The following is a 576,716-nucleotide window of genomic DNA, read 5'->3' on the forward strand; positions in this document are numbered from 1 at the left end:
TGAAAATTAATTTTTTATATTAGATACTTCGCTGCCTTAGGACTCTGAACGTATCTCATCTTAGTGCAGACTTGGTCACTGAAACGGTGTCCCTTAAATACAAATAAAACTCCTCCCCTTAACATAGAAGGAGGGAGATAAAGTTTAAAAACTCTTTATTGCAATAATTTGTCATCGAAATATTTGAAATCTTTTTTATTTTAAGCGTTCTTTTTTTGGATTTTTACAAATATCTTCACGCTAGTAAGAATTTCATCTAATGTAACAATGGAATGTTTTTTTACTTATTTATTTTGTAATTTACATTCTACATAAATATATAGAATAAGTAAATAGGAGGTGAATGAGATGAACTGGTGCGGGAAGAGCAGGAGGAGAGAAGCTACCCAGCGGTATAACTCTTTATATGAGATAGCGGAATGTAAAGAGGAGAATATGAGTAGGAGAGAGGGTAGATAGGAGAATAATGACGTTTAGGTCTTCAGACTGTAAGGATGTCGCGGGGCCACTGGCGATTCAGTCAACGAGTAGTATTGTTAGGGATGTCAGAGGAGGCGAGAGACTGTACAAGAGGATTTGAGCAAGAAGAGAGAGCAGTATGGAATTGTTGCATTATGGAATTATGCATTCCATACTGCTCTTATTCCATGGAATGTTAACATTTTTGTTTTGTTTATTTGTTTTGGTTTTCGAATGATCAAAATCAACACAAAATCAAATGGCTGTAAATCAACACTGGTCGGATCTGTTTAATACAACAAAGTCTTGAGTACATCTGAAAATAGAGCGAATCTTCAGATAGAATCGTATTCTGTAGAGAAACGTTAACCAAAATCCTTCTGTCAACCTCGGCAGATAAGTCTTTTCATGGACTCTCTAACGCTCTCCAAGATGTAAGGACCAATCGCTGATGGAACAACAGATGGACTCTCTTAACCCAACACCATGGTCATAAATTTTACCCAGATTAATTCTTACATATTTACTTACGAATTGGACACTTACAGTAATTAACATTTATTAACTATACTATTCATATTCATCACCTCACTACAACTGTAGTTATGGGAAACTTAACGGATGCTATTGGACCAATCCGATCCTGAGTAGGAATAGAAGAGTTGCGATCGCTTTCTTAGTAAAACTTTGTAAACGATTTTTACAGGGAACTAATTTCCAAGTATTTCAACATTTGATCATAGGATAACAGTCTCGTTTAGGATCCCTTTTATAACTAAAATTTTAGATTGCTCAGCAACGTGGTTTTAAAGAGGACTATCTGTTTGATGTTTAAATCAACTAGGAAAGAAGTGTAAGGTATTTAATCAAATGTGGAGAATTATGTTCTACAAGCAATTAAAAGACACATTATTCTTATAGTAGACTGTTTATGGCAATTTAAGGAGACCATATCTATCTGCAAGGTTATTTTCTCTGTTAGGCCAATTATTCGGAATCCTGTGTGTACAGTCCTTGGAGATGTTGAATAATTTACATTACTTGTTAGTAGGAACATTAAGGCAATATACTTAAATGAATAATTTCGGATCAATATTCCTAAGGAACTACTATTTAGCAAATCACTTGCTGTACCGCAAATGTTCTCAAACTACGTATATCACTTTCTCTTTCGTTTAAATTAAATAATTTTTAATTACTTTACTTCTTGTACAATGTTAAGTACTTGAAATTATATAAGATATTCTATCTATAATGGAAAATGCTGTCGACAGATTGTTGATAATAATTAACACTCCAGAAATGTACATACGAGGGTCGTTTGAAAAGTCCGTGCAAAGTCAGAGAGATAGCACCACTGGCGAGTCGATACTCCTCGATGGTTATGTTTAGTTAGTAGCATCTCTTGGAAGAACACCCACCAAGTTTCAGCCAGATCGGTCTATTTCTTTGTGTTTGGCATTCGTTTGAATCGAGGAAGTCGAGTGATTTTCAAAAAATGGACAAAAAAGAATTTCGTGTGTTGATTAAACACTACTTTATGAAAGGCAAAACGCCTCAGGAGACTAAAGAGAAGCTTGATAAACATTATGGTGACTCTGCACCTTCGATTAGAACAGTTTATAAGTGGTTTCAAAATTTTCGGAGTGGCCATATTGGCACAAGTGACGCTGAACGTTCTGGACGCCCTGTTGAGGTTACTACTCCAGAAATCATTGATAAAATCCATGATATGGTGATGGATGACAGAAGAGTGAAGGTGCGTGAGATTGCTAGTGCTGTGGGCATCTCGAATGAACGGGTACATAATATTTTGCATCAACATTTGGACATGACAAAGCTAACCGCAAGATGGGTGTCGCGATTGCTCACGCTTGACCAAAAACGAAATCGTGTGAAGTGTTGCAAGGACGGTTTGCAGCTGTTCCAGAAGAATCCGCAGGACTTTAAGCGTCGTTTCGTCACTGTGGATGAAACATGGATACATCACTACACTTCTGAGACCAAAGAACAATCTAAACAATGGGTTACCAAGGGGGAATCTGCGCCAAAAAAGGCGAAGACCGTTCCTTCGGCCGGAAAGATTATGGCGACTGTCTTTTGGGATTCGCAAGGAATAATCCTCATCGACTATCTGGAAAAGGGTAAAACTATTACAGGTGTATATTATTCATCGTTATTGGACCGTTTGAAAACCGAGCTGCAAGAAAAACGCCCACGATTGGCCCACAAAAAAGTCCTTTTCCATCACGACAACGCACCAGCTCACACCTCAGCAGTTGTGGTCGCAAAATTAATGGAAATAGGGTTCCAACTCGTTTCACATCCCCCCTATTCTCCAGACTTGGCTCCCTCGGACTACTATTTGTTCCCCAATATGAAGAAATGGCTGGCGGGAAAAAGATTTTATTCAAACGAGGAGGTGATTGCAGAAACGAATGGCTAATTTTCAGACTTGGACAAATCCTATTATTCGGAAGGGATCAACAAACTAGAGCAGCGTTGGACGAAGTGTATAAGCCTAAAAGGAGACTATGTTGAAAAATAAAAAAGGTTTACCCCAAAAAAATAAGTAGTTTTTATTTTTGCAAGGACTTTTCAAACGACCCTCGTAGTTCGCAATTTCCAACCCATTATCTCCGATGATTGTTATAAAACACAATGATAGTTTCCGTTTATTTATAAAAGCTCAGGAAATCTTGATTTCATACCAATCTTAGTTGCATTCAAGAACTTTATGAAAATATTTCCAAGAAAATGCTTTTAAAGGTTTTTAGAATAAAAATATTCCTTAAATAATATTCAAGGCTACAATTCCTGTGTGCAGAAAAAGATTAAATCTATTCATTTAAAAGTTGGCAAAGAATTAGTAATATTTCTTAGGCGCCATGATAGCCAGTCAATTGAGGTACAGCATAACTAATGTACGCATGTGGGTTTGTTTCCCGATCTAGACCTTGGATTTCAGAAAATATGTTAATAATACAAAAATTAAGCAAAGTATGTTAATAATCCACCCCCGTTCTAAACACCTGAATAGTATTTGGACATTAAGCTGGTCTGAAAAAGCCTTCTTTGTACTTCTTTAATTAATATTTTTATTTTCATTTTTTAAAAATTTTGCTCCTTAATGCTTAAGATAGGCAACTAAAGGATGTGAGGAAATTAGTGCTGGACGAGAAACGAGACAAATCTCGGTACCGAGACCGAGACCGAGACGAGACTTCAGCAACCGAGACCGAGATCGAGACATGATATATATCTCGTCGAGAAATCTCGGTCTCGTTTTGGTTTTTCAAATATTAATTTTTAGCTACAAACTTATAAAATTGTGTTCTTTATTAATAAATAATCATTACAGGTATTGAATTAATTATTAAAAGATACGATTTTATTATATATGTTCAATATTACTACATCTTTTTGACTTCGAATTACGTAAGTAAAGTAAGCAAAGTAAAGTAATCGCCTATTTTTGCAGGCGGGGCTTTACGTCCAACTACCAATTAGGTGTCGCGGACGGAGGCGACTAGCAAACATACTTTACTGTAAATTTCTTCTACTAACCATTAAATAAAATCCAAGGCCTAAGACCGGGAATCGAACCCAGTACCACAATACACATTAGCTTCGTAGGTCTCACACCGCTCGGCTACCGTAGCGCCCCCTTCGAATTACCTAATTTTTACATAAATTGACTAAATTTACTATTCATATCATTCATTCATTCAATTTCATAAATTTCACTCTTAATAATCTAATACTTTGAACTTAGATATTATTTGAATTATATTTTAGAATTTTAGAATTAGTGAATTTGAAAAAAAAGACTATCTATGCACCTAAAAAATATTGCCACAAATTTTCGTTTTTAAGATACTCTTTACCCAAGCACTGATACATAAAAGAGCTTTTACTGAGTCAGAAGTTAAAGAAGATCTTCTATTGGTCATTATCATCGCAGCTTGCGAAAATAATCTTACCGAAGTTAAGATTGATTAAGGCACTGAAGTTGCACAGATACTAAAAATATCTTTCGCCATTCTAGACAAATTTTTGAAGGAATTCTCAAGTGTTTTCCACCATTCTGAAATGTCAACGTCTACTGGTGCTTGGTCTAATTTGGTGTAATTAATTATTTCTGTCTTCCATGCTTCGGTGATATTTGCTGATTTTTGAGCAAATGGTGCAAAAATATTGATGCAGTCGTCGTCGTCGTCAAAAAATGAATCATCAGATTCTTTATCTTCACCAACTGCCATAACTAATGGAGCGGGAAGTTTGTTGGGAGGTGTATTTTTTATTTCACGAATCGACTTGTTATAGCAGGAAGATATGTTATTTGGGTCTTTCATTTGGCGCGTTTTTAACATCTTTTTGAAATTATATAAAGATATATAACAGTAGTAGTAACATATGATGTTTTGAAGTGTAAGTAGTTGTCTTCTTTTACACACATTTTCATTACCAATATATAAATTAAAATAATTATTAGAAAATAATAACATTTTTTGAAAAGATTATTAATAGCAAACCACTTTTAATACTTAAACAAAAATTCAAAAAACCGAGACCGAGATATCTCGACGAGACCGAGAACTAGATTTGAGCGACCGAGACCGAGATCGAGACTGCATAAAGTCTCGCCTCGTCTCGGTCTCGTGCAACACTAGGGGAAATTGAGGCGAGAAACGTAGGGTAGCGGGATCTAGTAGCTTCAGCAACATAGGGAACAAGGAGATCTCGGTGCAAGGTTAGATACAAAGTAAGGAGCATTAGCGATATGGGGTGTTTATGATTGAAATGATATGCCCCAAAGTTCCATTCCGTATGTCCAGACAGGTTTGAGATAAGTGTAGATAAGTGGTTTGTTGTTTAATGAAAGTTTAGATCGTTTGGTCGAGAAGTCTAGAGAGAAGTTTGAATCGTCTGATTAGTTCTTTCCGTTTGAGTCTAGTATGTGGAACCAGGTTAGCCGTTCAGTCCACTAAGAGTTCTAGGTACTCAACACAATCTGAGGTGGAAAGAGGAGTGAGGTTTAGGTAAACGGGTGGAAGCAAAGTTCCCCTTTCCACTCCCCTCTCCAGTCATCCTTTCCCCTCACAAAGTCCTGGTCCTTTCTCCTTTTTAAAACGATTTTTTTGAAGTACACTCATTAAAATCGTTCGTACTAATAGAAGTAAAAGTGAAAGTAACACATCTTTGGCGCAAACAAAAGTTGTGTAAAGTTTTAAGTATTAAACATCAGAGAAATTATATTTAAGTTATATACTCTAGATTGATATTGGAAATGTTGTATGTTTACTTTTGGCGGAAGTTGGAGAGTAACATAGAAGTTTACTTTAGGCACTCATGTACCCAGGGACAATTTCCTGTTCTTGTTATTTCTCATTTTCTTATACCCTTCAGCAAATACCATCCTACGCACACAAGCTGAATCGGTGTCCAACTGTGCGTAATGCTGAGTGTGCGCGTCTGAATAAGGGTACACATCTTACCCACTTAGGGTTTGCCCTAAGTACCCTCGGAGAAATGGGATTATCTGAGGGAAATTAGGTTAGGACATTGCTATACTGCTGGACATGCCTTTAAATGGAGATTATACCCGATTACATTGGTGATTGGATTTAGTCCACTACGACATACCGGTCCACACTCTTCTCCTGTAAATCTAACGCCTCTCGCGTTGTTCTTCATCTTTATGTACATTCGATTTACGTCCCTCTCAACTACTTAATAATATCTGAAATAGGATTTTATGAAAAGGGTTTCTACCAAGGGATCTACAATTATTTAAAGGTAAATTGTAGAAGTAATACTTTAAGTCAACAAAATACTTTATCCCTCCAAAGAACTTTTTTTTTTCACAAAACTTTTTCTGTAATGGCCGCTTTATCGAAGTTTTCTAGCTATTTATCACATATAATTAAACGTACAGACACATATACACATATACAGACTAAGATAGTATGATGAAATTTTACCTAATAAATAGATTTTATAGACAGTCTAAACTCTAAAATCTTTACTGAACCTTTCGCGCAATCTCCCCTAAAGGATCAAATATGATTGACATTTCGACCACTTCCTTTCAATACAGGAAGTGATCCTTTGTCCATCTTTAGCGGACATTTATTGACAATGAAGAAGAAACCAAAGAATAGAAAGTGATCTTTTGCTCGCGAATGCGGAACATTGTGTAATGAGTTTAAGGCGCATGCTGCATTCGTTCGTATGAGAAATCACTAACGCATTAGTTAGATCATGTTGTACTTGCATTGGCCAGAGGATCTATTCCGATGCTTACTAGTTAAAACGCCTCTTTCAGTTCTACAAGTTTAAGCAGACTTAGAAATCTGACTTTACAAGTCAGAAAACAGTTCAGTTCTAAGTTTATCAAATATTATTTATTAAAACTTTACTCAACAGCAAAGTTAAGGTTAAGTTACTTTGTTGTTTTGTTTAGATAGATCAATTACAACCCTACCATAAGTTTCTAGAGAAATTAATAAGCGGAATCGAATCGAACGATGTAGATTTTTGTAAACTATAACATTACAAACTAATTTTACACATGGTGCAATATGCGTGTGAAGAGTTCGTGTCGCAAAGAAGGACTTTTCGCACTCCTAACCAAGTGTAAACTGATTTTCTCCATGACCGTGGAAAAAATATTTTTTAAAGATTCCTTTTTTTAAAAAAAAAATGATTTAAGGCGCATCAACATCTAAGGTTATTGGCGCCCGGAGCTTTTTTCAGTGCAATTGCCGGTTCCTGGACCGTCAGCAGCTGGATTCGAACCCGGGACCTCCACGTGAGTGTCCAATACGCTAACCGATAGCTAATAGCTATCCAATAGTCCAATAGCTAATCCCTTCCCTTAACTTGTTATTCCTTTTTATTTAACACGCTAAAATCAATAAAAGAGTAGTTAATTTTTATTTAACTTTTTAAAGATTTAAAGCACTTCTTTTGAAATAGTTTTATCGGATGACAGCTGAATCCGATTATAGTAGAACTATGGGATAACACTCCAAGCAGTGACTGTGAAGTTCAGCCACGTGTTAATGTTTACTGTCTGTATAGAATATTATATTAATAATATTCGCTATGATATAGTGATTATTGGGGCTTCGATATTCTAGGCACCAAGCTAGGCCACCCGTATGGGTGGCCATCGTTACTGCACAGATGGTATGAATTACGATTGAATGACTTAAGTGCCCTTGGGGAAATGCAAGTTAAGTAAGTGTAAGTAATGATAAGCCGATATTAATGTAGTAGCTATACAGTATAGTCCCTAACTATAGGGACGTATAGGAGAATATAAGGAGGGTTACTGCGCTAACTGGAGGGGTGTAAGTTTATATAAGTTTTCATCTGGTGGATCTGATGAAACATTTAAGTGGGTAGAGAGGCTGCGGAAGAAGATAGGAGAAGTAGTGTGTATGACTTCTCTGGCATATGAAATGTGGTACATTGGGGACTTCACCAGCAATAGTTGCAGGAGGCTCGATGCCACACAGGGGCGTTAATGCACGTGACTCTTACTATTAATTTGGAGATTGCTGCTGCCGGTGTACGAGTGTTGCATATTAACACCAAACTACAAGTAGTAACGCTTCTCTGGGACCTTCAACACACTGTTGCCACCATTACAGGAAGTGTTAAGACAATAAGCAGTGCAGTAAGATTTCAAAATTACCTACATCCACGTCAGCGCCGTTGATGCGTCTTTCCAGCCACGTTCTTACGTAATGATACTCAAATTTATTCCTCATTTTTATCACAATCTTCTTCCACTTTCTAAAAAACTTTATTTTAATTCTTCTAAACGATCTCTCTTAGGAACACTCCCGCGAACAAGGAACGTTACCCAGAAATAGAACTTGTCAAGCGATTAAGTTGGAACCTACAAAATTACATCTGGAACACACGCGACTGATTTACAACTGCATGCTCAAACCGACATGGATTCAAGAACTTGAACTGTGGAGTTCAACCAAACATTCCAATGTTTAGAAAATCCAAGCCACCCAATCACAAACTCTCCATCAGATAGCAGCCTTCAAACTCTACTCTCCACAAATATCTTAACATTTCCTGCATAACAGAAATTGCAAAATTCAAATACCAAAAATTCCACAATTCCTTTCTGCTCTGTCCGTCTCTTACAAAATCTCGTCTCTACTACAATTCCAGACTAGTCCCTCCACATCGGCCTAGCCGCTGCTGGCCTGGCAACTTTCTCCGAGATTAATTTCAGTTTGATGTCCTCAAGAGAGTTACCATAGGGTAGCTTCTCTTCTCATCACAACCACGCCAACAACGTGCTTTAATTTATTCACTGATTTTATTTTATTAAACAAATTATAAATTTCAAATTAATTTAAGGCATAGAAATTCAAACAGTGAATTGTAAGACATTGACATTATTAAGTACTGATTTAAACATAATTTGTACTTAACGCTTCTTAAATTAGGGAAAAACAACTTTTTTATATGTTAAAAATATTCACTGGTTATTCTGGTGCAAAGTTTATATTTAGACATTCTTTAACATAACACACCAGTCTCTGCAGATAGCCGTATATGATGGATAACATTATGAAATTTAATATAATCACCACGAAGATTATCAACAAAAAGTATGGTAAAGCGTTGAGATTATTTGAGCTCTTCAAAGATTCCAGTTGGAAAGTCTGGTAACCGTAATCCCCTTCTGCGTTTGTCAGATTGAATTCTTCAATATCTGATTCAGGTACAGTACTTGGTAGGTTTATATCAGTCGGTTCTACCGGAAGAATTCCAGACAATAGCATCTCAATGTAGAGTTCGTTCACCAAATCAGTTATTTTTTGCAGTTTATCTTTTGAAAGTTTAGTGCTTTTTTGAAAAGTTTTATTTGATATTTGTAAATTCCTTCCAATTCTTCTCAGATACAAGTGATCTTTCAGTATATTCTTATCAGCAACTTCTTTACAATCTTTGTAACGTGACAGAGCCATGCTGAAAGTATTTGTGATATAATTTTAAAGTGAAGCTTTTTGGATATTGAATGGACACATTATATTCTAAAGAATAGTTTAATTTGTAAATAAAGTTAAGCTTATTTTTGTTCAGCAGATAATTTATTATCCTCGAAAAATAAAAATAATAAAAAAGAAAAATTATGTTGCTCATAATGGTGTACCGCTGAAATCAGAAATAGTTTAATTTCAACAAATACAGGATGTACGAATATATTAAAAGGCGCTCTCTCTCATAAATTTTTTAAAATGATAACAGTTCAAAATCTGTTTTCATAAAAATTAGTATTAAAACTACAAAAAAAAAAAGTATTAAGGTTAAACCATAAGTTCATTTGCTAAAACCGTCTTATCCATTGTGCAGATAGCTTCTTCAGCCAGATGAAGCGAAAAGAGCGAACTGCAAGTAGGTTGCCAAGCAACAGTGGCAGCCATTTTTATAGGTCTAGTTTGGAGGTTTCGTAAATTGCGGAAAAACAAGATTTTTTTTTTTAATTTATATTTTCTCTTAATAGCATTTAATAGAAACATTTCCTTTAAGAACACTTTTGAATGCATTAATTTTTTTCACTTTTAGTGCAAATTTTTAGAGAGAACAGTTTTAAAGCCAAGTGCTCTAACAGAAAATATTGTCATCTAATGTTTGAACTCGAAGTGCAAGTGTTTGACCTTGAAGTGTTATCTGTAAAGGATAAAGTTTTCTAAAAAAAAGTGTGGGTAAATGTATAGTTACCCGGGGGTGTGGCCTAATTCGAGGTGATTCTGATTCGCTGTTACTATAGAACCCGCCATATTCAAATATAAATATAAAACTATTTCTTTATTTTATATTTACACTTTACACTAGCGGATTATATGGTAACAGCGAATCAGAATCACTTCGATTTATTTATTTAAGATTGATAATTTTATTTAAACCCCCCTTTATGTGGGGGCTTTGCCCCCCACCCCTGATTTATTTATTTCTTAATGGGGGCTTCGCCCCCCACACCCCCTCCTAACCTACCTAATCACCCTCAATTTTTTTAATTTGAGTCACAAGATTCATTACAATAATTACAAAGAACAACACAAAAGAAACTTAACTTATTCTGTGGAGTCCTTTTCCTGAGGAGGGTATACTTGGCGGGGTCGAATAGCCTCGGCACATCCAACCATACTTATCAATCGCACTATTTTTTTTTTTTATTTTCATATCACATCCACACTTCGGACATATCTCCTACTGATCAAACCAACATCCATACAAAATTTTAAAACATTCATTACTCCATCCTCACTCAAACTACAATCATGCTTTAATTTTTAAAAAAACTGCAAATTTAAAACGCTCATGCTCATAAAGTTACAAAAAAAAGGCACCTCAAGTCACAAACAGGGCACTCGCGGGAACTGATAATACATTAAAAAGGAAGCAGTTACTATGCAGTAAGTGTACTGCGCATGCGCGCGAAATATAAGAGTTACGAAATTCGCACAATCCGAAACAGTTCATTGGCGGGAAGTAGTTTCCCAACTCAACGGTAAGTGCGCTGTACTGCGCATGCCCTAAAAATAAACAGGCCACACCATCGGGTAACTATTCTTTACATTAGCCAAAGTGTGTTTTGCGATTAATCCCAGTTTTTGCAATTAATGCCTTGCGAGGGTAGAGCAACCTCTTCAGCTGGTCCTACCAAAAAGAACAGTAGAATACACTGCCGAAGAAAGATTCTGCTTGAACTTTTATTATCATACCTGTAATTTTTATCTGACATTGTAATTAAATCATTCACACATGATGTGCGTAGATCGCAGACTCCTTGTGCAAAATAAACGGTTAACAGTAAATTTACGTAACAAATAAGCATATTTCTACTTATACACTTGCGCAGGTAACACTAAAACACTGAATTGTTCAGTTACTACTACTAAAGATTAACAGCTTTACATGTTTTCTAACTAAAATCGAATGAAATATTGCCTTAACAACCATAAATAACAATAATCATATGTACATATATGCAGGTGTAAAATTTAAATGCTAAAAAAAAAAATAAAAACGAAAGCATTAACTTCAAGGTACAATAAGGGGCCAATCTTGCTCCTTGCTCCGTAAAAACTAAAGTATTTTGGCAAAAATATAATTATCAAATGCCAAGAATCAAGTTCCACTTACTTATTTGAATGTCTGACAAGCAACTCTGTCAGCAGTTAGTGTTAGTTCTTTCCTGAAGAAGTTTTAAATAAAATAAAAGGTTTATTTGAATGTGTAGCTACCATTGGTATTGTTTAAAGAAAAATTGGAGCCCCTCTACATAAACTGTAAAATTCTAAAGGGATTACAATGGGCGTTAATGTCATACAATTGTTAAACTTACGAACTACACTCAACAGCAAAAAAAAACCGGACACTTAATATTTTTTATATTAAAAGCTGATTATCAGTGATGTGTTTGTTTTTGTGGGTAATCTGGTTATTACAGAGAAGGAAGGGTCTAAGTCCATTGAACTAATCCCTTCAGGATCAGTAGGGCATGAGATAAGACTCAGATGTGGCTTATTTGTCTTGGGGCTGCTTTACCTGACGGAACTCTTCTAAACTGTAAGCAGGTTTTCGCACCTTTAAAGATCTTTAATTTATTAACCGCGCCTTTCTGTCATTAATAGACGTGATTTTTTTTTATTTTGGTCCAGAATAATGGTTCTTTCGAATGTAGACGTAGCCTGAGCTGATGCCTTGGCAAGAGAAGACCGGAGTGTCCGATCTATCGCAGAAACACTTGGAGTAGCGAAGTCCGCCATTAATGATGCATTCGGCGTTTCCGGGAGACCGGCAGTTATGAACGGAGGGCTGGCAGTGGCCGACCAAGGGCCGCAATTGAAGTTGACGATCGATTTATCACGCTCTCAGTATTGAGAGACCGCCATTTAACTGCTCCTGAGGTTCGGGACAGGCTTCAAGTGGCGCGAAATAACCGTGTTAGCTCGGACACAGTATGGCGGAGACTGAGGGAGCGTGGACTTGAAGCAAGGCGCTCCGCGACAGGGCTCCAACTCCTGGAAAGGCATTGTAGAGAAAGGCGATTATTTGCCAACCAGCGTTTTCATTGGACTGTAGTGCAATGGGGAACAGTTTTATTCACAGATGAGTCTCGCTTTGGTCTATACCACTCAGACGATCGAGACAGAGTGTGGAGACGATCATGGGAGCGATTTGTTCAATGTACTCTTCGCGAGTCACGACCTTTCGAAAGGAGATCAGTTATGGTTTAGGGTGAAATCAATTTCCACGCCCGTACTGAACTGATATTCATTGATAATGGGGGCTCTGACTGCTCGGAGGTACATTGAGGAAGTGCTCCTACAAGCTGTGGCTCCATTTATTGGTGACCAATTCATTTTGATGCAGGATAATGCTCGCCCACATACCGCCAGAATTGTTACCGAATACTTGGAGCAAGTGGGAATCACAGTTCTGGACTGGCTTACACGAACTCCCGATATGAATCCCATAGACCATTTATGGGATAATTTAGGAAGGCATGTTAGACATCGTCATCCTCCTCCTAGTGACTTAAATCAGCTCCAAATTGCTCTTCGTGAAGAATGGGATGCTCTGCCGGTGGAGTACGTCCAAAATTTAATTTCTTCTCTGCCTGACAGGATTAGGGCTCTTCGCCATAGAGGAGAGAGAAATACCCGCTATTAGAAGAACATCCTTTGTCAGAAAACCTGATAAAAATGAAGAATAAAGTTTAAAAAAAAATGTGTTAATTTCTTATTTTTTCTTTATTTTATAATTTTGTGATAATAATTAATAAAAATTAGTCATCTGTGGCAGATTTTGTGTAAATAACTTATAAATAAACCAATTCTTACCATAAATTAAAAAGATTAACGTATTTAACAAAATTATGAGACCAAATCTGAGTGTCCGGTTTTTTTTGCTGTTGAGTGTATTTTGGGAAATAGAAAGTGAAAACAATGTTTAGTAAAGTGCCCTGGAAGACATTATTCTCCTCGAAACCAATCAGCAGAGTTAGAAAAATCACAGAATTAATCAAAGCTTGCCTAAACTTTAAATTAACATCTACAAAAAACTTCTGCATAAATATATTTTTCTTTTGGAAAGTGCAGTTTTTGTGAATATTCGTTCTACGTTCCAACCAGTAACATTGCTCTAATTATTAAGAGTAAGCTTGGTCTCAAATCGGTTTAAAGAACTTTTTAAATCAAGTGATCTGCTTGCAATAACAGTTCATCTTTACTGGCAAATATTTACAGAGCTTTCATCCTCTAATGCTTATAATCCATTCCATTAAACTACATACATCAGAATTAGTTTAGCGCTTATATCAGCTACAAATACATTCTCCATCTCCCTAAATTTTCCGACACCACTACATAATATGGAAGAATACTAACACACGATAGAAGCCTTAATAGATCTTTTAAGCAGCTTTGAAAATGGCTTTTCGGCACGCCCTCTTTGCATCGTCCAACACTAAAGCATATCTCCTTTGTAGGAACTATTCACGACCTTGATTTCATATTCGTCAATCATGATAAGAGAATTGAATTTGGAAACTTCTCTCATCTAAAGACAATACTCTCATTAGCTCTCATCGTAAAATCGACTGAGCTATTTGTATAGCTCTAAGCTATCATTGTACTGTCTCACCTTTGGTTATATGTCTCCTTGTAAGAAGGAGATGGTATAAATAATTGCGGAATTGCATGACTGTGATAATTAAACCAGTATTCAGAGATCTTGGATCTTTGCGAATACCCCTTCTTACGTATTCTTTGCTCAGCTATTGCAGCCAAAACAGAACGGTAGTGGTCTTTATAAGACATCCTTAAAACTTATCTACTACTTTATCATAATTGCCTCTCCACACAGCTGAACAACAAATGTAGGGAAGTAACCTCTTTAACCCATTTTATTTATAGAACTTTCAAAAAATAGAGTGTTTTTGCAATTACTTGGTTTTATCGTAACAGAAGGGTAATTCTTGCTCATCTTTGAATAATTAACTCTAAACACAACACCGCCAACATGCATTTCTCTGCAATTATCCAGATAAGACTATAATGTAAGATAATCAAAAGGCAGATAATTAAATTGTGAATGCGGGAAGAGTCAGGAAATTGCTATTTGGCGAGGACGGTAAATGAAAAATCTTTCTGTTTGTCTTTAATAAGTTTTGAAACAATTCCGACATTGCTAATTAAACTGTTTACACAAAACGGGCTATTTCCTGGCCCTTCTACAATGGCACCCTCGATTCTCCGATCTTACGGCTGTTAAAGAAAATAATGGTTAGCATTGCTAATTAATTTTAAAGATTTTATTTTGATGTGCCCTTTGTTACGAATGTAATCAAATGGATGTGTTTTTTATATTAAATGGCTTCTAAATATCTTATCAAAAATAAAATCTCAATGTTCAAAATACTCAGTGACTAACCAACTAGTGACTAAATATTAGAGGCGAAGCTGACAGGGAAGGAATATAAGGACACAGGTTACTCAAACCAAATATGAGAGAAATATTTTATAAAAGATCCACGAAAATCGTAACAGAAAGACAGAAATATACGTAAGAATTGTAGTTACTACTACGGCTATGGTGAGTCCAATGAGACCGTGCGGCACTTTGTAGAAGTGTGTCCCGTTTATTCCTAAAACTAGATTTCTAGTCTTCGGGCGGTTATATGTTTCCCTACCGGAGATTGTGACATCTGGTAATCTTAACTATCTCTCTACGTTTATTCAGTGCACTTTGAGTCACCAAGCTCCCAAGAGTCCTGTTACTACTTTATTAGTTTATTGTACTGTTATCCAGAAAATTTTTAGGCGGTTTTGTTGGTCTTGAAGCCCCGGTGTCGCTTATGAGATGAGGCGAGGGCGGGAAACAATGGGCATTTTGGATTGCCTGCGTTCCTTTCCCTTTTTGGTGAAACCGCCCTTTAATAGAATCTACAATTTACAATTCCGTCCAGAAATCGATAAATGTAGGCGTGGAGATGCCTAGGATGGTGGTATTCATACGGATTAGAAAAGTTATACTCGAAGACAGATAATTTAAGATCTTAAAGGAAAAGTATTAATGTGGATACTTCTTATTGAGACAGGAAATAAGGTCTTTTTTTTTCAGTTATTGTTTCTCCTTGTTAACAATACCATGCTGCCATGGCAGGTTGATTGTTAAACATATTCAGACAAATACTCTCTGACAATACACGAAATTATGCTTAAATAAAGAAATTTTATGTAAATGTAAGAGCGAAACAAAGTAAGTGTTGACAGGTCCTCTAGCGTTCTACATGCTACAGGAATGTGTAAATACCACACATTCAGGTGAACAATGGTGTAAAACTATTCTCATTAATTTGAAACTAAACAGTTGCTGCGTTCCAACGCCTCTTTATGAATTCCCAATATGGATCCGTTAAGATGGATTTGGTAACAGTATTGTAGAAAATAAAATAACATTAGTTGTATACATCTGATTACACAATATGCCTTTGGTGTGATTGACACTTGTTTAATTGGTATCACTTTCATCGCTATAATTATTTTTAAACAATTAATTTAAACAATTATTTTTAAACAAATAATTATCACGATTATTCATCCACAGATAATTTTTAAAAGAATACAAAGATAATCCACTATAAGTAGATAAAAATAAAGTTCTGAAAATAGGTTAATTATTTTAAAGTTTTTAAACGATTTTAAATTAGGACGGCAAATACATAAAGTTTCCGAGGTCTTGCCCTTCCGCAAATTACAACGTCCTTCCACTTCTGGTTGCTGACACCGTCAAATACTTGGATGTTACTTTGAAAAAAGATTCTCGCGGATTAAAACGACAAGAGCTAAATACACAATATACACTGCTTACTAGACTGTTAGCCAGACGTTCTAATAAACTCCATTGGCCAATAATTTACTGTTATATAAAACAATTTTACGGCCAATTTTGGACATAACCATTTCTTTTGGAATCCGAACTTTACAATTCCAACTTTTGGCCAAAACTTCCAAGCTCCTTTCTAATATCTAACCTTAACAAACTCAATGATCTTAAATTTTTTTTCATTAAAGGAATCGTATCGAATTCCACGAATCTCTCCTCCTTCCCATCCTCTGGTCCTGCAGAGGATTAGCATCTTCCCTGGTCCTAGATAGTTCTCCCCGGCGTCTGAAGTGCTAGTGGTCGCAAGACTTACTATTGCAATCGGTCCACCTCAAAGTTTATGGGTTAGTATATTTATAGGTCAATTAGTGCATATTCGTCCTCACAAATGTGCGTGTAAATAGCAGCACTTGAACTGTTTGGCTCTTTTTTTTACAATACGAACTCGCCGAAGATGGAACTAGGATCAACAGCACTCGAAGATACTGACTGCGGATAGATACAAAGTATGGAAATGGCTCCTCCACATTTAAACAGAAGCTCTGCTGAGTGTGCCGAACCAGTTTTCTCTTTCTGCTCTTTCAGGTATTAAGAAGACCAACATCAACAGAAATATCGAGGCCATATCCTTAACACCATAACTAGGTGTCATTAAGAATGGTATACTCAAGATTTCTTGCAGTCGCCAGTAAAAAATTCATAGTAAATAAGAATGTACTGGAATACCCTTGTGTAATACAAACTGAATTTCCTAATTCTGCAGCTAGAATCATCATCCCTTAATCAGTCAATCCTTAAAAAGAAGTAAACATCCACATACAAGCCAGTGGAAGTTAACCGAAAGGAAGCAGTGGGAACTATTTCTCGAACTTGCCAAGAGAAGAAGCTATGACATGTTAACAGCTGTAGAACGAGACAGGACTTCTGGATATGACCTCTTCACATGATATTCGTAATTGACATTCCTATACGTCCATCATACTTCGTAGATGACAAGGATTTCCATCACTTGTATCGATGTCCTGCCTGACAACTATAACTGCTTTACCATACGTACACCAACTTGGACTACCAAGAAATTTTTATTTTATATTGAGCTGCCTGGAATCAAAAGACCGTGGTTCCAGTTTTTGAATCATATTTCTTCAGATATCCTCCACCAACTACCATGCCCAAGCCTAATGAAGACTTATTGCACATCCTGGTGCATTATTGGACAAATCGCCTCGGACCTCCACTTCGTAATAACCTCAGACACCTTCTCTTAACCTTCTTTCTTTAATAGCACAACAAAAACTGGTGCAAGTAAGGATATGATGCAGGCTCGAATTGAAGTAAAACTGCTAAATAGGCGTGCGAAAAATAAAATTGCAGTGTTATAGTTTTATGGTGATCCATTATGGATGCACAAACCGCACATTACTCTGTGCAACAAACTGTCATAAGTTCTTATTCAAATGCAATATTACACCAGAAAATAAATAATCTTGAAAAAGGAAGTGACATCTCTTTTGTTATTCATCAATGTTATACCTTCCCTTCCTCAATGTTAACTTCTTATGTGGCTGTTGAACATCACAAGAAACGCTGGTGAAATAAAAACCTGACACTGATTTCAATAAAAGAATTTATTAAATAAGAAATCAGGAAGTTGAAGAATATTCTAATAAAAACGGAGAAGTGAATTATGTTGTGTTCTGTAGGGGTGAAAAAATGAAATAAAGAAGGCACACAATTTATATGCTTGTCACTATATTAATATGTCACGGAAGAAATATTCTGCAGACCTTTGGTGCATTTAGATGAATTGTAAGGTAGAAAAAGTGAGCAGGACTTGCTCATCCTGCAAGCAATTTACAGAAGTTTATCGCTGTGACGACCAAGAGAGAAGCAAGTTGGTTGTGGTGGTATGCGAGAGTGGTTGAAGGCAATTTAAAGTTCCTGATGTGCGTCTGGCTGGAAGGAAATATTCTCCAGGAGAAAGACTCTGGCACAGAAGTAGTGAGCCAGTCTAGTAGCAGGCAGGAGTAAGGGGCGAAAAAAGACGTGTTCGACAAAAGAACAAATGGTTGAAATGGCTGGCCAAGTAGTGTGCGTGTGTAAAAAATATATATGGTGTTTCTTGTTTGAGTGTATGTCAGACACAATATCTCAAGGGACAAACTTTTGTGAAGGGCACCACGCGCCACCCTACTAGTAGTGGCAACGAGCGGTACACTTAACATGGCGGCGTTGGCTATAGAGAAAAAGTATTTGTCTCAGCAGGATAAGAGCAAAACTCGCCAGTCTGCCTCTATGGCGCAGGAAGAATGGTAAGACTATAAGGAGATTTAAATGGACCAAGAGTTTGGTGGAACAAAAAGCTATTTCGAACACATTTTCCAAAACTCGCTTCTGCTCTCCGGGGACGGCAAAATGAAAGTTGTGACGAGTTGAAGGAAGGTTTGCTACTTTTCTAGAATTATTTACTTCCTTCTGACTTCAAAAAAAACATATAGAGTATAATATTCGTAATTTTGTCTTGAAATATGAAAAACCTTATAAAGTCTGACTCAATCTACTATTATTGCTGGTTAATTGTTATTGATCAAATAATAAATTAATTTTGAAATAACAAATCCGTTGCTTCTACATCGCTGAACAAATTTTCATCTCATAACCGAGACATTTTGAATTTTTAAAGGTAAAATTGAAATTAATAAAAAAAGTACAATTTAAAAAATGGTGAGGACATCTAAACAACTTTCCGAACTTCTTAAAGTTATACATTTTATTTAAACTACGAACTTCTACTAAATATACGTACGTTGCCCTCAATATAATATGGGAGAAACTATAGTTTCCGTGTTCCTTGACATAAATAAGAGCTAATTTTTCAATAGAGAAATAGCCAAAAGTTTAAATATTGCAGTTGTGTTATGCTGCTCCAAAATAGTCATATTAGTTATTGTAGAAGAGAGAGTTAAGCTGCCCGAAATGAAATCAAATTCAAGCATCGTGAAACATAGTGCTTCCAAGTTACAATAGATAAAGAAGCACTAATGTGTGACGTGTTACTCTTCGGACCTCCATCCCAGCATCCACGAAATTATGTAAGTTTTTTTGTACGATTAATGTCCTGCTAGAATCGTGATAAATTTTACTGATTGACAGTATTAAATATTACTGATTGACAGGGATAATAGTATTTATTTTCTTCAGCATTTCAAATGATGCGTTCATTTATTACTAAATTGCTTTTGTAATTATTTCGCCTCTCTCTGTCTCTCCAATGAAGTGTAAACTAACCTCACAAGACCCCTTTGGAGAAGTATCTAATAATGCTGTAATTAATTACAGAATGTTAATTATTTACATATTGTGAAGCCCAACCCCCGAAGAATATCACATTACAAATAATTATGTAATGACGTTCACTATATCCGTCATAACACATATGTTTATTGTATCCCTAATCGGTTTTGCACTTTTATCTCTAATCAGAGGTAGATTAACCAATTTGGTGTAGAGTTTTTGACTTCATTTACGTTTCCGCCCCGATCTACATTTGGTAGCACAGAAACCGGAAGCGGTCAGGGATAAAACAGTCGTGCTATGACGGATAAAATCAACGATTTTATCCACCACTGCGGACTTAATCACAATTTCTTTTCTACAATTTTGTATTATTGTTATTTTGTAATAATTTATAATACCTTTTCTTTATAACAAAACTCCTGTAATTAAACCGTACATTTTAAGAAGTACTTCAAAATGAAGGAGTTGCGCAAGGCAATGACCCTTTTAATGTGCACAATGCAGAAGAGACAGGAGAACAATGAATGGACAAGAGTTTCTTCTTTCTTTAGATTCAGGAGGTCACAATTCTCAACTGTACACATCCTTCTAATACAGGATTACCTTCCCAGTGAAAAGTTAGCTATCCATAGTTGACTTACTAGCCGGTTCTTTTGTTGGAAAGTTTTTCAAGTCAACTACGATGTTTTCCACCTTGTCCTAACAAAAAAAAACTGTTCTCTTGTGAGGATTGTACTTAGACTGGAGTACACACTCTCAGTGTTCACACTCAGTCCGTGATTGGAAAACTTCTCAGTTAATTCTTTGAAAGTCCTGCAAAGCAGAGTCCAGCATTGCTTTTACCTTCACCAGCCCAAAAGCTTGCCCTAATAATAACTGTTGGTTTTGATATTGGTTTCATTTTCTTAAACTACAATATAATTCTTACTTAATTTGTTTTTTAATAGTCGTAACAAGCGAATGAAAGGTGATCAGAAAGAACTAAATTACAAACCATAACTTCCAACTTCTTCTTTTCTAAAGCAGTTCAAACATGAACAGAGCCCACTGATTTGAAACACTAAGGGAAGTTTAAATAAAATCGTTAGGTCTAGTTTTATTAAAACCGCGAAAAACGGAAAAAACCACTTAAAATGAAAATCCACGTAAATTGTTAAAGGGTTAAGCACCAATTTTAGTTGCTGCTGTAATACCCCCACATAATTGGTTTTCACTCCACAAACACCTACGCATCGCACAGCCACACAGGCTTTAAATACTTGGAATGCTTGGCCTGGCGCCATAAGAACAGCCGATAAGTTATAGGTGGTGGTTTTGTTCACTCGTGCTTTTATTCAGTAGCAGTTTGGATTGTAGATTAAAAAAGGGTGAGGTTTAATAAACAAACAAAAAAAACCACTGCAAACTGTATAATAATCCATTCTGGCTTCTCTGTCAGTCAGTGTTTATAACAGATAAGCGTCTGTAAAGAGGACAGTGCGAAACTGTAAATTGCGAACTAGAATTCGCTGGTGGGTACGTTAATCCCATGAAGTTGAACACATCTACTCCCTCTGGAGGGTCTGTATAAGTATTGTTTGCGACTTCAGACTGGGATACTCTCAGATACGCCAAGTTCATTCCTGGAAAGTGGTTTGCTATTTTATGAGGCATTAGCTGAGTAATCTAAGTTCAGTAGTTCAAATTGGCACCCCTGCATTCCAAGTAAAAATGATCACAGAGAATATAAAATTGCCCAAACATGTTTACAAATAACTGATAATAAGAAAAATTCAGGAATTACGAAGTAGTTTAGTAACCTTTAATTATTTATAGTTTTTGACTACTCTCCCACTGCAACGGCTGTATCGAACTCTTCGGGCCGACATTAAATTGGTGTTGTCATTGTAGTGAGACAGTGTGTTTATAGTTGCGGCTTGAATCGGTTTAGAAACTGAAAGTAATAATGTATCGCTCCAAGCCTCAACAAAACTTAAATTTTGAAAAAACCATAAGTGGTAAAGCATTCTATTTATCAGAAAGTTGTACCAAAGCTGGATTCATCAGTTGGCCATACATTTGTAGTTCGATTGAATGAACTTTTTACAGAATGGATATGAAGAAGTTGTACGTTGTTTGATAAATCGTGCCATTAAAGATAAGCCCTTCATCAATACTGTACAATAGATGACAAAAACAGGATAGGAAGGGATTTCAGGGTTGCTCCCCTCCTTTAGGAACATACTCGTCCATAGGATAAGTGGTTTTTTTGTTTATTTTTTCCGATTATTTTTTATTTTTATGTATGAGTGTCTAGAATGGACAACAAACGCTGCTCTTTTCATCCAATTGTAATTGACAATATTATTATTTGGTTTAAAAAGGGGAGAGAACAAGTAGGCATGCATAAAAACATCGCTGATGGGTTGACAAAACAAACAAAAATGAGGAGTGGCTAATCTGCACTTTCTGCAGGCTCTGAGTGTTGTTTAGCAATGAAAAATTCATTACTATAATAATGCAAACTGGAAGGCTCTGAACCTGTAGCGAAGCAGGGTTCTCCTAAAAATGGCCGAAGTTAGAATTTTTTTTTTTTTTTAATTTAGGACGCAATTTTTAAGTGGATTAGCGTCTAGTGCCTTTAGAGCAACATTTTTCCTCACTAGGCAGTGAGCTGTAAGAGAAAATCTAATTGCTAACATATAGATTTAAACCTAATATCTTCGGGTATGAATCAAGTGCAGTTACTACTCTCCTCTATCTTCATTCTGAATTAATGCCATTGTCCACCCAAAGTTTAGTATAAGTTGAACCACTGGGGCTAGAGAATGGAACAAGATGATTATCCAATAGATTCTGTGAGATAAAATAATAATAATAATGGGACACCTTGACAAATCATTCAAACAATACAAAACTCTTGAAACATGCTGGAATTACTGCGGGATTGTGGGTATTTTAGTCATGCAGTCAATGTGCATAATTTCCACCTAAACCGCATGATCTCTGTTACCAAAACCGCCCAACTGAAATTGTTCTTAACTCTTTCCTTTGTTCCCTGTATAACAAATCAACTAAAAATTACACTCCGAAAGGGCAAAAAAGTCAAAGATGTCTCTTCTCCTCTCGTATTTCTTTTAAAAACAAATACAAAAACGAAATTGAGAAAAACAAATTTTAATATCAATTTGACAAATGTCTATTGAAAGCCTGTAATACCAGTTTACTAATACCAATTGTTCTGACCAGTAGATTGTACAAGTAGCAGACTTACGCACTAATAAACAAATATAATAAGGGAAAAACTAACTGCAAAAGAACATTACTTAAATGGGTTTATGTTTTCTTTTTCTAATTTTGCTGTTTAAAGTTGTCATTTTATGAACCTGTACGCTGTATCTTCCATTCGATTTTTGTATTTTCAAAATAGTTCCTTATTTTTAGATTTTGAAAGGCGGGACGGGACCCTATGCCCCACGGCACCGCAGCGACAAGAGGCTTATTGTGCCTACCCCTTTAAAACTAATAGATGAAACCACCTCTTTTAAAGAGGTTGAGGGCTTTCCCTACCAGTTCCTTCTGCGCTGCAATCTCCCCTGGCCTCAGAGTTCCAAAGATATCGTAGCGCAGTCTCTCGATGGCAACACAATCGAACAACAGGTGAGAGGCCGACTCCTCTTCTTCCTGACACAGTCTGCACAACGGTTCCGAGCTAATAAGCCCCACTTTGTGCAGGTGCTTCCTTAGCCTGCCATGCCCCTGTGAATAGGCCTGTAACCAGGGTAATCTGATTTCTGCCCAAGCCCAGAGTCTCTTTGGTTCTTTGTTTACACAGCAAGAGCATGACACACTTGCCGTGTTTGACCCCAGGAAGCATCACCCAGTTCTTTTCATGTTCTCTCCAGATCCAATCTCTGAGAGCCTCACGAACTGCACCCCTAGTGATCCCCAGGACTGGTTCCGGGCCAATGAAAGGAGTACTAGCTCCATTCCTGGCTAACTGATCAGCTATTTCATTCCCCTTAATCCCCACATGGCCCGGCACCGATTCTAGTCGAACTTTATTGTGCCGGGCCAGTTGTTCTAGGGCCTTTCTACATTCCCAAACCAGGGAAGAGGTGGTTCTGAAGGAGGTAAGGGCCTTCAGTGCAGCTTGACTGTCCGAAAAAATGCAAATCTCTCTATTTCTAAGAATCACAGACTTCCTCAGATTCCTAAGATTCGCAGATTTTCCTCAGCCCAAGAGTTCTCTTAATGAGTGTCTCAGGTTTAACCCCATAAACTACAGCTCCGGTCCAATAGTACCTCACAGTAAAACTTAAATTTCAGAAATAAATTAATGCCGAAGCTATCTAAAATTAGATAAATAAATCACGCGAGCAGTTCTTAAACCTCCTCTGATTCCATGGACTATTTTGCACAATTACCAGGATAATTATGCAAGGAAGCATTTGGCAAGGAAGGATTTCACGACAGACCAGACAGTTCTGGAGAGTCAAACAGTTGAGTTAGAAAGTAATTGTTTTTCTAACTTATTATTTTATTTATTTACTTAATCTTTAAGCGCATGTTGTGTCCATTCCTTCAAACATACATTGCTCGCTTATAAATTTTTGCGAAAATATGAGTTTTCTATTAAAAAAAAAAATGCATCTATTGGAAACGACTTAAACAATGTTTGTACTAATTTTTAAATGGACATAGTACAAATATTAAACTCTTTGTTTGTGGGCTTTAGTATTTAGTTGTGAGCCATTAAATGAATTAATACAAAAAACAATAACTAGCGCCAATAACAAACCCACATCTAGATATTGGATGTCGTGTTAACAGGAGAACAAAAAGACAGATGATGTATTTAGTTAGCTGTTGGCAAGTTCCTGGGTGACAACTAAATTAAAACTGTATTTTCATTTCATAATAAAGTAACAACTTTATTAAATAAAAAAATTAAAAATGAAAGAAAATAATATTGAAATTCTGACAAGAGTTATTGAAAAGTTTGAAGTAAATAAAAAAATCACCAGCTTTATTTTCTTTGATGCTTTGAACATGCCCTTTTGTAAATGTTGTATCAGGATTTAAACAGAAATAAAAACCCAACTGGAAATATTTATTTGTCCACAAGATTGCCAATAAAGGGCAAAGTTAATATTTATAAATTTTTTATTCTATTTTTAGAGTTCACTGATCTGTTATATTTTAGGTAGAATATTTTGTTGTAAAGTTTTTTAAGAACAATCTGTATTCCCATCAGGCGAATCTCATGTGTAAACAAAAAAATTCTGTATATATATATTGTGTATAACTTCATGTCTAAAAGTTTCTTATTTCTGTACAATAAATCATCAAAATTGAATTCGGACGAAGATGTCGTCGGTCTCATTCCACTCAGTAACTTAAAAACAAAAACAAAATAAAGACGGGAAAGAGAAAAAAAACTGGAGTTCGTTATAGCGGAGAATGTGGCATAAAAAAAATTACAGCATTTGAAAGGCTAGGAGAAAGGGAGGTTTACAGTGGTGCTACAAAAGGAAGCGCAACAAAGAAGCGAAGTACAGGTGTTCAGGGTGATCGGAGAGGGGCTTGAGAAGAGCTACTCATCTTGGAATTCATAAGCAATCTGGATATGAAGCAGCTACTCTCCAAGAACCGTGCAGCAGTTCAATTCGAACTGTAATAAAGACCTTTATCAACTAAATCAATTTGGAACTCTGCATTGTCTTTCTACTCAGAAAAATAATGAGTCCTGGTTATAGATTAATTGGATTGTTTGCAACATTTAACTGCTGTACGCGTGGATAAAGGAGATGTAAGGCTAAATAATAATAATAATTGCTTCAGAAATATGCAATTAATCTATTAACAATATGTAATAGGTAAAAGCATATACAGGGTGACCCAATGAAAATGACCACATTTATTTCTTTATCAACAACAAAAGTATTATAGATATAAAAGTAACAAAAAAATCTTTGAAAAGTAGAAACATGGGAGATTATTTGTGGAATATTACATCCTTCAACTGATGACCGTTCTGGGCTTTACATTCTTCCAATCGTTTAACGAAGTTTTTGAAAATTTTCTTCAGCATTGAAGCCGAAATGTTTGCGAATTCGGCTGTAATCCTCGATTTTAAATCCTCTTGATCATGGGGCTTAGTTTCATAAACACGACTTTTCAAATACCCCCACAGAAAAAAATCTGGAACCGTCAAAATCTGGCGAGCGAGACGGCCAAGCGAAATCTGAAGAACGTGACAATAAACGAATTCCAAACGTTTCTTTCAACAACGCAAGTGTAAGAGCGGCGGTGTGACAAGTTGCCCCGTCTTGCTGGAACCAGGTTCGATTCAAACGACGTTTGCGGCGGAGTTGGGGGATGAGGAACGAGTTTAACATCTCCCTGTACCTCTCTTCATTGACGAAAGCGTCGAAAAAATACGGTCCGATAATTCCCCACGACGCTATACCGGCCCATACTGTAACTCGTTGGCTATGTAACGGTTTTTCTTGAATGAATTGGGGATTACCACTTGCCCAGTACCGAAAGTTCTGTTTATTTACCGATCCAGAGAGTTCGAAATGTATTTTATTTTGACCTTTTATTAGTGTTAACAATTCTGGGCACTTGATCGAAGCAGCGCTGGAACGTCTTTTTTTTTTTTTTTTGACTTGGCGCGTCCATTGGCTGGTCCATCACATTCCAATGTTTCGGGGTGCACATGATGCGTTTTCTGGGAAGAAAACCGGTTCCTTTCAGAGGCCTAACCTTCAGGGTGGAAAACGTACACAAATATTCTGAGGTTTTCACGAACCCGCTGGGAAACTGTAGCACATTATCACACGCACTCTTTTACTCTTACACAATTTACATCTTTTAAGGGAAAAAAGGAAGTCGCAATGATGTTTTAGCTCATTCTTGAATGGTATGATTTATGAAAGTCACTCCCCGCACAAACCTAACTAAACTTCCGAATCCCCCACCTTTTATATCTTTGAGGGATTAGTAAAAATTGATATTTTTTGTTCTTTACCTTAAGATCAGAATGGAAGCACCATAAATAATATCAATGACGGCACGTAATACTGGCATCCGGCATGATTTATTAGAAAATCCACGGATTATCATTTTTCCTAAATAGCAATGATTTATACGTATATAATACTTTGATTTATAAATAACTTTACCTTAAAGTAATGGAAGCTTATGTTGTGTAAAGGTACACACATCGTTCCACATTTGTCACCATGATGAATGTGTAAATAATTGACCATAAATCATACTTTCAAAATGGCAACGAAATTCCATGTGGCTGTAGTTGCACGTGTTTGGCGGAAAAGTCTAATGGTAAGTAAAACTTATCTACTAGTAAAGGAAGTTAAATACTTTTCTATTTCGTTGAGTAGATAAGGGTTTTGGTCTTGTGATTTAAATTCTATGCTAGCTCTACTCGTATTAATCTATTCTAAATGATAAGCTTTTGAACAAAATATTTTCGGACTCTGGTGATCAACAAACTAAGAGACAAAGTAAAATGTAAGTATAAATATATGTACTCCAGTCCAGCCACAGTGTGTGTGCCTCACTACACACCATTAGTGAACATATAATTTTGGAGGCACACAATAAACTTAAGCTTCTTTTAATGAGTGAAACGGATGATGGAATGAAATTTACACCTTCAGAGCAGAGTAGCAGCAATAACATTATGAAATGATACTTTACTTTGAAGTAATACCATCGCAATACCAAATGTTGGGTTCATACTAATGTTTAATTATAACTTTCCAACTAATATATGAGATTGAGTTCCTTAAGCCCTCTCCACAAAAAAAAGTTTGCACATAAAACAAAAAAAATTGTGCAAGTTCCAATTGCCCCGAGCGAATAATTTGTTATAGAAAATTATGAATTTAGATGAGGAATTTCGAAAATTTCTGGACTTTTCTCTAAAACAATTCTTGCAACTGTGTCTAATAATTTATTGATTCCGACCAAAAAAAAAAAAATCCTTAAAAAAGTTATATTTTATTTCGTTATTTTAGTATGTCTAACAACCCTTAATGATTTAAAGTGGAAGCCAAAAGAACTGGCGGGTCAAGGTCATAGTATCCCCGCTCAGATGGCTTTATTTATGGCTTCAAGGCCTCTCTCAACATGCGAGAGGAGATATTATCAAAAATATTTTGGTTACAGCATAGAATAGTAGGCATGCATTTTAAATAAAGAGAAGTTGTGCAACTAAAGAAAAACATGTGCATAACTTACAAGGATTGCTGATCCTTAAAGTCACCTGAAAACTGCTACTGTCTAGAGATGTGCAAAAAAATAAAAGGATAAAAGGAAGAAATCATTAAAGAAGGAGGAGGAAATAATCAATTATTTACAGTGAAGGTTGGAAAATTAAAAAAAACTAATTTACAGTATCAATAAGGCTGTGTTTACCACAAAAATTGTAAGCTCTATTTGTTTTAAATTGCTAACAAAATAGTTCATGGAATAGAATAGAATAAATATTCATTTTAATGAAAAATATGTACAAAAAATAAATAATGAAGTAATAATTTTCAAAACATTTATATCCTTCTTATCAGTGCTAATTAGAAAGGATAAGAAGAGCAGGATAAGAATACAGGGAAAAAAAGAAAGGAAAAACCTGCAGCTAGCGAATAGCTTCTGAGGTTACATTTGCGTTTAGAACTTCCATTATTCAGTTAGCCAGGAAATTTCAAGTAGAAATAAGATTTGCATGTGGGTGGTCAACTACATTAAACCACTGGTGTGAACGAACATCGATACAACTTTGTGCACTGATTGCAAACAATTTTCTCCTAATTTCACAAATTTCTCCTAACTTTTTGCGAAAGTTTAGATTTCGCATGACAAAATGTAGGCTGCCATTAAATTACACTGCAGTTAATGAACACCACGCTCTCTACCCGTGAATCACTTTTTCTAGCAACTGTTTCTAATATATGCAGTTGACACTCCATGTTTAATGCGAATTCCGGAAAATTCCAAAAATCGTTTATTCGTAATGTCGCTTTTTTATTAAACCGTAATTCCTTAAATTTTATTTTCTAGCATTACTGGAAATGCGAGGTGTGGCTATTAAATAACGAGACTGATGCTGCTACAGAACTATGCATGCGCCAAATCCTAACGACCGATAGATGTGCAGCGTAAAGCTTTCTCTTTCGATTGCAGCGTCTCACGTGTTTGTAGAGAAATCTGTCTGACCAGAATCGTCGTTTGTGTAAGAGCTGTTATTTTCGTATTCCGAAAACATGATACTATACATGTAGTAGAGCAACAATTTGTCGTGAAATTTCTCATAAAACTTGGTAAAACCGCTACTGAAACTTATCTGTTATTAAAAAAAGTTTATAGCGATGAATATGTATCATGTGCGCACGTTTTGAGTGGTTCAAGCGTTTCCAAGATGGCCGAGAAGACGTCGGAGATGATGACTGCCCGGGTCGCCCTTCCACGTCCAAAACCGATGAAAATATCGATTATAATTAATCAACATTACTACCGTAAGGTGCTTGCTCAACTCCGTGAAAGAATAAGGAAAAAACGACCCGATTTGTGGAAGTCATGGGTTCTCCATCAAGACAACGCGCCGGCTCACTTGCATTGTCTGTCAAGGACGTTTCTAGCCAAGTACAACATCCCAGATTTAGGCCATCCGCCTTATTCGCCTGACCTGGCCCCATGTGACTTTTATCTGTTCCCCAAAGTAAAATCTGCATTAAAAGGAATAAATTTCAGTCCGTTGAAGCTGTGAAAGAAAAGGCGGCACGCGTCATGCAGGAGCTCACCGAAAAAGACTTCCGCACTGTTTCGAACAATGCTAAATTCGCATGGAGCGTTGTAGGGATTGGGGAGGGGTGTATATTGAAGGTGATAATAACTAAATATGTATAAATTTAAAATCAAATGTTTTACAGCAATAGTCTCGTTATTTAATAGCCACACCTCGTAAATCACAATAAAACATTACTGGACTCATTACAGATTGCAGTATAAACAACAAGAACAACATTATTGAAAATGCCGTTTTTGCTCATTTTCAGCAACTTTTTTCTCGAAATCTATTGGAGGATCTGGTTAGTTGCAAAAAAATTACAGTTATAAAGGAGGGTTTGCTCTATATTTCAAAGAGAATTTGGGAATTTTATCTTTTATAGAAAATGAGAAAATAATTGTCAAAATTCGGTGTTTTTCAACGTTACGCTTTTTCGTGCAGTTTTTGACGATCAACCCTCATACAACTGTCCTACCGGACAGTTTTAATAATCCATACATTTATTATTATGTTTAAGCAAATAAATAACCTTACTCGTATTATTATGAAGCATTATTATTTTATGACTCACTATAATTAGTTAATATTATTAATTACATTTTTCATTTTATATCTATTTTAGATTAATATCTGTAGCCTTCTTTTTCAGGATGTATCAGCGTGGAACCCGTGATATCATGGACTCCCAAAGGGCCAAGGACCCTAGTACAGGGGTCGGCAACCCGCGGCTCGCGAGCCGCATGCGGCTCTTTTATCCAAATTGTGTGGCTCTTCAGCCTGCCCTAAATACTCGTACATTGTATATTTTAATTTTATTGAAAAGAATGAAAATTCCATTTATTAAAGGTATTTTTTCAAAAATAATTTTAAATGTGATAGGTTCGAAATTGAATAGAATTATACAACATTAAAATAAAGTACTTGATTATATATTGTAATACTGCCGCCCTTTCATTCGTTTAGTTATTATTTATTTGTTTATTTACTTTGCAACTTGTAAAAATAACATATAAAACATTTAAATGTTATTGAATATCATAAAATAATAATTTGTGAATACAAATGATCTACAGAGTTTGTTTACACTATCATCCTTGCGGCTCTTGGTAAGATTTATTAAAATTATTTAAGGAGAAATGGCTCTCTACTTAAAATAGGTTGCCGACCCCTGCCCTAGTACAAGAAGCCTTAAAGGAAAGCTAACAATGGATTGCCTAAAATAAAAAAAATCTTTGAAACTAAGGATACGAAAAACGTTTTATGTTTTGTTTTTAGAGACAAAGTTCAATTCAATTTCGAAATTTGGAAACGCTCGCGAGACTGGAATAAACAGAAAGTAAAAAAATTCTCTAATTGGTGGTAAACCTGATAACAAAGGGTCCACACTCTGTTATCAGTTAATATGTTGCAACAATTTTAAATCCAGTCATTTTTAAAAACAGTGGTTACTTGCAAAGCAATGATGCAATCTAGTATGAAGATTACAAATTGCACTCTATAGTTAAAGTGAAAAAAAAAAGAAAAGTTTAATCAGTTCGCTACTTTATTTTAAACTTACAAGAAGTTAATGGAGAGACTAGTTGGGTTTTTTCTCGTCTCTTTAAATAAATGTAGAATATTCTGGAACACAGGCGCCACGGTAGCCGAGCGGGTTAAGTGGCGAGACCTGCAAAGCTAAATATGCATTGTGGTACTGGGTTCGATTCCCGGTCTTAGGCCTTAGGATTTTATTTAATGGTTAATAAAAGGAATTTTTACAATAAAGTATGTTTGCTAGTCGCCTCCGTCCACGTCGGGCGAAAAAATAGGCGATTACTTTACTTTACTTTATTCTGGAACAGCGATTTGAGAAAGTCCAATAGCCACCAGTTTTCCTAAGATGTCTGGTGTTTCTCACAGATGGCGCTTCTGCTAGTTGGGATAAAAGAAAAATAATGACCCGATTTGGAATATTTCTCGAATAAAGGAATAATGATTAAAAGCAAACAGATTTCTTGTAATTTGTCTTTGTTGAAAATAATTATTTTTAAGTGTCCCATTTTTTGCTTTGTTTTTAAATAAAAAACAAACCTTTAGGGACAAAACCAGTTATGAGTTTAGGCAGTAATTAATTGTTACGGTCATTTTGGATGGCACACACTTGTGTCTCTCAGTGTGACTCTCCCATTCTGTTGTTGCTCTTAGAAAGGGCACCAGCTTAATTTATGTTTGTCATTAACTGAATTTCCGTCTACCACTACAACTACTGGGATAACTACTGGATTCCACTTTACCCTCGGGTCAAACATAATTACATCGTTTGTTTATATTCAGACAACACATTCTCTCTGCTAAGCTCTTCTCTGCACACTCCCTCCTTGTCCTTCCACCGCGCCTAACTCTTCTACAAAATTATCCCTAAAGTTGTGTCTAGGTTAGAAAAACATTATCCTTAGCTGAAGTACTTATTTTCCTACAAAAGATTCCTTATAGTTACAAACTTTATGAATAAAGGAGACATAAATAAGATTTTATTTTGAATTTTTAGATTTAAAGCGATTTCTCCGCCAAGGCATTTCGGTTCCTGTTAAGAAGTTCAATTCATTTTAGAGAATAGTAATTACTTTGACAAATCTAATGAGAATCTCTTTAACAAAAACTTACAGTTTAAAAAGTATAAGGGTTGATTTAACGACAAAAGGAACTCAAATCAGCTAGTACCCGAAATTTCATTCATACTGCAGCTCTTAATTTCTGCTATTTAGAAATGAACGAAAGAGCTTATGTGTTTCATTAAAATTTTATAACAATAATATCTGAAAGAGTGTTGCTCGGGTGTCTATCTCGATGTAAAGCAAGCCTTCGATCGGGTGTGGCACCCGGGCTTGCTCTGGAAACTCAAGGGCATTCTTCCGTTTGCTCTTTTCCTCATCTTAAAGTCCTATTTGTCGGATCGTTATTTTCAAATTCAAATCGGAACATCCTATTCAGCTAAACATCGTATTGAAGCATCTTAGGACCTATCCTATATGTTATATACACAGCAGACATACCAATCCATCTTGAAACTGTCCTCCTAACTTATGCAGATGATACAGCTAAACTTACTCCTCACATTGATCCGGTAACTTCACACAGAAACCTTCAAACTCATCTCTTTTCTCTTGAAGAATGGTTTAAAAAATAGAAAATCAAGTTAAATGAAACAAAATCTCAAAATATTACTTTTACTCTCCGCCGCATCACTCTTCCTCCGATCTTCTAGGACTCAATTCCAATTCCTCCTGCCAATGTTGTCCGTTATCTTGGGCTTTATTTAGACAAAAGACTGACTTAAACGAACTGAAGTTACCAGGCGTTATCGACTACTTAAAAGACTACTAGACCAACGTTCAAAACTTTCACTTGATAACAAACGACTGATTTACAATTCCATACTAAAACCCGCCTGGACGTACGGTATTGAACTGTGGGGTTCAGCGAAACGCTCCAATCTTCAACGAATTCAATCGCTTCGGTCTAAATTCTGCGCACTATCGTTAAAGCTCCATTTTATGTTTCAAATCTCACCATCCACCCAAACTTAGGAATTCCGTTTGTGAGTCAGGTCGCTCGAACTCGCTATAAAAACCTTCATCAGAACTTTTCATTCCAATCCTCTTGTCCGTCAATTACCCTCACCACATTCAAGATCATCTTCCTAGGCTATTAAAACGCCAGTGGCCTCGCGATTTTCTCTCTTCTGAAGAGAGTAGGAAATCCTGGAGACGACTTAGGGCGTGTTATCACTGCGTAACTTCTCCCCTCAATTAGTGAGTTTGTAGTGGTGTTAGTTATTGTCGTTGTTACTAGCGCTGGTGTAACTTAAATAAATTTAAAAAAAACAAAAAAACAATATCATTTAGGTAATTTCACTGCATTAAATTTTCATTTATAGAATTTATTAGATGCCCAGACCCTTATGCAGACCAATTAAAAAAAAAAAATTGTTCAGTAAAGAGTAGAACCTATTTAACTAAGATTGATTGTTATAGGAGCTATTAAACTATTTCACGATTTGCATTCCTGCAAACCATACCGTCACCGTTTTCTTTACGGTTATCCTTCAAATCTCCATAGGAGGAAGTGGATTAGCCACTTCTTCAGGGTACTTGGCGTCCCTGCGGGTATCCCAGCCTAACAACATGAACATGAGAACATTACACTGTAACACCCAATATATTTAACACAGTACACACAGTAGTGGTGGTATACCCCACTGCTAATCCTTAATTCTATCCCTCGTTTGATCCTGTCTAGTCCTCTCCTGACCCCTCCGGATACCTACCCAACGTAAGATGAGGGCTCGTGTCGATTCTGGATGCGTCAGGGTAGTAAAATGTATGTGCGGTAATGATAACCTTGGGGCACCGGGTGAAACACCATTGTAATGTAGCCTTCCTGTGGTAGTGGGTGTCTGCCACAGGTGACTGTTGATCCTCCCATCCTACGCTGGAATTAACGGCTGCCAGAGGGTCTTATCTCCGCTCCTGTGGTTCATGGTCGCAGACGACTTACTTGAGATGCAAGACCTTCGTGGGTTCTCGGCCCTGGGCTACGCAGATAATATTTCTGTGGTGGTCAGGGTCAGGCACGAGATAATTGTTGCTGAGCTCATGCAGGAAGCACTGAGTTACAAGGGTAGATCTTAATGAGTTGCCTTCTAAGACTATTTTGGTCCCTTTACTAGGAGAAGGGACATAGAGAGCTACAAAAAAATCTTGGAATTTTTGGCACAACTCTGGATGTATCGGGTGAAGTTAAGTACCTGGGCGTTGTCCTAGGCTCCAGACTCACTTGGAAAGCACATCTAGATAAAGTTAAACTGAAGGCAAAACATGCTCTTTGTGGTACAACTAGAACCTGTGGAAAGACATGTGGTTTACGCCCGAAAATGTCCCTCTGGCTCTAGACACGAACAGCAATTCCTATTATCACCTATGGTGCGGTAATATGGTGGAGGAAGACTGAAGAACAGACGGCCTTCAAGGCACTGCCAGGGTTCAGAAAATGGCGTGCCTGTTGTTTACGGGGGTCTTTAGCAGTGCCCCTATTGTCTGGGAATCACCAAGGGTTTAGTTTGTGTGGTTCTCAGAGATTGAATCTGGATAGAGCATGAAAAGAACTGGGTGATGAGTCAGATTGTGTCAGGAAGAGGAGGAAACGGCCTCTCACTTGCTGTTCGATTGCGTTGCTATGTGGTTGTGCTATGACACCATTGGATCTTTGAGACCAGAGGAGATGGTAGCGCAAATAGAACTAGTAGGGAAAATCCTTAACCTCTTTGGTAGGGGAGCTTTCGTCTACTAGATCCAAAAAAGGGGAAGGCACTACCATAAGCCTCTTTAGGCTGTGGCGCCTTGGGGCATAGGTCCTGTCCCGCTAAGGTAACCTAATCTTAATTTTGACCTTCACATTTAACAGTCTCCTTCTGGATTTTGAATAGTTAGTCCTACTAACGACCATCTTTATCATTACTTTTTTCTCCATATCCAACTTGTTTTCCATTTTATGTTTTCGACTTTAAACCTCTTTGTCACTTGTTTTCTCTGCGGTATGAACCTTTTCACGAAGCTAATGAATATGTCACTTGTAGGCTAGTGCCACACTAATTCGTATTGCTTTTCCATCAAACCAAGCTGCAAAAGAAGGCACAAGGAGGTACAATAATGAACAGAAAACAATAGAACAATGTAACTATTTATTAATTTTGTTTGTCTCACGCATGTTCATAGATTCAAATACAAACATGAATTATTACACAGATTTTTATTGATTTATTTCTTAATAATGTATATTACATTACAAAAAATAACTTAAAACTTCCACGAGAAATATGTCCATAAAGAAATACAATATTATATTGTTATTTACAATAAAATTTGGTATTTACACTTAGATGTATATTTTCAATTCATTTTTACTTAATTTTTTTAAACATTTTTTTTTTTTTTAAATTCCTATATCATTATAATTTTATATATATATATTATTTTCTAAATTCACTGATAATTATAATATACAAATAACTTTGATACATATGTTATAATTAGATATACAAGGATCAAAAGAGGAGCCTTTCAAAAAAACAAAAATAGGTAGGTGTGGCCAAAATGATGGGAAGGGGTGGAGCTACAAGTCGTGTTGCTATTGGCTGGAAGTGGCCCGACCGGAAGAGAACGTCCTGTTTTGTTTAGGTCACCGAACCCCGCGCAACACATCATAACCCCGCACTCGCTTCCCGTCCACACACACACACACACAAACGCGCGGACACACACTCACACTGACGCGCAGACACACACACTCACACTAACGCGCGGTCGTCACACACATGCTTTCACAGTTTCTTTTATTCTTATTTATTCCTTTATTTTAACCAACATGGCTAAATAGTGTTATGTACAAAAAAAAAACAGTGCTTATTTCGTTTTATTTTCATTTATATATATATAATAAATATGTGTGTATATTATGTATACATACTTATATTGTATAGCCAGCAGTATATCTCCAAAACACAAGATTTTTTTAACAATTTTTACAAGTACATCGTAATTACTGGACAGAGAATGGCGCTTTGAATTAAGGATCTTCCTCAATTATTTTCAACTTTTCTCACACTGGCGGTTTGTAAAGAGAATATGATTTCCCTAATTAGACAAATGGAAAATATTCAGTTATCACGCAGTGAAAGGGATTTTGCGAGGGTCAGGGACATTAATCTGGCAGACAGTAAGGACTTGTACATCCACCTGTAAATTACTGGAATTTTGAAAATCAGTTAAGAACAACCAAAATTTTAAAAATATTCCATTCTCCAGTAGCTTTGTTTAGACTATATTTTGGCTGGAAACAATTTTTACGACAATAAAGACTTTTTATTTTTACTAAGAACAATCAAATGTGTTCTTTAAGTGAATGAAAACATATTTACAGCGGATATTTTCGTACTGAATAGCAAGTAGAGGGCAATCGAGAGTTTTCATCTAACTATAAGCTCTAAAGGTACTGGATTTAGAAGTTTTCTTGTTAAAGAAACATGGTACACCATACTCGGTAAGTATAATTATTAAATGTTACGTTTGGCGAGTTGAAGTGTTGATCCCACTGTCTGATGGCTAACACTCGGTCCGATCAATGATCAATTGATGCCATACATAAATGTTGTTCCAATAAACCAATCTAAACATAGAATTTTAATTGATCTAGTTTTGATTGTTTATGTTTCGTGAGCTCTCCAAAAAGGAAAAATACAAACCCAATTTAACCTGCATTAACAGGTTTTTTTTTAATGAAATATGAAAACATTTCGGCACATTACTTGCAGAAGTAACGGAAGTGAATTGAAACAATATATCTATTAAATACTTTTACAGCTACATTTACCTGTTTGCAATGTCCTTGGAATTTCACTAGACATTTTAATAATAACATAAACATTTTGTTTTATGATAACTGTCACATTCTTGTCCAATAATTATTATTACACTCGTATCAATGAATTTCAAAAAATTTTTTTGAACATTTTACTTTTGTTTTTGTCCCTTTACAATTTGATTAACAATATTTTTGTAAAAGTACATTTGAAGCAATTTAAAAGCACTAGGGAGAGAGAGCCTAAAAAACACTGCCGCTATAATTAATTCTTCGCACTCCTTATTTTTTTGTTTTAAAATTTCCATCTTTTTTTTTATACATTTCGACGCTTCGATTAACTCAAGTTTGCCTCAAATTTACGTTCGACCAAAATAGAGCTAAAAAAATATATTTTATATTCAAAATTTTATCGTAATTATTTTTAATTGATACTTTTTTTTTTCTTCTTCTTAAAGAAAGGAACTCGTTTATACCATTACATTTTTCTGTTATTTATTTTATTTTAATTTTTTTTATTTCAACGGGTTAATAAGAACCTCATTTTATTTTTTTTAGAGTTCGTTCGTTCATAAATATTTATGTTTTAAAGAGGTAATCATTACCACTTCTCCAATCATTTGTACTTTTACAAACTCAATAAGAAATGAAACTTAAAGCACGTTGTTAATGTGATCTATTTAATTAATTTATTTTCTTTAAAACAAATGAAACAATCACAAATTACAGAAAAAAAAAATTACATATTTTTTTCTTTTTATACACAAACAAAGACAGCGTGAGGTGCCTCATTTTGATTGTCTCCGAGACTTTTTTTTTTTTTAAAAAAAAAAACCTAGAGCGTCTAAACAATCTTTCGCCTCAATTTGTATCCCCCCTCTAAACAATTTGTATCCCCCCTCTAAACAATTTGTATCCCCCCTCTAAACAATTTCCATCTTTACTACGAAATAAATCACTATAATTAACTATAAAATACGACTAGGACTATTCAAATTATAATTAGTTCTGACTTTGTGTTTGTTTTATTTATATTACATATAACACGTTCAATTGTTTAATATTTTCACATTTAAATAGATCTAGAAAGTATGAACAAATAAAGAAAACAAAATCAAAATTAAAACGAAAAAGAAATATGTTTGCAATTTGAAATCAGTCTATACAACAAATTTACATCAAAAATTTACAATCTTGAGGGTATTTTATTTTTATTCTTTTTTAGTTTTTTATTTTTATTCTTGGAAGCGGAGTGTGGTTATCACAGGAACTTCACGCGTAATATATATAATTGTATATATATATATTTATGTGAATATATTTTTTGCTTCTTATTTTGGCTTAAATGTCGATACTATTTCAGACATGAAGCGTGCTACCCCTTTGCAAACTGGTTGGCGCGGTAATTTCAAGTCCATCTGCATTCCTCTCTTCACCATTTACCACGTGCACTAACGGCGGAGATGCTGTTAACAGAAAATAATATTCCAATTAGTATCTATTTATTTATTCTTCTTCTCCTTTTTTTTTTAAAAAAAAATAAATTATGAGATAGATAGATAGAAAAATACTGTATTTTGTTTTTTATACAAAAACATTACAGGGGTTCTGTAATAACAGAAATAAAAGAACAGAACATATTTATACAAAACAAAAACAAATAATAGATACTACTATGAAACAAACTGTAAACAAAACTAAAATGGACTTTTAAAAATGAAAATGAAAAAAAAATTATACTTAGTATTCCAACATAATAACATTATAATAATATAATAATATCCGTATAATATGTAACTATATATATATATTTTTAATTACATACGTATATTATATTTAATGATAAGCTAGGCATCTACAACTACCCATCAAACCCATACCCTTCATGATTCACTCATTTATGGCAAATGCTCTAAGCTTTAGAGCGCCAGTAACGTAGTAGTAGAGATCATCCAATGTTTCTCAGAGGCAACGGTCAACAAGCTAACCAAATACTTGGCCATCACTTACACTATCCGTCACATACCGTTCTAAGCAGTGATTCCTAATAGGAGAGTAAAGAGGGCAATGGATTAAGAAGTGTTCCAGCGTTTCATTGGCATTTAAATTACACAATGTACATAATGCTAGTGCATCAATAGCATGGTGTCCACCATTGCTGTATCATATTCTAATAGATTTGTCACTTGCCAATCTCAACTGACTCACTACTCGAAGTTTGTCAATCGCAGTTCTATATCCCAGATATTTTTCAATAAATCCCAAGTTACTGATATTTCTATAAGAAATAAAAAAAAATAAATTACGCATGAACTCTTCACTCTATTTTATGTCTTTCAATTCTTGCAGTGAATTCGGAAAAGCCAATGCTACTCATCCTCTCACGATTCTCACTAACAGTGCTAGAGAATCATCATCAACATATGACGACATTAGGTTGACAATCTAAACTGACATGGAGAATCAGTCGCTCGGGCTGTTGAGTTAGTTTTCGAGTTGTTACGAGATTCTAGACCAGTGATGGCGAACCTATGACCCGCGGGTCAGACATTGACCAGCGCAAGCTTTTTCATTGACCCACAATTTTGCTAGGCAACCATTACATTTGTTTACGCGGGTTGATTTAGTTTAAATTTTCTAATTGTGTGGATAATTTATATTATATCTGTATTTTTTTCAATCACGCATTGACACTAAAGCAATTTAATTTTACTCATATTTTGTTTGTTAAAAAAATCGACAACCCAAAGCAAATAACCATATTTAGATTTTTCTTCAGATAAAACACACTTTAGTAAGGATTTGTTCAGTTCTGTTTGTAAAAAGAGACTTCCATAGCACTTGTTTCGTCCCGTTTTACCCGTTAAGCCAACTGAATTTTAAAGATGTTTAGTTTTGAAAATATTCAGTTTAAAATTTTTAAACTTAACTCTTGGGCAAATGGGCATTATTGACCCAAGAGCTAGAACATAAAAAAAAATGAACAAAATTTGACCCACGTCTCAAAAAGGTTCGCCATCCCTGTTCTAGACAGTACAAGGGCTCCAGACCGAACAAGCAGTAATTAGAGCAGTAATTCTCAACCTTTTTTGTCGCAACGTACTTTTAACAATTTCAAAATTTGGCGGTACACTAACAATAAATTTTAAAGTATTTTACTTATCCATAACACACTGTATAAAATAGTTTATGTTTATTTTCAATATAAAATAATATGTACTACTAAAACTACAGTATATGTTTATCACAAGTTACTAAACAGAATATGTTTAACAAGTTAATAATAAGAATACTTTAAATGAGAAATTTGAGCTTGATGTTTTTTGATAATTTCGTTTATATTTGGTCGTATAAAATGATAATGCTACTCTCACATCGTCTTCTACATTTAATATATAATTTTTATTGTATGCATTTCTAAAATTTGGCGGCACACTTCAAAACTATCCCTTCATCGGAGAATATTCCTTAATTCAGGAGCTCCCTTTACGAATTTACAGTAGAGTTAAATTGCAATTCTTCAAATGTATTTTTGGGCGCAAAAATAGTGCTCGTTTTTTACCGGGTCACTTCAAAACCAAAGTGCCGCGGCACAGTGGTTGAGAATCACTGTATTAGAGCAACGTCTCGCCTGACGACATTTTGAAAAGTAGAGATGCAGTAAATTTGTTCACTTAATCTTAGAAGTGGTTAGAAAAAATATTTTTTTTTGGTGTCACATGTTGTGTTGTTTGACGTGGTTATTTTAAGAGATGAAAGATATGGTGTGTTCAATTGGTCTACTGAGAGGACAAATTTAAATTACTCTTACCGAAGAAGAAAATTGATTTATTAAAGTATGTATATTTAACTAAGGGGGTAATGTCTTACACCAGCCATGTTTTTTCAGTGCAGAAAAAGTTCCTAGGTAGAAAAGATCTAAGGGACAGCAGCAGCAGCAGGATTCGAATCCGGTATCTCCGCATGAGAATCCAATACTCTATAATCATGTAGGCGCCACGGTAGCCGAGCGGTTAGAGACGAGGCCTGTCGAGCTAATATGCATTGTGGTACTGGGTTCGATTCCCGGTCTTAGGCCTTGGATTTTATTTAATGGTTAATAAAAGAAATTTACAGTAAAGTATGTTTGCTAGTCGCCTCCGTCCACGACACCTAACTGGTAATTGGAAATAAAGCGCGCCTGAGAAATAGGCAATTACTTTACTTTACTTCTAATCATGTAGCTAATCATTGCTCTCCAACTTCAATGTTACTTTTATCGTATCTAAGAAACGCGATTGCGATTGTTAAAAAATCGGAAATGGTTACATGTTTTAGAACTTAAAAACCACGTTTTGGCGATAAAAAATAAAAAACAAGAAGTTTTTAGCGTAAACAATGTAACTTATAAACGAAAAATAGAGAGCTTTGTGTATTCCCACTACTATTACTTTTAGAGATGCATGTTTTGGTGCAGTTTACATAACTTAATTAAATATTAAAGTAATTTATGTACTCAAAGTATTAAATTTAACGAGAGATAGGGAGTATTATCTCATCAATATTAGGCACCCCCCCAAAACAGTCCAAATATAATCAGCATAAAGCTATAGAGATATTTCTTGAAGATAACTTGAATATTATCTCGATCCAGTCATTCTTCACCAGAAATGAGAGCTATCAAGAAACTACTTACGTAAGATGGTTAAGTTTCCTTACATCGGCGTTTTTTTGGTTGTAAAGCATGTCTGATCAAAGTTACCCTTCAAAAAACCAATAGTCTAAAGATAACTGAATAAGATAAGCACCAACCAAAACTCCATCATTAAAAAGGACAACGTTAATTATTGATAAACATAATATTAATTATTAATGATAACCCCAAGATAATAAGTTATCTTCACTTATTTATTATAATTACGTTAGAAGCTTAGAACTTTATTTTATCTGGAAGTACACAACTAATATTATTTTGCCCAACTACAGCGTTAGTGTTAGCCAGCATCAGGCAACCGATCGAGTGTCGTTGTCCATTTCTACCAGCAGACAAAGACTCTCCAGCATCCTTCTAAGTACAGCCTACGGTTGAAGCCAAATTGTAAGTCTTAAGAGTGTCAACATTTCTGTTCAGCTCAACAGGGATGTAATGGTTTTACATGAAGGTTTAAAACGTAGTTCTGCTTAGGTTATATGCTATTTCAGGTAGAATACTGTATCCGTCATATAATAGCATTATACTGAATTGTATAAAATTCATTAGTATGGTAGGACTGATTGATTGAGTACGAATTTGTCAACGGTTATTCAGTTTCAACGGATGATTTGCCTCGTATTGAGTTTACCGTCCATATTCAGAGAAGGGAGTCCTAATTACTTATATAATGTACCAAGTTATGCGAAAAAAGTTATCCCTAGTTCCTCATAATGATGTAGGGATTTAGTTAAAGTTAATTTATAGGTAAAAGTTTCTTAATTCCTGTAATAAGGCACCAAATTAGTTAAAAATGCAGGAATGAAGTGAAGTATTACCTATTTTGATCAGACGGGCTTCACGTCCAACTACTAAATTTAGGTACCAGAAGTGGAAGCGATTAGCAACGTACTTTAGCATAAATTTTCTCATCCATTAGTTAAATTCCAAGGCTTTCTCGGCTGGTAATCGAACCCAGTACCACAATAAATCTTAGCTTTACGGGTTCTCGCCTCTAACTATTCACTTTCGAGGTGTCTAAATGGCAAAGTGGTACTAAGTACTTTTAATGAAGTTCCAAGTTGGTACACATTGTGAGATGAAAGGTGGAAATTTACAAAATGTGATGACGTAATTACAAAAAAAAATAAAAATTAACACTCGGAAAATGTTATTTACGACAATTATCACTGCAGCTAAGACTACTAATGATTTATGATGAAAAAATGCATTTCTAAACTAACGATAGAATAACAATCATAAACCAGCATTTAATCACGACAAATTCTATTAACCATTTTGCATGACTGTTTACTGTTAGTAAATATGACAACGATAACACATAATTATATTAATTTTTTTAATAATAACATTAGTAATAACTAAAATTTTTGCCGAACTTAGAACTCAACTTTTCCTCAATATCTGTGGCATTAGATAAAAGGAAAGACAAATACATGCTGACCTCTGCGTTAAAATTGGCAGGATGTGCTCATCTAACAGTCTTCGATAGGATTAACGAAGACATTTTCCCACAATAAGACCTCAAATTCGCAGGATTTAAAGAAGAAACTAAAAATTTATTTAGAAAGAAATAAGGATCCATGAATGTGAAAACTGATAGCTGTCTAAGTTACGGGCAGAGACTCTCAATGCGTGACAAAGTCACTTCATGCCGACCTAAATATTTTGTAAATAAAAATAGATAAACTTTGGGAATATTTTATATTTTAATTTCGCAGAGAGAAGGTTTATTTATTTGGACACGCAATTTCATTAAATAATTACTAAAGTGGTTAAATTCTATAGTTTTTTGTTTCTTAGTTGTCTAATAAGAAAATCTAAAAGCAAGAGGTTACTACGCGATTAGAACATGATGCGCTTTCATCATTCTTCCACGCTGAATGCTAAATCATAACACCGATCGGTAAGGGAAGGAAACTTCAATCTTAGAAATGACCCGGTAAAAAACGAGCACTATTTTTGCGCCCAAAAATACATTTGAAGAATTGCAATTTAACTCTACTGTAAATTCGTAAAGGGAGCTCCTGAATTAAGGAATATTCTCCGATGAAGGGATAGACTTTTCTACGGCAAAGAATTTGTTAAGTACATTTCTTAATCCAGATTCGGGCGGCTGTTGGTCTAGTGGTCAAGAGCGTGGCTTTGTAAGTAGGAGATCCCCAGTTCGAATCCTGAGTATGACTACTTTTTATTTGTTAGAAAAAAATTGTTTATAGTAAAGTATGAGCTTCCGTCTCCGTCCACGACAACTAATTGATAGTTGGACGTTAAGCCCCGCCTGAAAAAATAGGCGATTACTTTACTTAATACAGTAATTTCTTTTACAGATTTGCAACTTTTCTTAAATTACTGTTTTTCACATATTTTTGGGTTTAGATTACGAAAATTGTGCCTGTTTTCGCCAAAAGAGTTTATTTCTACGATTCTACTTGTAAATAAAAAATAACTCATTAAAAATATTCAAAAAACATATTTATTAAGTATTTTTCAAACTTTAAGTAGTTTCATATTTTTTTACAAATGCATTGAAGTAACTTTTTGCAGGAATATTTGTTGCATCACGTTCCTATTTTACGTTGGAACAATTTCTAGATAAAAACTAAAATGACCAAAGTACAGCTCGTTGTGCGGAACTCCAAAAGAGAGTATAATGGTTTTGAAAACTGAACAGGAAAAACCATTCCTTTGCCTCCCTCCTTATAGTTCAGCAAAGTTAATGAAAAGTGGATAAAGGAAATGGATTTACCTGCATGGCTGTGTATCTGTTGATGGTAGGGCAATAATTTGGCTGTGGTCGGGCCAGTAGACCTTGTCCTCACTAGGACGACTAGAGACACTAAGACAAAGAGTGCAAGAGCAGAGGCCACCCCGAGGATCAACTCCCTGGAGCCAGCTCCGGCTGGCACTCTACTTGGTCCTTCTCCAGTTGCCCATCTGGCTCCAGCTCCAGTACCCGCTTCCAACTCTACTACCACCGCTCTTCCAGTGTCCACTACCAGCTCTTCACTTCGCTCTCCTCCCGGGCTTGATTCACCTTCTCTAACTGCTACCTCCACCTGCAACACAAACAAATTGCAAATATGTAAACTATAATTCTCATTTTCAGTTGGCTGAAATCACCTACGGTAAATCAATGAGGTGTTATTCAAGCTCTATAAATAACTAAAGTATTAAAAAGTTCCATTTTTACTGTAACTTGTATCAGCAGAAATGCCATAACATAAAACGTGAATTTCCGGTTTCTGTGGATGTCAGCTGCCCATAAAACAAGTCCTTTGAATTTGTAACAACTCCGAATTACAAATTTAATAAGGAACCGAAAAGTTTATTTTATTTAAGTGATTTTGTAAGAAAAAATTATCACTGTATAACAGGATTTACAATAACAAAATGTGAAATAACTTCAACATCTGTACTAAAGGAAAAAGGATAATAATAATTTCAATTGAAGTCGACACGAAAAAACAACACGAGAATTAAAAGTATTGAAATTTCAAATATTACGGCTCAACATCCACTGCAAGTTGGGCTCATTCTTGAAGAAAAACATTATTTTTTAATATTAAATTGTAACTTAATTATTTTTAAAAAGAAAAGAGTTAGCTTAATGAACCCGGAGCTCGTTTTTAATGGGCTCTTTAACGAGGCAACACTATGGGAGGCGAGCAGTGCCACTGAGTTCTGAATGACCAGGCTACCAACAATCTCAGGCGTGCTCTAATTATAAAAAATTGAAATAAATAACGTTATGAGGAAAAATAAATTCACAAACTGTTCAATCTTCTTTATTACTAAGCACTTCTCCCCAAAACTTTTATAATAAGAAAACTACTTAGTTCTTCTTCTAGATCACGAGTTTTATGGAAGAGATCTGCACATCTCCCGACAGGAAACATATGCCTCCTTAAAACACAATAATCTTTAAAGGATCGAATAAATTGGAGATGGTCTTAATAGATAAACAGTTCCTTAACTTTCCGCTAGAGCTGAATCCAGAATTAAGATGGAAGGAGTCAGAGAAATCGTTCAACAAAAATTTGCCACTTATTTAAAGAAAAATCAGTTTACAATTTGATTTATCTGGAAATAAAGTACTAGCAAATTGTCTCATCAAATAACTGACCAAGAATAATCCTAAAAACTGAACATCCAATTTGACAGATTGCAAAACATTTCTTACCTAATATGTTAGAGGAATGTAAGAACATTTTTATAAATGGTCGACGTTTAATGCAATAAAAGTGCGGTTCCAAAGAGAGCGACAGTCAAATTGGCAACAATCAACCAAGATGGAAAAAATAAATAAAATATGATAAAACATTTAATCTATAGGTAACTATAAAAGAACCAAATCAAACAAATACTAAAATACAAATATATTTTAATTATTCAAATTTATCAGAGAAATAAAAATGCTTCAGTACTTTTCAGTTTCAAAAATATTTTCAGTAATAAGTTTTAAATGTATTTAACAAGGACTAACTTATATTCTCTGAATATTTACTCGAGATTTAATGTACCGGTTATAATATTTACGAGTTGCATAAAACATGTCCTCTGGTGCTAAATATACCAAGTCCACTTTCCAAGAGACAATTATCATCATAAAGTTAGTCTTTTTTGAGTTAAGGGAACATCTGGATATTTCTTTCTTTTTTTTTAATTCCAATTTTATAAATAGAGCTAAATTTTCTAGAGCATTAATAAAAGTAAATTAACACCCACCAGCTTCTATAAATTCACTACTAAGTAACTAACTTTGCTCAAAATAAAGTTGGAATTCTGTATAAAATTGGCGTTAACTCAGTTAACATTAAGTTGTTTTTCATCCTGGGGTAATGGTTTGTCTCAGTCGCTCAAGGTTTGGAAAGCTAGCGTGTAAAGCGCAAAGAGAAATAGTTAAAACTGTAGGAAGTGAAAACCCAAGGTTTAAAATTCTTCAATCTCAGAATATTTGCCTCATATTTATACTCAACAACACTATAATTTTTGCAAAACCATAATTACTTTGAAATGTAACCTTACAGAGTAACTTTACCACAAACAATACGAAGTTTATACAATAGCCTAAGAGCCATTTTCGTGAAAGGGAACTAACTACTCTTTAGATAAAGAGTTATTTCCGGTAGAGGAAATATGCTTAAATTCGATTTACACAATACAAGCCCTGTTAAGTACAGAAGAGATAGAACCGTCTCTTACCAAAAATAAAGGTGGCTTCCTCTACTGGCACCTAAGCGAAATAACAAATTTAAATTTCCTGAGATTGTTTTTGAGTTATGGTGACTAAGGCCTCAGAGAGGGAATGAGGAACAGAGATGGAAGAGGGAGTACTTTGCAAGAACCACTTTTCCTCACCTAGAAGACTATCCAAAACGAATCTCAGTTTAGTTCCAATGAAACTAAAAATCCAAAATCTGCGCCATTACCAAACCTTCTCTCACATAAAGGAAAACTTAATTAAATAAATTAAACAAAAATGATAAAAACAAAAATTCTAGTACAAAATCTACTTTAAAATTACATGAAAACTTATTTGAAAATATTTCCAAAAGTAAATTAGATATTTAATTAAAATTTGGAGAACTGAAGAACGGAAAAGAGTTTTTAATAAAATCAGCGCAGCCATCTTGAACCTAAGAAAATTATTAAAAATTCACTGTTTTTGAATGTAATAAAAACCTAATTAAACTATTGGGACACGGGCGTTTCTTAATTAAAATCAGAACTAAATGGAAGAGAAAGAGACTCGGAGAAAATACCTTTAACGTTAAGTGCGATGTTGCTTAAAAGAATTTTTTGAGTTGAACACATTAAAGGATGATTTATTCCGAGGTTATGGACCACTTGGGCGAATAACTCGGCTAAAAGAAAGAAAGAGAATAAAGTTATAATGTAATAAGGTATTTCGTTAGCGGAGCGTGCATAAATGCGGCGAAGAATATTCATCAAGGTTTAAAATCATGGTAGAGTGGAGAAAGAAGAGAGTACATTTACTTTAAGGGTCCTATCTTCTAGCCGCAACGCTCACTCAGCCGGTCTTTAAGGGATGGACCGCGTTGTCTTGGAGGAGGTAGAAGAATGGGAAGCTGTGAAGAAAAGAGAGACAGCTAACTTCCTCAACCCCCTTGGCCAAGGCAAGGTAAAGTGGCGCACAGCAGGGTCATTCATTAACCCCAAGATACTCTCACCAGTAAACTGTGTGCTGTATCCGGGCAAGCCAACCACTAAACAGCCAACTCCAACAAATACCGGCCAAATCACTAAACTAAGATTGTAGTTCTTCTAAAATCGATTTACAATGTACAATTTATCTCAATTAAAAGTCAATTCCTTGTATTAACAATTACTTAATATTGTATTTACATGTATTTCCGCAGGCTAAAGATAAAGTTAATGCGCTATGGTTGCTGACCCCTGCGTTCAAAACTACAAAGGGTCTAAGCCGATACTGGGCCGCACTGTTGCTTACATTTATTTGCACGTGGCTCTGGATATCTGGACAAGAAATTGTGAAAGGATGGGAGTTCCATTAGTTGTCGCCAACACAATGAAGAAGTTGCCATTTATATTAAGTACAAAATGAGCTTAGAATTGAAATGGGGTAAATGGGAATAACCTGCGGTGATTCAGACCCAAGTATCTGATTTTGTTCTGGTCGATATCGTGATAATTAGGGAAAATCAAATATCGATTTTTATGTACAGAAGGTACTTGTTCCAAAAATGTGAAGGACTTCGTAATACAGGGATCAGCCGATATGCGGCTACTACAATCCGTAACTTGAAATAGCCTAGTACACACACAAAATAAAAAACTATACACTTATTTAGTGGAAAACTTATTTTTATATGGACCCGAGATATGGACATTAATAGCAAGATTGCGAAATATTCTTAGGAAATGGAATTCTGGAGGAGGAATTTGAGGAAAACAGTTCTTGATGGAGTCCCAAATGTTGTCATAGGGCAGACATGGACAAGTCCTTCGGATGAACGCATCTTCCAAAAATAACCCAAAAAGTAGCAACCAGTCGAAAGGCATTAAAAGGGGAGACCGCAGAAAAGCTTGCATACACAATTGGCAGGAGATGTTGGCATATAAAGTTATGTGAAATCGACGCCTAAGATGGGAATGTTCTGACAATTCGTGGATGGAATCAAGGCCAACACTTTGGTAGAAGAAGAGAATGAATTTTTCAAAAAAAATATTTAGGAAAAACTTTTCTTAAAAGAAAACCACTACATCATTAATGTATTCTGATCGTTAATTTGACATGTTGCTGCTATTATTCTTGAAACATTGCCAAAGTGGAAGTGAAAAAACATTAGAACGGAACTTTCATTAAAAAAGTTTTTAAATAAACATGTTTTAATCTAAACAAGTTTCCTTTTTTAGGGCAGAAAATATAAGTTTAGAATTTATTTTCATAATGAAGAACTTCCTCGCAGACCGAGTGAAATTTATTTAAATAAACCTTTTTTATATTATTTTAGAAGAATCTTCAATAAGAGGAGGTTGTAGGAGGGGAGTATAGCGTCCATGAGGGAAACAACTTTTATTTAAACAGGAATAATAATACAATAAATGTAAGCAAAAAGTTATAATGACTTGGCCGGCGCTGCCTGTCAAAAGCTGTACACCCAATAAACATCGTTAATAAGGATAAATTATTCATAATAAAATATAACCAAAAATAAAATATATTATAATGAAGATAATAATTAAAAAAAAACTTAATTAAATACAACATGAAATAAAATTTGTGGATGAAACATGAAAATAATGGTTTTTCCCCCAAGTTGGTGCGCGTGTATGGCGCTTTCCGTCTGGCGGCCTGTGGTTAGCATAAACTGCAAAATTTGCCGATTTTCACATTTGGTATTTGCTTTAATCGGCGTCAGGTTAGAATCAGATAATTAGGTTTTGGTCAAAAGCGATCAACCAGAAGTTACTGGATAGACTTACCACTACCCTATTATAACATATATATATCGATCTTGCAACTTCTATTTGTATCATTTTCTCTGGATAGTTGATATTAGCGCACGACTTGGGAAACGCCAAAACGTCTTGGCTTCTCTTTCTAGTTTAGAAGAAATTGAAGCCATTTTCAAGAAAATAAAAAAAAAAATATTCGAAAATCTAGTATCTTAAGACGGATCTTAATGGCTCAAAATCAAAGAAACTGCACGTTCGCAGTAACTTCGCTTAGAGCAGTGATGAGTAGTAAGATAGTTCTACATAATCTAAGAAGACCAAGATTAAAAATGACTCTTTTCTTGTATTAATAACATTTACAACTATAAAAATGAAGTTGTAACTAGTAATATTGGCCAAAATTTTTAGTGAAATTCTTAAATAAGTTTAGTTGCAATTAGGATTCAATGAGGGAAAGAAAGTGGTTAGCAAGTTCTGGATTCCAATGCGGAGAACATGGGTTCGAATCCAGCTGCTGGCCCTTAGATTTTCTCTTTCGAAGAGCATCTTACAACTCACTGGCCAGTTGTGGACAGTGTTGTAGGTAACAAAAGAACACTATCTGAAGGCCGGCCAGAGAGCTGTAACTAAGAAGCACTGGGCGCCAACAACCTGAGATATTGACGCGCCTTAAATTATTTAAAAAAAAGAAAAAAAGATTCAATGGTACAAAAATTTCAAAAAATTTTGTTGTATCTTTAATAACCAACATACTCGTATAAGGTTGATAGGGAGTGATTCCGGCGGAATGCATAAGCGGATGAACTGTTCTAGCTATCAACTGGGAATATAGCAAGGAGGATAGGAGCGAGAAGGGATGTGATTTGATTGTAGGGGACGACTTTTGCATTTAAATGTTCGCCATCCCCGGGGACCAGAGCGCTTTCATTGCACGACACTCGCTCTCCAGTGCCGCATACCAGATAACCGATAATCGCCACAGCCTCCTATATTAATCTCTGGTTATTCACCACCTTCCCCCTACCAGACAGCTCAGTAACTCCGTGTATGCGCTGTTTTAGACAACAAAAATACTCACAGATCTGTAAAATTATTATTGAAAGTGAAGCTAGGAATTTCTTATGCCCAAACTGGCAGATATTGAATGAAACAAATCGGCTGGCCTTCAACCTCCATTTCTATGAAGTTTTATAATCATTTATTTATTTTTAATGGTGTCCAATTATATTTTATGAAGGAATAAATTTAACTGGTAGAAAAACACCTACATAAAATAATAACGAATGCATTAAAACTTTTATTAATTGTTACTCATTTTAGATTCAGAGAACTAAAGAAATGAAAAGTTTATAGCCATGATGTAATCATCATTAATACAATATATTGAAATATAAAAGAATAAAATCGTAGATAATACACGGATAGATTTTATATATCTCTTAATACAATCTTTAGATACATGGGAGCACCAGCTTAAACATTTACATCCTATTAAACATTTTAACTGTTACTTTACACTTATCTTTAGCTCTAGTTTGAGGGAGGTAATATAAAGCTTTTTGTGAAGTCCATAACAGAACACCAAGGCTGAAATCACAGCAGATACTTGACAATAACTATACAACGCATCAGCTGAGTACTGTAACCAAGGTAACGATAATTCTACTATAATAACGCCTACTCTTGGTGAACAGAATAGTCTCAGTTTCTGTTAGGTTAATTCTGATCTTTCACTCTATACTAAGCAAACCACAGTTTGATTAGGCACCACGGTAGCCAAGAGGTTAGAGGCGAGACCTGTAAAGCTAATATGTATTGTGGTACTGGGTTCGATTCGCGGTCTTAGGCTTTGGATTTTATTTAATGGTTAATAAAAGAACTTTACAGTAAAGTATGTGTTTGTTAGTCGCCTCCGTCCACGACACCTAATTTGGTAGTTGGACGTAAAACCCGCCTGAAAAAAATAGGCAATTACTTTACTCACAGTCTGATTCAGACGGCTGACTATTATTGCATCCAATCTCCAAGAGACATAAACAGTGATGTAGAAAACCACTTGTTAGAGTAGAAAAATCGTACTTTGTTAGAAGGTAATCCAAAGCTCTTATTCAATAAAACGCCTTCTGGAAGTCCAGTAAACCTATATATTAGCGTCACTACTTGTACAAGTGTAGTAATTTGGGCAGCAGTGGACAAACCTGGCCTAACATGAAATTGACTCTTTCTTTGATGGTTGAAATTCAAATGATGGTTGCTAATAAACAGTATTCTCTTGAGATCTTCCTTATTAAACTTATAGACATTGCCTGCAGCTGATAGCCTAAAGATCCATAGAGGTTCGTATAGATGTTTCGCCGGTTTTAACAACAAAAGAATGCATGTTGTTAAAATATATATTTAAAAAAAATCAGGCTAGAAAATGTACACAACCATCTCAAATCCAGAATTTCAATGTATTAAGTTTTAACACACAATCTTTCATAAATCTTTGGTTGATTAGCTTAATGTTTTTTGATAAAACGGAATTCTTAAGCGAAACGTGACAGCTGTGATCCCTGAGCAAGGAATGTAATGTTCCGCCTGGAATTCGTGTTCTATTTTTTTGCAATTAACTAATTCTGTTTTGTTTTTAAAGTAAGTATATTTGTTGATAATTTCCGGAAATAGGGTTTCTGGATCTTTGTAAGTATTTTTTCTTGTACTAAGACACGGGTTCTCTTAATTCAGTAACTGGTATTCGATTGATATGGTGATAAGGAGTACTGTTTCTGTCCGTAATCGCTTCCCCATTAATTTCACCCAGCCAGACAGATATTATAAGAATACACACGCCATTATACAACATCTCCCTGATATTCAGTAAGAGTAAGAAAACACATTAAAAGAAAGATTTGAGGCAGTAAAGCGCGGCCTTAAAATAAAACTTTTAAAGTGAATATTATATCTGGACTATGTTTACATTAACAGCGTCTACAAATACACTTTAACGATGTACGAAACTATATAAACACATATAAAGCAGCTCCATGATGTATGGCCGGCTACTCATTTCGTTTATAAAATAAAAGTAAGCTTCATTTCTTTTATATTTCGTTTGCTAGAGTAAAGATGTTTTCTAAGAATTCCCTGTTGCAGGGATACTCTCGTGTGAGGTCACGTCCGTTTTTATCTCGCCCACAGTTCCTTCACAGAGAATTCTCCAAGGTATACACCACATACATAAAAAAGACTCAAAGACGCTATCTACTGCCCTGTGTGCAAGAAGCAGGAAGACAGAAAGAGGATGACGTAACGCGGCCGAGTATCTCTGTTTTACCACAGCCATCTCGCTTTCCGTTTCTTTCTTCTCTTTTCCCCTTTTATTCTTATCGAATTTAGTTTGAAGCAGTCGGCATAAACCCTCAGCGAATTATCTTCCTTCTTGGAAGTTCAGAAAGTGAGAGGAAGAAAAGTAAAAAGGTAAAGAAATGTAAAGCTCTAGAAGGAGAAGGAAGACAAGTTGGAGGGCGGCGACAAGGGGAGCTTGATTGACTTGAATTTGATTTATTCTAGTAGAAGAAGGGGTAAGTAGAATGGAGAAAAGTCTGAAGTAGTGTGCTGTAAAGGGATGAATTGAAAAGACTTGAAGGTCGGGGTCCATTTGCGAGGAGAGAAAACCGAGTAGAGAAAGTGTCCTCACTAGTCTGAGGAATCACAATAAGGGACCAGCACAATGTACTGCCAAATGACAGACGGCAAATTCACTCAGTATTCTAACTCTATCAAGCTTTAATAATAGTAGGAATTTTATTATTTACTTTCTTTTTTGTGTAAATATTATACCGATGAAGTACATCAATCTGAAATTAAAGATCTATTGAAAGCTTTTATTCAAATTCAAGAAAATATTTTATAAATTGGTTCTACTACAGTGCTACAATAGCGTAATAAAGAACAACGTAGAATTCTTAGCGAGCTCTACGGAGCGACTATTGAGGTTACTACTCCAGAAATCATTGATAAAATCCATGATATGGTGATGGATGACAGAAGAGTGAAGGTGCGTGAGATTGCTAGTGCTGTGGGCATCTCGAATGAACGGGTACATAATATTTTGCATCAACATTTGGACATGACAAAGCTATCCGCAAGATGGGTGACGCGATTGCTCACGCTTGACCAAAAAGGAAATCGTGTGAAGTGTTGCAAGGACGGTTTGCAGCTGTTCCAGAAGAATCCGCAGGACTTTAAGCGTCGTTCCGTCACTGTGGATGAAACATGGATACATCACTACACTCCTGAGACCAAAGAACAATCTAAACAATGGGTTACCAAGGGGGAATCTGCGCCAAAAAAGGCGAAGACCGTTCCTTCGGCCGGAAAGATTATGGCGACTGTCTTTTGGGATTCGCAAGGAATAATCCTCATCTACTATCTGGAAAAGGGTAAAACTATTACAGGTGCATATTATTCATCGTTATTGGACCGTTTGAAAACCGAGCTGCAAGAAAAACGCCCACGATTGGCCCACCTTTTCCATCACGACAACGCACCAGCTCACACCTCAGCAGTTGTGGTCGCAAAATTAATGGAAACAGGGTTCCAACTCGTTTCACATCCCCCCTATTCTCCAGACTTGGCTCCCTCGGACTACTATTTGTTCCCCAATATGAAGAAATGGCTGGCGGGAAAAAGATTTTATTCAAACGAGGAGGTGATTGCAGAAGCGAATGGCTATTTTTCAGACTTGGACAAATCCTATTATTCGGAAGGGATCAACAAACTAGAGCAGCGTTGGACGAAGTGTATAAGCCTAAAAGGAGACTATGTTGAAAAATAAAAAAGGTTTACCCCCAAAAATTAAGTAGTTTTTATTTTTGCACGGACTTTTCAAACGACCCTCGAAACTTGTGACACAATTCTGAGTGAAGGACTTTCAAAGGAATGATCTGGGTTTTTTATTCGTTAACTATTTCACTACGTGATGTAAAGAAATTTAAAACACTATTGTTCAAGTGGTACAAATGAAAATTATTGCACTAGTGAGGAGACAATTCTTTTTGCAAGCTTTAGAAATTTAAAAATTAAAATACAAATTGTAATTGTTCTTATATTTTAATTTTTTACAAATCTTTTTGATACAGATCCTTACAATTATTATCATTATTAGTTAAATTATTAGTATTATTACGAAATAATGTAACTTCAACATCTGAGGTTATTGGCGTCCGGAGCACACCCGGCTACAGATTTTTCTCGTTACAGATAACACCGTTCATCACCGGACTTCGGCCGGCAGCTTTATTCAATACTGGGAATCCAGTTTAATCTAAGGACTGGGCTAATCTCCACTAATTTTTCCAGAACTGCCAGTGGTAAATAACATGGCTAATTAGGTGCTAATATGAAGGTTACAGAACTTGGGTAGCTAAAATTTTATTTATTTTATTGTTATCGCAAACTTAAATTTTATAACTGCATTTATTAATACTGAATTTATTTGAATATTACTGGAATTATTTAATAATTCATTATTTTGTTTGCATGACTAACCTAAAAATGAGAAAATACTAATTAAGCACTCAAAGCAATGGTGCACAAAATAACTGAACTGAAAATTGAAATTCCATCTCTAAATTTAATACAATAATGGACCCGTTGCTAAGCGATTTAAGAAAAGAGAGTTTTCCTTCCTTACTTTACTGGACACAAAGAAAGCTAAATCGTTCAGAACTTTCAACTCGTCAAGTCCGTCCAGGGCTCCAATAAATACCTTTCTTTTTGTATACAAACAATCAGTGACTAGTTCAGAATTGAGATCTCGACCAAATTCTTGTACTTATTGTTGTTTTAACAGCCCAAAACTCTTACGAGGAACAGTCTTTCACTTTTGTGTTCCTACCAAAAGTGTGACAGGAGGCCTTTACTGTGATCTGTCACAAGACGACCAATTGGTTGTACCCCAGCAGACTTACTTGCCTAGAACAAAAAGTAAATTGCAGCGGTAACCGTTCTATTTATCTCAATTACCGGTTATATAAATGTTTGAGACAATGTTTGAGTATAAGTGGCAGAAACTCTAAATGTAGAAACCAAATTCTCCTTATAAACCCGATGATCCAAATCTTTATAACTAATTAAAAACCCTGCCAGAATATGTCAGAATTAGAGACAATAATGGCTGATAGAAATGAAATCATCTTGTTTATTATAAAAAGTTTAATCCTAAATTTGAAGATTTAGTTTTGAAAATACAAGAAACAAAAACAAAAGATTCTATGGTTGAGAGGCTTTAGATTCTTCAGGGAGAATAGCTGGTTGTAATCGGGCGCAAATTAGGGCTTTATTTGTTCTGTAACTAGCAAATAATTAAAGCAATGAGAGCCAACCTAAAGGGAATTCTTAATAGTAGTTAACTGCAAAAGGATAAAATCTCTAAAAGGCGATAAAAATATAATGAAGAGTAGTCCTGTTTGTACGGTAAATTAAAGATTTTAATTTAACCAGCATTTAGGAGAGGAGTGATATGGCAGGCAAAGCCTGAAGAAGGATCTGCTTTCTGAGAGTAGAGTTGTTGAAGTTGATGCTGTAAGGCAATAAAAGGTTATTGTTTGACGGGCCGACAGTTACAACTCTGCTCTGGCAAGATAAAAAGAAGGCCGGCGTGCCTTCCTACCGGCCCAGGATGTCTCATTAAAGCTCTCAGTTTGAGATTTACGGGCTAATCGTCCACTTTATGGGCAACAACTACCCGTTTATTAAACCTGCGCGCCTGCGCGCTGCCTATAATGATGTGCTCGGCCCACCGTACAACTTATAACAATTAGAGTGGTTTATATATTGGCGAGGGAGTAGGGTGGAATATTGTTTGCTTGTTCTTTTTTTATAAAAATTTATTGGGACAGTACCACGGGAAAGTCGGAAATAGCGTAACGGACTTCATGTTTGATTATATTTTGAAACCTCCACTCAAAAAACAGAGTGATTTGCAGATTAGGATGTAAGATGTAGGATTTAAGACTTGGATAAGTTGAAAAAGCGGCAAAACTTTTCATAGTTTCCAATTGAGATACCAACTTCACGTTCTATGCAGGGAAACTGACAAGAATTATGTTCGGATATAAGAAATTTAGTTTGACCTAGAGAAATATTGACTACTTTGAAATAGTGGTCAACCACATTTTGATTTCCAAACTTCCTGTAATGTCGCCTCTTTCTTGTTCGTAACAACTTCCTGCAACCCTATATTTTTTTAAAGGTTAATTTTATGTAGATATAATTCTAAAATTAATATTAATTTAATGGATCGGTAAGATTTTATTTAAATCTGAACAACAGAAAACTGTTGCCCTCTCTTTGTTTATTTAAGAGGATAACCAACTAAGGAGTTCGACGCCCATAAGAAGTCTCAGTGCACTGCCGGTCTCCGGATAGTGTTCTCTGCGGCTAAGCCTCAGCACAAAGAAAAACTGCAAATAATACTTCAGGATTTCAACCCGGATCTACGGTATTGATAGTCGAAAAAAAAGTATATTATAGGTTAACTTCATTTAATAATTAAATTTTAAAATTACGATCCAGCAGGCCCATCGTGTTGTAGACACCGTACTTCACTCGAACGAAAACAACACTGCGCTGGAGTATTCCTCGATGTATCGCAAGCCTTCGACCGAGTCTGGCACGAAGGTCTACTGTGGAAACTAAAACGCATCCTTCCTAGCACTTATTACCTCATACTCAGCTCTTATCTCTCTGACAGATTCTTTCAAGTTCTTCAAGGCACTACTCACTCTTCCATCTATCCTGTCCTTGCTGGCGTGCCACAGGGAAGTGTCTTAGCTACTCTTCTTTACACAATCTACACTGCCGACTTACCTTCTAACCTTAATACCTCTATTTACCCCGTGACCAGCTGGGTGACTAATGGCGGCCATCACTGGATGACCGTCATTCACGTCTGCCACGTTACTATATACATTTATCTCATTTACTTATTGTACCCTGTGGGTACAGGTGTAAATTTCAATAAAAGGATATTAAAAAAAAAATTACGCAATTAAATTTAATTATAAAATTACATAATTTAGAGAATCTTTACTTCAAAACAATGAATTCTTGCATAATTCTGAACACTTCATAATCCATGGCATTTTCCCCCCCTATTTTAATAAGAATAAAAATTTAATTAAAGCGAATATCTCATGTTGTAATTCCACTATCTGCGGCTACTTGTAGCTAGGAGAAAGTGCAGAATGGCCAATAGCTCTATATTTCCCTGGACACTAGCTTTATGCCCATATATCTTGTTAGAGATTAATTGTCCTGCCTGGCCCATATAACACAACAATTTACCACCACAACACCACAAATTCAACCGTACACCAATAGTACTACCACCATAACTGCTACACCATTGGCACAATTCTAACCAATTTTACATTTGTTTCATTTAACTAATTTGAATATTGTTAAAAACTGATATTTTGCGTATAAATGAATATTTAAGGAATATACTACGTAGTGGATAGTGCATGGTTAAATAACTGATATTTTTACATTCAATTACTACGAGGTAAGGAAAGTATGTGAAATTTTCTCAATTCAAATTGACATCGAGTTTTTAGCTGTATTGTCTTGAGATCACCTGGAAAAATTGAGGAAACCGAGAAGTTGTTTTTTAGAAATTAACAATAAATTGCAAAAAAGTTTGAACTTTACGTTTTACCTCAGGAATTATCAGAATATTAACAATGAAAATTAGTACCTCTTTACTGGAAGATATTATTATTTCTTTTTTTAAGATTTCATCAAAAATGGCAGCAACGATTTCCTTTACTCGTAGCACTTTTTTTTGTTTTTTGCCTTTTTTTTGGCATTGGCTTTTGCCGTACAGCCAGCATCGTCTAGGTGCTTATCACTAGAATATCACTCTCCATTCTTACTTATAAATACATTTGCTTCACACATTCATCCCTCTACTATATACAACTATTTACATATACTACAACTAACGGATGGATCAGTACTCTATATTCCTGCCATCCTTATAGCTTAACCGAAATTAAAATCACGTACTCCTTCTGTAATCATTTTCTTCCATTCATTCTATAACTTTTAAATACATTCATATTTCATTGCTAGCTCTGCTATAGACTTAAGCACATAGATGTTGGTGGAGAATATTATGTCTTCGTAGCGAAATGGTGCATCTAAATACCTGTATAAGTCGTCAAACATTCGTTTCCTTTCTACCACATAACGTGGACATATCATTATTATATGTTTGAAATCCTCCTCGTAGCACTTCATTTAAATCTACGTTTTGTTTTAAACATATTTCGGTTAAGGTCCTTTCATGGGATAGAATATGATAAGGTTATCCATCCTCTAAGAAGGAGCCATTTAGGTAAAATGTACGGTATGATCACTTGTTACCACTAAAAAATGGGCGTCACATAACACAAAATGGGCCAAAAGTGACCCTCATCCCAAAAGAGAACCCCATAATCTTACTTTAACCTAAACTTCCAAGCTGCCCACATTAACTCACAACCTGCCGGTCTCCCTTTAAGGGTTTTCTCAAATCAATCAGGGAGAAATCTATGAACATGTTTCTCTCTATTGAGAGATATTTCAAATATCCACCGTAATCTTATTTATATAGTTAAGGTTACACACATAGCCGAAATACCGTGTTTAAAGAAGGTATCTAAGGTGAATGTATATCTTAACTAAATAGATAGTTCACTTTTCTATGATTACACGAAACTAGCGTCTAGAATTTTCTCTTTTTTCTAAGAAAATTCGTTTTGGCTTTGAGTTAGATTAGACGGCAAGCTTCGTTTAAAGAGAAATTTCAGTATAATGTACGTTCAGTTTTATTTTACAAGAAGTTAGAAATCTCGAAAAAATTTTAGAGAGGGATGAAAATCTATACCAAATATTTTCTAATTAAACCGTATATTATTATTTTACCGAGCGTTATATTTAATTCATTTAGTATTGAGTTTTAACAGAATATTCAATTAATCAAACTCTGGCTGCATATTAACACAGATTTTGACAGAATAATGTAGCAAATAGCTGTAGTACTTAGGTTAAATGAACTCTTAAGGAAGTTAACTTTTCATGTTTACAACGGAGAGGAGACCTGAAATTCTGTCTCTCGCTGCAAAATATTGTTCCAAGCGAACAGAATTCCCATGTCCTCGAGATCCCTTGACTAGGCTCAGGGTGAGTTTGTCTCCAGACATTCTTTACATTCCTTTTAGGCTGCACTCTCCTCATTTATTCCTTCTAGTCACATTTTGAAATTTGTACATCCTTTTAACTCGTAAATAGTAAAAACGTTTAGAAGAATTAACTTTTACTTCTTGCCAACTTCTACAACTACTCAGATACAAAAATATTTATTCTCCAGAGCATTCAATAAAATACTGAATGACTTAAAATACTTTTAATGAGATCATTCAATGAGTTCACATAACGAACATTCCAAAAAAAAGGTAATTGAATCCTAAATCAGGGTCAAAACTAATTGCATTCAAGTTTCAAGGTTAACACGTGGGAAAGATTAAACAAAGAAAAAGTGAAACAAAATATCTACAGCGGCATTCATCAATCAAAATGACTGTCAAAATTGGGAGCTAAGGTAAAAAGAAGTGCCGTAACTCTGTTTTTTTTTTTGTAATTCCAGTTAATGAAGGGGACTTATTTTGTGAGTTACTTCATCAAGCGAGAGATATTTGTTAAATTGAGCTTTACCACTTCTATGCAAGTGCACACATCTGTTAAGTCAATGATTAGGAAAGAAGAAGTAAGAAAGAAATACTGAAAAGGACATTCCTCACTAAATGGCAAGAGCTCTTCTTTCAAAGTGCCAGAGGCTAGAGGCTAGTTTTCTCTTTTCACAGTTCTAAGATTCTAACAAACAACCTAAAACCACAATCTACCTACTTTTGTTGTATACCTATTGTGTAAGCAACATGATCCACCGGTATTCAAAAATTTTATAAACGAAAGAGCAAAAAAATATTCTTGAACAAGAAGAACCTTACCGCTCCAACAAACCCTTACAATCTGCCCATCTCATATTTACCTAATAATGCTTATTTTACGCCAGGGTAGGATTTCCCTTTTCCTAATTCGGCAGAGATCCTTTTTCAGGATTTTTATAGTCCTTTACAATCTTTTTTTCCCCAAAATTCTCCTTATCTACAGAAAGTACTTTTGGTACAACGCTTTTTAACAATCTAATGATTTCCATGATATATAGTTAAATTTCTAATAAAAAATGTTACTATTATTGAAAAATAAAAAAATATGTTGTTATACAGGGTGAACCAGTAAGTATTGTCCATAGGCTTACTGTGTGTAGTACATCTAAAGTGGAGTTCAATGACGTATTGGCCAACTACATATTTTCCACTGTTCTTGAGTGACGTCACTTTAATTTTTTTTTCTAAAATCATTACTTTTTTCCAATAAAAATGTTATTACTCAGAAAGTTTTAGTCCGAATTCGATTCTGATGACACGGTTAGAAAGACAGATAACTTTTTCCCAACATTTTCTTAAATATTTCAGATAGATCAGAAGTAAAAATGTTTAAAGTGCAATTTGTAACCTTTGATTTCCTTATTTTAAGAAAGCCTACTTTAAAAATTGACTACTGGTCCAGCTAAAAGAGTTTTCAATGAATTAAACAACTTGATAAACTAACACTGTTGAGTGCTCGTGAACACGTTTTCTTGTAAAACAAAAGTGATTTCTCGTACGAAGATAAAAGGAATCCTGGAAAATGATATATCGTTTAAAAGCCCATTAAACAAGAAAACTTTTATAAAAAGTGCCAGCACCTAGGTCTGATAATAATCACATAAGAGCCTAATGGGTTTTCTTAAAAATTTCGATTACTTTTACTTTTCCAGCATCCGGAGGAAGATTGAGGCTGTTTGGAGAATAACTTATACTACGGAAAAGTATCAATTTTTAGAAAATTTACCTGTCTTTCTAACCGTGTTATCAGAATCGAATTCGGACTAAAACTTTTTTATTGGGAAAAAGTAATGATTTTAGAAAAAAAAATTAAAGTGACATCACTCAAGAACAGTGGAAAATATGAAGTTGGCCAATACGTCATTGAACTCCACTTTAGATGTACTACACACAGTAGGCCTATAGACAATACTTACTGGTTCACCCTGTATTATAAGCAAATATTAAGTCATCCAACATCTTAATATTTCAGTTTTAGTTATTCTTGCCCTTCTTCAACATTACGAAAACTTGAGGAAACTCTAATATTATACTATGAAGCCCTTAATGCTATATTTGGTTTCTAGAAGCAGAGTTCTATCGAAACAACAGTGGAAACCGGTTTCCCAGTGAAAACCTCCATATTACTCCCCTAAGACATTTAATTTTCATTTAAAATAACATTTTCCAGACTAAATACAAACGAAACTTAGCAATTCAATTTCAGTTTGAATTTACGCGTGCTTTATCCACGGAATTCCTCTAATTCTACCCAACATTTCGCTAGTAACACCCCACCACATCTTTCTAGTTTTGTACGTTACAATGTACACACCCAACTCCTCAACTCCCAAGAGATACAGTCATTCTCAATTACTGCCTTATTGTGGAACCTAAAACCAAAGGAGGAGTCACCTAACAACATTCATCTCCATACTCACTTTTAGTTTCCGACATTAACAATTTCGCAAAAGCAGAGTACTTTACTGAATGGCAGAGGTTATAAAACTTGTCCAAGCAGATAAAAAGACAATCCTACACATCCATCCAATCTCGTATGATCATCAAAAGACCATGGTTTTTCAGATATAATAACAACAACAGGAACTTTATTAGCACACTTATTAGAATGCAATTTAATCAAAATTTCTCGTCACACCATCTAGCCAGGATTGGTGTACAAATAATGCACAATTATTCGTGTTCTTCTGAAATAACAACAGACGCTATTCTGGATTATGCTGAACAATACTGAAGGAAGAGATCGATTGATTGTAACAGCGACTGGCTGTTATAGTTAAACACTATACTTGCATCTGATGATGACAACATTCATACAGAACTCTTTGAATTCATAAAAAATAAAAAGATATCTCTGAAATTAATCATAAATACCAAAAACTCTTGTACCAAGTTTGTATACTGGACCAAAAATTAAAAACCAGAGCTTAACATTTAACCTAAGCAATGAATTTAACGAAAATAGCAGCAATTACATGTACTTATATCATCATTATTTGTAATTTTCAAGCTGAGATCACTTTATATTATTTGAACTATTAACACTCAAAATCTATTCGTTCGAACATTCAACGTTTTAAATGGCTAGTTTGCTAAGTACAAATGGCAAAAATAAATTACTGTTTTTTATAAAAAGTAAAGTAAAGTAATCGCCTATTTTTTCAGGCGGGCTTTACGTCCAACTACCAATTAGGAGGCGACTAGCAAACTTATTTTACTGTAAATTTCTTTTATTAACCATTAAATAAAATCCAAGGCCCAAGACCGGTATCACAATACATAATAGAACCCAGAACCCAGTACCGTAATACATATTAGCTTTACAGGTCTCGCCTCTAACCGCTCGGCTATCGTGGCGCCTCTGTTTTTTTTATAAATGAAATATAATTACAATTTTCCGATAGTTGTGCCCTCTAAATGAATCTCTTTCTTTTAGTTTTTTTTTTTTTTGCGCATCAACAGCTGAGGTTATTAGCGCCCGGAGCTTTTTCCAGTGCACTGCCGGCCTCCGGACAGTGTTCTCTCGTTACAGACAACACTGTCCATCACCGGACAGTGAGCTGTAAGAAGCTCCTAGGAAGAGAAAATCTAAGGGTCAGCTGCTGGAATCGAACCCGGGACCTCCGGTGGGAGTCCAGTATGCTAACCTCATAGCTAATCACTTCCCTTTTAGTTATTATTACTATTTTTCTAGATATACTTTTTCTTGTTGATTTACTCGATCATATAACTCCAACAGTTCGAAATGACAAGAAGCTGCACACTTAGATCTCACTTAGATAAACTTTTAATAAAGTATAAGAAGACATTTACTAGCAATTTCCAAATATCATTTTTCTATATATGATTAAAGTTTATCTTCTATTTTGTGAAGATTGAATTCTCATCTAATCGGCCCACTCGTTGCACTAGAATTAGAACTTAAGAAGTGCAACTTTACTCATCTGTCAAATAATTTAAAAAATATTTAGAGAGAATTATTCACTTGTTTCTTTGCCGCACTAGTTAGCAGGGGGAAAAAAAGCGGTTATAATCATCTAACCTTACGAGGATGTGCGTCAGTTAGGAATCGGTTCCATATCTCTGTTATTAATCACACACAGATGTCCCGAGGATAATTGAGAATCCCAGAGACCTAAGGCATGGCGAAGTTCACATGTGCCGCCCACCAGCGGATAATGTCTACAGTTGTCTCCAAAACTGAGACGAGTTATGTCGGCCTTGGCTCCTGACTTAATACTATCAATCTGTGTACTGTTCGCTTTATGGTTATTCTCTTTATTAAAATTAATAAATATGGAGAAAATTTTTTTGGTGAATCGTATTTTACGCAGGACAGAATTTGTATGTAGACGAAAGACTGGGGAGTGCATTTTGAAATGTAAACTGCGTACTTAGTGGTGGAGAAAGAAGAGAGAGAGACACAAATAAACGGAATCTTTTTACCCACACACTCGGCCCAACAGGAAGAATGATGTGATGATGTGCCCAGATAGTACGTCACAAACATACACAAGTGTTTTCTGTGCGCGCAACTCCGGCTAAACCGCAGTAGACAGGCATGAGAGCAGAGCAAGATGGAATATTACTAAAAAGAATTTCCATACTTTTGTACTCTTTCAGTTCTTGGGTTTATTTTTTACTTTTTTTTTTTTTTTTAGGAACGGGGACAGTCACGCACGTTGGAACGTGGTTTTTTATTATGCTTTCATTTTTTTGTAAACTTCGTTTTTTATTTTTTTTGTCTCTCTTAACCTCACATTCACTTTTAGTTCCTTTTAAAAATAAATTACCTGTTTTGTATTGTATTATGAATTATCCTTTTTTTTCTTTCCTTCAAAATAAGTCTTTATTCTTACGACATAAAAATATGTTTAACAATTTACTATAACAACTTTGTCTGAACAGCTCATTTTGATGTATGAATGTAAACAATGTGTACACTTTGGTCGTTTCTTACGGTACAACAACGTGCCGCGAAGTGAATCGCTTTGAGCCACAAGTTGTTCGTTATGAAGTCTAACAGAATAGAAATGCATCGAGTCACAGATTACAAAAACTAGAATGAGCCTATTAAAATTCCTTAATATAAAAAAGTGTCCTATCCGGTTTAGCATTAATGTTCTTTTTTTGCATTCTTTTATTGCATGTTCCAATTCATACTAAGACTTATACTAGCATAAGTAGAAATTAAATGACAAAAATTGAACTGAAGAATGGTTTTGTACCAAAGGATGATTCCTTAAGTGTTGCTACTTAGCTAAGACTTTCACCTCAGGATTCGATCATCAGGAGGACTCTAAAACGATGTTGTATCATCAGCCAATGAAAAAAAAATAATCCAAAACCGTGAATTTCAGACCCAATAAAATGTAACACTATAGGACTCCTCTAAGAAGTTCCAGAGCGTTTTATTCTCAATCATTAATCATAATTGCATAATTGAAATATTCTACACCAACGTAGTGTAATTAAGCCGCTGTAGTAGCCGATTGGCCTACGAAGCTTAGATATATTGCAATTCTGGATTTGATTCTTAGTTTAGGTCTTAGATTTATTTAATCTATTAATATGAGGGACTTGACTTGGAACCCGCACACACGACTTAAACGAACTGAAGTTAACAGACGTTATCGACTACTTAAAAGACTACTAGACCAACGTTCAAAACTTTCACTTAATAATAAACGACTGATTCACAATTCTATACTAAAACCCACCTGGACGTACGGTATTGAATTGTGGGGTTCAACGAAACGCACAAATCTTCAACGAATTCAATCTCTTCAGTCTAAAATTCTCCGCACTATCGTTAACGGCTTCATTTTACGTTTCAAATCTAACCATCCACACAGACTTGGAAATTCCGTTTGTGAGTCAGGTCGCTCGAACTCGCTATAAAAACCTTCATCAGAACTTTTCATTCCAATCCTCTTGTCCGTCAATTACCCTCACCACATTCAAGATCATCCTCCTAGGTGATTAAAACGCCAGTGGCCTCGCGATTTTCTCTCTTCTGAAGAGAGTAGGTAATCCTGGAGACGACCTAGGGAGTGTTATCACTGGGTAACCTCATCCCCTCAATTAGTGAGTTTGTAGTGGTGTCAGTTATTGCCATTGTTACTAACGGTGTATCTAGCGCTGGTGTAACTTAACAAATAATTTTTTTTAAAAATTACAATGAGGAATTTACAGTGGACGTATGTTATCTATCCGACTCCCCTTTCACATTCCTGATCGTAATTTTCACTTAGATGATTATTTATTTGTTATTAAAGCAAGAGCACAACTCCTGCTACCAGTAAATAGTATGAATGCTTAGTAGCGGTGGGAAAAAAGCAAAAAACGCGATAAATTACAGGGTGATCAGAGAGATGTGAATAGAATTGTCTAAATATGGCATTGAAGAAGTCTTAGATGAACGAGATGTTTAGGGGTAAACTAATGGAGACATTATTGGGCACAATATCTGTTTGGGTCTTGCTGGGTATGTGGTGAGGGTAAGAGTGAGCGAATGATAAGGAGGGTGGATGGAATAATGCGAATAATCAGCGGGAAGTTCAACTTAACGGAGGGCTATTGAATTTTCTTTTCAATTTCCGCAAAACAGTCCAAAATTCTTTTAAAATTCAAAGAAAGCAAAACTGTACACATAATAATAATAAGGGAAGGGATTGGCTATGCGGTTAGCGTATTGGATTCCCACGCGGAGGTCCCGGGTTCGAATCCAGCAGCTGATCCTTAGATTTTCTCTTCCTAGGAGCTTCTTACAGCTCACTGTCCGGTGATAATATGGTGAATAATAATAATAATACAAAAAATCAATCTTGAATTCAAGCATTTAGAAAAGTTGCTCAAATCTTCAGAATTTGCTACTACAAAAACTTTTCCTCCATAGAACACCCAGACTCTTGCTGCTAGTTAAATAAGCTCTACTAGACTCTTGTATTTAGATTCCTAAAAAAAGAAATTATAGTCTCTTAAATTAATGTTGGCTGAGTTAGGAAGTAAGTATGAATAGAACGTTCGCGTAAAACACATGTGCATCAATAAATTTTGGTATTTATAATTTGTAAACTTGAAAGTATAGGGATAAAAATGCAGGGCATTAATATTCCCTTTGATCTTAAAAGATAAACATTAATCATTAAAATTAGTTCATAAAAACCTTTTTTAAACAACTACCAAAACAGAAAAGTAATAAATTAGGAAATGATTTTAATGTGTTGTGAGAGGAAAACGCCCTGAACGTCCTATGTGAGGGAGGACAGTGAAGATGAACGTGCGTGGGTGTGCGGCGGCAATCTAGTTAGCGTTGGTAAATAAATAAGGAGCTACGGAGTACGACAAGAGCATCGAAAGTAAAGTGAGGCTTAAAATAAAATCACGAGACTGTAGTGGGGTTGGTATAATTGGAGCAAACCATTTTTCAATGTACACAACTAGAGATTGCTAGGAATAAGGCGGCCTAGACGAGAAGTGGTAATAATGTTTACTGAAGTTTCACAGAGTTAAGTGCGGTGAATAAGGAACGGAGAAACAGCCAGAAAATAGGGAACGTGACCCGATAGACGGATCTAGACTGTATATTCCCTATCATATTTTGAATTTATAGACTCAGGATTAGGCGAAACTAACCTTTAAAAGTTTTTTAAAGAACTCACAGAAAAGTTTTTGTTTAATCTGGTGAGGAGAACAGCCACACTTCTTTCCATTAAATGACGTCTAAATTATAAAATTTGTACAAGATTGCTGCGTAATGGGCTACATATTATTCGACATTTAGGTAAAGATGTAACAGCTTTAAGCATTATCGTTTTAAGTGTTTCAACATTAAATTATCAATATTAACAAAATAATGGATTCAATATTAATAAATACAATTTTAAATATGAATTCATAATATCTTTTAGTGATCGTAAACTAGAATTGGTATCATTTCTAATAGTTTTTTAATGATATGTATTTTTATTCCTTTGTATTTCAATAGTATAACTGTAATATCCAGGCGTTGAAGAAGACAATAAATTTGTCGAAACGTTGGCGTAAACACACTGAGTTGCTGTTCATTTTGACAAGAATACTCACTAGTTTAATCCTAAATACAATTTTAAATTTAAAATTGTAAGTTAGAAATACCTTTATAAATATTGTATTATTTATTAACATGGAAAAAGACTCAAATTATAGACTTTTGAACAATGTGAATAACTTAAAACATAATAACATAAGTATAACTTAAGGACAATATTTTTTAGACGTGTGCACTAATTAAAGTAAATGTAAAAAGTTTTTTAAAACATGCAGGGACAGTGTTGTCCGCAACGAGAGAACACTGTCCGGAGGCCGGCAGTGCACTGAAAAATGCTCCGGGCGCCAATAACCTTAGATGTTGGACCCGCCTTAAATTAACAAAAAAACAAAACATGCGGAATACTTTTTGAGGTGGTTACGGAAATGGAATTCAAAGAACTCTCGCGTTTCTATTAAATCTGATCAGTTTTCACTAAAAGTTGATTTGAAAAGATCAAATAAGTTTTTGGGACAACAATCCATCGTTAGACCGGATACATTACAAAGCAAGTCTTCTGATGAGATATCGCCTGCGTAGAAGAGATCTTTTTATCGTAAAATAACCATTTGCAGTCAAAATTCTATGTTCTATTCCATGGTTTTTTGACATTCCTTGCACTGTCGTCAGTTCGATGTACGTGCAGTCTCTGTAGGCACCCAATGCAGTTGTTCCTATCTAGCTTCATCTTTCTCATTCAAACTATCGATGTTCCCCGCTTTTGTCCTAGACATTCAGTGTACTCTATTATTCCCATTTCGGTACTCCTCAGCAGGGTAAACCTCTATTCTAACTTCCATCAGAAGGCTCAACTACTATGAGGCTATTTCCGTTCATTCTTACAGCAGTTTCATTCAGCACATTAAAGAAATCTCGACATAGCCGCTATCTCTCGACATAGCCGCACTAAAATTGTGCGAGATATAGTTTTAAATTTGTCCATTTTCACCAATTTGCTTAAGGCTTTCCTCTTAATGTGGTGTTATTGATTTGACAATATTCATAACTAGCATGCCTGTGCCATTTACAATCTTTCGATCTATTCCACCTACCTCCAAGTCTAATAATTATCCATTGCTAATTATCCGCTGCACATTGCGTACAATATTAATCGTTCATTAGGAACCTATTACTCAATTTAATCATATTATTTATATATTCTTCGAACTATTGTAAACGCTCCATTCTATGTCTCCAACTTGACTATACACACTGACCTTAACATTCCTTTTGTCACACAAGTTGCTAAAACAAGATACAGAAAACTCCACTTCAACCTGCAATCTCATATAAATCCTCTAGCTAAAAATCTTTCTTCTAGAACTCTTCCTGACAACCCGACAAGACGCCTTAAGAGACAGTGGCCTCGTGATCTCCTCTCAAGTGAAGAGAGCGACTAATAGCCTATTTTGGAGTGTTACCGCCGGGTAACTTCTCCACTCGTATTCTTCTGTTATTGTTGTTACTGCTATCACTGTTACTTATAGCGCCAACGCGCTGATTGTAGCAAAAATAAACGCAAAAAAAAAAATTATTTATATAGTATTAAAATACTTGAGCTGCTAAATAAACATATCAAGAAATAGCAGTTCTCCCATTAAATAAATCGGCCAGTTACTCAGTTAGCTGGAAGCGATGAAGTAATATTTAGATGAAGAATAAAATAAAATATAAATTAAAAATAAAGCAAACGATTTAGACATTAATTATTTCGTTGATTTTTGTTTCGTTTGATTACGTCCTCCCTCACCGAAATTATTTACTATAATTATATTTTTTAAATTTATAAATCTTTAACCAATTACCTGGTATTTAAATTTAAAAGTTTATTGTAATTTTATACGAAATAACGAATAAATAAATATCACAAACATTCAGTTTCAATTTTTAATAATTAAATAAAAACCAAAACATTTTATGGCTTTATATTAAGTCATAATTTTTATTTATAAAGTAGAAAAAGCGAGCCTAATAAAAGGACTGAGACAGAGTACTGAGGAAGGAGGCCTAAGTGAACGATCCTCTGTGACTTCCAACAGCCATGAATATTTTTATATGTAAATATGATTTGATGTTCGAACATACATTCACATATTTATATTTATATAAAGGAATTTTAGGTTATGTCCACTAAGGTTATCATGTAACCCTTTTTTGCTAGATCAATAAATAATGAATTCAATACTCTAATGGCGTGATTCATCATAGCACACATACAACAAATCACAAGAGGGGGAAAGGAACCAAACTAGGGAAAATAAATTTCAATTTAGTGGATAACGAGGCACGTGCATATTTGGATTTTCGACTAGTTAGTAGCCATTAAATATTGTCAGGATGTAGGGGAGGTGGTGGTTTAAAAGATTTAAAACTCGTAATTATTTAAAATGGCCAAAAAAAGAAGGGGGATGTATGCAATGGGAAGAGTGGGGGTAAGAGGAGAGAGCTGATGGAAAGAGTGGGGGAAGGTTGTTGTTTTGAAAGGGTTAATGGATTAGTGCAATCCGCACGAGTTGTGTCCTTTATTATTCTAATTATACTTCTTCAGCTGGCGGAAATGCGCAACAAATACGGACAATTCAAGCAAAGCTTGTTTGCTGACTAAACAGAGTTCCGAAATAAAAAAAAAACCTGGATAAAGTTGTTTGAAATTCAACTGCACCCCACAAAAAAAAAATGTAACCCCCAAACCAACACCACTTTACGCCTTATGCACATTAATTAATACTAACGCACCTCTAAATACCAAAACAGATGAGGAGCATGTATTTTTGCTTATTCAGAACAAAAGGATAAAGAAGTTTTCATCTTGTTTTAAATTGGTTGTCAAGTTTGCTAATTAAATTCAATCCAAAAGGCAAACAAAAATCAAGAACATTTCGTGTAATCTGCAGCCACCTTTTTGTATACTACTCCTCACCTTCAGCAAGCTCGAAGGTCAAGAGGGGAAGTGGGTTAACAGAGTTTTTTTTAAAATTTTGATTTCCACTAAGTGTTTAACGTTTTACTCGATACTATTCAAGTGGACAGTAGAATATGCATAGAAAGGGCTCTTCAAAGGAGCTTAACATGGTATGTGTCCTGGAGAAGGACTTCAAATGCCCTGGGAAGATGTTCCATACAATTACAATAGGTTATTGGCGCCTTCAGTGCACGGCCGGCCTCCGGATGGTGTTCTCTCATTACAGACAACATCCATCACCAGACAGTAAGCTGTAAGAAGCTCCTTGGAAGAGAACATCTAAGTGCCTAAGCAGCTGGATTGGAACCGGGGACCTCTGTGTGGAAATCCAATAACGCTAACTGCCTAGCTAATTCCTTCCCTTCCAAGAATTAAGAAAATCGTCATAGTAAGGACACTCTTCCTTTTAAAAGATTTCAGTTTATACGAAAGAGTACAAATGCAAAATAATTAGAAATTTAAACAATATATTTCAGAGTATTTTTGAATAATTGTGAATCAAAGTGAATAATAGTGTTGTTATGCAATCTAGCACCGAGATATCGGTTAAAATAATATCCAATGAAAGGTGGCTTGATTACCTTTAAAATTTTACATGTACACCAAGTTAAAACCCCTGGTTTTTTGAATAAATTTTGATTAATACAAAATAATTGTATAATTTGTTTAAAGTATGAAACTACAATGGTAGAAAGGACTTCACTTTACCAGCAACCATCAGCAACACCTGTCCACTTTAGAAGTAAAGATGCCAATAAAAATTTAAGGTGTAATGGGACTAACAACAGTGGGTCTCTGATTTACAGTGATCTGAATGAATAATAACACCGTTTTTCAGACTACAAGCGAATAATTTCAGACTGGGCATTTTAAATGCTTACTCCCTTCCATCAATAATAAAAAGAAATGAGAAGGGAGGTTATAAAGCAATGTGCCTTGCATATGCCCTGCCACATTTCTCTTCGTATTTTTTAAAGAGAAAAAGAAAAAGCTGATTTATTGACGTGATAATAAGTGTCACATTCAAAAACTGGAATATCTCAAGTTTTTAATAACTTTTCATTTATTGTACAATATCTTTTTATTTGTTGAGTTATTGCTTTCAATTTATAAGCTTATAACCTACAATATAATTTCATAAAGAAATATTTTTAAATGATATTCTTAGACTTTAAGAAGTGTGTGGTTGAATTTATTAGACAAGTGGTTGAATTTCTAGAAATAAACCTCTAGTGCGGCTGAAATAGAATCGTATCCTGCCACTGTCAAGCAACCCGCAGGCTGATACTGGAAAGAGAGGCAAAGGTAGATTCAAGAAGATATTTTGAAATCTGCTCATGAAATATTTACAGAAGATTTCCAAATAATTTTGGAGAAGCAATCATATTTTACATACAAAGAAAAAACTGTAGCAATTAGGACAAATTAGATTGTAATCACGCTGGCGAAACTATGGCATTGCATTTACTACTTCTGTAATTTTATAAGATAGTTCAAATTCTCTTCTTTGTGCTGCATATCCCCTGGATAAAACTCTTAAGGTGGTTGGGTATTTTTTACCCTTTGACCTCGATAATTGCTACCGCTCCAGGGCTCCGTCTAACTTGAGGTTTCTATAAATTTTAATTTAAGAATACCTATTTCGAATACAAAGAAATACTACACTAGATTTTACTGACACTACCGAAACATCAACTGTGTAGAGAGGAACAAATTAAAAATATTATTCGCACTCAACAATCTTTCTGTTTTATCCTACTTATTTATTTTTATGATAGAAAATCTTTTTTGAATATGAAATGAACCCAACGCTTTCACTTGCAGTAGCAAGAAAGTGTAAAGAAGCAGAAGAAGAAAAAAAATAATCCCAAGTTCCACAGTATTGCAAAGTTACAATACATTTTCAAAGGAGTTAAAGGTTTCCAAGGAGATCTCTGTAGAGAGACCTTTTGTTGAAGAGTAGGAAAATAAAAAAGTGGTAGGAGTAGAACGGATGCATTAGCAAGAACGATAAGGGCAGGGAACACTGGTCGAAAATCAATTGAAAAGAAATAATAGGGCCAATGTTGGAGCTTACTTCGTGACCTGTTAACGTTGCCATGACAACAAAGCTGTACGCATTATTACACTACAGTTATTTACTTATATATAAGCGATAAGAGGGTCGTGATTAACCATTCAACTCTTTTAAAACTTGTTCTCAAAATAACCACATCAATTAATAATTTTGTGAAAAGCTTCTATGCAATCTATCCCATTAAAGTTAATATTGAAGTACCGAATATTGTAATCCTGAAGATGGCTTTTTTTTTTTTAATCCGAAATAAAGACAAAGAGAAAAATAAATCAATTCATTCACTAAATTTGAGAATCTCATTCTCAGTAAAAATAATAAGATTTCTCATCTAAAACACGCAACAAAACCTCATTTCTGTGTTCAACTAAACTCATCAACTTACAGCATTCGTACGAAAAGCTTCAAATGAAAACTAGCATAAAGTTCGACTCCCTTAAAATTTAGCAGTTCATAGTTTTTTAAAGGTTTGCAACCGCAATTTGAGCGAAAGGAGCTTAAAAGACAAGCATGTCCTCTGTCAACCAAAAATATATTTTGCACCCAATAAAATTATCGGTAAAATATCAAATTAGATGCTAAATTTTAAGTTTCATCTATTTTATTCTTTTGTCAAAATGGGTTAAAATGATTTCTGCAGGGAGAAAGTTAATATAGACTATCAGAATGTTTTTTCTGGATTCCTGGGCACCAAGGAATTCTGGGTAATGAAAATGCGGATGAGTTTTCTTTCTTAGTAGCAAGATCTGTTTCTAGCAGTTACTGGGCGGCCAGAATTAAAGAATGGAAAATCCTAACGACTTCTTCGAGATAATTAAATGGAGTGGGATTGAGATTGATCTAAGTATCTAATGGTGCTGATTTCCGGAACAGCACCTGAGGAGGCTCATCACTTGTTCAACGTATAGTTTAATTTGGCTGCCACAGGGACTGCAGTGTACAATTAAGGAGTCTGCGGTTAGACTATTAGCAGCGCTTTATACAAAGCAGACTCGAGTATTTGGAATGGATTTGAGATTCGGAAAAGACTTAATAAACTTAGAGTTAACGAAATTTGAGAAAAAATTGTACTGATTGGGTAACCATTGTGAAGACAAAGCCTCACTATATCAGGATTCCCCTCCTTATTGTGCACAATAATTTCTGAAGTGGCACATTAGCGGGTAGCCTGACTTCCTTCCTGTAACGCACCAATAGCTGACACGCTTGGAAAGGGAGTGAAGTGTAAATCACAAACTCTACGTTCACTATTTGCATAGTTGTTATTCACAGAAGACTACTTCCACAAGTATCCGAACTCTCTTCTTCAACGCATGATGTATAAACTTCCATAAATTCTGACTGATCGTCTAAAGAAGGTGTTGGAAACCTTTTTTGAGACCAGAGATTCAATTTGAGAAAAATGTTGAAAACAGAAATTTTGGGAGTCGTAATATGAAATCCATTTCATTCATTATTTATTAATTTATCCCAATTATGATTCTATTCTCTCTCACAGCATCCTTCAAAAACCCAGTTCTTACAACGTCATAACTGTTTTGGAGAAATCAGTGGGCAGCCTCACTTTTGAGTTCGTGACCATATTTATCTCTTCAACTCGTTGAGTTGGTCCTCTGCAATAGTAGAAAGTTGAAGGAGTTCACGCTCAAAGGAGTTGCGCTGTACTCTGTTAACGATATTTGCAATATATAACTCCAATCTCCCATCCCAGGCGTCCCCAGCCAATGTGGCTCTAAGTGAGCATGCCCATTCAATTTATTATTGATCACCACCTCCATTTATTTAAACTCTATTCGTAAACTCAAATCTTGGCCGAAGAGATCTCCGCTACTTCTAAGCTCAATCTTCACATGTTACTAACTTCACGAAATCATTTCCACAGAACTCTTGATTGAATAAATTTATAACCAACATATTATCTCAAATAAGGGAGTCCCGCTTTTTCCAGTAATCAGTCTCCTCTGTCGGCTGCAGATCTCCGCTCTAGAGAGTAATTAAAGAAATGGATTCCTCCTATAGTTGAAGTAAACGAATAACAAACTGCGTGAACACAAAAGATTTATTAAAGTTCACCATTTTGTGTGAAATAAATCGAGATTTCCCCCATGGGTAACATTTACTTTTATAGAATCTAGTCAAGATTTAGGTATTACCAACCAAATCTATTGGATGCAGCAATAAAACAATTTATACAAGGCGCACATTTCGGGCCAGATAGCACAGTTGGCAACACCCTGGTGAATTCACATAACATCAAAACTTCTAATCTAATAAATGTAACTAAAATTCTAAGAAAATAACTGTTCCACCAATGGCTCTTTCACATGCAACTCAGCAGTAGTTTGAATTTTCCTTAGCACGAAAATTCAGCGTTATTGCAAATATTTAACAAAGAACTAACTTAAGTTTTATCTTTTTCTGTAACTTCTTTTTCCTTTTTATTTTCGCATGAAGAACATGTTGGTACTTTCGAGGACAATGGCTCTACTTCGGCAATATATAAAATAAAACCAAGCACATTAAAGGGGGACTAAATAATTAATAGAAAAGAAGAGAATAATGGAGATTGTAGGGAGAGGGGGTCAGGTGCAAGTCGAACAAATTGTATCCATCTCTCTCTCGCACACCGAGTTTCTTATGAGTACGCCCTGGTGTAGCACACGTGAACAGCATCTGCTAGAAGAGTCTGGAGACGGCCGGAGTGCGCCGGCCCACACACTGAGCCAAGCTCAACTTCTTTTTACTCAGACTATACCTTTTACACCAGTTCACATTACCTCATCTCGCCTGAGCCACAGTTCACTAAACTTTATTTTTTTTTGTGATTAAAATTCAATTATTTCAGATATTTTATTAGTTAGCACTAAATGCAAAGCCAAAATGAAGGCTAGTTAAAAAAAAATAGAAATCAAGAGATGAGCATTTAAGAGTCCAGATCATAGCAAACTCACAAAGCACAAAATATTCTTCATACACTAACTACTACATATACCTCTAACAAAAATAATTATTTTTTGGCAAGTAACGACTACACGAGCGAAGTAAAGTGCAGCATCTTGAACAAGATGGTAAAATCACTAATCAAATTAGGTAAAAAAAGGGTAAACCTCGGAATGGAAGATAAAAGCTATTACTTCATACATTTATTATAACGCTTTCTTACGAATTATTATTACTCTTTTATTGATTTCATTTATGAAGGTACATAATAATGTATTTTTTTAAATTTTCTTATTTAAATAGAACTATTACGATTAATTGTTGTTCATTCTTTTTGGTGACTGATTCATAGTTTCAATAGGATGAAAAAATAAATGCCAGTTTCAGTCATTATAAAATTTATTTTGCCGAGCTTTCGACCTAGGGACTAGGTCATCTTCAGGGCTAGTTTAGAAAGTAATACTATTACATTTCAGGGTTGGTGTGTCTTCTGTCTTTTCTGTTCATGGACTAAAGACACACCAACCCTGAAATGTAATAAATAAATTTTATTATGACTGAAACTGGCATTTATTTTTTCATCCTATTGAAACTATGAATCAGTCACCAAAAAGAATGAACAACGATTACAAGACGAAAGCCAATCGAACCAGTCCATGAACAGACAAGACAGAAGACACACCAACCCTGAAATGAATAGCATTACTTTCTAAACTAGCCCTGAAGATGACCTAGTCCCTAGGTCGAAAGCTCGGCAAAATAAATTTTATATTGACTGAAACTGGCATTTATTTTTTCTTCCTATTACGATTAAATTAATAACAGAAACTAATAATATACTAAAAAGTAAGTAAAATTTTTAAAACCCTTAAAAATGCAACAAAAAATAAATTTTGTATCCGGGGAACATAATGCCGGTAGGAGCTAAGTGCAGAATCACAGTAAAAGTGCTGTGGGAAAGTATCAAGATATCAGCCAATCAGAAAGAAGAACAGTAGCCATATTTTGTACAGATGGTCACTTAATACGCATTGGTTGATATTCCCAATCCCACTGCCCCACCCATCTAACACAGATTCTACTATAACCTCCTATACCATTATGTTCCACTAATACAAAAGTTACATTATACCAAAAGTATGATTTTTTAATTATTACTTTTTTAATGCTTGTGTATGTTAAATTATTCTTACCTGTCTTCATTGTAACGTTCTACTTTAAAGTTATTGAGATGTAATCACACGATCTAATCCAAACAAGAAACCAATGATTTAAAATTTAAATGTAATGAAAATAAACTAATTACAACTCTTTACATACAATTACATTTACATAACTCTCTCCTATGAATTATTATAGTAATCTTTTATTGATTTTATAAAATGCCCAAATTAAGATTTATATTATATAAGTTTATGGCATATTATCTTCCGTTCCGAGGTTAAATCCTAATCCTTATTTATTGGGCTATTATTTCAATTGTTCTTATATTAAAATTTTTCTAGTGTCATTTCAATCATTCAGAAGGAAAACTTAAAACTTAGACGAAAAGGCTACCCATTTGTGGTTAAGTAGGTTATTGAACTAATATATATTTAAAATTGCATGAAGTGCTGGAAAAGAACTGAGGAGGCTAAAACAATAATTTTAAAATTACTTAGGGAAGGGAGTAGCTATGCGGTTAGCATATTGGATTTCCACGAGGAGATCCCGGCTTCGAACCCAGCTGCTGACCCTTAAATTTTCTCTTCCCTGGAGCTTCTTACAGCTCACAGTTCAGTGATGGGCAGTGTTGTGTGTAACGAAAGAACACTGTCTGAAGACCGACAGTGTACTGAAAAAAGCTCCGAGAGCCAATAACGCCAGATGTTGACGCGCCTTAAATCATAAATGAATAAAAGTTTAATATTACTATACAAGGAAATGAAAATTCGTACAATAATAATTATTATTATTATAAAAATGAAAAGATTGAAATAATAATTGTTTTATTTTAGAGATCAGCAATAACTTTTTCAATTCTAGGACTCTCTAGCAAGGCGCGGAGTAGGGTGCAGCTCAATAAATTGAAAATCACCACTCATTTATTATTTTCAATTTAGGTATGACTTTCAGGTTTCAAATACTTTTTGGAAAATCGACTTTGGAGTGTAAATTTTTCACTTCATACTCGATTATAATTTTTTAATTAACTAATCAATTTTATAAGTTAAAATCCTCCAGAAGAGATAGGCATTATGCTTTTCTTCATTTACAAGTTGGTGATGGAGATGTTGATACTGAATCTAGAGAGCTTGTTAAAAAAACTTTACTCTAAATCAACCTTGTAAGCATTAAACAGGCAAGGAAACATAGCACTTCAAATAAATGGAAAACCTAATACTTGGGATTGCTGCAATAAATAAGTGGTTAAGATTAAGACCTTTTTATGCGTTTATACAAATACTCTCCTAACTCTTACTGACAAGCTAGTAAAGGTTTACGAACATTAGCGGTAAATATTCCCAGTTTACGTGGATTTATTGCTTTCAAACGACCGATTCCTTCTGTATTCACTATTGCTTTAGTGAATCAATCGAAAGTATAATAGCACATCTGTATATCTGTCAACCTATCGAATGCATTTACCTTATCTACTGTCAAACAATACATGCACGCGAGGTCTTTATTTAAATCTTTTTGTTTCCCTTTGCCAAACTTTCGATCTAAGGAATACGTCGAATTTCAGGACTTAAGCTGAACATTGAAAGTTACTTAAATTCACATATTTAATTAAAACTTATTTTTTTACAACCAACATTGTAATTTTATGTCAATAAAACTTCTCTGATTAAACTCCTCCAAAAAAAGATAAGCCTTTATTATTTCTGACGTGATCACGAAAAACAGGTCTTAAGAACACATAGGCTGAAACTTCACTGCTAGAAAACCCCTTGCGTAATAAAACACTGATTCAACTCAGAAATCTGAATAACATTTTATTAATTAATTTTAACCAAAATACACACAAAACGTTCTTTTTGGAAATAACATGAAAAGCACCTTTAAACATTTTCTTAGCCAGTGAAGAAGAGTTTGAAGAGTATCAATTGATTTTATTTTATTCAAGTTTTTACTAAAAGCCAAGATCTCCGATTTCGGCGAACACATTAATTATAAATAAAAAGAAATTCCTGAATAGAAAAGTGGATTTTCTGAAACTAAAATGCAATAAAAAAGCGAAAAAAAAGTGTTTTTCTGCAACCATGTAGGGAAGTTCTCATTACTCAATTAAAATCAGCTGTGTAATGCCCAACTTCCCACACTAGTGGGGGGAAATTCCCATTAGTGTCACTTTCCGCACAAGTGAGTGGAAAAACTTTATTGTGCTTCCTTGATATAAGAAGTTTTGTCATTAACATAAATATTTTCTGTAAAACTCTAATAAGCTTATTTAAATTTATTTTATTTAAATAATTAAAAACGAATATTAAAAAATAAAATAAAAATTGAAAGGAATATAGAAATAAAAATAATACTTTAATAAATAATTAGATATTTTTAATTATAACAGTTAAAAAGTTTATAGTGTTACCTTATAGAAATTTAAAATGGATTCTAGTGATGCCAGTTTAGAAAACACTCCTCCATCAATAAAAGAAACAGCAGAAAATGTAATAAGTAATGTAAATAATTGTAATATAACAATAAATGTTTATAATAAATAAATTACTTTTTGTAGACTGTAAAAATGAAATTTTTAATTTTATTAGTTAATAAATGGTTGCAGAAAAAATATAATATTTAACTCTAGTGTAAAGTATTTTCCACACTTGTTAAATAAATAACTATTCTTTTAGTTTAAAGCAGTGTAATTAAAGTGCGTCCAATCACCGAAATCATTCTGAGATAGCCGAAAGACTTGCTTTTAGACGCTCGAAATTATCGGGAAGTAATCGCAGCCGGAGGGAGGAACGGTCATGAAGCTGCGAAAAGTATCAGTCTTTGGTACATTCTTGAGCATTCAGTTTTCATTTTTATTCGTTGAACCCTTAATTCAAAATGATATTTAATCAATTCAGTATTTGAATGCTAAAATACAGATTATTATAAAACATTGAAAACATTGTTTTCTTTTAAAGGCTCAGAGTTAGGGCCTAAAGAAAAGCTATGCGACTGTTTGTGTCAAACAACTGTTTTGATATAACTATTTATTAAAGTTGAACTTAAATTTGAACTTAAAAGTTTAATCACTCAGTGTTTTTACTCGAAGTTTCTGGTTAAAACAAATGAAAGTTAATTATGTGATCGAAAATAAGGTTCAATATCTATTTTAGCATAGACCCCGAATATGACTAGCTCCTAGATCGAAAGCTCGGCATAAAATAAAAAAGACTGTAATCAACAATAGGATCATTTCGTTTCCATTTCGGGTGAATCTATCAGCTACCAAAAAAAGGTTGAATAATATTCAGAAAGATATTTTATATACAAAGTAAAAATGTAACTAATCGATATCTCGATAAAGTCGCTATTTAACTTTTCCATTTACCAGTTCCAATATAAGGTTATGATGGACTCTGCAAGGATTTGGCCAATTACGAGCGCCACAGTAGAACTTCTTTGTTACGTTGAATTTGGCTCAATAGATTCCTACGTCTACGAATTGAATACGTTAATTCTGTTTCAGGTGAATAGAGAATTTAAGAGAGAATTCATGTTTAAAAGAGGCCTCTAATGAGTCCAAATGTTTAAAAGAAAATTACAGACGAAGACATAATATTTGTGGAAATGTAATTATGACAAAAATCGATGTTAATTGAAAAGATAATAATCAGAGAAACATTTATCTGGTAATTTATTGAGTTCCACAAATTAGTTAATATTGAACAATGACAACGGAATGGCAACACATCTAGTGCCATGTGCAAATGTGGCATGTGCACTCCCCACTAACTCATTTCCCTATAAATACATCGTGTCTATGTGAGGATGTGTGCGCGATGTGAATTGTATAAGCAGAGTAATAATTTCTAGATCTATTTAACAATGCTAAACTCGTATACACTCATCCTTCACCAATAATCGGCTGAACACTGTTGCATTCATAAATTTTATAAAAAACATTTTTTGTTTTGCAGCTGAACGTGTAATTAGTGTAAAACAAACTCCAAAGTATTAGTTGGAAAGCTAATTGTACTTTCGCTAGAGGCGAGCAGCTTCAAACCGGCTAGGCCGGACTTTAAAAATCCCCTCAAGCTACATATACACCAATAAGAGCCACAGAGATGGTATGAGGATAAGAAAGTAACCTTAACAACGATGACACTTCAGACGTTATATGCCTACCACTGCCATACCAATATCTTCTTCTATAATAAGATGCGCATTGATTAAAATTTGAAATAAGAGATTATAGTTTTGGTTTCATCACAAACACAAGGGGGCCACACATGTATATACACAAACACATACTACAAAAAACAAAACTGGGCGGACATTAGTAGAATAACTAATAATTATTTAAGGCAATACCATAGGCCATTTGATACTAAAACAAATTTTGCCTATAATAGACATTCCCAAACCGGCCACAATGCTGCTTCTTCACCATAATCACGCTCACTGATTTATGTTTTAATCAGGGAACCATTCACTTTTGTGAGCTCATCCCACCAGCTTGGATTCATTCTCTACCTACAAGGACTTCTCAGTTGCTATTTTTATTATTGATATAAATATATTTTCATATTTTAATTGTTGTTTTTCAGATTTTTAAACTAATCACTTTATTTGATATGACTTACACTAAAAAAACTCTCACAACCTAGATTGGGCTGGGAGCAAAAGCTGTCCAGGTCAATGCCCGGGTGGAAAAAGGTTTTTCTTTGAAAAGTGCAAAAACGTTTTGGAAAAGCACTACTTCCGGTTAAAACATTTTTCTCTCGGAACCCAAAACAAATAAAAGTTTTCCTGTGAATGCTCTTTTTGAAGTAGAGTATTTACAAGCATACATACTAATAACTTTTTTTTTAATTATTTGAAAACGATAGCAATACTCCCTTCGGTTTGAGCAAGAAAAAATAGAAATATGTTACAAAGTTTTGTTTATTGTTAGTATTAGAAAGGCAAAGTACAGAAATATGATTCCATTACAATGACAAAACAGAACAATCTGAATGCTTCGTCAATGGATGAAAAGAGAGATTCCATTCTCCGTCTGGCAACAATTCAGTGTTGACATCCACACACAATGCACTCGACCATGGTGTTGATAAACACCGTTCCGGACCCATATCAATCAAATTTATGTTTCTTTTATGACTTATTCTTTATTATTTCATTTTTATTATCAACCGGTTGGGAATATAAAGACGAGATAAGTAAAACACGGTCTAACTCACAATAACTTCTCTCCCCACTCACTATCGCCCATATAATCCTCTCCATTGGGGATCATCTTCAGTTAGCACCTTTCGAACTGACAGCAGTTGACCTGTATCCAACAATGTGAAGCCATCTGAGGGTGAATAACTTGCCGGAAAGGGAATGCTTTGCCCGTTAGATCTTAATGTTACGAAATGTTGAGCTTATGGTAGTGAGAGGATTGCTGTGAAAGGTGGTCTTATTTGCTAACATAAATATACATTCTACTCCTCTGATGAGGACAGAAGATAGTTCTGTAGTTTCTAAATTCTCGGGTACGAGAATACAAGGTGTGGCTATTAAATATTGAGACTGATGCTGCTACAGAAAAACTATGCATGCGCCAAATCTTTACGACCGACAACTGTGCAGCGTAAAGCCTTCTCTTACGATTGCAGCTTCTCACGTGTTTGTATAGAAATCTGTCTGACCGGAACCGTCGTTTATGTAAGAGCTGTTAGTTTCGTTTTGCCGAAAACATGATACTACACTTGTAGTAGAGCAACGAATTGTCGTGAAATTTCACATGATTCTTGGTAAAACGCTACTGAAACTTATCTTTTATTAAAAGAAGTTTATGGAGATGAACGTTAATCACGTGCGCAAGTTTTTGAGTGGTTCAAGCGTTTCCAAGATGGCCGAGAAGACGGAGATGATGACCGCCCAGATAGCCCTTCCACGTCCAAAACGGATGAAAATATCGATTATAATTAATCAACATTACTACCGAGAGGTGCTTGCTCAACTTCGTGAAAGAGTAAGGAAAAACGACCCGATTTGTGGAAGAACAAGTCACGGGTTCTCCATCAAGGCAACGCGCCTGCTCACACTGCATTGTCTGTCAAGACGTTTCTAGCCAAGTACAACATCCCAGTTTTAGGCCATCCGCCTTATTCGCCTGACCTGGCCCCATGTGACTTTTATCTGTTCCCCAAAGTAAAATCTGCATTAAAAGGAACACGATTTCAGTCCGTTGAAGCTGTGAAAGAAAAAGCGGCACAAGTCATGCAGGAGCTGACAGAAAAAGACTTCCAGCACTGTTTCGAACAATGGTAAATTCGCATGGAGCGTTGTAGGGATAGGGGAGAGGTGGATATTGAAGGTGATAATAACTAAATATGTTTAAATTTAAAATAAAATGTTTTACAGCAATAGTCTCGTTATTTAATAGCCACACCTCGTATACCATTTCAAAACCAATCTCGACTAATTGCGAGACATTTGAATAATTTGTGTTAAAAGTAATTAACAGTATTGCATGCCATTTTTTGTCTAACCCCCAATTTCCTCGCCCTGCAACATTCTTGAGGAAATACTGAAATCAAATGATGCAAAAAGCTCATAAATTCGTTCGGCCGAATTTACAATATAGTACAAATGAATAGCGTATGGACAGTGTTTAAATTATGAACACGAATTTCCTCAAATTCATGGTTAAACGAGGCTCCACATCTGCTCTTTGAATGACATTTCTGAAACGGCGGATGTTCCGGGAAACTGATGGATAAAAAGAACAGTTTAAATTACATGATTGAACTCATAATCTTCAACGAAGGAACATTAACTAGTGCTTAAATTAAAAAGTATTGCCCATGTTATTTTCAATTTTTATTAAAATGGGCTTCTATTTAAGTGTAGTTTCAGGATTATTATTTATTCGTCTAATCAAATACAAGCAATGAACGTAATTATGATGCGCACAAAAAAATGGCAAATTTATGTTTTCCGGATATTCCAATTACTAAATAATTATTGCATAAGAAAACTTTTTTAAATAAACATTTTTGTCTGTAAAGGTCACTTTGTCATACGGCCATATGTGAGGAGAATGAGATTGAAAGAGGGATCAGGGCCAGCTGTTTGTCAGAAAGCTCTGTCAGAACTGCTGCATGCGACTGAGCAACTCTCTCTCGCACGCTCACTAGGTCTGCATGCGCGTGGGCGCGTCTTTGCGAGATGTGATGCGCATACAAATGTCGCCAAACTGCAGCCACTCGCACATTATTAATAAATCACCAGCCATGTATGGGACTCAGTCAGCAACTAGTAGTCACGGCTCCAAAACTCTCTGGCTGCAGAACAGACGGTTCTCCCAACAAACTGTCTCTCCAGTGCCTTTCTTATCGCAGCCAGTATTAACAAAAAATGCCCATCAACACAAAACAAAACATATTCTTCTTAATTGTTTAACCCTTTTTAACGCATCGCAAAGTGAATTTTAACCTACTGATATAACATCCATTCATCTATTTTTGTATCAACAAATTATAGATATTAGAACATATTATTCAAGAATCTAAAGAGTATTTTCTCTTCGAAGAAGCTTCTACTGTTCACTGATCGGATATAGAAAGAATTGTCTGAAAAGAGGAATGTCCGCCCTGAGAAAATTCCTGACGTCTTCAGAAGTAAACAGAATTTTTCAATCCAAATCTAGTAGTATCGGTATGAACTTAGACTGATTAAATCCAGATGCTAATGGCAATAGATGTGGCGCGTCTTAATTAAAATAAATAAAAGCTGGCTCCTCTTCCAGACTCACAGAAATGAGTAAAAGAATACTTGCAAGAAGCAACCATTTTTCTAAGAACTGGTACTGTTAATTGTTAGTATTGTGCTTGGCTCTCATAACCTGGATATGAGTATTCTTCCAAAGTTGTTGTCATCTTGATAGGACTAAATGAAGGATAACTTATTCGGAAACAAGTAAAGGATGGTCTGATTCATTTTATGCTTCAAAAGGCTTTGGAAAAGACAATAAGGGAACTGGCAAAGTTCAGGGGCTTTTAAAAAGAAGATATGCAATGCAACCAGGACTGCTTTAATCGCCGCTTAACGCTTCTGTATAAACACTAGCGCTGAGGGCTATTATGAAGAACAAGAAAGCGCTAATTGCTACAGCAATGCGAGAGTGGAAGCCTTTCATGTTTACAAATGGTACAAAACGGACAGGTATAAAATGGTAATCACGATCATACCAATAAAATCTTTGCTGAAGCACAATTTGTTGTGCCGCAAAGAGAGCGATAATAAAATTCAGTAACCAATTAAAAATGAAAAGTATTAGAGAACAGCCAAAACACAATGATTTTTACGATTAAATGTGTTCAATTTTAACATTTAAAATTTTATTAATCTTTTTTTTCTGTGGTAATAATGATAAACTGGGCGCTAATGGCCACAGACGTCGATGCGCCGGCAAAAAAAAAAAATAATGATAAACTAGCAGATTTATAAAAATGATGTGAATCCATACAAATAATTCTAAAATAAACTTTAAGTTTGCACATTTCTACACTAGTTCATATGCTTCAATGTTGGATGCAGTAAAAGCTTAGCTGAACCAATCTGGAATGTAATGGCACCTAGAGAAAGAGATGTATGTGCTGAAATAAGCAACAATGATGGTTTTACATCAGTATTTCACCAGAGAAGTCAACGTGGAAAATTACTTGGAAGAAATGAGAAGATCTTTTAAGTTTACTAAGAGAAATGGAGTGTAAGACGTGCGTTGCAAGAAAATGCACGCACAAAGGCAATGTTCCAGGTCCACAAGGGCATAACTCAATGAAACCAAGCGCTTCAAGACATTCGTCTGTACTTACACATTCTTGGAACGGTATGCCGTCATGCAGCCATACTAAGAGGATAAAAAAAATACTATTTCTCACCAAAAATAAAAAATAAATAAATAAGTTAGTAGAACTTGAGCACCTGATCGAGAAAATAATTTATGCAATTAAAGAAATACTAGACGGCAAAGCAAAAAAATAAAATAAAAAACTCAACGAAATATCCTTACTAATATTAATAATTGTCTTTATTAATTATATTTACATTTATAAACATCACAAAATTAAAAAAAAAAATCACCTACAAAAGAAAATAACTAAATATACTGCAATCATTTTATATTTTAACTAAAGACACACCTCTTGGTCTTTCTTAGGCCGTCAGAGTGGAGTCCTGTTAAGATAACTAAATAAATGCTCTAATGAAAACAAAAGTAAAGTAGTAAAATACAAAACTGAAATTAAAGCAAAACAAAACAAGTTCCGACTTAAACATATAAAGAAAACCAATCTATAGAAATTATGTTAAATTATACTAAGTCCTAAGTTGATAGGCATGCTTACAATATTTCACTAAACATCTCCAATCTTTCCCGTTAATGAACTCAAGTATTTCGCAGGCGGCTAGAAAATATTTATTAAAACAGTCCTTCCTTATTTCGCACATTGCTGGACAGACAGCTAAAAAGTGAAATAAGTCCTCGTTTTCAATGTAGCCACACATCTCCACACTTGGTACCATCAATTTTAAAGTGTTTGTAGTTCCGATTCAATAAATCTCCTCTACATTTAAAGAGCCAACTAACACTATCTAATGTCAATGAGCAATCATATAGGTAGTGGTTATTTAGTTTAAACTTTAGTTCTCTGTGCAGCGGAAAACTATTACAATTCATAATTTGTTGATAATATTGTTCTTTAAAGTCTTCTAAAATACGCTTACGGATATGACTGAGACTATTGCGCCATAATTCAACATTGTTAAATATCCTTACTATTTCTTTTGCAGTATAGATTCATAATACTATGTAATGATACCTAGAACCTTAAGTACTTAGTTACCAATACTGTACCTGACAAGAAGGTTTTGAACCCAATCCATGAGGAGCAGGCGTTACTAAATAAAGTTTTTGTTTTTCAAATATTGCGATTTTCCCTCAAAAGGATTCTACATTTTCTCCTGCCTGCAATGAACCTCTCCACAACCATAACTCTAACTTGCATGATACAACTAATAAATGCAAGATGGCTACTGTCAAAGACGGTGACCAAATAGCGCAATTTTAGCACCAACCTATCCTGTACAGGAACAGCTTATCAAACTGTAATATCCCGTTTAGGTAAGATTCTACGAGAGTTGGCCAGAATGCCGTCGCCATCGCGATCCAGAGAGTCAGTTATTGCACTCGCTAAATATAAGTACTACCTTCAATCTGTTTACTAGACTAAGGAGTCTTAAGCTCCTGGGCAAAGAATGAAGACGTGTATTTTTTCTTCTCCGAAGAACCGCACTCCGAGTCAAACCAACTTTTCACTTACCAGAATGTTTCTTCAATCTACAATGGCCAGTGTAAAGGCCTATGTTCATCGTAATGGCCTCCCTTTATGCGATTTGGTAAAGCTTTTAGAAATAATAAATGAATTCATTATTTGATTAATAACAAGAATGATCAATATCACTCGGATGCATTCTTGAACTATTTATATAATCTACCGACAGGTAAGTCTTTATTAACAAGTTGCATCACTTTGCTATACTCGAGACTCAAATAGAATATGGAAGCCCACTAAACAGTGATTTTGGTTATATTAATTCATAAAAAATATGAATATATGCAACTCGTTAAGATTACTTAACTTTATTGTAAAGTGCAATAAAATAAGAAAGCACAAGTAAAATCCGATAGATCAGGACAAGCTATTGCAACACAGTTTAGTTTCACATTAGAGAATGATGTGCATCGATTATACTACACGTATAAAATTGGGTTTAAAATTAAGATAACACAAACAATAACAAACATTAACTTAAAAACTATAAGAATCTTCAGCAGAAATAATAAAATGGATTAAAAGAAGATTACTGTACATTTTACCGTTACTTACTGTCAAAGCAACCTGTTCAAGTCAAACTAATGCTAACTGTGAATGGAAGAATGAATGAGTAAATAAATGTCTAGCTAGAAGGCATAAATATAAATAAAACTAATAAACTAGAAAGGAATAAAAAAAAGGAAAAAAACAAACGCATTTATTTATGATATGTGAATAATCTAATTTAGAGGCAACTGCACGCGAAGTTATCTTTCTAACACTGTGAACATATTACAGTCTACATTGGACGTCATATTATAAATCAAACGATTGTGTACATTTCTTTCTAGTAATGATTAATAGAGGTCACGAGATTATACTAGTTAAGTTTATAAAAAGTTACCGATAATTACATCTACAGATATACATTAAGGGATAATTTCACTCAATCGATTATAAAAATAAAATAAAATCGTATTTAAATTAAATAGAAACAAGGACTACTGTCCTTAAAGTCCTATTTAAAAAAGACCATTCCTAATTTACGACTACTTTAATTTTATTCAGGCGAGTTTTACGTCCACTTACGAAACAAATGTCCGCAATGTTAAGAGGCATTAAAAGCAGTAAAAGAGATTTCTAGTTTAATTATTTGTCTTTGAGATAATCGTCTGTTAAACTGTCTTTGTAAAATTTATCTTAGTTGATCGATTGCCAATTTAAATTGACATTCGATTATTATAAGATTTGCTTTATGGTTGTATACCAGATGGTTTCCAAAATGAAAGGACTGGTGAATCCGGCCTACATTGAAACGAGTAAACACTTGGTCTTTTGATGAGTTGACCAACGATCCAACGATTATTATGCTTCGGATAATCAGGTATGGGGAACTTAGCTTCATAAGAGATTTATTTGCATGTGCTCGGAGAATCAGGAAGAAAAAAAAGTAAAGTAATGCGAACTGTTTCAGGCAGGCTTCAAGCCCAACTGCCAAATAAGGTGTCAGGACGGAGGCGGTAAGCAAACGTTGTTTACAATGAATTCTTGTATTAAATATTAAATAGTACCCAAGGTCAAGACCGGGAATCGAATCCAGTACCATCACAACACATCAGGATATACATTAAATCCTCTCGAAGTTAGCGCTAAAGAAGTTTCTTCAGTCGATGGTGAGTGAAAATTGCTAACCAATCTGTGGGCAAATTAGAAAATGAGGAGGTAGCTTGGTTTGACACAAATCAGACGACTATCTCGCACTATATTGTTGGAGCCGAACTAACGTGATAGATTTGGACACATGCCTGCTAAAACTTCCAAGAATGGACATGGTTTCACGGCATTCATCTTAAGGATTCATCGGTGGCTTGTTACAAATTTAGAATACTGATTAAAGGTTCAAAGAGTTTTTTGATTTTATATATACACTTTGTCATTGTTCAACGGCCAGACTATTGATTGAATAATTTACTGGCCATTGCATTTTAAGGAGATACCTCTGCTTAATTTGTGTTCATATCGTACAGATTGTAAGCAAACAGCTATTCAACGCAAGACAGGGTTGTTTGGGTTGGAAGAAGATTAGATTTAAGATCTTAGGTAAGAAGAGATCAGACTGTTTCTTCCATTAGGTTCGACTTGATCGGACAGCTGTCAGTTTCAAGTGGCTCTAGTTTGGGTCTAGATATTTGTCCTGGTATTTGAGCTATAATTCGATGTATTCCACTAGGGTAACTAAACTAACAGCCTAACCTTCCCACAGGCGAATTATAACACTATAATAATCTCAGTGTGAACACACTTCACTTGAATTTATAATATGTACTTCATTTACTGTAATTTCAGCCATGATTTGAAAGCAAGAATGTTAAGATTCATTGCTGCCAAAAACAAAAATAATTTTTGTAACCTTGGATGTTATTCAAATAAAAAATGTGTCCACCAATCATCTTGCAATTAGAGACTAGTAAAAGATCAGAATATAGGTAGCGCCATCCATGGACAACAATAGTTATTGAATAACCGTTATTTGCTCTTTGCTACATTTTAAGAGTTATGATTATTCTGCTCTAATTCGAAAGAGAAACATTAATCTGAGATCTGCACCTAGCAGATAAGGGGATTAACAATTTTACATAGAAACGTGTGATGATCCGACTGCCTATGGGCGAAAGCAATCCATACACTTTTGAACATAAAAACAATGTCCATTAAAACAACGATGTCGCAGAAAAGAACATAACTTATAAAATAAGAAATCGTATTTCATTTTTCAATTTCAGTTTTTTTACTAAAAGAGATTATTTATCTAAATGTTTACCACCATAAATCTAATAATAAATAATCATTCCATGATAAAAAGGAAATACGGGATGATGAATTTAAAGCTATCTAAGAATATAAAATTATAACCTGAAAGAGATTTATAAAGGATGTTAGTAAGCTCAGCGTATCTAACATCGAACTATGCTTTGATGAAGAAATGCTAGCCAAGTAGCCTCCCCTTTCCTAAATATAAATAGATTCCCTAGTTTTTTTTAAAAGTATGTTTATCATTTTTGGCATCCTTTCTTTAGAGATTAAAAAGGTTTAATTTCGCGGACGGTTTACTCCGTATTAAAGTGTAGTTTATTAATGAAGCTTAAGGTCCGCTTTCTGGCATGTTGTGACAAACACAAGTACAACGCCCGGGCCTGTACCGCACCACCGACCGTATGATAATCAAAACTTAGTTCCGTTATTTATCTGTCAACGGAACATTACCACACGCATGTACATCACATGATATACGAACTATATTTTTGATTAAAACAATTTAATTTAATGTACCATCAAAGAAAGCAATTTAAAATTTAAATTGGCTATTAACTAAGATTACAGTGACTGCTTTTATTTTTGGTAGTTTTGATTTTATCCTCAGGAAATCGAAAAATTCTCGTTTTTTATAATATCATTTTTCAGCCTTTTTTTTTTGCCGCGTGGCCCAACATACTTGAGATCGTACTGCGACCCAATTGATTATTTTAAAAATTTATACTAAATAAAAGGAATGATATTAGCAAGACACATCCTTAAAGCAATATCCACCATGTTAAACATCATAACATGGCATCCTTACTTTTTCTGAACATCATCTAAAGCAATGAAAACTGTTGAAAAATCTCAGTAAAGTTCTGTTTTCACAAGTCGATCTTAAAGTAACCCAAACATACGCTAAATATTTTAGGTACAATTAATGAAATTCAAGAAAGAAACCATTTTGCTCCAAGAAATATAAAGAATTGATGAAAAAGAAACTTGGCGGTTTAACTGTAAGCCTAATTTAAACTTTTAAGTTTAAGCGATTTAAGCTAGCAGCAGTACTTTAAAGAATATTTCTTTTATCAGTTTTGAATTGAATTGAATAAGTTTATTTACAGTTTAAAAAGAATACAAATACAAATTATACAAAGGAGTTTTCAGGCTGCAGTGCCTTTACTTATACTACACTCCATAACTTTAATATTTACATTGGTTTCTATGCTTTAAATGACTTTATTCGCTTAAGCAAGTTTAATTGTGTAAGTGATCATTAACAGAAAAGAAAAGGTAATCCATGACAAATCCAACTTCCCACACCGGAAAGTAAGGAAATTCTAAGACATCAAACTGAAGTAGAATCCGGAAGAACTTGTGTAGGGCTTCTGTTAGATATGATATTAAAATATGTTTAATTTTATTTCCACTTAAAGTAAAATTGTTGAAAATAATTAAGTGGTAAAATCAACCAACTTAACGGAAATCTACTAGTTAAATTCATGACGTGCTCTTTATAGGATTAATCTAACAGTAAAAGTAAAGAGGAGCATTCATATAGGAGGAGTTGGAATGGCAAAAAGGATGATCTGATATGAAAGAAGGGTAACGTTATTCAGTGGTTCAAGTAGGAATTTTACCTAGTTGGTTGATTGTAGAGGCTGTACGCACGGTAACAAACAGACCTGTTTTCTATTCTAAATATGTAGAAGGCCGAGAGAGCAGAGATATATTGGCTTGATAAATATAAAGTAGGCTTATTGGTCTGTTGTGAAGACTGTACAAGTAGAGTACGGGAATAATATAGCATGCACATTACTAACCTAACAACAGCATCCTTCCTCAGTGTATCATCTACACGCAGGCTGCTGCTGTTCTACATATGGAGCGCGCTCCCGTTATTATTAGCTTATATCAAATTGGTGCTCACATTTAGCCAGAGATCAGAGTCCCAACTTTGGAATACACCTTTCTAGATCGTCACAGAAAACAGGGAAATTCTAAAACAAAAAAAACTCTGAAGCCCTGGACACACTCGACTTTCTCGTGCAAGTATTTTTTCCACAAATTTCCTTCCTACTCGGAAGGTATGAGTCATATACAAGTTTCATCTTTGGAAGGAATCCGCCCCACCGACACCTCTTACAGAGGTACTCTTCATCGAACTTTCGGGGAAAATGTATCCTGTAAGTTGTAGGTCTACGTGTTTGTAATCACAATACAAAGTTTAAATCGAATCGAAGCCGTTTGCGAGATATCTTAAAATGGGGAAAATTCTATTCGGGAAAGTAAAGCCCTTCTTGTTAGCAGATTTTCATTAAGTTTGGAAATTCAGTCTCACATTTGATTCTTACTAATATTGTTATTGACAGATGGAAAGCAAGTACACTAAACAGTAATGGTACTTAAGAAAAAAGGCTAAACATCCCCTCTCTAGAAATATATTATATATTAAACGAAAAATAAAGATCTTCGTCTGCACAATCAGCACAATAAGTTAAAACAAAATCACTGTTTCCGAGAAAGTTCAAGAAAAACTAGAAAATCTATTTTCAGTAAAGTTAACTGGTTGACCCATTTAGACCAAAACTTATATGTGGCATCCTCTTTAGCTAAATATCAAATCTGACTTGTGAATTAATTAACAAAACGGGAATATCTAGTCAATTAAGTTCAAATTTCGACATTTTATTGGACTGACTGACCTCTATTTATTTTGCTAAATGTATAAGTGCAAAGAGAATTATCTAATTCAAAATAATTCAGAATTTATCATAGAACTTGATTGATTATTTGAATTAACTAGAATTGTTTATAGTTTAAATTATCAATTACCTAATTATTGATTTAATATTCGTTTGTCAATTGCTCATCAGTAATTATTACTTTACTAAGTAAACAGTTCATCATGTAATCAGCGTCAATTTGCACTGTTTTGATATGATTTGATTTTCAAATCAAATAATTATGAATTAAAAATCAAATCATTATCCTTCTAACCAAGCATATTCAAATATGTCATGTGACATGTCATTTTAAAATCTAAAATTAAGTAACTTCAAGCAAGACTTAAATGCTGACACAAATCCGATAATCTGATTTGAAACAAGCATATAGCCACAAAAAAATAAAATAAATGCCTTGGGATTCATAAATAACTTTACTAAAATGATTGTAATTGAACGTTGCACTGTTAATAATTGTTAATGGGTGCATAATACATATTATTAAACATGCATTAATTATTAAGTCACTCAAATTGTCGTACAGTAATTGATGAAAAAAATAGTGCTAAAAGTTCTGTGGCCAGGCTTAAAAAGCACAAGTACATTATAAAGTTCACTCTTAAGTAACATGTATCTGTGTCCTCTACTTTACCTATAAAATCGCTTTCAAGTTAATTGGAGAAAGATGATTTTTTAATAAAATTTTAGCATTAGGACCTAAAATATTTTGTGAGTTCTAGGTTTGGTTAAAGAACAACTTTAGGAGAAAGACCTAAGAACTCATTGGGATCTAGAATTAAGTAATACGTAAAAGATTCATTCACAAAATTAATTTTTTGCTGGTTTAACGTGTGACCAAGCTACCTGCATTTCCTTGCTGCAGCCTCAAGAACTGATGGTCACAGTGTCGCTCAAAGTCACACACTAGGCGGAAATAGGCGGTCATCCCGAGTGCGAGGCAAGTTATTCTCTAAGTGAAGAGATATCCTTAAGGTGATTTTAAGAAATAGATAAATTAGGATGTTCTGTTTTTACGTTTAACGATCCTCAGTCACACGAAAAGTGTGACATTTTTTACTGTAATTGTTCATGTATATAAAATAAATTACCTATTTACAGTAATTTTCTGACGAATGTAATAAAAATATTTCGAGTTAATTTAAAAAAAAAAAATGAATTAAAAGTAATTTATAAGAGAAGCATTAAAGATAATGAAGGCACATACCTGTATGTGGTAGACAGTGTCTGTGCACAATGAAAGTGTCACCGTCGTGGATTCCGTCAGCAGATTTCCTTTTAAGCCTCCGCCGTCCACCTCCCATGTTACAAAGTAGAATGGCTTCCTCATGCTGCCAATCTGTCTTCTGGGTTCCCATGCTATTTCTGCTATTACTAAATATTTTTGGTGTATTAAACTAACTTCTCGTAAATTCCAAGATCTTTTTACTTCAGCTCTTCTATCTTCCTGTAAAACATAAGAAGAAATAAAGGAATTGTTAGAATGTTTTCTCTAATTCATGATTAACACTATGCTATTGGTAAGAAATAGTATTAATTCTCTTAGTTCTTGGTGCCACAGAAAAGTACTGTTCAAAACATATAATATTAAAAATATAATAAAAAAAAGCAAGGTTTTTTTAAAGTGGGCTTTCGAAAACTTTTTTATGGAGTCGTTGAACTGCATCACTGGAATAATTAAATACGGCCATCTGGAACTGCTTTAATTTCTTTATCCAACAACAGATGCGGAAGATGTAACTTCGAAAAATTAGCGATGACCGTACAATATGAAATTTGAAATTCCCTTATTATTAAATTGTTTACTAACAATCATCGGAAGTATGATGCCTAGGAGAGAACAAAAGTTCTTCATACAGAAGACTTGGTTACTTAGTTACTTAAATCGGCAAAGCCCATCAAAAAAAAATGGATTATATCAATTATAAGAAAACACTAAAAACATTAAAAATTAATCGAAATTAAAAAATAAATAAATAAAAATTTGTACGAACTCTTGATCTACATACGAGGGTCGTTTGAAAAGTTCGTGCAAAGTCAGAGAGATAGCACCACTGGCGCGTATCGAGGTTATGTTTAGTTAGTAGCATCTCTTGGAAGAACACACACCAAGTTTCAGCCAGATCGGTCTATTTCTTTGTGTTTGGCATTCGTTTGAATCGAGGAAGTCGAGTGATTTTCAAAAAATGGACGAAAAAGAATTTCGTGTGTTGATTAAACACTACTTTATGAAAGGCAAAACGCCTCAGGAGACTAAAGAGAAGCTTGATAAACATTATGGTGACTCTGCACCTCCGATTAGAACAGTTTATAAGTGGTTTCAAAATTTTCGAAGTGGCCATATGGGCACAAGTGATGCTGAACGTTCTGGACGCCCTGTTGAGGTTACTACTCCAGAAATCATTGATAAAATCCATGATATGGTGATGGATGACAGAAGAGTGAAGGTGCGTGAGATTGCTAGTGCTGTGGGCATCTCGAATGAACGGTTACATAATATTTTGCATCAACATTTGGACATGACAAAGCTATCCGCAAGATGGGTGCCGCGATTGCTCACGCTTGACCCAAAACGAAATCGTGTGAAGTGTTGCAAGGACGGTTTGCAGGTGTTCCAGAAGAATCCGCAGGACTTTAAGCGTCGTTTCGTCACTGTGGATGAAACGTGGATACATCACTACACTCCTGAGACCAAAGAACAATCTAAACAATGGGTTAACAAGGGGGATTCTGTGCCAAAAAAGGCGAAGACCGTTCCTTCGGCCGGAAAGATTATGGCGACTGTCTTTTGGGATTCGCAAGGAATAATCCTCATCGACTATCTGGAAAAGGGTAAAACTATTACAGGTGCATATTATTCATCGTTATTGGACCGTTTGAAAACCGAGCTGTAAGAAAAACGCCCACGATTGGCCCACAAAAAAGTCCTTTTCCATCACGACAACGCACCAGCTCACACCTCAGCAGTTGTGGTCGCAAAATTAATGGAAATAGGGTTCCAACTCGTTTCACACCCCCCCTATTCTCCAGACTTGGCTCCCTCGGACTACTATTTGTTCCCCAATATGAAGAAATGGCTGGCGGGAAAAAGATTTTATTCAAACGAGGAGGTGATTGCAGAAACGAATGGCTATTTTTCAGACTTGGACAAATCCTATTATTCGGAAGGCATCATCAAACTAGAGCAGCGTTGGACGAAGTGTATAAGCCTAAAAGGAGACTATGTTGAAAAATAAAAAAGGTTTCCCAAAAAATTTAGTTTTTATTTTTGCACGCACTTTTCAAACGACCCTCGTAATTATGTATTATACAAAATCGTTGTATAAATTTTGAAATTCTTTCACAAAAATATAGTGCAAAAATTAAATTTAACTATTCTTCAATCTCTTAGCCATAATTTTAAATCAATATCATCCGGAAGTCTCTTTGCATGGTACATCTTTCTGTTTAACTGGAGAATTATAGATATAATTGGTTATAGAAAAGTTTCGAAAGAATAAGAGATTTACACTGCTTGTAATTGAAGGGACACCGAAATTAAGAAGAGAAGTAAAAAAATAAGTCAGAAGAATCTGTATGGTTATTGAGAAGACTGTGGATAAAGTTACTTCACTCGTGAATAAATTTGAAATTTGTGGCATCAGAGTTATTCATTCACGCGTGAATACTGAATCAAACTCCAATCCAAGGGAGATTAATTACATAAAATAATAATTTGGAATGTTACCTTAAAAATTGATTTAAAAAAACATTTTTAATGCTTGAACAACGTTTTCTATTGATTATAATAATTCAATCATAACTGATATAATCAGTCTTTCTAGGAAGTGAAAGCAATTTAAAAAAAAGAAAAGAAGAGAGACATGATCTTGATCGAAGTGATTCTAATGATGGATGAAGTTCAGAAAGCGGACGGAGCCAACTAAAGAAAGTACGCTACGTAGGGGACAGTCTTAGAAATGTCCGCCAACCCGTCAGTTGCTAAGATGGTTTATTGTTTAATTCAAACTACGGATATTATTTTGTGTATTGATTTTATTTTATAATTTTGGAGACGTACCGGAGAAATTCTCTTTTAAAACAAAATTAAAAGTCGAGTTGAATGAATAATACATATAATTTGTATAACAAAAATTAAACGATATTTATTTAATAATGCTTGGTATTAACGTGCGATTTCAAACAGGAATAAATTTATTTTGCAAGAACTGAAGGATTTCAGAGATATCTGTTAAGGAGATGGGTTCCCTGGCCGAAGCTGACGTAATTACAGAGGGGGCTAATGCCGAGGTGACCTAATTAGAGAGAGTACTTATTTGAAACTCGTTGAAGAATTGGTTGAGACATAAATCTGCAGCCTAATGTCGAAGTAAGAAGTCTCCATGGGTTTTGCCACCTTAAGAGAATTTGGAAATGAAGATGGCCTGAATGAGCGATAGCATAAAGAAAGAAGAAGACATCTGAGGAATTGCTGCAAAGGGACTTGGGCAGGGAGATTGGTGCGGTAAGAGAAAACTTGGGAGAGGATTTTGGGAAATGGTGTACAAAATACAAAAACCACCTTCATCCAAAATAAATAAAAATAGAAAATAAGGGAAAATACTTACCAGTATGCTGTTATTTGGTATTGACGTAGTAGGCAACGCTATCTGGGTGTTAATTCTTTTGCCTTGTGGAGGCGGCGGTGGAACCGGATATCCAGCCAATAGATCGCCTCTTCCTAGGCTCTCCAGTATCGCTCTGGCTTGACCAAATCCAGATTGTCGCGGCGCCGGACTATATATGGCTACTAAACCATCCCGATTTACCACTAAGACCCGTAATATGCCGCCGTCTGGCACTCTCGCCGATGGTGTCATCCCTTGTGATATTTGCCGCCAAGGGCGATCACCAACTCTTCGCATGACTACGTAGACAAAAGGGCCAGCTGCCCTGTACGGACGTGGCCATGTGGCTAAACCACCGGATACTTCTAATACTTCTTCTCCTCTTGTCTGTACAACTGGTTCTCGTTGGCTGCCACCTATTTCCACATGAAATTGGCAAGCCTCTTCGCACCCAGGAAACTGCAACATACCAACAAAAATAAATTAAAATTATGGAAAAATAATTATTTAATTGATTTAATTTGGATTATTTTATGCAAAATTATTGGTTTTTCTCGTATACTTCACATATACTTCCTGGGCGTCAAGTTTTCGACCTTGAAAGAGTATTTATCTATTGGGTGAATTGAAGTTTTTCATTAAATGTTGGACATATCAATTATATTTGAAGTAAACCTAGTAAACCTAATTCAGGGCCGAGGAGATTAACTTATTTTATCTAATAACTTGAAAAAGCTAAAACTATAACTACAACGCTAATTAGACTGTTATACTAATGTTTTATTAATCTGATGCACACTATTTATATCTAACAACTTGAGAAGGTTATCATTTTTAGATTCATTTGAAGAATGGTACGAGTTAAGAAAATTACTTCTAATAGGTAAAAGTGAGGTACCTTCAAGAAGGACATGAACAACTGAATCAGGAAAAAAAGAGGCAAAGATTGTTTTCATCAAATTCATAATAGGTGTCATTAATATAGGATCTAGCCTTGGACAAATTGCACATCCTTAATTGCACTACACTCTCACTTTTATAATATTTACTTTCCAATCCAGATATTTCAAATTTAAATTGTTTTAAATAATTTTTAGCCTTAATCAGATATGGGATAAAAATTAAACAAAATCAATACTTTCAGAGTGGTCTCAATTTTGTGAAATAATTTTCTGAAATAGTTAAATTTTTATGAAGTTCAAACAAATTTAATATTATAGGTAATTAACGCACCGAATACAATGAACAATGGGAATCATTAATTAGTAACGAAAGAAAAATTATTATCCACTTGGTTTAAATCAGTTTTAGTGATCTTAAAATTTGACAATACATTAATTAAACAGATGATAAATCCGAGGAAAATATGCTAACTAAAAGTGACAGACCTGTGGGAATGCAGTAATAAGAAAATGGCTGAAACTGTTTCCAATTAGCATCGATGTAACAGAAGCAGGAAAACACTGAGATACAAACCTCAATTTAACGAATTAAAATAACTCTTTATTTCAATCAGTTCTCAACAAACAGTACTGTTATTTATTTAATTAGTTTTTGTTTAATCAATTCTTAACCTCCCACAATAAGCAGTAAAGAACAGTTAGTGGCCATTGTGTTCTATTTCCTTAACATAAACATTTAGCTTCCTTTCAGTAAACGTCACTTACTATGTAACCACTTTAAGAGAGTAATGAAACATTATTCATCAAAGTTTAAAAAAGTTTCCAAAATTTTATTGAGTTTATTTCATTTAAAATGAAAATTCAAAACCAATTCAAACTAATAGCTTCAATAGTTAACAACTTTTTTTTATCGCTTCTTTCGCACTATTCTACTAATCTGAAATCTTGGATTAGCTAAGGTATTACAACTTCAAAACACGAATAACCTACGTCGCACCCAAAATATTCACCAAACAAGTTTTACAAATTACCGTCTACCATCTACACAAAAATACCAGCAGTACTTCAGACTGACAAAAAAAGATATTTTACTCTGTAGTGGATATAACATCTCTCCCTGCAAAAACTTAAATCTAAATTATTGTCTTTCGTTAAGCTGCAAAAATATTCATGGATGAAACAATCTACGATTGGAACCACCAAGAGAAAGCAACAAGTGGCCTATTGGGTTTCACGAAGACAACCGCACACATTCAGCCCTGAATCATTCAAGAACATCATCGCAAAGGCAAGCGGAGACATCAAAAGTCACGAATTCTTTGAGAACGGGTACATCCTTTCTCCAAGGAGATAAGAAAGAGTTTCGATCCCCAGGCCACAGCAATTCTGCAACTAATCCTATTCTATGTAGACCTGTTTCGGTACTCTCTGTGCTTGTTGTTGCTAGATTTTGGTCATTTCTAGAGAATATCAAACTCTATAATTGAGAGAAGTTTCAATGTTTTAGGAAGGAAAGTAAAGTTGTTATACGATGTTGAAGTTTGCAGGAGTTTACATTATCCCAAACTTCGAACCTCAATATCTCGGTTATAAACGAAGATAAATTATTGGGTATTTTGGTCATTTGTAGAGAATATCAAACTCTATAATTGAGAGAAGTTTCAATGTTTTAGGAAGGAAAGTAAAGTTGTTATACGATTTTGAAGTTTGCAGTAGTTTACATTATCCCAAACTTCGAACCTCAATATCTCGGTTATAAACGAAGATAAATTATTGGGTATTTTGGTCATTTGTAGAGAATATCAAACTCTATAATTGAGAGAAGTTGCAATATTTTAGGAAAAAAAGTAAAGGAGTTATACGATATTGAAATTTACAGGAGTTTACATTATCAGAAATTTTGAACCTCAATATCTCGGTTATAAACGAAGAGAAATCGATGATATTTTGATGTCACCACACAATTTTATTATCTCTATATTACCAAATGTTAATGAAAACAATGAAATATCTTACGGAATTTGTTATTAAGAGAAAACCGTGGGTCTGTTTGGATTTTGCTCCATTCTGATTGGCTGTTACGCACACAGACTGAAGATAATTTACTGCTGCTAACGAGCAATATAGGAGTAAACTCCATAAGGCACAATTATGAGAAGAATTCGCAATTATACCAAAGAAAGTATGTAGAAGAAAATATGTCCACTGACCTTTTCAGCCGACATAGTCTTATTTCAAACTGACTGCAAGTAGAGGAGATAAGTCTAGTTTATAATGTAGTAGAATAGTGCTCCTGAAGGTTAATTAAAACTGATTAAATAATCGGGCTGTTGGAATATTCTTTTTTCCCCTTCAAATTATTTAATAAAAGTTCAGTGGGAAGGTTAATTATTTAATTTAGTAGGCCTACGTCATATTTGTATTTTTAGTGCTGTATCACACAGAGGATATCGACCAGAACAGATAATTAGTTAATCAGGATTTCAAATTAAGTTATAAAACTGGTATAATCAAACGATAATTAATTTGTTAAAGAACTAACTCGACTTCAATAAAAATTTCCATCATTTGTAAAAATGTAATGAACATTTATTTAGAATGAACATAATTTTATCCTCACCCAAGTACTTAATATAATTCTTTATAATTTATTCAATTATTTTTTGTTTTTTATTTTTTCCAAACATACAATTAATTATAGCAATCTTAATTAACAGGTATCACGTGGCCTCTTTATTTTCTTTTAAATTATAGGAATTACCAGTGGCCAAGTTAATTGGTCACGAAATGCACTTGTTATTAACTGGAATAATTAACAAATATACGTATTAAATATTATTGTTAAACTAAACATGATATTCATTACTACTTTGATACCTTAATTAGTTTAATTTAAATCGCCTTTTTTTGAGGGGAGAGGGGGTTAATTATAAATTGTGCAAATCTCAATTTTAATTATCAGCCATGTACCGAGTGGATTTATTTCTTAGAGCTCAGAGAAAAGAATGAAAATCTTAATTTAAAGTTATTTTGTTTCATTTACTTTTAATTGCTCAGATATATAATTTTGCCTGCAATAAATAAATTAAAGTAAGTGGTATTTATACTAGTCCCTCATTTTTTGTAAGGAAATACTGATTCTCGATTAAATCAATTAAAATTTAAGTAAATTAAATGCGTTATTATTGAATGCGCAAGTGTGAGATTAAAATTTCATTAAACACGAAAAAAAATTCGTCCAATATGTCGTAAAAAATTCCTTTTTAATATTAATGAATACCAAAAAAAGATAATCTAAAAATGGATAAAACACCTGAAAGTACACAGTTAACCAAAACATCGGTAAAATTTAATAAGTTCGCCAAAGAATCATAAAATACTAGAAAAAGATTTATTTAAAAAAAAAAAAAAACGGCGTAAAGAATCTTTTACTACTTAACTGAAACGAGAAAGTTTATTTCGGTTATCAGTGTTACCTAAAAAAATTATTGATTTCATTTACAATTCTAATCTACATTTAATAAAACAAATGGAGCATAAAAGAAAATTGCAGTTATTTCTTGTATCACATAAAAGAATTATTTCAAAGGAGCCACAAAAAGTAACATCATCAGAGACAACTTTGGAAATAACTTCCCGAAGAATTTTATGATTACTTTTTTATGATGGTTGTTAAAATATTGAGCATAATGTTTTATACTTTTAACAAGATAGGAAGTTTAAGTCAAATCTTAAGCTAAGAAGATGAAAAAATTGTCTCCCTAAAATAATCTAACTTGAAGTATGAGAATTCTCTAACAGAACTTACTTATGGTTTAGTTTAAAAAGTGTATATTGTATGAAGCTGAGCAAGAAGTAATTATCACTAATTAAAGTAAGATTATTACATAAAACGAAGGTAATATTGATAAGAGAAATAGATCTTCTGCATGTAAAAAACGTGAACTTCATGTAGTTTTCGAGACAGACTCATGAAAAATAAATATTCTCAATAAAGTGCTACTTCCGCAGATTTGAATCGCAAAATTACAGTCTGAATCAATTCTGGATAATACACTTAATTATGCTAATTTATAACAGTCGCAAGTATGGATTTTATATTTCTAATTTATCTTCTAAGAACGGAGCGATCGGTATTTTGCTAAGCATAACATACTAACAAGTTTAAGCTGCCTGCAATCTTTCGCTTTTAAGCTTAATGTGTTCACGTTGACGTACGGTTTTTAAAAAATTACTTTTTTTTTTATCGAAAAACTTCAAAATTTGTATTTCTAGCAAAAACTCGATCAGTATTTTGGCACGATAACAATGTATACCACTAAAAAAGAACTCAAATATAACAAAGTAAGTTTAGTGAGAGTGTTAAGCATCGTGCTTTAACCATGAAAAAACTGTTAGGCGGCACGATAGCCGGAGTGCACTGAAGTATCTGGGTTCGTTATTCCTCGCATTTTATTTAAAATATCATGAGAAATGTTGTTAAAGTTAAGTATATTAGCAAGACGCCTCAACCTGATTGGTAGTTGGACGTAAAGCACACTTGGCAAACATTCAACTGAATGGCTTTATTAAATGAATCATTAAATGGCCTAAGTTTTATTTATTAAGAGGCCGATAAATGTATTAATTAGTGATAGAAAATTGTAGCCTCGTTGATTCTATCCGTCGTGTGTTTCTTTAATGCTTTTGATTTGTTTTGGACTTTCATCTACCACTTAGAGATAGATTCATCAGTTTGAGACGGAGAATTTAGCGTTGACAACGCAGTCTAAATAATTATTTGGCCCCACTACATTTTTAATATTTGAAACCACTTTGGCTGTTACCAACTCTCCCCATGAATAAGCCCGCCTTAAAGCACTTAAATGTAGTTAAGACATTTCAAATATTTTAGTATCCCAATAGTTATACCTCGCAGTTTTAGATGCTATTACTTAATATTTTTATGTTTCAGTAGTAAAAAGAAGAACTAAAAGAATATAGGTAACATTTGGAATGGTTATATTCAATAAAATACGGAAATGCATAAAACAAAATTGTCGGGACAAATGTGACCGCTACAGTGCGGAGAGTCTTCCTAATAATTCAAAACGCCCTCCTTGCTACAGAAAACCGCATCCAGCTTTATGCCCTGCATGCACGCACTTGTCTGCCACTATTTCACACTGTATCAGTTGCTCTTTAAAACTATTTGCTTATTTTCCTCAGTTTGCACTCTAAAACTAACTGAGGTATAAAACTAGAGTCCGACAATAACATCGTCTCGTATCTACTTTTGTTTTATTTATTTATTTATGTATTTCATTTTTTTGTACTTACAGCAGCAGTATAAATATATTAGTCGTGAGTTAAACGATAGTTTGTCTAGCTTAGTCACGAATATGAGCAACAATAATGCTAGTCTATATTGTTTTAGAGGAGACAGCTTACTGCTGTTCTAGACATCAGTAACATGGAGTAGAGAATTCAAAGAAATCGTTATGCACCAACTAAAAGCATAGCGAAACTATTCACATCAAATAACCTTCAACAATATGTAGAAAATACTTGCAACATGCAAAACAAACTATATCGCTATATAAATAGCAAAAAAGCATAAGCATTCAAATGGTTGAAGAAATTAAATGTGGAGCTAGAAGAGCAGATGAAAAACAATTACCAATGCAGTTTGTTCAATTCTTGTAGTAAGGTAAGTAAAGAAAGTTCATTTCTATTTATTGAGAAGGGCTTTACAATACTAAATTAGGTATCGCAGGCAGAAAGGCGACTAGCAAAAACATTTCATTAATTAATTCTCTTATTAACCATTCAATTAAATCCAAGACCTAGACCGGGAATCGAACCCATTACTACAGTATATAATCTTAGCTTTGCTCGGCTACCGTGGCGCTCCAATTCTTATAATGGAAATAAATATACATATATTAAGGATTCAAGATTGGCGAGGAATCGGTCCAAATAAAAACAACAACTCGTCTTTTTGCCAACGTTTCGACAAATATATTGCCTTCTTCAGGGAGTGGCAATGCGGGTTTGTTGAGTTACAGAACTTTGTAAAACTGAGCAGTTTTCTTTAACTCAGTCAACCCGCATAGACACGCCCTGAAGAAGGCAATATATCGGTCGAAACGTTGGCTAAAAAAGACGAATCGTTGTTTTTATTTGGACCGATTCCTCGCCAATTTTGAATCCTTAATTTAATAATTTACGGTCACGAAACCAAAATAGTAAAGCAAAGTAATCGCCTATTTTTTTCAGGCGGGGCTTACTACCAATTAGGTGTCGTGGAGGGAGGCGACTAGCAAACATACTTTACTGTAAATTTCTTTTATTAACCATTAAATAAAATCCAAGGCCTAAGACCGGGAATCGAACCCAGTACCACAATGCATATTAGCTTTACTGGTCTCGCCTCTAACCGCTCGGCTACCGTGGAGCCTACGAAACCAATATATATTCATATATATTTTTTTTTAATTTTAATTGTCAATTGCAAGGAAGATATTCATCACAAATCTTGAAATAGTACTTAAATGTGGTTAGTAATAAATCTGCAAAATGATCCAGGATCCAGGTGGTTAAGAAATACAGGTGGAAATAAGCTGTTTTGAAGGAACGAAATCCAGATATTGATGGACTTTGCGCTGATTAACCTCAGCATGCTTAGTTGTAACAGCAACAAGAATGGGTGGTATATTCCTAATCATCTATGATGAGAGGGATGGGTATTTTGCCTACATACACCTGATTGTCATGACGACCGACTGGCTAGTCTCCAAACAATGTTCTCTCGAAAGAATGTCCAAGCTGGGGCTACGAATATAAAATTGTTGTAACCTTATTCAGCAAGGATCTGAAATATGTAGATGACTAGTGGGTAATAGTTCTCCTTAACGTTAACTATATAAGAAAATTTTCTTGATCATTTTTTGTGCGCAAAAAACCGCTAGAAACCACTTTATGTTGTAAAGCGGCACTTCTGCAATACCAATTTCCTTGCAATTTAGAATATTTAGAAAATCTGAGAAAATGATATAGATAAAAGTACTATTTTTAAGATACTAGATTTAAGTATGCGCGAAACAAGTTTATTGAAAATTGTTGGAGCCGTTTTCGAAATAATGAAAGCAAAAAAAATTCTGAAAACTTTATTCTTCCCATTTTGGTGATCCCTTTCAGGGGCCTTGAAGCTTACCATCAGGCCCCCGTGAAAGCACCACCAGTGGGAAATATTAAATTTCAACAATGATTAAATTTAAATTTTCTATTTTTGGGATATGCTTACCACCACAATTACATACACAAACTAATCTGTAAAAACAATTAGGACAATTTGACAATTGAAATTAGTTTATATTTTATATGAAAGCAACGCTTAACTAATCACCCCAGTGTGAAATTTTGAGCAGAATTTTATTTTTAGGAAAATTATTGAAAGAATGCACGTTGAAAATCGATACTGTTACACTGTGTCTGTTGCAACAAACAAGGACAATTCGATAATCGAAATTTTTACATGTCCGACAATTGGGAAAAGGCTTACTTAAATAAATACAGACTAATGTAAACTTGTTAGAGAATATTTCCCCGTAAAGTATTGAATTTAATATGGAAACATTTTGAAGCTCAAGCCAGATAAAAATATTCATTTGAAATACGAAGTACATAGAAGCAGAAGAAGAAGTTGGGAAACCGAACAAAGCTCATGTTATATCATCAATTAACATCGACCAAAGTACCTTGAGTAAATCAAAATTTAATTAAAACAATTCTTAGTTTAATTTTCAAAAAAGTAAAGCTAGGTAAGATTTAAAATGTACTGAATAAATATATATACGCATTCTTTGAAGGCTTTTAAGAAAATTAGTCTAGATGAGGTTTTATCTGAATGAGAGAAGAGGTCTACTCTATCAGCGCTTTTTCTATTTGCACAAATAACTATAGAAAGAGAGAATAAGCTGCTCTACATTTCTAGTAATAGATCCAATTGCCATCCTTCAGAACCCATATTAAAGTTGAATTTCAATAAGTGATTTCTATTTAGATGGAAACATTTAGAGTATTACGTATTAAGAGTAATTAAATACAGGTACCAATTCCTTTCGTTTGTACCTTTATTTAAATTAATAATATTTTATTTATAATTAAGAAATTACGCGCAATAACTATGACATCATTGACATTCATCTGTTCTAATAATGTTATTTTAAGCCAGATTACACCCGATAAATATCCATTAATAATATTCCACTTGATTAAATATTAAATAATTATTGAATATTAGAATAAAATCAGAAACGTTACTCCCTCCGACGATCTATTGAGCAAGGATAACATCTTTATTATTAAATTATAAAATGTATATATTCTTTTAATTATTATCTGTAATGTATTTTTAAATAATATTCTACTACAACAGTAACGTTTCTTATAAATTCACAACGCCATATTAGTCAAAATTTGTTCGCTATTGAATAATAAATAAGCTTCAGACTTGTCTTTTGTAAGATTAGTCTGGCGTGAACATATGATCTTAAAATGGTGGAAAACACTGCATTTATTTTATGCATTTTCCGAGGTACCATAACAACGCTGTAACAAACAAAAATTGTACCCCTAATTGTGACATCAGGATGGGCACTAAATCAGATATATTCTATACGAAATGAGGTTAGGTAAATATGATCTGTAAAAGTTGCACTATGTTATGTGTAAACTGTTGAGATGCTGAGCGAGCTGACTGTTAATGGCCGATTATTGTTGTACGGAACGTAGAACGGTCAATTCTGAATGGTACACAACCATTTGTTTGCCAGAAGTCTTCGATGAAATAAGGAAAATAAACAACCGCCGTCGGATCATTCTTCATCAAGACAATGCCAGCTGTCACACATCTCGTCTAACAACCGACTATTTGAGCACTCAAAAAATTGAATTAATGGGTCATCCGCCGTACATCCTGATTTGGCACCAAATGACTTCTTTTTGTTTCCGAACGTCCAAGAATAAATTACGTGGACAACGATTTTCGTCGGCAGAAGAAGCCGTTGATGCATTCAAAAACCATGTTTTGGAGGTGTCTCAAGCGGAATGGAAAAAAAAGCTTTGACAAGTGGTTCGAACGCATGCAGAAGTGTATAGATCATAAAGGAGAATATTTTGAAAAACAATAAAGTCATTTGCAATGACAAATTACTGTTTTTTTATTATTAGGCTCAAAATATAAATAGTGCCCCTCGTAATATCTTGAATTAGCTTTAATAACTTGGAATAAACGCAGAAAGCTCTTTGTTTAGTAGATGTACTCGTTCATTCTAAGTTTGATAGTTTTGTGGTTGATAATACCATCTTGTAAACAGCTTAAAACTAAATATAATAAATACAAATAAAATAGTACTGATTTTCCTCGTTTAGTACTTTATTACCAGAGATTCTCTGTGGCATAAGTAACAAGACTATCAAAGGAAAAGGAGAGATGGTTATTACATCATGATGTCGCACAAGAAGAACTCAAGAACTTCATTCACAGAGCATCATTACGACTTTGTCAAGCCACTTGGTGGATAACACAGCTAGGGATTCTGGCAGCATCTTGGAGTTCAAAAGAGCAACCAGCCCAAGCCTTCTATACCTCACTGAGTCGCTAGCTTTCCTACAGTGTTCAACCCTGTTCAACGTAAGATCAATGAGAAACCTGCTTTTTAGAAAAATTAACGATTGAAGCAAAGTTAGTCTTCGTTTTCTCTCCAGAAGTTGGTTCCCTTTTTACTTCTTTTTAGACGTCAAGATTTTACTTGAACATCACTTCTGAATTGCTAAATCTGGATAAATGGAACTTGATTGCGCAAACAGATTATTCGTCGATACTCTAGTTAGGAACATCTAATATCTTTACTTTACGAATACACTTCTCTCTGATTTAAAACATTATTGTATTTCGATACTACGATTGTCAATAAAAGAATTGGTTAGAGTTTTCAGTGCCGTTTCGATATCACCAATCAACCAACTTATCCTCTTACAACGTTACAAACTTCATTTTGCTGTCAACATTTGTTTATAAATCAATGACTGTCGTAAAGTAACGGTTTATTCCCTTCCTTTAAAGAAGCTGAAGAAATTGAGTATAAATATGGCTGAAAATTTGCCTATCTAAATGTGATCTAGAGGTGCTCATGTAGAGGTTGCTATTCTTGAAACAGATTTATCTCCTTGGCACACTGTGAATGAGAAAAAGAGAGAAAATACAGAAATTTAAAAAAATTATTCTCATAAAAAAAATTCATGGCTGCAATAATAATAAAAATAATATTATTAATTTAAAGTTTTATTGTAATATAATGTAAATTCCCTTCAATGGATGCTATAAAGTGACACCCAGGAATTTTATATGACTCGTAAGATTTTAAGTTCAGTTCACATAAACTGTTATTTTTAAAAAAAGTAAAATAACCGTAATATTTTATTAAGGAAGTCACCTAGCGTATGATTGAAAAAAAGGATATGGCGGAAAATAGTCATTATTGGACAAGTGAATCATGTCTTAGATTTTATCTGTCATGGCAGCCTCCGAACTAAAGATATTACCCAGTAATGAGGTACTAACCACATTTTCAAATCAATATTTAAACTCGGTGCTTGAAAGATACCATCAAATATTCATATTATTATTCTTTCCGCAATCGTTCCAAAAATCAGAATGTAAAGGCTAACTGCTGGTTAGTAAAAGGTTCGTGAATTCTGGATTAACGTGAACTATAGAGGTGTAAAAAATTAAGTTACAAATTACATTTCTAGTTTATAAGGCAGTTTAATTTTTGCAAACCATTATTTTATTTAATAATTATTTCCAAAATAGGCAGAGCCAGATCTTTCTGTTGACTAGTTGCTTCTATTCCATCAGAAAATTGAGTAATCTTGAGTTTTAGGCAGTTATAAATAGAAAAAAAACTCTAAGCCAACGTTTCGAACTATATTTAGTTCATTTTCTTTAAAAAAAAAAAAACATAATTATCTAAAAATTATATCATATTATATATTATTGAATTGTTAATTAATTGTAAATATAATGTATTTTTTCTCCTTGATAATTTGTAAACACCCAGTTCTCTCATTTTTATTTTGCAAATGAACTAAATATAAGTTCGAAACGTTGGCTTAAAGACTGTAATTTATAACTGACCAAAACTTAAAATTCCTCAAAAATAAGTCTCATCATGATCTGAACAAGAAGTGCTACTTGTTAGCTATTGGTTTATTGTGATTGTTTTAATTTTAGTAGCATCATTATCAGGGAAAAATAGTCGACACTCTCCTGTGAAGAACGTTTCTCTTAGGTTACAGAATAGAGGTGTGGTTTTTTTTTGTTTTTTTTAAATAATATATAAAAGCATTGCTAACCCTAAATCTATAACTCAAAATCCTGGGTTGCATTGTTGACTCTCAACTAATAACACCCACTTCATTTTCCTCAGGATTCTCCTTTGTCTAAGTTCCATCAAAATTCTGAACCAGGAAAAATGCACAACCCTCTTACCAACATTTACTTAGAAAAAGAATTACTTAGTTATAAGAATGATGAATTTATTGTACGAAATACAACAAATTGTGACAAATCAGACGAAAAGTTTTCATCTTAAATTATAACTTTTGCACAATAATCTTAAAATAATAATGAAAAGAAAATTAGGAGAAGGAATGCACCCCTAACAAGGAATCACCTCAGGGCCCTGTTTAAGAAACACAAAGGACCATGAGAGTACAAATAATGCGATAAGAATAACTGGCAGCGCACTGAGTATCAATCACATTTATTAAATATTAAATATGAAACGATTAGGATCAATATAAGAGCGTTCTTATATAATAACTGTAGCAGCTATAATTTATTACTTAGTAATATTAACGGGGTCGTAACTCATAGCTGTTCGCCGTGTCATTTATTAATGAATTACAGCAAATAATAGCTAGCGAAAGAATTTACAATGGAAGCGTTTTTAAAAATGGTGTTACGGAACGGTTATTAAATATCATTTACTGTCTGATTTTTAATTTATTTGCTTGTATTATTTAGTGATTGGTGTTTGTATAGTAATGCAGAGCCATAGTATTGATCATGCTTTATTTGTTAGAAATTAAATTTAGTAGTAAAGAATGTGTTTCCGCCTTCGTCAATGATACGTCATCGGTAGTTGCAGGTTAAGTCCTGCCTGAAAAAGATAAGCGATTACTTTAGACAATGCACGCAAAATATTCGATTAAATGTGGTTTAATACAGTTCCTTTATTACATTTCTAATATGGCGTAGAGTGTATGCTAGCCTTAAAACGGTTCACTTCTTGCTGGATGATTCAGCCAGTGAAATATTAAAAAACAGCTAATCATTGGCAAGTGATCATTCAGGATGACGGCTGTTCAGAGAAAGAGACATGTTCAACTTGCATAACGCTTTTGGTGTTTCATTCTGGATGAATCATCTGGTAGCACCAAAAGTAAACCACAAATGAATCAGGAGTTCTCACTTTGTCAGCTGCTTTTTAAGTTCTTTCACTTGCCTCGAGAAACTACAAAAGGTTTTTAGAGTTTTTGCAACATTGCTTTATTTTTGTTTTTTAAATAAGAAGGTTATTAAAAGGAAGGCAGAATATTTATCTTTTCTTTTATTATTATTACTATTACAAAACTGCGCCATCTTTAAATAGACTGGCCACTTTATTTTGGATGATTCGTATTTCGCAATTAATGAATCATCAATATCCGCCTTTATAATAAAACACCATTGGACTTCCGCCCCCAAAAAAACTGTTGAAAACTTAAAATAAAAAAATACTGCCATTTTGAAATCACAATTCCAAAAAAAAAATATGGATAAAATTTGACCAAAATGATGTAAAGTAATTTCTTAGAAAAAGAATTACTTAGTTATAAGAATGATGAATTTATTGTACGAAACACAACAAATTGTGACAAATCAGACGAAAAGTTTTCATCTTAAATTATAACTTTTGCACAATAATCTTAAAATAATAAGGACAAGGAAATGAGGGGAAGGAATGCACCCCTAACAAGGAATCACCTCAGTGCCCTGTTTAAAAAACACAAAGGACCACGAGAGTACAAATAATGCGATAAGAATAACTGGCAGCGCACTGAGTATCAATCACATTTATTAAATATTAAATATGAAGAATGAAAGTATACATTTAATAAAAAGAGGCGCCACGGTAGCCGAGCGGTTAGAGGCGAGACCTCTCGAGCTAATATGCATTGTGGTACTGGGTTCGATTCCCCGGTCTTAGGCCTTGGATTTTATTTAATGGTTAATAAAAGAAATTTACAGTAAAGTATGTTTCCTAGTCGCCTCCGGCCACGACACCTAATTGGTAGTTGGATGTTAAGCCCAGCCTGAAAAAAATAGGCGATTACTTCACTTCACATTTAATAAAATGAAACATGTGGGGATCTTCCTATTTGATATAAAATAAATATAAGAACCAATTAATTACTGATAATTAAAATAGTCACCATACATCCTCAAAACGCAACACAATATTAGTCTTATTCGACGCAGTTTTAAAAGTTAATAAAGGCTTAATTTAATCACATATAGATTCATTGTCCTGAAGTTTCAATTTTGAATTCAAAAATCTGTAACACGTAAATATTTTCAACGATTTTCCTTAATTTTGACTTTCATGGTTATAATAGATCCTTTTCATTTTAAATGTTTTTCATTTTATTTAACTTTCTGGTTTAAAAGATTTTTTTCTGAGCTAGAAAACCTCCCTAATAAACCAACAATATGTTTATTAGACTGACTGATTACCCACTGATCTCATTACAAGTTAGATAGTGGACAAATCAAAATCACTTACACGGTTGTCATTCAATAGAGACGGACAAAATTTGCCATTCATGCGCATAATTTCCAATTCGCTAAACAAGAAGGAACATGATCAAACATGAATTATTGAGAACTAGAGATTAGTCTAAGAGACTTTTTAATAACTAAAGATTCTAATTATAGATAATATTATTGGCATCAATTTAAAAATTTATCTAACATCGCAATATAAATACAAAAAATTTACGCAAATATATTATTCAAATAAGAATACAAAAATATCAGCCATTCCGGAAAACAAAAAAACTCAGAGCCAGGTGACTGGTCCTTAATTCTATTAGCTAGGTGACATAAGGGAGATTTCTTTATTCTCATGAGAAAGAAATGGAAACCAGAATAAAGCAGAAATATTCTTGATCATTTATGACAGATCCAATATTCATGGAAGACGCCTTTCCTTGTCACAGGGGAATACTACAACCTACCATCTGCATTCCATGTTATTTGCATAATACTGTTCGCGCCGTTCAATCAATAACTGAACAGAGAATGAAATATATTATATATATATAGTTAGACTCAATCTACAAACTGTATTCGCCAATATTTATGTAAAATAATATTTAATTATAACATTACAATTAATTCACTAATATCACTTTTATAACAGAGACTGAAGACCGCTATAAATGGCAAGAATTTAAATTATACTTTTAATAATTAAATTTATATATACTGGAATAAAATTATACTTACACAGGGTGAACCAGTAAGTATTGTCCATAGGCCTACTGTGTGAAATACATCTAAAGGGGAGTTCAATGACGTATTGGCCAACTTCATATTTTCCACTGTTCATTGAGTGACGTCACTTTAATATTTTTTTCTAAAATCATTACTTTTTTCCAATAAAAATGTTATTACTCAGAAAGTTTTAGTCCGAATTCGATTCTGGATGACACGGTTAGAAAGACAGATAAATTTTCTAAAAATGGATACCATTTTGAAGCATAAATTATTCTCCAAACAGCCTCAATCTTCCTCCGAATGCTGGAAAAATAAAAGTAATCGAAATTTATAAGAAAACTCATTAGGCCCTTACGTGATCATTATCAGTCCTAGGTGTTGGCACTTTTCATAAAAGTTTCCTTGTCTAATGGGCTTTCAAACGGTATATCATTTTACAGGATTTCTTCTATCTTCGTACGAGAAATTACGTTTGTTTTAAAAGAAAACGTGTTCACGAGCACTCAACAGTGTTAGTTATTAAGTTGTTTAATTCATTGAAAACTCTTTTAGATGGACCAGTAGCCAATTTTTAAAGTAGATTGTCTTAAAATAAGGAAGTCAAAGGTTACAAATTGCACTTTAAAAAAAAAAGAAAAGTTACTCTTGATCTCTCTGAAATATTTGAGAAAATGTTAGGAAATATTTTAAACAAGTACTATTTTTATAAACAAAAATTCATATGTACTTACTCCAAATTACAATTTCACACAAAAATGGACTTCGCACAAATTTGGTACACTATATTTTTTATATTTTCAAGTTTTACGTTATTTTTTCAAAAGTGACTTTTTTCTTTGAAGTTCCTATATTATTTACCACTTAATAGTAAAATTTCCATATAAATTTTATTAGCTTCTGCACTCTAAATTATCAATAAAGTTGAGAAACGTTGATTTCATATATTAAAAAAGGCATTGCAAAGATTTCTGCCTCTTGCTTGACAAACGCTTCTCAAAATCATTGTCCAATTTGGAAATAAATGACCTAGAAAATCGACTACTATCAAATACTTCAGGAATTTACTCAAATCAGCTACATTTCGAAAGTATTTATTTGAGAGACACGCAGTTCGGACGCTGTCTTCTGAGGCAATCAACTTCACAACAACGGCAACCTTCTGTTCTCTAATAAATACTAAAAACTTCTTACAATGTACTAATGAATACTGAGAAGATCAATCTAACTGCTACCTTTTGGAGAGAGAAAGAAGTTGAATTTGTAATATTTCTGTAAAATACAATATTTTGAGTAACAGCGTAAAATATTAAAACTGCAACAACGAATCTATCATCTTGGTTGATTCATTTTTAAAAAAATAAATTCAATCGTGGAAAAATTTATTCATTAAAAACGATAGAATTTTTGTCATACTACAGCATTTAAAAAAAATATCCGCTTAGAATAACAAGGATCTTCTATTTAATTAATAGGAATTGTAAAGGCAATAAAGATGGTGGGAAAGGAGAAGATACTGGAGAGGAATGTGAGAGGGGCAAAATGGAGATGAAGAATTATTTGAGCAAAGAAGGAGATGTATCAGGCTGGTATTAATTTTTAATAAAATAAGTGGTAATTTGTTGCAGCTCAGTTGGGACAGATATTAATAATAATTCCCCTTAAGTAATGTCGTGCCCTGCGCAATAACTCCTGCCGCCCTATCTATTTTTAGGCTTAATAACATCCTTGTACGTGTAACGCTACCTTCATTAAATACAATTAAGTGAGAAGATAAAAGAAAAATAAATAATAGTATGATCTGATAACCATTAGCCGGATAGAAGGGTTACCCCTAATCAATCTACAATTACAGTCTAATCTAAACTGGAGTGCCCATCAAGATCTATTTTTACTGATGATTGCACGCATGCGTACATATATTTACATAATTCCAGCCACATCTCGCTTTCTAATTGTGAAGATAAATACTACACTATGCTCACTGCAGTGGACCTCCTCCGTTCTCTTAGTATTTTAGTTTTAGATAATTTAGATCACTGGTCAACAAGATTTTTGTATAACGCTAAGGTATTAATTAAACGAAAAACGAGGAGTGCCACATTCCGACTGCCTCCCTTAGGTTCTCCTACCAACTAACTCCCTTTAAATAAAAAAACCTTTTTCTGAGAGCCAGTACTTAAAAGGGCTGTCTATTATTTCTATTATAAGAGCCTAACTAAAGTTGAAGAGTTCGTGTACCTTGGCTCAATACCTCCAATATCATACCAGTTTTGACGTACGCCTCTCAGACATGGACTATTCCCAAAGTCGATGAGGACAGGCTCCTGTTCTTTGAAAGAAAAATCCTTCGAAGGATTTTCGGTCCTGTGAAAAAGGGAGATGTGTGGAGAAGGGGACGAAACAGGGAGCAATATCAACTGTTCGGAGAGGTGAATGTGGTACGACGTGTGATAAGGTTGGGAAGACTGAGCTGGGCAGGGCATGTTGCGAGAATGGATGGCGGATCGATTTCCAGAAGATCGCTCGAGATGGAGATAGGCGGAAAGAGAGGAGTACGCAGGCCAAAGTTGAGATGGGAGGATGGTGTCATCAGTGACTCAAGAAACCTGCTAAAGGAGAAAAATTAGAAAGCGGCTGCAAATGACCGGGAACTATGGAATAAACTCATTGGTGAGGCTAGGACCCACCAAGGGTTGAAACGCCAATTAGATAGATAGATAAGAGCCTAATGTCGTCAAATATTTCTCGACGATCATTCAAAGAATCAAAGAATGCATCAAAAAATTTCAATTATCTGAATATGGGAGTCGAGGATATCAATATTTGTGTTTACTTTAATTTGAACAATATACCTGGCGATTCTACCTTGAATATCTTAAGAGCGAAGAAAACTTCTGATGAACATTAAGTGTTATCATTCGTGAAACATGGCAGTTCATGAATACATCTTTAACTACTACTTTTGAGAACAGTGTCTTTTCAATGAATTTACCGGGTTAGGTTTAAAATCACTTAATATTTAACCAGATTTTCGCGACAAATGATCCTGTAAAACAATTAAGAAAACAAGTAAGTTTGAAAAATTAGCGAGCAAAAACCAACCAGTTTGCACGGCCAACTATATTCATTTTCATTCTGAATTGTTTTATTCCTTTACTTAAGTTGAAATTGTCATTTATCAACTAACCAAAAAGTATAATTAAAATTAATAGCTCTTTCATGTAGAAGTAGCGTTGCGTGTCAATTCTTCATTATATCTTCAAACTAACATATTCATACAGAAAAAGAAACCTATCGCATCTACATTTAGAACAAGGAAAAAAAGATAATTCAGTAAATGAAAAAATGAACCAATTAGTGTGTTTTTAAAGATTGACACACCATCAATACTGAAGAGCAGTGCGTTTGGTTAAAGAAAGACAAAGAATACATTGTCATTAGTTCATATTTTGTTCGCTTGGTTTTAAAACTCTTTTTGGTCATTTATATTGGCCTTGAAAGGAATTCAAGGTAACAGCCCAATCTCACGCAAACATGTATCTGAGTGCCCGATATCTGTTCGTATTCGACGCAGGATTCTATGTTTAATAGAATAGCTCTTTTTTAAAGATTAAAACAGCCTTAAAATGAGTTTTAGAAGAAACGGTTACACCGTAAAAATCTAGAATCTGAACACTGTTTTTCAAGCTGTCATGGCGATTCCTCTAGTGTAATTCAAAGAATATAACTAGTGTAATTCACAAGGTTGGCGGGTGTTAGTCTAAATGGTCAAGATTGTGGCTTTGTAAGTGGGAGATCCCCAGTTAGAATCCCCGCGTATAGCTACTTTTTATTTGTCAGAAAAAAAGAGTTTACAGTAAAGTATGAGCTTCCGCCCCTGTCCACAACACTTAATTGGTAGTTGGAGGTTAAGCTCCGTCTGAAAAAACTGGCGATTACTTTACTTTTACAAGGTTGGTGCAATATGAATTGTTTAGCCAGGCTGTTTTGAAAGCTGTGCAGAAGTCACAGAGTTCATCAAAGCTGGAAAAGCGGTGATTTTTATTCTAAATTAGCTAATTTTAAGAGCACAGAATAATTTTCAAATCTGAGGGGCCATAAGCACAATGAAAGTAGGTGACCGCCAGTAGATTTCTATTAGTTTCTCTGCTTAGCTGGGACGCAACTGTGTTGATGATTCAGATTTTCGATTTTGTTTGTTTAGCCGGAAAACATCCATTTCGAGATCTCCGGTGTTAGAATGATTGTGGTCAGAATGCAGCAAGAAACGGTAAATTGCTGAAACTTCCAAACTGGTCTCTTGTCATTGTGGGGTATGGTAATAAGTTTTATCCTAAGTTTAACCCGAAGTTTAATTTTTTTACTGAACCAATTTTTCAATATTCGGAGTGATTTTGTCGGCACCAAAAGTAAAGTGATCGTCTACTTTTTCAGGCGGGGCTTAACTTTCAACTTCCGATGAGGTGGCCGGAAGCGGAAGCACGTACTTTACTATAAACAATTTTTAAAAAATTTTTCTTTTTAATCAAAAGGAGAAGAAATTATTCACATAAACTGCGGCAAGAAAAGGTAAAGGAGATGTTGGACTGACAAGGTTATGTATCACTTAAAGTATGTGGAAGAAGAGTTGATGAAACAGGACAGATGGAAATAGTAGCCTCTGCGGGTTCCCGAACAACAAGAAAACCAGGGATAACGAGAAAGCTGATGAGTTAGCCAATACTTTTCAACCCTTTGTAGGTCCAGAGCGTAACTCAGGGCCAACTACAACGTTCCATACAAATATAGCCACGACAGTTAAGGATCACGGCCAAAGTGGTGCACTCTGCACTGCTAATATAATAAAATCTTTAATAACTTATAGGTTATTGCTTATTCCCGTGGGAACAGAATGTTGCATGTGACAAATGGTGCAACAGCAGTAGCCTAGTGTAGTTAGTACAGCGGCAGCAAGACAACATATCCCCAGTTGACGTCTATCTACGCAGTTATATTGTGACGGCGGTAGGGGGGGACCACCCTTGTAATTACACAAGACTCTGATATAAACACACCAGATGGAACGTCAGAGCTCTCTCTCGGAGTCAGTAGCTGGCTGTCTAAATGGAACACGTCTGACGCTTACGTCATCCTCATCTGTTCCTTTATTACAGGCCGTCGCCAAAACAATATATTTTATACTCGTTTATCAAAAATACTTAGGTTATAAAACTTTATAATTCTGATAATTTTTAGTAATAATTAAATATGTTTTACAATAAGAATTTAAACAATTTTAGACCCTTGAGAACTGTTAAAGAGAGGGTCATGAGAGTGTGCCCCCAGATATTCACTTTCTCCTGAATCAATGAAAAGGAAGTATTGCGTTCATGTCACCGGTAAGATCCGTTTTGAGGTCCTCAAAATCCGGAAAAGTGGATTTTTTTAAAAGTAAAATGTGGACGAAATTTCTAATAAACGAAACATTCAGTAGAAAGTTGTAACTTTATACTATTTCAATTGGGGCTCACCAAACTGTAACTTTACGACCAAAATCCATGAACGGAAGTACAAATTTATAGAACGGATTTTTACTATTTTAAAGATTTTCGCTAGAAACGGCTCCAGATGGAATCTTTTTTTAAACACTGCATTCTCGCTGCGTATATGGTGGTTTCCAACGTTTATATGAAACATTTCTGCAGAATTCTTCCGTTTCTAATATAACATATTATTACAGTAACTTACACAAGGAAAGTAGTAAGAGTGACTAAAATATAGAATTTTGGAGTAAATTCACTGTCTTTAATTGCCATTGTACTGAATAATATTTTTTACTTTACTGCATGTCCCCGCGATCTACTCTCCTCATGAGAGCAGTATAGTGTACCTATTCACGATAATGGAGTGACACTACTGGGTGCCTTCCCCGATCCATATTCCTGTTATTGTTATAGTATATCACATTTGCTTATTGCAGTTGTTGCAGTTGCGAATTTCAATTTAAAAGTCATTTGGGCCTATAATGTGCTGCTTTATTATAATTTATTGAGTGATAGTAATAATTGAAAAGGTTTTATAAATTATTAAGTTAGAAAAATATATAAGTTGAAACATTGAAAATTATAGTAATAGATAGTCGTGTGAAATTTACAATTGAACTAATTGACCTGAAAGAGAAAACGATCGCTCTTATATAAAGTAGAAAGTGAAGTAATGCCGATTTTTTCAGGCGGGCTTTACGTCCAACGACGGAGGCGACTAGCACAAATATTTCACTGTAAATTTCTTGTATTAAACATTAAATAAAATCCAAGGCCTAGTGACCGGGAATCGAACCCAGCAAGTAGCACAATATATATTAGTTTCACAGATATCGCCTCTAACCGCTCGGCTACCGTGGCGCCTTACTCTTATATATTACTGTAAGACAAAGTAAAAATAAAGAAAAGTAATTTATGATAATGTTAGCTCCGTTCACGACACCAAACTGTTTCGACGAAATAATAGGCTAATAAGCAGTACTTGGTTTTATTTTATCTGGTAGATTTGTTGTATATAAATAATACAAATTGAATTAAACCACAGCCCATGCAATTAAAGTTTTCAATGAAACTGAAATGTTTAAAAAGAAATAAAAAAATAAGCAAATAAAAAGATAAGTTTGAATTTTATTTTTAAGGTAGGTACGTATGGAACAGCGTGTAACGTGTACGAACGCCTTAAAGTTTATGGCGGCATCCAGGGCGTGTAAACACGGCGAGTCTGAGATAAGAGCGGTCAGGGCGGGTGCGCGCAGAGTAAGACTTGAGAGTATCCACTCTAATGACAGACTAGCGGTGTAATCTGTGCACCAGCTTCCAAGCAATCCCAGATCTTACAGCTTGCGGCCAGTCCGCCAACTTGTACCTCTACTCTTTTCACATGTATGCACACTTAATTGCAATATTTATTACATTTCGATTCACCTTTTTCCAACTGTAATCCTGTGAAATAAAATTATGTGTTCTTCCTTGCTTGTATCATAGATTTTGTTTATTTGCATGATAGACTCAACAGAGAATTACTAGATTTGGACGCTTTTTGGGCTTGGATCAATGGCGATAGAGCCCTTATCGTAAAAGCCTATAGATGAACCCAGCTCCTTAAGGCAGTTTTAGGTAATCTCCAAGTTCAACAATACCTGCTCTTACGATTAACCCAGATTATCCTGAGAGAATCCTCTTTTTTCGACACAATTTGGTGTGATTAAAATGAAAATAAATAAATAAATAGAACCGTAAAATTGATTTTTTAATAAATTAATAAATGCTTTTTAAAAAATACTAATTGTTAAATGAGAAAGAACACTAAGAAGCGCCCCAGAAGGATTCAGTATTAGTTCATAAGGATGTCACATGAGACTAATTCCATATTAATACAAAAAATTATTATAAAAAAAATAAATACAATTTAATTATTAATCCAATTTACTTATTTATACTTAAAATATGACTACAGCGGCTAGAGTGAGTTTCAAATTCACGCGTGCAGTAGACGCTAAAATTTTGAAGGTACGATGGACGAAGAATTTTGTAAGTGTAGGAAAGAATAGAAATTCGTATTTATAGATCCAAGTATTGGGAACGGTAATATGGAAATATGTCAGTTAAGAGTGTGAAAATTTCAGAAGAAGGTCTAGATGGACCAGGGATAAACCAGACATGTTGAACAAATATTAACTTCGAATTGGCTGTCACATATTTAGTGCAATGAATGTTTTGCAATCAATCATAATCATAATTTATAAAATGAACCAGATGATTGGCCATTTTATACTGAAAATTGCGAAAGAAATTAATACATAATTTATCGTGAAAGTAAGGCGACAATCCCGTTCATGAATTCCACCTCGAACGGCCCAAGATAATTTGATGAGAATTAATAAGATGAGATATTAAGACAAGATCATATCGTACAATATTTACACGAAATTTGGAAAGTTCCTAAAATTTGCTAAACTCAAAACTTAGTAAATCAGAATTCTTTGATTGGTTTCAATTAGTTGGACAGAAAGTCCACTTCAATCAGGCATTACTTGATTTTACAAAAACAAAATTACTGTCTTTAAACAATTGAACAGCTCAAAAAATAGTTTGAGCCTTAGGAAAAATATTGTTATTAGACTAGAAAATTCAATAACATATCCTCGAATTTTTTATTATTCAAACAGAGAAACGTTTACCTTGAGGTATTTTTACTGTGCAAAACAAAGTAATAACAATAAAACAAAGTTTAATGAAAATAAATAAATATAACAATAAATATTTAACTGTGATAAGCTTGCATGCGGCACGCGACTCACATATCGCAGATAATCTTAAATTGTTTGAAAAACAAGAATTTTATATTACAATACTGTATGTTTCCCATAATTTTCATTAATAAAACTTCGATAATTCTGATTTCATTTCCAAAGTCATCAAACATTATAATGTAATAATTATTATTTAAAAAAAATTGAATATATCTTTAAATAATGGTGAAACTAAGTTGTTGAGGATATCTTACGCCTACAACAGTTGGATACGAAAAACATCCTGAACGAAACTTCAATAGAAATTTCTTTCATCAACATTAGGCCAAGACCGAATATCGAACCCAATTCTATGCATTAAATACCATCAGCACTACACGGTCCCCGTCTCCAACTGCTTACCTGCTAGCACAGTACCTAAGAAGCTTTACTTTTAGAAATAATAAACGTTTAAAGCTAAAGAAGAACAATAGTTACTAGTATCAAGCGGGGAAGGTGATTCCATTCTTACGAATTTGGTATATTATTGTGTGTCCGCCCAAGAAAGAGATGACAACCCGCACAAATTAGTTTTTTACGTTCAAAAGAATGAAAAATAATTACGTTTTTTTACCACTTTAGTTAATATTATTTAATTAAGACCCTATTTTTGCGTGCATTTCAGTAGAAACAATAAACCGGATTGAACTAAACTGATTTGTGTAAAATGAAACAACGTAACTAAATTTTAAACGCAACATCAATTTTCGTGCGTAAAGTTTACCTTTCCAAATCTTAAGCATGGGGTAAAAAAAACAGCGCGCGCTTACATTGTAAAAAAATGTAATCCAAATATTTTACTTTGAAATCAATTTTGAAGTAATCGCAATGTGCGGATGTAAACATCAGGAAAAACTGTTTAAATTACTACTAATAAACATCTATATGATATCAAGATTCAAAGTAATACACATGGCTGGATATAATGCAGTTACCATGGTAACTGCACGTGTTTTTCGGCATTTTTCTCGTTGAGATGGAGGAGAGATGATGAAGCGAATATATAGCATCTTCAGCTGATTGAAACTTGGAGAATCTAAAACTGAATCTAGGGGGATGTGTACAGGTTGTTTACACCTTTACTTTACAAAGGCGAATATGCCAAGGTGCCTTCGATTCTACCTAAGCAATCGTGGAATCCAATGCTATACACAAAAGGCATGTAACTAAAGAGACGTTAAGGATTTTTCTGGACACTCCATGGATCTGAACGGAAAAAGAGAATAACTAAAAATAACCCACTCCACCAAATATACTCAAACGATATGGTCGCACAGACCACAATTGAAATGCTCTAATAAACCCTTCAATATAAACCCCATATAGACCCTTCCAACCCAAAATGCTTCGCTGAATAGTCGATGCATCCTGCTATGTTCCAGACTAAGCTATTCATCACACTTCAATGTTCTATTTGTCACTTAATTATTGTAATCCCGATTCCAAAATTTCTTTGATAATCTATAAGATTATCCTAATCCTTTAGAATATAAATAGAATAGAAAAGAAATTTATTATTCTGGGACAATTGTCCCCTAAGAATAAATACAGAAACAAATAGAGGCTTTAACAGTTTGGCCTATGATTAAACAGAAAATAAATAAATAAATAAGTATTGACAAAAGGTGAAAATAAAAATAACAGCAGAAATTAAGGAAATAAATTAAAACAATTAGAATTTCGGAGGAAGCTGAATAGAAAGGAGATAACTGAATAGAAGGGATTTAAAGATGGATAGGGTAGGAGCATGACGGACAGATGAAGGCAAGGAGTTCCAGAGAGAGGAACTCTCTCTTTTTAGCACAAACTGCTCATTTAAAGCCCATCTGAAAAAAGTAGACATTACTATACTTTACTTTTTATTGCCATAAGTTACAAAACGCATAGGATTTGGTTTAGAGTACAGAAGAGTTATGGCAATGAATCAGTGTTTCTAGAGGGTGTTCATTAGGGTTGATGAGAGCTAATTGTTAACTGCTAGGTTAGTCATAAATTTTTAAGGTTCACTTGATAAGAAATATGTGTTTCCAAAAAATTAATTTCGCTTTAAAAAGAAATTGATATTTTAAAACCTAATTTTAACGATAAATGTGTATAAGCAATAAGTTCTGAACGTCTCTAAGGTTCCATTTTCCTCCAAAGAAAAAATCATACGTTGGAAAAGGAAAATTATTACAAACTTCTCTGATTAGTGATTAATAAAAAAGTAATAACATAAAATAAAATTGAGGATTCTACCTTTAATTGAAAGCTGTTACTAAATTTAACAGGACAAATTTTAAAATTAATTTTGTAAGATGAAAATTTTAGCAATATTAAAATGCTTTCACGCAAAATTAAACTAAACGCTGTGAATTAATAAACGTACTCACAGACAAAAACAGAAGTTATTAAATTTATTGAACTGGATTAACCTTTTTATAAACACAAAGACAATCTCAGGAACAAAAAGAAGAAACGCGATTTATCTGCTAACAATTCTCTTGGAAAAAAACAAAAAAACTACCCATTTTTCAAAGCCATTTCTCTCCAAGATATCGACTTACTACGTTTTCTACTCTGGAAAGAAAAATGAATGAAAAGTCTGGTCCTTGGAAAGTTTATATTTTTACAAACAAAAGCTTCAACGCTCTGCTTTGTTCCGTCATGATTAACAGACAAGAGGTAATCTGTTTTATTTCTCTATGTCTGGCACAAAAGAAATAAGAAGTATTTTTCCCCACTATTTTTTATCCGGCTGGCTCCCCGTGTCTCAGGCTGCAACCAAGTTCTACCTTTTAAATTAACATATTTGAGATGATAATAGAGGATATAATAAATTGTTTTTTCCAGGACTTCCCTCTGGCGCTGCTGAATATTGACATGTAGAAAATTAAAATTAACTCCCTTTGAAGAAGAGAAAGACGGAGAAAAAAAAAAATTAATTTTCAATATTCCTTCAGGCTCTGCAAATCTCCCCATTTCCCAATGTTCCCCTTAAACCTAAGATGAAGCAGTTAGCAAAAAGAATTTGTTTGAACTCCCCCTCGAACATCTAGCAAAAACGCGAAGGTTTATCGCTTTTTTTAAAAAAAAACCATTGGCAAATCTAAGAGGCATGCCACTTTCGGACGTCTAATACAGCCACATAACCACTCCTAAATTCCTCTACCGTTTACAGTCTGCTTGCAGAAATCATCAACGAGAGAATGAAGGCGGTTTAAGGGGAGAGAGTCGCAAAGAGAGGGAATCACTTGGTGAAAACAGGTGGTTGGATTTAAACTCGTATAATTAAATTCCAGCGATGTCTAAAGGTTCCGGTAATAACGTCAAAATCACAGTAGGGAAGGTTGTACCTCTTTGAAGTTTGAACTTATATACAATTTGGTTTAGATTAATGCATCATTTGCTGCTGATACGATGAAGGAGAATTTGAGGTAAAATTAGAACCAAAATTACTAAAAGTAATTACACCCTAATGTGATGCAAATACACCCATATGGTATATCAAATGCATTTTATAACTTGTAATATAACTGCAACCCTGTAAACTCAAATCAATAATAATTTAAATTTACGAGTAAAATAACTTGTGAGATTTTAGTAGACATTGCAACAAAAAAGTCAATAAATATAACTAATGGTCTCTCTCTTTCTGCTGCAAAAGCATTTAAATTATCTATAGTGAAGTTTTCTGGGAATATCAGTTATAACAAATTTCGCTGATTTCTATTACTTTCTTTCTCCCATCCTACGTCCGTCTTTGGCTGATCAGCAATATGACCAGTGTAGCGTGCGTCGTCGTCTTCATCTATCTCCACTATGAACCTAACTTCCCAGAGTGGGTAGAGCTTAGAATGTTTTTCTTGATTGAACACTCCTATCTCTATTCCCATGCTATCTCCAAATATTTATGCCTAATTAGTTTATCCACCTTTAATTGGGGCTCCAAGTTGTTCATCTCAAGTGTTAATGAAATTGCTAATCACAGAATTCGCCAGTGATAATGCTAAATGGTCTTTCCCTTTATGAAAACTATCGTACTAGAATAGAAAACTGTATTTTCGGTGTTATATCCAAATAGTAAAAACTATTTATAAGGCAGAGAGAGCCTTTTGATTCAAAACAATTCGCACCAATTTCAAGTCTAAGCTAAAAAACAGTAAGAAGCAGGAAAAAAGGAAATAGGACGATTGGCGGAGTGGAGAGATAACACTCAAGTTCCCACTTCCTGTTTACATGTTAGTAGGAATCTTTTCTGGAAACATTCACTGAAACTATGCCAGTTTTTATATGGAACAAAAAATATGGCAACTTTATTTACATGTTCCTTCATTTCCGGCTTAAATTCAGTGTAGCCAAGCACATTTCCTACTTTTTTTACACATATATTTATATTTCTATAATTATTTGTTATATTTAAACGCGAGGCCAGCGAAGCTAAGATATATTGTGGTAGTGAGTTCGATTTCCGGTCTACCCTGTGGATTTTATTGGTTGGTAAACATGGAAAAATTTTAGTAAAATACGTTTGCTTGTCGCTTCCATCCACACCTAATTAACAGTTGAAGTTATCCTCACCAGTTTAATTTTCATGATTACGTTTTCACAAAAACGCTGTGAAAGCTGCGAAGGTTCTTAAACACAAAACAATAACATCTACATATTTCATTCTTATCAATATTGGATAAGATAGCATTCCTAAAGGATGCGTCAACAATAGATAATGACGACATCTTTTCTCCAGCAGATTTCCGTCGAACTAACACATTATTGTTGATTGTTGGGGTGCTACCTGGTAGGTAGAAAAAGCTCAATCATTTAGCCAGGATTTGATTATTGCAGTAAGCCTTCAAGTCCGTTCCCTAAGATATCAATCACTATGTACCCAGTAAAGCATGCAATCACTGTCTGTAAAGAATTACTAGTGTAAAACAATAATTAAGGAACGCAGAACGACTTTTAATAGACCGGGACATTCTCTGGGGTTAAGTGAGTTGGAAAAAGCAGGTTTAATTGACTAATTTCCCCATATTTCGATAATATAAATTCCACTTTTGGAAAAAGGAGGTACCAAGACCTGATTTTAATTCAACTTCGGTGATTTTTCAACTTCGGGAAGAGAAAAAAGTCACAAGGACTCAAGTCAGGCGAATAAGGAGGATGAAGAGCCACAGGAATGTTTTTACTGGCCAAAAACTCGTTTATTGAAATTGCTGTGTGACAAGGAGCATTATACACTTTTTCGAAGTCCACAAAGAGTTTCTACCTCAAGGTCAAACGGTCAATCAACACTTTTACCGAGAGGTTCTTGAAAAACTTCAAAAGAGTCCCAAAGTTAAAAAATCACCTCAAGGGAACTCATTTTGGGACAGTCGAAAACATTCAAACGGCTGTAACCGACCAGCTGAAGGCTATTCCAGTATCGGAGTTCGAACACTGCTATGAGGAGTGGAAGAAACGTCTCCAGCGCTGTGTGGCTTCAGAAGGATGTTATTTTGAAGGTGACAATATAGAATTGTAAATCTTTTTGAATAAAAAAATTTAAAAAAATCAGTCTCATTACTTAATTTACAGACTTCGTAAATCTAAGAGAGCTATACCAACTTGGCAAGATAGATCTCTGCTATAACGTAAAAAACGCCCTCTACTGATCAGTAGTGATTTCGGACTTGAACATTCAGCGATTTGGGATTTTAATAGTTAAAAAGAATTTAAATATTCTCTAAAAAAAAACGGGTTGTTCTTGGAAATGTATTTCAAATTAGTTATTTTGTACTTAACGTTAGTATTCTTGATGCTACAAATTTTGAAAATAAACTCCTCTACAAATACTTAACTATTCTTAGTTTATACTGAGTTATAGGTACTTGGTTTTTCAAAATAACCGTAAAAACCTATTTGATATAATGTTGAAGAAGTTTAATAATTTCAATTTATTTCCAAGTAGATGAGACACTTTGAATGGATTTTACAAGAGATGCCATCAATTTGGGTAGAAGAAGGGAAGGTAACAAGATTAACGTTAACTAAATACTGGCGCTATCTCTAGCTGCAGAGGTCCAAGGATCCCTCTTTGGCGACATCTTCTTCAGCACCCACCTTCTTATATTTCTTTCGCTCCAGGGAAGGCCTTCTTTTTCTTTTTCTACTCATCCTTGCAACATTGAAGGCGTTGCCAGTGAATCTCCTAACTTGGTTACCAACACTAACTTCATTCTTTTTCCATGTCTGCTGTGTACACATACTACTTTCTCCTCCATCTTTCTCCTTCGTTTACCTCTTTTATAAACTTTAATTAAGCTCCTATCTCCCATTAAACCTAATTCAAAGAGCAACTACCTGTACAAACTTCCTTAATACCATTTTCCAAAGAAGCTAGTCCCGCCTGCTGCTATCTTCTCTTACTTCATTGCTCTCTCTCGCCATTTTAAGCTATTTCTCTCTTCTTCTGCCACTGGAGAGCCGAGGGTGTATTACTGACTTCACGCTGATAACTTTAAGTGGTTTCTGAGAGGGTACATAAGAGGGCTCTGGTAACAGCCACTCGCAAAGCCAACACTTTCCAAAATAAAACGATGTTCGAACCAACTCTCTACCCTCATTTATACAGCCACCGGTCTAACTTTTAATTACCGCAAGTAGTAGAGAATAACCACTTTCATTCTTTAAAGGACACAATAGGAAATACTGTTCTTCAACCATTCTATCGAAAATTCGACGTTTATCACATCGCAGAACTATAAAACCTTCTCTAAAATAACATCTAATTTATGGTTTTCCAATAATTCCGTATGAACTAAGTCAAGTACAACTCAGGAATTTATAGACCTGGACAATAAAAACAATAAATGTATTATAACTACAAGAAAAACTAAAAAGAGACGTCATTTTTTTCGAGGTTTCAAATACCACTAAAGTCCATCATATTTAGCTATTTTTCTCAGATATTTTCAAAACATAAGTGCAAGTAAAATTAATACCATTCTGAGAGAGGAGCTGCAGCAACTAAGGCAGGTACCAAGCCGTCCCTGCGCATACCCCAGCCCAATAATAGTTACACGGTCAACTCATCTACTCACTGTCTTGCATACAACTCAAATTAGACGTGCTATCATTTTTTTTTTTTTATTAGCAGCTTTATTTTAAAACGAACATACAAGATAAAATTTAAGATGAATGGTTGTCTACTCGCACATTTCTTGATTTGAATGCGTGAATCTAGAGAGGACTTTGATAGCGTCGGCCATAGTATCTCCCCATCACTAAACTAAAAATGTCACTTTACATCAGAATACGTGGTGAAAACTTACTGTCGAAAACCGGACGCGATCCTCCGTTAGTGGTGGAGACGAGAACACACGAACTAGCTCTAATTAGAGGCCAAGCTGTACAGTGAACCTTGTAAAGTGATATCCCAACAACTCACTCGTTTTTCTCTCATTCAACACTTAATAATTACAATACTAATTGGCTGAGTTCTATTGGTGTCTAGTGTCTAAACAAGTGATACATGAGCCAGCCTGAAATTCCAGATGACTAGTTAATTACATCAGAAGTCTTGTTTTCAGTTCATCTGAATGTCCAGGCCTGTACAATAGTTTTAAATCATTTAAATAGGAGTGATTATTCACAATACAAGCGGTAGCTCGCCAAGTTTAATGTTGCAGCGTTTACCAATTCACTCCAAATTTGGACTCAATTAATACTTCCAAAGCGACCTTTTAACCCTTTAGCGCGGAGCTTAATTTTGCAAAGTTCCTGGTGAACTTCATCAGAAATCAATTGCTTCTAGGAAAATTTATTTATTTTTTATGATTTAAGGCGCGTCAACATCTAAGGTTATTGGCGCCCGGAGCTTTTTTCAGTGCACTGCCGGCCTCCGGACAGTGTTCTCTCATTACAGACAACACTGTCCATCACCGGACAGTGAGCTGTAAGAAGCTCCTAGGAAGAGAAAATCTAATGGTCAGCAGCTGGATTCGAACCCGGGACCTCCGCGTGGGAGTCCAGTATGCTAACCTCATAGCTAATCCCTTTTCTAGGAAAATAATACAGAAGGAAGTAATACAGGAAGTTATTTTTTAAAAAATATGGAGTGATTTCCTCATACTGTTTGTCACAAAGTTGTGACCCATATAGTTTCTTCAAACTCCGAACGTTTGAATTAGATTTTATAATTAATTTTGTACTTCATCAGAAATCATCATCACTTTTTAAGAAATCTACTCGTCTCTCATTCAGAAGTATTTAATGCTGCACGAGAATCGTGACAAATCTCGGTCTCGGTCTCGGCACTTGAGCAACCGAGACCGAGATCGAGACGAGGCACTTGTCCATACGAGACCGAGGCAAGATCTGCAAAAAGTCTCGCCTCGCCTCTGTCTCGTGCAGCCCAAGAAGTACTCTTAATAGAAACGTAACAAATAATAGTTTTAGATATATGGTTTGAAATCTTTAAAAAAAAAAATTAAATAAAACCAAAAGCTCATTAAATGGCTCTTTCAATCAGCTGATTTTGTTCAAATATTTAAATTCAGCTCCAAATGGGGTACTCAACATTATTGTAGGTGACAATAGAGTCACATTAGAGTCAATAGCATTTTAAATCAAAGCCAAACCACTCCTCTTTTTTTGGAGTGCCTCAATTTTCTTTTACTTGAAAAATTTTACAAATAAAGATTACAGATCTGAATATATACAAATAGTACATCAAATTCATAGGAAATTGTTGGAGCCGTTTGCAAAAGAAATCTTAAATAAACTGAAAAATTGAAACATACGCAGAATCCCCACTCTGATTTGTAAAAAAACAAAAAAAAAAAAAAACACTTTTTTGGCAACGAGTTCAGAAAATAGTTTTTCCCATGAAAACTAAAAATAAATAAAATGCACTAATTTTTGTTTGCTTCTGTGCGCGCAGTTTAGCAATTATTACGGTGTTGGGTGTAGATTTAACAAATCTGTCGATAATTAATTATTTATATGTGGACTTCGTTAGTTTGGATATTTTTAAATATTGCCTTGACATACCAATCCATCCTGAAACTGTCCTTCTAACTTATGCAGATGATACCGCTATACTTTCTCCTCACATTGATCCGGTAACTTCACATAGAAACCTTCAAACACATCTCTTTTCTCTTGAGGAATGGTTTAAGAAAATGGAAAATCAAGTTAAATGAAACCAAATCTCAAAATATTACTTTTACTCTCCGCCGCATCACTCTTCCTCCGATCTTCTATGACTCAATTCCAATTCCTCCTGCCAATGTTGTCCGTTATCTTGGGCTTTATTTAGACAAAAGACTGACTTGGAACCCGCACACACGACTTAAACGAACTGAAGTTAACAGGCGTTATCGACTACTTAAAAGGCTTCTAGACCAACGTTCAAAACTTTTACTTAATAACAAACGACTGATTTACAATTCCGTACTAAAACCCGCCTGGACGTACGGTATTGAACTGTGGGGTTCAACGAAACGCTCCAATCTTCAACGAATTCAATCTCTTCAGTCTAAAATTCTCCGCGTTTATCGTTAACGCTCCATTTTACGTTTCAAATCTAACCATCCACACAGACCTGGAAATTCCGTTTGTAGGTCAGGTTGCATGAACTCGCTATAAAAGTTTTCATCAGAACATGCACTCTCATTCCAATCTTCTTATCCGCCAATTATCATCTCATCACCATCCAGATCATCCTCCCAGACGACTAAAACGCCAGTGGCCTCGCGATTTTCTCTCTTCTGAGGAGAGTAGCTAATCCTAGAGATGACTTAGGGAGTGTTATCACTGGGTAACTTCTCCCCTCAATTAGTGAGTTTGTAGTGGTATCAGCTATTGACATTGTTACTAATAGTGCATCTAGCGCTGATGTAACTTAACAAATAAATTAAAAAAAAAAAAAAAAAAATTGCCTTAAGTGTTACAAGATTGGCTGTAGTCAATATCAGCTGTAAATTTGTAGGTAGTTCCAAATTGATTTCTATTATGGATTTCCAAAGTATATCCCGGCCTTTACTCCTTTGTGGGATGCTAAAATTGGGTGGTTTTGAATCCGCTTCTGATCCTCCAACCCCCCCAAACTGCACTATTACCTTTTCTGTCTTAGAAGAAATGAAAAACATTTTTGCTATTTTTTAAAAAAATAAAAAAAAATCTGCATCAGTAAAGGCGCACTTTTGAAATGAATTTGACCTTTCGTAAACGAAACTTTTGAAACCACTGCAACACAACTGCAACAGATGCAATTAACACACCAACACACTACCGCTGTTTAAAAAAAAAAACGTTTTGGGATCCACCCAACATTAAAAACGGAAATTCTATCGGTGGGTTTAAAAAAAACAAAAAACCGGAAATAATAAAAATGTAAATTTTTTAGTAGATGTTTGGTACAATTTGTTCTTTATGCAGATACAATTAGCGCGGAATGTGTGCACATATATGCATTTGTGCAAGAATCTAGCGCTCTAGCATATACGGTTGTCTAGTGTAGGTTATTCGCTTTAGAATTCCAAATTAGGGAGTACTGTATGATATGAATACAATACGTATTCTGCTCCCGGAAGGTTGCGACAGCTACATTCATATACACATAGTACATTGATGTGCAGTCTGTATGTACATGTTTGTAGGGTGGGGCTGGTTTAATTTGAATATAATGGCGGGACTATAGAAGTAAATCCGGTCTAGTAACACTGGCACTGGTGTCCAGAAACTCCAGGTTAATTCTAACTGAATTATTTCCAGACTACATTCTGATCACAGTCAGATGTCAACATTACATGTAGTTCTATTATTTCAATTATTTCTACAGAGCAAAAAAAAAAACTAGATTAAAAAAAAAGAAGTAAATACATCAATGGGTTATATTTTCTCTGTAATGAAAGTTACAATTTACTGAACACGCAATATTTACCAAACCATTAAACATCTGTCAGAAGGAGCAAACTCCGTTAGAGATAAATGTTTTTTCCACTTAATTTCTTCCAAACAACCTAAATAACATTTTATATTCTATCTCACAACATTTACCAAGTAAATTACATTCTTAATACATGCATTAATCATCAACACTTTACTTATATTTAATCTAATACACAATCAAATACTTTAAATAAATTTAAACAGTAAAAAGAAGTGATTATTAAATAATTGTATTTATTATTTAATTAGATTTTATTCATTATTTGGTTTAGCTCCCCACTTTTCTGCGTGAGATCAGGATGAAACGGCCACAGTTTTGTGCAAAACAGAGATTAACACAATCGTGGAATCTGAGAGAATATAAAGATTCTACTATGGGCCGGCATTTGAAGGAGATATAGACTTAGCTACTGCAACATCTGGTTGATTTTAGTAGCCCATTTGAGTGCTATACAGATTCTTGTTTTCGAACGCCTAGTAAAAGCTTTTGGATCACTTTGAATTGCGAGATGTGATCAGTAACTTCTTGTTATGGTTAAGATTAAGGAGCGTAAAATCAATCTTTGAAATCCTAGTATAGCCAGTTTCTTGTAGTAACAGAGAATCTGATTCTTCGGATACAATGACGCTCCTAGAAAAAGCTGATCTAACCGGATCACTATTTAGACCTGAAAAAAGTCCTCCGCTTAGCAAATTACGCTCTACTACCAAAAAGCTAACTACTTCCTTCAAAAAATGAAATTTGGTTTTCTGTTCTAGCAATCGAAAAAATGACAATCTTATGGTTTTTAATGTAAAAAAGCGTTAGCCAACAGTAAATAGCTGTAGACAAATTAAATGGTAAACAACCAAAATCGAGCAAGAACTATTTTAATGGCAACAGAATCAAATGAATGAATTCGAAATTAGAACCCAAAAATGAAGAATATTTGGAAAACAATATTTTTTTTTGGCAAAATTCAAATCAAAATATGAGGATTTTTTGGGGAGGTAAATCACATACATAAGGTTATGGAACCACCTTCTACATATAAATAGTCTATTTTCAACCGCTAAGCGTAGTGCTGCCAATTTTTCTAGCTGTTTATAATTAATATCTAGTTCAATCCTTTTATTTGCAACTTACTTGAATTATTCTAGTCAATAACTTGTTATTTCAAAAGTCTACATTCCAAGGTCCTTAGTTAATAATTATATTTCTTTAAATCCGCTCGTACCTAAGTGTCTGTTCTAAACTGTTTCTATTGCCATACTATGATATTAAAAAGAAGTAGTAAAGTATAAAATACTAACTTGGCCCACTATTAAATTGAGTCAAGGTGTTGTCAACAACAGCTACCCAACTTTCCCCAACTTCTTGCAGAATATATTTTAATAAATAGGAAAAGTTTTTCATTTTATTTTATTTTAATAAAAACAGAATTATGTTTGAAAATTTCAAAATGGTCTTTAAGGGCTTTTCTTTAGTGAAAAGTACGACATTAGAATGGTAGATATGAATGACGAAATCCATTAAAAGTTAAAGGTTTGAAAAGGGGCTTTTGTTGCTAAAGTGAAATAAGGAACGATTTACCGCAATTATATATGGAAGCGACTGATAGTAACTTTCTCTACAGGAAGTGACTTTGGCTCTTGCGAACGCGGCAGAAGTGGGGGTAGGCCAAGGCTTGTTGCTGGAGACGTCGAACAAGTGGAGAAGGAGTGGAGACGGCATTGGAGGCCTAAAGCGGGCCGCCCCCAGTGGCCTACTTCACTGCCGCTTATTAACTACCTACACGGCGTTGATAATATTTAGAAGTGAACTAACACTAGGGTCCCCAGTAAATAATACAGCTACAGGTAAATGGCGACAGCAAATATTTCGGGCATTCTTTTAAATAATAATACAATACAGTCCTTTCCACGTTAAGTTTTTTATCACCAAAATATTTTTCACGTGACTAGCAAGTCGTAAAGTTTATTAATGTTTTCCGTTTACATTATGTTTACTAGATGTATCACTTACTTTGAAGCACGTTCCTTTTCGAAAACAAAAGAAACATATTGAGAAATATGCAAAATCTATTGTTTTTTGTTTAGTTTTTAGTTTTTAAATCCCACGTAACATAGAAATTGAATGATAGTATTTATTAGATGTAGAAGATAACATTTAAGCAGAACAGATATGAATCATACAAACATGTTTATTTATTGCAAGTCTCACAATTGTATCTTGGAACCGAAATTATAGTAGGCGTTTAGAGACTTTTAATTATTCTTTTAATTTGGTCTTTTCAATTCTCTTTACGCCTCATTGGAGATAGTTTAAAGGTATCTCCATGAATGGGGTAGGACATCCAATGGAGCAATGGATGTCCGGAGGAATTGTGGTTTCTAAAAGTTGCATTGTTGATGTGACTCTTTGGAGATAGAAACTCGAGTTATCTTTGATGACCACAAGAGAGTATCAACGGATATTTCAGAAGTAAGAACAGCTCCACCTGAGGAGCTGTGCCATATTGGTCGCATTTTCAGCACAAACGGCCTTAACTAATAATAAAAATGAAGAATTGTTTAATTATTTTCGGTGATTGATTCATTAACCCAGAGGGAAGAAAAGATTACCACTTTCAGCCATTTTGCCGAGCTTTCGATCTAGGTACCAGGTCATCATTAGATCTAATTGGCGATATAATATTAAGTTCAAAAGCAGACAGGGCAGAAGATATATCAACTTTGTAATAACAATGTACAATAACATACTGTCAATAAGCTCTGAAAATGACCAAGTCCCCAGGTCGAAATGTGTAACCAAGAGAAAGCAAAACCTACAAACATACGGACAGTACAAACATTTCAGTCAAAACTACTTCGACAGATAGCTGAAGCTCTTTCCTACGTAACTGACCTCACGACATCCCATTCGTACACCAACTTGCCAAGACTAAATACCAAAGGTTCCATACTGCTCTTTCCACTTACTCTAATCCTCTCGTACTGTCTCTCGCCTCCTCAGACATTCCTAACAATCCTCCTCGCCGACTGAATCGTCAATGGCCCCGCGACTTCCTTGCAGTCTGAAGTCCTAATCATCATTATTCTCCTAATAGAGAGAGTGCTACCGCTGGGTAGTTTCTCTCCTCCTGCTCTTCCCGCAACAGTTCATCATATTTACCTCCTATTTACTTATTGTATATAATTAACAGATTGCAAAACTACTAAATAAAATATAAAAACATTAAAAATAATGACTGGATTCAGGGAGATGCGATAAAAGTATATTGCTAAGCAGTGACCTTCTTCGACGGTGAATAGAAAATACTTCTATTCTTACAACTAGAAAGAAAAAATGAAATTTACAACAGCACGTTCTTATTTAATGACAGAAAAAAAGGTCCGATAAAAATTTATAAGAAACTTAATTTTAGTAGCAGGATTCGATCCAGTGCACTGAACTAATCCCTTCTTCCTAAACTAGTATCAAACTAAATTCTGGGACTTTCAAGACAAACCAAACTTGCAACAAAAACCCGTTGTTCTATGGATTCACAACTTTCCAGTTACAATTTCTGTAGCCTTTACTGCAACAGGTTACTTCTGGCTTCATCACCAATAAAGAAATCAATTTTTATTAAATTTGCTCATTTTAAACAGAAATAGGTGCACCACAAACCTGTTAAGATCAATTTTTACCGAGAAAAACACTAAATTCAACAATGGGAAACTCTTATATTTTGCAAAAACTAATGGGTAGAGCTTTTTATTAAAATTAAAAAAATAAAATAATCAGATTAAGGACAATTCACAGGTGTCTCATTTGGATAATTACCAAATTCACGTCAGCACAAATCTAACGATAAGTTTGAGATTTGCAAACTGGAATTTCGAGGTTTTGAGATACGTATTTCGTGAAATTATTATGAAAATTAATTTGAACTACACAGAATTCTGTATTTAAAAAATCGTTATCCTTTGTTTTGGATTGCCCAATTTCGTTTGCAAGCTTAACGCAATCGTTGAAAACAAAGACTAAATCGCACACTTTTTGAAGATCAAATTTTTCACTGAAGAAAAAAAACTATATAAGAAAATTATGTATCAGAGAAGGTGACCTTGTTGACCTTCACTTTCTGCATGTAAAGACAAAACGCACACAAAGACACCCGCTCTCTGTATATAGAGCAGATAGAGGATAGACAGTGAGGAGCGCGAATGCAGTAAAATACTACCACCCTTGAGACAAGTATTCTGAAGGCGAACACAATGAGACAATGACCGCCGCTGTAAGGTGCCTTTTGTCCTCCACCACTTCAGTTCGTCCTCTTTTTTATAACACTATTTTTATATTCTTTCTTTTTTTCCAACAATGACTCAACATTTCTTTTCTTTTAGAGGCTTTTTCCTTAAAAAGTGACAGAGAGCCAACAAGGAGAGTAAAAATAAGACAAAGATCTCAACAAGTAGAATGCATTTTTATTCTACAGCAGAAAGTTTCTGAAAATGTAATTAATTTAAGATACATTTGTAGTGTTCAAGCTACAAAATAAAACATGAAATTTAGCTGAACATTACTTTCAAGTATTTATTTTTGTTTTAACGTTGCAAGCTATCAGTAATTTTTTCCAAAAGTACAATTTATTTCAAGGAAATGCGAGCATGCCTCTTTCTAAAAACTATTAGGGTAAAAGAAGTTCTAGATTGATTACGGCTGCAGCATTATAGCCAATTCTAAAGCTACCTAAAAGAACTATTGTGGCTCCCATGTATGTCCACTGTTCATTCAAAGAATATTTGAATAGTTACAAGCACAGAATGAGTGAATGTTATCTATGTATTCAGAGAAAGTAAGTGTAGTATGAGATAGACAAATTATTGAACTCGAAATCTCAACATCTCTGTTGATGAATGAAAGTCCAAAAACCGGTAATAAAATACAATTTTTCACATGTTTAAAGCAACAATCTACCAAACAAAATATGCACACTATGTTTTATCAATACAAATAATAACAGATTATACATTTTCTCGAGGAGCCACGGTAGCCGAACGGTTAGAGGCGAGACCTTGTAAAGCTAATATGTATTGTGGTACTGGGTTCGATTCTCAGTCTTAGGCCTTGGATTTTATTTAATGGTTAATAAAAGAAATTTATAGTAAAGTATGTTTTCTAGTCGCCTCCATCCACGACACCTAATTTGGTGGTTGGACGTAAAACTCGCCTGAAAAAATAGGCATTACTTTACTTCATACATTTTCTCAAATGACAATTTAAAAATAACTACTACCTAACTTAATTTTTTCTATTTATTAACGTATATTTTTTTTTTGTTTTTTAAGAAAAACCATGTGGACATTCTTCAGCAATTATAAAATGTCAAGGGCAATTAAATCATTAATTTTTTTATGTCAACCAGCGCGACATTCACTTAATTTAATATTTTTTTAATGCCAATAATTCTGTGTACGGCGTTACAACATTTTTATAATCATAAATATAAGATCTATTTATGAGTAACAATAATAATAAAGAAGAAGTAAGAGCTCAATTGATTGTGAAACTGAAACAGTCTTACTGAACGCTAGAAGGAGAAGGAAACAAAATAAATTACAACTTAAAAACGTTGCAGGTAAACACTTTAATGAAACGATGTCGTAAAACCAATCTATGATATAATCGTATAAAGATTACAAAATTAGTCCAAGTAAGTGGCGGAAATTATGGACAGAAATAGAACCAAGTCTTCAGGCACACCTGCCTCCAATGTGGCCGGCAACTATGTAGAAGAAACTATAGCACCTAAAACACTGAGGAGTACCAACACTGAAGAAGAAGAAGAAGAAGACATTGTAATTGAATATGGAAATGACTAATCATTTAATTTTAAAGTTAATCATTTTTAGTCGAAGTATTCTGAGAGCACCTGAAACAGGAGGATGTGAGGTAAAAGAGAGATCAAGTTTAACGACAGCTGCAGCTTAAGTTTGAGATATTACCAAGTTTTTGCATAATTATTTATTATTAAATTCGTTTCGGATGCCCTTTGTGGGTGTGTGTGTGTACGAATACGGAGATTTCCGGTGATACTCATAATCGGATTCTGTAGGAATGCGATACTGTATTCTAATGGACGTTGATTGGTGTAGTGGTTAAGAGCGTGGACTAGTAACTGGAGGAATTTCTTATTCGTTAGGTAAAGAATAAGCTTTTTTCCTTCGTTGGTTGCTGTTTACAACATTAATCTCACAAGATGAGGAGAAGAAATAAAACGGATAATAAAAAATATTGCAACCTTAGCATTTACACATCTTATCTTTTGCCGAACTATAAAAATAATTTTAAAATAATACACATAATAAGAATTTACCAAAACCTTAAGTTAATAAACACTTTTACGATTGTATAGGAGAAGTTCAGTCAGAGAGGCTGCAGGAGTGCGCTATCTCTCGTGGTAATTCCGGCGAGATTTATCTCCCGCAGAGTATAATTAATATCATTCAAATGACTTCCCCAGTTACACATGACCTATTTACGAACAATGTCAACCTAATACCAGATAATCTAGTTTATTATTATTGAATGTAATATAAACTAGACGAATAATTAACACAATATTATTACTGTTCGATTTACTTATCGCGTTATTGTAATAAAATATTTCTTTATCTTATTTTAGATTTTCATAACCTCAACCCTGGGTCAGAAGAATTGTGTTTGTGTCAAATTTTTGTAAATTGATTTTTCCTTAGAAAAAAAAAAAAAAACGCACTTAAACGCTCTAAATTCCCAAAATGTCTCACACTGTCTCACAAAAAGAGTTATTTTAGAAAGTGGCATATATTTTCTACGCATTTTGAACCAAATATTTCAAACACGAAAAAATGGAAAAAAAGATAAAAAACTTAATAATATGTTTAAGTTACAACTGTTTCGACGATGATATTTTTAACTTTCATATTAACGAGGATTAAATGAACTGGCTGGCTGAACTAGTGCCATTGTAAAATTTAGCCAGATCGAAGATATGTTGCGTCCATCAACTGAAGGATGACAATCACTAAGGAAGGTTACACAACAGAAATCTGAGTAGCCATATTAACAATTTTAAAATAATCAGTATCGCGAATTGTTGCTCGCTTGAGTTATTATCATGCTCTGTGCCAACCAGCTTAAAACAGCCACAAAAATGTTTTCCTTGATATCTTAATAAGAGTAGAAAAGAAGTCAGAACATTTTGAGACAGGTACTGCAGTTCCTCAGGAGGGAATCTGCCAAGCAGGGTATACATATTAACGACCAAGCATAACTTTCTGCCGGATCTTCCCTCGTAGCTAGTTGCACAGAAAAACTTTTAAATAGAATAACTTATTAGTTAATAAAGATTAATAATTAATATTTTTAATTTAAGGAGTGTCAACAACTGAGTTCATTGGCTCCTGGAGTCTCCTCAGCGCTCTTTTGGCGTCCGGACAGTATCCTCTCATCAGAGAGGAGCCAAATGAGCCCTTTGATTCCCGCTTAGAAGTCCAATGAATTATCTACTTAGCTAATCCCATCCCTTGAATATTATTTAGTTTCTTTGGTGTTTGAATTTTGAAAGAAAATAAGTTCAAGTAGGTCCATATTCAAGAAAATTTCATCAAACTGCCAGAAGCTACTTTGGTTAATTGTAAACCAAATTAAATTCAAACTAGGAATTTTAAAAATACATTTGAATAACTTTGATGCCTTTAGAGAACATCTCATTTAATTGAAGTGGTAATTTTGGGGAAATTGGAATCTCTCACCCTCTCTCAACCCTTCTCCCTCTGAATTTCCCAAGCAACAATTTTTCGCCAAATATCTCCTTCAATTGGTAAGTATCCTCCTTTCATTTAGGATTCATTCACTAATTTTAAGTAAAATCTCAGCCCACAAAGTAACTACATCTGCCAAATAACTTCAAGTTTATTACATCAACATTTTGTCTATGATTCGCTAGTTCCAATTGTTGAAGCTTCCGTCAAAACGTCATTGTATACCATTTTATCACCATTAAACTTTAGTCTAAATCAGGGATCGGGCACCTATTTTAAGTAGAGAGCCATTTCTCCTTAAATAATTTTAATAAATCTTACCAAGAGCCGCAAGGATGATAGTGTAAACTCTGTAGATCATTTGTTTTCACAAATTATTATTTTATGATATTCAATAACATTTAAATGTTTTATATATTTATTTTCACATATTGCAAAGTAAGTAAACAAATAAATAATAACTAAACCTGTGTTTGAATGAAAATGGCGGCAGTCCTATATATTACGTACTGTATTTTAATATAATTCTATTCAATTTCAAACCTATCACATTTAAAATTCTTTTTGAAAAGAATATCTTTACTTTAATAAATGAAATTTTCATTTGTTTCAAAAAAAATTGAAATATACTTACAATTTATTTTGGACAGCCTGAAGAGCCACAAAATTTGAATAAAAGAGCCGCATGCGGCTCGCGAGCCGCGGGTTGCCGACCCCTGGTCTAGATAGATAAATAAGCACTCGATGCTCAATACTTATAGAAATACTTAAAACTGGTTGCAGAAAAAGTATGTGTAGAGGCGTCGATTTTTAAATAATAATAATAATTTAGAGAAACTGCTTTTAGAGAAAGAGAACTGCTTTCTCTTAGCAGGAAACTAAAATTAAAAGGGGTGGCTATTAAATAACGAGACTGATGCTGCTACAGAAGAACTATGCATGCGCCAAATCACAACGACCGACAGCTCTGCAGCGTAAAGCCTTCTCTTTCGATTGCAGCGTCTCACGTGTTTGTATAGAAATCTTTCTCTTAGAGAAGGGATTAGCTATGCGGTTAGCGTATTGGATTCCCAAGCGGAGATCCCGGGTTAGAATCGTGCTGCAGACCCTTAGATTTTCTCTTCCTAGTAGCTTCTTACAGCTCACCACTGTCCGGTGACTGATACAGAACACGGAGGGCGACAGTGCACTGATAAAAAAGCTCCGAGCGCAAAGAACCTTAGATGATAACGCGCCTAGATAAAAAGATATAAAAATTAATTACAAAATTAATAAAAAAAAAACAGCCAAAAAAATTGAAAAATAAATAAGAACATATTTCAAAGAAATAATATCCAAGTTTGGCTGAATAGAACAGCAGCTGCTTTAAAGTAAACACTGGATCTTAAATTAACTGGGATGGGCGTGGCTCTGGCTCGCAGATTCATTAAGAAAAAAACTTTACCACTTATCAAAATTGCCGAACTTTTCCTATTAACAATGAGAATCCATCACTCAAGTAGCCACTTTATTTAAAGCGACTTCGCTTTATTTCCTCCTTGTCCTACTATCTGGGAAATTGAAAAAAAAAAAGATTTCTTGGAAAAAAAAAATTACAGGCAATTATGCAAAAGTCTGCTACTTATGGATTAATTTACCATTTTCTCTTGACTTACGGGAGACCTATTGTTCTATTTATTTTTACAAGGAAAAGAAAGTCAAGTCCAATTTTTCAGGTAGGCCTTTGTCAAATAAGACGTAGACGGGACGACTTTTCAAGCAAAATATATTTCATTTCAAAAGAGATACACGAACTAAATACATTCATTAGAATATTTTGTTTAATTTACTGAAATATTTAAATAGTAATGCTCACAATAGAAATTTTCCTGAACTTGAAGAACAAAACAGAAGAACAAAAACAGTAAAAGTTAATAATATTTAAGACCACTTGGATAATATAAAAAAGTGTGAATAATCACTTTTCTGAATTGAATTGAACTTTTTCAAAATCTTTGGAAATCGAAGAACAGTTCACTCGAAAGATAACTTGATAAATGAACTGCGCAAAAGAATGGCCCCCTATTGGAGAAGAAACGCAAGCAAATACTACCCATAGTTCTCCGTATATTGCTTAAAACTTCAGAGGAAGAACTGGAACTTCAAGAAAAGAAATCTTCCAGCCTGAGAATGCTGGTTTACCACACTTTACCTTATATTAGGAGAACTAAAAGCAGGAGACTAAAGTTAAAAGGTGTGGCTATTAAATAACGAGACTGATGCTGCTACAGAAGAACTATGCATGCGCCAAATCACAACGACCGACAGCTGTGCAGCTTAAAGCCATCTCTTTCGATTGCAGCTTCTCACGTGTTTGTATAGAAATCTGTCTGGCCGGAATCGTCGTTTGTGTAAGAGGTGTTAGTTTCGTTTTGCCGAAAACATGATGTAGAGACACATGTAGTAGAGCAATGAATTGTCGTGAAATTTCATATGAAACTGAGTAAAACCGCTACTGAAACTTATCTTTTATTAAAAGAAGTTTATGGCGATGAATGTTTATCACGTGCGCAAGTTTTTGAGTAGTTCAAGCGTTTGCAAGATGGCCGAGAAGACGTCGGAGGTGATGACCGCCCAGGTCGCCTTTCCACGTCCAAAATGGATGAAAATATAGATTATAATTAATCAACATTACTACCGTGAGGTGCTAGCTCAACTCCGTGAAAGAGTAAGGAAAAAACGACCCGATTTGTGGAAGAACAAGTCATGGGTTCTCCATCAAGACAACGCGCCCGGCTCACACTGCATTGTCTGTCAAGACGTTTCTAGCCAAGTACAACATCCCAGTTTTAGGCCATCCGCCTTATTCGCTTGACCTGGCCCCATGTGGCTTTTATCTGTTTCCCAAAGTCAAATCTGCATTAAAAAGGAACACGATTTCAGTCCGTTGAAACTGTGAAAGAAAAAGCGGCACGCGTCATGCAAGAGCTCACAGAAAAAGACTTTCAGCACTGTTTCGAACAATGGTAAAAATTCGCATGGAGCGTTGAAGGTGATAATAACTAAATACGTTTAAATTTAAAATAAAATGTTTTACAGCAATAGTCTCGTTATTTAATAGCCACACCTCGTACAAGGTGATTCAAGCTTGCTGTGCTTTGTACGAAACCTTGAGAATTCCCACTGAGTAGATGATTCGCGTGACTACTTAGCACCTGAACTAGATGGCGGATAAAATTTCTACTGGACTTAAGCAGAACCGTCCTGGTCTGTCCAAGGGTTTCTTTGGTCGGAAATCAGGCGGTACGGGATCTCGCCTCCTCCGACGTTTGAAAGGCTCATTACTGTACGGTCTTTTACTTATTATTATTATTATTTTGCAGGGATCAAGAGAGTCTTCAAATATGTCTAATTTCATTAACACAGCTTTAAAAATAATAATAATATGAACATCTTGAAAGGAAAGAGTTCATTGGATAGGGTACTAGATTTCCACATGGAGATTTTCTCTTATTAGGAGCTTCTTACAGTTCACTGTCCGGTGCACTGAAAAAAGATCCGGGCGTCTATCACCTCAGAAGTTGATGCGCTTATAATAAAATAAAAAGAAAAATTAAGGACATCGATGACTTTGGAGTTGATGAGCTGCTTATGATGAAAAGGCGCATAGCTTTGTGGCACAGATAATTGGAAGTATTCAGCGGTCCCGAAGAGACCTCGTTATCCTCTCTCGCAGTTTATCATTCCCAATTGCTCCTCCTGTTCCCAAACAACCGACCATTCACACCCAGTAATGTGACACTAATATTTGATAACAAGACCAAAAACCAGACACTAATGTATAAATATCAATTAAGGCCATTAATGGGGGGGGCCAGTTAGCCCAGTTTGCGTGCCTGTTCGGCTCTATTAAAAACAGAATAGTTACTACAAGCCAACTGTTATTAGCTGGAAATGACTGTTATTAGTTTATTATATTCAATTTTTTTTTAAATTATTAATTTGCTATAATAACAAAGTGAGCGAAGTAGCATGTCTAATTAATGTTGAATGCTTATATCCAGATAGTAGTTCCGTCGGCTATTATCTATTTCTATAAACTGGGATGATTCAAAGCAAACTTTCATAATGTGAAAGAATAAAAAGGACAGACATCCTGTTTGAAATATAATCCAGCTGTCAAATTGAATGGAATTCAATCTCTGTCAAACACAGAACGAACATCTCTGATTGTTAAATAGTACGATAAGATAATCAATTTATATTCCACCCGCGTATCAAATAGCTCACTGTACCAGTTCTGGAACTAGTTTTTACGTGGATTAAATTTAATCTCCTTCTAGTTTTGTCAGTTTTTTGAAGAGTTTTTACATAAGATTCACCTGCATTATTTTGAAATCCATATTTATATCAAATCAAAGAACGGTTTTACGTTTCCAACACTATCACTCAAAAAATACGATAAGGTTGACTGTAGACGCTAGTTTCGTGTACTCAAATACCAACTACCATTCATATAAAAATAAGGAGGTCCAATAACAACATTAAACACGTGACCATTTCAGCTAAATTACTTAGTAAAATGTGATAATAAAGTTAAAATTACCTGTGAATATCTTGAAACAAGTCTATAAACCCAGCATTTGCAGAAACTCGCTCAAGTATTTAAAGAAAAAAATTGGGGCATTGGGAGTGAAAAGAACCCTTCGAGGAATTATTAGCAGGGTCACAAAACAGATCTTCTAGTACAGTTCCCCCAAAAAAAGTAAATGCATGGTTATTACCAGAGAAGAAGTTCTAGCAGGACATCAGTGTCAAAGAACAGCAAATACAGAAAATATCCTACTTCAAATATCTCGTAGTGAAGATTCACTCATACAATAGATTAACTTGTGAGTTAAATGAGAGAATTGCGTCCGAGGGAAGAATTTTTCAACGTTTTTAACACGGGTTTCGTACTTAAAAGAGAGGACTTCAAGGATGCAGAGCACTTGTTTACCCACAGTCATCTAGGTCCTAAATGCCACTTTTTTTTTAACTGTCTATAATTTACACCTGCCTATTGGCAACAAGAAAGAATGGTTGAGAATAATATATAAACAAGATAAATTGTAAGATGAATGAGGGCCATAAGTCGGCTAACTCAGGATACCGATAGAGTGAATTCTATGGACGCCCTTTTCTACCATGAGATCAGAGGTGTTCGCGAGGCCATCGACGCTTCAGTCTTCGGGAAGGATTCGGGGAAGAGTAGGACAGGTCGTGTATGAGCGGGTTGAAGTGTTGGGAAAGTTTGGAATGAAATTTGGTGCAGCGGGATTCAAGGGCAAAAGGGATTTTTTGATTAAGGTGGATGGTATGATTGCTAACTTAGAAAAATGCGGTAACGATAGCGCACAGTAGTTCTGATTGGGGGGTTGGGCAAGCAACTGAACTGAGATTCTTGCGAAAAATAATGGGCAAAACCAGCAACTACCTAGTTAGTCAATAGCACCACTAATGCAAATTTAAAAGTTGATACTCTAGGTAAAATGATCGAAAATAGGCAATTAAAATGGATCGGCCTTGTTAACCGAATGGCCTAGAGTAGAATACTCCGAGTGGTTTATGTGGAAAGAGGATATCGGGAAGAAGACCTAGAGGAAGGAAAAGAAAAACGTGGGAAGAAGAAGAAAACCATTGAGAAAAGGGTCTTATTTGGAGTAGAGCCAAGAAAATGTCAAAGAACAGAAAAGAACAGCGTACTCTTTGTAACTCCTCTACATCGTGGGTAGAAGAGAATTTCGTTTGAGAAAGAAAGATTTGTTGAAACCACAAAATGGAGGTGGTACTTCTGCTCGGCCATTTCTCTTCAAGTATGGACTTTTATTAACATATTGAGTTTCCATTGATGTAGAAGTAGTGATGACGTACTTTACGCTTTATTGGAACTTCACAGAGATGCTTGAACCCCGTATTCAGTATTTTAGACGCATATTCAGTAAAATTCAATGCTGGAAAACTATTTTAAAGTTAGAGTTTTATTAAATGAGAAAGAGGTTTATTTTCAAACTAAATTTTCCGATCAATACATGACAAGGTTAGTTTAATTTACTAGTTATTGATAAATGCTATACTCTACTTTTGAAACTAGACGAAGGTTGTTTCTAAATTGAATGAAATCATTTCGAGAACTTATTGTTCAACAAGCTACGCAAATATAAACACACAACTCCAATTTTAGATTTGTTACTTGTATTTCACTTAATATGATCACTGATGGTTGTGGGATTTAATTAGAAGTTGAGTAATGAGATATATATTAAGATTATAAGTAGGAGTTTGTGAAAACACTTTCCACCATTATTAAAGTGAAGTTAAGAGATAATGGGAAAATGATAGTACTAGTCAGCAAACCAATACAGATACAAACACTCTCACTAGTACGCCATTACGAATCTAAGTTGTAAGATACTTACACAGATGCGTTTCTCGTCGCAGATGGTACCCCACCACACGGGGAAGTTAGACTGCAGCAGTTGACAATTTTCCCAGCACTGTAAACAATTAGATTCAGATTAGAGTGGTAGAAACTACTTTTTTTATATTATCATCATAAGGAAGTTTGATTACAAAATGTAGTCGTATTAAATGCAATGGAGTTTTACCAAAATGAAAGTTATTTGGGTAAATAATTGTCTGAAGTATTTTAGAAATTTGATCTATCAATGCTTGTTCTTTTTCACTCTTAGTGGTTTTGGATTTTTATCCATTAGAGTCTGGTTCGTCAGGTTTATGTTCGACTTCTCACAAAGCTCTTCTGTGCTAGTGTATAGTGGTGGATAGATGGATTCTACAAAGATTGAACCAGAAAGTCTACCCCACTGCGACCAAGAGGGTCTACAGTGGCACCCGCTAATTAGCTATCTAGTGCTGACTAGAAGTCTCGTCAGAAGCTCCTAGTATGACGGCTTGGATTTTTTTCACCTCCGAAGAGCCAAACGTGCAATGCTGTGATGTGTTGAATAACTGACGGTACATAAAAATGAACATGGAGATAGCGATTTTAGAATCTTCATAAGTAAAAGCAAAATATCTCCAAACAAAACCTGATGAGATCTATCTTGTCCAACATTGCTGAAAAAACTTTGTATTCGACCTCATCTTCAATTAAAATTTACTAATCGCCTATTTTTTCAGGCGGGGCTTAATGTCCAATTACCAATTAGGTGTTGTGGACGGAGGCGACTAGCAAAGATACTTTATTGTAAATTTCTTTTATTAACCATTAAATAAAATCCAAGGCCTAAGACCGGGAATCGAACCCAGTACCACAATACATATTAGCTTCACAGATCTCGCCTCTAACCTCTCGGCTACCGTGGCGCCTTGAAATTCACTAAGAAATATGAAAAAGTTGAGAAGAGTTTACCTCAAAGGGAAAAAATACACATTAGCTTCTTAAGCATGGAAACTGGCTTTCTTGCAAAGAGTTGATGGGAAGAATCCCAGGCAAACTATAGCTCACCTTAACTCAAAACCTACAGACTGTAACCATCAGAAGGAAGTGGCGAAGTTTTAAAGGAAATAGTTAACTACCAGGTTTTCAAGTTGACCAAAACAGTACGATAACCTAATACCTAGTAATCCCGCTGGTTATTCAAAATTACTTCCACCAATACCTAAAAAATACTTAATAGGAACTTCAAGTTGCTTAATATTAAATCATTACTGATTAAAATAGGAAAATATTATTCGTATATTAATCGAAGATCAGTTCAATGGACTTCTCTACAAAAGATGCTTAACTCTACATTGTTTTAGTTTAGAAGGATGAGCTAAGTTTTATAACCCAGCATCTGTTTCATTCATACGTATTTTTTTCAAAAAGTAAATAGTTTTGTTTCAAATTTACTTCTTAATATTCATTTAAAATTTATAAATGAAAATTTGTCACTTAATAACTGAAGTTTTTATTGAGGTCTTAAAGATAATTTCCAAATAATTCGGCTATCTCTTAAATAACCATTAATTTGAAATAAATGTAGACTAATTTTATAAAAATAAAGAATAAATCTAAAAAAAAAAGATGTCCTCAATCTTAGAACAAAAATATTTATTTAGTTTGGGATAATTCTGGAGCGAAAGAAGGACTTCCAAAGGAGGACTTCCTGGTAAGAGTGAGAAGAAAATATCCTTGGAGCAGGAAGAAAAAGAAATGAAGGAGAAAAGAAAATAAAAAAAAAGTTTAAGAAGCCAATATGAGTGTGAGGCTAAAGGGAGGTATTGTTTGGAAAGTGTCCAATATGGAGGCCATCCCCAGATGTAAGAAGTGAGAAGATAAAGAATACTTTGTGTGCAATCTTATGGCGAACCAAGGTAGCCAACCATAACGCCAAAGTGCCACAGCCAACTGTAATATTTATTACTTTGTGTAATCCATAAATAAGTTCTATTTTATATTACTTTACTTCTAACAAATTGTTCATATAAGATAGATGGATTGGGTCAGAGGGTGGGGCCAAGTTTCCTAGGTAACACAGCCAAAAAGAGGCTTACTCTGACGACTAATAGGTCTAGTATAAGAAACATTATTTTTGCAGGCATTTTGCCTGAAATTAGTCGTATATGGGCAATTATTTCCTGAGACCTAGATGTGCTTAAGAACTTAACAAGCAAGCTATTAACTGCAATGCAATTGAATGGCACATATGAGTTTACTGCTCCATCTGCATGCACAGGTCTAGTTCCTCGTTAAAGAGTGATAGACGCACCAATTGACTTCGTTCAGATAAAATTATGAGCATCTACAATAAGGAAATATAACTGTACGAAGAGAACCATGCTGCACTACAAGGAACGGCCTACGCTTACTGCAATTCGTACTAACATAACTAGCAGCCAATGTAAAGTTACCGCACTTAGTTACGGAATAACGACGAAAACGCAGAATGCAGGAAAAAATGACGCATTCGCCCGCAGCACTGCTTTAAAAAAAAAAAAAAAATATGTAAAGAAACAAAATATAGAGATTAATGTGATTATCAAAGGATTTCACAAACAAACTAAACAAAATGTCTGCCAACGAATAAGACTAATTTTGATTGCCGACACTGCAAAGTAAAAAGCTCCTTCCTTAAACAGTAAGGGACAGAGATTAACTAATATTTAATGTTAATGACATCATAAAATTAAAATATTTGAAACTGAACTGGTAAAATTGAAACCCTAGTTTAGACAGTGTTAATTGAACTTAATTGTCTTTGAAACCCAGTGGAATAAAATGGAATGCATTTTTATTTAAATGATCTCGTTTAACAATAATTTCTTCCTAAAAAAGGATTAAATTCTCTACTCGAAACAGCATTAAATATAAATACTGTCACTTATAAAAATTGCAAAAGTCACAAATTTTATACATGTACAGCACAGCGACAAGATATATGGATGTAGGAAAGGCTAAAAAGCTCGGTAAGACTAGATACCAAAATAAAACTCATTAATTTTTATTGAACAAATGACTTTAACTAAGAACAAAAAAAGGAGAAGAGAGAAGATGTAGACTACAGAAAGAAAGAACAAAAAAACCCCAAAAAACAGAAGGTGGAGATTAATAAATCTAGTTCTTGAAGTATTTAGTCCAAGATGGTGAAGAGGTGGGTGTTTGGTGCAAGGCGGATGGGAGAGGAATGAAGAACGAGTTGTAGAATGTGGAGCAACCCAGAGCCACGCTACCAGGCTTCTGGTTACCAGGCTCATCGTAATGCGCTGCCCTAAATTACTATCATTACTCTGTACTGTTCATAATACTTGTAGTAGAGTTTGGTCCTGGAAAATCAGAACCTATAACAGTTAGCATCGATGACTGCTGGTCACTCATCTCTTTCTTCTGACTACAATATTATTATTAATCAAATATTGATTTGATTAAAGAAATGTGAAATGCATTCCCGAAAATATATTTCCAAACCGAAGAAACAACTGTTAATGACGGAAAGCCGGCTGGCAGAGCGCATCCTGGTGATGTTTTGTTCGATGGCAAAGGTCATCAGACTTTAGTTTACTTCGCCATTAATGTCTGAGTTGCAAAAATACTCTAAATCAATGTTACTTTTCATTATCGCCGAATTGGCAATTTTAATTTCCAGATCATTCATTATTCTTATTCTTTTCTAAACAATTCAAAGCAGAGCCGATGACTGTGATTCATTAAAGGTCCATTGATCTATATACTAAATATATAACTCATACTCGGATCTGGAAGAGTTAAGATAGAGTCAAATTTTCGAAGCTAAGTGAAAGATTTTAGGGGAGATTTAGCGGATAAATTTTCAGGAAAACCACCCAAAAAAAGCTGATTTTCCGTATATCATTCGAAAGAAATTACCTAAACGTCTAAACCGATTCAAAGATGACATCAGCTGACCGGTGCTGGATAAATACACGAAGTGGAATGTGCTATTCCCTTGGAGGTAAAAAAGCAAGTAAAGTACATCGAATTTCGATTAGTCGTCTTGGATGGATTAATAAAATTCAAGGCCAGGGGATCGGAATCGGATCCTGAACTATAATCCATTTCAGCAGAGCAATTCTCTCCTTTAACCGCAAGACGACCGCGACAACCCAGGAGCATAAAAGATGGTAACAAAGGCTATTATTATTATTAATTGTTTTTAAATAAGAAAAAAATGTCGTAGCTCGTGTAACGATTTGAAAAGACCGTTTGATTCCAAAAATATATTGTCGATTGAATAATTCTAGAAATTACTGCGGTGATTTACAAACTCCCTTACAAAAGAAAAAAAAAAAAATGGCAATAACAAACCCAATTATTGTGATAACAGAGAAAATTCTGAAAAATCCAATGTGATAGTGATCCGAAAGATTAAAGCGGCTTAAATAAAATGGGCTGATATTGGTCTCTTAATTATTTTTTTCCCCTGTTGAAAATAAATTATTTTACACGTGTGGTAATTGAATTTTTATTCACAGAGCCCACGGAGCGAGGGAACTACTGGATAAAATGTGGTCCATATTTAGATTTTCTGAAATCATTTCAATAATTTAGAAGAAAAACTCTAATCTTAGTCGAAAAGTATCCCAGCAGAAGGTTAGATAAAATGTTATTTAATTTAGAATTTTGGAGGCGAAGATTTTAAATAATATTTCTAGAAGGTATCTTAAAATTTAATATTAAATTTAACAATGTATTAAATTGTTAATTAAAATGATTTGTGATTAATGTAAAAATTAAGTAAGCAGCAATAGAGTATAATTATGGGCCCATAATTTAGCGATTGCCAAAAAAAAATATACATCGTAACTATTATACTTAAACTGTTAACAAATTTTGGTCTAACTCCAACTTTTGAGTAAAATTTTATTATGGTCTACATGGAACTAATGCGACTATTTTTAAGAAAATCATTATTGCCGTTATTTTGAGAAAATACAGAAAAAATTGATTTAGTAAAGTGTAACTTTTGGGAAACTAATTTTGACCTTATTGAGGCATCGAAATATCGAATTTCAACTTTGTGATTTTTTTTTTTTCTCTGTACGATTAAAATACTTTCGCTTACTTCCGTAAGAGTAAGTAATGAAGTGCATACATTTTGTTTTTAAAGAGTTATTCTTAAATTTAAAAAAAAGTAAGTATGTATCGATTGCACGTACACAAAAAGTTTTTCCAAGAAGTAATCTCCATCACTACGGATATAATGTTTATCGTGAGGAGGGGTTATAGATGGAAACAATATAAAGGCAAACCATTTGGATGATACGCTCTAGGGAGACGATAACCAAAGAATGGAAGAAGAAGATCCCATAGAGGTAAAGTAAAGGAACTAGAAGGAAAAGGGTCTCTGGAGGTTAGACAGAACGGAAAAGTTCAATAGATAGTGTGTGCCATTTAGGTAACATGGTAGGATATTATAAGAAAGTTTGATAAAGTAAGGGGACAGATAAGAAAATAGCAAGGAGGGACCAGAAAGGTTCCTGCTATTTCGTAAAGAAACTTCAAGAAGGTTGTTATTTGGAAAAACTAAAAACAACCAAGAAGGAGAAGAAGAAGAAAAAAGTCGAAACGAAGCAATATACAGAATGGGTCTTTCTCTATATATTCGGCAAAGTTAGGATTAGCTTTGCTAGCACATGAGTTCGGGGCCGGTGAAAATCTTTTCGTTTCCATTATCTTGATCATTAGTACTGACAGTCTGCTTGAGGAACTAACGCCAAACAGAACTACTCGAACTCTTATATAAATGAAATCACTACAGTCAAACAAGATATGGTGTTGAATCACAATAAGGCAAGAGTTATCGAAAAGTAAAATATTAATAAAAATAAAGAACATTTAGTAGTCACAGCAACTAATATCACATCAATAGTTATAGTTCCGAAATAATGTTGTGCCGGCTTTATCATTAAATGACTGCCCTTAGGTGGCAACTAAAACAGTTGCCATCTGGTAGTAAACCGTTACCACTGGATATACTGTCTAAGTAGTTACTTTCCGCTTCCAATTACATTTATGGTTATTGGTTATGCTACCAACGCAGCATATATGTTCTTTATCAGCATTTCTAGCGATTTAACTGAGAAAAGCAATTTCAGACTTTACTCGACCATAATTAGTTCGAAATATTACTAAAATTCATAAGTAATAACTCATTAATAATAATTATAAAATACAATTTTGAGTTAATAAAAGGTTTTCAATTAATGTAACTAATTGTTCTTATTTAATAAGGAATTTAGAGTAATTCCAGAACCTCTAAATAGCAGCTCTTGAACCTCTAAATAAAAAAGTCTTCTTTTAAGAGAAATACTGTCAGAGGCTTCTAAGACATTGGAAACTGTCTATTATGGGGTCCAGAACATACAAGGGACCAAGTGCTATCTTTATAGTGCGGCAATACACCAATGTATTTTATAACAACAGATTGCTACTTAACCACAGTGTCTATTTCATCAGATATTTCTACTCCTGAAAGTGAACTTAGTTCGAGTGGTGGTATTGTCTGATAATCATGCGAACATTCCGACTTATCAGTACAACAAACACGCTAAAAAAAAACCTGACCAATCAAATCGATTTTGATCAAAGATAAAGGGATAATCAGTTTCTAAGGTTATAACAGAAAATATAATCAGGTGAGTATGATTTTGAATTTGATTGGTGTCTAAGGTTTTATAATTTACTACCTCTCGAAACCCCTAAGACTTAAGGCTAATTTTATGAGCTTTTTTAAGTCTTTATTTTTATAGGTTAATGATTGCTTTCTCAAACTGATTGAGATTGAGATTCGGATTGATATGAACTTTTTTTTTGTCGCAATGAGAATGTGGAATCACCTTCTTTCTCAAGCTACTTCGATCTGGTGCTTGCTTGCCTTAATAGAGTAACCATATTGCTTAGAGCAGGGGTCCCCAAACTACGGCTCGCGGGTCACATGCGGCCCGCTGAGGCCATTTATCCAGCCCCGCCGCACTTCCAGAAGAGGCAACTTTTACATTGGTGGTCAGTGAGAGGAGCACATCCGCATCCTGTGCTCCTGGAGAACCGGTGTCGCTAATTTACAGTACTACTTCCGATGACGCAGGACGGACGCGTCACGCCTCCGAAAGCAGTGTGAAATAATAGCAGAAGTAGGAAGAAAGGCAAAGCACTATAAATAAACCGGACATTGACCATCTCATTAGCCAAAAGCAGGCCCCTAGTTCCCACAGAAATACTGGGCAGTTTGGTGATTTAAATTTAGTTCTTTATTTTAAATATTTTATTTGTTCCCGTTATGTTTTTTTTACTTTAAAATAAGATATGTGCAGTGAGCATAGGGATTAGTTCATAGTTTTTCTTTTTATAGTCCGGCCCTCCAACAGTCTGAGGGACAGTGAACTGGCTCCCTGTGTAAAAAGTTTAAAGAGATCTCTGGCTTAGAGAGTCAGTAGCTGTGTGCCTGTGAAACCTGCGGCAAACCTCAAACTTATAGGTACCCACCCTTCCTTACAAGGCTGCCTTTAGGGGCCTCAAAGGACTTCGGAAGACAACAAATTGGGGGAAAAATACTGTACAGTATTCCAACAAGATCTGAAAGCGTTTAATTTACTGTTAAATAAATAACAATTTTTTCACGTAATCATTTTTATATTTTAGGGTACCTGAGTTAGCCTCTTGTACATGAACTTTTGACTTACTGTATGCAATATTTTCCTCATTCGGGCGTTTATTTGCCTTTAGAGTACTTTTATTAGTATTATTGTCGCTATCAGTATTGGTACTTATTACTTCCATCATGTTATAAGTAAGCTAGTATTATTATTATGATTGATTATTGTGTTAGAATGCCCTTGGCCCCCGCTGTATGCCGACATTTCCCTCTAATGCAACTTCTTACGGTTTACGGGGGAGACTGGCAATTCTCGGAAAATATTCTTACACAAACACAAAAACCACAGCGCACTGACACTGTCACTCACAACCGAGTTTTGACTTTGGTTCGCCGCACTCAATCGCAGATACGCCCAGTCTAAGAAATATGTGTAGATAATAAATATTTTAACCTCAAAATTATCACAAGTCGATTAAAATGACTCGAATTAATTATTAAATACTGAGACAAAATTTTCTGTGAATTTACTGTTGTAGCAAACCATAGAAACTGTTTATAAAATGAATAAAAAGGGCTTATTTCCCATTTTATAAATAATAGTTTAATGAACTAGAATCAGGTTTATGAAAAGGTTAAAACAGATGTACTGAGCACAAAAAAAGTCAATTCATCCTTTTAAGGGGACGAAAATACCTTTAAAAAGAAACTATAATTGGATAAAAATGTACTTTCAATCTTTTCAAGATTAGTAACAATTACTTTGGAGTAAGGACATTAAGTAATGTCCTTGGACACTGTTAAGTTATAATGCAATAATGCATAGTCATTTCAAAAGAGTAGTCAATATGGTGAGAACCTAGTCATTACCTAGGAAAGAAGAGGCGGAGGGAGCAAAGAGGCTCCAAGTTCCCCCCCAGAACCTCTAGATTATTACAGAGTAGACAGAGATCAAGAAATAAAAGTTCACTTCCAAATCATTGCTCATAATTCACTTAGCTTGGAAAAAAATAAACCTAACTGTGCTTAATAAATATCGCAGAACAAAACTAAGAAAACAGAAAACAATAATATAAATAGGGCGCTAATGGCCATAGACGTCGATGCGCCGGCAAAAAAAAATAAAAAAAAAAAAAAATAAATAAATAAAAAACAAAAGCAACAAAAAGAACCAAAAGATTTGTCACAACTAGAAAGAATAGTTTTAATTAAGTAAGTCCATATATTTAGTTCTGAGAGTCTAATTTATTTGACATGGGATTTTAAACGGTTTACTAGTCATCCAACCGCTCGGCTACACCCTACCGCCATGTCTTCTCCAGTCCGACCATTCATTTAAAATCTACTACCTTCATCAAGCCAACAATATTATTTATTGATGATAAATTTCTATCTCTTAAAAAATCTATGACACATTATGAGAGATGTATATTTATAATTAAAAATGTAACAATTGATATTTACATTTTTTTGTACCCAAATAAATGACATGCACGATTCTTTATTATTTGAACTGCGGTAGTTAGGGCTAACAGTCCAGCTAGTGCATGATAGCAAATGCATTCTTCTACTTAGAACAGGAATATAAAATAGAAATCTACTATTTATTTACAGAAAATCATGTTTTTTGAATAACTAAGATCATTCAAAATTTAAGAAATTCAAGTTTAAACATACTAAAAATATCGAATTTGAATTTGAATCCGGTTCTGGGCTCTTTATAGACAAACGACACACGTGGAACCCACATACTAGGCTTAAAAGACAAGCAATGACGAAACGTGCTATACTGCTATACAGGCTTCTTGGACGACGCTCCAAATTACCCATTGAACTCAAACGATTAATTTACAGTACTATCCTCAAACCAATGTGGACTTACGGGACTAGAGCTATGGGGTTCAGCCAAACTTACAAACATACCGGCAGTGCAGACATTTCAGTCAAAACTACTGCCGACAGATAGCTGACGCTTCTTTCTACGGTGACTAACCTCACTCTTCACAACGACCTCAACATCCCCTTCATACCACCAACTCGCCAAGACTAAATAGCAAAAATTCCATACTGCTCTCTCCACTTGTACTGTCTCACGCCTCCTCTGACAATCCTCCTGGAAGACTGAATCGCCAGTGGCCCATGCGACTTCCTTGAGGTCTGAAGACCTAAAGATCATTATATCCCGTAGAGAGTGCTACTACTGGGTAGTTTCTCTCCTCTTGGTCTTCAAGTTCCAATTAATCTTGTACTTCCCGATTTACTTATTGTATATATGCATATACAGATTGTAGATAACTTAATAAATTATTTAAAAAATTAAAATAAATTGAATCCGAAAAGTGTGAATCCCTAGTCAGACATTTCGATTCATCTAGATAAGGCAAAGCTGTTATTTATCTATTAAAAGAAAGTGATTCCGAAACCAAGGGTGTTAGTTATCTGCTAATGAAAAAGTTAAAAACAAAAAATAGCAGTTAACAGCTCTATGAGGAGGAGAAGAGAGGAAATAAAGTGCGTTGTGACAGCCATAAATACAAGGTGTCCGATGGGGCGGAAACTGACTTCCTCTATTTCAAATAAGGAAGTCATGTAAATGCAAATATATAGGGGTTACGCCCTCTTAATACATATATATGTGCACTGGTTATCGCTCTATTGCAAGTATTACCAATACACAACATTCATCTCACTTTGACGTAAACCTATAAAAAAAATATTATATTCCATTTTAATAAGATGAATAAAATCAAATAAACATAAAAGAATAGTGATCATATTCAAAGTAAACAGAAATATTGCGAAAGTAATTATTGGAGTTAGTGGGCGGTATCTCCTACCATCTTCTACCCCATACTTTATTTGGAGCTCTCGGAAAGCAGGTTGATTTGAATTTTATTACTTTTACTATAAAAACAAAATCGTTAAGAATTCAGTTTTATTTAAATATATGTATATTTTAAGGGAAAAGAATATCGTTCGGGTTATTTGTGACCCGATTTATTCATCAAAATGTAAGAGAATTTAAAGGCCATATTTTTGTATTTACTATGCTGAGCTTTCGACCTAGGGACTTTTGTGATTAACAATTACATCACAACTTTAAGTATTGTAACATTCTCAAACAGTTTTACTTTCTCTAAGCCCTAGATTTAAAATTTTGTTGGTGTGTTTACCTACCAAAATTAATCTGGAATATGATTGTATCCTTAATAACCCAAAAAGGGAAAATCCCGGACAGTTCCAATTGTACATATGGTCTAGAGGTCACCCAGGTTAAGTGAAAATAACAACCGAATGTTTCAATTTTCTTTTTTTGGAGCACTTCTTGCGAGGAAGGTGGCCCAGCTTTCCCTAAAATTTCCATTTGAGCGTAATTAGTGCTAGGTTTTAAATTAGCGAATTCTTCGGTAAATTCTACGAAACTACTGAAGTTATTTTGTAGGTAAAAAGCTTTTTGAAAAATGTATTCATATTTAAAGAAACAAAACTTAATATTCAAATATAATATTTCTTTATCAATTGTCAAAGATTGAATTATCTTTACAAATAAGAAGTTTTTTACTCAAAGAGTGGTAATTGTTTAAAAAAGCTAATGAAAGCTAATGAAAGCTAATGAAAGCTAAGATCTGATGTGAGTCAGAAAGGAAAACAAAAGCTCTTGGGAAGTTCATATAATTTGGTTTTCATGAATTTAAATTTATTATTTTGCGTATTTTTATATCTGGCATTTACGAGGTAAATTAAGTAATGAGACTGATGTTTTAAAATTTTTTTATTCAAAAAGAATTACAAATCTATATTGTCACCTTCAAAATAACTTCCTTCTGAAGCCACACAGCGCTGGAGACGTTTCTTCCACTCCTCATAGCCGTGCTCGAACTCCGATACTGGAATAGCCTTCAGCTGGTCGGTTACAGCCGTTTGAATGTTTTCGACTGTCCCAAAATGAGTTCCCTTCAGGTGATTTTTCAACTTCGGGAAGAGTAAAAAGTCACAAGGACTCAAGTCAGGCGAATAAGGAGGCTGAGTAGCCACAGGAATGTTTTTACTGGCCAAAAACTCCAAAAAAGGAAGGTTTTTTGGAACCTTTTTTGCGCAGATTTTTCTCATCCCTAATTCATAGGTCAAAATTTGATGAACGCTGGTGTGAGTCAAATTTAACTCTTCTCCGATCATTCTGACTGTCAACCGACGATCTGAACGCACAAGACCCCGGATTCATTTTCATCGGTTCTTGAAGATGAAGGCCTTCCGCTTCGTGGTTCATCTTCAATCGACTCTCTTCCTTCTGAAAATGCCTTAAACCACCGAAAAACCTGGGCTCTTGACAAAACACTATCTCCGTAGGCCTGCTGAAGTTTAGCAAGAGTTTCCGTTGCACTGTGCCCAAGTCTGAAGCAAAACAGTCGAAAACATTCAAACGGCTGTAACCGACCAGCTGAAGGCTATTCCAGTATCGGAGTTTGAGCACTGGTATGAGGAGTGGAAGAAACGTCTCCAGCGCTGTGTGGCTTCAGAAGGAAGTTATTTAGGAGGTGACAATATAGAATTGTAATTCTTTTTGAATAAAAAAATTTAAAAACATCAGTCTCATTACTTAATTTACAGACCTCCTATGTATTAATTATTAGTCAAATCATTCTACGTCAAACACCATGCTAAGGGGATAAGCCCCAAAAGCATTATAAAATAAATAAATAAAATTGCCAAAGATTATTTTGAAATTAAACTAAAAAATATGATCCAACAAGTCAACCAGAAATTAAGAATTACAGAATGGGAAAGGATACTTCATGCAGCATTTTCAATTTTATGTATTATAAACGGTATCTAATTAGTAAAATTAAATAAACCATCTCTGAGAGACAATAGCATACGTAGAAAAAAAAGATAATTATAAACGGAAACCGGAAATAAACACTTCCTCAACAATGCGTGACTGTCAAATACAGTTTACACTTGATTCACATGACCTTATTTCTTGACACCTTTAATATTATTCTAAAAATAGTTCAGATGAAATGAATACTGTGTATTTCTACATTATAATAAATGCCAGCGCTAAGTACATTTGCATGTTACTATGCATGCAAACGGTGAAACTCTTGTTAACTTTATACTTAGTAATTATTTCAACAACATTAAAACTTTATTCGAATTCATTAGAACGCCAAAAATCTATAGGTATGGAGTAATTTCAATATGAATTGCACATTACGACCTCTTAACGAGAACAGTTGTAGTTTAGTCTAAAAATGTCAGTAAATTCTTTTCGAGGCAAAATAGTTGAATTTCAGTCCGCTGATCTGAGTCGTCTAGTTGTTACTGACAGTCGTTACCAGTCTTGTTAAACCAAAATGGGCTTACCAATCCTCTCCTATTATACTTGGAGGAACATTTAGAGTTTCTTTTAAAAGAAATATTTAAACAATAAGACAATAACAGTCAAGGTGTTTGTCCACTTCTCTGCAGCAAGGAGAAGTAGTCTTGTCCCCCAGAGTTCGCAAAGGTCAAGCTCAAAGATTTCTTAAGCTCCTCAAATCCCTAATTAAAAACCACAAATTGGAATCTCTTTCTGTAAGTGGGCCAAATCAGTATGGTTATCCGGTTGGCAGTAAATTAGATATTCCTGTCGCTCAATGTTACAAATATGAGGAGCTGAAGAATTTTAGAGTACTCCAGATGGATTAGGTAATTCTGGTGAAAAACGCAGACACCAGTTCATACTCCATAAAAACTGCTAGAAGTGGGTCAGGGCGGTCTTTCTTTAAGGAAATCGCAGCCATTCCCGGCAGCTATATCAGCAAGAACGTTCAACACTGTCTATATCCTGGCTATACTCTCACAACAGCCACAGGCTGTGTATAGTTGATGAAAGTGCATCTATTGTGAGTACCAGCGAACGAACCCACAGGCAAAATTCACCTCATCTCCTCCATTCCATTTACATTTAAATGCTTGCACACTATGAGCACGATTACCATACCGAGATCAATTCAAACTTAAGGGAACCGCAATAAATTTGGTTTTTATGTAGGGCGATGTGTGTGATTAAAAGGGAACAAGAAGGCCTCTAATTGGAAGATGGTGTCTAATGGTGTCCAACCTGGCAACAAGTACATATTCGCTTGTAATAGCTGTTACAAAGTGGTTCAAACCTTTGTATGAGCAAGTTACAAAATAAAGAAATAATATAATAATAATAATAAAAACTGACTTTTAATTCAAATAGTTGTACAAGGATTCACTATTTTATTACATAAAGATACAAGAGGAGTAAGAAATTACTACAAAGTTATTTTTTATTACTTTTTTGCCAAGCAACTGCCATTTTGCTGATTATTTAACATTGCCCATTAGTTTTGATTACATATTCTAGCTGTACTTCAAATTTTCAAAAGTTCACTATTGATTGTTTGTAAGTGAATCCAAGAAATAAGACACAGAATCGTAGAACAGGACAATTTTAGCACTATGTGCTTACCTTTATAATGTTAATAGGGAATAAATATTTATGGTGAATTCTAAATATGAATTTATCAGAGGAGCGAAAGTGCCACTTTATTGCCCAAATTTGGTGGTTTCTGGCAACTTTACCAAGCAAATACTACGTCTCAAAAAAACTTTCACTTGTAGGTCGTGGTAAGAAATAATTCGTGTTTAACTTTTAATACATGCCATCATTTGCTTCACAGCTTTAGTACTTATTAATTTATTTTACTTCTTTTTACAGAGAAATTAAATTTTTACTTTTGTATCCGCCCAAAATTACGACTTTTTACGTGTTACTTTATTATATGGGGTTCCTTCTATGGCTGTTAATTTGGGTATTGAGTGGTAAGTTAATGTACATTGTTAATAAACAGCGTAGACTCTAACAATGAACTAGTCCCTAAACGGAAAACTTGGCCCAAAAAATAAAAAGAAACCAAACTGAAATTGATAATATCTTTCCCCTTTTAGATGAATCAATCAAGGCATTTCTGGATATTATATTCTGGAACTCAGCGTTCAAATTTTCAGTATGGTGCAGAAAGGTACGAATAGGGCATTAAGAGAAACTGAATGAAACTAATGGAAACCAAAAGTAACTTTGGTAAGCAGACAAAAACGGGAGCGATGAATTTAGAAGTAGCTGAGTCCATTGACTGTAATAATAGCCCCTCCGTAGTTATTTAACTTTAATCAAACCCAAATTATGTAAATAAAATATTATTAGAAAAGTAAAACAGAAAATTTAACCAGTTTGAATGAAAAAAGGCTTTGAATTATCGGCAGAAAAAGAAGAGTTTTCTTCTCTCTGCCCAATAAATGTTTAGCCAATAAGAATGCTGAAGGTGGAGCCAGTATTGCTTTTACGGAATTTCCACTTTAAAGAGAGTTTGCCTTTTTCTTCTAGTGAATTGGACGAGAAAGCAGTTATAAGCGATCACCTACTTCTTTTTGCCTCGCCTTTTTTCCCGCTTTAACCTTTCTCTTGCAGAGAAATATTTTAACACAAAGAAACAGGAAGTTATACTTTTCTAACCATTTTGGTTAATTGAATTTTTTAATTTAACCAAGAAAAGCTGGAGACTTGGAGAAATTAACTGCAGCCGAACAGCTAGCCTCTTGAGGAGGTGGTGCTATCTTGAAATTAACCCAAGGAAGGAGGTAATTTTCTCTCTAAGAGTTTGCCCTGGAAACGAGAAGATCCCTTTCTTTAATAGTTGCATACAGAGCTAATGGAGTACTCGTTCAAAGAGGAACTAAATTAATTTTTAAATAATTCTCTAATGCAATAACTAGAAAACATAAACTAACTGAATTAGTAAAATTTAAATTTGGACAATTAGGTATGCCCGGTTATTACCAGGGTACATATAACCAAATTACCAGAAAGGAACATTTTTACTGCGAAATAAACAAAATTTATCTTTAATTCAATATTTACATGAAAGAATAATTAATTAAGTTTTTGTTTTACCTTTAAAAAATATTGCTGCTTCGTCGATATATTCATCAAGCTCACTCTTTAAATAATTCTCTTACAAAAGAAGACAAGCCACAAAATTTATAAATATTACGTCAGTGTCCTATTAGACCGTACCCGTAGAGCAAGGGACGTTTGGTTATTGGGATATAAGGGATATAGCAAAGTTATCGCCAATTTTTTCAGGAGGGCTTAACGTTCGATTACCAATTAGGTGTCGTGCGGAAGTATATTCTTTTATTTTAACGTTGTTTCTAGCAAATAAAAAGCTGGATTCGAACTAGAGATCTCCCACCTACAAAGCCACGCTTTAGAACCACTACACCAGGGGTCCCCAAACTACGCCCCGCGGGCCACATGCGGCCCCCTGAGGACATTTACCCGGCCTCCGCCACACTTCCGAAAGGGGCATCTCTATCGTTGGTGGTCAGTGAGAGGAGCACTATATGTGGCGGTGCCACAAAGCGCTGCGCCGCTCATGTACAGTACTACTTCCGATGACGCGAGATGCACGCGTCACGGCTCCGAAAGTAGTGTAAAATAACAGCAGAAGTAGGAAGAAAAGCAAAGCACTATAACTAAACCGGACATTGACCATCTCATTAAGCAGGTGATCCATAATTCCCACAGAAATACTGGGCAGTTTGTTGATTTAAATTTACTTGTTCTTTATTTGAAATATTCTATTTGTTTTTTTACTTTAAAATAGTTTGTTTTATAGTCCAGCCCTCCAACGGTCTGAGGGATAGTGATCTGGTGTACAAAGTTTGGGGACCCCTGCACTAGACCGACCATATTCCTCTCTGGGATATAGTATGTATATTCTAAGTAATTCGCATGCCTGAATTAACTAATTACACAACATAAAATGACAAAATATAATTAACAAAGAACTTTGCAAAATACATATACATACACAGAAATATTTTGAAACTCATTAAAGTAATTTAAAGAAAACAATAGCATTTACAAAATTAAACTGTTAAGTAAAGGCAATTATTTAGTGCGAATAAGAACGAAAATAGCACAATAAGTTTGGAAACTATTGGAAGTTAATTCAGCAACGCGAATTCCTCAGAAAATAGAAACTATTTCGCTTATTTCCGAATATTCTGCCTCAAGAGGAGCCGACGTAATATTAACAATTTTGAGTTTATTTTCTAAAATAGTAGCGGTTAAGGGCTACTCTATCTCTTGCTACTTGAAAAGAATATTACCATCAAGTTGTCTAAAATATTTGCCTTCAAGCATCAAAATGACAGTGATAGAAACGATTGAATAAGTCGCCTCACGCGAGAAAATAAAAATGAAGTAACAGATATCTGTTAGAAACTTTTTCAATCCAAAAAACTGAATAAAAAAAGTAATGTGGGTGAATCCAATAATCCGTAAGGGATACTGACCATCATAATAAGGTCAGTACAGTAACTGATACTGACAGAACCCTTCAGGTAGGGAATCAATCATGAAGCCATGATACTGAATGAAGGCGAAGCGACTTAACTTTCTATGATCTTCACACACAGGCAATCACACATGAAGGGGTTAGAGTGTGGCACACGGCTTTAAAAAAAGAGGAGATTCGTTCCATGTCAGCTGATGGATATTAACTAGGCATCCGTCCACTGCCGCTGACATTTCTCATATTGATTAATCATTATTTAATATGTAATACTGACATTTAACAGGTGGGCTGTTTCAAGATTCTTATACTGGGTGGGGGCTTATTTATCTACACACGGCCTTCCTAATCTACATTTTTTTTTTGTTTAAATAAAAAATATATATAAATAGCCCTTCCCCAACACAAAAATTTAAATTTTATTTTCCCGATTTTCTGGAAAATATACGAGGGTGGTTTGAAAAGTCCGTGCAAAGTCAGAGAGATAGCACTACTGGCGCGTATCGAGGTTATGTTTAGTTAGTAGCATCTCTTGGAAGAACACACACCAAGTTTCAGCCAGATCGGTCTATTTCTTTGTGTTTGGCATTCGTTTGAATCGATGAAGTCGAGTGATTTTCAAAAAATGGACGAAAAAGAATTTCGTGTGTTGATTAAACACTACTTTATGAAAGGCAAAACGCCTCAGGAGACTAAAGAGAAGCTAGATAAACATTATGGTGACTCTGCACCTTCGATTAGAACAGTTAATAAGTGGTTTCAAAATTTTCGGAGAGGCCATATGGGCACAAGTGACGCTGAACGTTCTGGACGCCCTGTTGAGGTTACTTCTCCAGAAATCATTGATAAAATCCATGATATGGTGATGGATGACAGAAGAGTGAAGGTGCGTGAGATTGCTAGTGCTGTGGGCATCTCGAATAAACGGGTACAAAATATTTTGCATCAACATTTGGACATGACAAAGCTATCCGCAAGATGGGTGCCGCGATTGCTCACGCTTGACCAAAAAGGAAATCGTGTGAAGTGTTGCAAGGACGGTTTGCGGCTGTTCCAGAAGAATCCGCAGGACTTTAAGCGTCGTTTCGTCACTGTGGATGAAACATGGATACATCACTACACTCCTGAGACCAAAGAACAATCTAAACAATGGGTTACCAAGGGGGAATCTGCGCCAAAAAAGGCGAAGACCGTTCCTTCGGCCGAAAAGATTATGGCGACTGTCTTTTGGGATTCGCAAGGAATAATCCTCATCGACTATCTGGAAAAGGGTAAAACTATTACAGGTGCATATTATTCATCGTTATTGGACCGTTTGAAAACCGAGCTGCAAGAAAAACGCCCACGATTGGCCCACAAAAAAGTCCTTTTCCATCACGACAACGCACCAGCTCACACCTCAGCAGTTGTGGTCGCAAAATTAATGGAAATAGGGTTCCAACTCGTTTCACATCCCCCCTATTCTCCAGACTTGGCTCCCTCGGACTACTGTTTGTTCCCCAATATGAAGAAATGGCTGGCGGGAAAAAGATTTTATTCAAACGAGGAGGTGATTGCAGAAACGAATGGCTATTTTTCAGACTTGGACAAATCCTATTATTCGGAAGGGATCAACAAACTAGAGCAGCGTTGGACGAAATGTATAAGCCTAAAAGGAGACTATGTTGAAAAATAAAAAAGGTTTACCCCAAAAAATTAAGTAGTTTTTATTTTTCCACGGACTTTTCAAACGACCCTCGTATAATCGTATAACGAGTAAACATTGAAAGCTCTCACCACGTTTTCATCAGTTCACTTAGGTAAAAATTATTCCACTCTAGAAATATCACAGATTTTTACATCAAGGAAAGGTGATAAATAAATTAAAATTAATTTCAAATATGTTTCCAAATTAATAGAAAGAAAAATAGAGAGTAAGTAATGTTGAAGCAAGTGAACACTTGAGGTGCAGACAATGATGATGTATTTGTGGTCACAATGGGCCACTACTTGACCTCCGAGCCCATTGTGACCGCCTCTAACGATGATTAATATCACCGGCGAACGTTCTAAGTCATTATACAAGTAACTGTTGTAATATTGATTTCGTCTGCTGCTTTTATTTAACCATCTTAACACAAGTCTTGTAACATTTAAAAGTAAATTTGTATGCAAAAAACTCTTTTTAAAAAAATGCATACAAATTAGGATTTTTTAAGTTTAATTTTTGGGTAAATATTACATTTTTCCCAGCACTGTCCAACTACATTTTATGGTTCTGTTGGCTAAATTTGGATCCAAGTTAGTAATAAATAAATTTGTATTATTTCTATTTATTGCTCCTGTATTTCCTGTCCTTGCAGGTAACCCTCAAAAGAAAGCATACTTATTCCGTTTTTATACTCAATATACACGGCAGATCTCCCATTTCATTCCAACACCATCACCTTTACCTCTGCCGATAATACGGATAATCATTTTCTTCCGAAAGTGGAGGATAAAGGTCAATCAATAAAAATCCAAGGACATTAAAAAAAAAAAAAAAATTAAAATCCTTCCTGCCCAATATTTGTAACACATCTCCTAGCAGTTACTCAAGTCCGTTAGCTAGGACCCCACTCCTGGACAAACGATTGACATTGAACCCTCATACTAGACTCAAACGAACTGAGCTAAATCACAGGAGCAGAATGCTAAAGAAAGTACAGTGGTACCTCGGTTTTCGAACGACTTTACTTTCGAACAAATCGGTATTCGACCAAGAAATTCGAGAAAATATTATCCTGAAATCCGAACAAACATTTGGAACTCGAACACCCGAGATGAACCGAGTTGTTTTTATATTTACACTTTTAGATCTTGTCTAGATACATATTTTTACATAAAATATAAACATTAGGCCAGTAAAACTGGCATATTTCTGGAAACGAAATAAGTTTCAGGCGGGGCTTAACGTCCAACTACCAATTAGGTGTCGTGGATGGAGGCGACTAACAAACATACTTTACTGTAAATTTCTTTTATTAACCATTAAATAAAATCCAAGGCCTAAAGACCGGGAATTGAAAACCCAGTACCACAATACATATTAGCTTCGCAGGTCTCGCCTCTAACCGCTCGGCTACCGTGGCGCCTTTAGAAACGAAATAAACTACATAGTTTACATTATTTCTTTTTGGATAAATTGTTTCGGTTCTCGACCAAATTGGTTCTCGACCGCACTTCCGGAACGAAATGTGGTCGAGAACCGAGGTACCATTGTACTAGAAAAATGCTCCAAACTCACTTTGCGCAACAAACGACAACTGTACAACCCTCTGATAGCACCAATATGGACTAACGGACTTGAACTATACGGGACTGCTAAACGCACAATCGTATTCAATCCGTAGTTAATGCTTCCTTTTACATCTCAAACCTCACCATCCATACATAGGTCATACATAGATACCTACAACTTTTTCTAATTAGGACAATAACGAATAATTACGGCGTTTTACCATAATCGAAAATCTTCACGTTTTCTATTGTTTCTTACGAGGTTTAAAAGAAAATAAAAACGAATATGTATCGATTGAGTTCTGCTTATTGGCTGAACCAAATTTGTTATAAAAAGGTTTCAATATAACCTGATTCATTTTATTTCCATCGCTATTCAGCGCCAAATAAACTATCAAGTAATACATTAAAAGCATTCGCTCTATATAATTTCCTTTTTCGATTAAACAGCTCTAATTTGATTCAAAGTCTAAAGAAGAGATAGGAATTAAAAAAACCAGAGGCCGAAGTTAACCTGAGGGAGAGTAAGTTCGTATGTAACTCATTAAAAGTTCCTAGATTGGGGTTGCTAAACAAGAAGAGTTTAAAAGGAACAGTCCTGGTTAACTTCTAGAACACTTTACTACACACACACACACACACACACACACACACACACACATGCTAATCTAGTGGAAAGGCTTGTGCGACTCTATTAGAAGAGCATGTGAGAGAGAAATAATTGATAAAATAAGCCGAGGATACGAGCGAACCAGGGAGATTGGTGGGGTTAGTTAGTAAGAGTGGCTGGGGCAAATTGAACCTTAACTGAATTGAACTGTAGAGAGCGCCGCCGACTCATTACAAGCTGTTCGGATTAAATCTAACACAATTATATGCAGATTGGTAACTAAATGATTCTCGCAGCCAAGCAACAGTTTAGATCGCGCCACAAGAGAGTTCGCTTCGCCAACCCAACAGCAACATGGAACAACTTCTATTTTAATCAAGAACTTGAATGCAAGAAAATTAATTTGTGAGATATAATTAAAAAATTATAATATCCGGTATCCGCAAGTTTTTATAATATTTCATTTATTACTGCAAGAGCAAAATATTAAAGTGGCCGCTTTATTAATAAAAAAAAAAAAAAAAAAACGAAAACTTTTATGGGATTGTGCTCTAAAACAAAATTTATAAAACTGCACCTCATGAAAACCCAAATTTTATTGGTACAATAGTTGTAAGCATTCAAATTACATTCATGATTTATGATTGGAACTACTTCGGTGGCAAAGCTGTGAGCGAAATAAGAACTTAAGAGTCCCCCAATTCCAAGTATGAGTTCCGATTCTTCGCAAAGAAATTACCGCCTAGAGTCCTTATATGGAAGTGAGACTCGTTTTCACTGGATAAAGGGAGACAGTGCAGGTTGCTAGGCAACGCCTGACAGTGCCTGCGGGACGGTCCGTGCTTTTTCACCGGCCACGAGTTAAGGCTCCAGCTTATGACGGGAACTATTTGAGCTGATTCGGTTCACAAGAACAAACCCACTAACTAGGAGCACTACTTGGATTCAAATACCAATTAAAATAAAAAATTATTAGTTTTACATCGAGTTATACTAAAGAAAAAAAAAATGATATCGTCCTCACGACATTTCTTTACAATAAAAAATTAAATTTTAAGGATTCAAAAATGTAGGAGCAGTTATTAGTTCGTTAGAGCCATTTGTAATTATTTTTCTTTCTTTGTTTTTGTCCCCTTTGGAAGAACGGCCTAAAATGTGTCGACTTATTTTTGACCAAGGAACAAACAGCAAAAATTTATAAAAAAAAATTGGACTTAAACACTACCTCATTTCGGGAAGCATGGCTTCCTTCTTCGACTCATTTTGGGCAGCATCATCAGCATCACTCCTATCATCGTTGCAGAATAAAATATTTTAATAAGCAGCAACTTTCCGGAGAGGAGATGATTGCTTTGTTAAACGGTAAAGCTTGGAGGTTATTGCAGAAATATTGTTAAGATGCCTATAACAGTATTTGCCCCTAATAATTTCATATGATTTTACTCAGTATTATTGTATAATTGTTGTAATATTTATGTGTATTATTGCAATTATTATCAATAATTTTATAACATCTAATCTAATGGAAACTGTTTTTTAAGTCTATTCTGAATGCTTTGCCTTATTGTTCAGTGATTTATTAATTATATGCCAGAATTAATTATTTTTTCTTTTTAAGATATGAAATTGATTATTGCATTTAACGACTCCACCGACAATAATTTCCATGCTGTTGTCTTGAATAATTGATATATTTTAGTCTATTTTTTCTTCTTGTATATTCTTAAGGTAAATAAAAAGACTAAAAAATAAAAAACACTCCTATCATCGTCACTAACTTTGGCTGCTTTTAGCAGCATAATACCTCTTACTCGTAATATTTAAACATTCGACTGTCACTCTCCTGGCTAAACTCAGCTCTTATGTATCATAAAGAGGCAAAAGAAGTACTGTTTTCACCAGAAACAATGAAATATTTTAATATATTTTATATAATAAATAAATTATTTTAATTAACTCATTAACTCCAAGTATATACATTATACTTTACACATTATAATAAATACCTAGGAGGTTCACATTCACGAAACAGAACCAGCTGAATTAAGAAGCTCATGAAAATATCACAGAGATAAATCGTTCAGTTTTGATGGTTAAATAGGGGTCCTGAAGAGTATGGCCTGGAGGGTATGAAGAGCTGCTTGTGACAGATGAAGCCTCCGGGAACATACATGACTGAAGGTAAGGTATTATTCAAGAAAATCCGCCCGGCTTTCTGGAGAATCCATCTGCGAGCAACTGATGCTGCTGACATGTAATTTAGTCAAATAACATCATCTTATATTAATTAATTCAATTTTACGAAGTCTGTAATCAGAAATCTTTTACTGAAAGACTAATTTTCTTTTAGTTTTTTTTAATTTTAGGTAATAACCCGTTTTCGAGGTTCTCTAATCTATGGCTGTAGATTGCCACAGTTTTGCGATCAGTAGCCTTCTTTAACGTTCTCTCTCTTTCAAGATCTTCTGAGAAAAAAAAACTTAAAATCAATGTAAAATATGAAGACAAGGCTTCTTTTATATCATTAGGAAGAGCAGTTGCCTAAATGCAAGGTGTGGCCGAAAACTGATGACGAATAGTTTAAGGCAACGAAAAGGAAAACTAACACAGAGATAAGACGACACATCGTACTTTGATGATCTTGATAATCCCGGAATCTAGAGTACATCTACTTTAACCAACAATAGTAAAGTTCCATGTTAGAGCATAGGCGCCCAATTTTTTGGATTTAACGGAAGAATTTCTATGATAAAACCCGATTTCGATTATTTATACTCTTAAATCTGAAAAGCACATGTTTGCAACTAACTGAACTTAACAATATTGTTGCCTGTAAAGTAATTTTTTGGATCCCTACTGAAACTGTTTGGTGGTACTTTGAATAGAAGCACAGCTCATTCACTACATTTTAGCGCAAGTACACACTCGAGCTCGACTGTTAACTTGACCAGCACTGACTATGAATGTTAGATTGGTTAGCACTGTTTGACTACTGTACTTCTTTAAAGAACTTTAAAGTAACGCTTTCTGAGCAGAACTTCTAGTGAACCTTCTAAAGTGATACTCCTCTGTAGCTAGGATTGGTTTGATATTTGTACTAATTATAGTTTACGCCTTTCCCTTACTAAATTACGTGGAGAGGGGATAAGAACTTCTAGCCATGATAAGGAAGCCAAGGTAATTTTTGACATTCTTCACCAGACATATTTCTTGGCGAAATGGCATTAAGCGCAATGCAGTAATATTTCTTATTTATTCATTAATAACTAGAAAGAGACTAAGTTAAAATAATAATATTAATAATTCATTTAACATAAAAAAAAAAATGGTACATCAACTCCTTATTAAAGTAAAATAAGAGAAGAATACTAAAACTGTCATTGTCTTCAAAAGGGAAGAATGTCATCAATGACAAGATAAAAATATACATATATTTTTTCTGAGGATCCATTAAACTAAAAAAGAATGAAATTATGAATAATAAAATATGTAAAGTTGGATCCCCCTTAATTTCAAAGTGTACATGCCAGCTTCAAAGGTACATATTTTTAAAATTTATCGTCCAGTTCAAGGACAAAGAGAATGAGAACATATTTTATTCATAATAAAGACTTTTATTACTGTAAAGTATTTTATTTTATATTATTCCTTAAAATTGACTCATATTTATATTTTATATACCTGTTTCAAAAAAATATGTTTAAAATTCTTTTTGGGAGTACAATACGATGGTAGGGGTTTTTATAAAATGCTCTGTATTTTAAATTTCATTTTCACAGGTTTACAAAGGGGGAAAATTTAATATCAAATATTCAGAACAATCTCCAAGATTTCTACATTACAATTTTAACAGCCATATTTTGACATATTTTAATAAATAACCTAATTAATGGATAATCGGGAAATTTCGAAAAACTAGGATTCCATACAAAAAATCACTACAAATACTACTCTATCGTTTCAGATTCACTTTAGACTTTTGTAATTAGATTGCTTTTGATTTAGAAGCCTCTAGGATCTGACTGTAACCTTTTGGTCAAAAAATCAGACTACAGGAAATATCTTTTCACAGAATCAGTTTGTTTTTTAATTATGTTGATAGCAGACAGTCAGGGACATAAGTAACTGCAGCTTTACCACTTTTATTGGGAAATTTTGTCTGTAAAACGTCATTTACGCTACTAGGAGAGCAAGATGTAGAATGCTCCACAAAACTGCGCAGTTACTTTAAAGGTTTAAAATATCGATATCATATTTGTGAGATTAAAAAAAAAAAGCGATTGTTCAAGGAAAGCACCTTTAAGAGGTACTGTTTTATTATAAAAGACTCCAACAAATGTTAAAACCATTTTATGATCCTAGAAAATTTAATTCAGCAAATTGCAATTGTAAAATCGTGCAACTAGTCAACCACATTTTTTTGTATTGCTGGAACGTTCGAATGTTGGTAAGCAATACACCAAATTTAAAAAAAAAAATTAACGCTAACTATTGTTATGAGTATTCCGCAAGTGTTCAAAAATAGTTTTGAAAAGTAGTTATGAATTTAAAGGTGCTCGTATGTTAAGTATTCAAATTACTTCCTTGTGAATCTAAAGTACTGTACTTACTTATCGATTCACCCAATGTATATCGATTGTTGGACAAAATATGCACTCGCAATGACCTTCATTGTCACCAAAGTACTACTATGGATACTACTAGATAACAGTATGATGGGTTACTTAATTAATTAAATTAAAATAAATAAATGCCAAATGTTTTTCCATTTGAACCTAAGTGAAGTAGAGATAAAGTTTGATACTCTCTTTGCTACTGTTCACTTTTTCCCAGTTCTGCTTCCACATTATAAAACAGAAATGGATGAAAACAAAGCATCAATCTGAGATATATTAGTGTCAGAGAAGCTCGGTAGGCATTTTTTTTTTGTCTATATCAGTCAATCATTCCACTGCGGATATGGATCATGTTCACTTTCAACAGAAAGGAAGCCGATGAATAATTTATTACGCTCTACATATTTCAAAAAGCCATATAGACTAATTTTTTATAACCATTAATAATAATAAAAATGTTTTTTAATAAATTCTTTATTCTGAAATAAAAATGTGGTACGAACAGTGAACACTTTCATTCTCTTGCTGCCAATCACGTAATGAAACTTCATTTAAAAAAATTTGTACGTAAAAATCTCTAAGAAGAAACTCGTGACTTAATTCAGAAAAATGACTACTGCTAAACCGACTTTATACAAATTTGGGATTATACTTACGTATATCCTATTAAATTAAGAACGCACCCATTAATGGAATTCGGTAGGACATTTAAAGGGATAGATAGATAAATAAATCTTTATTAAAAATATGTCCAATAAATACAGACATGAAGTGCCAATGCACAACACATTACAACCTTCATGATAGTTTGTGGAGCGCTTAAGATTTGAAGGATACAGAATGCAAGGGAAAAAGAGGAAAAACCTGCAGCTAGTGTAGAAAGTTAGAGGAGTACGTGTTTCGATTCTTTTGTGACTGTAGAGCAGGGGTGGCCAACAAGTCGATCGTGATTGACCGGTCGCGAGGCCAGTTTTGGTCGATCGCTCGCAATGTCTGGGGTGGAATTCCATGTACCATGGACTTTTGAAGCGATTGTAGAAGACAAAACTTGCATTCTGGGGATTTGCCAGACACTTATACATTGCTGTTGATAAAAATATTAAATTGCATTAAAAGTTAGTCTATCTTAAAAACATGTCGGAAAATCGAATATTTCAGCACGTACGGAATGCTGCTATCAAAAGTTGGTTCTGGAAATTTCTTTTCTTCATGAGCCTACATCTCGAAAACTTAATAAGTGATTTTACTTATTACTTAGCTCGCTGGAATGCACCTTATACTGAAACACAGTGTATAAACATAGTATGCATTTCACAACCCTTTACTTCTTAGACTACAAGTCGATCGCGTCACACTTTTAAGATAAAAAGTAGATCTTATACACAGAAATGTTGGCCACCCCTGCTGTAGGGTATAAAAGGATCTGTATATATCTATGTATTTATGTAATTCCTATTAGTCACATTAAAGTGATGAGACCGTACATAACACTTAGATGACACGTTAGAAGGAAAGCGGGGAAAATACTCCTGAAAATATTCCAATAAAATTTAAAAATCTACCAGTGCGCAATGAACACGCTCGGTTTACAGAAAACTCTAGGAGCTGTTTTAGAGAGAATTTACAAAACTGGAAACCAAAAAATCCATTTTTTAATTCGGTACTTCCGTTTGAATGAATTTGTCCAAAAGATTACTGCCAATCGAATGGTAGCAGTTAAACAAAAAAATGTAATGGGCTGCTGCGATTTTTATTTTTTTGAGCTGATCGCAGAAAAATACTCAGAACAATTAATAAAAATCACTTTTTCGTGATCTAGGAAGCACCAAACCGATTATTTTTGGAGAAAAATAATAATGGCCATACAATCTCTGAACAGAAGAGTAAGAGCATCTAATCAAGTTCTTTATTAAACCATTTATTAAATACATTAACTTAAATCTGAGAGGTTTTTAATCAAAACAATTTATCAATCTATTATAGACGACAACTTCTTTGAAAATAAGTTAAAATTAGTGATGATTTATAGTATGTAAAACAATTTATCATTGAAAAGAGAATAAGATTAGTTAGTTGGTAAGGACTGAGGAGTGTCTGTAAACGGGTTTATATTTAGGTGAAATCCTAATAATATTTTTATAGTAAACACTTTAGAATGTGTTATGATTATATTTATTTTTACGTTCCTTTTATTAGTTTTATTAGAGGTGTCTGGCAGAAGTACTTGGGGAGATGAGCAGCTAGTTTATACTCCATAATCTGCTAATAAACAAAGATTATTTCTTTGTGGAGCTGATCCTTTTGTACATATATAAACTGTTGAAGAGCTTATAGTAGTAGGATATACAATCATAAGTATACTTTATGTCAAGAATACAGTTTTGGAATTATTATTATGATTTGTTTTCTTTCTCTTATATCTTCTTCAATAAATGAAGTAGATGCAGAAATACTAAACAATAAACGAACCACTCAGAATTAAAATTATACCCGTTATTTCTACAGTTATTTATGTAAATTCATAAAATTACTGTAGAAAAGCTACTCCGTTGTTCTGGATGGAAAATAATGTAAATGATTTTATTTGTGGTGGCGGGAGGACAAAAAACGCTACACAAATGGCGCATTAAATTCCATCTACTGTGTGTCCACAAAAATCTCCTCACAAATATTTTTTGCACTGGTTTTTGTGGGTGAACATAATATCATAAAAATTAAAACTCTCTAAATTGGGATTCCGTTATGATATTTAAAGCTCCTTCGGCACTAATAAACTGGCTGAAATCCGTAAAACAAAAAGGAAATTTTACAAAAGCGGTTTTTTCACTAATTTTCACTAAAAATGACTTCAAAAATATTCTTCTAAAAAAATGTATTTTGCCAAATACATTTACCTAAGTTTATCTAAAGACTCATCTCCCCGGAAAATCTCTTTCTCTCTCTTTTTTTAAGACATAACATTTCCTCAGACGGGCTTGAAGTCCAATTACCGACTAGGTGTCGCGGACGGAGGCAGTTAGCTAGCATACTTACCAACAATTTCTTTAATAAACTATTGAATAAAAAGCAAGGGAATCGAACCGAGTAGCCGTAATTGTTAGCTTTGCAGGTCTCACCTTAATCTATTAATATTCATCAAGGGTACTACAACCCTTTTCTTTTATTTCTTCCTTCACATACACACAAACGAAAAGAAACACGACTGAAGGCACTTGACATTTCAGCCATTTACGCGCATTATACATTCTTGTCCAGTAGAATAAAATTCTTGAGGACAATGAGTAAAAATGGGAGTTTCCTTTTTAAACTAGGAGAACATTATAAGTATCGATAGTTTTTTTTTGCGTTTATTGTGCTACAATCAGCGCGTTGGCACTATAAGTAACAATGATACAATAGAGTAATAAATGATAAGGTAACGAGTGGAGAAGTTACCCAGTGGTAACACTCCAAAACATTGTATGGTCAGTCACTCTCTTCACTTGAGAGGAGATCACGCGGCCACTCTCTTTTAAGACGTCTTGTCGGGTTATCAGGAAGAGTTCTAGAAGAAAGATTTTGAGCTAGAGAATTTATATGAGATTGCAGGCTGAAGTGGAGTTTTCTGTATCGTGTTTTAGCAACTTGGGTGATAAAAGGAATGTTAAGGTCAGTGTATATAGTCAGATTAGAGACATAAAATGGAGCGTTTACATTAGTTCGAAGTATTTTAGATTGTAACGATTGAATACTTTGGAGATTGGAGCGTTTGGTTGAACCCCACAGCTCTATTCCATTCGCCCAGATGGGTTTCAAAATAGAAGTATAAATCAGTCTTTTGCTGTCCAGAGAGTCTTTTAAGTAGTCGATAGCGTCTGTTTAGTTCTGTTCTTTTAAGTCAGGTGTGGGGGTTCCAAGAAAGTCTTCGGTCTAAGTAAAGCCCAAGGTAGCGGGCAACGTTCACTACTGGAAGAGGTGTTAGGTTATAGAAGACTGGAGGAAGAGTAATGCGACGAAGAGTGAAGGTGATGTTTTGCGACTTAGTTTCATTAAGCTTTATAGCCCATTACTTGAACCATTGCTCTAATGAGGAGAGATGTGACTGCAGATTTCTGTGAGCTAGGACAGGATCATGATTAGTAGACAGTAAGGCGGTGTCGTCTGCGTTTGTGAGAAGTGTGGTGTTAGGATCTGTTGGTATGTCTGAAGTATAAATGGAGTAGAGAATAGGACCGAGAATGCTGCCCTGTGGAACTCCAGCGTCGATATGTTTAAGTAGGGAGAAAGAAGATCCTATTTGCACTCGGAAGTACTGTCGGACAAGTAAGATTTTATGATTAAATAAAACATCGATAGTTGAAATTAAAGTTTCGAAATGATACGTTTCTGTCAGCTTTTTTACTTTTCCAATTAGAAATGCAAGGTTTTCGGTTTTCTAGTTAATTTTAATTGCTTTATGTGAGTGATACTAAAGTAAGAGTTAAACTAAAACTAAAATTACTCGGATTGGATTGTTGCAATATTTCTGCTTCATAGAGATTACTGTTTAATTGAAACCAAAAAATTAAAATATTTTCATAAAATCTCCACCTTTCATCCCTAACTCAAATAGTGGGGAAAAAGAGAGAACATTAAAACTAACCCAGATAAAATAACCCTGCTTATGCACACAGGAATAGCAAAACCAAAGTCAGTAGGTACAAATATGCGTACACCATTAGGTAATGGACTCGTGTAGCAAAGCACCCTAAACGAAGTACCTCGCCAGACTCGGCTGCTAATCCAGATAACACAACTATAGCGCGCTAGAACGTGTCACTGAGCTCGTAAGGACATGTGTACACAAGTTCCACTAATGTTTGCACAGAAAATTAGTTTTCCTTCTACTCCGACCATTTTGTTATATTTCCAACTTCGTGTAATTATTACTGTTATCTCTTTAAACAATTTTTTTTTTTTTAGTTAACTCCTTTTTTTAATAGCATCAGTAATTTAAATTTAGTTTTTGTTCTACCAAACCTCCGTTTTTTTTTCGGTTAAGTTAGTAAAATGCATACCTGTTATTTCATTAAACTCCTTTGTTAAATTTAATTCTATTTACTTGCTTTATCAGGACTTCTATGTTTAAACACATTTTAGTTTAGCAAACGGTAATATTGTTTCTGGGTGTAACAAGAATTCATTTGGAATACATTGACTAACTTGATGGAGAATCCGTATCTCCCAAAAGTTCCGCTCTATTAGGGCAGAAACATAAATATCTCAAGATTAATCCGGGAGAAAAATAAATATATTAATAACAGTAATAATTATAATAAAATAGATTTAGATTTATACGTATGTATAGATATATGTATATGTCACAGTCTAAAGCAGGGGTCCCCAAACTGCGGCCCGAGGGCCACATGCGGCCCCCTGAGAACATTTATCCGGCCCCCGCCGCACTTCCGGAAGGGGTATCTATTTCACTAGGTGGTCAGTGAGAGGAGCACTATATGTGGCGGTGCCGCAAAGCGCTGCGTCGCTCATGTACAGTACTACTTCCGAAAAGTTTGGGGACCCCTGGTCTAAAGCCTCTTTTAGTAATGTTCAACATGCAACATGCCCATGTTTAGTATTTATTTTTAGAGTAATTTTTATATATGAAATAGTAATCATTCCTAGATTTGTCAAAATTTCAAAAATACCAAAAACCGTTTCTGGTGACGAATTCTTAAGATAATTAGAAAAGGTATTATTTCTGAGTAATTGGTTCTTGGGTTTCGAAAAATATTACAAACCACTTAAATATATCATTGCGCTACTTTGAAAATATCTTAATCTTAGTGACTTCAAGGCAGAGATCACAGCTAAGGTCCAACTCTCGATTGCAGAATGATAAATGATACATATTTTCTAAATATTAATGACCAACTCTAAAAATACCGAAGATGGACCCTAAATGCTTCGAAACAGATATCGAACATCGTTGGCTTTGTGTTTTATAAGTACATAAATTTTATCCACCAAATTTCATCCGTCTAATTAAGCGTTCAAAGACGAGTTTTTAAATGATTTCATTATATAATTACTAATTTTAATCTTTGAATAATTGCTACATCAAATTCTTCAAATTTGAAACACAAATCTTATGACAATTTCCACTTAAAATCATTTAAAAATTCCAAGAAGATTTTAGTTGTCATTGATTCAACATTTTCTCTATGTACAGGACTCAAAGGGCGTAATTAACGAACACTTCCAGAACAACCAAAACTGAGCGTCACAATCGAAAAATGAGTTTGAAATCTTCAAAATTCTGCTGGGTTTTCCATTTTTACGAAATGCGTGTGACAGATTTATTTTATTGGATTGTTGGACCAGGAGCAATTATCCGTTCCAATTCTACTAAACATCTTGAAACTCCTGCATTATAATTGCTGACATCCGCAACAGAACAACAAAGCCATAAGATGGTATGAGACTCATCCCTAGTTAACGGTTATGAAGTTCCCATACAATACTGGAATGCAAAAAAGATTAATTACTAAATAAACAGAACTAAATCTAGACATATACACAATCATAAACAATAGAAAACCCCAAAAATATGTAATAGTAAAGTAATCGTCTATTTTTTCAGGCGGGGCTTCGTCTAACTACCGTGGACGGAAGCTCAACTTTACTGTAAAAATTTTTTTTATAATAAATAAAAAATAGCTACACGCGGGATTCGAACCGGGGATCTCCCACTTTCAAATCCACACTTCGTAACCACTAGAGCAATAACCTTCCCACTACCAAAATAATATATATATTTTTAAGTGATAACTAAATATATAACACTATAAATATTCATAGTGCAATTTAGCCAGGCTGTGAATTAAGGGACTAGCAGAGTGGGGTTACTGGACTAAGGGAAAGGTCACGGGGTACCACCCCATCAACCATCCAAGTCTGCTTATCTTTGAATGACGTCAACTGACCCTTATCGTGGCTCTAATTAAAAACGCTTGACGAGTTTACTTACCATGCTTCTTTAGTATGGCCGAAATAAAAAGAGGATTCTACTGGGAAGTGTTCAAGAAAGGAAATAATTATTATATTGTATAAAAGATTAAAAATGACACTCTGTTATTAATTACAATGATCTGAACACAAACAATTTCTCTAACAGGATTTAATATAAATTTACTAGATTTGATAATATCTAAAACCCACATTTTTAGTACAGTATTCCCTTAACTGCAAGAACCGCATTGAACACACCGAATTTCGACCGACTAACCGTTTACACCTGTGTTGTTGCTTCATTTTAGAGCTAACGCTAATTTTGCTTTTAATTCAAATTTACAACACTTTAACATCTGAATTTATTTTGGTTCCACAGTATTATACAAGGCACTGCCACTCATGATTGTCCACTCGATTCAGACAGCTTAAAGTGAGGGACTTATATGAAGAGAAAATCTAAAGGGTCGAAAGCTGGATTTGAATCCGCAGTCTCCTCGAAGGAATCTGGTTCGTCACCACTGAGCAAATCTCTTCCCAAATAATTATTATTTTATTCATGTTGTAAATGCTTCTTAAGGGTTTAATCTCCTTGGAATGGGGTTTTGTGCAAAAGTTATCCAAATCGATCTGAAACCAAAAGCCCTCTTACGAACTGCCAACACAAATTGGATAGGATCATTATTATAAAAAGAATGATGCAAACGATCGAAATTACTGCAAATAAACACGCATATTAACAAACACTATAATAATAATAAATAAATATAGTAAAATAAAAAGAGATATGAATATGTTTTCTTAGTTGTCAGGAAATATTAATAAGATTCAGATTTCATCTAAACTTCATTTAAAGAACATGTTATGCAGCAAACAGGTATCTCACTTTTAGTCATTTGGTAGCAAATTTAAGAATAGTATTTACCTAATTTCTAGTCTTTTGGTAGCAATAACTTTCAAATATTTCTTGGATTACTAATCAGTTAACAATAAGTATTACTGGAACTGAAAGATATAAAGTTACCTAAGTATTTTATACTCCATCCCACAACTCAAAAAACTACAAATTAAAAAATATTGTGATGATTGGCTGATCCTCTTGATCTTATTCAAGCCAAACTGAACTTTCTTCTCAAAGTTAAAGCTTTGTATCTTTGGTAAATCTAAACTACTCAAAAGTTGCTAAGGAATTTATAAATAACATCAAATATAATTAACTTGCACAATGTTTTGATGTTTATCTCGTTATTTTGGCATTCAATATTTGTTTATATTAAGGAATTAATGCACTTGTTAGTCGTACAAAGGTTAATTCATTTTGATACACCACAAAAACAAACATTGCTAATTTTGTCCTTTAAAATGATTCAGTATTCTAATTCATTTGAAAGTGAATTAACCTTATTTTGCTTCTCAATTCTAATTTTTTATCATGGAAAGAAGACCTCTAAGTGATGAAAGGGCAGATTTAATTGTCCAGTTTCATTTACAGGGCCTTTCTCAGCTTGAAATTGCTAATGCTTTGAACATTGCGCCAAGTGTTGTTTGCCGAGCATTGCAAAGATACCGCGAGTTTGGAACTGCACAAAGACGCCATGGCGGTGGGAATTTTCGAAGAACCACTGAAAGAGAAGACCGCCTAGTGAGGATGAATGCCCGCAGAAACCCTTTTTTGACCGCCCGACAGTAACAAAATCGTCTTTTTGAATCCTTTGGGACTCAAGTATCTGATCAAACGATTAGAAATCGATTGAGAGAGGTTGGTTTGCGTTCGTATCGCCCAGTTAGAAGGCCCTGTATGGATACTCGGCACAGAAGGGCAAGATTGGAATGGGTAAACTCTAGGTTGAGGGAGAACCAAAACTGGGAATTTGTATTGTTTAGTGACGAGTCAAGATTCTGTTTATCGAGTGATAGCAGACGTTTGCGAGTGTGGAGAAGGCCAAACACTCGTTTTGAGCCACAATTCATCCAACCGGTAACAGCACACCGCGGTGGCGGTGTCATGGTGTGGGGTGGAATTACTCTCAACAATCGTACTGAACTACACATCATTCAGGGCACTTTAAATGGGATCAGATACAGAGATGACATTATTCGGGGGTTTGTCTCAGACTTCCGAGACAATATTGGGCCACAATTTGTTTTTCTCGACGACAATGCCCGCCCTCACCGCGCCAGATGTGTTCTTGAAGAAATTCGTCGTCTCGGCATTACCCACTTACCACTGCCAGCACTATCACCAGACCTAAACCCAATAGAGCACATTTGGGGCAATTTACAGAGACGACTAAATAACCATCAGCCCCAACCCAGGAACACCGGAGAGCTTGCTAACGTTTTAACGTTACTATGGGAAGAAATTCCGCAAGAAGAAATAGCTGCCGTTATTTTGAGTATGGCAAACCGTTGTTCAGCTGTTCAGAGAGTAAGAGGAGGCTACACCAGGTACTGAAAAACTATTAATTGGATTAACAAAATAAAAATTGTGGAAAAACCAGTGGAGATGTTTTCCACAATTTGTTAGGCGACACTCACGGCTTTTGTTAAATCCTGTTTTATCTTTGTTTTTAAAAATTTTATTTGTGAAAGATAATGTGATATTAAAAGACAAATGAAGCAACTTTTATTTAAAAAATAATATAACTCTTTCTGTCTTTTTTTGATCTTTTTATTGCAATTCCTTAGCAACTTTTGAGTAGTTTAAAAACCTAATTTTGTGCAATCAACCTCAATTTATATTAAAATTAGGATGGAGTTAAGCCATGGACATGTTCCCAAATAGCCGATGTTTCTATTAATTTTCATTGAAGACGAGTCAATAATTTTATTAATATCAGTAAGAGATTAAGTGGTTATAAAAAGGCTGCAGAGGATCATTTAAATTAGATTTCAAGTAAGCAGTATCCTCCTTTCAGCCTATAAAATTAAGTCATTACTTCACTAGCCCAGTTAAATAGAATTACTGTATAATCAAGCAAGTGAAGCAGTATAAGATGTATAGTATCTACGGATATTAAGAAGTTGTTCATGCAGAGGATTATTATTATACCACTAACAATTAATGTTTGCTTAAAAATCTTGTCTCTTGTAATGAACTCTCCAACTGACTACATTCGTTAGTAGCAGTTAGAAGAATTGAATTGAAAATTAAAATGGATTTATATTATATTAATAAACTTTTATTCATTAATTTAGTTCCTAGTTAGTTATGTTCTATGTGTCCTTGTACAACCTTACTGGAGCAGTCTTTAACTGTCATTGCTTTCGTTCTTTAGCTTCAGCTCAATGCTGTCGCAAAGAATGACGCGGTTTAGTTTCTCAAATGGAATTACCGCGTGCTGATGGCTTTCCCTTTTTCGTTTTATTCTTAAAGAAACCATTTGTCTATTTACTCTACTCTTTTCTATCCTTTCCACCACTTAAATTATTGTTTTTGTTTGAATTTTTTTTAACATCTGCGGTCATTGGAGATCGGAGCTTTTGTCAGTGCACTGCCGGTCTCCAGCTTTGAAGCTGTAAGAAGCTCCTGAGAAGAGAGAATCTAAGAACCAGCAGCTGGTTTTGATCCTGTGATCTCCCTTATTATTTTAAAATATTATTTATCGTGTTTGTTTACTTAAATAATAAAATTGCTTTTTGATTTTTTAAAATTTATTTGATAACATATAAAAGCGCGCTAGTTTGTTGCACAAGAGGTGCGTGTGTAAACAAAGCATGAGTAGCGTGATTGGCAGACATCCTGCAATGATCTACAAAAGAAATCAGTTGGTCGCGAAGCTAGTGGCCCCCCTCTTAAACACTTTTGAGAAGATTCTCTGATAACAAATAAAAATTATGGGATTTTTTGTGGGGGTATAATTTTATTCATGACGTAGTTTAGTCTAGCTGGACTTGGTAGTGATTTAAAATGGATGTTGATAAGTAGCGAGGATATAGCATAGCCGCAGTATACTTGATTTATTAGTCCAAAGATTGTCAGAGAAAAGAACTGTAGGCGTTCAGGAAGTCAGTCATTACTGTACATCTTCTTTTAGCGCAAGTTTGGAGTGAGCGGAGAGAGTTGAGTGAGACAATTAATAGCAAGATGTAGTGGTGCTTTATTGAATTTATGTTGTACGCAGTCGGATGGTGTCGCAAACGCCTGCCACGAGAGATATAAGATAACTCGGTAACGAGACTTAACTAAGTCTACATGTTTATTTACGCAGTCGCGTGTGCTCATCCTTTCTTACTTGACTTTATCTTATCTAATGTTGAGATTAAAACTATTATTTACTTTGAACATAAACGAACTCTGCCACGCACATTGTCTGCTATTAATACTTCAGGACTCAAGGCACTTCCTTCTTTCAAACTATTTCTCATTAATAATACCAACTTTCACTGACAGTTACTCCATTTTTTTTTTTGCGGTTCTAAAAGTTCAAACGTTTCTTCGATGAAGTGAAGGACAAGCACAGTACTATTTGTTCCTGTCCATTCCAACTGCCCACTTGATGCTATTCATGGTACATTATTCTATTCAAAAAGCATCCATTGTCATCTTTAAAGTAATGACCACTTTTTGAATGTTTCGCTTGAAGTGATGCAAGCATTAAACTTGACAATGAGGCTGAGAATTCAATGAATTGGATTGTAACGCAAACTGTCACTAGTAAATGTAGAAAGTGTATGAAAAATCCTGGCATTCTTAATCTTTATTAAACCATTACATCATTTTATTTGCCAGAGATCGAGAATAAACTGCATTTTCCTATCAGTTCGCGCCCTCTCTGTATCAGAATCTAAACTGTCTCATAGAACACATTTGGGAAGCAACAGCTCATTTCAAATCCACTGAACTTTTTTATTAGCAAATATAATAAAACTGTATTTTTTTATTTATTTATTTAAACCATTTATTCAGTTAGAATCAACACATTTATTTATACAACGCCACAAGAATAATAATACATTATGTCTCCAACCCACTCAGAGTGGAAAAGTTACCCACTAGTAACACTCCATCTTACTTTCTGCTGACTCTCTTCATCAGAGAGGAGATCGCGAGCCCAATGTCATTTAAGAAGGGTTCTCTTGAAATGTTCTGGAAGAAAGAAGTTGTCCAGTGGATTGCGGTGAGACTGTTAGTTAAGATGGAATTTTCTGTATCGTGTTTTAGCAACTTGTGTGACGATTGGAATGTTTAAGTCTGTGTGCATGGGTTGATTAGTGACGTAGAAAGGAGCATTAACTATTAAGGGAAGAATTTTAGACTACAAGGAAGGACAGGATCCTCGTTAGGTTAATCCCCACAGACGGGTGCATAGGACCAGAAGAGCTTTAATACACTTACATAAATAAGTCTTTGGTTGTTGAGAGTTTCAAAATAAAAACTAAAAACACAAACAACAGAGTCCGATTTTTCTAGTGAATCGATATTTTTCAAACACTAAATTATGACTCGTGATAAATAATTCTGATAAAATCTCTCCACAACAGCCTAGTTCCAAAAGTTTGTTGAGTAGTTCAAAAAAAATTAATTATTAATATTAAAAATTCTTAAATAAATTAATTATTAAATTACAAGTTTGCAAAAAATCGTACTGGATTTGACGATTCTGATCAGTTATATTCTTATGGTAGGTGAATTCCTTTCGTAATGCCGACGCTGTTTTGGGGACTGCTTTTTTGCAATTAATCACAGATTTCTGCATCAATTTTTAAAATAACCCCTATGCATTTTATACCTTTCGAAAGGTGATCGTATGTAGATGTTTTTCCTGAATAGTGCACGGTTTTTTCATATAAAATGTTTTTGAGAAAAATGAAGTCAAAGTTTTTGGAAAAAATTAGAAACTTGCTATTTATTATGTTTGGGCCACAATTTGAAATACTTAATATTATTATTTTGAAATATAAATTAGCTTATTTAAAAGAAAATTTAACCTACTTTCCAATGTGCTAATTGAAATTGTTGCAGCTATAATAGTTTGAGAAATATAGGCAACGTTTTGCTAAAAAGTAGTAACACCTTGAAAAAACATAAAATTAAAAATATCTACAAAACGGAGCCGAATCGAGCCATAGTTTATATGGAATTTTTTGTTGCAAATGATGCCCAGAATCGCCTCCCGAAGTTACCGTAGTCTTATGCTGAACACCCTGTATAGTACTTCGATTTTATATTTACAACATAAAGACCAAATGAAATTGTTTTTCCCCAGGAATGAATTTAACTAAAACCTAATCTCTAGCCCCCTGAAGCACAAAAAAAATGTTTAGTTTAAATTGTGAATTTCGGTCATACTAAGGCTAACTGTGCGACGAACATTAAATCATCCAGGATTGCATTTTTACTGATTACCTAGCATCACAGATTATCATTCTGCAGCCAGACAAATTCAAAATGCAATCAATGTGCATTCCATTTGAGCTAATCAATAAAAATGAAAGTTTAAAAATATTTTTTAATTTTTATTTCAAGGTTCTCAACTATTCACTATTAATCGTATTCAGCAGTCGATTCTATTATTCAGAAGATTCAGAAGACTTTCAGACAATATTCATCCCTTCTCGTGAAATTTCTCACCTCCTAGAGATCTTAGATCAGTATTTAGGAAGTTTTCTCTTAAAGTTAAATAACAGGAGTTTCTAAGATTTCACAGAAACTTTATGAGATTTCTTTAAATTTAAAATTGAATTTAAATTTTTGAGAGACTCCTCCTACCACGCCTTCAAGAAAGTTTTGATGGCCTTGGAATTATCCCAAATCATCAATTTGGTTTTCGCAGTTGCCACTCTACAATCCAGCAGACCCATCGCGTTGTGGACACCATCGCTACATCACTGGAGCTTAAACATTTCTGCGCTGGAGTATTCTTGGATGTCTCACAGGCCTTTGACCGAGTATGGCACAAGGGTTTGCTATGGAAGCTTAAGGGTATTCTACCAAGCACATACTATCTTATACTCAAATCCTATCTCTCCGACCGATTCTTCCTAGTAACTCAAGGCTCTTCTCGATCATCTATTTTTCCTGTCCTTGCTGGTGTACCACAAGGTAGCGTCTTAGCTCCTCTTCTCTACACAATCTTTACAGCCGACTTACCTTCAAATCCCAACACCTCCATATACACCTTCGCTGACGACACTGCCATTCTCTCCACACATACTGATCCTGTCTTCGCTATCCGCTCTCTACAATCTCACCTTCACTCACTAGAACCCTGGCTACAAAAATGGCGAATAAAAATCAACCCAAACAAATCCAAACACATAGTCTTCACACTCAAACGAACAACTCTTGGACCTGTTTTCTTATATAACACTCCTATCCCACCAGCCGACCATGTGCGGTACCTTGGACTGTACCTAGACAAAAGACTAACTTGGAACCCTCATACGAGACTTAAACGGGCTGAATTACACAAACGATACAAACTCCTTGCTAGACTACTGGACAAACGCTCAAAACTAACATTACAGAACAAGCGTCGACTGTACACTTCCCTTCTTGCTCCAATATGGACTTACGGACTTGAACTTTACGGGACAGCTAAACGATCTAACATCAACAGATTACAAACACTCCAATCTAAAATACTCCGCCGCATTGTAAACGCTCCCTTTTATGTCAGTAACCACTCCATACACACAGACCTCAACATTCCATTTATACCAGAACTTGCCAAAACCCGCTACAACACATTCCACCAAAAACTATCATTTCACCCTAATCCTTTAGCTGCAAACCTATTCTCACCCACACTTCCCTCCAACCCCCGAAGACGGCTGAGGCGCCGTTGGCCCCGTGACCAACTGGTAGACTAATGATGGTCATCACTGGATGATCATCATTCATGATTGCCACGCCATTTTTATTGTACTGCACAAGTGCAGGTGTAAATTTAAAAAAAAAAAAAAAAAAAAAAAAAAAAAAAAAAAAAAAATTGAATTTAAAAAATCCAGAATTTAACAATCTATAAAATGTATAACATTACATCGTTTCTGAGATTTATGAGCAAATGAAAACATTGATTAAGCACTCGAAGCAGTAGTGGATAGAACAGTGAGGGACCATTTTGTAAAGAGCACTTTTTAATTACTAATTATTGAAATTGGTACTTTTTTGGGAAAGGGGCCTTATTTTCCTTGCAAATCAGCAATTAGTTATTGATCTATCTTGAAATATTGGATGGTCTGCCTGTAATATGCAGTTTTAAAATCATTTTTAATATGGATGCATGAAAATTCGATTATATTTTAATTTTATTAGACTTTATGTAGTAATATAAGTCTGAGTAAATGCTCGGGTAAGTCTGTATTGTGTTTAAGTTCGCCTGTAATAACGTACTGATCCCTACCTTTCGAGTACTTACTGCAGGCCAAGATTATATGATTTGATTCAACTTTTAATTCTTATCATAAGAACATATGGGGTTTATTTGGATGCCGATAATGGCTAAATAATGACGTGAGTAATCACGGTCGAATTTCAACCTTCTCCATGGTACTGTAAAATGTTCTATTTTCAGAGTATTCAGTGAACAACGGAATTTCCTTCATTAAATTTAGCATAATCATGGCCCCCTATTATTTGGCGATTGCGGACAATTTTTACATCAAATTTGATATTGTTGTTATTATAAATAAGATAATCTTTTTTATTAAAAATATTTCGTAACAGATAATTAGGGATAAATAACACGAGCCCTGAGTCAGCGCAAGGAGCCCAGAGGCATGGTAGGGCCACTTTATTATTAAGTGCTTTTAAGAGAGCCTCTAGTCCAGAAATTATTTAAATTAAAATATATCTGAAGTATTTGTAATATTCAAAACTGGTAATAAAAACAGACGGGAATTTCTGAAAGTTAAAAACATAACTGCCCAGAAAAGGGTGCAAGGGATTGTGAACAGAAAGAACGGCCGCCCTTTTGTTCTATCTCATTCCAGCTGGCAAGAAACAATGTAGAAGGTTTTAATTAATCCTTGTAATGGTTTGTCTTCGGGGTATATTGATGGAAGCGAAGTAAACAAGAAGACGATTATCAAACTGAAGATCTCCTCTTACTTGATTAACAAAGTCCACAAGAACAAACTGCTCACAAAACCAAATCGGGACAACTTACTTTTTTTCCCTCCATTCGCACTTAGAACATCTATCAAAGATTACACAAGAAAGATTGGAGAGTAAATAAATATTAACCTTCAGGACGGGAGGGAAGGTTATAGCACCTCTAGGACTTCACTTCAAACCTGGACAGGGAAGATACCGAAAAAGCAATTCTCGGATTTATTTCTAGCCACGTTCAGTTGGTGTACACACTTCATTGGCCCTTTCTTACCTTAACTGTTCGTCAGCTTTGCCCTCTTCTCCCAGGGGAGGATACCGCCACTGTACCACTCTAATTCCAAAAGCAATTTATATGGTGCAGGAGCTGAATCAACTCCATCTTACTGCCGAGTTACGTTATTTACTTCAACAGCCAAGAGTTCAAACTTTTCTTCAGGGTGCTCTAAGCTGTTACCTTTTACTTTAATTAAACTACCGCAGATATTTATTTATTTTGCTTCCCCCCCTCTCAAAAAAAAAATTTGACTAAAAATTAATTTGGCCAACATTTTAGAATTTTGTAAACATTTGCAAACAATAGGTTTGTAAGCTTGTAACTCTTTTTACGTGATACCAAGACTCCTTGACGAATTCGTATTTAACATAAAATTTTTTAATTTAATTCGCTTAATATGTGTTTTCATTTTGTCCTGATTAGTAAGTAGCGGAGAGGGGGGCACATTTGAACAGAATTTACATTTTCTGTTGCAGAGTGCACCAGAATCGTATTATTGAACCTTTTTATTTTGTTTTCTACAACTTTCAAGTCTTCTTAACAGATCTATATCAATAAACAGTGGGTATTTTACATACAAAACTATATTTTTTTAATTTAAAAATTTTGTGTCAAATGTTAATAACCACCCCACAGATGGGGTACCTTTGAACACAATATAAAGTAGAAAGAAATGATACTACTTTACTCTGAATCTACCTTCTATCAGTTATCTCTCTCACTACTACATTACTTTCTCTTTTAAACCACTGAAATCTAGTTCAAAAATCAAGAATGTCTCAGTTCGGGATGTTATACCCAAAGTGATGGGTTTAGGAAGTTTGAACTAAATATTCGGTTTGTTGCGCTTCTTATTGTAGGTTCGGACCACTTTCCCCTTCTCTGCGATTAAACAAAAAAAAGTCACAAACTTGCAGGTCGATAGAGCACATTTTAACTGTAAAGTTGACATGTGCTCCTTCTCCTTCCCTAAAAGAAAATATAATATACAACACTTTTTGCAAGCTAATAGATTTTTGTAATTCTAGATTTAAAAATACGAATTCCAAATGTTAATATGGACTAACAATACTTTTATCTTGTCCACTACAATGTTCACAAATACTTCCAAAGCTACAACAAAAATTTTACTTCCACCTAACAAAATACAACATTCTTCAATGTTTACAACAGGTCTACCACAAAATATGGAGAAAATTACCAATCATCAAAGTTTTAAATATTTGGCGAGAAATTAAAACTGTTCAAAGGTGCCCCCTGTTCAAATTCCCCTACCTATTATTTATTTACGCAACAGAACTTAGGTTAACCAAAGTTCTTGTTGTTTTTATTAATATGAAACAAAGGACCGTAATTTTAAACGGATTATCTGTACGTATGCAGAATTGCAGAAAATCAGTTCATGGCGCAAAAGAACTAACTTCTTGGCAAACCACTTAACCTTAACTTATAAATAAATGAAATAAAAATTTAACCAGTAACTTCGAAATACATTCACTTCCGAGAGGAACTGTTCGTTCTAAATTCCTTTCTTCCTTTATCAGGAAACTGTAACGTTAAACTGACCTCTAATGTGCTACATCAAAATACTTCTTAATTCGTTGATTTTGTACGCATGTTTATCGTATCCCTAAACGCTTTCATCTATTATAAGATCTAGATTAATCATCTGGTTTAGAGAGTTTGACTTTACTTGTGTTCCGATCGCACTACACTTGCTCACTGAGTGAGAGAAGGTTAATATAAGGCCTTATGTGCGTTGAAGGAAAATTAAATCAAAACTATCTAAATACTGAAATGTTTATACATGCAAGTGTTCAGTATTTAGTTAGCCGTGATATAAGGAAGGAAGTAAATGGCTGTGCGAGATGTTGTTGTTGTTGGTGGCAGTGTGTGCAATGTTTGTGGTAAGCAGGACAACACAATTACAACGGTCGGAAAGGTCGAGCTCTGTCAGGTTCCCAAGGGCCCTGAGCAAGCCCTCTATAATCAAACATGGCCGACGTCACTGCTGGTGCTGCCTCCCCTCGCTGCTTCCAGGACTAGGTAGCCGCACCAACAGTCCGCACTTACTGCTTCTTACTCCTTTCAAACTACCCAATTAAAAAGGCTGCTCGTCTTTTATAAATAATAACAGGCGGCAACTTTAAAAAAAAAAAGATGCTGTATAACTTCTGTGGTAACTTGTAAAGATGTTTCTTTTTACCATTCTCTACAATTCTCCTGAGATACCAGTTGGTACAGTTTTATGAGTGCAGGAGAGAGAGTACTCGAACTCTCTAATTTTGAAACTAAGTTTCACAGAACTCCCCTTCAATGAGTCGGTACAAAATTTCAAAAAATAAAAACGACAGAAAGCTTTACGTTAATCGCTAAAGCATCCAAATCGAGAGCTTCAAGCCAAATTCTTTACGAGCGATTTATCTGAAATTTTGTCGTTCCAGTTTTCCCTTTTCATCCAAAATGGCTGCAAAATTATTTTTAAACGTTACTATTTATTCACCCGTAAACAAACATTATACAAATTTTTCTTCTCAGCAGGATCTAAGGGCTGGTGTAGGACATTGGCCGATGGTTTACCAAAAAAAAAGTGAACCTTGCGGCCAGCAAGAAAGGCTGAGACGGGTTGGGTACCTAATGAGAATGGTCGTGGATCGCAAGTATAGGACAAATGGGCGCCCAAGGATAGAGAAGGATTTGAAAATGATGGGTGAGAGGTGTGGAAGCCTAACAAAGAAAGGAACGGCACGAGATATCAGGGAAGGACTTCTAGGCCCTTTTAACCAGTTAAGTGTGTTTGACGTTTATACACGTCAAACCAAATCTTTGTTACAGTGCGTTCGACGTGTATACGCGTTGTGAAAAATATAAAATTGTCATTAACTATAAAAACTCGAAATTTTAATAAATACAATAAGAATAGTATTTGGTGGGATGTTTCCTTTATCTCACCATTAAAACTGCTAAGTATTTTATACGGAGAGGGTTGGTGGGAGTCAGCCAAATGATAAGTGGTTGGTACATGTTTGGTCTCCGCATTAGAGATTGGGAATTACTACACAAATAGAAGCTCTCAACTCTTGTGCAATGCCGTTTTTACCATAGATAGAAGTTCAGTCCTCAGTACGAGCATGATTTCATTTTGCACAGAACTCAAAGCTCTTTTCTTCCTTCTAAAAGCTCTTGCGTCCTAGTTAACTAGGCAATGCATGAAGCGTGAAGCGCTGAAGCGGGGCAAGATTTTGAAATGCACAGAATGCTCTGGTAATCTCAAGCCCCAGAGATTGCAGAAAAAGTGCTTGCAGTGCCTATTACGATGTTGTAAACTTTTGGTTGTTTTGCCCAATGTTCGACGTGTATACACGTCATTGACTGATTTTAATTCCGCACACATTGGGGGATTTTTTAAACTAAATTCCACGCTTAACTGGATAATGACTGTCCATACAAAGAGACAAAAGGACGGACTATTAAAAGACCACTTTTTCGAACTTTGGGAATCCCAAAACAGATATATGAAAACACAAATAAAAAATTTCCAAAAGTAAGTGAAAGTATAAAATACATTTTAAGAGAAATTTAAGCACTTTAATTAGTAGCAATTCTTAGAAACAATTTAAAGTTACCAAATTACGAAGACAACGGATTGAAATTAATAAAAGGAAATAGACTAAAACCTTGCAAGACAAATTTCTACGGCACAATGGTTTCATTCAAGTTTATCAGAGCTAGTTAGCGTAAGAGGAAGTCTCAGTTTTATCATCACCTCCCATCCACTCCAAGCCAACGACACGATGATGTTCTCACCATCATTATCACAGACAACGTATTAACCATGACAAATTATTGCAGCCAAATTAACTACAACACAACAAACCAGAATACTACTGTAGTTAATGCATATAATTGCAAACCATGACTATTATTCTCAAAATATTGTGAGAGCAAAAAGGCTCCAATGTTTCTTGAAATTCGTCGCAAATTATAATGAGGGAGAATCTCCCAAATCAAATCTCCTAAACTTTATCACCTTATATCTCCTTCAAAGATACTATTAGAAAGCTGCGAATGTGCACAATTGTAGAGGTAAACGAGTACTGAGTGTTTGTATTTTCGCAGAGATTACGTTAGTAAAACAGGAGGTACAGCGAGTCGAAATGTGAACGAAATGCAAAATTTCCAAATTTTATCACCTTATATCTCCTTCAAAGATACTATTAGAAAGCTGCGAATGTGCACAATTGTAGAGGTAAACGAGTACTGACTGTTTGTATTTATAGCAGAGATTACGTTAGTAAAACAGGAGGTACAGCGAGTCGAAATGTGAACGAAATGCAAAATTTCCAAATTTTATCACCTTATATCTCCATCAAAGATACTAATAGAAAGCTGCGATTACGCAGAATTGAAGAGGTTGCTGAGTACTATAATTGTCTATATTTTCGCAGAGATTACACCAATACGACAGGAGATACAGCTCGATTCGAAGTATGGAGAAAATGCAAAACTCCCAAACTTTCTCACCTTCATCTTTTCAAAAGTACAGAAAAGAAAACGATTCTCTTGTGTAAGTTGAACGAAATGCCCTAATAACATTTTGTGCCAGATTTTTTAAATTCGAAAATTTTAATTTTGTGAATTAAGTGTTTATAATAATCTATTTTGATACGGATGTTTCAAAACTGTGTTGTACTTCATTACTACATTGTAATTCAATCAGTTCTATTTGGAGATAATGAACCAATTTTGTAAAATATGGATGAATTTTGCGGGACATAAATTATTCAAGGCGGGTCACATGCGGCTTGGGAGCCGCGGGTAGGCCTCCCCTTTTTTAGTTTTACGCTTAAAATTGGTCTTCAAATGTACAACATATGATTTTTACTTAAGATAAAAAAGTTTAAAATAAGAAGTGTGGCTATTAAATGACAAGACTGATGCTGCTACAGAAGAACTATGCATGCGCCAAATCCAACGACCGACAGCTGTGCAGCGTAAAGCCTTCTCTTTCGATTGCAGCGTCTCACGTGTTTGTAGAGAAATCTGTCTGACCGGAACCGTCGTTTGTGTATGAGGTGTTAGTTTCGTTTTGCCGAAAACATGATACTGCACATGTAGTAGAGCAACCAATTGTCGAATTACTAACAATTTTATTTTCATTAACATCACTTTTCTCATATCCATAATTTCAAAAAAAAAAAAATGTATTAAATCAATCTTCTTGGAGTCACTTTTCAAATAAAGCTGATTATTTTTAAAAAGTTAAAATTAGAAAATCTACTACGAGTCACATAATATAATATAATAATCTAATTATGGGCATTTTGCCTTAAAGCTGAAATTGAAATTTGTCTACAAGTTCTTAGAGACCTTACATTATTATTATTATTGTTCATTATTTTTGGTGACTGAATAATAGTTTCAATAGGATGAAAAATTAATGCCAGTTGTAGTCATTATAAACTTTATTATGCCGAGCTTTCAACCTAGGGACTAGGTCATCCTCAGGAACGATATACATATCTAAGACAGAAAACAGTCTAAATTTCAAAACTGATACCAACAATTTAAACAACATACAAGGGTCGTTTGAAAAGTCCGTGCAAAGTCAGAGAGATAGCACCACTGGCGCGTATCGAGGTTATGTTTAGTTAGTAGCATCTCTTGGAAGAACACACACCAAGTTTCAGCCAGATCGGTCTATTTCTTTGTGTTTGGCATTCGTTTGAATCGAGGAAGTCGAGTGATTTTCAAAAAATGGACGAAAAAGAATTTCGTGTGTTGATTAAACACTACTTTATGAAAGGCAAAACGCCTCAGGAGACTTAAGAGAAGCTTGATAAACATTATGGTGACTCTGCACCTTCGATTAGAACAGTTTATAAGTGGTTTCAAAATTTACGAAGAGGCCATATGGGCACAAGTGACGCTGAACGTTCTGGACGCCCTGTTGAGGTTACTACTCCAGAAATCATTGATAAAATCCATGATATGGTGATGGATGATAGAAGAGTGAAGGTGCGTGAGATTGCTAGTGCTGTGGGCATCTCGAATGAACGGGTACATAATATTTTGCATCAACATTTGGACATGACAAAGCTATCCGCAAGATGGGTGCCGCGATTGCTCACGCTTGACCAAAAACGAAATCGTGTGAAGTGTTGCAAGGACGGTTTGCAGCTGTTCCAGAAGAATCCGCAGGACTTTAAGCGTCGTTTCGTCACTGTGCATGAAACATGGATACATCACTACACTCCTGAGACCAAAGAACAATCTAAACAATGGGTTACCAAGGGGGAATCTGCGCCAAAAAAGGCGAAGACCGTTCCTTCGGCCGGAAAGATTATGGCGACTGTCTTTTGGTATTCGCAAGGAATAATCCTCATCGACTATCTGGAAAAGGGTAAAACTATTACAGGTGCATATTATTCATCGTTATTGGACCGTTTGAAAACCGAGCTGCAAGAAAAACGCCCACGATTGGCCCACAAAAAAGTCCTTTTCCATTACGACAACGCACCAGCTCACACCTCAGCAGTTGTGGTCGCAAAATTAATGGAAATAGGGTTCCAACTCGTTTCACATCCCCCCTATTCTCCAGACTTGGCTCTCTCGGACTACTATTTGTTCCCCAATATGAAGAAATGGCTGGCGGGAAAAAGATTTTATTCAAACGAGGAGGTGATTGCAGAAACGAATGAATCCTATTATTCGGAAGGGATCAACAAACTAGAGCAGCGTTGGACGAAGTGTATAAGCCTAAAAGGAGACTATGTTGAAAAATAAAAAAGGTTTACCCCAAAAAATTAAGTAGTTTTTATTTTTGCACGGACTTTTCATACGACCCTCGTACTACGCCAACTTAATGCAAAATACTTGACAATTGGTAACACTGACTTCCTTACAACCAAACACAACCACACACAGACAGATCACATTCAGTCCATGAACAGACAAGGCAGAAGACACACCAACCCTCTAATGATGTAAAACCGTATATTGTAAATAACGTAAATATTTTTGTAAATTTTCGTTTCATTATTCATTGTAATATAATTAATTAGTAATATAATTATTGTTAACACACTGTAAATATGTTCCATAGCCCTGAAGATGACCTAGTCCCTAGGTCGAAAGCTCGGCATAATAAAGGTTATCATGACTGAAACTGGCATTAATTTTTCATCCTATTATTATTATTATTGTAAATCCAATTTCGTATTATATTTATATGAAATACATGTTCGTGCGTACTTCACTGATTTATTATTTTGCATTATTTAATTTCTTTAAAAAATAAAGTTACTCATAGAAAAAAATATTTTCTTTTTTTTTCAAATAATCCTTACTACCAGCACAATAAATGATGAATTCACTATGAAGGAGTCATTGATAATAAACTGGGTCTCATAAATGATTAATGCATTTACTGAACAAATCTAGTTAAATATTTAAAGGGGACTCAGTATGGAAAGTTTATACAATATTAAAGTAAGAAACTATTGAAAAGTTGCCACAAGTAAGTCCATTAAAAAGGATCTAGACTTTAGCGTAGCGGGGGTTGCAGTGGTGAGTTATTTACGATTAGTAAGTCAACTGAGTGCCATCGAGACTGGCCAGCGCACAACTCTGACCCCCAGGCACTAACTTTTTACAGACCGACACACCAGCAGACCTGACCACCTTCACCGCCCCTATCCACAACTGCTCCTTTTTTGCCCACTGTTTTTCCCCAACTGTTTCCTATCTCTCTGCCAACATACCAGTTTCTTAAGACAATTAAAACTAGAAAGAACCCCCATTAAATAAGCTACTTTCTTTATTACCTTCATAAAATTGTCCATCGCATTATTTTTACTAGCCACACAATAACATTTATAGGCAAAAACATTTACTTTACACTTTTAGAAGAAGTAGAAATTATGATGATTCATTTAGGAAAAATTTTGAAGTTACTGAGTTAGGGCAGCACTGGGGTCAAGCCAAATTTTAGATTTACAGCAATCCATTTCATTGTAATTAAAAACTATACACAATTATTGTGTAATTACCTGCATAATTTTATTATTATTTATCACATTTATATTACTGTCACTGGAATAAATTTTTGGGGATACAGGACATTTGACTACTCTTCTTGGCATTTGACGTGACACCTGGACATGACTTTACAAAATAAATAATGACCCGCTTTATTTTCAATTTCGATCGAACAGTAGACGTAGACATCTTTGAAATTTATAAATTAACTCAGAACTTAATAAAATGGCAGAACTCTGCCATTAAAAAAAAATACAAAAAAAAAATGGCGATGTATGTACGGAGTAAATATGACCGATTATGAACAAAAGAAACTCATGCTTACGAATAAAATCCCTGTTTAATGTCGGGATCATCCTGGAGAACAATGTAGATTTCGGAAAACAGAAAACAAACAAGAACTCTTCGAACAAACCCTTGTTCCATGTCTGAGTTATTATTTTACAAACAACCATGTGAACGAACTTCACTTGTAGTACGTATTAGAATATATTCTTCTTCCCAGCCAAACTGGGCAGAGCTAAACAGCAGCAGACTTGGAGAGCTAACAGTACATACTGTTTTTACTCAACAGTACTAAAGGCCGGAACATGGTAGCTTCCTACACTTTGTTAAAAACAGGAAATGAATATCCATGTTCTTTATACTACAGTTCAAAGCGGCTGAAGCGTATGTTACAAACAATTGGAACAATAATCTAAAACATTACTAATCCTTAACGATATTAAAATGTAAATTCTTAAAATATTTATGGAAAATTTACCGAAAATTATTTAACAAAATTCGTTTAGTAAAAAAGTAAAGTAATCGTCCATTTTTTGGAGGGCGGGGCTTAACGTCCAACTACCATTTACTAGGTGTCGTGGACGGAGGCGACTAGCAAACGTACTTTACTATTTCTCATTTAACCATTAAATAAAATCCAAGGCCAAGACCGGGAATCGAACGCATATTAGCTTTGCAGGTCTCGCCTCTTAAACCGCTCGGCTACCGTGGCGCCTTTCCAATTCGTTTAGTAACAAAAACTTTCCATAAAAAGATGAGACTTGATAAGATGATAAAGAAATTCTAGCTCCTATACAGTCTTAGTAGTATCACACAGGCTAAAAAGGAAGTAAAATTTCGATTAGAGGGAAAAATTGCAGAAAAACCTCTACAATGTTTTTACGTTTTATGATATTCTTGTCTATTATTAAAACCATATTTGTCTCCTTAATATTCAAGAGGAATGAGAAAAATAATTATTTCCTTTTCGAATCACAGAAAAGAACTCGAAGTTGCCCGGAGTAAAAAACGAAACTCTTTGAAATAAAGACTTAAAGAGTGAATATTATTTAATTTAATGTACAAATACAACACAGAAATTTGTAAAAATAAGGGATACGAATTATATCCGATCAAAACTTTTTTGTCAGAGATTTCTCTAGAAAAATGTAAATCTTGAGCAAACTTTAGAAGAAAAAGTACTCTTCTTTAGAAAATATCGAAGTTACTAAAAAATCTTTAAATTTATCATCGACTATACTAATGTTTGTTTTCGCCACTTCTTTAGCGTCAATTCGGGACCTTAGCGAAAGCAAAACACAATACCATCCCAATACATAAAAACTTATAAATAAAAGTTAGGAGATCTCCTAAATTGTAAAATTTTGGCACAAGTAAACCATTGTGTAGAAGTTTATTTGTTTTCTGTTTGAAAGCAAGGCCTCATTTATAAGTAAAAGAAGGATATTGGGGAAATGGTGGCTGGATGGAGCTTTTTGAATTACGGGTGCCGGCAGTTAATTTAATCCCTAATGGTGTAAACAGAACCGTTAAGAACTATTTGTGAAGTTGGAAGAACAACAAGAGGCTGTCTCCACATTTCTACATATAAAATGCTTTAATTTAATATCAACAATACCTTGTATGAGTGATATGTACGATGAAGGGGGGGTGAGGAGGAGAGAACTGGTCGGATGGCGCCATCTGACCGCGCTACTCCAAAGCTCTCTGTTCAAATTCCCACTTCCAAACATAAATACCATCCTAAAAAGAAAACGAATCGTAAAATTGAAAGAATTATGTGTCTAAATAGTATCAACGTTAGAACTTGGCTTTAGCGCTTTGCCACGGCTTTTACTCTCCCTTAGTGCGGCAAAAAAGTTTTCTTCGGCTGATTTAATGTCACCACTTCCATCCATAACACTTTCACAATTCCCTTGGTTCAGTTAACAGCTTCTAATGGTAGCTTCTAATTTAACAAGTGTCTACATTAGTTTAACTAATTACAGTTCTTAACTATTTCGGTGCCGTCATCTTTCTTCGCAGATTTGAATGTTTACAATAAAGGCGTCAATTTTTTTTTTTAAACCATTGTCCTATTTTAGTATTTTAAAGATAAATTCTAACGATAGAAGTGGTCTCCTAAACACTGTTTCAATGATATTCTTTGTAATTTGTACACTTGTTCTAGCTTCTGGCATCAGGATTTATGATTGGATTTACTCTCAATTATAGCAGTAGAATAAAAATTATTGACCAACAATAAGATCGTTCGGAATGAGGAAACAATTTTCACTCTAAGCCAACTTTTCGTCTAATTTCAAGTCTATTTCGGAGTTTTAATGTGATAAGTTTGAACTGAAAAGTTTTTGTATTTTTATAATTGTGAATAAATAAATAAAAAGAACTAATCTCTTATTTACGTTTTCAAAAATGAATCCCCACACTAGACTGAAAAGACAAGAAACTAACCTACGCTACAAACTTCTCGACAGACTACTTGACAAACGTTCGAAACTTAACCTACATAACAAAAGACTCTTATATCTAATGTTACTGCGACCCATTTGGTCGTACGGCATCGAAGTATGGGGATCGACTAAGCGTTCCAACTCACTACGCCTCCAGGCATTACAGTCAAAAATACTTCGAAAACTTCTTAACGCTCCGTTCTATGTACGCTAACCTCACTATCCATAATGACCTCAAAATCCCTTTCATTACAGATCTTGGAAACACTCGTTTTTTCAAATTTCCTCTCGTTTCCTCTACAGCAGCTTATCCGAACCCTCTCATAGAACACCTATCTTCCTCCACATTACCAGGTAATCCTCTAAGGAGATTGAAGAGAAGATGGCCTCGTGATCTTCTCTTACCGTGAGAGCAGTATAGCAAGAGCACGTTACTGGAGTGACACCACTCATGATCTCTTTTATTTCTTTGTTCTTTTACCATATTTGCTTGTTGCAACAACTGTTGCAGTGGTAAATTGCATTAAAAGATTTAAAAAAAAAAAAAATCTGTTTGAAATATCTTTTTATTTGTAGCTCCGGAGAAGACTTCTTTGGCTGAAAAAAGGTGGTTTTACGGAGAAACAACTAAGATTTAGGGAAGTTCTTAATTCAATAACTAGAACGGACCTCATTAAGAAATACATTACAAAAAGAGAATGAAACTTGGAATCTTTAGGCTACTTTGGCCTAAAGCCAGAACTCGAAACGCTGGTGTAGAGTAACCCATTTCTTCGCGTTGACGAATCGTCAAGAACAATACAATTGCTATTACAATGCTGGGTAATCAACATGCCTCTTCATCAACTACTTACCATCTGCAGATACCAACAATTTGTATCCTTACGTTCTGTATCTTCTTCCTCTTTTTCTTCGTACTTGATGTTGAGAATATGAAGGCTTTTTTACTTTTTTTTTTGTCAGCCAGGAAAATGTTTACAACTTCTTTTACAGAAATCCATCTCCACTGCTATCAATTCAATTTGCTTACAAAATGTGGCATTTTTGTCCAAACATTACTTCCAGAAGAAAGAATGGTTATGACTAATTTTATGTAGCAGATCCACTTGTTTGTGCCACATTAAGGAATTTAATATTCTAAGGAATTTTTTTACCTGTTTTATTGTTCACTTCCCCAAAAATTATTTGCGATGTCTTTTCCTGAAGGCAAACCTACTAGTTTTTAACGATTGCCAAAGTGCTTTGGGTATATGTTGATTTTTAATTCCTCTGACGACTCATTCATTTTGTTATGTTGTAGATTTCATTTTTTTCTTTACTAACTTGGTTTTCCATGAATATAAAAGCAAACAGGTTTTTAATTAAAACTATAAAAATTAAATTTAGCAAGCTTTTCCGATGTAATTAAAGGGAGAAGGCACGAGTTCTACGAGGGTCGTTTGAAAAGTCCGTGCAAAAATAAAAACTACTTAATTTTTTGGGGTAAACCTTTTTTATTTTTCAACATAGTCTCCTTTTAGGCTTATACACTTCGTCCAACGCTGCTCTAGTTTGTTGATCCCTTCCGAATAATAGGATTTGTCCAAGTCTGAAAAATAGCCATTCGTTTCTGCAATCACCTCCTCGTTTGAATAAAATCTTTTTTCCGTCAGCCATTTCTTCATATTGGGGAACAAATAGTAGTCCGAGGGAGCCAAGTCTGGAGAATAGGGGGGATGTGAAACGAGTTGGAACCCTATTTCCATTAATTTTGCGACCACAACTGCTGAGGTGTGAGCTGGTGCGTTGTCGTGATGGAAAAGGACTTTTTTTGTGGGCCAATCGTGGGCGTTTTTCTTGCAGCTCGGTTTTCAAACGGTCCAATAACGATGAATAATATGCACCTGTAATAGTTTTACCCTTTTCCAGATAGCCGATGAGGATTATTCCTTGCAAATCACAAAAGACAGTCGCCATAATCTTTCCGGCCAAAGGAACGGTCTTCGCCTTTTTTGGCTCAGATTCCCCCTTGGTAACCCATTATTTAGATTGGTCTCAGGAGTGTAGTGATGTATCCATGTTTCATCCACAGTGACGAAACGACGCTTAAAGACCTGCGGATTCTTCTGGAACAGCTGCAAACCATCCTTGCAACACTTCACACGATTTCGTTTTTGGTCAAGCGTGAGCAATCGCGGCACCCATCTTGCGGATAGCTTTGTCATGTTCAAATGTTGATGCAAAATATTATGTACCCGTTCATTCGAGATGCCCACAGCACTAGCAATCTCACGCACCTTCACTCTTCTGTCATCCATCACCATATCATGGATTTTATCATTTGATTTCTGGAGTAGTAACCTCAACAGGGCGTCCAGAACGATCAGCGTCACTTGTGCCCATATGGCCACTCCGAAAATTTTGAAACCACTTATAAACTGTTCTAATCGAAGGTGCAGAGTCACCATAATGTTTATCAAGCTTCTCTTTAGTCTCCTGAGGCGTTTTGCCTTTCATAAAGTAGTGTTTAATCAACACACGAAATTCTTTTTCGTCCATTTTTTGAAAATCACTCGACTTCCTCGATTCAAACGAATGTCAAACACAAAGAAATAGACCGATCTGGCTGAAACTTGGTGTGTGTTCTTCCAAGAGATGCTACTAACTAAACATAACCTCGATACGCGCCAGTAGTGCTATCTCTCTGACTTTGCACGGACTTTTCAAACGACCCTCGTATATTAAAGTACATTTCGCTTAAAAATCAATGAAGAAGAAATTAAAAATAGGTAAACCTTCTTTTTTTGCTTTTCATTCAAACAAATTATTTTCAATTTACCTCAATTCTTAACCCGGGAGAAATGTCGCGCACTTTTGTTTCCTTTGACGTCATTCGGTATTCCCATGGGAAGTTTCCTCACTAATTGATTTTTGCTCATTTTTTTTATTTTATTTTTCAGAATAGCATTATAGAACTCCTGGTTTAGTCTAAGAAATCTTTTTTAAAAAAATAAATTAAAATAGTAATAAAATGTATTTTAATTTAACTTGACTACAAATTTCCACATTTTACGTCATATTGTTTATAAGTTAAAAAATTAATAAAATCTACTCCGTCCTTAATGAAATTGTAGAAGGATACTACTTCCCTTACTAATTTTTTCGTTAATTTTGTTACCATCGTTGAATAATAATATTAACACCACGTTTCTGTTCTTCATGGGTTTATAAAAAAGAAAGACAGTAGTTTTTGAAAAGTCAAACAAGCTTCTCCTATCCGATTTGCCCTTTCAGATACACAAGAAGATATCTTGTACCTGCTACCTGCTATTTATTTTACCGACTACTCATTGGAAGAAAATCTTAACACAGAAGTGACCCCGTGAGGAAAACACCACAAAAAACGGTTATGTTACATAAGGAGAGTGTCGCTGTGAGGAAACCCCTCTGTAGCCTTCCTCGGTTTTACTGGTTACTAAACAGGGATAGTTACTTGCAGCTGACCCAAGCATGAACATACGATTAACACAGTCTAAGATCTCTAATTCAACTACACAAAATTTTAAGGTAAAATATTAAATTTGAATGTAATTACGTGCAAATTTAAATGCGCAAAAAGAGAATTCCCACGGCGTTCAAGACTTTGCCACCAGCAAGAGACAAAACAAAAGAAAAGAGCCATGCACAATAGAAACCTTTTGAGTTATTTACTCTTTCTCAACTAGCAAATATAAACTGCTGCATAATAAGCGATGGTTATATGAACTGCATAGTTCAGGTCGAAAAATGGAAGAGATAACTTCTTGGAAAAGTTCAGATCAAAAAAGATCGATTTTAAAGTTGTATTCCAAGAAATTCAGAAGAGCTGGCAGTGGCAATGTAGAAGAATAGTGGAATGTCATCGATGAATCACTTTTCCTTGAGATACAAGAACAGAAGAAACAAATTATCTGAATAAAATGAATAAGAAGCAGCAACTATTTTATAGCAGCGGCGTTGTATATATACATAAGTATTTATAAAAATGAGATTTAATGGGCGAGTCGGCAGCTGTAGAATCTTGACCTTGTATATAGTGAGTGAGCCTGGTTCGTGATGGTATAATGCACAAGAAATGGAACGTTCCGTGTCCCGGCCCAATAAACGGGACATGTCTCAACAGGCATATATCACTCTGGCAAACTCGACCAATTATCATACTTCCTTCTGCCATGAAGCCAATACGGAGAGAGAGAGCGCGCGTACTCACAACAAACCAGACAGAGATTCTATGATAAATTGTCATTAATACGGAGCACATTGCGGCGGCAACAGTTCCAAGTGGCCGCTTCACATCGGCTTCACTCAAACTGGTGGAGGATAAAAATTGCTTTTCAACTCCTTCATTATTCACGCACTATTTATACCATTCCTGTTTAAAAGAATAATCATCATCATTAATTATGATAACGTTACTTTTAAAGAAACAAAAAAATATATAATTTCAAAGTATGAGTTAATCTATAAAAGTCCATTGAACCTAAACCTGAATCTACGTAAAAAGAAACAAAAAAATATCACTCAATTTTCAAGCTGTTGAAATCTATTTTATAAAGATTGATAGCAAAGGGAACCTAAAATAGTAAATCGGATTTGAGGGCATTAAAAATTGCAGTGTCTCCAGTCTTTAGATAATCGCTAACTAGTGAATAAAACATTACAGTAAAACCTTAATTACCTGGGTACTGTTGAGGTTAGTACTCAATGTTTGGATAAAACGTTCTTGAGAAACAATTAAAAAAAAAAACTGAGAAAATTATTTGTTGAGACTTACATCCCGATTTCGGTTTTTTAACACAAATAATCTTTATAATCACTCTTCTTACTAATGTAGAGAATGATCTGCTGTTCTAAGAAAACAACCTAAAAAGTAAGGTTTCTGGAATTGTCAATTGTTAATGTGGTTAACTTTTGTCTAAAATTTTAATACGTTCGAGAAAACGCAAAAAGTAATTTGGATTAGTTTTGAACTTAATCTAGAAGTAACTATTTTATCAAACATCAAGTTGGTGTTTGCTATTTGCAAATTTTGTTTTGCTTCACCATCAAAATCAAATGTCGAAGAATATTCCCTCCGTTCTTAACCTTACAAATGATTCTGGGTTAATTAACGAATCGACTACGATAATCCTACTTGAAAGAAGTAAAAATGTAAAAAATAAAACTCAATCATATAACGGTAAAATATTCTTTAAAGGAAATTATAGCTATCGTTCTAGGAAAACAGAAAAGTGGATGTGAGAATGAAATCTTAGTTTACCTAGATTTTCCACGATTGTGAATTCAACTGGACAAAATATAAGAATCATAGACTCAAATTGGGCCATTTAATGAATTAAATCAAATTGAAAAGCATGCAACTCTTCTTTAGTAATTTACGTGATTATAAATGGAAATAACAAACTATGTTGTAACAAATGACTTACTCACTCCAAAGTAAATTCCAAAAATGATGGTGTACTTACCTGAAACAAAAATAAATTTATAAATTACATGCATTCGAAACCAATCAACAATACATTGAATAATAAAAAATATTGGGAATTAAATCAATTGCTTTGTCACATACGCACTTTCAACTATTTTATACTTTCAACGCTACTAAGTGAACGAAGGGTTAGTAATGGAATTAGATTTTTCATTGAAAATATCCGTTTCTAAGGCTCCGAAAAAGTCCAAAAAAGTAGTTTACCTAAATAGTTCAGAGTGTATATCCACTTTAACTAAAAACTAAACATCCTAACAAGTTCAAATTTAATATTTAGCTTGGGTGCCAACTATGAATTAATCTAAAAGCTCAATGACAATTGCATGGCAAAGGTCTGAGCCCAAAAAAACGGATATATAAAAATAGAACTTAATTTTCATTCTGATCAATAAATTTCAACTTTTAAAAATAAAAAAATTAAATTATAATAATAATTGTATCCAGCTAGGAACTGGTTTTGGCGCATGGGCGGGACTACGCGAGGGTTAACTAGGGGGAAAAAAAATCCGAAATATGATTTCTAAAGCCCTGATCACTATTCCCAAGCTTAAAAGGGTTAAGAAATGTTTTAAATTCTTCATATCTAAATACTTATAACTTCTTTGGCAAAGGCGCAACATGTACCTACCCATAGTGTCCTCAGTTGACATTCATTATTTGGGTTACTATTAGTTATTACACATCACGAGCCAGGATTACTTGAAAACTGAATTTAGTAGGTTTTTGGCAAGTAAGGCATAAACCTTGGATTAGTTTGGAAGCCATTAATACCCCTCCTTAAATAAGGTTTGTTACGCTCCCCGATGGGAAAGGCAAAGCAGTGCCACTAGCTCAGTGAAGAAGGGGTGGGGGAAGGGCGGTTTATAGTTGCCTTGAGCGCCACGCTGTTGTTTCGAGTGAAATAAGTACCGGTTTCAAGGGGATAAATGAAAATAAATAAAAGAAAATAAAATAATAAATGATTAAACAACAGGTGTAGGGAGAGAGGATGTTTATGGGCTGGTAAGAGTAGGTTCTTGGGGGTACAGCAGCGAAAACCCCCAATACCCGGAATAGTAGGTTGGCTGGAGTAAAAGAGAGAACAGTAACTATAAGGAAGCAGGAATTTAATTTAATTTAGATTTACGGAGCAATCAGTCATCGTGTAATGCACCAGCTACAGCAGGTCGTACTCACTTCAATATCAGAATAGGCTATTTTATGATCTATAACAGAAAATATAATGCTTGGTTAGCAATTCTTGAACATGAATATTATATTAGTTATACAAACAAAGCTTGGAATTAAATTAATGGGCCCAGCTGACCAAAGAATATTTTCAACACATTGTATACATTTAATAAGAAAAATAAATAAATTTAAATAATAATAATAATAATAAAAAAACTTCAGTTCAGAATAATAACGGATTCAAACTTTGTCAAATTGTCCAATCTCCATTACCTGTGCTACCACCAGCGCTGGGGTTCACTCACCGCTCCTTTTAAATTCAACTTGAATTGGGCAGACACCTGGTTCTCTACTCTTGCCTGTACGCCTTTAGAGTTTTCGTTCTCTCGGTACACGATAAATCCTCCTTCAAGCGAGTTTTCGTTTACTTTTCTTCACCAGCTATCCAAAGGCTCAATTTACTTCGCCAGCGTCAGAACCAACTCTGTTTGGTTCGCAACTTTTTTTTTCTCATCTGCTCCCACTGCCTTCTGTATTCCTGGATTTTCTCTCTTCTTTTGTTTCCGCTCACTTTTGGTCTTCTAATCCTTTCTTTTCCCAACTATTACTAAGCCTAATTTTTTTTTTTTATTACACCAAATCAAATTCACTTCATTAAGAGGTGCATTACAAATGACTGACCCCCCTCTCAACAAAAAAAAAATTATTATTTATTTATATATTTTGGTTTTTGTCTGTATAAATAATCACTGCCTCTCTCTCTTCCACCAGACTGACGGACCTAGCTATTATTTTCTTTTTAACCCCTAACAGGTTTTCCATTTCAATTATCAGGATGAGGCTGCGGAACAAAGATATAACTACGTTGATAATCATTGTATACGAATTAAAAAAAGGTTTCCGTTCAAACTAATTACTTGAACCTTCTAGAACAGCGTAACTAAAGAAAAAGAAGAGGAAGCATTGTCCACTGCGACCCATTCCGTCAGTTAATGCCTCTCACATGTATACGTATATGAATAATTAATCCGCAAAATGGATTTTTTTTTAAAAAAAATTATTTTGGCCTGAGCTATAACCCTTTTGGATGGAAAACCAGCCAACCATTCTTGCCAATCTAAATTAGAGAGGTGTCACAGAGGATTAGTTGTGATTTTTTTTGGAAGTACCTGGAATTATGAGTTTTGCTCTCATCACAAGAGACTCTATTTTTTTCTGAACAGTTCCCGGAAAGTATTGGTAGGAAAAAAGATTGATATTGTCTGAATAGGATCTACAGGATAATGTGACAAATATTTGGACCATTTGGACCGTTTTTTGTTTACTAGTCGTAGCCTCAGTAGAGAAGAAAAGTGTTTTACTTCAATCAGTATGGACTTACGGACTCGAACTTTACGGAACAGCTAAAAAATCCAACATCAATAGACTGCAAACACTCCAATCCAAAATACTCCGCCGCATAGTAGATGCTCCATTCTATGTTAGCAACCACACAATCCATACAGATCTCCAAATTCCACTCATCTCCGAACTTACCAAAATCCGATATACAAATTTTCAAAAAAAACTCTCATTTCATCCCAACCCTTTAGCTGCAAACTTGTCTTCAACTACGCTACCCTCCAATCCTCGAAGACGGCTGAGGCCCCGTGACCAACTGGGTGACTAATGGCAGCCATCACTGGATGACAGTCATTTCACGTCTGACACGCTATTTATATAAATTCATCACATTTACTTATTGTACCCTATTAGGTACAGGTGTAAATTTCAATAAAAGGATATTAAAATATATATATATATATATATATATGTATTGTAGTTTAAAATAAAACAACTTTGACATTTTATAAAATATATAAAATTTAAAGAATCTATTGGTTATAGTGGTCGATCTAACATTTTTTGTATACGGATGCCCTGGTCACATACTGAAATAGATGGTACCAATTTTTACCAATTAAGTACTGAATAATTTCTTCCAGCAGCAATAGACCATCAGTTCACAGTCCTCATACACAGATGCTCAGTTAGGAAACTGCACCGTTCTAGGAGGAACTGCATTGATGAGAAGACTTATGCCAAATCTTCGAAGGGCTTATTGAAAACTTCAAGAAAGAATATTTGAGTGGTGAGTCGAGTAATTGAAGGGTCTTTGGTCAGAAAGAGAGTTTAAAATATCTTAATGTTGTTTCATTACTTTTGCCATTTGTTCAGCAAAAATTTTAGCATTATTGCATCGGCAATAAATGCATCAATGCTTCGAAAGTTATAAAGTGTAAGATACAAAATAATGCAAAATGCAGAATACCTTCACTATGAAAGATCTGAGATATTTTACTGCCCCGTATATATGAGGTACAATTCATATAGATGGGTCCATACCAAACGCTCCTTGGGATTTTAAACCACGCTCTGCGTTCATGCTAGTCTGGAGAGCGGAGTGGCGAGAAGTGGATGTTCTAGAGAGAAATGTTCGCTCCAGCCGGCCCAGTTGCGACCTCCTGAAGTACAGGACAGAAGCAACGTTCATGCCGACCTAACTCAAAAGAAAGTTTTTCTTTGATCAATCGAAAATAAGAAGATAATGTTCGTCTAAGTTCAGAGTTGAACTAAGTTGAGCAACATTCCATCTTATCTTCCTGCACGGCTTTCTTCCGGTTTCTTTGTGAACAGCGTGGGTGTGAACCCACTTTAAGAAGAGGTGTTCCCGCTCGTTTCTTTGCAACGCGGAAAATGAATGAACTCTGATTTCGCCTGCGTTCTGTTTGGTTGACAGTGGTGTAGTAATGATTATTGTTTCAAATACTTCACGAAGTAAAAAGTATTGTCAATTTGTGGACAAGAAATACCCTAACCTAATTTTTAAATTTTACTTTCTTGTTTTTCCATTGTTTTTGAAACAGTATTTATTAATATAATGAATAAAATCTTTTCGCCTTAATTTAGATGCCTCGGTCGGCATCTGAGGCGGGTAGCGTGTGGAGCCTTATTAGTGCAAAAACGATTATATGTATCTACACGTGCAAATTATAAAAAAAAATAAAATAAAAAAGTAATCGCTAAAGTAAGGGTTAATAATATATTTCAACCATGAATCAAGCCAAATCTGGACTTTTTTTTCTCTGAAAACCATTGATTAAAATAACCTGAATGTACCTCTCTAATATACACTGCGCCTATTCATGTTTTATACACATACGACCTTGACCACCAACGACCCTAATCGCATACCTATATCCTTTACAATCTCATTAAACGCAGTGATGAGTCGTAGTATTTAATAGTACTGTGGGGTTTATGATACTTCCAATTGCTTTGTTAGACGGAAGTCGCATTTTGTTGTCCTTTTGTAGCCACCAGAGCCCGGAGAGATTTAGGAATACCGAAGAGCTTAGCCACTTCACGTTTTTTTTTCGTCTTTTCTGCAGCCTGTTAGGGTAAAAATTGCCCCATTTTCCGGGTATTTATTTATTACAGATTTTGCTTTAAAATCGTCTTTATGCATTCTCGCATGCTAGTTTATGGGTGTAGACGTTTGGACATTTCAGGAAACCTCTGTATGAACAGTTCAAGCCTCCCCGATGAAATCCATTTTTCCCTTCATTCTGAGTTTATTTACGGAGCCGGATTAACAATCTCCTGCACGTAATAGAAATATGAGAAGACTGTCAATTTTGTCTCAACTCTCGACAGGACAGCTAGACACCATCTTATTGTGGTATAACCTTTTAAGTATGAAGGATTCTGCCATTATCATTTTTATAAATAATATAATAAATCACCCTATTATGTTCCAGAATTATGCGACATCACACACCTCAACTTCCACTGTTGCGAAATGTTATTAAAACTTGAGCTATTAGCAAATGCTTTAATTTGATGTAAAGCAGGCGGTGAAACAATGGTAGTCTGTCTTACACGCATGCAATGAGTGAATGCATACATTCGTCACAGTTGATAAAGGCGGCCATAAAACAAATTTTTCTCGTTTCCTATAAATATGGATGTATGGTATTTCATAGACAATCACATGGGCTGACATAATGAATAAGAGAAAAATAACATCATGAATGGCCGCAAATAACTTCAACTAAAAAATGATATAAAAGAAAAAATGTTAGTGACCTCACAAGAGTGTGTATGTCTTTGTTGCATGTTAATGCATAGGTAAATAAATTATAATCTATGCATAAAAAACAAAAAAGGAATAAAAACAAAAAAAAAAATGGAACAATTATTTAAACAGGGATTAAAATTCGTTTTGGTTATGATTTGACTGTATATTAGAGTTGAAGATGATAGCAAAGCTGGGCAGTTTGCCCGAAGGCAAGTAAATGCCCTGCAAGATACACAGCTTGGTCATGCTACCGTTGATTGGCGCAGTCCTTGATCGCTACCTATGTTGACCGTACGTACGTTGTGGATTGAGAAGCGCGCATAATAACGTTTGGGCGATTAGTTCCATGGCGGTAGATCTTAAAAAGATTCAATCATGATCAAGTAGCGTAACCGTTTTTATTGCTTTGATATTAAAGTAGAATACTAACTATAAATGAAATACTGGTATTCTAACATATCAAATCTTCAACCATTTGGGTATTTAAAATTTAGGATTTTCCCTTCAAAATTTACCCGAGAGGAAACTGAACTAAAAAGGCACTATGCAGTAGCTTGGTGGACTAGGCGCTGAAAACCGCTCAACCTGAAAGCTTTTTCAAAACATCTCTCATGTCAAAGATGTCACGCCAGAAACTGCGTTTGGAATAAAGTGCGATAAGCATTCCATCATATGTTTAGTAAAGACAATCTACACATAATAACTACATCTAATTATAGCAGTTCTCAATAGGCCTGGCCGCCAGAACTGTGGCAATTAAAACTGACAGTATGGTGACATTGGATTGTTTAAGGAATGCAGGTAACCATCATATACTCTATGAAAGCGCGCGAAAGGTCTTATCAGCGCTTCTTCTTCGGGGATGGATTATTCACTTTTGCTGGGTTGCTGCACATAAAGGCACAGTTGGAAATGAGATGGCCGACAAATTAGCGAAGGCTGCCTCCAGGTACATGGATTTGGATTGTACATATATTAAAATTCCGCGCTCAACTATAATCTCGAATTTAAGATCTGAAAGTATTAGCGAATGGAATGAATGGTGGCAAGCGAGCGAGAAGGGAAGCACCACTAAACTCTTCTTCCCTACCATCTATGACCGACTGAAAGTGAGCCAGCTTCCGCTCGGCTTTAAGTTAACCCAGGTGCTGAGTGGTCATGGCAAGTTCCGGCAATACCTTCATCGCTTCCGCATTATTAGTGACCCCAGCTGCCAGTGTGGAGATTTATCGAGTCAGACGGTCACCCATATTATTTTTGATTGCAAGCTTCTTGAAAATTTTCGCCTTCATTTAATTCAGGCTATTTTGGTAAATAACTTGGAATTGAGTCACTTGTCACTGCTGCATAACGAAATTCTACCGTTATTTGTGAAATTTGTAAATAACATCAATTTTGATAAATTGTAAGTAAGTCAATCGACCCAAAAGTGATCTTTCTTTATTTAATTATCTTTCTTTTCTCTATTTTGATTATTATGATTTTAATATTCTTTATTATATTATCATTTAATATTATTTTATTATATCATTTAATTTAATATTATTATTTTGTTAGTATTATCAACTATTATTGATGTTAAATGTTGTATACCAGCATGTATTATACATTGTATAGAGCATGCAGGAATTTAAAAAAAAAAAAAAAAAGGCCTTTGAATAAAATTGTGCAGCGGAATTTGGATCTAATAGTCGCTTAAATAAGGAACTAATGGGGTTGCTTTATTTAATGATTTATGAATGTCTCCAACTATTTTTACTTTATTTACGAAATTAAGACAAACCTGCAACACCCTTCTGCCAGAAATAAAATCTCTGTCGTTACATTTCTTGAATTTGAAATAAATAAAAAGCACCCGTTCACTCAGTTTCAACTTTGCTGAAGTTGTTCATTGTTTCGTGATGTGTACACCTAATTCTACGTATTTCAAAATTTTCTTTTCAGGTAATTTAGAACAAAGTATGAACAGTACAGAACAAGCGTAGTTTTTCAAAATCAAAGGAAAACCTTTTGCAATTTCAACGTCATGCTTTACAATAAGTTATACTCTGCAGAAGTATTTTTATAATAGAAATTAATTTAATGAACATTTTGTATTCGAATTCATTTTTTTTTTTTTTTAACTTGATAAAATAACTCGAATTTGAAGAATGAAATCGAATACAAAAAATAATCTTTAACACAAATTCTTAAAAAGTACATGAGATTTGTAAGGAAGACCCGTGATAGGTAGGCGGGAACTTTATCATTGAGGTTCATAAATAGAATAAAGGATGCGAAGTTGTCAATGGGCCAGTGAAGGGATATTGCCACTTCCTCTGTAGCATAACAAGCCTGCGACGTGCTCTCCAGCACCCTGTCATCTAAAACACTCCTCCGCTCCATAGTTCTGGCACCGTCAATCTCACTGCTCACAATACGCCACAGTTTCAAATATTTTAATATTCATTGATGTTCCTTAGTAATGTACTTGAAACATAACAAATTAAAACTTATCAGCAACCAGTACTAGAAACCGATGAAACCACATTTTTTTTGAATAAAAATAATTACATAAGTTTTTTTGAAAAAAAATCATATGACTTCCGCTTAACCGTCATTTAGTAATAAAATGCAAGTTGAAACGACTTCCTGCAAATAAATCGCTAAAAACTACAAACATTTATTCAATTAAGTGACACTTTGGCTAACCCGGCTTTCTTAAAATTTAGAAATTTACCAATATTTAATTCCTATTAATGTTAGCCACATAGAAAGGCAACTCATTACACTTAAATGTTACTAGGAAAAACCATAACCCGTATCACCTCCAGAAATATCTTAAGGAGCATTTCCTTGGATAAATGGTTCAAATGAAGGTGTATTATTTTGACTTTTCTTTCTACCGCAACAGTATAATAAATATAGTGAGCAAAAATGGTAAAGAAAAAAATATACATACAAACATATACAATATACAGTGCAACCTCGATTAGCCGGGATTCGGATTAACCGGGATCATGTTGAGTCATCATAAGAACACCTGGATCGGCGCCGAAACAAAAGTTAATTTTTGGTGGCGTCAGGAAAATTTTTTGTCTTCCGATGTAATATAATGGTAGGCGTGGCAGCAACTCTTTTATACCTGATTTTGAATTCAGTTGCTGAATGGATTGAATTTTTTCACGATAAGGACATTCCAACCAGTGACAAAGTTGTGCTTTTTAAATTGCGTACACTCATCAGAGAGTGGTCGTTTGATTAAAAAAAAAAAAAAGTAAACAACACTTGAAAAGTATTTTTCAAAAAGTTGAACGGCAAAAAATGTAAGAAATTTTTAAAAAAAAAGAAAACAAACAAAAATTAAAAAAAAAGAAAAAATTAAAAAAAAAATATGTACGTAAAAAATAAAGAAAAGGATCGCCGTCTAAGATAGGAGTTGGTCTCTGGGACGAAACAGTAATGTATTACTATGTAATACTGTGTATTCGGTTTAACCGGGATTTCAGTTTTCCCGGGGTGGGTATAGCTGGAGGTCAGCCGGGTTAATCGAGGTTGTACTGTACGTATATCGTATAAATACACAAACGCATGCAAGCAAGTAGCGTGCAAGCGTGAACGGCAACAATCAGAACTGTATGACATCTACGGACTTGTAGCCGGATTCGAAAACCCGAGATCTGCACGAGTAAACCACAGAGTTAATCCGTTCTCTTAGTTATTATTTCCTACTTAATTATGGTAGTGTTTTTCTAGGAAATTTATCTCAAAATATGGAGTTGACTTATACATTTTGGGCCATCATACATGCGAGTAAATGTATTTCTCGATGTTTCGATAATATTAATAGACCTACAGGAATTTTTTTTGCCTAATCTAATTTTATAAAACTAATCTAAACTTTATTAGAAAGTGAAGAATTGCTAAATATTAAACTAATAACATAAAATCAAAAAGTAAGTTTAGTTGCAGGATTCTACTCAAATTTTTAAAGAAATGGAACAGAGATTATATGTATATAATTTTTAGCTTCCTGCAAATTCTCTACTTCTAGAGAACATTTCATATGAAAATTTCATCTCGAAAACTTGTTGAGATCAAAATGTTTGCTCTTAGAACAGTAAGAAGGCAGAATTCCACTGCTGTACATAATAGACTTCATTCCAATAGTAACTAAGCAAATGAATGGCTTATTGAGTCCGTAGAACAATAGGAGTACAGGGTAACATCAAGGACTGACGGCAGAACAAAGCGGGAACAGAGAACAGAGGAGGGTGAGAAGTCTAGTGGCCTTGGCATATCGACCAAGATACAACTACTACTCCTCGGGTTTTAGAGAGAGAATCAAGAAGCTGGAAATGGTAAAGGAGATCTACCAACTGCAGAGGTACACCCCGATTTATCCCTCACCATAATTCTCTAAGATGGTAAGTTATTTACCCCCAACGCTAATACACCATCCTCTTGAGGCTGCAGGAGAGGAACCTAAATTATACAAATAATCAGTGAAGCAGACATAACTCGACGGGCGACAAATTTACCAACCGCACATTACCACGACCTAATTATTAGCTTTATTAATTTCAGACAGAGCTGTTAAATTTGCATATCTTTATTACGGCTCCTCTTCAATCTACAAGCCAATACTTTTCACAATTTATAACGTCACACCAAAACTAAACACCCAAAAAACGAATCGCAAAAATTTGTTTTTTAATATTTAATAATAATAATAATAATAAATAAATTATGGAATAGTAAAGTAATTGCCTATTTTTTCAGGCGGGCTTTACGTCCAACAATTAGGTGTCGTGGACGGAGGCGACTAGCAAACATACTTTACTGTAAATTTCTCATATTAACCATATATTAGCTTTGCAGGTCTCGCCTCTAACCGCTCGGCTACCGTGGCGTCTAAATTATGGAATAGAATTACATTACAACAGTGAATTGATAAATTATAAATTTCTACATTTAACATTAAATCTCATGTGACAGAATATAAAAAGATAACACTACATTTAGCCCCAAGTGACTACCAACTTTGGGGTTTCCTACCCCAATACACTATTTTTTTGGTCAATGCAGTCGAACCTCTCAATAACGGACACTGGCGGGGGAAAGCAAAGTGGCCGCTGTTTGGAGGTGGTCGTTAGAACGAGGTAGGCAAGTTTCATAATGAAAAAATATGTTTTTTTTTCTAAACATCTATTTAAAAATTGTTTATTATTAATAGATTTAAAAACGTACATAATTGCATAATTATTTAGCTATATGATGTGCATCAAATTTTTCTTTTAATTATCCAAAAAATTTATCAAAAAACTACATATTATTGACTTAATTAATAATTTTTATAATAATCATCACATTTATTCATAACAATAATAATTTATGGTAAAATTTGTCGTAATTTCTAATCTATTATTAGAAAAATAGAACAAACCTTTCGGCAAGTTCACGATGGCTCGATTTGGTTTTTGCAAAATCTTCCAACACATTTATTTTCTCTTCTAGAGTTAACCACTTTCGTTTGAGAGACTTATTGGAAGAAAAAATTACATTGTTCGTCTAAAGTTATATTGAAAAATGATTAAAATGGTACAAGATGTATGAGCTTATATAGGAAACTTTAGGAAAAACCAGAAAAAAAAAACAAAAACTTGAGAGGGGATAATTCTTTTTATCACCGCGTCAAACGAACTTTTAAGAATAAGGTGGTCGTTGGTGGGAGGTGAAACATGTAATCCGTTCCCCAAAATCAATGTCCGCGGTCGCTATGTAGAGTGTCCGTTAGACGGAGGTTCTTTTATATAGAAAGTGTACAGAGGTGGCCGTCAGTGAGTGTCCTTTTGTTGGCTCGACTGTACAAGTTTTATAAAACCAGCCGGCACAAAATTGTAACATTAAGATGGACACTACCAGGGGAGTTCTCAGTTCCTACAATCTTAACCAAATCAGTTTAGAATCAAGACAATGTTAGTTGTATTAAGTGAAGATGGATACACAATTTGGAGCTTATTAAGATAGACAGACATTGACTGAAAGCAGTTCTAGTTCAGCTGCTATTGATGTTGGAGCAGTTCCAACACTAGAAACAAATAATATTAGATTTACTTCATTATTTTTTTTTATAAAATCTAAAACCTGTTTGCATAGATTTCTTAGAAAATAAATAAACAATTCTATGGCTGTTTTTACCAACAGGTTTGTCTTTTCATTCGCAGTCAGTTGTCTCAATTTGAAGGTTGGCTAGATTATGTTAACGCAAAATAAAGTGTTGTATATCTTTGTCAAGTAGTTTGTTTGGTAATAGTTGCCAAGTGAGTTGTGTTTAAGACGCACCAGCGTGTTTGGCGTAGAATTATTTTGAATTTGGCTTGTAAAGCTTTTTTGTTACTTTTTTTACAATGAAAATCTTTTAAGTCCCTATTAAGAGTTACTTATTCTGAAGATATCCTATTGCAAAAAGAAGGCAGCTTTCTTTGTAGAGCGAATTTAAGAGGATCACTGGTGAATCGATGTCACAGCAATTGGCTGTTGCTTTTTCTCCCAGGAAACAAGAATTATTGCGATCAGAGGTGCTAATGATTCAAAAACCAAATCGCCCTCGTAAATAAAGCGATTATAAAAAATTTTCGATATTGATTTTTCAAAAGAAATATCTGTTTTAAGGTTCCCAGAGTCAGAAACATTGATTTTAGAAAAAGGTATGTGTTAAAAACAAAACAAAAAAAATTGAAAAACTAAAAATAGCCATCAAAATCCCTCAATTGAGAAACAGATTACTTAATGGTTTTCTTCGAAGTTGAGAGTGCCAACAGTACTGTGGACTTGCGAAGGGTTGGTTTGATTTGATAAAATCGAATTTAATGTAACCCGGGATTGGGCTGGTTATGCCTTTTTTATAGCCCATCAAATTTCCTATCGAGATATCTCTTTACATGCCTGATGGTGTTATATCCATCACGGGGGCTATTCAGTGACCACCTCGTTCACCGGATTTGACACCTATGGACTATTTCCTTTGGGGATACCTGAAAAACAAGGTGATTATTCATAACTTTTTTCTTTCTTTCCTTATTTCTGCTTATCGAAAAGCATTTCTAAATCTAGGTGCATCAGAATCAAGCCGGGATTGCATCTGTAGATGAACTAAAGTAGAGAATAATAGATACCTGTAACTAAGTTAAAGCCGAATCTATTTCTTTGGCAGTAAGGGATAATTGGCAGGAAAGAGCATGTCTATGTATCTCTAATGGTGGAGGCCAGTTCGAGCATGATCTGTAATATTAATGAGGAGTAAAATTTATAATAAAATAGTACTTTTCTTCTTATTTAATCAAAAAACCGTTAAAATATTATCATTTTAACGTTTATAATAAGAATCATGTTTTCATTCATAACTTCTAAAATATCGCTCACAGAAAAAAACAGTTCAAGTAAATTTTTCTTTAAAAAAAATAGAGGAATCTATTTCTGAAATAAAAACCGCACCTGCCCATTTGAAAAAATGAAGTTGGTGCCTGTATCTCACTTCTGGAAGCACCGAAAAAAAATTACGAAGTAAATTTGGATTCCTATCAAAAAACTAAGGGAACACGTATTTTTTAGTTTTTTTCTAGCTATCTTAGTTTCCGAGAAAAAGTCGTTATCCATATAGCTTGGGACACCCTGTATGTTGCTCATGTTCATGCTGTTAGGCTGGGATACCCGCAGGACGCCAAGTACCCTGAAGAAGAGGCTAATTCACTTCCCCCTACGGAAGAAGCTAGTGCAGTCAATTTGGAACATTTGAAGAAAAGTCTTTGGTAGGTTGCGTTGAGCTTCTGTCTCTTGAGTCGGCTCAAGGGGAGGCATTTTATTTAAATGCACTTTTTTTTTTTTTTACACACCATGCATCATAATATCGTTTTGACAGCTGCACTTTAGTAGAGCTTGCTCTGATGCAGGACGTGTTTTACTTATACATGCTAGAAGTCGGTCATTTCCCAATACTTCAACCCGCTCATAAATAATCTATCCCAAACAACTCTTCCCTCCATTCATTCTTCGGTCTATTTAAGTTGGATATGATGACTTAAAACCCCAAATAACAAAAGAATGGCAATTTTTAAATTTCAATCATTTGTAAAGAAAATAAAAACTTACGTTAGTTTATTTAAATAAATTATTTAAACATAGTTATTTTATTATAGCAAGTTCTTGAAAAAATATTTATTTACAGGGCGTTCCCAAATAGAGAGCAATACTGTTAGAAAAGTTTCAGCTAGTATTCACTAGGAATATCCAGACTGGTTGTTTGCAATGTTGCTGGAATGTGTCAGAGTGCGGACTGACAGACACTAGAACAATGGCGAGGGTGGTGTCTGGTGTAATTGTGTTTGCTGTCTGTCGACAAGTAGCAACACTGAACTACCCACCCGTCCGACATGTTGAAGGGGCCCTGCAATCAACACACTGGGCCATTGAAGCGCCGTTTCGGCGCCGTCACAGCCACAAACAATCTGGCTATAAAACAAAATAGAAAAACAAGGAAATTATTTAACATTAAATTCGCCCACAGCAATATAAACAAAATTCGGTGGCGCACACGTACGAATTTCTCTTCCTAAAATCTAAATTCTAATTCTTATTCATACTTCTAATTTTGTTGAACGTATTTAACTAAAATACAGAATGGGGCTTTAAAGGTTAGCCTATCTCAGTTTGATGTACTGCCCAAAAAATCCCTGGAAAAGCATCCTTAATAATAGTTACAAAAAGATATGTGTGCGTATAATCGTATCAATGTAATGTTTATTAAATAACTGCAGGTTTAGCGAGATTCATGGAAGGCATTTTTCGGGATAACTTCAGCAGAGATTCTTTATTGGTTTTGAAATTCCTTAATTTATCAGTGCATATCTGCGATGAAAGCAACACGACTAATAAAGAAGTTTCAAAAACACTTAACGAGTTGAGAAGTTAATGACACCAACAATAAACTATCAAGAGATGAACTCGAGGCCATTGTCTTTAAAACAACAAGGAGTGTGATCTGAGAATGTCCCAGTAGAGAGGTTTGTGCTACAAGTGGACTGGTATAAGATTATAGGAAGGTACAATTTCGATAGAGCAACCTGTGTGACGATAGGATTGTTCACGTAAGTTATTAACAGTAATAATTTACTGTATTTATTAACCAGTTAAGCGTGGAATTTAGTTTTAAAAAATCCCCCCACAGTGTGCGGAATTAAAATCAGACAATGACGTGGTATACACGTCGAACGCAGGGCAAAACAACCAGAAGTTAACGTTATAATAGTCACTGCAAGCACTTTTTCTGCAATTTTTTGGGCTTGAGATCACAGAGCATTCGGTGCTCATTCAAAATCTTGCACCGCTTCACGTATGCAATGCCTAGATAACTAGGGACGCAAGAGCTTTTACAAGGGAGAAAAGAGCTTTGAATTCTGTGCAAAATGAAATCATGCTCGTACTGAGGTCTGAACCTCTATCTAAGGTAAAAACGGCATTGCACAAGGGTTGAGAGCTTCTATTTGTGTGCGTAATTCCCAATCACTGTACCAACCACTTATCATTTGGCTGACTCCCTCCACCCCCTCCGTATAAAATACTTGGCAGTTCTATTGGTAAGATAGAAACATCCCACCAAATAATATTCTTATTTTATTTTATTAAAATTTTGAATTTTTATAGTTAATGGCTATTTCATATTTTTCACGAGTATATACACGTCGAACGCACCGTAATAGAGATTTGCTTTGACTACGTCAAACGCGCTTAACTGGTTAACTAATACAAATTCCAGGAAGTTCGACACAATTTAAAACAAATCCAGATTACTGAATTTAATAACTAAAATTTAGAAAAAAGGGTTTGGTGTAAGCAGTTCGAACGAACGTCCGTCGCGCAATTTTCTTCAAAATCTGAAATTGATTCACAATCGTAATCTACATAAAAGCTGGGACCGTACATTTTAAGGTATTGACACGGTAAAGTGGAGCTAACTTACATTCTCCTCCAAAAGCTCCTATTTTTCTCGGAAAGGGTTTCAAAATAAAAGTAAAATCCGGAGGGTTAATTTCAATTTTTCCAATTTTTATAAATAAAAGAAGCAAGTAACCACTTAGTTTGGCAATTAGATAAATATGTCAGGTCAAGTGATCTTAACAATTTTGTTTTAATGAACCAAATTGAAAAACGGGTTCTGAGAAAACAACTTCTTATTAAAGGAAGATAATATTAATAAACCGAATCATTACTTATTCTCAGTAAGTAAAGAAAACAAACAAACAAAATAGAAAATAAGCCCATATATTTATTCAAACAGTAAGTTTAGTATGCGATCATAAATTTTATTAAAATAAACTCTGAGAGTATTATAGAAACAATTAAATTTAAATTAGACTTCAAAAAATATTGATTTATGAATAGACAGTTAAATGAGACTCCAATAAGACTATTGTTTCACAGCATCTTTTTATTTATTTATTTCACATCACTTAGCAAACAAACAATCTTTACATAATTTATGTCATTATAATGTTGAGTTCCGGGAAGAAATATTCCTATCACGCCGTGCCTAAATTACAGTTAAATAGCCTCTGCCCATAAAGACTAGTTTATTGTTATTCTTCGGGCGTTTATTTATATTTTATAGTAGTTTAATGTATTAATTATCACAAAAATTGTTTTTAAAAAAAATGTTGCTTTTTTCACGTCAATGAATTGATTTTAAAATATCCGCATTTCGTCAGTTTCTGATAAATCAGATCAATGTTTCCTCTGGAAGGAAAAGGCGGGAACGCCCAATTGGGGTTTAAAAATATTAATTTTTACAGCAAAAAAAAAAGAAGAGCAATCTGACGGAATTAAGTTGAAATCCTTTAAAACGGAACCAGTGAAATATACGAATATTATATGCACAAATATAAACACACATGATATTTCATTAATTTAAAACAACGTTTTTTGTGGATAATTTTTAACCTAACCTATTTCTATAACTATAACTGCATTAGCTAAATAGATAACTCTCATCAAAAAATAGTTATTTACAGATTTACTTTGCATCCCCTCATACAAATAATTCGGGTATAAATGACTTACGTAAGAATAATTCCTTGCATGATGTGTTACGAGTACTTACCTGCAACAAAGAATTAAATATAATTAATAATATATTAAAGTAAACAATTAAAATATAATAATAAAAATTAAGTTTATATTAAAAGCTACAGAATTAAACTGAAATAAAATACAAATATTTACTGATAAAACGGATTTCCGACAAAACTTTAATTTTAGGCTTTTTGCGACTTTCCTTTTTGAGGTAATCTGTTCACACACACATATTTTTCGCCCCTCTAGGTCTCGAAACAGCTGTATATCCGAAAATTTCAATTCAATTTCGAAAATTGAATACTTCATCTCATCAGAAAAAAAAAGCATTAATACAAACTGTAATACTGATACTTCTTTCAATAGAAAGCAAATAAATATAATTAGTATTATGTATCAGTAAATAGTACATAATATAGCAAAATGGTAAATCTGGTCTAGGCTTTCTGTCTAAAAACCCATCGTTGGGGATCCTCTCAGCTACAATATTATCATCGCGTAATTAGATGCTTAAGATGGATCAGCGTTCACGAAAAAACCGACTAAATAAGCGCACAGTAACCAAATTTAAATAACTTTCTAGAAACGAAAATTTTTGAACAAAGTGGATGTGTCATCAAAATGTTTTACAACGAATTTGGCAATTTGATGAACCAGAGGTAGCGGACGAGGGCGGCGGGAGTAACCCAATAAATAAACCCAAGCTGCCGCCCAAATTGACTGTCAATTTTATCGACAATTAAACAAGTAATGGAGGGGGGACTGATTAATAGTCCTATACTAAATTTAAAACGCAAACAGGTAGTGGGGAAAATGGCGGGACTGAACTAGTTTCTCATGTCACAACATTAATTGAAGGATTATTGCGCTCGAGATTTTCTATTATCAATTTTTACCGGATATAAAAGTTTTGGGGAACGAGTCCGAAAAAGTAATTTTTCTAATTAGTACCACCATGATACCTTATAACTTTTGGGACAAATTCAGCAAACTGGTAGTGCCACTTCCCTCATTCAATTTTCATTTTTCGTTTTTGCCTCAAATGACTCCGATTATTTAAACGTCCACGCTCACAGCACAAGTACAGGTCTGTTTATTTCAAACATCTCATGAAACTGCAACTTAAAGCAGCACCAGTGGACTTAAGCTCGCTTCTAAAATGTCACATAAGCATAATTTAGCTGTTTCAAAACCTTTGTGGCATATATTTTAAAGAAAGAAACATTCTTGCCAATTCAGTAAAATAAATTTGCATTCATTTTTTCCCAAGCTTTTGACCGAGGACCGTCGTTCTCAAGGCTTACTGCTTATTAACAATTATGATTTCATTTATTCTATGTTGGAAAAAACCAACATTTTTTACATAATATGCTTAGGAAAAAAAGAAATGAAAAAATATGACTTAAATTGGCAATAAATCTGTTTTCCTTTTGGATTAACGAATCTAGTGAACAAAAACGATAAACAATGGATAAACTATTTCGTAATAATTAAAGGCGTGTCAACATCTGTGGCGCCCAGAGCTTCTTTTTTTCAGTGCACTGCCAGCCTCCGGACAATGTTCTCTCGTTACAGACAACACCGTCCATCACCAGACAGTGAGCTGTAAGAAGCTCCTAGAAAAAGGAAAAATCTATATCCCCCTTTTGTAATATTAGTAGGAATTAAGTATGTAAATAAAATGCCAAATTTTGATAAAATCTGTTAAAATGAAAGTGCAATTTACAGCACTTTTTTTTTTGTGATTTTACCGCAAAAATACTAATCATTTTGAATTTTTGATGCAGCAAAAATAGAATTTCCCAATCAATGTAACCATAAATTATTTTAATCTAAAATTTTATACATTCGATTTGAGAAAATTTGTGAATTATATTTCGATAAGTGCAGTAGGAAGCAGACGCTTGCATAGCGAACCTTTTGAAGTTCCAAAACATAACTAAGATTTTAATTAAATAACGAAAACCAGAACTACAAGTAAAAAATAAGCTTCGAAAGAGAATTGAAATGAATAATCTTTCGAAAGAAAACAAAACAATTAGCAGTTAATGGAAAAATTAACATTAGTTACATTCAGTACATTCAAAATTTTGGAAAGGCCAATGGAGTTTAATCAAACCAGTTCTGAGAAAGCTAAACGAGCATAGGAGCGAACAAATGAGGCCGAATAATTCTCCAAATGGAGCACAAATGGGGACGAACAAGATGTTGAAGGGAGTGTTGTGAAAGCAAGGAGGAGTACGATCGTTTTTAACCTGACTAGCGCGTTAGAGCTTTGGTCGTGCAGACTTCAAGTAGGGTGGAAATTAGATTAACTAGGCTGGTCTGGAAGCAATACCAGCTACACAGTTCTTCATTAATGTCCTCCTAACTGGGCGAGAGCAAGGCGACGATAGCGTTACTGCTGGCTACCCTATCTCTTCGCCATTACGGAGTCTCCACACCATCTTTGTTCGCACTAGCTTTCTTCCCCAAAGCGTACGGCTCCAAAAAAAAAAAAAGAAGAGTCATCACCACTTCTGTTAGTAATGAAAGAGAGTCGCAAGTAGGGAAACTCCGGAGGTTCTTTCTTCTCCTACTCCACACTAATTCGAACCCTCCTCATGTGAAGGGGTCTCTCCCTTTATGTGGCCCAAAACAACCCTACCGCTACTAATGGCCTGTTAACTTTACAGAAAGAGAGCGCTCGACAGAGAGAGGGCAGAATGTGAGAGAGGCGAACAAAAAAAAAAAAATTAAAAATAAGAACGGGCCGACTGGAGCTATCATTTAAACTCCAGGCGAAGGCTTTTTATTTAATTTAATAGCCGTCCTATATATGGGACAGCTGTTGGCCTTATTAAATTAAAACAAGTCCATTTGTCTGCTGACAAAACCGGAATGAGACTAGTAATGAAAAACTAGCGATGCCTGTATTTGGCTTTAAATAAAACAACTAACTGAACTACATGTGTTCAAAACATATTTGTCAATGTTTAATCATTTTAATATACCAAACAAGAATAAAATAGATGAATCACATTAAGAACTTGGGATCACCAAACAAATTACAATTCAACTATTGTGAATTTATCATTGAATTGTTAAAACATTTAGGAAGTTACTACTTAAATCCTTCCACTATATCGTCAGCCACAAAGCTAGTTTGAAGTGCAATAAGAAGTGACAAGAGACATCAGAAATGTGCAAACCCGACTAAGTACACAGGACACTTCAGCAATACAACCCACTGTGACTGAATCACTCGTTAAGCTGTATGAATAACTTCAACTTTTCGAGGTGGGTTAAAATATATCCCACCATGCAGCAAAAGCTAAGCAAAAGGTGGGACAGTTTTTAACCCACCTAGCCGCAAAGAGTTAAAGCACACGTAGGTGCCGAAACAATGATAAATTAATACAAAACTATCTTTTGATTTAAAAAAAAAAATGAAATAATTTTTTCAATGGAAAAATTTGATTTTATAAATTTGTAAACTTTTTTTTTAATTAAAAAGATAATGCGTCTAATTTTATTTAGGTCGTTAAGAGCAAATCAATAGATTTAGATCGGCAATTTTAATGGAAATGTGATTCACTTAAGAAATTAGGTTAAAGAAAATGGGCTGAAAAATATTTTTATTTTTAATTAACTTTTTTTTGTCACAAATACTCTACAAATATGATTTACACACTTCCAATTTAATGCTAAAAGAAAATCAGACTTGTGTTGTTGGTTAAAAGTTTTCAAATTTGTGTGAGTTGGCTTCATGAAAGTTTTCTTTTAAAGTTTTTCTAGAATTAATGATATCAATTAAGTAAATTTTTTTGTAAATGCGAACCGAAATCTCATTTATTTAACAAATATTAAACATTACATAACAAATTACTGAACATTCTAAGATAAGTTATTGAAAAGCTGTCGAAGCAGTACCTCATGGCTCAATCAGATAAAAATTCCGAATAAAAACCACTCATCAGCATAGTAGATGTCTTCAAATTCAACTTAGAGGACATCATAAATCATATATTTAATTGGTAACTGCAAATTTTTGGAGGTTAGCTCCTCGAATCTGTGCTTAATACACACAAATTGGCTACAAATAATTTTTGAATTTATACCGACGTCTCGTAAAAAATTACAGCAAAGGACGAAGAGAGGTTAGCTTTACGGACTGCGTATTGGATTCCCACGCGAAGAACCCAGGTTTGAATCCAGTTGCTGGCCTTAAGATTGTCTCTCTTCCTAGGAGCTTCTTACAGCTCTGGTGATGGGCAGTGTTATTTGTAACGAGAGAATACTGTTCGGAGGCTCGCAGTGAACTGAAAAAAGTTCTGGGCGCCAATAACCTGAGATGTTGACACGCCTTAAGTTATAAAAAAAAATATAGAGTAAAAGATGAATGTTTTGAAAGTAAGGAATGGGAGGATCCTAGCTTTGAAATAGTCCCACGATTGGACTGGATTGCAAAGAAGAAGTCTTAGTCTTTACGCTAATTCTTCTTTCTAACATCGGAAATGATTTTATTGGTCATCTTCAACGAGAGACGCGCCAGGTTTCCTTATTAGTCCTTCTCCAAGCCCAGCATGAGCTCTTGCCAACATAGTCAGCTTGATTGCTATACCTAGTTGAGTTGATCAGTCCACTATCCTTAACGGATACACAGCTAAATCTAAATAATTAATTAAAAACTTGAAGGGAACTTTATATTTCCAATTTTTCCCAACAATCTAGTAATAAATAATGGATAAACTGTAGGATTGGTGGATTAAGTAGGACCCTAGTAGGAAGATCTACAGCAGCCGTATTAAACATTAAAGCCCCTCCGCTTTGAAGAGTCTGTAGGTTAATTTGGCTGCGAAGCAACCAGCCGTTAGCTTGCTCAGAAGGGATGCCGCATCCACGGCTATCCAATAACCCTCCTCCATTAAATATTCTATTTATTTAACAAACATGAAAAAAAAGTAATCCTTTTTTTGTATCCCTCTTTCTCGCTGTTTATTCAGCGCTATTATGGGTGATGGAGCAATTAATATTAGAGACAACTGTGCGCAGCTGGAATACTTGCCTCTAAATAGCGCCGTCTGAGATAAACAATACACGGCTTTTATCTTGTCTAATTTTACTAAGTACAAAAACAGAAAATGATAACCTATTCAAAGGGAATTCAAGAAGACAGCATTTATCTCATGATCAATAACGACATTAAGAAATTAGAACTTCATCTTAGTTTAGAAATATCTAAGTTTATGACTGTCATAAAGTCCTTGCTGGGAATAATTAGAACAATTTCAAGATTAAGTTCTTAGTTATTTCTCTTAAAGATACACCTGTAAGCCAGACAAATAAATAAATATGAGTACATTCGTTTTGCTAAGCTCATAGATCCGTAAAAAAGGGACTTGAAAATCTAAGGAAAGCCAAATAAATTGTTTATTTACCCAGAGAAGTAATTCAGTTTTAGAGATATAAAGAATTACTTAACAAAAATATTAATTGGAAAGCGACATTAAAAATTAATATAATTAATGATGAAACGTTTTATTTAATTCATAATAAAATGGATCAAGGCGACATATTAAAGAAAATATATTGTATATACAGTGGAACCTCGCATAACGAGCACCTCGCTTAACGAGTAATTCGCATAACGAGTAAAACAAATTGATTCTTATAGCGAGCGATGTTTCGCATAACGATAGTTTTCTAATGACATTTCACTGACTGCGCAGTTTTCGCTGACTCATCGAAAACTGCGCATTCTTCGATTAGTCATTCCTGTTTACGCATATGCGTTTCATATTCTCCACGTATCTAATGCACTGATACAGTCGAAACCGAACTTCACCGAATGAGTGGTGTATAGGGAAAGTCCATATAGTGACATTTGTGTTTAAATATTGTAACGAAGTTGACCTGGGCAGAGAAGAAAGGCTTAGATTGTTCTAGGGGTTGAACGATCATAGTCAAGAGCTATCCACAGAGGAACTTGTTGAGTTGCAACACATTTCACAACAAGAATTGGTGGAAGAGAATTTATTAGACAAAGAGGAGAAAATATCAGAGGAACAACAATCTTCCAGCGCAATAAGAGAAATGTTGAAAGCATGGGAAACTGTTGCAACACACGTAGAAAACTATCACCCGAATAAGGCTGTGGCTATGCGATCTATAAATTTATTTAATGATAATGCTGTGTCACATTTTGAAGCGACGGCAGAAACAAGGAACATTGGACAAATTTATAATTAAAAAGGATTAATTATGAATGTACATATTTATCTCAATTAATATATGTAATTTATATTATATTACATCATATGTACATATGTATATAATTTTTTCGAAATAAATGTTATAAAAAAAAATTTTATCAATATTTTTTTTGCATGGAACCAATTATCCCCTTTTATTTTAATTTAAATGAAAAAAATTGTTTCGCTTAACGAGTATTTCGCTTAACGAGTAAGGTTCTGGAACGAATTATGCTCGTTAAGCGAGGTTCGACTGTATATCGAGAGGGGACAAAAAGTATGATTTAAAGTTCTGGTCAATGCCAGCTGTGCTGAAGTCCAAAAAAGAGGGATAGAAGTGTCCGAGAGAAATATACTGAACCGATCTGCGATGTAGAGTAGGCGTTGTCCTCATGAATAGAAAGAACTGTTCCAAGGAATCAGAAGTGAATTTTTTTTATCAGTATTGGTCACACTTGATTTATCAGTCAAAGCTGAGGCGGACAGATAGTAATAATATCAGAAAAGAGTAGAGTGCCGTCTAATGTCAGTGACCAAGTAAGGTCCAAGGTTATGCACAGGGTGTAAGCCTAGAACTCTCGCCGTTAGGTGATTTAATTGGCGTTTCGGTGCTTTGGATACGAAAAGGTTGTCAACTTCTTTTAAAAAAGGCAAGATCCAGTAAAGTGATGTGGAGTTACGGATCATGATAAAGAAATTAGAAAGAAATTAATTAAGGAATTAACTGAGTTCTTTGACTTCTATTTTCTAGGATCTTCTTTCAGTTAACCTTCCAAAACTGAAAAGTATTGTCAAAAACAAGAAAACACTATCCAAAGAACAGCAATGCACTGAGAAAACTGGCAGCTTAATTAAGGTTCCGGTGATGAGGCGCCTTAATCAAGCCCCCAAAAAAAGAAGGAAAATAATGGAACTTTTTAAGGAACATGTTCTCACTTTAATTGGGGGGCAAAAAATTAACAGAAATGAAGGCCTGAAAACTGTACGGAGTCTAACGTGATGGGATTACTTAAAATAGGATTTCTAAGAGTAATTACTAGGGAACGGATTCGTATGTATTTACATATTTTTTTCTAGGCAATTTACAGACGTTTTTCTACTAGAAGTATTCATACTGACACTCTTTAAGCCGTTTGAGCCTACTTTTATTTCACATATTTCCACATATTTGGATGTTATCGCATATTTATACATATTTGATAAAAATAAATAAATATTTCTACATATTTAATCAAAATATGTACATATTTTTCATTTTGGGCATATTTTCATAATTGGGAGGTGGTTGACAGGAACTGTGAACCACAGACTGTGAATCACAGTGGTTAAAAAAGTGTTTTTAAAAGCACCAAGTCGCATTAAAATGCTAAAAGATCTCTATCCAGACTTGTGCCTTCCACCAGAACAAATATTGACAAGATGGGGTACTTGGCTGGAAGCAGCTCAGTATTACTATGAAAACTACAATAAAATCAAGAATGTCCTTTCACATCTCGAAGACGAAGCAGTAGCGATAAATACAGTCAAGTCTTTATTCGAGAAACCTAATTTAAGGAACGACCTTGCATTCATTTCTGACAATTGCGTATTTCTTGCACAAGCCATTACCCAACTTGAGTCCCAAAATGTTCGACTGACAGAAAACGTGTCCAACGTTAAAAAAGTCATCGAAAAGGTGGAAGGAATACCTGGGAGTAAGGGAGATCTGATCAGATCAAAACTGGTAGAAGTACTGAGCAAGAACAAAGGGTGGGAGACCATCTGCCAGATTTCTGATATTATCAGTGGAACAGAAGTCACCTCAGAACATCGTGTACCCTTTACAACCAACGAGATAACTTCTTTCAGCAAGGCACCTATAACATCTGTAGATGTTGAACGATCTTTTAGTCGTTACAAGTCCATCTTACGCCCAGATCGTCGTCACTTTACGTTCCAACATTTGAAATTTCATGTGGTTGCAAACAATTTCGAAGAGTGAAGTTTTCAAAATTGAAAATTTAACACATCTTTTTATAAATAGTAAACATGTTCTTTTTTATATAAATCATTATAAATTGTAAAAACAAATTATTTTGTTCCTAATAAATTATTATAAATTGTAAAAATGTTCTTTTCTTGTATAAATAATTATAACTTGCCCCCCCCCCAAAAAAAATCCATTTTAATAAAAAAAAAATGTCCATTTTATTTAAATATTCCAGAAAATATTTTAAGAAAATCACATATTTTCCACATAATTGACGAAAATAAATGCATATTTTAGTTAAATATTTGGCATTTTTAAATACATAAAAATCCGTTCCTTAGTAATTACAGTGTGTGGAGAGTCTTAGCAAAGTGACGACACTACAAAAAAAAAAAAAACGAAAATGTTATTTCCGTTCGCTAAAAATCTTTTCGATAAGTTGCTAGTTTCTAAAAAAGGTGACTCAGTATCAAAGAGAGGTATCCGAGAGACAAGTTTGGTGCTCGCTCAAACCTTTGAAGTCAAGGCCAGTCAAAATAATACTATTCAGTTCAAATATCTGAAGTGTTCCATGCGACAAAATAGACAACTAGTTCTATAAGTTCCAAACAAAACAGGTGTTTTCTCTCCAATAACCAATTTTTCCGCTGAAATTATTCTATTTAAAGTGAGGTAATTTGAGGTAATTGGAAAAGTTGAACTTTTTTACCTTCTCCATGACTTTTTTATTTAGACGCTTTTACATTCGCCTCATTAAACTTCTCCTTCCTAAATACGTGTAGTATAAAAAGTAAATTATGGCGAGGCGAAGGGCAATCAGAAAAGTAAATAAGGTGGAGATTGGGCGGAGAGGCTGTTTATTTAAATATGGAGAAGTAGCGGAGATCCTGTTTGCTTCCAGGTTACAGGCGGCTACGAGACCATCCGCCATCCGCACGTGCACGGTGCGACTCACAATCCGCATTGCCTCCTCAACGAACTCTTGCTTAGTTCCACCTAACCAGCAAATTATAATGTCGTGCTTCTAATTCATACAAATATTTACTGTATAAACACCTTAGAGAGTAAACAACTTCGAAATTATTGTTTTAATATAATGAAGCCAACCCAGATCTAATTATTTAATAACTTAATATACTTTCTTCAATTTTTTTGTTTTGAATTCCAAATGTAAATGATAATAATCTCGATTTCTAAAGGTGCACATATTTAATTTCGATTATAACATCAGGATCTTAACAAGTTTAAGGAGGAGCTATATCACAGCTAAAACATAATCCCCGCATGGAAATCGGGGAACACCATTAAACAATTTTTCACCAAAACAAAGAGCAAAATTCAAACAGACAAACTATCCAACATAATTTCCAAAATAAATTGTCAGGACTGTGACAGTTGTTATGTAGGTCAGACAAGTCAGTACCTTAAGGCAAGGTTGTACCAGCATCAGCATGATTGTAAGACAAAAAAAGACGACAATTCCACCGCGCTACTTAGACACCACATTGAAAATAAACACAATTTTGACTTCCAGAATGTGTCAGTATTCGATAGGGAAAAGAACCAATACAAACGTAATTTTCTAGAAATGTGCCACATAGTGAAACGAAACAACACAGTTAACTTTAGGGCAGACACGTCGAATTTAGCCAATTGCTACAATTTTATCATTAAGAAATAAAATTGTATTAAACGAAATTTTCCCAATATCTATTTTATTGTCAAAATTGAACATTGTAATTACTCTATTGTACTCGTATCTGTCCCATTGTCATTACCAAAATTCCCGTTTAAGTCCCGCTATATCTGCATATATTTATCTGTTCTCCAGTTCTGGCTCTTAGTTTCTGTATCTCAACCAACTCGCATAAAACGTAAGTTTTCAATAATTATAAAGAGTTTATTGTATTTTATTTTTATATTACTGTTTTTACTGATTTTCTGTATTACTGAATTATTTGTATTTGTGAATTTGTAATATCCAGGCCCTGAAGAGGACAATATATTTGTCGAAACGTTGGCAAGAAGACGAGTTCGTTTTTTATTTGACCGATTCCTCGCCAATCTTGAATTCTAAGTTTAAGGAGAAGATTAGGAGCACAGATATTGGAAAAGAAATTAAGTGTATGAGATTGGGACTTACTTCTAGGATACACAAGAAACTAAAACATCAGAAAGCTTCCAAAATTTCATAAATTTTGTAAATATCACTTAACACCTAATATCATAAATTGAAACCCTCATTTTGACAATGTGTTTTAGACAGTGTGTATATTTTAGAATAGCCAACGTAGTTTTGCACGAGCGGAATTAGATAATCTAGAAAAACAATTATAAGAACTAGACAAACTGGCATAAATACAGCATCGTTAAGGTTGAAAGTACGTTCTTTCTCTGCTTGTGGACTGCATGCTTTCATTGTTTGGCTTAACCCCTTCTTCGATAGAGCCCTAAGGTTGTGGGGAAAAATATCTTTTGTCTTTTGACCTATTACCTGCCAATCATACCAAAACCCTAACCTGAATTTTTGTAAACTTGTTATTATTAATTATTTTTAGTTTTTGGATTCTTACTCATGTCTGATTCCGTGGCATTATAACTCTTAAATTGCCAATAATTAGGGTAACTGCCCGTGTGGAAAATGTTTCCCTGCCAAGAGAAAGCGTTCACTCATTTGACGTGTAAAAAGTGAAGAGACACGTCTAAGAAATCAATCAAAAAATGAATCCAGCTTAAAGTTAGAAAACTACCGTCAATAAATCTGCTTAACCATCAAAAATTCACCTCTGACAGTTTCAACTAGCGGAAGAAAAGCTGAGGCCTTTAACAGTTAAGGGGTTATAGGCAGTCAGAAATTTGAAAAAAATCGATTTTTTTAATTTTTTATATTAAAGTATAGTATCTCAGAAATTTGTCCTAAAATTTCAAGTCGATCCGAGCAAAATTGTAAGAGTGAAAGTGTTTACAAGCCCCGACCGTTCGAATTACCATCGCTGAGCACAGAGCTCAACTTGCTACGCGGGAGGCAAGAATCCTACGCAGACAGCAGAAATCGGAAAACTTGGACATTTTGGAAGACATGGAGGACTTATTTTATGGGTCTGGAATCGATGACACTGTGTAAGTTGAAAAAAAAGATTATCCAGATTTTATTCGCAAACCTTTAACCGCTGAAAACTTTAAACGCGTTTTTCTCAAAACTACAAAATCGTACTTGGACGAAGGATTTTTTTTTTTTTCAATGAATAGAACTTGTTTTACAAACATAAAATGGTCAAATTATTTTTAGTGAAAATCGTGAATCAAACTTTAAAGTTGTCCCAAAAATTAAAAATTCAATTTTTTTTCTAAATCCTTCGGTCAAGTACGAGATAAAGTCCATCTACTAACGAAATCTTTTCGAAATTTTGATTTCAGATGACCCAGTCTCAAGATATCATGTCCACGAGAGGGTTGCATTTTTTTGACGTGTTGCATTAAAATATTCGCCATTAGTACAATTATTATTAATTTATAACGAAAAAATTACAATAAGTTCTTTAAACATAGACTGTTATGACGCAAAAGTTCCCGAATAAAAAAGTAAACACGTTTTTCCCCCCCCAAAAAATTGAAAAAATGACTTTTTTGGCGCCTCTGACTGCCTATAACCCCTTAAGGCACAAATCACAAATGTTCACTGAAAATAAATAAGGTCCGTCAATGTTAAACCAGCTGAAGCAGGAAATGTAAAGTAATTCAAATATGGACTTTCATTCGACATAAATGAAATGTTTATCGTACTTCAGACCATCTTCAGAGATAGAATAATCAGTTAAGAGATTTCGACTTCACTAACCTGACCGTCTCGCTCTACACTTGCTCATTCAGCATTTTTCTCTAACAATTTTTTTTAAGTTCTTTAAAATATAAATAGTTAGTAATTTTAGTCGTGAATTTTCTGTTCAGTATTTCAACACAACATATACCGTCTTTCAATTAGAATTACGTATTACATTTTAATTATCATTTTAGAATCAATTTTAGTTGAGAACACCAGTCAAGCATTTTTTGTTAAGCAAATAACAAAAGTTCAACTCCTTTAGATCGCTACTACAGGTGGGAAATTCCTTTTTCAGGTCAAAAAAAGTAACCCTATTATATTATAAAGTTTGGATTTCATGCAAGTAACCACATCTGTAAACATGAAGTTTCTTAACTTCTGAGACGGGTAAAGAAGTTCTTTAAACCTGTAAGTTTTATAAACAGCTTCCACGATGGTATAACAAAAGAAACATTTTCATATTGGCGTCAGTAGCAATAGTTGCACTTGTGAAATAAGTACAATATTTTTCTTTTGACGCAATGAAAATTCAAAAGATCCCAGTAAAACATGTACGTGTTAAGGTAAACTCTCAGTTCACAGAGAGGATGAATAACTCGAAATCTATCTTATATACACTGAAGTGTTTCAAAGATAGAAGATAAGAATTCAAAAAAGAGAAATTAAAAGATAACCTTTAGAAAACTTTTTTCTCAGTATTTAAAGTAAAATATCATTGATATTTTATTTTTTTTACTCAAACCTAGTCTTTTAAGAATATACTTTTACTTATTTCAAGACACTTCCGCAGCTCTTTTATTCACTTAAAATTTAAGGAATAAAGGATCCGTGTAAGAGAAGTGTCGTTCGACCGTTTTATTAATTAACTGAGCCAAAAAGCGGGGTGTCTTCGCGGCGTTCAGACTCTTCACCTGTGAATTGAAAGCCAGACATAAACAACTTGTTGCTGCTAAATGTTTCGCTACAATTATTTTTAGGGAATTTTTAAAGTAGATCTTCCTTGCGATCTTCAGAGCGATTTTTAACAATCAACTCAAATTTACTTACAACTATAAAAGTGAATTACCTTACGAACTTAAACTTAAGTTGTAAGAAAACAATTGTACGTAAATATTAACTTCTTTTTTTTCAATTTTTACAGTTCTAAAGCTAAAGGTAATCCACATATTCTAAACTAATTAAACCCATCTAACTTTCAGTATTTTCGTTATATTTTAGAGTATCTTTTCTAAGTTACTGGAACAATTGTAGCAAAAAAAACAGCAAACTGTACAGGAAACTGCAATTCCCTAATTTGTGATATAAAATGGAAATCTGGAAATTCACATTAACGGTTGATCAATTTTAAATTTTAATCAAAAGCTTATATTTTTCGGTGAATATTGATTCGAAATCGGCACGAAAACAATACTTCACTTTTGAGGTGTACGAGGGTCGTTTGAAAAGTCCGTGCAAAAATAAAAACTACTTAATTGTTTGGGGTAAACCTTTTTTATTTTTCAACATAGTCTCCTTTTAGGCTTATACACTTCGTCCAACGCTGCTCTAGTTTGTTGATCCCTTCCGAATAATAGGATTTGTCCAAGTCTGAAAAATAGCCATTCGTTTCTGCAATCACCTCCTCGTTTGAATAAAATCTTTTTCCCGCCAGCCATTTCTTCATATTGGGGAACGAATAGTAGTCCGAGGGAGCCAAGTCTGGAGAATAGGGGGGATGTGAAACGAGTTGGAACCCTATTTCCATTAATTTTGCGACCACAACTGCTGAGTTGTGAGCTGGTGCGTTGTCGTGATAGAAAAGGACTTTTTTGTGGGCCAATCGTGGGCGTTTTTCTTTCAGCTCGGTTTTCAAACGGTCCAATAACGATGAATAATATACACCTGTAATAGTTTTACCCTTTTCCAGATAGTCGATGAGGATTATTCCTTGCGAATCCCAAAAGACAGTCGCCATAATCTTTCCGGCCGAAGGAACGGTCTTCGCCTTTTTTGGCGCAGATTCCCCCTTGGTAACCCATTGTTTAGATTGTTCTTTGGTCTCAGCAGTGTAGTGATGTATCCATGTTTCATCCACAGTGACGAAACGACGCTTAAAGTCCTGCGGATTCTTCTGGAACAGCTGCAAACCGTCCTTGCAACACTTCACACGATTTCGTTTTTGGTCAAGCGTGAGCAATCGCGGCACCCATCTTGCGGATAGCTTTGTCATGTCCAAATGTTGATGCAAAATATTATGTACCCGTTCATTCGAGATGCCCACAGCACTAGCAATCTCACGCACCTTCACTCTTCTGTCATCCATCACCATATCATGGATTTTATCATTTGATTTCTGGAGTAGTAACCTCAACAGGGCGTCCAGAACGATCAGCGTCACTTGTGCCCATATGGCCACTCCGAAAATTTTGAAACCACTTATAAACTGTTCTAATCGAAGGTGCAGAGTCACCATAATGTTTATCAAGCTTCTCTTTAGTCTCCTGAGGCGTTTTGCCTTTCATAAAGTAGTGTTTAATCAACACACGAAATTCTTTTTCGTCCATTTTTTGAAAATCACTCGACTTCCTCGATTCAAACGAATGCCAAACACAAAGAAATAGACCGATCTGGCTGAAACTTGGTGTGTGTTCTTCCAAGAGATGCTACTAACTAAACATAACCTCGATACGCGCCAGTGGTGCTATCTCTCTGACTTTGCACGGGCTTTTCAAACTACCCTCGTAAGAAACAGGAGAACCCATAGGTAAATATAACTGATTTATTTTTATTAGAAATATTATTTATAACCCGCACTGCCAAGCTTAAATTTCCATCCAAGACGTTTCAAACAACCTCCAAACATAAAATAAAACAATAAAATTGTACTTATTAATACAGAATTTAAAAATTTATAATATTAAAATTGAATTCATGAATAATTAAAAACTGGAAAACTAATTAAAAGCAGAAACAGCAAAAGAGCACCAAACTGTTTTTATTTTTTATTGAAATTTGAACTTTCTTTTGAAATTTAAACTTGCTTCACTAAATTTGTTATACCAATAAGCCCCATTATTTAGCGATTACAGAAAATATAACTGCGGCCTACTTACGTATTTTTATTCTAATGGGAAGAAGATGGACGCTAATAAATGTATTAAAATTGAGAAAACACCCGCCCAAAATTGATATTAACTACAATCAAGCAGGCAGTGTGGTTACTAAGCAACGTAACGTACAAACAAACATAGGTGTTATTTCCGCTATGAGTAATGAAAGTCAAATCGCCAAGTAATTGTTCATACAAAATGTACGAACATTAGAGAATTGAAACTATCCTACTAGGATGTAATTCATTTTTTATTCACAAGAGTTTACAAAATATGTCAAAAGTTTGCAAACCGCTGATGAAAGAAAATTATATCACATTCTTGAACATTTATTTATTTATTGCAGCGGTTTCAGCAGAATTCATCAATGTTTCAAACTGGCCTTCCGCGCTCTTTCTAACAAAGTAAGGATTGATACATCAAATTATCGTAGAAATAGTGGTATACAAACTGTCGTGCTAAAATATATTTTATTTATTTATTTTCTCTTGCATAAATAATTAATTCCAATTTTATCTGAATTGAAAATCTAAAAGTAGTTTGTAGTTGGCATGCTATCAAACTGAAAGATCTGCATGCATGCAACAACGCATCAGTTTTATTTATTGATTTCACTGCAGCATGCTAGAGCAGCAGCACACTCCGACGAGGCCTCAGTAACGGACTGTTTACAAATGTCCAACTATCATTCTTTTATCACCATCATCTAACCAATAGAATCGAAGTTATTTTATTGATTACAATTAGTTAGGTAGAAATGGTACAAATATGTAAAACAAATGTAAGGTCTAAATGTTCTACTAAAAGTGTAAATAAAAATAAATGGCTGGTGCTGGAATCAGAATCTTGGGAGAGAATATTTGCTGATTTTAGTAAAGAGTGTTTCTGGGTAATGTCAGTGAGGACATTTGGTAGTCAGAGACAGGCAGCTAGATGTACTCAAAGAACATTAGACTTCCGGTATCAGTCATCTTTATTATCGGGCTTCTTTCCCCTTCTTGGACATCGGCTACAAGGTCATTGGCGCCTACATTACTATTATATGATGGTTATGGTTTTTTCGACCGTTGTTGATAGATGATTTTTGGGGAATATCGGGGTGCGGTCATCAATAAATACAACTTTTTTGCTTTATACCAACGTTTCGGTAATTTTTACTACCTTCTTATTACAGTTATGATGATATAGCTCTACATTAAACTTCGCAAACCTTTTTTTTTATAATACCCTGAAGAAGGTAGTAAAAATTACCGAAACGTTGGTATAAAGCAAAAAAGTTGTATTTATTGATGACCGCACCTCGATATTCCCCAAAAAATCATTATTATTATAGGTGGTGTCCGTTAGTGGGCAACAATTTAGAATATGTTAGTTAGCAAACATTTTCAAAATTGATTTGCCACAAACAAAACAAAAAATGCAATTTCCTCCAATAAAACTGTTGCATAAAAAAACAGCAACAAAAAAGAAATACATGTTACAGATAACATCTAAATGCAACAAAGCAAGAAACCCATAAAATTTTCTGGAACACAAAATAAGTTAATTAACGCACAAAAATTATGAGCGTGACTGTATGCAATTCAACTTACTGGTACATTCCGTTTCATGTACATGTATATACTCGGATTAAATTTTACCGATGCATGTAAAAGTAATAATAATAGCAGAACCACAAGCTAAAATTAGCATAATTAAGAGATCATAAAAATAATAATTTAGCTTTTCTTTTAGTGATTTTTTAATTAGTTATTTAATTTGTTTTTTTTTTTGTTTTTTAATGAAAAATATGGAATAGCACATGCGCACTCTGCAAGTATGAGTTTATCTTCTAACGGTTGTGATTCGATTAAACTAATTTCTAGTAATTGAATGAATTTCTCAATCAAATTTATGTTACCAAGAAAGGATTTTAATCTTCCAAACAGCTACAGAAGCAAAGCTGAACTCCATTTTCCTTAGGAAGAGGAAAAAACCTGGGAGTGAACACAAGGGACAACTTTCTCATACAATTCTTGGACTGTGACTTATGGAAACTTAACAACTTACACCCCAAAACGCCCAAAACAAATATTCTTTTTCCAACTATTTATCTAAATAATTTTAATTAATAATAAATAAATTTTTTTTTTCGTTTATTTATTTTGCAACTATAATAGATATAACAAGCAAAAGAGATGAGAGTACGGAAATGGCGCAAATACATGCATATACGAGGTGTGTTCAAAAAGTAACGGGAATTTTTAAATTTCGCGGGTTTGGAGAGTCTGATTGTAAAATTTTTTTTTTATTATGTTGGTACACATGCCCCTGAAGTACGATAAAATTTTCAGTAATATTCATTGTTTACTTCTTAAGTGGCAGCCGTTAAGGTTAGACGTGTTTTTCGAGCTTGGCGATTTTTGTTTGTTAAAAAAAATGGATCAAAGAATTTGTATTAAATTTTGCGTAAAAAATGAAATAAATTGTAATAAAGTGTGTGAAATGTTAATAAAGGCATATGGTGAGTCTGCTATGAGTAAAACAAGGATTTACGAGTGGTATAAGCGTTTCCAAGATGGCCGCGAAAACGTTGAAGATGACGAACGACCTGGACGTCCAAGCACATCAACAACCGATGAAAACGTGAAAAAAGTGAAAGAAATGGTTATGAACGATCGCCGAATCACAATCAGAGAAGTCGCTGATGATGTTGCCATATCAATTGGCTCATGCCATGAAATTTTTTCGGATGTTTTGGGTATGAAACGTGTGGCAGCAAAATTTGTTCCAAAATTGTTGAATTTCGAACAAAAACAGTGGAGAATGGAAGTTGCTCAAGAGTCACTCAATGAAGTCGACAACGATGCGGATCTACTGAAACGTGTTATAACAGGTGACGAAACATGGGTTTACGGATATGATGTCGAAACTAAGGCTCAATCGTCCCAGTGGAGGCATTCTGGATCGCCAAGACCGAAAAAGGCTCGACAAGTGCGGTCGAATGTGAAGGTTATGCCCACTGTGTTCTTCGATTTTAATGGCATAGTGCATCATGAATTCTTGCCACAAGGTCAAACAATCAATAAGGAGTACTACCTACAAGTTCAACGCCGTTTGCGTGAAGCAATCCGAAAAAAACGCCCGGATTTGTGGCAAAACAATTCATGGATTTTGCACCACGATAATGCACCTGCTCACACTTCATTGATTGTTCGTGAATTTTTGTCCAAAAACAAAACTTTAACGATGCCCCAGCCTCCATATTCGCCAGACATGGCTCCATGTGACTTTTTTCTATTTCCAAACATAAAGAGAACATTAAAAGGCTGTCGTTTTACAAGCATAGATGACATTAAAAGCGAATCGCTGAAAGAGCTGAAAGCTATCACAAAGATCGAGTTTCAGAAGTGTTTCGAGGATTGGAAAAAGCGCTGGCACAAGTGTATTGTATGCGAAGGGGACTACTTTGAAGGCGACAATATTAATGTAGATGAATAAATAAATATTTTTTTCAAAAAACGAAAATTCCCGTTACTTTTTGAACACACTTCGTATATGCACTTACATACACGTGCGTGCACTTGCATGTGCGCCAAGAGGCGTGATTGGCGTGAACGACGACCATCCAATGATGGAAGCCGTTAGTTCGCCAGATTGTCAAGCTTACACAGCAACCATCCAGGTCGGCGTTGTGTTGTGATGGTCGAGTGGCCACCGCCGCTTTAGTTTGTGTTGAGGATTAGAAGGAAGTGTTGTGGTAGACATGTTGTGGATAAGAGGGTTGTAATGACTGTGTAGATTTGAGTGGAGTTTTGGGTAGCGAGATTGTGCGAGAGGAATATTTAGATCAGAGTGTATAGTATGATTGGAGACGTAGAATAAATAAATTAATTAATAATTTTAATTAATTCTCCAAGGGAAATGATCCAAATGAAAGTTGTAAGACAGGACGTGTACAATGTGTGTACGAACTTAGACTAAAGGAAATCGTTGGAGTCATTTTCGAGAAAGAAGTAAGAAATCTATTTAGTAATAAAGCTATTTCCGCTTTAGGGATTTCTACTTCCGCCAGTGGAGTCTAATCTGAGGATAAAGTTTCAGCTGGTTTAGGAGATATTTTGTTCACAAACACAAAGACAGCCTTTTGGATGAACCACTCTTTTTGGACTCAGGATATCTCTAGAAGGGTTTCCCCGCGAAAAATCCAAATTGAAAATTGGACAAGATCGCAACTTTCCCTTCCTAGTAATACAAAATAAAAAAATTAAACTGCGAATTATTAATAAATCCGCACTGGAGCTTACTAGTTTACCAAAACCACGAATAGAGTGGTAATGTATCCGATATAATCCAGGCAGAAGCCAATCCATGGAATAGAATTACAAATACGGAGTGTATGAGTAGAGCTCTACTCAATCCTTACTATCGAACAAGTGGGAGTCTGAAGCTGATAAATATACGGTTCCATTCAGCCCACCTCAACTTCAACAGAATTTAGTGTGGATTGCAGTGAATTTGCACACTCAATATGTCAAATGTTTCGAAATATTTCTATTGATATAATTAGAGAATACTCAAGAGTTGAAGAGAGACTAGGCAAGTTATTAAAATTATATTTTAAAAGAGAGACTCAATTTCGAGTAATGAACAGCAAAACTTCTTATCGCTATAGAAATCAAAAATAGCTATTAACATGGAAACAATGAACCATAATATTTCTTCTATTCTCAATTCTAAATAAAATCAGAAGTGGCCAGTTTAGCCTGCACGTTCACGAAGTGGTTAATCAAACAATTACTTAGTGATATATGGACTTCATTCCGGATATCACAGACCAATTCTATGTTCTACTACTACTGGACAGTAAGGAGGCTCCTAGAAAGAGAAAAAACTAAGGGCCAGCAGCTGGATTCGAACCTGGGAACTCGGCGACGAATCTAGTTTTAGGCAAAAACCAATACAAGTTAAGTAGATACTTCCTTCTGTATTTCACATTCACCCACCAAGAACCATGAGAGAGGGGGAAGAATATAAACATAAATTGTCCTTTAGAGCTTCCTGATATGTTTCTTTTCTTAACTTTCAGAATCCATTGTGATGATGAAGAAGGCGACACGGTTGCCGAGCGTTTAAGAGGTGCGGATCGCAAAGCTAGGTTATTTGTTGGTGCTGGGTTTTCGATTCCCGGTCTATGATTTTATATATTCTTGATAACGAGAAAAGTCCTAATCTTGGCGAAGAAACGAAGTGTTTTTGGCTAAATATAAGTTTGAATCACTAACCCAATGCTTCAAAACTTCAGAATTTTCCTCTATAGTGATACCGTTACAAGGAACTCTACCCTCATTTCCAATCAATTACAATGAATTATAATCATTTAAAAAAAAAATTATTTAAAAGAGGCCTTGGGCACATAGAAAGCGGTCTGTCGCGGCGGGCAACGATCTCCAACCGAGGCGGTCTAGTTGTATTACACAATGTTGCATCATCACTGTCAAACAGAACGCGGTCTACCCCCGCGGGCTAGTCTTTGTCGCGAAGAAAAGCGATCTGGTAGTACAAAATTACAGATTTCAACGTGACCGCCTTGCCACCTAGTGATACGAAATAAAGATTCCAATGTTAAGAAACTTTATTACTCATCTTTTGTTTCATTCTCGCGACATACGATAATCCTAGAAGAACCTATCTTCATGTGACTCCAGTTCGATACATAAGTGGTGGTATTCCCCTAATTGTTCTCTTTTCTTATTGATTTCATGCACCCAACTTCGTCTTTTCTTCTTTTTGGAGTTCTTCTTCGTCCGAGCTCATACTCAATATATAAAAATTAAAACAAAAATCACAAAAAAAAAAAAACCACTACTTCTCAAGAAGAAAAGAATCGCGTCCTACGTGACGTCCCCATATCGTAGAACGCCGCGACAGACCACTTTCTGTGAACCCAAGGCCTGAAAGTTATTATTATTTTATTTCTTCAAATTTAAGGCGCAACAATATATATGTTTTGGCTCCCAGAGTTTTTTTTCAACAGGATTCTCTTGTAAAAAAAAAAAAAAAAACAATACTATCCACTACTGGACAGTAGAAAGAGAGAAATCTAAGGGCCAGCAGCTGGATTCGAACCTGGGAACTCGGCGACGAATCTAGTTTTAGACAAAAACCAATACAAGTTAAGTAGATACTTCCTTCTGTATTTCACATTCACCCACCAAGAACCATGAGAGAGGGGGAAGAATATAAACATAAATTGTCCTTTAGAGCTTCCTGATATGTTTCTTTTCTTAACTTTCAGAATCCATTGTGATGATGAAGAAGGCGACACGGTTGCCGAGCGTTTAAGAGGTGCGGATCGCAAAGCTAGGTTATTTGTTGGTGCTGGGTTTTCGATTCCCGGTCTATGATTTTATATAATGTGTTAAGTGAGGAAAATAAGAAATAAGCACGTTAACTAATCGCATCGCCCACGACACCAATGGTTTGTTGGACCTAAAGCTCGCCTATTACTTAAGGCATGCATACTTTACTAACTTAATTAGTACTATCATGGGGAAAAATATAGTATATATTAGCAAAATGGTTTTTTCCTCGTGTCTGACAAGAAGAGGAGCACAAGAAACTAAAAATGGAACTCCCTGAACAAAATCAAGTTCTAAAATTTAAGTAATTTGTGACATTTTTGTACATTTGTGGTAGATATAATAAGTTTTTCTAATTCGATACATTAGTTTAAATAATATCCGATAATTAGTAAATTTAAATATTTTTGGATTAAAAAATAAGAGAGGAAATATATGGAAAACCAATTTAGAAACACAACTTCCTTGATGATTACATTTGTACAAACACCAAACGTCGTAAATATTGTTTAAATGGGAGAGTGTCAGGTGTTTAAAGGGGCGCAATAATATGGTAGTGAGTATACGATGGTTAGGATGTTTAGAGTAATGTAGACATGAGCGTGTTCGTGCAGGGCGAGGAGGGAAAAGAGAGAGAGAGAGAGAGAGAATGTCGCAGTAATGCCAAGGAGTGATGTGGAATGCTGAATGTGACCGTGGACCAGCAGATGAGGAGGACGTACTGAAGTAAGACGAGGATAGATAGCACATACCCGCAGAGTGTGCGATAGCAAGAGCAGTTCAAGGAGGCCAGAAATACCATAAATCTAGCGGGCGAGCTTGCCGCTAAGATGATTTACTGTACCCAGCAGCTGACTGGCCAACTACGTCGGGTCCGCACTACTACTCATCAAATTACAAATCCTCCATTAACAGATGAAGCCAATTGAAACACAGTTTAGAAATTTTCTAAATAGTTTAAAATAAAGCACTATCTTTATTAAATTTTCCTATTTAAGTTTTATAATTAACTCAGTGGTTAGCATACTGCAATTCCGAGCGGAGATCGAATTCAGCAGTTGGCCCTTATCTACCGAGGAGCTTCTTACAGCTCATTGTCCGGTAATCGAAAGTGTTAGTAAAGAAAAAAACTCTGCCCTGAGGCCGGTAGTACCCGGAAAGAAACTATGGACGCGCCAATAAACTCAGATGCTGACGCGCCTAAACAAAATAATACTTTTTAAACGTAAAAAAAAAATAAATCTAATAAAAAGTACGCAAAATGGCCGCTTACCAGAGTCTAGAGTACAAAGAAAAGAAAGAAAATCTAAATGAACTTGTACACAGCAAACTAAAATGATGCAAAACCAAAAATCACCCAAAACAATCTAAATAAATACAAATATCAGATTAGAAGAAACAAAATCCTAACTAAAAAGCAAAAAGAAACAAAGACACCTTGAACATTTATCACACATGACAAAAATAAAGAAATAGAACATCTTAAAATGCAGAAAAAGGAAATAAAGGCCTCTTCGGGGACTAACGTATGAATAATAATAGAACTTTCTAGCATACATTAGACAAATAAAAATATAAATCTATTATAAGACCGCAATGAATCGCAAAACTTTAAAAAATACGTAAATTAGTAATTGAATTGCTGAACTCCTTCATATAGGTATATATTCCCAAGACTAGCGTAACAGTTTGGATGAAAGGTGCCACGTTAGACGAGCGGTTAGAGGCGAGACCAGTAAAGTTAATATGTATTGTGGTACTGGGTTCGATTCCCAGTCTTAGGCCTTGGATTTTATTTAATGGTTAATAAAAGAAATTTACAGTAAAGTATGTTTGCTAGTCGCCTCCGTCCACGACACCTAGTAAATGGTAGCTGGACGTTAAGCCCCGCCTGAAAAAAAAATAGGCGATTACTTTACTACTACTACTACAGTTTAGATGAATGTTTGTTAACATTTCTACAGTGCAGGCAAATTGCCAACACTCAAGGATAAAGAATCTTTGCAAGAATTATATTTAAAAGAAAGAAATAAATAATAACGTGTAATTGAGAACCAATTGAACCAAGTTAAGTGGGAACTGTAACACCTCCAGTTCAAGGTGTTTAGGCTTGAGAAGAACACAATCGGTAACTAGCAGATGCGACCAAAATAGATCTATTTCTAATATAAACCAAATATGAACAAAAAAACCCAACAACAGAGAAAACAGGAGCTCACAAACTCCAGGAAACTTTGTACCAATTAGAGAACTTCTTCTGAAGGGCTTTGTTAGAAATTTTTGGCGGTTGAACAACTGACGTCATTTGTACTACCGAATGCCGTTCGTTAAGACAGTTTTATCCATCATCGAACAGTGAACTGTGTGAGGCTCCAGCGAAGACGTGAACACCGCTCAGTAGCATCTTCCGCTTAAAGCGGAAATAACCATTCTATCTTCCATAAACCTCTGTTTAAGTGGTACAGTTTCTGCAGTCTAAGAAACTGATGTAGATCACAAATAAGAAAATAGGCGAAGAATTATTAAAAATTTCTTCAGTACGAAATAATTAATTAGAAAGATTTCATATCAAGTAAATTATCTTGTTAAAAATGTGAAGTAATAATTATAGTAAATCTCTTCTAAACAATAAGAGCCCACTTTTCCGTTATCTAGTATAAACAGCGAATAATAAAGTAACAAGAAAAATTAAAACTTCTTTGAAGTTATTTTTTCATTATTATGAAAATTATCTCGCGTCACCAAAAAGCTCTGTAATTATACCTAATACTTGTACGAAAACTTTAGCATGGTCAGAAATTAAAGCAGAAACAAGTTTAATATAAACGATAGAATAATAACTAGCGGCAAGACTAGGAGTTGAAAGATTTGACGTTATCTTGGTTTAATGTAAAGTCAAGACTGGCTATGAGAAAGGGCGATCAATGCTTGGCCTAGCCCATGATTAGGGCTCAATCATCCCTTGTTAATCCCCTTGTTTAGCAAAGGAATCTAGCTTATGTTTATCTCCCCTAACTCCAAAAGATTGGAAAATCCAAGTAATGCGAGCCCACATTTTGTTTTAGATTAAGTTATTAAAGATTTCTAATAATAACTCTTCAATTATTTACGTTAGAACGAGTTCTGGTAGAAAATTTAACAGAAAATATGTGCCAAATAATATAGGAATAAACAAAACAAAGAATGAGAAACAATTTAAAATAATGGACAATTAATACATTAAAACAAATTATGCATAAATTGATAAAAAAAAATTATTGCCACATAAATTTGAAAACTCAAATTTTAATTTTTACTTTAAATTCGAGTAAAAACATTGCATAAGAGTTAAGCAAGTAAAATTAAAAGGAAAAAATACATATTTAAGCGTTCCGCAAGCATGGTAAATGTTTGTCTGATTGAGTTTTGAGTTTCTTGAAGCTTAAAAATGCACTTAATTCGTAATACTCGCGTAACGTTAACTTGTTGCACACAATCATGTAATTTTTAACGCTATAATAAACATGTTTTTCTTGAACTAGCTAGATAATAGATGAATAGGCGAGAGAGGCGTATTTTTAGATTCCACTAAAAATAACTCAGAATGGAAAATAAAGAACAATCTGTAGCTGCAGTTGCAATTTTTTAAACAATTTGATTAATTAAATAATTTTATGGCTTAACTAATTAAATTAAAACAAAGAGAGGAGTGAATAGGAACGGAAGAATTACATCTACCAGTTTATCTGCAGAACAGGTGCAAAAGTTGAACTCTAATCAGTACCTGGGGTACTGATAAGCACCTCAACCAGGAGGCCAAAGAGAGCATTCCAACACACAGGTTAAACTGGGCTTATAATTCTATTACAACTTAATATTTTTCTTTGGATTGTTTTTGCAGGGTTTTTCGCTCAGGAAACATTTACTGGGTTTCGATTTGCTAGAAATTAAAACCTCAATAGTTCGAAATATTAAAACAAATAGAAGAGAGAAGCCAGTATCGTTTTTGTAATGAATAGTAGCACAGACGGTTATCAAATTTAACCTTTATGCTTACAAAGTCAAGAAGGACAAAAGCATATTGTTTAACAACACTCCTCAATATAACCATCAGGGAAATTAGTCATTTTATAATTTAATTATGGGCGGAAAGTACATCTAGTATATCCTCAACAAAACTTACTGTTTAAAAATTTTAGCACAAGGGCTGATTAAACGAAATGGTACACAAATCAACAAGTAACCAACATTTCATTCATCTTCAGCTTGTATCTTGCAGCCGTGTGTTTTATTCTAATTTTATAACAATAAATCATTTACGTAATTTTACTGCATTAACTTTTCATTAATATTTGACTAAAATTTATTAGATGTCACAGACCCTTATTTTCTTGTAGAAAATATTTGAGCAGTAAAGTGTTTTAAACTATTAATAACTAAATCTTAAATGGTATTATAGTTATAAAATTTGAATAAAACATAAGCTTTTTCGTACGTTTCTATATGGTTGAATGAAATGTTGGGTAATTGCTGATTTGTATACCTTTTCGTTTAATCAACCCTTATACTTAACTTTTTAAACTGTAAATTTTGTTGAGGAGATTTAAGGACATCGCCCTAACAGCAATTTCACACATGAATATGAGAACGGAGAAAATGTAATTCCCTGTTAAGACCTATTCTGACATAATAATAATAAATAATTAAGAATCCATAAAAAACTTTTAGAAATTAATTCTAAAAAGTATTTGAGAAAACAAACAATGCTAATTTTAATCTAATAGTCGATCAAATATAAAATATTAATGAATTCAACAAAAAGCTTTAGAAATTAATTCCAAAACACACTTGGAAAAACAATGAATGATACTATTGAACTTATTGTTAATTAAAAAGTAAAAATCAAAGAATTCATAAAAAAAGGCATAGGAAATAATTAGGGGAAACAAAAAACGCTAATTCAGAAGTCATAATCGATTGAGAAGAAACGATTAAATAATAATTTAAAAAGGTTTAGATATCAATTCAATGAATGATAATTTTGAACCTACAGTCAATAAAAAGGAAATAATAAAGAATTCATGAAAAAGGTATAGAAATCCAACCCTAAAATCATTTGGGGAAACAAAAAAGCTAATTTAGAACTCATAATCGATTGAGAAGAAAACATTAAAGAATATATCAAAACGATTTAGAATAAATTTAAATATTTTCTGTTGTATTCAAAATTAAAGAATTAAAATACATAGAACTTAGTCAAGACTTAGCGTTAAAATAAATTTGTAAGTAATAATAAATGATTACATACTATTTTCATGCAAGAATTATAAAAACATAATTGCAATTTATAATAAGTAATTGATAATAAAGTCTTACCTTGTTTAAGTAATATCCAAGCATAACATCACCATCTTAGTAGATCACCAGTCCAATAACACTTGACACTTTTTAAAATAATTCACAATACTATTCGCACTATTACAGTATTTCACGCACTAAGTATAACTTGAACACAATTTATAAAATAAAACTTCACTTTGGCATGCACTAATATTCACTTAAAAAATCGGTTTAATAAAGAGACACGAGTAACAAGTTAAAGATGGCCGCCGGTAACTGGCCACACAGATCAGCAGGTAAATTAAGGTTATCTCTGCAGAGTGACCAAACATTTTGCTCATTTATTTTTATTTATAATGTACAAAAATTAAATGTAATTAGTGACTTTTTATTATAAAATTTTAAGCTGAAAGAAAATTTAAGTAGTGTGAGGGTTCATTTTTCTTTATTTGCATTGATTTAATTAAATCTTTTTTGATATTTTAAAGTCGACTTTATAACACATCGAACATATAAAATCACTAATTCGTTAACTTCAGTTCACCATTTTTTTATTAGATTATGAATGAAAATAAATGTAGAAAATGTTGGTCACTCTGCTTAGATAACCTTAATGTACCAGCTGATCTGCCTGGCCAGTTACCGGCTGCTATCTTTAATTCGTTAGTTTTGTTTTTATTAACGTGATTTTTTGTAATGAATATTAATGATTTTTAGAGTGAAGTTCTATTTTATAAGTTGTGTTATAAGTTATTAAAACTGTCCGGTAGGACAGTTGTATAAGGGTTGACCATCAAAAACTGCACGAAAAAGCGTAACGTTGAAAAACACCTAACTTTGACAATTTTTTTCTCTTTTTCTATAAAAGATAAAATTCCCAAATTTTCTTTAAATTATAGGGCAAACCCTCCTTTATAACTGTAATTTTTTTGCAACAACCCAGATCTAATAGGTTTCGAGAAAAAAGTTGCCGAAAATGAGCAAAAACGGCTTTTTCAAAAAATGTTCTTGTTCTTGTTCTTGTTGTTGTTCTTGTTGTTGTTGTTACCTTTTTTTGTAAACAACGTAGCGCCTAAACGCGCGAACCGATTTTCATGAATGAGGTGTCATTCGATTCGGAATTTTATGTAGATGTGCCTTTTGGGGGTCTCGATGCTGTACATCGAATGGGAGAGGAGTTAGCCCCCTTTATGTATGGCCCCCTCCAAAATTATTATTACTAATTACTCTGTAAATCTTGGCCCGATTTTGATAAAATTTGGTAGGGTGATAGGGTTAGGGCTCCCCTACGTAACATTAAAGCGACGATCAGCTCTTACACTTTTTAAGGGGAAGTATAGCAATCGTTGCAAATTATCGACACGTGAACCGATTTTCATGAATGAAGTGTCATTCGAATCGAAATTTTGTACAGATTTGCACATTAAAAGTCTCGACGCCGTGCCTCATAAGGAGGGGAGTTTGCCCCACCCAAATAAGACCCTTTCTAAAACTATTATTACCAATATTTCTATAACGCTTAGTCCGATTTTGATAAAATTCAGCCCGAATAAGTGGTTAAAGCTCCTCTACGTGGCTGTCAAGTGCCATCTTGCTCTTACACCTACTAAGAGGAAGTACTGCAATCGTTTAAATTATCAATGAGTGAACCGATTTAAATCAATGAATTGTCGTTCGATTAAAAAATCTTTCCTCTTTGCCTTTTAGGGAGAAGTACTGCAATCGTAGTTTATTTTTCTTACTCCTCTTAAAAGGAAGTACTGAAATCGCAGTTTAATTTTGCTATTTACGTACAAATACCTTCCTATGTTATTCAAAACGCTTTTTCAAAAAAATTGTTATTGAGGATGGTTTGGGGGAACGCAACTATAATCATTCTATAAAAAGATCTCTCCAGTGGTAGTTACGGTTCCGACTTAACATCTTATCAGATTATAATGATAGAATTGCTTATTCCAAATTTTAAAAAAATCTGTAAAGAAGATATGTAACTTTGTAAAATAGACAAAAAGGAAAATCTATCCAAAAGGTACAAAAATCTCCTTAACAAAAACTTACAGTTTAAAATGTTAAGTATAAGGGTTGATTAAACGCCAAAAGGTACACAAATCAGCGAGTACCCAACATTTCATTAATTCTTCATTAATATTTAAGTAATTCTACTGCATTAATTTTCATTAATAAGTTATTTTTTAGAATTTATTAGATGTCACAGACCCTTATGCTGGCCACTTCATTTATAATATTTTTTAGTTATAATTATGATAAATCACATATATACGTACATGCATGTTAAAGTAGAAAAAGACAAAGTTAGAGTAGGCTACTGTCTTGAATTCGTCTTACCGAATTATTCGTGAGCACAAATAATACACAGATAATAACAAGTAGATTATTTAACAACAATTATTCATTTCTCAATTGTAATTTAATTTAGTCCCCCTAATTTTACTTATAGTAAAATCCTGGAATAATTAGCTGTCCTAAAATATGCATATCTTATTTACTTTATTATATTACATATATACAACATTGTGGTATGAATACCTAGATTGAGAATGTATTTGAAGAAAACTATATTATTTGCGATAAAGCCAGATAATTATTACCTATTATTATAAACGTTTGACTACTACATAAAATAACAATTACTTTAATCGAAGAATGAACTTAAACCGACGATTTTTATTTAAAAATAAATAAATAAATAAAATAAAATCATTGATGTAAGTTTTTTATAAAAAAAAGTTTTGAATTTTTTAGCCTCATTTTTTTTTCTTTTTAACCTGTAATTAATAGTTTGATTATTATAAATAACTAGATATTACAGTCAATCTACAGTGCTACTTGAACATATATTTTGTAGACGAAAATGGCCAGCATAAGGGTCTGTGACATCTAATAAATTCTAAAAAATAACTTATTAATGAAAATTAATGCAGTAGAATTACTTAAATATTAATGAAGAATTAATGAAATGTTGGGTACTCGCTGATTTGTGTACCTTTTGGCGTTTAATCAACCCTTATACTTAACATTTTAAACTGTAAGTTTTTGTTAAGGAGTATTTAGTGCATGATATACAGTTTTAGAGCAAATAGTGTAGTGAATTATTGTAACAAGTTAAGTGCTATTAAGCTGGTGATCTATTGAGACGTTGATGAACATTTATGTTCTTTAAACACTTTAAAGACGTTTAGAAATTTAGTTTTTGTAATGTCTCACCCTTCCAATGTGGAAGTATTACAATCTTGCAGATTTTCTATAAGCCGAAAATAAATAATTACCGGTCCTTAAACATGACGGAAGTGATTGTTACAAATCCTTCTTTGTGGACTTTTTTTTTGTTTGCAAATGCTGAAATTGTTGAAATGAAATTAAAGAATCCTAGTAGGTAGTTAATGGCATCTTTTGAGCTCAGGTAATATTTTATAATTTTTAATATTTTATAATTGTAAAATGGAAGTTGTGAAAACGTAAATAGGTTCACAAACCTGTCACATTGAAACATAATCACAGTAAAAACAAAAAATTAAATAAAAAACCGTAAATTCCAACAATAGATGAAAATCTTATTCTGAGGACTGCCAAAATCATCAGCAACGCCAGGAGACTTTAAAGTTAACTGTAAATTAACAATAAACTGAAAACAATTCAGATCTATATTTTAATTACTTATAAAAAGCATTACTGTATCTAAAGACTAACTATATCTACCCAAAGTATTTTTAGCACAATATAATGAGAATGCCTAGGTTGATGGGAGTAAAGTCCGCCTATAAAAATAGGCATTAACTAACTATGCTCGCGCAACAAAGAAATATTAATTGTTTTAATTTCAATTAAAAATAACGTAATACGCAGGTCAAGGCAACTAAAGGCAAGTAAGAATCTAGAGATGCGTGTTGACAGCATGTCTATTGAGAATCTAAACATGAGCCAGAGAGAGTTCCTTGCACATCGGATTTCAATTTAGTGCATGTCAGTCCAAACGGAGAATTTTTAGATTAAAAATGTATTCAAGTCTGTATAAATTCTTTTCTTCCTTTAAACAGTTCAGGATAACTTCACGTTAAAATGAGATTAACATGGCTAGTTTGATTTTTTTAATCATTTAAATTTTTGAATTCAAGATGATTGACCTGCAAGATATTATTAAATTTAATTAGACTACCTGCATAACGGAACATTTTTTGAAAATGTTAACTGTTAATGGTTAATGCAATAAAAAACGTTTAAGCACAGATTTTCAGAAGGACAACAACACATATTTGAAGTGCGTTACATTGAGTGGAACCAATGTCCCAAAGATAGGAAACGTAATATCACAGCAGTAGGGTCATAAGGCAATCTTTCATAGAAGCAGTAAACCGAGATATAATGCCAGTTTTCATTCCTTGGAGTCTGAAAAAGCAGTTTTCACTACTTGGTATGGGAATGTATGAATGAAAAACTCTGCACTAAAATGAAGAAAGAATGATGATGGATTAAAATACAAAGTAACCATGGCTACGAGAGTATCGGAAGGGTAGAACTGTTAAGAATTTTTTAAAGGATAAGGGATGTATTAAATACAAAACCAGCCAATGGCAGACGATATAAAGAGTAACAGCTCTGCAAGCAAAACTGGGTGTACACAGTTCGGTTAGAGTGTAGAGACAACATGACCATTTGACCAAACAATCCTCCGTTCCAAACAAATCTAGTGACAGGTAAACAGTTTCGCCAACACAAACCGACAATATTTACCCCTGTTTACATGAATACTCTGTGTATTCAGTGCAGACTCGATCACAGTTGGTCTATTCTTTCTCTTTCTCACCTTCCTTTGTAGTCACTTCCGCACTGATATTTAAAAATGTTGCCTTCCATAAATATTATTGACTAACATTAAAAAAAATAATAACTGGAATAGATTATTACTGGAACCTTAAGTATACCCACAATCCCTGGAATGGACCATTTTTAGAATAGTTCCTTCAGAAATTATTCCATAGAAATATGAAGGTAACCACCGCAAAGTCAACGAGCGGGGTAAGACCAAGCTGAATGAAGGTGAAAAAAATCGCGGTATACCTTCAATCCGCTCACCAATAAGGAGAAATGATCGTTCCGTTGTGAGTGCGTAATCACCTACTGCCACAGCTTCGCAAGCATTATTTATTGATTTCCAAAAAAAGTGTAGTAGTAAATAATAATAATGCCATGTGGAGCGCTGGTGTGCGCGCTAGAAAAAGTCAAGTTGGCGTCTTATGTGTCTTATGGCGATTGCTTGCGATCAATGTTATGTTTATGTTGTGTTGTAAAAGATAAAATAAATATTGTGTTTTGGTTTTTGTTATTTTGTTGTTGTTGAGCTACCATTTTAGTACTACAATTCTCAGGTGTGGGGTTCACAATAAATAAACTATAAATAAAAGACAAACAATTTTTGGTGATAGTGAGGTGAGGTTAAGTGGTTAAGTTAAACTGTTTAAAATATTTTTTTTAGTAATAATTAGACATTTGTTTTGTTAGAATAGTTCTTTAGTTTATCTTTAAAAAAAGAAATGAGTAAATTAGGAGATTATCAGGCAATAGCGGCCAACATTAGTAATGCTGCACTTTCAACTATTGTAAGTTTCCATAAATTTATTTTTTCTGAAGAAGGTAATAGGAATAAGAGGAAAAGAATTAAAGAATTTACAGGTTTTAATTTCTTAAAAGATTCTGAGAGCTATAAAGATAAATTTAGTTGGATTAAAGAAAACTTGAAAATAAGCTCTGACTTTCAAAACTGAGGGTAGCAAGGCGTCTAAGTTTACGCAGAACAACAAGTGCTACAACTGCAATGGCGAGGGTCACCGAGCAGCAGAATGTCCTCGTCCTAGGCGGGAAAGGGGCTCCTGCTACACCTGTGGAGAAAAGGGCCACTTACAAAACAGTTGCCCGAACAGAAAGCGCTCAGCAGGAACATCCGTTGCAGCCTCAACTTCTAAGGTGGTGGGCATTGTGGCAGAAAAACCTCCACTGCCGCCATATTATACTTCTTTGGTGATAGATGGAAGCCGAGTACAGAGTGAAGTAGAAGCTGTTATAGATTCCGGATCATGCATTTCATTAATTAGGAATGACATGGTGGAGTCTGACAGAATTCTAGTCGCCCCATCCAATATTAAGCAGTACGAAGGTATAAATAAGTCCAAATTAAGCATTATAGGTATATTTTGTACAAAAGTATTTTTAAATTCATGTAATATATTTTTAGATATTAATTTTTATGTTGTTAATAATAATGCAATTCCTTGTAGTTGCCTTTTAGGTAGAGACTTCATCTCAAATAAACAAATATGCATAACGTTTTCTGATACCGTTAGTATTGTCGCTAGTAAACATAATTTAGATATTAAAGACGAAAGTTATGACTCGAACGTGCAAGCTTTAATGCTAATAAATAATAACGTAGTAACGAGTGAAAAAGAAATTATTTTGAATCAGAATCTAAGCATAGAGAATAAGCTTTCTGTAGAAAAACTTATTAAAAATTATTTAGGTGCCGATAATACCGTGAATAACAAGTCAGTCATTCATCCAGAGGTAGAAATCGAATTAGTGCCTGGTCACAAACCGTTTAATTTCAGTCCGAGAAGGTTAGCATATACGGAGAAAATTGAACTTCAAAAACTTATTGATGATCTGTTGTCGAGGGGAATTATTCGTGAGAGCAGATCCCCTTACGCTTCGCCTATTGTACTTGTTCGGAAAAAAACGGGGGAGTTAAGGTTATGCGTTGACTACAGAGAACTAAATAAAGTCACGATTAAAGATAGATTTCCGCTCCCATTAATCGATGACCAATTGGATAGGCTCCAAGGAAAGAAATATTTTTCTAAACTCGATCTTAAGAGTGCGTTTCATCAGATTAGGGTAGCTGAAAAGTCCGTTAAATACACTTCGTTTATCACCCCGCTAGGACAGTACGAGTATTTGCGAATGCCGTTTGGGTGGTGCAATAGCCCAGCAATTTTCGCTAGGTTTATTAATCAAATATTCAAATATCTCATTCTCGATTCAAAAGTGTGCGTTTTTCTCGATGATATTTTGATTGCGACGGAAACAATTGATAACCATTTGACAATTCTTAAAGATGTTTTAGGTTTACTGGCGGATAATAAGCTGGAATTACGTCTGGACAAGTGTGTGTTCCTGATGACCAGTATAAATTACCTTGGGTATTCTGTAGATGCAAATGGGATCTCTCCTTGCAGTGAACTTATTGATGCGATATCTAACTATCCAGTTCCACGGAACTCAAAGGAGCTACATAGTTACTTGGGGTTGATTAGTTATTTTAGAAGGTTCGTACCCAATTTTTCAATTTTAGCCTCTCCTTTATATATATGATCTTATTAAGAAAGGGATCGAATTCAAATTTAATGCAGAACATATAAAATGTTTTAATAATCTTAAAAAACTTCTAGTGACACCTCCTGTTTTGTCTATTTATTCACCCACCGCTGAGACCCAGCTACATTGTGATGCCAGCTCTCTAGGATTTGGGTCGGTACTTATGCAGCGACAAGGTGACGATGGGAAATTTCATCCCGTTGCTTATTTCAGTAAGCGTACTAGTGATGCGGAAAAAAGGTATCATAGCTTTGAGCTAGAATGTCTGTGTTTGATATATTCTATAAAACGATTTCACATTTATCTTTTTGGAATACCCTTTAAAATTTTTACAGACTGTCAAAGTTTGAAATTGACCTTAGATAAAAAAGACATCTGTCCAAGAATAGCTAGATGGGCACTAATGCTGCAAAACTATAATTATCAAATTGTTCATAGGTCTGGGAAGGGTATGGGTCACGTTGATGCCTTAAGCAGATGCCAGAATGTTTTAGTACTGCATGAGAACACGTTAGAGCAAAATTTAGCTTTCCAGCAGTCTCAAGATAAAGCTATTATCAAGATAAGAGATTATTTAGAACACAACGAACATAATAAGTTTGAATTAAATAACGGCTTAGTCTATAGAAAGAAAGATAAAAAGATTTTATTTTTCGTGCCTGAAAGTATGGAGAATAGTGTTATTAAGATTTATCATGATGAAATGGGACATTTCGGTGTTGACAAAGTAATTGAGTTAATAACAAGATCTTACTGGTTCCCACACATGAAAGACAAAATCAAAAATTACGTTAGGAATTGCCTTAAATGTATTGTCTATTCACCCAACTCTGGTAAGCGTGAAGGGGAACTGCATAGTATTGATAAAGGGAATGTTCCATTTAGTCATCTACATATAGATCATTACGGGCCCTTGCAAAAAACATCCGCGGGATTTAAATACATATTCGAAGTAGTTTGCGGGTTTACGAAATTTATCAAACTATACCCTTGCAAAACTACCAATAGTAAGGAAGCGATTAAACATTTAACGAACTACTTTAGACATTATAGTCAACCAATTAAATTAATTTCTGATCGAGGAACTGGCTTTACCTCCAATTTGTTTTCTTAGAGAAGAGGGGGATTCAACATATCCTAATAGCTACTGGTACCCCTAGAGCCAATGGGCAAATAGAGAGATTTAATCGCGATATTACGCCAGTTCTAGCTAAAATTACGCCTGAGCTACATAAATGGGACACTGTTTTAGATCGTGTAGAATTCGCGTTTAATAATACCTTCTGCAGATCTATTAAAAATACTCCTAGTAGATTACTGTTTGGTGTGGATCAACAAGGGGAAATACTAGACGCGTTGAAATTTTACTTAGATGAAAGTGATAAGAATAGAAACTTAGTTGAAATTAGGGACTCCGCTGCTAAAGCAATCGGGGATACGCAAGCACATAATAAAGAACTCTTTGATGCACGGCATAAAGCACCTAGGAGGTATAAAGAAGGTGACTATGTTATGATAGTTAATACGGACGTAACACCGGGCATTAACAAAAAATTATTACCAAAGTATAGGGGGCCGTACGAGGTCAAGAAAGTGTTACCCAATGATAGGTACGTGATAGCGGACGTGGACGGTTACCAAATTACTGGCATACCGTTTGAAGGAGTCTTTGAATCAGGTAGAATGCGACCACGGCAAGAAAGTTCGAACTCTGGCATGGATTTTGATTTTTTAACTGACAATTAGTTAATCATTTTAATAAAACTTGACACTTATGTGATGATTGCCACAAATTTTATGAGTTGTGAATTAGCATAGACTTCTGCTATGTTCGATATTATGTCATTTTGTGGTTATTGTTTTAATGTATTATTTATATATCATTTTTAATTAATGTTATTACACTTTAGTTTATGAGTACTCCTCAAGAACAAGCTTGCACCGTTTTTATGATTAAGTTTTAAGATTATTTGTCAACAATAATTTATGATTATCTTTCATTTAAGGCAAAAGAAATGTATTTTCCAATTATCTTCCACTATGTTAGTTAAAGGTTAATTGATCGGGTCGCTCAATCGTCAGGTTGGACGAGATGTAGTAGTAAATAATAATAATGCCATGTGGAGCGCTGGTGTGCGCGCTAGAAAAAGTCAAGTTGGCGTCTTATGTGTCTTATGGCGATTGCTTGCGATCAATGTTATGTTTATGTTGTGTTGTAAAAGATAAAATAAATATTGTGTTTTGGTTTTTGTTATTTTGTTGTTGTTGAGCTACCATTTTAGTACTACAAAAGTTTGATTACATCTAAACCGCAATAATCTTGCGGAAAACATTGTGGAGATTCAAGTGCCTTTTTTACGGAATAAAACGTACGCTCGTTGCAAAGATAGATTTATTGTCAGTCAATAAGAAATAGAATTCTATAGCTGAGTGCGCGTCGTGATTTCCATGCAAATATTAATAAATTCATTAAAAAATTGATTAGTAATTTTAAATTCATTAAAATTCATGTAAATAATATAAATGAAAAATGTTACATTAATGTAATAATGTCCTAACCTAGAAATTCATTGCTTAGGTGCTAACTACATTCTAAATTGTCTGAAAGAATACTAAATAATTAAAAGCGAAAAAATGTTCATTTGCAATATTTTTTGTAAGAAAAAACATTTTGCAATGGCCTTGAAAACTGTACGATAAGGCATTAGGGTTGATCATATTAGTTAATCATATCTGTCGAAACGATGGTCTCGCAAGTCTTTAATTTGAGCTCTAAGTAACCACTGAACAGTATTCTGTGAAGAGCTGCAACAAGTTGTCCTCACTTGGCTTAAATGAAATATCTACCATAAATAGAAAAGAACGCAGTTACAAGTTCGGCGCTCTATTGCAACGAGGAGGAAGTCGCACGTCGATAACGTCAGAGTTGTATTTGGACATGGCTGTCTAAACGAACCACCACTTACATAACGGGATTCAGGTTTTTAGGATCTGTTATCTAAACAGAACATTCGAATTCAATTCCCATAGATCTCTTATCGATAACTTCTCGATGAATGTTAGAAAGAATTTTGATATTTGTTTTTTAATATTGATTCTCTCCTTTTTTGAAACAAAGCTGATTGCTTCAACTTCCAACGTGGGGATAATTTCCGGACAGATTTTTTCCGTTATGAAAAGTCTTTATGGTGAATCATGTATTATCATCGGTTTCGCACCATGAAAAAAGTTTGACGAAGAGTTACAAATATAAATAGATGCAGAATTTACGAGAAATTAATAAAATTTAATTTTTCTAGCTTGTCCAAATGAAAATTTGATCGCATCCACTAATTTCTGTAATATTTGATTTTCTTAACTATCTAATTCAGGCAACTCTTGACTGCATTGGTAAAATCAAATGATTTTAATTTATGTTTTTTGGCATTTATTAAAACACCAATGCAGATTTGCGACTAAACCCAGTACACTAACTTCTATGCAGATGTAGTCCAAAATTCTGAACAGCTTGCAGCAAAGATCAGCATTACTGGGTTCTAAATTCCTAAAAAAAACAATCCGAAATGGGAATTTCTTAAAAATTCCAATTCATAGTTTCCACATTTGAATATAAATTACGCAGAGTTTTTATTAAGAAAAAGAGAATCGAGAATTCTCGAAGAGAATTGAGAAAGCAAAATTAATTAAGAAAATCGAAGCGCATAAATATTAAAAAGTCAATCAAGATAAAGAGAATTATCCGAGACGCTTAAGGAAATATGTTTTATTCATTTTGATTTTCCATTTTATTACGCTCTCTGCCCACAAATCAAAAACTTAAAAAGAAAATAAACTATATGAAATATTGAGATTTATGACTCCAGTAAAATGTTAACCAGTCTCCAGGTTAGTGAGCAAGCCATTTAGAGCGCACTCCCTGCCCCTTCATGCGGCTATCCAGTGTTTACAAATTTACGATCCAGGTTGACGACTGGATGACAAGCTCAGGTAAAACGTTTTTGTGTTTTTGACAGTTCAGGTTGGTACACCTACAACACCTAATAGCACTGACCACTTGTCACTCGCTCGTATATTCAAGAAAACAAAGCCAATCTACCAACAAATATGTATATATATGTATAAAAAAGTTGGCCAAACAGAAATACACATATCATAAATATACAAACTACAACAATCTGATACATTGAGTTGTCAAATATTTTATCTGTAAACAAGTTGAAAGAAATTTATGACTTTAAGAAAAAAAAAAGTTTTATCTTGAAATCTGGGCAAATATTTGAGTGATTTTAGGAAAGGCAATTAGCCAGCGATGGTCAGTAGCCACAAAGGTACACCAGTTAGTGGAGAAGCATTTTAAGTGGTTTAAGTATATAAATAAATTCAAAGCAGTAGAATTCGTATAAAATATCAAGAGCTGACAAACTGAGTAGGCTACAGATCTAAATGCAAACAAGACAAGTTATAAAACATGACTTCCTCAATAATAACGCATCCTGGTTCTCCAAATTCGGTGGAGCAGAGGACTGATTGAAATCGCTTTAGGTGATAGGAAATCGCTGAAGGTAGATAAGGACTTTTTAAATTAAACAAATAACGAAATCTCGTATTTTGTTTTGTTTTTATATCAGGCATGCGAACATGTGAAGTTATTGGTGCTAGGAGCACTTTCAGTGCACGCCGGTTTCCGTCAGTGTACTCTCGTTGTCCATCGCCGGACAGTCAGCTGTAAGAAGCTCTTAGGAAGAAAAAATCTATGGTCAACTCCTGAAATCGAACCCTGGATCTCCGTGTGGAAATCCAGTCCGCAAATCGCTGAGCTAGTCCCTTTTCTTTCCTTGAAGAACTTATAATAATGAAATACAACCGTTGAGACAGTATTATTAACAATGACAATGACTAACACTTGTATACACTCAGAAGAGAGAAAATCGCGAGACCTCTGGCATTTTTATCGCATCGGAGGATGATTTGGAAGGTGATGAGATGATAATTGGAGGACAAGAGGGTTGAAATGAGAAGGTGATTTCTGATGAAAGGTTTTACAGCGAGTTCGAGCAACCTAATTTACAAACGGAATTTCTAATTCTGTGTAGGTGCTTAGATTTAAAAAATAAAATTGAGCGTTAACGATAGTGCGGAGTATTTTAGACTGAATATCGCAGTTCCATACCATACGCCCAGTTGGGTTTTAGTATAGAAGTGTAAACCAGTCGTTTGTTATTTAGTGAAAAATTAGATCGTTGGTCTAGCAGTCTTTTAAGTAGTCGATAACGCCTGTTAACCTCAGTTCGTTTAAGTCGTGTGCGCGGGTTACAAGTCAAAAATTTAGAGCTTTAAGTTCAAATTTCAGTCACTAATGACTGTGAGTGTTGGTTGATTTTTTTTGTAGTCCCTTTAATGTAAAACTATTGCTATGTGTGCAAGATTAGTAAGTTCTGATTTTTATCTTAATCACACAACAAAAGAATATTTTAGTAGAAATTTAATAGATTGATTAGTTCACACAATAGTAATAAACAATTCTCTTTCTAAGATTTAAAAAGTTTCAAAAGCCAAAGTAACAATGATAAGACGGTAGTAACTAATCAATGTAAGACTGCCTATCACTTTTTATTGTAAATACAATAAAACTCATTATAAAAAAAAAAAATTAAATTAAATACATCATAGAATTAAGTTTTAATAATATTTTATCAGTTTCTATAAATAGTCTTTCTTTAAAAAAATATAGAAGTTTCTACTAGAATTAGGGCTAGGTACGAGGGTCGTTTGAAAAGTCCGTGCAAAGTCAGAGAGATAGCACTACTGGCGCGTATCGAGGTTATGTTTAGTTAGTAGCATCTCTTGGAAGAACACACACCAAGTTTCAGCCAGATCGGTCTATTTCTTTGTGTTTGGCATTCGTTTGAATCGAGGAAGTCGAGTGATTTTCAAAAAATGGACGAAAAAGAATTTCGTGTGTTGATTAAACACTACTTTATGAAAGGCAAAACGCCTCAGGAGACTAAAGAGAAGCTTGATAAACATTATGGTGACTCTGCACCTTCGATTAGAACAGTTTATAAGTGGTTTCAAAATTTTCGGAGTGGCCATATGGGCACAAGTGACGCTGAACGTTCTGGACGCCCTGTTGAGGTTACTACTCCAGAAATCATTGATAAAATCCATGATATGGTGATGGATGACAGAAGAGTGAAGGTACGTGAGATTGCTAGTGCTGTGGGCATCTCGAATGAACGGGTACATAATATTTTGCATCAACATTTGGACATGACAGAGCTATCCGCAAGATGGGTGCCGCGATTGCTCACGCTTGACCAAAAACGAAATCGTGTGAAGTGTTGCAAGGGCGGTTTGCAGCTGGTCCAGAAGAATTCGCAGGACTTTAAGCGTCGTTTCGTCACTGTGGATGAAACATGGATACATCACTACACTCCTGAGACCAAAGAACAATCTAAACAATGGGTTACCAAGGGGGAATCTGCGCCAAAAAAGGCGAAGACCGTTCCTTCGGCCGGAAAGATTATGGCGACTGTCTTTTGGGATTCGCAAGGAATAATCCTCATCGACTATCTGGAAAAGGGTAAAACTATTACAGGTGCATATTATTCATCGTTATTGGACCGTTTGAAAACCGAGCTGCAAGAAAAACGCCCACGATTGGCCCACAAAAAAGTGCTTTTCCATCACGACAACGCACCAGCTCACACCTCAGCAGTTGTGGTCGCAAAATTAATGGAAATAGGGTTCCAACTCGTTTCACATCCCCCCTTGGATGTGGGACTTGGCTCCCTCGGACTACTATTTCTTCCCCAATATGAAGAATGGCTGGCGGGAAAAAGATTTTATTCAAACGAGGAGGTGATTGCAGAAACGAATGGCTATTTTTCAGACTTGGACAAATCCTATTATTCGGAAGGGATCAACAAACTAGAGCAGCGTTGGACGAAGTGTATAAGCCTAAAAGGAGACTATGTTGAAAAATAAAAAAGGTTTACCCCAAAAAATTAAGTAGTTTTTATTTTTGCACGGACTTTTCAAACGACCCTCGTAAGTCATAGTCAGTAAAATACTAAGTGATTAAAATATGAGTGTCTTCACTTCCAGTCTCCGGTAATTATAAGTGCAATCTCTACATCTAATTGAATATTGTCTAATTATTCAATAGTTTAGCAACAAATAAATAAATCATTTGATAAAAAATATTTTTTCTATTTTAAGCTTCTTTGGCTACTTTAAAGTGAATTCCTGTAGACTAGGTAACCTCAACTCGGTGTAAGAAAGGTCCGTGCTTAAGAAATTGATTGTTGTAAAACAAAATATATTGTACTAAAGATGTATTAGCATTGTCTTTGTAAACAATTAGACAAAAGGGCCAATATATTCATCTAAGAGCTAAATCGTGAATCGTATTTCATCTTACCGCCTTTATCTTAACAAAACACTCCAAGCTCCACGTGTACACCGACCGTTCTATCTCTGTTTGCACCTCACCGCAACATCAATAAACATTTCACTCTACGCACCATATAGATATATATATACACGTGCGTGCGCGTGCGTACCGTTTGTTAGTAGAATAGCCTCTATCATCCATGTGCGTGCCCATTTGCATAAAGAGTCCGTCCGTGTCTACGTTTAAGAATGATGGAAGACATTTAAAAAGAATGAAGAAGCGCCCTTAAAGAACCAATTTATCACTGATTGGTCAGGTAAGTTTTGTGAGGTAAGTTTAGAATGTTACTTCTTTATGATTAATACGAGGTTAACTGGGTAGGTTACAAACAAACCAAATATTAGAAATTAAAATAAACATATATTCTTCTTGTTAGCTTTGTTAGTTAAGATCAACGAGACTTTAGCATAGTATAATGTTAAACGATTATTTTTTATTGAGAAAGAAGTCTTTCAGATTTTCTAAAAGGAATTCTCAACAGAAATATTCGTCCCGAGCTCCCCGGAGGCCGAAAGAGTAGTTTTGGAGAGTGCTGATACCCAATTTTTTAACAAAAAAAAAAAAAATGTTTTCTTACATCGAACTGTACCGCCAGAAACACGACTTTAACTCGAAATTTAACCAGAAATAACATTTTACTTGAGTAATTTGTTACTTTTCACCAAGTTTCTCGAAAATTCCTTAAATCATTTTCTTTAGGCTTTTATTAGCTCATAAATCTCATAAATAGGGTTTAAAATATAGCAAGCTTTTTTCCTAGAAAATTCTATTAAGCACACTTCCATGAGAGGCTTAAGCTTAATGTAGGCTACTGTGTCTTATATTATTATACAGCAGCTTAAGCTTGAAGCTAAAATTAAGGGTTTGAAGGAAATAAATATCACAACCGTGATGGAACTATTTTACTCAATGGGTTTTTCCACTTCCCTTTGGATATTCTCTAAATCGCGGCATGGATTTTCTAGAAAACTTGAATACTTACTGTACTCGTCCTAATCTACAGTTGGATTAATAGCTTCTTTTTTTTTTGACAGCGGGGGGTAGACAGAGTTCCAGATATAAAGTTCTATGTTTACTTACAAAAAATTGTAGACGACACAACAGCGAAAATTTCAAAATACCGAAACATCAATTCAACAAAGTGTGGCACTTCCGTTCCGTTGAGTTTGTTTTGGTGGTTAGCAATTTAGTCCCACTATTATACCCACTACCTTGTGGCAGTATAATATACAAAACCAGCACTTTGGGAAGTGAGCCTAACCATTTTTCCTATCCCAGAAATGCCTGTAAACAAATTTTTCTTGAGAAATATTCCTAAAAGATATTGTTTACCTACTTTTACACGATTAGTGCTTAAACTTGATAGAAAATCGTCGGAACCGCTTTCTAGAAAACTTATTTATTTAATTTTTTTCATTTATTGCTTTTGGTTTTGACCTTACATTAACACCATCTATTGTTTTCGAGGCTAGAAGTTTCTATTAAATTAACACAATTTACCAAAAATATTGGAATAAAAAAAACAAGCGATATCTTTTTCACCGTTCGATTATGGTACGAGGAATAGTTTCACAGACCCTCTGTCAATTCTCTCTTGTCCATAGCTTCCACGATGTAACAGTGGCTCTCATCCACTACTTTCTTTGTGGCTTTCATGACAAGAAAATCTTAAAAATCAATTCACTAAAGTCGTACTCACGGGGTGGCCGATTTTGACCAAAATTAGACCTCTAATCGCATTTAAATAAAATATCAATTTTTAATTTCACGCGATGTTTATGTTTTTTTGTTATTATGGTTACAGACAAAACAAAAATCATTTAAAATTTTAAACACCACTTTTGTGGATTAAGGGGACCTTAAAAATGGATTTTAAAAATTTAAAATATTTTGCGCGATTAAAAAACTTTTTTCTGCAACCATGTAGGGAAGTTCTCATTACTCAATTAAAATCAGCTGTGTAATGCCCAACTTCCCACACTAGTGGGGGGAAATTCCCATTAGTATCACTTTCCGCACTAGTGTGTGGAAAAACTTTATTGTGCTTCCTTGATATAAGAAGTTTTGTTATTAACATAAATATTTTCTGTAAAACTTTAATAAGCTTATTTAACGTAACTAAATAATTAAAAAACGAATATTAAAAAATAAAATAAAAATTGAAAGGAATAAAAATAATACTTTAATAAATAATTAGATATTTTTAATTATAACAGTTAAAAAGGTTATAGTGTTACCTTATAGAAATTTAAAATGGATTCTAGTGATTCCTGTTTAGAAAAACACTCCTCCATCAATAAAAGAAACAGCAGAAAATGTAATAAGTAATGTAAATACGTAAGTAATGTAAATAATTGTAATATAACAATAAATGTTTATAATAAATAAATTACTTTTTGTAGACTGTAAAAATGAAATTTTTAATTTTTTTAGTTAATAAATGGTTGCAGAAAAAAATATAATATTTAACTCTAGTGTAAAGTATTTTCCTCACACTCGGCAATTTGCACTTGCACTCGCATCGCTTCGCTCGCTCGTGCGTGCAAACCCTGCCTCGCGTGAGGAAAAGTACTACTTTCCACACTTGTTAAATAAATAACTATTTCCTTCCCTTGTAAAAGAAATTAATAACTTTCTAAAATTATTTTACACTTTAATATCAACAAATGGTTTATATATTTAAGGAGTTATTAGAGACTAGTTGTAAATGGTAATTTAAACAACAGAAATTATCTAAATTTTATATTCTTTTTCGTGCAAGAATATCGTACATCAAGTTAAGGTCACGAAAAGTGGAAATCATGTTAAAAGATTTTCCACAAAACAAACTATTATCGTGAACATTTAGTTCAGACAATAAATCACGCTAACTATTTGAACAAACATTCCCGAAAACTGTTTTACCATATTTAATGTATTTACTTCTCTACAAATTGTGAAGATTATTATATAAAATTGATTATGAACATTTTCTTTCAACAGATTACACGTGATTGGCAATTTGTAAGATTCCTTGATATCAAATATCTTACCTGATTTTTTTTTTTTTATTTTAAAGATTAATAATTAACTTTATTTGAAGACTGTTTTTAAGAGATTAGAAATACTTTAAATTATTCCGCTTGTAAGTCATTTTTAACTGTGTACAAGAGGCTGGACCAATCACACAGAGACCGGTTTGCAATGTATATACAGAGAATATAGTAAATAATAGCACCACACTACTCTGGTTATCTGTGCCGTCAATCTGGACCACGTAATTAATTCACTATAAGTTTTTCTTGTTTATTGTCTCCCAACAGTAATGGCCTACATGTGTATAGAGTTGGACATGAACCAACCACGTAGCCCCACATCTTAGCCAGTGCAATTAATTTGTATTACATTAGTCTAGTTGCACCTATGCAACACCTTACTAAACCTAATTTAATAATTAATTTGTATACTAGAATTTTATAAGGAAATGATAGGAAAAAAAAAGACCAACACGACGTTCTCTGACCGCAAATTATTTAATGAAATCATTAATTTGTTTGAATTGCGTTCCTAACATCAAAAACCACAATATTTATTCAATAAAATGGTATACCGATCAATTGATTTTGAAATTTCCCTTACATTTTGGATTCCTATTAGCATTTATACTAGTGGTGAGGCCGTACAGTATACGCTTGTGTGACACATTAGAACAGGAAAATTTTGTAACCTTTTTTCTCTTTTGTTCCATAAAACTCTTGTGACAGTTCGGTAAAGGTGCACAAAACCCTTTCCTAGTATAATTTGCTTAAAATTTAAAAAGCTCATATCATAAAACAAATTAAAAGAGTTAACTATTGAAACCAATGACCGTCCGTGCTTGTGTTTAATAATTCTGTTTCAAATTTTCCTTAATTTTCAAGAAAAACAGTGGCCACATAGAATAATGAGCGTCGTCTGTAAAGAAAGACTTAACTTAATGTCCTACCATGTCCAGTCGATTTGTACTTTTTTCCTTGAATTGTTGCCAATGTGGATGATCCAGATTCTCTAAGATGTATGGTTGCGAATGGAAACGAAGTGATTCTAAGATAGTAGTGACAACCAGAATTTACCTGGTCCTGCCCAATCCATCCGCGATGTTATTTCTCGAGAATGTCCAAATGAGTACATCCTCGCCACAGATCAAGAACTTCAATACCATAGTTTTGAACCACAAATCAAAGGATTGCGGATTTTTGGGTTCAACTCTTTTGCTAACAAATATGAAAACAAAATTATTAAAAATATATGTGTAATGTTTCCAGTGCTGTGCTAAAATCTATAATTCATAAATAATTATAGATTATTTAAATCTTAAGTAAATATTTTGAAACGAATAAACTAACTTTAATAACTAAGATAACTTTTGTTCATTTACAATTTGCAGAACACTCAATTAAAATTATTACTTATATTTATCATTTGATATCTAAATCAATATCCAGAATTTATCAATAAAATCAACTTTTCTGGACGTAATTACACAGATCCTCCGAAATTGGTTCGTCGGCAACAGGTTAACACTACGCCTTACAGGGAAGCTTAAGCCCAATTTTGCCTCAAAAATACCTTCAGATTGCTTGCGTTGATCTGAATGCCCAAACAGGACTGGGCTAAGGTAGTGATAATCTGCTTAGAATCCTTTATAACCATAATGACGTGATTCTACTCATAAAAAAAAACCACACAATTTTGGGTTTTACTGTACTAAATCTTTTTTTGCGATATAGATTTGAGTATGGACCTCTCAATTTACCATTCAACGATTACGCAACAATACGTTCTCCAAACTTCGTCTTTAAGATGAGAGTTTTTCGTAATCTTATAGATTTCCACTTTTTAAGTTTTTAAAAGTGTAAATATTAGTTTCAAAAAGTGGTGTTAAGAATTGCCCTGATGTGCGAGGATGTGTGTATTTATCAACCGTAACTCAGAAACGACAAAAAACATCGCAGAAACGCCCTAAAACCAGTTTCGATATACGTAAAATAAAATTAGTTATAATATAAAGGTTTAGGGAAGGGATTAGCTATGAGGATAGCATACTGGACTCCCACGCGGAGGTCCCGGGTGCGAATCCAGCTGCTGACCCTTAGATTTTCTCTTCCTAGGAGCTTCTTACAGCTCACTGTCTGGTGATGGACAGTGTTGTCTGTAACAAGAGAACACTGTCCGGAGGCCAGCAGTGCACTGAAAGAAGCTCCGGGCGCCAATAACCTTAGATGTTGACGCGCCTTAAATCATTAAAATATATATATATATATAAAGGTTTATATAGATGTCTATGTAATGTACTTACGAAGTTAAAATGAATACACAACTCAGTAATTTTTTTGGTTGAAAGATTTTTATCGCTGTTCCCGTCAGGTTCTTTTGAGATACCAGAGAGTTCACAAACAAACCAGAGTCTGGTTGTATATTATAAGTAAATAAAATAAGTAAAATAAAAAACACTTTTTGGAATGGAGGGCACAGAGAAACTCAATACAGATATTAACGCTGAAAAAATGTTCAAAATTCTACCACGGCCATAATGATAATGATAATTTTACTTTGAGGAAAAGGGAGTATAAGAACATGAGCATAGTGGGTCATTGCGTCATTATGGTCAACAATCAGCGTGGTTATACAGAACACATCCGCATTGGCACGTCTTAAAATAAAATATTAGTTCAAAAATTCTTTTTATTTTTTTGTATTAAAAAAATATAGAAAGAAATAAAGGGAAAAAAGTATATAAGAAATTTATACACATTAATATTCTTGACCGTTATTAAATTCAAAAGACTGATCTATATTTACATTAGATATGAAGAACTACTGGAAAGCAGCAAGAATTATTTATGAGCAGTGTATTACAGAAGGGAAAAAATAATAATAAAATTACGGATATTTACCATTTCTAGAAATATTTCTAAGTCCAACTATTCCTTAGCTATAAGCTTGATGAATTAGTAATTAGGCGACCTCATTGAAACTCGGCAAATGTAACCGATGCGGTTTAACGTGAAGCAGAGATAGAAAATATAAAAATTTATATCGTTACGTATATTCTTGTATTTTTTTTATTTTTTTTAACATTATTATTATTTTTTGTTGCGGAGTGCGGCCTCTATTAAAATGTAAAATACTTCACTGACATTAATTTGAATAAATTATATTACTTCCAACTTTTTTTTTCGTCCTGTGTATATTTTCTTTTTAAAGTAATATACTTATGTGTGTGTACAAAACCTTTTTTACCCTTTTACAGCGGTTGAAGCCTCATTTCGACAAGGTAATAGATATTTTTTGTAATATATAAGTAAATGAAAGATCTAAATGAGATGTAGTAGGCAATAAAACAAACAGCAGGTGTATAAACAACGGGCGTTTTTTTCTCTTTTTTTAATAAATCATGAAAGAAGTTGAAAAGACAGGGTCTTCTTCTATTCCGTTGTACGGTATGTTGATTGTTGTTAAAATTCATGACTGTTTTCGGACTGGTCCACAGGTAGAAGTGAAAAATCCTTAAGGGTCAATGTGAGTCTCCAGTGAGCGAGGTTGACACGGGGCTCATTAAAGTGTGCCCCCTTAGTAGAGGCTACAGGGTCCTCTCTTTTCCTGTTAACTGTGCCCTTACAACTCGTTATCACTAAATTATAAAATATAAAATAAACTTTTAGGAGATACAAAATATATGTGTAGGAAATAAGACAATATTTCAATTTTTTCTCAATACAAATATCGCATAATTCTGATACATTATTCTCAGCGTTTTATCTGCGCATTTAATAAGACTACAAGATTAGAGAAAAGAAATGGAGCCGTTTTAGAGAAAAAGCGAACGAAAAAGTAAAAAAAAAAAAAAAAAAACTTCCGTTTTAACGTTAATTTTCATGCCATTCAGCGATATTTCCGTTGCAATAGATTATAGACCAAAACCAGGACATTGTTTGCGCCTAAATGGATTTCTAAATTTAAGTTGCCTGCGATATTCTGTTTTTTAAGTTTGTGCAATACCCACTCACTTGATATGCACCATATCCTCTAACGTGGACTCCAAAATCTGTATTTATTTATTTATTTATTTATTTTTTAACCCCCACACTAGACTTAAAAGAATAGAACTGAACAGACGCTATCGACTACTTAAAAGACTCTTAGACGAGATAGATCAAAACTCTCTCTGGACAACAAAAGACTAATTTATACTTCTATTTTGAAGCCCATCTGGGCATATGGAATAGAGCTGTGGGGTTCAACCAAACGCTTCAATCTCCAAAGGATTCAATCGCTACAATCTAAAATACTTCGAACTATTGTACACGCTCCATTTTATGTCTCCAACCTGACTATACACACTGACCTTTTGTCGCACATGTTGCTAAAACAAGATACAGAAAACTCCACTTCAGCCTGCAATCTCATATAAATCCTCTAGCTAAAAATAATTCTTCTAGAACTCTTTCTGACAACCCGGACAAGACGCCTTAAAAGACAGTGGCCTCGTGATTGCCTCTCAAGTGAAGAGAGTGACCATGTAATGTTTTGGAGTGTTACCTACCACTGGGTAACTTCTCCACTCATTTACTTCTACTGTTCACTGTTATCATTGTTACTTATAGCGCTAACGCGCTGATTGTAGCACAATAAAGACAAAAAAAAAATTTTTGTTTTAATGAAATAGAACGAAATGTCAAGAATACTATATTTTCTATTTACAAAATCTAGCGTGAAGATTCACATGACTAAGGGCCGGGTTTAGAGTAGTGGTTATAATAAGGGGCCGGGTTTAGGAGTAGTGGTTATAATAAGGGGCCGGGTTTAGAGTAATGGTTAAAATAAGGGGCCGAGTTTAGAGTAATGGTTATAATAAGGGACCGGGTTTAGAGTAGTGGTTATAATAAGGGGCCAGGTTTAGAGTAGTGGTTATAAGTAATTACACAAGTCCCCGGATTCATAGTGGAAGATCTCCAGATCGAATTTAGTGTGTAGCTACTTTTTATTTAATTGGTAAAATGTTAATAGTAAAGTTATGAGCTTTAACCCGCGTTTACGACAACTGATAGATGCTATAGTTAGACGTAAAGCCTTGCCTGAAAAAATCGTCGATTATTTTTCTTACTTCTACGACTCAAACGACTTTCTCTAACCGAAATGGCGTTTTAAAGGAAAAAAAACCTCCTCCTGTTCTCCAAATAGGACATAAAATTAATTTTACTTTTAAAAATTAATAAAAGTTTTAAATCTATGTGTGGGTAATCTTGAAACGAATATTAGAGAATCGTATGATACATTTTCGAAAAAAATAGTTCTTCTCACAGTGGAATCCATTATGCTAACCATTGAGTTAATCTCTTCCCATTATTATTAGCATTAGTTCAGTAAAAAATATAAGTTGCTTTAATGGAGGCGTTACGTGAACCGATTATTTAGGAACTTAGGTTATCTGCTTGATAAGCTAAAATGTTTAACTTCGACAAACATTAATTGAATAAACTTACCAATGTTAATAACTTTATGCAATCACGGATTTCTATAGAAAGATTATACAATAATTTTTCAAATGATATTCTCGTTATTGCAAAGAAATAGTTCTTTCCTTCACACAAATAACAACCTTAATTAAGTTTAGTTTATACCCTTAAAAGAGCACGTTATATCCTTCAATGGATTTCTGAGCAATTTCCTACAATTATAGCTATTTGTATCATTTATATAATAATATTTATTCTTTTGCAAATGTGAAATCAAGTTTAAAAATAGAATAAATATAAATATATTTTTTACTGTTCATTATTTTTATAATGTTTGTTACCAATAGATATATTTGTCATTATTACTACCAGAAAACTGACTGCAAAGGGCGACCAGTTTTCAAATCCAGTTATTTTTACTGCAATTCAACTGTTGCAGCTTTTACTTTTAAATATAATAAATAAATAATTCATTTTTTAAAAAGTAATAAAATGTCCAAGTTAATATTACACTTATTAATAAGGCGACTTGCTTTTTCTTCCTTAATACCTTGATTCCTTTCTCTATCACAGATTCTGCGATCATGTAGAGATTCTGATTTAAAGTTTTTGCCAGGATTTATTCAGTTTCCCAACTCTCAATATCTTAAAGTGTTTTTTTACGTTCAGTAAGTGTTTAAATGTGTAGGTGCATTTGTTTTTAGGCACGGCAACATCTGAGGTAATTGGCGCCTGGAGCTTTATTCAGTACACTACTGGCCTTTGGGCAGTGTTCTCTCGTTATAGACAATCACCCGACAGTGAACTGTAAGAAGCTCCTAGGAAGAGAAAATCTAAGAGCCAGCAGCTGGATTCGAACCCGGGTCTTCCGCGTGGGAATCAATTACACTATCCGCATAGCTAATCCCTTCCCTGTGTATTATTATTATTATTATTATTATTATTCCTTAACAACAATTAATTTAACGGCTCACATAGTAATACTCTATATTTTGTAAAGTTGGTAAATCTATACTATTTATAGATTAATATTCCAGATAGCGAAACTCTCAAAAATATACCTTCTTCTTTTTTCCCTTACCTCTAAAAGTCCCTGAATTATTTTATGCCTTAATTGGGCATCTACATAAAATTCAAAAGTTTAAATGATTTCCTTGTTCTTAGAAAACAAAATTATAAACAAATCTGATTAAAGTTGCAACTTCTTGCGATTGCAACGCGCAAAACGTTGCCCTAAATTGATATTTCAGTATAATGAATACACCTATTACTTTAATAATAAAAATAACAATTCCATATTTAAGTAAATTTCTACATTATAAGAAAATCGGTTAAGTGGTAGTGATATTTTACTTACAAGTTTGTATACAAAAAAATTAAAAAATAAGTAAAGAATAATCATATAAAACAAGTATTAAGAAATAATTAGATCTAGTTGGTATTAGCAAGTGCATAATTTATGAAAGATTTAAAATAGAATGGAAAGAGTTGACAAAATGGTTGAGTCCTGTAGACCATAATGAACGTTCAGGCAGAAACGAAAATATAAAGTGTATCAAATAAGAGATATAAATAGTTTGGGTACTGAAAGTGAGTAGAAGAGAACTATGTAGTATGAGATTGGGGTGCTTGCTCGCCACCTATCACAATGAGCACAGGGTACGCGGCAGTCATTCTCCTCGTCGAGCACAAAGATGAATGGCGGATAGCCAGGCAGCATAAATAAAGGAGAAAAAGGGGAGTACTATATATACAACACAGTCCAAATAAAAGACGTGAATTTATACAGCAGAGCCCCAATCCGATAGGCAGGACGTCTTTTGGATGAAGTGAAGAAGGTAATGGCAAACTATCGACTTAAGAGGGCGCAAGCAGTCGTCATTCCACGGCAAATATGGCGTCTAACCAGGAGAGTCAAGAGGCGAGAATAGTTTCCTCAACGACAAGAGGCACACTCACGAGCGCGCTACGCTCTTAACACATACAGACTGACAGAAGCAGAAAAAAAGAAGGGGGAGACAGAGCCTCAAAGACTGTGAGGAGAAGTGGGGCGAAAACTTTTGGCTGGCAATATATCACAAGTGAGAACGAAATTATACGCAGATATAAAATCAACCCCTTGAGCAATTAGTCTGCGCCGAGTAATTGGCTGGGTTGAAATTTTCACCAGCCGACACTTGCCCACAACAAGACAAGGGCGAGGAGGAGAAGTATCGGGTACGGCCTGTCTGAGGTGAGCACTTTTCCCTGTCAGAGGATTCAAGCTCCAAACAAATCGCTCGGTCGGTACGTCTCTTGTTCTAGGGATTCACCTCTTCCTCTACAGTTTTTTGTGCTTTACTGTTCGTTAATAAAAGGGTTGTTAAGCACAGAGCCTCGTTACATCTCATCCGGCCTAAAGAAATCAACGAATGAAACTGACTTTGCTTTAGCGAACAAAAACTAATGGCTAAAAAACTGTATTCACATTTTCCAATTTAACTATTGCGCTTCTTCTAAATTAAAAAAAAAGAAAAAGATAAACAAACAACAGGTCAAATAATCAGGGACAACACTAGCTAGACGGTAGACAAACATTTTAACAGGTAAACAATAAAAAAATAAAATAAAATGAACTACTGCAATTTTAAAACTTCATTGAACAAGCCCCCTTTATAACAAAATATTCCGACTTTATATTCATGAGGGTTACAGCCACGATCCTACATTAAAATCTAATTATTGAAAATGTGATTTGGGCCGGCAGTGTTGGACAATATTATTGATTTTATCTGTGGTAGCACGTTTTTCGATTCCCTGGTCGGTTTTTCAATTTATATCCATTATCAGGAGTTTATAATATCCAACAGTGGAGACTTCGCTGCATCTTTATCGGTTCCTGGGTGAGGGAGGTTACACGGAGTGAACACGTGATCCACAAAATGTTATTGAACAGTAAAACTTTTTTTGTACTTTTTTAAAATCTTTTATTGGAATTTATAACTGCAACGATTGTTGCAACAAGCAACTGTGGTACCTGATAAAAAAATACGTGAAAATCACGAGTGGAGAAGGCACCCAGTGGTGTCACTCCAGTAACGTGCTTTGCAATACTGCTCTCACGATAAGAGTGGATCACGAGGCCATCTTCTCTTCAATCTCCTTAGAGGATTACCTGGTAATGTGGAGGAAGATAGGTGTTCTATGAGAGAATTAGGATGAGCTGCTGTAGTGGAATGAATTTTGAGAAAAAGAGTTTTAGCAAAGATCTGTAATGAAAGGAATTTTGAGGTCATTATGGATAGTGAGGTTAGATACATAGAATAGTTAAGAAGTTTTCGAATACGTAAAGAATTGGAACGTTTAGTCGATCCCCATACTTCAATGCCGTATGACCAAATAGGTCGCAGTAACAACAGGTATAAGAGTCTTTTGTAGGTTAAGTTTCGAACGTTTGTCAAGTAGACTGGCGAGAAGTTTGTAGCGTTGGTTAGTTTTTTTGTCTTTTCAGTATAGTCTGGGGGATTCCATGTCAACCATTTGTCTAGGTACAGTCCAAGGTAAAAATATTAAAATAAAATTAAAGAGCAGCTAGTTTGAATTTAGGAGTTCTGTAACGTTTGATACATAGATAATGTTTTGGAATATTACAGTTGCAGCTGTATTTTTACGAGGGGGGCGCGCGAATTTAAACTGGCAACAATAACTTTGTTTTTAATTGCCTTCAGCAATTCAACTTCAGTTTTCTCACTTGAATGTATTAAGTCATAATTTCACCTATACTTGCGCAACTTATATTAATTAATTCCATTACTGTGTAAAATTTTTTATACCTTTTGATTCCAATAAAGACCCGTAATTAAACGAGTTAATTGCTAGGAAAGTCATAGCTATGAACCAGCAGATCATGATGATGCATTCTACAGTTTCATAACTACTGCATTCACTGTATTTGTTGGAATTTCATTTGGACAACATTGACATAAGTCCATGACCTGCAGATATTCGCTTTTTTCAGTAAAATAAGATACCTGACTTGCGTCACTTAATACAGTTGACGGATTTACAAAATTATCCTTCAAGGCTCGCGATGTACTACTTTTATCACTTGTCTCAGACATAGTCATCAATTTACGTATAGAAATCTGTATTTCTGCAGAATTTGTTGAAATCTGAACATTATATTATTAATATAATAGTATATTCCTTCTCGGACAATTGTGTTACGGTTGAACGTCAAAAACTGTTAATAGCGTAATGTTAAAGAATACTCAACTTGAACAATTTTTTGTTTTTAAATCCATTACAAGAAGTTGGCAAGTGCAAGATGAAATTACAGGTTTTGCCCGACCAGAGTCCAATACTACCGTCAAATAAACGGCGTTCAGTAAAGTAAATAAAGCTCAAAAATGAGTGAAAAATTTTATAGAAACTTCTCAGAGATTTTGAATTACACAGTCCAAAGTAATTGATCCTTGTATTAAGTAATAATAAAAAGACAAGACTAATGAAGGTAAACGAACAAAAAGAACATTCCAATGCTAACATGCACTATTAATCATAACTTTTACCGTGACAGGTATTTGGGATGTACAAGCGAACGGACACACATGGAGTAGGGAGTATCAGTAAAGTTTCTCTGAGATTTCCTTTCAGAAAACCATAATAAAACTATTACAAAAGAGTTAAAATTAAATAATTAAATAGAAGTTCTTTCAAAATTGACAAGGAAAACACAAACAAATAACAATAAAGAGAAATAGAAAAAAAAAAAAAATAAAATAAACAATGAAAATAAAAAAGATAAATTAAATTCTGTACATACGGGAAATGGGCCCATTATATAATATTCAAGACCTAATCCAGGGCGGCTTTCACAGAAAATAGGGATAGCAAGCGTCCCATTCTGCAACACACCAATCAATACCAAGTCTCTATTTACAATCTTGCTTTTAACAAATAAATTCATACTTCATTATTTTATTAAAACTAAAATTGAATTTTGATGATAAATTAAATTTAGAGAGAGAAAAAATACTGTAAACTCAAAAAGGAAGGGGTGAATATTTTAAAATTAGATTAGGTGAAGAGATAGTTTTCTCCTCCTTAACCGAAACCGCCATAATTTGACTGACGAAAGAATGAATTAAATTAATTTTCTAATTCTTCTTCGCTGAGTCCACAGAAAATACAGCGGAATTGGTTGCAAAAAATAACGCACTTTTTCTAAGTTTTTTTTTATAAAAAGCAAATGTAACTTTTGAGAAGTTAAATCTGATGGAGATCCCGCGAAACGTCAATTTCATTCTTCAGTCTCGAAACCAATTAAACGATCTTGAGCTAGTATTTAGAGAAACTGCTTTCTCGCCAGAACCAATGCTCTTACTTTAACAATGTGTAATGTTATATTTTATTTGTTACTGGTCATCGCTACAGGCAATTCGTTTTTAATACCTCTCTTCCAAATCTAACTAGCCTTAATTTCAATAAACTTCTGTTCAGATTGGAGAGTATAATCATTTAAGTTAAAAAGTCAATAATTCGTTTACAAAATTCTGCTATTTTTTCAGAACCTCGTAAGTAACGAATCAAAAGTCGCGAACCAAAATAAGCAAATCTTTATTACTTATATTTTTCCAAAAAGTTGATATTTGTTACATCCAAGCCTCAAAACTAATTATCGACCTCACAACTATCACACTCCAACCTCGTATTATATTGCTGATTGCATTACAAGCTTACTACGTATTACATCCAGGCAGTATTACTCCTGTAAAGGGTACCTAATCAGAATCTTCGCTGCCTTATTATCTTGGGATCCTACAAAATCGCCGAGTAACAGCCAAATAATAACTCTAATATATTAAATATATAAATTATATATGAAATTTAAAAACTATCGAGTAAGCAATTTCGATAAAAATTTTTTTTTTTTTTTGTAAAGTGGTATTTCTTGTTGACGAACTTTAAACGCTCAGTTACAATTAGTTTCCCAGGTAGTAACAAATCGGAAAACTAACTTTCATCTCCCTGAGATTTCCATTTTTCAGGAGTTTTGTGAAAATGCGTATGAGTAAAGAGAGGGGGGACATTTCCAATAAAACCAGGTTCAGAGGATCTGCAAAAAGAATATTTCCAATCGAGAGTCAATTTCAAAATTTGGATTGATAGAAATACTTTACTTATCTCATAAGTGATCATAATTATTATGATCCTTAGGGATCCATCAGGGATAGTCTACAAAGTAGTAGTTACAAGCAGCAATCAACAAAATTATTCCGCTATCTAAGCTGATCGACTTTTTTTAAAAATATTGTTGTAATCCGCAAGAAATTATTTATTATTTTTTAGACATGTGGCTCGACTTTTATATAATCTACTTTTTCTTTTTTTTTTGTATAAATTACAATCAAGTAATAACTATTAAAGAACTACGAGTTGAAAACTGTAAAATATACCGCAATATTTCTCCAAAGAAATAATTATTGGAAAGATTCCAGGGTAGCAATCACGGAGGAAGTGCGATGCCATAAAGAACTTTGAAATGTTAATTTTAACCTCAATAAATCCACAAGAAGTCCAAATTCATAGCAAAACTTATACTAGTATTTTAAAAATACACGCATAAATCTTATTTTATTTAGAAGTATAAATATAACTTGAAAAAAACTAAACAAATATATTTTGAAAATAAGACTCGCAATTTCCCGAACCTTTCTTCTTACTCATTTTTTAAAATTACTATTAATTGGTAATTACAGTTGATACTCTGTTTTTACAATTCTCCGGAATACTTAAAATAAATTTTAAATAAAAAGTAATATTACACGAGCTTCTGCATGTTTTTTTTTCAGCCTTTTAGATACTATTTCCAACAACGTATTGAGGAGCTCAGAATGCAATTAAATGAAAAAAGGCTTACGCTATAAATGGCGACGTCAGGTTCAGTACTTCAGGGATTCAATTTTGATCAATGCAGTTAATCCATTTCAAACTTTTTTAAAATAATCTCTTTTTTAAAAATAAAATTATTATCAAAAAAAAAAAAAATTAAATTACAAAGGAGAGAGTAAAAAAGTTGATTAGTTAGAATGAATTAATGGAGGCGGACAGGTCTTTGGGCTTGCCTGGATCCCATGAACCGTGACTCAGTGATGGGGGCAACCAGCTTGAGAAGCAGAAGGGAATCAATACAGAAGAACTATTTAATCCAACTACAAGTGAATGTAGGAAAGTTTTTAATTGCATCTTTTGTTAAAGAAGCTAAGTGTGAAAGCAATTATGGGCACAGTTATATGAGAAGTTCGTTTGAGTTGATGCAAAACCAGCTGGACTAACTGTACTCCACAAACAATATCGCATTACAGGATTTATGAATTTTATACAACTATAGAATTAGGTTGCATCCATCTCATATAGTTACAAACTATTAACTATGAAAAACAGTTAACACTGGAGCTAACTTCTAGTTGAGAGTTGAAAGATGCGAGCAGACTAGACCAGGAACTAAGTTATAGATAGTGAGCCGGGATAGGAGAGGCAGCGAACTGGCTGGCCGACTTGACACAGTGATTAATTGGGTGGCTTTAAAAAGAGCGATACGGCAGACACAAAGCACCAAGGCAAAGGGGAGTTTCATACCTCCGCCTCACTCCTCCATCCTCGTTCTAACTTCGGCTCTTACTACATTCAATGCTTCAATTATTTCACTACGTTTTGTTTTGTTTTTAATATGAACTAGTGCACTGGACTGGAATCAAATAGGCTGAGATAAAATGGTACGTAATTCATAAATTTTTTTTTCTTTTTGGTTAACTTTATGTTTCTCACAAGTTACTTACGCAGTTAATGATTCAGAAAGATCGATAACGAGAATTGAAGAATATTAATTATCCAAAATAAATTTAATTTCAAAAGATTCAATTTTCAAGATTCAACAAAAGAATATTTCGCTCAATATGAACTACTTTGTGCAGTGTCATGTTCTGTCCAACCTATATTTGTCAGAAGTGCTGTTTCCAACGTGGTGAACGTAATGGAAAAGTGACCGCGAACTTCCGCGTAAGGCTGGAAACATAGTGGAGCGGCGAGCAAAGCGGCGAAAACAAACTCAAGTTAACATATGGGACCGCGCATAGTGGAGAGCAAAGCGAAGATAGAGCAACGCTACCAAGAGAGAGTAGAGCAACGCGTTGTGACATGTTTGATTTCTTCGCTCTCATCGCGCTCAATTTTCTAGGTTAAAATGGATATTGCTGCATTTATTGGTGTAGTTTTTTTTAAAGAAACCTCTCTGGGACCAAAAGGATCTTCTAAATCACAACCGATTTGTTTTAGATAAGAAATGGAACAGGATTAATGGGGTTAACATTGGAAATTCGTCCTTTTCTTGATTAACATGCCTTCAACACTGATTAGTATGTAATTAAATGTTGAAATAGACATTCAAAAATACGCATGGAACTTGCCATGATGCTCCCGAAGTTGTTGGTAAAAGTGATGGATTCATCAACTTCATTTCTAGTCACGTTTATATCATATACACTGCAGCTCCTGCTTCTAAGCTGCTGTAAATACCAAATTTTTAACGAAGAATTTTCGTAGAGAAATAATTCCTCCATCATGTCTCATCGAAAGAAGAACGCGACTAAACTCGTCACTATGTGCATGCGACTCTTTGCTCACTGCTCGTCGCTCTCTTTGATCTGAAGCAGCTATCATCGCCGCTTTTCTCGCCGCTCCACTATGTTTCTAGCCTAAAGAAGGGCTACCAAGCTTTTTCCAGCGCATTGCTAGCCTCCGCACAGTATTCTCTGGCGGTAGACAATACTGTCTATCAATGAACAGTAAGAAGTTTCTTGAAAAAGAAATAAGGGCCAGCAGCTGGATCCGAACAGAGATCCCCTAGTGCGAATTCAGCACGCTAAACAACCGAGGCTAATCCCTTCTACTATTTTCTAGATTCTAACTCATCAATAATAGTTTTAACACTCCAAATAGAACAAGAATGATAAAGGTTTAACGCAATATGGACTCCGGTAACTGGTCACAACTGGTGACAGTGTTGGATTGTACTGAAGCAGGAGAGCATCAAGCCAGAAACCAGTTTCACTAGGAATTTAACATAAATTTCCAGCACAATGAGGTGACGACGCTAAATGTGAACAATGGAAACCAGTTTGGTAACGAAATAAATCTGAATAGGTTTTAAAAAAAATACAACCAATAAAATGAACGTAAAATTTACTTTTAATTATTCAATTCAATAAAATTTCCCAAATTCTTGCAGAAATTACCTATAAATAGCTACATTTTTTAAATAACAAAACTAGAAATGAATACATCGAAATAATTACAGAGGAACATCATATGTAACATTTAGTATTACTTAATATAGCAGTAGTTATATAAAAATAATCACACCTAATTGGCGAGCAGGTAAAGTGGGACAAAGCATATCATTACGCTCAAGTATTAGGGTCAAATCGCCAAGTGTATTGATTGTTACATAAGAAAACACTCAGCTACAAGTAGTTCCTACTACTTGAGTCATACGGTGCAATTATTTATTTACACAACAAAGTTTGATGATTAACTAATCAAACATTTTAATATGCCTTCGATATTTTTACTTTCTCTTACTGTATTAGATTAAAGGAAGTCGATTTTGACTTTTTATCGCAAGATCCGTTTCGAGGTTTTTTCTTAATCTAGGTGCACTTCGTTTTACATGAAGTTCTGTCATTTTAATTTAAAAAAATAATATTAGTCAGTAAAATTTGATTAAGGGGACTTGAGTTTCTCTTTAAAATACCAATTATATTGGCGTGATTTGTGGACTGATTAAATTAAATATAAATAAGGATAAGATATGCAACTCAACTCCAAATATAAAGTAAATCGACTGACCGGTAATACCATAAGCCAAATAACCCCATCGAAAGCCGGACTGACATTTCATCCACTGCGAAAGATTCTAGGCGAAGAAGCAAAAGCCTCCTAAAAATTTTGGCAAATACCTCTATAATAGGCTATCTCATCCATTTTGCCCTTTGTGTGTTAAGGAAAACATCAATGATTCGCCAAAATTAATATCGTTTGGAAATCTAATGTCCACACACTTGTTGGTATATTGATGCTAGAGGCGCATCATTTTTAAGTCTAAAATAGGGAATTAAATGCTAAAAATCTTTAGAACAAAATAATTTATTCCTAATGAAGTTATTAGAAGAAGTTGAAGGGCAAGAAGCCCCAACATCCATCAACATATTTAGCCATATTTGAGTATCTTTAGAGGGAAATAAGGGAATATTATTCAAATTATCTTTATATTTATCAGCAAGATTATCAGTATTATTTATTTAATTTAATATTTATTATCAATAAATACAAAAGCAATTTCATTCTTGAACATAATAAATAAAAGACATACACTGGGTCCAAAAGACCATCCGTGGGATTGTTGCCTACAATAATATACTTAAACATCACAAAAATTGCTTTAAACTTTGATTATAATTAAAAAATCACAAAAATATTACATAATATATTGCATTATACCACTATTTATTAGAATTTGATTGAATTAGGTAATTATGACGGAAATTTCAAGCGTATTTACAAAAATTTATAATTAGTTTCCATTTAAGATAACCATTTAGATATATTATTAACTGTGAGACTCTCCTTTTCAAAAAAAGCGAATGCGAAACTCGTTTAAGTGCCGGACACTCAGCGAGAAAATGATAAGTATTTTCTGGCAAGGACTTATCGCACAAAGAACAGAGGGAACCTTCATCATCTCTAAAGAAATCTATAATTAAGATACATAAGTTCGCCTCTCGCTTTTATAATCCAGGAGATCTGGATCTAGAGAGTATTCATTGTTCATAAACTTATTTTCTCCAAAATCATAGCTCAGTTCCTTGTACAGTGAGGAGTGTGTAGTCAACATAACCTATGAGAAAATGACATTTGGTTTAAGGGCTACAATGGAACCTGGAATAAGCTTTTGGACAGAAGCAGGAAGTGCCAGATTGCTGATTCGCATTTGGCAGTATTTTGAGATTTTTTCGTCATTTTAATTTACAAATAATAGTAATAGTCTGTAAAACTGGATTAAGGGGACTTGAATTTCTATCTAAAAAACCGTTTACATTACTATGATTTGTGGACTGATTACAATTAAGTCTAAATAAGGATAAGATATGCAACTCAACTCCAAAAATGAAGTAAATCGACTGAATTCAAATACTATTGCACTCAATTTATTTTTATTTTTTTAAAGCGACATTTCATTGAAAATTGCACCTTTAAAAATATTCAGGTGAACCACTTTTTAATGCCGAATTGTGCACTAAAATTCAATTACGTAAACTGAGACCAGATGGAGTTGGGTAAGAGTTCACACCAGCGGTACTTTCCTTATTAATAATAAACAAAGACCAACGTGTTGCGGTAAAAACATGTCTGCGAAAACAGTTCAGGCCATAAACTGAGGGGGCGGGAAAAGTAACGCATTATTTCAAATTAAGGAGAAAACAAGAGGGTGGTTCTAATTTGCAGCTTAAACGAAGGGAGAGTTTCAAAACACCTACCGTCTGCTTGATCTTAATTAATTATATTTCCATCTAAATAATTTAAAAAGTATTAAAAGCTCTTTACTCTAGAATATAAAATTATTTTATGTTTTTAATCAATTAAGAAAATGTTTAATCAAGGTAACTTTAATCCTCGCCAACAGTTTCCCATTTACTCTGACCCTCATTAAAGAGATTATTGTATTACTTTCAGCCATATTTTGATATTAAGATTTTCACTTGAAATTAAAGTTTCGAAGTATCCAAAAAGAGGAAGATAGAAATCTAATGTGTTGAAATTTTAATAAATTATAGGTACAGGGCCTCGTAAAATATATTGTACAGGCATTAAATTTGTTGAAATAAATGAATTACTGTATATCAGCAGTCTGGAATTGCAATTAATCAGAGATTAGCTCTGTGGTTAGAGGACTGGATCCCCACCTTGGAACCCATCCTGGGTTCGAATCTACCTGCAGGCCTTTCAGATTTCCTCTTTCTTGGAACCTCTTATAGATTACTGTCCGATCTATAGACAAATATTGCCTCTAACGTTGATACTGTCTGATGTATTTTCGAATTTTGCGTAAGTTAAAAAAAGGTATTTCTCAGACAACAGATAATCGCCCAAAAATTCCAAATTTGATATTTTGAGTGGGCTGACCTGGAAACGACTGAAAATAATGGTTTCGGTAAAAATTAACCAACTGCTGGAGCCATTTTACTTGGTCCAGTTATTACCTTGTTCTACGAAAAGGTTTCTTGGTATTTCTTTAATTTTCTAATTCTTGACACTCAAAATAATAAGTCAATTTTATTTAAAACATTCATCCGGGAAAAGTGATGATTGTGTTCCGGTGGAAGGTAATGTTATGACAACCATAGAAGGATGCGAAAGTCGAATGAATTTCGCTTGTATTACTAATTGTGAACAATTGTCGTGAAGTAAGTAATCACATCAATGAAAGAAAATATTTTTATTTCTGTAAAAGATAAAATACTTGCAAAATATACTTCAATAGTTGATATTTATAGAGGAAACGATTATTTTTGCCAAGTTGCTATAATTTATTGTCAAAAACACTTTATTTATAATCTTTACGCTCAACTACATGGACATGCTACCGAAGACGGCGTTAACTGATTGGTCAAGAATGATAAGCACACACTAAATGATAATTTTTAGGTTCACGTTAATATGATGGAATGTAAGACAACTTAATCTTAGAAGCATAAAATGAATGAAAGACTAACATAAGATTTGAACAGATAGCCGTACTATTTATTTAACCCAAGTATGAAAGTAAAAAAACATGATGCTGGATAGGAGCCCATCCCCAGTGAGAGTATCATCATTCGTCAGTGAATGTAAGAGACAGACTGTTTCTATCTTCCCACCATTAACATCGAAATTCCAAATTAAAACCAGCAATAGACTCTAAATATATTTGAAGATAGTGGAGATCAGCAATAACTTACCGCTGCTCAAACAGGCAATTTTGCGTGCCGAACCAATATGCTGAAACTTTCCGAGAATGCATAACAAATTCTTGGGATTTGTAACCGATTGCCCGAAGTACACATTAATAAATGAGTTCCACAACAAGACAGATCTGTCTTAGATTAAGGATTATGTCAAGAATGCAACCCAGTTCTTTTAAATGTTAGAATTGAGCGAAATCTAACAAATAGAACAGTGTTTGTTTGTTTAAGATATCCTAATAAATTCATTTTCTTTCACAATGTAAACGGTTTTTGAGATTATTTTTCTTAAAATTAAAAGAGAGTAATCTAAAATCTATATTATATACAAGAAGATTATAAGAAGAAGAATAAATATTTATTATAATAAATATATACATAAAATAAACATAGAAGTGTAAATGTATTATACATTTCAACCTTCTTACCCAGTGAGGCAGAAAAGTTAGGTGAGGAGGATTTGAATGCAGGGAAAAAAGGAGGAAAAACCTGCAGCTAGTATAGAAAGTTAGAGTAGGATGTGTTTTAGTCTTCTGTGTCTGTATGTTGTAGAAGGATCGTAGGAGGCTATGTCGCAGCATAATGGATTGGGATGGCAGTCCAGGATGGAAGAGTTTGAGCAGACGATTTTGGATTTAGGAGTGTACGGGAATAATGGACGCAGTCTTGTGGAGTGAGTCAATAAAAAAAAATCTATATTAAGAATAATTTATGTTGGAGGCAATTAACATCTGAAACTCAAGCTTACGATTGTAAATATGTCCATATTATCTACGGTTGTTGCAAATAATTATGAATATATATTGGTTTCGTAACCGTAAAGTAAATTATTAAATTAAGGATTCAAAATTGGCGAGGAATCGATCAAATTTTTTGGCAAAAAGACGAGTTGTTTTTATTTGACCGATTCCTCGCCAATTTAATTTAATTTAATTTTGCCTTAATTTAAGCAAAAAATTATGGTTATAAACGAGAATATACTAGTTATTTTAAAGAAAATTTGGGAACAGTAATTTTTATAGTCAAATTTGGATGATTTTTTAACTTGAATAGGATGATCAACCCTTATAAAACTGTGTTAAAACACCGGACAGTTTTAATAGATATGAATTATTGGGTGAAAACAATAAAATGCATATGAAACAAAATGAACAGTATTTAATGCAATTGGTAAATGTTCTATTGTAGAGAAGTTCTGTTCCATATTAAAAGTGATTTTAGTGGAAATATGGTTTACCTTAATGACAATAACAATATTTCGTAACGAAATACGTAATGAAGGAATGACATCTCACCTGAGCCCTTCATATAAAATAACGACAAGTACGTTAATGTAAAAGTAATGTCACGAGGAAGTTATAAAGAAAGGAAAGTTATTGCCTCATTAAGAACTACGGCGCACAATGTAATGAAGTACCAAAAAAATGAAATAAACTTATAGATGAATAGAAATATTTTAATTTATTTCTTTTATTCTTTCATAGAGCTATTATTACTTGTAATGCGTTCATGAGGAAACACATTAAGGCGTTACATGTAAGAGATCGGCCACTAAGAAGTTGAAGTAGAGCTGTAGTAGAAGGCGTTTCATTCTACGACATGAAAGGGGGATTAAAACAAGCTGGGCTCGCAGGAGACATTCTGGATGAGTTTATAATTAAGTAAGTGCAGAGGGGCTTTCATTAAAGTACAATTTCCTCTGAGCGTCTCCCTAGCTCCTCAACATTCCATTCACTACTTCCAGGACAAACAGAGGGTGTACAAAAAAATAAGAAATAAAATGAAGTTAAAACAAAAACTTTTCTTGTTATTATATATACATACATAATTGAACTAACAAAAACCTGCTAATCTTTGTTCATTTATACTTAATTTAGATACGAGAATTGAGGAAGGAAATTTGTGAATTAAATTACACAATAACAGTTCAAAAATTAAAATTAATGCAAAATATTTTCTTCAAAATTAATTAAAAGCAGATGCAGAAGCAAAAAAATAATTAATTACGTAGCAATTAAGGAGATTATTTGAAAGAATTTTATTAAAATTATTTACATTTTTGAGCAGAACTTTAAGAATGTCAACAAATTGAGGAGTTTGGAGTTCGGGTTAAAAAAAGAAGCAACTAACACAAAAATGCGGGGACAAAATAAAAATTAATTAAATCATCTTCTAAAATATAAAAGTTATCAATGTTCTGTTTTTTAAAAAAATTAAAAGAAAAAATACAGCTTAAGTTCAAGTAAAAAAAACAAGCTAACTTTTTTTAAAAACTTCTCAAACGGTTTGTATTATTAGCTGAGAACTTAGTGCTTGGCCGAGATATCAGTTTTTTGCTCGGTACTTTCGGGCAAGTACTTTGCTCAGGGCGGTCTTCTTACTTAAGTGAGATGAAGGCTATTTATAGCTTAGTTTATTTACTTTATTTTTCCTTTAATTATTTACTTGATTTTACGGCACGCCAACGCCTAAAGTCATTGGCACGCTGAGTCTTTACCAGACAATGTCCTCTTGTTACTCTCTATAGTGTCCATCTCTGCACGAGCTAAAGAGGTATACATTAGAAGGTAAATCTAAAAGAGCTAATCGGACGCAACGCAAGAACTTTAACTCCGAGTTCTGAGTGGATCCATTTTTGGGATAAAATCACATAATAAATACATTTTTTACTTTTGTAATAAGTTTCCTTAGGGATCCATTTTTTAATTTTTAAAGCCTGTCAAAAAAAGCACGGTTATGTTTGTATTTTTTTGGATTGAATTAGCATTATGGAATCTGGAAACAATATTTGGAACTACCTTGAAAAGGAGGTTAAATTTTTTTAAGAGACTATTCTCATTTATGTTATATTCGATTAAATTTTATCGAATAAATGTGTTAATAAAATTTTTTCTCTGAGGAATGTTTGTTCTAAACATTTATTCCTTGTTCTTAAAAATAAATAACTTTGTTTCCAGTCTGAAAAGATTTTAATGAAACTTACCATAGAGCAATCTGATCCTTGCGGGCAACCTTTCTCAAAGTTCGCTTCTGACATAAACTGCAACAAAAGGATAATTTTTAAAATATAATAATAAAATAAAAATGAAAAATGAATAATCACATAAAAGTATGAGTTCTCTACAACGACAATTAAGTATTATTTTATAACCACGAAAGCGTTTACTACCGAGTAAATTATAATGAGGTCATTGGAGCTTAATTATTATTATTTCTGAAAAAGTTCCAAATCAGGGTGATGTTCAATTTCAATTAAAGGCTCTGTTGCAACATATTTTAGAGAAATGAAGAATATTCTGAAGTTACACTTCTGAGGAACCGAAACGCTGCAAATTTGAAATTCAGATAACATATCTGAGATTTAACAACGTTATAGGGGTGTCAGAATCATACTAAATACTAAACGATACTCATGTAATGTCAAGCAAAAATCGATTAAGTAAAGCAAAAGTTCTGTTGGAAGATTCTGGCTCCGCTCCTATTGTGGCACCTACACCAAATAATCGATTTAGGCAACCACACAGTACAGACCAATTTGAAAAACCACTTTAAAAAAAAAAGAAAAAAAAAAGTAGACCTCAAATCTAGTATTTCCGTTGAAAAGAGCTAAAGCAGAAAATATGCTCGATCACAGTGATACCCCCAGTAAGAGATAGGGGGAAGTAAAATAATCGCTCATAGAAGCGATTTGATTGTGTTAATTCTAAATGTTATATTAAAGCGAGTATTCAACAGGACATTTTAAACAACTGTCTAAAATATCCAATATGCAAAATACTGCTTACCAATAAATGAAAAGATTAAATGACGGGCTAAATGTTACAACGTCGATATTCCAATATATCGATTATCGATATGCATTCCAACGTTGTAAACTATCAGCTAACCCAATTAAATTCTGCCCTCAAGTTGAACCGCTGTTATTTCTTGAGCCCCGTCTATGGCAGTCTACAGCCCGACATTATTTCTTTACACCTGATGGAAGATAAAGGCAAAAATCAAGATAGAATCAATCGAATACCTCGTTTTATAAGAGAATTTTGCTGCAGATTCAGAAAACACATGCATCGCATGGGCCTGGCAGATGATAGCCTCTGTAAGTTCTGTCAGGAAGAGGAGGAAACAGCACTGCACGTGTTGTGTCAGTGTGATGGGCTTGTCTGGCTAAGAATGTTACTCCTCGGGGAGGAAAAACCAAGGCCTGTGAGCTTTACTCAAGTGTCACTCTCCAGCATTAAGAGTCTGATTAAAAGGACAGGTCTGGAGGGTGAGCTTTAGAGTGAGGGGAGCCACAATAGATCCAAAGGGGTCGCAGTGGCGTAGGCCTTGAGGCCGCCCTAGTATAATCTAATCTAATCTAAGAGAATTTTGACTGCGCCATTATTTTGTGAACTGTTTCACGAAATCTCACTAAAAGAGATACCCAGAAGAGACAAATCTTGGGCTGTATTAAAGGAACAAAAGTAAATATAAAAGCCAATCAAGAAGAACATATTAACTACAAAATATAAATTAATACAAGTAAAGTATTACTTAGAAATTAGGGGTAAATACATAACTACATTAATACAGAGACTCACTGTTGCTATCTACAACAACCGTTACTTATATCAAAAATTTACGGGTGGACACATGCATGCAACAAATACATATGCATACAATTAGAAAAAAAAACTCTTTTTCGGACTCAGATGAACTCAAAACTGAATTTTACCAACTCCAAATTGAAAATCTGCACTCTAACCACAACTTTTCCTAACCTAGTGGACATAGAGAAGGTAATAAAGTAGATTCAGAAACAGATAGGCAGCACTAAGTTTTGTTATCTCCTTAACAAAAACTTACAGTTTAAAATGTTAAGTATAAGGGTTGATTAAACGCCAAAAGGTACACAAATCAGCAAGTACCCAACATTTCATTCAAGCTTAGTTGATATAATTTAAGTAATTTTGCTGCATTAACTTTTCCTTCACATTTTTTAGAATTTATTAGATGTCACAGACCCTTATGCTGGCCAGTTCGTTCATAATATTATTTGGTTATAATTATGATAAAATGTATATTATATCTTCGTTTTTAAATAGGTACTTTATTTTAACTCTATTCCAAATTATTCTTCTGATTTATCTTTAATATGCCCTTTATTCTGAAGTTGTCACATCTTATACATGCATGTTAAAGTAGAAAAAGACAAAGTTAGAGTCGGCTACTGTTTAAATTTGAATCACGGAGGATTTAAAACAATATTTCAGACTTGAATTCGTCTTACCGAAATATTCGTGAGCACAAATAACACACAGTTAATAACAAGTAGATTATTCAACAACAATTATTCATTTCTCAATTGTAATTTAATTTTACTTACAGTAAAATACTGGAATAATTAGCTGTCCTAAAAGTATGCAATACTTATTTATTTTATATTACATAACATACATATAACATTGTGAGAAGAACAGCTACATTGAGAGTGTGATTGAAGAAAACTATATTATTTGCGATAAAGCCAGATAATTATTACCTATTATTATAAACGTTTGACTACTACATAAAATAACAATTACTTTAATCGAAGAATAAACTTAAACAGACGATTTTTATTAAAAATAAAATAATCGAAATCATTGATGTATGTTGGTGTAAGCATTTTTTTAAAAAAGTTTTTAAATTTTGTAGCCTCGTATTTTTTTTTATTTTTTATAACGTTTTTTTTTTAACCTGTAATTAATAGTTTGATTATTATAGATTAATAGATATTACAGTCAATCTACAGTGCTACTTGAACAAATTTTTTGTAGATGAAAATGGCCAGCATAAGGGTCTGTGACATCTAATAAATTCTAAAAAATGTGAAGGAAAAGTTAATGCAGCAAAATTACTTAAATTATATCAACTAAGCTTGAATGAAATGTTGGGTACTTGCTGATTTGTGTACCTTTTGGCGTTTAATCAACCCTTATACTTAACATTTTAAACTGTAAGTTTTTGTTAAGGAGATTTTTGTACCTTTTGGAAAGATTTTCATTTTTGTCTTTTTTGCTAAGTTACATATCTGCTTTACTGTTTTTTTAAATTTGGAATAAGCAATTCTATCATTATAACCTGATAAGGTGTTAAGTAGGAACCGTAACTACCACTGGAGAGATCTTTTTAAAGAATGATTATAGTTGCGGTCCCCAAACCATCCTCAATAACAATTTTTTTGAGAAAGCCTTTTTATATAAAATAGGAAGGTATTTGTACGTAAAAAGCAAATTTAAACTGCGATTTCAGACCTTCCTTTTAAGAGGAGTAAGAAAAATAAACGGGCGATTACAGTACTTCTCCCTAAAAGGCAAAGAGGCAAAGATTTTGAATCGAACGACAATTCATTAATGTAAATAGTTTCACCCATTGATAATTTTAACGATTTCAGTACTTCCTCTTAGTAGGTGTAAGAGCATGATGGCACTTCACAGCCATGTAGAGGAGCTTTAATCACTTCTTCGTGCTAAATTTTATCAAAATCGGACAAAGCGTTATAGAAATATTGGTAATAATAGTTTTAGAAACGGCCTTACTTGGGTGGGGCAAACTCCCCTCCATATAAGGCGTAGCGACGAGACTTTTAAAGTGCAAATCTGTACAAAATTTCGATTCGAATGACACTTCATTCATGAAAATCAGTTCACTTGTCGATAATTTGAAACGATTGCTATACTTCCCCTTAACTAGTGTAAGAGCAGATCGCCGCTTTAATGTTACGTAGGGGAGCCCTAACTCTATCATCCTACCAAATTTTATCAAAATCGGGCTAAGATTTACAGAGTAATTAGTAATAATAATTTTGAAGGGGGCCTTACATACAGGGGGCTAACTCCTCTCTAATTCGGTGTACAGCGTCGAGACCCCCAAAAGGCACATCTACATAAAATTCCGAATCGAATGTCACCTCATTCATGAAAATCGGTTCTCGCGTTTAGGCGCTACGTAGTTTACAAAAAAGGTAACAACAACAACAACAACAACAACAACAACAACAACAACAACAACAACAAGAAGAAGAACAACAACAATTTCTGAAAATGCCGTTTTTGCTCATTTTCGGCGACTTTTTTCTCGAAATCTATTAGGTCTGGGGGGTTGCAAAAAAATTACAGTTATAAAGGAGGGTTTGCCCTATATTTTAAAGAAAATTTGGGAATTTTATCTTTTATAGAAAAAGAGAAAAAAATTGTCAAAGTTGGGTGTTTTTTAACGTTACGCTTTTTCGTGCACTTTTTGACGATCAATCCTTATACAACTGTCCTACCGGACAGTTTTAATTAAGGAAACCAAGAAAATAAGTAAATAAATTACCCTAATTGACAGAACCCTCCATTTTTTTTTTTTGTTAAAAAGAAGTAAGTCCACAATTTTATATTATTTTTTTCTCAATTCTTCCCATATAAAGTTTATATGAGTCCAAAATCCTTAATGTCCGCAGAGATAAAAGAGGCCCTGGGGAGTGAGCATTTATAATAATTATTTATTGACCTTAAAAAAAGGGAGTAAACTACTATTCCCTTAAAAGTTTTTGGCTAACGCTACGCAGCAATTTTTGTCCCTTTTCTATATCCTTAACTTATAGTATGAGAGGAATCATAAATATCCAAGTCCCCAGCTCTAATACCTTTTTGCATGTAACATTGGGGTCGGAGTGAATCCCACAATATTCCCTGTAGCCGCTCCCCTTCGGAGTACTAAACTACTTCCTTATAGTAAATAATAATTCTTCCATTTTATTGGAAGTCCAAAATATTCTAAGAATATAAACTTCGTATGGAAAATGCGTATGATTCAAATGAATATCTCTATTTTCCAATTCCTTAACAAACAGTATTTTCTAGAAAGGAACACTTTAAATTCAGAATGACTCATATTATGTACCTAACATTTTAATTATCCGTTCAAAAAACTGCCTTTTTTTTGAAGATGTTCTTTACTTTCTCAGTCCAACTTAACTTACCGCAGTTTTCACTATACAAAGTAACTGTTTTTCCGTTAATTTGGTATGATTGTTAACCAACGCTACAAACAGATTACTTGACAAACGATCAAAACTTAACCTACAAAACAAAAGACTCTTATATCTACTGTTACTGCGACCTATTTGATCATATAGCATCGAAATATGGGGCTCAACTAAACGTTCCATCTCTCTACGCCTCCAGACATAAAATAATAATTCGAAAACTACTTAATGCTCTATATTTTTAACCTCACCATCAATAATGTCCTCAAAATCCCTTTTATTATTGATCTTGCGAAAACTCGTTTCCTCAAATTTTATTCCTCTACAACAGCTGATCTTAACCCTCTAATCGTATACCTATTCTCTTCCGCAATACCAATCCTCCAAGGAGACTGAGGAGAAGATGGCCTCGCGATCTACTCTCATCATAAGAGAAGTATAGTAATATATATCACGATAATGGAGTGACATAACTGGATACCTTTGCCTATCAATATTCCTGATATTGTTATCTTACATCACATTAGCTTGTTGTTGCAGTTGTAAATTTCAATAAAAGATGTTTCATAACTATTCTTACAGACTGATGGAGCCAATATTATATTCAGTATTTAAAATAATCTAAAGATGGAATATTACAAAATTTTTCAATTTTGGGTTGTCGAACCGTGAACTTAAGCAAGGGCAGCCACTGGTATCAGACTAAATGCTATTTTAAAATGGTGCTGGACTTTTGATTTGAAATAATGAGTAGTTTGACATTGCAGTACTTTTCATTGTTAAATATTGAATGATTACAATTAGTTGCATATTCCGTTACATTTACCGTGGGATTTCAATAATAAGTATAATAATAAGAAGGAGGGAAGGGATTAGCTATGAGGTTAGCATACTGGACTCCCACGCGGAGGTCCCGGGTTCGAATCCAGCAGCTGACCCTTAGATTTTCTCTTCCTAGGAGCTTCTTACAGCTCACTGTCCGGTGATGGACAGTGTTGTCTGTAACGAGAGAACACTGTCCGGAGGCCGGCAGTGCACTGGAAAAAGCTCCGGGCGCTAATGACCTCAGCTGTTGATGCGCCAAAAAAAAAAAAAAAAAAAAAAAAAAAAAAAAAAAAAATAATAAGAAGGCTTCAAACATAACCTTTACATTCAAAAAGATGTAACTATAAAATGATGAACTTGAAGAATCGCTAGTAGCAAGTAGGTGGACGGGTTATTCTGTGGTAGAGAGATCGATAGATTACATATCTGTGGTCCGACCGCAGAACTCCAACCATTGTGCCACTAAAAGGAATACGGCCTGTGTCTTTGTGTCTTCAGTCCCTAGTAAAACGGAGAATCATTTAGAGAGTGAGAGAAGGAAATAATAATAATATTCTAAGAAAAAAGTTTTTTTTGTGGCTACACGAGGTTCAGAATGGAATCCCAGTAGTGACAAGACAACATTCCCGATACATGCGTAATTATACAGAAGGACGCCATAAATCACGGCAGTAAATTAGTCCCTAAACTCCTAGCGTTTGACTCACGCATTTTTAACTACATCCCACTTACTACCTGCAAAAGACAGGTAATTCTATCATAGTAGTGTCCTCATCCACTTTCCTTTACCCTACTGCCATTGTTTCAAACTGTGGAAGATGAACTTTCACAAAAAGCGTCGGCTTTCAGGGACTACGAATGCATTAAAAAAATCAGTTTTTGGCAAGGGATCTCTTTTAAAAAGTCTTGGTTAGGCAAATAGCCCGAAGAAGTACGATATCTAGTTAAGAGGCTTTTCCACTATAAAAGTAGCTATTTCATTTCATATTTTAATAACCATTATTACCATTTTGGGGCGCATCGACTGCGGCGGTTATTAGCGCCCTACATTTGTCTTTCCTCATTCTGAGGCCGCTCGAGCTGGAATGTCGTTCATAATCTCGTTCGGACACCACTAAAGAAGCTTTATTTAACAAGACAGGATGAAGGATTATAAATTATAATTTTCCTTTTTAAATATTAGGCGCTTCAGCCTTTGAGGTCATTAGCGCCTACAGCTGTTTTTAATGCATAGCCAGCCTCCTCTTCTTCCATTATAGCTAACGCCTCCGCACAATGAGCTAATATGGCACTCAGGGGAAAAAAAATCAGCGCTTGCATTTGGGATCAAAAGAAAAGGCCATGTCTGAAGATCAGAATAATGCTTGAAAAAATGGTGATAGTAAGCAATGAAAGTTTAATTCTAATCATATAATTAGTACCAAATGCATACTGTAACTGCAATTATAATGGAAAGTGCAGTAAAGGAGTTCATGACGTTTCTATTAACATATTTTGTTTAAATGATTACATGAAATAGACAAAGAACTAAATATAGTTACCGTTGTTATAAACTTTCAAAACAATGGGATATAAATACAGAACAGTCAGTTTAATGTGGCTGGCATCTGTATAAAAGAGAAATATTGCCGAGATTACCTATATAGCCTCTGAGAAATACTGAAGAGGCACCATTTCCTGTAGTAAAGACCCTGTGAGCTTTACTCATGACTGGACAAGCTGAGGAAGAGAATTGAGGGCAAGAAAGGCAATCGACTATTCGATCTCGGCATTGTGAGAAGGGAGTAGGATAGCGTAGGGGAAGTTACGAAATAGTAAAGGTCTGGGTGATTTAGGCTTCAATCCAATTAGTGGGGTACGAGGCGATGTAGCAGTTATCCCTAAGGGCAAGACGTACAACCCTCCCTTTTTCATTGTAGAGGGGAGAAGAAATAAAAAAGTGCTGACTAGATGGGCGGAAATGAAGGCCTAACATTATTATGTTTGTGGTATAAGTCTCTTGTAAAGATGTCGCAAAAATTTTAAAAAATAAAAAGAACTGATTTGCGTTGGCTTATCGAAAATAAGCAAGATCAGATGTACAATTGTCCATAAATAACTTTACGGGTTTATTTCCATTAATCCTTCTACTACTATAATTGGCTAATGCCAATTCAAAATTTTAATTAAAGCAAATAAATTGTGAAATTCGCTAAACAAGGAATAGGACAATTTAGGCCCCATACAGTTCCCCAGTTCAGATCAATAGTTAACCCAACCGTTTATTTATAACCGATATTTTACAATACAATAAAAGTAGGACAGAATGATAAAGAACTATAATTTTGTCAGCAATTTTTGAGTCACAAAAGATGAGTAATTTGGAGAGGAAATTCGCCCACTCAGGTGTTAAGAAAGACGCGATTGTTTGGTACAGGAAGACTCGCCGAAGGGAACTAGAGCCAAGTATCTTCCAGGTGAAAACACCAGCAATAAAGGGTAAACCGTCTTGAAAAGGACTAACCGAGATCGGAAAATGATCATCCTTCCTAAAATCCAGGCTGCCGTCAAAGCGCTGAATGTTTAGTAGGCTCCAAAAGTTAGACTGGGAATGCTTCAGCAAACTTTATGAACTAGAGAAAGATAACACTTTTACTCTGCAGGAACATGTCAGCATGAAGGGAAGAAGTCGGCCTCAGCTTCACTTATGGAGCCTGAACTCTTTTGTGGGGATGGTATTTACTCGCGAGGAGTTGAAGTAGGAGGATGAGACCTATAGTGCAAAAATCTGGGTCAAACTTCCTAGTATAAAACAGGCTAAGATCTGTTTAGGGAATTATAACCGTTACAGATCTGCGGCCTGAATAAAGATAAATTCAAACGCAGAAAATTTTTTCCAACTCAGGGATCAAAAAATAATTATTTCAAATAAAAACTGAAATTATAAAATTTTCAGAACAGAAAAAAGAGAGCACTTCTTTTGAACTCTGTTAAATAACTATTATTTTTCAATTTATTTGAACTAATTATTGCAAAAAACGGAAATAAGTGAAGGCCAGCCCAATCAGCAAGCTAGCAAGACAGAGGAACCTGTTAGCAACTACCTGCACTATCTTTAACTCGTCCTTCTTTGAAAGACAATTTTTCAGTTTGACATTTGAAACTAACTGGTATGTAGGATAAAACCAGCGACAAGTAATCCAGTTTCTGTTGCATGATCCGGTGAAAGTTTAAATATCAGGATCCAGAAGACCGAGGACAAATCTGAAGGCTCTCAGACTGTACAAACTTTTAATTAATGAATCAATACATTACGGCTCCTCGGTTAGGACAAATTTTTCTTTAAACAATTATAATTTAGGCAACTACTTTAATTCCATTTGGAAACTGGACAATTGAACATAGACGCCTAAAGCTCAAGTTTTTACTTATTTTATCCCCTACTACTGTAATCGAGAAAATTTTAGAATCGGAGTTTCCAGCGAATATCCGTTTTAGGTAACCCGACCGCAAAAAAGGATTTAAAAAAGTAGTAAAGTAATGCCTACTTTTTCAGGCGGGCTTTACGACCAACTACCAATTAGGTGTAGTGGACGGAGGCGACTAGCAAACATACTTTACTGTAAATTTCTTTTATTAACCATTAAATAAAATCCTTAGGCCTAAGACCGGGAATCGAACCCAGTATCACAACTACGTATTAGCTTTACAGGTCTCGCCTCTAACCGCTCGGCTACCGTGGCGCCTGCAAAAAGGGATTTCACAAATTGGTCTCACTCTTTGAGCGTGTGTAAATCCAAAACAAAAAATTGCAGCAAGTTCAAATTTGATGTTTAGCTTAGATGCCTCAGAGTAACCTTTCGGTCAAAATAGGTCAACCAAAACTATCACTTTACTAAAAGATTGTTTTTGTTTCATTTATTTTTTTTGTTTTCTCCAAAAACGGCTCCGATGGTTTGCTTTCAATTTTGTTTGATTTCAATTTCAATTTTTAACTTTTAGTTAAAACATTTTCCAGGATAATTCTATTAAGAGCACTTCTGGGAAAAAGAGTTGTGTTAGGCTTGCCTCTAACGAGCCATTATTGTTTATTGTACTGATTTGCCAACTGTATAATCAAAAATAAGACTGGATTTCCAAATTTGAAGATAATGAGCGGCCCGGAAGTACCCCTTTAAGATCAAGACTTCCTTCTTGTACAAGATTCTCTCGCAAACGGCTCCTACGATTTTCTCAAAACTTTGTATAAGCATTAACGACACATAAATCTAAAACTTTTACTTGAAATATTTCTTACAGAAATCTGTTTACTGGTCCAGCAAAGAGAGAGGCTGGCTAGATCTAAAAATAACTCTCATATTAGGAGTTGGAAAAAGAAATCTGTGAATCATGAGTAGACAAGCGAGCTTGCCTGGTTTTTTCTTTTTATTTTCAGTGTTCTTGGTATAGTGTCCTTGTCCGTACAGTTTCAACTCCTTTGGGATAGAGCAGTACATAAGTAATACAGCACCACCACTCTTTGTACTGCAATAAGAATCTTTCAGCTATTAAATGCTCCATAAAAAAGCTCCACGTGTTTTATGAAATTGATTGTCGGAGAGACTTGTTTTATTTAACAAAAAAGTTTTCTGTTTCTCATTTAATTACTATTTCAATTAAACTAATTATATGGTGGACAAAAAGTGCTTACTATTTATGTGCGACCTTTATGCTTTTAGTGGTGCAGGCAATTATCTAGGTAGTAACACATTAGTTGGACTTTGTACTCATAAATGTTTTGTGGAATTCAGTAGAAGAAGGAAAAGGTAAGCAATTTGAGGCAAAGTTTAGACCTGGATATTACGTTCAGGCTGGCCATTAGGTTTACCTTGTTTAATGTTGCTATAAAATCGTATTTCTGTTATGTCATACTGAAATTTCTAATCGTTTCCGCTGAAACATACTGGAATGGCTAATATATGGCCCTCGCCTCCGGATGTCTGTTCATTCTTTTCAACAATGACCAGTCACTTTTTGAGATTAATTCCGACTAGGTAATTCTGCGAACTATTTACTTTTATCTTTAATATGATCTCCCTAAATCCTCCAGGCAGTAATTCTTCTGTTTTTTTTCTACTCCATTATAAATTATTTACAATTAGTTTTTTATAGATGCTAAAATAGTTTAGCTTTTGCGATATTGAAGTATTTGTTTCACTTCCTGCTGTCATATCCTGGTGATATCAATTATTAATTCTAATTAATTGTTAATAATTAATTTATAATTCTCTTCGTAAACTACTTATTACTCGGCGCAGAATTCCTTTAACAATATGTTTTCCCTTTCGTTCCGGTAAGCATCCTTAAGGCACCATATTCTCACTCTACGACGAAGATCTTCCTCTACGTCATTCAACCAGCTTCAACCAGCGCCCTTGAGCTCTTGCGCGGTTCCTGGTTGGCTATTTAATAATTTTTGAGGTAACCTCCTCGCGTAAAGGCCACCACTCTATGTGTCCCTAACCATCTTAATCTCCCTTTCTATATTTAGGCGACTATACCTTGCCCTAAAATAAAGAATACTGCTTAAAAAAAAAAAAAAAAAAAAAAAAAATCTAAGATAGATCAATTTTGTTACAGTCTCAAAACGGAAAATCGCAGGATAACTCAACAATCCACATCCTTTAAACCGTTGAAAAGAGACAGAATCTTTATGTGCTCTCTCTGTAACATGAATGTGAACGAGGATACCTACCATTTTATATATCAATATGCCCTGTACTTACTGAGTTTAGGTTACGGTTTTTTTGGGAAAAAGAGATTGGAGTGGCAGGAATATATTGATATACTAAATAGTAATAATAATGCAAATAGTTTATATAATTTATATAAATTTGTCCGCGATGCATATTCGTTACAGGAAAATATTATGCTCTGAATTTGATTATAATAATTAATATATAAATAAAAATCAAAATAAATTAATAATACGCAATTATAACAATTATTATTGTTTAGCCTCTCATCGCTTGTTGTGCACATTATTGCTCTTATAGTTTACACATCATCCACTTTCGAAGTTATATTTATAAACTCAAAAAGAACAACTCGACAGACGGCCTACGAGCCATTGTCTAACACGCGAAATTTAATTTATTTAAAAAATTTTTTTGAACTTTGTGTATTTTATTTATTTTTTCATTATTATTTAATTTATGTTTAATTGGAGGATATTATTTTGTAATAAGTACATACTTTTCTGTTCATGTATTTTGTAAATACGATACGTCGTGTACGTCATTCATTCTAACACTACTTTACAATGTTTTTTTTTGAGATATTTTTTCAAAATAGCTCCAAGAATTTAGCTTCAAAAATGTACACAAGCAGGTCTATAACTTTTATTCCGAACATTTTATAAAAGGAAAACAGCTATAGAGGAATTCAGGGAGAAGCGGCCGATCGGCCTCCCTCTACTTGCTTTTTCAGCAGATTATAAAATATAACTCCTGAATCAGATCTGATTAAATTTGTTTCAGATTTGTTTACTACAATAATCACTAATTATTTCTTTATTAAATTATTAATATTATAGTATATTATTAAATATTAACTAAATTCTGTCATGCAATATACAGAAATTAGAATATTTTTTTTACATTTTATCCTCCTGTATTTTAGCTTTTATTGCGGTCTGTGTAGATAACTTTTTTGCTACGCTCATTACCCATGCTTTTATCGTCACATGACCGTGACACACCGGAAGTGATACCACACCGACATATTTTTGCCTTTGCGTTTCTAACTAATCAAGTTTCTTTCTATTTATTGTTATTCTTTATTCATTTATTCTTATTTCTCTTATAAGGAGCTGTTTTACGTTTTTATTGTAACAAGTGTTTTAAATTAAATTATAAATTTGACATTCAGAAAATTTAAATAAATTTAAAAAATAAAATTGATGTAACCACTCACAATTTTCTCAAAACAATTCCCAAAATTCAACTTGTACACAACGATAGTTCGCTGAAATTTGTAAAGCAAAAACAGCACTTTTTTTAACGTAATATTTAATATAAAATTTTCTAATTTACTGGAGAAAATGATCAATTTCATAGATTAAAATGTTGAAGTTCATCGACAGCTTACTAGTTTTACCAAAAAATATCTTTATCTCCTTGTACTATGTTCGGCAAAAAACCTAGGCCTCCACAATCGCGCTGCCTGCAATCCTGAACTGTCCTCAGTTCTTTGTACGATTACGAGCTTTATAATTTCAGACAGGAGATCAAGAAGCTTACCTCCTATTTGAGATTTCCCACTACAGTGGAACCTCGCATAACGAGCACCTCTCTTAACGAGTAATTCGCATAACGAGTAAAACAAATTGATTCTTATAGCGAGCGATGTTTCGCATAACGATAGTTTTCTAATGACATTTCGCTGACTGCGCAGTTTTCACTGACTCATCGAAAACTGCGCATTCTTCGATTAGTCATTCCTGTTTACGCATATGCGTTTCATATTCTCCACGTATCTAATGCATTGATACAGTCGAAACTGAACTTCACCGAATGAGTGGTGTATAGGGGAAGACCATGTAATGATATTTGTGTTTAAATATTATTGTGTTTATTTTGATATCCCTCTAACAAAATGGCTTCGAAAAGAATTAAAATAACGTTAGAATTGAAACGTAAAATCATTGAGAAACGAGAAAATGGTGTAAATGTGGCTGATCTAGCAATTATCCCCTTTTATTTTAATTTATATGAAAAAATTGTTTCGCTTAACGAGTATTTCGCGTAACGAGTAAGGTTCTGGAACGAATTATGCTCGTTAAGCGAGGTTCGACTGTATATTTAAGCGTCTACTGAGTGCCTTGCAGTTTTCCATTTTGTGGAGAATCCCCTCTTTCTTGCTAATTTCTCTCGAACTTCTAGTGTATAAATCTAGCTGCTCATTTAACGCCTTTCATTTCGTTCTTAAACTGCAGTTTCCTAAATGTTCTTTAGTACTATCCTCTACCATCTGTACAGTCTCATTTCCGTTCGTAATGACCTTGGCTCCACATCCATGTGCCTTCTCCATCAAAGTGAGTGAGCTTTGGTCTCTAAGAAGCATTCCTTCTATTTGTTTCTCCTTATTATTTCAGTGCCTTCTGATGAGAGTGGACGCTCAGATTTTTGGTGATTTTTATTTTAATTTCAGCTACCCTACCCACCAAAATCTGCAATACACATTAGACATTCAAATCTAAAAAGTAGTTTCTTTATAAGACATTTAAAAACAATATGAATACAATTAGCAGATTTCACTTTAATTGGTTTAATCGATATTAAAATTAACCTAATCATTAAATTGATTTTTTTTAATTCAGGATCAAAAGTGGAAGCTCATTAAGGAAATTGAATAATAATAAAAATTAGGAGCTTTTAACTGCAAAACGTAATTGGTAACGATAATGTGAATGCAACAAGCAAGAGTAAAACAGTTTTAATTCTACGTATGAGCTGATTGCAACAATTATTGAGTTTAGTCATTAACAAACTCATCAATGAAAGCTAATTATTTTCCTTAACAATGCAACTTTATGAATTCAAAACGTTAAAAAAAAATTCTCCTTTTTAACCAAATTTAATTGCATTATATATTTTTTTATCCGTTTTCCTTCATAAACATCATCATCCTGCGCAGAGAAACCAAAATCACATTTTAAAATTTCAATATTCAATATCAATAATTGATTAATCATTTATTTTGTGAAAAAAGTAATTAAACCAAGACAGGGTCATTATTAGAAAATTTATGCAATAAATATAAAGCCACGAGGAAAATCTAGGAAAATCCAATAAGCAATTTCCTGCGCAACGTTACCACTCGACTGCCCACATAAAAATAATTACAATTAAAAATAATAATTAACTTCTATGCATAAAAAGAAGAGGAAAAAGAAGGAAAAAAAATCTATTAACTCTCGAATTTAATTAATATGCAACATGGAGTAGAATAGTATACTGAAATACGTAATTAAAACACAGTGTGGTAGCCAGTGAATTTGTCTGTTATCATTTATAAGCAAGAAGTTCACCGTTATGTTACTTCAAAGAATCAAGAAGATGAAAAAAGAGTAAAGTAGTTAAAAAATAAAAATGGACGAACAAAAAGGGTGCAGAGCGAAAAGTAAAACAAATTCTATTTGGGCCCATAAACTGTTAGTGGAAAATATTATCCAGTAGGTATCGTATAAATTCAGTGTTGTATTTGAGTTGCTACAAGTCAGGTAATTCACTTGTCTGGTCTGTTCTTAAGATCTTACAGTAATTGTAATGTCGATAAAAAACTGCAAATACTTCAACTATCATTCAATTGTTTTTCTAATCAGCATATTAAACCACTACTCATTAAACTACCGTCACTGAAGGCTTACTTATGTGCGGTTGCTTTTTTAGGATTTTTCAAAACGCATTTCTGAAGAAAATAGATTTCCCAATTTCTTGGAATTTAATCAAGTATGGCTCCCATAATTTTTTGTTTTTTTTAATGGCATACTTATTACTCTTTCTTTGAAAAAATTTTGGCTTGCACAATTCGAAAAAAGGCATTTCTGTGGTGCTCACGACGTAACCCGAAGGTGCCATTTCAAAATGAGTATTGGACTTTACTACCTGCTAAATATAACAAGGATTAAATATGTAACGGAAATTCCAAATTCTAAGAAAATTGGCAATCCAATTAAAATGGATTTTTTCATTTTTAGCGATTTATAATTTTTTTAGTGTCATACATTCCCCCTCAAATTTAAACCACACAGGATGTTTGTGAATATTTCATTAGTTCTCCTCAGAAAATGGGCAATGTCTTAATTGGGTAGAAAGAGGAGAGAACAGAGATAGTTCTCAGGATATTCTTCAAAGGATGCTGAAGCTGAAGACTGGACATTGCTGCCCACACCATCCGGCAGTTATTCTGTACCAATTCGAAAGAAAAATAAATTAATGAAAGAAAGTTTCTTTATTCGCTCCATCGAAAAATGACGAAGGAAATCTGATTATGCGATTAGTGCGAGATTAGAGGAACTTTAAAAATGAATAAAAAGATCCAGACCACCATGAAATATATCAATATTTATAGGGAAATAAACGAATGAAAACATTACAACAATGACACTAACACACAACGTGATTAACTTTTCAAAACCAACAACGTAATCATGTCAAGAGGAACAGGCTTTATTATTTTTTTTCTTTAATTAGAAAAGTTATAAATAAAAATTGATATCAAAGTAAAATTTATGATCTATTTTAAAATGATTATTTAATCTTTTAATTGAAATTGTCAGGAACAACGGGATTATCTAATAAATTATATGGAGAGCAGGACATCTAAGAGAGAAAACAACCGCGATTGCTGGTAGAACCAATTTAAAAATCAGAACCTGCCAATATGTAAATTAATTTAATAATGGTTAATATTAAAAAACAAAAGAATGACCACACTAATAAACATGCAGGAATATTGAATATTTAATTGACTGTTCAGGGATTTAATAAACATTATGTTTGCTTCATTATTCTGTGTGAGTACTAAGGACTAGTAGAAAATTAAGGAAGTAACTCCTCTCGCCCTTCATTCCCTTCAGGAATTTAATAACAGGTTGAACTAAGGACGTGTTTTGGTGTGCCCAGTTTGGTTAGGGAGGTTTGGTCTTTCAAGAAAGGGAACCCCAATGAACCGTTAAACCTTTCATATACTAAAAGACCTTTTTTTTTTCTTCAGCGTGTCTTTCAATAGTAGGAGAGGTGTGTGTGCTGGTTAGAGGGGAGAATGTTGAAGGAAGGAAGCCGGATTTCGCTTTCACCCAAGTTCCTATTCTGGGATGATATACAGAAAATTAGTGATAACCTACTTCCTGACTTATTTACAACTAGCGGATTGCGCAATTTACACAGATTAAGAGGGCAAAGAGGTTTAATGTTCTGCATTATTATCATTATCAAAATGGAAGACAAACAAAAATATTTTTACCAAGAACAAAGAAGGAGTGTGAGAGCTGTTAGGGTTATACTGACCTAAGTCAATGTAAGGAGCATAGCAAATCAATATAGGGGTGGTGGTTGTAACAAACTGGGAGGAATGCGACTGTTTCTGCGCTGATGGTCTCCTAACTTCACTCAGGAGCTAACAACTGGCAGGACTTTCTCTCTCCTGCAGAACATTTCTCTCTAGAACGGGCAAATGTCCAGTTTTATCATAACAGGACTACAACAACTTGTTCTATTTTAGTTTCTCTTTTTGTTTCAGAACGTTCATGACAATTCCAAGAGTCGCCAAATGGGCCTGTTGGGAACTGTAACGAATCTCAGCTAACGGAAAAGAGAATAAAGTAAAAGAACTGGGAAAACTTAGGCCCGTTTGTTCATCGTAGATGAAATAACAAATCTGAACATTAACTACAAGGTATTCATTTCAACAAATAAGATGGCTATTTCTTGGTTTCCTGGCCCTTTTCGAGTTCGGTTTTTCCATTGTTATATAAGCCGTTTACTGCACAATTCGATTAACTCTACTAAAATTGGAGAAATGCGATGAAATAATGTACATTGTTTTATAAATTTCCCTTTGTAATATAAATTCTAATAAATTTACTGTTATCATTTAGCGCCAGCTACTGAATTTGAGTTGAATTATTGCAACAATTTACAATAGAGCACGGAGTTAATCAAAATGGCTTCTGAAATGAATTATTTATTATTCAATGGTTCAACAAGTTTTGTTGTTTAATGGTTTTAATCTTTATTATGGGAAATTTATTATAAACATGAAAAGCTAGACTGAACCAAGTGCTTTGACACCTAAATTTAAGATATTTCAAAAAGTGGAATTGATCGATTCGTGCAGTGAACGGCTCGTACAATATTACAGTGAATACTGCATACACACAACAGTGTAAAAATACACACCTCATGTTCGTCAAGCGGAGAAAGGATGAAGTGATAAGAATTACAACCATCCAACATTACGAGTTGAAAGAATTTGTGAGTTAAAACTTTAAAACAAATTACAGGCGAACAAAAACAGAATATTTTGAAAGCTTCAAGGCAACAAAATAATATAAATGAATTACTATTTAATGTACAGAAAACAATTTGCAACAAATTACAATAGCATACTTGAAGTTAAAGAGTTAACTACAATTTTTCCCTCTTTACAACAACAGTTTTATAACCTGTCTTTTTAGTAAGTTTAATGTCGGTGCTGGTCCATAAATATTTGATTTAGGTTTACTATTGGCAAAGAACCAATTTCTAATAATAGTGATAAAATTATTCAGACATCGAATGTAACAGTAATAAAAACAAAGTAAAAGTTACATTAACAAAGATGCATAAACTATTAAGATGAAGCGAATAAGTTTTAATAATAAAGATGCAGCTGTAATAGGTAATAAAAATTTACTTATGTATAATGAATAACATAAATAGTTTAAATGAATCTTCAGAGAGAAATAAGATAAACTCTAAACTGAATACCTATATCCGTTAGCTTCAAATCCTAGCATTTTAGTGCCACTATTTATTTTGAAGTTTTCAAATCACTACTTTTACTTCGCTTACATAATAGTGCAGATTTGCAATATTCTGAAATATCCTATTGATGTCCCCTGAGTCTGTAACGTTTTTCTGAGTTAGAAAAAGAGGTTTTTTACAAATTATCCCTCTCTCTTTTACAGTGCTCATGTTGTCTGTATGCCGATGCCGTAAAAACAAGTTTCGACATGACTGGACAAATGGAAAGACCAATTTACTCAATATTATTTAGATCTTTAAAAAAAAAAAAAATCGCTATTTAAATTTAAAACCTGGTACCTGGTATAGTAATTGTATTTATGTGGGACCATAACTTTTGTTGCAATACTTTTCGAGGGAAATTCGATAAATCGCACTTTTGGGGAAGTAAAGGATTAGTTAGGCATTGCTCTAAAGTGCTACAGTTGTATATTGTGTTGTCTTGCCACCTGTATAATTTTTTTGAGAAGAACATATGGGACAGAAATTCCAAATTAGAAGTGAACTAGTTCAAATCCTCGATACATTCCCGTAATACTAGATCTCGTTCCTCTGATCTCTACATTCCGTCACATAGTACTTCATCTTTCGACAAATCCTTCCTAATTCGCGCTACCTCTCTCTAGAACTTCTTACCTTCATCTGTCTTTAAATCCCTTTTGTTTAATCATCTCCTTACCACTCAGCTTCCACCGAAATAATAATTGAATGCATTTATTTCCTTGATTTTAATTCTTATTTTTGTAAATACTTGCTTACTTTTTGTATATAAATATCTAAAATACAGGCCAAACCAATAGGGCCTCCGATTTTACATGTTTTTATACTTAGGGGACAATAGTCCCAGATTAATAAATTTATTTTCTTTCTTTCTTTCAAACCGGCTTATCGGAAATGCGACTTACTGGATAGATTTTTCTGTGTTTTCAGATTTTCTCTAAAACGATTTTATTTAAACTTTGTGATGGTAGTGATTACAACATAATCAAAATGTTTCCCTGAAAAAATTCCATTCAGGGCACTTCTTGAAAAATGGGAAGATAGGATTCACTTTAAAAAGCCATTTTTCTGTAATGTACGGTTCTTTATTCTGTTAATGGAGGTTAAATATGTAGCTAAAATCTATCTATATAACATACACAGCGATTAATTAACTTAATTTTCATCATTTTTCAAGAAAAATTCGTTTTAAAGGAGTTCTTAGTTAAGGGTTTGGCGATAGGTTTTGGGTAAGGGTTAGATTTCAGTGTAATGTAGGGTTACTAGCTGTTCAGTGTTGGTAAGGAAAATATATGATTCAAATGTTAGGGGGTTCGAGTAAGCTGGTCGTAGGAGGGCGCACTCCAAAATTTTTCGATTTACTATTCTCTCACAATTATTAGAACTATAGTTTGTTAAATTTATCTAATGTTAGCCCCATTCTCATCTAATACCTCACAACTGCGCTAAGTAGTTAAGAATTATCAAAAATAAGAAGTGCTTACTGCCATCTTGTTATAAGAACACAAAGAAGTAAACTAATGCCTATTTTTTCAGGCGGGCTTTACGTCCAACAATTAGGTATCGCGGACGGAGGCGACCAGCACATATACTGCACTGCAAATATTCTCATATTAAACATTAAATAAAATCCAAAGCCTAGACCAGGAAATCGAACTCAGTATCACCACAATACATATTAGCTTTGCGGGCCTCATCTGCTCAGCTACCGCGTAATGTAATGAAAGTAATGTCATCACAACCGTTCGTAATGTAGAATATATATTTTGGCTTGAAAATTTTTCGCCCAATTTTGGTACTGTTTTCTCGTTTTTTTTTTTTTTGAGTTCCTTTTTTGATTAGAGGAAAAACATTAACTACTAATTTCCTTTTTCTCCAATATCACGGGAAATTCATTCAGTTTTTTCTGGGCTTAGAAGTTAGATTGCTGAAGAGAGAATACATTCGCTGAAGAAAAAATGGCGAGAAAGCTGTTAACAGTATTGTTAATACAGTGAAATAATATCATGGAATTTACTGTTTGATATTTACGGAAAACTACGTATTAATATCTTATATAATGACAACATGGCTCCTTCAAATAGCCGTGTCTTTGATGTTAGTACTCATCAAAATAACTAAATGTTCGTCATAAATTATACCTCAAAGAGATTTAGAAGATCATTAAAAAATAAAATAAAAATACATACCAATTTAAAATTAATAAACAAAAATTAATTGTCAACTTGAAGGGTGAAGAGAAAAGGAAGGTTTCACTAGTAATTATGGTTGATTTAATACTAGACATAAGTTAACTTTGTGGCATTTTAAATTGGGCGAGAATGTACACACACACACAGCACTCGTCAGTGGGACAGAGCCCAATGTGTTGTAAAATCAGAAGGATATGGTCAGGTGTCGCACTGGTGGTTACTAATGAGACTGGGACGGATGCCAAAAGCACGATTCGCTGGTGGTCCTCTAAATCCTTCATCCAGATCAACTCGGTGGAAAAGACCACCATCTACCACATAATTAAATAAAATATATATACATATATAGACGCTTCATTATTGGACACAAATATTCTAGAAGAAGAAGAAGAAGAAGAAGAAGAAGAGTAGTTCTGAGCTGATGATGAAAGAAGACAGCAAGGGACGCCCAAAATTAACGTGAAACTAATGTTACCACAGTTGACATGATGGCTTGACAAAAATAATGTTGCCAAAAAAAAAAAAAAGAAATATATATAAAGATTTATTAACCCGATATAAATAATCTAAATTCAGAGATGTCATTTTAAAAAAGTAGGTATGTAAATATATTCTTGTTTTAAAGAATAAATAAATAAAGTCAATATAACGAGAAAGCTAGAAAAACAGGTGATTTAGATCCTAGAACATAACCTACACTAGATAATAAATTCAAGAGATGATGTCAAAGTTTACTTTTTTATCCATGCATAAAAAACTGATGAGCCAGCCAGATGACAAGTACACGGCTTAAAAAAATAAAAAAGTAAGCAATTTACTTTTATTTTACTCTGTTTATAAAAATATTTAGAACTTCCGTTTTCTTCTTATTAAGATTAAATTTTCCAACATATTTATTATAATATTTCTTGTACTGAAATAAGCTGCAACTCAAGTTTTAATTTTTTTTTTTAATGATTTAAGGCGCGTCAACATCTAAGGTTATTGGCGCCCGGAGCTTTTTTCAGTGCACTGCCGACAGTGTTCTCTCGTTACAGACAACACTGTTCATCACCGGACAGTGAGCTGTAAGAAGCTCCTAGGAAGAGAAAATCTAAGGGTCAGCAGCTGGATTCGAACCCGGGACCTCCGCGTGGGAGTCCAGTACGCTAAACGCATAGCTAATCTCTTCCCTAACATTTTATTATTATTATTAATATTTTACTAAAATAAGTTAAAACATTTTTGATTTGATCACTAAAAACAGTGATACAGGGTGCACCAATAATAAGGTGTTACTGTTCTTATAACTTATTTGCACCAATTTTCGGGTACAATGGCTTTATTTTTATTTTTTAAATTAATTCAAGAACCGTCAACAACATCTGAGGTAGAACTTTGGTGCCGGAGTCATGTTCAACGGTTGACGGCCGACTTTGAGAAGTGTTCTCTCGTTACAGACTTAATAGTGAGCCATAAGAGGCTCCTTAGAAAGAGAAAAATCTAAAGGCCAGCAGCTTGGATTAGTTTAATAAACACGGCTTTTTATTCACATCCGCTCTTCTGTACTTGGTCACACACAGGAAGTATCGGGTACAATTTTCAATTTCCTGTTTTCACCTTCACCCGGATTATCCGTTTTTGGGGTTCCTTGAGCCTTCAAAAAAAAAAAAAATTGTACAAATAGGTCTGTGGAATGCGATGATACCAATACTAATACAGAAAAGAAAAACCGCAGTAAGTTCAAAATTTGACATCTGATTTAGGTGTCTAGAGAAACCATTTATTTTTTGTTTTTCAAGTTCGGGTTATTTCTCAAATTTTCTAAAATGGGATTAGAGGAAGTCGTGTGAGAATTTACATGAAAATGAATTTTTAATTTTTTGTTGAATATAGATAATATTGGAGATTATAGTAATGGAATAATGTTAACCATTAAGTCGTGATACCATTTTAGAGCTCTAAATTTAACATGCAATAGTTTTAAATTTTCGAATAACTATTTCTAAGCATCATTTTGCTTTTTTTTAAAGCAATTTACAGCCAAATCCTCAAGATATTCTTTGATTAATGTGCATTAAATTCTATGTATGCTTTTTTTTTGTTTTTGTTTACTTCTGTTTGAGGAGATGGCTGCACCAAAAGCTCCTCTGACATTCCTCTTCCGCTTGCATTCGCTTAAACTTAACATTAAGTAAAACATCTGATGCTCACACTCTTACGACTATAATTACATGCGGACGAGGACCGCAAAGTTAATATGTATTGGTTAGTGGGTTCGATTCCTGGTATAGGTCTTCTTTTTCTTTTCTTTTTAATGGTTAATAAAAGAAATTTAAATTTAAGAAAGAAATTTAGGAAGTATGTTTGCTATCAGCTTCCGTCTAATTTGCTGGCTGGAGTAAAGCCGCCTCAATAAATAGGCATTACTTTACTTTACATTTTTTACGTAATAGGTACATTTTACCACCTCTCTCTCTAAAGGGTTCAAAACTAATTTCCCCCCCCCCCCCAAAAAAACGCATTCAAATAAATACTTTTGATCTGAATACAAAGTTTAGAGGAAATTTATGAGATATTTTCGAAAACATTCTCAGAAAATTGGGAAATCTATTCAGTAACAAAATTGCGGTATTTTTGGGATTTTCCACGAATTCGGTGTTGACTAATTATTTATGAAAAAAGATATCATTGTGCTCTTGGTTTCCAAATACATTCCTTCCTAAGACGTCATATCATCTACATCTGTTCCAAAGGCAGAGTGTCCAACTGTCGTTGGGTTCAGCTTTTGGGTTATACCCTTTATGTCCGACTAAGTATACTATTAATTATAGTCCTTTTTCTTTGGAATGGATCTAAATTTTGAAGTCAGTAGGTTAGTCATGATTGATAATTTAGGTTAGCACTTTATGTATGGTTTGAGGACACTGGATTCCGGCAAGTTTACCAAAGAAGTGACCCAGTGTCCACAGATGCCAAGCGGGGGCATTGATCTTATACGTATAAATAAAACTCCTACACTGGAAATAAATGGTTCACAACTAAACTCAATTTAGTACATTAAAAAAATACGACTATAAAGTAGAACGTCACTGGGATAGCGATAACAAACGGAAAAAGTTTTAGCGAGGATAAGTTGGAGAGAGAAAGAAAATAAGATAAATAGAACTATCAAAAGATAAAGAGAGAAGGTTTGTTAGCAAACACTGCCGGAACTAAGAACAACTAGCGTTTAGTTACCAAGTTAAAAAAGTTTATAGCGATAAGGCCTGATGACCCGCATCTCGGTACGTACAACTTAAACCCTCTCAACAGTCGGCCGCCTGTCTATTTACCAACTAACTGCATTGTTTATAACCACCACCGCCTCCACCGTCCTTCAAATTTGTATTTACCTTTAGAGGCCCCATTTGCGAACATACGTATATTGCACGAGTCACACATAAACACAGAATAAGAAATCGATTTATGGGGCACTGCCAAGCGGTTCCAAACCTTACAATCAAAAAGCCACAGCACAATTGTCAGTATTCCGATCAATGTATCCAACTGAACCACTCATAATGCCCTCAATATTTCTTCCATGACCTACACAACCTTAATCCGCTGCAAAAGGAACTCCTCAACACTTTAACTGCACTTCAGAATCCTTCATTCTGTTGCTTCTCTCCTCGAACCCAATTCCTGACGATCCTCCTAGACGTCTTAAACGCTAATGGCGATGTCATTTGCTCAAATATGCATACCTGGTTAATTAAATCTCTTATGCAGAATACTAGCATTGGGTAGTTTCTCTCCACATTTACTAATATTGTACAGAACATCTGGGTAACTAATAGCAAAATTTTTCCGTTATACCAATAATATGAACGTCCTAATTTTATTATAAAGGAAATTAGAATAATTAATAACTTCCATTCTAATCGCATTTTAGCAATCCTGAAATTCAAGGAAGAAATTATTTCAAGATTTCACCACATACTCAATGATGACTGAATTATATTTGTACATAACCGGTCAAAATACAATCTATTTTCTCCTACCAGGACTGCTTTTAGAGGAAAGATCTCCACGGAGTCTGATTTTAATAACGAAATTCAGTCAGTCAACATGGTATAACTTATAAAAGGACAGAATAAATAAAGGGGGACCGAGCAAAACAGGCGATTGGCTACCCAAACAGATCTATTGCATACAGTATGAACTAGTTGGAGCGAAACTCAACCAAGCGTTCCAATATTCAACCATTCCAAATAATACAATAAAAAATCCTCCGCTAAATAGTCGAAAGTTGTATTCTATGTTTCTAACCCTTCAATCAATAACGTTCACAGCATTCCGTTTGTCTGTTCTTAATGTAGCCCAATTCCAGTTTGTTACTCCAAATGCCTACTCAATCCAGTCTATCCAATTCCTACCTTTTAAAATCCATCCCGGAAATACTCGCTGAAATTTCAAACAGCTATAGCACCGTGACTTGCATCGTAATTCAGTAGACAGCTACTATCCTTCAATTGATTAAATTAATGAGAAAACTTAACATAATTTTTACCACTGTGTAAATCAGGGGTCCCCAAACTTTTTACACAGGGGCCAGATCACTGTCCCTCAGACCGTTGGGGGGCCGGACTATAAAACAAACTATTTTAGAGTAAAAAAAACAAAACGGGAACAAATAGAATATTTCAAATAAAGAACAAGTAAATTTAAATCAACAAACTGCCCAGTATTTCTGTGGGAACTATGGATCACCTGCTTTTTGGCTAATGAGATGGTCAATGTCCGGTTTAGTTATAGTGCTTTGCCTTTCTTCCTACTTCTGCTGTTATTTTACACTACTTTCGGAGCCGTGACGCGTGCATCCCGCGTCATCGGAAGTAGTACTGTACATGAGCGATGCAGCGCTTTGCGGCACCGCCACATATACAGCTCCTCTACTGACCACCAATAAAAGAGATGCCCCTTCCGGAAGTGCGGCGGGGGCCGGATAAATGTCTTTAGGGGGCCGCATGTGGCCCGCGGGCCGTAGTTTGGGGACCCCTGGTGTAAATAGTGAAAAAAGAGATTTAATCCTTTCACCGAGAACGTTACTAATAAAGAAACCGAAGCGGAGGATTTTTCTGCTTTCTCTGAAGAGTTTAGAAATTTAAACTCACGTGAACTCTAAAACATTTGGTCAAAAAATTTAGTTGGATTGAAACACATATACATGAAGACTAAGACCTGATTAACCTATTAGTATTATTTCGAAAGTAATGGCATTTATACATATAGTGGGGCCCTAGAGAGAGATAGAGTGAATCTTTGTTGAAAGAGTAAAGAAAAATTATAAATTTTAAGATTTTAAATTAAAGCACGATCAAATTTTAGTTGACGCAGTGAGTATTACTAGCTGATGGCGGGTAATTTTAAGTATTGGGGAAGTTCTAGCTACATTACGGATTCTGCGGGTTATCTGAAGCTTTGCACTGTAGCTGAGCTTTTAATGATGGCAGATAAAACTGATCAGTCGGCCGTGTGTGTGAATGTGGGACGCAAGCTCTATTGGAAAAGAGAAAATTTAATTTGCGACCCAACGATTGCCAGCCATGGGTTCCACTAATAATTTGTAGATATCTCAAATGTGTGCTGGAAATATTTGAATATTTTATACGATCATTAATTTCTGCAATGTATTTCCATGTTGCTTTTTGAAAATAAGCTAATTTAATACAGCTTGGAAACGGAATATGAAATTTTTAATTTAAAAAAAATAAAAATAAAATCTCAGTTGTTTAATGGCTAATGAAGGCCAGCTACCACATGTGCACTGGGTAGTAGGCTTAGTGAAATGTTTTAATTGGAACTAATTAAACGGTAGTGTTTCTTTTGTGAATAAACATATAAAAGACCTTTTAGTCTTGTTTTCGTTTTCAAATTTACACAAATTACTCCAAATGAATTGTTAATTTACATCTTGAATCCTGGAAACAATGCGGAAAGATGAGTTTACATCCAATTTAGAAATTTAAATTTTTGGACTAACGTTTCTTTAAATATAATAATTAAATCTATTCTCTAAAAAACTGGTGAGTAACATTCACGAATTTCGCATTGTATAAAAAAAAAAAAATGATTTAATCTCTCCAAAACGCCTGAAATTAATATTTCCTTCCTGTTAAATAGCATCCGGATTTTTTAAAGCAATTTAAGAAGATACTTAACAAGAATTCCTGAGAGAAAGAAGCCCTGTGAAATACCTAAAATGTCTTTAGGCGAGAAGATAAAGGCGAAAAATTAAAGACGACCTTTGTCGGTGCGTTTGAGTGAAAAATCTAAAAAAAAAACTGACTAAAGAAATGCCTTTAAAAAGCATTTAGTGTAAGAGCTAAAGGTATGCGCTAGGCACTAAGTCGTAGAAGGCCACAGGCTGACAAAGGAAAAACAAATTTTTTTTTTATGACTGAGAATCTTTTGGAAAAATATGACTCTAGCTGAGGAATCGCTTCGTTAGATGAAATTCCCTTTAAACCTTCTTGATGTACTCAATCTAGAGAGAAAGCAATACCACTTACCGTCATCTCCAACCTTTAAAGAAAAACACTTGGGAAGACTGACAGCATATGAACGAGACCGAACCGGGAGTCGGTCAACGTCACGGCCATGACCTTCTTAATGATGTAGAGGTCGGTCCCAATTCTAGATTAGGTTTGGGTTCACTCAGTAAATATAGATTACCCGCAATTATATTTCTGGTAAAAAACTCAATACCAAAATTTTACTCTAGCACGATATCCCTTCATAATAGAGATTGTTTTTACCTCTAAAATGGAATCGAATTAGTAACTCATGATAAATAGCAGAACACAAATAACATCACTCTATTCTTCGACTAAAATGGAATTTAAACTAAACACAATAAGAAAGTAAAATATTAGATATTTTTATAAATAATGTTGGCTCTTAAATAAGTTAATAATTTAAATAAGATTATATATTTAAACAGAGAGGATGTCTAGTAACGGCAACTAAACTAGACTATTGGGCCCTATAGTCAAGTTCGTGTGCAATTTAAAATGTATGAGGTAATTTTGAAAACAATATATTTGTGGGTGGTGACATTTTATTATTCTTTATAGTTAAGCATTTACATAGTTAAGTGGGTCTTTATCAACAAAAGCTGGATCAAATTTAAATTTAGAAGTAATAATTTACCGCGAATGACAAGAAGATGGCAATGTTGACGTGGTTTAGTTTAGATGGAAAACAATGGATTTGACTTGTAAAAAGTTCTCCTGTTATAATAATAAAAAAATAATTTATTAAAAACAAGAACAAGAAAAAATAGACTGGGAGGGGCTTAAACAATCCGTGATGAAAGTGCAGCATTAGCACATAATAGGGAATAATTGATTAGCGTCCTTGAAGATTATTCTAGAGCCAGTTTTTCCTTATACCCTAAAGTGAAGCTAGTTTAGAAATTAAAGGAGTATAAAATGCTCTTATTATTTTTAAAGGAAAACAAAGGAAAATCTTTTTTAGTTTAGTAGAAACCTCATTAGTTGCAGATCTCTTTCCTTATGCAGAGCGCCAGCTCTTTGGCTCAACCCTTGGCCTGATTCTGGCAAGAAAGAGATCAAGATAAGTGGCAAGGATAATAAAGATATCTTAAGGTCCTAGAGAATTGGATCATTCTATGCGCTTCCTCGCTTCAAAGGATTTAATTTATTTTCTTTTAAATCTAATCTTAATTATTTTTCTAAGGGCAGAAGATATTAACTCAAATTTTGCTCACATTTGAATTTTAAGTAAACTTGCAAGTGGTTAGGGATAATACTTAAATTACTGACAATTTGAAAAGTTTTTGTAATAGCTCTGAGTTTGTTGTTTGCTATGGATGTCGACTAGCGCTGCCAGCTACAGGTTCTTTTATCACACGACTTATGGTTCTTTCTATCGTCTCTTTTGCAGGAAAAATCAGTAACAACTTTGCTATTGGAGGCACGCGAAGGCGCCTATACCCAGATGCGAAGACGCGAGATTTTTAGAGAAGGTTGCCCTTTCTTTAGGGTCTTTAGTTCGCAAGCCCCACCACCTCATCAAAGCTGGACATAAGGTGGGGGTCAAGGCCGGAAGGGCCAGGGCCATAAAGAAGGCAAAAATAAGAACACCGTGGACCAACCCTAAAGCAGGATATGCAGATGAAGAAAATACTATTGAAGATGAATAGAAAAGTAATTAAAGGATACAGAAAGGCGGTTGTTGCTCCTTTTTCTAGAAGTGCATTGTCTGGTAGCCTGGAAAGAAATTACATGAAACACAGCAAAGGCGAAGGCGGGAAAGATAATAGAACCGCCAAGAGATAGCTGTGTACGACTGACCAACTACTATATAATGCTACTGATTTCAAGGGAGTTCACAATTTTAGCTAATAATAAAGTATAAGGTAATATTTTGAGACTCATTATTTAGTTTAAAAGTTACCGCACCAGCTTAATGAAAATTACTGGTGAAAAGTGGCAAGTTACTGCTCCAAGTTGAGCTTCAGTAAATTGCTAACCTTGCCTTTCCATTTCCCTGGAGGAGCCCGAGTACCCCAAAACTCCTCCTCAACTCACTGCAGCGAAGATAAGACTAACTTCTCACCAGTTTACCCTTCTTTCACATTTTCATATTTCATTTTGAGCGGTGGAAAACAGCGTACATTATGATTTACAAAAGGCTTCTATCTGAATGTAATTTAAATATTTAGTGAGATAAACATGAATTCTGGTCCACCCAGAACCTAGGGTATGATTGTTTTTGGCCGTATCTATTAGAAGATCTAATTCTTAACTGGGTTCTGTGAGGTTTTGTACTGCACTTGGTGATTTTGTAAACTTACCAAGAAGATTCGTGCCTTTATTACTACGACCACCAAGCATCGCATTATTTAAATTGTAAAATTAGTTGAAAAAACATGACGTAACATTACATTAAGGAAACATTTTGAGCTACATCTAAATAATATAATGGGCAAATAGGAATTGATTGAAAAAATAGAAATAATTATTTGTAATGCTATTTTCTAATTAAAGCTTAGACCAATAGCGCCCAGAGCCTTTTTCAAGTGCATTGCCAGTTCTGGACACTGTTCTCTCATTAAGGAAGTCTATGCCCATCACTGCCTGTTTAAATTAGTTAATGATTGAACGTCCAACTACGAAATTAATTATATACTTAACTTTACAAATATTTTAAAAACATTTTTACAAATAGGTTCACGCTCAATTCGAATTGGGGATCTACAAATCCACACTCCAACGCACCCATTCATCATAGGACACAGGCTGTTATTAGTGCCAAGGAAGAGGAAATCCTAAGACAAGCAGCTAGATTCGAACCCGCGAACTCCATGTGGCGATACAGAACGCTAACACTGAAGCAATCCTTTCTCATCTAAATATTATTATTAATTACTTAAAATAAGCCAAAAGAGAATTAATTACCCCCAAAAAATGGACAAAAATATTGAGCGAACAATTTTTTTTATGTTTGTAAAGATAGAATATTATAAAAAAAATTAAAGGATTATTTTCTAAACTGTTTTAAAATAAATGTTTGCATTATGTGAATGAATGGCGGATTGTAATGATTCAGTCACAATAAACAAACAGGGCTATAAAATGAGATACATTCAGCGAGAACAAAGGCAGTTTTATAACATGTTTACTTTCAATTGATTAGGTGTCAACATGAGATATGATCAGCGGTGGCCGTACTCCAATCCGCTCATAAACACAATGCCCAGGTAATGTGTAATACTTTACTAAAAACGTTTTATGGGTTTATCTCTATGACTGATTCATATATATATTTAATTCAGGCAGAAAAATACTTGCTTTTAATCTGGTTTGAACACTCAAACGACTTTCTCTTACTACCGTAAGAGAGAATAATAGAAACTATTTTCGAGAACAACTCAAAAAATAAAATAATTCACCCACTTAACTACCCACTTCTGGATTTAAATAAATCTTTAAATTAGATATTTAATTATTCTTATTTATACCCGTGTGATACCAACGTACTTAGCACAAGAAATAGCACATTAAGGAAGTCTCTTTATCGTGCACAATTTTACAAATAAAAGTTTTAGAGCCACAAATAGTGAAATGGCTACGAAGCTTAAAGGAAATCAAGGAAGTCCTTTTCTAGGGAAAAAAAATGTGTAACATACTTTAATTAAAATAGTATATCCGGTAAGGAAGAGTACTAGCGTCCTACCTGAACGGATATAATGTTTTGGTAACAGTAGTTGGGGGCTAGAATTTATAGACATAAATACGCATGCATACATTTTTTTTAAATTTGGAATTTTACGTATTTAATTACTATTCATACTATTTTTGCTCATTTTTGGCAATTTTTTTCTCGAAACCTATTAAATCTAAGTGGTCTCAAAAAATTTACTCTTGTAAACGGGGATATGCCCTATATTCAAGAAAAATTTGGGGATTTTATCTTTTATAGAAAAAGAGAAAAAAATTGTCAAAGTTGGGTGTTTTTCAAAGTTGAACTTCTTCGTGCAGTTTTTGACGATCAACCCTTTATACAACTGTCCTACCGGACAGTTTTAATACTGATAATGAGTGATAGTCTCTTAGTGGTTATGAAAGGTGGTTTTGAAAGCGGGAGATCCTAGTTCGAATCCCGCGTATAGATACTTTTTAATTGTTAGAAAAAATGTTAATAGTTAAATATGAGCTTCCAATTAGGACACCTAATTGGTAGTTGGACAAAAAAGGCGCCACCGAAGCCGAGCGGTTAGAGGAAGAGGCCCACAAAGCAAAGAAATATTGTAGTTACTGGATTCGATTCCTGGTCTAGGCATTGGATTTTATTTAATGTTTGTATGAGCATTTAGTAAAGTATGTAGGGCTAGTCGCTTCCGTCCTCGACATCTAAAAATTGGATAGTCCGCCAGAAAAAATAGGCGATTACTTTACTTTACAGATAATAAAGTTACACATTAAATTTAAATGCACTTCTAGAATGGAACTTACCCCTAAAACTGCATAAAGAACAAGCTTCCATGGAATATGTTTCCAATAAACGTTATAGATACAGATTGTGCAAAGAAATATCGTAGTTTGAAGGAAATTGCCAAAACAATATCGATGGCATTTCCGATAGACTGATTTTGTTGGAAAGCTTATTATCAGGTCTTTTGGTGGCACTAATTAGAAATATTAAGTTGTTAACTTTCCGGTTAACTACGGTTTTCCGTTTTTAAGGGTTCGCTGGCCCAACACACACTCCCATATTCGAACTAAGTACCTTTCCAAACTCATGGAACCTCATAAACCCAAAACTGAAAAGCCGCGATTCGATCTCAATACCCTTCACTAATAGAATTTTGTTTTCCCCATAAATCATCAAAAAGAAGTCGAAAATTTTAAAATGTCGACCAAGCATTTTCTCAAGAAAACAATCTTCAGCTTAAGTATAATAAAGACTGCATACATCAATATCCTGTTTGTGATCTTCAGCGACAGTTTTATGACAAAATGTATTACAACCACACTGGGTTGTAAAAATACGATCTTCATTTTGAAACTTCTCTTGCGGTTATTTATATCCTAGAACCTCTCTCTAAAAAAAACAAGAAAAAAATATCGCTATCTCTTCTCCTTATCTATTGGAATTTATTTAAATTTTTATCATTTACAACCTTTATATTTTAAATTTACATAAGATAGTCGCATAGCCAAGCATTGTTTACAAGGAAATAGAATGAAAATATAGCTTTTCTAATTTAATGTTTAAACGTTATACCCAAGTATTTATATATTATATACACATAAATTGATTTTGCTTCACAAAGAGGATTTTCTTTATTTTCGTATTTAACTTATTATAAATCACTTGAACAAAAAAACACTACACGTATATCCCTCATGTAAACAATACTGTCTCACAATAGCAGCATATCTTAGTGAGAAATCGACGACTCAGATGAAACCCGCAAAGACATACGATAAGAGCAGATGCATGTGGGCCTTGCATCTGGCATTAATTGCTTTTCTTTTTGCTTTCTTTTTTCTTCGTTTCATCGTTCCGGTTGAGGCGTTAAAAGCATGCCAATCTATATGCTAATGTTAAATGTTATTCGAGCATTAACGACAAAACAAAGCTGGGTGGGTACACACGCACATTGATGGAGGCATTTCAGGATTCACTCATCAAATGCCCTTCGAAGCGTTGAACGCCCTACGAAGCTAGTTATATAGGGTGTTATTTTGTTTTGTCGAACAGGATCGATCTGTCACCGTTTAAAGCAATCATAATATACACAATGATTTTATAGCGTCCGATTTTATTGTTTTAATTGATTGGTTTTATTAGAACTGTAATTATTTATAATCATCTGAGAAGAGGTTTTCTTAAATTAAGATGCCTGTCTAACTTAACCTTTTTCTGCACGAATCTTTGTATTTGTTTAAAAAAATGTTAGTAGAAAGTTTCAAATTCTATATTTCAAGCAGAAATACTTCACACTAATTACTTAAATAATTGTTTAAGACATTTTTTGATACGAAGCAGTTTGGCTGCAACAAGCATTCTGGCGTATCTCGTTATTGTGACAGTTAGCTATACCAGGGGGGGGTTCCCAAACTACGGCCCGCGGACCACATGCGGCTTCCTGAGGACATTTATCCGGCCCCCGTCGCACTTCCGGAAGGGGCATCTCTTTCACTAGGTGGTCAGTGAGAGGAGCAGTATACGTGGCGGTGCCGCAAAGCACTGTGTCGTTCATGTACAGTACTACTTCCGATGACGCGGGATGCATGCCTTCGAAAGCAGTGTAAACTAACAGCAGAAGTAGAAAGAAAGTCAAAGCACTATAAATAAACCGGGCATTAGCCAAAAGCAGGCCCATAATTCCCACAGAAGTACTGGACAGTTTGTTGATTTAAATTTACTTATTCTCTATTTGAAATATTCTATTTATTCCCGTTTTGTTGTTTTTACTTTAAAATAGTTTGTTTTATTGTCGGGCCCTCCAAAGGTCAGTGGGACAGTGAACTGGCCCCCTGTGTAAAAAAAATGGGGACTCCTGAGCTATACCATGCATCTGGCTACCAGACCACAGCATAGAAAGAAGTTAATTTTAAAAATAAAATAAGTTGAAGAAAATTTAGACGAATTACTAATTTAAAGTTAAAGAAAATGAAAAAGATGAATGAAAGACAAAAGAGAAGTGCAATATACCTGGCGTACCCCCTAATTCTTGACAGAGCGGATGTATTTCGAAAAGAAAAGTATTTCATTACATCACAGACTGACATTTCTAGTGCGAGGCACCTATCCAATATTGCAGACAACTTTTGCACCTAAAGTTGAAACACACTTTGAGAACCTGTCCCTCCCATGAATTTTCTAATTCAGCAACTTAGCATCAAAGATCTTGTCACGGATATGACGAGTAAGATATAAACAAAGTCAGAAATAAGAGTTCTACTCAGAACTGACTCTCATAAAAACTAAATCGTGAAGTGAACTTATAGATTTAAAAATTATTCTTCAAAAAATGATGGTTGGATGAGAAATGCTGGAAAATATTAGGATCAGTCCATTTTTGTAAGTACATAAAAAGATTTCATTGCCATCAGAATGCCTTGTTAATAAAAATCCGTAATGAATATATTGAAACAGGTTGGAACAAGATATTGATTTAGAGAATCTTATATTCACTAATATTGATTTGTTAAAGAGCTTAAACGAACTGATTTACCTCAGCGCGCGATTAAGAAAAATATTTTTCTTCAAATAATGATAACTTCCAAAAAAAAAAAATAAAGTAAACTAGAATTCTGGCTGTTAGCACATAATTACAAAATAATTAATACGAACCTATTTAATGAACAAAATGAGCAACTTGCATGTTCCTCATAATAACCTATTCCAAATCACATCAGTGCAACATAAATTTAAATGTAGAATAAAAAAAGCTCACGAACGAATTGTTTACTTAAAGCCCCACAACTTCCTCCTCGTGACTGGTCAGCTTTACAGTCGACAGTAATTATTAATTATAAAGAGCACGAAATGGTTCTTTATGAAAATTACTAGTTAATACGTAAAAGAAATGCATAAAAATAATTCTTAGCGATTTTTACCGTGTATTAAAACAAAGGGATTGTGAAAATGAAAAAATTAATTATAGGTTTTTAGATTACTTAAAGAAGTAATAAAGATTTTCACAATTGGAATTCTCAGTAATAAAACAAACCAAAATATAAAAGCCAGAAAACCAGCTTTTCAATTGAATTTTATAAAACTTCAAGAGAACAAATTATTGAATGCACAGATGACATGGATATCACAATGCGATTATAGGATGCATCCTTGGCTATGGAGAGTGATGTAATTAAGTTAGTATTTTGTTCATTCAAAAATTAAAGTACTAGACAAATGATTGTTTGAATAAACAGCAGTTGAATACTGATTTTCCAGGGCGTTGTGGTTAATTCCAGTAACAGAATCAGGAAGAAATAAAGTAGTACACTTGCAATCTAGAAGGTAAATACCGAATTCTTAAAGTGGTTTATAAACACAAAACTGCACATGATATCTGGAGTCCAAAATAATTCACCACGCTCATCCGGTCTGTAATAACTATCTGAACGTTAAAGCGACTTATAATAAGTCAAATTCCTTTTACTGAGATTTGAAAAGAAGATTCCCATCCCATAAAAGCTCTTAAACAAGCAGCTGCAAGGAAAACGTACCAAGAGGTGCGCAAATTTGTGCTTGATGGATTGATTGCATGGAGAGTGAAGTAGGATTCTGATCATCAAGAGGTGTAGAGGTTGATTGGCATCTTAAGACAGACTGACTCGTCGAAATACCTTCAATGAAGAACAAATAATATCTTAGTGAGTCAACGGTAACAATCAATGTTGTTAAACGAACAACCAATCTACAGTCCAATTAATTTATTGCTAAAAACAAAATTCCCTGAATACTGTCCTCAGGCCACAATATCCTGCAACATTCAAAATATTGAGGGAAGAATTTCTGCTAATTTTACAGACAAATTATTTTCCACAATTAAATCTTGAATACATTTTCTGTTGCGTTGTTAAACAAGGTCACAAATACTCATCCAAATTGACATGAGCATAATTCCTCGCTACCACACTTGTGCATACATCATGCACGATAAAATATACTAGAATAAGTTTTCAAATATGTACATGAGCAATTTCTGGCTGACGAGGTTTCCCAAGAAAGCTTTCCACGTCATTTCTCTGGTAAAAGTTTCAACCAAATGTCAAATTAAAATAATGCCCAAAATATATATTTAAAAGTGTTTTCTTAAAACGCGTAAATTTCACATTCAGGGAACGTGCGGAATACTTAGCATGGACTCCATATTCGAGAACTGCATAATGCATGACGGACTCCATGCTTCCTACTGAAGTATCTAAATTTAAGATTTAGAATTTATATTAACAATATAGATCTAAATATTTCATCCCTTTCGTAACCTACTTTTGGTAAAAGTCGCGAACGATGGTATTTGTGTAATCGTGAATTACTGATGCTCAGGCGATTGAAGCTTACGTAGCACTGAAGTAGTTAAAACGATCAATTTGAGAACACACTTTTCAGCATTGACTGCATCATATGACTGAATTCTACCAGATGAAAATCACAAGCTATTGTTACATTCGAATATTAGTCATTTTGCGTCGCCTTAAAGTAAGTCAGGTGTGAACAGTCACTTAACTTTCCTCACTCCAATTTAGTCAACTCTATGTTCCTAAACCTTAGAATTTGGTCTATAACAATAGATCAGTACTTTACTTGTAATAAGTATTACTTTTGAAGGCATACTAGCTCCTCATTGCACACCATTTTGTCTGAGAGAAAAGTTTCAAGCCAAAATGATGAGCCTACCTCACGTTTCGTTCACCATCAAATTAAAATGCTTCAGGCAACCCTCAAAAATAGCAGTAAAATTGAAAAAACTTTTAAAAGTGTACTGATATTTTACCAGCTTAGGAGTTTGAGTAGACATTTCATAACGAATACAATATCTTGAGGCCTCGCAAAAATCAAATAATTACAAACAATTTTCACACAAATGTTAACGTTCAAATCTAACAAAATATTAAGTATGTAGTAAGTGCATTTAGTTTAAATCATTGGAATCATTTTTGAGAGGGGGAAAAACGTTACAAACTGTTAACATCCTCAGTAAAATGATACTTATTTACCAATGTAACGATTTTTTGCTTCAAATTGGGAGTTTTACTTAAAGTTTTAATTCTTAAGAATATATTGCAGGTGGTGAAGCCGTACAGTACACTAATTATTCTTTAGAGGAACCCTCTAAATACCTGTTACCCCAAAATTTCCCTTACATGAATATTCATAAGAAAAGTTTGAGGGAAAAATGTGCAAATATGCAATGAGTAAAACCCTAAGTATATGAAAAACAAAAAAAAAACCTTGATAAAGCGATTCGTTATCGTGACACTCCGGTAGGTTGGAAGGTTTCGTAAAAACGTTCATTGTCAGGTCCGAAAGTAGAACCTATTACTGAATATCAATTTCGAAGTTTATGAAATCTTTCGTTTTGAGTTATTTGGCACCACAAACAAAAGTAATTTGTAAAAAACATTTTTTTTTTTTTTTTTTTTTGGACTTACGGAACCTCAAAACGGAAATCTTTTGGCGAAAAGGATTCCAAAATTCGGCCACAATACTTTCTCTTACCTGTTACAAATATAAGAGAAAAAGAAGTCTGTTATAAAAGATATCCAGAGGAATTCTATAGCAAAGCAAATAATACTGTTTACTTAAATCAATGAATTCATATAAAGTAAAATGAAAAGATATTGAAAACAGATATACATAAAACATGGTGTAAAAAAAAATAGAGCAGGCAGTAAGATATACAAACACAGCGCTACTGGTGGTCGCCCTTGAACCTATATTTACCAAACACTGGTCCCAGCACCAAGCGTGCTCCTTGAGCACCTGCCCCTCTGTCCCCACTGGGTACATCGTATATGCCTACTTAATTTACTTCTAACGTCCAGCCCAACATGGAGGTCACGCCTGCTCGCAAAACGTACTATTTACTCGATCAGTTTATTGAATTTCTACATCCTGTCATAATTTATTAATGCACAAGTAAATTAAGAACTAGATAACTATATTTTGCTACCATTTATATGCAAATCAAGTTTTATTCATAGTTTACTTTTAAGATTCAAAAACTAACTGTAAAATAAGGAAAACAGCTAATTAATATGACGCCTATTGATGAAATACGATGCAGTTAAATGTCTTTTTGTTTTTTAATCAAATTTAGAATAAACAAAGCTGATAAAGACACGAGTTTTAGGAGGACGGAAATATTTTTCATTTTTTAAATAAATTTAACAGTCCATTGCTTTTGATCATCCTTTCAAGAAACAGGTATTTACTGAACAAATGAGGTACGGGCACTTTTTAGACACCGAATTTCGAATCTAGCGGCTAGTTCTTAGATTTTCTGTTCTTAAGAGCTTCTTACAGCGCACCGTCCGGTGGAAGGTCAGTGTTGTCTGTAACGACAGAAATATTGTTCGGAGGCTGTCAGTGCACTGAAAAAAAGCTACGGGGGTCAATAAACTCAGCTGTTGACGAGCCATAATTTTTTAAAAAACTGTCATTTAGTAGGCAATCTTGATTAGTTGCTACTAGTACATTACTAAGTTATCTTGGTAATTATTTTCATTTTATTCGTCTAGGCACGCGTATACTTTTTTTTATTCCTCACCGAGGAATAATCAGAGTTAGATTGATTTCGACTTCATTTATGTTTCCGTCTTATACAACACTAGCTAACTATTAAGCAGCAGAAACATAAATGAAATCGAATTCTCAACACATAACTGATGAAATCAGCGATATTATCCAGCACTGCCAACCTAACCACATTTTCAAAAGTAATTTATCAATTGGTTTTCGGCAATTAATTTTATTTTAGAGAGGATTATTTTCAGGAAAAAAAAATTCACTAAAACGCTAAGTAGTCACAGCATCAAAGGTTTCTCTGAATAGAGAGGGCCTAAAAATCGTAAATAAAATTTCAAAAAGTTATTTAAAATTGTATTAATTAATTACTTTGTATGCAAATATAAGGGCTTACCGATTAAAAATATATATTAATAGTTCACAAAACAGTGACTGCAACTTTTCGTCACTACTTATCATCATTAGTGATTGAAAGTTGAACTTTCTTCACCAAATTTAGAATAGATACTTTTTAGAATGCGAAAGAGTTGATCCCCAGTAAACTATAAAATATTGAGAGATTAGGTTACAGTTTTTCAACTTTGAGCCACCAAATGAAAACTCAAACCAACAATTGATAACTAAATTAATCAGAATAATCAAAAACCTTAACTGTAAAAATGAAATGATCCCTGCTCATTACTAACAAATTTCAATGCGTTTAGTTATTTTACACAATGAACACTATTGTAAAAAAAAAATCTTATCTTTCCAAGAAGACCGCAACCCCTAACGATAGCCATATCTATTCTTACAAATAACTGTTAAGATAAGGAACAATTCGCTAGTTCAATGTACTCCTGCTATTTTACATGTCAAATACTTTTAATTGGAATTTAATTATTTTACTTTCATTAATAGTTATTTATGTATAAGTAGTACTTTTCCACACACAAGTGCAAATTGCCGAGTGTGAGGAAAATACTTTACACTCGAGTTAAATATTATATTTTTTCTGCAACCATTAGGGTTATTAACTAAAAAAAGAAACTAAACAGGAATCACTAGAATCCATTTTAAATTTCTATAAGGTAACACTATAACCTCTTTAACTGTTATAATTAAAAATATCTAATTATTTATTAAAGTATTATTTTTATTTCTATATTCCTTTCAATTTTTATTTTATTTCTTTTAATATTCGTTTTTTAATTATTTAGATGAAATAAATTTAAATAAGCTTATTAAAGTTTTACAGAAAATATTTAATAACAAAACTTCTTATATCAAGGAAACACAATAAAATTTTTTCACTCACCAGTGAGGAAAGTGACACTAATGGAAATTTTTCCCCACTAGTGAGGTAAAGCTGGACATTACACAGCTGATTTTAATTGAGTAATGAGAACATTCCTATATGGTTGCAGAAAATAGTTATTTATTTAACAAGTGTGGAAAGTAGTACTTTTCCTCACGCGAGGCAGGGTTTGCACGCACGAGCGAGCGAGCGAAGCGAGGCGAGTGCAAGTGAAAATTGCCGAGTGTGAGGAAAATACTTTACACTAAAGTTAAATATTATATTTTTTCTGCAACCATTTATTAACTAATAAAATTAAAAATTTCATTTTTACAGTTTACAAAAAGTAATTTATTTATTATAAACATTTATTGTTATATTACAATTATTTACATTACTTACGTATTCACATTACTTATTACATTTTCTGCTGTTTCTTTTATTGATGGAGGAGTGTTTTCTAAACAGGAATCACCAGAATCCATTTTAAATTTCTATAAGGTAACACTATAACCTTTTTAACTGTTATAATTAAAAATATCTAATTATTTATTAAAGTATTATTTTTATTTCTATATTCCTTTCAATTTTTATTTTATTTTTTAATATTCGTTTTTTAATTATTTAAATAAAATAAATTTAAATAAGCTTATTAAAGTTTTACAGAAAATATTTATGTTAATAACAAAACTTCTTATATCAAGGAAGCACAATGAAGTTTTTCCACACACTAGTGCGGAAAGTGACACTAATGGGAATTTCCCCCGACTAGTGTGGGAAGTTGGGCATTACACAGCTGATTTTAATCGAGAAATGAGAACTTCCCTACATGGTTGCAGAAAAATTGTATTTTTATGCTAATGTCAATAAGTAGAGACTAAAAGTTATCTGGAATAAACGCTCTCATGATATTTTTAACACGCAATTTATGAAGCTAATCGGTGCAAACTGCTGTTTTACATATTAAATACTACTACTAGTAATTATGTAAGTATTAAAAATTTTTGTTTGAAAAATGTAACCTCGAGAGACATGGTAAGAGCAAGTCACGTGAGGAGTCACGTCAGATCTATTATCAGCATTTTATTCTGCACTGAGTTGATTGTGCCATTCAACATCCTGCACGAGAGTCACAGATTTCCAAGCTACTATCTAGCTAATAGTACGATAAGGGTTTCTAAAACCTACTTCTTAAGCTGGATTTGAAACAGACAAGTGGGCTATCCTTTTTTTCTTCTTCCTTAAGAAATGACTAAAAACAGTAGCTAGGATTTAAGAAACTAAACGCATGTCTGGGCAAGGGATAAACGAGCAAGAAACTAGCAGAACGGCGGGGAATGGAGATTATAAAACCTTTTGTGACCCTAATGAAACGGCCTTTTGTCCTCTTATTCTAGGTGCTTATCTTGTAATTGTGAGTATAAGGCAAGGTCGAAGGACTCCCAGAGAGTTTCTTACAGTGCAGGAGAAGAAAGTAATCAGACTGGGTATCTCTGTGTACAGCATACTGCATCCCTTCTTCTTCTTCTTCTATCTCCTTGGTACACGAGGAGACGTCATTTGTTTGTCCAGAAGGCGCCCTTTGGATCTTCTTCTCTTAAGAAATGGACCAGCACAGAGTAGATAGCCTGGTGAGTACCAAAGACAATAAGCCCACGGCCATCTCCTCGTTAAATCCCCTTTTGTTTCAAACTTCTTATCGGTGAGACGAAATGCTGATCAATATTTCTTTCTTTTTTTGTCATTCTTTCTCTCCGTTAGAACGGGGAACATTAATCACTATATAATAATGCTTTTATTAGGGAGAATGGCTTAAATGATCTCAGAGAAAATTACAACATAAAGTCAATATTAATTATTTTCTAATCACTAAACATAAAAAGATCCGTATTTACATTGTCCTAACAGCAATAAGTTTGTAAAGACAGTGCTTTATTGTGTTCAACTTATTGTCTTTGTTTAAATCATTAACGAAGGGAAATTTTCTTAGAATTTAAGCCCCACCAAAAAAGGGCTATAAATTACAAAATTTAATTATTAAAATGGCACAAGCTCTTTTAAACGCCATTATTGATTGCGGCTATTCACCAAGTCGACGTCAGGCTCCACAGTACAATTCTGATCTCACAATTAATTAGCTATAGATCAATATTGTACAATGAGCAATCGATGTTTAAGGAAAATCGATATTTAATAGCTATTATCTGGGAAAAAAATGGAATAGAAATAATCGATACAGTAAAGCAGCACATCCGGTTATCTTAAAACAGGTCGCAAGATGGCAGTATTCGACAAATCGAATTCTAACTTCCTGTTATTTTCGGTATTTGACTAACGCACACACACCACAAAACCAGAAGAAATCTACGCGATCGCAACTTCTTCGTACAAACGGATTTTGGTAGATACCTGTAATGATACAAGACTGGGAGATACTTAGCTTGAAACCCACATACTAAACAATATTATTAGAATTTTAAGAAAAGTAAACTCGTTAGCCACCAACTCACTGTCCAATTAGACAGCTTCGAGCGAGTAAAATTCAAATTTTTTTGAACTTTTTCGTTTTGATGGCAAAGATAAACAAGAAATAGCTTAATGGTGGGGTGAATGACTCTGGGACTTGTAATAAAAACCTGAACAATATTTACGATATTTTGTTTCCTTTTTGGTTGTTCGTAATTTATGTAACTTGCAAGCATACTAGCGACAATAATGTCAAGCCATTAAAATTAATAAGATCATAAATCGATTAAGAAGATAATAAAATCTATTAATCTAGTTCATTATTGAAGGCAAGATCAAGAAGATAGGCTTAAATTACATTTACTTTTTTTTGCAGTAAAAAGATATGGGACATCTTTATTTTTTTCTCATTATTTTTTATTATCTCGAAAGAGGGATCGAATGGGTCGATGGTGAGCCGATAGAGGACCAATTTCCTGGCTACAGTAACACATATCCTCGGTCTTATAACATCATTCTTCACAAAGATAAAAGAAAAATAGCAACTATCTTGATAGCGATTGAATATCGTCTTTTTTCTGTTATTCAGCAAGATATAGTTTTCAACTTTAATCCGCTAGCGATAGTGCACCATTCTCTGAACATCTTATTTAATGAAAATATATACAATATATGATGAACAACACTGTCTGCGAGGGTGTTGAAATAACTAAGCAATAGTTGGTTTCAAAGAGGGTTCTTTTCATTTACCAAAGTGGCTAACATGGGTATTCCAGATAAGTTCGTAGAAGTGAAGAGGGAGCCAGTAATAAGGTGTAACTACTTTTTGGAGCCAATTCAACTCTCCTTTCATTCCCTCCATGAACTTTCTAAAGAAAGCTCCTCGTAGAGAATTTTTGTTGGGTTTATATTCATCTTTAACATCTGGTAACTACCTAGAGATTCTTCAGGAAGCGTTCTTCATGCTCGCCAAGCCTCTAACGCTTCCCAAGATAAAAAAAAAAAACTTACAAGTATTTAAGGGAAGATCTAGGAAAAGAGCGGATCTGTTAGTCAGGTCTAATCTCCTTGGAATCCCATGCATTCCTCTCTGCAAAGCCCTCCCCAGATATTCCAAAACTGATCCCAAATTTAAATTTGGGGAGTATTCTAAGGATGGTTCCAACCTTCGAAGATTTCCAGGCTCTCTAGGGTCATTCCAAGGGGATCTGAAAGCCGTCTAAATGGGGTAACCTCTGGACACCCTTTAGGTAATTTCTCCAGCGAGAACATAACTTGCCGCTACACACGGTGATAAATCAACCATTACTAAAGATCATTCCCAAAAAAAAGAGGAACCTACAGATTAGGTGACCTGTAGCCTCAACACTCCTTCCTTAAAGAGAGAATACATCCTCCTGCACGAGCCGAAGACATATACCTTTCAAGACCGCAGCAGACAAAAGCTACTTACTGTTTTGAGACGCCTAATACCTAGGATTGTTTTCTATCACTGTCATCACTCCAGTGCAGTATTTGTACTATGCGAACATCGATTCATAGTTCATTGTTTATTGTTAAGCTTAACTGTTTTAATTTTCAATATAAAAATACAATTTCATTCACATTTGATATCAATAGAAAAAAAAGAGATTGGAAATCAAAAGATCTTACAAAAAAAATTAGGTGCTAGCTAGAGCTCAGTAAATACGTAAGTATTTACTCCAGCAGTTAAAATATAATAAAATTGAAAGCAGTATTTATAAATAAAAAGCAGTTTTCATTCACTTTATGTAGAATAAAATGCTCTACTTAGTATTTCTGTATTTTCTTTTTTTTCTATGTTAAATATTAAATGCAAAATATCAATCATTGTAGATATTTACATCTATAATGTAGTTTAAATAAATTATAAAAATAAAATTAAATGAGTAATTAATTTTCGTTAAATAACTGAAAATCCTAAAGGTTAAAGGGAATGTAGAAAACCAGCCATCAAAAGAAAATAATGATCAAAGAACTAGCATTCATTAATAAAGTTGGACAAATCTAAAGTTTATTTCGATATTTGTAAATATTAACTAAACGATTAATTACTTCTGAAGGCCAGCAAAGAAAATAAGTAGCTACATACAGAGGGAAGACGGTAAAATTAATGGAACATGGCCGCTAAAAAGGTAAAGTGTAAAATGACAAAAGTCCAAAAAGTTAGGTTTATTACTGTGTCTGGGAGTCTGTCGGTCTGAATAAAGGAGACAGCTAGAATAATGTGGAGTCGCGGGGCCTCCAAGGAGCTCTGGAGTAAGACAACAAATAACCTCTGCCAAGAAATCTAAATAAATCAAGATTCCAGATAAAACTAATAAAGAATTAGTTCCATATTTCTTTTACTTCGTTTTCTTTCTAAACCGATATTCCTATAAAATTATTTAATGACAACATTTTTCATTTCTTGATACCCTCCTCCTCGCAGTTTAGAATCAGCTGTCTGAATTAGGATAGAAAGAAAACATAGTCTTGAGCGGACTTGCGCAGATCACGTTATGAGATACCGCTGTCAGAAATACTCTACTTTTCTTTTTGATTTAAATAAAACAGCAATCTCGTTGCAGTATCGCAGTACTCACTCTATTTACGACAATAATACCAAGTCCAGCCATTAATATCCGTCCATCTTTTTTTACTTTCTCATTCTCTACTGTAGGGTAAGAGCAGATATTGTAATCGTGCCAATTATTTTACCAAAATATCCTCCGTTTTGAGGTGCCCTGTGTACGGTAAAATTGTTTTTAAAAATGCAACTATCTCTTCTTAACTCTTTTTCTCTCTCTGTAAGTGTGCATCTAGTGTATCCCCACCATAAATAGAAAAACGCAGCAATTTCAAATTTGATATTTCGCCTAAGTACCAAAATACAATACACACCAACCAAAGTATGGATGCCAAAATGTTTTGGCTTGGATCCCGGGTGCAATTCCATTTGTTCGCCTTTAGATTTTCTCTTTTTAGGAATTTCTTACAGTTCACACTGTAAATTGATGGAGAGTTTTGTCGGATACGAGAGAACATTGCCAAGATGCCGGCAGTTCATTGAAAAAAGTTCCGGTAGCCAATAAATGTAGATGTTGCCGCGCCTTAAATTAAAAAAACAAAACAAATATTGCTAGCGACAATCATAAATTTCTATTTCTATTCTTATTTTTGGATCAATTGAATGTAAAAGTGTTCCAATAAAACCCTGCGTCAATTGGTCTCTCAGTCAGGTCAAATGAATTTCATTTAAGTGGCTAAAAAAGGTTAATTTGTGAAGGTTAGTGCCCCGAGTCTGCGAAGGAACGATAAATCAGAAAATAATTTGAACTGGACTCTCAATACCATGGGTGTTTTTTAGAAATCGGTCCATCATAAATAGAGCCCAATCTAACAATATAACAGCTATTAAATAAACCAAATAATACTCATTTCTCTTTGAATCACCATAGACTGCCATAAACATGGAAATTAGTCCTTAAAGTAGTGAACAATTTTGGCGTAGTTCGAGTAAATGTAAGGGAAAAATGGAATGCGTACCCTCCTTGAAGTCTGATCATCCCACGGACGGCAGGATATGATAATGAATGTTGGGTAAGTGATATCGGTATGAATTGTAATTAGATAATAAAACAATGGCGATGTGGGTGACACGATGTGGGCGATCAGAAAGGTCACTCAATGTCGCCGTCTTTCATCCTTACCTGTTCACGAACATGCATGTCTCACATCTCTTTTGGTGGTGACTGGGAAGCCTTATACAAGATTTGTTTTTCTTTTTAATTTATCTTATTTTTGATTGGGATCAATGGAAGTCACAAAGCAACATTCCAATCAAATTCCTTAATTCACATTTCCAATTTATTTATTTCGTTTAACGGCCAGCCAGGTCAGAGATTTAATTGGAAGATATTTCTAAGGAAAACTGGGAATACTTCGAATTAATTAAAGGAAAAGACAACAAAAAACTCCTTTTTCTTGGCAATTTTAATTTTGTTTCTTTTCAATTAATTTTTTCAAGTAAAAATTTCTTCCTTTCTCTTTCATTAAAATTAAAATCAGGCCTTTTCTTTCATTAGTAATTTTTGTTTAACTCATTCTAATTACAATTTACAACAGTTGGCTGTAATTTTATTGACGCTTTCTCTGTACAACAGGAATTAGCATAAAGGAAGAAGAAGCAAGAGAAAAAATTAATCAAATTCCTCTTAATTTTTATAAATCAATAGGCCGCAATGCGGACGCAATGGCGACAAATTCTGAAACTTTTGAAATTAGTCTTAGTCTTAAACAAAGATCTCCTTCTTTTTTTTTAACACTAAACCTACCGACATTTATGCATAACTATTCCTACCATGACCGGTCAAATGACCGCACTTTAAAATCACTTAAATTTCTTATTTTAGAATGAAGATAATAATTATTTAACTACGAAAAAGCATACTTTCTTTTGTTTAAAAATAAATCTCGTAGATTTTACTCTTTTTTGCATCATTTTTTATAATTACAGGCTTCTCAATTGCAAATTTCCCGCATACTTACTTTTTACATTTTAGACAGCATTTTTTAGTCTTATTGCCTTTGCAGTATCTTATTTGGCTATTTTCCGACCATTTGTTCTTATACTAGTATTTGTCATGCTTTTGCAATGGTAACACAAATTTTGCCTTGAAATTTCACTTCCGGTAGTTTTTGATACAAAATCCATGCATTTATTTCGGGGCTAAGTCTAGGATATTGAAAACTATTTGTTGAGGCCATCTCCGAAATTTTCTACGGTTATATTTCTTCCACGAGCTGTATTCATTTCTGCTAATTTCAGAGCGACAAACTCCCCAAGCGGAAATGAAGGTTTCTCTGCTTTCACGTTTTTCCAAAAATGGAAAGCCTTTTATTGCATCGAACGCTAGCCAAGATTTGATACCAAATTTGTCCAGTTTATTTGGCATGTACTGAGTAAATCTGCATCTTGACTTTGTTGGGAACAAACGTCCTTGGAAGAGATATATACTCTTGGTTAGAACAGTTTTGACTGTTCTCAACGAATTTGTTCCAAAATTTAGAAATCAAAGCAAATTTATCGGTTTGTAAACGATTATTTCTTTGATCCACTCGAATAAACCTCGAAAATTTCCGTCTATACATTTCTGCTCACAATGTTTGAGAAGAATGCTCGTCCCTATTTTTGTTCCAGTGAAAAGGGCAAAATCGTACATTTTTCGCCTCATATGCACCACATGCAAACAATAATCCGATAAATGCATTATCAAATTGAGTTTTTGAGAGAATTCTGTTACAAAAATAAATAAATAAATAATATAAAATATTAAATAATAAGTAAATAAAATGAAAATATTCAGCCGGTCAAATGACCGGTCGAGGTAGTTAAGAGGGACTACAAATTTTTCTCAAAAATCAAATATTAGGAAAAGAAGTGAATATTATAAAAACAATTGTATACATATTTTAGGAAAAGTCGTGAAGTTTAATGGCGGTATGATGACGCTGTAATTAGAAAATTTAAATCAAATTTAAAAAACAGTCAATTGACCGGTCGTGGTAGGTTTAGTGTTAATCACCATTGCGAATTTCTTAACTTAAGCGAGTCTTTGAATATTTCACTCTGCTATAAATATACGTTTTCAAATTATTAAATAATAGTAACAGTAAAAGCCTTACGTTGATCTTCAAGTCATCTATTCTCCCAATAGAATTATCAGAGAAATATGTTCCCACAAAGGAGGAGTAATTTTAAAGTTGGAGCCTCATCTTATGACCAAATCGCTAAGGCTTAGCCTCATGTATCATCATCCTGTTACGCCACTTCTCATCTCAAAGCCTAATCCCATCGGCAACTCTATCCTCAACACTCAAAAGGAGAAGTTAAAAACGCACCTCTCCCTTTCTTTATCAAGCGGAATTCATAACAATCTGAGCGGAGAAAAGGACAAACTCTGCTGAATGGCTAAAGTTAGCGCTGGTCTTTCAACGGCCTTAATCTAGTACAATCTGGAATTAACATTCAAGGGAGTCAACTTATTGTCATCATTTCAACTCGTTACTTGAACCAACATCAACTTAGAAATACAGGCTTTGCACCATTCTAAAATACTATATAACAATCGGTCGAGTTTTCTAAACTTTCTTTAGATCTCACTTTGCATTAATACAAACTACTAATTTTGGAGCTGTTTATGCAAAGTGAAAAAGAAAAAAAGTAATAATTCAAATTCTAGTTTACTATTCAGCTAAAAACTGAAAAACCATTTCTCTAAAACAAATACTTTAATCCATTAGCTAAAAGTAAATGAGTGAATTTATTCAGTTCTCTCGAAAGTTTTCGACTGTTGCTTTGGATGTGTTTTAATAAAGAAGATCGTCCCTACAGTATATAAGCTTTTAGAAACAAACTAAGAGATAGTAAAAACAACACTAAGCTTCTAGCAAATTAAATAGAGCTCTACTCTAACTAGGAAAAAAAATTAATGAAACCTTTTAAAAAAGCAAGTAACAAACTGGCTAAGTGTACTACCGGATCTACTAATTGTAAATCTGTCAGACCTTTAGCTCTAAGGCTCAGGATTATTCTGCGAGTTCTTTCTTTTTAAAGTACCCAAATTCTATCAGAACCTACTAACAAATTTCTAAATTCATAGCACTTACATACCTAGATTGATTTACTGTTTACTGAAAAAATCAGATAGAATTAGATAACACCAATTTGCTGTTTGTAGGTATTAAGTCACTTCTACTCAAAGGGAAAATATTTTTTTTTAAACTGGAACTAAGAAATCTGGAAAAAGTATTCTGATTATATAAGGGCAAATAATAATAAAATTGGTCATAAGGAGATCAAGAGGAATTAGGCAGGGATTTCCTAGAAGAGGATCTCTTAACTGCTCAAATTAGAGGTCAGCAGCGTTAACAATCTCGAGCTATTAATATGCGATTCCCATTCACACATTGATATACAGGGTGTTCATTTTAAGACGGCTCAAATGCATTTCATGCTTAAACAGTTAATCTGAGCAAAAAATAGTAGAGGCAAAATTTGTTGCCCGTCACCTCTATTTTCAGAATATGTGACTCGATTTTTTATTCCTACTCGAATACGCGGCTGACGCGCGACCAAAAGTGAGGGTTCGCAGTTGACCCCTATTTTCATATACCAGTTTTAAGGAGTATAAAAAGTTATGAAAGAAACCGGAAACCGCAATTCGATATCTTCAAAATTAAAGGTGCTAGGCCATTTCAAAATATGGTATTTATTTATCATATTTCAATTTTTTAACTTGTTATCAAAGAGAAAGAAGAGCTCGCGATAGGTCATTTTTATGTATTTTTTCATCCCCTTTCTTCTGAAAATATTGCCAAGGCAGTAAAGCTAGTATTTTTCTTAATATCAGAAAATAAGTCGTTTTCAGAGTGATTTTTCTAAGAAAAATCAAATGTTAAGAGCTTTAGATGTTCTCAAGCACACACAAAATGGGTAAAAATTAATTTTACATCTGTTACAAACAAGAAGGTTTAATAATTTTTTGGTAATTTTGGGAGAGTTGCGTTTAATTACCAAAAAAATTGGAAACCTCCTGCCACATATTTAAGTGATCAATATCTTTCATGTAAAGGATCAAACTTATTCCTTAATTTAACAAATAATGCACTTTACTCAACTTGTGAAGCATGTACTGTGCCTTCAAAGGTGCCTCCTCAAATACAGAGAGCAGTTGATAACCTCCTGGCTAACCTGGCTTGCGAGGTTAAAATGGGGGTCAACTGCGAACCCTCACTTTTGGTCGCGCGTCAGCCGCGTATGCGGGTAGGGATCTAAAATTAAGTCACATATTCTGAAACTAGAGGTGACAGGCAACAAATTTTTCCTATTCCGTTTTTTGCTCAGATCAACCGTTTAAGCATGAAATGCATTTGAGCCGTCTTAAAATGAACACCCTGTAAAACAACCATACTTGGGGGATTCACTGCGTACTGTAAGGGTACTTATGGAGCCAAGCTCAGTAAACAGCAGATACCAGCAGTGTCAGGCTGGCCATTCCTCGAGCCGAAGGCAGGAGAGGTTTGGTTGACATTAAGGAACTACTTCATGCACAAATTGCACAATTACAGAGATATTTCCGTGATAGCGTGATGCAATACTTATTGCACAAAAACAAGCGTCAGACTGACGTTTAGGTTTCCACCTATGACTTTATTAAGTGCATTCGAACCGGGGGAAAAAAAGGCATGTCATTACACGACCGCACCTACAAGAAAAATGTCGATCATATGTTGAAACAAATGCTTGTCGAACGCTTGGCTCAAAGTTAAAGATTTGTTTGCAGTGATGCAAGGATTTTAGAGGCAGCTGTTAAGAGCCAAGTTATCCATACCGGGAATTACAAAAAAGATTCGTGAGCACAGTTCTGACCTTCTAGTGGCTTTGTGTCAAAATGAATTAATAGGAGCGCGATTATAGTAATAATAGGTCGGTAACTCTGCGAACGGTAACTCTACAAAGTAGTTCCGAGTTTAATCCACTTATAAAATAAGGAAATCTCTAATTTTAAATTTTAGACTTTTTGTTATTTGCATTTAGCTAATTCAAGTGTAAGAACATTTGAGAATTAGGCGCCACGGTAGCCGAGCGGTTAGCGACGAGACCTGCAAAGCTAATACGTATTATTGTGCTGGGTTCGATTCCCGGTCTAGCCATTGTATTTTATTTCATGTTTAAAATGAGGACTTTGTAGTAAAGTATATTTTCTAATCGTCTTCGTCCACTACACCTCATTTGGTGATTGCGTATTACTAAATATTATAGTTATCACTTCTATTATTACAACTATTATACAAATTAATTACTTTACTTTTTTTACATTTGAGAATTAAAGTTAGAAGAATTTTCTAATGACAAAATCAGGTATTCTATTAGTTTTGAGAACATGGTACTGGTCAGCAGAAGAACATCTTGTTCCCTCAATTGAAGCCCATTAAAAATAACTTAACTTTGTTATTTACCAGTGTAAGCTAAGGTCGTCGTTAGTGCAGTTTTCTGTACTCTGAGATCTTGCTATTTTTCGTAAGTAGAGTACATTCTAAACCAATTTTACTAATAAAAACTAATAAAAGTTTGGCCACTTCCTTTACTGCAAAAAAAGCTACTTCCTGTAGCTAGCCGACCGTAAGAAGTGAGAACATAAGAAGCGAATCAAGAAGCAATCAATGCTTCAAGAAGCGAATCTCTGCCTTGCCTAATAACCTTATAACCTCTTCACTTCTTAAAAGCAAGCTATTAGACTTGTGAAGAAACAATTAAGGAAAATGACAAACTTGACTGATTCATTGCTTTGTAAGCAATAATTTGTCGAAATTAAGGGATGGGTGACAAATTAGAGGTAAAAGGATCAACCCCTCCAACACGAATCCCCTCCAGTATCCCTAACTAGATTCTGCTGTCCCTTGAATACTGTATTTAATCTTACATAACCCAGGCTAGTGTCATCACATAAAGCCCTTTAGTAAACCTTACTTAACATGTATGTAATAAATCAAACGTAGTAATTGTGCAACATTAAGGGTATCTAGCCTTTGCAAAAAACAAGATTTATTGTAATTAAATAACATTTTTAAATGCACAACTATTACTTTTCATAACAATTCAAAGCGATTTTCAGCGCTAATGGCCAAGAGGTTGATGTCGTTGGTAAATGTTACAACTCCAACGGTTAGATAGCGGTTCATTTCATGAAGATTAATTCCATTTATTAAAACCCTAATAAAAGCTTTTTTTTTAAGTACAAAACCACATTTTCGTAAAAATAAATGAAACCAAATTAATATTTTGTTCACAGAGTCTTGCAATCTAAGTAAAAAAATGTTAATTCTATCTGGGTTCGCTGTATCAAGGTAACTCTTCTATTTTGTATCAGTAAAACGTATTTTAACGAACTCATCTGAATGTAGCAATTATAGTTATCACTTCTATTATTACTACTATTACAAAGTAATTACTTTACTTTTTTTACATTTCAGAATTAAAGTTAGAAGAATTTTCTAATGACAAAATCAGGTATTCTATTAGTTTTGAGAACATGGTACTGGTCAGCAGAAGAACATCTTGTTCCCTCAATTTGAAGCCCATTAAAAATAACTTAACTTTGTTATTTACCAGTGTAAGCTAAGGTCATGAGAATACAGGTCTTGAGAACAAGTTGAGAAATAACTATCTCACTGTAGAGAAATTCAGAGTAAAATTTTAAAAATCAGTAAAAAAATTTTAAGATTCTATCAATGTCCCCGTTTAATTTTCGGTTTCCATTAAAGTCTAGAAATCAGGCACTCACAAATAATTCATTGAGTTCTAATTTTCATTTTTCACTTAACTGTAACTCACAAGTAATAATTAAAAAAAAAAAGTTACACTAATTACTAAAGCAGTGATACACTTTGGCGGGGGATATGGTCTGACAGGGGAACAGGCAGAGGACCGTGTCACTTGGAAGTGTCAGTTACTAGCGATGGCTGAAGGGTACCACGAGTTGTGGAGAACCCTAGAGAAAAAAAGTGATACACTTTACCGGAATTGACGATCTGAGACTGCACATTAACAGAACAGTTAAATTTAAGGGAATGGCCGTTCAAAATGACTGTGTGATTAAAGTGCATCCGGAGGGAGCCGAAAAACTGGTCTTCGGCCTTCTACATCAAGTATATAATTTCACAACTGGGTTAGGGAACTGCGCAAGTGCAGGAAGCTCAAGTATAATTCTCGTATTAATCATAAAGCTCGAGATTCAGTGTTTATTTTTAATGTTACAAAATGTTACCTGAAATAGTGGTAGTTAAAGGACCAATAAAGGTAATGTTATCATTTTTCGAAAAATATTTGTCAATAGGTTTCTCGAAGCCTAAAAAGAAGAGAAGGTTAAACTCCTTTGAATTTCGAAATTTCTAAAATTAAAAATACTTTGTCAGTTTTTTATTTTGATTAGTTTTAAATTTAAATTGGTTGTTTATTGGCTCTGGATGAAAATATTGACATTTATTTACTGCCAAACGTTCATCAAAAAGGTAAGACGACTTTTTCAGTGTCACTGAAGTCATGACGTAAATGAGGCTTAATTATTCTTGTTGAGGTCATTGCTTTAATTGGTGGTAGGTGCGTTGATAAAGCTGTAGTTCAGAAGAAAAAAAAAAAGAATTATGTATCGATTAAACTCGAAGAATTTGACACTATTCTGATTGATGGGTTGTCAATAAATAATTAATCCTTCAAAGACTGACCTCGGGCGTCCCCAACATCCTTCAATACACCCAGCAAAAATGTTAAAGGATATTAAAATGAATAGGAGAAATTTTATTACAATTTCTTACTATTTCAAAATATCATTAGCAAGTTGAAATGTATATTACATTAATCTCTAAGAAGGACAGAAATGATTCATAATAAAGGCCAAAGATTCATAATATATTAATGTAAGAATAATGGACTCTCCAAATAGAGAGGTTAACCATAGATCGATTTCTAAAAGTTATGACTGTCATAAATTATGCATTATTCCATTCCACAAGACCAAACTTTGAAGTTTAATCAACTTTTCACCCAAATTCCCAGTGGGATTTCAAGTATAGAATTTAAGATCCTCTGGTAAAGCTTTATAGTGCTTTAAAGAACGCCTGGATTTATAACGGCAGAAAAAGTTCTTTTTTTAAAAAAAAAAAAAAAAAGTTTTATACTATAAAGTGAAATAAACTAACACTGAAGAGATCACGAGGGTACTGCTTAACCCCATGCTGCTGTGTTATCCCCATTAACTGCAGAATCTTTTATTATTCATCTTAAATGAGATTAACCCTTCTTTTGCAGACGAACGTAAAAATAAATTTCGTGAAATGAATTACTTACATGCTGTTTTAAGAAGTGCAAGGTCTGCTATTAAGGCAGATTTTTGGAATTAACTTTAAATTTTTAGCCCCATTACTAGCACAAAGGTACGATTTTTAGAGACTCTAGAATGAGTTTCTGGCTAACTGTACAATAAGGGAGCTTACTGCGAAGGCAAAAAACTCCAAATATTTCAAGTTTACAACATCAGTTACAGATTATATGTGTGCGACTAGTATTGTTCCAAACCAGTCAAGACAGAAAAAGATATACCATACCAACCTTTGATGTTAGCAATGTAAACATATTATAGTTGTTAATAAGTATAACAGCCCTGAAGATGACCTAGTTCCTAGGTCGAAAGCTTGGCAAAAGAATAAAAATTTTTGACTGAAATTGGCAATAATCCTTCTTCCTTCTAGTTCGCTTAGTTTAAAGAAAAAACTAGAAAACTGGCCCAGAAGAATAGCACTTTTGGTTGGCCAATTTAGACAGAAACTTGTAGCACTCTCAATCAGAACAACTAATGTAAACAACATCTCATTAGATTTTTCTGCGTTATTTTGTTTTAATTACTGAAGATGTCCACAGCCAATATGCACATGACCAATTTTTTGGATTCAGGAAAATATCCAAATGGATTTATTTGGATATTTCCAGAGAAAAGTAAACATCGAAAATCACGATCGCGCCTTCTCCTACCACCGTGATATCAGAGAAAGCAAAAAAACTGCTGCATGAAGCAAAAATAGACCATCATCAATATTATTTTTTAATGTTTAGTTACTTAAAAATGCCCAATTCGAAAACTACTAATATAAGTTAAAACAAACTTTTGGGCTGTGACTCGAAATTCCTAAATGAGAGAAATCAGTTTCTTCCTTCAACGTAAGTAAATATTTAATAAAGAGTAAAAAATATATTTATCACGAACCGTGTTGTGCACAAAGAAAAGAATAGCAAACTTGACGTTTGTGTGCACATAAAGTTATTTGTTGACGGAAATACAGGGCAGCAACTTCAAGTTAGAGCCGGAGGTAAGATCTGGGAATGAAAGAAGAACTCAGCACAGCCTGTGTATATAGGTATATAGTGAGAGGAGAGTATTCTCACCAACTCCACAATATCCTCCTATCAAGTGAGTACATCCAGGGCAACAACTAACAGAGAACCTGACCACCAGACTCCCCCTTCTGCGTCTAAATCTAGCGTCAATCTCACACAGAGGGAGAGAAGGCCGCTGATCAATGGATGCTGTGGCTTAACTCTCATCCTTCTTCTAATTCTCACTTCTACACCAGACACAATCGATCAACAAGAAAGTGAAGATATCTTACCTTCTTCCAATCTCATTCATTCGTGCCGTACTTGATCTAAGATACGCAATAATAATAGCTTTTAATAACAATAATAGCCTTTTAATAACCTTATTGCGCCAAAACGAAATAATAAGCGACATGTGACAAGGAGAGTGGTTAGTGCACTAGATTCCCACGCGGAGATCTCAGGTTCCAACCTATCTACCTCTCCATTAATTTCATCTTCCCTGTAGAAGAGATTGACTGCGATGTCTTTATCTATCAAGCACTGTCCGACAAACGGGAGCCAATGAAACTTCTGATGATACGCCTTAAATAAATTTATAAAAAAAGGGTTGTCAACATCACAGGGTTGAATTTAGAATAAATACTTTATAAATACTATATATTATATACATAATTCGTTTTATTGAAGCTGAATATGGCGCCGCGCCTCTAAAACTTGACGCTCTAGAGCAGGGGCCCCCAAACTTTTTACACAGGGGGCCAGTTCACTGTCCCTCTGACCGTTGGAGGGCCCGACTATATAACAAACTATTTTAAAGTAAAAGAAAACTAAACGGGTACAAATAGAATATTTCAAATAAAGAACAGGTAAATTTAAATCAACAAACTGCCCAGTATTTCTGTGAGAATTATGGATCACCTGCTTTTTGGCTAATGAGATGGTCAATGTCCGGTTTAGTTATAGTGCTTTGCCTTTCTGCCTACTTCTGCTGTTATTTTACACTGTTTTCGGAGACGTGACGCAGGGAGATGCCCCTTCCGGAAGTGCGGCGGGGGCCGGATAAATATCCTCAGGGGGCCGCATATGGCCCGCGGGCCGTAGTTTGGGGACCCCTGCTCTAGACCGCTGCCCAGGTCGTCAAAAATAAAGGTTGGCCCTGCTTATTACCTGAACGAGTAAATTCTCGTATATAGAGTTAGGTTAGGGTAGACTGAGCAGAATGGAACTAATTAGCTTGCAATTATTACAGTGAGATGCAGTCGGTCAGCGTCAACATTAGATTTTGAATACTAATTACGGCCAAACTAAGCGTTTAATGGGAATTAGTCAGTTTAACTATTGGTAGGTACGTCAGAAATATTTGGGCCCCATTGCCCCCCTGTAATCTGTTTACTATATGTATTTAATTTGATACATAACTGAATTTAGAAGAGCATCCTGGCGTGTTTTTCCTAAAACAATTTGTATTCAACATTTATCCCATGAAAAAATAATGTATACAATAAAGATAAATATAGAAAAATGTTAACCTTCGTACATATAGTATTTTATAAAGGATGAGAGGTAGTTTAGAGCGTACAATAAAGGAATAGAAGTGTAGGTGCAGGTTTATTACAGCAGAGACGGCAGTTATACTTGACAACAGCATTTTAATATAGGAAACGGTAAGTGCGCACACGTTCGCTGTGCCTAACTGGAATATATGGCGGTTAGCGTGTACATATTCTGCAAATAGTCTTCCTCTGGCGTACATACTCGTATATCTCATCCTAGCTTTTTTTTTTTAGGCAACAGAAAAGTTGCATTTTTTTTACAACTATAGAGCGCCGGGAACTGGCAGGAATGGAGAGAAAACAAAGCGTAATTTGTCCATTACGGGCTTGCTATTTTCTTCTCTTTTTTTAAAACCCATTGCGGTTGGAAATGTAAAAACAATTTACTAACGTAATGTTTATCCCCTTTAATAGATTTATTATAACATTTTCTCATCTATGTAACTTTGCCCATAACTATCTCTTACAATGGATTTTAATTACAGTTTCTACCACAAATAGAAATGTGAAACCTTAGGAGTGGAGACTAAAGACTAAATGACTATAAATGACTGACTTACTTTGAGAATTTTTAATTCCAAGCATGCCAAGTACTTACCTGTAACAATTAAAAAACAAAAATCAATAAAACTGGTAAAACCAAAAATTCTTTGAAAATATTTATTAATAAATCGTTGCATTTAAAGGTAATAAAAACACAATGTTTAAGCAAAAATCACAAGTGTTGACACAAAAAAGTAAAGTAGTAAAGTAAATCGCCTATTTTTTCAGGCGCGGCTTAACGTCCACTACCATTTACTAGGTGTCGTGGACAGAGGCGCCTAGCAAACATACTTTACTATTTCTCATTTAACCATTAAATGAAAAAAGCTCCGGGCGCCAATAACCTTAGATGTTGACGCGCCTTAAATCATTAAAACTAATAATAATAATAATAACAGCAGATTTTTTTCTAATTGAAATTGGTGGTTTTGATCACCCCATTAAATGAAACCACAAATAGAAATGTGAAACCTTAGGAGTGGTTTTGTTTATTTTCTTAATTATTTTATTTTATTTTTTTCTTTTCGGAAGGGCGCCAAATAAGACATGATTTAGCAAACTCCAAGGAAAGGTAGATGTTTTTGATACACTATCCATGATTTCATTAAATAGATTTATCAAAACGAAGCCAAATTTCATCTCCGAAAACACTCAAATTTGAAACATATACAAATTATTGGCGAGTAGTTTGTGGTTGTTGAAGAAGTCTGTATCAAACTTTCACATTCAAAAAAGTTTATGCTTAGTCAACAAAGAGAATCCGATCCTATTTCATGGTGACCCACTCCTATAGATTTCCCAACTGACCGTCCAAAAATAGAATGACTTGTGAGAAATTTCCCAGATTTCTTGCAGGATTGAAACTTGATATTCCAAGTATGTGGGATAACTTGCGTGCTGGCAGAAACTTCCCATCACCTAATTTGCATTCATGAGTGCAAATCTACATTCATTCAATTCCTAGAAACTCATGGACTAGTCTTCTCAGAGGATTAGATAAATCGATTTTACTGTTGGCAATTTTTTTAGGACATCCTCGAACTTGAATGAAATGAAAAACATAGTATTAGTCAAATTTAAAAGTCTGATGAGTTGGACAACCAAATACATATGCTACAGCACAAATAGTTTAGAAAGCTTTATTCTTTTATAAATAAAGTAATTTAAGAATCTAATAATGAAAAATAAAATATTTGTAATATAGAAAGAAATAAAGGAAATGTCAGAGAATGAAAACAGTAAAAAAAAGAAAGAAAAGAATGGAGAAAAAGCAACCTTTTATTTTGGTGGAAATAAAATGGAAACACAGGAAAAGCAATAAAAAAGGTTCAGAAGCAAGGCTAAGTGGAAAACAAAGGCTGGACTGGCCAAAAAGCTTTCGGGTCACTGCGACTAAACTGAGTCAAGCAAGAACGAAGAATAAGTAACATGCCATCAATTTTTTAGAATAACAAACGATATTTATGCCTTTATTTATTCATTCAGTTTTATTTTTTGAAAAAAAAAGGACACATTGCGTAGGCCATTTAAAGCAATTTATAATTTACAGGAATCGCATCTAAATATGTGGGATAAACCAGCGCAATGAGAATCAATTCCGTTAAATTCCATATAACAAATAATATCAACGTTGCAAATCTGTTTTGCCTAGCATTCTTGAAACATTACTAATAAATAGGTAAAATTTCAAGTTAAATATTTTCACAATTCAATTATTAGACAAACAATAGAATTCTGATTGCTATATTTTGGCCGAACGTAAACTGCTTCTAATTAAAACTGCACGATAGGACAGTTGTATCTGGGATTCTGCTCTGAAAAAGCGTAATGTTGAAAAACATCTCTTTGAAAATGTTCCCTCTTTTCCAATATAACAGAATTCACAAATTTTCTTGAAAATAAAGTTGTTTTTCCTTGCTTATCTTTTGTAAGAACACTAATCAAATAGATTTCTGGAATTCTAGATTAGGGATTAGGGATATGGAATATTATTTCTCTTTGAAATCCAAAACTTCGATGTTTTTTTCTCTGAATAGATTATTGGATGCCATGATATGCTACGAAAAAAGGGAGCATTGGCCATATTGTTAAGAGAAAGTAATGATATCCCAAAATCCCCCGCGTTGGCTGGAACGAGCTTATTATGTTGTGGAGAAGTTTTAGTAAGCGAACACAACAAAGGAAAGCCAAGTGTTAATCCCAGTCGTGAGGCCAAAAATTATGTAGAAACATTTGATTGGGGGTGCCAATGGACCTGCAGTTGATGCGAAAACAATTTCTTCTAACAGTAAAATGAGATAAAATAAAACTAGAAAAAGCAACTTGAATTTAATAAATAATTAAACAGAAACTCACAAAATGAGATATACATACATTTGCATATGCAATAATACGAGGGTCGTTTGAAAAGTCCGTGCAGTCAGAGAGATAGCACTACTGGCGCGTATCGAGGTTATGTTTAGTTAGTAGCATCTCTTGGAAGAACACACACCAAGTTTCAGCCAGATCGGTCTATTTCTTTGTGTTTGGCATTCGTTTGAATCGAGGAAGTCGAGTGATTTTCAAAAAATGGACGAAAAAGAATTTCGTGTGTTGATTAAACACTACTTTATGAAAGGCAAAACGCCTCAGGAGACTAAAGAGAAGCTTGATAAACATTATGGTAACTCTGCACCTTCGATTAGAACAGTTTATAAGTGGTTTCAAAATTTTCGGAGTGGCCATATGGGCACAAGTGACGCTGAACGTTCTGGACGCCCTGTTGAGGTTACTACTCCAATAATCATTGATAAAATCCATGATATGGTGATGGATGACTGAAGAGTGAAGGTGCGTGAGATTGCTAGTGCTGTGGGCATCTCGAATGAACGGGTACATAATATTTTGCATCAACATTTGGACATGACAAAGCTATCCGCAAGATGGGTGCCGCGATTGCTCACGCTTGACCAAAAACGAAATCGTGTGAAGTGTTGCAAGGACGGTTTGCAGCTGTTCCAGAAGAATCCGCAGGACTTTAAGCGTCGTTTCGTCACTGTGGATGAAACATGGATACATCACTACACTCCTGAGACCAAAGAACAATCTAAACAACGGGTTACCAAGGGGGAATCTGCGCCAAAAAAGGCGAAGACCGTTCCTTCGGCCGGAAAGATTATGGCGACTGTCTTTTGGGATTCGCAAGGAATAATCCTCATCGACTATCTGGAAAAGGGTAAAACTATTACAGGTGCATATTATTCATCGTTATTGGACCGTTTGAAAACCGAGCTGCAAGAAAAACGCCCACGATTGGCTCACAAAAAAGTCCTTTTCCATCAAGACAACGCACCAGCTCACACCTCAGCAGTTGTGGTCGCAAAATTAATGGAAATAGGGTTCCAACTCGTTTCACATCCCCCCTATTCTCCAGACTTGGCTCCCTCGGACTACTATTTCTTCCCCAATATGAAGAAATGGCTGGCGGGAAAAAGATTTTATTCGAACGAGGAGGTGATTGCAGAAACGAATGGCTATTTTTCAGACTTGGACAAATCCTATTATTCGGAAGGGATCAACAAACTAGAGCAGCGTTGGACGAAGTGTATAAGCCTAAAAGGAGACTATGTTGAAAAATAAAAAAGGTTTACCCCAAAAAATTAAGTAGTTTTTATTTTTGCACGGACTTTTCAAACGACCCTCGTATTTACCTAAAACAAAAAATTAACAATTATAAAAAAAATGTTAAGAATAATATTCAGTTTTTGAATAAAATTGGAATACAAAATTCACCAAGATTACGTAATTGTAGCAATAAACTTTTAAAGGCATCCAATTATGAGTAATTGTAGCTAGAACTGACAAAAAGTATCCAAGCTGTTTATTTACAATAAACTACTGTTAGATAATAATTTAAAGTTGTTATTAAAATCGAAAAATTAAAAATATAAACATCTATATAATTTAAAAATTAACAGTTTCAGTTTACGTTCCGTAGAACTTTCTTCGGCATTGTTACAACAGGCTGCGGCCTGCTGGCGCGTAATATTTAAATTACATGCTCTACATACTCTCCTCGGTTAATGGATATTCTAAATTACACTTAAGTACTACTGCTCGGATCAACTTTAAATAATATGAATAAAAATGTAGTTAAGAGGAAATAAAAAAGAATAAAAATGCCACTTTAAGCTATTATCTAGGAAAAGGAAAATAATATAGAATACTAGTTACCGAACTAACTCTCTTAATAATTTACTGTAAAATAAAGATTTTTGTTATTTTAATCGCGTGGTACATAAAACAAAATAATAATAATTACCTTTATAGAATTTAGATATAAGATTAAGAATGGGGAGCCAAAATCACAATTTTTGTAAAGTCAAATTTATTTCCGCTAATTTGAAGCAGGGTTCCTAAGGCAGATATGGATTTTCGAGAATCCGGGATGATAATCTTGCTGAATAAATAGTTCTGAAATTAGAAGAGGCAAGGAGAGAAATAAACCAGTGTTGGAATCAGATTCGGACATTTGAGAATGCCAGAAATACCTCCAAAAACCGCACCAGGGCGAAGTGAAAGAATAGAATAAAAATTTAAAATTCGACTCATGTTTCGGTGAAAACTCGATATCAAAAATTTGATACAATCGATTCCTTGGTAGATAGAAATAGATAAAATAATAAAATGAATATATAACTATAGTATTCCAAAAACTAATGAGTTTTATTACAAAACAATAAAGTTTAAATTTGCACAGTACACGATGGGATATGTGTGCCAAGTAGTTAGATTCGTTAGTTAGGCTAGTTAGTAATTGGTTCCTCTTGGTTGGAACATCTAATTTGTGGCTAAGGGTTTCCTGACCTCATGGCAGTCCACTGAATACGGCACAATATTCGGTAAACATTCTTTCAGAGATGTCTGCTAACTGCCAAATAATTATTATTTTAATAATTTTAGTCCCCTACTTTGAATTAAGACATTTTTTAAAACGGAAGTACAGTATCATAATCTTTCTTAATAAGTTTCCCCCCTCAAAAAGTAGTGACAACATTAGCGCAATAAAAAAGCCATTAAAACGTCAATTACAAGAATTAGGTGCTTGCATTGAGCCATTAAGAGCTTTTCTTACATAATTTTCTTTTTTATCTTCTTTTCCCGCCAATTAAAGGACCATTAGATGGCAGCAAGTTTCTCTGCGTAAAGTACCTCTTTTTTCTACAGACAAAAAAATGCAGACGGTGACTCAGTGACATTCTAATATGTGCAGCTGGCGTCTGGCTTTGTTCAACCATTCACAAATCCTACTTCACCTTGTCTTATACTGTACTCATAATATGGCATAATAAAAATATTATAAAATAAATTAAAATAAAAAAATAAACTGTGAATCATCATTTGATGGCGGCATGCCTTTCGATTTCTCGGCGCGAGTATCTGCAGAGGAAGAACAATACGGCCAAGATAAGTGTACCGTGACTTGCTAAAAACCTAAGCTTAATGAGGGAGCTATTTTATGGGTCACTGTAGCGATGATGGAACATCTTGTCAATAATACTCGATAAGATTGGTATGGCAAGGACAGGCCGAGTATTATTTAATTGATAGCTCCCGGATGCTGCCAGTATGTAGATCAAAAATCATCTAAATATAGAGCAATCACAAGAGGCAGAAGAAGTTTTCTCTGCAAGGAAACAGAAGCATGTGATAACAGAACAGAATGTGGTAATTCTGTAAACATGAATACTAATTAACAGGTCCGTAAGGGGTTTCTTTTTTTAAAGAAAAAGAGATGGGTTCAAGAAAGAAAAAGTGAAGCGTAGATAACGTGTAAATTGTGATTGTGATGTCGGGCCAGATCTAATATAGTGATTACGTGTCCAGCAGGATACTACCGGCCATTACAGGCGGACCGTCCCGACACTAAGCACAGTGTAAGCTCGACAGGGCTTCAGCTCAGACGTTTTCTTATTTTACGTCCGAAGGAACTCAGTAATCTAACCTGCTTAATAATAACCACCATTATTACTATACAGTCTTCATACAGTGCAAATTACAACCATATTATTTACTAATAGACTAGATGCATCTAGTCAAATTAAAATGTTATAATGCAAGCATTAAAGACGTTTAGCATGGTTCAATTAGTTTAATACACGTGTAAAATGCACTAAACGGTGTTGGAGAAATAAAAAATAAATCAGCGCACTTCACGATTATTTGACAAAGTGAAGACCTTTCAGTAAGACTGCAATCGAACAAAATAAACGTTAATACTTTCTCAGTGTTATGCATTAAATATTTAGGGCATCTTTGATTTCATTCCTAAAAGAAAAAGAATTATTAACACGTTAATTGCGTTATATATGTATGTAATAAAAGTTTAAAGCCTATTAACTAAAATTTTAAGTTTATATTTTGGGCGAAACAGTCCTTCTTTCTTCAAATCCACGAAAAAAGTGTTGTTACTATCAAAATTTCACCATTACACAGAATCAAAGAGAATACTAGGCAAGTAAATAGAGTAACTTTGCAATTTTATTATGGGCTGAAGATAAAAATATTTCGAAAAATTTTGAAATATACTTTGATAATTTGCATTTAAATTAAAATAAATTTTGTTAAATATGTTTATAAAAGAAAGACAAATACTGGGGGAAAAAAATAAGCACTTAATCATGAAGAGAAATCATCAGTCGGTGACCAAACTGCTCATGGGATGTCCAATTAGTCCTAAAATTGCGTGTCATTTTCCCGGGAAATTCATAATTGTAACAAGTTTATGACTAAAAAATAAGCTGCCACATAGAAAGACAGTAGTTTAGTAAAGACAACTGAAAGATGAGAAGTTTGGAAGAACAAAAAGAGTAAATGTAAGAAAGAATTATTGGGCGAAATGTGGAATGAGGTCGTTAATGGAGGCTGTTGAAGTGATAGCTGGCCGGTACGATCAGAGAACGGTCGGAAGATCCAAGTAGACTAGTTTGTATAAATATGAATCATAGACCTGGTTTAAACTAAGAGATGATTTCAAACTAAATAGGAAAGGTAATGTATCAAATAATTCATTTATAAATCACACATAAAATTTTTGTGCGACTTACGAGGGTCGTTTGAAAAGTCCGTGCAAAGTCAGAGAGATAGCTCTACTGGCGCGTATCGAGGTTATGTTTAGTTAGTAGCATCTCTTGGAAGAACACACACCAAGTTTCAGCCAGATCGGTCTATTTCTTTGTGTTTGGCATTCGTTTGAATCGAGGAAGTCGAGTGATTTTCAAAAAATGGACGAAAAAAAATTTCGTGTGTTGATTAAACACTACTTTATGAAAGGCAAAACGCCTCAGGAGACTAAAGAGAAGCTTGATAAACATTATGGTGACTCTGCACCTTCGATTAGAACAGTTTATAAGTGGTTTCAAAATTTTCGGAGTGGCCATATGGGCACAAGTGACGCTGAACGTTCTGGACGCCCTGTTGAGGTTAAAACTCCAGAAATCATTGATAAAATCCATGATATGGTGATGGATGACAGAAGAGTAAAGGTGTGTGAGATTGCTAGTGCTGTGGGCATCTCGAATGAACGGGTACATAATATTTTACATCAACATTTGGACATGACAAAGCTATCCGCAAGATGGGTGCCGCCATTGCTCACGCTTGACCAAAAACGAAATCGTGTGAAGTGTTGCAAGGACGGTTTGCAGCTGTTCCAGAAGAATCCGCAGGACTTTAAGCGTCGTTTCGTCACTGTGGATGAAACATGGATACATCACTACACTCCTGAGACCAAAGAACAATCTAAACAACGGGTTACCAAGGGGGAATCTGCGCCAACAAAGGCGAAGACCGTTCCTTCGGCCGGAAAGATTATGGCGACTGTCTTTTGGGATTCGCAAGGAATAATCCTCATCGACTATCTGGAAAAGGGTAAAACTATTACAGGTGCATATTATTCATCGTTATTGGACCGTTTGAAAACCGAGCTGCAAGAAAAACGCCCACGATTGGCCCACAAAAAAGTCCTTTTCCATCACGACAACGCACCAGCTCACACCTCAGCAGTTGTGGTCGCAAAATTCATGGAAATAGGGTTCCAACTCGTTTCACATCCCCCCTATTCTCCAGACTTGGCTCCCTCGGACTACTATTTCTTCCCCAATATGAAGAAATGGCTGGCGGGAAAATGATTTTATTCAAACGAGGAGGTGATTGCAGAAACGAATGGCTATTTTTCAGACTTGGACAAATCCTATTATTCGGAAGGGATCAACAAACTAGAGCAGCGTTGGACGAAGTGTATAAGCCTAAAAGGAGACTATGTTGAAAAATAAAAAAGGTTTACCCCAAAAAATTTAGTTTTTATTTTTGCACGGACTTTTCAAACGACCCTCGTAAGTCTGAAAAATAAAATAATAAAGAAACAGAAGTGAGTCCAAACCTGGCTTTAAAAGAGCAATCAATTCATTGTTTTTCATTAGAGCTTAATCTATTGCATTTGGAAAGTCATTTAAATACATTATTTCCCTTTGAAAGTTAAGTACCAACGATTTTATGTTACAAAGCAATTCAAATGCCAAATTTTGAAATGTACAGTTAAATAGACCATCGTTTAACATTAAAATAATTGGATATACACTGATTTCCACAGTGGTACATCTCTTAGTAATTCGTTTCTAAGACATAGTTTTGAGAAACCAACGGTACACTACAAAACAAAAACCGACGCGCAACATCCAAAGAGAGACCACAGCCAACCTGCAAGACGACAATGTTCGCAACCGTTTTTCTGGCCATTTAACTTTCAGGTCTTTGCTTCCAGGCCGCCACCAACAATGCCAGATGTTGGGTGGGTCAAAGCCGTTTTTGCCTACATCGAAATCTATCTCAGCTTTCTTGCTACAAACTGTAAGTGTGGCTAGCCACCAGGCTATAACGAGGGCCGAGGACAGCCATTAATCATGGTTATGTAGAGAACTAGCTTGCAAATTGTTTGCTCTATACATCAAATAATTATCGATTAATTTGCAAACGTACAATCATCGAGTTGACAAAATAAAATATTACATCAATCAAAAACACTAATGATCTTAGAATTAGAAAATAAGAAATCCTAGATAACTGTTAATGTTAAAATAATAACTATTAAAATATGAACAATGGGACTTTAACTTTGTTCAAGGTAGTTTAAATTTGTGTACTGTCATTCTTATAGGTAATTTATTCCATGACTTGTACAAAGAAAAGAAAGAAAATCAGTAGAGTTGTACCAGAAATGAAGGAGCACCTCATAAGGAAATTCAAATAACGTTCAACTATTTTACTTAACTTCCTTTTTCTAATGAATGAATACTCATTATTTCTTGTTTCGACTGTTGGTGCAATTAAATTGCAAATTTAAAATATACAAATTAAAGTTTTATGTATATTTTTGAGGCAGCAGAGCTTAATTATCGCATGATAGATTGCAACTAATAATAATTATTTAAATTTAGAATAAAATCTATTAGATTGTCTATTATTGACTTGTTTTTAAGATCTCTCCTTTTTTTCTCTCTCTTAAATGTGAATAAATGTTCAATATGAACATCATCAATCACAACGGCTAGAAACCATGAGAGATAATACAATGTTCTAAAACCTAGAACATTTTTAGACAATGGCTGTCATGCTATTTCTGATGAGTTCCAAGCCTCGCAGCTATAATTTTTTTAGCATTATTATTTAATATTTATATTTTTTAACAGTTTATAATGCAGGATTTCTCTCTTAATTGCAGAATGTCATTTTTTTTTAGGTTGCAAGGCAGGGAGTCACACATTTCATGCAAAATTTAAAAGGTACTGCTAACTAATACTTCTATCTTCAAAACTGCACTACATTTCTGCTACAAATGAAGCTGATCCATGATGCATTATACAACATATTTACTAGCAATGGCTAGCAAAGGTGGAGAATTCACCCAATTGAAACTCCCAGAATAGAGCATAACACTCTTACAGTGCACTGGTACTTACTTCATAAAGAAAATCCCGCAGCCATTAGGCGATTTAACTATCTGAAAGGATTTCCTGGCAATGGAATAATTTGGGAAACTAGAGAGTTAGAATGTGAGGAAATTGAGACGTGGAATTTACCATAGCGGGCTCTGCTTACTTCAGCAACATAGAGAACAAGAAGATCTCGTTGTATGTATGGTAGAGTTAAATACAAAGTAAGGAGCAGAAAACGATTCAGTAGCGTTTTTTAATGAAAAAAGATTTGATTGTGTAGATACTGGATGCTTTGGCTGAAAGTTCCATAACGTATGCCCAGACAGGATTCAGTACTATCATGGTGTAGGTAAGTCGTTTGTAGTTCAGTGAAAGTATCGATCGCTTGTCGAAAATTCTAGAGAGAAGTTTGAATCGTCTGTTCAAAATTAGAACTTACTAATCAATCACTCATAGCCATGGTGTAAAAACTGTGATTGAAATGTGAAAAAGTGTTTGAAATTTAATCTTTCTTTACTAGAATAGAATAGAATAGAATAGAATAGCTTTATTGGATAAATATTTGTACAATCATATTACAAATTAAAAAGCTACTAAAAAACAAAAGCATTTTCGGCTTGGTAATTACCGTCAGCCTAGAGTTGCTGCTATATTTACATAACTGATAAAATAAAAAATAATAATAATAACAAAAAATAGGCAAAATTCAACTAAAACGTAATATTTCTTGATTTATTAGCTGTTGTATTCAGCAATGAGAAAGGCCCGATACTTATAAGCGGTAATGTGGTAATAAAATAACTGTTTCCATCCTCCACCATTCAACAGGAATATGACTTCGGAAAGAGTTAGATACTTTTTCCCCAGCCATTTTATTCTATATTCGGTCAGTACTGGACAGACACCTACATAGTGATACAAATCCTCCTGTTCTTCTCTATTACACAGGGCACATAGTCTCTGTTGCTCTAATCTAATTACATTGTTATTAAGAGAGATTAATTGCCCACGTAATTTAAAGATCACTCTTATGAAGTTCAAGTTATTTACATCACTTATGTAGCGCCTGCCTCCTGGATCCAGCATAAGATCTTTATATAGATAATGGAATCTGGACTCATTTGCCCTCTCAACCATCGCATTCCGAAATTGTGTTTTAAGGTTAGCAAGAATGTCATCTAAATTAATGTCATCATAATGTGAAAAAGTAACACCATACTTGGTGCACAAATCAAGGTTATCCTATCAAGGTCTGTAACGAGAGAACACTGTCCGGAGGCCGGCAGTGCACTGAAAAAAATCTCCTGGCGCCAATAACCTTAGATGTTGACGCGCCTTAAATAAAAAAAAGAATAATAATAAAATGGATTAGGTGAGTGGTTAGTGGATACTAGGATTCCAACGCGGAGTCACGGGTTCGAATCCAGCTGGGAAAACCCTTAAGATTTCTCTTCCTAGGAGTTTCTTACAGCTCACTTGCCCGTTAATGGACAGTGTAATCTGAGACAATACTACGAGAGAACACAGTCCAGAAACCGGTAGTGCACTAAAAAAAGTACCGGGCGCCAATAACCAAAAAAAAAACAAAATGAGACAAGAGAGCCAGTGGACATAGTTTCAAATCCAGGCGCGCAATTCTAAGATTTTTTTTCCTATCTAGAAAAGCCTGAACACATAACTGACCGATGATGAACGGGTCATCTGTAGCGAGAGAGTATTAATGAACTCAGATGTTGATGAGCTTTTTTTTAGTTAAAAATATTATTAAAATATAAGTTTTTAAGTCAATAAATAATAATTTTGACTTGTACAACTAAGTTAATAGTTTCACAAACTACCACCAGAGTGATGTATAAAGTTGTCATTTTTGACCAAGTAAAGTTGAAATTTTCCGTCAACTGTTGGAATATATTTCGTTTAAATCGCTTTAAAACAGAGTACAAAGTAACTTTAACAAAGAATCTGGTTGCAAAAAAAACTGTATAAAAAAAGAAATTAAACAGGAGATATTTCATTAAGAAACAGGAGAATGTCCTCAGGATATCTACATTAGGCCGAGAAAATTTCTTTTTTTTTTTAATAAGAAAAATATAAAGAAAAAAAAAGATTTCAACGTTAAAGCTTTAAAGAAAAGGGAGGCCTAGGGTGAAAATATGAGGGAAAATCCCTTTAGAAAGGAGAATGTTGTAAATATTTTGAAATTTTTCTTTCTCATCCAAACAGCAGCTTGGAAAAGCACGTCGACAAAGCTTTTAAACAAGAGCGCCCATCTGGAAGAAGCTCTCTCTTCTGGTTGTATTAATTTAGATTAAAAAATAAAAAGGAAAGAGAAAAAAAAAGTGGCAGCAAGAAGAGTCTTGCTCAGGATAGTTTACACGGCATGGTTTGCGGTTTTGTGGGCGTACAAGAGGAAGGAAGTACAGCTGAGGCCGAGATCGCCAGGTCTCCACCATGTTTGCACTCTTTCTAACACATTGTTTTTCTCCATTTATTTGAGATTTTTTTTTTTTTAAATCAAAAAATTTTCGAGTATTTACTTTCTTTTGCACCGAAATTTTCTTGTTCCTTATGTTTCACAAGCTATAAGATCCCGTTAAAATAAATTCCACACATCAATCACTTCACATCCTAATCCACTAGTGTCCCAACTTACCACTCTACCAGGAAATCCTCCCAGGCGGTTGAAGCGCAGGTGGCCACGCGATCTTCTAAATCAGTGGTTCCCAAACTTTGTTGACCCATGGACCCCCTTTTTATGGTCAAAACTTGCCCACGGACCCCCAAGTGAAAAAGCTACATAAATGCATAGTATAAAAATTACAAATTTAAAAAAACATTTTGTTGAAGTATTTATTGAAATTATAACTTTTGTTTAAAATTTTGTTGTTCAGGGACCCCCAAATCAATTTTAATTATCCACGGACCCCCTGAATGATACCGGGGACCCCTAGGGGTCCGTAGGGACCACTTTGGGAACCACTGTTCTAAATGAAGAAGGTGAACTGTACCACTTTGGGAGTTTCACCAATGGGTGAATTCTCCCCTCTTATATTCATGTATTTATTCTATTATCATGTATCAGCTTCACTTGTTGCAGAATTCTGCTGCAGTTGTGAAAATAAATAAAGTAAAAAAATAAAAGATTTAATTTTTTAAATAGTTACTTAAAAAGGATCGACATTTTAGTTTAAAATTAGTTTAGAACAGTTTGCTTAAATTCCCAATTCGAATAGAACTGAATCTTACTTGCTTCCCACAGTAACCACCTTCTGAGTACAATAGCTCTAATTTAAGTACTAATGCGAAAAAATTTGATGTAAGGAAAGAATTGGATCGGTGATGTCGTAGATTCTAGCTTCTTTTGCAACGAGAGTCTACACATCTCATAATTTTAGACTGAGTAGTCTGTCTGGAACTTAAAAAAGCATTGGACATCATCAACCATAGAAGTTAACACACCTTGCATTAAACATTTAACCATTTTGCATTCTGCAGCAGCCTTTTTCAATCGACACTCAATGAATTGTTAGAACTCTACAGGGGGAAAGTGGTTGCTTTTATATTTATTACTTGCTTTCTTTACAATTTTTCAGCATAAATATCGAAGTCCAACACTAAAAACTAAATCTGGGCTAAAGACAAGTTTTAATTTGTTTCAAGGTTCTCATAGAATGGATATTTACGAAGACTTAGCGTGACAATTGGTTAATTTTCTTTTAGTCTTTTGTAGAAATCTTACAATATTATAGATGCTCCTAAAATATATAGTTTCATGTAAGAATCAATTAAATTTGCTAATAAAAATACTCCAGCAACAAACTTATTTATTTTAACAATAGCGGCGAGTTTCTAGTTTCCTAATATCAATGAAAGTATCCAAGTGCATAGAGAAAATAACTACTAATTGCAGCAAAGGTTCACCAACGAACGGACAGTAACAGTAATGTTTTTCTATATTGGGTCATTCCATATCAAATCAACACGGGGTCTGAACCTCACCATCTCGGATTTTCTTGAAATTTGGCACATGTGTACTATTGGTATAGACTTGGAAAAATATGAAATTTTACTGTGATAAGTCAACTGGTTTATGAGTTACAGGGCTGTAAAGTTGCCAAAAATGGGCTGAAAAACAGGGAACCCTGTGTTTTTGAATTACTGTAGAAGCTTTCCTAATTGAGCTACAGACTTGGGATTGGTGTCGTTTTATAGCATATATAATGCCCTTTCCTGTGATATGCGACACCATATGGGTTAGGATAAATAAAGTTTGTTAAATTTAAATTTAAAATTTAAATTTTAAATTTTTTAAAAAGTACATATTTTAAAATTTTAAAATTAATTCCATGAATAGCTAGTAGTGTTATGAATCACTGGGCAAAATATTAATTTGGGACGACAATGGCTTCATTGTTCAAAAAATTTAAGACTAAAGCTCCAATCCGATTAATTCAACTCTGAATTCATGTTAATACAATAATGCTAATAATAATTCCACTAATAAGTCCAAAGTAAAACATACTGTTAAGTAATAGGATCTCTTTAATATTTTAAGCTTGAAAAGGCGTCATTTGTTTGTCATGCATCACTTTCTAAGTAAGTTCTTCCAGTCAGAGTCACAGGATCAATTTTTATTAAAACATCCACTACTGAGACCCAAAGAATATCGGCATTTCTTGGATGCGAGATGATTTAGAGGGTCCAGCTGGATGAAGAAAAGTTTCTTTTACTTCATCAAGTTCTTCATTTTTCTCTAAAACATATCCAAACCACCAGTTTCTTTATAGACTACACTGATATACAACCTGATATGGCGGCTAATTTTAGATTATCAGGGAATTTTGAAACTTCCATTTCGCAAGCTTCTGAGTTCATAGAAAAGTTTTTAACCAATATTTTGGATTTACTTCTGGGAATGAAAGCATGGTATTGCTGTGTTCCTTTAATAGCCAATGCTTGAGCAAACCGATTTTTTAAAAAACACTCAGATTCAGCATAGTCTTCCTGGGTTGAATATGCAAAGTCTATGTTGGTGATGTTTTCTACTGCCCACTCAAAAAGTTGTAGTGAAGTTTGGATTTGATTTCCATAGGGTCGTTGCAAACTGGCACGAGCTGCCAGTCTCTTTACCGAACCCCCTACGCCATCACAAGGCCCTTTGCCGACTTAAACCAACTTAAAGAGGCTGTTATCTCAGCCTAAGAAGACTGTTCTTGAACAAAGATATTGAATTGAATTATTTTTGTATAATTTCAAAATCAATATTTTAAATCTTAATAATTATTAATTATGATTCATTGATTCATTATTACTATTTTCAATTTATTTATTACTTTAATTTTATTAAAATATATTTTCCATGAAAAGGAGCTTTAGTCTTAAATTTTTTGAACAATGAAGCCATTGTCGTCCCAAATTAATATTTTGCCCAGTGATTCATAACACTACTAGCTATTTATAGAATTAATTTTAAAATTTTAAAATATGTACTTTTTAAAAAATTTAAAATTTAAATTTTAAATTTAAATTTAACAAACTTTATTTATCCTAACCCATATGGTGTCGCATATCACAGGAAAGGGCATTATATATGCTATAAAACGACACCAATCCCAAGTCTGTAGCTCAATTAGGAAAGCTTCTACAGTAATTCAAAAACACAGGGTTCCCTGTTTTTCAGCCCATTTTTGGCCACTTTACAGCCCTGTAACTCATAAACCAGTTGACTTATCACAGTAAAATTTCATATTTTTCCAAGTCTATACCAATAGTACACATGTGCCAAATTTCAAGAAAATCCGAGATGGTGAGGTCAAAAATGGTCTTTTTTTGTGTTGATTTGACATGGAATGACCCTATTGCATTTCTCATTACTTGATTTGATAAATCGTTTCCTTAAAAACAACATTTTTATAGAACATATAAAAAAATATTACAATCTGGTACAATGGAAATTCTAGCGAATAGTAAAAGTTAATTAACTGGACCCGACAAGCGGCTTTTTCAGAAATATCGATTTCAGTAATCGATTTTTTACTTGAAAATATGTTTAAAACATAAGGCGTTTTTAAATTCAGTAATTAAAGAAAATTATAGGTTGTTTTCAGTCATTTAAGCCGAAGGTTGGGGGACATCTAACGCAGAGTAGTTTTCAATTATGAAAATTACCTGAACGCCTACAATGCTACAATGTAATTAAGCAGTATGAGTCAGTTGCGCAGATTCAGAATGGTAAACTAATCATTACAAATTAAAAAAATTAACTTATTGTTTTAAATCAAATCAATAATTTGAACGGAACCCCCAATTTAGCTGGTGAATTTTGTTATTTATCCTTTTATTGAAATTTACACCTGTACCTACAGGGTACAATAAGTAAATGTGATGAACGTATATAAATAGCGTGGCAGACGTGAATGACGGTCATCCAGTGATCCAGTTGGTCACGGGGCCAACGGCGCCTCAGCCGTCTTCGAGGATTGGAGGGTAGCGTAGTTGAAGATAAGTTTGCAGCTAAAGGATTGAGATGAAATGAGAGTTTTTGATGAAAATTTTTACATCGGATTTTGGCAAGTTCGGAGATGAGTGGAATTTGGAGATCTGTATGGATTGTGTGGTTGCTAACATAGAATGGAGCGTCTACTATGCGGCGGAGTATTTTGGATTGGAGTGTTTGCAGTCTATTGATGTTATGACTTTTTAGCTGTTCCGTAAAGTTCGAGTCCGTAAGTCCATATTGGTGTGAGAAGAGCTGTATAGAGTCGTCGTTTGTTCTGTAGTGAGAGTTTTGAGTGTTTGTCAAGTAGTCTGGCTAGAAGTTTGTATAGTTTGTTTAGTTCGGTACGTTTAAGTCTCGTATGGGGGTACCAGGTAAGTCTCTTGTCTAGGTACATTCCAAGGTACCGCAAATGGTCGGCTGGTGGGATAGGTGTGTGATGTAAGAAGACAGGTGGTGGAGTTTGACGTTTGAGTGTGAAGACTATGTATTTAGACTTAGTTGGGTTAATTTTTATACGCCAGTTTTCTAACCAAGGTTCTATTGAGTGAAGATGAACTGAGTGAATTTAAATTAGAAAATGTATATCGGTAGGTAGCGCACTGGCTCTAAATATTCGCAAGTTTCTAAGGAAAAGAATAAGAATAAATATTGAAATCTTTTAACAGAAAAAATAATTTACTGAGTGAATAAATAATAAGGTATAAAGCACATTAAAGATTCAAGAGTTAATAAAAACAAAGAATATTAAGTCAACTTTGAAAGACATACTATAAAATAAGATTTTTATTATTATTTTTTCCATCATCTTAAAGGTATAATGAATTTTTAAAATAGAAAGCCTAAATTGGCGATGAAGATGTCCGGTGACCCGGCTGCTTTGGTTGATGCACTCCCATTATAATAGACGGATTTCATCTGAACTTTTATTTACCAGCTGCTTGAGAACAGGCACAGTTCCCCTTTAGGCCGCAAGGCTGAAACTCCCAAAATATTTTTCAAAATTTGCTTTTATTAGCCTCTCCTAATCTAATCAACAGTCGTGGCCTCCATAAGGGAACGAAATGTGCGCCGTAGACCACACGGGATCTCAGTCTCTTATAACTGCATGTATTTCAGCAAAAGATGCCCTACGTATAAACAAATCCTAAACAATCAAGAATTAAACCAAAAGGCGGAACTTGGATACTGCTCATGTGCAGTTGTCAACTCCAGTTGTGTTGACTGTTTTATAGTTCTGGAAATCCAATGTCTAGCCTTTCAGCTACCTCCGGAAGATGTCGAAGGGATAAGACGCGCATAAATCGTACTTCACTTTGAACTGAGAAAATATTTTACATACTCTGATTTAAATTAAAATGAAGCCACATTTTTTCAATTTAGTCGCTCCCAAGATCGAATCCTTCTCAAACCTTAAACCTCGTAACCAAATAAAATTTGAGAATATCCATTTTAGAGCTCTCAGTTTGTTTAGCCCATTCACTTTATACATTTGGTTTCTTCGATCATTTTTGACAAGTTCATTTCGAAAATTTGGTCAAACAGATTCCCTTGAACTAGAAGGAGAAGGGAATAATTACTTCGTAAGATTTAAGTTGACATTATAAATTAGAGACAAAATCCCTTTACAGGAATAGGAAGGTAATTTACTCCTTTTTAATGAACGATTTCCCGTAATCCAACCCCAGACCTCACTCTCTGCTAAATATCCCTAACTACATTGCAATACATCACTGGGGTTTCATCTGAGAATTAAAGCTACGCAAATTTAATAAGAAGCTGACTTTATTAAAAATTAAAGTTTTTATTAAACCATATTTTTCATCACTATCTTTAATTTGATTGTCAAAGCATTATTTTATTATAGTAAAGGTTTTTTATTGTCGAAAGAATTAAGAAATTTACTGTAATAAAAAGGAAATAATGAAATTCTATTTCAAAGACATTTTAAATTAATACCGAAGAACTTGTCTAATGTAATTTAAATGTAATATGAAGCGCATAAATTAGGCCGAAGGTTTACTGAGTAAAATGTAACAAAACGCAACGGTAGAATCAAGTGGAAAAAAGATTCAAAGAAATTAATTCCGCCTGATTTCTATTCTGAAGCAGAACCGAAGCGCTTTCGACAGAAAAGTTGAGATTTAGAAAAATAAAACCGCTCTGATCATGCCCGGACATAGCAATGGAGACTCCTATAGCAGCAAGTTCGTCTAGGAACCGGATCTCCAAGTCCTGGCTCCAGGGCACTATGTCTGAGCTAATCCTTTTTCTGGCTTTTCTTTTCTCTTCTATTTTACAAAATGATCTTTTTTAGGCTAATAATTAATTCGAAAGATCTAAATTGACAATAATACTTCACTTTCTTACAAATCGATATAACTTTTTCCCATTATTAAACAAATATACGTCAGGCAAAGTGGGAATATGGTAAATACAATTAAAGCTACCTAGCCGATGCACAACACAACCTAAGGACACAGGAAGAGAGAAATCAGGCAGTGCTAACACTCTCAGGAATTATATTGATTGAAATTGTCGGATTGGGGATCACGAGGCCACTGTCGTTTTAGATTTCGTGGTGGATGATCAGGATGGGTTAAAGAAAATGAGTTCGAGCTGTTGAATTGGGATGGCAGGATAGACTACTATGAGAATTGAGAATCGTGAATGGATAGATTAGGTGACAAAAGGGATATTTAGGTCTTGGTGAAGGATGAGGTTAGTGACATAATAGAGAGCATTAACTATACGGCGGAGGACTTTTGATTGGAAGGAATGGATGTGGGAGATGGTGGAAGGTTTAGTTGAGCCCCACAGCTCTGATCCGTCCAGATGGGTTTAAGGAAAGCCTTGTAGCGGGTTAGTTTGTTGGGTCTGCTTAGTTTAGATTTAGGCCCGATAAATCGTTTAAATAAATCCATCATTTTACAAAGAATTTAAACTAAAATAACCGAAATGCAATTTAAAAGGAAATTTTTCAATCCTCATTCTGATAATCCATGATTCCGTTTTAACGCTAGGATCTGAAGAGATAGAAAGAATTTGGTGAAAGCTATCGTTACGGTCAGGAAAACGTCCTTAGAAAACTAGTTAGGGTAGGCCATGTAAAGCTGGAAAAACAATTAGAAAGGATTCGACTGTATAATAATAATGGATTTAAGGGATTTTCAAATTTGACGGGTAAGATGAAAATAAAAGGATGCGGTACCTTGATTCTGAGCCTCCCAAATCAACATCCTATTTGTCCACATTTTCTACGAGTTCCTCAATTTGTTTAAAAAAATAGAAAATAACCTTTAGAAAAAAGAAGTCGAAAGGTTAAAATAAATGTGGTAACTTTTAAAGCAGGAAATATTTATGAAGTTGGTAACTTTTCCCTTCCCACACACAAAGTGAAGAATATTAGTTCTAAAATTGTAGGAATTTGTTCTTCGGAAAAAAAAGATAAAAAGAACAAAAAAAGTGAAGAAGAATTTGCAAAAAACTTCGCAGAATAAAGTTACCCTCGACTACTGACCCTCCTAGTTCTCTAACTAAAGCTCGAGAGAGCGCATTTATTATATGAAAGCGTACTTTCAGGGACAAAGCTTAGTGTAACTTGGGCGAAAATGTACTAACAAGAGGGTATAAGGAGTCTAGAGCACGAAGGGTGGTGACTTATGGTCTGGCATAATTCAAGTTGAAAATGCGAGGTGGGAAATTAAAGGCTGTCTGCGTGATTTTGGCAGTAGTACATTCAGACCTAGGAATACCAGTGCTGGACGGAGTCCAACCAAGGATTAATTGTAAGGCGATAGTAGAGGATACTAGCCACTCCCGTCCATCCTTATTGTCTACCCTCTCGCTTTGTATGTTCGACGTTTTATCTTCCCTTATCACCTGTTTACCTACGTGAACTAGCGGCTACGATACAGACACTGCAGTTGGTTACTTCTAAAGTCTGATAAACTGCTAAATCATTCACAAACAAAATTTGCAGCATTCTGACTGATAAACTGGGTGTCCGTCGAGACGTAGCTGACTTCGACAATAGACTTCAAATAAACTAGAACGACTTATGAACTTGTGCGCTTAAATGAAGAAGAACCAGCGTGGTAGGCTAATGTCTGTAACAGGAATAGAATACAGAAGAACTGGAGCAATTCACAATCATTTGCCTAAAAGGTTCAAATTCCAATCATATTTGATTGGGGATATCAGCCACAATAGCATGAGCGAAAGATTATTGTCCTCAACTCAATAAACTTCCTTCAGGATAGGTCGAAGAATATCCAGAATAAGGAGAACGAAAACTTCACTCTCATCACTGCGTGATCTCGACCATCACAAAACATGGGAAGTTCACGATTCCGTGGTACCCCCTTTAGTTATCAAGATCAAATCGCCTCCTTAAAGGTTTAGAATGTTTGCAGGCCCCAACATGAAAGCATATAAAGGCAGATTTGTTAAATAAATAATTTGTAATTATTCGCAACGAATAATCGAAGCCTGAAAATCCTGATTACTAAAGATTGGTGCTTTATGCTTTCGCGAAGTTGTTCACTCCTCAGTGATTACTGCTCGTTAGTTTTGAGAATCCGAAAGCTAAACTTTCAGCTAGCTTCTGTGAGTTTTCGAAGGCATGAAGCCTCTTAGATCACTTTAATTTGGAACAGAAAGAGTTCATTAAAAGCTCAATGTTAAGATAAAACAATGCCATATTATATGATTTACCTGCGATCGAAGTTACATTTGGTCAGGTAGCACCCACGACCCCTCTGATCGAATCCTTCTAGCGAACCTATAAAAACAACTGCAATTTCTCCTGATGACAGCTGGGGCTGCTCACCGCTCTGTTAAATATGAAGATGGATTCCTTACCGCTTCTATAATTCGCCTCTTTCGATACGCCGGAAGTTAATAGGGACTTATAAAACGCCCAGTGTCCATTCAGCTCTCATAGCTAACTGTCAGGTGTTGGGCAGCACTGTTAGTAATGAGAGCTGCAGATGTACTAAAAAAAGGTCCTTTGCTCCAATGGTTTCAAATATATACGCGTCTTAATTTAACGTAAATAAATAAAACAACATTTTAACGCTGATTATATTAAGAAAATTATGTACTTCTTTTTGAAAGAATTCTTTTTAAGTAAAAAAACTGCAGGAAACTGGGCTTCTATTTTAAAAGTAAACAATGTTCATTGATAAAGCACAATAACTAATGAGTCGGAAATGTTAAGCGGATGAAAAGGGAAATGACTGCATGCCCCTGGAAACGCCGATCACAGTTAAGATGCCAAGAAGTTCAGAGAGCGAGCCAGAAGGCCAGAAGAGAGGGGGCTGTAGGATAAAGAAGAGGAGGCGTGTAAAACTGCCGCGAGGGATGATGTTGCTTTAACCGTGGGTGGGGGTAAAGTGGGCTGGGCCCCGTTCTCATCTCTAGCGTTCTAGAGCTCCTCATTACGCTACCGGAATTCAAGCGAGCAGGTGTGATAAATTATGCAGATATTGTGTATGTGCCGGCCTGGGAAATTAAACCTACCCAGTCACTACTACAGGAGAGAAGTTTTAAAGAGGAATGGATGAGAGGCTGTAGTACGATGCTGATGTTTTTACATTTCCTTCCTTTCCTTGCAGAAGGATACATTATGAAAGATAAACTGATAAATGATGCATTAAACCTGGCAGACCGGAACTGATGCATCTACAACTTCCTAACTTTTGCTCTGTTTACCATAACATCCTGACTATTCAACACCCTACTAATACAAAATCTTTGTACGTTTAACAAAACTTTAGCTGCATGAAGAACTTAACTAATTGACTCCCTCTGAAAATGGAAATATAACGTTCATCAGCCATTCATATTCACAGCTACCCCCGTCTTTCCTTAACAATCTCGCCTTTTTTAAAAAAAAATATGGCCAGCCATTTCTTCAGGAAAGCGTTTCCACGGGTAACCTCCCAACACAAACGCACAGTACTCAGCTAGCTAGAGTTTGGCAAAATTTTCGATAATATTTAGAAGGCATTGCTAATATATTACATTAACTTATTTATGTATTAGTTATTTTGTGTGTAAGTGTAATTAATGTAAAAATAAAAACTTATTTAAGCGTACGTAATAGTTGTGCGTTAAAATAGTGTGGATTAGCACAGAGATTGAAAACTGACCTTCAGCTATATTTTTAAGTTCAATAATGGGCCCATTATTTAATCATTGCAAAAAAAAATGAACAATTAAAATGATAGCATCTATAAGAAAAAGTGAAGTAAAGATGCAGCGGTCCCGTTCCGAGTAGGGCTTCTTTAGCATAGGGCGCGAGTTATGCTAAAAATTGCATGCTACCAAGCAAAAGCTACTCTTATACTGTCTAAGTAGAATGCGATGAACAGCACGGTTATATACACTGTTGCCTGCGCCTTAAAGCCTCTTCGAAGCGGACTGTCAGTAGTCTTGCTGCCCTAATATACGGTAAACTTTGTCATGCGAGTAATAATTAGCCGACTCTGATGGACTATGGCAGTTTATCTGCCATTACCAAAATAACATAGTGGGTGAGTTAAGTGCCAGGGAGGAGAGCTGTACAGATTACAATCTACAGCTTGACACAGTCAAGGTTCAACCAAAGACACTTGCAATCATTAAATCAAAAATCTGGCTTCTTATACTTTCTTTAACAACGGATCAGAAACAAATCAACAAAGCGACGATCAATGAATTCTTATTAACCCTTTCTATCTGCAGTACATATTTAAACCTACCAAAATAAGTAAGTAAAGCAATTCAATAAATATATAATAGAGATAAAGAAGTTGTAAGTTGGTAGCCTAGCACATAGCAAGAAGCAGTATGTACTGGTGCAACAGCACTACATAGCATTGCACATATTATCATATTTTTAATACTAAAACATCCATAATTTTCTTTTATTTATTTTTATTCCACTTGTTGAATTAAAAATAAATATTTAACATTGAAATTGTTTGATAACACTTTTCCACCTTTTTTATTTATTTTCTATTCAAGAGATGAAATGTATTTTTATTTATATTTTCCCTTTTTTAAAAATCTGTTTTCATAAAAACTGCCACTTCTTCCTAAGATGCTGAAAGACGTAAAAACAAATACTCATTTTCATTATTACTTCCCTTTATCACGGGCAATCAAGTTTTACCTCAGCAAAATTATTTAAAGATCAGAATCAGAATTTTTCAAATAAAACGCGCAAAATACAAAACTTCAACGGTAATGTTCATCTTCCATCTTCATCCTCTTTCTAGGTATCTTTATTTAATGTCATTGTCTGATTGAGGACAAATCAATCTAAAAACCAAATTTTATCTTCATATGGTCCTCGTTTCACCCAACTCTTATGACAAAGCTGGAGTGCAAGATCAAAATGTACGAGGTGGGGCTATTAAATAACGAGACTGATGCTGCTACAGAAGAACTATGCAAGCGCCAAACCCTAAAGACCGACAGCTGTACAGTGTAAAGCCTTCTCTTTCGATTGCAGCGTCTCATTTCTTTGCAGAGAAATCTGTCTGACCGGAACCGTCGTTTGTGTAAGAGGTGTTAGTTTCGTTTTGCCGAAAACATGATACTATAGTAGAGCAACGAATTTTCGTGAAATTTCACATGAAACTGGGTAAAACCGTTACTGAAACTTATCTTTTATTAAAAGAAGTTTATGGCGATTAATGTTTATCACGTGCGCGAGTTTTTGAGTGGTTCAAGCGTTTCCAAGATGGCCGAGAAGACGTCGAAGATGATGACCAGAAGGTCGCCCTTCTACGTCCAAAACGGATGAAAATATTAATTATAATTAACCATTAAAACATTACTACCGTGAGGTGCTTGCTCAACTCCGTGAAAGAGTAAGGAAATAACGACCCGATTTGTGGAAGAACAAGTCACAGGTTCTCCATCAAGACAACGCGCCGGCCCACACTGCATTGTCTGTCAAGACGTTTCTAGCCAAGTACAACATCTCAGTTTTAGGCCATCCGCCTTATTCGCCTGACCTGACCCCATGTTACTTTTATCTGTTCCAAAGTCAATTCTGCACTAATTTAATAAATTAGGACCAGATATCTACAGTTTTTGGCCAATCAGTACTCACGCTAAAAATAATAGAAAATTCGCCCACGTTTGATTCGTCTGGAGATACTGCAATTAATTCGCTGATTTTATCCGTCGAAGAATGCATGTTTTGTTTTGTATCTCTGACAAGTATCGAACTTTCGTTCAGCAAGTGTAATGTGAGACACAAACTCGGTTGGAAGTCAAATTCTCTGCACCAAACTGATAGATGAATGTCCGTAACCGGTCAGGGATACAAAGAAACCCATGAGTGTTGCACGACGGATAATTTCAACGATAGTAGCGCAGCACTGCGTACCTAACCCACATTTTCAATGTATTCGTTAGAAAAATTAAATGATTTTCTTGAAAGGAATTAAAAATAGTGGAATTTTCTTAAAACTATGTCCTTGGTCCTACAATTTTCCTTTATAATACGAGTATATAAGAAAAGCCGTACACGTAATACTCAATATTTTAGAGCGAATTCGACTTTGCTTTCCCTTAATCGAAATTAACAGGGAAAACATCACGAATTGAAATAGACCGAGATGAGTTCAATGTGTTCACGTAGTTCATCTTTAGAGCTATTCTCAAGAAAATCTGGACAAAGTGTAAAATCCACTCAGTAAAGTCGTACTTTCGATTAAAGCATTTTGATTTTTTTAGGAGTTCCTCAATACTGAGGTTTTCCTCAACCAAATATTTCTTTTAATTTCAGCTTCCAACGGGATCTATCCCAGATATCCTCTTCTCTCAGACCGTAACCGTGGAGGCTTTCTCGGACGCCGTCTATCCACTTTTCCACAGGTCTGCTCTTCCTTATTCTTCCTTCGGCTTCCCAGTCTAGCATTTCCTTAGCCATTCTTCTTATATAGCTAGCTGTACCATCTATGTTTCTTTTCCTCCACCTTTTGCAGCACGTTTCTTACTCGTATTTCTTTGTTTCTTACTCGTATTTCTTTGTTTCTTACTCTTTCAAGCCTTAATATTCGTGCAGCCCTTCTCCAGTAATCATTTCGGTAATTAGAAGCTTGTTTCTTTAAGCATTTTGATGCCTAAATTAAAGTCGGCTCTCATGGCGTAATCCAATCGTAAGAAAAAGTTTCAGCTTCGTGAAATTTTTGGTTTTGTGATATTCAGTAAACACACACACCGCTCACTTTAATTTCGGAAACTAGGATTTTTCGAAATACTTGAAACAATAAGAGGTATTAATTAAACTGAATAAAATACATATATAAATATTTTAAATTAAAAAGTTTATTTATTGATAGGTTCTTAATGTCTGAGTGCAACTAAAATAAATAATTTATAATAATAGAAAGCTAAACAGTATTTTCTAGAGAGAGTGTGTATTTGAGATAAGGTTTTTCACTTCTCTCTCAGCCACAAGAGTTCGTGCAGTGTCAAGTTGTAATTAATTTAATTTGTCCCTCGTAGAACTGACTCATTCAATTTAGGGCTTTCTCGCCGACAATTGTTAATAAAAACACATTGTTTGGCCAACTGCAAACTTTTCTTAGCCAACTAAATACAAAAATGCAGAGCTAGATTTACAATCATAAGAAGTAATCCGGAGTCCTAATTTTGGAACGCTTCTTCAAAATATCGTTTTGCGCATGTGTTCTTTCTGCACTCTTTCTAACGCATAGGACCTTTTTATGTGTCTACCATGTAAGACTAATAGTGGAGTTTGTAACCTCCCCCCTCCAAATCCTCTAATATATCCACCATTAGGGTTCTATTATTTAGAGGGTTACCACACTGGCGCATTATGTACAAAATTGCAGAATTATGGAAACCTACGTAGGGCAAAAGAATTCCGCCGGATGTCATCATACCTTTGGGTTTTATGGGCATTTAATTGGCATCCGTCTTTGGACCACTACATATTTATGGTTTCTTGTATTTTTTCTGGAATTAATATTATTTAAATACAGGGTGACCAGAGTTTATATGCTCCACCCACTTTTTTTTTAAACAGCGGGAAATTTCGAAAAAATAAAAAACACGTATTATATCATTTTTAGTCTAGTTTATTTTCAGTGATTGACCCATTTTTTTTAAACCCCTGTATCTCGAGACACAGCATCCACCTTTGTTTTTTCAAATGGAACGTTATATTTTTGTTTGCATATTTTTAAAGTATTTGAGCTCATAAAAAAAACAAAAAACAATTTTTTGAAATCGGTTAGGTTTTTCAAAAGTTATGGTAATTTAAAATATGAAAAACAAATTCAGTTTATAGTCAAAATTGCGTTGTTCGAGGTTACCTGGACTGAAATTTCCATGAAAAGTGCTTAGGGACTCATTGCCCCATCCAATGGCCACCGCGATCTCTGGACTTAACCCCAATGGACTAATTTTGTGGGGGATATCTAAAAAATAAAGTGTTCAGTAACCTTAATCCCGTGGCTTCAGTTGATGATATGAAACGTCGAATAACTCTAGCCTGCCTAGATCTTGACTTCGCCACCATAAGTGCTGCTACAAGCAAAGCGTGGGAGTCCAGAGTTTTGGCTTGCCTATCCGTTGATTGTGCCCAGTTTGAACAGATTCTTTTTATAAAAAATAACGTAATTTTGACAATAAACTGAAATTTGTTTTTCATATTTTAAATTACCATAACTTTTGAAAAACCTAACCGATTTCAAAAAATTGTTGTGCTTTTTCCGGGTCCAACTTATTTTCCAAAGCTGCAGTATTATCTTATCAAATATCCTTAAGCAAACTTGAGAATATAAAAAAACTACTTCGTAGTGAAATGTAAAATGATAAAAAGTTTCTAATTGTAATTTTTTAAAGTAGAAACTTGGGCTGAACACAGGTAAAAAAGTAGAGAACGTACTTCCTGACAGCACTCCTAGCTTAGCAATACTGAATACAGTGGGCACACCAAATACCCACAGAGTCTGCGCAGATGAGCGGAGCAGCAAGCCTAGCTATATGGGTTTGGCGTAATCAAAGTCACACAGCTAGCTCACCATAGCATATACACGTTCGCCACAAGTTTTTATATACTTTCCAAAACTTCCACTACGATTGAAAGTATGTACAGTGAATTGTAAGGGAGTCCACATTGTAGTCGTGTCGGGTACGGGGATATCGACTAGCCACTACCTCACACTTCTGTTCTGCTTCTGATAGTCATCACGGTCGATCTAGATAACGTCAGTCTTAAATTTCCATTGCCTTGCTTTATATTAATATTTAAAAATAAAATGATTAAATTTACGTTTGAAAAACTAAATTAAAAATACGAAGAAAAGGAATAATAATAAGAAAGAATTTGGTACAACCGTCACTTTATAACTTGCCATAATCGTATATTCAATTCGGTGCTAGTACCCGCTTCTTTCTGACGAATACGACCCGTAATGCATCACTGTCTCGTGGTTCTCTACAAACTTCGAAATTTACGCAATTTTCTGCCTTAAGGTGTGAGTTCACTAGAATAAAGAGGTGCGAACCATACCAATCCTTAACAATTTGATTCAGAAGCAAGAGATACTACCTGGGCCGGAAGTATAGGTCGAAACTGCCCTTGGCATCCTCTAGGACATCATGAGAACCACCCTTATATTAAGCAATGGCTTGTTTCAGGCTGTTTTACTCTTGTTAAAAAGAACTAATGTTATATTATAATCAGATCAAGGGAGGTGGAGCAGACACCTCCATAGAGAGGGCTTATTTATCCCTAAACCTCTGTGCATGCTGTGCTGTGACGAAGAGTAAAAACGGCTTCTCGTATGCTGCTTTGAATGCGTTGCTAATGCAAAACTGCTGTATGAGATACTTGGCTACATGCTACCAGAGGAAATAACATCGCAACAAAGACTAGTAGCGAAGATCCTTGTGTAAGGCCACCTTTGCATGATTGCATTTGCTTTCCTCACTACAGAGAAAGTGAAAGTCATACTGCATGATGCACGATTTGAGGTTTCTTTTATATCAGTAACAGAAAATAATTTTTTATTTCAATATCACTTCCAGTGCTTGTCGCATCTGGATTATCAACCACAGGATAAGTAGCTACAAACCACCAAGGCCCTGTGCTAGAGGCCAATGGTGGCTTGGTTGCGGTCTGTGTCACTACTACATTCGAACGACTGTAAGGAATGTACAATGATTGTGAGTGATGGTCAGCTGCAGTTTGCTTGTCGATCTGTCAAACCAAACAGCAACCTGCTAACAGCCCCTTGCTTTGTATTGCTAATGGAAAGCAACCACGCCTAAGGACATCCTTTTTTTCCAAGCTCAATCCTTAACAGACAACATCGCAGTGTTTATCGAAGAATGTGTAACACATCTTTTTGAAAAAGAAATATAACTTCAATATTGTAAATACAAAATGAATTATTAACCATGTCCATACAAGCCAAGCAATTTCTTTTGTAGACAAAAAAAAATTTAATTAAAATTTCGCTTGTGATTACGCTTCAGTAACAGTTATGCTACAATTGCTTTTACTAAGTCAAACTAGTTAATTATCTTAAATAATTATTACTGCTAACTGTGGAATGATTTTTAAAAAAAGCTGTAAATAATTTTTGTAATAATTGATTCGTACTTTCTTTTATTATTTACTCTTTTTGTAAAGAGCTTCTCGTATGCATCTTCCCTTTTGTTTTTGATCTAGAATGTTATTTAGCTGATTGATTTAAGTTTATGTTTGATTTTTACAACCGCTTTTAGAAAGCGGATGTTTTCCGAGAGCGACATTACATTTTCTGTATTTTTGAGGCTTTCCTACTTTAATTTTTAAGTAAATTAATATTATTATTACTATTCACAAAAATATTTAGTTCATAAAGAATTGGAAAACTCGACACCAACAAGTACTGCTTCTAACCAGTGTTCCCTCTAAGCTGAGCGCTTGTGCGCGCGCACATACATTTTAAACATAGCGCACATGAAAAATATTTGCGCGCACAAACATTTTTTGATTAAAACGAAGCAAAGAAATCGATTGCAGGAACATATGGATATGCTGATGAGAGTAAAATCATATATGAATGACGGAAACAATGTAAATTTAAGTTAAGTTTATGCAGATTGGTTAAAACCAAAAGGCTGGGGAGAGAAGTTATAAAATAAATGCCATTAATAATCCTTAATTCTAAAATTGTTCAATAATAAGTAATTGTGAATTGCCGTTCTTGTTTGTTTGTTTTGACGAATGTGTTAATTTAAAAAATTAGAAGCAGACAACGTTTTTACATTTTAAGTATTTAAATTTTCTTATTTTCCATTTGAATGGAAAAGGGAAGCCACAGTAATCAGCTAAATTCTGTCTTCACGATCTAATGATTTGACTTGATTTTAGGGTAGTTTTTTCATTGTGTTCCGTTGTAATGTGTGGTATGCTGTACGATCGAGTCAATGCGTTTAAGTAGGAACAAAATTTGACTGAATATTCACACTATTATTGTATTGTCTTTTTTTTTTTTATTATATGCGTTTTTTTAAATTGCCGCACAAAATTGTTTATTTTGGAAAAAACTGCACACACTTAAAAATGTGTGCACACAGGTCACAAAAAATTAGAGGGAACACTGCTTCTAACACTATAAAGAGCGAAGTGGTTAGCTGATTGGTTAGCGAATGCTGGATTCCAACGCGGTGATCACGGGTTCGAATCCTCCTGCTGGCCCTTAGATTTTTTTTCTTCTTAGGAGCTTTTTACAGCTCACTGTCCGGTGATGGAGAGTGTTGTCTATAACGGATAGTGCACTATACCACCGGAGGCCGGCAGTGCACTGAAAAAAGCTCCGGGTCCCAATAACCTCAGATGCTGATGCTCCTTAAATACCAAAAAAAAACATAAAGGCGAGTAAAAATTATAGTAATATAATATTAAAGTATAGATTAATGGAAAAGTGATATGGAATAAACAGCAAGTAGACCAAGTTATATGCGTGTATAACCTGACAAACACAGAAGGTAGGCTAGAGAGAACATTACAATATAGGTTTGTTTGGTTGTAGTGCGTATATATGTGTAAATATTAGCAGTCGGGACAGGGTAGTTGGTGGCAGTGGCCAACTAATAGTAATATCGCATGTGGTTTCTAACTACAGTCTTGCCAGTTAGCTCAACTTCTTTTTTATACCAGTGTGGAGAACAGTGCTGCCAACTGAACAACAGGGAATAAATATAATGTAAAACGTATGCCGGCAATTTAACAGTCCTGACATATTTAATTTGATTCTCTGATAGACTTTCCACCTCCCAAAAAACCAAACAGAACAAAGAATGCGCAGCAGGACCTTGAAAGATCTCCTGTTTTTCAGTTCTACATATTTATTCCACCTTTCTTGGCAGTTAATAAAACTAATAATTAATCCTGACCTAACTTAATAGACTTGGATGAATTATGCAAAACACATCGAATAAAATATTGCCACAGATATTATTTATTAATTTTCGATTTTAATAAACATTTAATGATTTTTTTAAAAAATGAATCCCTTTACCCAATCTTTTTATTTTTAATCTAAGTTAATGTTAAAAAAGTCGAGTTTAATTTTCTTGAATGATAGGCAGTTAGTTTTATTCTTCTTCTCAAAATAGAATTTATTATTAAAGAAAACAAGCTTGGATATAATCCAAAATATTATACAACGGGTCCAACACTCCACGTACAATTCCGGAAATTAACGAATAGAAATTAATAGAAAATGGTTTTATTAAAAATAAAAAACAATAAAATAACTGAATTATATTGTTAAATTATTAAATAAATGAAATCTGTTAAATCTTATAGACACCACGGTAGGCGAGGTGTTAGAGGCGCAGCCCGCCAAGCTGAGATATATTGGTGGTCCGGGTTCGATTCCATCTTTCAGCCTTGGATTTTATTTAAGTGATAATAGCAACAAATATTTAAGTGTGTAGATTCAGTCCACGAAATCTCGATCGGTATTGGTAGTTGGATTTAAAAGTTACCCTGAAAATAGTTCATGTGCAAGTTCCAAGACCTTCAGCGAAGGTAATTACAAATTAATGTCTTCGCATAGATTTCCTACTTCATACATTCATGTCTACTACCTTAAATAAATAGCTGAAAATACCTTCTGTAATTTAGATTTAGTTAATCTCTTCTAATCCTAAATTGGCACAGTTTGCGGCAGAGTTGAGTAAAATTGGTGATATTTTAAGGGTGATAGGTGACGGTTTTGGAGATTCATCCTGAGTAAAGTAAAGTAATTGCCTATTTTTTTGCCTAGGCGGGCTTTACTTCCAACCACCAATTAGGTGTCTTGGCGACTAGTACTTTACGGTAAATTTCTTTTATTAAACATTAAATAAAATCCAAGGCCTAAGACCGGGAATCGAACCCAGTACCACAATACATATTAGCAGCTTTGCAGGTCTCGCCTCTAACCGCTCGGCTACCGTGGAGCTACCGAGGTTTTCATCAGACATAAAATTTTTTCTGAATTGTATTACTAATCTTCTTCTTCAGTATTGGGTTTATCCTAGGTAGTTTGACGACTAGTTGACGGTTCGTTAGGTGTTTCCATCTTTATATATTAGGGGTGGCCAACTTTTCTATATATAAGATCTACTTTTTATCTTAAAAGTGTGTCACGATCGACTTGTTGTTATAGGCGTAGTCTAAGGGTGAAGAAGGGGTGTGAAATGCATACTATGTTTATACACTGTGTTTCAGTATAAGGTGCATTTCAGCGAGGTATGGGTAGATAAGTAAAATATATTATTTTTTGTCACTTATTAAGTTTTCGAGATATAGGCTCATGAAGAAAATAAATTTCCATGTTCTGGAAGTTTTGCTTTCTACAATCGCTTCAAAGTCCATAGTACAAGGAATTCGCCCCAGACTTGCAAGCAATCGACGATCGACCAAAACTGGCCTTGTGATCGACTTGTTGTTATAAATGACTCAAGAGTAAGAATTTTGATATTTATTTATTGTAGTCAAAGTAGAAGAGGATAATACGAGAAATGTGATGATGAGCAAGAGGCAGATGTGGCACGATTGTTCCAGTGGATGCTGAAGTTACACGCGAAGAGACGGATGTCAGGACTGATGTCGCGCTAAATGGGTATATCCAACAGTTTCCTAGTCTATGCCTACAAGGTGGAGATGAGGGCAAATGGTGCTCCTTCTACTTCTCCCAAATCCAGACTGTCTCTTCTTACTGTCGTAATTATTGCTTACATTGACGACAGCTCTCCTACTACAGCATCCCATGTAATTTTTATTCTTGTGTCCCATAAAAACCATGAAGTGTTTTCACTACTTATTCACAGTAGACTACCTTTGCATAACTATATTAATTTTGCCCTAATAAACATTAGTGGCATTACACAAATCTCCTTGCCACATCTTGGGTTAATTAAAACTTGGATTAAATAATTAGGTTACAAATGAACGGCTGAAGCAAACTAATTGGAAATTTTGGTTCCTAAACTAATAATATAATTCAACTTTTTGAGATGGATTTCTTTCAATAATTTATTCATCAAAAAGTAAAAAATCGTAGAAACTCATATGTTAGTTTTCATTTTATTTATGTACTGTCGTCATTAACAAAGGAAGATGCGAGAATTCTCTCGTAACTTTCGTAAGCTAAATTCATGACCTAATAAGTTAATTTCTATAAGTTCAATAACAGTCATTTCATTACCGTACGTCCATCATAAGACAGATCTCAACTTTATATTCTTTTTCTTTCAATTTTATTCCCCCCGTATGTTAACATTATGTTTTTATAAAATTAAGTAATATTTAAAAGAAAAGATAGTAATTTATAGAAGAGAAGGGCGTGAATTCACAAGTGTTTGTGGCAGGTGGTCTGGGATACAAACCTTTTTTGAAGTTAGTTAATGCCGACGACATGATCGTAGCAAGGCATATCGACTAGCCATCTCTACAACAGAGAGCACCGTGGTATGTACAAGTGCTCCCACTTAGATGTACTAGCTACCGCGGACTATAATGCAAATGAGGGCACTGATCTTATCACTTATAAAACTGGCCAGTTTGTTTTCAGACGTTTAAAAGAAAGAAAGAAAAAATTGTAATAGGCCGAAGGGCCATTTGGTTTCTTTAATATAAATAAATCTTAGCTACATGGTCAACCTCAGTAAATCTATTGTGATGCACCACCGTTCATTAGCATTTACTTTTATTATTACAAATTGAGCTCCCCTTCCACAATTGAAAACTGCACTCTCCAACTATAGTTCTCGGTTTGAACTAACACAAGATACGTTTTCCAAAGTGTGGGGAGCGCCCTCAAAGATTATCGCAAGAGGAGCGCGCAACTTTCTTCCTAAATATCTTCATTTAAGGGGTTATAGGCAGTCAGAGGCGCCAAAAAAGTCATTTTTTCAAATTTTTTTGGGGGGAAAAACGTGTTTACTTTTTTATTCGGGAACTTTTGCGTCATATCAGCATATGTTTAAAGAACTTAATGTAATTTTTTCGTTACAAATTAATAATAATTGTACTAATGGCGAATATTTTAATGCAACACGTCAAAAAAATGCAACCCTCTCGTGGACATGATATCTTGAAACTGGGTCATCAGAAATCAAAATTTCGAAAAGATTTCGTTAGTAGATGGACTTTATCTCGTACTTGACCGAAGGATTTAGAAAAAAAATTGAATTTTTAATTTTTGGGACAACTTTAAAGTTTGATTCACGATTTTCACTAAAAAAAAATTGACCATTTTATGTTTGTAAAACATATTCTATTCTTTGGAAAAAAAAAAAAATCCTTCGTCCAAGTACGATTTTAATATGTGTAAAAGAAATAAGTAAAATTTCAAAAAGATCGGTGCAGTAGATTTTGAGATATCGTGTCCACCGACTTTGAAAACGTAGTTTTGAGAAAAACGCGTTTAAAGTTTTCAGTGGTTAAAGGTTTGCGAATAAAACCTGGATTATCTTTTTTTCAACTTACACAGTGTCATCGATTTCAGGCCCATAAAATAAGTCCTCCATGTCTTCCAAAATGTCCCAAGTTTTTCGATTTCTGCTGTCTGCGTAGGATTCTTGCCTCCCGCGTAGCAAGTTGAGCTCTGTGCTCAGCGATGGTAATTCGAACGGTCGGGGCTGGTAAACACTTTCACTCTTACAATTTTGCTCGGATCGACTTGAAATTTTAGGACAACATTCCTGAGATACTATACTTTAATATATATATATAGATATATATATAGAGAGAGAGAGAGGTTTTCAAATTTCTGACTGCCTATAACCTCTTAAGGACAAAAAATCCCCCAAATAATGTTAAGTAGACCCTTTTAAGGCATAAATAAGCAGGAAACATTGGAAGATATGGGAAATGGAAGGTATTTCTGAGAGATTCTCATCGCTACAATAAATACAAACTACATTTCAACCATCTAATACTAAATAAGAAAAGTATTAAGATCATGTTAAAGTTTTATAGTTGAGATTAGACAGGCAATCTTCATTTTGTGATACCCTGAGTCAGCAAAAATGGTGTGTGCTTAAAAATATTTAATTATATTTGAATATTTCGCAGAAATGTGATTAGTTTAGCTCCTCCCAAAGAACCAAAGCTTTTGTAAGCGGTCAAAATACTTTAGCCGGAAGTATTTTCTACTTTTTTAAATTTTCTCGAACGTTGCTCTGATAAATAACCTTTAAATTAGGTATACCTATTGTTACAGGTCTATAATTTTAACACACTTTCCAATGAACATGGTAATAAGGGCCCTTCAAGGTGAAAGGGTAGGCTTCCCTCCCTGTTTCTGCAGATTATAAAATGGTCACTATTGTGTGTAAAGAGGATTAGATGAGCTGTTAAAAACTCAAGTTCCAAAATTCTCACAACCAAAACTACTAAGTACTTATTCAAACTATTTTATAAACATTTTTTGAAATTTAAACGAAAACTATTTCTGAGATCGCTTAAATTTTCTATTCACATTTTATGCATGACGTAAAGTAAGAAAAAGTAATGTAATGCCTATTTCTTCAGACGGGCTTTACGTCTAACTACCAAATTAGGTGTCGTGTACGGAGGCGACTTAGTAAAATAAAATTTATAAATTTCTCACATAATCCATTAAATAAAACCCAAGGTCTATAACAGGAATTGAACTTAGTATTCACAATACTTCTTAGTTTTATAAGCCTCACCACTAACCAATCGGTGACGCCTATAACATGCTATAACTGATACATTCGGTTGAATATATTTTGGAATTCTGAGTTAAAAACTTGACAATATTTTGTGATCCATTAGATTATTTTAATATGCAAAATAATTAGTTTTAAATATGTTAGGGGCGCGACAATTCTTTACGAACTAAAAGCGGTTGGAAGTGCAAAAAGGTTGGAAACACTGATGTTATAACATCAGCCAACAGCAGAATCCCCTCCAGTTTCTCTTCAATTTTCGTGAACTTCAGGCGGCCATTAGAACGAAATGTACACTAACCTCTTAACTGAATCGAATTAAGTTGTAATTTGAAGCCATAACTAGAGCGGAAAAAATGGGCTAACTCGCTACTGAAGAAATTCCAAGTGCCGTTAGAATCGTTCACTAAAATTAGAGTTACCATCTCTTCTTTAATTCTGTGAGAAATCGTTGCCTCAAAATGATTTGTCAGATAATGGTCATGCTTTGAATTACTGGAGATATCTGTAATCGAAACAATATTTACGGCCGACAAATAAGGCGTCTATGAATTAGTGAGCTTAATTTCTATAGGTAGTCATCATTTCTTTTTTTGTCTTACTGCTCGCAAGCAAGTATTGGATTCGAGTCGACTTTGAATTTCGTGTTTTACTTCTTCTTGTAACGCGTTTGTTAAAGTGAAACAGACTTAATATATCATCGTATCAAATTTATACTTCCTGAAGCAACTATCTGATGGCAAAATGATAAGCCTTTAGAAGATTGAAAAAAAGAAATATAAAAAAAACTAATGCAGAGTGTCAGCTACTATGACGAGGGTCGGCTATTTAAAGGAAAAGGGCCGAAGAGATCTAAGAAAGTGGGTAATATTGGCAATAGCCTTCCCTTAGGCTTCACAGCTGAGCCTACCCAAAATAATTCTGAAGAAAATGAAACATTCCTCTGATCATCCTTTAAATCTATCTCCGTTTCAACTTAGAAATGCAGATTTACAACAAAGATCATTTGAAATTACATGCTTTAAGAATCAACGAAGCCTGAAGGCTGTCGATTTCCCCAGGCCTTGGCGCAATTCTACACTCCAGTTGTGATTGATTTTCTACTTGATTGTCTTGAGAGTTCTATAGCCTAGCCTTTCGGCTATCTCCAATAATGGCCTTAAAAGCGAGGCCTCGCATCGAATTTAAACAAATTGTCATTTTGAACTGATCTACTATTTTCCAGTCTGGAAAATACAGGACAAGTGTAACATAGCTTTAGTGTTCATTGTTTACAAGTGTGATTCAAATTTATGAGAAAAAAAAATCAAGTGCGAATTAAAAAAAAATAATTGGTTATTAAAAAGACTAAATTAAATACAGACACTAAAACAATGAAACTGGAGTCCGAAAATTGGGTTTTAGAAATGGAACTGTACGTGTGTCTGTCAGTGAAGGGCACATTCAATATAACTAAAAAACGGAAAAAGAACGCAGGAACTTGAAATTTGATGTTTAACTGACATTATCCAGAACTTACAGCTTTTGGAATAAAATCAGCGAAGCGGTAGTGCCCCTTTTCCGAATACATTTTTCAGCTTTGTGAGACTTTTTTTCAAAATGGGTCAAACGATTTTCTTTAAACTAGGTACGCTTACTGTGCCCAACTATTTCTACAACTTTTATTTAAAACATTCTCTCCGAAAAATTCGAAATAGAGCATTCTGGGAGTGAGGGTAGGCGTTCCTCTAAAGGACTACTATGGTACATATGTACTTAACAGCTCTGTTAAATAACTATTAATGATGATTAATATTAATAATCTAACTCCCAATTTGAGGAACATTTGCAGAGTGGAAATATCATATGCTCAATAAATTTTGGTAATTTGTGCCATTATAATCGAAAATGGGAGCTTTAAAATAAACGTGTGTAACACTGAATCCATTTATGTTTCAAATATAAACTTTAAGTTCCGAAAACGTTTAATTACGTAAGCTGCGGTAAGAGAATTTGACGTAAGTAGTCAAATTTTGTTTCAGTCAACATCAAACAATATCTTTTTTTAATTCACAAAACCTAAATGATATAATGAAATCAAAATCCAGTTCCGCTCTAAAAGTTGCACCATGGACAGCCATAGATAGTTTCTTCCAGTACTGAAGACCTTGGATCTTTGCCAATAGATTGTCCTTCCATTTTTCGTTTATGTTCCCAGAAATTGGTTGCCCATGTCAATGTCAAAGTTGAAATATTATAAATTTTTATTTTCTATCACACATTTTGTTAACATTATGATGCCATTACGATGGCAACCTGTTAAGTTTTTTTTTATAAAGCGAATTAATTTGTACAAATGGGTCCGTGATTGACGTCTCAGCTAAATAAAATTGAAATATTGTCAATAAATTATAAAAAAATAAAGACCTCTGATAATTACGCGAAGTAATTGAACAAAATTACTGCTTAATCGGGGAATCAAAAACAGACCAGTGGTTCAGCAAGGATGCTGAGCGTAAAAATAAGTTAATAGAAAATAATCTCTCCCTCCTCTTACTCAACTAAGTGATCTATCCTATTTAAGGAAGATTATGTATTCAATGACCAAAAGAACCTCCTTGTTATGCTCTTAAGTTTTAATAATTATTCAGACGAAATAGTAAGTGTTAACTTTTCGTCTTCTACAATGAATTCAATTTTAGGAGCATTTTAGGCGAAAGGTTTCAGAACTGGATTTACTAAAATCTCAAACAATGCTTAAAATGTATACTAACTTATAATTTTAAATTTGAATTAGGGTTTTTATTATTATCAATTCAACAGAATGCTCTGTAATCTCGAGCCCCAGAGATTGCAGAAAAAGTGCTTTCAGTGACTATTACGACGTTGTAAATTTCTGGTTGTTTTGCCCCCTGCGTTCGACGTGTATACACGTCATTTTAATTCCGCACACTGTGGGTTTTTTTTTTAAAACTAAATTCCACGCTTAACTGGTTACTTCTTAATTTACCCATTATCCTGCTGGGAATGAAGTATATCGCTACTACTCAAATAATGGGGGAAAATGATGAAGCGCTACTTTTTGCCACTTGTTAAATGATTCGCAATTTTGTATTTCTGTAAAGTGTGACGTGTTCACAATATTAGAACAATAAATAAGAAAAGGGGACGAAACATTTTACCAGGGCGCCATCAGCACGGACCATAAAGCATGTATATTGCTTTTCATGCGGTAAATTCATGCTCAAGTTCTGTACTGTTGACGTAAATATTTAAAATTATTCTCAGTTAATTATGGCTCTAATTATATCCATTAAATAAGGATTTAAGGAAAAAGTTTGCCGAGCCGCCATTTAGGGTGAACGCTCAAGGTGTCCCCACTAGACTTACTCTTACTGCAATTCTCCAGTCTCTGAGATGCACTTTTTTCAAACTCATAACTGTAAAGAGTATTTTAAGGCTCTTAAACATTATCTAAAATTTATAAAACTGTCTATTTAGAGGCTATCAACCCCTCAGGGTGGCCAAAATATAATTAGTTTGCAAAAACTAAGCAAAGTCGAATATCTACATGTACATAAGTAATGTATGTAAGAAGTTAAAAAACAATCATAGCAAACATTATCGATAAAATTTTAGAAATCTGAAAAAACGATTCAATAATGTAAATCCGGTTAAGTAACTTTTCTTCAATCAAGAATTTTCAGCAAGAAATCTTTTAAATAATAGTTGCAAAAATAATATGAGCATAATTTGTACACAAAGTTTAAAAAAGAAAAATATAAGTTTATTAAAAAAAATAAAAATATTTTTGTGAAAATTAAATTGAAGAATTTTAGGCAAATTAAATTGTAGAATTTTTGTTAAATTTAATTTAAGAATTTTGATAGTAAGTTAAGGAGTCAGTTTTTATGAAGAGACTAAAGTGAAGTGTATTGTTTCATCATCCTGCGAATTTCTGTTTTTACGTTAATTCCTAAAATACACGCGTACCAACCTTTTCCAAAAAAAAAAAAAAAGCTAAATAAAGGATTATATCCTCCAAGTGGACTATTTCTTCAAATTTTGAATACTTAATTCGAAAATGTGGCTTGTTCGTGGTAATTGCCAATTATCTAGTAATAAAAAGTGAAAATTACAGAACATTAAAAAATAAATAAATAAATATTTTATTCAAAACGCTGCAGACTTCTGTAATAAAAATATCCATTGGAAAAACAACGATACTTCCCTAACAAACAACGCTAATTTACATTTTAGTAAAAAAAAAAAAAACTAAATAAAAATTAACAAAATTAAAAATGTCAGTTTGATTTTTATTTTACATTCTATTTTTAAAAAGACATTTGAAACTTAAAATCTATTTTTAATGACTGCCTAACGCCATTACAGGGAGTTCACTTTGTGGTGATGTAGAGCTTTTCTTTTTTGGAAATATTAATATTTATAAATGTAATTACAGCGGCTGTAATTTTCTTGTTCTTGTGCATAATAATTATCAAGTCCCCATTTCCTTAGAACAAGACGATTATGGTCAAATTGACCGGGCCTAAGACGCCAGCACACCAACTATATTCGATACTTAACATTTATGAATATTCATGAAGTTAATATCTTATTTTTGGCCACCAGAAATATTTTTTCTCTTTTGAACGCTAAACTTAATGACCGATTAGTGGACAAAAATACTTCATTATAACTACACAATAAGACAAAGAAGATTACAAATATTAAATCAGTTGCAGCCAAAGAAAAAATACTTAATGAAGGTCAAAGAAGAATGGTGCAACACCCTCCACGGGTAATGTTGGTAGCGTGACTGAGGTAACCCGAACATAACCTCCTCAACAGAACCTAATTCACGCGGTGCGGGACATAATAAAGCCATTATTGTACACATCTGACACACACTAAATCGAGCACTAAAAATGGTGGACATTTCTGTTGATCTTGACCCTAAAGATGTAATGTACATAAAAAAAAAATACACTTGCATAAAATAATGCATTCCTAACGTAACAGCGGTACATTATTTTTACAATTAATATCGAAAAGTTGCAATTGTTACAAGATGAAGTGGGTTAAGTTTTTGACACAAATTTACCTTTTTTGTGAATGAACAGTACAAAAAGGATGTACAGTGACTCCCATTAATATTGGGACACCTATTACAAAATGATTTAAAAGGTAAATGAAAACAACATACAAAAGTTTGGATTTTTTTTTTTTTTTAAATAACATTAGCAACATCTGTAGAAATTATATATAAGTATAAATCAATGAAATTCCAAACTGTTAGGTAGTACTTTTTGAAAAAGTGTAAAATAAAGCTCTCAAAAATATTGGGACACCAGAAGTGCTAGAGTTTAAACGTTCAATATTAAAATCTCATACTATTTAATATTTGGTTGGTAATAATTTAATAATTGCTTTTTGACTTAAAACAGCCCTCAAACGATCAGGCATGGATGAAACAAGTTTTTTGGTTAATTCAGGTGGTGTTTTTTTCCCATTCTTCCAGGAAACATCGTTTTAATTCATTTTTGTTAGATATTACTCGTTTGCTTAAAGCACTAGCTAAATATTGCCATAATTGTTCAATGGGATTAGGATCTGGTGACTGCGGAGAGGTTTGGAAAACTTTTCGGCAATTATATAACAGTCACTGACGTATCACCCAAGCCGTAGGTTTGGGGTCGTTATCTTGGTAGAATTTAAAAGACCCTAAAATACCCAATTTTTTGGCACTTTTTCCAAATTATTTTTTAATATATTACTATAAACTATTTTGTCCAACATTCCATCAATATACACTAATTCTCCAAATCCTGATGCGGACATCCAGCCCCAAACCATAACTGACCCACCTCCCTCCACCCGGAGGTGGAGCTTTAAAACCCTTTAATGTTGGCTGTAAATTCTTCTTTTCGAGCTCAGCATTCGCTTTCCTCCAGCCCATAACCCATCCATCTGACTGAAAAACATTAAATTTTGATTCATCGCTAGAGTATATCATTCCAAAAGTCACTATTTCCATTAAAACATTTTTCGGCAAATTTCACTCTCTTAACACGATTTATCTTACTGACAAAAGGATTCTTCCAGGCTACTCTACCATGATAGTCGAGTTTTCTTAGCACTCTCCGAACAGTTTCTGCTCCATTTTTGCTCTCTGAACATGTCAAAAATTTCACATTGAAGTTTTGGAGCACTAAGTCGGTGATCTTTTTTAATTCTTTTATTATATAACACTGCTCTCTCTCAGAGAGCAGTTGAGGACGGCCTTTTTGTGGGGTTGAAACAATTCTTTTTTCTTTTTGGTAACGCTGAATGATGTTCCACGCAGTAGATGTTTTAGGTCCGATCAGTTTTTCCGTCTCTCTAACACTTTTTATTGTCTTTGTGCAAAGAAATTACAATTTTTCTTTGTTCAATCGTTGTATTTGTATTTTTGCGCGACATGTTACACCTGGCTTGATTTATATAAACTAATTTAATTATTAATTTCATATTGAATATATGCTTAAGGTAAATATTTACAAATTGTATAAATATTCGGGCAAAACCTTGGACAAACTATAAATTATAATAGTGTCCCAATATTTATGAGAGGTAGAATTTGCACTTATTTAATATACCAAAACATTTTTATGTAATTATTTAAATAGTTTTTATTTAATTAATAGTAATTATAAAATGAAATGAATTTATAAAAATTTGAATAATTGAGTGCCACTTTTAATTTTCGTCAATTTTTAACTTCTGTATGTACTGTCCCAATATTAATGGGAGTCACTGTAATTGAACCCAATGAAATGTTTTTATTTCTGATCTCCCTATATAACTTTCATAAAATTGGAGATCACCATTGTGTTTTTCTAAAGATAGCAACTACCCAATAGCTGTAACAACTTCTAAAAAGGAAGAATTATACAAACCACGTGGAAGAGGAAATGAATTATTCTGTTGAAAGGCAGCGCTACAATTTCACTTCCAAACAGAAATAAATCTAAAACCAGTTGCCCCTTTGTAAAGTTAAAATCAAGCGCAAATTCAATGCTGGTTCTCCAACAACACGTACTTGGCCAAAGAACTTGCCTCCATCCTACGCAGAGGTAATGCTCTTCTTAATTGATTATACTCTCCCCTTTAGCAATTAGATTTACAACAAAGAAGAAGCATCAATTTGCCTTATAAAAGTAGTAAATAAAAACTAGGTTTGGCCTTAATTAACAATTAACTGGCTACCTATAACAGGTATTATCAAGAACAGACTAACGGACAAGCTTCAGCGGCCGCAAGCTCTAGCTAAAGTAATTTATTTAATTAATTTATACAAAAAATAATTAATTCCTTTTACTTTTTCTTTTCAGGTTCAGCTAGAGATGCACGTGAATTAAATTGAATTAGTTAAATCATTAGGGCAACAGCGTTCACTTTAAAATATACCGAATGAGAACACCTAGGAAGTATTTATAAAGCTAAAAGAGCAATTAATTCCAACCAAAATTTAAAGAAAACAAAATTGTAAGTTCAAAGGCAATCGTTTAACAGTTGCCACAAGATTTCAAAATTTTATTCGAGGTGTCCTAAAATTAAAGTTCGAAAAGTAATTTAGACTTGAATACATATGCAAAAACAAATGCTAAAACAATAAAATTTATTCAACTGATTTAAATTTGAAAATTTACATACCTAAATTCTTACTAAACAGGTTCATACACTCAATTTAAAGGTACGCTTCTTCATAACTGCCTTAAGCATTTTCCTAGGCAAGAGTTACAGAAAGCACTTAATGCACATTGAGTGTTTTTAGAGGAAATAGTTGCTGCTATTTTCGAAAAAATAACGAATAACGAATTCAGTTAAGGCGCAATTCCTGATTGCGTGATTTTGGACTAAAGCTTCTATTTCTTGGTCCCATAGTTGTTTCGTTCAAAGTATCAAATTAGAAATTTAAGCCAAGTGTGACCACCCACATACAAATCCATTTGTCAAAAAACACTTTACGATCAAAAATGAAGTAAGAATAGTTATTTATTTAACAAGTGTGGAAAGTAGTACTTTTCCTCACGCGAGGCAGGGTTTGCACGCACGAGCGAGCGAAGCGAGGCGAGTGCAAGTGCAAATTGCCGAGTGTGAGAAAAATACTTGACACTCGAGTTAAATATTATATTTTTTCTGCAACCATTAGATTTATTAACTAAAAAAATTAAAAATTTCATTTTTACAGTCTACAAAAAGTAATTTATTTATTATAAACATTTATTGTTATATTACAATTATTTACATTACTTACGTATTTACATTACTTATTACATTTTCTGCTCTTTCTTGGGAGAAGTGTTTTCTAAACAGGAATCACAAGAATCCATTTTAAATTTCTACAAGGTAACACTATAACCTTTTTAACTGTTATAATTAAAAATATCTAATTATTTATTAAAGTATTATTTTTATTTCTATATTCCTTTCAATTTTTATTTTATTTTTTAATATTCGTTTTTTAATTATTTAGTTACGTTAATAAGCTTATTAAAGTTTTACAGAAAATATTTATGTTAATAACAAAACTTCTTATATCAAGAAGCACAATAAAGTTTTTCCACACACTAGAGCGGAAAGTGACACTAATGGGAATTTTTCCCCACTAGTGTGGGAAGTTGGGCATTACAAGCTGATTTTAATCGAGTAATGAGAACTTCCCTACATGGTTGCAGAAAAAAGTATTTCTTAAATATAAGGTTAGTGGGGGGAAGATGCCAGTTGGGGGAAGATGCAAGTATCGTCATATTTTGCATATCTACAACTGGATGGCAGCAATTCCTACGTTAAAGTGTGTAGTAAACAACTGTGAATACCGTGCTTGCGAGTATTTCTATTTATATCTAGTTTAATCGTCGTTAAACTGAACTTCAACTCTTTGAACCTGGTCCATGTTATAATATTTCGTTGTCGATACTTAAGGTTTGGTGATGGATTGACTAGATTAAACGTAATAATTCCGTGATATTTGTGTCGTGTACATCTTGGTGAGTACGTGTTAGCTTGAAACAACATGATTGAAGCCTTAGTACAAAAATAAACCTATGTGGCGTCTTCCTCCAGTGCTTGGGGTAAGATGCCACCTATTGAAGTGTTTCAATTTCATATTGATTCTCGTTCATTATTACATTATAATGATATATTTTATAATATTAAATCAATATAAAACAATTAATGACACACGAAATATAGTTTTTGTATAATACATTAATATTATTAACCCTTGAGCCGTCACCTTTTGTGAAGTACCATAAGCCGTCACCAAGTATTTTTGACTGTAATGTCTGGAGGCGTAGTGAGTTGGAACGCTTAGTCGATCCCCATACTTCGATGCCGCATCGAAGCTTCGATGACCAAATAGGTCGCAGTAACAGTAGATATGAGTCTTTTGTTTTGTAGGTTGAGTTCTGATCGTTTGTCAAGTAGTCTGGCGAGTAGTTTGTAGCGTTGGTTAGTTTCTTGTCTTTTCAGTATAGTCTGGGGGATTCCATGTCAACCGTTTGTCTAGGTGCAGTCCAAGGTAGCGTACTTTGTCCACAGTTGGTATAGGAGTTTGGTTCAAGATGATGGGAGTTAGGATTTTCTTAAAGTATTTTTTTCTCATAAAATATCTTGGACTCTATGATAAATATACATTTTCAACTGGAATATTATCTATATTTCTTGACGCTAGATATCTTTTGTCCAGGAATCACTCTGAAAAGCGGCGAGCACTGAGAACACAACTGGCGCTAATGATAACCCAAAAAACTATAGTTCAAGTAACCTCGCATTTTATTGCGACAATATCAGCGAGGGGGAATCAGGCTTTTGCTTACTTCTCAAACATTCAAATAACAACCTTGGGATTTAAAAAATATTATTTATATAAAAATGTTTCTATACTTCTAAATCATAAAAATTATTTAGGTTTTACACTTCACGAGTATTTAATAATACTACGCTAGATATTATACTACGCTAGATATTATACTACGCTAGATATTATACTACGCTAGATATTATACTACGCTAGATATTATACTACGCTAGATATTATACTACGCTAGATATTATACTACGCTAGATATTATAAATAAATAATTTCATAATTTCTATTATAGGTAATTATAGCTAACTAAAGCCGAAGTTCCAAGAATGGTGCTTCGAAATTGTTGATGGCGTCCAGTTCAACGCACTTAAAAACGTTTCAGATTAACAAGTTTTTAACGAATATAACTTTAAAATATTTATTTAAAAAAAAAAATCTTTTTAACATAAAACAAAGAAACCAAAAATTGAAGAAGAAGATCGGGGTGGTGCCCCAACTGCTCACTGTAATGAGGACAAGCAAGCCTTGACACCAACCAATTGCTACCGTCAAAATCTCTTCACGGGTTATAAATGGAGATACTAATTATGATAATTTCTTAGTATTGTGTCGTTAAGAAAGAAGAAGAGAGAGTTCTAATGAAGAGAGAAGGCAGAGTAATGAACATGAAAGAGGATGGGAGAATGTTAGTGTAAAGTGGCTATGACTGTGTGAGTGTGTGTGCGCCGGGAGAAAGAAGCCTTACAGCGGCCCATTATAAAAGATGGCTCCTAATGAAAGGGACCAGTCTGGGAGCAGTGACCAGTCAAGTAGATACTCTGGGCAAATACGTATTATTACTGGGCCGAAGCGTGTAGAGAGTTGAAGTCGAGCTCTTAGTACACAGACCAGCAGGATCGCCAAGAATAGTCTTCTACTACTGCTCCAGCGTACCTGGGTTGGGCAATTCTGCAGAGAGAGAAGAAATAGAGATCACTAGAATTAGTGGCCAGCACATACAGATTACCATCTGCTGGCAGCATCTTGTCTACAACCAAAAGAGCTGACAGGGAAACTACCGGCTCTAAACGAAGATACAAGAATTTAGAACAGGAAACGTCTAAAATTAAATTAGACTATCAGTTTCCTCTAATGGCAAAAAACTTAAATGGCATTTATAGAATTTATTAGTTACCAAATAAAACAATAAAATAAAATAAGACACATAAATATTAAAATCTCCTTGAAGATTTGGCCTAACCTCCTAATATTTTGTACATCAATGGAGTGTGTTTTTTGGATGAATCAACTGGAGGAATCACAATGAACAAAATACAACCGGGATCTAAAAACTATAGTAAAATCGTGGCATGAATGAACTTGGTCTTAGACAACTTTACTTTCTGTCCATCATAAAAGACAAATTGCGATAATGGTAAGATTTAATCAAGAATTTTAAACTTATACAGCACTCATCGTTATTTAAAGCTGTGTTTCCTACATTACTAAAAGATGTAAACCAAGGTCAGTGAGAATTTTATGTCCATTCCGTTAACTTAAGAGGCAGGGTGACAAAGAAGACCGGACTTGCTTTATCAGCACGAAATGGGCAAATCAACTTCTGAGATTTTTAATAACTTTCAACTCATAGGATGCAAACTAATGCGTAGCTGTGAGGTGTCACAATAGCCGAGCGTTTAGGCCCGCAAGGGTAAGAAGTATAATGGTGGTACTGGGTTCGATTCTTGGTCTAAGTCTTGGATTTTATTTCATGGTTTATGTGAGAAATTTCTAGTAAAGTATGTTTTCTAGTCGCCTCCTCCACGAATCTAATTTGTAAGATGGAAGTAAAGATTGCCTGAATAAAAATAGGCATTACTTTACTTACTTTATACGATTTAATGTGTAGCTGTAAAGAAAATTTGGGAATTTTATCTTTTATATTAGAAGAGAAAAAAATTGTCAAAGTTAGGTGTTTTTCTACACTTTTTGACGATCGACTCTTATACAACTGTCCTACAGGACAGTTTTAATTAAGCTACTTCGAAGCTCTCTTTAAGCAAAAGTTCAGACTTTAAATAACTATTTCTCCAGTGAATCCACGAAATAGATAAAACAGAGCAACCAAAAGAAAAACTAAATCCCAAAATAGGTTAATTAGGTATAAATTAGGTAATTAGGTTTAGAGAATAAAGTTCTGCCGCAGGGAGCCCCAAAAACCAATTCCTGAGCCTATTTTTACACATAAGCACAATACGTGCAATACTCTTTCATCTTCTTCCTGACAGAACCTACATAGGCTGTCAATGGCCGTCCAGCCTTGCTGGAATAACGCTACAGTACATATGGCCGAATAGCTTTCTGTTTTCAAGACATTTTTGCTGTCCGCTGCCTCATTGTCTCCAGTAACTTGACTGAACAGTCACTTAGGTGAAAAATACTTTATTTTTGCTACCAATTCTTGTTAGAATTCATGCCTCAAATCATCCTTCCGCTGACTTCACAGGTATTTATAATGCAGCCCGGCTTTTCGAGAAGAAGACTGCAATTCATTATTCCTCATCTTAGGTTGTTGGTATTGAATTATGCTGGAGATAGAACCTCAAAAAACCCAGTTCAGCATTTTAAGTTGGATACAGCTTAAAAAGTTTAAGATCTTCACTCATCAAAAAATCTAACTTTACAGATCATTCGTAGAAGAGAAATTATTGTTCTTTGTTCTGGTGGCTTGTGAGATGATTATTAACAAAAAAAGAGCTGGAATAGTCAAACTGATCAAAATGGGAAAACTGAACTGAAATCTTTAATCAACAGCAATTAATAAAGTAATCATTTAAAATTACTTTACAAAGAAAAACATAAAAAGAATTCTTTAATTATTAACATTAAGTTAAACGGAAGATTCACGCAACGACCGTCCAACATTTAGATAGAATTCGTTTATTTCTTTTAAAGATGTCAGTTACATGCAATAGAGGCGGACCCAGTTAGCAGGTTTTATATTTTTACTTTGAATGACAGAAAGGTTTTGCTGTCAGATAAAGTCTAAAAGAGAAAATGAAAAATTCTTTGAAAAGGTACAAAGTAGTTTTTTTTTTTTAATATTAAACGACTGCGTCAATTTACAATTAAAAATATAGCGTTTTGTAATCAATCCTTGTTATTTCTGACACAACGACAACGACATGTTATTGGAAAACATTGTAGAGAGGGGAAAAAAGCTTGCTTCATACGTATCAGTGATCAGTGATCTGATGGCTGGAATGATCAAAATGGATGTCAATAATCTAACAAATAGATAAAACTGTCAAACATTTATACATTTTTATGCGAACTTCTTCTGATGTTGAATTTGCCAATTTTATGTTTTGTGAAGGTTAAAAATAATTTTTTTGTTTTGTTTTAAATAATTATTTAAATGTTAAATTGATAGCATTCAGAACTGATGCAGGAGTGTAACTGAAGCTAGCACAGAACACTGCCACCGTGTGCGTAGTTAGAGGTAGATGTGGTAGGTCTCGCTATCTTATCTACCCATACCAGTGGCGTTGTGACATCACCGAGGAGGCCACTTCCTGCGAATGGCTTCCACCTCAACTCGTACGTACGAAGCGCTCAGGTTCATAAAAATTATCAAACTGAACTTGGGGTACAGCGCGTCCACTTAGAGAGCCCGCTATAGTTTGATAAACCTTAAAAACTTATAATTTATAAACAACGCTGACTATTATTAGAACTGAAAGGCAGCAGTGTAGCCTGGTTATTTAATCAAAGTGCTCACTGACTCCTTTCCTCTAAAAACAAGACATTGTTTGTTCAAATTAAACTACTTTTTTTTTGGAAATATGTAAATTTCCCTCCCAGCATCCTTAAAGAGATAGTACACCATTTTTTAGTAGGAGCCACGGTAGCCGAGCGGTTAGAGGCGAGACCTGCTAAGCTAATATGCATTGTGGTACTGGGTTCGATTCCCAGTCTTAGGCCTTGGATTTTATTTAATGGTTAATAAAAGAAATTTACAGTAAAGTATGTTTGCTAGTCGCCTCCGTCCACGACACCTAATTGGTAGTTGGTCGTTAAGCCCCACCTGAAAAAATAGGCGATTACTTTACTTAACTTTTTCTCTTTTTTTTTACCATTTTTTCACGATTTTGTAAGAAAATTTCAAAATTGAAAATCAGAACGATTCCAATAATTCAGCTCTACAAATAAAAGAATGTAATACACATTTATTTGAACTAGCAAAATTGTAAGAACAAAAACAAAAAATAAAACTAGCATTCTTGCTATCAATGTTAATGATCTATGGTAATCTGAATTTAAATTTTAGAGAAATAAATCGGAAATATACGTATAAATACTGTCTCCAAACAATAGAAATGGCAAGAATTGCCAACTTCTTCCCTCGAATTGTCCTTGGGAATTCCATAGTAATTTGTCGGCCCAAGAAGACCAAAAAAACAAATAACGAACCGTAAACAAACAAACACACACACATACACAAAGAACTTGGAATAAACTAAAATATACAAATTCTACTATAAAAAATATTGAAGCGTTTGATGTATACAACAGACATTGAAATTCTTCAAAAAAAATAATTGATGCAGCTAAATAGAGAGCAGAACTTAAAAAGAAAAAAAAAGTTTTGTAAATCTGAATCATTAATAAAGTTGTAAATGAAGAAGTAAAGGAATTATATATATTTGAAAGAAGTAGAAGAGAGATAACGAAATGTATCATTTATATGTCCGAAAATTTTTGCGTTTTTTCTTAAACGACCTTTATCTTAATTAGTTGTTAGGAATAAAAGAGTAGCAGATAATATAAAACATTTAATTCTAAGAAGGAGTACTCTGTAACATTCTTTGCATTTGTCCGATTCCTAATGGCTCTTTGGACCGTCCCTCCAATCATCCTTTCTTTGTCTTCCTTCTACTACTAGTTCCTTTGAATTCTTCCTCCTCTCCTTGACACGCCTGCGATCACTCTCGCTCACATGGGGATGTCTAATTAAACAGGTAACTAATTAAGTAATTACCCTCCATATAAAGCATTACTCTTCTTAATGCTAACTCTTAACCGCTAGAAGAAATCTCATTATAACTACTCTCTTGCGTAGAAGCTGACGGCTGCTTGCCGCTAAGCAGACGATATTACAATCTCGCCACTCGTTGCTCCCTTTATCCTCTTCACCAACACTCCTGCTGTATACCAACTTGACCAACTTCAGCTCCCTTGTTTTACCTTCTAAGTTTAATCAACTACCATCTCTACTTATTCACTTTTAAATAATTAATTATACCTAATATACATTTTTTAATTCAAAATATATTTAATCCTGAACAAGACTTAATTCTTATACAATAATTAAACTGGCGTATACTTTTCTATTTTTTAACAAAAAAAGTTACTTGACTAAATTTGTAAAATCAATAGAAATAATTTCGTTCGTGGAAAGAACTAGTTTGTAAATTACATCCCATTTAGCATTTTTGGCTTTATCTGAGAGTTGTTTTCAACGTTTCGACTTCATTCCTAGAAATAGCCTCCAAACAGCTAGAACCAAAGCACTCTTTTAAATCTAAATGCCTCTAGGCTATTTCCACCGCAATCGTTCCATTTCTTTGTCTCCATATTCTGTTTGTTTCTTTAAAGTTCTGGTTCCACTCCTAGAGATTGCACGACCACTCTCCATCACTTAGGGATATACGAGGTGTGTTCAAAAAGTAACGGGAATTTTTAAATTTCGCGGGTTTGGAGAGTCTGATTGTAAAATTTTTTTTTTTATTATGTTGGTACACATGTCCCTGAAGTACGATAAAATTTTCAGTAATATTCATTGTTTACTTCTTAAGTGGCAGCCGTTAAGGTTAAACGTGTTTTTCGAGCTTGGCGATTTTTGTTTGTTAAAAAAAATGGATCAAAGAATTTGTATTAAATTTTGCGTAAAAAATGAAATAAAGTGTGTGAAATGTTAATAAAGGCATATGGTGAGTCTGCTATGAGTAAAACAAGGATTTACGAGTGGTATAAGCGTTTCCAAGATGGCCGCGAAAACGTTGAAGATGACGAACGACCTGGACGTCCAAGCACATCAACAACCGATGAAAACGTGAAAAAAGTGAAAGAAATGGTTATGAACGATCGCCGAATCACAATCAGAGAAGTCGCTGATGATGTTGCCATATCAATTGGCTCATGCCATGAAATTTTTTCGGATGTTTTGGGTATGAAACGTGTGGCAGCAAAATTTGTTCCAAAATTGTTGAATTTCGAACAAAAACAGCGGAGAATGGAAGTTGCTCAAGAGTCACTCAATGAAGTCGACAACGATGCGGATCTACTGAAACGTGTTATAACAGGTGACGAAACATGGGTTTACGGATATGATGTCGAAACTAAGGCTCAATCGTCCCAGTGGAGGCATTCTGGATCGCCAAGACCGAAAAAGGCTCGACAAGTGCGGTCGAATGTGAAGGTTATGCTCACTGTGTTCTTCGATTTTAATGGCATAGTGCATCATGAATTCTTGCCACAAGGTCAAACAATCAATAAGGAGTACTACCTACAAGTTCAACGCCGTTTGCGTGAAGCAATCCGAAAAAAACGCCCGGATTTGTGGCAAAACAATTCATGGATTTTGCACCACGATAATGCACCTGCTCACACTTCATTGCTTGTTCGTGAATTTTTGGCCAAAAACAAAACTTTAACGATGCCCCAGCCTCCATATTCGCCAGACATGGCTCCATGTGACTTTTTTCTATTTCCAAACATAAAGAGAACATTAAAAGGCCGTCGTTTTACAAGCATAGATGACATTAAAAGCGAATCGCTGAAAGAGCTGAAAGCTATCACAAAGATCGAGTTTCAGAAGTGTTTCGAGGATTGGAAAAAGCGCTGGCACAAGTGTATTGTATGCGAAGGGGACTACTTTGAAGGCGACAATATTAATGTAGATGAATAAATAAATATTTTTTTCAAAAAACGAAAATTCCCGTTACTTTTTGAACACACCTCGTATAGTTAAAACAGGTAACTAATTAAGTTGTTTCCCTGTTCACAAAGCGTTATTTCCCTTTTCTTAAGGCCTGCTGTTTGATAAGATCTTTCTTTAAAGATCTAGTCATTAGACCGATGTTGTTCTACGCCTGCTCCGCCTGGAGCCTGACTTGTAGTAGCAACGTCAAGAAACTTCAGATAACGCAAAACAAATTTCTGAGACTCGCAACAGACTCTCCACGACGCACTAGAATTGACTCACTCCACGAGATTGCGTCCATTATTCCCGTACACTCCTTTATCCAAAATTGTCTGCTCAAACTTCTTTCCATCCTAGACTGCCATCCTAATCTACTATGCCGCGACATAGCCTCCTACAGAGACTCCTATAACAAACACACACAGAAGACTAAAACATATCCTACTCTAACTCTCTACACTAGCTGTAGGTTTTTCCTCTCCTTTTTTCCCTGCATTCCAATCCTCCTCACCTAACTTTTCTCTTTCACAAGAAGGTAAAACCTAACAGTTGACAAGAAGGTTAAAATGTATAATACATTTGTACTTCTGTATTTATTTTATGTATATATTTATTGTAATTTGTAATAAATATTTGTTCGATTCTTCAAAGATCATTATTTGTGTTAATCCAGAAGTCTGATCCAGAAAAATGATAAAAATATAGGGAATGAACTGAATACCATCAGAAATTTATTTACTCTTATTGAAAATTGTGAGAATGATTTTTATCAAATGTTGAAGGCCTTCAGGAAGGTATGATATACACAACCCTAAGATTAGTTTTCTAGAGTATCGTACTACAAGGTGCAGCAATTGGGAGTGACAAAAGTGAATGAGTTAGAAAAGGATCCAATCCTAGGGAGATCTAAGGGGCGGGCATGGAAGGATCAGGTTAAGGAAATGAAAGGATTCGGATTAAAGAAAGAGGCAGGCAAAAGATCGTACAGCTTGAAGAAAAGGATTATTAAGGCCGGCTCGAAACCATCCAATATGGGGGAATCCTTAAATAAAAGTTTTCTTTTGAGGGAAATTCTTTTCGGAATTTTGAGTCTATTACAAATAAATTCTACAACTTGAAAATGGTAAAAATTTAGGGCTAGCAATTACTTGATAACAATAATCACGAAATTTTAATTCTTTAAGCATTAGATTTAAAATATTGAACAAAATCAGTAGAGGTGTTAAGTTATGGCAGCCAATCACGCAATGTGTAAACGCCAGTGGAGCAGCGAGATTTTCCAGTTTAAAGACCGTGAATTAATAATAACTTCCTTTTATGAAAATTAAATGCACAGGACATGATTAGACTGTAATTGCTTTAAAAAAAAAAACCTTATAAATCTATTTCAATCGCGCTAATTTAAAATGACACGATTTATTGCGTAATTAAATTTTCCAATTATTGAAAAAACACTCTTTAAAGTTATTATTTTTTTTGATATTAAGAATAAGATCGCCAAAAGTTATTGGATGAGCAGTAAACAAAAAAACGACAAAAAAAGGAAAAGTTGGAAATGAACTGTAAGTTTAATTTTGTTCGGAACAATAGTTCAAAAAATCAAATCGTTAACACGTTTAGAAGACTACAACTAATGAATACAGGGCTGAAAGTGACTATCAAAGGCTGAAAACAAGCCGCGAATTCTCACAACTTATTTTAAGTGATATTCGCTTGCTTTTCCTCTGAATGAATTAATGTCAAGGTGAAGCTGCATGAAAAAGTGGAATATTGACACTACTTCTGGGACATATCCATAGACGTCCCTGCGTGTATTCCAAACAAATCGCAATAACTCACTCTGGTGTCTCCAGAACTCACACGTAGGGTCTGCATGGGTATCTCATAACCATTTTTGGGTAGAGCGTACCCACAGCCTCATCTCACTTGGAGGTTTTTGGTTTTACAGCAAATTACATTCCATGAAGAAACGCCTCTTCATCGAAAGGGGACTAAATATACCATCATTATTGGCTTCGTAGCCACTGCCTACATAGCCTACAAAAGTGGCAAGCTGGCCGGATCCCCTAGTTTTGCCAGGAATGACTCTTTTTAAATTACCGCATTCAAGGGGGTGCTTTCTTAAATCAGAAGGTCAGCTACATCACGTCCTTTCATCCCACAAAGACTCTCCTTATTGATCCACTGAATTCGATCATTCTAAACCTGAGAATACTTCAAAATGGTAGTGCTTAGTCCTACTGTATGTTGGTCAGAGGTTGGCCATTATTATAAAGGCGACAGCCTGTGAATCAACAAAGATGGCAATGGAACTTCTTTAACTGCGAGAGTAGAATCTGCTGGGTGATTTACCCCGCAAAAGTTATTGACAACAGCCTTAGGTGACCTAAAAGTTGTAAATCTGAAAATTATTTCTGTTTTAGCATAAAATTGTTTAAATTAACGGAATAAAATCTGACTTAACACAACACACAACGGGACTCTTTCCAACTCAAGCTGTAACTGAGCAACTCGTATTGTTAGTCAGCTGAGAAAAGTATTCTTTATTTACAATCTTAAGTAAAATAATAATAATAGAAGAAGAAATATACATAAAAGCAGATCAATTTGAATGTGGCGGGAAGTACACTGGCGACGTGGGAGGTGCAGAAGGCAGGAGGAGGCTTTGTGAGATTGTTGTTTTTGGAGGACACTAATGACAAGTAGGTGCGCTGTCCGCTGGCCATATTAGCATGGTAAAGTGGACCCTCGGCTAGCCCGGGCATATTAATGACAATATTTGAATAATTGCCTCCGAGTGGCGACCTCTCATCTGCATAATACTCTCTTTTCTCTCTTCCATCCTGGAACTACCCAAACCATTGCTCCGCACTGGTATTTCTGCTACATCATAGATGTACATTCACTCCAAAAACAGCGCTGCTACACTTGCTGTCATCACTTTTAATGTTTAACCTTCTCTTAACACTAAGTGAAGCGAAAGCATTTGTGTTGTCAATTTTGTATAAATTAGTATTTAACGGAAATACTAGTACTAAGGTTTCGCTGATTATAAGCGAAAAAAAGTTTACACATTACAGCAGAATATCTTAAACGTGACCTTGAACGTAATTCGAACTTGGTTTACTTTTAATAAGTAAGCACTTCCTGTACTAAGGATTGGTTCGTAAAGTGTCCACCGGATGTGTGCAGTCACTCACGAAACTTACCAATATTTCGCGAATTTTCCAAAAAATGGCTTAACGAATTTCGTGCATTGCAGCTCCAAATTAAAAACAAGTACTTCTTTTTAAGACTTCCTCCTGCCCCCCCCAAAAAAAATTGTGAGTTCATTAGGTGAAATGAAACCGCGGTCACGCTAGCATTTTAAATTCAAAGAAATACATTTAACCAGAAATGCTACATAGCAAAATTTTTTTATTTTTTTTTACATTTTCGATTTAGTGCTTCCCCTTGATCAAGAAAATTCGATAAAAGATACCTCAGAGACGCCGCCATGGTAGCCGAGCGGTTAGAGACGAGGCCTGCAAAGCTAATATCTATTGTGGTACTGGGTTCGATTCCCGGTCTAGACCTTGGATTTTATTTAATGCTTATTATGAGAAATTTATAGTAAGTATGTCTGTTAGTCGCCTCCGTCCACGACACCTAATTTGGTAGTTTGGCCCGCCTAAAAAATAGGCATTGCTTACTTACTTCAGGGAGAGGGGAAGTGGCAACTTTTCTCCTAAGGTACCATTTCAATGTAACGTACTATCTTATGTCTTATATAATATTAAAGAGGTATAAATTTGTCGCCAAAATAGCGAATTTGAGGAAAAGTCCAAAACAGAAAGTGCCTGTTTATTGTATAAATTTTTCACTTTTACGGATCTTCTTCGGTAAACGGTTTTCTCTAGACTTCGTTTGTACACCAAACACGTTGGTCAATAACTTTTGTCTATTTTTTTTTTTTTTTTTTTTTTATAGAAAAATTCGTCGTTTTAGGCCATTCTGATGAGGAGAAAATTAACTCTGTATTCCCATTGGGTATTAGAAAAAAAAAAATGTATATGATGGAACAGCGAGAATTGCAGTGACAGGAAATCATAAAAGCAATTGGCACTAATTTTTTAGTCTTTTAATGATCATTATTAGTTCTGGAAGATGGTTCAACCATATTATAAACTTCGATTTGTTTGTCTAATATTCTAAATATATTCTAAAGGAAATTGTTACTGGCAAATTGAAATAATAACCCGGATTTGAATGGTTACGTCACTTGAAGGACAGAATATCTAGTTACATCAATTTATTATCTAAATTTCATTACCGTCAAATAGGTCGAATAGGGGGTAAACTGCATTGCCAACTAATTAATTAAGCTAAAATCTAAAGTTACAATAAAATTTACAATTTAGTAATCACAGACTAGGCAAAGTAATGACTCTGCCTCATTAATATCATTCCTATCACTCGAAACATGTAAGCCATCTTTTCCTATATTCATCGACCAAACAATCTGGTAACCACTGGAATCTAAACGTTTATCATCATTACCAATGGTAACATAAAATAAATCCTTTTTTTTTTTTTTTTTTGCATCTTTTAACTGGAAAATGCTTTACAGAATTGAATAATTTTGTGTAAAAGTGGAATGTAGAGCAGAATACTACCAAAGTTCCATTTTTCCGTTCATTGGAATTGTCTTGAAAAGCTACAAGGATTTCCTTTAAATCTCGACACATTGTCAGCTATAACTTTCTGTGTGACATTTCCGCAAGGAAAGGTTTCTTCTGAAGATTCATTGTCATTAGATACATATACTTTATTATTAAATATTTACAAAGATGAAGTACCATTGTTACTGTTACGGTTTAGGGGACGCTTAGAATGACGAAAGATGAAATGCAGGCAATATATGTGCAGCGATTAAGGATAGCAAAACCTTCAGCTAGAGAAGAAAATTAGAGAAGGATACGTTTAATTCTTTTCTGTCTGTACGGTATAAAAGGATCGTAGGAGGCTATGTCGCGGAAGAGAGAGTTAGAAAGGCAATCTACAGTGTTTCAGGAGTTTCAACAGACGGTTTTGGGGATTGTGGTACGGGGATAATGGATGCAGTCTCACGGAATGAGCCGATTTTAGTGCATCAAGGAGAGTCTGTCGCAAATCTGAGGAATTTGTTCTGTGTTGTCTGGAGTATCTTGATGTTTTTTACTACAGGCAGTCATCTTCGAGACTCGTAAGAATAAAGAAGACAGTATTCTTGTAGTTAGTTTGTTAGTTTACCGGAATTCTTTTTGTCATGAACGTGTGAAAAGTTAAACCAAGATACTTGACGAGGTTAAAACAGGGAATTATAATATTTTTGTGTCTAATTTGAAGAATCATTTAGGTACAATGTATGGCCACATTATTACATATATTTTATTACGCATCAATCGCGTATTTAAATAATAGGAGGCCAGTTAGAACCGAAGAGGGAATTGTTAGAGTGAATTCTATCCCCGAACATAGACAAGCGGTGCGGCGAAATGATGGGACATGGGATAACAAAATGAAAAATGTCTTCGTTTACGTCGTATTCGCTCAACAAATACAACGAGCGATCCTCAGGATGTACTGGATTATACGGTTTGTAATTAAGATTCAGAAACAGTCCTCAAATCTTCAGGAGCTGAACCTATCTTGGGCACATTCCCAGCTCTAATCATTGCAGCTGCTAATATAATTTTTATTGTAATGGCAAAACGTCCTCTGCGCGCTCAATGGGAATGCTCGTAAAGTCAAAACCCTTCTGGGTAATAACATTCTAAAGTTTTGATCAAGAAATCGTCTATGTAACCCCTAAAATACAAGATTTATCAGCCATCACTTTCCAACTATTGGTTCACGATACATCAGTTCATACCACCATCAGAGTATCTGGACCAAGTCCAATTTCAACACTTTCAGTAAATACCGGCTGTGTAAATCCTAAGAGTAGAAAAATATAGGCTGATGCCCAGGATCCGTACAGAAGGAGCAAAAGAAACCTTCCTAATTAAATACCTACCACTCCTTCCGCAATCATCACAAATTCCTCTGACCTTAAACTTGAGCTGTACAGCAGAGAATCGATCGTGGAACTGCATTAAAATTTTATTATGTAAATTGCACCAGAAATATATTTACTTTCAATTCTTTTAAAAAATAATGTAGTAAAAGAAAAATAATTTAATGTTTGATAGTAAATTTTTAGCGTGGAAGTTGAGGAGTTGGGCTACTGCTTGTATTGCAAAAACAGCTAACTTTATAGTCCCAAAATGTGGTGGTTTTAAACCACCTATCTCTTGAAAATTACTGTTTCAAAACGAGAATGTCTCATAAAAGATTGAAATAGCCGACCAGATAGAAAAAAGAAGAGCTTACACACCGAGGCAGTCACGATTATAGTTTCTGCAATCAAAATTTACTAATTTGATTCACGAAATTCGAAGCGTGAATACTAAATAAGTGCAGATTGGGCGGAGACAATTCTTGTTCATAAATTCAATTGGGCGATACAGCTTATAGAGCAACTATCAGTAGAATATGTTATATGCGAAAAGAATTATGAGTTCTGAAAGCATTGATATCCCATAGATTGTTAATATCTTTTGTCAGAACAGCTTGGAACACAGTGCTGGGGAATATAGTCATCCAGCAAGATATGTGGGGTGAGGTCTCTCTCTGTCCCTCCCAAGCCATCACACTCGGCCTCATCCACAACAGCAATCCTCTCACACCCGGCAAAAACAAGGAGGGTGTCCATCTCGTCGATTGTGCTGGCATGATTTAGTGAGCCACACTGAACGCCAGCCTCGTCTATTACCACGGGGTTATATGATATATGGATCATCATTTCCATATATGGGTCATCAGATATTGCCTTTTCGACCATACACTAACACACCGGTAGGCGGCACCATCCACTATCCCTATGAACACACTTGTCTCTACCGTCCATCGTCTACCTCCAACGTAGAGGCACTACAGGACCACTTTCTCTATCTAGTACAATATACAACAAAACAGTGGCTACCCCGATCTACCATCTCTGCAGCTTCTACACCCACGTACCCTTTCACCGTACGTAATAATGAGATGTGTCACTTAGCAACCACTGTACTTAATTCCCCCTTCTTCTCATAACTTCGGCAATATATAGCTATATCTGGAACATTCAGTACATGCACCATGAAACTTCCCTCACTAAGTCAGAGAGTTCAGTGCGAGACGGTAAGTGAAGCCAAACTCCTATCTACCTACCTCTGACGAAGGATAAGAGTACGAAACCGGTCAGGAATCCAACACAGATGGTGAGATTTAAGATTTAAAAGCATTGATATAGGATGTAGCATAGGTAAGGATTGAATGCAATTGAATGCGTTTGTGCGTTTGGCAGTCCCGTATCTTTCAAGTCCAAATTGTAGCTATCAGAGGGTTGTACAGTGAGTTTGGAGCGTTTGCCTAGTAGATTCTTTAGCATCCTGCACCTGTGATTCAGTTCAGTTCGTTTGAGTCTAGTATGAGGGATCCATGTCAAACGTTTGTCCTATTTTTGATTTCATCTAAGCGAAATACCAACTTTTTGAGATGTTTCATTTGTGAGTTACGGTGGGTAAATAACTACACGCTTACAGACACACAGACAAAGAAATTTGATTTAAAAATAAAACTTGTTCGAACTCAGTGGACCTCGAAATGGATTTTACCGATGAAATCTCAAAATTGAATATCTGCACAATTACATCACCGTTTCCAAATTATAGAATAGAAAATAAAATACAAAAACAAAAAATTGGAATTATTTAATTTATAAATTGCCGAGAAGATCGACAACATAATGAGCCATAGATGCATTATTTTTAAATGGTTCCTTTCAAATGAAAAACTCAGCTAAGAGAAAGGAAAGATGCAAAAGGAAACTGTGGGAATTTAATTATTAATCAAATGAATTATTCGAGTCATCACAAATTGCCAAGTTAAGGTTACCATTCCCATAATATTCCATAACCAGGGAATAGTCACTCAGTCTGTGTCAACAAGTAAACTTTAATAAAAGAACGAATCGATCATTTCGCCGGCTCAGCACAATATGAACCATGAGACAGGCCATAAACGATAATCACGCTGACAAAGTTCTTTACCGTCTGATTTCCTTTCCATTAAAGCAATAAACTTCCTCACAGCGTTTATTGCTTCTTGTCTCTCTTTCGCTCTTCTTAAATAATAATAATAATAATAATAATAATAATAATAACAATAATAATAATAGGGAAGGGATTAGCTATGAGGTTAGCATACTGGACTCCCACGCGGAGGTCCCGGGTTCGAATCCAGCTGCTGACCCTTAGATTTTTTCTTCCTAGGAGCATCTTACAGCTCACTGTCCGGTGATGGACAGTGTTGTCTGTAACGAGAGAACACTTTCCGGAGGCCGGCAGTGCACTGGAAAAAGCTCCGGGCGCTAATAACCTTAGATGTTGACGCGCCTTAAATCATAAAAAAAAAAAAAATAATAATAATCAAATGAATCCCATTTGAGGATATTAACTTTGAAGAGCCCTAATTTTGAAAACGGAAATTGCAAAAATTAATTCTCCTCCACGTTTTCTCCCGTGATAAACTTTCTTTTTGGGCATTTAATGGTGACTGAATTACAATATTTTTTGTTCTCGCCGTGTCTTCTCTCTACCAAGTATAATTAAATATTGTGACACCATAGTCTGCACAAATCCCTACACAAAGTAGGTATGAGTAATCATAGAATTGTAGAGTTGTTACCGCAAAAGAAATCTCTGATAAGGTTTAATTTTTTGTAGGATAACGCTTACACATGAAATAGGGGGAACCAAATTAAAAACAATAAACTGCATGAATTATGGAAAAGAATCGAAACTAATGAACCTTACAGAGCAGAGTGAACACTATCGACACGCAGACTATCGAGAATTTTGGTCGCATAAAAATATTGATCATTATCGTATATGAATAATATAGCTAATAAAAAACTATTTTTTGTAGGATAACGCTTACATGAAATAGGGGGAACCAAAGTGCGGTGAAATCAAGGATTTGACACGATCACACTTCTTAAGAGGAGGTGAGAAAAATGAGGATCAAAAGGCAACAACCTACTTTAAACATATAAAAGAGGAAATACAATACTCTTATAGAACTGTGGAGAAATACAAGTTAAGGAAATATACACAGCTTTGTATCCTGCGGAGCTGGTGGCCTGCGATAAAGTTGGGGCAGAAAGGTGGACTTGCTGCTTCTAGTTTCTTTTCAATTATGAACGTCCCAATCCGCAGTCGGTTTTGTATTCATGTAAAAAATTCATTAGAAAACATAAAATTACTTTTTCTTTTTCGCTACCTTTAACTCATTACCGGAACATACATATCGCAGAAGTAAAACATATTTCAGGAATGAGATGTTTAAGTTTTAAATATTTTCAGTTTTCTGCCGATTTCAACTCCTCACTCTCCCCTAGAGTGTGAAGATGACAGGAATAAGATGATGTGATGCATCAACGAAATACGATTAAGGGCACTTTTTGAACGAGCGGTAGTTGGTTTGGTTTCCTCTGAAGTCCCATTTCAGTATAAGATTTTTTGTATATTTTTAACTCCAAATACAATCTCTACAGGTTTATGATTGCTTTGGATATGCAAGAGAATTATTTATCTCTTACAACAAATATAAATAAGATAAGGTTCATGAGCCAAATTCACGTAGACAATCTCAAGGAAGCCAGAATACTGTTTTATAATGAAAAATTAATTTCCGACAGCTGTTAGAGATGCAAACTTTGTGGCGGCTGACTACCTGACCCATTAGTGTAACGCCCAATAGTTAATGGTGTTAGAAAAGAACTAATCTCCGTTAATATCCTTGTGCTGAAATATTAACAGTTTTAGGTAGCAAACATTATTTAATTGTAGTTTATCCTTAGAGCAAGTAAGGTGGATAATGAATTTATATTAAACCATTTACAAATTATGTCAGAATTAGCGGAAATACTTTGATTTACTTTACTCAATAGATACTTTAATATTAGCGGACGATAATTCAGTACATTATTTAGTAATATTTCTCAATATTGCAATAATCCATCATTATCCTTTATATTGTATATTATATGTGTCAAATCCTTGCTAGGAGAATCATTTGTATTCCTAGAGCATTATTATTATTATTATTATAAGGGATTTACTCTTTAATTTATTATAGATGAAGTAATCGCATTTTTTCAGGCAGGACTTTAGGTCTAACTACCAATTAGGTGTATTGGACGGGACGGAAGGACATTCTTTTATTTTACCGTTGTTTCTAACAAATAAAAAACAGCTATACTCGAGATTCGAACTGGTGATCTTCCACTTGCAAAGCCACGTTCATAGCCACTAGACCAACACCCGCCCCCTCGTATTATTTATTTATTTGTTTTATTACTGGTAACATTTTTCCAGGAAACCTTATTTAAGCTGTTCTTAGGGAGGGGATGAAGTTAAGCTCTCCTTTAGTGACGTTTCAGTATATTGTACGGCTTTAATACCTTTATAATAATTGTATGAAATGGCCCACCAAAATTCCGAATTGGTACAATATCAGTCTGCTGAGAACGGCTTTGTCGTATGTTCTGCGCGGTCGACAAAACGTTTTACTCAAGAAAAAGTGTACTTTTGAAGAAAAAAAAGAACCTTTTTCTCTAGAATAGTAAGGACAATGGGATCTGGGAGGAGCTATCACTTCAAGTCTCCTTTTACGGCGTACTCTTCAACTACTGAGGTCAGTGGCGAGCTTTTTTTCAGATCTATGCCGGCCTCCGTACAATGTTTGTCCGTTACAGACAACATAGTCCATCACTGAACAGTGATCTAAAAGAAGGCCATACAAAGAGAAAATCTAAGGGCCAGCAGCTGGATTCGAACCAGGGATCTCCATGTGGAAATCCAATAACGCTAACCGATTAGCTAATCTGTTCCCCATCACGTTAAATACATCATGTACATATTATTTATTACACTGAAGTCAATTACTTTTTAAAACAAATTCTAAGCTTCATACAGAATTTTTATAAACGAGAAACTTTATTTCGGAATGTAAAAGTAAAGGAAATCGCCTATTTTTTCAGGCGGGGCTTAACGTCCAACTACCAAGTAGGTGTCGTGAACGGAGGCGACTAGCAAACATACTTGACTGTAAATTTCTTTTACTAACCATTAAATAAAATCCAAGGCCTAAGACCGGGACCGGGAATCGAACCCAGTACCGCAATGCACATTAGCTTTGCAAGCCTCGCCTCTTAACCCGCTCAGACATAGTGACGCCTATAGTTATTTCGGAATGTAATTCTTGAAAACTCTAAAAGTGAAGTAAAGTTATGCCTATTTTTCAGTAAGGCCTATTCATCATTAAATAGAATCCAGACTCTCAATGAAATAATTTTGCTTAAATATAAAAATATTCATAAAACTTAGGCACATTTACCAAAGATTTCCTCAATTAAGTGACGTAAAAATTAAACCTTCATTACAGTAAAAACAATTAAAATTCAAGTAACATTCGAGTAATTATTATTTTTTGGTTAAATGCAAATTGCCAACAATCCACATCAAAAAGATAATTCAATTTACTAAATAAAGAGTGGTCCTTTGTAATTTAGTATACAGCTTATTGTATTTTCCTTTAATTATTAATTCGTTGATTAAATAATTGCATGCACATACAATTCAAAAGGCATTAACAGAAAACATTTTAATAAACAAATAACATTTATCGGCTGAGGCTATTAATGATTTTAATGGTGGCTAACTTTTCTCATTTTAATTTTTATGAAAATCAGGCTACATTTCATGGACAATTTTTTTTTGTTTTTCTTAAGAAATAAAAAACCTAGAATTTACATAACTGTGTAAATAAAATTAATGAGATGGTGGTAGAAGCTTCTCGATGGTAGCTCACGGTTACTGCGGCCAATGATGGCAAACATCAGTTAGGACTAGTCATGGCGTCGGGTGATGATGTCATACTACTAACAATACAGCTCAACGATGAGCGTTTGTGCGAACGTAAAATACAATAACAAAAAGTGTAGAACGTAAAAAAAAAATTTTGTTTATATTTCGTAGGTGCCCGGGATCCAGCTTATTTTTTTTAATAAGGGAGAAATATGTAATTGTTATTTTATGCATTTCTGATGTTTAACGTTAGCAGTTATACGTAAAAAGACTCGAAACGAAACAAACGAAGTTGGGAGTAGAACGATAAAAATTGTTATGAGCATCTTCCTCAACTGCGGAACTCCGATCAACATTTCGACTTATTGAGGTACATCAATAAAAGAATTGTTCGCTAGAGTTCATTCCGTCTTGGGCGCTGTTGTCCTGCACTTACTTTGCGCGCACAATTCAAGATACAGACATGATCGGTAAGAGAATGTTATTCTTTGCAACGTTCACACGTAGGCCATTCCATTTTCGAGACAACTGCGAATACCTTGTTCTTTTCTGTTCTGTTTCAGTCAAGTCCTTACCATGCTACCTTGAGAATTTCAGTTAGCGATCTGCCACAACATTCACACTTATCTGCAATGATGGTTACTATGTTGGTAAAATTTGTCAGGCGGTTATTTGCAGAGTATTGTATTTCCGTTTTTTGTAACCCATTCCAGACATTTTAATTATCTTTATCCTACACGAATGCTAATCCAATACTCCACTCACTAAACTTAAGACATAATTTTTTAAAATTTTTAACTTCCGGATCACAGATGATCAATAAATTTTGACTTATTTAGAAAAAGATTTCTGCTAGATGAAGCCGTGTGAATCCGTTATAGAATGTCAAATAATCCAACTGCACTAAAATGCCTTAACGACACTAAAAGATCTGAACATCTTATAAATCAGTTCATCGTATCTTTATAATTTCAATCACTGAGTCATGTGAAGAAATATTCTATTCATAGAAATCAATACGTCGGAGGCAACACGAAGTCAGTTTTTTCAAAAACATTTTTTTTAATGTTTCTAATTCAAAATTTTGATTACCCAACCATCACCATTATGGTGCATCCATGTTACTTATTATCCACCGAAGATTTAAGCAAAATAACTCCCGTGGGCTTATAAGTAAGAAAAAACCGCGGAAAACTCTTACATTTGCTCTCCTGTAAAAAATTTAAAGTGTGACATAGTGTTGTATACCACCGAGGTACTGATATATATATATATATATATTTAAAAATGGGAGATATTATTTAACGGAAATGACGTCAATATAAACCATGTCCCCATCTGTCCGGCGCTTGTGCTGATTGTTTTGTCATCCGTGTACTTCATATGTTGCTCGTGCAAAATAAACAATGAACGCAATAAAAATTAAAAATATATATATATATACGAGGGTCGTTTGAAAAGTCCGTGCAAAGTCAGAGAGATAGCACTACTGGCGCGTATCGAGGTTATGTTTAGTTAGTAGCATCTCTTGGAAGAACACACACCAAGTTTCAGCCAGATCGGTCTATTTCTTTGTGTTTGGCATTCGTTTGAATCGAGGAAGTCGAGTGATTTTCAAAAAATGGACGAAAAAGAATTTCGTGTGTTGATTAAACACTACTTTATGAAAGGCAAAACGCCTCAGGAGACTAAAGAGAAGCTTGATAAACATTATGGTGACTCTGCACCTTCGATTAGAACAGTTTATAAGTGGTTTCAAAATTTTCGGAGTGGCCATATGGGCACAAGTGACGCTGAACGTTCTGGACGCCCTGTTGAGGTTACTACTCCACAAAACATTGATAAAATCCATGATATGGTGATGGATGACAGTAGAGTGAAGGTGCGTGAGATTGCTAGTGCTGTGGGCATCTCGAATGAACGGGTACATAATATTTTGCATCAACATTTGGACATGACAAAGCTATCCGCAAGTTGGGTGCCGCGATTGCTCACGTTTGACCAAAAACGAAATCGTGTGAAGTGTTGCAAGGACGGTTTGCAGCTGTTCCAGAAGAATCCGCAGGACTTTAAGCGTCGTTTAGTCACTGTGGATGAAACATGGATACATCACTACACTCCTGAGACCAAAGAACAATCTAAACAATGGGTTACCAAGGGGGTAATCTGCGCCAAAAAAGGCGAAGACCGTTCCTTCGGCCGGAAAGATTATGGCGACTGTCTTTTGGGATTCGCAAAGAATAATCCTCATCGACTATCTGGAAAAGGGTAAAACTATTACAGGTGCATATTATTCATCGTTATTGGACCGTTTGAAAACCGAGCTGCAAGAAAAACGCCCACGATTGGCCCACAAAAAAGTCCTTTTCCATCACGACAACGCACCAGCTCACACCTCAGTAGTTGTGGTCGCAAAATTAATGGAAATAGGGTTCCAACTCGTTTCACATCCCCCCTATTCTCCAGACTTGGCTCCCTCGGACTACTATTTGTTCCCCAATATGAAGAAATGGCTGGCGGGAAAAAGATTTTATTCAAACGAGGAGGTGATTGCAGAAACGAATGGCTATTTTTCAGACTTGGACAAATCCTATTATTCGGAAGGGATCAACAAACTAGAGCAGTGTTGGACAAAGTGTATAAGCCTAAAAGGAGACTATGTTGAAAAATAAAAAAGGTTTACCCTAAAAAATTAAGTAGTTTATATTTTTGCACGGACTTTTCAAACGACCCTCGTATATATATATACAAATAGCTTCCTTAATTTCGAATCTTCACTTAGAGTCGAATCAGCATGTGTTGTACAAGATGGAAAGGTAAGTGACTACATAATCTCTAACTAAACTGATTAATCTACTTCTAATGGTGGGTGAGAGTACGAAAACAATGAGAAATTAAAATTAAGAGGAAATCAAAAGTATTATCCAGCTCTGCCAACCTAACCACATTTTCAGCAATAAATGTTGGCAATTAAGTTGAAGTCATGTTACGCAATTAAGAGAATGCCAGTAATTATTAATCAAACCGCACCAAAAATAAATAAATAATTCCTTTCGTATTAGATAAGGTTGGTAACGTTACCTGTTTACTTTAAGTTGTTTTGCTACAATAAACATTTTAAATATTTCACTACAAATACTTTTAAGTAGCTTCCATTCATTAAAAATATATAAACAAAGATTGGAGTTAAAGATAGACTAACAGAGAGAAGGATAGTGTAAATAAACTGGGAGATAGGTTACCTGAGTTGTAAAAAGTGTTTACATCAGTAAATGGTTTCTATAAATACACGTTTGAAATGACCTCGAGTTTCATCGATGAATATAACTTCTGATTTACGATAGCCTCTTTATTTAGAGAAACACGTTATCGAGGATCCACTCCTTCAAGCACTTTCTTATTATGAAAAAAGGATGTAGTAAGCATCTCTGAGGATTCTGAAGGAGAGCAATTTTATCAGTTGATTTAGTTTATTTTTCAGTCCCAGAGTTAATCAGTCGCTGACAATCAAGACTGGGGAAAATTAGTGAAGACCGAGCAGTCAGCGAATTTGAGAGGGAATGGGTTCTTAAATATAAAATTTTCCAAAATGCTAACGGTTTTGTTGTGCTGATTCATATGAAGGGCACTGAATTGCTTTGGATGTTTGAAATGTAAGATTGCAAGACGGAGGAGAAGACACTTCTCAATCGATACGATCGATACAGATTAATGGCCAATAAAAACAATAAGTTGCTTTTTTTACAAAACGGAAAACAAATTAAAAAGAAATAACTATTTATATGGCATTTACTATCAGCCAGCAATGATAGGAAAAGGCCAAATTTATCGCCCCAGCTCTATGACAAGAGAAACGAATGCTGTCACAATTTAATCAAATATAATCAGGAAAATTTGCAAAAGACTATAAAAGTTAAGAGAATTTAAATGTAATAACTTTACATTTATTCAGAATTAATTAGTTTTAGTAGTGATTACGATCGGATCGTTTTCAATTACAAGCACTCTCCATATAGACAGAGATTCCAATATAAAACTTTACATCTAATAACATCCATTATAAATTATTTTTAACGCTCACTAACAGCAAAAACACTTAACTTTTATTACTGCTATAAAACTACATTTTATATTTAATAGCCATACTAATGAAATATAATACATTAAAAAATAACAATAAATTTCAAAACTATTATTAAAAAATAATTATTTTTAAATCCTAAAATTAAGATATAAGGTCTTTAAAAAATCAAATTAATTATTTACTTTTTAGTATAAATATTAATATATAAAAAAATAAATAATTAAAAAGTAAACGAGCTAATTTAAAATATGTTTAATCATAAATTATTATTTAATTTTAATTGGTAGCTCCTCTATTTTTTCAGCTTCAAGTGATAAGTTTAATTCAATTCTCAGCATTGTTTATAAATCTAAAATGATCAAGACCTAATCCTAATTAGCTGTAACGTCTCACAAATTCTGCTTAAAAGATACCTGAAATGTATAAATACTGATTATAAGTATTTTTCAGCCTGATAATCCATTAGGCAAATGAAATTCGAAAAATATATCTGCATTTCCTTTATTATCGATTATTTCTGTAATTAGGACTCCATCATTTGGCTACCAAGCTCGCTTCGCTGTAGCTAAAGAACTAAGTAATGTCTAATTTTTGTGACGGGCTTCGTGTCCCGTCTTAATGCTCATTAAGTGTCATGGCTTGAGATTAGTAAACTTGTTTAGTTATAACTTCTTTTCAAAACTGTAGATGTAAAATCTAACGCCAAGAACGGGGATCGAAACCCCGCTATACATCTTAGTTCTGCGGTCTTATAGTTTCAACTTATTAAATTGATTTCATTATTAGTATCATTTTCCAACCATTTCCACTTCCGCTCAATCTAGTCAGAAATCAATGAAAGTAATCGCGGTTACTTTAATATTATTTTTAATGAACAGAGTGATTCACAAAATTATTATCTACAATAATTGATCGTATGTGCAGAGTACGACAGTCTAAATGGAAACAAAGGCACGACCAGCTGGAATCTACTCAAAATTACTGAAGACAAATTTCTACACGAATGGAATTTAATTGGATAATATCACGAACACTCAAATGATTGGAGTAAGGAAATTGCTTTATAAACTGGCAATGTTTAACAAATATATAATTTTTTTAAAAAAGGTAATATTTATTTTATGCATTTCAATTAAATTTGTTAAGTAATTAATAATTCACAATTAAATGTTCAGTTGCAGTATTATTAAAACCACGATTATTGCAACTTGTAAAGGAAAAACAGAACTATGGTAAATAATCGCTGCAACGAGCAACTTATCCCGTTCTAATCATTGAAATTGATCAGCAAATGAGTTCATGAATTCAGTAGTATCAGAAAAATCTTTTCTGCTCCACTTTCCAAGGTTTTGGGTAGATTTTGCGATCGATTTTTAAGCTCTGGGAAGTATAATAACGTGATATCCCACACGGTTAGCGAAACTAACTCTTTAAAAACCCAATAAGTACAATTCTGAGGCTGGATTACAATAAGAAATCAGCCAAAACCACAAAGAAGGTTTCGGTGGAAGCGATATTGCCTATCACTGCGGATTTGACTTTGTATTAAAACAAAAAAAATCATGTCTTTCTGATTCTATCATTATTTTCAGATCTTGGTCTTAATTAATTTCTTTTTCCATTTTTGTCATTAGTTAATTGAAACTGGCTTGTTTCCCACCTTAGTTTATATAAAGCTGCTCTCAGAGAAGGTTTTACAAAGGTTTTATTTTGAACTGAATGAGTCGAGTAAAATCAGAATTAATATTCTTGGAGACAATGTATCAAATAAGTGGATCAATGTATTAACTCAATATGTACAGCCCATTTCGTGTATCCATCAACTAACTGACAGACATGTTCGCCAAGTTAAATGAATAGTTCTGCAGCAAGCATATTGTTTGTTCAGATGAAATGTTGTTAATTTCCTTTCTAATAACTGCTGAAAACTGTTGGGCAAGGTTTCAGCCCATCTAATCTCACAGAGTCTATTGATTATTGGCAGAATTATGGCGAACATATGTTAGTGCATGGGCTCCTTTTTAACATTCATTGGGCATTTCATTTATTCTAGACTATAGCAAAACAATAATATATGTATATGTTGAACCACCAACTTTTACTAGCGTAATTTTCAACTTTTGAGTTATTAAAATTAAGCATTTTCTGAAGATTTCAAGATGGATTTTCTTTCACGGTAGGAGGAAAACACCTAATATGGCGCCCCAGAACTACCTCCTTTATGAACTTCACAACTTCATGCTTTAAAAAACTGTACAATTTCATTTACTTAAAAAAAAGAAAATGATTGCTTACGTGAAAATTCAGACAAATAAAAGTCAGTAATGTGAAATTTTAGAGTATCTCATTTTTTTGCACAATTTTCAATTACATTATCTAATGGTTCTTCTACTAAATTAGCCATCTTCAAAATAACGTATTTTTGTTTTTTTTAGACGTGATATCGTCACCGAATTCGCTTATTAGGTGCCAAATTTTCTGATAAGCCTTCCGACATGTTTCATTCTCTAAAGAATGATTTAAAAAAATATCTTTAAATGTGATAAGTACGTTATCTATAATAATTGAATAGAATGTGGTTAGGGCCGCAGATAACGGCAAAATCTTTGATTTTATCGGTTGTAGCTCGCATAGTTGCAAACTTTCATTCATCGACAGAGGTAGATAAATCAATTTGGTGTATAGATTACTATTTCGATTCCGGCTCGAAGTTTAAAAATTCGTAAGGAAAAAGTCACATTTACGATTAACAGGCTGCTGAAACCATTTTAATAATAACTCCGTGAAAAAACTGCAATATCTATAAGTCTATAATTACTAAACAAGGCACAAAACTACTAGCTCATTACGCCTTGAGCGGTGGTTGTAGCTGACAACTGTTTTACGATACAATCTATAAAAATTAAACCATGCTAGCCCACAATGAACCACATAATATGTAACAGATAGAATCCACGTTGGAAATAAAAATAATAACATAAATAGAATAACTATAGGCGCCACGATAGCCGAGCGAGACCTGCAATGTTAATATGTATTGCGGTACTTACTACTGGGTTCGCTTCCCGGTTTCAGCCTTAGATTTTATTTAATGTTTAATGTGAGAAATTTATCGCAAAGTATGTTAGATAGTCGCCTTCGTAGTTTAAAGTAAAAAATAGGCATTACTTTTACTTTACCATTTACTTCTTATTAATTATAAATAAGCAAGTAACAATTTACTAGTACGAAAAGAGAAACTACAAGAAAAAAATGACTAGATAAGTGATATATCTACATAGAAATAAATGTGAAATATTAAGAAAAATCTAAGACTAAAACTTGTAATTGATATAGGAAATTCTATATGATTCTGGGTAACAAGAATCTATGACAACTGCTTGTAATATGAGGTTGTAAAAAGAGGTAAGTCTCAGGTACCTTGAGACACTTGCTCACTACTGAGTGATGGTCCCTTATTGTCCATTTGCTGTTCATCTAGTTCCCAGAATATGTTCAATCGTGATCAGGGTAATACATGTTTCACTGAATGGCGGGTGGTTGGCGATTCATCAGATAGCCATGGACAAGGCGACTATGATGAGCCTCACCTCCAGTACGCTTTCCCTTATCACACTAGCCCCCAGAGTGGAAACGGTTCTGTTTCCCTTACAGTTTATTATCAGGCACGGGTCCGCTACTCATCCTGCCATAACTGTTATTTAAAATTTCTAAAACTGCACACTTTCAGCATTTTAGTAAAAACTTTAACCCCTTTTGGTCTAAATGAAGGTTTTCTATAATCTGTACTAATTATAAAAAGATGATAAAGATTCAATTTAACTGCAAGCAATTATTTTCTAGTGAAGTGAAAAGCTTTAGAAATTAGTTCATGAAGATTGCCCAGAACCGTGGTTTCATTTTAAATTCATACAAACTGGCCTCTTTAATGTTCCTAAGCAAGCAAAATTTCCAATTTTGGTTCAACAATACAGAGTAGAGGCAAAGTTGTTCATTATTCATAGCCAAGAATTTTATAACAATGGGTTAAAAATTAAATAAAATTAGAGAAATGGAAAAGTGAAATATATAAATGCAGCAATAAAACCCCTAAAAAAGAAATATATTTGACAATTGAAGGATAAATTAGGAGAATAAAAATAAATAAATAATAAAAAAAAGAAGAAAAAAACGATCTGATTTGTGGTCATTTGACAGCTAGAGCAGGTAAAAAGAGTAGAAAGAGCATTTGTGTGCGCAGCGCTGGCAACATAATGAGTCACATGTTCATACGAAAACAATCACCCCATATTTCAATCTAGGCGTAGGGCATAAATATTCAAAAGGCAGTCATTATTACAAATAGGAGAGCGGTCTGGAAGTTCAGATCGGCTCGCCTTAGGCCTACAACCAACTCTATGCATCTTCAACTTAAAATATCTGCACTCAACAGTTCTACTTTATTTTCTTTTATTACGCTCCAATGTTTTTACTTTTTATCTTCAACTTCTCTTTTATTTTCATCATCTAACCTTCAACTGAATGTTAATAAAATTGAACTAATTGTTCTTAAATGTAAATTAAACTGTGTTTTTGGTTCTATCCGATGGTGTTTTTATAATTTTTAAAATATATTTGATGTAACCATTACCTAATTGGTCGATAAAAAATTACTAAATTCGTATAGCTACTCTTACAGATTAAAACATTTACATCGCAACGAGGGAAATAGGAATTTAACACAGGAGTGCCGGCAAGCGAAGGCAAGAGTCTTCCAAACAATATTTATAGATTAAAAGAAACTTGCTTCAGCTAAGTGCGAATAACTTATATGAAGGCAAAACACACAAACAAAAATTGAATTTTTTAACAAAATCAAATTTCATCAAGAAATAACTAAAATAAAGTAAGTCATCTGTTCCAGTTAGTAGCCATAGGTATGTCTTTATAGAATCGATTACTCTCTCCTTCCGAATACGCCATGGAATTATTTTGCATCAACTTTCAGACTTATCACACGCCTATGAAATTAACTGATAAGGTAACGGCAGTAAGAATACAAGAATAACTTTCAGTGTCTCATATGCAAATACCGAGGCTGATGAAAAACTGATAACCATCTAACAAAATTTATCCCCCCAAAAAAAATGATGCAGCTCTTCGGGAAAGCCGCAATTAAAACACAAAACAGTTAAATTGGGTCTTTTTAGGTTGAATGGTACTGTCACACTTATCGGGGTACCTAACCAGAACTACCGTGCTTTTTTTTTTACATTAAACTGTTATTTCTAACTCCGATGACATTTCATTCGTGAAAACCTTGCACTTAGATCTGTAGGAGCATACCAAGTTGATTCACGTCGATCACCGATAGTACCCTCTTATTTAAAACGATAAATAAATAAAAATATGGTGTTTAATTTAATGTAATTTTAGTAACCTTCAAGTTCTGCCATACTATTTTATATTCACAGATGAATTTGCTGATAAAAGATCTACATTCTGACCAAAATTTCAATATCTATGGTAAATAGTTGAAAATAAGACTGCCTAAAACCTAAAAACAACCAATCACATTAACAAATAAAACCTCGTAAAAAATAAAAAAGTTTGTTTAGACTACGATAGTAAGTTCACAAAATTGGATAGCTTTCCTTATAATTTTTACAGATGGAGAACAGAATTCAAGAAGACGACAAAGCAATTTTGAATTAAGTAGCTTTTTATCAAAGATATTTCTATTGTTGGGCGGATTTTTAATCTGTAACTGGCTTTTAAAAATCATTATTTGTATACTGTATTTTGTGTAACCTCCGAGTAGGCTACCTAAGATTCTGTTTCTAATCAACCAAAATGAAGTAAGGTACATTAAATGAATTTAGTGTAATAAACGCTAAAACCAAATGAAGTACTAAAATAAAATTATGTAAAATTTAGGTTCCAAAAAGATATCTCGTTAATACATAAATACTTGCCCAATATGAATTTTCAATTAAATAATAAATATCTAGCAATGGTTTATTCTAATTACTAACCCAGAATTGACCTATTTGGTCGGACATATGGCCTCGTTTAACTGGTAAAAAGAAATTAAGAACTTCGGAGCTTAGAAAATAGGATGAAACAAAATGGAATTCAATAATTTGAAAAATATGACTTTTAAGCCCCCTGAAATGAAGTAAGTTAATTTTTATTTACAATCTTTTTACTATCTGGCTAGCCGGGATAACACTGCAGCAGGAAGGCTATGCGTGCGATAAGGCTGTTCTAGATAAAGCAAACTACAGTGCTTGTTCGAGCTGGGCACAAAGGATTGTTTGCTTAGATCAATGCCTAATTAACTTGTAACAGAACTTGCGTATGTGTGGCCTGGAAACCAAGGCTTCAACTGATCTCGTCTGTGCCTCACTAAGCATTCACAACGAACAAATTGTCCCGTTCAAAATCTAGATATGTTTCTTTTTGTAAAGATGTAAAAACATAACTCTAAGCACTTATATTTCGCAAGAATTAATTAAAAGCAATCAAAATTTTCAATAAAAAGTCCTCTAATTTATAAAAATAACTTGTAGATTAAGAGAAGAGAGAAAAAGTAGACATGATCAAGGCAAGAATTAGGGGCTACAATAGGGTAACCAATAGCGAATTTAAAAGAAATATAGACCATTACAACAGTTATCTTTCTATAATCAAAATTATACAGGCGTTCTCTACATTTGCGTGTATTCTACCTATTAATTGATCGATAACATAGATACAAAAAAATTATATACCTATATGTACAAGTTTTGAACAAAACAAAAAATACCTATACAATAGTAAATGGCGATCGTTTCTGCAAACAAATTAATTGTAAAAGGGTATTAGGTTTTGGTATTCGAAAAAAAAAGACGTAGAACGCAATGTGATCATAACGTGAAGCCGCCTTGCAGGATTTATTGCGAGCGATCACGCGAGACAAAGTACGACTGCCAGGAGACAGTATACATTATTGATTTTCAAGTCCAAGTTATAATTTATCTGCGACATGCCATTCTGTCAAAACTATTTTCAGGATTTAGCTCTTCTATACCGGATTAGGGCAATAACCATTAAACAGACTCTTCTTTCCGTTTTATTTTTTATGGCCCGTCTTATCAGAATTATGCGAAATGGCCACTTTTAATATCTCATAATCTTGAAAAGCTTCATTTTAATTTTAATATAACAGTAATCAAATCAAAAAATTAATTGTTAATGAGAACACAAACAGAAAGTAGCGTACTTTCCAAGTAAAGGAAGTTAAAAAGTTTTTTAGAACTGGACCTCAAGTTTGTAACACTAAATTAACAATCTATGAAATTGAACGCCTTCAGCACTACATCAACAACTAATAAGAATAAAATAATGAAATGTAGATATCATTTTTTCAAAAAAAAAACTGACAAATTGAAATCAAAACCAAACTGTACAACCGCGCACTCAATTCTTAAATACAAAAAGATCTAGTTCAAGCCGTACTTCCAAGAAAGTTCATATTTATTTTCTCAAAAGGGGAGGAAACTACAAAGAATAAATCTGTAAGTCAGGTGCGCTGTTTAGTTAGAAATCGTTCTGCATCATTTGCGTTGGCCAAGAGCTAAACGAGGGATATGCAAATCATAGATGGGACAACGAAATTATACTCTCAATAATGGTGCGGGGATTTTGCAAGTCAAATCAAGTTAAAAGTACTCACCCTTTGGATGCATCTCGCTCTGCACTGAGCTACTCGTAGTGGCGATCCTATCTCTTCTTCCGTAATTCCACTATGGATGTAGAATACACAGACTAGAAAAATTACTACAGGTATGTACATATCAATAGTTCTGGCCGCCATCATTCACGTGTGTTAAACAACAAAACACTGGGTAACTTAATAAACAAAAAAATAAAACGATAAGTTTTCTAACGGATATAGGTTTGATAATTATATATTTTTAATTTCTTAATCAAAGGCTGTACATTAATAGTTCATTTCTTTAGAATGAAGCTGAATATAGCGATAAGCGACGGAGTATCATTGGTGATACTGGAAAACCGGTGGTACCGGATATCGAGAAAGAAAATTTTTACTTCTTAATACCCGCCGATAGATGAAATAATTAATAAAAGACGTAAAACAATTAGAGAATCAACACTCGCAACACTATGCACTTAGTTACTTCCCTATGATGCACGATGTAATATCTCCAATGTAGCGACGTGGTCGGATAACCCGAATAAACACTTTCCCTGATAGTAACTGAACGGAAGCCGGTTCAAGACTGAGTTGGGGCCGGCTGTGCAGCTGGCACCTCGGGCCGCTGTATAGATAGCAGCACTAGCAACGGCAAGCCCAGGCCACGCCAACAAAGTGGGGAGTAACATTGACTACCTCAGGACCAACCCCACTGTTACCACCCATCAACATTTCTTATTCACTCCTTCTCTTACTTTCAATACTGCCTCGCACTAGCCTCATCCTGCTGTATCTTTCATGCTCTTCTTACCGCAATACATAGGAAACAGGTATTATATACGCACTGCCACAACTAGCTATAAGACAAGTGATTAAGGGACTCAGTTCTGTGATAAGTTATCAGGTACACAGTGTGTACATGTTCAATTATAGGTTGAAGTAAACATGTTTACTTGCCACACATGAATCTGATTAATTTTATTATTGCTCATAAAATTAACATTTTCCTGGATTTTTTAGCAAGAAAAAGAATTGCGGAAATATAAATTTTTACTCTAAAATTGTTAAATAATCGGTCCATTATTTAATTTTATGAAGGAAATTCAACTTTAAATTATTGAATGTCACGTTGCACGTGTTAATTATTTAGTAAATGTGAAGTATTAAAATAGGTTCGTCATTTTAGTTTCAGACGCCGTCAGACTTTTTATTGTCAGAGTTCATTGAATTGGTTCCTATATTTTGTCAACGAAAGTAGATACGTAAAGTAGAATAAGAAATTTCATCATCGTAAACGGAACCTATACTCAATTTCTCAACGGTCTAGCAAGCACTTTTGGTACTAAATGGCACAAAAACGTTAGGGTCATTTCCTTGGCGACCTCTATACCTTTGTGCCCAGGTAACTAAGTTAAGATTTCAGTTGTAAGTGAACGAAGCCAAAGTTCGTAGGTTCTCTAAAAAGCTGTGAGTGTCTTAGTTTGAATACTTACTAAGGAACGGATTTTTATGTATTTAAAAATGCCAAATATTTAACTAAAATATGCATTTATTTTCGTCAATTATGTGGAAAATATGTGATTTTCTTAAAATATTTTCTGGAATATTTAAGTAAAATGGACATTTTTTTTTATGAAAATGGAATTTTTTTTGGGGGGTGGCAAGTTATAATTATTTATACAAGAAAAGAACATGTTTACAATTTATAATAATTTATTAGGAACAAAATAATTTGTTTTTACAAGTTATAATGATTTATACAACCAAGAACATTTTTACTATTTATAAAAAGATCTGTTAAATTTTCAATTTTGAAAACTTCACTCTTCGAAATTGTTTGCATCCACATGAAATTTCAAATGTTGGAACGTAAAGTGACGACGATCTTGGCGTAAGATGGACTTGTAACGACTAAAAGATCGTTCAACATCTACAGATGTTATAGGTGCCTTGCTGAAAGAAATTATCTCGTTGGTTGTAAAGGGTACACGATGTTCTGAGGTGATTTCTGTTCCACTGATAATATCAGAAATCTGGCAGATGGTCTCCCACCCTTTGTTCTTGCTCAGTACTTCTACCAGTTTTGATTTGATCAGATCTCCCTTACTCCCAGGTATTCCTTCCACCTTTTCGATGACTTTTTTAACGTTGGACACGTTTTCTGTCAGTCGAACATTTTGGGACTCAAGTTGGGTAATGGCTTGTGCAAGAAATACGCAATTGTCAGAAATGAATGCAAGGTCGTTCCTTAAATTAGGTTTCTCGAATAAAGACTTGGCTGTATTTATCGCTACTGCTTCGTCTTCGAGATGTGAAAGGACATTCTTGATTTTATTGTAGTTTTCATAGTAATACTGAGCTGCTTCCAGCCAAGTACCCCATCTTGTCAATATTGGTTCTGGTGGAAGGCACAAGTCTGGATAGAGATCTTTTAGCATTTTAATGCGACTTGGTGCTTTTAAGAACACTTTTTTAACCACTGTGATTCACAGCCCTACAGTCTGTGGTTCACAGTTCCTGTCAACCACCTCCCAATAATGAAAATATGCCCAAAATGAAAAATATGTACATATTTTGATTAAATATGTAGAAATATTTATTTATTTTAATCAAATATGTATAAATATGCGATAACATCCAAATATGTGGAAATATGTGAAATAAAAGTAGGCTCAAACGGTTTAAAAAGTGTCAGTATGAATACTTCTAGTTGAAAAACGTCTGTAAATTGACTAGAAAAAAATATGTAAATACATACGAATCCGTTCCCTAATACTTACACTTCCCAATAGTACTCCCTATGAACCTCGGTGCGTCCAATTGAAAGATTTAATTTTAGAATAGTATGTTACGCTATTCAAGAAAGGTTACTCGGGCGGTCAGTACATTTTGAAGTTATTATGTGTTTCAAACAATCTAGTTAATTTGATTGGGCTTTGCAACATTATTTAACAAATTAAGTTATCATAATTGTAACTCCCGGTACAAACTGATGCTTAACATGATTTGCCAGAAAACATTCAACCTTTTAATTTACCTTTTAATTCTAATTACCTTTTGTTTAAATAATTTATACTGATATTCGCTCTTTTAGGACTGATTTTAGTTGTTCGTCCGTATTTAGTGTTGACAATTATTTAATGTTATTGAATATAAAATACCCTTTTATTTAAATACATTTATTTAAAAGTGATTGAAGACCGAGTGAACCTTTATGACGAGTTTGCTGGTTTCTCTTTCTTCAGATATTTTGTGCAAACTCAAGCAATATCCACAAACAAACATCGTTATAATACCAATTTATTATACTAATGACAACAACTATGTATTCTAACATTTTTTTTTTGTTTCTTTTTGAGAATAATTTTGTTTGAAATTTTCAGTTGAAATAAATATTTGATAAAATTTCTTTGTTTCATTATTTTAACATGTTACAAGAGACGGTTATATTAATAATAATAAAAATAACATAAACATATCTGGCTTTGCTTTGACAGACTCCCGAAAACAATAGACAACAGAGATAGCAAAAACATGGCCAAAATTAAGCAATATTATCGTAAGAGTTATAAATAGAACAATTTTGTATATCAAAGAATCAAATTATTAGTAAATAAAATGTGCTCACGAGCGACGTTACATTTGACATTAATTGAACAATTACATTTTAAATGGCGCATTAGAATATGAATAAGTAAAATAACATATGGATAATAAATAACTACAAATGGATCAGTTAAAATTTTAAAATATGCAACAAGATATTTTATGCGCAATTTAATAGCTCAGTAAAATTTTGAAATATTAATAAGATGAATGCAAATATTTTATCTATTAACGCATTTTCAAATCAATAAACTAAAAAACACTTACCATTCCTGATTTATAGCTTTATTAAATGATGAGTAACAAATCATAAATGTCGATTCTAAAACTTCCAAATAGAGTCAATGTAAAAAATAACAGACATAAAGTGCCCCAGTCGACAAACATTTGTAACTCAAGCACTGAATATTTATGTATTAATTTAAATGGTTACCGTTGGACAAATTTATCTACTAACAACTATTATTACATAATTTGACTGACTCACACAAAATACCATCTCACCAATTTGGGTTCAGGTCAAAGCATTTATCAATAACATCAAATTAAGAGAGTAACTGAACATATCGTGAATAAAGTAAAAAATAGAAAGTTCACAACACCTATATTTGTGGATTTAGCAGATGTACATATTTGACAATTTGGACTGCATTACTAAATTAGGTAGATTACACACTTAATTACATTATTCAAGTCAAACAATCCTTTTTACAGTACTTGACAATTCTCGCGAGCCAGTCCCTGGGAGCAATAAGCCCATACTCTTCAATTACTATACTATGGGCAGACATGAACGTAATATAACGATGTTAGCTTCTTATGGCACTATGTCATTAACAAAAGACGACAACACAGACATTAACAAAACCACTCCCGGACTAAAGCTATCGAAAAAATCTTATAACAAACTAGTCCAAGAACAAAAACAAAAAATGGAAATTTCATTTGAACCTATCGAAAACGTAAACAAAAATCTTCCCTCTAAGGAGGATAAGAAATGAAGATCTAAGTTCCATAAAAACTACCGAGAAATCTCTCAGAAACCAAAAGATCAAATCTTCTCAACACGAAACTACAACAATCATAACCCAACTGAGACAGTTATAGCCCATTCGTCAACATAAAAAACACTAGTAACTTACAAGACATTATTGAAACCTATTCTGGCATAACCTTCTCGAATTTGGATAACATTTAGTAAACGACTGACCAATAAGATTGTATAAGACGCTAATTAGGCCAGTGTTGACATATGGAGCGGAAACGTGGAATCTGACTGCGGCAACGGATACCAGCTTAAAGATATTCGAACGTAAAATTCTCCGAAAGATATACGGACCAGTTTATGATAGTGATAATGGCAACTGGAGAATCAGAACGAAAGAGAGCTCTACGCGTTACATAACGATATTTGCGTTACTCATTTTATAAAAGTCCGTCGCATCGAATGGCTTGGGCATGTGGAAAGAATGCCAGATAACCGTATACCACGCAGACTACTGCAAGGCACGGTCTTCGGAAAAAGGAGAATTGGGCGCCCACGTAGACGCTGGATCCAGGAAGTGGAGGAAGATCTAAGGACACTGGGCGTAACCGGCTGGAAAGGAAAAGCTAAGGACAGAGAAACATGGAATGATATTATTAAGGAAGCCAAGGCCCACCCCGGGCTGTAGAGCTGTATAGTAAGTAAGTAAACGACTGACCAACATCCAAAGACATTACAAAAAAATAATCCACTGAACGTCTTTTCTATAACCAGAAACACACAAAAAATGTAGTTTTGAATTTATACTTGATTGAAAAGGAAAAATTATTATCGTTATCATAATAATGTGTGAGACAAATAAACTGAGGTAGTTTGGACATGGAATATAGGATAGTTCAGGAGAGTTTGTCTAAGCACATTTGAATATGGGAAACGTTTGGTAGGAAGAAGAGGGAAATCCGAAAAAGCTTAGGAGGAAAGTTAGAACGAAATGATCTTTAAGCGTTGGAGGATACTGCACGGTATTTTCGGAATGATGCTTTAAGGAAGTCTTCAGTAGTAAGTAAGTAAAAACGATTTGTTCAGCCTTCCATTAACATTAATAAATAATAATCAGGAGACGGAATGAGCGAGAGATCGCAAGCTGCTTCATCAAGCTCAATAAAATATCTCAGGTCTAGAGCTAGAGTAGGTTCAACTTTCTGGAATGAACCATTGAAGCTTATGAGAGTTTTGCCCCTGATATATATTTGCCTGAAGAATTTTCTCTAGGCAAATCTTGGAACAAATCACAAAGTGGGATGCTAATGGTCAACAAAATAAAACAAAATCCCTCTAGAAAAAACAAGATTTCAACTTAATTTTATATTCATACCAAATGGTAGGAACGTCTTTTAATAGTACCTTTGATGGCCCATTTTATAGGATAAATGTTTGCTAGAATTAGATATCCAATTGAGATTTTATCAATTTCTTATAATCCAACTGTAATGGCTATAATTAAGATTTCAGATTAATACTTTTCTTGTATCAGATCTGATATTTAAAAAATGTACACTTGCATGTGGAGATCAAATCTACAAATAAATAGAAGTGCACCTGTTGAAAAAAACATGGACTAATGGCAGAATTTCTGCTTTCTTACTTCGGCAAATTAGGTAACATCAAAGCTGTCTTGAGGGCAGAAAATAAAACTAGACTTATTATGAAGATTAGCTGCAATTTTTTGTTTTTTGTTTGATTATTAGATTATAGGTATCTCAAATATTTTCGTAATTGTAATTAGCTTTTATTAAACAAATATAGGAAAACCATTGCGTGAATCATTCTAAATTTTATTTACGAAAGAATTTTGTTCTAAAAAATAAAAATAAAAAAGATGTAAACAATGTTTCTTTTTTGAGTACAGTGTTTACAAAATAAGGAAGGTAATATAATTTGAAAGCTGGCAGAAGTCGTAAACTTTATCAAAATGTTCTTGACTGGTCCATGAAAAGTTAAAATGAGTTTTACTAGCTGCAGGAATGGTTCTGTACGTGACGCTCTGCAAATAATTAATTGAAACTGCGGCATTACGGCTGTAAAGAAACCATAGCTTTAATGTGAGGATAGCTATGTGCTTGGAACTGAATAAAGCTCAGAAGTTTAAAAAAATAGTTACCGGTTAGAAGATAGAATTAGTATGTTCATAGTGTTGTCGTGTAACTATTTAATGATGTAAACATTTATTATTGAGGGCTTGATGAGAAGTTTCTGGAGGCGGCGAAATTCTTGAAAGGGATTAGAAGGAGGAAGAAAACCACATTTAAAAACTCATAACTGACCTAGATTTTTCCCTGATAGTTTATCACTATCATTTTTACTTTTCACTTACTAGGAAAAGAAATGGTTGCAAACATGTCAAATTTTCGATTTCAGGAAGTATACAATCTCGAATCAAGAATGGACTAAATTATGTGATCGATTTGCTACTAATAATAAACATTGATTATTGTAAGCTTCCGACAGCTGTTTGGAAAATATTGACAAGTTATTATGGGTGCGTTCCACTAAGCGCTCACAACGATCAAAACATACCTTCAGGCGTTCCAATTGGCGACCGCGGTCGTTGTGGTCGGGGCGAAAACGTCACTATTTTCGCTCACGCGAAGCCCACAACGCTCCACCTTAAGAGCTGGGTCGAAGTGGGCGTTCAGAAATTGGCGCAATTTTTAAAACAAATGATGGCGACCGAAAAAATTATCTCATGTAAATGAAAGTATTATTTCATGTAAACAATAGAATGTGTTTCTCGAAAGTCTACAAAAAATAAATAATTACTTACCTGTCCCTTTACATACTAAATCACTGAATAACACAAAATCATTTACCTGAAATAACTTATAAATTCTTCATCTGAATAAAGATCAATTACACTGATAGCTAATAATACGTGGCCTAAGTTTTCGCTTTTCATCATTGCGATTTTGTAAAATTGCATTCCACTCTTCATCGGAACTAGATAAAGAACTTTCTAAAGCATTATCTGCTTATAAACGGGGTTAAAATTAAAAAAATAACCTCTTCAAGCTTCTAACTTATTTTCGAGGCCGCCATTTGTAATGTTTACATGAACGATTAAAACGCCCATAGACCATTCACTTGGGTTTTCGATTGTAACGTACACAAGCAAGTGGAACGGGCAAAACCGCGGTCGTGAGCGTGATCGTTGTGAACGCTTAGTGGAACGCACCCTATGTTGTGTGAATAGAAGCGAGATGAAAAGGGCGGAACTAAAAGCGATAACTGGTGTACATCATAAACTTAGCAAAAATATCAAATTGATTATTATAAATTAAGTTTAAATTACATACGCTATAAGTTTCAACTTTTTTCACTTTGCAATAGGAAAGAAAAATTAGACATAATTGTTGCTAACTGCCGCTATTTAGTCTACACCAGTGATGGCCAACTTTTCTGTAAATAAGATCTACTTTTTATCTTAAAAGTGTGTCGCGATCGACTTGTTGTCATAGACGTAGTCTAAGGGGGAAGAAGAGGTGTGAAATGCATACTATGTTTATACACTGTGTTTCAGTATAAGGTGCATTCCAGCGAGATATGGGTAGCTAAGTAAAATATGTTATTTTTTAAATCACTTATCAAGTTTTCGAGATATAGGCTCATGAAGAAAATAAATTTCTAGACCCAACTTTTGGTAGCAGCATTCCGTACGATTTTTTACTAACTTAAAATGCAATTTAATTTTTTTATCAACTGCAATGTATAAGTTGTTGTACTATTTGTGCGTAAATATGAAAAAGTTGTTATAAAAATGCACAGTATGGCTGATAATTTGATTTTAATGTTGCACTTTCGCGTTTTTTTGTTTTTTTTTTGCCAGGAAAACTGGAAAATCGACCAAAACTGGCCTCGCGATCGACTTGTTGGCCACCCCTGGTCTATAGTTCTTCCATGTAGTAAAATGTAAATTTATGCCTATTTTTTCAGGCGGGCTTTACGTCCAACTACCAAATTAGGTGTCGTAGACGGAGGCAATTAACAAACATACGAGTCCTTTACAGTAAATTTGTTTTATTAACCATTAAATGAAATCCAAGGCCAAAGACCGGGAATCGAACCCAGTCTCACAAATTATTAGCTTTGCAGGTCTCGCCTCTAACCGCTCGGCTACCGTGGCGCCTAAAAAATTTTTGGAACGCTTCACGATTTTGCGTGTCATCCTTGAGTAGGGGCCATGCTAATCTTCTCTGTATCGTTCCAATTTTAGTATAAGTACCGCCGAAGCGAGTACTAGTTCTTTAAAGATTTTATTTTAATTCGTATTCAGTTCAAAAGTTTTTATTTGAATAATTTTTAGGGGAAGAATTCGTTTTTGGCACCTTGAAGTGCAAGTTAAAGCGTTCCTCAAGGTCAACAACACCAGAATTGCGGCAAAACAGAAAGTGGTGTAAATGTTAGCACCAGATTTATGTTTTATGCAGTTTTTTTTGGGGGTGTAAGGGTTATTTTTGCAGGCAGTGTTGTTGGACCAGACTGTTAGCAGTGTTACAGCTGCTATTTCAATTTTACCCATTTATAAAAACGATACGAGATAAACACTACCACAAACCAAGCGTATTCGGCATATTTCTTAATAATTCGGACTCCCATTTCCACTCCAAGATAAGCTAATAATAGGAATGAAAAGCCAAGAACCATCCTAACTTTTTCAAAGGTTTCCTAATTGCATTTATCAATTATTAAATTTGTTTGTAATAACCTAAACAACTGTCCTAAATCCTACATTGTACGCAGTTGTAGAAAATAAAACAGATGTGGAAGTTATTCAGGTTTATAAATAAAAACTAAAAGGATATTTTCCACATCACATTGTCATGTCTGTAGATTCAATTTAGCAAGTTTATCTGACATTAAATAAGAGTTGGAAGGCTACATGTACATTTCCCTCTTTCAGAGACAATTCAACTACAGAAAATCAGTCTCCTGGGATGTCTCCAGTCTGAATGATGCCCTCTCGTGAATACTTTAAGGAAAGAAACAACTTTATTCCTTGCAAGTAGTTTTTAAATATTTAGAAGATTATTAAAGAAAATATGTCACTTTCAGGAGTATTTGCTCAAATAATCTAAAAGAGAAATGTACACATTGGAAATGCAGAAGAAAAATAAATTCTTTTACCATTTTATTTGAATATTGTTTTTTCCAGAGAAAATGTATTTCAAATTTTAAGAAAGAATTGGAGTAAATGGTTCTCTCTCCTTATACGATTACCCAGTCATCTCGCCCTCGAAACATAATGTTCAAGTCTAACATTTTGAAACAAGTTTTCTCACAGATGCGCAGGTTCTGATCTGCAGGTTATTACTGTTGTCATCCATCTAAGAAACATTTTTCTCTTAAAGTAAACACAGGTGTTGGGGTACATTCAGGTAGGTACAGCAGGGATGTGTTTTTGACTATATTGTAATAGAATAATCACAGCTAGCCACGGCAACAAAATGAATCCAACATTCCATTTGAAAACGCTTAAATGAAGCAGAATATGACAGAAAAGATCTCTGGCGTACCAATTAAAATATGGAAATTTTAGCTCTAAGACAAGACTAAATGGATTAACTCTCTTACATCTGCATAGAAGTTGTTTTTCAGTCTTTTTATTGGACTCTAAACAATCTGGATTCTCTGCTCAAAAAATTGGAGTAAATTTAGATTAAGTGAGTTTCCGTAGGGTAAGCCAGAAAGCCGGTGCCCCTGTGACCCAGGGATTCTGTTGACTCCTTTAGAAGCAGCATCCGACGTTTTGAGTGTAAAATTAGACAGCTGGGTAAAGCTTCAAGACCCAGTCTCAAAGTGCCGAACTCTCAGCCTAATGTGTTTCCCTACCTTGTTGCAGTAATGCAGTAGTAAACATAGACGAATGGATTAATAATGAACTTTTTCACCTGCATCTCGGTCGGGAGTTCTATCCACAATTGTTACGACTGTTTATGCATGAAAGATTTGTTAGCTGCACTAATGCGTATTTTGTAGGACTATAATTGGCTCCTGTCGTTTAAGGAAACCAAAGGTAGAACTCTCTCAGTCCAAAAAGGCTGCCGTACCTTACCCTTTCGTCCTAACTTCTGCCATCAAGACAACACTTACCATACTCATTACAATGTCCATCGAGAGGGTATCTCATTCCACGTTGAATTAACTTAATAGGACTGGATAGACTGTAAAGCTGCCTAGATGCCTAAGAAAATGACGAGTACCTGGAATTAATAATCCTTTCTTTTAATTTCAGCAATGCAATTGTTAGTTTAGTTTAGATTAGGTTAGTCTGAAAGACTATAGTCAGTTTTTCTTGGCTTATACCTACGGTGACCATATTTTTTAGGGAAAATAAAGGACATATCAAAGAAAATAAAAAAAATACCTTATAAAATTCATGTTTATAGCATTGATTACGAAAACAGTATAATACAACAATACATGCATTAAAATTTTAAACAATCTTAATTATTACACATACACCACACTTTGTAAAAATTTAAATAACATTAATTTTAATACTTTTTAGTAGAATTAATTTCTTTTAATAATATTTGGCCAAGAATGATTGGTATGATCATGAATGTAGAAAGCAAAAAACTATTCTTCGGCGCAAATATAGACTTTTCTTAAAACATAAACATCCTAAACTCCTTGAAAATTATATTGTTCAAAGATCTTCATTTCTTTAAATAGAAATTTAATCAATCAGAAGAAAAAAGAAAATCATATCCTTTTTTTAGAAAATATTCGAAATGTTAAAAATAGCTCCCAGTTTTGGAAAGTTATAAAATCAGTCAAGGGTTACAAACCGACAATTAATGAGATGGGTTTAGATAATTGGTCTGTTTATTACAAAAAACTTTTCGGTGAGAAATTGTTATCGGATACATTATTTTTTTCAGTAGCCGATCCTTTTTTGGATGATCCTATAACCTTGGACGAATTACAATTCGCAATTAGAGTTGTAGGGAAAAACAAAACTCCAGGATTTGACAATATTTCTTATGAAATTTACAAGAGCCTCCCTGCTGAATGGGAACATTATTTGTTAAATTTATACAACACTATTCTAGTTCAAGAAACCGTTCCTAAAGCTTGGTCTAAATCTAAATTAAGCTTGATCTACAAGAAAGGGGACAAAAAGGATTTTGATAATTACCGGGGAATAGCTATTTTGAATAATATAACAAAGCTTTTTACTAGCATTCTGGCTCGTAGGCTTCTAAGTGGCTGCATTCTGGGGCTTTCTGCCGGAAGAACAAGCTGGCTTTCGTGAGGGAAGGAGTTGTCTTGACCATGTATTTACTCTGATGTCGCTTGTTAAAGCGACCATAAATCTGAAGAAAAAAGGAGCCTATATTTATGCGACTTTTGTGGATTTTAAGAAAGCGTTCGATCGGGTTCAACATGATTTACTGTGGGATAAACTTTTTAAAATGGGTGTAAGTGGAAAAATTATTAGAATTATGAAGACCCTTTACGACAGTGCCGTAATGCAGATTAAGTTGGAAAATGAATTATCAGAAGAAATAGGAATATCTACTGGTTTGTTACAAGGGGAGAGTCTTAGTCCGGTTCTCTTTATTTTATTTTTGGCCGATATAGTGTCTTATTTTAAAGAAAATGAAGCGAACGGAATTAAACTCACTGCTTCAACTCAGATTAATATGCTCTTGTTCGCAGACGACCTGGTAATATTTGGATACGCCTGGTACGATGCACAGAAAAATTTAAAACTCTTGGATCAGTATTGTTCTAGTAATTGTTTATCAATAAATTCCCAAAAAACAAAAGTTTTAGTGTTCCATAAGTCACCCAGATTAAAGCGATTGAAGCCACTGTTTTATAGGGGTTTAAAGTTAGATTATTGTAGGAGCTATATTTATCTGGGAGTCCCCTTTTCTGCGAGTGGAAAATTTAAAGCCGCTTCAGATTTTTTTCTACAAAAGTCGGTAATAGCCGGCGCTAAAGTTAGGGACATTTTAATAAAGAGCAAAAGTGACGCTTGGGAAACGAAAATGGCTCTATTTGACTCTATGGTAGCATCAACAACTTTATACTGTTCTGAGGTGTGGGCTTTAAGGTATTTGGATGTGTTGGAAACAGCACAAACTAAATTTCTAAGAAGTTCATTTTACTGGTCACAGTGTACCCCTCACTACATGATAAGGCTTGAAACTGGTAGAGCTCCGTTAAGTTCGTTTGTTTTTAAAAGAATCATTAATTATTGGACAAAATTACTCTCTCTTCCTGAAGATAGGCTTCCGAAACAATGTTTCAGATCTTTATGTTCCCTGGATACCAATGATCATTATAGCAATGAATACAACTGGGTGTCAATGGTTAGATCCTGGGGGGAATCATTAGGTGACGTACATATCTTTCATACAATGGACAGTGATTTTATTTCAAATGATGTAGTTGATAAACTACTAAACACCTTACTTAGTAAAGATATAGATCGGGCTCTTAATTCAAAATTTAGTTCCACCTACAGACGTATAACTTCAACTATTACCAACCACAAACCTATTTGAAATACAAAATTAACTTTGAAAAATTAAGAATAGTTAGTCAATTGAGGCTCAGTGGTGATAATATGATAAAATTGTTCTTCAAAGGTTCTCTCCTCAATATGACATCCGATCAAGACTGCCCAATTTGTCAACAAATAATTTTAAATCCGTTGAATCATCTGCTGGTAGAATGTCAGGCTAATTATAGTAACCGTGAAAAGTTTTTAGAACACTATTGTTCGATCCTCGAAGGGATGTGCGGCCCCCCGGCCTAGAATTTATCTTTTGGCACAGCATTGTCCGATTGGCAGCACTGGAGAAGACAACGGAGAGGGGGCTGTAGCGTGTGCCTGGGAGCTCGAGCCAGTCGCCCTTGGGGCTTCTCAAAGGTAGTTGACTTTGCCGCCAAGTCCAGCCATGATCAAGATGTCCTGCTACACCGGTGTAGGCCCCCTGTCATGTGACTCCTTAAAGACTTTATTATAAATATTTAATGGCCATTAACGTCGCGAAGTCTATGACTATTGGGTCAAGAAGTGAATTAATGTTGTAATAGCGAAGGAACATAAATTGTAATAAGAAGCTAAGCACGTGCTAATTGTAATTGTATGTCTCGTAAGGTACCAAATTGTAAGTGTTTATAATATATATTTTGTGTGGTCTGAATCAAATTATGTGTGCTTTTGTAAAACTGAACTATTTAAAAATATATGATCATTTTCTAACCAATCTCTGTTAGTATTCTAAGTGTTGGTGGCGTCCCCCACCCTTCCCAACCTTTAATCTTAGTTTATCATAATTCTCCTTTTCCAATCTGCTCTCCCAATTTGTCCTTTTGTTTCTCTAATTCCCCCTCCCCTTCTTCCAAAATCTTTCAACTATTTAACGGAATCTGAGAGTGATGCCCAATCAGATCGCTTGCTGAATTTAGACAGCATTCAAAAAATAAATTCTTTGTTTTTGTTTATCTTAAACACCATTAGAAAAAGCACTTAAGATCTAAATAAAAAAAAAAAGAAAAAGTGTTTTACCTCTGGATACTGTCTCATTATTACTGTTAAGTCTGTGCTCTTGGTTTTATATTAAAAAGATTGGTTCATTTTTTATTTATTAATATTATTATTATTTTAATGTTACAGTAGGTATATTTTTCAGAAGAATTGTTTATTTCGTTTATACCAGACTCATTGTACAAGTTTATCTTAAACAATAAAATATTATCTATCTTAATTTCTTTTAATAGCGCCGGTTCTCGCTTTAAAAAGTCATAAAATTCCATTCAGTTCATTTGAAAGTTGTATTTGTCGGAAATACATGCTTCTAATGTGCTTACCTTTAACTGGGGTTTTTCATTCGTCCACATATTATTCACCAATGAAAATATTCGATTTTTTTTTTAAACTTTTGACTTTACAAAATAAAGGACAGAGCAAGAACTGTCCTCATAAATAAAGGACGCATGTTCACCGTTCCTATACTGAGTCGTTCGAGAGTATCACTGTCTTTAAAATATTGTAATGAATTAATAATTAATTATTGACAATTACGAATGATTATTTTATAATTTAAAAAGATCATGTTGCCTAAATTATTTTGTAAACATATCAGAAACCTCTTATTGCAATCTTAAGAAAGTGTTTCCTTCATGGAAGAATAGTTCCAATGTAAAAAATTTAAAAATTAATTGAATTGAAAAAAATGAAATGAATTAATGCAATTTTTAAACTAAATCCTCCCTCTAGGATTTTTCAAACAAAAATGAAATCTGGGTGCGACTCTGTATGTTACAGTTGACGAAGAATGCTGAGAGACATATCAGGCTACTAGGGGGAAATACTATTTGTGTAGGGCAGATGGAATAGTGAAATTACAACAATAGTGTGGCTACCTACTAGTGAGCTACTGTTGCAGGTAAGTATTGATGGTTCGAACTAGGCTGTTCGGTCAGAGATTTAGGACATCTGTAGAGGGTTTTGGCTCGTCTTCCAAACTTACATTTTGTAGAACATCATTTTTTTTTTTTTTAAATATTTAAAAATGGTTCTTCTTATTTCAACTATTATTCACGTAATTTACAAGCATGTTAGTAAGAAGGGTAAGTGAGCTCGTAATTGTAGGTACTGGCGATTCTAGTGTTACACCCAATATTTGTGATTGGATCTGTCAGGAAAGATAAGCCCTCTGTCATTTCTCTCTTGAATATCGCGCGCTTCCGTCCCTTATCAATTTAACCTTCTGACGGATGCTCATGTGCAAGACTCTGATAACAGTGGTTACCTAGCTGTTTTGGCGAAAATTTGCCGTCTCTCTCTTTAATATCTTTCTGATGTTACCTCCATATGATTTGCATGATTCATTTATTGCTAGTAAAACTAGTGTTTTAGTGGTAGATTCCGGCAGTACTTTGAGGATAATTAGCTATTGTTGAGAATACCGGCGCTTCATGGCTTATGACTTCATGGCTTTCGCGCCTTAAATAGATAATAATACCGAAAATTTCCCTATATGTATACAAATATTAAAACACAACTTGCAGACGTTTTTAACGAAATCAACATTATTCAGTAAAAAAAATTCCAATCAAACGAATTCCGATTTTCATCAAATAGGGGGGAATTTCAGACCCAAATTTGATTTTTTCAGAAGAATAATATTATGATTATAACATCTTGTATCTGTGACGCCTGACACAATCCATTTATCCGATGAAAATGAAACGTAACGAAAAGTTGAATAATTAGAAAGAATCTCATGTAATTATAGTGTTTAACTGGTAAAAAAATTAGCATTTTTTAAAAACTGAAACTAATTTACATTGTCAATTAGCCTGACAACGCCCCTAGCCTGAATCTGTGCAATTAGAAGATGGTTTTAAAAATAACTTTTTGCGAGTAAATAATAATAATTATATGTAAAAGCAGGTTTTCTATTGAATTGAATTAAGTAACTTGGAAGCAAAATCATGCTTATTTTTTCCTCAAATATCAATAACTGACTCACTAAATTATAAAATGCAAGTGAATTTTTCATTTTTAATTTACCACTAACGCTTTCTCTGCACGCAATAAAATTTTCTAAATAAAACCTTCCTTCGGGAGATATATCACATATTTTTTTCATAATTTTCACTTCCTTACCGTGTAAAAATTTCAAATTGGCTGAGATTACATAAAAATCCGATTGCGCCATTCGTAAGGGCATCACATTTCCAATTAGGAAATCCAGTTTCAACTAGTGCTGCACGAGACCGAGACGAGGCGAGACTTTATGCAGTCTCGATCTCGGTCTCGGTCTCGGTCGCTCAAGTCTCGGTCTCGGTTGCTCAAATCTCGGTCTCGGTCTCGTCGAGATATCTCGGTCTCGGTCTCAGTTTTTTTGAATTTTTGTTTAAGTATTAAAAGTGGTTTGCTATTAATAATCTTTTCAAAAAATGTTATTATTTTCTAATAATTATTTTAATTTATATATTGGTAATGAAAATGTGTGTAAAAGAAGACAACTACTTACACTTCAATGCATCATATATTACTATTACTGTTATATATCTTTATATAATTTCAAAAAGATGTTAAAAACGCGCTAAATGAAAGGCACAAATAACATATCTGCCTGCTATAACAAGTCGATTCGTGAAATAAAAAATACACCTCCCAACAAACTTCCCGCTCTATTAGTTATGGCTGTTGGTGAAGATAAAGAATCTGATGATTCACTTTTTGACGACGACGACGACTGCATCAATATTTTTGCACCATTTGCTCAAAAATCAGCAAATATCACCGAAGCATGGAAGACAGAAATAATTAATTATACCAAATTAGACCAAGCACCAGTAGACGTTGACATTTTAGAATGGTGGAAAACACTTGAGAATTCCTTCAAAAATTTGTCTAGAATGGCAAAAGATATTTTTAGTATCTGTGCAACTTCAGTGCCATCGGAAAGATTATTTTCGCAAGCTGCGATGATAGTGACCAATTGAAGATCTTCTTTAACTTCTGATTCAGTAAAAGCTCTTTTATGTATCAATGCTTAGGCAAAGAGTATCTTAAAAACGAAAATAGTGCGAGACCTGCGAAGCTAATGAGTATTGTGGTACTGGGTTCGATTCCCGGTCTTAGGCCTTGGATTTTATTTAATGGTTAGTTGAAGAAATTTACAGTAAAGTATGTTTGCTAGTCGCCTCCGTCCGCGACACTCGTGCAGCACTAGTTTCAACTCTTTATCAGTTCACTTATTATAGTTGGCCAGTTTTAGTTCAAATTTCATCTATTTCTTCGACTTCCTTTTATTTATGGAACAATTACAGTCATGATGTATTTTCGTGATTGAATTTTTAATCGCAAATTCTTGCTCTGTGATTTACTGGTTATACCCTATTTTTCTGGATGGTGTACTGGATAGTAACCATACTTTGGACATGTTCTTTGAATTGTTATGCCCCTTCACTACTTTGGCTTACTATGTTTGCCAGCAAAATTGATTTTCTCATTCTGTATTTTTTTTACTTTATGATCGAGCCATGTCACTGTATGAAACTCCAGGTTTAAATCCTAAGAAAACTGTTTAGTTCCTGCATTACCTTGCAATCTAGGTGTGTTCGACCTCAACCACATCTTACTCCTATTCCCTTTTCATAGCTAGTTTCTTGACTTTTCAATGAGGGAAGCCAGTTTTCTATTTATCCTGATGCTGTCCACTGGCTGTCTGGTGATGCCATTTTTTATTATTGTTGAGTTCTGAGTTCTGAGAACTGAGCTCTAGACAAACCCCAGCGATTTGACCATTGCCTCACGCTCTGCTCGACTGTTTGCTGAGGCGAAATCTATGTTCAAATCCATGTCATCTGCTTGTGCACATTAAAATCAGATCCGACTGAGTCGCATTTAAATTTATTAAAACTAACATTCTGAAGTTAGAGTAAGTAGTGTAAATCAGTAAATGTGTGAATGAATTCAGGTGCATAAGCAACAAAAAAATAAAATAAAATGAATTCCGCACTACAAGTAAAGAAAATTTTGTTCTATTTTAGTTTAACTTTTTATGAATGACCATTGAATTTATGAATAGGCAGAAAATTAGTTACGGGCGGGCATTGTAACTGAGACCAACATTGTGCTCAATTGAAAGAACATCCTGTAGTAAACTTTGAGGTCTAAGTTACCTGGCCATATCTTTATAAACAGCCATCAGTTTTTCACTGGACAAATAAGAAAAATTATTTGTGAAAACTACCGCCAGCAAACGTCATCTATTATTCTCCACTTGGTGCCGTTAAATTTTGAAAGGATATTTTGTGTGAAATTAGGTGACATATTGGAGGGAGTGTATACAATCCTGATTTACCTGCACCCCGGCCAGGTGTGCTGCATACCGCCTGCCTGCCTGCACCGCTGCACTCTATGCGCCTAACAATGCACACAGGCCTCTCTACTTAGTGAATTTGGAATCTACGGAACTGTCACATTACAATGATATAGGTAATGTAGACACTATTTATCATTTGCACATAATAACTCTTTCTTTATACATAATATGGATTCGTTGAGATCCTCTTCGTTGGAGTTTCGCACGAACAAGAATCCTGAAGAATAAATTACAGTAATGCGAGAAACCATATTCATGTAATTAATAATACTGATGTTACTTAGGTAAGGTTGTAACTTGTCTAAACTCACTGCAATAAATCAATCTAAACCATTGTTTTATCTATTAATTACTTCGTAAACTGCTTTATACATTTTATCTTTAACTAATTAAATAAGTCTCCTAACCTGGCAATGTTCTAGTGCTAGATTCTCGATTCTTTATCAGCATCAAGACTGAAAAATCTCCTCCAATGGATGGTTGAAATGTGGAAATATCATTAGAAAAGCTTTCTGCTGTTGGCACGTGAGTGAAAAGTCAATGTTGAACTCTCTGCCATTCTTCTTTTTGAGTTTCAGGGGGGATACATGAAGCACACTTTCGCATACACAAAAATCACACAGACTAATTTTTAAAGAAATAAAAAGAAAACCTCTTTTTTACCTTCCACTGATGTACTTTATAAAAACTTAACAAATCTTTTCCGTAAAGTTGTCCAGGTGGATAGGTGATTTTCTTCAAATTTTGGAAGTTAGATTTTAGAAGAAGTTAGATTTTCTTTATTATTTTGGAAGATAATAGTTAGATTTTATTTTAGGTATCTTTATTGATATTTAGTAAGAATTAAGTCCTTAAATGTTACGAAAAAGGCATTTTAGAAAAATTATAGAAAAAGGAGCCTAACTTCCCGCTTTGCTCAAAAGCGTTTTTAATGAAATTAGCCGAAAAAAGTTTCATCTAAAGATAAAAGAGAATTGTTTTTTGCGCTTTAAGTAAATTTAGTTTACGCAACATCGAAGAAGCTACATTGTTTTTAAAAAAATAAATTGAAATAAAACTGAAAAATTCTTTGAGTAAAGTAATATTTTCGGTTTATCCCATTATGGCAAAAATATTTATCATCGCGTCCTCAAATTGAGTCTTGACGGAAAATAAAATTTGGACTTATTGAGATTTTTGAGTATGAATTGCGGTAACACAAAAGCATATGGTTTGTGTTTTTAGGCTTACTCATGCTCAAAGGAGCCATATTGTATTACTTTTTATATTATTAGTCTAAAAATTTAATTTTTTAAAGCAAAAATTATCCTGTTTTCCTGCATACTGATTTTTTTAATTAATATTAATAATTGTTTTTTTTTTTATTTGATATTTATGCTGTATTTGTACATTTATCATGCTTGCATGTTGCGTCAGATTAATATGCAGTTACAAACAAAGGGGCAAAAAATAAACATCTACTGACAAATTTGACGCTTGCATCTTGATAATTTGCGTTAAAATAATTAAAAAATTGGTATTAACAATAAGACCAGTTCCTTCGCTCGTCTCTTAAAATTCTCAAAATATTACTGGGACAACTACACATGAAATTTCGTTAAGTCAAATTTAAAATTTATTGCTTAAAAAAAAAAATGAGTAATTTTCGAAATAATATTGGAATTACTGGAAGTAACAATAACTAGTGATGACAAGATACAATAGATGTTCCGTGTGAACATCCGTAAAACACTGTTTCCATTTGGAAGAAAATATAATTACATAGGATGCACTTTTTGAAACAACTCCTAAAAGAAAAAAAATAACTGGGAAATCTTGCAGCTGCAAGATTACAATCAAATGCAAAAGACAATTAATTTCTAAGAAAGTGAATGTAAATTCGTACTTATTTGCATCGAGATTAGATATGAAACAGTATCAGCTGTGCTCCACATTTTGATGCAATTCCACCTTTAGGAATAAATCAGCTACACAAAGTGAAGGTTGCTGCAAAAGAGCCCCAGCTGTCTGTCGAAATTTGAAAGTGAGATAGTCTCAGTGAGTGTTTCTTTTTTGCATGTGAGTTACAGCCTTTTAGCCATTTTTCTTCTGATCACCTTCTCCGCTCTCTAGAATTCCACCCGCTCTCTAGAAGACTAGTATTGGGAGATAGTGGGAGTAAAGTCAGATAGTCAGTCGTCCTTTCACTCTAATACTGGCAGAGTATTCAGTCAAACGTAAAATGCCTGGTCAATTAGGATTCCCCTGGTCTACTATATAGCTACAGTAAAGGTGTGCGGCAACACCTTACTCCGTCATACCTTGCTCCAACACATAGGAGTCGTGCGAACGCGCACTCTAATATTACAACGCCCGCTGACAAAGATGCAAGGTGACACTGGATAGAACCTTTTTGTTGAACTGGCTCGTTCAGTGGAAAATTGGTACTGCTTTGCTCACAGCTTAAATTTTCTACCTCCAACTAGTAGAAATAAGGTATTATCCGGGCACCCATTACCACCTTCACTTTCTAAACCTTACTAGTTGTTAACTCGTCTGGAAAAAGACATAAAAAGATCGAACCTGTGAAAGGTAGTGTTCTAAATCACCTGGATCTCTGATGTTGTATCCAAACTATCCTAACCTAGGGACAATTTTTCTTATTTAATTTTCTGAGTAAACAATCTAATTCCTACACCTCACAAGATACTGAATCTGTTTATGAAAGCGCAAGCTGCAGATCAAATAAACTTCTCTCGATTTTCCTGGATTAACGGGATAGATATATTTACAACATAAACAATTGAAAATGTGATTGATTTCTTTCAGGCCTGGCAAGTTTATTTGATTTGCAGTTAGCAGAATGCGCTTTCATTAACGATTGCATTATTCAGTCTTTTGTGTGGTGTAGGAATTAGATTGTTTACTCAGCTGTATAGCTCAGGATAGAGTACTGAAGGGGTTGTTGGTATGCAACAAGAAGTGCAGCTAATTTTAGCCGAATTTATCGTTATATCAGCTTAGAACATGTTTCTATCGCAATGAAGTTACCAAAATGTAGAATGTTAAACTGACAGGATTTCATCAGCTGTAAATTTTAACTCATTTAAGTTTCTAGTGGAATTCACAATATTCTAGCGAAAAAGAAACGTAGTAAGGAGACAGCTGCAGAATCTTTTTTAGCTTTTACCTCATTTATATCGAAATATCGATTTTTGTTTACTTCTCTTTTTTCAATGTCTACTTTACACTAACACTAAATGCCAATGGCAGAGATTTTTCACTCAATTTTACCTTAGAAGCTAGCTGCTTTCCATTGGTCAATATGTTAACTAAAAGAGCTGAGACCATCTTTTCACTAGACAAAATTGTTGATTGTTTTGTGTTTGCAATCATCAGTGGATTGTTTTGATATTAAACTTGCCCGATGTTTGTTGTATGTTTCTGTCATACACTACAAGGTTACTCATTCATTGTAATGCCTTCTTCCAAGCGACACGATCTTCTGCCTGTTCCTCTGTCAGACCATATCCCGCCATAATCTCCGGCACCTGGTCGCTCCACCCACTTTTGGGTGTTCCTCTCTTCCTCCGGCCATCCACCTCGCTGTCCATCACCACCTTTAGGCAATCTCTCTGCACCCATCCTCCTTACATGTCCACACCAAGTGAGTGCCTTAGCCTCTCTAATCTCCAGGACGTTTCTCTCCACTCCCATCCTTTCCATGATATCAACATTCCTCACTTTGTCCCGCCTCGAACATCCTGCAGATCTCCTCCGAAAATCCATGTCTACTACTAGGAGTCTCTCGCGCTGTCTTCTGTTCAGGACCCATGTTTCTGCGGCATACAATAGGACACTATGAAGAGTCGATGTAAAGATCAGCCCCTTGGTTCTGGGTAACAATTTGGGTATTTAAAATGATCCACTCTTTTAATGCGTCTCCCTTTTATTTCTAAGGTACCTGCATTCGAAGTGGATAGGTGCTCCGACTTATCAAAATTTATATTCAGCATAACTCTCCATCAACTTCCTCAGCATACAGCCGCACCATCATTGAACTTAAAACATGAAAAGAAAATTAAGGAAAGAGATTAGCTCCCACGCATAGATTCGAGTCAAACATTAGAATTTTCTTCTCTAGATCTTCTTGAGAGACTAAGGAGTCTCTTACTGCTCAGTGGATCTGTTGTAACGAGAGAACACTGACCAGAGGCCAGCAGTACACTGGACGAGGAGTTCATGTTGCAAATTTTCTTCGTTGAGCTTTTAACTCAGAGCTCTATTCATTGTACAGTAGAAAACAATAAATCTGATATAAAAAAAAAGTAAAAATTAATTACATTGAATAAAATGTCCAGAAGAAAATAGCAGAAAAATGGTGTAAGTAACCAGATTTGTGTTTCAAAATGGTTAAGGTTGGCACCATTATAGTCTACAATCAGAGTGGGCCTGAATTCGCCAGAATATAAGAGCGCTCTCGTTCAATTAAAGTGATATTGAATGCCTGTGTAATAAACTCAGTATATTTAATTTAATATTATAACTGCTGCGCTACCAATTTATTACTTTTGAACAGCGCAGAAGTGAGGTTACCAAAGGCCACCGACAAGCCTCAGGCAAGTGTGGCGGTCACATTTGGCGTCCTCTTTTATTACTCTCATTTTAATAACTGACTTCGGGAAATTCGTTCATCAAAGCTCTTCTTATTTTCATTATTGTTATTATATTGTTGTTAATAAAAAAGGCCAAAAAAGTAACGGAACATCCAGATATATCTATTTTAACTGAAATGTGTTGGCGGTAGACGTAAATATGACGTAGGAAAACTTAACTTTTTGTGATTACGATTTAAAATAAAACTAACGTTTATTTTTTAATTAATCTTAGTTGGTACAGAGGAGTATGACAACAAAATAACTTCAAAACTAAAAATTGCAGAAACTGAAACTTTAAAATTAAATCTGATCCCTTGAGAGGGAGTCCAACTGATCAAAATTATCTCATAAAAAGAGTTCTACTTCTCGGAAAAGATTCTCCGTTATATCTTAACTGAGCTTCTCTTTAAAATTCGTTTTAACATTTCTTTGTAGCTTACATTCATTAGAAGCACTTTTCCTTGAAAATTTGAATTAGGGCTTTTTGGGTGTAAGAGGGAAGTGATTTTTTGATAGTTATGCCTCTAAAGCAGTGATTCTCAACCAACTGTGTCGCGGCACTATTGCGCCGCCAAATTTTAGAAATGCATACAATAAAAATCATAACCCTTTTTTTCTATAACGAGTAAATTAAATTTAAGAAATAAGGTTAAATTAAAGAAAAATACTTACATCTGTGTATATATGTATTAAATGTAGAAGAAGTTATGAGAGTAGCATCATCATTTAGACGACCAAATATAGAAGAAATTATCAAAAAACATCAAGCTCAAATTTCTCATTAAAAGTATTCTTATTATTAGCTTGTAATTAATCCCTTAATAAACATTTACTGTTGTTTTTGTCGTACATATTATTTTATTTTATATTGAAAATAAACTATTTTACACAGTGTAACATATTATGGATAAGTAAAATACTTTTAAACTTATTGTTAGTGTACCGCCTAATTTTGAAATTGTTAAAAGTGTGCCACGACAAAAAAAAAGGTTGAGAATCACTGCTCTAAAGTGTCAATTTTAAGTTCAACCCTCCATCGGGCGCATTTAATATGTGAGATGAAGAGGGAATTTCTCTATTGATAGATAGTTTTTCTTAGAATGAGTCCTTAGTAGCTTTCTCTTTTACGTTCTTCTAACCAAACGGTCTGTCGGTGTTTTTCTGTGTTGTATGGGTGCTCATATTTAGTGTCTGCGAAATCTGTCTGATGAAGGGTTAATTTTAAGAGACAATATTCTTAAGCGAAAAATGTATCGCTAATATATGAGATTAAAGAGAATTCCTCAGCTCGAAGTACCACTTACTGAATTATTTTTTTACATTTCAAGATTTCATTAGAATAACTTTGAACTTTGTACTTTATAGATATATAAATCTATAGTAAATTTCTAGTTGATTAATTTAAAAAGAGAGTTTTGTAAAATGGGGATTTGTTCGGGTTCCTAAACAAATTGCATATCAGTATAATGTAGGGTTTAAAAAAACAAGTAAAAATGTTTCAAAATTCGTATTTAAAAAAACGTACACGTAAATGTAGTTAGAACCTTGAGAACGGCAGTCGTGCGAGTCTTCACTCCATTTGTTTTTTGTTTAACTGATAAAATATTAATTGTACATAGTGTTTATGTTTAAAAACGAAAAGTTATGTAACCAGGTCATTGAGCTCATCAAAATAGATATAGTTAGAAACATCTAGACATGTGCATCGACCATCATCACCATTGACCTCGGCATCATCCAACTATATCGGCTGTTACACTTGTACTTGATAAGGAATTATAGTTAAGGATTACTGGTATTTCTTATAATTAAACTATGGCATGTGTCGATGGCAATGGTGAACCAAGGAGACCTGATCAAAGGCTAAAGATGTAGTGATTTTATAAATCCAGTCACAAAATTATTTCTTTTTTAAAAAAGGAAAATAACTTTAACTTCCCAAGGTTAAAATCTACAGTAAGTTTAATTACAATTAAAAAACAATTAATTTTCCGTAAGATGATGATGTTATACTCATAATGTGTTTAAACAGATAAAATTTTTGTTGATTTGTTTGGTTACTTTTATTTACCTTCTATTTCAGTTTTACCAACCAAGAAAATCTCCTATTTTTACCCCTTTGAGATTAATGCCATATTCAAGATTTAGATATAATCGATTTCTTGGTACAGCAATCCTTAAAAAAAAAAATTAAATAGAGCGTATGGTATGGACCTGAATAGATTTGAAGTTAATGAAGATAAAGTGAAAGTTTTGTGTCATTTTAAATGTAGTTCAAGTTCAGTGCAAGGGCGTTTAAATTGTCGTATGAGTGAATTCGCAGGTATAAATTCAATCATTCATACCAACAGCCCAGCAAACTTCACTTCCTTCTGTATCAAGCAAATTTTTAGATTTTGCAAGTTATAATTATTTTCCCTGTGGTCTTAATTTTCGTTTTATTTTCTCATGGTTAACTTCCAGGCTCCAGGGTGGCCTTTAATTTGCCCCCCTTCTTGAGGGCGCCCATGATCCCACCTTGGTCTGTAGAAAAATGTCGCTATTTCCAAACTTATTAAGAACTCTTGGACTTATTGTCGAAAAAAAGTTAATTAAGGTACGATTTCTCTACTAAATGTAACAAAAAATTTCAAAAATATATTTTAATAGCCCAATTTGACAAATTAGTAGATAGTTCTATTTCATTTTCTTTGAATTTATTATTTTTTTAATATTTTATTGAAATTTGCGACTGCAACGGTTGTAGCAACAAGCAAATGTGATGTAATATAATGTCTTGAATGAAGATTGGAGAAAGCACCCATTGGCGACACTGCATTAACGTGAACAGATGCACTATACTGCTCTTATGAGGAGAGTAGATAGTGGGACCACCTTCTCTTCAATCTCCTTGGAGGATTACCTGATAATGTGGAAGAAGTTAAGTGTTCAATTAAAGGATTAGGATGAGCTGCTGCAAAGGGATGAAATTTTAAGAAACGAGTTTTAGTAAGGTCTTTAATGAAAGGGATTTTGAGGAATTTATTATTTAAAAAAAAAAATGCATCACTAACAAGTAAAACATTAAATGGATTGTTAATTATAATTTGAATTATAATTACTTCCAGTAGAGGGGTTATCAATTTCAACAGCCCCCCTAATGAAGTATTTCAATGTATTTTTAATAAACCATTCAGGATTTCTGCCGTTTTTTTTTTTAAAGCCTTTGTGATCCGTTAAATTTTACGTCATCTAAAAGGTTGAAAACGGTGATTTAGAGCAAGCTAGACGCTAACGTTCCAAAACGTTACAAACGTTCCAGCTGTTCAAGCAGTGTGGCAGCCTCAAGTGTAGCAATATTTACTCCAGGGTAATTGGTTCGAAACTAATCCTTGTCATGCAGTGAACCCTGCAGCACACTATCCCCATCAAAGGACCGACTAACGTCTATCGATAGTTGGAAAATGCAATCTATATGCTCACTGAAATGGAAACTAGCAGGGTTTATTAAATTTCCAATCGTCCAAAATATTTACTAAATAAATATTCCTTTCATATAATTATTTGTTCAGGTGAAATAAATATATACTCCAAAATAAACAATTAATTATATTTATAATAATTTGACCATATTAATATACAATTTTGGCAAGTTAATAGTCTGTTATTTTAATGTAATTGCGTTTAAATTGGCATAATTTTGCTTTCAGTTACTAAATTTACTCAAAATGTAGCTACATTTTCGGGAGAGAACATTATTATTTACCTGTATAGTTAATTAATTTGTCTACAATTCAAGAGAAATGGGTTTTTGGTTAAAATCAAGATTGTAGTCGGAACAGAAAAATAGAAATTGAGATATACACTGTAAATGTCAGCTGTCAGGTTTTTTTTTTTATAGCGAAAGCTGATTTGGTGGTGCACCGTTTAAAATGAGAGGGGATGTGATGAAATAGTTTAAATACACCCCGAGAAGTTGATTCTTTTTAAAAATAAATTTTACTAGAGACATCTATTATCCTCTATTATCTTTATCACAAGGTTATGTCCAGTAAAGAGATGATCTAACTAACTCAGCGATAGAAAGCTGCTCCAAGAGAAAATAATTGCGTGTAAAATTCTCTGGTAATGGCAGCTACAGCAAATCTAAAGTCGAAATTCAAAATAAATCGACATAAACGCAGAAATTCTTTAAAAAACAAATTCGTCTGGTCATCTTAGAGTCCCAAACCTGATTGAAATTTACAATATATTCTCCAGAAATGTATCTGAATATCATTACATGTTTTTGAACTGCCCAGGGATTTTTTATGTTTCTCATAGATCAAATTGACTAGTAATTTCTTATAACATAGAATCTGTAGTAAATGTTCAGAGATAGAAAGAGGAACCTTAGTACGATTTTGACTAAAAAACTTACTTTGAAGAAGTATAAAGCGAATTGTAGTTGAATTCGCAGACATTGCTATCAAATTATTTTCAAAAAGAATTATTGAAATACTTAGTTAATATTGATAATATTTTCTTTACATTGAATTACACATTTATGATCTAACGAATATAATAATAATAATAAAACTCAAAGTTTGGGCACATTGCAGAAGACCTTGAGACAATTGTCTTTGTTTTAGGTTGGAAAGGAGGTAAGAGAGATCTATTACGGTAGCTGCATTTGACACACTTCAATGCAACTAAAAATTAGTTTCTTAGAAAGGTAATCGAGAAATAAAACTAAATAAAAGACACATTTTTATAGCATAACATGTCTAAAAAAGGCAAAATGTATTATATATATATAAAAACATTTTTTATGAAATGAAAAGACGGCATGAAGTTTGTAATATCATTTTCCAAACATAAAGTTATGAACAGGCATAAAGCAGTCATGCGAAAAATTGGAATTTTTCCACATAATGACACTTAACAGAAATCTTCTTTTTTTATTCTATTTTATGAAGAGATTATAAATTATATGCTGCGGATTATTTTAGGAGTAAAGACATTACGATTTTCAAAATAAACTTATCTGAATTGTAAACATCCAACTTTGGGAGTTATGCCTAGTTTTCAGTTAAGTCAAAAGAGTCAGTGTAGCGTTTTTCTAAAAATTGGGTTACTACAGGGGAAACATCCCTGTTCTGGTCCCTTGAGTCAGATTTTTAGAGAATGGTTTCAGTGTGTGAGGTTTCACAAACATTTCAAACAGAGTAAATTGTAACTAGCAAAAAACATTATATTTCGACTTGGTCCCTGACTGTAACAGTGATTGAAACCCCCCCCAACCGGAAATCCGCTTCACTGAATGGATTTTTCACTTTATTGTGATTTTCTCTCATGGTATATTTATTGTACACACACAGATCTACATACAACTTATATTTCACTATTATTTCCCAGAGAAAGGGTCTTGTATACTCTCTAGGAGAGTAGGCTTTCCTCTAAAACCCCATTTCAGAGCATTCCGCGGACAGATGATTGGCACTCCCTAAAGAGTCGTTCCCTAGTAATGGACTCTTTACCATCCGGTCAATATTAATATGAATTAAATTGTTTTAAAATTCGGAGTTTAAAAATTAAAAAAAAAATTTGTAATCTCAAAAATTTCAGTAAAAGTTGCATGAGGGTTGGCACCAGTTTTTTCAAATTAATATCATTTTCTACCAATGCATTATTAAAATTTAAAATTCTTGTTTTTCGATTTAAATAAATCACCATTGCCGACATTGTTGCCTAATAGATCAATTTTTGTACTAATACAACATTGATTTTTAAAACGTTACGACGCCATGCTTTTATAAGTATTTAATATAACTGAAATTACAACAGATCAAGCAAGCAACGGTATAACTATGAAGTTTCCTTCTGATAATGATACTGATTAAGATTGATCCAATGCATTAGGGATTCAATTATAATTAAAATAAAATTTCTTTTAATGAGGGTTTATATTGTGTTCAATTATTACAGAAGAAAACTATGCATGCACCAATGTCACGACTACAGTTTTAAGATTTTGCGTAACACTAAGTCACACACATTTATTTTATTAATAAATTATGATCATTGAAAGACCAGAACTGAGCGAACAATACATAAATCATTTTACGAGTTACAAGTCGATTCGTAGGAAATATTTTAAAGAATAAATCCGATTCAGCTCAGCGTACAAAACCAATAATATTGAGTTAGTTTATAGTTTATAGTAATATTTAAGTAGTTAATTTTAAGTGCAGCATCTACGGTCCAAATGTTTCGTGCGTCTAAAACTTTACGTCCCACCGGCCGCGCCCAAACGATCGGGGTGACTAAAACGCCGAGCCGGCCGCGCCTAAATATCCCATTTCGTGATCTAAGATAATTTAAATTTTAAGAAAATATGATATAATTTATTCAGCAAATTTCTGTTTCATTATTTTTAAATAGACGCTCAATAATTACTTAGTTTTTTATTTAAGTAATTACATTTTTTTCTGAGGTAAAAACTTTCTAAGCTAATTAATAGCAATTATTTGTAACATCTCTGTTACATAATAATGATACGGTTGCGGTACAGGAAATTATACCTATTGAACCTGTCCAGTTAGAAACTGTAGCAATTTTAAAAGATTATATTTAAGTTAAATTAACCTCATTACAAATAACTAGTTTTTTTCGGCAAAAAGTGAAAGTTGTTTTAAATATGTCAAATATAATATTTGTCTTTTTTATCATTCATAAAAATATTAAAAGTAAAATTTTATCAATAATTTTTTGAACTAAAATTACAAGTTGATTTAGTGTTTCAATCTCAATGCGCTTGTGCGACAGATGTATCATAGTAGAGACTTTGTACATTATTGGAGATGCAAATAAGTAATAAAGTGCGTAAATGAAATTTTCTTTTGCGTATTTTTACTGTGTTTTCTAACAAAATATTAGTCAAATATTGCAGGGTTTAATCTAATCTTGCACCAGGGTCTCGTTAAGGTAAATTGCACGGGCTTGAAGGGTTTAAAAATATTAAAGATCAGGGACCGACAAATGAATATTGTAGATCAGGGTCGGTGTATCGGCTGCGAATGAAAATAAAAGTCTGATCTGCACTCCATAAATCGATTTTAATTAGATACTGTTCATCATGAAATCCCTGAATTCATGATTCAATGATTCATGAAGATTCGATGAGCCTCGAATCTGGTTATATCAATAACTTGAAGTAGGAAAAAGTCCGTTACGTCCTTCACTTATAAACTAAAGAAAAAACTGAAATTGTTCAGAATTGTAAGGGATTTGTAGACAAATTAATTGTATTGGTTTCTAATCAATTGTACAATAACGACTTTAAGAATGTTTTGACGATGAAATATGAAAGGAATCAGATGAAGTCTGGAAATGGACGTAAAATAGGAACAGATTTGTTAGACATAGCCTTCTAATCCACCTAGTGTGTTGAATCGGAACGTAGGTCTCAAACCTTTCGTTCGACTTCTTTACTATTCCACGGTAAGCCTTGATCCACAAGTGATAAGTAAGCGTATTTCCCTAAGCTTTTCGAAGATCCAATGGTTCACATTATGGTTGCGGCATATTCTGTGGAGGATCGCCCAAAACATTAGCTTGGGTCTGCACTTGGCCTCATCTGCCCATCTATACACATATCTAGATCTAAAACTGAAATCTAAACCCAACTCCATCTGCTTGGTATTCACTATACTCCATCAAAATTTAACGAAAATTAGCAAAAGCTGATAATTTTACATCCATTTTGATTAAAGAGAAAATCCTTACAAAGGATACTCAAGAAGCTGACACTAGGTGAAAGCTCTTCTTTGTCTGACAGTTAAAAAATTGGGGAAAACGCTTAATTGTACAGCATAATTATCCCAATAATTGTAGCTAAAGAATCTGAAATGACGTCTTAGATTTATGCAAACGTACAATTATAAATGTGAGTAAATGTATTTGGAGGAAAAATAGATTTGACTTTTAGATCTGTTGAAGAGGAAGAATGTCAAGATAGAAATCCTTTTAAGGACTGTGCAGAGGTTTTTCAGTACTACAGTTTTCCTTATTGTAGCCGCAGATACGCCAAAACTATGGGAATGCTCCATATATAGAGATTATTCTTAAATCCCCTCGTTTTTATGGGATCCCACCAGAGCTTGTGAAAAGTCAGCAACTTCTCACCATCTTTTCATTTGATCTTCCCATAAAATAGCTAATTTAAAACCAAAATCTGGTTTGAAATCTAGGAGAGATTTTCTTACACCTATTTAAAAATGTGACATTACCTCTTATGTCGAATCAAGGTAAAGTAAAGATCGCTTATTTTTTTCAGGCGGGTCTTAACATCTAACTACCAATTAGGTGTCGTGGACGGAAGCAAAACGCATACTTTACTAAAAAAATTTTTTTCTAACAAATAACAGTTGCTTTACGCCGGATTCGAACTGGGGATCTTCAATTTCGAGTCAAGCTTCGTAACCACTAGACCTGGGTAGCCAACGCCTACTAAGGGGTGAATTAAGCTCTCATAGTTGGCTTTAAGGGGTTTTGTCTGATATTCCAAACCTTCTTTCTGTTACTTCAATTCTCGGCTTCTATTTAATGCCTGCGCTATATCCAAACGTGTGTAATAACATTCGATTTATTAATATTACCTTCCCTGCATTTTGTAAAATAAAGATTTAGTGTGCTATCACCAAACAGAGAAACCGTCTGAGTATTTCCGGAAGAAGAGACCTTTCTTTTCATCCAGATATCAAATAATAAGTTACGCAGCTACATCCTCAAACACCTCATTCATAATACATTTCTACAAACTTCTTAGCTCATACAATTAATTTTCTTCTTCTTCAATTTAAGCAGCTCCCGTTGTATCAATTTAAGTCGGCGCTGTATCGATGGAGATGCTGAAATGTACAAATTTAATTTTCAATGTGCTATAAAAGTAAGTATGGTGAAGTAATCGCCTATTTGTCAGACGAGGCGTAACGTCCAAGTCAAAAGATTTTTCGTACTACAGTTTTGCTCTCAAAATTCTCCATAAACATACTTCCTCAATCCTACTATAATAAAAGTATGGTACGCTTTACTCTTCCATCCAATTTCTGGGGCTCAAGATTCAAATCATATAAGATCATTTTTGAGTCGAGAGTTAATGCCTTCTTCGAATAGTAGACAGAGTAATGGAAAATGGGGCTGGAATTATATAAATATTTTCGAGTGTTCATATATCTTTGTTTAATGTTAGTTGAATTTTGGCAGGATAAATTGTATGTATTAATCTTCGAATTTAATATGAAATTCCTTTAAGATACTATTAAACATTTTTGAATATTTTAACTAATTTTACTGTGCCCATATAAAATTATAAATAATATTTCTAAAATAAATAAATGTGATGACAAAAATGTTATCATTTTTCAAAAAATATTTACAAAAATGTTGATTAATTTAGATAAGTATCTTTCCTAAAAGGGAGTCACTAGTGATATCTAGCGGAGCTAAGTTAAAATGCTGTGCGCAGAAAACATCCTAATGGTGTCACATACTTCACTGTCACCGAGAGACCCTCCGTAAGTTGTTACCAGTTTTACCGCATTTATTTTCCACTCTGGTTAGTCTAAACCCTTGAAAAAAAAATTAACCGTCTTTAATAACTTGGTGCCAACAGTCCTGCTGCTATCATTACTTCTGTGCAATGGATGTTGTTGGACTATGCTCACTTCTTAGAGATTTAAGTTTTACTCGCTTGCAAACTAAACCAAGCTATTTGCTGTGAAATATCTGCGCTCAGTTGTACATGTCTGTGGCTCCCTACTCTTACTTCTGGCTTTTCTCCCTGCCTCTTCATGTCTACATTGTTAGGGCAATTTACTTTATTAAAGGAGGGAAATCTTTAACTTATTAAACATCAAGTATAGTGTTTCAAAGTTGAAAATTACGGCGTAAAACTTAATTATATAGATTTTCTATTTTTCTTTTTTATTATAGATAGATGAACAATATTTCCAATTTTTTATATATTTACTTTACGTGTTCACTATCACCAGACATACAGGGTGTTCAGCATAAGACTACCGACTCGGCTTATTTAGTAGCTCTTCTCAACCTCCTAGTTCCAAAAGTTTATTGAGTAGTTCAAGTAAATCTGTGTTTTATTCGCATTATTTAGCATATTTCTTTAATTAACTAAAGAATAACACACAGATCTAAACTCGTTAAACGAAAATCCTTTCTTTCGAAATTGGTACCTAACACTCATTTAAACTCATATACCATTTTCTCATTTTTATTTTATTTTATTATTTATAATATAAATTTTATATTTTTGAATGTAGTTCTTAAATAAATTAATTATTAAATTACACGTTTGCAAAAAATCGTACTGGATTTGATGATTCTGATCAGTTATGTTCTTATGGTAGGTGAATTCCTTTCATAATGCCGACGCTGTTTTGAAGTCTATTTTTTTTGCAATTAATTGCAGATTTCTCCATCAATTTTTAAAATAACCCCGATGCATTGTATACCTTTCGAAAGGTGATTGTATGTAGATATTTTTCATGAATAGTGCACGTTTTTTTACATATATAATATTTTTGAGAAAAATGAAGTCAAAGTTTTTGGAAAAAATTAGAAACTTATTTCTTCTTATGTTTGGGCCACAATTTGAAATACTTAATATTATTATTTTGGAATACAAATTAGCTTATTCAAAAGGAAATTTAACCTTCTTTCTAATGAGCTTATTAAAATTGCTGTAGCTTTAATAGTTTGAGAAACATAGACAACTGTTTGCTAAAAAGTATTAATACCTTGATAAAACATAAAATTAAAAATATCTATAAAACGGAGCCGAATCGAGCCATAGTTTATATGGATTTTTTTGTTACAAATGATGCCCAGAATCGCCTCCCGAAGTAATGGCAGTCTTATGCTGAACACCCATTATATACGGATAAATAAAAGCCGTTATATTGAAAGTCATGAAAACATTCAAATGAATGGATATCGTTTAAGCTGTTCGTTTCTTTTTCTTCGTTTAATGTGATTTAGTGAATGTAGGTGTTTAAAACTCGTTTTCATCAGTGGCTGATATGATTCAAAATTACTCCTGAACACTCCTCCCATGCTGAAAACCTATGTATCACATGAACAGTAAGCTCACAGTGAACATATGGAGAAAGACAGGCGGCTACAACAATCAAAGCAGAGTTTACGATTCAATTTTGCTTGGCTGTAGCTTGTTAAATTTTTCCTAAATTTCTACTGTCCACTCAGTGTTTTCGAACAGTTCTAGACCTACGAGAAACTAGAACTAGTCGGATCGAAAGCTGCTGAAATTCCCAATAGAGACCAGTTTTTTGTTCTACCTACTTCAGATTTTTTTTTTCTACTATCTGAAATACATTGCAACTTTTGTTCTTTGAGTGGGGTCTCAAAGCCCGTACGTATAATCTATCAACTAAAGTATATGTTACAATTTAATTTATTCATTTTTTGAGCAATGATCCGAATTGAAAACTGAAACATGAATAACCACAATAAATAAGCATTTTGATCCGATTTATGGTCGAGGCTTTGTTTCAAGAAAGAAATCTACAGAAAAATACGTTTGCTAGTCGCCTCCGTCCACGACCCCTAATTTGGTAGTTGGACGCAAAGCCCGCCTGAAAAAATAGGCTTTACTTAACCAATTCTATTCAAACGAGAAGAGGAATGTGCAACTATCTACATATATACTCGTATTTCATGCAAAAAAAAACATTGAAATTAAATAGTGTACATACACAGCAAATGTGATAGAAACATGTCAAGTAGGCAGCAGTGTAAACTATCGTCGTAGAATGGAAAATGGGGTGAACATTCGCTTGTTTGGTAAAAAATATTGTTTGTATAAAGAGACGTGACTTTATTGTGACAACAGAATTGTGCGGATCTGCCAGTCTGGCTAACAGAGTGCGGCTATAAATCTCCGCAAGCCTTTCTCTTTACCAATGTCCATTGTTCTATCGTTGCACACTTTAAAAATATTACAAACTACAAATAGTATATATTTTTTTAAACAATATTTTATGGTTCGTGATCAATAATATGCGGAATTAGGTACCTAGTTTTGACAATAATCCGGAGAGACTTACAACAACCAACTACAATTATTGCAAAGAAAATTTTACTTTCTCAAACTACCAGTAATAGAAAATTGTTGAGGTGGCTAAAAATTTTGGAAATGAAGTCTGTAAGGAAGATATACCCATTTTTGAGGTCCTCTAAGTCCAAAAAAGTAATTTTTAAAAAGTTGGTATGTATGTGTATCTATGAAGTCAATGCAACTCAAAAAAATATCGCAAAAATTTCAGATTTCCATCACTAATAAGCTTTTGGACAAAGTCAGTCTACCGGAGTTGCCATTTTGTATCTTTTTCAGTTCTATAATTCCTCAAAAACCGCTTTAACGATTGTCTCCAAACATGGGCTTCATATTGAAAATAAGTGGCTATGTAACTTATATTTAAGCCATTTTCGCAGGAGAAAATGCGATTGAAAATTTATTTGAGGGGATTAGTTGGGCCTTGGCTTTTCTATAAACTGCCATCTCGGTTTGATGTACGGATATGAATATTTTAAATATTAATAAAAATTAAATAAGTAATCAAAATTCTAAATTTGGAATGTGCTAATTGGAAGGACAACTTACTGAATGAAATTTACAGTTTTTGGGAGTCTCCTCAAATACGACTTCTCCGATTTTTTAAAAAAGTGTCATTCTAATTTCTTTTTCTCAAGGTGCGTCTAAATCAGAGGTCACTGACGCCCGAAGCTTTTTTTAGGGCACTTCCGACCTCCGTACTGTGTTCACTTAAACATCACTGACTGTTACTAGACAGTGAATTGTAAGATGCACCTTGAGAAAATCTAAGGAACAGAAGCTGGATTCTAACCCTGATCCAATAGTCGCTAACCACTCATCTAATTTCTTATCTATCTATTGCATCCTAATTGAATATATGTAATTCTATAACATTAGTTGTGAGATTTTCCTATAAAAATTCAGAAAAGGGTACTTAGTGGTTACATACAAAATAAAAATATGGTTGAGCATTTTTTGGAAGAAATCGCAAAGAAAAGGGTAAAAAAGCAAACAACAAAACCTAAATCATTAAGTTGCTTTTTGTTTAAACAAAACTAGGAGTGCCTTAGGTACATATATCTTGAGGAAGACGTTTGAGATTTTGAGAAGTTTTCCTAAAACATGGTCACAAATAATGCGCTCAAATTTTAATAAATACACTTTTCACTCGTAGGGGATTACCAAATGTAGGATTAAACTCGAAAATTTTAAAGAATATTCAGGGAGTTTTAACAAAATTTGTGGAACATCTCATTTCTAGTAAATAGAGGTCTAAAGGATGAAGAAAAAAATAATTTGATTGTGTAAAAGGAAATGTGTTTTATTTACTTCGCCATTTTTGTAATGAAATAATATCTCTCATAAAATAATCTGCCACAGGAAGTCAAAGAATAATGTTTATTTTAGAATTAAAAAGGAAGAATGATACAACGAATTTCTTGCTAATTTCTAAACATCCGATTTTAGAAACAATATTTTTATACTGAATTCAATATTCTGCTAGCTTCCTGCTTACGATTGTCATTTACGTACTTGAACATCTGGTGGACATGTTTAGCAGGAAATGGTCACTTTTATTTTTATTTTTAAGAAACAGAATGACGACTTAGGTCTTGTCTTGTCTTGTCTAAATTCTAGAAAATGCTAACTCTATTTCCGTTTGTTTGCGAGCTTTCTTTTATAGTACTGAAATTATTGGGTCATTTTCGTCTTTATTCTTCGTTTGTTTAAGACGTATCTTTGTCCTCCAGATTGACTAGAAAAATAATTTCGGGATAACATCAGAAATTTGGCTAGGGAAAAGTCCAAATTCAAGAATAGTAGATAGTAAAAAAACAAATGTTAAGAGCTTTAGATGTTCTCAAGCAAACACAAAATGGCCCGTTGAGACGTTGACAATTTGCAGAATTAAGATAGAACTGTAATCAGACTACAAAATATCTCACTCACCGTACAGGACTTTGCGCCAAGTAACAATGTTATCGCAGCCCTACATGATTAATTGAAAAATTGAGGGATAAACATTTGTTCCAATTAAAATAAAGAATAAAAAAAAAACAAGAACGTAATAAAAATAATTAAACAGTTGTACTTAATGACGATGTTAATTATAGAGCAATTTACACTTGCGAATACATCGTTTTGCAGCGAACTAATTGAAAAAGCGCCGTTGTTAAATTCCACTAAATTGTAATAATTGAAAACTCCATATTTCTCTGGAATAGCGCTAAATTCATTAACTCTTGAAAATGTAGCTGGTGCATTCACTTAATTGCACGCTCTGCAAATCCAATCTGAACTTATTGTCCATTAGGTATTATTTTAGAATGAGATTAAAATTTTAGTTAATGTGCATAAATCCATTTAGTTAAAAGATCCGATATAAAATGGGATTTATTTATTTATTTTTCCTGTACAAAATTTATAAATTTTGCAAATTGAATATAAATATATTGAATGAAGCTTTTATGCCACATTAAGGCGAGATGAGAGCCGCCTAGAACATTGCTAGAACTCTTCAGGAGTTAGAATCTAGGATGATCATTTCAGTATATCACGTAGCCATCGCCAAGGTGGATTGTCAGGGTAGAGCTTGAGCTACAGGATTAGAATGGCTGGTTAAATTAGTTTGTACGGATTTATTAGGAAATGAAAGGTGTGTTGATATGTTTGTGAGGGGATATGATTGGAAACAGAGAAAGGAGCTAAGGACATTAGATTGGTAGGACTGTTCTTCCTGGTTGTAAACGTCCCTCTCTGTGCGTCCAATTTGGTGTTAGAAGTAATTAGTTGATTGTAAATGTGTTCACTGTGGAGTTAGGCCCAAGCAAATCCTAGTTGACTGCGACTTCTGATCAGTTCTGTCTTTTCAGCCGAGCATCGTACAAGTTAGTCTACTATCCGTGTAGAATCCCAGATAGCGGACTTGGTTGGATATAGGTGTGTCTAAGTTGTTTACCTGTACAATCAGAAAAGTTTGTCGTCTCAGTGTTAGACTAGGGCGGCCTCAAGGCCTACGCCACTGCGACCCCTTTGGATCTATTGTGGCTCCCCTCACTCTAAAGCTCACCCTCCAGACCTGTCCTTTTAATCAGACTCTTAATGCTGGAGAGCGACTCTTGGGTAAAGCTCACAGGCCTTGGTTTTTCCTCCCCGAGAAGTAACATCCCTCAGTGTTGATGTAATTTTTGTAAACTTATTCGCATTTAGTCTTATAAGCCACCGCTAGGCCTTTCAATAATAATTGCACTATTTGGCGTGGGTTATTGATTAAGAGGGTGAATTTAGCGTATTGACTAATTCGTGCCAATGATTTCTAGTTCGTTGACCAAACATCTTTGTGCGTGGGCGATAAAATAAAGTAAAAAATAATCCTAATAAAAATTAAAAGAAAAAAAATCAAGGGAAGATTGAGAGGTTGTAATGTTTGCGGGGGGTGGACAGGTCATGCTAATGGGCCAGCCATTAGCACCAGCGCTGGACACCGAGACGCTGGTTATTCGCAATGCTGCTGCTGCTGCTTAAATTATACAATTCATCCTTTATATCTCTACTTGTTTAATTGACGACGTTCTAAAGAGAAGGCCAGAGGAAATGGGCTGGATAATGAAGAACGGGTGCGGAGAAGAATGTGATTAGCAGATTAACACCTGAAAGAATGATCCATCAATAATATACCCTCTGCATAGGTGTTCGATGGCGACAAAGAAAAAGAGGTTAAAAAAAACACTTTTAGTGTTCATTAAGTAACTCATTAACATATTCCGATAAAGCAAAAAGAAAAAATGACAACGCGAACGCCTCCGCTGTTGATACAGATATCAGTTGTTTTGACTCTATCCGTGTCCACCAACCTAATTTGTTATTTACCTACATGCACTGATCTCCTTGTTTACCATCCTAAATTCCAAGCCACAAATGTCCAATCACAAATTACGTCATAGCAAGACAATATTATCTTAAGTTATTAAGTTAAGTAGATTAAGAAAAATTTATTATCTTTGGGAACTAGCTACTAACTTTGTGATATGCGTTACAAAGAGGAATTATTCGATAGCAAGACGTGTGCATTGTGCCACAATGAGATATTGTTTACAAAAAACAAAATTGTGTACAAAACAGGAATGATTTCTGAATTAGAATAGGCAAAATAATTTGTACAATTGATCTTAATTGTAACTTAAAGGCTGAGGTCAGACGTGTTGTGTGCATTACGATATGGTCGTGGTATTTATTACTGCAATTTATACTGTAAACAATTCCCTTTTCACTTGGAAATAAGAAAATTAGAAAGGGGTACAAAGGAGGTTTTCTACAGGGCGTAGGTCATCTGTCAGTGGGAACAATAGGTTCAGCGTACTGTGCAGCAGGATCTACCCACTCACGCTTTGTGAGATATGTGCTAAGTCAGGGCTGTGTGCTGTAAGTAGGGACATCTGCTTCTAGTAAATAGTAACGCCAGGGCACCCACTCCGGCCGATGGACCCTTTTGCTTTTGCCTATATATTATGATCTCACCAGCTTCTCCACAAACATTCCGACCCTTCTCACTGGCCAGCGCAGTGTATAACAGAGCCAGCTCGAAAACAATAAATATTATAGATACATTATCTTCACAACATTAGCTACACACATTCACCATACATACACACGTACACGTACCATTACATACACCATTTTACTAAAGTTTATGGCTGTAATAAATAATTTCCATATCATTAGGTACAACAATAAACAGTCAGTTTGTAAACATGGGAATCAAAACAGACTTGTACCATGTCGAACTTGATGGGTTGTTTCAGTATCACTGATTGAATGCCAATTACAGAGTCAGCAAACGCGGCTTAATTTTGTATTTAAATGTTCGTGTTTTATTACTAAATTGATTAAATAAATTAATTTGTATATATCTGGCAAAATAAATAAAGGAAAATTTAATGGACTTAATAAACAAAACCGCCTATGTGATATTAAAAAATCTAGCTTGAAACGTTCAAAACCCGTTTCTGTTAATACAAAATTGTAATTTTTTTTTTTTTACCATCGTATCATTTTATGTGGCCATTATTCAATCAAAAGTTAGTGGAAGTTTTACATTTAACCCCGAGAGGCCGGAAGTAATATAGGCAGCCATTACTATTACTCTCTGGAGAATTTTAGCAATTTATTTGAATCCAGTAAAAACAGTAACAAGTAAAATAGCCACGCTAACAGGAGTCACAATCAAACTAAATGAAACTGGAAAAAAGTCATAGATTGCTCTTTTATTCCACCATTTAACTTCATTCTTTTTAAATTAGGTAGTCTTTTTTCTTTTTATTAAAAATAATAATTAGGATTTTGACGATTCTCGGAGCTTAAAATTATCATAATGTCATTGCTCTTATATCTTAGAACTTGCAGATCTCTTTGGAGTATCTCCTAAAGTCAACAAATAGGAAGTGCTGAAATGATGTTGCAGTTTGAGCTTGTTCAAAACCTCTAACTATCAATTTCTTTAAAATTCTTAGCTTATTGCGCATGTGTAAATCTTAAACTTTTATTCGAATCATTTTCTTAACATAATTATTCTTAAAGTAGTTTAAAATTGAAAGCTAGATGTTTAAGGTATGACTTAAGCGTTGTATTAATGTGCGGCTAAATTGCCTGCATGGTATTAATAGGAATTAATTATGTAAGAAAAGATTCTAAATTTGTGAGCGGAATAGCCACTTTACCGAATAAATATTGTGGTTTCTGCCACGGTAGCGAGACCTGTAAAACTAATATGTATTGTGGTATTGGGTTCGATTCTCTCCGGTCTAGGCCTTGGATTTTATTTAATGGTTAATAAAAGAAATTTACAGTAAAGTATGTTTACTAGTCGCCTCCGTCCACGACAATTGGTAGTTGGACGTAAAGCCTACTTGAGAAAATTGGCGATTACTTTACTTTTTTCATTATTGTGGTTTCTGGCAACTTTTCGGTGCAATTTTTAAGTTCCAAGAAAATAAAATTACTTCAATTGAGGTAAGAGAAAGTGGTGTAAGTGTTCACACCAAATTATTACTCATAAATGTGATGCCATCTTGATAGTGATGCCAACATGGCGATAAACTCTCTTCTACTTCGAGCTCTTCTTGTTCCTTGCGCAAAAAAAGTAACCAACTCCCTTTCCTGGGCACTCTGTTGGAGTACAGCTTTTCTTTGATGATTTCTACATGCTTAAGAGCTGTATCCACGGATTTCTGGAATGTCATGACTTACCAATTGGTAGTCAACTTATCTTAACCCTCTAAACGTGACTAATAATAATTATTTTTTAGACTCTGTCTTACGTCTCCCTGTAGGCTTTTTTTTAGTCCGATAAGAGTGAATGTCTTCTGCTTAGACAATGTTTCTCTAAACCCAGGAATAAGTTGCGGAGTTTACATGAAACACGGCTTTAGGCGCTCTAAAATCTCAAAAAATAAAAGGTATGTAATTATTTGATTTCGTGGCAATTAATTTAGGTGTATGCCTCTTTTGTTGATTCCATTCCTTTTCTGGCATATCAATTTCCAGATTTACCTGCTTTTGAACTTGCTGTTCAACTTCTTGATATGTTTTTTTTTCCTACCAACTCTTCCGTTTTAAAGGCATTCAGTCTTGGATTCAATGGATCAATTCTGAGTTCTCTTAAACATTCATGTACTAGAGTCCTTTCTAGAAAGGAAATGACCAGCTCTTTTAAAGTTGCAGAAGGCTTTGATCACGTCTTGGAGCTCGTACATCGAACTAGACTTCATTGGATTGTCTTTCTTATTCTCGTTCTCGTTCAGATATACTCTCTTTACAGTAAATATCTCAGCTTAATGCTCTCTTTACCTTAATCTACAGTGGATAGTACATATTTTGCTGAATAATTTTTTGTGAGTTAAATTATCCATATTCAAGTCTTTAATTTCTTCCAACTCCTTTTCAATTTTAATATTGCAATTAATTTCACCAATGTTTTAACTTCTTCATTTCTGCTTTTTTCCTTTTTTGAATTATTAAGTTGTTTCTTCTGGTTGTAACTTCATTGGTTTTGGCTACAGTACCAAATGTTATAATCTAAGGAAGCCTGAACAATCTGCATCACACACTTATATCTAATATTCATGAATCGCTTCATATACTCCGCCTCATACGGAATAAAAACAAAGATTAGTTATTCTAACAAAGTCCTGGAAAGATAATAAATTTCCAACCTCAAATATTTACTAAATTTGAGAAATTTAATTGTTTCAATATATTCTAGAAACAAATATGTGTAAAAGACTGGGTCAGAGAGCAAAAAAGACTTATTTACGCATTGCGGAAATCTTGTCGAGACTTCTGTCTCTCACAATAAGACAACTAACCAAAACTAACAGCAGCAATTGTACCAAATAAACAGCACAAAAGATTGCAGAGAACACAGGTGGCTTCTGTTATTCCATTTGCCGGCTAAGAAGTTATTTACAAGTCTGATAGTACAGTTCAGACTAGACTGTGGTAGTAGTTATATCAAAGCTGAAAAATTAAGATAGTATCATTTGCGCTAAGTTTTAGAAAATAAACGCAATGCAGTGGTTGTTTATAAAGCGAAGTACTATTTTTATAAATAAAATCTGCGGGACTTCCTACTTTAAGCATTTTAAGGTAGAATAGAATAAGATAAAAGATCACAAATATATTTCGAGCTGTTAAAATAAACTAAATTTTTTGACCAAAATAAATATACTCAAATCTTTATTTGACTAGAAAGTTATTCTGAATGATGTTTTAATTAACAGTAATTAATAAGCTAACAGAGTTTCTAACTGGAATTTATTATAATTAAGGGTTCTAAACAGACCATGTTGATTCTTGTATAAACGTAACTTAATTTTATTATGTTTCAATTGTCTCTTGAAATTAGGATTTTGTAGTCCTTGAGATTTCATCCTAAACGTCAAATTCCAAATTTTCACTTGAAATCTATTATTTTCTTCAGAAGAAAATTTATACGAGTAGATAATTTAAAAAAGTATATTCTACAGAGAATATAAAGGCACAAATCCTTTTACGCTAACTGTAGGAATTATGTCAGAACCACCCATTTGAAATCTTCTGAATTCTATACGAAGACGGGTGTTAGACAAGGTGATATAGGAAGTCCCTTAGTACTTTATCGCTTTGATGGATGATGTAATTAAAGAATGCATGAGGAGAACCAGAGCTACACAGCTTGGACACTGGAAGTTGCTGCCGGTTGCCTTCTAAGCCTTCGCATTAGCGGATGATTTATTTGATTTATTAATAGGAGACAGCGAAGAGAAGTTACAGGAGAATTTGAATATATAGAGTTGGTATGAAAGAAAATGACGGTGAATATTTCTAAGATCAAATGTATGGTGGTCACCAGAGCAGAAAGGCAATTGAGAATCTCCATTGATGAGCAAATGATAGAGCAGGTCTCTTGTTTTAAGTATTTGGGAGTATTCATGAGCGTGGAAAGCTGAGAGAGGAAATTAATGCAAGAGTGGCCGCTGCAGAAAGATTGTTTTCCGCGATAAACAGAAAATTTTTGAGTAAAAGAGAAGTGGCCAAGGAAATGAAAATGACAGTTTACTGCTCAACTTATATGCCAACGCTTACGTATGGCAGCGAATCCTGGGGCCCTGAAGCAGTCGGACTGAAGCCGCCTTCAGTCTATGGAAATGTGATTCCTGAGACAGATTGAGGGGAAAAAACAAAGAGAGACAGGATTCGAAATACAACCATACGAACAGTGCTTAAAAGTGAACCCCTCGTACAAGTAATTGAGAGAGGACAGCCTAAGATTGTACGGTCATGAGAATAGAATGGATGACACCTGGATACCTAAAAGAATTATGAAGACAAGAATGACGGGAAGAAGACCTTGAGGAAGAAGAAGAATTACCTGAATGGACAACATGGAAAGTGCCCTAAGAAATAGAGGACTGGAGATGTCTGTGGCCAAAAGAATAACTAGGGACAGAGAAAGCTGGTGCTCCTTGTGTAAAGCCTCTACACCTGATGGCAGATGAGTCAGCGAGTAAGTAAGTACATTCTAGTTCTTTCTTCCCGAGCTCAATCCTAAAAATCGCACTGAATATGCTTAAAGAGTGACAGTGTTTAGCAATGGTCGTCCGAAAGCTCCTATAGGGCAGCTTCTCCACTCATCAATGTCCATTTCGTCACTGCGGACATAGCCTCCACAGATCATAGTAAAGAAAAAATTACAAAAAGTTAAGTTTTTAAACTTCAGCTTATCCCTGTGTTACAGGTCTCCAATTATTCTTGTTTCAAAGAGGATCAAGATAGTTTAATAGTAAAGTAAGGATAAAAAGAAACAGTTACTTAAATTGTTTAAATTAAATGAAATATTAAATAAAAATTCAAATAAAACAGGAAAAAATAATCAAATAATAGATAAAATTATAAAAATGAGAATAAAATAGAGAAGACCGGGAACCGAACTAGATCGCCTTCGAGAAGCCTTTTTTCTGATCTACGTCCTGTAATTGGAGGTGGTAGCAGATGAGAACTTGCATGACATATTGACATGTGTACTAAAGGTCTTTTAGATCAATCAATATGCTAATTTTGTAAGCTTTTTGGAAAATTCAAAAATATGTATTTCCCCGGGATTTTTTATATTCTACATTTTTTGTGGGGCCGTAACACCAGAGATACACAGTGTTTCTAACATTCCAGACTAAGTGGAGGAAAAATACCAGAATTAGATGAGTGATTTCCAAACAAGTACATATATTTTGAAGCCTTTAAGTTCGAACATGATCTGTTACATTTGACTCCTTAACAAAAACTTACAGTTTAAAAAGTTAAGTATAAGGGTTGATTAAACGCCAAAAGGTACACAAATCAGCAAGTACCCAACATTTCATTAACACTTCATTGATATTATTTAAGTAATTTTACCGCATTAATTTTCATTAATATTTTTTAAGAATTTATTAGATGTCACATACCCTTATGCTGGCCATTTTCATCTACAAAATATTTGTTCAAGTAGCACACCATTTAACTTAGATTGACTGTAATATCTATTTATCTATAATAATCAAACTATTAATCACTGGTGAAAAAGAAAACGTTATAAAAAAAAAAAAAATATGAGGCTAAAAAATTCATAAACTTTTTTAAAAATTGCTTACACCAACATACATCAATGATTTTATTTATTTTTATTTTTAAATAAAAATCGTCGGTTTAAGTTCATTCTTCGATAAAGTAATTGTTATTTTATGTAGTAGTCAAACGTTTAAAATAATAGGTAATAATTATCTGGCTTTATCGCAAATAATATAGTTTTCTTCAATTACATTCTCCATCTAGGTGTTCTTCCCACAATGTTGTGTATATGTAATATAAAATAAATAAGATATGCATATTTTTAGGACAGCTAATTATTCCAGTATTTTACCATAAGTAAAATTAGGGGAACTAAATTAAATTACAATTGAGAAATGAGTAAATAATGTTGAATAATCTACTTGTTATTAACTGTGTGTTATTTGTCCTCACGAATATTTCGGTAAGACGAATTCAAGACTGAAATATTGCTTTAAATCCTCCGTGATTCAAATTTAAACAGTAGCCGACTCTAAATTTGTCTTTTTCTAATTTAACATGCATGTATATGTGACAACTTCAGAATCAGAAGAATAATTTGGAATAGAGTTAAAATAAAGTACCTATTTATACGAAGATATCATATACATTTTATCACAATTATAACTATTATGAATGAACTGGCCAGCATAAGGGTATGTGACATCTAATAAATTCTTAAAAAATATTAATGAAAATTAATGCGGTAAAATTACTTAAATAATATCAATGAAGTATTAATGAAATGTTGGGTACTTGCTGATTTGTGTACCTTTTGGCGTTTAATCAACCCTTATACTTAACTTTTTAAACTGTAAGTTTTTGTTAAGGAGATTTTTGTACCTTTTGGACAGATTTTCCTTTTTGTCTATTAGCAAAGTTACATATCTGCTTTACAGATTGGATTTTTTTAAAATTTGGAATAAGCTATTCTATCATTATAACCTGATAAGGTGTTAAATCGGAACCGTAACTACCACTGGAGAGATCTTTTTAAAGAATGGTTATAGTTGCGGTCCCCAAACCATCCTCAATAACAATTTTTTTGAGAAAGCCTTTTTATATAAAATAGGAAGGTATTTGTACGTAAATAGCAAAATTAAACTGCGATTTCAGTACTTCCTTTTAAGAGGAGCAAGAAAAATAAACTGCGATTACAGTACTTCTTTCTAAAAGGCAAAGATTTTGAATCGAACGACAATTCATTGATGTAAATCGGTTCACTCATTGATAATTTTAACGATTGCAGTACTTCCTCTTAGTAGGTGTAAGAGCATGATGGCACTTCACAGCCACGTAGAGGAGCTTTAATCACTTCTTCGTGCTAAATTTTATCAAAATCGGGTTAAGCTTTGTAGAAATATTGGTAATAATAGTTTTAGAAAGGGCCTTATTTGGGTGGGGCAAACTCCCCTCCTTATGAGGCATAGCGTCGAGACTTTTAAAGTACAAATCTGTACAAAATTTCGATTCGATTGACACTCCATTCATGAAAATCGGTTCACGTGTCGATAATTTGAAACGATTGCTATACTTCCCCTTAACAAGTGTAAGAGCAGATCGTCGCTTTATTGTTAGGTAGGGGAGCCCTAACCCTATCATCCTACCAAATTTTATCAAAATAGGGCGAAGATTTACAGAGTAATTAGTAATAATAATTTTGGAGGGGGCCTTACATAAAGGGGGCTAACTCCTCTCCCATTCGATGTACAGGGCCGAGACCCCCAAAAGGCACATCTACATAAAGTTCCGAATCGAATGACACCTCATTCATGAAAATCGGTTCACGCGTTTAGGCGCTACGTTGTTTACAAAAAAGGTAACAACAAGAACAACAAGAACAAGAAGAAGAAGAACAAGAACAAGAACATTTTTTGAAAAAGCCGTTTTTGCTCATTTTCGGCAACTTTTTTCTCGAAACCTATTAGATCTGGGTGGTTGCAAAAAAATTATAGTTATAAAGGAGAATTTGGAGTAAGATTTAAAGGAAATTTGGGAATTTTATCTTTTATAGAAAAATAGAAAAAAATTGTCAAAGTTGGGTGTTTTTCAACGTTACACTTTTTCGTGCAGTTTTTGATGGTCAACCCTTATACAACTGTCCTACCGGACAGTTTTAATATTATGTGCCTTTCTCATTGTCTACTTCCGTCTCGCATCCGCCACTTTAGAAGGCACACATCCGTTCTGAAACTTTTGAAATACAGAGAAGGACGGGTAATCCAAACCTAAAACGAACACACCAGATTTCACTAGTACGTTTCCAATTCGGTAACGAGATGTAAATTCCCTAATATGTTAGCAATGCGCGCGCTTGAATTTTAGAAAGAGGGCATTGGGCTGTAAATAATTAACAACCGGTTTTGTAAATCTTTTTCGTTTTCATCTGGGGGGACATAATTGAACACAAAGGGTTGCCCCAAACTTGGATTAACTACAATAGTGACTGATACAAAAACATCAATCATTTGAACAATCGCTTGCACAATCTAATAGTTTAAAGAAAACGACAGTTTAACTAAAAAATAAATAAAAACAAACTTATTCTGTTGGAACAAAACAAAAACTCAAAATTGTGGACTTAAATTTGTCGCAGGTGTAAAAAAAAGTAATGAGGGAGTAACTAAGTAGATCCTGAGTGCGAAAAAGTGTTTTTTTTTTTCAAAATTGCTTTCTTTCTCATTCTCCCTCTCTCTTTGTATTGTGTGAACTTGCAGAGTTCCAATTTAATATTCCCCTTAGATGTAAACAGGGGACAAGCCATTGTGGATTTGAACTAGGTCTGTCCATCGAAAGTACTCTTTACTAATCGTTTTGTTCAGTTCTTTAAAGTTTTTCAGAAACTACTCCAACGATTCTCTTTAAATGTGATGCACTATGTATCTGTGTGGAACTAAAACTTTTATTTGAAACATCTTCCCAGAAGAATTTGATTTGGGCACTTCTGCAAGAGGAGGTCTTTAGATTATCTTATAAAGGGCCATTTTCGAATATTGTACTGTTTAGTACAATAGAATCATAATAAATATATAATATTTAAATAATAGAATAATAGTAAGAATAACAATGAGAATAAAATATAAAATAGTAGAATAAGAATAAAGTATAGAACTAAATTTCTTAATTTGAACAAAATCGGCTGACCACCAGTTCCACTTCGTGAATAGATTCCCTCGAGAATGGCTCCTTGGAATCGCCTTACACTTAATGTGTGCGCTCAAAAATTTATAACTTTTTCGTTCACACATTTTTCTAAAATAAATTCGTTTTAGAGTCGTTAAAGAGTTGACGCAGGCTTCCTTAAAGGTTAAATTTCGGAGTAATGTCTAGTTTTATAAACTGTATAATGTAGGTAATCATTAAAAATGTTTAGAGAACAATATTTTAGTGATAACCTTGGGGATAGCAGTGAACACAGTTTTTTAATTAATTAATTTATTTTTTCCAATATTTATTCTGTGTTGGCCATTTTGGTTTTAAGTGTCGTCCATTACGTAACTATTGGCCACACACGAAATGGCTTCTGACCGCGAAACCTCCCACTCTCACCGTAACCTTATATGTTGGGATGGAATCACTCCTCGTGCAAGGGCATCTTTAATCGCTTAGTAAAAAAGAAGGAGACAGAGTATAGTCTCTCGTAGCTCACCAGCTACAAACCTTCTTCTATTTATTGGCATCTCGATCAGTAATAATCAAACTAATTGGGTTTCAATTATTTGGAAGCAAGTATTTTGTTAACAAGTTAAAAGAGAAATACAGAACAAGAAAATTTTATCAAGGTTTACCAATTTAACACACTTCGTGGAAATTTTCTATCGAGAAGCACTTTGAAGTCGTAAGGAATGACTTTGGTTTTGCTTTAAGAATACTATGAAGAACAGGTTTAAGGATGATCTGCTGGTGATCTGGAAGTTAAGATAATCTTATTCAAATAAAGACGTAACGACAGTTTTATTTTTAAATGAGGCTACAGGATGAAGGGAGTTTTCGCATGCAGACTCAACGTTGGTAACTGGCTAACTGGTTGGTAACTGAATTATCGGTAAATGATTCAAAAGAGGTTTATTTAGTGATGTTTCTTACCTCCATGGGGTCGACGAAATTTTCGAATAAATGTTTTGGATTATAACTGCATGAGGACGTAAAGGAACGTCGGTGGCGCAAGTCTCGGTTTCCTATCAATTCAAGAAGCGTTACCTTCCCACTACTGTTTGAAAATAAGATAGTATATGCTGCATTCAGGGAATTGTCAGAAGTTGCATTAATAAAAGGTCGCATGGTTTGGGGGGGATGTTTGAATGTGATAATGTATGCAATGTATGAGAAGAGAGGGCTATTTAGAAATTCACAAAAAATTGTTAGATCACTTTTATTCCATCAGTTGATCTCCTGGCCACCGACGTCTCAGTCTTCTATTCGGATTTCTAGAAATGGAAAAGAGTTCTTGGAACAATGGATTGTTATACAACTTTTTTATTCCAGGATTTGAAAACGTTGCGTACAAAAGGAACATCTTGATGGTAAAGTAAACGTAAAGTGGAGCATTGGTGTTTCTCTGCTAAGAATTTTTGATTTGGGTATTTGTATTAGGGACAAAAACAAAAAACTGGACTTCACTCGAGACAAGAACTGACACCGTTACACCCTTCAAGACTACACTCGATGCACAAGGGAGCCTCAGCCGTCTGCTGGAGCGCACCAATTCTCTATATCTTGGTAATATCTCTTAGAAGTGAACATAATTAACATTGTTTTCTTTAAGTTACAGGGGTAGTTGCCAAAAAAGATATCTTCCCTAATAAACTAAAGCCATTAGAAGTTGGGTGAATCTGGTGTAGGGGCTAGCCAAGCGGGACGAATGTTAAGAGGGCAAGATATATTAGAGTTGTGAGTTGTGTTTTGACAAGGGCAAACTTTGTAATTATTAACTTGATTATTAACCTTAGATTAATCATCTCATTATTTGTGTACCAAAATAGGGGAGCCCATGGAGTCCTGGTGGGAGGTTACATGCGGAAGTCATTATATGATGAAGACAAAGAGATTGTAGTCTGGTGTCTGGAGCGCCAGGAGGTGGAAACACGCGCCTACTTCCTTGCAGCATCCTCCTTTTGCTTGCTCACTCCTTCGTATCTAAGTGTTTACCAAGTTTCCCCTTAACGACATTATTGTGAATTGCTTCAGTGTTCCTTTGTTGTTTGTGGAAATCAGAATGTAAGAGACAAACAAGAAGATCAGAGGTTAAGTTTGGTTCGTCTACATTTCGAAACTTTCACTCATTCATTGCCATAACACCCTATTTATAACTTAATTTACTGAAAACGGTAATGCATACAAAACGGCAAGAAGTTGTAAAGGATAGATTAAAATAGATTTGAGAAATTTATTTTTACATTTTCAGTTCAAGTGTATAAATAACTAATAAATAAATAAATAATAAATAACTAATCCGTGCAACGATTCAGATACTAACCTTTTAGGGAGTCACTTTAAGTTCTTCAACCCATCTATCTGACCAGAGATTATTAACCTGACCTCAAATCCCAAGCAAACAGAGATCAATAGGCGTAGCCTGTTCTACCTCACAAGCTAAAAGATGCTAGACTGAGTCCCATTGTGTTGAAATATTTGTGAAAACGCTATTCCCAGCAAGGAATTCAACCAATAATATCAAAGTTGCACATGAAAGACTAAGCAACTTGCTGACAATCTAATCGAGCATTTTGATTGCAACAAGAATCCAACAAATCAGCGATAGGTGTAAATCGTGCAGAGCAGTGGTCTGAGGAATCTTTAGCTATCAAAATATCATTTTGGTTGATCGAAAATCCAACGAATCAGCAACAAAGATTAATGGTAGTACCTTCTACATACAGATTACTGCATTTAAGTTAATGGTAAGTTAGGAAACTGAAAGTTTCAAGTCTAAAACTGCAATTCATGTGTGGTGCAATGTTTATGGCAAATAGTTTAAAAATGTTAGTACAAAAGCGTGCTTTCTTTAATGTACGTAGAATTGAATTTAATCGCATACTACACAAGACCAGCATTGTTTGCAAAAGGAGAGTTTTGGTACCAGTTGAACATAAACGTACTCGTATTTCTTCGGTAATTTCTCTAGGTTTATTTTATTTAATTGTTATAAAATAAAAATAATTTCTATTGTATGTAATAGCTAAATAAAGGTGCATGAGAAGCAGGAGAAATAATTGCAGTAACTGAGTGCAATTTTCTGCTAATTGAAAAATGACACCGAATTAACAGCATATTTTTTTTTCAGTTGGATTGAAATTATTAAGCTGATTCAGAAACACCTTTTGTAAATAAATTCCCAGAATAAAATCAATAAAAACACAAATTAAAATAAATATTTATACTTATGTTATATAACTGCAATGTTTAGACAAAGATAATGTATTTTAGAGGGAGTAATGAATTATTTTATAGATTGACAAACCTTTTTTAATAAATTTATTAATACTTACATAAAACTTCGGAACTCTTCTACAGAATGCTATCTCTTTAGTGAAAATAATGCTATCTTTGTAACGGAGATGCTGTTTATTCCATAAATACTTTTTATCTACATTTACATATGGGTTCCCACATGATTCCTGTGCGTGATTGGGGGAGAATCAAAAGTAGCGCAACCTATGGAGGGCCAGTCGTATCACATACTCATATTGGACATGTTCATTCCATTTTAATGCTTCTATTTTGCAGTTCACTGCACCTTACCGCATCGTACCGCATTCTTCGCATTTAGCTAAGGGCATTTGTTAGTGTTGTTACTGCGGGATACCATCTTGGGACACCAAAATCCCTGAAGAAGTTAGTACACACACAGTAAGTACATATGTGAATAATTCAAAATAAAGGTATACTTTAGCTCCGACTGCATTAAAAGAAAGCAATCCGTAATGAACTTAAGAATCGACGACTCTAGTAGTAATTGTAGCCGGCTATTAAACTTAAATAATGTTTACTGTTGGTATAAAGCTATTTCAACTTCTTGTAAAGTACTAGATAGAATTTCACGATTTACCTTATCACGTAACTACCTGCCTGATAGGATCTGATGTCGATAACTGACAGGTCGTGATAGTGGACATATAATCCTCTATATATAAATAACTATACATACTAAATACGGAATATTCTATCTACTTCACTCGATTATAAAGGGGAATATAAGCGAATATTCTAAACTCAGTGGCGTGCTGTTGCCATTCTAGTGTTCAGACTCGTATTTCTTTGATTTATTTGGTTGATAGATTGATCAATATATACTTAATAACAAAACAAATAGTTTTCAACTGCAGTTTAACATTATTATATTTAAGAAAATCTGGTTTTAGACACTGGGCTTTAAAACCAGTTAAAACAATTTTAAATTATAATTAAAAAAGATTCTTTCTTCTGTTTTCAAACCCAAATTACTAGTAACTCCTCAAAATAATTTTGCCAGAAAAATGATGGAAATAAAAGTGAAACAAATCTGTGGTTAGTAAATGTAAATGTTTTTGAGAAAAACTGACAAAATTGCCGAAAAATTCAGTTAAGTGCCATAAAAATTACACTTCAGTTTTTAGGTTTTGTTCTAAATATTTTTTCGTGTTTTGAGGGTGGTTTGCCATTCCCAAAGGCCTAGAAAGAAATCAGTTTCACGGAGGGAGATAACAAATAAAAGTGACAGGCTATTTATTACGTGTATCATTAGTGAGCTAACCTTAAAGCATTTTCCGTTATCTATTTATTATTACAAAATAAATTACTTTTATTTATAAAATTTTTATTTATATAGTTAATACAGTTATTTAAAGTGACACAAGTAAACCTTTAATATTACCTTCAGAAAGAAGTTTAAAGATTAAAACTGCTACCCCGAAAACTAACAAAATTAATCTTACTCCGTTCACTGTCCTACTTCTGTCTGAGCACGCCGGTAACATCGGTGCACCTGAGCACCTTTGGTAACATATGGACAACGACTAACTTGGAATCCTCACACCATGTTGAAAAGAATGGAGAATAACCAACGATTTCGCATGAATCAAAACAACTCGACAAACGATCTAAACTTACATTACAAAACTAACTTATTTTGTACAAAACTTCTGTACAGGTTGCCGCTAAGCATACCAAACTTTAACGAATTCAATCCTTACATTCCAAAATCCTTCGAAAAAACGCCAGTGCTCTTTATTATGTCTCCAATCAAACCCTAGACAATAACTTATCCCAATTCCGTTCGTACCCGATCTGATAATATTCCGTTTTCAAAGAATCTACAACTATTTGATCATCACAATCCTCTATAACAGTTTCCAAGCCTAACCTCACCTAATACTGCCCTCAGACGACTGAAACGCCAGTGGCTACGTGATCATCTTCACTAATTCCGACACCATGAAGTGGTACCTCTGGTTATATCACTTATTATTTTACTCTAGCATCGCATATTCTTGTAAATTTTACAGTTGTTAATAAATACGTGGCTGTAATAAATTAAATGAGAGAGCGATGATGCTACTTCGAAGGGTACCCTCTTCCATCTTGCGATTAGATGGACGTGATGCCTTCGCGCTTCTTCTGCCATCAAAAGAATTTGAGGGAAGAGTAGTTTGAGACAGGTAACACATGATAGTAGTGTTGAAACAGTTAGAAGAACATATCTAGAAAAATATTTTTAATTTCAGAGCAAAATCAGTCATAGTATAGTGATGTTAGAACAGTGTGAAAGGAGAGATTTTTCTTAAGTTGCAGAAGAAGTTTCTCAAACATTTGCTCTAATTGCACTAATTACAATTGCTCATTCAATCACTAAATGTAGGATAATAATGGGCCCATTATTTAACGATTGTAGAAAAAGGATATCCATACATCAATCATATAATTTTCTCGAGGAATTAGAACAAGGTTGCCCTAATTTACTTTAAGTATTTTGAGATAATGAATTAGAAAAACGCATTGACTTACAATCTTATAGTATGCCCAAGTACCAAAACTAACTTACAAAAAATCTTTTTTAAATAAATTTAAAAATTAATAAATAAAAATTATACTTTTGTTATTTATTATTAAATAAAAGCTTTATAATGAAAATAAAAATACGTTATTAAAGAAGAAAAAATCCAGGAAAGTATAGTATGTACATAAAAGGAAAACTTTTTTAATTCTTAGACTTTTCCCCCTCATAGTGTGTGTTCGTGATCTTATGGAAAAACTTCCTTTATTACAAACCGAGTATTCTTCAACAATTGCAAGCCAACAGAATCAACAAAAATGCAATATAATCGTGGGTTCGTTTAAAGTTAAAAAAAATAAATAACGACAAAGAAATATCTTCCTTTTGACAAATGAATTCATTTAATAAGTCAAACAAAGATGTTCATTGAAACAATACTCTTGACTTCGTGAAACACTTACGTACAGAGTTTTATCGTAGAAGCAGATTCTTAAAAATGATATCGACTTTCCTCTCAAAGCAATACCAAATCCAAAAACTCTCAAACGGAGAAATAATTGAAATAAAAAACCTTTAAGTTTATATCAGAACATTTAGTACTGAATAATGGTACTTTTTAATACTTATTTTCTTTTAAAGTGAAATTGCTGTACCTTTCTAGCTGTTCAGGGCGGATATTAGCATTCAATATGGAAGGTAAAAGAGAGTAGGAAAGTGTGAGGGGATAAGTGATTGAGAAATAAACAAAAATCTACTCGGAGTAGAGTTATCAGAAGCCCTGCATATGTAAGTGCTTGAAATAACTTGACTTGGAAACTATTTCGCTCGTAGTTTTGAAAACCTTTTTAGATAAACGAAACAACAAACCCAGTGAAGAGAGTTTATTCATTCTCTTGAGTATTCATATTGCCTTTCATTATGTTCATGCAAGCTTCCTCTGCCTCGGCCTCAACCCTCCACTAGATGCCAATTTCAAAATGAATTCACCAGTCTGCTAATTTTAAAAATCCGTTCTGTGAATAAAACATTCATCCAAATTGAAAATTAAATTTCTTGCAGTAACAAATTATGAAATGTAGTTATCTTCAGTCAAAATAACTGTTTGAATCAACTCATTAAGAGGCTAAACGAGCAAACGAGGGAAGTTGGATTTACATTTAATATATAATTTCTGATTACTGATTTCCATATCTATTATTATAGCTGGCATTAAATACAATAAACGCCTAGTTAACTCATCACTTCATTACCCAAGAATCAGAATAACCCTGACAAGCGCATTGAATGAAAACAGTGGTTATAGTTAAACAATAGCCTATGTTGCGAGCGATGTTTATACATCAGCTGGTTGACAGGCGGCATATTCAATTTGAATATGATGGCGCTCAATACGGGGCCAACAATTCACTAACGATCGCCTAAACTAGGGTTCCAGATGAGTTTTCTCGTAACAATAGCAATGTATGTGAACTCTTCAATAGAGAGGCTATAAACTGGGTTGAAATTGTCAGCCACTTTTGCCATTATTTTCTGATTTCTGGTCTACTAACAAAACCATTACCTTCTTTAAATTCCACTTTTTGCGAATTCATAATATAAATCAATGATTGAGGAACTAGACCGAAAATTACTTTTCTCAATTTAAATTCAGTTTAACTTTAATCAAGATTAATTAAGAAATCTATTATTATAGAGTCTTTCAGAAAATTCATATTAATGGGAGAGTAAATGAACTTGGACACGAGCGCGACAAATACAATTAATATTTTCTCTGGCTCATTCAATAGTGTTCGGAGGCCGGCAGTGCACTGAAATATGTTCTTCGCACCAATAACCTCAGGTGCAGATAATTAATATTTTTTTAGGAGCTTCTTACAACACACTAGTGATGGCAGTGAATTCTGGAAAAGGTTCCGGGCAGGAACTGCAACATAATATGTCGATGCACCTTTAATAATTAATAAATAATTAAATAAAATTCGGATTGCAAATGCAAACTAAATTAAGTAAAATTGAAATACCATCTCTTTCTAAAGGGTTAAGGGTGACATCTTACAGAGGGAGAGTACGCTTATTGAGGGATGTGTACCCTCTTACAAAACCATTCCAAGAAAGTGTATTGCAGACAAGAACAATTTTCTTCAATGCAGGGAAGATGTTAGCGATGAATAATGCAATTAAGAAATACCTTCGATTTTTCCTTAAAAGAATGGCAAGAATTTCTCGTAATGCAATGCATCAACTGCTGCAAAGGCATTTTAATTATTCAACAAGTGGTAATTTGAAGAAATAATATCTTTAAAGATTAGAGCCTTATTGTTAGTTCAAATAGTGAATACTTTCTTGAGCTAAATTTGATTTCTACCACCAGCTATAATTTGAAATATTTGGAGGAAAGAAGTTGTTCATCATAAAAGGCGATAGTTTTTCTAATAAAGATTATGCTGTAACTATGGTGAGAAAAAATCTAAAGTAAATTACCTGAAACTTAAAGTGGAAGTGCAAGTTTGTTCGTAAAAGGCTGGAATACCGGCACGATCGCCAAAATCCATGTGGAAATGACTAGTCGATTTCTCTTAAAAGGCTTCTCTCCAAAGTAATTCTAGGAGGTTCCTTTTTTTTGCTTCAAGTCTTTTTAACTAACGCTCCAACTTTTCACCTGAGCATCAGACTATCGCTTGGAGTCGAGCAACCTCTACTCTACCTAGAGTTATCCTACGTTACATATTCTCCACTTGTTTAAACGACGTAGAGGACTATTTTCTGCGTCTAAGGTCCTAAATCTTTGCTTGTTGATACCAAACAGAGCACTTATACGATGGTTTTGCAGTGCACAGCTGACCTACAGTGTTCTCCGGTTGCAGACAACAGTCAGTGAGCTCTAAGAAGCTACTAGAAAAAGAAAATCTAAGGGCCAGCAGCTCTTAAGGGCGAACCGAGGAATCGTCGAGGGAATCCAGTTCGCTAACCACTAAGCTAATCCCTTGCCTGCTCTGCCCACATTATTATTACATTAATTCAATTAGAAGAGTTCCGATTAAAACTAGCTAATAATTTCCATATTTTCTAAAGTTAAAACTGTAAAATAATCTGTTTAAAAAGCGAAGTACAAATTAAAAAAAAATAACTACCCCTATCTAGCAAATGATTATAATATAAAAAATTTGAACTCATGTAAAGCAAAAAAGTACCTAATTGCTTAAAAACGATGTTTGTTAAAAAGGAAGAATGACTGAAGGTAGATCCACTGGTTTCATGATGTTTCTAAAAAGGAAAATTAATAAGAAAAGTGTATAAGAAAATATAATGAAAAAGGTTAAATTCATTATACATTTCGTCAATAATTTTTTTTTCACATGATTTAAGGCGCGTCAACATATGAGGTTATTGGCGCCCGGAGCTTTTTGGACAGTCTTTTTTTGTTGACAAGGAACGGATAATATTGATAGAAGCTTTAGAAATGGAAGTCAGATTCTGTATTCAAGGATGATGAACTCTCTCTGCAGACAGGCAAAAGTCTAAAATTGATGATAAATAATTAAAGGAAACAAACCTGAATAAGTACCTCTTAGTAAATAACGATAGAGAAGTAGCAAGGCGAGGATGTCTTCTAGTGGCCCTTCGAAGTGGTCTAGGGCAGGGGTCGGCAACCTATTTTAAGTAGAGAGCCATTTTTCCTTAAATAATTTTAATAAATCTTACCAAGAGCCGCAAGGATGATAATGTAAACAACTCTATAGATCATTTGTATTCGCAAATTATTACTTTATGATATTCAATAACTTATAAATGTTTTATACATTTATTTTTTACATATTACAAAGTAAATAAACAAATAAATAATAACTAAACCTGTTTTTGGATGAAAATATTATATAATTACGTACTTTATTTTAATTTAATTCCATTCAATTTCAGCCTATCAAATTTAAAATTCTTTTTGAAAATATATCTTTAACAAATGAACTTTTCATTTTTTCCAATAAAATTAAAATATACAATATATTTTGGACAGGCTGAATAGCCACAAAATTTGGATAAAAGAGCCGCATGCGGCTCGCGAGCCTCGGGTTGCCGACCCCTGGCCTAGGGCAGTGTCGGCAACCTTCTTTAAATAGAGAGCCATTTCTCCTTAAATAATTTTAATAAATCTAACCAAGAGCCGCAAGGATGATAGTGTAAAAAACTTTGTAGATCATTTGTATTGAAAAATTATTATTTTATGATATTCAATAACATTTAAATGTTTTATATATTTGTTTTCACATATTACAAAGTAAATAAACAAATAAATAATAACTAAACGAATGAAAAGGCGGCAGTGTTACAATATACAGGGTGAACCAGTAAACAATGTCCATAGGCCTACTGTTTGTAGTACATCTAAAGTGGAATTCAAAGACGTATTGAACAACTTCATATTTTCCACAGATCTTGCGTGACGTCACTTTAAATTTTTTTCTAAAAACATTACTTTTTTTGTAATAAAACTGTAATTACTCAGAAAGTTTTAATCCGAGTTCGATTCAGATGACGCGGTTCGAAAGACAGATAAATTTTCTAAAAATTGACACCATTTCGAAGCATAAGTTATTCTCCAAACAGCCTCAATCTTCCTCCTGGAAACTGGAAAAATAAAAGTAATGATTTTAGGGAGGAAAAAATTAAAGTGACGTCACTCTAGAACAGTGGAAAATATGAATTTAGCCAATACGTCATCGTACTACAGACAGTAGGCCTATGGCCAATACTTACTGGTTCGCCCTGTATAGTTACCTACTTTATTTATATATAATTCCATTTGATTTCTAACCTTTTCTTTATGCAAAAATATCTTCAGTTTAATAAATGAAATTTTCATTTCTTTCAATAAAATTAAAATATACAATATATTTTGGACAGGCTGAAGAGCCCCAAAATTTGGATAAAAGAGCCGCATGCGGCTCGCGAGCCGAGGGTTGCCGAACCCTGGTCTAGGGGAATAAAAGTCAGAATAACGTTAATCCTTGTGTTTGTGTGCGTAACGGAGTGTGTATTTGTGTAAGAATAGCAGTATTTCAGCAGGATGTTCGATTTACCTGGAGCTGTTTTCTGAACGGTTTTTTCATTTTGAACGATTGATTTGAACGAACGGGCTAGGATATGAATGTTTGCAACAATTAAAAAAGAATATCTACATATACATGTTCTGGTTGAGACAGTGGGACGGTGGCTAAAGAAAATAAGGAATGGAATAGTGGTAATGTAGTGTCAGCGAGGGTGTGTGTGGTGTATTCCTGTTGTGTTCAGGGGAACGGAGCGAGTTAATACGTTAGCGTGTGATGCATTTGAAGTAGTATAGGAAAAGTATATGGAGGCGGTATAGGTCGACAAAAGAACTTGTCGGAGACATACAACGGTAGCGAGCACCACCTCCACCACGTATAACTTTCCTTTAGATCAAGCAGGGCGCTAGTGCTACCCACCGTCTTGCCCGAACTCCTTGGTAGGGAATATTGGATGTAGAGTCGGTGGCTCGTATCCTTTTTCTTCTTCTACCCTACTTTTGCAGCCCCTCAAGAGACGGCAGCAGTTTTATTTACCCGACGTGGTGTGCACAGTCTCCAATATGTGAGTACACCATTTGTGAGCCCCTTTCTGCCGACTACTCATCTTATATCGGAATGGAATATAGAATTCTCGGATGCCACCACACAGTTGGTCTTGACTTACTGCTTCTAATAAGAGAGCGAAGATTGCTCTTTCGCCAAAACGTATTGTCAACCCAAACTCTACTCAATAGAAAACTTTTTTTTTTTGCGCATCTGTAATATTAAAGTTTATATAATCAATCTCTCTACCATAAATGTTCATAAAAACCAATTTCAACTCCCTCGATGCCCTAAAACTTGAAAGTTTATTAATCAACTCCCAACTGTTCATTATTTTCAGCTTCTGCAGTTATCTAGCAAAGTTTACCCAACATATTTTAAAACATGCACCGTTATTTTCATTTCTTCATCCTTAATAAAACATTGAGAGACGACGTATTACTTTTGGTTGCCGCTAGTTTTGTTATTTATGTGCGTAGAGAAGTCTATTTTTTCATCCCGCTATTTGGGAATGAAATCAAATTGCGGCGATCCAAATAACTGACAGATCGTTACTTAAAGTGGCACTTATGGTTTCGTCCAAAACCTTATTTTCCCGGCTGCTCACAGCACCTAGTCGGACTATCCAATTGGAAATCACCGCGATTTTCTGTTTTGTCATTTTTTCTTGCTATAGTTCGCAACAATATCATTTTTAAAAAAGATGAAAGATCATTTTCGTAAGAGAAACTCAAAAACTTTTACGAGATGACAAGAGAAAGTGAAAAGTTCCAACATTTTTTTCGACAGTAAATATAACAAATAATTCAATTTACTTTCTTTTTCCTTAACTTCTTGAATTAGTTTTACAGAAGTAAATTAGAGTGGGAGGTCTGCGGATGAAATAGTGGCTGATTGGCTTAGAGAAGATGGAATTGTTAATTAAGTTTGTGCTGTACAACTGAATTTGTGAGTTAATGGATTTCAACAAAGTTTTTCGCTAACAAACTGTACTCTTAATAAGGTGTGTGAAAACAAAATAAGAATTTTAGAAAATATAAATAAAAAATATATTTTTTTTTTACAATGGATGCAATTAGTTTTAATTTAATTATACTATTTTCCAATTACGGCTTGCAAATTCGGTTGTAATTACAGATCATTGTAGATAGCCACGACGTTTATCTTAATCCATTTGAATAGAACTTGTTAAGGCAAGATTTTTGGTATTCCATTTGTTTTCCAGAGAAATTGGATATAAGCAGTTTCTCGAAAAGTGAATGCTGACTTCCTTATATCCAGGATGATTCTTAAGCTGTACTGCTTCAGAGTAGAACTCAGTTAGAGGAATTTTAAAATGGCACTTCACTATTCTATAGCTTTTTATTTGTTTGGAAACATCTTTTAAGGACTTTTGTGTGCCTCCTTGCGCTAAAACCAGGTGTAAGGAGATATAAGGATACTTCTTCGATACTCGAGAGTTTAAAAATAAAGGTAATTGGCGGGGATAGTGTTGGTTCAGATCAGAGTTGAAAACGTGCACTTAAGAATTTAATTTGCTCGCTTCAGCTTTCTGCATCCTGCATAGCAGTATAGTCTTGTTCTCTTAGGATCTCGTTGATCCAGCACAGCGGACATTCGGGCAAGTTGTGACTCCTACTTTGAGTTGTTTTTCTTTCGTGGGAACATAATGACTCCAACAGCACCAGGAGGGCCTGCTCCTTGTTCTTGTCACAATTTCCAGACCTTTTCCTTCATAAAAGGTCCTTAATCCTTTTTTTAAACATTTTGATGGGACATTGCCTAGATGTGTCTTTTAGGGATCCTGCTAGGCTAGGCGATCTACTTGGCCATGTCCGTATACTCCGCATTTCCTTACTTTTGGTGTCAATTTGTGTATCATTCTTATGCATTCTATTTCCGCGTCGTCACCATTCTCTTCTTCTGTAAGCACAATTTTCTATTCAGGCACAGGACATTCAGACATTCTTTTGGTCAATGTCGAAATCGAATAAAAACCCTAACGCCCATCATGAAAGCTTGTCACCTCTGCTTTAGAGCAACACCAATTCTCTCTCGTCAGCCCAGGCTGCAAGCGATTCAGGGGCCTAGCAATGCTTGTAGCATGTTCCAGCTCCTGCAGAGTACATTTAATAAAAGGTTTGTGTTCAACAGTAAACTTCTTTTTTTCTCTTGAAGTATATGTTGAAGTATATTAACTTCATTTAGAACATAAAATTTATTTGAAAAGCAAATGAATAGGAGGTTGAAATAATTTTTCTTTTAAATAGAAAGAAATGGAATAAATTTAGTTCAACAATTTTGTGATTATGTTAGTGTGTGTAAGAGGGCCTGTCTAGATTGTACACGAAGCTAGTTACAAAAGAAAGGTACATTGTGCTACCTCCGCTGTCCCCAGAAGAGAGTGCAGTTTAAAGGAATGAATTAAATACAAATGTTAGTGTGCTTTATGGAATCGTAAAAACGTGAATACATTCAGCGTTTGGAAGAATACTTTCAGTAGGGAATACAGGAAAATGAGAAAAACTCCTAGAAAAAATAAAAATAAAAAAAAAACGCTAGTGAAAAATTCAATTGTATGTGAATAATGTAGGACAAGTGTAGGAGGACGGCCGGTACTGAGTTGGATGGAGTTAAAGGTAAAAGAAGTGGTAAAAAGAAGAGAAGGTTATAACCCTACAGGTTATAATATATCAGATTGCACAGCAGCAGCAGCAGCAGAAGCAGGTCAAAGGGAAGCGTAGTGTTTGTATGTATGTATGCTTGGTTTAACAATGGGCACAAGTGTGCATATGTATGCCGCGAGCTGTGCCAGGCGGCTCCCCAGTCAAACATTCCATTCAAATTACAATTCAAAAAGCATAACCTCAAAGCTACCAAAATATTACTATATATTAATTAATTAAATGTCATACATTTTTTCTTCTTTTGTTTGGGTTAACCACAGAGGAGGTTTTTTTTTTTTTAAATATGGTGATTATGTGTATTTCAAAGGGAGGATTTAATTATTAATGAAACAACAGGGCTCACGGACGGGGCAAATGTATTTTGTCTTTGATGTTGGAGGTAATAACGTTTGTAATGGATTTAATCTCCCATTATAATTAATTAAATTAACTTATCATGTTTTGTACTTTGTAGAATCTAGTTTTTGTTACATATAAAACAGGCTACAAAAATAAAAATATTTTATATAAAGTTCAAAGAAGATAGAAGTACACAGGAAAAAATCTAATAAGTAGCGCATTACTGCATCTAATTAAATACACGTAGTTCGCTGTAAGGTTGATACTATTCCAGATAAGAAGACGCGACTACAGCTGAGTTCATTAGCGACCGGAGTTTCCAAGGTGTTTCGCCATCTTGCGAAAAGTGTTCTCCCAACGCTGGCCATCATCAAGCAGTGAACAGTAAGAGGCTGCTATCAGGAAGCTGGACTCGAATCCAGGATCTTGGCCTAGAAGGCCAGTCTACAACCCACTGAACCATTAGTGATTCCCCGTCTTATTTGATTATTTACCATTCGTAACCTACCAATATGCACAATTTGCTGAACTGTCAAGAGCAGGGGTCCCCAAAACTACGGCCCGAGGGCCACATGCGGCCCCCTGAGGACATTTATCCGGCCCTCGCCGCACTTCCGGAAGGGGCATCTCTTTCATTGGTGGTCAGTGAGAGGAGCACACTATATGTGGCGGTGCCGCAAAGCGCTGCGTCGCTCATGTACAGTCCTCCTTCCGATGACGCGAGATGCACACGTCACGGCTCCGAAAACAGTGTGAAATAACAGCAGAAATAGGAAGAAAAGCAAAGCACTATAACTAAACCGGACATTGATCATCTCATTAGCCAAAAAGCAGGTGATCCATAATTCTCACAGAAATACTGGGCAGTTTGTTGATTTAAATTTACTTGTTCTTTATTTGAAATATTCTATTTGTTCCCGTTTTGTTTTTTTCTTTACTTTAAAATAGTTTGTTATATAGTCGGGCCCTCCAACGGTCAGAGGGACAGTGAACCTGGCCCCCTGTGTAAAAAGTTTGGGGACCCCTGGTCAAGTGGATAAATGAAAACCATCAACAAATACAGGAAGTTAAGAAATTTCCCCTGTATAAAAGTACATAAATTATGAGCGATAACTTATCGCCAGAGCAAATGCTCAGTCTTGAATACAGCCGTAATTGAATTAGCCGATTTTCTTCAGTTTTGGAAATTTAGTCTTTCATTTAATCATAATTAATATTATTGCAGATGTCAAGAAAATACTGAAATGGAACTTTAGAGGAATCCATAACAACCCTCTCTTCAAAAAGTGCCCTCAATAAAGGTTCCTTGGCAAACGCTACCAGTAAAAGTCGTAGATCTACAATTGTAAAAACAGTTTTTAATAACATCGTCCGAGCGATTTTTTAGACAATCTCAAAAAATTAAATATTTACTCAGTAAAGTAATACTTCCAAGTGGATCGAGTTTGACCAAAACCTTATATTGTGGCATCTTCAGGTAAAATATCTAGTTTGAAGAAATTGAAATTTTTTCATTTTTATTTATATAAACACCTCAAATCTTACCTAAAAGATCGGTATTTCAGAGTCAACTGTGGAGCAGCAGACTCTGATATCCGTCTAGCTCGAGCTGGTGTTCCTCAGGGCAGTGTCCTAGGTCCTATTCTTTACTCCTTGTATACAGCAGACATACCTCAACATCCAAATACTATCCTCTCCACCTTTGCTGACGATACTGCTATCTTATCTCCACATTCCGATCCTCTTATCGCTTCACGAACTCTACAAACACACATCAACCACTTACAGGACTGGCTTTTCAAATGGAGAATCAAAACCAACGTTTCGAAGTCAAAGTTTATAGTATTTACTCTCAGACGGAAAATCCTACCTCCTATCATCTTGAACCAAACTCCTATACCAACTGTGGACAAAGTACGCTACCTTGGACTGAACCTAGACAAACGGTTGACATGGAATCCCCATACTAGACTGAAAAGACAAGAAACTAACCAGCGCTACAAACTTCTAGCCAGACTACTTGACAAACGATCGAAACTTAACCTAGACAACAAAAGACTCTTATATCTACTGTTACTGCGACCTATTTGGTCATACGGCATCCGAAGTATGGGGATCGACTAAGCGTTCCAACTCACTACGCCTCCAGGCATTACAGTCAAAAATACTTCGAAAACTTCTTAACGCTCCGTTATATGTATCTAACCTCACTATCCATAATGACCTCAAAATTCCTTTCATTACAGATCTTGCTAACACTCGTTTCTTCAAATTTCATTCCTCTACAGCAGCTCATCCTAACCCTCTCATAGAACACCTATCTTCCTCCACATTACCAGGTAATCCTCTAAGGAGATTGAAGAGAAGATGGCCTCGTGATCTTCTCTCATCGTGAGAGCAGTGTAGCTGAGCACGTTACTGGAGTGACACCACTGGGTGCCTTCTCCAATCATGATTTCCTGTTATTTCTTTTTTCTTTTACCATATTTGCTTGTTGCAACAACTGTTGCAGTGGTAAGTTACAATAAAAGATTAAAAAAAAAAAAAATTATATAAACCAAAATTTGTAAAAACCAATTTTTCGAAATCAGAGGCCTTTAGAAGAAGTGATATTTGGAGAAACCTCACAATCGAAAATCTACCAAATTACAATAACTTCCGCTGTTAATAGAATAAAAGGAAGTGAAAAATAAAGAGACTAATAATTTATTAGGATTCCTTAATCTATTTTCACTAATTAAATAGGGTAATGGTCTAATTAAAAGAGAAAATATTAACAAATTTATTAACAATCGATTAAGCTGAAGTACGTCTTCAACAATATCATTTGATGAGCGAACTATTTACTCTGCATACAATCATTTTTTATTCTAAACATCTTTCAAGAATAAATTATTTCAGAGACTACTTAGCAAGGGAGATGTAACTTGAAGAAGTACTGAATTTAAAGGTGGCGCTGCAAGATAGGGAGTCCTGTAGCTAACCACAATAACTTGCACGCTGCATTTTATGGCAGGCCTAGCCAGTCTCGCTCAGTCGCTTTACTTTAGTTAGGTAAGTAATCAGTATTAGTTTTAACGAATTTAATTTATTTAATTAGACAATAAACTTTTTATGAGGTAAACGCGACCAAAGAGAGTCTTTGAAAAACTAAGATCTTCAGAGAATCGTTTCAAAGTTTAGGTCCATTTATTTTCTTTTTTTTAAAACTCAAATATCTCTAGTTTTTTCGTCTAAAACTACAATTTTATGATGGAATTTCAATCCCTGAAGGCTCGCCTCTCCACAGCAATCTGCTAGGTAGCCTTAACGAGTTGGTTGATAACCTGGAATTGGTCTTTTATAATGTATTTTTTTTATTAGCAACATCGAGAAATTCATGCAGTGGTTTTGTACCACACATATCAAAACCAATTTAAAGCAAATATCTTGCAGTTAGCTAAAACTATCTACAGTTTCCATAGCTACTAAACGTACATCTCTTTGGCATGCACACTCTCTCTAATTTAATTTAGACGCTGAAAATATTCACCATGGTAATTAGAAAATGAAATTAATTAAGAATAAAAAAGATACCTTGGAATAAACATATTTAAAATTCATGTTTCGTGCTATTTCATCTAAAAGATAAACATTTTTATTAAAAAATTCATTAATTTTTAGCCTTACGAGGACGAAATATTTTATTACCTTAAAAAATTGGCGCAAGTGAAAGAATAAAAACACCTACTTTCCGACATATTTAATTTAATCTACTTATTTGTATATATTTCTCCTTGTTCATTCCCTTACAACTTTACTGTGCATAATAGCTAGAAGAAATCGCAGAGACAACAAAAATACACACAAATGGAATCTTGACGAAGTACACCACCTCTGGAGCGCGCTCCTATCTGGAAATGTGCATTACCTAATGAGATTTTCTCCAGGCAACTTGCGCTTCAGCTTAGAGTTTTTAGCAAGACTGATAGATGATAATGTTAATAACAAGGATTGTGTGAATAGACCAGAATGGATGCAACACCCACTTGTTCTTGATGTTTGGTCTCACACGAATGACCCTTTTTCGAAGTTTTTTCAAGAACCTCTCGGTAAAAGTGTTGGTTGACCGTTTGACCTTGATGTAGAAACTCTTTGTGAACGATTCCGTGGATATCGAAAAAACAAATCAGCAAGCTCCTTGTCACACAGCAATTTCAATAAACGAGTTTTTGGCCAGTAAAAACATTCCTGTGACTCCTCAGCCTCCTTATTCGTCCGACTTGAGTCCTTGTGACTTTTTTCTCTTCCCGAAGTTAAAAAATCACCTCAAGGGAACTTATTTTGGGACAGTCGAAAACATTCAAACGGCTGTAACCGACCAGCTGAAGGCTATTCCAGTATCGGAGTTCGAGCACTGCTATGAGGAGTGGAAGAAACGTCTCCAGCGCTGTGTGGCTTCAGAAGAAAGTTATTTTGAAGGTGACAATATAGAATTGTAATTTTTTTTGAATAAAAAAGTTTAAAAAAATCAGTCTCATTACTTAATTTACAGACCTCGAATATGTAGATGTAATCTGATCGTTAACGAAATGGATATTTAGGTTATTAGGAGTGGTAAAATTAAAGAAATAAATAAGAGAGTCTGCGATCCGGCAGAGGATTTTGGAAAGACTGGAAGCGACAGGTGTTGGTTGATTAACTGGATGCTTGGTTGAACTCCATAGTTAAGCACCGGAACTCCAGACAGGTCGAATAACAACCAAGTAAAACAGTGTTTTGTTATGTAGAATTTATCAGTAAACGTTTGGTTTGTAGCGTTTTGTCATGTCATTACAGGTGTGAGATTACACGTGAGTCGACAATCTCAGGATAATCCAACTACCTTACTCTGTTAGTGTTGAAATTGATGAAGGCAATTTGAGAGGATGCTTTTGAGCTGGTATTGCAGTCAGGGATGTCAGATCCTGTCGAAGACTTGAGCCGCGCCCAGGACATATTTAATTTCAGAAGATAAAATGTTGATTTATTTACTCAGAATCAGTTCAAACCTTTATGAGTGGACGAGATCGAATGCGCTTGTTGAGACCCAGAACTAGACCGAACAATTTATAAAATAAATAAATACATAAATAAAACTTTTTGGGGGTGGTTAAGGGGTGTTTTAGCTATATATTTCCACGGACAACCGCAGTAGCGTTCTTCACAGTGTTCAGGTTAACTTCAAATTTAGATTTAAGATAAGACAACATTCTGCAGATGTAACCTGGAATTATTGCGGCTTGATAATTGGAGGATATATTATTGTAACATAATGGTAATCAGTGTTTCCTATTGACAATAGTCTTAGCATACATCTCTACAGCTTCACCACCGTGATCTCAATCATACTAATCAGCAGCTCCCAAATCGCAAAAGGCTTCCTTCTATGTGGTGCGCAATGCAATCTAATATTCGACTTTAGGGTTAGTTATGGTGACCTTTTTACTGTAAATTAGTTCAATTACCATATTTTAAATGGTATCGAGTAGATTGTAATTCTTTTACGTTAAAACAGAAAAATAAATTCAAATAATAATCTATACGAGTGAATGAGTTTGCGAAAGGAAGAAAGAGGTGTTCAGAATAATTAAGCAAAGAAGAATCTGAGAATTTGATGATATCCAGTTTTCTAATTTATTTTGTAATCAGGTTTCCCTTTTTTAGTTTATCTTCAAACTTACCTTCAATTATTTTATTATTATTTCTTCGAAAACGTTAAAATTATCCTAATACAACAAACGGTTTTGTGTTCAAAATATTGACATTAAGACCTCAGTAACTATTTTTTTTAATTTATTAGACTCTGATATTAGTAAAGTAACTTTGTCCGTAAAATAATCCGTCCAATATAAATGATTATTCTAAAACTTATTCGTAAAAAGTTATTAGGAAAAAAAAGAATATCTAATAATTAGAAACGCTAAATAAGATGTAAAGTAAAAACCAAGCTTCAGTTTTAATCTCTCGTAAATTATCAATCTTTTTTTGTTATACAAGATAAATTCCCTCACGGATGTCCTGGGTTCGAATTTCCATCCCCTTAGTTTTGTCTGTGACATCATAATCAAGGGCAGAAAAGTACTTCTCAAACTTATTCTTAATTATTATTTTTTTAAAAATGAAGAGTAAACCATGAACTTTTTGAATAAAAACTTTTATTATTAAAGTGTTAGAAAAACCTTAATAAGTTCATTAAAAACATTTAAAATAAAACTTTGTCCAAAAGTTTAAGAAGTTTTCTTGTTCTTTGACCTTTATAAACAACTTATAAATGAATACCTGATGATCTTCAAAATATATCAAGAAAAAAACAGACAGTATTTCTAAGAACAAAGATTATTTTGGTTGAGAAAGATGTTCCCAAAGGATTCACCAATTTTGAGGAAAATTATAGATTGGAATAATCTGTGGGTGTGGTCAAGATAGGCCAGAAGCAACTGCCTCCTAGAGACCTAGCCAATTATATTAATAAAAAAATAAATAAATGAAAATAACTTGGAAAACAATAAAAAAGAAAAAAATGTTTAGACAAAACAGGCCAGAAACAAAAATCTATTTTTATGTCGAAGGAAGTTAACAGTTCTGGACAGATGCAATATCACATCTGTGAATGAATTACTGCAACAACATTTCTTTGCTATACGTATATCTAGCTACTTGCCGAAAAAATTGCACCAACCATGAAGATTTGAAAAAAAACTATCAAACTTTTCACATTTTAATTAGAAAAGCTAAGTATAAAGGAAACGGTACACAAATGTATTACTTTTAAATTATATTTATTTTTTTGAAACTCTTTTTTGAACATTCTAGGCTTTTCCTAGTTTCCTATTTTATAATTTTATAATGCATACCAAATTTTACCAGATACATTTTAGTCTATTTTGGCGTGAGCAGTTTCTTATCTTTGTTTCCTTATCAGCAGTTTACAATCTCTTACTGCTGTAAGGGAATAGATAATATCCTGTGAAAGATATTTCTGAAATAGTTTGAGTTCATCAAACATTCAGAATTAGTAGAGATTTCCCAGTTTTTCTTTGCAGAATCAATAAAAACTTTCCTCTTTGCCAGCCTCCAACATCCTCAAGAAGCTATAAATGCTCCAGATTTTAGATTCCTTAAGCTTTACTCGCCATACAAAAAAAGAAAAAATCTCGTTACCTTTTGCAAATATACTCATCATTTATGAGGAAAAAAGAAAAGCAAAGATTCGACATTTTACATCACTCATAAAACGATATCATTTTCTTGCTAATAACACACTTTGGAACATGAAATAACTAAATGATTTAGTATAATAAATATTGAATTACAAACTTAACACAAGATTGAGAAATAATAAAATTAAGTATTCATTGCTTGTAACCTCAAAAATTGTTTCAGTTAGGAGGATGATGAACTAAGTGCAGTAAATACATTCTTCTTGCAATTTTAGAGAAACGGGTTATTCCACTCTAACGATTAATGCTCTAACGATTTCACCCAGATTTAAACTTTTATTCGGATCATTGACTTTTTTTTTAGATTCTGGCAGGTGATGATTCTTTGTGTACAAATGAAGAACTATTCGTCATCCAGTCTATATTTCCATATATGGCAATCCTCTCTCCTCATAAAGACCCGGTCCTTGACTATCGCTTCCTTCAATCCCAAACAGAATCCCTTGAGCCTTGCCTAAAGAAATGGAGAATTAAAATCTATGAAAACAAATGTAATTACATTATATTCTCCCTAAGGCGAACTATCCTTCCACTCCTCTTCCCACAACAGATTGTGTTAAGTACCTAGGACTCTTCATGGACAAACGCCTAACCTGGAATCCACGTACTAGACCTCACAGAAAGAACTAAACAGGGGATTCCAACTTCTCTCTAGGCTTCTCGACCAAACGATTCCAACTTTCATTAAACAACAAACGACTTATCTACACCATGATACTCAAACCTTTCTGGACTTACGGAGTGGAACTTGAGGGCTCAGCCAATGCTTCCGGTATCGAGAGAATCCAATCATTTCAATCAAAAGCACTCCATCGAATCGCTAATGCTTTTTATCTAACTCTACCTTGCACCGAGATCTCCTTGTTCCCTATGTTTCTGAAGCTGCAAGATCCCGCTACGCTACGTTCATCAATTTCATCACATCCTACCGCTCTAGTTTCCCAACTCATTGCATAGCTAGGAAATCCTCCAAGACGGTTGAAGCGCCGGTGAACAAGTGATTTTCTTAATGAAATAAGTGCTAGTTCACATAGTGAAATGTGAGAGTTTCACCATTGGGTGAATTCTATGTATAGAATACATAATGTGAATACTATGTATCATGCTGTATCAGCTTCACTTGTTGCAGAAATATACTGCAGTTGTGAAGATAAATAAGGACAGAAAGAAAGACAAAAGTTAGAACGTTGAGAATAGCCATAAGAGAAAGTGAGTGTTCACACCGAGTTTCGAGCGCAAATGCAGTGAAAAACAAACCTCCTAAAGTGATTAAAAGAAAGAAAACAGAACGAGCAGATGGTATCAAAAAGTATATAAAATATTTTCGAGTGAAATTTCGAAATACGGTATTCCTTTTAAGACTTAGTGAGAGGTACAAGAAGGGAACTGTTGTATTAAAAGTTTTTAATTAAATATTTTTAAGAATACATTGTGTGGTTTTTAACTTTAAAGGAAGAGGCTTTAAAAGGGAATGATAGTTAAGCAAATATGGTGGATTTTGGTTAAGATTCTGCCGGGGAAATATTAACTCTGCTGCTAAAAGTAAGAGAGGGAAAAAAGAATGGAAAAAAAAGTTGAAATGGCCATTTTATTACGGGTAGTAAGAAGTGGATGGAATGGATATTAGGGAGATGGACTGGGGAAGGAACGAAATAGCTTGAGAAATGAGTTACATGGTGTTCAAATGGACCTGTAATGGTCGGGTGTACAGTAACTACACTGCCTTACTGCCAAAAGTAACAGCGTCTTCAAACTTAAGGAAATATAAGGAGCCGAGCCCATTTAGTTACTGCTGGCTGAAGGGAAAAAGTTGAAGAGGAGGATGTCCAAAATGAGTTGTCTCTATAAATGCTGTTTCCTTATAAAATGAGTCTCACTAACACCAAACTCCACTTATTTCCTTTTAGCTCTATTTATTATTGTGTCTATTATAGAAGCTCTATATTTAGTTATTACATTTTACGTTATAACTTCCTAATACGAAAAGTCTACATTTCAAGATGGCCTTTTTAGATAAAATTTTCATTTTTTGATCTTATCAATTGAAAATAGACAACAATATGTGTTCAAAATCTTTTACATTTATGCATTACCGCTCCAGTAATAATATTATTTTTGCGGGGTAATACAATTTTATGCGAGCTAAGTAAATTCAAGTTAATTTTAATAAATCAGAGATTATTTTCTGAGATAGTGCCATTTGCTCCATCCGCCGATTGGGGTGCCCAATTTCGAATGAATATATATGTTCTTAGGAAAGAATCAAAGTTGCGAATACTGCAAAACTACTTATCGCAGTACTGAGCAGTGAATTACTATAAAAATTTACAAAATTTCGATTCGAATGACATTTCATTCATGAAAATCGGTTCACGCGTCGATAATTTGAAACGATTGCTGTACTTCCCCTTAACAGGTGTAAGAGCAGATCGTCGCTTTAATGTTACGTAGAGGAGTCCTAACCCTTTCACCCTACCAATTTTTATAAAAATCGGGCAAAGATTTACAGAGTAATTAGTAAAAATAATTTTGAAGGGGGCCTTACATAAAGGGGGCTAACTCATTTGATATACAGCGTCCAGACCACCAAAAGGCACATCTACATAAAATTCCGAATCGAATGACACCTCATTCATGAAAATCGGTTCGCGCGTTTAGGCGCTACGCAGTTTACAAAAAAGGTAACAACAACAACAAGAACAACAATTTCTGAAAATGCCGTTTTTGCTCATTTTCGGCAACTTTTTTCTCGAAATCTATTTCATCTATGTTGTTGCAAAAAAAAATTACAGTTATAAAGGAGGATTTTCCCTATATTTTAAAGAAAATTTGGGAATTTTATCTTTTATAGAAAAAGAGAAAAAAATTATCAAAGTTGGGTGTTTTTCAACGTTACGCTTTTTCGTGCACTTTTTGACGATCAACCCTTATACTCTGTAAATCTTATATATAAAGATTTTAGCTTCATTTAAAAAAGGGAAGCACATGTTATTTAGTTAAAAATCGTACGATAATTTCTATTCTTGACAACTCAGAATTTTTTTCTTGCTTTTTCCCGCTGCACATTGCTGGAAATGAAAAATCAGATAAACTACCAAAGCAAGGGAGTATGAAACTTTGTTCTTAGTTCACTGGGCAGCTTTGTCTCAGCTGAGTAGCTTACTGCATCGCAGAATTCTTTTTTGACCAGCTAAAGAAGCTCTATACTGCGAACGTACGCCTCATCACCAGCAATGCTTACTTGAGGAAGCATCTCCACCTTGCAGTAGCCTAATTGCTAATTATGCAGTAATTCGGACCATAGTCGAGCAGTTTCTGTCAACCTGCAACAAAACATTTGTTTTACTGAAGCTAAGTATTTCGTAATCGGAGCGTAAAGCATAATGGATTTACTTCCAACCAAGTCGGCTAAGAAAAACAAAAATAAAGAAAATAATAGCTTGTTTAACAAAAAGCATCTTTTGTCTATCAATACGAAAAACTGCAGTCCTCTTTAATATTAAAAAAAAAAGCGCATAAGAATTATGCACTCAGTAACTAGGACTTAAAACTATGGAAGTAAATCCGATTAGAATGAAAGAGATGTAAAGTTTAGATTGTGGCAAGTGGCAAGTTGGGTATACCAACAGAAGAGAAAACCACAGATCGGAGTTTGGCAAAAAGTAGGGGTAACTAACTGTCTGGCGGTTTCTTCAAGGCATTGTGTTTGCTTTGAATGGGGATGCAAAGGTCTAAAGCATCACAATTATCTAATGATAGGGTATGTTGTTCGGCCGAAATCACCACAGGCCTAAAACATCACAGGATACCTCTAATAGGATTCCTAAAGATAATGACCATTGGGCGAACATTTCAGCCAATCAGCATTCTTTTTATTATTATTATTTTAAAAGAGTAAACGGAGTTTTTTATTATTAAAAATTAAAAATGCAAAACTATTTTTGACGTTTTCTTATTCTTACTCTATTAGTGATTACAATTACTAGTATAGTAATTATGCATATTTTGATTTTGAAATTTTACCGGAAATATCCGAATTGAGGTCAGCTGAGTTCGAAATTTTGAGGAACGTTTAAGAGAGTTCGTCGGTATTAGGAATATTTGCAAAATTAATTTAGTTAAAACCGTGAGATACTGCCAACTGTCTACTGATTGCTAATTTGCCAACTACTTTTATTAGAACCAACGTTCAACAGTACGAGTCACGGAACTTCGTGATCTGAACCAATATCTATTTTTTAATACATGAACAAATAATTTAAAACAAGAAATTTTTATTAAAATAAAAACTAATGAATTTGATAGTAATTTTTTTAAAACTAAATTATACGAATATTTTTGCAACTAATTTCTTTTAAGGACCTCATTGGTTTTATTTCTCATTAAAAATTATCTTTATTTAGACGTTTTCTCTCAATAACTGATTTTAATTAGCTCGTGCTCTGTTATTTAGCGGAATAATTAATCTGGACAAATATTCGACTGATAATTTGATTACTTTATTAAAGGAACTAAGTGATTGTCATAAAGATAGAGACTGAGACTGATAGAGCTAGACAGAAAGGTGGACTATAATTCTAAAGTCAGTCATAAACTGCTTCAGAGATACATTACGATTGAGAAATTTCTTGCAGAATTATTAAAGATGATTTTAATTAAGAGCGCAGTGACTGAGGCAGCTACTTCCGAGAGAAGAAGCAGCCTTGGAGAAACCAATTTCTAATATTTAAAAAGAAAGCAGTTGGAAAAGAGAGAAAAATCAGCGCTCCAGATTTTAAGAAAACAATTGGAAAAGTTTTCTTTATTTGTTCTTGACAAAATGCTACATCCAATTGCTTTTTATGTCAAATATTGTAACAAACATTATGTAAAAATTTATCGAAAAAGTAACTAAAATACGCATTTTTTACTTTATTTATAACATTTTTTACAATTATCTGAAACTAAGGTGAAGTTATTTTCAATTAAAACCATAGTACGTTCATATTGACTTTATTCATTAACCATATTTAACAATCAAAGTCTAACGAATAGGAGTAAATCTTGACAACATTCAATCGAAAAATCTCTTTAAAGTTTCGGTTTGTTTAGTTGAATGCTTGAAAAGGAAAGGAAGGCTATCAAGGATTTGGTACAAAAGTTTGCAATCGTTTGGGATCCATTCTACTAAAGAATTAAATTGAAAACGTGAGACCAGCAACATGAGAAAAGTGCTTTGGGTAAATGTCCAAAAATATTTCTTTGTAAACCATTTAGTTTTCTATTCATGCTACAGCCCAATTGTTAGTTTGTCCGAGAGTTTGAATTCTAATAATGTTTAACCATTATTTTCAATTGTTTTTGCTTGATTGAAGCAGACTAATTGTTAGTGACTCTTGCTCTACTCACAACGCTTCTTTTTATCGAGGTTTTTACGTATACTATAAAAAGATTAGAACTGAGACAAATAAAAATGAAACTGTATTCTATTTTGTAGCAATTCATTAACACTAAAAGAAACATAAAGTTACAACTTGGATTTAGCGTCAGCAGTGCTAGAAGTGCTTCTGGGGTTACCTACTCTGTTTTTCTATTATTTCAGGTAGAGTCTATTGGACATTGGAGACCATAACCACATTTGCCAGGCACCTGGAGATAATTAACAAGGTAGACCCTGGTCCTACTCTGAGACGAAATTATTCCAAATTACAGGTTAGACTAGACCATTCTCTGACCGAGAAGATTCATCTGATTTTGCAGATGGAGCTAAGATGGCTCTGGAGTTGGAATGCACAGGGACAATGCCCAGAGAACTTCATAGACTGGTCTGTTGGCAATTACTCCACAATTTTCCAGATCGAAATCTTTGCTATTATTTTTCTTACAATTTACAAAAAAAAAAAAAAATTGTGCGTAACATCTGTTGTGTCTAAACATTTTCCACCAGGATGGAGCTCAGAAAAGGGAGGCTAAATGATGAAGTAGTAGTTAACTTATTCGGGAAATCCTAACAGAAAAAATAACTTTTGAAAAAATATTAGAAAGGAACCGAAAACTTATTTTTTTCGCCGTGTAGGAGTTGCGGAATTTACCACAGGTTTGGAACGTCAAATTCACAAGTAAGCCAAATTTGGGAGAAGCGCTTTGAATTAAAAAGTTTGCGAAACCTAGCTCTCGAAGCTAGTTTCTTTCATTAATTTTGCGTGGCATGCTAAAATAAATTGGGACAATTGCTTACAAAGGTTAGAGCTATTCCTGCCAATTAGTGAAATTAAATGATCCTACTGCAGACAGAGGAAGTCCGTCAATGTTTTCACCATATTTTTTAATTAATTTAAGCTTAGTGCTCAATACAGATTAAACAAGGTAATCTAAGTTAAACAACTATCGCCCTAGTGCAGTGGTCGGCAACCTACGGCTCGCGAGCCACAGGCGGCTCTTTGGATGTGAAGCTGCGGCTCTTTAGTTCCATACGCAAATATTATTTATTTTATATAAAAAAAAAAACATTAAAAAATCGTTCTGAATCGATTAACGAGGATTAGGCGCCGATTCTATCTCTCAGCCACTTGTACTCGCTTATCACCGCACCCCTCCCCTGTGACACGCGTCGTTACTGTAGTCAGTCCGTCGGAAGCTCTCGATTGGCGCCGTCGTCGGATGTTTCTATGTACGTTTTAATTCGCTTTCGACGCAAGACAATTTGGCGTCATCACCAGTGTTTTGGCTGTGACGTATAGTTTGTTGTTTCAAGTAAAAGAGTTAGAAGCGACTTATCTTCTCAAAGTTATGTATGTACAATAATTAATTTTGTTAAATTATTTGTAGGACTGGCGCCATTTTCATTCAAACACAGGTTTAGTTATTATTTATTTGTTTATTTACTTTGCAATATGTGAAAATAAATATATTTTACGTTTAAATGGTATTGAATATCATAAAATAATAATTTGTGAGTACAAATGGTCTACAGAGTTGTTTACATTATCATCCTTGTGGCTCTTGGTAAGATTAATTAAAATTATTTTAGGAGAAACGGCTCTCTTCCTAAAATAGGTTGCCGACCCCTGCCCTAGTGCAAACAAAAGGTGCAAAAAGTACTTTTCAACAGTTTAATCCTAATCAGATGTCAAAAAGTGATGGTGATAAAAGAAATTGACTTTGAGTAGGATGAAGGGCAGTCAAAGTTCAAGATGGTAGGGGTCAAATTGATGGATAGAGTGTAACGTTAGGGACACAACGTCAATGGGGGCCAGTTGTACAGAATGGAGATGTGTGTTAGTGTGGTCTCCTGAGATACTCTGCAGGGTACGTGGCATCATCAATCAGAGGAGATTCTGGACAAATGGCAACAGACTGGCAAATCCATCCATTAGAAGTTTTGGAAACACACTCATTCCTTGAAACTACCAGACCGTCAGCAGTTCACTACTCTCACCTGTCTCTTTCAGATATCTTCTTTTTTTTTTAAATGATTTACATTCGAACCAATTAAATTTAGAGAAAAACTAAAATAAATTTTACTCCTCGAGTTACTGGTTTTATAAACAATATAACTGCAAAATGATTTTTTTAATTTTCTGTAAAAATGGAAATAATAGTCTTAGAATCCATCTTGCATAGGTAGCTTTCCTTTAAGGGATTGTAAATATTTTTAATTAAATTTTAGCAACACATGTAATCATCCTTTAAGACATAGCACCGATCGTTAAACTCCTTAAAAAATGCATATTTGAAAAAGAAGTTTACTTCAATACAGATAATCGTACATTCTCCTAGAAGGGCCTAAAATCCTATTTCCCGGAAATATATTCCAAATAAACCTTGATAGCAATAAAATTAAAAAAAAATCTGAAAAATGTATTAACAACTCAGTAAAGTGTTACTCTGGTTGTGAGTCGGGTCTCCTGGAGTCAAATGTAAAATTTTAGGATACTGTTCAAATTTTGTTCACATATTCACTTGATAAATCGCTCTTTTCTGATTCCTCAAGACGGATATTTCTCTTAAAAAACTAATTTTTGATTATTTGGAATGATTGCAATACTTTTCTAATCTAGTTAGAGACAGTAAATTTGGAATATAGAGCTGATCAGTTGCACGTTGCAAAGAGCCATGATTTTGGACAATTAACTACAAACTAATTCCGCACAAAAAGTCAAATAACAGAAAACTAAACTTACTCCTGAATAAATTTAAACTCTAATATTGGATATTAAAGTATGCTTACACAGTGAGTGCGTAAGAAAAGAAGTGTGCTTACGCACGGCAGGGAACAGATGTACATGACGAGGAAACTATATCTCCGCATATGTGCACCAGAACATTGTTTTCATTTCACTACGAGTCCACCATCTTACTTTAATTTCCACATTTTCCCGCACCTCTCTACCCTGGTTATTTCCCATAATGTTACTATGTTACATGTTTTTCTTTCAATAAAAAGCAAGTACTCGCCGTTCTAAGTGGATAATAATAGTGTTCCACTCGGTACCATCTTACAACACCGGTTTCACAAATTTATGATAATTTGCTTTCTTTATTTTTCACTTCCTTTATTGCATTCTTATTTCTTTCCAAGTGTATTAAACCCTGTTGTTTTAAAATTATTACTTTTGATTACAATAAGACAAGAAAGGTTCGTTGTGCTGGAAATAGTAATCTATTAACATTGCTCTAAAAAACATTTACCAACAAAACAACCACAAAAATGGTTTGAACATTCATACGACTGTCCATTACTAACTAATCTCGAGATTCTAACTCACATCTTATCTTGAAACTCGGAATATTTGAATCAATTAAATTCTTACCAACATTAAAAAGTTAATAAAACCATAAATTACATTTGAAATGTAACTTTACAAGAAAGCGTGCCCCAATCGCTTTGAATCTTACTTGCAAAATGATTAAATAAAAGTTATAATACTCTCTGTACGTGTGTAATATAAATAAGAAACTAACCGAAAAACCTGGGACCCATGTTTGAGAAAATTCTCGAAAAATAAGATAATTCTACTAGCACCGTTGCCCAAAATTGGTACTTAGAGGGAACTATTTGACTATTCACCATCTCTTACAGAAATATTCTTATTTATTTATTGTGTTTTCTCATTAACCATCTATTGTTTTTGCGAGGGCTAGAAATAACCAATATATTGGTATTCACAGCTACTATTGGCTTCTAACGCCTCAATATTACCAAAATATTGGTGGAGAAACAAAGAGCCCTATCTTTTCCAACCGTTATTTATTATTGAGGAATAGTTCCTCAGCATCCTCTTTTACTTCATTCTTCTACATGACCTCCACGAGGTAACTGTTGCTTTCTTCTTCATGGCTTCTTTGAAATAAGGTTAACTTGAGAGCTGCATAAAGGGCTTAAATATGCTTAATCAAATTTTTCGTGAAAAATATTCCAAAATTAGGTTATAGATTTATGTTTCTTCACTTAACATACGCATTCCGGTAATTTCTTTCAAACAAGAATTAAGAGAGAATAAAAATATAGTAAAACAAAGAAATAGGTAATCTCGCGTAAAAATAATTAATTTTGTTAAATTATTTGTCAGGAACAATAACGTTGTAATCAAAATCCGGCCGGTTCAGTTACAGTTATTCTATTCCTTTCAAACAATTATTCTTTCAACCAACTTCAATCCTGTTGCACTTTCTGAAACCTCCAAACAAAAACTATTTTTTTCTGCATACATTTGATTGGGTGGATCACGCCACTATGAAAAGATTGGGCTTCAAAATTTATGCAGGTACTTCAGTCCATACGCTCTGTTGCGACAGAGAATCAACAGTTAGGGTTAGAAATGGAATCTTCGCATTTTTTAAAGAAGCGTTTGGCAAGAGATATGTTCTTAGCAGAAGTCGAAAAAGACATTAATTTTTTTGAAAAAGTTATCCTTAATTTTAATAAATTTAAAGTGTTTGTCGTAATGAAGAGATGTGTAACTGCCAATGAGCTCTGCTTTTAAAGAGATCGCTTTTGTAGAATTTAAAACAATATCCAATCCAATATGATATTCAATGGCAATAGTCAATGATAATTAATATTTAAATCATCCCTCAACAAGTTGCCGTTTTCTATTTCCATTACAAATCATGTACTTATGTTACTGTAATTAAATTGTAAACAGTCCCTTTATTGGGGATGCAAAGAGGTAACAAATGAAAGAACAATCTTCCTTCTTGTATCATGTGCGAAGTTCGTCCGTTAGTATTTCTGTAGTAAGGTCAAACAGTTGATTAGAAAAGCATTATTTATTAGAAACCTTTGCAAGGTTACAGAATTTCATTTGGACAATCCATGCTAAACATAAAGCTAGGAGGGGGTTCACTGAGATGGAAAAGTTTTATCAGCTTAAAATAACATTGTAGCAAGCAGAGTTGGCTTGCAGAGTTGAATTATAAAATAAAGTATATATTCTGAAATGGAGAAGAGATTGAATCTGAATAATTAACAATGACTCTTTGATATATCTTCCTTATCTTGCATTATATGCCGTAGTGAAGAAATATCAAGGTTTAAAAAACGAAATAATCATTGAAAATAATTATTAAATGTTAATTTAATAGTAATTTTAACAATGAAATCCACGCTTTTGGAAACCCAGTATCATTATTTTGTAACTTGTTTAGTTAACTTATAAATGCTGAGAAGCCAATGATGTTGAATTTAGTATTTGTGAGTGTTGATTGACAGTGAGCACTGAAAGACAGACATCTTGCGATATTCTCTCAGCTTATTCTGTCTAATATCAATGTTCCCTTTGCTGTCATCAGCATAGAAGTGAGATTTCTCTCTCTTACTCTTGTCGAGATCTAACAGCATGTCACTGTTGAGCTCTTCTAACTGTACTAAGGACAATCCATACTTCAGTATAAATATCTTCGATGGTTTACGTTATTGTTTAGCACGTATATTATGTATATTTTCCATTCATTTTGTTTCATCGTGCAATATAACGTCTTTCACATTAACCTGTAGTCTGAGATCCGTCATCAGATGGTCATCAGATCTTGCTTAATTTTGGTTGGCCCAGTTTCTTTCAATGGAATTGTAATTAAGCGATATGTCTCAACCACTTTCGGTTACAACTTATTTAATAATGATAATCGAAATATATTAACTAATTCCAGTGATAAATAAATGTGTTGAACAGAGTATTCTGCCCTGTGCCAAAGAAGATTTATTGTGCCCTCCATCGGTGCCAGGGGAGAACTCTCAAGAAACAGCAGTCCTCAGTGGAGAAATAACTGTCTCATCCGAGAAGTTCTAGAAAGAGAGATAAGAACCAGAAGTTAGAGAAAAATCTGGAGCTAACTTACTCCTACACTCCAATGCCCTCCCTAAATATTCTGAATCGCCAGGATCCTGAAGAAGTGGCAGATCCACTCCTAAGAGCTAGCACTTTCCTTACTTCGATTATAATTATCGTTTCATTTAGAATGCAAATATAAAGTCTACTATGTAATCAACTGAAACTGTAGACTGAGAGTAACTCCGAGAAACAAATGTGAAGAAATGGAAGTGATTAAAAAGAAATTATCTAAGTTTCTAAAATCATGAAGGATATCATTTACTCTGGTATTACCGTAGCATCAGGCATAGCGCTCTTTAGAAAGCAGGAAGTTCACACATTATCGTATGAATGCTTCATTTTGGCATATTAAGGCTTCAAGAGTAAATACAAGTCCTACAATACATTTCTTAGCTCTAAAACCTCGCGTTTATCCTGCCCAGTAACGCAGTACTTGTACTTATTTCCTAGCTGAGGGATGCAGTGTCTCTAAGAAGAGCACAAGGAGCACTGATTCAAGGACACTGATCTAGCCAATTACAACCAGCTAACATATGAGGCGAATAAAACTTGCTGATAGAGATTGCGGGTTAGAGAATACAGGGTACCTGGTAACCTTGACTACGAAAATCGTTCAATTAGTTTTTCGTGGGCTTATATTGGTCATAAATGTCAAAAAGAAAACAAAATATAAAAGATAACGAAAGTGTTTAGCTTTAGCTATAGAATTTTAACTGGTGCCTCGATAGCTGATCAAAAGATGGACAACAGACTGCTGAGACAGTACTGAGTTCGAGTCCCGGTCTTTGCCTGTTGGTTAACCGCCTCCTTCGTTAACCACTCTTGGACTCTATAGAAAAAACATTCTTTTTTTTTTTATTTAAGGTTAATTTCCATTTGGTAGAAGTTTATTTTATTTTTTGTCTAAATTATGGCTTTTTACAACTAAGGTTGTCTTTTCAGTGAACTATCAGCTTCTGGGATATTTTTGTCTCTGTTCACACCACGACGTTGAGCTGTAAATGGCTCCTACTGAAAGTAAAGTTAAGGGCAGGCGTTATTTTCACAATTATTTTGGTATAGGTAAATGCGAGCAGTTAAAAGAAAATATTTATAAATTGCTTTCTTTAAAATGTATTACAATATTTTTTTTACAGAACTTGTCAGTTGAATAATAAAAAATTATTATTGTGCGTATCAACAAAATAATTAATTTTTAGACTTCGTTAAAACAACTATTTGATATTCATCAAGGCGAAAGAGAAATCTGGGAAAACAAATTAAAGCCATTTAACTCAGAAGCGGAAAGATTTCAATTAAGAATGCAAATTTTGCCTTCATGAAAAGTTACAAAAATAACAAAAAAATTTTGTTGGAAAGATTCATAATGGTAACGAGGCACTAAATATGCAAAGCAATTCATTGAATAAGGAAGAAAGTGTAAAGAAATTATCTTATATTTTATTAATTTCTAGTTAAGTTGTAAGAACTTTAACGAGGTTTTATTAATTTATTAATAAAGTTAATTTGGATAATAATATAAAAAGTAAAGTAATCGCCTATTTTTTCAGGCGGGGCTTAACGTCCAACTACCATTTACTAGGCGTCGTGGACGGAGGCGACTAGCAATCGTACTTTACTTTTTAACCATTTCTCGTTCAACCATTAAATAAAATCCAAGGCCAAGACCGGGAATCGAACCCAGTACCACAATGCAGGATAATAATATAAAATAAGCTATAAGTGTATTGTATTAAACATATTCCAGCCTTCTGTATCTAAAACGTGCTTACCTATGTTAAGTTACTTAAAATTTTAGCGTATTAATTTTAATTTTTACTGATTATAGGCGTGAATTCAAAAATCTAATATGTCTAGATTTACAAAAATTACCTTTGATTTCAACCAGCAACGCGGGCCTAACCACATCTTCAATATTATGTAGGTATATATTAATCATACCTACCTTGAATTGCAGATACTCGTACATGCCACAAATATGTTCGAACTCAAATTCAAAACAGTTATCTATACCATGATAATTAGCTTGATTTATGGGTGATCGATAGTTTCGGACATTCACCCAACACCTTTGGTTTGTCTTAATAAATAGTATGATATCAATAGCAGGGTTTTCTGCATGCTCAGCAAGCACCCTTTTTGAAGAATGTGTTCTAAGGTCGAGACCACCAAGGCTAATGACTCCTGATAATGCGATCAACATTTCGATTCTCCAAGTTTGGCCTTTGATTTTTCTCTTTCTCGAAGCGCGGTTACAGCGCGGCCCTTGAGGCCGGCAGTCACTGAAAAAGGTACCTGACGCCAATGAACTCTGATGACGACGCGCCTTAATTTCAAAAAAACAAAACATATTGTCATCTTCACAACGCATAGTCACTGCACTGGCAACTTCTACAATGGCCGTTCTGAGAAGCTCGCTAATAATTGATCTATTCTGAGTGTTTATTTGGTGGAAAAATCTTTAAAAGTCAAAATGGCAGTAAGGTGAAACTTTATATTTAGATAAATATAAAGATAAATTTGGGGTCCAACGAGAGGAGTTGACGGTAACAGCGAATTTTTGCAACAGATTTTTGAATTTTTTACTATTTATCTTGATAATGATTCCATGGATTCATGCACTCGTGTAGTTCTAAATTTATTTTATTTTGAATCATTTGGCCTAAGAAAATTTAATTATTGTAGAGAAGGTGATATAAGCTTACAGCTTAAGTGCTGTTTCAGTAAAACGGTCCTGCAATTGAAGAGAATTAAATGAGATGCTGAAATTTCGATTTCGGTTTCTGCAGAAGTACAGCGGTACTTTTTTTTGTTTTATCGGCACATCGACTATAGCGCCATCTAATGATTCTTTTCTCTGATTCGAGATTTTCTTAAAAATAGCTTCTACGATTATTTCTAAACTTTCAATTTACATTTCCGGCACTAGATTTACAATTTTTTACTTGAATATTTTAGGAGAGTTCTGGAAGCTCCCCCCTGGTCTCACATAATTTCTATGTACAATATGATGCAGGTGTTAATTATGTTTTAAAATTCCGAATTTGAAGGCAATTTATGGGTCGAAACGGTCTACATCCATGGTTGGCGTATTTAAAGGGGCAATTGTATTTTGATTATTGTTTTTTGTGTTTAACATTTATAAATAAAGACTTAAAATAATAATTATAAGCCAAAACTTTGGTAAAAAAAGTAAGAGAAAGTCGTGTGAGTTAACTGCACATTTTTTCAATTAAGAACTTTTCTAATTATAGAATATTAATTCGCAAAATGATTGTAACATCAGAATAGTATTTATTAAATTAAATTGTTGAAAAATTGTGGGGAGACGCGACAATTTATTGTGAACTAGAAGGAAGCGACGAAGAAAGTTTGGAAACCGCTGGATTGGATGGTAAGGATAGCTACATCTCAGTGAGGTTTCTTCTGTTTGGGGTAGATGGAAACATGATTTTAGTTTGGAGTGGTGCCAAACCAGAGCGGCAACTTCCTGCTTTTTTTTTGCCTCAGTTTCCATGCTCTTGAAATGCTCCTTGCGTGTTCGTCAGCATTTTTGGGTGGAGCACCTGAAGAATGCCAAGGAATGGGATCAATCTACTGACCCAGGTCGAAGCCCTCAACGTTTCATTTATTTAATTAACCTTCCCGTCTAGGCCAGTTTGTCTATAAACGCACAAGAAAATTGATTGAATACTTATGTAAAAAAAAAAGAAAGAAGAGTCTAAAGAATTAGATATATCACTGACAGCTAGTTTACAATTGAATAGCTAGCAGTTTGTGTTGTTAGTCTGGTTGATGTAGTACACAATAAGTTAGATATTTGATGGCGCTGCAAGAGTATCGTGACAATACTAGATCTCTAGAGAACTCTTTCAATATATTGTGCCACATTACCGTAAATTGTTTTCATCAGCTATGTATTGTTGTGCCAATATCAACCAGACATACAAACGCAACTCGTGAATGTGGGTTTGTATGTGTTATAAAATCGATGTAGTTTATTCTGACATTGCATAGAATATTAATAGCAAACCTCCTGTCAAACTGTACAAAAGATTTATTTACACAAATAAGGTTTCATTCAGAGTTCGTTATAGTTTCTAAAGGTAGAAAACTATACTCACTTATCTATTAATAAATGATTATCTCTTATTTTATTTTAGCGTTTTCGTCATTTTTTGAAGCGTTACAGGGAAGGATTTTGGAACGCTTCGATTAGAGATGATATTACAGAATACTTGGCTGAATGCAACACTATGCGTTTAGATTGGTTTGAAATTAAATATAGCATTTAAGAGCATAATATAATACTTCGCGTTATGAAGGATAGTTTTTTTTATTATTTAAATCTATTATGCGTTACATTGCAAGTTTTTATCGAAAAGTTTTTCGATAATTACAATGTAATATCAGATTACTATTTTATAAATTTTAGTACAATACTTTATAATATTTTAAGCAAGTCCATTATTATTAAGTAGGTTCTACGGTCCTTAAAGGACCTTGATTATTATTAATATTATTAAAGGAGAGCAAAACCTTACGTTATTCAAAGACTTCCTTCGCGCCCATAAAGCTTCGCCAAAGAAAATCAATACCTCCAACACAAGATGAGTCGAGGACCAAAATCCTTTCCAAGGCCTGAGCCTCCGAAATTCACAGAAAGACGAACGGATCCAAAGTTCGTCCACCGTCTGTAATTTTACAATTCCGTCATTAATTTACAATCCATCTTAAGGTTGATGGGTGTTTCTTCCACGGCCTCTTCAAAAAAAAAAAAAAAAAAAAAAAGAAATGGGTATTGGGTATTTGCCCAATTTTGTAGAGATGTCTCCTTAAACCACAATGTCGCGCCAACCAGGTGCCTGAGCTAGATTCGGGAGAGAACCATTGCGTCACAGTGATAACTTGAAGGACCAAGAAGTAAGTTTTCGGACTGAACAGCCCCAAGAGCTCATCCACAATAATAACTGCTACGGGGCACCCACAGCTAGAAGCTTGTGTGATACGACACGCCAACAAATGGCGGGCTTCGATGAGAGGGAGTAAGGCTCCCTTATTTTGCCACCCTCCTCATTACCTAAAATTCCTTCAGGGACGGTACCCTACTAGAAGAACATCTTTGACAGCAGCCTAGCTCTACGAGTTTCCTAGAATATTTCAACACTAATTTGGAAGAACTTTGACCTCCCTCACAATATTTTCCAAGCTCTTTATCATAATACCTTTCTTCGACATTTCTTGCAGTCATCATCACCGGTCGACTTCCAAAAAAACTTCAACCAGCTCAATCTTGGTCTCCGTCGTGGCCTTCTCCCTTCGTCTCCTTCGTGGTTTTTTCTGTGGCCTCGCTATAAATTCATTCTGTGCTAATGGCCCAACCAATGTCTTTGTCCCATTTGTTGACGTATTATAACTACAGATTACATTTACGATGGACCACAGAATTTAGGCGAATATAAAACAGCATACTAATTAGTTATTTCCCTTATGTATATTATACATCGTTTATTTTGTTCAAGTAACTTTATTTTGTAGGATTGAACGCTTTTGTCTCATGTAACACTCATTAAAGATATTATTTATAATTGAGCAAATTAAGTAAAAAGGGCGTTTCCACAAATTTCAAATGGAGAGGTCATCACGTAGGTGTGGCAGAGAGGTTACTTGCCCGGGGCGCTAAATCGAGCGCCCTCTATCGCCTTCGCGTTGAGATAAATTAAACAACTATTTTTGGCGAAAAATAACTGGTTTGTTAATTTTCAGACTTTATAATAACCACAGCATTCTTTGTTTCACTCTACTTTGTTTAAATATCGGTTTTAATTAGAAAACCATTAAAATGTAACGTAGCCTGAAGCATTAGAAATAGTTAAAATTACCTATAACTACAACCCATTAAGTAAAGCACTAACATTCTGTTTTATAGGAAAATAAGTGCCTCAATTCACTTGCAGTAAATTAATGATTAAGGAAGCTTTCGCCTATAATAAATGGAATAAATAATAGTCTCAAGTGTAGGGGAAAAAAATCAATATTAAGTCAAGTTCGAGGGAGGTCTCCATCACATTTAGAAATAATTAGGAAGATAGATTTGATCACCCTCTGTTCATCTATCGGATTCCTCATTTAAAGAATGCATTGACGGTTAATCGGTCTCAAGCATTTATAGTGCGAGCAAACTAGTTCGGTATGCCTATAAATGAGACATTACTCTAACAATGCGGCTCACTTAATGAGTTGAATTAGATAAAGTTAATATCTGTTTTAATAAACTGGAGACCTTTGCTGATTGAACCCGCACAGTATACTTGTATTTTTAATGATGCTGGATTTTAATGATAGTGTACAATCATGACTAAATGGGTCTTTAACTAACTATTTACTGCCTTCTACTAATTGATAATATCAGTCATTAAAGTGGTCAACATATTCCATGAATCCTTTCATTGCGCTATCGAGGTACCTCTTCCTTAATCCTTGTTTCCCAAGAAACTCTAAATATTCTCCCCATCTTTCTATAAAAGCATCAAATCAAAGTTTATTAAAAAGGAGGAATATGTATTGAAGATGTAACATAGCACTGGTATGTTTAAGCATTATATCTCACATCGCCTTCCCAATTTTGGGAACTTAAGTTAGATTAAATTCTACGAGGACTGGCCAGAATGCCTACGTCACTATATTGGCCTATATTGGCACCCACTAATTAGGACACAATCCCTCCAGTCCTGTCTGTTTAAGTAGAAGTAGCGGCCAGTGAAAGACACCTGGGCATAGTATGGAATGCGTGGATTTCCTTTCCTGAAGAGTCGAAACTAGCCCTTCACACTAATACAGTGTGCTTTATCTTTTTCCTGATAAAACTAGCGTGGTTTTGCACTGTGCGACGCGTGTTGTGCGTGACATATAAATGCCTACTGTCAGTATATAAAAGAGCAACTGCAAATAAACTTTTCCTCTTCCTTCTGACCAAGGTCTTCCCCAAAAAACCCTGCGATTTCTTAAAAAGCCCCCTGTCTCAGAAAGCATTTAACGATGCCAAAAAACTATTCATGTCCTGTGAAGTATGCCCACAATACTTTCTGGGCCAAGTGATCCTCATTGCCACATTGCCCCAGTAATCCGAAAGCCCAAGTCCAAAGAGGCTAGTAAAACATTATTTTGGCTACCATTGCTCGCCAGGTTTTCTTAACTGTACTAAACCAGTTTTAAATGGACTTTATAGGTCTTAACAACTTGCAAGGCCGTCTGGCTGCCGGAGAAAATGACGATTTTGGAATTAATTATTCTTCGTCTTTTGATTTCGACAGTAGATAGATCACCTAATAGACTGAAGGCAGCCTACTATAGGGTTAAGTACCAGATTAGCTGCCACACCTTCCACCGTCTGGCAGGCGACAATGTACCACACTGAATTGGCTGTCAATGGCGGTCAATCAAAAAACCCACTTAAGACTCTACCAGTTGATATGCCCCAAAAAAAGTCTCAAAATGTGGTAAATTCTAGAATTACTTTTTTAAAATGTTGTTTCCTCAATGTTTTTTTAACATAGGCTTCAATGTTCTTATCAAAAATTGGTCCTTTTTTCCAGTATTTCGATAAATGTAAATAGAATAGTATTTTTAATTGATTTTTATCCCAATGGGATTTCGTTCCCTCTGGCTAAAAGTACTGTGTTTATTCCCACAGAGTTTATTTGCAAAATACACAAACATTTCATGGGTACCTACATTTTGATTGCTATTCTTTAAACATATTTAAACAATATATTTCTTTGTATATGAAGCTGCTAAAAGGGTTATCAGAATGCAAAATGTATTAAGGGGAATAAGCTTCGAGGTAAATCACCATAAAACTATGATTATTCTTATGCAAACTGGAAAATCAGGTGATGTCACTCAAAAATATAATTGATATTATCTCGATTGAATGAAAGAAATTCAATAATGTTGTGAAAGAATTAAATATTCGGGATGCTGTTTTTCTGGTAGGCTGTTGTATCTGCTTCTAATACTTCTGATAGTAGCCTAGTGAAGGATAAAACTTACATTCCATTTATAGACTGCCCTACTCGCAAGAATTAAGAATTCATTGTAAGAAGAGGCGATATTATTCGTTGGAACGTAAATACCATCGTGGGTTTATCATTTATTGCATCCATTTTATCCTAAAAATATGTAATTGAAAAATAGCAAGTTGTAAGAGTAGTTCTTTTTCATTTTACTTTTCTTTTAGAATGTATTTGTTTTCTTATTATTATTTTTAAGAACTTTGTAGTAAAAACAAATTGTATTAACCGTACTTAAGGTATTAAAAAAATGGAAACGAAAATAATAAATTTTTAAAAATGAAAAATACATTTCTTAGGACATCTAATAGAAATACCTTCAGAATACTATCGTTTTGGGAATCGGTAATTGCCACAGATAAGTTCCACTATATTCAATGGTTTCTTTGAGATCCAGTTTGTTTTTTATGGAAAATACAGATACTGAAATACGAAACAAAACTGAAATACGGTCAATTTCGGGGAATTGCAGTAGATCTAATACAGTGTATTTAGCGAATGTCCATCATACACTCTTTGATGCAAATTCGCTACACGATTTTTTTCACATTTAGAAGAACTCGAAACCTGAATTTGCAAGTATAAAAAATTATAATTCATCGAAAATGTTGCATAACATTTGAAGAAGATTGGGCACATCGTAATTGGCAAAGCATCGGTATCCGACACATTAGGGACTGACGCGACCATAATGTCAAGCGTTAACTACGGATGACTACAGATGGTCTCCTAGTTGTGAGGATATCACCACTTTTAGAGAGAGCGCCAGAGGTGCTTCGGTTTTGACCCAAACGATTGAAATCAACCAAGAAGGCAGGGTACATCGTGAGAAGAGGCGTAGAATATTACGAGGTGTGGCTATTAAATAACGAGACTGATGCTGCTACAGAAGAACTGTGCATGTGCTAAATCCTAACGACCGACAGCTGTGCAGCGTAAAGCCCTTCTCTTTCGATTGCAGCGTCTCACGTGTTTGTAGAGAAATCTGTCTGACCGGAACCATCGTTTGTCTAAGAGGTGTTAGTTTCATTTTGCCGAAAACATGATACTACACATGTAGTACAGTAACTAATTGTCGTGAAATTTCACATGGAAACCGTTACTGAAACTTATCTTTTATTAAAAGAAGTTTATGGCGATGAATGTTAATCACGTGCGCGAGTTTTTAAGTGGTTCAAGCATTTCCAAGATGGCCGATAAGACGTCGGAGATGATGACCGCCCGGATGAAAATATCGATTATAATTTAATTAATCAACATTTCTACCGTGAGGTGCTTGCTTAACTTCGTGAAAGAGTAAGGAAAAGCGGCCCGATTTGTGAAAGAACAAGTCATGGGTTCCCCTTCAAGACAAGGCGCCGCTCACACTGCGTTGTCTTTCAAGACGTTTCTAGCCAAGTACAACATCCCAGTTTTAGGCCATCCGCCTTATTCGCCTGTCCTGACCCCATATGACTTTTGTCTGTTACCTAAAGTCAAATCTGCATTAAAAGGGACAAGATTTCAGTCCTTTGAAGCTGTGAAAGAAAAAGTGGTAGAAAAAGACTTCCAGCACTGTTTCGATCAATGGTAAATTCGCATGGAGCGTTGTAGGGATAGGGGAGGGGTGTACATTGAAGGTGATAATAACTAAATATGTTTAAATTTAAAATAAAATGTTTTACAGCAATAGTCTCGTTATTTAATAGCCACACCTCGTACAAGGGAAAGCGCCAAGAAAAGTTCGGTATGAGGGGATTTTTTCGCAATGATCTAAAGTTTGAACCTGCGACGCAGACGTACCACACAGTGAGGAACGGTTAAATGAATTAAAAACAAAAATAAAATTAAAGTGGTGATTATAACATACAATAATGATTTTGTTTAGTTTTATCTGTAGTGGTACTCATGTTTTATTTAAAGAAAATAAAGGATGAGTTTCGCAAATAGTGGCAATGTTAGTAGAATAAGATGGGATTTGAAATGGCATGTATATATCGATTTAGAACAGGGAGCACACTTGTTAATGTTCACACAGGCATTATACAAGCCTAGGCAGCTTCTACAACTTTATATGTGCCTGTACTGCAAGCACGCTCCAACAATAGTCCCTTTACTCAGGCTCACCGAGGAACGCCCCTAACCGATCACACCATTCGCTAGATATTACAGTTTCACCGTAACAGATTTACAGTGCTCTACTAACTTCTCTTATCTTCTAGATAGCTTCTCTCATTATTTAATCTAACAAAATATATTCAGTCTAACTCTACCAGTAAACACGTTCGTCTTACTGACAATACTTAGTCTTATACAGCTTGGCCCATCCGCGGCAATTTGTTCTTTACTAATGTCTTACCCACGTCTGATGGCTAGCGCTTTCACTTCGTGTGAGAACTTCGAACGACTCCCGCGAGGGAAGCAAACGCTGTGCAAATCAGCTTTGTTTGAAAAACTGGGTTATTATCAGTAACGGAGATAGCAGTTTACTGCGTTTAATGCACTTCCACCTAATAAGCTTTGGCCCTCAAGGTGCGGTACACCAAGAGGAGTTAACAATATGTTTTAGCTTTAGGACTTCCTATACCTCCCTGTCCCAGCCGGGCTTAGCGACAAAGAATTGTGACCGAAAGCAGGAGTAGTATTTAGAGTAGAGTTTTCAAACCTGCGATACTTGCTACCTAATGTTGGGCCGATTTAGGAGTTCGATGAGAGACCGGTATTGGACGAGGATATACACGCCGGCCATCTGGAGAGGGCCTGGAAGCTTTTTCAAGGGACTGATTCCCTTCCAATTGCGGCACTTTGAGTTTTCGAGGTAAAGGTAGTTGATAGTGGCCAGCTGCTTCATTCAAGTTCATCCCACTATGCTCTGCTGGGCAAGCCAAAAGGCACATCACCAAACGGGTTGTGGGTTTCGGCAAAGACTGTATAGAGTGCTCCTTATAATAATACCTTATTCCTTCTTATATTTTATTTATTTATTTATTGCCTGAACATATAAAAATACAAAAGGCACGTCAAAATATTTCGAGTCTTCGTAATACAAAATTTTTAAATGACTGTGTTATAATTTACGAACTGAACCGGCACTGAATTTTAACCTGACAATAATACTATTTACTTCAGTTCGAAATCTGCAGGTCTCTAGTTTACCTCAGTTAATTCTTTTACACTATAAAAACAGTTGGTTATTACAATTTTTTTTTAAATTATCTCAATTTTTTTAATTTTCCAACTGTCTTACTTTCACTGATATTTTATTAAAAATTCTTTTGGAAGTAAGATTCGCATAGATAACATCTGCTAGAAAACATCTGCAAAGAGTTCTGCTGAAGACGGAGTTCATACGACTCTCCAGTGGTACTCTCCTCCGAGAGTAAACTAAAATATTAGATTCATTGAAAAATCCAGTAAGCGATATGCGCCCTTTAGCACTAGGAGTCCAGAATATACCTACTGTGGACTAGTAGACAGAATATAATATGGTTTTTTTACTGTTCATATCACCTGTACTTTTTTGAAAATTTGAGATATTTTCCAGTAGAACTGTAATGGAATGATATACAATCCTCTTTTCTGTACTGGGTTGACTTAACTGGAGCTCTGCATAGATTGTGTCCGGAGAAGGAGAAATGACCTCGTTTAGTGGCCATGAATGTGGGAATCATACAATGGACTTGAAACATCTTTCTTTGTCTCCCGCATCCAATTACAGAACTCCTTAGTTACATAAAAATGGTTCGCAATTTTCTATTTAATTCTGTTAAATTAAACATCCTTGCCGATTATTATTATGGCTACCATAAAAATGTTTGTAAATTGCTCCCAACAATGCAGTTCTTTTCAATTCCTTATACAATGAGGAATAACCAGAATAAAATGGAAAAAAAAAAGAAAAGAAAAAATGTAGACCCTCTTGGATGTATTGAAGTAAGCCACAAATCTAAGGATGGGGTAAACAGTATAGGCTGGAAGTCTTGGCAGTGGTGTAGCGGAAGTGGTTAGAGCTGTTCCTATTTCTCTTCAGAGATGTCTGCACTCCGCGCGCTCACCCTTACCTTACAAAGAAGTAGATCATCTCCTCTTCACAATACGTACGGACAGACCAACTTGAATAACGTCCAACAGTATGGCTGGCCAGCCATGCTGAAAAGAAATATCTTGTTAATAACCCTTCAGTGAAATACACACACACACTAGCTCACATACTCGTAAATAAAACCTTATGAATAGAAGATCTCGATAGAATCTTCAGAGAGTGATCTTCTATAACCTCTTTCAACTTTTTACCTCATATTTATTCATAATGATTGCATATTTTGTATATTTACTCTTGACCAATGCAGACCCATTGAAAGTAGTAATTAAGAATAAAGATTGCATTCTATTTGCTCCTCATAACTTTTAAGACATACAGTTCACCTATTTCAAGTGGTATACATTCAAATAGGAGTTTCCAAAATTACCCACTAGCTTCTGATTGTTCATGAAGTGTCCTCTGATAAAAAAAAAAGTACGCGAACAATATATCGCATGTTTTTCTAACTTTCCTTCATAAGCTTATTGTTGATTCATTTTCTTCCCAATTAAACTTTTTACAAACAAATTGTTGCACTGAATATAACATTTCATTCAATTGTATGTTAAAACGACAATCCTAGAAAGCAAGCTATCGTCACATTTCATTAAACGTTCTAAAATAAATTTCTGAAGAAAATTACAGGCATTTTTTTTGAAAAATTAGTTTTGAGCACTCGTTAAAACCATCGTTAAATTCTCGTCTAGATTTTTAAGAAATCTCTTCTTTTACCTCAGACCATCTCTTACACAATACCAATCTGTAAACCCGCCTTTCATAACTCTTCCCTCTTAACTTCCTCGAGGATTTCTCAATCTCTCGTCTTGGAAAGCAAAAATTGTTTATAACTAGAAGATGTGAACTTGACTTTTTTTCTTGACTATTTCATGTTGTAAAAAGTTTTGGATAGCTTGCCTCAAGCCAATGATCTATATTCTATGAGAAAACCTACATCTTCGCGAACAAAAAGGTTATGGCATGCGTATTGTCTAAGACAAATTGAAACGTTAAAACAAATAGAACGCAAAATGGAGGCTGACTTTAATGAACTTCTTTATTGGAAACATCTGTAATAGTCGCGGAGAGTGAATCCTAACTCTAAAAAAGATAAATATTAATTATTAATCAAACCTAGCGATCTCTCGCGACACTCATGAAACTAATTGATTTCGCTTATTGCTTAGGTTTTGTTTGTTTGTTTGTTTTTTGCTTCAATCTACTTCATTGTTATATCTGCCCCACAGGTGGGGTACCTTTGAACACAATATAAAATAGAAAGAAATGATATTACTTTACTCTGAATCTACCTTCTATCAGTTATCTCTCTCACTACTACATTACTTTCTCATTTAAACCACTGAAATCTAGTTCAAAAATCAAGCATTACTCAGTTCGGGATGTTGTACCCCAAGTTGTGATGGATTTAGGAAGTTTGAACAAAATATTCTGTTTGTTGCGCTTCTTAATGCAGGTTCGGACCACTTTCCCTTTTTCTGCGATTAAACAAAAAAAAGTCACAATCTTGCAGGTCGGTAGGGCACATTTTAACTGTGATGTTGAAATGTGCCCCCTCTCCTTCCGTATAAGAAAATATAATATCCAGCAGTTTTTGCAAGCAGACTTTTGTAAATAATAGATTTAAAAATACGCATTCCAAATGTTAATATGGACTAACAATACTTACACCTTGTCCACTACAATCTTCCACAGTACGCTTCCAAATCTGCAACAAAATTTTACTTTCACCTTACAATATAACTTTCCTCAATTCTGACTTTACAAACAATGAAAACGAAGGGAAACTCTGTCAAAAATACAACAGGTCTACCACAAAATATGGAGAAAATTAACAATCATAAATGTTTTAAATATTTGGCGAGAAATTAAAACTGTTAAAGTTAAATAAAATTTTCTTAAGTTCACATATGACAAAACGTAAAATTGCCTGTACTCTCTTTCACAAGATTAAATGTGTAATTTAAGTCAAACAATTAAAAATTAATTATAGTCTTTTTAGCGCATGGTTGCAGAAAAAAATAAAATTGTAAACTGAAATTGTAAGGTCTCAGAATTCCAACAAGAGATGAAAGTCGAAATTCAGGAGGTTCTGACAACGATAAAGAAAACAAAAGAATAGCCGTTGAAGAGTATGGAAATGTGCAATCTATCGGTAGAAAGTGTGTAAACGTGTAAAATAAATGTTGTACATAAAATACTTTTACGCTGGAAGCTGTAGATGGAAAGGGCAAGCGCCACTCATCCCCTAACAACATGTAGAGGTAATAAATTTTAGCCCTCAACCGATTTTCATAAATCTCTGTGGAGTGAGGAACGTTTTAGCTGTGGAAGCCTAGGATGGCGGACGTGGAACAAGCGCTGGCGAAGGTGAATATGGTACGGAGAGGCCTGGTTAAACATTCAAGGACCGTCTTAGACACCACTGCGCGCCATTGCAGCCAAGGTAATGTATATTGATCTAGCTCTGTTATAGATTTATCTGACAGATCTTTTCATCGGAAAAAACAAACAAGTCAGCCTTGTTACTGTTCAAGGAGCCTGTAGAAGTCAATAGCTGATTGCCTAAATATAAACAAAATGTATTTATCGATAATCACACGACATTTCCAATAGTAACAAAGGCAAGATGTTGAATAAAGTGTGGTAAAGAAATAGGACAACCTAAATAACCTCACGCAGGTAATTATAGGTTTTCCTACCTTCATGTAGACTTTTTACATTTCTTCAGAATTAACATGTGCACCAACTTAAAGCGAACCAATTGAATGCAAACAATAAAATTTTCTAAATATTTATGCCCAATGAACTCATCCAGTTTTTATCACCTGCAAAGCTACTGTGGAGTTGTTGCGATCTCGTTGCAGGCAGTACACTATATCCGGTTTCCAAAGAAATCCTATTTGCTAACTTCATGTATAAAATTCATTTTGAAATCAAATAAAAGATATTGGGTTCATCCATTTATGGATTTTTGGTTTGCAATGGCAGATGATACAAGCTAGGCTTTACCAAACAGTACCCACCTTCATTTGGGTACAGAGCTACAGCTGGCCATTGACTGCACCGAATTTAAAGAGGTACCGCTCCACATAATCAAACCATCAAAATCTGAGACCTCTTTTATCTTTTATCTGCGCGGTTTGGCACGGCTTTTTTGCTGGAATCTAATTCAGAACAAGGATCTGACCAGTCCAGACGTTGTTTTCAAAATCTGCAGTTGTATTTTACATTTCTTACACCGACTAACAGGAAGTATTGCAATCGTTTCAAATTATCGACAACCGCGTGAACCGCTTACGTTCCGACAACTTCCATTTTACAATTCATTGCAAATCCTAAAACATTACCTAAGCAAAAAACATGCAAATCCCTTAAATGCCTACTAGGATTATTTAATTTCATTTCAGCATTTGTACAAAAAATAATAATAATAATCATAATCATAAAAAATAAATAAGTTCATATAGAAGGATTAGTACCAACTATTTCCGACATGTTAGGGGTCCAGAAATAATTTATTTTCATTCATAATCTATAAAAATAAATTGTAAAAAATGAATTTGAAATTAGTGATTTAGGGATTTTATTTCATACAAATAAAAAACAAGTTGGACACTGCTTAGATAACCAGCTGATATGCCTGGCCAGTTACCGGTGGCCATCTTTAACTCGTTAGTGGTGTTTATTTGTTAACGTGATTTTTTAAAGGAATATTAATGCATGTCAAAGTGAAGTTCTATTTTATAAACTGGGTTTAAGTTATTCTTAGTGTGAGATATTGAATTTTAGTGCGAAATGTGTTGTGAATTATTTTAAAAAGTGTCAAGTGCTATTGGACTGGTGATCTATTGAGTTGCTGATGAACTTGGATATTTTATAAACAAGGTAAGACATCTTATCAAGTACTTACATATTTCAAATTTCAATTTTATTTATATCATTCTAGCATGAAAATTGCATGTTACCATTTATATTATTAATTTCATATTACATTAACAGTACGACTTGACTGTGTTCAGTGTTGGTTAATTCAATTTTAAATACTACAAAAAGTATTTCAATTGATTCATAAACTTATTATTCAAATTGTCTTTTATGGAATTGATTTCTAAATCTTTTTAATTTATTCTTCATTCTTTTTTTTTCCAAAATTGTTTACTAGTATGAATTTCTAATCCTTTTTAATGCATTCTTTAATCTTCCCATTCTAATCGACCAGTATACGACGTATTTTAGCTCGTTAATGCCTCCCAGAGATTAAAAATAAAAAATCCCTGACCTAACGAATGTAGTTCTCCTTCTACTAAATCATTACTGTTGTAGAAATCTTGTTAAAAATAATGTGTAGCATAATATTCGTAAATTGACACTCGCACGGAGTTTGTTTATAAAAATATCAGTGTATAAAATTTCAAATTAGAATGTAATAATCGTTAGTCCTCTCATTCCTAAATAAAATAAAACTTGTGGGCTAACCTTCCAAATTAAAGTTTGTTATAATTAATAACGTTTTATTACTGGTGCTTTTTTATTATTATTACGAACTCCTGAATTACCCTAAAGTTTCCTGTGAATATCAAAGCTTTTGTATTTCTTAGTTGACCACATTTCATTGCGTAGAATGATTACTCTGAATTAACCAGGATCCTGTGCAATAATAATGTATCCCTTGACGATGGTAAAATTATCCCAATAGAAACTTTTTTATAGCCTCTACTCTGTGACTATTACGTTGAGCAGGGCAGAACGCTATTTTTTTTTTCCATGAAGAAAAAAATACGTTAAAACTTACTTTGTAACCTTTTTACCAATTAAGAAAGAAAAAAAAAACAGAAATTGAGGCGGTGCAGTTTAGATCCAACTAGCCAGCTGCGTAGTTAACAATGCACCGATCCGCAACCCTTGGACTAACGGTAGAATTTAAGCTATAATTATCATTTTTACAAGGGATGCAACTAATTGGCCAGATCTGCTGTAAGAGGTACATATACCAGCTCAGACAGATGTTTCGCCATTATGGTACTTACAGAGTACGTTGTGAATTAGTTACAACTTACCACAGGTTATTGTCTTTATCCTTAACTATTGTATATTATTAAATATTGAAGGGGTAATAATTATTTTTTTAAAATTCTAACTTCGCATTTACTTATACTTCTCCCTATTATAATAATGGTTGGCTCTCAACCTAATGCAATCACTTAATTGCATTTAATTTCATTTAACAGACGCCCCTAATGTAGACAATGCATTTTTTTTTGTATTTTATTTCTAGTTAGAGCAAAACGTAGAAACAGTTGTCGACTAATCTGCTAATGCATTAGTTCTCCCCTTGTTAGCTCGATGAGTATATTTTCATCTTGGAACAGTGCTTCGAGTATTAGTCTGAATTTCTTGGGTTCCATAATCTTTTATTGATGCATTTTTCCTTTTTTTAAACTTATGTTAAAAGAAATTAGAGCAATTCTGTATTACATTTTAATCGGAAATGCACGTTCTGAGGTTCTCTGAGTACGAAACGAATGTTTATAGCGAATGGTGCGCATGTGTGTTGTGTGATGTCATCAGAATTTCTAATTAAAAAACTTGGTATTCAGCTTGTCTACTATAGTTCCTTCATAAGCTAAGGTTTTGGTCGAAACTACAACTTTGTTGGAGCAAATTTTCATTTTTTTAAAATTTTATCTCAAAAAAAGGACCAATGATTTTCTTTAAACTTAGGGGTGCTGGAAATCAAAATTTAAGCACACTTATAAAGTGTTCTTCAGAATAGAGCACAGTTTGCACTGTGTACAAAATATCGATTAAAATTAAAAGAATTGGTAGAATTTCGAATTTTAAAAAGTCGATTAACCGGGAAAGCAATATTGCAGAAAAATATCTGTTTTTTAAAATTATTTTTCGATATATTAGTTTTTGAAAGTGGTAAGATAAAGAGTTGGATTCTTACCCCTACACCATGCAGCCAATCGGCGACTCTTGTTGCCTAACAGAAGTGATCACTGCCTTCGTAACGTCCGAGGTTGTTCCACCTTATATAGCGCTGGTGTCATTTCGTCATTTCAACTTTTTAGTTCTCGAACTTACAAGGGGTTGGAGAATGTTCCCAGAACAGCCGCTGGAACTTCGAAACTCGGTGCTAAGGATCAACCAAGTCCCGCATGAGACCCAGCCAAAATTTTAGATATCACCTACCTCGAAATAAAACTAAGGCAAATAAAATACTCCCTGCTACTCCCTACTAAAATGGTCTTTGTGTATAAGTGTGCGTTTTTTTAAATTAAAACAAAAAGTGAAAAATCGCAAGAAAATGAAACTTGATTCTTCGATTTGGCAGCACCAGAAAACCCAAAAAATAGCGATAAAAATTCTCCAACAGAAATTATTGAATGTGAAGGCGCATTGATTTTTTTTAATTTATTTATCCTTTAAATGAAATTTACACCTGTACCTACAGGGTACAGTGAGTAAATGCGATAGGTGTACATGAATAGCGTGGCAGACGTGAATGACGGTCATCCAGTGATGGCCGCCATTAGTCACCCAGTTGGTCACGGGGCCAACAGCGTCTCAGCCGTCTTCGAGGATTGGAGGGTAGCTTAGTTGAAAGACAAGTTTGCAGATAAAGGGTTGGGATGAAGTGAGAGTTTTTGATGAAAATTTTTATATCGAATTTTGGCAATTTCGGAGATGAGTGGAATTTGGAGATCTGTATGTATTGTGTGGTTGCTAACATAGAATGGAGCGTCTACTATGCGGCGGAGTATTTTGGATTGGAGTGTTTGCAGTCTATTGATGTTGGATTTTTTAGCTGTTCCGTAAAGTTCGAGTCCGTAAGTCCATATTGGTGTGAGAAGAGATGTATAGAGTCGTCGTTTGTTCTGTAGTGAGAGTTTTGAGCGTTTGTCAAGTAGTCTGGCTAGAAGTTTGTATCGTTTGTTTAGTTCGGTACGTTTAAGTCTCATGTAGGGGTACCAGGTAAGTTTCTTGTCTAGGTACATTCCAAGGTATCGCACATGGTCGGCTGGTGGGATAGGTGTACGAGGGTCGTTTGAAAAGTCCGTGCAAAGTCAGAGAGATAGCACCACTGGCGCGTATCGAGGTTATGTTTAGTTAGTAGCATCTCTTGGAAGAACACACACCAAGTTTCAGCCTGATCGGTCTATTTCTTTGTGTTTGGCATTCGTTTGAATCGAGGAAGTCGAGTGATTTTCAAAAAATGGACGAAAAAGAATTTCGTGTGTTGATTAAACACTACTTTATGAAAGGCAAAACGCCTCAGGAGACTAAAGAGAAGCTTGATAAACATTATGGTGACTCTGCACCTTCGATTAGAACAGTTTATAAGTGGTTTCAAAATTTTCGGAGTGGCCATATGGGCACAAGTGACGCTGAATGTTCTGGACGCCCTGTTGAGGTTACTACTCCAGAAATCATTGATATGGTGATGGATGACGGAAGAGTGAAGGTGCGTGAGATTGCTAATGCTGTGGGCATCTCGAATGAACGGGTACATAATATTTTGCATCAACATTTGGACATGACAAAGCTATCCGCAAGATGGGTGCCGCGATTGCTCACGCTTGACCAAAAACGAAATCGTGTGAAGTGTTGCAAGGACGGTTTGCAGCTGTTCCAGAAGAATCCGCAGGACTTTAAGCGTCGTTTCATCACTGTGGATGAAACATGGATACATCACTACACTCCTGAGACCAAAGAACAATCTAAACAATGTGTTACCAAGGGGGAAGGAAAAAAGGCGAAGACCGTTCCTTCGGCCGGAAAGATTATGGCGACTGTCTTTTGGGATTCGCAAGGAATAATCCTCATCGACTATCTGGAAAAGGGTAAAACTATTACAGGTGCATATTATTCATCGTTATTGGACCGTTTGAAAACCGAGCTGCAAGAAAAACGCCCACGATTGGCCCACAAAAAAGTCCTTTTCCATCACGACAACGCACCAGCTCACACCTCAGCAGTTGTGGTCGCAAAATTAATGGAAATAGGGTTCCAACTCGTTTCACATCCCCCCCTATTCTCCAGACTTGGCTCCCTCGGACTACTATTTGTTCCCCAATATGAAGAAATGGCTGGCGGGAAAAAGATTTTATTCAAACGAGGAGGTGATTGCAGAAACGAATGGCTATTTTTCAGACTTGGACAAATCCTATTATTCGGAAGGGATCAACAAACTAGAGCAGCGTTGGACGAAGTGTATAAGCCTAAAAGGAGACTATGTTGAAAAATAAAAAAGGTTTACCCCAAAAAATTAAGTAGTTTTTATTTTTGCACGGACTTTTCAAACGACCCTCGTATGATGTAAGAAGACAGGTGGTGGAATTTGTCGTTTGAGTGTGAAGACTATGTATTTAGTCTTAGTTGGGTTAATTTTTATACGCCAGTTTTCTAACCAAGCAATAATTAAATATTAATTGCTATTAATGTAATTACTACCAGCTTTACTGTTCACTAACTCCTGAACGGAAATCTGAAGATAAACTTCAGATATTGTCGCGATTAAAAATCTTGGTCATCAACAGGCCTCAGCTGATATTTTTGTTTAAAAATCTGTGAAAGTCGCAATGCTTTCCGTTCCAAACTATAGGACATGAAATAGAGCGCTTTGACTGATGCTATACTACCCCGATAAAAGAGTGACTTCTACCAATAGAATAGTTTGACTTTGCATGATGCTGGGACTCAAAGAGCTAAATTCACTGCTCAAGTAAAGAGAACCTCTAGCATACATTAATTAAATGGCTTAATGTAGCCAGATAAATAATTATTTAATCATCAAAACAAACAAAGTACTGGCTCAGACAATATATTAAGTTAACGAAGTAAATTTAGGAAATCTTCTCACAATTACAACATTCCAGTAACTCTAATAATCCTCTCAGAGATTTACTGACGGTTTCCAACAGCTCTAGGATGGTACCACTGGAATAGATACGTGCACCTTATCAAGACACTCCTTGCATTTTGTATTGTTCTCTAACTTTGTAAACAGTTTTGTAATCTTCTCTAAATCCTCTATTGATCTCAGTTCGGAGTTTAGGTGATTTAGTTCGTTCAACCGCAATAACCACGGATTACTTTTCAACAAAACATTTCCTATAAGTATTTTTTATGTTTAAGCAAAGTTTTGATTTTGATCAAAAATTAGCAACAATTTTGTCGTTCGTATTAAAACAAAAATATTCATAAAAACGGGTTGTCGCTAACTTTACGAAACACAGGTCATTCATTCCATTAAAAAGCTTATCCAAAATTAATTACGTTTTCTAAAGATTATTCAAAGTTTTACCAACTTAGTGTAGCTAGAAGGTGGGGTTTTTTAAACATGATGACATAAAGCTCAAGAAATTTATTAATCTTTAACAACTTTTAAAACTAATTAAGTAATGGTATAATCTAAATGTTTCGTACACAACGATATAAAAATTTTGCCTTTATTGATAATTTAAAATTTGAATCAGTTAATTTTGCTGCCATTTTTCTTAGAAGTTTTATTATTTTTTTTTAACAAAGAAATAAATCAGTCCATCAGACTGATATTTCGTCCTTCATATTCTGCATATTGCTAAGATCATTTTTTTTTTATGTTTAACATTGAATTCTAGCATTATAAATATTGATGTAGTCTCAAGCATTTGGCCTCAAGTTATTCTGTTCAAACTTAAATGGAAACAAATCAAACTGAAGTTCGAGCAGTGTAAAGATAGATATTAACTTCAAGCAATGTGTGGATAGATTCAATAAGAATGGTTGAGATAATTGTGTGATTAAGAAAACTTATTTTACTTTAAATAAAGGTAACTTTTATGTGCAGACAAATCTTTAGTTAAATTAAAATACATAATTCAAAGGAAAATTTAAGTAACAAATTTAATGAAAAATTCAAGCTGAATACTCTTTCTTTTTGTAAGATTGGATTACTATTATGAGAATTTGTGATAATTGGAATCATAAGGAATATAACGTTTCATTCCATTTTAAAACAATTTAAAACCTTCCATAAACTGGTGCTAGAATGTACGCTAAAGTACGCTTTAAACAGTTCAAAACGAGACACAATTACAGATAACAGCCATAGAATAAATGGGTTTTGAGTCATTTAAACCAACTAGCATGCCTGGCTGTTTGGTTGACGTAGCCAGGCTCAGCTAATTTGCTAATTAGCTAGTCTTTCAATTCCTCCCTTAGTGCCTAGGACCTTCCTAGTAAACAGCATTCCTCTCTTTCCTATCTATGCTGGACCAGGCTTTCCATTATACGAAAATATTATTATGATAATCGTTCAAAGAATGCTAGTCCTTAGACCCCTAATCTGTTACTTACCCATTTTCCTTATAATTAAAGAAGAAGAAGAAGAAATGGCAAGATGATGCTAAAACTCGATGAAAATTGTTGGACATAGCTCTAATATCTTGATGAAAAATCTGCTGTTACCACATTAGGTATGAATACAATTGGCCCGGTGAGAATGAAATTGGCCTAAGTCCATTTTGAGCAGTTTTGTGACAAAACGAGTTTTGTGGTTTGCTCTGTAAAAAAATGCAGATAATGAAAATAGCTTTATTATTTTTGTTTTTATTATTATTACATAGAATCAAATTTTTTGGTGCATATTAGAATGTAATGGGATTTTAAATTATTTTAGAAAATGAAAAAATTTGACTTACTTCATTGTCATTCTCAACATATCTGGCGCAAGGTTAAACAAGCGGCATTTAAAACCAATTTTAAGGGTTTTATTTCATAAACAAGCGATCTAAACTCTCACTACAGAATAAATGACTTATCTACACTATGATACTGAAACCTGCCTGGACTTACGGAATGGAACTTTGGGGCTCAGCCAAATATCTACAAAATCCAATCCTACCAGTCAAAAACACTCTGTCGAATCGCAAATGCTCCTTACTATGTCCCTAACTCTACCTTGCACCGAGATTTCCTTGTTCCTTATGTTTCAAAAGCTGTAAGATCCCGTTATATTAAATTCCACACGTCACATTCTAATCCATTAGTATCCCAACTTACTGCATTGCCTGGAAATACTCCAAGACGGCTGAAGCGCAGGTGGCCACGCGATCTTCTCTAAATGAAGTAAGTGCCAGTGCATAATAGTGAACTCCTCTTTGGGAGTTTTCTTTGGGAATAGATGAATTCTCCCCTCATGCTATTCATGTACTGATCTATTATCATGTTGTATGTATCAGCTTCACTTATTGCAGAAATACATTGCAGTTGTGAAAGTAAATAAAGTAAAAAAAAAAATCTAAATTATAATTTAACTAATAACACAACACTAAGGCTTATTTTTAATTTTTAGTTAACTAAAACCATATAACAATTCACTAATTAACACCACACGACAATAAACTTCACGAAGAACAGTCATAAAGAAACAAACAATCTGGTGTACTTACGCCACTGTCATTCTCAACAGTATGAGCTTTTGATTAAGTACTAAAACTTGTGCTTCTCCTGATGGCCAATAAGTGCATTAAGAACTTACTGCATTAAACAAAACAGTTGTTGTAGAATAAAAAGCTGTCGTCACCTTGATTTCGATAAAAAATGGACTTACGCCACTTTCATTCTCACCGGGTCGATTATAAAAAGAAGAAGAGAGATTAGTAAACAAAAATTACCAATCGTTGTTTCTTACGTAATTTTTTAAGTTTTCTGTTAATACCAGCGACAATAAATATTAAGAACCATAAAGATTCGGCGGCAATCCATTGTCTAAGACTATTTGCAAATAACTCATTGACAGAACGTAGTTATTGGCCCTTGGAACGATTACTCTTATTCAATACATTCTTACTAGACACATTTTGCAAAATCCCTCTGCTGTTTCTCTAGATATTAAAAAAACAATCTTGCGTACTAAAGGTAATAAACTCACAAAGTTTCTCCAAACACTAATTATTTGAGACATATTTAATTCTCACTAATAAAACCGCACATTACAGGAAATCGTTTCAGGGAAGCCTACCCACACAGCCTCCTCCAAAACTGCCATGAAGTGAATTTTTCTAGATTAAAATAGCAGTTGAAAAATCATGAATGTCTAGTTTTACAAAGTTAATAGAAAGTTCTAAGAACCACTTTCGAAAGAATCTCAAAAGTAAACGAACCAATTTATCAAACAATGGAAGTACTTCCGGTTCAGGAATTCCGAGAACACATTCTACTCTTTTTTAGATTACCCAATAGATCGTGCATTTATAGATTAGTATGCTTTAGTATGATTAGTATATTAGCAATCACTATACAATGTTTATATAAAATCGTATTAGCCGTTTTAGAGACAAATTTTTTTTATAAAAAAAAACTGCAAGTGCTAGTTAGTAAAATAGTACAATAAGGATTCAAGATGGGCGAGGAATCGGTCAAATAAAAAACAACTCGTTTTTTTGCCAACGTTTCGACAAATATATTTTCCTCTTCAGGGCGTGGCTATGCGGGTTGGTTGAGTTACAGAATCAGTTTCTTACGTTTAAGATCATTGACTGAAGCCACTGGATTAAGGTTACTGTAAACTTTATTCTTTAGATATCCCCACAAAAAATAGTCCATTGGGATCAAGTCCAGAGGTCGAGGTGGCCATTGGATCGGACTCTTCGATTGGATTGCTTTTTTCACGGAAATTTCTGTCCAGGTAACGTCGAACAACTCTCGCATTATGTGCCGGGCAACCATCTTGTTGAAAATACATATCTAGCCGATGTTGTAGAGGAACATCTTCAAGCAGAACTGGCAAAATATCTCTTAAAAAAAGTTAGATACCTTGCATCAGTTAAGTTCTCTCTGTAGAAGTATGGGCCGATTAGTTGATTTCCTAAAACTCCACACCAAACGTTTGTTGAATAAACAACCTGAAAGTCGAATAACTCTAGCCTGCCTAGATCTAGACTTCACCACCATAAGTGCTGCTACAAGCAAAGCGTGAGAGTCCAGAGTTTTGGCTTGTCTATCCATTGATTGTGCTCAGTTTGAACAGATTCTTTAAGAAAAACAACGTAATTTTGACAATAAACTGAAATTTGTTTTTCATATTTTAAACCGCCATAACTTTTGAAAAACCTAACCGATTCCAAAATTTTTTTTTGTGTTTTTTTTTAGGAGCTCAAATACTATAAAAATATGCGAAAAAAAATATAACGTTCCATTTGAAAAAACAAAAGTTGGATGCTGTAGCTCGAGATACAGGGGTTTATTTTACTGAAAATAAACTAGACTCGAAATGATTAAATACGTGTTTTTTATTTTTTCGAAATTTCCCACCGTTTAAAAAAAAAAGTGGGTGGAGCTTTGGTCATCCTGTATATTCGTAAAATAGTTCTTTGAGGTTGCCCTTATTTTGACTAAAACTTTATTTTCACGTCTCTGCAAAGAAGAAATATTAAGTTTGAAATATATAGGTTTTTTGGTTTTTAATTTAAGATGGTTACGTACACATTTGCTTCTTCATTTGGTATGCAGCCTTCTGAAAAAGATAAACATTGTTTACCCAACATACACATAGGATTCTACTAGAATTCGCCATCTCTCTTTCACTAGAATTCATATTTACTTAATTCTTTATTTACTAGAGATCGAAAAATCATTCGACTTGTTCAAATGATAATTTATCTTCTTTGGGAAGTTTAGATCAAATATTGTAATGTGTTAATGGTTTCCACTTGTAGATATAAACTCACCTGTCTTAGTGGTATAGATAAAAGAAATGACCATCCAAAGGGAATGAATGTAAAAGAAGGTGGCTATTAGAAATGGATTAAATGGAGGAAATGTTGGAGGCTTTAAATCATTGTCGCTAATGTTCATATTGCATGGTGGCTGAAGAGTCAAAGATAACGCAAGCGTGTTTGTAATTATCAGCGAGTGGTGAGCTGCAGACTGTGTGTTCACGTGATTATCTTATTGCATGGAGAAAGTTAGGAGATAGGTGAGCAAGCAGGTAATGGTGGTAACCTGGCCGGAGGTCCTTCATTACAGTAATCACCGGCTACCTTAAACGCTTTCATTTGTACAGAGACCGAAGTAGGGCAGTTGGAGGCCACATCTAGGTAGAATGCTTACCCCAATTACCAACACGATGATAATACCTTATTATTTACTGTTGCCCTTTAAATTCCACTTATAACTGAAGAAAATAAAGAAATAGTTCACTTTTCTAAATTGTTCTAAAAGATCACTTTTCTAAAATGTTCTAAAATTAATTGGTTGGAGGTAACATAATAATGAAATAATGAATCATAAAAAAAAAATTTACAGTAAAAAAGTCTGCTGATGACTTTCCGCCTTTATTTATTTTTTGCTAGAACTAAGTACATAAATACAAGTAAATGAGCGGTTAGTGAACAAGAACATGGTGTTAGGGACATAGGGGAAAGCGTCTCCCCTCGGAGGTACTCCCTAGCTCTAGAGCACATTAGTCACTGAGATCTGAGGTCGGGGAGGTTGTCTGGAGTAGTAAATAATCTAAGAGAGAGACTTACGGGCGGAGGTCAACTCCTGGAATTTGTAAGAACAGAATTTGATTACTTGGGATACAAAAGATATTTCTTGGTAATAATTTCTTGGTTTGTCTAATAATGATTAGAAACGCATAGAAGTTGATTTGTGATTGGAAGAATTAGATGCGACTGGAACTAAAATTTTCAGTGGGGTTCTATGATAGTATTTCAAATTAATATTTTTATTTCTTCTCTTATTTGAGAAAGTATTAAGCGTCTGTAGTTTCAAGAGAAGTTTGTTGACGATTTAGTGAGGCGCCACGGTAGCCGAATGGTTAGAGGCGAGACCTGTAAAGCTAATATGTATTGTGGTACTGGGTTCGATTCCCGGTCTTTACGCCTTGGATTTTATTTAATGGTTAATAAAAGAAATTTACAGTAAATTATGTTTGCTAGTCGCCTCCGTCCACGACACCTAATTGGTTGTTGGACGTTGAGCCCCGCCTGAAAAAATAGGCGATTACTTTACTTGACGATTTAGTTTGCAGGCTTAGTCTGGTAAAGAGATTACATTGATAGTTTTTGACCAATTACAGTCTTTAAGTATTGCCTTTATCCTTACTCAGTAATGCGGTTCCAAGAAGGAGAATGGAGATAAGGCACAGCTAAACGAAATGTTTCGGTTTTTAAACGGGTTAACTATTATTCGCCAATGCTCTAACTTTCTGGTTTGTCAGTATTCTAGAAACTTCATCTAAAGACCTCTGAAGGCGAGCTGGAAGCTGTGACTTCCGTTTTCTGCTTGAGTGAAAAAGATTATTTGTGAAAGGGTAGGAATGTCTGCTGTAATAAAGGAGGGAGTCTGACAAATTCTTGAAGAACACCATCCAGAATTTGTAAAATAGAAGAACTGGAGGTACTGAAGCAATCTGAAGGTGTGATCAGTTAAGTAAAACTGGAGGATTAAGTAATATGTAAAGGGAACGGCTCTATTCAGCGTCCCTAACAATCCTGGGAGCCATACTTGATAAAAAGCCCTTCATGATTCAGAAGCAGGGTCACATTAGAACTTCACTTATGGTACAATTTCGTAAAATTATAAGCTCACCAGATCCAGTTCAATTACTTTAGGCCAGCCAGCGTCATTTGCGCTCAGGAAGCGTTAAGTAATACTGCAAAAAGTCGCTGTAGAGTTCTACAATAATCGCACCAGCCCTATCACTGGCACACTACGACATTCCTGGTGAAATGGTGGGAGAAATAGCTAAAAAGAATGCACTACATAATGTATTTATAATTTGCACACTAAATTTATATATTTTTTTTTTTTTAGCGACTCGACTTTTTTTTTTTTGTAAGCCTTCAGTTTATTTACTTAAGACTGCTCAAAACTTAGCTCAAAAAAGGTATTAGTGTTCTTTTGGAAAATTGTTTGAAGAAGTCTTCGAGGGCGAAACGTTAAATTTCATTTTTTCATTCAACATTCATATCAAACTAGGATTTAGATTTTGGAAAGTTCTTTGCAGAAACTGGTTTGCAATTCCACAATAGCTTACCGCACTTCTTAACGTTACACCGTCCCTTCCTTTCCAAAAAACCTTCCAGGACAACTTGGATTGTGATTTATTTGAATGAATTTCTTTGTGTTGGAGTTATTAAATAAATCTCTAACCCAGGGGACCCCAAACTTTTTACACAGGGGGGCCAGTTCACTGTCCGTCAGACGGTTGGAGGGCCAGAACATTAAAAAAAAAATTATTTTAATGTAAAAAAAACAAAACGGGAACAAATATAATATTTTAAATAAAGAACAAGTTAATTTAAATCAACAAATTGCCCAGTATTTCTGTGGGAACTATGGGTCTGCTTTTGGCTAATGAGATGGTCAATGTCCGGTTTAGTTATAGTGCTTTGCCTTTCTTCCTACTTCTGCTGTTATTTTACACTGTTTTCGGAGCCGTGACGAGTACATCCCACGTCATCGGAAGTAGTACTGAACATGAGCGACGCATCGTTTTGCGGCACCGCCACATATAGTGCTCCGCTCACTGACCACCAATGAAAGAGATGCCCCTTCCAGAAGTGCGGATAAATGTCCTCTGGGGGCCGCATTTGGCCCTCGGGCCGTAGTTTGGGGACCCCTGCTCTAACCACTTGCAGTGTTACCACTTAGTTGCTTCTGCTCTTGTTAATTATTAATATTGTTTAAACCAGATGAATTACTTCTGGCAAATCCCTTTCTAAGAATCATATAAATTTAAGAAAATTATATTAAAAAACTGACATAAAATTCGTTGTTTTAAAAATTGATTTTGTCAGTCTAAAATATAGCTCGCGGAAATTGTGCCGAAGGCAGTTCCATGAAGCTCCAAGCACTGACAGATCGCATGTAACTTATTTTTACCTAGTTAAGCTTTTTGTTTGAAACTCACTGAACATTTTAATTACAAATGTTTATGTTAAATTGGCTTTAGAAAGTTATACTCTTATACTAAATATAAATTAAATAAATACTTTGATCATAACACATGTATAATTGGTTAAACAAATTGCAATGAATAGATTAAAACGGTAATTAAACAGAAAATAAGGCTGCAGGAGTGCATAATGCTCACTTTATTATGAGTTAGAGAGCATAATTTAATTAATTAAAAATTCATTTTAATTAGTGAACAAGGTTTCGTTCTAGTGCAGAGTAATAGGAGAAAATAGACAGCAGCTCGCCGAGGCAATCTTCTTACCCAATTCAATTATATAAGGTTTTTTTTTTTAATGATCCACATCTCCGGAGAGAAATCTTAAGAGACATTGCTTTGGCTGTCACAGTTCTGTAGACCAATAGAAGATTAATTGCTTTTTATAAAACTGCCTACTCTACGAGAGGGGCGTATTATCTGCCATTAAGAATCTCTTAATTTACCATCTACATTTGTCTACAGATGGCATTTCCTTTTAATAGCACTGAGTTGGCCGTAGTATCTACTACATAACAATTACGGTTCTAACATTTTAATTATGATTATTATTTTAAATGCTGCTCGGACAGCAGAATGGTTAGGCTCTTCTTTTGTTTTAAGCTTTTGAACTAGTTTCACCCGTTATTTAAATATAAGAATGTTTTCTCCATTTTTATCTGCTTTTTAAGAATTATGTAAATGTGTGCAAAATTACATTCCTACAAAATCCTACGACTCAAAGTTGACAAATTTATTTAGAGCAAAAGTTTTAGTTTAAGATAGTAGCGACAGTATTAGTTTCTTACTTCTTTCACTTAGTAAGGGAAGTATTGCGATCACGAACAATTTTCTTATTTAAGTTTTGACGGTGAAATTGGAATACCAGGGTGTTTGGGTTTCATTAAAGTACTGTTTTAGTGGAATGAATGGTTCTAAATCTTGGCAAATTATTGTGGCGGGTTCCTTGAGTTCTGAGCAAACCCCTCAATCGGAAGTAGAGGTGTGGCTAATAAATAACGAGACTGATGCTGCTACAGAAGAACTATGCATGCGCCAAATCCTAACGACCGACAGCTGTGCAGCGTAAAGCCCTTCTCTTTCGATTGCGGCGTCTCACATGTTTGTAGAGAAATCTGTCTACCGGAACCGTCGTTTGTGTAAGAGCTAGTTAGTTTCATTTTGCCGAAAACATGATACTACACTTGTAGTAGAGCAACGAATTGTCGTGAAATTTCACATGATACTTGGTGAAACCGCTACTGAAACTTATCTTTTATTAAAAGAAATTTATGGCGATGAATGTTAATCACGTGCGCGAGTTTTTGAGGTGGTTCAAGCATTTCCAAGATGACCGAGAAGACGTCGGAGATGATAACCAACCGGGTCGCCCTACCACGTCCAAAACGGATTATAATTAATCAACATTACTGCCATGAGGTGCTTGCTCAACACCGTGAAAGAGTAAGGAAAAAACAACCCGATTTGTGGAAGAACAAGTCATGGGTTCTCCATGAAGACAACGCGCCGGCTCACACTGCATTGTCTGTGTCAAGACGTTTCTAGCCAAGTACAACATCCCAGTTTTAGGCCATCCGCCATATGACCTGGCCCCATGTGACTTTTATCTGTTCTCCAAAGTCAAATTTGCGTTAAAAGGATCACGATTTCAGTCCGTTGAAGTTGTGAAAGAAAAAGCGACACGCGTCATGCAGGAGCTCACAGAAAAAGACTTCCAGCACCGTTTCGAATAATGGTAAATTCGCATGGAGCGTTGTAGGGATAGTGGAGTCGGTGTATATTGAAGGTGATAATAACTAAATATATATAAATAAAATATGCTAGCAATGAAATATGAATGTATTTAAAAGCGATAGCCGAATTAGTATGAATGGAAGAAAATGCTTAGAGAAGGATTACGTGATTTTAATTTTGGTTAAGCTCGTAGAAGGATGGTAGGAGCACAGAGTGCTGCTCCATCCATTAGCAGTAGTTTATGTAAATAGCGGTATATAGTAGAATGATGAATGTGTGAAGCGAATGTATCTATAAGTAAGAATGGAGAGTGAGTGATATTCTAGTGATAAGCACCTAGACGATGCTGGCTGTATGGCGGAAGCCAATGCCAAAAAATAAAAATAAAAAAAAAAAAATAAATAAATAAAATGTTTTACAGCAATAGTTTCGTTATTTAATAGCCACACGACGTATTTTTAAAATCTGATAAATTGTGTTGATTAGAATTTTGGAACCTGAAGTAAGAAAAAGTCGTATGAAAGACACATTAATTCATTATTATTTTAAATTGAAGGCGCGTCAACATCTGAGATTATTGGCACCATCACCGGACAGTGAGCTGTAAGTAGCTCCTAGGAAGAGAAAATCTAAGGGCCAGCAGCTGGATTCAGTATCTCCGCGTGGGGATCTAATACGCTATTATTAATATAATTATTATTCCTCCTGCGGTTCCGGAGTTGTAGAATAGGGGCCACAGTGTCTTCCGCTTGACCCGAAACCTGTTATCCTCCTTTTTACCCTATTCTTTGCCATCCTATTGCTCATTACCTATCCTCTTTTTTTCCTTTTCCTTGTTCTTTCGGCCTGCCCATTCTTGGAGGGATGCTCCCTTTGCTCGTGGCTTCCCCTGCGCGGTGAGCCCTATGGTGGAAGCTACAGCTTAAAAACTGGGTTCTACTCTTGTGCTCTCAGGCTGCCGGACAGTTCATTGGCCCTGATTGGAGTAGCTATCGTGATCTCGCTGCCTTATCATTCGGCGCATAATCTCAAACGGCAGTGGTAGTTCCGGATGGCGACCGCGGTCCTCGTGGGGAAAGGTGGACTACAGCTTCTTGTTCCCTATCGAGCATGAAAGTTTGAGGTGATGAGAAGAATATAATTAAAAATGAGAACAGTTTTGGAAGTGCCATAGGCAAGCAGTGAGGGTTCCCTAACCCAGCAAAGATTGACGAGTGCCTCAGACGATCTGGAAGGTATGGGGTGTTTCTGGAGGCTCTGAAACAGGCAAAGAATATATTGAACGGCTGATTAAGCAAAATTAATTTTACCGCTGAAAATAATGTTGCAGTTATTATTTAAAAATTCCATCATATAATCATTTTAGAGGGTTTGCCAACTAGACATCTACGCAGATGTTATTTCAATCGATTTTTATTCTTGAGCGTCCTATATGACGTCGTAGATACCTCAATTAGTTCATTAAAATAGTAATATGAATATGGCTTGTTCAACCGAAGAGCTTGTTAAAGTACGAGGGGGTACCCAAATTATTTTTTAAAAGCTATTTATTTACAAATTTTTTACAGAACAACCTTATCCCCTTCAAAATACTATCCATTACAACTAATACATTTGTCCCACCGGTGCTTCCACTGTTCGAAACATTTTTTGTAGTCATCTTTAGAAATGGCTGACAGCTCCTTCTTCGTTTTTTTTCTTGACCTCTTCAATGTTGTCAAATCGGTGACCTTTCATGCCCTTTTTCATGCGTGGAAATAAGAAAAAGTCGCACGGAGCCAGGTCAGGCGAGTAAGGTGCGTGGGGCAGCGGAACCATGCCATTTTTAGCCCAAAACTATGTAACAGAGATGGCTGTGTGTGCAGGTGGAAGAACCAGTCTCCTGTTTGCCACAAATCGGGTCTTTTTTGGCGAACACTATTGCGCAATCTTTTCAAAACTTCCAAATACAAGGTTTGATTGACGGTCTGACCTGGGGGGACAAACTCTGAATGGACTACGCCTTTGGCATCAAAAAAGCAAATCAGCATTGTTTTGATGTTTGACTTGACTTGACGACATTTTTTTGGTCGGGGTGAAGATGACGTCTTCCATTGGCTCGACTGTTGCTTTGTTTCTGGGTCATAACCATAGCACCATGACTCATCACCAGTAATGGACCTTTGACAGAAAGTCTGGATCAGTTTCAAGCTGTTGTTTCAAAGCACATGTTTCAACTCGATGTTCTTTTTGATTGTCAGTCAGAACTCGAGGAACAAACTTGGCAGCAACCCTTTTCATCCCCAAATCTTCCGTTAAAATTCGCTGAACCGAGCTCCAAGATAACCCACTACTCTCTGACAGTTGATCAATTGTCTGTCGACGGTCTGTGAACACCAGCTCTCGAATTTTTTCAACATTTTCGCCGATTCGGGCAGTTGATGGACGTCCAGAACGAGGTTTGTCATCAATCGACATGTCGCCATTTTTAAACCGAGTAAACCACTCGTATACTTGAGTTTTTCCCATAGCGTCATCTTTGTAAGCTGTTTTCAACATTAAAACACTTTTAGCAGCATTTTTGCCGAGTAGAAAACAAAATTTCAGAGCTGCACGTTGTTCACTTAAACTTGCCATCATAAAAAACGAAAAAAGAACAAAACAGCGCTGGTAAAAACAATCACTGCAGATGAACAGAACAAGCCAGGCAGACAACACAGGCAGGACTGAACTGGCAAGGAATTGCGCTATACACGTCTAGTATTCCGGTTATTTTTGGGTACCCCCTCGTATTGTCAATTAATTTATTATTCCCTTATTTTGTTTAAATATTGCTGTTTTGAATATCATTATCTAAGCCAATTAGACTGCAGTGAGAGCAAGACAGTGTAAATTGTTCTTGTAAAAAACTGACAATCGTTAAGCGCATAAACAAACTACAGGTGATGAGAAAAAATAAAAGAATGATGACCCAGATTTGGCTGGATATTTTGTTGACTTATGACGTAGACGGGACAACTAAATAGTTAGCCAAAAAAATACTACATAAGCTGCGATAATAAATGGTGTAAGGTAGTCTTTTTTGGGGGGATGGGGCATTGGCAAGGTGGAGTCTGCGAACTAACATAATACAAGGATAAGAAAAATGATGTAGATACTTGTTACACGGTAAAAGGTTTCTTGTACCGATCGATAAACAGCTGGGAGCACACTCACACGATTTGCCCTGGCTCCTAAATCTCTAAGCTCTAACTTCTCTTCTAACTCGAAACACTTGAGTCACATTTAATGTTTAGCTCAAAGAATCGATCCACTCTCTTTCCTCAAGTTCTCTTAATCAAATTCAGTTTGAGTACAATAATAGGTGCGGTTTGCGGGAAAATCTCAAATTTGAAAATATCTATTACGTAAAGTGTCACTCACGGCTAGATATTTTTTTTTTTTGAAATATTATTCTCACAAATGATTTCTAATAATACTGTGCAACTGGCCAACACTGTACAACTAATAGTAATAGCAATTTTGAAGATAGCAGCATTTTGAAGCTCACTGACCGGTCGGTGTTGGGCAGTGTTGTCAGAAACGAGGGGAAACACTCACTGGAGGCCGGCAGTGCAATGAAAACAAGCTACGGGCGCCAATCACCACAGATGTTGATGCGCCTTAAATTAAAAAATAATAATAATGAATGATGTTCTTTGGCAATGCATAAAGCGGGCAGTCGATACTGGTGGCTTAATAGAGATGAAGAAGGCGTAAATAGATTATCTTGAAGAAGGAAAGTTGAGAAAATTTGGAAAACAACGCGGCAAGTCCAAGGATAGTTAATAACTAAAGTGAAAGCAGTTTTAGTGAAAGTGTTAATAATTTTGAGGTTTCAATTTTATCTTACAATGTTGCAGAATTAAACAGTAAGGTAGATAATTTTATGTTCTTTAATTTTCGAAAACAATTTGATGTTATTTTGCTACTGGAGACACAATGTAGTCGATTTTTTCGGTTTGAAAATTATTTAAAAATTTTTATATTTTTTTGGTAGGTGCATCTAAACTAAATAAATTTGGGTTGGGCTATGGGAGGTTGTATTTACCTCTTAAAAAAGTTGAATCAATTTGAAATATTTGTAAATTTATTAATATAAGTACATAATAATAGTGGCATTAAAATTAATCTGAAAAATGATCATATCTACGTGATGCCGACTTATTTTAACGGTGAAAATTGGAATAATGATTTTGATAAGCTTAATGAGATAAGCAGCAATTATGCAGTTCTAGGGGATTGCAATGTAAGAACTTGAGATGCACAAATTATTCAGTCTGAATATTTTATAATAATGTGATAAAATTTGCGCAGAACGCCTTTCGAAAGATCGGTGTATACCTAAATGCAAAGGGTAAACAATGGTTGGAATTTTGTGATAATAATGATTTTGTAATTCTTAATGGTAGAACAGAGAGAAATATAGAAGGAAATTTTACTTTTATTGGAGCTATGGGATATTCAGTGAATGACTTATGTTGAGTCAACTTTGCACTTTTATCCATTGTATCTAAATTTACAGTAATAAAGGGGGGTTCTTTTCAGACCTGCCCAATTCCAATTGTTATGACCATTAACTTGCAAGGTAGAAACGAAAAAGATGTCGCTATGCTGCCACTTCTGCCAAAACTAGTCTGGCGAATTAAAAGTAAAAAATATAAAGAAAAATTAGATAGTGAATTGATTAATTATAAAGATTTAACAAAGAACCCCCCCAAAATGGTATTTCAGCAATGATTAATATTAATAAAAAGGTGCGTGGAGTGCAGAGGTTTCCAAAATGTTTAAATAAAAACCAAGAATGGATCGACTGACAGAGCGCTAAGGAGAGGGAAATGGTTTTGCTTTATTAAATTTATACTGAAATAGTAGCTCGTTAGTCATAAAAGGATTTATTTAAATAGCAAGCAAAACTATAAACAATTATTTAAAGCTAAAAAAGGAAAATTTGTTGCTGGTAAAATTGATAACATAAATGGTGCAAGGGACTCGAAACAATGTTGGGCAACTGTTAAAATGTATAAAAAACCAATCTAACTAATGTAATGTGGATTTACATGTAATAGAATATAAAAAATATTTTGACGAATATATTATCCAATTGGTAAAATGGCTGTCGTAATATATGCCGATACTCTGGAGTTCGAGTCCAGCTTTCTAAGGCAGGGTGGGCTGGAGTGGCCTAAGTGACAATGATCTCAGCGCGTGATTCATCTTAATTTTATTATTATTATTTTTAAAGAGACCTTATGAATAAAAGAAAATAATAAAAATAATTCTTATCACTTATCACAATACGAATATTACTATAATAACAGAAATAGTTTTTTCCTAGGAGCTTCTCTTCCTAGGAGCTTCTTACAGCTCACTGTCCGGTGATGGACAGTGTTGTCTGTAACGAGAGAACACTGTCCGGAGGCCGGCAGTGCACTGGAAAAAGCTCCGGGCACTAATAACCTTGGATGTTGACGCGCCTTAAATCATTAAAAAAAAAAAAATAACAGAAATAAGAGGGAAGGGATTAGCTATGAGGTTAGCATACTGGACTCCCACGCGGAGGTCCCGGGTTCGAATCCAGCAGCTGACCCTTAGATTTTCTCTTCCTAGGAGCTTCTTACAGCTCACTGTCCGGTGATGGACTGTGTTGTCTGTAACGAGAGAACACTGTCCGGAGGCCGGCAGTGCACTGAAAAAAGCTCCGGGCGCAAATAACCTTAGATGTTGACGCGCCTTAAATCATTAAAAAAAAAAACAAATAAACATATTAGCGTCAATCGTTAACGTGATTCTCGGGCGAAATTCCCGGGTTCGAATCCTAGCTACCAGATTGTCTCTTTCCTAGCTCTTAGTCGGTTGGTGGAAGTTTTTCTCTGCCATGATAGAACACCTCTGAGGGACGGCATTGTGCAGACAAAATTTTAATAACATAAACTAACGAAGATCATGCGAAATATTCACTATTCTTTTGAAAAGCATCACGATTTTAAATCATTTTTAAACATCTGAGAAATATTTATTTTACCAACATTTACAGAGAGCTGTACTTTTAACGTTTTAGTGTTTAGGGTATTTAGAATCATTCATTTAGATAATAATATCTCTCCATTAGGTTTTACTTTTCCAACAGTAATCTAACGATCTAAATCCTTAACAGTCTGACTGCAATTAGTCAGACTTATAATAAGACGGCTAGGGCTTGGTGCTTATACCTAATGAAGCATACATTAAGAGCAAAAAGGACATAATACTATTATTCCTGAAGATTTGAATAAATAATGTCTTTTGAATTTTTTCAAACAGCCTTTACGTCCATCTATCGATTAGACGTCATGGATGGACACGGATAGTAAATAAATGTTTTTTCATGTATATTAAACTCAGGTTTGATAAGGATGCCATACTTGGGCTCCCTTTCCGAATCTTATATCCAGCCTCCACGAGGAATTCTTACAGTAAACTTTTAACCCTACTATTTATTGCGAGAGAGGTCATTTTCGTAAGACACATCAGCTTCTTAGAAATTCCCAGTTTTACCGCAGGTACCCACCCGCAGTCTATGTTGTATTACATCTATTATTATTTAAAAATAATAATAAAATGTAATAAGAAAAGCAAGACTCCTACTAACAAAGCTGTGTAATGTATAAATGAATAGATTATTTCTTTGAGAGAGGCTATTAACATGTACCTAGTTTGTTTAGTAGGATTTTTTTTGTGGTCACTGTAGTCATGTGAGTGTGCAGAAGTGTTTGTGATCTACGGGGGTGACTTAATGACTTGTAATGAATTGCCATCTTATTTTCTTGTATAGATAGTGACTATCAGTATCTAACGTGTAGCATTCTTATCTATGTAGATAATTACCTGGTAGTCCTATAAATACATGTAAATCTATTGATTAGCTGCTGTGTTATCTTTACTGGATTTCAAAATGTCATTTCTTTAGCCTGTTACATATGTATACGGGTCCAAGAAACATAACTTTTTTTCTGCAACCATGTCGGGAAGTTTTCATTACTCAATTAAAATCAGCTGTGTAATGCCCAACTTCCCACACTAGTGGGGAAAAATTCCCATTAGTGTCACTTTCCGCACTAGTGTGTGGAAAAACTTTATTGTGCTTCCTTGATATAAGAAGTTTTGTTATTAACATAAATATTTTCTGTAAAACTTTAATAAGCTTATTTAACGTAACTAAATAATTAAAAAACGAATATTAAAAAATAAAATAAAAATTGAAAGGAATTTAGAAATAAAAATAATACTTTAATAAATAATTAGATATTTTTAATTATAACAGTTAAAAAGGTTATAGGTTACCTTATAGAAATTTTTTTTTTTTTTTTTATTATCCTTTTAATGAAATTTACACCTGTACCTACAGGTACAATAGGTAAATGCGATGAAAGTATGTCAATAGCGTGGCATACGTGAATGACGGTCATCCATTGATGGCCGCCGTTAGTCACCCAGTTGGTCACGGGGCCAACGGCGCCTCAGCCGTCTTCGAGGATTGGAGGGTAGCGTAGTTGTAGACAGGTTTGCAGCTAAAGGGTTGGGATGCAGTGAGAGTTTTTGGTGAAAATTTTAATTTTTTTAGTTAATAAATCTAATAGTTGCAGAAAAAATATAATATTTAACTCGAATGTAAAGTATTTTCCTCACACTCGGCAATTTGCACTTGCACTCGCCTCGCTTCGCTCGCTCGTGCGTGCAAACCCTGCCTCGCGTGAGGAAAAGTACTACTTTCCACACTTGTTAAATAAATAACTATTGTTCAATCTTAATAATTGATGCTAAAACCTTTCTTTTAAATTACTAAATTTCTCTCAATCTGCGCAGATGTTAACGAGGATGTTTCTCTTTCTTATTATTCTAAGTAATTTCAGAATTCGAGTTTTTAAAGGGAACTGCCGATTTGAGTTCTGTTTTGGTTTGAAGTCCAAAAATAAGTGGATTTTAAACAAATTGAGGAGGTCGCCGTGAACTTTCTCTTTCTTTACTTTATTTTTTTATTAATAATTATTAGCTATATTTCCTTATCAAAGATTACTTCTTTACTCTATTTGCATTTTTCTTACTAAGTTCTATAAAGCTATTAGTTGTCTTTAAGTCTGGCAATGTCCATGAGAAGGTTAATATTAAATAATTTCTTCACATGTGCATCCCAGTTTAAATTAGTCCCGTCCTTTTACAACCTGATGAATTTCAAAAAGATTCCAAAAACAATTTTGGGGGATTCTAGTATTATAAAGTTGTTTCAGAAGTCTCAGAAACTTCAAAACATTCTGTGTCTAATATTATTAGGTTTTTGGATTCGATTCCCGGTCTAGGTCTTGGATTTTATTATTAATTATAATAAATTTATAATATTTTATAAATATTTATTATTAATGCGATTATTAAAATAATAATAATTATTAATTATTTTATTATTAATGCGAGAACTTTGCAGCAAAGTAGGTTTGCTAATCGCCACCGTCCACGACACCTATTTTTTTTATTTTTTTTTTTATGATTTAAGGCGCGTCAACATCTAAGGTTATTGGCGCCCGGAGCTTTTTTCAGTGCACTGCCGGCCACCGGACAGTGTTCTCTCGTTACAGACAACACTGTCCATCACTGGACAGTGAGTTGAAGAAGCTCCTAGGAAGAGAAAGTCTAAGGTTCAGCAGCTGGATTCGAACCCGGGACCTCCGCGTGGGAGTCCAGTATGCTAACCTCATAGCTAATCCCTTCTCTCTAATCTGGTAGTTGGACGTAAAGCTCGCCTAAAAAAAATAGACACTACTTTTTCTTTTCTTTTACATTTTAACTTTCCTATCATTTAACATTTCCATTACTTATTGAAGAGCTTATTTCCTTTATCAATGGTCTTGTTCATTTCATAATGTGGCACCTACTGACACCTTTCGGATTTATTATTGAACTATACTCGGACAGCATAACTGGCTTTTGCGTTGACAAATTTTGATTTCTAATCGTGCAGCTTAGCTCTCTGTATAGTAACTAACTTTGGTCTTCTTACTTTTTAAAAAGGCCACACCTAGTATATCCTATCGAACACTGTAGCTCTTGTTTCTGTACAAAGTGAGGCCGGGGAATACTCATCAACACCTGATTGTTCCTGTAATAAAATAGTTGTACTTTGTTTTACATACTAAACTATGTTTAAGTTCGTTTACAACTTATTGTTCCTTAGTAATCCAATACAGAATGCTTCAAAATTATCCATGCGAATTAACTAAATATTATTTCCAAATAATACAACAAAAACTCAGAGAAAACATTGTAATAAAAGTTCAAGAAAAGATCACGGTTTGTACGGCCACGTTTGAACTAGTGAACGCCTGGCCGATCAATCTATCACAAAAGTTGTCCGCATCTCTCAACACTCTCAGTGATCGTGAGGTCCTGCTTTGTGATCAGTAGTGGGCCGGATAAACACGTCACGTACATAATAAATAGTTACTATAGCGTCATGTTTAATGCTATTGCACATAGCATAACAGCATAGATGCACACATATACAAGGGCACAGCCAGATTTGTTTTCTGTTTCGAAGGAACGTTTGGTTTTAGAAGCGAATAGATTACTTTTTGGTTTTGAAACGATTAAATGCTTCGCAGATACTTTCTGAAGGAGATATTATTATGTGAGAATGTATTAACAAAATAATTTAGGCAACATGTACTCTTCAAGCAATAACATAAACAATAATTAATAACCTTTATGTTATGACTGAGGTTTTTAGACGGTTACAGGCAGAAGAAAGGAAGCCAAGGTTTATACGGTGCTAATCTTAGGTGTGATAGCTGAGCAAGCCCAGAAAATGGCTACACCAGCTAAAGGATGTCTAAATAGGTCGTGATCACTGATTGATTGGCCAACCCCCCACAGAATCAAAATTTTGGGGGCTTTTGACCCACATTGTTGATTGAATTATTAGAAATTTACTATAACGCAAATCATATTCTGGTGATTTAATGCTTTCCTTCTGCATTCTTTACTGATTAAATAGTAATATAAATAAATAAACTTGATAAAATCAAATTGCATTGAAAAAAAGTCATATTTCATTTGGCTAGCGGCTTAACAATATAATTCTTTGTAAGTTTTACAAAGTTGAACAATCAGCCCCTCGTTCAAAGTGACCATAATACGAGTAATTCAATGTTCCAATCATACATTAAAGTTACAGCGCGTTTCCAATTTTAAAAAGTAATTATAAATATGAAAAATTTATGGAATCCAATTTATTTATTGTTTCATGGTTTGATTAATGGTGAAAACTAGAATGGTATATAGAAGTGTTGGTCAGCAATCTGCTGTAAAATTGGTTAATTAAAATAAAATGATGATCAGAAACATTAAAGTTAGAGGTGATTGGCTTGTATGAAATATGTGCGACATTAATGAAGAAGATAATTATTGAGGTGCGTACAGAACGTTGATGAATGTTACAGCTTGCTTTATAACCAATTTGTGTTTAGTAATTGGTTTTGCTATACATTGGAGCGAGGTGTCCTTTGTCTGCGCGCACTCTACATGACAACAGTGTCACCTTTACCCATCTCATCTCTCTTTTGCCAAACACTACTTGTTGTGTTTGCCGTTGGAACACCGGCCTATAGAATATTTGGACAGGCCTACTTTCATTATTTCCATACAAACGCCGCTAAATCTCGTTGGTGGCCATCGTACCGTATTCCATTCACTGAACGCTATTTTGGTCCGTACTGTCCTATAATTAATTGAATCTAATTAACTCTTGCTGTACATATTACAGTAATTCTTTTTCCACTTAAGTTCTCGCAAAAACATAAATAATGAATGCATTGAACTATCGATCTTTGCTGTATAAATGAAGGTTTATGAAATTATTCGAAACTGAGACTGAATCCGTCACTGTCGCAACTTTTAGCTCATCAACAACGAATATTTGTGTATAAAATAAATGTGGTAAACTTACAATTTCTTTCTTATTAGTTGATGAATATCGATTTTTCAAGTAAATATTGTAACCCACAATATTCCCTTCAGTAAGGTCTGGAAGTTCCAAGGGAAGGAGACTCAAGGACTACTGCGCTATTAGTGATTCCCTCTCCTATCATATATGTCACACTAACGATTCATGTATCAGAGAAATTACCTCCTTTACCTCTGAATAACTAGGGAAAAAACAATAAGGTAACTCCAACTACCGAATTCAAGAAACAGTATCAAGATAGATGGGATTTAAATTTGTTCATGATAAGGTATGAGACTCCCGCAGAGAAAAGAGCGCTTCAATATGATTCATTAAAGATCCGTAAAATTTGTAAATCCATCAGAAAGCATAATGAGGGAAAGAAAGAAAAGATAAAAGCAATCCGAAACTGTGCTTCCTTGTACTGCTTTGAAATTTTTCACTTATTTCTTTGCCTTTGGTTCAGCGATTTCCACTACATGAATACCAGAGCGCAGCACTCAGATTTTTTTTTTTAGAAGGAAGGTTTGGTTTCAGAAGTTCTTGAATAACCAACAGCAAGGGCGCAAGCCTTTTGTAATTATTCATTAATAATTAGGCAAATAATAAGATAAGGACTAAGAGTAAACGGGTGTTATTACGAACTTGATGGTAAACTATTACAATTCACAAAAGAAACTTATAAAAATAACCTTAACTAAATATGACGTAAACTACAATAGTTATTAGTATTAATTTTAATTAAGGCACGCTGAAAATAACAAACAGGGAAGATGATGATTGGATAAGTTAGATCTTTATTCTAGTTCTAACTACTTTACCTAAAAATACCTGTAAGCCTAATTGCAAGTCTAGCCTCGCCAAGGTAACTTATGTTTTTATAAAATATACTTCGAAATTATTACTCTCGAATTTCCTTCTTTAAAGCCTCCGTCGGGTTCTGACGATGATGTTGGATAATCCTAGGAAGTAATGAGCCTTAAAAAAAAACTTTTTTTACATTATTATAATTTCTATTACTTTACAAGGTTCTATATTTCGAAAAATTTTCTGCTTTCATTTCGGCTACCGTAAGATGAAAAAATAAACTGAAAAATATTTGTTTTTTTGCAAATGACAAAGTTCAGTATTATACAAAATACTAGTTTTTTGTTTGTTTTGCTTTTTAAAATATTAATTATTCTACATCCCTGCTGCAACAGACATATTTTATGCAGGTGTTGAGTAGAATGCATTAAGATTGCTTAGAAATTAAAGCTATGAAAAGATAGTTTCCGTGATGTATTTGTCAATGATTATTTTTGTTTTGAGCATTCAAGTCATTACTTCCTTGAGGTAGAGACATTCCAGGATATTTGGTACGGGTCCTATGCACAACTAATTCGTTTTCCAAACAATAGTAAACGAGTTTACACATTCTTGTTCGTGATAAGTGAAAAATAGTGCATTTAGTAAAACAATTGCCTGTTTAAAAAATATTTTAAATTTTGTCTTTTCACGTTCGCGAAATGTTAGATGGACACTTTATTATTTTTATAAATATTAGCTTCAAGATTTATCCTCGAAAATATTTCATAGTTAAATAGATTTTTAGTATAAACTATATTTTATTATTAAATATAATGTGGCAGCATTTCCCAACCTTCCACACCATTCACGTTCACCTCTATCTAATCATAACTTTATTATATACTATATAGGGCACAACTTCAGTTGTCGCACAAATTTTCCACATCTTTGATCTACAAAAGGACCAATAGAGTATTTTATTCTTCCACTAAAAGGAACCTCGCTAGCACAGAGCCTTTCCTTATCTATAGACTATAGTTTATCCTCCTTTTACCCATTCTTCAATTTTCTTTCGCCGACTCCTTTTTCAATACGCCCACCACTACTACTTCCGCATCTTCAGCTCGTCCTACCTTCCAAACGATCCATCAGCATTGTCCATCCAATTTTCTTTTTTAATTTTGCACCAACTGTAAGGTACGTCATCAGTTATAAATATATTTTGATGAGAAAAACTAATTTACAGATAAAGACAAATGAATTAAAAGAAAAATAATAATTGATCTGATGAATGAATTGTTTACTTTTTCTCGCATCTCACCGGAAGATGTATTGTGATCGTAGCTCACTCTTTGATATTTTGAGTATTTTCTGCAAGTCTTTCTTCTGACTGTCACATGTACCTGAAGCTTTAGGTCGAAAAATTTAGTTCTTAAGAACGGCCTACTGAAAATCTCCTCTAGAGTACCACTCATTATTTATATTATATAAAATATGGATTTAACACGTATTATAAGAGACATTAAAAGCACTGCTAATATTCTAACTTTTGTTTTTTTTACTTTATTTATTTTCACAACTGCAGTATATTTCTGCAATAAGTGGAGTTGTTACAACAAGATACATAGAATAAATACATGAATACTTGAGGGAAGAATTCACCCATTGGTGAAACTCCCAAAATGGTATAGTTAACTATTGTACATTGGCTCTTACTTCATTGAGAAGATCGCGTGGTTACCAGGTAATTGAAGTATGGAGTTTAATGTAACGGGATCTTATAGCTTCTGAAACATAGGGTTCAAGGAGATCTCGGTGCAAGGTAGAGTTAAATACAAAGTAAGAAGTAGTAGCGATTCGATGGGGTGTTTTTGACTGGAAGGATTGGATTCTGTAGATATTAAAAGCTTTGGCTGAGCCCCAAAAGTCCATTCCCGTAAATCCAGGCTGGTTTAAGTATCATAGTGGAGATAAGTCGTTTATTCTGTAGAGAGAGTCTAGAGAGAAGTTGGAATCCTCTGTTCAGTTCTTTCCGTTTGAATCTAGTATGTGGAGTCCAGGTTAGGCGTTTGTCCATGAAGAGTCCTAGGTACTTAACACAATCTGTTGTTGGAAGAGGAGTGAGGTTTAGGTAAAAGGGTGGAAGGATAGTTCGCCTTAGGGATAATGTAACCTAATTACACTTGCTTTCATTTATTTTAACTCTCCACTTTTTTAGCCAAGGCTCAAGAGATTCTATATGGGATTGAAGGGAGCGATAGGCAAGGACCGGGTCTTTATGAGAGGAGAGGATGTCCGTATCATCGGCATAAGTAAAAAGGAAGGTACGAGGATTGGTAGGAATATCAGCAGTGTATATGGTGTAGAGTACAAAATTATAACTTTAAAAAATTAAACACCACTGGGTGCCTTCTCCACTCGTGATTTTCACGTATTTTTTGTCAGGTACCACATTTGCTTGTTGCAACAATTGTTGCAGTAGTAAATTCCAATAAGAAAAAAAAAATCAATAATTTATATTGCAAATTTGTAAACTATTTGTTTTTCGCAAATACATTCGTTTTGAAATATTTCTAAATACAGGCTTTATTGAGAGAGGTATTTCTGGTGTTACCAGTCCATCTACAGTTCCAATGTTCGGTTTTTCTGCCAATTTCTTTTACTTCTCCCTACTCTTCACATCTATGACGAACTCCTCTCTAGACCAATCTGACAAAAGCTTGCTCATTAAAAATGTCTTTGAAGATTTCCATGAATAACAGTCAGCTAGCATCATTAAAACTGTCCGGTAGGACAGTTGTATAAGGGTTGACCATCAAAAACTGCACGAAAAAGTGTAACGTTGAAAAACACCCAACTTTGACAATTTTTTTCTATTTTTCTATAAAAGATAAAATTCCCAAATTTTCTTTATAATATATAACCTATTGGAAATGTTTTAATTAAAGTCAATTTTCGTTACTATAAGGTCACTAATTTACTATTAATGAACGCCATTAATTAATATTAGATGTTAAAAACTGATTGCAGGAGAGAAAAATTAAAATAGTGCCGCCAGGTGGAAAAGCGTCACACTTTTCTCGCGCAATTTGATCAACATAGACGGTTTTAGCCGCTACCAACCTAAAACAAAAATAAAACAAGATATATCATTTGTTTTGTTTTTATTTTAATTTAAGACGCGACAAACGTCTGAGATCATTGGCGCCCTTCAGTGCACTGCCGGCTTACGGAGAGTGGTTTTCGTTACAGACAACACTGTGTTCATTAATGGACCATGAGCTATAAGAATCTATGTACTAGGATAAGAAAATCTAAGGGTCAACAGCTGGATTCGAACTCGGTATCACCTCTTGGGCATCCAGTTTGCTAACCACTGAGATAATTCTCTTCCCACAGATATATTATTATTCCTGTAGGCGTGAGAACTGAACAAACCCATTAGTTTTAAGAATCAGGTTGCCGTCAGTTGATGTTTATTTTACTTATGTACGATCGCTAATCAGGTTGGATTTCTGAAATTATCAAAGAAGTATGCCACAAATACAATATTAATTTTAAATACCAGTTTTTTTAATTTAAACTTTATTGATTTCAATTAACGAACATGTTGATCAACAACTTATAAAGTACAGTAAAATAAAGAAGTCCCTTTCTACGTCAATTTTCAAATTCTATGACGAATATTATTGATATTTTTCTAATTCTATATGTAGTTGGCAGTTTGAAAAGGAGTGGCTACTGCGTCCTAAACGATCTATTAATGCTTCCTTGGTTGGTTACAGATCGTTGGTGTCGGTAAAGCATTAAATGTTTAGTGTGAGGAGGTTCGCTAAATTCAAATAGTTAAATACAAAAACTAATCTCTGCCTACCATACTTATTGTACGAGTGTTTTGCTGGAAGTATTTCTCGCGTTGTGAGGCCAGGATGTCCGCAGCGATCGTAAGAGTTCTGAAGAAGTGGCCAGTCCAACTTCTCCAGGCAGGTTGCTGATTGTACGAGTTCAAACTGTCAATGAGTTTGGGCCATATATTACGCTTGACTACAGCAGTTGACTACTTTGCGTTGAAAAGTCCTAATGACCCTTAAATCAAACTACGAAAGATTATCAATCAATACAATTATTCTTATTAGACCAGGTGCTCTTTGTTCCTTTATATTTTGGAAGAAAGCGAATATAACTCAAAAAACTTTGTTTTCCTAATCATACAAGTTTACTAAGTAAAGTAATTGCCTATTTTTTCAGGTGGGCTTTACGTCCAATACCAATTAGGTGTCGTGGACGGAGCGACTAGCAAACATACTTTACTGTAAATTTCTTTTATTATCCATTAAATAAAATCCAAGTCCTGAGACCGGGAATCGAACCCAGCACCACACTACATATTAGCTTTCAACAACTTATATTTGAATAACTTTTTTAGCAAAATTTGAATGAGGGCATTTCTTTATTTCCTTTATAGTGCCATTTTTATTTTGTTATTGCACTCCTATCTTTTGATTACTCATGAGTGATTTAATTTATCAAAAACGACATTGAAGAAAATTCCTTAACTGAAAGTAACTCTTTCTCTCTCAGTGGTACACTTCAGTCCTTACAAAGTAGTTGGGGCTGGATTTCGCTGTAAGGGTACTGTTCAGTGTAATGTACGGTTAAAAAAAAAATCTATAATTTTGGTAAGATTTAAATATTGCGAGTTTGGAGATTGCAGGCTGAAGTGGAGTTTTCTCTATCGTGTTTTAGCAACTTGGGTGACAAATGGAATGTTAAGGTCAGTGTGTATAGTCAGGTTGGAGACATAAAATGGAGCGTTTACGATATTTCGAAGTATTTTAGATTGTAGCGATTGAATCCTTTGGAGATTGGAGCTTTTGGTTGAACCCATACGCCCAGATAGGTTTCAAAATAGAAGTATAAATAAGTTTTTTGTTGTTCAGAGAGAATTTTGATCTGTCGTCTAAGAGTTTTTTAAGTAGTCGATAGCGTCTGTTTAGTTCTGTTCTTTTAAGTCTAGTGTGGGGGTTCCAAGAAGGTCTTCGGTCTAAGTGAAGCCCAAGGTAGCCGGGCAACGTTCACTACTGGTAGAGGTGTTAGGTTATAGAAGATTGGAGGAAGAGTAATGCGACGAAGAGTGAAGGTCGTATAAATCCTCTAGCTCAACATCTTTCTTCTAGAACTCTTCTTGACAACCCTACAAGACGACTTAAAAGACAGTGGCCTCGTGATCTCCTCTCCAGTGAAGAGAGTGACTAACCATATAATGTTTTGGGTAACTTCTCCACTCGTTACCTTATCATTTTGCTACTCTATTGTATCATTGTTACTTATAGCGCTAACGCGCTGATTGTAGCACAATAAACGCAAAAAGAAAAAAAGGAGTTTGGAGAATACTTAATAGTTTAGTAAGAAGAAGTGAGTGTTCACGCCATTATGTGCATATTAACGCTAGAACGCTAGAAACCTTTGGACGGCCAAATTAGATGTGTTAATGTATTCTTAATCTTATGTTAATGGAAGTATAGTTTATTAAGACAAAAGAAACATCTACTTTCGACTAAGCATTCCTCGAGTTGAGATTTTTGTCGAGTAGTTTGAAAGCAAAAAAAAGGCGTTCATATGGACATAAATTTAAGAGAAAAAAATACTAAGCAGCTGTCCTAATGTTTATACAAACGTCTCATTTGGTGTTCTCTAAGTACCTGATCGGATAGATAAACAAACTCTAAAGTAGTAAGGAAATCCCTTGTAAACATCCTGGTGAAACTATAGTTAGAGTGAAAATGTGCTGAAGGGGCAAAAAAGGCAAAAAAAGGTAGATATTCTGTTTGGGGCAGGAGTGTTACAGGGGGGAGCGGGTAAGGAGAAGGAGGAAGTGCAACAGAAGGAACGGGGCCGCACGACAAACATCATATTTCACAAAAGGCAACCATGCAGCACACCAGGGGCAGGTTGGCCAACTTAGCTACTTCCTCAATATATGCACTTTCATGATTTCTATACCAACCAGTCGCTTATTGCATCCATTATGCGTGATGAATAGTCAACATATTATAAAATATGATTTTATAGCTAATAGACTGGTCGTACAGAATTCCCAAGGAAACGTTCAATGTAGTAACTAGATTCTTGCAGATCTAAAGATGCATGCCATTCAGAAATCACAATCTCGTTCGCCTGTGTGATGCGCTTATTGTAAACCTTTCAACTGAAAAGATATCTTTTGAACTAAACTAAACTGTAAAACCAAGAAAGGACAAATCGACTTTCCTTAAAGGGCTGTCTAGCATGGTAGCTCAGACGCGTGATGTGATAGTTCTGATCAAGGGGATATGATGTAAGTCTTGCCAGATACAGGAACGTCATTGGAGACCCGAGAACTGTTTAGCCATCTTATATCCTTTAATACTGTTAGTAGGGAAAAAGATTAGCAGAGTGGTAAGCGCATACTGTATTCCCGGCCACCAATTCAGTTGCAAGTCCTTAGGTTTCTCTTCCTAGAAGATTCTTTCAGCTCATTGTCCGGTGATTGACAGTGTTGCCTGTATTGGAGACACACAGAATAAGCTAAAAATACTGTTGACTTCGAATACGTAAATAGTTTGGCTAAGCCTAATCTTCTAGACCGGCTGAATGCAAAAATGGAGATCTGAACTAAGGCAATCTCTGACATTCAGATTAGAGTATTGATGATTCAGGAAATTACTTTGATTATGACATTTCATTCGTATGGAAATGTTAATTATTAATAAATGAATGATCTGACGATGTGTGGTGTGGAACAGACACTTGATTTTACCTTCCTGCAATTTACATAATTACTATGTCACTACTATAATACTAAGGATTCAAATTAGCGAGGAATCGGTCCAAATAAAAACAACAACTCGTCTTACTCAGTTTTCTGTAACTCAACCAACCCGCGTAGCCACGCCCTGAAGAAGGCAATATATTTGTCGAAACGTTGGCTAAAAAAGACGAATCGTTGTTTTTATTTGGACCGATTCCTCGCTAATTTGATTCCTTAATATAATATTTTTGCGGTCACTGAAAATCAATATAAATTCATAATGTCATGAGCATGACTGTTGTTGCTTTGCTTACATCTTTTCTATGTAACAAATTAAAGTATTTAAAAATAACCTTTTTTAAAAAAATTTGGAGATAAATATTACGACGCCACATTTCTGAATCTAGCCATCGTATTTGTATTACAATAGATACCACTGTGCAATTGTAAGAGACTTCTTTTTTTGTGATTTAAATATCAATAGGTATCATAAATAATGGAATAGATAAGACATGTTTAGGAGGAGCGGAAGCTCCGGTTCGCCCATGACCTGTTCATTGTAGAAAATTGATACGGTTTAATGCCCTTGAATGACCCTTCACTGACACATGAATCATGAACTGAATGACATTTTTATTCATTATTGTGAATCAATTACCTACCATCATCCTGAATTTCAGATTAAACTATCCAATTTATGTAATTTAATGCGGGGTTCATATTTCTTCTTATTTACTTTCATATAATATCATCTCTCTCTCTGGAACAACAAAGATCCTTTCTGGCCAGCCAGTTTTCTTCAAATTTAGATTTTTAGTTACCCACTTGAATTTTATTAATATTTAAAACGTGATGTCATCATATGACGTTGAAGTGGCACGTTAGAGGAAAGGTTGTCCACGCATCTAGCTTAGATTGATCACAACTCTACGAGGGTCCTTTGAAAAGTCCGTGCAAAAATAAAAACTACTTAATTTTTCAACATAGTCTCCTTTTAGGCTTATACACTTCGTCCAACGCTGCTCTAGTTTGTTGATCCCTTCCGAAGAATAGGATTTGTCCAAGTCTGAAAAATAGCCATTCGTTTCTGCAATCACCTCCTCGTTTGAATAAAATCTTTTTCCCGCCAGCCATTTCTTCATATTGGGGAACAAATAGTAGTCCGAGGGAGCCAAGTCTGGAGAATAGGGGGGATGTGAAACGAGTTGGAACCCTATTTCCATTAATTTTGCGACCACAACTGCTGAGGTGTGAGCTGGTGCGTTGTCGTGATGGAAAAGGACTTTTTTGTGGGCCAATCGTGGGCGTTTTTCTTGCAGCTCGGTTTTCAAACGGTCCAATAACGATGAATAATATGCACCTGTAATAGTTTTACCCCTTTCCAGATAGTCGATGAGGATTATTCCTTGCGAATCCCAAAAGACAGTCGCCATAATCTTTCCGGCCGAAGGAACGGTCTTCGCCTTTTTTGGCGCAGATTCCCCCTTGGTAACCCATTGTTTAGATTGTTCTTTGGTCTCAGGAGTGTAGTGATGTATCCCATGTTTCATCCACAGTGACGAAACGACGCTTAAAGTCCTGCGGATTCTTCTGGAACAGCTGCAAACCGTCCTTGCAACACTTCACACGTTTTCGTTTTTGGTCAAGCGTGAGCAATCGCGGCACCCATCTTGCGGATAGCTTTGTCACGTCCAAATGTTGCTGCAAAATATTATGACCCGTTCATTCGAGATGCCCACAGCACTAGCAATCTCACGCACCTTCACTCTTCTGTCATCCATCACCATATCATGGATTTTATCAATGATTTCTGGAGTAGTAACCTCAACAGGGCGTCCAGAACGTTCAGCGTCACTTGTGCCCATATGGCCACTCCGAAAATTTTGAAACCACTTATAAACTGTTCTAATCGAAGGTGCAGAGTCACCATAATGTTTATCAAGCTTCTCTTTAGTCTCCTGAGGCGTTTTGCCTTTCATAAAGTAGTGTTTAATCAACACACGAAATTCTTTTTCGTCCATTTTTTGAAAATCACTCGACTTCCTCGATTCAAACGAATGCCAAACACAAAGAAATAGACCGATCTGGCTGAAACTTGGTGTGTGTTCTTCCAAGAGATGCTACTAACTAAACATAACCTCGATACGCGCCAGTAGTGCTATCTCTCTGACTTTGCACGGACTTTTCAAACGACCCTCGTACTTCCCTAACAGCCCGAGGGGTGAAATACAAGGAGAGTACCAAATGATATTAGTTTCTATTCCCCGTTTCATCCGTTCTTGATAATATCTCATTGGATGAAGTAATGAACAGCATTAAAAAATGTAAAACAAATTAGACAGTTAATCAATGTTTTAAATTTTTGCCGCCTGCTTGGACTCATTACTTACAAAATATGTTTAATAAAATATGTGCTAATACTGAATACTAGCCTGATTCTTGGTCACAAATAAAATTAAAGCTATTACGTAAAAAAGGTAATGTCTTGGATCCGTTAAACTACAGAGGGATCGCTATGTTCAACTCAATTGTTAAAGTATTTACGTCTGTATTATATGATAGATTAAGTGTTTGGGTTGAACAGTCGGGTTTACTTCCTGAAGAGCAAATGGGGTTTCGTTCTGGAAGAGGTTGTAGAGATTGTATTTTCACTTTGTCTGCAGCGATTAATATACAACTAAGATTGCCCAAACGAAAAGTATTTGCGTATCTCACGAGAAACTCTGGATAAAATTGTATGAAATGGGTATTAGTGGGAAATTTTTAAGAATATTAAAAAATTTATGTGATTCAGCCGCCTTTGTAGTGTCCCAGGACGGTAATGTCTCCAATAAAATAGCAGTTACGGAAGGGGTACTTCAGGGGGAGATTTTAAGCCCTCTTATCTTTGCCCTCTTTATCTCAGGCATGGAAAGTTTTTTTTTTAAAGAAAGGGGAGTTAATGGTATCAGTATGAACAGTGAAGCGAATCTGTTAATGTTGAAATTTGCAGACGACGTTACTTTGCTGGCCTCGTCATGGTCAGAAACCCAGAAATTATTAAAAGTCCTCAAAGTGTACTGTACCATTAACTCTCTAACAGTTAATACAAATAAAACTGTCATAGTTCCATTTTCTAGAGGTGGGGGGAACTTTTCGTATCTAAAAAAGTGTTTTTATGGTGATGAAAATATTACAATTTCACGCACTTTTAATTACTTAGGTGTTGTTTTTAGTTCTTCCGGCAAATTTCGGAAAGCCAGCAGTTCCCTTTTACCGAAGAGTGTATCTGCTCGAACTGTTGTTTTGAATATTTTAAAAGCGAGATAATGTAACTTTTGGCCTGTCATAGCTAGGTAGTACAATTCGATTGTTGATGGTGTACATTTATGTATGACCGAGGTTTGGGGTTGTAACTATTCAGATATTATTGAAGTAAGCCAGTCGTCTTTTGTGAAATCAGTTTTGGCCTTGCCAAGAAATACTCCTGATGCCTTTATTAGGCTTGAAACAGGATCGGTGCACGTTAAGATGTATTCAAGGGAATGTTGAGATGGTGGATGGCACTGTTGTCAATGTCTGCTAATCGTTTACCTAAAATATGTTTTCTAAGATTGAATGAAATAATGAGTATTCCCTCTGTGCCTTTTAATTGGGCAAGTGAATTAAATTATTATTTGCCTACTATAGGTGCGGACGATATTTGGCGAGCTAGTGACTTAAATGTAGCTAAAAACAATTATCATAGTTTAATAAGGGCTTTTAAAATGAATTTAATTGGAAAAGATATTCAGTTTGTTTTGGATTCTAGATTTAATTCTTATTTTCGATTAATTAAAGACTTCAGTTTAATTGAACAGAAAGAAGAATACATTAATCTGAATATGAGCTTGAATAAAATTAGAATTTTGGCCCAAGTTAGAATAGCGGCTGAACAGAACAGAATGTTGTTAGGATCAAATTCTTACCATTTCAAAAGTGATGATAATTGTAAACTGTGTTCGAATGGTTAAGATATTTTCATTCATTTCTTATTGAGATGTAATTTTTTAAGACTGGTATATTTGAATAAATATATTTCTGATAATGATGATTCAATAATTTTAGAAAATTTGTTGACTTTAGGCAGGAATGTTCAAAAAATCTCAGATATTTATATGTACTTATGTATAACTTTTTTATGGTAAAGCGCAATAATTTCTTCAATATTTCGTACCGTTTAAACCGTTAAACCTGAGCTATGTAAAAAGCAATTATGATTCAAACATTATGTTGAAAAGCAATAAATATAACCTCACAAATTTGTGCATCCAAAATCTTGTTAAAAATAATGTTTAATTATTGAACAACAGAAGAACTATTATGCAATGTTTAATTTAAATGAAATACATGTTATATCACATCACACAACCTGCTTTCGCTGATTGTAATAAGCAAAGTAATAAATACTGAATTAAGTTTTAATTTGAACATACTTAAATATCTTAAATAGCTTCAGCTTTGCTTATTAAGGCTTAAATTTTCGTTTAAAAAAGCACCTGAGTAATGTCAGACATCATTCCGTAGATGCTAAGAACGAAAATGAGTACCCAAATTATGGAAAGCATCAATGGATGGTAATGGGATTGTCTTTCAAGGTAATGTTGGAACTGAAGTATTTAGGGAAGGACTTCTCTCCCTTCTTGCGATCAATAGCACGCTGGAGCAAAAGATAACCATCACCTGATCATAGTAACACCATTGAGCGAACGTATTACATAAATGTATAAATATTTATGTATATAAAGATACATTAGTAGATGGGAGTTGCGTTTAATTGGTACTGCAGAAAGACTTAACCATATAAATAACAGGAGGGTAGCCGCTCATTGTTAACAGCGTTGCACAAGATAAGCGAGGAGTGAAACTTTTGCTCAATAGAAATAATAACCATATTTTGTCTTCTATGTCTAATTTTCAAAGTTAATATTAGGGTGCTACAATATAATTCGTCCGGCCCCTTCCAACGAATAATGTGCCCCCAAAACAATTGTTATTCAGCTAATTTAATGCGGTTCTAAATTCTAGGCGGAACCAAAATAGTATTTCCCTTCTCTGCAATGCCACCAAATCCACACTTAGAATGAATCCATGGAATCTCCCTTGGCCCTTATCTTCTTTCTCCCTTTGCGACTCTGCCGCTAGAACAAAAGGTGTAGATTTAATTAATTTTTTTTTTTAGAGGGTCGTAAAAAATAGAAGGAAAGTTAGGAATTGCTAGTGAGGGGTGAAGCTGTTAGGGTGTTAGAAAACAATGGGATTTTTTTTTTTGGTGTGTGGCAATGAAGCAAAGTCATGTGGTTATTGGGGGATGAGGTTAGGAGGAGGAGGAGGCGGCAAGCTAGGTAAGAATAACATTTGAAAAGATGGAAAAGTGTTTTCCTAATATAGGGAACCGTACGCACTGGTGGAGGCGGCCGTGCCTTGAATGGAGGCGGCCGAATTAATGAGAGAGAGAGAGCGTAGAAGCGGCGCTGGTGAGGACGGTATGTGAACGGTAGCAGGTGGTGCTTGCGGCCTCCAGCGCGCAGTATGTGCCTTTCCCCTCTTGCCGCCCATCTAGAGTACACTCTGCCGGCACATGTTTAATTCATACTTCACCTATTTGTAAGTACAATGTGAGAATTAGTCAGCTTTGCTGGGACACTTCTCCTTTCAACTTCCACCGCTAGGATTTACACACGGCGCACCTGTCCTAATCCAATTCTAATATTAAAACTAGGAAGCAGGGTCAACTCAAATAACTATTCGAATATTTTAAGATAAACTACTTCAAAACAACAGCCATCTCAGAAAATATATTAAAGTTACAGAAACTCATTCAGTCCCGAGAGGGAAGACTAAGTATTGCACTTACTAGCTCTGAATACATTTTAAAGAATTTCAATACATTTAAGAACGATCGAAGATTAATGTTACTGCAGTAGTTGTTTGTAGTATTTTGGTATTAACTAGCTGGGAAGAAGAAGCGAACTAATATAGTATGGTAATGGTGCACATTACTATTTGTAGATACAAGAAATTAATTTTCTTACTACTTGTAGATGAGTAGTCCGAGCACTTCTACTCATTCCTCAATTCTTCTGGAGTAAATGTTGACTCTTCTAATGAAGTCTTAGAACTCACTACGCGCCACGGCTGAGAGCATCTTACACCTTCGGTCAATAACTTCAAAATTAGATTAGCATCTAAAGTATATTTGCAACTACAAAGTTTTTGGTTACTAATAGGTAAGCCAAATAAATCTTGCTTCTCAAAAACTGCGAAGCAAGCAAGATTTACTGATGTCCTTCTTGGGAACCCCACGCCACAACCAAATAATATGCGAACAATGTAGGAAAATCAATTGAGACAAAATATTTCTTAATGAAGAGGAGGGAATTTTGTTGGGACTTACTCTCATAAGAGCCTCCCAAGGACAAATTGTTTTTGGTTCTGCAGTCCTGATGAAATCAGTCCAAACCTTTATTTATTGTCAGCCTACTTATTATATGATAGTTGATTTAATTCAGAGTAAAGTACTGTTTTTTACAAGTTCTTTGGTTAAATAACATAATTGGTATAGCAATTTAGCAGGAAACTGTTTATAGTTTACGTTAATTGTAAAGTTGGAGTTGTTCTAAATTCTGAAACATTTTACTTATGCACAAAACTTACAGAATCCTTAAATACTTACTAGGTTTCGTTAATTTTTTTTTTTTTTCAATATTTTTACAAAAACATGATAGTTTTGGTTTTCGACCGTTTTTAATCGATGATTTTGGGGAGTATTGAGGTGCGGTCAATCAATAAATTCAAACACAAGTTTTGTTTCATCTCACCACCAACGTTTCGGTAAATCTATTACCATTAACAGTTGTCAACAGTTATGATGATGTAGCTTAAAGTTAAATTCCACAAATTTTACACTACCCTGAAGATTATAATAGATTTGCCGAAACGATAGTGAGATGAAACAAAACTTGTGTTTGAATTTATTGATTGCCTAATGTGAAACAGATACTTAGTTGAAGACAAATTCTTTACACCAAACTGATTAAGTGATCAGTGACAGGTTTTGGAAGGAAATCCGAAACCATTTTGGAAATTAGAATACTACGACGGATTTTTTTTTTTTTTTTTTGACATTGGCTTTCGCCATACAGCCAGCATCGTCTTAGGTGCTTACCACAGCATATCACTCACTCTCTATTCTTACTTATAAATACATTCGCTTCACACATTCATCCCTCTACTATATACAACTATTTACATAATCTACAACTAATGGGTGGATCAGTACTCTATATTCCTGCCATCCTCATAGCTTAACCTGAATTAAAACTACGAAGGGTATAATTAGTAATATTATCTATTGTAGCGCTGCGGAGCTAACCACATTTTATACCTGCTAATTACTATAGGTATTATACGGATGTATCCAGAATAGATGGAGCAGCATCCATTCCAAGTCGGAGCACTTGGCCGCTTCTCTCGCCGGTGGAAACTCATCCAGAATTTCAGGTCTTCCAGTCTGAGGAACGTGCTATTATTCTTTCCTCTTTGCTTGACCATTTGGAATAATAATAATACCTCTCAATTAATTTAAATTACGAAATTTGGTAATTTTCTTTAATTCTAAATAGCCGTAAAAGGAGAGTTATAAATCCTTAATTCTCCGAATAGCAATTTATCCGAATCTGTGTTTATGTAATCCCACAAAAATCAATCACTTAGGACTATAATTCTCCCCTTCATATCTGACTCTCCAAAGATATATGATCACGATAAAATACCATATTCCTAATAACTTCATTCTAAACCGAGCTACAAAAATAAGTTGCTTTCCACTCATCCGAACGTTTTAATCCATAAGAATTCATTTTTGTTTCTTACTAAGAGCCCCACTTGACTATTGAAAGCGCTTCCGGCGATTATATAGAGGCAGTAAATAATTAATGCACTTGGTGAGTCAGCCACGCCCTCCTCTTGTGCCTCTTCTAGTCAAGAGTTTACTTGTTGCGGAGTTTTGCGCTGCATTAATACTAATAGTCTATATTCTTTAGCAACCCAGCTCTCTGGTGCTGGAGTAGGGCAAAAGAAAAAAATGCGGATATTATTAAAAGGTATAGTGGAAATTTCTAGGCTTGTACAGTTGCTGTTAATGAAATTTTGTTTTTGTTATGTTAGAACACCAATCGCAATAACGTACGTCAACGGCCAACTTGATTTGTCCAACAGATCCCTTAATACAGCTTTTAAAAAACGTTTGTAAGTTAGTGCGTATTTCTTTAAATGAATAAATTAGAATTAGGCGGCACGGTAGCCGAGCGGTTAGAGGCGAGACCTGCGAAGCTAATATGTATTGTGGTACTGGGTTCGATTCCCGGTCTTAGGCCTTGGATTTTATTTAATGGTTAATCAAAGAAATCTACAGTAAAGTATGTATGCTAGTCGCCTCCGTCCACGACACCTAATTGGTAGTTGGACGTTAAGCCCCGCCTGAAAAAATAGGCGATTACTTTACTTTACTTTACTTTTTACTATATTAGAATATCTTTTCATTATAATTCTTCCTTTTTTGACGAAGATGCCCATCGGTATAATTAAATTGGTGAAAATAAATAGAAAACTGATTTTTTACTTCTAAGAATGGAGGATTGGTGACTCAGTTTTAAACCCCATCGTTCTTTCTCTTGAAGATGATCTAAGTTAAGGGCGCCTTAAAAACTTAGTGGCATCTATCCATGCTGTTGCGCTACCCGTAAATGGTTGTTCTAAAATACTTGACAACATCAGCCACCCTACAATTGCAAGCACGGATAAAAGATCGAGAATGTGCATAGTATATTGGGCTACTAGCGATTAAAGTTGTACGAAATTCAAGTATGGTTGCCGCCAAATGCAAAAAATATTTGTTGTTTTAAAAAACGTTTTATAAAATTTGTACGTGGATTTGTTAGCGTGGCTGTACAAAGCAGAAACTAGACAGCAATCGAAGCACTGGGTGGAAGTGTTGGCTCTGAACCAAAAATGTAAAAGTTGATATCTGTCGAAAAGTCCATGATCAATGTTTTCAAAGATAGAGAAAAATAATTTTTATTGAAAACCCTGCAAAAAAAAAAAATAAATACAAACTAGATGGATTAGATGGCAATTACATTATCTAAATAAATTGTAGGATAAGATAACTGTATCATGTACGTGAATATGTACGTTGATTAGTTAGGATGCAGAAGAAGAATCAGCTGTAGAGGAGTCGAGCGAGAATACTACGTAGAGGAACTCCTGCGAGGAATGGAAGAATAAGTGAGGAAGAGGAGTTTTGGATAACTTGGAACAAGCGAGTAAGACTTAAGGATTAGGTAAGTAGCGGCTAGGAATTATATTTAAGAGCTTCATCAAAAGGCCTTAGTATAAAAGGTGATAGTGTCCGCAAGATGTTGAGCAGCAATAGAGAGTCAGTAATTGCAGACGAATTATGAGCAGTCTTACAAGCAATCGCGGATTGGCAGAAGGCTGAGGGTCAGGAAGAGTTGGGATTGAGTAAAGGATCATTGGTGTTGGGATCGTGCAGATGGGAGACAATTTTCAGAGAAGTGAGGTGCTTCGTAGGACGGAATTATATAGAGTTGTAATGAGTTCTGTCGCTTTCTTTGGGAGTTATTGTAGGCAATTCTAAGATAGCTGTTCTACCTATTCTAGGCTTTTTATTTAATTTCCTTATTTAGTTATGATACTTAGAATGCATCTTACGAATTTCTTTTTCACGATTTAGACTATGTAATATTTAGACTATGTACAAAGTACAAAGTACTTAAAACTATTTAAACGAAGTTGAGTTAAACGACTATTTGTGAATTGCTGCTAATTATTGGATTATAGTTTTTTTTTTGGAATTATTACGCTAGCATTATTTCAAACATGTAATAATGATATGTCCACGTTATGTGGTAGAAAGGAAACGAATGTTTGACGACATATACAGGTATTTAGATGCACTATTTCGCTACGAAGACATAATATTCTCCACCAACATTTATGTGCTTAAGTCGATAGCAGAGCTAGCAATAAAATATGAATGTATTTAAAAGCTATAGCCGAATTAGAATGAATGGAAGAAAATGCTTAGAGAAGGATTACGTGATTTTAATTTTGGTTAAGCTATAAGGATGGCAGGAGCACAGAGTGCTGCTCCATCCATTAGCAGTAGTTTATGTAAATAGCAGTATATAGTAGAATGATGAATGTGTGAAGCGAATGTATTTGTTGGTAAGACTGGAGAGTGAGTGATATTCTAGTGATAAGCACCTAGACGATGCTGGCTGTATGGCGAAAGCCAATGCCAAAAAAAAAAAAAAAAAAATGAAATGTGAAAAGCAACCGTGACATCTCTGAATATGCACACTTTAACATGGATGCACGGCGAAAGAAGAAGCTACACTGAGGTAACACTCCTAATTGCTCTCGTCACTCATAGAGGAAATCGCGAAGCCACTGGCGTTATAAGCACATGGGAGAGTTATCCGGATGGTGCGAGATGAGAGGTGGCGGACCAAGGGATTTGGGTAGGATTGCAAGGATTTGTGAAATTTGTTTACTTAAACTTCATTAACTAATTTTGATTTAATAATTCTTAGATTATACATTGGTCGCAGAGAAAAATATTAATTGGAGGGAAATAAAATCGATTCCCTTAGTTCTTATTTTGGATCCTCATATGAAAGGAGCTAGATGTCTAGTTCAATCCAAACAATTAATCATTAAATCATTTTGAACATCTATGCACCCAAGCTTATTCTTTTGACAGCCTAATTCTTGCTCCATCATAAATGTAATTTAATCCAGTTACTTAGAATCAATGTTATTCTTCTTTCATCTCGGTGCACTACTAAATTGAAAGGAATAAATGGAAAAAGGGCAAAATTTATGAGTCAGCTACTGTAATAAACAGTAACCCTAATACAGTAACATATTAAATAAGACCCTTTATTTCCCTCAAATCGTGTTTCTAAATTACATTAGCCACCCTCTTTCCTTCACATTCAAATATTTACTGCGGCCTGTTGTAATCTATTTAAAACAGCAGAAAGGGCCAGCATATATAAGGGGGTGCTGACTAAGTATTTCTGTCCCCAAACTAAATCCCTTAAAATATGTTTATACCGAGCAGTTTGTTTTTGGAGAAAAAAAAAATGTAAAAGAAAAAGTCTCAAAGTAGGGTATAAGAAAAAATTCTCTAATATTTTTTCCCCTAGGACAATGAAATAAGTCAAAAAAGGGCTGAGCAAACACGCTTTCAAAATATTTAGTATCAATTTAAAGCGATAGAATTGAATTTCATCTTTGCGAGTTTGGAATTATGAATTTCGTTTTATAAGTTAAAACAAGCTACTGCTTGTACAGAAGCCATTATGTTTTTGTAAATATATTTTGTTTTGTACATTAAATCCTGTTTAAGTTTTCAAAGTTTCCTTAGCCGCCAGTCCTGGGCATCCGCTGAGAGTTTCTTAAAACATCTTCCTGCCAAAAATATAACAGCAACTAGCTATTCGTCTACCTCATCTTCTTACGCAGCTTTTTGTTCTGTCCTGGTTCAAAATTTATTTTTATTTTACTACAATTTATACTTTTAGAATATTTAAAGTTTATTTGCCGATTAGTCCAACGTCACATTCCCACAGTACAACATCCAAACTAAATTTTCCCCAAATTATAATTATTTGATGTAATTGATTATAATTGTAATGATATAATATATGAACAAATTTTAACGTTACAATGCTAATTGTATATTTTATTTATTTTAATTTAAGCTAATTTCTCATTCCCAATTGTTTAGTCTCCATGAATTTTTCATTCGTAATTAATTATAATCAAAGAAAATCATAAATTTAAAAGAAAGAAATTTAAAAGAAATTCATAAATATACTGGAAATATCGAAGGAACCATAATGTTACGTCGAACATCATGTACACCAGCATTACCTTACTCAGATGTTTCTCACCCGGCTTAAACTTGCGTTGACATAATCCATAAAACTTTGGAATAATCCATAAAACTGGTTAGGTTAGGACAGGTTTGTAACATTATATTACTACTACTGGGATAAGATAATAAGACAGACAATTTCTTTGGCAGACCCACATTTTCTACCTCTTAAGAAACAGAACAAGAGCTTGATGATCAAGTGAGGATGAATCATTGTTTGTTTTTTCTTGTGATGGGGAACAAACGCGATCAATTGATGAAACTAATTCAAATTCATTGAATAAGCCCAAGTTACAATTGTCTAACTCAAATAGTGTCTCAATTAGTTAGTCAAGACAAGAAAGCAGTATAAAGAGGATTCAGAAAAACTCTAACGAGTGTCTGTACGAAAGAACACTGACTATATGACGGCAGTCCAATGAAGAGATTTGAAATTGCTGTTTTCTTTTAAACCATGATTATGAAATGCTGTATTTTGTGACACCATTTGAAATAATTGTCTGATTATAATGTTATATCTAACATATTAACTATATATCCTGAGTGTAATAGTGTCTTGCCAGCCTTAATAGTGTTCACTCATCACTTCCATCACCGTGCTGTGTACTCTAAGAAGCTTCTATTATTAATTACAAAGAGTTTTTTTTTTTTATTCTAATTTCATAATTAAACACATTATTATGGGAGATAAACTACATTATAAAAATTTGTAAAAATCTCGTCCTAGCAAAGTGCTTATTAAATAAATGTTGATTTTAATGCATTATTTTGTTATAAGTTTAATTCCGGCAGACGGTTCTACCATGCCGTAAAATGTATTGAATTTCTTTACCTTACTAAACAGGGTGTATGCGGAGGAGTGGTCGAAATTCGGGAGGTGATTCCGCAGCTCAAATGAACAAAAAATATTCTCTTCTTATGTATTTCATTGCTACTTTATTTGTAACTTCCGTTTTATTAAATAATAATTGTTAAAAACTAAAATGGTTACTTTTCTTTTTGTTCCTTCTCCAAAAATTGACATTTGAGTAAATTAGTAATGAAAAGTCAGTTCGCAAAATCCCAGTTTTCTGCATTTACAACCCTCTGTTCGGGGTTGGGTTTTATTAAAAACCGAAAAAATCCATATTATCTTGAAGCTCAATAAATGCGCAACTTTTTCTGAGATTATGTGATTCCTTGATTCATTAATAATTGAAAAAATTACAGTTGAAAATTTTAACAAAATCATCGAGAACGAATTTTTTAGACATTAAAGTAAAAATTTCATTGTTATAAGATACGTATTGAGGCTGTGGATTAAGCAGATTTATAGGAAATTTAATGCTCTTTCGTTTGGAATAAGCAGATTTGTTTTATGATAGAGGAAGAAAAGTTACGGCCGTTTTTATGGTGAAAAACGCGAATATCGTCGGAAAAGTTAAAAATGCAAATATCTTGGACACTATTGAGAATCGGGCCAAAGTGAAGAGAATATTTTTTGTTGCATTTGAGCTGCTGAATCATCCCCCGAAGTTTCGACCACTTCTCCGCATACACCCTGTACATTATTTCATTAATCCATTATTATTATTATTATTATTATTTGTTAAAAGTTTAATGTATTTTTAAAATGCGTTTTGCAAAAGTTCGTAAGAAATAATTTTTAATAAAGCCTACGAGAAGATCCCTCTTGCAGAAAATGAGAAATGAGTCGGGCCTAGAAATGGAGAGATACTGTGTTAAACAGATGTGTTTGTTAGCTAATTAGAAGAACCTTTTACTCGGAGCAGTTTAGAGCAATCTGTCTCTGTGACAAACTGCAGCCAATGTTCCTTAGTGCACATCTCTCTCTAGCTTACTCACTATGAGATGCTGCTCTCTCTCAGTTTTAGCTTATTCTCTACATCTATTTCTTTGTGTTGACCTTTCAAGTTTTTAATTGGAAAAAATAGATGTGGCAGGTTTTAAAATTCATTGAGAAGAGTGAAAACGAACATTTTTAGTTTAGTAAACTCACTGGCGTACAATTTACAAGAGTGACCGAGCATAGAGTGATCTAATTAGTTTGGTGACCTCGAAGATGAGTAGCGTAAATGTGTAAACAGAGAATTAAGCAACATTCTTTTAAAATAATAGTAAGTAGATCCTTCCTTTTTTTAAAGAAACAAACCCTGGGGATGTATAAATTCAATAAAACAGAATATTGAGTTCGTAATATTATTATATGAATAGCACAGGACATATCTTTCTAAGAAGGTAAGAAAAAACTTTTACATTCTATAAATAATGAGGAAATAATAAAGAATATAGAATAGAATAAACTTCATTTAACATTTTAAGGTATATACATATGTACATAAGGAGTTCCAGTATAAATACTATAACCTCCAGTATAAATACTATAACCTCCAGCTAATTACAATTGTTACAAAATAAAAAAATAAAATAAAACTAAAAGTAAATAATGAGGGGGAAAAACGATGAAAAACCCTCAGCCTCTAAGGAACGTTTTACTTCTGGGAGTCCTTAACTCTTCTTTGCCTGTGCACCGTGTTCAAACTATAGTCCCCTATTAATTTGCATAGGTGGTTGTGACTTAATACGCACTTGCTGAAGAAATCAGTAGCGAGGTTCTTGATGTAGTGTTCAACATAGTCCATGTTGGTGTAGAGTGCAAGTCTATAATACGCGTGTAGCGGGGGGGAAGTTGTCTCAAACCTGAGGAATTTGTTTTGGATGATCTGCAGTGAGGGGATATTGGATCCAAGGAAATAATAAAGAGCTAGAGAATAGGAAGGAGAGAACTGAAGAGAATCTATTAATGAATATAATATTCGAGGGGAAGTTCTTACTTACCTGAATCACTTTCTTGTGAACATACTCAATAACTTCTAGTGCGTAACGATGAGAAATAGACTACAGTTTAAGGTTTCACGACAATCAAATAGAAAACGCCAATAATAAAAATTCTGAAAATTGCAGGCTGAACCGAAATGCAATATACTTTTCAGTATTATTGTTGTTTATACATTCTCCAATTTGTTGATAAAATGAGTGCGAGAAGTGGACTGAATTAACTGGCTTTCACAAAACTAGAATCCTTCAGTAAATATTTCTTTATTGCGATAATATGTCCGAGAGTTATTGAACTAATATTTGTGCTGAAGGCTCTCTCTTGAAAATGTGATATTAAAAGAGAGGAGCAACATTGCTCACGTACACTAGTGGGCGACCAGTCGGCAAGAGGGGAAGATGCTCGGCCCAGAGGAAACTCTGCAGCACACCGAGAGCAAGGTTTAGATGAACACTAGAAGACAGCGAGTGGTGTTATATTGGTTAGAGCGGTGTGTTTGCAAGACCTACCAGTCTCATCAAATTGAACTGCTCACTGGCCATTATTGCTAATTGTATCTCTGGCGAGTGATCTTTGTCTGTCTACCCAATATATGATATTTCCTCCTCACTAAATGTAATTACCTCCTCAGATTTCCTAATCACTCCCACTTGTATTCAAATTTCTCTTTATTAATGACTACGTTTCCTGCATCAAAAATTAATACCATATTTCCAACTACTTTTTTTTTTTGCTTTCAACACCTGCTTAAATTCCTGGAAGAGATTAATTAAAAAGGCTGTGGATTCAGAGATCTTTAATTAGCACTTAGAACAGGTCTGGCCAACTGGAATACTCTGGCGTGCCAGTTTGGAATTTCATCATCGTTGAGTGGTCAGTTGGAATACATAGAGGAGTTAAAGGGGAAAAACCTCATTAATACTATTTATACAATAATGATGGCATGAAAGGAAAACATTTGCGGCCATTTTACCAAAAACAAACGGAATGAGACTCTGTTACCACAATCCTCAAGGTGTCAGAAGCTTATCCCTATCTCCTCAGAACTTCCACAAACTAATTTTCCTGTACTAAATGTTTTAAAGGAGTTTTGAAAAATGCCTCCAGTAAAAGTAGTATCTCTAATTGAAGAATACTCTGTAAACTTGAAATTATACCAAAAAATTAAACTCTCTTATTTTAGTGTTGAAAATAAGTATAGATAACAATGGACGCAATCAATGTAAAAAGTTTGATTAAAATCTTTTGAGCCATTGTTCGAGAAAATAAATCCTTCAATGAAAAGGTGCATCCGTTTGAGGGATTTTGATGATTAAATAACAGTCGGGTTGTCAGGTGAGAATAAATTTTATTTTTTTGCAATTTACAATCTGTATACATCGTATACAATAAGTAAATATGGAGAGAGTGATGAACTGGTGCGGGAGGAGAGCAGGAGGCGAGAAACTAGCCAGCGGTAGCACTCTCTATAGCAGAGAGGAGAATGTCTGGAGGAGAATATAAAGAGGAGAGAGGAGAGATTTAGTTCTTCAGATTGTAAGGAAGTCGCGGGGCCATTGGCGATTCAGTCAGCGAGGAGTATTAGGGATGTCAGAGGAAGCGAGAGAAAGTACAAGAGGATTAGAGCTAGTCGATAGAGTAGTATGGAACTTTTGGTATTTAGTCTTGGCGTGTTGGAGTATAAAGGGAATGTTGAGGTCGGTGTGAAGGTATAAGGAGCATCAGCTGTCTGACGAAGTAATTTTGACTGAAATGTCTGCACACTCCTTATGTTTGTAGGTTTGGCTGAACCCCACAGCTCTAGTCCGTAAGTTCACATAGCTTTGAGAAAAGCACTGTATATCAAGCGTTTCAGTTCAATTTGGAGCGTCGCCCAAGAAGTCTGTAAAGCAGTTTCGCACGTTTTGTCATTGCTTGTCTTTTAAGTCTAGTGTGTGAGTTCCACGTGAGTCGTTTGTCCATGTAGAGCCCATAGTAGCGCACCAGATCTGTACAAGGAAGAGGATTGCTGTTGAAGAGGACAGGTGGACAGGAGCCCCGCCGGAGAGTAAACGTGGCATGCTAGCATTTCATTTTAATCCGCCACTTCTTGGCCCAGGATTCTATTTTATGTTAGTGTGTCTGTATCTTGTATGAAGCTGATGAAGGATGTGTACCTGTGGCTAGTATGGCTGTATCATCTGTATGTGAACGGAGTAGTGTAGAGGGTTGTACAGGTATATCTGCTGTGTATACTGTGTAGAGGCCAAGTATACTCCCCTGCGGCACTCCCGCCCCCACTGTCGAGAAAGAAGAGATTGCTGAGCCAGTGCTGATTTGAAAGAACCTATCTGAAAGATAGGAGCGCAGAATGAGGTAGTATGTTGAGGGAAGATTATTTTTTAGTTTGAACAGTAATCCAGGATGCCAAACACGATCGAAGGCCTGGCTTACGTCTAAGACGCCCCTGAGATAATCAATTGTAATAAAAATTTAAAGCTTTTTGTTATTTCCGTTTTTTTGAGAATTTTTTTTTTTTTCACACAAACACACACAAGATGTTCTTCGAACCACTTTCTTCGAGCTCAAAGATCTTCATAATAGACATTTCCTACAAAAGTTCAGAGATAGTTGGGTCTACCTCAAAGTCGGCAAACTCCATAAACTTGAGAAATAGATTTTATTGTAAAACTTAATAGTGATTTACTTACAATAAGGCACAGTTAATTGCGCTTTCGCGTAATTGAAGAATTCCAAACTCAACAAATTTTATTGTTAAACAGCTCCATACAGTGCCATAAAAAGCGTTTTATCTGTTAACAAGATGAACAATTGTAAATTATACCAACTGTGGTGAAATCCATCAATGGATTCCCCAAGTTAAATTGAGTGCCCATGATGAGGTCATTGGCGTCCAAAACTTAATTCACTGCACTGCCGGACAGCGCAACTCTCGTTACAGACAACACTGTCCATCACCGGACAATGAGCTGTAAGAAGCTCCTAGGAAGAGAAAATCTAAGGGTCAGCAGCTGGATTCGAACCCGAGATCTCCGCACTGGAATTCAGTATACACAAACTACTCAGCTAATCCCTTCCTTAATACAAAGTTGTTAAATTAAAGTATTACCATTTTGAGGTTAATGGAAGATTTTAGTTTTATAAAGCCATTTTCCTTTTAAAAAACAATAATATTAAGTCGCTCTTAAAAGAAAATGCATTACACTTTATACTAAAAAAAGAAATTGCAGTAGAATGCAATATACATTCAGAAGTAGAGAATGTTTTTCAAATGTATTCTAAATGTTGCAGAATTTCACTGGAGGGTGAATAATTTTAAAAACTAACTGTTCACTTTCCGAGTTGGTCACATTATAACTTGACTAAAGTAATTTTCTTAAATGACTTGCAACTTCTTTTGCTAAACTTAGATCATAGTGGAATGCCATGTTTTAAAGTAATACAGGCTCAGAGAACGTAAAGATTTAAACATCAGATGTTATAAGATAATATCTTTCCAATAGTATTTAATATATTAAGAAGTAGTTATTAATAATATTGAATTAATACTACTGTTTACTCCCTCTTTCAGATCTTCTCTGTGATTGTACTGTTCGATTTTTACTTTTTACTTGAACTATTCGTTTTGCGGTGCCCAAAGTCTATAATAATTGTATTTACAAATTAGTCTGTAGGTGACTGTATCAGACTATGTTTCTATAAAGCAGTAGCCTGCATAACACCAACCTAAACATTGCAGGAAGTGGAACTTGCTATCTGATTCAGTTGGCACTGTCGGACCTTTGGCCAAAATAAGGCAACCGGAAAAGCCTAATTTACTTAATCAGGGAGATTTGCATCTTTTCGGACAGCCAGGCTGCACTGAAGGCTCTCGTATCCTTCAGAATCACCTCTTCCCTGGTCTGGGAATGCAGGAAGGCCCTGGAACTACTGGCGCGGCACAACAAAGTTCGGTTGGAATGGGTGCCGGGTCATGTGGGTATTGAAGGGAATGAAAAAGCTGATTATCTGGCCAGGAATGGGGCTAACACTCCTTTCATCGGTCCAGAGCCTGTCCTGGGGATCACCAGGGGTTCGGTTCGCGCGGCTCTCAGAGATTGGATCTGGAGGGAGCACGAAAAGAACTGGGTGATGTGTCCTGGGGTTAAACACAGCAAGACCTTGATGCCTTGGCTGTGTAAGCAAAGATCCAAAGAGACCCTGTGTTTGGGCAGAAATCAGATTACTCTGATTACAGGCCTATTCACGGGGCACGGTAGGTTCAAGAAGCATCTGCGCAAGGTGGGGCTTATCAGCTCGGAGCCGTTGTGCAGATTATGTCAGGAAGAGGAGGAAACGGCCTCTCACCTGTTGTTCGATTGCGTTGCAATCGAACGTTTGCGCTATGAAACCTTTGGAACGTTGAGGCCGAAGGAGATAGTAGCGCAAAAAGAACTAGTAGGGAAAGTCTTGGACCTCTTTAGGAGGGGAGGGTTCGCCTACTAGAACTAAGAAGGGACTGGCACAATAAGTCTTCTGTGGCTGCGGTGCCTTGGGGCATAGGTCCCGTCCCATCTACTATCTTAATCTTAATCTTAATCAGCTTTCTCAGATTTTTTCTCAAAAACAGTTGCTACATGTAATGCACATTGCGCATGACTACTTTAGATCAACTATTTCAAATATTTTCATGGTAAAATTCGATTAAATGCAAATTGTAGGCTTGTGGCTTCCCTGTTATGGTTTTCTGTGACGAATAATTTAATTAAATAATAAAAAAAAAAATATATTAAGTTTTCAAAACTGTCTTGCAATTGTGTGTTGATGAACGTCAAACAGTGCATGAAAAAGAGTAATGTTGAAAAACATTTATGCATGGATTGTTTAGGGTTAATGAATAAATGAAATCCCATTGGCTCTTTTAAAAATAGAAATAAGATAGATCGTGTTTCTTTAGAATAGTTACTTGTGTTACTTCTTTAACCCATTACTGTAGTAGCGTTTATTATGGCTGCGATCCGTTGGCGATGAAAAGTGCAATGTTAGAAAAATGTGGTTACAATTGTACTATTGGGACAACGCGCGAATAAAATTGATTTTTCTGCTGTATTAAAATTTACAAAATGGAGAGATAGGAACACTTTTTTTAAAATTCTTTTCACTCGTTCTATTTGTCACTGTACAGTTATATAAAGAAAGTTTTTGGTCTATTTGAAACATAGCTCATCCTAAATAACTGTTACACAGAAAAATTGAACTTTTTTTTCCACTACAGCAAAACTGTAAATGTAATTAAAAATATATCATCCCACTCCCTGTCTAAATTTAATATAATCGTGTACTGGATTTAATTAAATCCAGAAATGATAATATCTGTTCAGCTATTATTCTTTTTTTAACGGCGAAAAAATGCATAACAAGCAGGATAGAATTAAATTACATTAGCTTTTCAATTCTAAAAAAGAACCTTTTTGAGATGAACGTAGACCGTTTTTCTTTTAGTGATTATAATCAACTAAATGGAAACTTTTAATTTTTCTCAGATATAATCTTGTAAAACCATATATTCAATAATTTCACTTTTACGAGAAAATAGTGTTATTTCTTTTTTCGAGAGAAAAAAAGGAAAAAAGTGTAGTGAGAGATGCTAAAGTGAGCGAAGTCGAAATCTCCATACCAAACCGATTAATCTAACTCTGATAATGGATGAAAGTGCGACACCGTTCTGGGATACTTAAGCTTCGACGGATAAAATCAAAGATAGTTAGAGAAAATGTTTAAATAGATAAATTATTTAGAAGATTATACGTTGCTTACCTGGTCTATTTTCAGTTAAGTGATAGACAACCTCTTGCAACACATCCCATCTTGCAAGGAAAAGTATGATTAGATAACTCACACGACTTCTTATAAAATATGAAATGTGCACCTCTTTGGATTTAATTTGGTACTTAAATCATTTTTACTTCCCGTTCCTTTACTATTAAGAGAAGGTACTGTAATCTTACCTATTCCGATTTTGAGAGTTCACCAATTAATATTCATTTTGTGGGGCCCTGGTTCCAAAAAAAAAAGTAGTTTTTACGAATTGGCCGGTGTGTCTACATTTGCGGCCTTCATTAATCTTCCTTAACTCAATGATCACAGACATTTAAAAATTAGATATTTAGTTTATTGTGCTAAAAGAGGATGCGGCAGTTAGATTCTGGACAAAATCGATCAAAATTACTGAGGAAATGTTCCAGTTTTTTTTTTAGAATTTTACAAAAAAATAGTTTCCAAAATTTTATTTAAACTTTGTGTAGTGATTACGTACACATAAATCTACACTTTAACTGAAATTTTATTTCCAAAAATTTGACTAAGAATTCTTTTGAGAGAATTGTAAACTAAAATACTGTCCGAAGATAGATCAAATTTAAGTATTTGTAAATTCATTAAAATGCTGGATTGCTGTGTCTGAATATAGGTGAAATGTTACTCTTCGAGCTTAAGCTACCAAACTGTACGGGAGTTTTTGCAGTTTGAGCCCAAGAGGGCGATGAAAAGTACCAATATCTCACTCCTTACAAGTCGACTTTTCTACCAGTTCTTACACTCTAATCAGAATTATGGATTTTATGAAAAAAACACAACTTAAAATAAAATTGTACTGTATCTATTAGTTGATTAGGTTTTCTAAATTATTTTTATTGATGAGAAATTGCTTAATTAAAGACATTGTTACATGTAACGCATGATATAAGATCATGATGAAAGAAAACAAAAGATTGCATTTAACTTATTTTGGCGGATTTAGTACAGCTGTAAACAGTCAACAATGGTGTTGGTAATCAACCATTTGATTTCTATAAATAAATATAAATATATTTAAATCAACTAGAGTCGAGCCTCCCATAAAGAGCACTCTCACTAGAGCGGCCACCTCCATTTACGGGCAGTTTTTGGATTTCCCCCTTTTACCCCTATAACACTTCCTATATAAAAGACCACCGTCTAACTAACGGACACTCTACATAGCGACCGTGGGCATTGATTTTGGAGAACGGATTATACATTTCACCTCCCATCAACGGCCACCTTATCGTTTGACGCGGTGATCAAAATAATTATCCCCTCTCAAGTTTTTGTTTTTTTCTGGTTTTTCCAAAAGTTTCATATATAAGCTCATACATCTTGTACCATTTTAATTATTTTTCAGTATTACTTTGGACGAACAATACTATTTTTTCCGATAAGTCTCTCAAACGAAAGTGGTTAACTCCAGAAGAGAAAATAGAAGAGTTAGATTGATTTTGCAAAAACCAAATCGGATAATTAAGAAAAATTTGATGCATATCATATAGTGAAATAATAATGCAATTATGTACCCTTTTAAATCTATTAATAATAAACAATTTTTAAATAGATGTTTGGAAAAAAAACCCATATTTTTTCATTATGAAACTCGCCTACCTCCTTCTAACGACCACCTCCAAACAGCGGCCACTTTGCTTTCCTCTGCCAGTGTCCGTTATTGAGAGGTTCGACTGTATTTGATTTTTTGGTAATTAATGTTTGGATGAAACCTAACAAACTATTTGATTTGTGGAGAAAATGACTAAATATTGTTAATAAAGCTGACCACAATTGTATAATAATGGAGATTTGCGAAATCCAAATGGGAAATGGAATTGGCATAAAGTTGGAGGAACCGAGGAAGTCAAAAGTTCTCGGTAATGGAATAATTGTTTTGTTTGGCACTTATTCGCTAACTTATTCAGCTTGATATAAAGGCTGCACTGTAATTCACCTCTCTCCATATTCAGCACGCACGACTCCTCAAAGCTAACCACCCTGTCTCCGGTCATACCCTGTTATTGTGGAGTTTGAAATCCAAGCACACTGCTTATGTTGCGCCCCATCCAGTAAATAGGTAATTGTGTAGGCGCTATGTTGTCAACAATCTAACTTGCTAACAATCCTGGGCCAGTAAACCTGTTAGGGTAAGGCCGCCTTAACCGTCCCACTTAATTTACATAACATGAATATAGGAGCCGTAATTTAAGTTATAAACGAGTTATATTTATAACTGTGTTTGTCACTAAGATTGTGTGGAAGAGAGGGGGGGGGGACAATTTTGCTGGCAAAGATAACAGAAACTTAACGAGTTTAGATTTAATTAGGAAGGCAGTTGGCACCCTGGCTCCTCGACATTGGTAGAAACATCGCCATTCTACATGTTCTTCCAGTTCAAGCGTTGCTCCACCCCGCTTCCATCGCCATTTGTAACACCATCGGCTATTAAATAAACATTTCTTTTCGTTCTCAGCACTAAATGTGTTTGGTTTTAAAATTCTCTTCTAAAACAGTGAAAGAAATGATACTATCCTATCAAACTGTACTAGATAAGCTACAATAAAATTTCTACCAAGTCGTTACAGAAATACCTTTCGTATTCTACTTATTCGTAAGAGAATAAATTCAATAAAATCCAACTTCTGAGTCATTGTCTACAAACGGTAACAGCCACTATTACTAGCTACTTCTCACCTCGAATTCTCAGTTCTTCCTTAAAAGCTTCTCAAAAACAAGAAAAAAAATCAAAATTTAATAATTCTTTATCTTGTAATTGGAAGTTATTCATCTTTTACATACTAATTTAAAGAGGACAGTAATTGTTTTTAGCAATACCTGATCACAGGCAGGGTGCAAAACCTTTTCAATAACTAATTCAATGTTAGGGCCAAACTCAAAATTTAACAAGACAGCGGTTCTAAAAAGAAGTGCGCACAACTATGGTTGGAGCAGTAACTAAATAAATAACGTAAAATATTCTAAAAAGTAGTGTCGGCTTGACTATTATGGCAAAAGTTAGATAAAATTGCTCGGTAACCGAAACAAAAGCAGATCAAGAAGAATTAAAATTGTGGAATAAAAACCTTTAAATTCTATTTGTTCCAAGTTTTCGGAGAAAATATTTCAATTAAAAGTTTAATGTTTGCAGCACAGTACTTCGTGTGTTAGGGAAATTGTTAGTGCTTTTTTTAAAAAGAAAATTTAAAAAAAAAACGAGAAGTTATTGCAATTATTAACCGACCTTCTTCTCATTTATTGTGCTAACAAAAACACTTTAGGTGTTGCGTGAAGATCACTTCCTTAATAACCCTTTAAAATTAATTTTTCTTGGAAATTCCTTGGAAGTATATGAAGAAGAAAATCGTCTTTTGGGGTAACAACCTCAGGAGATTTAGTTGCCTCGCTTTTTGTGGCCAAAGCGACAAGAAAGTCACAATATACGAAAAGCCTTCATTATTTGCATTGAATATTTTACGATAATTTAAGATTGCGCCATTGAAGGCAATCTGCCATACTAAGGATGGTTATTAAGGCACTTTTTTACGAAATTTACATAACTTTCTAAACTTTTTCTTCAATAAAAACTTTAAATATTCCGCCATTTCTGAAATTTTAATTATATCAGATTATACTTCTTCTTTTCATTTTAAAGTTAGACCCAGTTTAATATAATTAAAAAATCCTTCACCCACTGTTATAAGAAGGCACTAACCTTCTCTCTCACTCAGTGGGAAGTAGTTTGGCGCAGGATGAGGCGCAAGGCGGTGGCAAGAGTAGTGCGTCTAACATCAGTTGCTCAGCTTCTTGTATTAGTTAGCTGTGAGCTAGGAAGGGAGTCGGAGGGATGACCCATCTAGAACACAATAATAAAGTTTGTAAAGATGAAGGAATTCCTAAGTGGAATTTCCTTTAATTAAAATACTTCGCCAGAATGGTGTTATAGTCGTATGGCGGTTTCGCTCAAGATCTGGCGCAAAGGAATCTATTAAAACTGGGTCAGCACTGTGATCACATACAACTCTGAAAATTTTAAGTGGATTATTTATCAAGTTGAATGTTTAAACAAAACTATTTGGTTGTTTAATGAGCCTCGATGGCATGAGGAAACGACTTACACCTAGTACAAACTTTAATTGCACTTAAACTACCACACTATTGCTTAGAATTGTAGAGTTAAATTTATTGAGAGTATGTTAACTAACATTCTAACTTTAAATGATATTTGTTGCAAATAATCCTATAAAATTTACAGCTGTTAAATTGCGTTTCAGGGTCATTCATCACTAAAACTGGGTCAAGGAGTTTTCTCATTTTAATACAATGTTCTTCAAACTGAGGGCTACCGTGTCCAGAGGATGATGCAAAAGGTACAGCTATTTAATGTTTTTTTTTTTTAGTTTAAGCAAGCCTTAAAATTATAAATTTCAATTAAGCGCCATTTTAGGTTGTAAAATAAGCGAGGGCCATTGGAAGACAGAAGGTACATTCTGAAAAATGCGCATGCCTGAATTATATAATAAATATAATAAAATACTAGATTTTTCTAGTCGAGGACTTCACAACAGGTTTTGTGATCTGTTGAACTATTTAGAATAAAATAATACACTTAGAAACTTAAATTATTTAAAAAAAAAATGAAATGGATACCGCGCCACTTTATTAAGAAAAAGAAGCGGCCAACGACTGGAACAAACTGTTGTAAGACGGAGAGTGAACTCTTAGGATTCTCCAGGACTGGAAAACTCATCTCTGCCAGCCTGGTAGATTCAGCATATTCTAAGAAATCATACCTGGGAGCTCACCTAACCTCGAAACGACGAATTCTGATAAGGCTAGAGTGGTATTATTTGGAGCAAAATAATATTCACGTTACG

The 576,716-nt window shown here is 34.5% G+C and overlaps 2 protein-coding genes, 3 long non-coding RNA genes and 1 other non-coding gene across 8 annotated transcripts; 2 read left to right on the top strand and 4 right to left on the bottom strand.

The window, feature by feature from the left end:
* Positions 1 to 8,786: 8,786 nt before the first annotated feature.
* Positions 8,787 to 11,461, bottom strand: LOC141451383 (uncharacterized). Its single transcript, XM_074122706.1, has 2 exons — positions 11,226 to 11,461; positions 8,787 to 9,468 (listed from the first exon to the last, which is right to left on the bottom strand). The coding sequence occupies exons 1-2, from the start codon at positions 11,336 to 11,338 to the stop codon at positions 8,982 to 8,984; spliced, it is 600 nt and encodes a 199-aa protein (XP_073978807.1). The 5' UTR covers positions 11,339 to 11,461; the 3' UTR covers positions 8,787 to 8,981.
* A 23,726-nt stretch (positions 11,462 to 35,187) lies between these two features.
* Positions 35,188 to 420,913, bottom strand: LOC141447503 (uncharacterized). Of its 3 annotated transcripts, XM_074115134.1 has the most exons (8): positions 420,308 to 420,913; positions 286,989 to 287,045; positions 275,770 to 275,850; positions 146,405 to 146,482; positions 97,475 to 97,933; positions 94,075 to 94,314; positions 44,320 to 44,629; positions 35,188 to 38,346 (listed from the first exon to the last, which is right to left on the bottom strand). In XM_074115134.1, exons 1-8 carry the CDS (start codon positions 420,449 to 420,451, stop codon positions 38,240 to 38,242), a joined length of 1,476 nt encoding a protein of 491 aa, XP_073971235.1. In that variant the 5' UTR covers positions 420,452 to 420,913; the 3' UTR covers positions 35,188 to 38,239. The 3 variants fall into 3 exon arrangements, with proteins under 3 accessions (XP_073971235.1, XP_073971244.1, XP_073971253.1); XM_074115143.1 differs by lacking the exon at positions 275,770 to 275,850 and having other exon boundaries at positions 420,308 to 420,910; XM_074115152.1 differs by lacking the exons at positions 275,770 to 275,850; positions 286,989 to 287,045; positions 420,308 to 420,913 and adding an exon at positions 247,683 to 247,721.
* An 8,154-nt stretch (positions 420,914 to 429,067) lies between these two features.
* LOC141446353 (U6 spliceosomal RNA) lies at positions 429,068 to 429,174 on the bottom strand. Its single transcript, XR_012453656.1, has one exon. It is a non-coding gene; the product is annotated as a U6 spliceosomal RNA (small nuclear RNA).
* Positions 429,175 to 433,816: 4,642 nt separating this feature from the next.
* On the top strand, positions 433,817 to 439,662 carry LOC141457960 (uncharacterized). Its single transcript, XR_012460660.1, has 3 exons — positions 433,817 to 434,065; positions 435,226 to 435,346; positions 438,744 to 439,662. It is a non-coding gene; the product is annotated as an uncharacterized lncRNA (long non-coding RNA).
* Positions 439,663 to 472,341: 32,679 nt separating this feature from the next.
* LOC141447629 (uncharacterized) lies at positions 472,342 to 488,039 on the top strand. Its single transcript, XR_012454478.1, has 4 exons — positions 472,342 to 472,504; positions 484,469 to 484,720; positions 486,145 to 486,297; positions 487,056 to 488,039. It is a non-coding gene; the product is annotated as an uncharacterized lncRNA (long non-coding RNA).
* A 24,786-nt stretch (positions 488,040 to 512,825) lies between these two features.
* On the bottom strand, positions 512,826 to 518,010 carry LOC141447631 (uncharacterized). The gene is made up of 3 exons (XR_012454484.1): positions 517,857 to 518,010; positions 515,613 to 515,651; positions 512,826 to 513,996 (listed from the first exon to the last, which is right to left on the bottom strand). It is a non-coding gene; the product is annotated as an uncharacterized lncRNA (long non-coding RNA).
* Between the last annotated feature and the right edge of the window lie 58,706 nt (positions 518,011 to 576,716).

Source organism: Rhodnius prolixus, unplaced genomic scaffold (assembly GCF_049639745.1).
Source record: "Rhodnius prolixus isolate KJV_2025 unplaced genomic scaffold, Rpr scaffold_1, whole genome shotgun sequence".
Classification (NCBI taxonomy): Eukaryota; Metazoa; Arthropoda; class Insecta; order Hemiptera; family Reduviidae; genus Rhodnius; species Rhodnius prolixus.

Excerpts from the sequence above, each read along its gene's own strand:
- LOC141451383 (XM_074122706.1), bottom strand. The coding sequence starts at position 11,338 with ATGCTTATTTGTTACGTAAATTTACTGTTAACCGTTTATTTTGCACAA. Across the intron at positions 9,469-11,225 it reads ATGTCAGATAAAAATTACAG|CATGGCTCTGTCACGTTACA; the intron begins GTATGATAATAA and ends AAATACTTTCAG.
- LOC141447503 (XM_074115134.1), bottom strand. The coding sequence starts at position 420,451 with ATGATGGCGGCCAGAACTATTGATATGTACATACCTGTAGTAATTTTT. Across the intron at positions 146,483-275,769 it reads ATATAATGGGCCCATTTCCC|TGCTGGGAAAATTGTCAACT; the intron begins GTATGTACAGAA and ends AATTGTTTACAG. Across the intron at positions 97,934-146,404 it reads GCGACGAGAAACGCATCTGT|TTTCCTGGGTGCGAAGAGGC; the intron begins GTAAGTATCTTA and ends GGTATGTTGCAG.